Source organism: Diceros bicornis, chromosome 10, assembly GCF_020826845.1.
Source record: "Diceros bicornis minor isolate mBicDic1 chromosome 10, mDicBic1.mat.cur, whole genome shotgun sequence".
Taxonomy (NCBI): Eukaryota; Metazoa; Chordata; class Mammalia; order Perissodactyla; family Rhinocerotidae; genus Diceros; species Diceros bicornis.
In genome coordinates, this window is record NC_080749.1 from 53,704,735 (window position 1) to 54,166,052 (window position 461,318).

General features: G+C 39.9%; 2 protein-coding genes across 10 annotated transcripts; both read left to right on the forward strand.

Annotated features, from left to right (window-relative positions):
• Nucleotides 1-20,436: 20,436 nt before the first annotated feature.
• On the forward strand, nt 20,437-48,023 carry PDK1 (pyruvate dehydrogenase kinase 1). 2 transcript variants are annotated; one of them, XM_058549258.1, is made up of 12 exons: nt 20,437-20,653; nt 22,433-22,574; nt 25,748-25,819; nt 27,835-28,019; nt 28,317-28,412; nt 29,438-29,515; nt 31,010-31,086; nt 32,897-32,995; nt 42,267-42,377; nt 45,617-45,730; nt 46,201-46,246; nt 46,594-47,362. In XM_058549258.1, exons 1-12 carry the CDS (start codon nt 20,452-20,454, stop codon nt 46,692-46,694), a joined length of 1,323 nt encoding a protein of 440 aa, XP_058405241.1. In that variant the 5' UTR covers nt 20,437-20,451; the 3' UTR covers nt 46,695-47,362. The 2 variants fall into 2 exon arrangements, with proteins under 2 accessions (XP_058405241.1, XP_058405242.1); XM_058549259.1 differs by lacking the exons at nt 46,201-46,246; nt 46,594-47,362 and adding an exon at nt 47,739-48,023.
• A 98,842-nt stretch (nt 48,024-146,865) lies between these two features.
• On the forward strand, nt 146,866-445,194 carry RAPGEF4 (Rap guanine nucleotide exchange factor 4). Of its 8 annotated transcripts, none has more exons than XM_058549262.1 (31): nt 146,866-147,040; nt 201,235-201,377; nt 203,970-204,058; nt 222,053-222,199; nt 314,992-315,064; nt 318,981-319,000; nt 358,946-358,999; nt 359,313-359,419; nt 363,238-363,359; nt 364,942-365,125; nt 379,678-379,762; nt 382,265-382,325; nt 384,083-384,159; nt 384,560-384,706; nt 386,625-386,740; nt 392,202-392,290; nt 397,357-397,446; nt 410,141-410,280; nt 412,243-412,331; nt 413,082-413,112; nt 413,323-413,401; nt 414,596-414,742; nt 416,503-416,600; nt 422,486-422,611; nt 423,018-423,196; nt 426,093-426,183; nt 429,777-429,827; nt 430,618-430,732; nt 431,104-431,168; nt 441,280-441,334; nt 444,287-445,194. In XM_058549262.1, the coding sequence occupies exons 1-31, from the start codon at nt 146,976-146,978 to the stop codon at nt 444,412-444,414; spliced, it is 3,063 nt and encodes a 1,020-aa protein (XP_058405245.1). In that variant the 5' UTR covers nt 146,866-146,975; the 3' UTR covers nt 444,415-445,194. The 8 variants fall into 8 exon arrangements, with proteins under 8 accessions (XP_058405245.1, XP_058405251.1, XP_058405243.1 ...); XM_058549260.1 differs by having other exon boundaries at nt 146,900-147,040; nt 430,618-430,705; XM_058549268.1 differs by lacking the exon at nt 358,946-358,999 and having other exon boundaries at nt 146,898-147,040; nt 430,618-430,705.
• Nucleotides 445,195-461,318: the final 16,124 nt, after the last annotated feature.

A 461,318-nucleotide genomic window follows, 5' to 3' on the forward strand; every position in this document is an offset into this window, starting at 1 on the left:
TGAGGAATAAAAATTCTTATGGCTAAGTTGCTTTCCTCTTAGAACACATTTTGGTTGTGAGAGCAATCCAGCCGTGACATGTGTCATTATATTGATCACCAAGGACTGATTTGGCAAAACTCGTCAGAAAATATTTCCTTCACCAAAGGATTTCATTTAGATTTAAGCAATTTTATGAAACTTCTCTATCTGGATGATCACAATTTAATAAATGAAAATGAGGCATGTATATAGTGCCCAGACAATATAGCATGCCCTGGCCTGAATAAATTTCCAGTCTAAAATGTCCAGTATATTAGATAATAGTTTTCCACTGTACTTGGTATTATATATTGTCTTAGCCTTCTTAGTTCTTCGAAGATCACACAGGTGTTACCACCCAAAGAAATGTGTGATTGGCACTTTAATGATGGTCTGGTGGCTGTGAACCCTTTTTAGCCACAGTCCCATGGATATACCCCGATTAAATAACTGTAATAATGTGTAATCACCATAACCACTAAGAGTGTCAATAGCTGTGGTTTGCCTAGGGCTATGGCATGATGACCTGGGCTGGAGGTCATGGAGGTGCTTTATAGACTCCTGTGATTCCACCCCTTTCTCTCCCTCAGAAAAATCATACAGGAGTGCCTTAGGAGTGAGGAGGAGTGAGGTGTTATAGGGCTATCCTTGGATCCATTCGCAAATGTTGACACTTAATTGTTGGGTGCAGATCACTTGCCACAACCTCCCAATGGGTTGTCCACAGTCATGGCTAATCTCATGCCCTTGTGGTTGAGAATATTCTAGAATGTGGGGTAGATGTAGGTAGGGAATGCTTTAAATTGTCCAGACCAGGGAGGTAAGGATAAGACCAAGCCTTCTACCCTAAATGAAAACATCTTAATGAGAAACTGATCTCTAGTACACTAACCCACAAAAGGACAATGTGGGTAGACAGACTGGGGTTGATACATTATTTTGTTTTAAAGGAGGAAAAGAGTGAAATGTAGGTGGCTGGGTTCCACATAAGTACATTCTCAGGGCTGAGAAAACAGGAATGTGCAAGAGTTGTTTGATCAGCTTGGGTAGCATAAAGTAAATGATTAAAGGCAGTTCCTTGGGACCAGAGGATAGGGTCCAATCACTATCACGGTCCAACCCTTTTCACTGAAGAGAAGGCAAGGTTCAAAGAGATGAAGAAAATGAACTTCAGAAGGATTTCACAAGAGTGGCTATTGCAAAAAAACCAGTGGGCATCTATTATGAGAGGTTTGGGGATTTTATCAGAGACGTAAAAGAAACTTTTTACTCCAAACAAATGGACTGAAGGTATATTTTATTATCTAGAGGATAGTAAAGGCGATAGTCTGCAAACAGGTCCAAATAGGTCAAATATTAAGAGGGAAAAACATCAGCTCGACTGGAAAGGGAAAACATCTACATCGACTGAGATAGTAGCAGATTTGAATAGATTATATAATGAGAGGGAAAAACATCCACATCGACTGAAGGGAAATGCCACAAATCAACCGGAAAGAGAAACATCAGGTTGATCGAAAAGAGAACGTATCAAATTAATTACTTTACAACAAATTAATTACAACATCCACGCCCCACCGCCGGGAGAGTCCTTTTAATCAACACGGCTGGACGGGAATCACACGTCCTGGGCGAGGCGTCCCTTCTACAGGTGGAACTCTCACCGGGCCTCAGTCTCTAGCAGTTTTTTATAGCATCAATAATTCCCAGAGTAAGCAGTTACAGAGCTTTTACAGAGCAAGCATTCAGTGTTTCCATGCACCAATGGTTATCAGTGGCATACGTGCACTGAGCCTCCTGGCTATCGTCCCAGCCTGGCAGTTGTGTAAGTGCATTGTTTACCCTAGTTATCGTCCCAGCCCGGCACAGATGGCCATTCTGCCCCAGGCTGCAGCGCCCAAAGGGCCTTGAAAGTTTTACACATTGCAACTATCTCCGTGGGAGAAGGGCCAGTTTCCACCAGGCAGAAACCAGCTTTTATATTTTTGTGTGTGTGTGCTGGTGGCTGTACATCAATGGAGCAGCCAAACATGGCTGTACTCATGTCAAGATATTTTTGGCCGTGGCCGTTTCCATTAACCATAAGACACCATATGCATAGACAATGAACTCCGTACACAAGTACATAAGGCATATCCAAGAACCCCAAATCCAATGACTGCAGTAATTACAAAATTATCTTGCAATAAAGGACCCAAACCCCAAGGTAACCAATCAAATAACCCCTTAGAATATGTAATGTTATTAACTTGATTTTGTAAATTATGTACAGTATTAAAGATAACATTAGTTTGATTTGATACATTGAAACAGCATATACCCGGTATTTTCGTAGAAGGTGTTTGGTGAAGAAGAAATAAATAGTCTAAAGGAGCTCATTGTTAAGAGTCTTTCTCCACAGTTTGCAATTTTTGAGATATAGCTAGGAAAGCTTTAACAGTATTATTTATTATATGTGTCAACAAGCAGGAAAGGTGTTTAATTTGACGACGGTTGTCTACAATCAAGTCAGGATCAGGTAGTAGGAGGGCGGCAAGCGTTGCCACAGTAGAGATGGGAAGAAGGTCAATATGAGGGTCACAATCTGTAGTGAGTGTTTGTCTTACTCGGGAATTCTTGGTAGGGAAGGCAGCTATACGGGGGGCTATTGGGCCAATACCACATGTAACAGATGTGTCAGTTGGAATGTGTGAGTATGCAGTATTATCACATAACCAGAAATATCTAGTAGGTAGTCGTGAGGGAGTAGGAATACTAATATGGATAGTCTTATTATAATATAATGGGATATATGTTCAATTAATACAATAACACGTGGTAGAAGTTACTCCTGATATAGGCATAGATATTAAAGAAGGAGGAACAGTGACTTTAACATGTGACACATTAAATAAGGTAATACCTAGGCCTAACAAATTAGCTTGCAGAAGTCCAGAAGGGTTATTACTGTTGCTAAGACAAAAAGCAGTTTTATTAAGAACTGTATGAGCTAAATGTAGCCATAGATTAGTGTTTTTAAGAGGAGTAGTGGCATGAGGAAGGATACTAACAAATCCGGTTTCTTTAAGAAACGGGGAATCTGGATTTTTCTTTTTTTATTTAATACAAGAATATCAGCTCCCATCACGGAGTGTAGCAGAAGGCAGGGCAATAGAGAAATTATAATTAGTTTTGTGTGACTGATCAGATATAGGCTCATACCGAGAAGTTGCTTGATGTTTTTGAGAACAAATTTTTTGGCCATTTATAGTCCAGGTTACAGGTCCCACTGGTGTAGAGCAGTTGGTCCAGCAGTGCAGGGTCAAAGGTTGTCCTACAGAGACATTAGTTGGTGTGGAGGTCTGCAGCAGACATGGAGTTGCAGCGTAGCATAGCGAACACAGCAGGAATATCTATTTACGCGAAGAAACAGAATTTTTAGGAACATGATATAATTGTTTACTTTCTGGATACATAACTATGAGTGTTGTAGTGGGCCCTTGGGCCACTACTTTTGTGGCACAGGGAGCCGCATTGGGTGGGTGTGTCACTCACACCTTTGTTTTAGGTTTTTATCCATCTGTAGACCCAAATCCTTGCTTTTTTTTTTTTTTTTAGTTAATTTAGTTGGAAGTTGTCCTTGTGACACACTTGGAGTCAGGAGGGGAAGTACCAATAATTGTCCCACTCGTTTCCCAGACTCTATAGTTAATATTGTGTCACTACCATTACATAATATAAATTTTTTTTTTTTTTTTGGGTAATCTGGATTAACAACTCCTCCTATACATTAATATTTTTTGCTGTTAGTCCAGAGCGTCCTTTTAACAAACCAAAAGTGTTTTTGGGAAATTGTACCCCTATCCCAGTAGGGACTATAGATTGCTTCTTAGGGGGCAACTGAATAGAATGAACAGTGGATAAATGCAATCCAGCCGCTTCAGCTGTGGCATGAAAAGGTGTTTTAGCAGACTGAGTCAATGGCCAATAGGTTAAGGTCATAAGCTCATGGGTGGCAGCTGCCACTTCTGTAATCTTTGTTGGTAACAACCTTGACAGAGGAGTCTCATTAGGGCCTAGTGGCCTGTTATTTAACATATTTAGAGCAGTACTTAGATGGTTGTGCCACCCCTTTAATGAGCCATGACCGAGTTTCCTCAATTGTTGTTTAAGCAATCCATTTATTCGTTTTATAAGGCCTGCAGCTTGGGGGTAATAAGGTATATGATAAATCCATTTTATATGATTTTTTTTTGTATAAGTTTGAATTAACTTACCTGTAAAGTGGGAACCGTTGTCACTCTGAATCTGCCTTGGTGTTTCATAATATAACTTAATTGTATCTAATAATTTTATGGCACTCTGTTGGGTGGCTGCTTTAGCCGGCATAGCTAATAAATAACCAGAATATGTATCAACAGCAGTGCAGGCATAAGTATAGCCACAAGAATTTGGCAAGGGTCTAATAAAATTTATTTGCCAGGTTATGGGCGGGAAATAATCCCTTTTGGATATGACCTTGGTAGGGGTGTGGAACTCCCCATTTGTTTAACTCTTGGCATAATTGACATTGTTGTACTGCAGTGGCAATATCATCATAGGTGACAAGGATTTCCCTTTGTTGTGCCCACCTGTATGAAGTTTGTTTTCCCAAGTGTCCACTCTTTTCGTGGACCTATCGTGCTAAGCCTGGATTGTGCGTTGTACGAATCTGCACCAGCTGATCAGCATGAGAGTTATGTTTTTGTTTTGTAGAAATTAAAGAACTGTGAACATCAACATGAAATACAGTAACAATTGTGTTTTGACACCATAACCTCATGTCTTTTTATAATTTTTTTTCCATATTTTTTATCATTAACTTTTTAGTTATGTTTTTTTATTGTGGCATCCATGTTGCCAAACCTTGTGTCACTGTCCATGAATCAGTATATATATGACATTGTTGCCCCTGTTTTTGTTGAAGTGCCTGATATACCGCATAAAGTTTAGCATATTGGCTATTCATATTATCTCCGGTGGTGATAATTGTTTGCTGGGGGGATGGGTTATAGGCAACTGCTTTTCATTTCCATGTGCCCGATATTATTTTGGCAGAACCATCTGTAAACCAGGTATGTTTTTGTTGTTTTTTAGTCAATTGATCATATGAGACACCCCATTTAACAGGAGATTTTGTTATATCAGTCTTAGGTGACATAGTCAGGTCACTGCTATATTGAGATATTTGTTTATGTAATAGAGACAACCCCTTGGGGCCAGGTTTGGCCTGATTGTGAATATACCATTTTCGTTTGATGATGTTAAATTTTTGTGCATGTCCAATTTTATGAGTAACAGGCGTATTATGAATCCATTGCATAATGGGTATTTGGGGTCGCATAACTACCTCATGTCCCAGAGTAAGGCTTTCTGAGTCTATTAAAGCCCAATAGCAGGCCAACAACTGTTTTTCAAAAGGACTGTATCTTTCACTGGAACAGGGAAGCTTGCGACTCCAAAATCCCAGAGGATAACGTCGGGCACCTTGTTTTTGCCATAAACTCCAGCTGGCATATTGATCAATGACATCTACCTGTAATTTAATGAGCCCCGGTTTAATTGGCCATAGATCTAAAGCAGTCTGAATAGCATGTTAGGCTGTTTCAAAAGCTTTTTTTGGTTTCATTTCCCATTTAAATTTATATTTTTTTCTGGTGACTTTGTATAAAGGTGCAAGGAGCCGACGTAAATGTGGAATATGTGCCCTCCAAAATCCAAATAATCCAATACATTTCTGTGCTTCCTTTTTGTTACAAAGTGCTGCAAAATCCAATATTTTTTGTTCAGCTTTGGGTAAAATTTTTTTTTTTATCATTTTATAGTATTTTCAAAAATTTAAACTTGGGCCCTGAATTTTAGCTGGATTAGTTTTTTATTCATCCTCCTCAAGTGTGGCTATTACTTTTTTTAACTGTGCTGTACTTTTTTTTTTCCTTTGGATCATAATATTATCTATATAATGCACTATTTGGACATTATCAAGAGCAGGTAACTTTGCCAAGGTTTCAGCAACCTGTCGATGACAGATGGTGGGACTGTGCACATATCCCTGAGGAAGTCTAGTAAAGGTATATGGTTGTCCCAGCCAAGTGAAAGCAAATTGTTTTGGGACACTTTTAAGTATAGGTATGGTGAAGAAGGCATTAGCCAAGTCTATGACTGCATACCAAGTGCCTGGATAACATTGCACTTTTTCTATAAGGGTAATCAAATCAGGGACAGCAGCTTGAATAGCCAGAGTCACCTTGTTTAGCTCTCTGTAATCTACAGTCATTGTCCATGTCCCATCACTTTTTTTAACAGGCCAGATAGGATTATTCCAGGCTGTAGTTACTCTGCAAAGGACTTTAACAGCCAAATAATCTTCTGTGGTCTCAGATATTTCTTGCTGTCCTCCAGGGATGCAATATTGTCTTTGATTAACCACTCGCGTGGCAGGTGGAATTTCTACTTCGTGGTGTAAACATCCCACAATTACAGCATTAATATGAAAAGACAAAAGCTCTGACAGCAAATTGGTATCGTCCATCAGCCAAATCTAATGTCAATCCTTTTAGACTATCAGTCCCAATTATATATTTTGGTATTGGCACAATCATGACTGGATATGTGTGCCGGGGCAGCTGCCCAATTTGGATAGAGAGATTGGTGGTGACTGCCTGGATTTCTTTTCCTCCCAATCAGGTTATCATAATTGATGTGCCCTGAAACTTAGTGGGATTTCCATAGATAAGGGTGGCCTCCGCCCCTGTATCTACAAGTGCCTGCACACTAGTTGTAGATCCATTTTTCCAAAGTATTTTAATTTGTACTTGTGGTCTAATATCTTTTCTTATAGCGGCGCTAATCGATACAGAGGTTTGGCCTTCCCCTCAATCACATAAATAAACAAGAAGAGGATCCGAGGGAGGAGGTGGTGCACTAGGTATAGTGGGCACTGGGCTGGAAGCGTTCTCTGCACTCTCTCTTTTATTTACTTGTTTTACATGCAACCCCTTTTCTTTATATAGTTTCCACAGTTTTTTAGTGTCAATTCCATCAATTTGATCTTTGGCTACTCCTGCCCAGAGTAGGGCCAAAAACATGTCACCTCGACTAAGTTTATTTCTTCTAAAGAATGTCTCTCTTTTTTTCCCTTCCTAGGGAGTTTTTAGATGTCTGCCAGTCTCCTAAATCTCCCAGCTGCATAATCTTCTCTGCAAGCGCTGATATAGGGTTTTTAGTTTCATTTATAAGAAGAGTTGTAACTGTTTGTATGCCAGAGGTGTAGGTTTTATCAACTTATTTTGCACCTGGATACTCAAAATCATTTTATTTAAAGCTTCACCACACCCCAAAAACACAGCCTATCTCATGGTTTCCTCTCTCATTTTTTGGACACAATCTTTTAAAGCATACCATGGTCTATCAGTGTCCAGCCACATATCATCTGTGGGGTATTTATCGTGAGCTCCTTTTACTGCAAGATCTGATAGAGTTGTACCATCAGTGTCCTGTCAATGATCATTTGGGGGGGTGAGCATTCATGCTCCAATCTCGAAAAGCTCCCCGTATTACTGGATCATTGGACAGAGTTACAAATTTAAAAGCACCTCCTGCATCCAGATTAATTCCTGCAGCGCCCATGTCATATAGGCAAACAAGCCAGGTTATAATGGCTTCTCCAGGCTTTTATGTTGCCCGGGCTAAGATATCAGAAATTTTTTGGGGGGTAAAATCCTCAATCACATCCTTCCTTACAGAATGATTACCATCCATTTCCATCCGCCGACGGTGAAGAGGATGTGCCTCTGTGCTTTTGGGCGTTTTTTTCTCTTTCTCATAATCAGTTTCTTCAGAATCATCATCCCAGATATCACCATCCCATGTGTCAGGGTCCCATTCAGGGCCGGCTGATGCTATGGCCATATGAACTTTCCGTTTATTTACTTTTTCTTTCCTCTTTCTATATTTATATTTGGCCACTCTTACAGCAGCCTTTTCTGCTATAGTTTGGTAATGGCGAGCCTGATCTCCCAGTGCATGATATTGACATTGAATCATAGCCAATCGAGACTGCAAATCCGAAACTTCTTTCTCCACAAGTACTTTTTCTCTCTGTATCTTATCCCTATCTTCTATAGCCCAGCGATAAGCAGTCAACAAACACCAACCGCGCCATGCCAAAAAAGAAACATTATCTTTCTTTTTCCTTTCCACTGTCTGCAAAGCTTTAGTCACATCCAGTGGTTTAAATCGTCACAGACGAACATCCAAAGATTCTGACCTACGAGCCCACTCCCCAGCCAGAGTGCAAAAGGGAGGGTCCTCTCATCCTGGAATCTCTTCCACCTTGGCTTCAGTTACCTTTCGTTTGAATAGGAAAGGCATCTCTTGAATCGAATCCTGCTCATAGTGCCAGTTATGTTATGAGAAGTTCAGGGATTCGATCGGAGACATAAAAGAAACTTTTCACTCCAAACAAATGGACTGAAGGTATATTTTATTATATAGAGGATAGTAAAGGCAATAGTCCACAAACATCCAAATAGGTCAAATATTAAGAGGGAAAAACATCTACATCGACTGAGATAGCAGCAGATTCGAATAGATCATATAATGAGAGGGAAAAACATCAGATCAACTGGAAAGGGAAAACATCCACATCGACTGAAGGGAAATGCCACAAATCAACCGGAAAGAGAAACACTAGGTTGACCGAAAAGAGAACACATCAAATCAATTACTTCACAACAACTCAATTACTCACAGCATCCACACCCCACTGCCGGGATAGTCCTTTCAATCGACAGAGCTGGGCAGGAATCACACGTCCTGGGCAAGGTGTCCCTTCCACAGATGGAACTCTCACCGGGCCTCAATCTCTAGCAGTTTTTTATAGCATCAATAATTCCCAGAGTAAGCAGTTACAGAGCTTTTACAGAGCAAGCATTCAGGGTTTCCATGCACAAATGGTTATCAGTGGCATACATGCACTGAGCCTCTTGGCTATTGTCCCAGCCCAGCAGTTGTGTACGTGCATTGTTTACGCTGGTTATCGTCCCAGCCTGGCACAGATGGCCATTCTGCCCCAGGCTGCAGCGCCCAAAGGGCCTTGAAAGTTTTACACATTGCAACTATCTCCGTGGGAGAAGGGCCAGTTTCCACCACGCAGAAAGCAGCTTTTATATTTCTTTTTGTGCTGGTGGCTGTAGGTCAATAGAGCAGCCGAACATGGCTGTACTCATGTCAAGACAGCATCTGATTACGGTCAAATGGCAAGTGTTTTCTTTCTCTCTTGTACGTTAAAAAACAGGTTTTGCTGACTCTGAAAGGCATCTGATCCAGCTGTTAGAATGTGGGAGTGCTGTGTACTATGGGCTGAGGCCATGGCTGCAGAGGTGTTACCAACAGACCCATGGAGGAAGAAAGTTATAAAGGGATTCAAGGTTAAGTCCTTTGACGAAGGATAAGTGAACTGTAAAACACAAATCAGAGTGAGAAAATTGGTCTAGCACAGTGGGAGGGTGGACCAGGCGCCACAAAGGGCGAACTAACCAGGCAATGGTTGATGATTACCCTGGCGTGAAGGAGTCAAGTGCAGTTTTTGTAGCAGTCAGCAAAGCTGAAGTGCCTCCGTCTTCTCTTTGCCTTTGCCCTGGAGCCATCTCTGTCAGGCTGCCTGTGCCAGGGTCATGGAAATGGGCCGAGACCCATGTTAGCAGAGGTCAAATAAAATTTCTCACACTATTCATCCTTTTAGAACATCCACAAAAAAGTCTCAAGAAATGACAGGGTCAGAGGGTGCTTTTTTCATTGTCTCAAAGCCTAGCAGGTTAAGTATTCAATTCACCAATAACCAGCAGATAGATTTAAGTGAGTGTTCTCTTAAGATCTTGTCGTTGCAAAATGGAGATAGTTAGACACGGTTTAATCATTTTTTTCCAATTGAAAGTAGAATTTTGAGGGATGTTACTAGGCTCTGGGGATACACAAACAAATAAGACACTGGCTTTGACCTTTTATCATCTAAAACAACAGATGGTACTGACAAATGTAGGTGAAGCCCCTTTACATAGGCAGAATTAAAAATCTTGCATGAGCAATGGTTGACATATAAGGTCAGTACCTGATCCTGTGTGGGTGAAACTTGCCTCCAGAGCCAACTCCATTCTCAGATAATTTGGAGTAGTCGTTCTCAACTTGGGCTGCACATTTGAATTCCTAAGGGACATTAAAAAAAGAAGAAAATCCCAATGCCCAGACTACATGCCAGACTGACCCTATCAGAATCTATGAGGATGCGATGCAGGGATCAGTGCTGTTTAAGGCTCCCTAGGTGACTCTTAAAGTGCAGCCAAGGTTGAGAACTGCTTTAGAGGTTGTTGGATGGCCTGAATGTTTATGGAAAGAGCTCTGCCCTCTGTGTGGAAATGCTTCAGTTCTGCTTGTGGTGCTTCCACTGCACTGGAAACAAGAGCTGAGAAACTAGAGGCATATTCCATAAAGAGGGAGGCAAGTGAGCAAGGCTTGAGTCAGACTGCCGGGGTGTGAATTAGCTTCACCTCTTAGAATACAACCCTGGTGAGTGACATGTCTGTGCCCCAGTTTCTTCATCTGTAAAATAGGATTGATAACAGTACCCATCTCACAGGTTCTTGTAAGGAGTAAATGAGATGATCTGGAAGTGCTCATTAAATGTGAGCCATTTTTATAATTACATTTGTTTGTTATGTAGAATCATGAAACATTAAAATAGGAAGGAAACATGGAAATCTAGTTCTACTTCCTCCTTTCACAGATAGGGAACAGTTTATTTTGATTCTCACTGACCTTTTTTCTCCTCGCTCTTCAGTGTCTGTCATACCCCATGATTTACAATGGGTGTTAAAGCTACAATCTGCGAGCCTAAGTACCCTTAACTAACTAAAAATACTGTGAACCTAACTTTTAAATGACCTATGTTGATAAGCAGTTTAAATTTTGTACAAGATTGACCTTATTTCTATATTCAACTGTCTCAGCCCTTACTACAATGACCATAATGCAGGTGTGGGTTGGGTTTGGAGCGTGTGCACGAAGTCAATGTGTAGGCATCTTGAAATTGCTATGTACTGATTCTTCTTGATTTTTTTTTTTTCCTGAAATGGAAGAGTGTAAAAAGCAGACTTTTTTTTAACACTTTCTCAGTTCTTTACACACACTATCAATTCTTTGGTTTCCTTTAGTGGGAAGGTGCACTGCAGTTTTGTTGCTTATCACCTTTACTGCTGTGCAGACGAGGAAATGCTCACAGGGCCCATCTTGTGCTTGAGTTACATCATGTATATTAGAGCAGAGTTTGTCTTTGGAAGAACAGTTTGAAAACTCGCATTTCTCCCTCCCACTTGTCACAATGCATTGACTGAAAGACCTGTTAAAGGCAAAAGAGAAAAGGGCACTTTTCCCTAGGAAGACTGGGGGTCTGTTTGATTCCAAGGTGTCATCAAATTGCTGATGGAACTGAAGTTCTAGGGTGCTTACCTACCTGAAGAAGCCACCCCTGGTTAGGAAGTCTTAATCAACAGAGTGGTTAAGAGCAGTCCTCCTCACACTGGAACATGCCTAAGAACCACCTGGGATCTTGTGAAGATGCAGGTTCTGATGCAGGCAGTCTGGAAGAGAGCCTGAGAGTCAACATTTCTAACAAGCTCCACCTGCTGCCATGCTGCTGGGCCATGGATTACACTTTGGGTAGCAAGGATCTTTGGCATCAGTCTTTGTTCAAGTTGCTTCTCTGCCACTTCCTACCTTAGTGACCTTGGGCAAGTTTACTAACCCCTAATGGTTTAATTCTCTCAACTGAAAATGGTATATGGAATGACCAGGATTATAACCTAGGCCTCTAGGAAATGGACACCATCCTACTCACTTCTATACAAACTCCAACCCCTTCACATCCTCAAATGTGTGGACAAAGAGCCATCAAGACACATTTTAGTCTTTGTTATGTCTGAATATATAGCGTTCACTGTCTTGACAGGATAGATGACAGTAGTCTTAGCCTACTCTTGTGGGCCATGCCTTTGAGATACGTGCCCTGCTAGAAGCAAAATCCCATTAGAGTGAATACCATTACAGCTGAAAGGGGAACAACACACCAGCTCCAGTAGCTGATTCACAGAAGCTGATATGTGGTCTGGTTGTAGTGACTTCTCTAAATTGCCAACAAAACAAACAGATTGAAATAAGGTTCAGGCTGACTCTAAGAGTTAAGCTTTTACAATTTGACATTTCCTTTCACAAGCACCAACTATTCTTCAGTTTCCCTTTGCCTGTTCCCACCACAAACAACCCAACTACTCCTGCCAGAGAACAAACAAAAATGAAGGAATAAAATGTCTAAGCCATTGTGGTAGATAACTGTGGTTTGGCTTGCTCGACCCCTATTCCACCCTTCTTCTAGTCAGAAGGCTGGAAAGCTAAAAATACTTTTCCAGACTCCCTTGCAGCTAGGGTTTTGCATGTGAGTTACATTCTATGAATTACATACCTTCATTTGAGATCTGAAAGGTGGACTCACGGTGAATGTTTCTACTAGAAAGCGTGATGGTGGAGACCTAGGTTCAGTGTTGAGTGTCTTTAGCTTTCTGAGTATCAGAGAAAGGTTAACTGGTGGTGGCCTCTTGACTCCGTTTCCTGACCTTGGATCACAGCTACAAGTATTTGTCTTCACCTCAATTTCCAGTGACTGGCTCAGAGCTCCCCAGGTGCATCATTGTTCTAGAAATAATCCTCAAAGGCCCAAACTAGAGCCCACTTTAGTCTATTTTGTATACATGTAATCTGAATTAAATCCTTGTATGCCAATAATCTAGAGTGGTTTCTATTTTATGCACTGAACCCTGATTGATATGGCCACTCACCCAAAGAAAATGCTAAAAGATGTAGGAAACTGAAAGAGAAAATAGGTAGAGAGGATGTAGCTGCCTTCTTCCAGCTATGCTGGATTCAGAATACTTTCACTGCTTTTAAGATCAACTTGATTCTCCAAGATATATGTCCAATAAACTCACACCAAAGTGAATCCTGTTTCCTCTTTTTCTAAATCTCCTCTAAGAGAGGGTGGAAATGCATATGTACATTACCTGCCTTAAAAAGAAACAATCAGGAAATGAAGGAAATAAAAACAGAAAAATGTGAAGAATTATTATTCTTTAAATTTGAGAGAATGTCACATTTCATGGATTGAATGTGTTCATTAAATCCCAGTAATGAATTCTAGCAAAAATGAAAAAATCTCCAGTTACAAATTTGTAAGTATAAATACAATATAAGAAAACATATTTCCAATCTGCAGGACATGGAAATAGATAAAGAATGTGTGTTGTTTTTACCTGCCCAGGTGAAAGGATCTGCGGTGTCCTTTGGGGATCCTTCCCTCTCCTAACTCAGTCCATGAGGGTGTGTGTGTGTGAGCGTGTGAGAACCACCTCTCCACACCTATTCCCAGTTTCCAGAAAACATGGCCCCAGCCTGGCCAGTCAGAGTCAATCCTGGTGTTTTTCTAGAATGATGAAGAAGCAAGGTGCTCGTTACTGAAATTTTGCCCATCTAGGACCACTGAAGCCTGCTAGTACTCTGTCCGTCTCTGAAATTATGAAGAGAGAGTCGGCTTTGTGAAGCTTGTGAAGCCAACACCAAGGAAAGGAGAGCTGAAATATGGGGAGGAAGAAAGAGGAGGAGGGGGAGAGCAGGACACACTCCAATGCTTTGGATCCACCGTACCTGTAGAATCTTTCAGTGACATGAGACAAAATAGTCTATTTATTTAGAGAAGTTTGAACCGGGTTTTCTGTACTTGAGTCTGCAGGAGTCCTGCCTAATACAAAGTAAAACCTGTCAACCCCATTGCATCTCTGAAAGGATTATCAAAAGAAGAAACCTATTTGGTTATTCCGAATTTTTTTTTCTTACATGGTTTGCTCAATGGGTTTCTCCCACCTTTCCCCTTAGCTTCAGCCATACTCTGCCTCCCACTTCACAAAAAAATGTAAATTATCATACAAGGATTTTCTCAATTGCCTGCCTAGATTTGGACCCTGGCCCAATTTACTTTCACACACATGTTCTCTCCACTGGGCTACACAACCTCAGCATTCTCCTTTGTAAAAATAACTATTTCACTGGTTAGTGCCTGAACTATAGCAGGTGCTCCATAAGAGAAATGGCCATAATCATTGGAAAGAGTGAGCAACCCAGCCAAGGTTACACAGTTAGAAAGTGGTAGAGCCTTGATTCCAGCCCAGGTCTACCCACATCAATTCCACACATTTCTTAAATACATTGATAACGCATCCTGATCGGAGACGTGTCCCTCCTCCCATCTAAGAGAACCCTTCCAGTCTTCCGGGACCTTAGGCACTTAACCTCTCCCTTTTCTTTACATCCAGCTTACTCCATTGGTCCTTCACCTCCAGCAGTTAGACATACTCAAGACTTTCCCATTGAAAAATACATAAATAAACCCATTCGACTCCATGGTTCTTCCCAATGACTGTGTTTATTTACAGTTGGCTTTACTTCCTCATCACTGTTCTCATGAAACCACTTATTCCAAAGCCACCAACAACCTTTTGGTTATAAAGTCTAAAGCATACTTCTCAGCTCTCATCTTACTTGACTGCTGGAGAGTATCTAACGGTATTGAACGCCCTCTCATTTTTGAAAGCATTCTTCCCTTGGCTTCTACTATTGGTCATCCCTTAAATGTTGTTGCTTTGGAGGATTGTCTCTGGCTTCATACCCTCCCCAGGTGATCTCAACAGCTCCAGTTACCATTTGCACTAGAGACAGTGAGTTGTCTCCTTTTATGGTAATAATATAAATGCTAGCTGGACAGATAGACTACCCAGAATAAAACCCCTCTTCCCATTGTTGTTGCACTGAGGCATGGCTATGTGGCATTAGCCCCATGGAAATGTTTCGATATAGGCAAAGAAAAGTCAGACGTTACAGGCTGGAATGCTGCGTTCCTCGTTATGCTGTGCAAAACATTTAATACATTTAATAACACCATCATCTGTGATATCTTGGAAGGCAGACTATATCCCAGCCAAGTAGAAAAGATTCAGTGTTGACATATGTTGGCTGCTGCTTGCTGCTTTTAGCGCAGCCAATGAAAGCGATGAGCTCAGGCAGGAGCTAGCCAGTTTAAGGCAAAGATGGAAGGGAATATCTCTTTTTACTACAGTCACAAGATGTTTTGCTAGCACAGCAGCTCAGTGGTCACAAGATGAGCACAGCAGGTCAGGGGTCAGCAGTCACAAGATGAGCACAGTAGGTCAGGTTGACACTTAGTTTCTGGGAAGAAATGCTTATCTAGAAAGAAATGCTGATATGGGGGGAGGCATCCACCCCTGTCTTTAAAGACATCATTCTTTGCTTTGTAAATGTTTAAAGCAAATGTACAATGCATGATTGACAGGCCACCTAACGCCTTTCTGGAAACACAAGGTCAGGCCAAATTAGTTTTGAACAAAATGGCTTCTTCACATACCTCAAAATTTTAACTTTTCCTGTTGCTTTTCATTTATTCATCAGGCCTCTTAAGCTCTTAACCTCTGGTGGCCTTTGCTGACCTCCTCTGTAAAGTAGCCTCCATACAACACACACACAACCACACACAATCTATCACAGTACTCTGTTTTATTATCTTTGTAGCCTTTAGTACACTCTTAGATAATCTTCTGTATTTATTTATTAGCTGTCTCTTCCCCTTAGAAGTCCCATGAGAACAAGGACCTGGATATCTTGTTCACTGCTGTATCCCCAGAACCTAAAACAGTGACTGCCCAGCACATAGCATGTCTAAAGAAACATTTATTGAATGAATTAACCCCGGAAGTAGGCAGCTAGGAACCTATGAAGAAATGAAATGGAAGAAATAAAGGAAAATTGGCGGTGAAACTAGAAATTTGCACCTCCCCAGCCCAACGAAATTTTAAAAAGAGAACAACTTGAACTTTGCTGATGGCATGTATAATTCAGACACCAGCAGGAGACTTCTTGCCCCTCAGAAACCTAGGCTCAAATCGCAAATTCCAGTTTGTCCAAGTCCAGAGTTCTCCCTGTCCAGGTCTGTAAATTCTTAGGAGTTTTTGACCTCAGAGTCCCCTTCATCCCCACCGCCCCCCCTACCACCACCACCATTACCTAGGCTTCTTATGTACAAAAGCTGTCCCCATTGGCTCCAATTCTCATGCAAAATTCATCCTTTTCACCAATTTGCACAAAGGCACAAAAGATTCAGTCTCAACAATTTTTTTCTTTTGCTTTTTTTAGTAAACTTTACTGAGGGTTACAAGGAGTGCTCTCATTGTGAAACAGCCTTTGCAATCTTCCACCACCTCCCCTTCCCCTTCGCTCCACAAAGGGAATGCCTCTCCCAGCTTCCTGCAGAGCTGTTCTGTGAGCTTTCTTTGGGGATCTCGCTCTCAACTCCAGCAGCATATCAAAGCACCTACTCCAGATAAATACGGTGTTTTCCCTAAAACAAATCCTGGTGAATAGGATGGCCTCCACATCATTGCACAAGTAATTACTTGAATGACAGCACTCCTTAAACAGAGAAGGGAAAAATCATGCTTTAGGGGAATACAATGCATTGTTTAGAGCACAACTTTCTAGGGTGTCTGATTCTGATTCATCGTCTTTGAACTATTTATAGCTCTGTAAATTGTAGATAACTGATAATGCAAATAATTCTTGCCTATATCCACGTAAATAAATTCTGCCAGGTGGAGGGGTCCCGATTCCTAAGGGAAAAAAGCCAATATGGTGGCCCTTTACAAATTCATGTCTGTATTCTTGTTTTTTGAGTTCTCCTTTGAACCGGTTGTAACTTCTTTCTGGTTCCCTCATTTAATTAATGTGTTAATTAAATTTTTGGCGTGTTCATTTTTTTTTTCAGCTTTACTGAGGTATAATTGACAAAACTGTAAGATATTTAAAGTACACAAACTGATGATGACATGTTCATTTTATAGCTGCATGGAAGACATGATTTTACCTTTTTTGAAAATTACCTCTCCAATGTATCAGTCAGGGTTCTGGGGCAGGAAATGGCAGCACACTCAAAAGGGAAACAGAAGAATATTTGAAGGGGCTTTACAGACGTGCGGGCAGAGTTCAGCAGCCGGGAAGGTGAAACACCCCAAATAACAACATAAGTAAGCTGGTGCCACGTCTAGGACTCATTGGCCACGGAGGGGCAGGGGGAGCTGTGGCCATACTTAAGAGGGACACAAACCATGGCCTGGCAGGAAGGGGCAGGGGAATAAATTTCATGACTTTTCTCTCCTCTTGTCCTCTGAGCCCCCTGAAGCCAGAGGGTAATGGAGACAGGGTGATACAGCCTAGCTTGTTTTCCATTGCTTTTTCCACTCTTTTCAGTCAAATTAGCCCAACATGAATCATCAATTCTCAGTGAATTTAGAGGATCTGGTGCAAGTATGCTATATATAAAGATTTTATAGAGCCTTAGAATATGATTATGCTTTCTATTCCGTAGTTAACTAATATAGCCCTTCAGTAAAGGTCATATAAAAGATATACCACCCTTTGATCACTTTCTCTACAGCTCATGGTCTTATGTTCATGCTGCTTCCTCTAAGATTATTTTTACCATAGTCTTAACAACCATCATGTTAACAGATAGCTGAAAAATCTAATGGTCTCTACAGCTTCTGGACCCTAAGCCTTAGACCAAGAAGCAAAAAGTTGATGCCATTTTATACATGTTTTCATATACTCATTGTCTGCGTATTGGGTGGAAGCTTGGTGGATATACTTTGGAGAAAAGAAAAAACACCTTATAAAACAGTTGGATTGGTTTCTGGAAGAACAAACTTGCTAAAATAAATCTCAAGATTTCTTCTGAGCCTTTGTGCTTCCCCACAAGTTAATGTTCAGCTGAGCATCTCGACACGCTTGGGCGGAAAGCAGCAGAGTTGCAAATAGGAGTTGAGGGAGCTGAATAATACTGTGCATGACAGTGTGAGAAGAATTTGGAGCTCAGGAAATGGTCTGGAAGGAAGGAGAGAGGGGAGGAGGAAGGCAACAAGACAGAAGCCTGGAGCAGAGTTGTGGAGATGGTTGAGGGACTATATTAAGGATGTCTAACATTCAATTTTAAATTGTTTTCCCTCAAATCTTTGGTAAAGGCTTCGGGCAAAACGTGTGACTGGTTTTGCTAAAATCCTAATAAGGAAATAATAAAATACAGCAAAAATGATAAAAAATAGATGCCATCTGTTGAGTGTCTAGTATGTCCTGGTCATTGTGCTAACACAGATAGCTATACTATCTATGTCACAGTCACCCAGTGAGACAGATATTATTCCCCCTTTTTAGGTAAGGAGGCTGAGGCTCCGAGAGGTTAAGTAACTCACTCAAGGCCACATAGCCAGTACATGGCAGAGCCAGGATCTGATACCAGAACCCAGGTTCTTTTCATTACATTACACTGCTTCCCCATAATCCTCCCCGCAGTGTTCTTAGAAAGCTGCCCTCTAGAATATAACGGTCATTGACAAGAACCCCCTCCTCCTCTAAGGCTGCCCATTTCACAGTCAAACCGCTGTAACTATCCAAAGTTTTTCCATGTGTGAGTCAGATCTGTCTTCCTACAGTCTCCACCCACAAGTCCTCCATCTGCCGTCTGGGCCACTCAGAACAAACCTAATCCTTCTTTCAGAGTAGGCTCTCTAATATTTGAAGAGATGGTGTAAAATTCTTCTACCATGCTGGACCCTACAGTACATGCTTTGTAAGAGCAGGTATATCTGAAAGGGATTTTTCTCTGAATTGCATGTGGTTTTATTCCCAGACACCTAGAACATTACCTGGTACTTATAGTCGACATTCAACAAACATTCATCGAATGGACGAAGGCAGGCCAAATTTGGAAGGTACAGAGTATGGTGATGGGCAGCAAGCACATAAAATAGACACCACCCTCTGATTTCTTTCTCTACATTTCAGAGTCTTATGTTCATACTGCTTCCTCTAAGATATTTTTACTAGAATTCTAACAACCGCCATGTTTAACAGACACCTGGAAAAACTGTTAGAGGCACCACTTTCAGAGAATACGTTCAAGTGCTGCTTCCACCCCATCCCCTCAACTACCTACACTTGTTTCCAGGTGGTCAACGTTCTCCTTCAAGCTAAACTTCTGGGACCAATACACCCTAAAAAGAGACTCTCATCTCATTCTTTATACATATCATATTTTTATACAACCCAAGACCTGACCACCTTGGAGAAATGATTTGTTACTCTATACCAGTAACTGCTGAAGATATATATATATATATATTTTTCCTTTTAATTGATAAACTACAAACCGATGGAAAAGTAATTTTGTTGCATCTGAGACAGCAAATTACTGGGGGTGGGTATATGGGGAAGAAGCAGTGGAGAAGGGATAGTGATGTTCACTGTGAACTGCAGCCGTTGCAGCTCTGTCTACGGGATTGAATCAATATTAGCTATTGTCTAGTCTTATATTCACTATTTAGAAACCTGTAAAGGTTGGAGCAGCCGAACTGTGATGCTAAGAAGACAGTCAAAGAGAAGGGGAGTCGGAATGGAAGGACCCTTTAACTACACTGTGACAGTGCTGAGAACGCCTGGAGATAACGCTTCAAATTGGGCTGCCAATCATCTTCTCCTGGGACTGCAGTCGCTGTGATGTTATTTAGGACCACACTCTCCACCGTTCACCATTCGTGTTTATGTCCCACTGTCTGACAAGGCTCGACTCCTGAAGTTCTCCGGGTCTGTTTCTTCACCTGGAAAATGTGGGGCTTGGATCACAGAGGAGTTTCTGGAACACGCTCACAGCGGGAGACCGCGGTGTGTGGAAGCGGAGCGTGGCCCTGTTCTTGAGCCTTTTGGCTGAGGCTGGGAGGGCAGAGGAAGCGGGAAGGTGGATTTGTTCCAATGGGCGTGGAAAGGGGCGCAGCACACCGGGAGCGCGACTTAGCGTCCTGGGGCGCCACAGCCAGCCGCAGGCTTTCCGCCGGTGCGGCTGAGACAGGCTGGGCCCGGGAGGCGGCCCCGCAGTTGAGCCTCCTCGCGCACCCGCCAGCTTCCCGCCGCCCCCCTGCGCGCGCGCTCCCGGCCCTCCGCTTGCCGGCCCCGCCCCGCGGCGAGGGGGGCCGGACTCTGGCTCGGGAGCGGCTCCCGCGCGCTCCCCGCCCCCCCTCCCTCCGTGGCTCCCGCCCAGCGGCGCAGGGGGCCGGGCTCCAGCGAGGGGGCGGCGGCCGCGGCGGTGACAGCGGCTCCCCGCCCCCGCGGCCCGCCACGTCCCTCACGTAGCGCCCGGTCGCGGCGCGGAGTGGCGACCTGGCGCCGGGGGCTCGGGCGCCTCCGGCGGGGCTCGGCATGAGGCTGGCGCGGCTGCTGCGCGGAGCCGCCTCGACCGGCCCGGGCCCCGGGCTGCGCGCCCCCCGCCCTGGCGCCAGCCGCAGCCTCACCTCGGACTCGGGCTCGGGCCCGGCGCCCGAACGCGGCATTCCGGGCCAAGTGGACTTCTACGCGCGCTTCTCGCCGTCCCCGCTCTCTATGAAGCAGTTCCTGGACTTCGGTGAGTGCGGCCCGGGCCTCGGGCCTTTGTGCGCGGCCGCTGGTCCCGGCCGGGCCGGCCCGCGCTGGCCCCCTCCTCTCCGTGGCCCCCCTCCTCCTTAACGTCCCGCCACCCCAGCGCCTTAGGTGCTTCCTTCCTCCCTCGCGGACAGATCCTTAAGCTCATGTGCGGGCGCTGGCAGGCCGGGTGAGTAAGCCGGGGCGTGTGCCTTTTCACTGTATATTGTTGAAAAACAAACCAGGAGGGCCGCGGGTGGAATGACCTCCCGCCTTTCAGCGCACGTGTGCAGGTCCGCGCTCGCTGCCAGGCCCCTTCCGAAGAGCCCAGCTCCCGTGAGAGGCAAGTGTGTGGACATCTCGGGGAGTCGTGTTTTGATTCTGCAGAGATGAGATAAATGCTCAGTTTTACATATGATGATTGCATAAAACTGGCGCGATGATCGGAGAAGCAGGTTATAACTGGCCCAGGTTTTCCATAGAATGTTTTTCTTGCCACTTACTTAAAAGTGTACCCACCAACAGCACATTCATTTCATCATTAGCAAATAAGGCTTGAGCACAGGTAAAGTGCAGGAGTACAAGATGCTGTGGGGTTTGCCACATTTCACCCCTGTAGAAGCGACTATCCACTTTCCTCTTCTGATGGGTGCTTCCTGGTTTTCTCTAGAAGGGATGCAACAGATGGCCGAGGAATTGCAGAGTTAGGCATTTAACTTTGACTTCTCATATGGGGGCCATGAGGGAAAGGGAAAACCCTAATAAACTCATTGAATTTGAGTAGAAAAAGTTATCTTCTGCATTGTAAGTGCTGTCAGGTCACTAGTGTGCTTGAAAGATACCAGCATGGCTGGCAACTTTATCTTTAAATTGTGGCTTACAGTGTCAAATTGGTTTGACTCAAAGCCCTTGGTTTTTGTTTTTACTTTAAAATGACTTTAATGTGGTTAAGGCGTGAATTTGTCCTTGTTCACAAGTAGGCCATTAAACTTTCACAAGAAAATATATTCCTTTAATACTGTTAATTCCTGCTGTTGACAATCTAGTTTTTGCTAAGGTTGTCTCTTGCTAAAACAGCGAAATTAAATTAGTGAGTTTAAAATGCATTGCAGTTTAACTGCTTGCCAGAGGACATTCTACAACTGTTCTGCTTAGCATCCTGATATAGGAGTGGAGGAAGAGCAGGCCGCTTTCCAGGAATCAGTTGAATAGGAGCTGCTGGGGGAGAAGTTTGAAGATTGTTGCGAACAGGCATTGGTATTTTTTCCTTCCTGTGGCCTAAAAGCCCTCCTCTTCATTTACTCTTTGCTTATGGTAATTAGTACAGTGGTTCCCACGCACATGTCAAGATTTCTCTGTTTCTTAGACAGGTATTCACTTCTTAAAAACCCGGAGTTAGGAGACAGATTTTCTAAATGATAGCAGGTTAGATAGGATAGGCTTTTGCAGCTCCTACTGTTAAACTCTGCACCTTGCTCAGACTTGCTCAAGGTACCTTAGTTCTAAGACGGGAGATCACAGTAAGGATGCAAGTGATGGAGACAGGAAAGTATCTTCATTGCTGTACAAGGCGATTGGAATGTCAGGAATTAGAAAGTCGTTCAGGATGCCTCACAGCCCTGGCGGCTGGGTTATCTCATCCCTTGCCTCCTTGTCCTTGCCCTGTCATTATGGTGAAACTACCACCCTTGCCAAATAACTCCATTTGTGTTTTCCCTGCTTCTTGGCTTCTGCTGCCTCATGTCTTCTACTTAACTGCTGTTCCCACCGTGTTTGGTTTCAGGATCCGTGAATGCTTGTGAAAAGACCTCATTTATGTTTCTGCGGCAAGAGTTGCCTGTTAGATTGGCAAATATAATGAAAGAAATAAGTCTTCTTCCAGATAATCTTCTCAGGACTCCCTCAGTTCAATTGGTACAAAGCTGGTAAGGTTCCCATCTTGTGTTTGCAATTTCAATGGAGCAGTGGACTGACTCAAGGTTTGAGCACATATATTTTTACTCTTCAGTGGAATCTTAAGGTAGTAGCGGCATTCCTCCTTTTTGGAGTGTGTCTGGGCTTGTCCCCTGAATCTTGGATTGTACCACTCCTTGGTTTTGAAAAAACCAATCCGAACGGCACAGAAATACACTAAATTTAAGATTTGTGCTATTAAATCTACAGGGATGTTATGTTACAATATAATAAAAAAATCTACCATTTGTTAACGGCTAGGGATTTATATACATTACTTTTAATCCTTTCAACAACCACGCCTGGTAGGTGTTATTATCTCCATTTTACAGATGAGGAAACTGAGGCACCTACAGGCTAAGTGCTTTCTTAAGGCAGTACCACTCATAGTGGAGCTGGGATTCAAAGCCAGATTTGGGGCCGGCCCCGTGGCTTAGCGGTTAAGTGCGCGCGCTCCGCTGCTGGCAGCCCGGGTTCAGATCCCGGGCGTGCACCGACGCACCGCTTCTCCGGCCATGCTGAGGCTGCGTCCCACATACAGCAACTAGAAGGATGTGCAGCTATGACATACAACTATCTACTGGGGCTTTGGGGAGAAAAAATAAATAATAAAATCTTTAAAAAAAACCAAAAACCCAGATTTTTTTGTTTCTACTACACCATGCTGTAGTCAGAATGATGAAATGTATTCAAGGGTGTATATATTTTTTTAATAAACTGAATTTGTTTCATTGAAATATATCTTTATAAATCACAAAAATTAAAATCTTTATGCTACCATTTTTGAACAATTAGAAGTTATTCGAATCATATAGAAACTAGGATCTCTCTTCCAAAAAATGACAGTAGAGGTATTAAGGTGAGGACACATATGTACATATGTGGCCACCTATATACAGCCTTTCTTGTTAACGTTATTCATTTAAAAGTGTTATTCTCTGAAGCACTGTACATTTCAAGCAAAAGAGTTAGCCAGATTTCAGTCTTAAATGGAAAAAATTTGGCTGCAAGACATTTTGCAATTATGATTCACGGAGATCCTAACTTTGCTTTTGTAGGCAAAGCTGATCTAACATCAATTTTAAAAAATAAGTAAAAGTAGGGGCCCGCCCGGTGGCGTAGTGGTTAAGTTCGCTTGCTCCACTTCCATGGCCTGGGGTATGTGGTTTGGATCTCAGGCGTGGACCTACCTACCGCTCATCAAGCCACGCTGTGGCGGCGTGCCACATACAAATAGAGGAAGATTGGCACAGATGTTAGCTCAGACACAATCTTCCTCAAGCAAAAAGAGGAAAGATTGGCAACAGATGTTAGCTTAAGGCCAATCTTCCTCACCAAAAAATAAAAATAAATAAGCAAAAGCAGTATGACTGCAGTATATATGATAATCAGATGCTATCTAGTCCATGTATGGAACAGTCATAAACATGGTGTAAGGAAGAGGCATTTGTTTAGAGACTATGATGGAATATAAAGGAGAACATATAATTTTCTGTGGAAGTTTATTCCTGTTTTTTTTAATTCTTCATTAAAAATAGAGTATGCTGCATTTTGAAATCTGTGCCAACACGTCATTGGTATTCAAATATTTCTTGAATAAAGAGCATAGTTTTTCTTTTCTCTTCTCAATGAAGAGAAAAGTAAGGGTTAAAGAAAAACAGATACCAGAATCACTTGACTTTGGAATGCTTTGGAAAGCAGAGAGGTCCATTGCTTGCCAGGAACAGCTTTCTAAACCATCATATGGATTTACGGATTTTTTTTTTTTTTTTTTTTTTTTTTTTTTTTGTGAGGAGATCAGCCCTGAGCTAACATCCGCCAATCCTCCTCTTTTTTTTTTTGCTGAGGAAGACGGCCCTGGGCTGACATCGGTGCCTATCTTCCTCCACTTTATATGGGACGCCGCCACAGCATGGCTTACCAAGCAGTGCGTCGGTGCGCGCCCGGGATGCGCGAACCAGCGAACCCCGGGCCGCCGCAGCGGAGCGCGCGCACTTAACCGCTTGCGCCACCGGGCCGGCCCCGATTTACGGATTTTTAGAATACTTTCGGGGCCAGCCTGGTGGCGCAAGCGGTTAAGTGCGTGTGCTCCACTGCGGTGGCCCGGGGTTCGCCGGTTCAGATCCTGGCATGCACCGACGCACCGCTTGGCAAGCCATGCTGTGGTGACGTCCCATATAAAGTGGAGGAAGATGGGCACAGATGTTAGCCCAGGGCCAGTCTTCCTCAGCAAAAAAAAAGAGGAGGATTGGCAGATGTTAGCACAGGGCTGATCTTGCTCACACACACACACACAGAAAAAAATAGAATACTTTCACTGGCCCTGAATGCCTACTGAATTAGAGCAGTTGGCAGTAGGTAAAGTGCCAACAGACAAGCCAAAGCAGACCTTACACTGTTGAAGGTCATTGAATGGCAGGGAGGTGTTTTTAGCTTTAGCCCTGTAGTGCTGTTATGCTTGGTGGTATGACCTTGAGAAAGGCATAACCTTGAGAAAGTCTTTTGGCTTTCTTCTTTTTGCTCCTTCCTTAACAGGTGTTTTGCTACCTTGAATTAAATAAATTAAAAACCTATATTTTCATGACTTGTTTTTCTTCAGTTCTGTTTAAAAGAACTACGTGGTAAATTGTAGGCTTTCAACAAATATTTGTTGATTAGACATAAACCTCTAAAATTAAGATTTTAAAGTACAAATGTTTAAAATAGACTGTTAGACAAAGGTAGGCTGGCCTCCACATTTTACTGAGACTAAGACAAATTAAGTCATTTGCTCCAGGTCACATAGTTACTGTGACAGACTCAGTTCTCATGACAATCACTATTTATACTGTCACGTACGGGGTAAATTTAAGAAATTGAAAAACTATTTTAGAGTATAAAACTTAAAGAAAAAGAAGTAGGAAATCTTAAAATTCTTAAATCAAATTTAACCTATGTTTTTAGGAGAAAACGTGCACTTTCTACTACTTTGTGCCAGGACTTTGCTCGAATGTGAATGGGTGTAAAAATCCTACTAAACCCATAATTTCTAGCACCGTTCTAAATTAAAAATTAGGAAATATTAAAAATATATTTTGAATATTCTTACAATGTTGAACTTTAAAAGTGTAAAAGAACAAATTTGCCCTGTTGGTTTGCATTTTAGGTATATCCAGAGTCTTCAAGAGCTTCTTGATTTTAAGGACAAAAGTGCTGAAGATGCTAAAACTATTTATGAGTAAGTACCCTGTTTTGCCCCTATTCTGAACACAATTTTTATACTCTTTAAACATCATATAAAAAAATGTAAATATATTAAGCCTAAACCTGCTATTGGGTTGCTTTAGGGAAACTGATGAACTCTTCATTTCCCACTACTCCAGGTCATTTAATAGTATATTTGTCTATAGCAGCCCATACAGGTAAGGCAGCCAACATAAATCAGTGAATTGGGCTGGGTATAAGAAATGCTTCATGTTCCTCTTAATCATACTATAAGAATAGACACATTCAAGTGTGATGATCAGTGGAAATCCAGATGTGGCCTCAATGCCACTTGGATGGTAAGGGACTGGTGAGGACTTTTAACCTGGAGAGTGTGTGCTTCTACAGCCAGCTGATCATTGCCATGCAGGTATGCACCCAGATCGTCTGATCTTTTTGTGTTTTTCAAGAAAAGCCACAAGTCTAAATTTTTAATGTGAAATCTCCCAATTTCGAAAGATTGGCACCTAATTAAAAATTTTTAAAAATACTAGGGGCCTATAAAAACATGTCTGTGGGTCTCAGTTTATGATCTGTGGTCTGTAAGATAATGTAGGTAATGTGACCAGTTTAATAACCAACATACCAGAATCGATAAACCCCAGTAGTCCCCTCAGGCAGTTACCTGCTTATTCCAATGAGTGTTGCTCAGAACTTAAAGACCACCTCTTTTGTTGTCCTCAGAGTCTATTCCACATTTTTTTGACTGTCTTTAAAGATGATGGCAACATTTCATTTTTTAAATATGATTTTGGTCTGAAAATAACGTTGGACTTTACTCTCTGTATAAGTATGGAGCACACTTTACACGAATGATGTCATTTAATCTTTAAAACAACTCAGTTGAGATAATGCTGTTAGTGCACAAAAAGAGGTTAGGTAACTTAAAGTAGCATTAAGGTCATAAAACCAGCAAATGGTGGGACAAGAATTTGGACCCAAGCAGTCTTGCTTAAAAGTAAACGTTATGCTGTAGAACCTTCTGAAAATGGTTAGTCACTCAGAGCTGAATCTAGAAAATAAGGTGAACAGCCAAGCAGAATAATACTGTTTTTGGTTTTATAGAAAGAGAGAGAGGTGAAATAAATAAAGGGGTGACTAGAAATGATGAGTTCTTTGTTGTTTTTGAGTTGTTGTTTGTATTTTGGATTCACAGTTTGATTTTGAAGCTAATTACAAACTAGGAATTCCAGAAATGTTATGGGCGGTGAGAGCATCATTGGAATAAGTTAATAGTACTCAAGATGATGACTTTGAATGGGAAAGCACTCATTCGGAAGTGTAAATTCTGATGCGTGTGTTACAAGATGGATTTTATTACTTCATAATTAGGACTTCTTTCCTCTTTTATTTAGTTCTTTAACCGTGCAATAGTGTCTTCTAAATGACAGAAATGAGAAGGCAGGATACTTTGAAAATTTTTTCTTTTAACACAGTAGTCTACTTTTCCTCTTCCATTTTTTAAACTCGTAGGATGGATGAAATTAGAATTCTTTTCTACTTTTCTGTTCTAAGTGGTTCTTTCTCCCTTTGAACCCTAGGGAATAGTTCCAAACAGACAGACTTTCTTGGCTCATTGATCTTCATTCCTTACAGAGCATATGTTCCTAGAAGCAAGTGCTCTGTCGTCTTTTATGCTGAATGTCCCTGGAATACATCCTCATACTGAGTGCTCAGATAATCTTAGTTGATAATGGTTAAAAAAGACCTTTAACATTTTTAGGATTGTGTTTTTTGGCAGCCTTACTTTCAGGAGTTCCAAGAAAATAATTAAATTTCGAAAGTTTTATTTTGGAAATCCTTACATCTTCGTAGATTCAATATATTGTATGGTCTGAAATATATTTTAAAAAGTGTAGGAAAACATGCACTGATGCTTCTTTTACTGAATTTGGAATTTCTTGCCTATTATACTTAGTTAAACTTAGATTTTAGTATTAAATTCACTTGTCAAAATATTTGGCTGTTTTGACAGACAGGTTTGTTTAGCTTTACAGACACCGTGATACGGATCAGGAACCGACACAATGACGTTATTCCCACGATGGCCCAGGGTGTGATTGAGTACAAGGAGAGCTTCGGGGTGGATCCTGTCACCAGCCAGAATGTTCAATACTTTTTGGATCGTTTCTACATGAGTCGCATTTCAATTCGAATGTTGCTGAATCAGCACTGTAAGTGTCCAGAAGTCAAGAGAAGCAGCTAAATAAAATGCGTTGGTATATTTTAAATTTATTTAGAAAACTTCCCTTTAGTAAACACTTAATTTTACTTTTTTTGCATATTAAGAAAAGAAAATAGTCTGCCATACAAAGGTATTTTTATCGAATGTAAAATACTATGTTTATGTTTAAGGAAAATATTTGTTCTACTATTTGGTACTATTTAGAGAAACTGTATTGACGTCTGGAAAAGGGCATTCGGTAGTTTAGCTTGTTTTGTTTGTTTTTTATTTTTTTATTTCTTGATAGCTTTATTGTTTGGTGGGAAAGGCAAAGGAAGCCCATCTCATCGAAAACACATTGGAAGCATAAATCCGAACTGCAATGTAATTGAAGTTATTAAAGGTAAATACTTACATTCCTCCCTTCAGAAAGGATGCAAAAATTAAAATTGTTGAGTGTTACTTCTTGCTATTAAAACAACTATTTGTATCATGAGATGAACTGTTAGGAGCAAATGCATGGATTTGAAAATAACTTCATAATGGTAATTGTGCATTATGTATAGAATGAATATTTTGCTGGTACAATGCTTTGTTAGGCAAAGTATGGTGATACTATGAGAGTATCTGTTTCACTTCAAAAAATTCAGGTCCCTCCTCACTCCTTTCTAATTCCTTATACTAGGAGCCATACTTCATAATAGTTTGGTTTGCATCTCTCCACACTTTTTTCTGTTTATGCCACCTATACTCATACATAATTGTTGGTCTTACATTGTTGTTTTTGGAAAATGGGGTACTCTATGCATATTTTTCTGCAAGTTTACAAACATCGTACCATGTTTAGTACATATGAATATACCCCAGGTTTCGAATGGCTGTGTGGATGTATCACAGTGTATTAATCTATCCTCCTATTGGTGCACATTTAGGTTGTTTTATTTTTTTTCTATTACCAACAATACGGCAGTGAACATCATTGGATATGTGCTGACTTTTGCTAGTATTTTTGAGGGCACAGTTCCTAGAATTAAAAACATTTAAAATACATTTAAAATTTTGATACCTCCAAAAAGGTATCGAACAGTGAATGAGGAAGTCTACTTCCTAAACCCTTACCAACTCTAAATTTTTGTTATATGTACTGTAATTATTTTTCAGCTTGCTGTTTTTCTTTTTACTTTGTTTGTGGTGTCTTTTTTCCTACAGATGTTTTTATTCTTTTGTAATCATATCTGTCGTTTTTCCTTCATGGCTGTTAGCCTTTGTCAGGTCATACTTCAAAAGACCTTCCCCAAACTAAGGTTATTCAAGTATATTTTCTCCTATAGAAAGTTTTAAAATTTCATTTGTCAATACTATTGCCATCTTAATGCATGAAACAAAAGTAAATTTATTTAATGCTTTTTTTGTTTTGATTCACACTAGATGGCTATGAAAATGCTAGGCGTCTGTGTGATTTGTATTATATTAACTCTCCCGAACTAGAACTTGAAGAACTGAATGGTAAGCCTGATGTCTTTTCCTCAATGATTAGTTTATGATTACCTGAGAAGGAATGTTAAGAAGAATTTAGATTTGTTACTATAAAAGGACTTTTCGTCAACTTCTTGGATATGAAAGCTGAGGGAAAGCAATCACGTTAAAAAATATGTGTGTGTGTGTATATATAATTTAGTTGGATTCTTTCTGAAAGACATTTTGGCTTTTTCTTTCCCATTTTCCTTATTTTTAATCGATAATATTGATTCTTTGCTTATTTTTCATTTTCTAGTTAGTCATGGGAAAAAACGATGCCAAGAAAATTACATTTGACTTTTATATGCGCTTCAATAATGTAACATTTACCCTTTAAGATTTCACTTCCTGAGTTGTAAATAATTTTTTGTTGTTGTGGAAGTAAAAGGCTGGAGGTATAAAAGAAGAAAGAAAGATGCTCATCTATTTGAGAATCTGTTTATCTCTGATGTTCTTCTTTTCACCCTGACTAGTGCCTTTTGGACAAAAAAGGTTTAAATGCCTTGGGAGGAGATTGATGAATCTCACTGTTTTTCCTAAAGGTAGGGTATTTTGGTAGAGGGAAAAACATTTCCTAAGTTAAGATGACCCTTTAAGGAGAGTAAAATTAAATAGGCTTTTAGTAGGCTGTATTCTGGACCTTATAGTGGGAGAGCAGTGGAAGAAGTTACTCAATTGGAAATAGAATTGCTTGGTGTTTTTCTAAAACCATATTAACTCTTTTGGTCCATAATGGTACCATTCAGTAAATAAGAGTCACAATGCACAAGTGATGGTTTGGGAACCCGATCTATAGGTAGTTTCCAGATGTCCCATCCGTGTTTCCAAGGGTCAGTTTATATAGAAGAGAGTCCAAATTATTGGCTGAACTAGAATTCTAATGGTGAGTCTTACTCCTTTGTTCTACTAACAGTTCTGTTTTACACACTATCTGCCCTCCATCCCCACTGGCTCCTATTAAATGTTTGAATGTAGAATTAGTATCCTTTGATAGATTGATGCTAGCTTAAATTTTTTGTTCAGATCTATAGCCATAGAAATGCCTGAAATAAAACAGAAAACATTCCACCTGGGTGAAACATTTGAAACATAGCCTTTTAAAAAAGAGTATGTTTATGTGAGTTGGACTATGGAATTTATAGACTTTAACACTTCTTTTTGGAAAGTAAAATTCTGTCCTTAAGGTTGAGTGTCCATTAAAAAGACTCATTGTCCTAGAGAAGAATAGAAGATGGGTTGGTTAGATTGTTATGCAAGATTTCAAGAGTGACTACAGGACTCATGTTGTCACAGTCAAGTTATGAGTCTACGTGAACAGGGGGTTCAAACACTAATTCCGTGAAGAACTGGTGTGGCAGTTCTCCCCCAAATACTGCTATCCTCCATAGTAAATGTTTTCTTTTCATCACTACACAGTTTATTCTTAAAAATGCTTTAAGCACATCTCTCTGTACTTTTATATTTTTCTCTTCTGCTCTGTAGCAAAATCACCAGGACAGCCAATACAAGTGGTTTATGTACCATCCCATCTCTATCACATGGTGTTTGAACTTTTCAAGGTTTGTAAAATAGTGTTACATAACCTTTATCCGTCCTTTGCTGAGGTTAGGAATCTGCTCTGAAAGTTTCCTACTGGGTTTTCCTCAGTTTCATTAAAAGATGTCATTTCATGTTCAGTGTCATGTCACATTCTGGAGATCAGCCTTTTGTCAGCAGTGATGGGCACCTCACTGTAGTGATAAGCTCAGACTTTGGAATCAGAAAGACCTGACGTTGAATTAAAGTTCTACCACTTAATTTGTGGGTGACCTTGGGCAAGTCACTCCACCTTTCTGAGCCTCAGTTTCCTCTTCTGTAAAATGAGGATAATCTTGTCTAGGTTATTATGAAAACTGGGAATAATGTACTAGATGTTCAGTACAATGGCAGCACATTATAAATGCTCTATAAAGTTGTATTTTTACAGTACAAAATATTTAGAAGAATGATTCTCAACTTTCCACCCTTAAAGGACTAGAGTCTCACTGTTATGTGTTTTTTGGGGGGAGAAAGTCATTTATATTGATTTACAGGGCTTCTGCTATTATATTTGCTCTTTACAACAAATTTTGAAAACTAAATAAAATTATGCTAGTAATGTTGAGAGTACTTTTTTTGCCAATAACTCATCAATGACAGTGGCTGGTAGACAGGAAAGTGCATAATGAGGAGTGGAAGGGGTCCCTGTGGCTGAAAAGGACTACCCTAAATCAAGCCTCTAGTCTCTCTTAGGTTAGTGACCATGTGTTCAGCCAGCAGTAAACTAGAAGAGAGAAGAGGTGGCTTTCAGCCTGATCTTGAAAAAGAAAAATACACTGAAACATGGAAAAACTGTCTTAGAACAGCAAAGGTTTAAGAATGGGCTTTTGTTCTAAGGCTGCAAGAACTATCTAATTAATACCTTACAAAAATCTTTCTGTGAAAGTGATTAAATAAATAAGCAATTGGCACTTAAAGGAATTAAAACTCATTTTTTCCTTGAAATTTCAGTTACATAAAGATCTTGTTCCCCATGATGGTTAATAAAAGAAATAGTACATTATAGAACAGATTTTACATAGTGTCAATAATAATGGCTTCCATCTGGAACCTAATCTTAAATGGACTTGGTAGAGATGATAGAATCTCTTTCTTAGGGATACTCAATCCTGATTGGTGTGCTGGGGCCACACGCTCTTGTGTCCAAATTCAGACCTGTCTTTTGCCTTTTTAACTGTATCTCGTCTAATCAATTTCTACTCCAATGCTACATGTCATGTTATTGTTTAGTGCTTATGATATGTTGACATTGTGTACCCTGTATCTTTTAGAAATTGAGCAAAACAGTTTTACAATGTAAATATCCTTACTTTCAAACTAGTGGTAAATTGGATTAGTTTCTATAGCATAATAAGACCATTGCTGTTAATATTATATGAAAAAAAATTTTTTCTTAAAGCAAGTTATGACAATTAAAATGGTTCTTAAAAATAGAGATGAAACTGTTTTCAAAAATAAGGTTTGCCTGTTATCTACTAAATTATAAAAGTATTTGGATAGAATTTTTTGCTCTAATATAAACTAGTTAAAAGTGTTGAGACGTCTGGTTTTGGAAGATATGTAGAATTTAATTGGCTTCTTTAAATCAAAATATCTCACAAGTCCTCCAAAACTGACTGAATAATTTTTTTAAAGTAATTCTTTAAATCTGGTTATGAGAATTATGATTCTTTGACGTTTTTCCATTGAATTAAAATTTTTAAAATTTCAAGTAGTACATATGTACTTGACAATTGTAATTAGTTTTTCTTTATAAAGCTGTGTTTTTGATATAACCCTAATGTATTTCAGAATGCAATGAGAGCAACGATGGAACATCACGCTGACAAAGGTGTCTACCCACCTATTCAAGTCCATGTCACACTGGGTAATGAGGATTTGACTGTGAAGGTAAATGCTTTTCTTTTTTTAATTGATGTAAGGCAGGCACATAATTTCCAGAAGACATAATTTACTCTTAGGAGAAAGAAATCCTGTCCCTGATAGCTCATAAGCACATTGCTTCGTTTATGTGGCAGATTATGGAATTATCCCTTGAGTCTGTTTCTAGTCCAGCCTCTAATCCAGATGATTCAAGTTAAAGGAAATCCTGGAGACAGACAATTGAGCAGTAATCATGAATATCCACTGTGATAAGTAAAATCTAAAATATTTGAGTATTTGCAGTGTTATACAGATAGTATATAATTTTTCATTTTTAAACAATACTTTTCAATCTACTTTTAATTGTTTCATTTGATTCTCATAATAGCTCTTTAGTTAGGAGCACAGGTAATTTTATTCTTGATTTTACAGATGAGGAGACTAAGACGCAATGCTTAGCTCATGATTACATAGGGAGTAAATGACAGGGGACATGAAATCAGGTCCTCTGACCCCAATGCCAGATCTTTCCCACTACCTTGTTCAGGTGGCTCAATTTCTAAGAGTATGATGACATTTCTCTGTTTTAAATAATCATTTTAAATTTTGTTTTAAAGTAATAAATGCAGAGAGTATACAAATCAGATATGTCAGTTCTTGGCCATTTGTGCATCGGTACTCAGGAGGAGTCTTTTGGTTATTTCTTCTGGGATTTATTGCTATATTTTTAAGTAGTATTCTTAAATTGCTATTTCTGAAATTATAAAGTTTTAAACAGCAAACACTAGCTTTCTGTTATGGTAGCTGAGGAGTTGGCTCTCTTACAGCACTTCCTCTCCCCCACCCAGCCTCGATTGCCATTTTCCCAATATTTAAGTTCAGACATGGAATTCTAGATTGAAAATAATCATCCTGCAGAATTTTGAAGACATCTACTGTTCCTCTTTTTAAAAGTGTATAATTCAGTGATTTGTAATATATTCACAAAGTTGTGCAACCATACCATTGTCTAATTTCAGAACGTTTTCAGCACTCCCAAGAAAAACCCCAATACCTGTTAGCAGTCACTCCGCATTTCCTCCTTTCCCTAGTCCTTGCAAACCAGTAATCTCAAAAAATCAACTTTTTTGCTTCGTTGATTTTTCTTCATTGTTTTTCTGTTCTTTATTAATTTCCACTCTAATCTTGATTATTTCCTTCCTTTTGCTTGCTTTGGAGTTAGTTTGCTTTTTTTTTAGTTTCTTCAGTGGAAGTTTAGGTTATTGATTTGAGACATTTTACAATATAAATTTCCCTCCAAGCACTGCTGCTTCTTTATCCCACAAGTTTTTTATGTTGTATTTTCATTTTCATTCATCTCAAAGTATTTTCTAATTTCCCTTGTGATTTCTTCTTTGACCCATTGGTTGTTTAGGAGTGTCTTGTTTAATTTGCATATATTTGTTAATTCCCCACGTTTTTCTGTTATTGATTTCTAATTTCATTCCCTTGTGATCAGAAATATAGTCTGTATGATTTCAATCCTTTTACGTTTATTGAGACTTGTTTTATGGCCTAACATATGATCTTTCCCGGAGAATGTTCCCTTGTTGATCTGTATAGTTGTCATATCCATTATTCAAAGTAGGTTATTGAAGTCTCCAACTATTATTTTTGAATTGTCTATTTATCCCTTCAATTCTGTCAGTTTTTGCTTCATGTATTTTGGAGTTCTATTGTTAAGTGTTTTTATGTTTATAGTTTTATATCTTATTGATGTACAGTCAAGCACCACATAACGATGTTTCGGTCAACAACAGACTGCATATATGATGGTGGTCCCATAAGATTAGTGCCATAGAGCCTAGGTGTGTAGTAGGCTATGCCATCTAGGTTTGTGTAAGTACACGATGATGTTTGCACAATGACGAACGTATTTCTCAGAACATATCTCCATTGTTAAGCAACACATGACTGTATTGACCTTTTATCATTGAAAATGCCCTTTTTTGTCTCTAATAACAATTTTGTCTTAAAGTGTATTTTGTCTGATATTAATATAACCATCCCAGGTCTCTTTTGGTTTCTGTTTCTGTGGTGTATCTTTTTCTAAGCTCTTACTTTCAACCTGTTTGTATCTTTGAGTCTAAAGTGTGTTTCTTGTAGATAGCATATGGTTAGGTCATGTTTTTTTAATCCATCCTGCCAATGTCTACTTTTAATTCGAGTGTTCAAGCCAGTTACATTTAACGTAATTGCTGTTAATGTAGGATTTATGTTTGCCATTTTGCCATTTGTTTTCTATATATCTTATGTCTCTTTTGGTTTTTTATTTCTCCATTGCTAATACCTTTTCTGTTAAAATGATATTTTCTAGTGTACCATTTTAATCTCCTCCTTGTTTCTCTTATTATATTTCTTTGAGTTATTTTCTTAGTGGTTGTCCTGGGATTACAGTTAACATCTTTATTTATAACAATCTAGTTCAGGTTAATACCAATTTAATTTCAATAGTATATACAGACTTTGTTCCTATATAGGTCCATTCCTTTCCCCATCTTTTGTGTTGTTATTGTCATAAATCATACATCTTTATACATTGTATGCCCATCTACACAGATATATAATTATTGCTCTATACACTTGTCTTTTAAATAAAAGAAAAAAGTTATAAACAAAAAACACACTTAGACTATTCTTTATATTTACTTATGTAGTTAACTTTTCATGGTGCTCTTTATTTTTTCATGTGGATTTGATTTACTGTCTAGTGTTCTTTCATTTCAGGCTGAAAGATTTCCTTTATTATTTCTTGATGGGCAGGTCTACCAATGATGAACTCTCTCAGTTTTTGCTTATTTAAGACTCTCTTAATTTCTCCTTCATTTTTGAAGGATCGTTTTACTGGATAGAGAATTCTTGACTGATAGTCTTTCTTTCAGCACTTTGAATATGTTAATCCTACTGCCTTTTGGCCTCCATGGTTTCTGATAAGAAATCAGCTAGTAATCTTATTAGGATCCTTTGTATGTGATGACTCACTTTTCTTGCTGCTTTCAAGATTCTTTCTTCTTGGCTTTTGACAGTTTGATTGTGATCTGTCCAGGTTGGATCTCTTTGAGTTTATTATACTTGGAGTTTGATGAGCTTCATCTTCTTCATCAAAATTGGGACGTTTTCAACCATCATTTCTTCAAGTATTCTTTCTGTCCCTATCTCTCTCTCCTCTCCTTCTGGGATTCCCAGTGTGCGCATGTTGGTACACTTGATGAAATCCCACAGGTCTCTGACGCTCTGTTCATTTTTCTTCATTCTTTTTTCTTTCTGTTTCTCACACTGGATAATTTCAGTTGACCTGTCTTCACGATTGCTGATTCTTCTTCCACATGTTCAAATCTGCTGTTGAGCCATTCCAGTGAATTTTTTTTTTTTTTTGTGAGGAAGATCAGCACTGAGCTAACATCTGATGCCAATCCTCCTCTTTTTGCTGAGGAAGATTGGCCCCGAGCTAACATCCGTGCCCATCTTCTTCTGCTTTATATGGGACGCCGCCACAGCATGGCTCTACAAACAGTGCATTGGTGCATGCCTGGGATCCAAACCAGTGAGCCCCGGGCTGCCGCAGCGGAGCACTGTGCACTTAACTGCTTGCGCCACCAGGCTGGCCCCACCAGTGAATTTTTTATTTCCATTATACTTTTCAACTCCAGAATTTCTATTTGGTTTTCTTATATAATTTCTATCCTTTTTTTTAATTGCTATTCTCTATGTGGTGAGACATCCTTATACTTTCCTTTAGTTCTTTAGAAGTGGTTTCCTTTAGTTCTTTGAACATATTTAAAATAGTAAAGTCTTTGTTTGGTAAGTCAGAGTTTCCTCAAGTATAGTCTCTGTTTCCTTTTTTCCCCTGTCTGTGGGCCATACTTTCTTGTTTCTTTGCATGCCTTATAATTTTTGTTGAAAAATAGACATTTAAAATAACATAGTATGACAACTCTGAAGATCAGATACTTCCCCCCTCCCCAAGGTTGCTTGTTATTGTTTGTTGGTGACTTTTTAAAAACTAATTCTGTAAAGTCTATATTCTTTGTTGTATGTGGCCACTGAAGTGTCTGCTCAGTTAGCTTAGTGGTTGTCAACTAATGATTGGACTGAGATTTCCTTAAATGCCACCTGCCAGTCTTCATCAAAGGACTCTGTGTATGTATTGGGGCATGCCTTAGGCAGTCTGCCAGGCAGTTGACAACTCTTACTTAACCTTTAGGTCCTGCTTGTACAGAGCCTCAAGGTCAGTCAGAGGTGAAAGCGTAGGACCCTCTCAAGTCTTTCCTGAACTTGAACATAGCCCTAGGTGTGAACATAACTTTCTGGATTCCCAGGATATCCCTGAGCTTTTCTAAGCCCTTATGGACATCTCATTTCCCAGCTTTTCCTGTTAAGCGTTCTGGTTAGCCTATTGTTTGCCTTAACTGTTGTGGACTGCCTCAGGCAGTCCTCAAATTAATCAATTACCTCTAATTGTTTTTGACAAATCTTTCCGAGGATGGGGAGTCAGTATGTGCAAGACTTTTGGATTGGGGAGCTCAGAATCAGATCAAAAAAAGATAGCCTTCCCAGTGGCTGCCAGGCTACTGCTTTCACTCTGATTGCATGTTATTGATGGGGTTGAGATGGGGGAGGGAATAAGCCAAGTTAAAATACCACAAAGCTCACTGTTGTTTTTCTTGACTAAATGCTCCCCAAATTGCTGCAAGCTTTTGGTTAATTTCCAGAGTTCTGAACAAAGTTTTTGCCTTTTTCTCAGTGCTTTGATGGAGGAGAGACTTTTGGGGGCTCCTTTCTCCCCTTTTTTTGCTGACATAACTCCTGCTCTTCCTTTTGAGGAGACTTATGCTTATTCCAATTCCCATTCCTTTGTATGCAACCAGTTTTAGGTGTCAGCTGTTGTTGTTTTGTTTTAACTGAAGCTTTTAAGATCTTTTCTTCAGCTCTATTCTGAAATCTCACAATGACATGACTTGGTGTGGGCCTTTTCGTACTCACTGGGCTGGGCCGTTTAGAATTTCCACTGTTTCTTTGATACTTTCTTCCATGCTCTTTCTCGTTCTGATAGTCATATTTGAAGGATGCTGGGCTTCATGAAATGATCCTCTGATTTTTCTTATCTTTTCTCCTCCTCTTTTTTATCTCTTTAACTGTTTATTCTACTCTGAGGTTTCCTCAACTTTAAATTCCCAGTCCTTCTGTTTTATTTTTATTTCCATTATCTTATTAAAAATTTCCAAGAACTCTTATTATTTATTATTCCTTTTTTACAGTATTCTGTTCTAGTTTTATCTTCTTTTATCACTCTGAGGGTAGTAATGATAGTTGTTTTTTAAAAAATTAATGTCTCTGCTCTCTGCACTGCCTGTTTCCTCTGAATTTCTTTTTTCGTTTATCTCTTTTGGCTGTTCATTTAAAAGAGTGAGGCACAAATAAATATATGGCAATACCATCTGTTTGCTGAAAAAGTAATGTGAATGCGTCACTTGTTTTTTAGCCCATCATGCTAATGTGTGTCTGTTTTTTGGTTAGTTATGTGTCAACTACTTGCCCATTAAAGTTTTCTTCATTCAAAATAAGTCCCATGTGACTTCAGTTGTGCTGCAGCATGGTCTTGCCTGTACCTTTTTTTGCCTCTGTGTCCTGTGCTTTAGCATGCTCATCTGCGGCTGTTTTCCATTACTTGTGGTCATCCATCACTGCATGGATCAAGGTTCACTGAGCACTTAGGCACTCAGCAGAGACTCATTCTGTGCCGGTGGCCAGGCTTTGCTTAGGGAGTCTGTCTGTCTGGTGTAAAGAAAGGTTCATAACAACCCAGCGATTCCACTCCTAAGTATGTACCCTAAAGGAACAGCTATTCAAGCAAAAACTTAAACATGAATGTTCATAGCAGCATTATTCACAATAGCCAAAAACTGGAAACAGCCCAAATGTCCATCAACTGATGAATAGATCAACAAAATGTGATATATCCATACAGTGGAATATTATTTGGCCATAAAAGGAATGAAGTATTGGTACGTGCTACAACATTGAAAACATTATGCTAAGTGAAATAAACCAATCACAAAAGGCCACATCGTATGATTCGATTTATATGAAATATCCAGGATAGGCAAATATATAGGGACAAGAAGTAGATTAGCAGTTGATTAGGAGTGTAATCAATAAAAAGTCCCAGGTTTCTTTTTAAAGTAATGAAGATATTCTAAAATTGTCCGTGGTGATGGTTGCACATATCTGTGAATATATTAAAAATCACTGAGTTGTACACTTTACATGGGTGAATTATATGGTATGTGAATTGTATTTCAATAAAGCTGTTAAAAAAAAAGAAAGAAAAGCTCGTTAGGCTCTTGAGCAGACGGTTCTAGAAGCCGCTCTGAAAGCCCTACCTGCACTGGGCTCTGCCTCCACCTGTCGCTCTTCCTCCTCACATCCAGGCTGTCGTGACGGCATCTACTCTTGTGATCTCTTTACACGTTAAATGCTGGCTCTAATTGACTTCAGTAGGGCTTTCATCCTTGTCACTTACCCTAGACTTTGAGGATCAAGGCCTGGGGTCTTCCCCCCAACCCCATTCTTTTAGTTCAAATTATTGACATTTTTCACCTTTTATCCCTCTGCTGAAAATCTTGTGAAAGAATTATTTTTTTCTGTCTTACAATTCTGGCTGTTCTTTCAGATTTTGTGTTTGGTCTAAATTCGGTAAATAACATAAGTGTTATAGTCACATGTCTTTTAAATTGTAAATGTCTTGGTTGATTCACTCTTGGTGATTTTACAAACTTGACATTGAAAAAACTGTTGAGTAAGAGACTTCAGGAGCTCTGGGTGAGTTCAGGGTTAGTAAATTTCCTGCCTTCAGAGCTGTCATCAAGTCAGTAGTGGTTCATTTCCCTTGGACCTGAAATTCACATGAATTAGCCCAGGGAGCCCAGTGTGATGGGGAACAGGAAGTTAGGGATGGCAACTCTTGGTGAGATGACATTGAGAAGTGGTGATTTCATGTACTGAAGGGAAAACTTTAACAATAATTGGCAATCTTCTCTTCCTCAGCCTTCCTGTTGACATTACTCCCCACCGCCCATCTTTTTCATAATATCTTTCCTTTTCCTTGGCATTGGCTTATGTTCCATGATTCTAGATTTTTTCTCCAAATTATTTTAATCTGAGACTTTTTGTTTAATTTTGACATTCTTTCTCAATATATTTGTCAGCAGAGTACATTCTTCTTGTCTTAAATATATACAGACCAAACATCTGTCTCTCCCATTATTCCCACCCTCTCATTTCCCAAAGAACTCAGATCCTCGGGTATGATAGCATGTGTTACAACTCTCTTGGAAGCTCTTTTGACCACTTTAAAAATCTACCAGTTCCAGTTTATCGTGTTTTTGGCTGCAAAGCAATGGAGGTCATCTTTATCAGTTTTTAACTATATTCCTGTCACCTCTGACAGAGTCACTTCTGTCCTTTCTGTCAGTTCTCTGCTTTTCTCATATGAGCCTACGGCTAGAAATCACTTTTTGTTTCAGACCTGCTGGATTGCCATAGTCTTTCTGGCCAAAAAGTGAAGAAAAACCAGGAAATATTTATTGAAGGTCTACTTTTTTTATCTTAATATCTATTCTAATATATTGTTTACTTACTTAATATTGACAAAACACCCACACGTCTTACTCGTTACCAGTAAATCTGAAGCAGAGCATTAAAGGATGAAAAGTTAAGGAATTAATGGATCTCGGAAAATACTCAGAGCTCTTTATTCATCTTACTAAAATAAATCTCTTCATAGGGCTTTGAATTCATAGCCAAGAACAATTTCAAGCATAATGCTACATACAAGTTCTTAATAAAGTCCTTGTGTATTTTTATACTGCAATTATCTAATTATAGATATATCAGAGGCAAGTCTTCAAATGATATTTCAAAGCAGATTTTTATTTTAAAAATTAAAATAGCTATGTAATTTCCATTATGAAAGTAATATATATACGTACTGTAAAGATTTTTAAAGATGACATAAAAACTCAACTATAAGCCATCCAGCCTATTGACTTTTTAATACATATCATTCAGTACTGTTTTTATCTATCTATATATCTATATACATATGTTAAAAGCGGATGTTTGTATGTGAGAACTATCTTAATATTGTAGATAGTAGAATCAATTTAGATTTTGTAACAAAGGAAAATGGCTCTGGCAGATTAGAATATACACTGCACAGTAGCTAGGAAAATAAATCTGTGTTAACTGTGAAGGAAAACAAAATGAAGACAATCTGTAAATAAATTATTAAATTCAATCTATCATATGATTTGAGTCAGGAAAAGAATAAGAACAATATAAAGACCTATTTTTTTTTATAAACTCGCCAGAAAGTTATCTGGGCATCTATGCTGTGAAATTGCTTGGAGATGAGACACTACAACACAATGAAGTGGTTCTGTTTTTTCTTCCTTGAAAAGGAAAATTATACTGTTTTTTTCCGTAATAAAAGAAATTGTGAAAAAAATTCAGAAAGTAAAAACCCAAAAGAAGAAAATCACTCATAATCCCATAGACAATAAAATTATATATCATTATAGACTTTTTTATAGTATAATTTTCACAAAATTAGAATATTATAAATGCTTCTTTATAACTTTTTGATACTAAACAATATTTTGTGAACATCTCTCATGCCAGTACATACAGTTCTACATGATATTTATGGCTAAATAGTCTTCTGTTTTAGAATGTATGTTCATTCACTTAAATAATCCCCTATTTAGGTTGTAATCTAGTTTTAGCTGTTCTCTGCAGTGGTGTGATGGATATTCTCATACATACCTTGCATACTTTTCTGATTATTTTCTTAGGATAAACATTGTTGGGTCAAAGGGTTCATGCATTTTTAATCTCTTTGCCAAATTGCCCACCAGAAAGGAAATCAAGAATTTATTGTTACATCCAAGATAGACTTAGCTTATACCCCATTTCTGTGCTATGCTGCACTTTAGTGTGACTTCAGTAAATATACAGAGCCAAGCATTGACTTTGTATTACAAGGGAGTTTATTATGTGTTAGAATTCTGCACATTAGAGGAGTTGTGTTAAGTCTGCCAGTGAGGGAAACGTTTACGTTCCCAACTTGGATTGCATGGTATTCGTTTTGAAAAGCTGCACTCTCCAGCCAGCAGTTCAACTGTGACCCTGTGAGTATGCATTGGTATTTTGCTGTTTATGAGACTTGGTCATAGGGCAAGATCCTTTCTCATCTTAGATGAGTGACCGAGGAGGTGGTGTTCCTTTGAGGAAAATTGACAGACTCTTCAACTACATGTACTCAACCGCACCCCGGCCTCGAGTGGAGACGTCCCGAGCGGTGCCTCTGGTATGTGACCGAGAGATAATGAAATGTGTTTTCGTGAACTGCCAAGAAATAAATCATTTAAGCCATTGTGTAGGGTACATCACAAGGAAGAAGGGAAGCTATTAGAAAAAAACGCTTTCCTCCTTTATTTTGATTGACCAGAGCACAAGACAGAGAGTATTGTTTTAGAGTCTCGTTGGCAAGCTTGATAGTGACATGTCAGTGGTTTTCATGTGGTAAGCCACATTTGCTACACTGTTTCTAGTGTGAAGAGTAAATTACCAGTTTTACTAGTATTTAGTCAGCACTGATTTAATCTTCAGTGTTGATTTTTTTTTCTCAAGTACTTGTAATTAGAGCTCATATTCTAGACTCAGAAATAAGACTAGAGTTCTGATCAGTTTAATCACCAACCTGGAAATGGCTCAAATTATAGTTGTTTTGATGGTAATTTTTATTGATATTAGTCACCTATTTTCAAGTTTAATAAGATTAGCTTTTGAATTGACTCCATCCTTGTCCTCTAACTCCCAGAAAAGTGCTTTGCCAAATCTCTGACCGGTAATTCTGGAAGAACTATTCTTCCAGGCTTTGAAACTTCTCTGGCATATACACAGGAGTTATGCTGTAACATGGTGAAATACAGGATAAGGTGGATTTATTTTAGACTCTTTCTAGGAAGTTACTGGAAGGACTTTAATAGTTTTACCTGTTACACAGCACACATTCTGTAGCTACAACTGTAATATAGTTCATGGCTTACCAAACTTTTAAAATGATTGCTCCAGTGATGTGCTTCTCAAATTGAGCTATGTGGCTCCCAGGGTGGGCATCCATGTGCCAAGGGGCAGACAAGATCAAATAATAAACATGAGCATCTTCTCAGATTCTGATTTTACTCTAAGAAGGGGAGAGAAGGGATAAACTACTTTTGTAGTAAACAAATTCTGTAGCATTTTTGTGGAGAGCGGCACAGCATATTAGCCCAGACTCGGGATCTAATCTTTCTGGCTCCATTCCTGACTCCACTGTGGAGCTTTGGGAAAATTACTGACCTTTTAATACCACAGTTTCCCCAACTTGAAAAATCAAGTTATCGTGAGGATTAGGTGAGTTAATACATGTAAAAATACTTTTTATAGTACCTGGCATATAGTAAATGCCCTATAGATGTTTGTTGTTTAGGATGCAAAATTTATGTGAATTTTTAAGGAAACAGGAGGGCACGGTCTCCCCTCTGCATCTGCACAGCCTTACCGAGGGTAAGACAGTTGTTCAGCTCTCACAGAGCCTCCTTCCTGGTATCATGACCACTTTGTAAGTGGACCCAGTAAGCAAGCACTAGGACAGCCGGAGAAAGGCTGCTTGACATCCACCGGAGTGGTGACTTGTATACCTGGTTACTGAGAGCTTCCTCCATGTGGATGCCTTCTGTTGGTCTGGTGGGTATCTACATGGACGCGATATCTTCACACTGTAAGCCCATTCAAAGAGGAGCATCCACACTCCTCTCTTCCAGATCTCCTTCTCATCAGTATCCAATTTTGTTCTTTCCAAGTCCCTGACTAGCCAGCCAACCTGTTTGCCACTGGCCGTGAGTCCATGTAGGTGTACCACTTTATGTTCTGCCCACTGGGAGGATTTACTTGCACTCTGATCTTTGAGGCCCACCCCTGAGAGAGGTTACAGTGAAAGGACATCCACTTTTGGCTGGTGCTGGCACACTGTGTAGGTCCATCAGTGGGCCCAGCCCATGCTGTTTTTCTTCTCTTTATTTATAGGGGAAGCCCCAGGAGTCCATAGATGTGGTTGAGGGAGAGGCAGTGATAGAGCAGATCAGGCACCATGGGATCCTGACTGCATGTGCAGTTTTCTTGGGGTCATTTCTAGAACCAATTAATGTGTCAGTCAGGGTCCCAATAGCAAAGAGATAGCTCACTCAAATTACGATCATTTAAGGAAGGCTTATTTACAAAGACACAAATTACAAAAATATGGGTAGGGATAGTGCAGGAATCCAGGGTTAGCAGCAGTAGAGCTGTCCCTACCCTGAATCAAAGGGAAAAGGAGAGGGAGAAGTTAGCAGAACCCAGAAAAAGGGAAAGTTGCAGAGCAGCTGCTTACTCTCAAGAGGCCCAGCCTGCCCAAGGGAAGGACGTGGGGGAATGAATACCCTGATCTGACCCCCTCTGAACTCCTACTCGATTCCTCATTGGCCGGACCCACTGGAAGCAGAGGGCACGGGAATCCACTGACATCATCCTTTCAGGTCAGCCTCCCAGGGCCAGGAGAAATGTGGAGAATGGATAGTTGATTAGGAGGGGCAAACAGAAACTCTGGTTAGAAAAGGCAGGTAATAAATGGTGGAGGTAATAAAGCCAGAGCCTGGATTTGTTAATAGCACTTGAATCCTGAATCCATATAAGCTCTTAACTAAAGTGTTATATGGAATGTCATTGAACATCTGACTTGGTGATGAAAACTGTTTTTACACTTATCCAAATGTTTTGCTTTGTATTAAAGAACTGATAGGATTTATCCAGGTAAGAAGGCCATTCTTGATGCTAGGAACAGGATGAACAAAGACACAGAAGTGAAAAATAACGTGATATGTTTGAGGAACTTAAGAGCAGGAGATTTGATTCAGCCTGACTGGAAAGTGGGAGGCAAAGATCTTATCGGGTCTTGAAAGCTCTTTTAAGAAGCTTGGATTTTTATCTCAAGGCAGTAAAGGGGTTGGGGATGGTGGGGGATGCGGTTGTGGTGTGGTATGCTTTGAAGATTTTTAAGTAGGGAATTGACCTGTCAGTGAGAATTAAGAAAGTAGACTTATTATGGCTCTCTCCAGGTTCAGAACACAGGCTAGAAATTCATGATATGAAGTCATGAGATATATCTGTTAGGTTGCAACAAGGCTTTTTCGACTCTTGCTCCTAAAAGAGAGCACATGTTTTATACGATATTGCCAAAAGCAGTATCAGGATACTCTAGAGGAGGCCGCTGAAGAACTGCCTTTTCCAGAACCCCACAAGTCATTTTATAGAAGTAAGGAGAATGGGGAGTTTTAAATGACCCTGCTAGAGGAGTCATCTAACGTAGTACTCAACTAGGCTTCAGCTTGGTTGTTATTAATACTTGGGTATTACTGGATCTCTTAGAGGCAGGCTCTGACCCCTGGGATACTCAGGAGCATTTATTTGAATTAGAAAAGTATTTCAGTGTGTGGCTCTCTGAATAGAATCATTTTTCTCATTGAACAGGCTGGTTTTGGTTATGGATTGCCCATATCACGACTTTATGCACAATACTTCCAAGGAGACCTAAAGCTGTATTCCCTAGAGGGTTATGGGACAGATGCAGTGATCTACATTAAGGTAATAACTATAGACTTCTTGATTTAATGATACCTCTTTTGATTATAAGATGCCAGTATTTAATGACATTTTCCTCTACCTCATGCTATTAAAATATAAGAATATGGTTTTTTACATAGGATCTCATCTATTTTGACAAATAATCTCCTTGACTATGGGAAAAGAATCACTCTTATCTGTAATGATCAGGACTGTGGTTGTTAATAGAAAAAAAATTGGGTTGAAGTGGGGCATCATCAAAAGTTATATATCTTACAAATTTAATTTTAACATAAAACACATGAATGGACATTGACCTACCAATCTTTTCATGTACTGCCACAGCCTTTTCTTTGTATTTGGGTCTGCAGATTGAAGTTTCAGTTGTCTTTCTTGCAGAAGCTATACTTACAATGCATTGTTTTGGTTTCTGTAAACAAAGAAACAACCAAGTGCATAATCCTTTTTGAATTTTATACGGTCCTTTACAGATGTCTTCTGACTCTGATTTGACGGCAATTTTTGTGACCTTCCTTCGTGAGTCTTGCTAAAGCATTTATCTTAGTTTTCAAAAAACCCTCCCCCCTTTTTTTGTGCTTTATTTAAGCCATACTTGATTAAATTTTGTAATTACAATTACAGATGTAAGAACATAAACAGATTTGGGAACAAGCACGGGTGACTCTTTGTATGCATATAGCTCACCTGGTGGGAGCAGAAGCACTTAGCCTACTGGCCTGGGACGTTCCAAGTGTTTATGCAGAGATCAGTGTATTTTGCAGGGATGGAAAGCACTGGGCTCTATCAATCCACTGGATTGGTTAAACGGTGGACTGTTGGTACCTATGTATTTACTGATTCTAGTTTCTTGTTCTGTCCACTAGATGGCACCTATTTTATAGGAAATGCTGAAGATTTTATATTGGAAAAAATAAATTTGTCTGAAAAAGTTAAATTCTTTCAAGATAATAGTTCTTTTTTTTAACCATCTCAATTTTGAGGAACTTAAAAAGGGCAACATGAAGGCAATATTTTTATCACCAAATGTAACATTTTTGATCCAGCCAATAGATCAAGGGGTTCTGGTAGTTCTGACATATTTAAAGAGAATATATAAGTGAAAGGTTTTTAGTTCCATTTTGGAAAAAATAGAAGATGGAAAGTCTTAAAGTATCATTAAAATCATCAACATCAAAGACCTTCCTTACCATTATTGGAATGAAATTTCCAGTTCAATATTTTGTACATCTTGGGAAATGCCTGTGGCTTAAGGTTGAAATCCTGCTGAAATATCCTAACTTGGAGAAGATAATGGGGAACGTAGTTTATCTCAGATTCCGGTGATTTTCAGGAAGCTGAAACAGATCAGTGAATGAATGGTGATGATATGTTGGGAACATGGAATGATGCATGATGCAGAAATCACATATGCGCTCACTGAAACAGGTGGCTCTAATGGCAGGAGAAGACGCGGCTCAAATCCGGGGCCAAGAATTGTTCCAGCAAAAGTCAAGATGCCTTGGACATAGTTTTATATGTATTGATCATAATAGCGTTATGATGACTCTTTTAAAGTACAGTGACTGTACTGAAAAAAAGTATTTCTTCAATGAATAATTAAAATAGATTTCATTAAATGATTGTGCAATTACATATATTAAGGTTCATGTGTCACTTCTTACGCTTTTACACTTAAGTGACTTTTTCAATTAATGAACTTCTGGGTCGTGTTTTATAAGAGGTGTCTATTACACCTGTGTAAAATTTCAATCCAGCAGCTTGCAGGCTGGCTGCAGAATTACTGCAAGCGAGAAACTCGGTCAACATGCACACCAGGCAGTGCCATGGACTTAGTAAATAAAGTGTTTCAAATATGTACACAATTTTAAAATGTATGTAGATGGTGTTATAATTAATAAAATACAAATCCAATAAAGTATTAATTTGTAGTATCTTTTTGCCATTGTATGTATTCTCCAATAACAGAATGTAAAAAAATGCCAGACTTAGGTCCTGCTTTTTCTTTCAGGCTCTGTCAACAGACTCAATAGAAAGACTCCCCGTGTATAACAAAGCTGCCTGGAAGCATTACAACACCAACCATGAGGCTGACGACTGGTGTGTGCCCAGCAGAGAACCAAAAGACATGACGACATTCCGTAGTGCCTAGATATACTGGGACACCTGAAAGATCCAAACGTGGCTTTTGTATTAAATTTGGAAGAGATGGTGTCAGAACTACCTTATACCAAATACTTCACGTGTCGTTTTCACAATTAACTATTTGGGTAGAATAAATGGATAGTGAATTCCATTTATGCCTGTTAAACCACCTAAAGGATGAAATTGTACCTATTTTACACTTACATTTTCACAGTTAAGTGAACGTATTTTTAAATAACCGTAGTTTTGGTCAACTTTCCTCTTTACGGTAGACTTCAGAAGCGTGGACGTTTTTGGGTTTCTAAGGGAAGCTGTGTGTTTTTTTTTTTAAATACTTTGCATTTATGTCTGCTGGAAACGTTTTCTTAACGATACTGATTAGCTAGTTAGCCATCTTTCTGTTTTTTGGAGGAGTTCTGCCATCCTTTAGTAATGGCAGCTAATAAGATGATCTTCAGATTCACTAGTGACTGGCTACAAGTAAAGCAGAAAGCAGTTGTCCTGTAAGTGTCGATCCAGCCACTTTTCAGCATCTACACGCATTCTCTGCACTTGGAAGTTAATTTATCATTTTTTAATATTATTGCAAAAAATTGTAGCGACTGGTTCCCTATGGAGCTAAGCCAAGATCCTGGGCAATCTACTTTGAATATACTTGTGATTAATGCAAGGGGAAATTTTTATACTAAAAACAAACTAGCACCGCTAAAATTCTAGAGAGGAAATTGAGGGCAAAGCAGTGAGTCCCAAAACCTTGATTGTTAGGATTATCTGGGGGAGCTTTTGAGAAACAAGATTTTTTTCTGGGTGCTACTCCAGACATACAGAATCAGACTCTCTGTGGCTGGATCCCAGGAATCTCACTTTTTAAAACGCTTCCCAGGTGAGTCTGATGCCTCGCCAATTTAGGAAACCACTCCTTTAAAGTGAGTAACAATGATACCACATTTGCTAAAGTAACATCTTTCGGTTTTGGTTTTCACCTATTGAAAGGTCAGACTCTAGACTCTAGGAGATACAAACTGAATCTCAGACCTGGTGCAATTAGAAGCAGGAGACAAATTGACAACGGGAGAATAGTCAGGTAACCGAAGGATCAGAACAAATGCACAAGTGTCGACAAAGAACTTAACATCTTATAAAAAATGCCTAGACTTTGTTATCAGGAAAAAATCAACCTGGGCTTATCACAACAATCCTTTGCATTCGTATGGTAATTTGTAGTTTACAAATACTTTGGTGTATTATGATAACTCCGTTGGGCTTTAAAACAGATATGGAGCAGGTCGTTATCATACTCATTTTGAGATTCAGAATGTGGCCCAGAGTCGCACAGAATTGGAGTCAGGGCCCAAGCTGTACGTGCCAGTCACTCCGTCAGCCACCAAGACTGGAAGACCATGGAGTTAGGAGACTATGTTGTTAGTCATACCTCATCTTCTTTTAAGGTGACAGGGAGATATATTGAAAATAAATTTTAAAGTAAGATTTTAAATGTTTAAAGAACTGCTTTACTACTTAAATGGGGAACTTTGTTTATCTCGAAAATACATTGAGTTGAAACACCTCATTCTCAAAAGGATTACGTCAGCTTAACAATTCTGTATACATTTGTAAAAATGAAGGGATGTTAAAGGGCAGTTAGTCCAGGCTCCTCGTGTGGGAGATGACAATCCTGAGACTCAGAGTGTGTGGTTCGCCCAGGGCTGCTTAGCTAATTTGACCAAATGCTGGAAAAAGAAATCTTTAACCTATTGTTCCTTAATATGGATTTTGTGAAAAACAATAGGATATGCTATTACATGACTTATATTGGTTAAATATATTACGATTTCTTAGCTTTAAATTACACTTTTCTTATAATGATGAAGTATTTTAGAATCCTTTGAATCTAAGTATTCACTTTCTTTCCCAAATGAGACATTTGTACAACTGACATAAAGTTGATGTTTTTACACTCTTCCCCCTGCAAAGAAAGTAAAGTTTTTCCTCTTTAAGAGCTAAGAAATGGTATTTTGAAACGAAAAGTGAAATATTTTCCTTTAGCTTCTTTTTAAGGTATAACTGCTTTTTTACCTTGTTATTGTGGTAATGGACAGAAAATTACATAATAAAAATATTTGGAGGGTAGCAGTCTGCTGGTTGGTTTTAAATCATTGTGCTACCTGAAAAGTTTTTAGTTTTTAGATTCTTAAACTATTTTGTCCACCAGCATTTAATGTGATGCCATGTAGATAAAAATATATGCTAAAGGATAAGAAGTGGATACTAAGTGATTTTTATAACCTGGGCATTTAATGAACGTGCCAACATTTTTTAGGAAGAATTGCAAAAATATTCTACCCTATACTTAAAATACTGGTTGGCTTTAGATGTCTTAATACTTAGTAGTGATCACTTTCTTGCACTGTGTAGCTTTACATGAAGATGTTGAAGTGGAAGTCTACCATATTATTTTATAAAATGTTTTGTGTAAGGCAATAAACTGAAAACATGGATCAACTCTTATTTTGAAAATGAATTGGGTCAATTTAGGTTTTTAAAAATATAATTATGTTTTTTAAATAAAAGTCTCTTCCATCATCAAGAGTCAACATTTCGTAAATGTTCAAAAAGTCATACCTAGGTGGCTTCCGCTAAATCTCGCTATCTTCGGTACAGGAAATGGTTGAAACTTAGATTTCTTTTTTTTTTTTTTTTTTTTGCCAACAAGTTTTTTTTACTGGTCCAGAATAAATCCCAGTTTGGGGACCACTTAGAAGTCTGAGGAGAGATTTAAGCTTCCTATAAGGAAGAACTGACAGAGCAGGACTCCAGGCTCTGCGAAGAGTCTCAGGGGGAAGCTAGTGCCTCTGGTGCAGGCAGGTGGAGAATGAAGAGAGGGGATATTCAGTCAGAACTCTCCTTCTACTTGGCCACAGCACACAAGTGGCCCTCTAGCTGCCCCAGATGTACAAAAGGATCAACAGGATGCTAAGACCTTGGCACTGCGGTCTGGGCTAATTCTCTCAGACGGTGACACCAGGGCAGAGGAGCCCTCAGCTCCCACCTTCGCCAAGGAAAGGGACGCTTGAGTTTCTGTTTCTCCTATTGGTTTTCATTTATGTTGTCTTGTCTCCTATGTGCCATATTCTTTTTTAATGTGTTTCAGATGTTGTATTTGTGAAATGATTTGTAGAAATGATTTAAAGACTGGGGTGATGTTACCTTCCTTCAGAGTGGATTTATGTTTGCTTCTGTTGGGTGTTTGGAAGCACTGAAAACCTGGGGCCACCTCAGCCCAATCTCAGGGCTTGAGAAGGCATGAAGCTGAGCTCCGGCATCTGGAAATGCATGTTTCCTCCTGATTCACTCTTATTCCCATGGTGCTGCCCTTTGGGAGCCCCTTCCAAAGGGAGGAGGTTTAGTAAGGGGCAACTTCATGGTGGGCCTTGCTCCCCACCTCCAGGAGGCTTCTCAGACTCTCAGTGCCACCTCCAGAAGCTGCAAATGCCCTAGTTGAAACATAGCTTCAAATGCTGGTCTTACTTCTCGGAGTTCCTGTTTTTTCCCAGAATCATGACCTATGATTTCTTGTTGTCTTATTACCTTGCCAATGCTTTACACAGATGTTTTATATAGTTTGTCCAGTTTTTCTAACTGTCATCTGCAGGAGAGTTAGTCCAAATTAACTCGTTTATTCTTCCTGGAAGCAGAAGTTAAATATTGATCCTTAAAACTTAGATTTCTAATGTGCGTATTCTAATGGAGAAAGCAAGAGGCAGAGTTTGTATGGTTTGGGTTATCCTAGATTTTCTTTATCCAAATATCCACAGGTGACTGACTTATTGCATCAATGAAGACCTGTTCTGTGAGTTTTGAAAGGTTATATTAATGTGCTCTTTGAATAACTTTTCACAATATAAGTAATTGTAGGAAAGGTATTAATGTAACCAGCATGACCCTCTGCTTGTACCAGTTGAAAACCAGAACTCAACTCCTCTAGTCAAAGATAGATTCCTATCCTTTTCCTGATTGATGGGATATGACCATAACTTCCCTTCATTGTTAAAGCCAACAATTCCATAACAGAACTCTATAGGTAAAGAAATGGGGAAACAAACTACTAGTGTTATGGTCCCTTTGTGGCCTTGTGAATGGCTATCATAGAGGAAGCCAAAAACTAGTCAGCCGGTTGCAGTTTATGTCTTCTATTGCTATGCCATAACTGTGAAGTTTTAACACTTGCGTAACCTACTTGGGTAGCTGGTTTGCAAACATGGCTTTTCCTGGAGGAACTTTTCATCATATATGATTTAACTTCTGGCCCCAGTAATTAATTTTCTTACAGTCAAGCCCAAAGCACTTGAAAAAAGACTATAATTAATGCAGTATGAAGGATTTTGTGTGTGTCAAAAAAGAACACACCACTGGTTTGTTTAGTTCTGGCATTCTTAAACTACTGTAGCTTTTGTTCTATTTACATGTTTGGAAAGAATTAAACATAGTGCCCACTTTTTTTTTTTTTTCTAGAGTCTTCACATTTCTTTAGCAATCGCTAACTATAGGCTTTTAACAGCAAAAGACAAGATTGCCAGGCTTTTCTTTTTAATTTACAACATAAAATTGAATCTGTGTTTATATATTAGAACAGTGCTTGTCACATAGTAAACACAATATAGGTGTATATTGTTATCATTATTACTATTATTAACACTCTTTCCTCACTGGGACCAATGTTCAAGTTCTTCAGAACTGAGGTGGTGTTTTAGTGGAGTTTGGAATGTGTTCCTAGGTCCCTTCGTTCTGGTGCAAGATTGCTAGTTTTTGCTGCAAAACTTGAGAGTCTTTTTTTCTTGTCTTGGAAAAGCTGTTATTTACATTGGGTAAATAATGATAGCTATCTTTTACCTTGTTAAATTAGAGATTTTTGAGCAAGAATATACAATTTTCATTCCAGTAAGATAAACCAGAGAAACTTCCATTTGAGTGTTGTATTCAATCAGGAGTTATTTTCTGAAAGTCTACAAGTGCATTTCCTGCAGTTGTCACATAGAATATTGTCAGAAATTTTGTACTTTTGAATTGGAATGTTGACATCTGTCTGTAATAAATTAAAAATGGTGAAAAATTCCTTTAGGAAACAGTTTATAAGGCCAGAACATTTTAAAGTTTAACTCAAATATAAAAAGCCAGTGTTCTGGCTATGTTTTTATACTTAAATGTCTTCCATTATGGGATTCAAAAAGTAACAGTTACACATTAGAGTACTGTATGAAAATATCTCATTATTTGTCCAAAACTTACTCAAAAATGAAGCCTATCGGATTACATGACTGAAATGGACAGAGAAACAATATCATTTATTTCACTACATTACAGTATAAAACATCATCTGGTTTAACATGAACTTTTTTTTTTTTTTTTGTGAGGAAGATCAGCCCTGAGCTAACATCCATGCTAATCCTCCTCTTTTTGCTGAGGAAGACCGGCTCTGAGCTAACATCTATTGCCAATCCTCCTCCTTTTTTTTCCCCAAAGCCCCAGTAGATAGTTGTATGTCATAGTTGCACATCCTTCTAGTTGCTGTATGTGGGACGCGGCCTCAGCGTGGCCGGACAAGAGGTGCGTCAGTACGCGCCTGGGGAACTATTTCATTCTTTACTCTCAGTATTTCCCACAATGCCCAGTATACAGTAGGTACTTGTAACTGTATGCTCAGTAAATGAATAATGAATTTAATAACTATGTACTTTCTCAAAATGATACCTCACACACAAATGAAGCAGTACAATAGAGAAAGCTATGGATAGTAACCAACACAAGAAACCTACCAAAAGGATAACATACAGAAAAAAATAAGAACTTAGAGGATTAGCAAAACAGCACTACTAAAGCTATGGGTTTATTTTAAAGTATAAAGTAGTACATAAGCAACACTGTCAGTGTAGGTAAAGCCACAGCTGTGGCAGCAAACAGCTGGTGGCCAGCCCTTGAGGGAGGCTTTGTAAGCTGCTTCAAAGGGATACTTTCAGAAAAATCTCTAGCAAGGACTAATCAGGGGGAAAAAAAGCCCCAATGAACAGTATTTAGATAAAAACACATAACTACAAATAGATTTCAAAAATAAACATAATACTGATTATGACAAAAATTTTGAAAGTGTGGAAGAAAGAAATTGATGTTTCTAGGAAAACAGATATTACAGAGAATTTGACAATTTTAAATCAATAAACACTAAGGAATTAGTAATCACAACTGCACCTCACCAAAAGACAAGGTTTCAAACGTGAATTTGATCAAAATATCAAGAAACTGATAATTCCTTATAGAAATTTTCAGAGAATAGAAAAGAGAGAAAGCCGCCCAGTCCATTACATAAAGTTGGTAAAATCGCAAAGCTAAACCTGATCGAGGACAGTATGGAAAATGTATAGACTAATTTCGCTTATGAACATAGACGAAAAAATCACTAACAAAATCTTGGGAAATTGATATAATAGTATATAAAATAATACATCATGAACAAAAGAGGGAATTTCCCAGGAATCCAAGGATATTTCGATATCTGAAAAATTTGTGTAATTTATCGTAAAGGATAAAAACCATATGATTACCTCAGCGGAGACAGAAAATTCAATATTAATTTATTATTTTGGAGTAGAGTTTAGTTGTAATTACAAGTGCTTAACTTATTATACAGGTCCTGTTGGATATTACAATAAACTGTGGATAGTGGCAGCCAGATGTAAGACAGATATGCTGGAATTGTTTGTTGGATTGGGTCCATGTTAGTGCTGGCATAGAAAATGTGACATGCAGAGCTTCACTATTTGCCAAGTAAAAGTTACTGGCCTGGGGATTCCTCCTTCTAACTCTGGTCCAATACTTTGAAAAATGGAGGGAAGGAACATCCAATGTCCTTTTCAGGAGAATTTACATCTTAACAATATTGAGCCTTTCAATCTGTGAACATGGTATATATCTCAATTTACTTAGATCATCTTTGATTCCTTTCATCAGTGTTTCGCAGCTTTCAGCGTTCAGGTCTTGCACATATTTTGTTAGATTTAAACATAAGTATGTCATTTACTGGAGCTATTATAAATATCCTTTTAAAATCTTTAAAAACATATTTTTGCTCTCCAATTGTTCATTGCTAGTACATGTCACCCTTCAAATCTCCAGTACATCCCCTCAGAACAAATCATGGCTTCTGGAGTTTTACTGAGGACTAGAGATACCTGAATAAGATAGTTTCACCTGTATTCACTTGGTCCTTGATGTGGTCTTTATTATTGAGTAAATGGCAGCATGTCCAATCCAGTGTCATGCTGCCATGAACTTAACCATGCCTTCCTTTCTAGCCCCCTCCATCTAGACTACCAGTTGTTTGACTTCACTTGAGAGGGTTGGCAGTGTAATTTCACTGTCCACCCTAAAGCTGTTTGAATTTTCTTGTCTTGTGCCACAATATGGTGTGGCCAGACCACTTCTCTGGTTCTCTTTAACTGAGATTATTCTGGAGCTTTATATTGATTATATCCTTATCCAAGCATCATCAGGGGCATTGATCTCTGATGCCCTTCTATCACTCATCTCCAAAATGACAGACAGGTGATGGCTTATTAAGCAAGTAAAAGGTTCAAGATCTCAGCCCCATAGTTATATTTGTAGATGTCATACTTAATGTTCCTGAGGCTTTTAGAGAAAAGTTTTGCCTCTATAGACTCCCCTCTTTAAGAAGGAGACATGGGACTTGGTTGGCCAATTTAGTTACTGGCATACCTGTATTACTCTTCTCAGCATCTTACTCCAGCCCATCCATTTGGTTCTGTGTCAGTCTTGGATCTGTAAGTGAGGGCTGAGTAGGCAAGAGGCACAAGAGAGAACAAAATACCATAATGCATCGTTCCATTCTACTCTGAACAGTAAGGACACTGAAGGCCTCTGTGTAGGATACACATGCCTTCAGGAGCCTCTGAGCTTAAAGATGTGCATATGAACCTAAGTAGACTGCCCAGTCAGGGAACCACACCACCCATTGTCACACTGTGGTGGCTCTATGTTGCTGGGATGCTGAAAGCTATGCCACTGGTATTTCAAATACTAGCAGGGTCACCTGTGGTGGACAGGTGTCAGTGGAGCTTCCAGACAAAGACAGACTAGGAAGAAGGACTTGGCCACCCACTTCTGAAAAAATTGGCCATGAAAACTGTATGAATAGCAACAGAGCATTGTCTGATATAGCGCTGAAGGTGAGAGGATGACGCAAAAAGACAGGGCAGGGTTCCGCTCTGCTGTACACAGGGTTGTTAGGAGTCGGAATTGACTCCACAGCACTAACAACAACAAAGACTGCCCACTGGTCCACCCCCTCTATCCTGAGTCAGGGCACTGTGCTCACTAAAGCTGTACCTAACAGGTTTCTTTAGATTTTAATATTCCTCTTTGCCCCATTAATGCCAATACTAATTGTTAGAAAATAAACTACCCACTTCGCTCCTCTCTGGCCAACACATGGATAGGATCTGTAGAAAGATATTTACTACCTATTTGAAAAGTGTAAGTGACTATCAGCATGTTGATATTCACTAACTGGACCCACCCCTCTCAACAATATGGTAGATGCCATAACTTGTGTCCAGATCACCTTTCTCCCCAAATCCTATGAACCAGATTATATGTGTACTTTGTGTGACATAAAATTCTATACTGTTATAGATATAAAACCATTTAATTGTGTGGATAATTCCAAGGGTGGCATCTCTGGTGCCCGCTCTTAGATAGTGTAGTCCTGTGTCTAAATAGGTCAATGGTAATTATGCTTCATGGGAATCTGATGCCTGGGAGAAGAATGCAGGCTAATTTAACAACAAATGATGGATTCAAGTATATACTCCAAATATTGATTGGAGTATAATGACCCCAAGCAGAAACTGGATGCTGTAGCAAAACCAAGCTTTTGCCTGCATCATCTGGGAAGTAAAATGTGCAAGATCTCCTCTGTCTTAGAACTTAATCAAATTCTCAGTCCGTATTCACAGCATCCACATGGCGAGGAAGATGTAGTGAGTACTTAGCATTTTTGTGGCAGTCCACCATCTTTTGAATGGCCTTTCTATGTCTTAGTAAACCTCGGTATTTATGAGTTTTGCTTCCTCAAGTCTCCTTTGCTGCTAGAATACAGACAGTATCTTGGGCGTTGCCAATTAGAAACATCTGCTCTAAGCAACATGAAGAGCAAGTTCTGTGCAGTTTCCCCTATCCTGGCATGAGTTGTGGCATATATACCTGGCTTTCAGAGGGCACCATGGTTGCAAGGTCAAGTTCTTGAAACATAAATGGCATCGGTGCTGCTGTTGGTAGATGCTGCACTAAAGTCAAGCTCCTAGATTTAAGCGCTCAGTGGCAGCAGAGAGAATGGTGGTAGTTTCTTTTTTCTCTCCTCTCTCTTTTTTTTCTTTTTACTTTTTTCTTGTTGAGGTAAAATTCACATAACCTAAAACTAACCATTTTAAAGTGTAATTCAGTGGCATTCAGTACATTCACAATGTTGTACAGCCACCACCTCTATCTAGTTCCAAAACATTTTCATCACCCCAGAAGGAAACCCTGCACCCATTAAGCAGTGGTAGTTTCTTTCTCATGTCCGTTTTGTAGCATGGTTTGGGATATTATTCTTGAGAACTTATCCTGGAGTTCTTGTCTACAGTGGTATAATTATGTAAGAGTGAAAATGTACAAGGGTAAGTCTACAGAAACAGTTTGTGCCTAAATTAGCTCTTGGACATATTGTCTTCAAAGAAATGTTTTAAACAAGCCAAAGGCTAACATCAACATGCTTACATTTTGAGTCCATTTTAAATTAAAATCCAAAATAGTAAGTGGTTTTTTATGAGTTTGGAAATAGTATCAAACAATTGCAAAAATATAATTGGGTAAGTTATAAGTGTAGTTCTTTCTAAAACCCCTGCTGTTCACATTTTTCTCTAAGATGTAGTTTGAATAAGTCAAGGATTCTGGCTTCAACATGCTTCCAATTGTCTTGCCTCTCCTGGGCGTGCCTCAAACCAAAATAAGATGTGCTGTTACCCTGAGGCAAGCCAACTCTCACTGCGTTGGCAGTGCCATCACCACAGCTACAGGCTGTCACACAGTGCCAAGCTCTGTGTTCTTTCTAACTACTGGAATGGAGTGAGATGGGAAGGGCAGTCATGTGATGGCAAACCCAAAACTATGGCACCAGGAATGAGGGTGGCCAGGCTCCAAGTAGAGGCTGATCCTGTGTCTGGCTGTAGCAGGGCCAGCTCTCAGGGAGCAGATTCAGCAGCAGCCAAAACTTCAAGGACCCAGCAGGCAGCAGGGGAAGGAATAGAAGCAGTGGGTAAGAGAACTCCCAGGAGGAGAATGATCACTGGCAACTCACATTTGGAGTCTGCAGCGCCCAGTTCCGAAGAGTCCCCCACATCCAGCGTGTACTCACTCTCCAACATGTTTCTCAGGCAATTCTCCGGAAAAAATATTTTTAAAAGGAGCTATGTTCAGTGATAGACTATAGTTGTCCAAGCAATATCAGATGGTATGCAGTTTTTGTAGTACAAAGCAAAATCTGAATAATAAACTAAGGCTTATTAAGAGTAGCCTAGTCAATACTTGACTCAAGTGAGGGTGAGACACCTTATGCAAAAAGGTAAATTTAAAAGTTCCATCCTGCCGAATTGTACAAGTGTTCACGATCCCTGTGCTTTAAGTCTATATATGTGACACCAAATCCATAGATTTACCAATGGCCATTTTACCACCTCCAAGCTTATTTTGTATTTTTTTGAATTTTCTCCCTTTGCTTATTCCATTTTCTTCTTTTTGATTAAAATCTTTTACATTGTGTGTGAGGCACCTAGACCCTTTGAGAAAAAAATTAGAAACAATTTAATTTATGACCATTTATTTATTGAAGATATATTTTTGGTGCCTACTGTATACGAAGCATTATAAAAGGCACCGGGACGAAACGGACAAAAAGGCCGGCTTCACGCTCAGATGGCTTTTCTAGGTCCTGGAATTAAATTTCTCTCTCCTCATATCATTTAAGAACCACTTGATTGATTGGGTTCCCTTTTTAGTTAGAAAATTTGGAGGCTCATAGATGATCGGATATTCTCATAAACCACATTAAATGGTATAATTTTGAATTTCTTCAATGACAAAACAGGTAAGTCCCAAGTCATGGAAGGTTACTGTGACTTATTGTAGTAGGCAAAACTGAAAATGCTCTTGCCTCAGACCTGTTTTCTAAAGGGATAAAGTGAATGATGGGTGTTTTTGAGCTAGCACACTAAATGCGCTTTTAATTTCCAATCAGCAGATAGCAGCACTTGATTTCAACTTGAAGAGAAAGTTACAATGGTTTCTGTGTAATGTTATGACAAGTATACTCAGAGCTTCCAGAAAAATGATTCTTAAGTGAAAACTGAACATGTTCAAATGGAAGATTCTCTGGTTTGTCTTAGAAGGGGGAGCATTGTGGTACTTTGATCAATTTCCTTTAATTTAACAAGTTCAAGACAGCTTTTACTACCCCTCAGTGTAAACAACTGGCCTTTTTCCTGTTAAGTATCACAGTAAACACAATCTGTAATTTTATCTACGATAAAGGAAATAAGATTTTATGTTTTTCTCTGTTCTCGGGAGCACTACTGCTGCAGGCACTAAGCTATCCACTGCACTCTATAAAATAAAGACTACACACAAGAAATTCTTCCAAACAACCTGAAGAAGTACAAGGAAACATTCCTGGATACTAGGTTTATAAAATGAGTATGTGCATTTTCTTAAACGCTCGTCATCATGGGAAGGCTTGATTATCCTGCTGTTTGTATTTGCAACATTGTCCCAAAAGTAAATTGAATGATCCGTGCAATATTTGTACCAGACCCTGTGCTAAAGCCGTAGTTTCCTGATGATGAGTACAAGTCACCGTAGGCATTCACTTTCAATTTGTAACTTTTCTGACTTACATGTTTTGTCATTGAACAAATTCAAAATTATACCGTTTAATGTGGTTTATGAAAATATCCAGGGGCCGGCCCTGTGGCTTAGCGGTTAATTGCATGCACTCCACTACTGGCGCACCCGGGTGCGGACCTGGGTGCGTACTGACGCACTGCTTGTCCGGCCATGCTGAGGCCATTTCCCACATACAGCAACTAGAAGATGTGCAGCTATGACATACAACTATCTACTGGGGCTTTGGGGAGAAAAAGGGAGGGAAAAAAAAAAAAGGAGGAGTATTGGCAATAGATGTTAGCCCAGGGCCGGTCTTCCTCAGCAAAAAGAGGAGGATTGGCATGGATGTTAGCTCAGGGCTGATCACCCCCCCACCCCCCCAAAAAAGAAAATATCCAATTATCTATGAGCCTCCAATTTTTCTAACTGAAAATGGAACGCAATCAACCAAGTGGCTCTTAAATGATATTGTCTCTTGTCCATCTATATCTTTGCTGTGAATTCTGTAATATATTATTTCAGGTAAATGTCTATTCAACAGTGGCTCATCTTCATTTGTCTTCTCTGAAATGGGTTCCTATGTCACTGATTAGTTGTCCCTTTTGTTTTGTAGCCATCACTTGACAGACAAATAGGTGTCCAGTGTGTGTAGGCATCCCAGCTCCAGCCCCCCGATCCCCGCTTGGAGCTCTGAGCACCAGCTACACAACACCTCCTCGGGGAGCCCAGCACCAGCCACATGTGCTCCTCGTCACACCTGGGTTTTTGTGACATTATGTCTCCCCTTTTGTTCTCCAGCCCTGGGTGAGACTGAGAAATTATTTTCTTGCAGGTATTAATCTTTGGGTTATCTTACCTTTTTGCTCTTTCAGTTTTCTGTCATCTGTGTAATCAATTCCCTGCATTAAATTTCCTCTACTTGAAACACTTAATTTCTGCCTTCCTTATTATCCCTGACCAATACAGCTGTGAAAATAGCAAACGTGTATCTAAAGTATTATTTCAACAGCAGAGGAAGGTTTTTGTTTCCTAGACTCCATGTATGATTTCAAGTGAAATACTTGTTAAGATCTTAGGGTTTTGGGAGCATAAAAATTGAATCATTTACTTTCAGTAATCTGAACACAGAACCAATAAAGTCAGCGACTTAGGGTGGAAGAAGGAAAAACAAACAAACCCCTCAGCATTGCATTCAGCAATGATTTAGATTCATCATTAACAAGTCCATAGTTAAATCCTGAGTGTAAAATACTTCACACTCTATAAATTTCTTCTCAAATTACTAGTAAGACCTTCATATTATATGTGACTCGCTCATTGAATGTTTTCCTCCTTCCCTTCAAAACAGCCAGGAGGAAAACCACAAAATACCAAAACTCAACCAGAATGAACTAGATAATCTGCGTAGTCCTTTAACCAAACTGAATTTGTAATTTAAAAGTCTCCAAAAAAGGATCTCCCGCCCAGATGGTTCACTGGAGAATACTACCAAACAGTTAAAGAAATTAACATCAGATTTACACAACCACTTCCAGAAAATAGAAGAGCAGGGAACACTTCACAACTCATTTTATAAGCCAGTATTACTCTAAGACCAAAACAAGACAAAGACAGTAAAAAAAAGAAAACTACAGACCAATGTCTCTCATGAGCTTAGATGCAAAAATCCTCAATAAAATATTAACAGATCGAATCCAACAATGTATAAAAAGTATATACCATGACCAAGTGGGATTTATTCCATATATGTAGGACTGGTTCAACATTAAAGAAATCTATCAATGTAACGTGCCATAAACAGGCTAAAGAAGAAAAATCATATGATAGTATCAATTGACACAGAAAAAACATTTGATGAATCCAACCCCATTCAAAATAGCCAGGAGTCCCCACTTGGGATCTGACGGTGTTAACACCACTCTCAAGCAACTGTGCCCATCCTTGACACTCCCCTATGTAAGAATAATGCTTTTTCTATCCCATTTTGTGAAGAGGTTAGAATTTAAAAGAAATACTTGGAGAGAAATGGCATATCAAACTTGGATTTACTGTATCATAATTTTCCAAGCCACAATTTAAAAATATATTTTCTCATAGAGAAAATAGTACTTTTCTAAATAAATAATATAGTTGAAAAGTTCATAATTACTCCTATGGTATACACTTTACTGGACTAAGCTAATAAGCCCATAACATTTCTGTTGTGATCCACCATTATACATTAACATTTGAAGGAATATATTCATTATACAGCCAGAATACCAATTTTCAGATCCAGTGCTAATGTACTTCCTGGCTAAAGCTGAAACTCTTAAGAGCAATTAACTAATTCATGAATTAATATTGTTTAGACATCAGCCTCTAGAACTAAATGGGATAATGTATGTAACATGCTTAGCACATTTCCTGCCATATAGTAAGTACTTAATAAATGATAGCCATTAGTATCAGTGTTATGAACTAATGATGTCATGAGTTTTTCTACATTGAATACTGCCACGAGTAAATTTTTTTAAAAAAAATGTAAAGCATTTTCAAGCTATGAATAAGTTTCTCAAATGCAAGTTCCCATATGATGGGAACACTTTTTACACTCTCCTAAGTCCAATCACAACTCTATCAATCCAAAGTTGGATTAAAAAATTTACCAATAGTTTTTCCCTGTAGTGGACTTCAGCCACAGACACGCGGTAGATGCATGTCAGTAAAAACAAATGCTGCCAGCTGGTGTTTTAATTAAAGCCCTTGTTACAGAAAAGTTGTGTCAATTGGGTACTCTGGGAAGGGTAAAGGGTTGATTGAGAGGTAACTAGATCAAAATTTAGAGAGGAGTTGGGAGGAAACAGTATTGGGCAGGGAGAGCCTCAGACCATGATGTAGGTCTGAGAGTCTTAGCTGAGGTAATGAGGAGCTCAGAAGCAAAGATTGCCCCCGAGGAACCCTGCTCAGGGCAGAAATGGCTGGCACCCTTGCCACACTCAGTCATTGGCTGGGGTCTACCCGGGAAGAGTGGCCATGGCTTGAAAGGGGAAGCAGAGTCTGAAGTACCAACAAATAGAGATTGTCAGCTAACTGCACTCTTTAAAACTAACGGGTGAGTTCTTCTCTGAAGGGAGATCTGAGCAGCGCACCTCCATGACTTCCTCAGAAGAAATGCTGGAGAAGACATATAGAAGGAAAATCCCTATTTGACCTTTTTTGCTTCCAATGACTTCTTTACCTAAGCGGACTCCTTTGAGAAAGGTGGTTTTATTTTTTTACTTTTTTTTAATAATTTTATTTATTTATTTTTTTCCCCCAAAGCCCCAGTAGATAGTTGTATGTCATAGTTGCACATCCTTCTAGTTGCTGTATGTGGGACGTGGCCTCAGCATGGCCGGAGAAGTGGTGCGTCGGTGCACGCCTGGGATCCGAACTCGGGCCGCCAGCAGCGGAGCGTGAGCACCTAACAGCTAAGCCATGGGGCCGGCCAGAGAAAGGTGGTTTTAAAATCACGCTTCTTTGGAACACCTATTAGCTAAAACTATGTAATAATAACCTATTTCTAATTAGGAAACATTTATAAAAATTTTCATAAAAATCAAGGTAATGGATAGAATTTTCTCAATATTAGGTTTTCTATTAATTTTTCATAAATTTTGCACCTCATATGACATATCTGTTTACAAGTATTAATACAGTAGTGAGAATAGCTGTTTATACTTTTCCTTGAACTTAGTTTCATGGATGTGATTTTATACTATTTACTTATAGTAGTCACTTTCCGTTAGGAAAAAAATACTGCTAATTTGTTTGTTGAAATTAGTTCCAATATTTCATGTTTTTCTGAAAAATGCTTAATATTCTGAAAACATCAGCACTGTTTGTATTGTTCAGCTACCCAAACAAAATTTAGAACTCCTCTACTGCTGTTAAAACTAAATAATAGAAGCAGGGTACTGCTTCCTCAAAGGTAACTAATATCTTATGCAAAATCATCTTTAAAATGATTTAAGATCATAATCATCTCTATATGAACACTTTTTTAAATTAAAAAATCAATTATGCAAAAGAATCAGTTCAGTTATCAATCAGTTACACTAAACTGGCTATATAATGAAAGTTATTAAACTACAATGTAAGGCAAATAGGGCCTGTAGTTAAACATCTTTCTTAAATTAACAAGTCTATCTCCGAACTCTTAGTTTGCTATGTGAGGATTCATTTATTTATTGACAAACGTTCATGGAGTGCCTAGAATGTAAGAGGCACTGTGGGGATACAGCCAGGAACAGGTGCTTTACAGCAGAAAAACACACGTGGCCAAGTTGCTTAAAAATAAGTGCTCGACCTCCTTAGTATAGGAAATACAAGTTAAGACCACATTGAGATACTATTTTATATTCCTTAGATTAAAAACCTAACAAAGCCAAGGCTGAGAATGTGGATCAATGTGAACTCTCAATGTATATTATGATGTATGTGTAAATTTATAAATCACTTTCAAAACCAATTTGGCAGTTTCTTGTAAAGTCAACCATTGACATATCTTTTTTTTTATTGTGGTAACATTGGTTTATAACATTATATAAATTTCAGGTGTACACCATTGTATTTTGATTTCTGTGTGTATTGACATATCTTATGATCTAAAATTCCACTCCTAGATATACATCCTAGAGAAACTTGCACATGTACCGGAATGCTTATAGCAACACTTTCTGTAATAACAGAAACAACTGGAAATATCCACAAAATCCAATGACAGAAAATAAATACAGTTTGATACAGTCTATTTTTTCAATGAAATAACATAGAGACGTGAAAATCAATGAACTACAGCTACACACATGGATGAATCTTAGTGAAAAGTGAAATTGCTTGAGTGAAAAGCAATTCCCAGAAGACTCATACTGTAAACCATCTCTACAACCTCAAAAACAGACAAAACAAAACAATGTTTTGCTTAAACATATGTGAAAAACTACATTTTTTAAAAAGTGAGAGGATGATAAATGCAAAACTCAGACTACTGGTTACACAGCTGGGATAGAGAGGGGCACAGAGGTGAATGCAGGTTATTGTCAAAGTTGAAGGTTTTGGGCTGGGTAGCAGGTTCATGGAGATTCGTTATATTATGCTACATGATTTACATATAAGATATGTATGTTCTTTTGTAATTTATGAATATTTTTTAATTATGCAGATAATTTTTAAAGCAATGAAATAATACTCCCTCTTGGAGAGCATACTCCTGCATTTAAATTGGTTAATAGTAGAACTTACAGTGGAGCCCGTGTTTTCTGTCTCCCAGGCTAGTGGTCTTGGAAAGTCCACTTTAAAATAAATGGAGGGGCTCGCCCGGTGGCATAGTGGTTAGGTTCTCGCCCTCCACTTCAGCAGCCCAGGGTTTGCAGGTTCGAATCCCGGGTGTGGACCAACCGACTACTCATCAAGCCATGCTACAGCAGGGTCCCACATACAAAATGGAGGAAGATGGGCACAGATGTCAACTCAGAGCCAATCTTCCTCACACACAAAAAAATAAGTAAAATAAAATAAAATAAATGGAAAAACAGAACACAGAAGCATAACCTATACTTTCCCACTAAAATGGTTTTTTCCTTTCCTTTTAATTTATCAAAATAATAATTGTTTATTATAAAAAATTCAAACAATACTTGAGTATTAAATAAAAATAAATTCTTCTGCTCTGTACTTCTCAACTTCCACAATTCCACTTCCCAGATATGATTAATGTTAATACACTTTTGCATTATTACTGACATTTTCTATGCATATATGAATATATGTACATTTATATATACACTCCAAATATTCTTTTAAAAATAAAAACACAAAACCTGTTTGCCTATAAGTATTCTTCAAAAACTTATTCTTTTAGTTAACAATAACATTTTTCATGTCACGATTTTACCCATAAATCACTCTCAACAGTTTTAGGGGTTATATGGGTTTCCATTGTGATGGATATGTCATGACTGAATTTAAACTCTCATTGATGACAGGTATCTAGGTTATCGCCGGTATAATAAGACATTAAATGAGACTCTTTCCATGTCAGTTTTAGCTGAGGCTTCTAAGTCTGCAAATTAAACAAAAGGTGCTAACTACCTCTGCATTCTAAAGTGAGATGCTAGACCCCTTAGGTAGGACTTGCAAAAGAGGCGTCTCTAAACTAGATTTGGACCCTGAAGTCTTCATCCGTCTTAAGATATAAAATTATTGAGGCTTATAAAATTGAAAAAGAAAAGCTAAAATCTTAGACTGAGATGGGAGTTCTGAAAAATGCTCAAGACAAAGCAAGGAGTCCTTTTTAGTTTACTCAAAAGAAGATGGCCAAAAGGTACAAACTTCCAGTTATAAAATAAATAAGTCCTGGGGATGTAATGTACAGCATGGTGACTATAGCTGGTAATACCGTATTGCATATTTGAAAGCTGCTAAAAAAGCAGATCTTAAAAAAAGAGAGAAAGTGGGCAAGGAGACATTGATCCAATGTTCGGACAATGATGGTAACAAGCAATACAGTCAAGGTTAAAACGCTCCTTTCCTCCTTCACTCCACTTTCATAATCATTATCAGATAGGAAAGGGTGGAAGTAAAATTGGATGAGAGCACTGGAGCCCGAGATGAGTGAAGGAAAAAAGTATAATAGTGCACCAAGAACCTCTAAAATAATTTATCTCCAAACCTGGAAAAGTTGTACTTGAAGCAGAATTATGAATTCTCAAGTTACAAGCTCAGGCGTGCAGGCGTCTTAGGTTGCATTCTCTAGAAACAGAATGAAGTGGAGAACGGAGTCAGAAAATGCACTGGGGAGAGTTCTTGGTAGACAAACCTGGAAGGAAGCGAGGGAGGCAGGATTGGAACGAGCAGGAAGCTTTCCTGCAAAGTGGTTGAAACTGAGGTCTCAGCCAGTATTTCTGCGAGTTCTGGAACTGAGGGGGCTGTTCAGAGTTGTCTCAAATTGAGGTGAGAGGACTGCGCCATTTTATTCTGGCATCAGTCAGCTATTAGACAGAGGCCACCCTCCTGGCAGGGGCATAACGGAGCAGGAAGCAGTTAAGCACTGCAGTTGAGATTCCCAGCAGCTGGGGGTTGGAGGAATTGACGCTAAGGAGGGAAACTGGGTGAAGTAACTCAGTACCCACTACAAGTAATGTAGGTTTTTTTCCTCTCTAGTACTCATTAATTTTTGTTTTAAGCCTCCATTTTAGGATGACTTTCACTAGTTCTGTGCTACCCTCAGATTCATGGGGAATCATTCTGTCATTTCCCAAGTTGTACTGGGGAGAATAGGGATTTGTGAGGTTGTCTTGGGTTACCTAGATACATCATTTAGACACTTCTACCCATCGTGCTCTTCTGGGCATGAGAAAACTCTCACACCTTGCCTCTTTCCCAGGGATACCCACGTTCTCTCATGTTCTTGGATTTCCACACATATTGAGTGTTTCTCCTCTCTCTTTCTCCATTCTGAACAAATTTATGTATCTCAATAGACCACAGGCGATGATGAAGGGAAGCACTGGGTGTGACAGGATCAAGAAAAGCATATGCTGACTGCAGATAACACAATTTTTTTCCCCATCTAACTTTTATAACCTGAGTTCCCTCCGGGCCTAGGTTTTTTCATGTCCAAAAGCACAGGCTTCAGGAATTTAAAAAGGCTTTTCTTTGCTTTTCTGCTGTAACAACCTTTCCCTGAAGCAATGAATGCATTGACAAAATGAATAAAGGGCAGAGAGTAAAAGAAATTCAGAAAAGAAAATCTTAGGTAACATCTCAAAATATTATCTTGCCACAATTAGAAGACCTGTGGATGAGATCAACAAAACTTTGTTATACTCTTTGATGGTTTAGGAAGAAGAGAAAAGGATCAAATGATCAAAGTCAGGGAAAAGTCTCCATTTTTTTTTTATGTCAGAAGAAAGAGGATGCTGCAAACCATAGATTGGTAACCTTAATGTCCCACATAGGGAAAATTCCAGACAAAACTCAGCTCATTTCCCTTTTTTTGATAGTTTGTCTTGGTCAGGCAAAGGCCTTGAAATAACGTATCTGGACTCTAGCAAACAATTTGACAGTCTCCTGAGATATCACTATGAATAAGATGCAAAACGGAGACCAGAAAACAGAAGGGGTGGTAGATTGTAATATGACGGACAACTGCCCCCAGTGAGAACCGGAACACGGCCAAAGTCATGTGGTCAAGATAGAGGTGGCTATGGAAACTATGACACGAAGCAAATTGGACAGAATTGGGGACATGGAGCCTGAAGAAGAGAAGCCCTGAGGAACCCATGGAAATCTGAAAATGTGAAGTTTAGCACCTGTCATGTGTAGGCTAATTCTGTGAGGCTCAAAGGGAAAAAAAACTAGGAAAATTATCTGATAATTAGAATTTGTCTCAAAAGCAAACAAAAACAAACAAAAAACCCCTAGGATGTTGTGAGGTGACAAGTTTACCAGCAACACGACGTTGTGGAGGAGATTCATTTGTTCCGCTAGAGTACAGATTGCCTACACTCCACTCATAGAGAAAGAGAGAGTGAGACTGATGACTTCTAAGAGCTCCCAGGTCTGAGCAGCTGTGAGTCTACTCTTAAAAAACGCAAATGCTAAACCAAAACCAAGTGAATTGCCACTTTTCTACAAAAATGTTTTATATGATTTACAGAAAAACTAGTGATTCAGAAAGGGTTTTATAAAAGCCTGTGGATACACTCAGAGTCGGTTTTATTGCTCATGACTATAGCAATATAAATGGAAGCACTAATAAAAGTTATGATACGTAGCAATAAAACACCTAAGCATGGACTCATAAATCATATTCCAATAGGATAAGGAAGGTCATTTTCCCTTTGTGATTTAATACAGAGTAGATTTTACACTAAACTTAGCTTTCCACAGGAGACCTATAAACCTCAGCATAGGCTCAAGACTGAGGTTAAACTATGCCATTTCAAAGATGAAATAGCAATGAACATATAGATATGAAAGAAAAGGTAACATTCTAGAGTTATAAAGTGGAAATGGTTTAGTCACCCCATTTGATAGCATAAGAGCACGGGAGGTTGCTCACTGGGTATTCCTAACTGAGGATTCAATAGGTTGACTTCCTCCCATTCAGCTCTACCAAAATTCTAGACTGAAGTTTGATGAGGAATTAAAACTTATACTAGCTTTGGTCACAGCTGGTGCTTTTCCAGCTCAACTACTTACCCCTGCCCTCAGGTATCAGAGCTGCTCTGTTCCACGCAGGAATTACTCCTCTGACACCTCATGAAGCTGCAAATCATAAGACATCCCCTCCCTTGCCACGGTGTGTGACTCAGGCTGGCCAAAGTTCCCCATCCACCTTGAGATGCTTAATTTATGTGCCAAGCTGACTAGGCTAAGGGATGCCCAGGTAGCTGGTAAAACATTATTTCTGGGTGTGTCTGTGAGAGTGTCTCTGGAAGAGATTTGCATTTAAATTGAAAGACTGAGTAAAGAAGATTGCCCTCACCAATGTGGGTGGGCATCATCCAATCCGAGTGCCTGAATAGATCAAAGAGGCAGAGTAAGGGCAAATTCTCTCTCTCTGCTTGGGCTGAGGCATCCATCTTCACCTGCCCACGGACATTAATGATCTTGGGCTTTTGGAGTCAGACAAGGAATTACATCACCAGCCTCCCAATTCTCAGACCTTTGGACTCCAACTGAATTACACTCTCAGCTTTCCTGGTTCTCCAGCTTGCAGACTGCAGAGCGTGGGACTTCTCAGCTTCTGTAACTGCAGGAGCCAATTCCTATAATAAATCTTCTCTTATATATACATATATCTTTATATATCCTATTGGCTCTGTTTCTCTGGAGAACCTGACTGATACATACCAGGAAAATGACTTGCCCAGTGAGTCCCCCCATCTGACCCAAACAGGCCCAGAATCCTTTTTCAGGGATTATTAGGATTATTAGGGATCCTAAGCGGAGGCTTAGGGGAAGCTTATCTCCTGAGATCACAAGCACTAGAGACTGTTTCAGTCTGGGGATGCTCAGAACCCATTCTCTTCAGCACAAGTAAAGAGCCTTCCTGGGAGTAAACCAGTGCCGAGGAAAGAAGAGCCAAGAAATGGGAAGAGACAGAGGCCCAATAACATCCTTTGAGTCCCTGAATCCAGCTACGAGTGAACCCATGTGAAGCCCTGGACTTCTCAGATTCATGAGACAATGAATTCTCATCTACTTAAACTAGTTTGAGTTCAGTTCTGTCACTCGCAACCCAAAGAGTCCTAATTAATTAGCAACGGCACAGTTACTTGTATGTTACTGGTTTATCCCTAGTACTTTTTCTGACAATTATCTTCAAAGAGCTAGTAACCTTGAGTAAGAAGAGCTTTTTCATTGACAACTTAGAGAGGACTGAAGATTTAGTCATTCATTTCATTTACTTATTTTTGAAGAATGACCCACTCAGGCACACTAGTTAGGAAGAAATCGCGTTGAGCACCAAAGCTGCCCTGGGATTTGAACTGCTTTTTCAAGTTAAAATTAGTTAGTCATTGTGATATATTGTATTTTCCAAAAATGGCTACACCAATATATTGATCCCATCTTGCGTGCTCTTTGTGAGATGTGACTAACCCCTCCACACCAGAGGTGACATCTCTTTCCTTGAATCCAGATGGGGCCTGTGACAGCCCTGATCAGTGGGGAATTATGGGAGTGATGCTATGTGGCTTCTGAGGCTGGGCCATATAAAGGATACAGCATCTGCCTGGCTCTCTCAGGACATTTGCTCTTGGAACCCAGCTTCTACGCTGTGTGGAAATTCAAACCAGCCCAGATGGAGAGGCTCATGAAAGAGGAACTGAGGGCCCCAGGTGACAGCCAGCATCAACTTCCAGATATGTGAGTGAACAAGCCTTCAGATGACTCCACTCCCAAGGCTTGGAGCCTTCCAGCTGAGGCCCCAGACACAGGCATTGTGCTTCCCACTGTCCCCTGTCTGAATTCGTAACGGCCCAAACCGTGAGTGATAATGAAACATTGTTATTTTAAGCCACTAAGTTTTGGAGCAATTTGTTAAATAGTAATAGATAACTAATATGGTCATCTTAGTTGAGATGATAGATATTTTGCTGAAAGAGAAAACATGTATGGTTAAAAACCTATTTTCTCAGAAAAGTAAAATGATGGCAGAATTATTTGGGAGGTTTAACATTGGTGATTGTGGAGCCTTTATAATGTGACTAGACCTTCTCAGATAGAAGTGAAAACACACAACTGTGAAAACATGCAATCTCCAAATGACTGTTCAACCTTTGGATGCTCTTCAACCCAGAAAAATGGGGAAAATAAATGTTTCAGTACTGGATTTACATCTGCCAATTTGGAGCTGAGCTTCTGGAAACTGAGTCATTTTTGGTTGGCGATTAAAGCAGAGATGATGTAGTGTGTTCCTCAGGACCATTTCATTTTATTCATGGGCACATAGCCCATCCTCATTTCCCAGCCTCCTCTGAAGTTAGATGGGGTAATTGAGTTCTGGCCAATAAACCCAGACCAGTTATGTCTGGTTTGAGGTAGTTGAGAGCAAATGTGCTTCTCTACAAGCTGTCACTCCTTGCTTGGACCCCAGGGCAGCCAGGAATTGAAGATAATGGAGCCTCTGTCAGCCTGGATCCCTGAATAACTGTGTGGAGCTGAACCTGCCTCCCCCCAACTCAGCTTTGAACTGTGAGGTGAGAGAGAAATAAACATTTATTGTGCTAAGCCACTGAGATTTTGAGTTGTAACAGCAGCTAGTATCAATGAAGCTGTGTAATACAGTAGCCCACGACATAATTGCTCACCACTATGGCTAAAATTCACATAAGGGCTGAGATCAACTGCCCTCTCCCACCTCACCCCAACAGCTCATCAACCAGCTATCTTGTGGATTTACTTTTTTTTTAATTGATGTTTTAATAGTTTATAACATTGTGAAATTGTTGGTTGTACATTTTTGCTTGTCCATCACCATATACATGTCTCCCTTCACCCCTTGTGCCCACCTCCTACTCCTATTGCCCCTGGTAACCACAATATAGTTTTCTCTGTCCATGTGTTGGTTTATATTCCACATATGAATGAGATCGTATGGTGTTTGTCTTTCTCTTTCTGGCTTATTTCACTTAACATAATACCCTTCAGGTCCATCCATGTTGTTGCAAATGGGACGATTTTGGCTTTTTTTTATGGCTGAGTAGTATTCCGTTGTATATATATATCACATCTTCTTGATCCAATCATCAGTTGAGGGACACTTGGGTTGCTTCCACTTCTTGGCTATGGTGAATAATGTTGCAATGAACATAGGGGTGCATAAGTCTCTTTGGATTGTTGATTTCAGGTTCATTGGATAGATTCCCAGTAGGGGGATAGCTGGATCATAGGGTATTTCTATTTTTAATTTTTTGAGGAATCTCCATACCGTTTTCCATAGAGGCTGCACCAGTTTGCATTCCCACCAGCTGTGTGTGAGGGTTCCTGTTCCTCCACATCCCCTCCAACATTTGTTGTTTTTTGTCTTGGTGATTATAGCCATTCTAATGGGCGTGCGGTGATATCTTAATGTTGTTTTGATTTGCATTTCCCTGATGATTAGTGATGTTGAACATCTTTTCATGTGCCTATTGGCCATCTGTATATCTTCTTTGGAGAAGTGTCTGTTCATTTCCTCTGCCCATTTTTTGACCGGGTGTTTGTTTTTTTGTTGTTGGATTTACTTTTTACATAAATCTTCTTTCTCTATCCTTACTGCATTATCGTAGTTCAGCTTTTGTTTGGATTCCTGACAGATTTCATTGATCTCCATGCTCACTCTGCAGGCAGAATGATATTTTGGAAATGTTCATCTAATATCATGCTTCTGTTTGTAACTTTCTCCCTCCAGCTTCATCTCCTGCTAGTCCCTGTGGTTGGAACGCATTCCTCCTTATGCTCTTGTTTCCATAGGACTGAGTCTGGCTTGCCTTTCAGGGCTCTGCTTAAATATCCCTTCGGTCAGTAAGCCTGACTTGAACCTCTAGTCTAGACTAGTCAGATGTCTCTGCTATGAGCTCCCACAGTGCTCTTTACTTACTTTAGAGGAGCACTTATGACGCCTTATTTAAACTGCTTAATTGTCTCTTTCCCCTACCTGGGTTATAAATGCTGTAAGGGCTCATGGGTATTGCATTCCCAGGGTGTAGAACAATGCCTGGCACATAATAGGAAACGTATAGATATATGTCTGTGTATACGTATACATGTGTATATGACATATTTATATACACATATATATGAGTGACCAAGCCTTGGGAGTGGAGTCTTCCGAAGGCTTGTTCACTCATGTGTCTGGAAGTTGGTGCTGGCTCTCACCTGAGGCCCTTAGTTCCTCTTTACATGAGCCTCTCCATGTGGGCTGGTTTGAGTTTCCACATAGCATAAAAGCTGGAGTCCAAGGGCGTAAATATGTCATATACACATATTTATGTGTTTAACGACATGAATGAATCAATGACAAGAAAACAAAGAAACAAAAAAACAAATACAAAACCCACCAAGATCCTCCTCCCATGCAAGCTGTAGTAACTGATATCTAAGCCCAAGTTAGCAAAGCCGCAACAGGTGAAAACGTTTCCTAGAAATATTTAAAAGCTCAGTCATGTACTGGATTCTCTCCAACATTTTTTTCTTTCCCTGGCTTGGGGAGTGCCAAACAATTTTGTCAGTTAAGAAACTAAATTTTTTTTTTTTAATTCTGAATTTGATTAATTGCTGAGGCTCTAATCTCTGAAATGTAAGTACTTCAAAGTTTTCAATAGCCTAAGTCAGATGTGTGCTAAATTTCAGTCTGATTTTTTTTGGAGGTGGGGTGATAATTGGTAATAATGGGAGTTCATGAAAATAAATTTGCGTGCCTAAAATTTCTGCAAACATATCATTATTCCAGCATTCAAGAGGCATGCTTATTTTGCAGAACAGGAAAGCTTTGTAAGGAATGAAAGAAGTAACTGCTCTTCTGGCTGTAGTTTGGAAATCCATATAGGCATTAATTCCATTATTTTAAAGATATACTTTTTTTTTTTAAGATTTTATTTATTTTATTTTTTTCCCCCCAAAGCCCCAGTAGATAGTTGTATGTCATAGCTGCACGTCCTTCTAGTTGCTGTATGTGGGACTCTGCCTCAGCATGGCCGGAGAAGCGGTGCCTCGGTGCGCGCCCAGGATCCGAACCCGGGCCGCCAGCAGCGGAGTGCGCGCACTTAACCGCTAAGCTATGGGGCCAGCCCAAGATATACTTTTCAAATTGAAATGTCACATGTTATTTTCAGAGAGGTCATTAATTTATTTAAGAAATCAATTAAAAACCAAGAAGGTAAAGTAATTTACAAAGAGATCGTGATAATGCCTTAGGGAAGGTGCAGTAAAATACAACAGTGTCCCATCACTTTCTTTCGCAGCTCTGAATACTTTTCAGTTTATGAAAGATTTACAAGATCAGCTTCTATATAAACAACAAAAAAACACCCCACAAATCCATTCCTGCAAAATTCTAATGGAGAGAGAAAAAGAGAGAAAGAGAGGAGAATGAGAGAATCTGAAAAAGCTTCAGAGTTGCCACTGGAATCAAATCCCAGGCCCAGCCACATGAGTATGCAAATCATTTCAGGTGCAGAGGATTAACTGATACACTCGGCTGAGAACGTCGTCTGAAAGAATAGTATCTAAACCTGCACCCAGAGCAGCCACGGTGAGCGCCTGTGAATCGCCACCGGCTCTGTTCTTCTTGGTCCTTTTGCTCTTCAGTTCTTATAGTTTCCATTCAATATTCAGATATTTTCTGCAATACAGGTTTCACAAAGGATTATGTTCTTTAGGGAGAACTGGAGTGTAACATAAAATAGTCTCTTGTGCAAAAGCAGTAGCAGCTGATCGAGTTCATAGAAACTAGCAGAGCCCAATACAATGAATTATAAGCACGCTTGTGTTTAAAGCAAGCACTGACGTAAAAGAGGCAACGAACACAAAATATGCTTCTATTTAGCTCATAAAATAAGCACAGAATCAACAAAACCATTGATAGTGAGTAAATGATCCAGGAACTTCAGGTACCAGGCCGTACCCCACCTTTGGACATCAGGTGCAAGAGATAAGATAATCATATTCTTTCATTTATGGCATATTATCATCTCTCTTCTTTGCAGCAGCCCTCTCTCTTTTTCTCCTTTCATCTTTGCTCCCTGCTTCCCTTCCACCCTCCCCCTCATAGCTACCAAGAGTAATATGCTTGGTATTTGTGCTTGGATGTGTAAGCATCTTGAAAAATGTAACAGTTTCTGTGTGAGTTGATGTTGAAAACATACGTTAATAGGATTACGCTACACATCTCAATCTGTTTCTTGCCTTTTTCACCAAACACTAGGTTTTTAAGTTCTGTCCACTTTGCTGTATGTAGTTCTGGTTCATTATTTCTGACTGTAGCAGAGTATTCCATAGTATGCCTCCACTGCATTTTAATTCTCCATTTCCACCATGATGAATTTGCATTGCCTCTGAATCTCTACCATCATAAACCATGTCATGATGGACATGTTTGAACATGCACCTTCTTGATGACCTGTGTGTGAGCTGTTCTAGGGAAAGCGAGATGGATGGATTGGTTATTTGATATACACATCTTTAATTTCAGCATATTGTTTTCCAAAATGTCTACAGGAGTCTACTCCCAAACTTCACGAGTAAATGAGGGTTGCTTTTCCAGACATCCTCACCAACACTTGGTGTTTTATGACTTTCTAACTTTTAGCAATACTATCTTATGATTTTAATTTGCATTTTTCTAATTACTTGTGATTTTGGATCTTCTCATATAATTGCTAGCTGTTTGGGCTTCCTGTTCTATCAACTTATTACATTTTTCTATTGGACAGTCTTATATTTTTCTTGTTGATTTGCTAGAATTCTTTGAATACTCTAGTTATGCACTGCCCAGTAAAGTAGCCACTAACCATATGTGGCTATTTAAATTTAAATTAATTCAAATTTAAAAATTAAAAACTCAGTTCTTGGTTACTCTAGACCCATTTCAAGTGTTCAATAGCCCATTGTGGGTAGTGGCTACCATATTGGAGAGCACAGATACGGAAGATTTCCATCATCACAGAAAGTTCTATTGGACAGCACTGTTAAATGTTAATCCCTTGTCAGTTTTTAACATGCAAGTATCTTCTCCCAAATGGTCAACCAACTATAAATATTATCTATTGTGTCCTTCACTGAGTAAAACTCCTTAACATTAATGTAGCCGTATCTATTTTTTACACTCTTATGGGATCTGATGAATTCCTTCCCGACTCCTATGTATTCTGCTATTCACTATACAGCTTTACCTTTCACATGTAGGTCTTCTATCCATTTGGAAGTCATCTTATATATGGAGTGATATAAAGTTCCAGATTAATTTTTCTCTATACAATGGGCCAGTTTTCCAAATATCATCTATTAAACAATCCATCCTTTCCTGCTGACTTGTGGGGCCACCTCTATCGAATAACAAGTTACCATATACACATGGATCTATTTTGAGCATTCTATTCTATTCTATTCCATTCCATCCCATCCCATCCTATCCCATCTCATACTATCCTATCTTATCCTGTTCTATTCCATGGTCAATTTGTTTGACTTGGGCCAGAAGTACACTGATGGCTTGTTTGGTTGGTTGTTTATCACTAGAAGAGTAAGTCCTCCCTTAAAGCAGACTCGCCTAATTATGTACCCAATATCCATTCTCCCTTTCTTTTTTACAAATAGAACTCCAATTTTGTTTGGGATAGCAATATTCCTAGCTAAAAATACTTGTTTTCTCAGCCTTTCTTGCAGCAAGTGTGATAACAGTTATGAATAATGAGATGGAGGCAAAATTCCATAAGGATAGTTTCTTTTCCTAAGTAAAAGGGTTACCATGAGAAAGCCTTTCATCTCTTCACCCCTTTTTCTTGCCTAGGACGTAGATATGAGGCCTAGAGCCACAATACTCTGAGGTGACAAGCATGGGGACAAAGGTCTACATATCAAGAATGGCAGAACAGAAAAACAGAAAGAGCCTGGGTCACCGATAGCATTGTTTAGCTGTCAATATCAACCCTAGACCACCTCCGGGCTTGAAGCCTGAGTCAAATCATCCTCTGTCTGTGTAAGCCCCTATAGTAGGGTTTTCTGGTATTTGTATCTGAATATATTTTTTACTGATACAGCCTTCCTTTCCCCTTCTTTTCCAAAATTGCCTTACTTATACTTTTGTTTTTTCACATAAACTTTAGAATAAGTTATTCAAGCTCCTTAAAAACCTCCCCTGGAATTTTGATTGGAATTGCATTAAACTTATAGATTAATATGGGGAGAAGTGGAATTTTTACAATATTAAGTCATCCCAATCACAAGAATGGTGTCTCTCTCCATTTATTTAGGTCTTCTTTCATGAAAGAGTTTTAACTAGTTTTAATAAGTTTTCTCAGTAAAAGTCCTGTGCATTCTTTGTTGGGTTAATTTGTGATGGAAGATCCAGAACACTAGCTTATTGCATTTTGCCAATTCTAAGACGCACTTTGTTTTGTTTTGCTTTACATTTGAACGTCTTTGCAATCTGGATTCATCTATAGATTCATGACATCTAACATAATTGACAATGTTGCTCTCCACCTTGCTGCCTTAGTGGTACGTAAAATAATAATATATTGGACCATACATGCTTTCTCGTGCATAGAAATATAGTATATACTTTTATTTAATATTTTTTATTTGTTGTTTTTCTTTCCCTTTGGTTTCTTTTGTCCACTCTCTTGGAACTTCCAATTGGTCAAAATCCAATGACCACTGTTTAGAAATACTCATTAACTTTCCAAATTATTACATGTACTACTTACTCTAACAATTGATAATACTGAGGGTATTTCCACATGTTTTGTAGATAGAGCCAATGTATTTTTTGGTTTTGCTTGTAGTTTTTTTAATGAAAATTTTTAGAAAAGTGCAGTAGACAATATAACAAACTCTCATAAGCCAGCCTCTCGAATGAATAAATGCTGACAGTTTATATTTGTTCCAATTCAATTTCTTTTTTGTTTTAATAATAAAATTTCTATTTTATTTATTAATTTAACTTATTTAATTTATAACAAAATTATTATTATAGACAAAGTTCCCTGTCTTTTCCTTTCCACGCTCATTTCTCACCTCCCCTGAGGCAACCACTCTTTTGAATTGGAGTGTAGCCTATCCACATTTTGTCTACTTTTATTACATACAACTGGATTCATAGGTTACATATAGTATTGTACTGTGGATTTTTAAATTTTACCTGTATGACGTCCATGGTACATAGTATAGTATTTCTATAGTTTTTTAGTTCCTGCTGTGTTAGTACATATAGATTTAATCTATTTATTTTAACTTCTGGATATTATTTCATTTTCTAAATTCCTTTATTGAGAGACATTTGGTTGTTTTCACTAATTCATTATTACAATCGATGCTGCAATGAACTTTGAACACATTTCCTTGTTCATGTTCAGGTGTCAAATAGTCTTTGACCACATCTATTTCTTCAATAAAGGCAATCTATTCTTTAAAAGAAAAAAAATAGATAAGTTCTCTTATTCTTTTCAAAAAGAAAATATAATTGATAAAAGCTGTAAGGATGTCTTCTCTCCTCTTTGTATGAAATAACGGTAGTGTGTTAGCGCATTATCATGAAAAGATGGTCGTTGTAATTACATTCCATGAAAAAGCTCTTATCAGAATGTCACCTTTCTTTATTCCACTGGAAATTACTTTTTAGAAAACTTTCTATGTGCTTTTTTCCCCGAAACAGTAAGCACAACCTAATCATTTTCTATATGCTTCCTTTGGCAAATATAGACTTGCATAACTGTTCTGTCAGAAATATTGAAATTCTCATTACGTGTGCTTAAGTCTACAGTATGACTACATTGTTCAATGTGTAAGTCTAGGATGTTTCTGAGCATTTATATTACACCAGTTTCTATAGCAACAAGGTAGATTTATAAAACTGTGCATATGTCTCACAGTAATATTTAATTGTACAAACAATTATTACATTTCTATCATCTATAGAAGGTGTACTGCAGTGTCCCCCCAGCCATATTCTTCCTTTTTTAAATTTAAAAATAAAAATTCATGTAGAGGGCCGGCCCCGTGGCTTAGCGGTTAAGTGCACGCGCTCCGCTGCTGGCGGCCCGCGTTTGGATCCCGGGTGTGCACTGATGCACCGCTTCTCCGGCCATGCTGAGGCCGCGTCCCACATACAGCAACTAGAAGGATGTGCAGCTATGACATACAACTATCTACTGGGGCTTTGGGGGAAAAATAAATAAATTAAAAAAAAATTAAAAAAAAAATTCATGTAGGAAAAATGTCAAACTGTGTCAAAGGGTAAACAGTGAAAAGCAAGTCTCCTTCCCACTACAGACCTTAAGTTCCCCAGAGTCTCTAGCTCAGTTTATAATATATAAGCTCTTCATTTAATAGTTTATGATATTCAATAGCAGGATTTAAATAGTGATTATGAGAAAGAATAGTCTAGGGCAGGTTAATGAATCTGAAAATAGACATGACTCTAATGATTTCTATGCAAGGCAACCTTATAGATAACTTTAAGAAAACTGTTGGTGTTTCCAAATATTTCTTGGTCCCCACTTTGACCAGTTCCAGAGTAGCTTCCTGTCATCAGTTCAGCACCTGCTCTGGAGCACGCTGTGTAACGAAGGATTCCTCACCACTGTGCTGGAACATACCATGCTCTCACCCCGAACCTCCACACAGGTCAGTTATTCTGCCAGTTCCCCGTCGTTGGATGTTCTTTCAATGTCTACCAAACACCCTTCGGTGACCCCATACTTGACACACCATAACCCCCTTAAAATGTATTCTTTTCTCAAAAATGAATAAATGTTGGGAGTATTTGATATAGGGAATTCTTTATTATTCTTAGGAAACTTTGAAATGGTGTTAATCAATATTTTTTGGTTTTTCTTCCTTTTAGTCCACTTCTCTAACTTCATATATTTAAATTTAATTAGTTTAATGTAATTTAATTGATTTTAATGAAGTAAATACATAAGTTGGTACTTTCCATTCTGATCTGTTCCCTTTTCTACTTCCACGTCAACAGTCTGCATTTGCTCTCTAAAAATGGGGTGGAGAGAAGGCTGATAAAAATCAACATTAGGGTAAAGAAAAGAATTCCTTAGTATTTGGTTGATTTTTATAATTGTTAATTGGATAGAAACAGTCATGCAAGGAATCAGCAGTCAACCAACATTCCCAAGCATGGTCCCAAGAAAGAAACACCATGGATTTCTGCCATGGTCAGACATGGCATTTTTATTAAAAAATGATTTCATGAAGAAAATGGCATTTCGTAATCATGCATGGGTTGCCTTGGGTGATGCCACCCATCACTGCACACCAAAAATAAAAATAAGCAAATGAATAATAAAACAAACAAAAACCAACCCTTAATTGCCATTTTGTGTTTTTGCTCACACACATTTTCGAAGACAGAAAATCCTCCCTTCTATGGAGTCAGTGGGAGAAAATAAACCTCTTTTTGAAAATTATTAACTGAATCCAGTAGAAGTATTCACCTGCCGATAATATTCCTTCTTTGGTAGAATTAATCATATAGGCAAAATATGTATAATGGTTTTTATCCACAAAAGAGCTCATATTATGATATGTAGCATGAAACTAGAAAACATTTATGCTTAAATCTTATTAATAAAACTTTGAGCAACCATTTTATTTTTAGCTGTAATGTGTCTATAAAACTGTATTTCTCTTTTCAATTACCCATTGTCCATTTCAGTTATTTTCTGCAGTTATTCATTTGTAGATTGAAAAGTCATTATCTGAGGGCAGAGGAAATAATTTCAAGTTCCTGAATTCAACTCATGTGCCTTCATTTCTCTCTTCTCCTCCCCACCACCCCGACCCCCGGCTCCATTCCAGGGGTGGCCTGGCATGAAACCCAAAGAATGACCTGGGCATCTCTCTCAGTAGTTTAGGTGAGAATGTGGAGACAATCGGTCAGTTGGCATCAGGAGAAGTGAGGAGAAATACAGAGCAGCGGCCATGAAAGGCCATGAACAAATTGAAGTTAGGACTATGTGAAAAACATACAAATAGAGGGCAAGGTAGTCGGTGGCAGGAGCAAATGCAGTACAAGCAGACGCGACTGGGCCACGTGGTGAATGGAATCACTGTTTCCCGCTAGTGAGGGGACCAGGGCCAGCTCCATGAACATGTGATCATGAACACAGACCAGAGCTTGATTTAATGCTCTGTTGTTGCTGTCTTAAAATTTTTATTAATTTTATCTTTGAGATAGCTGCAATATGAGTGTCTGCCACTCCTTACAGCCCCATTTATATGTAGCGTTATGATACCCCAGGAGCATAGAATTCTAATGGACCTGTGCTGCATGGGAGTGCAGAGAGATTCAAAGTGAGTTCAAGGTAAGGGTGTTCTGTCTAAGACCGAGTAAGCAGGGCACCTACAGCCCCAACAGGCCACACTTTGCATCAGAACCAGAGCTTGTTTTGAAAGCACAAAGAATGCAAGGTTTTAAGAAACACAAATGACCAAGGAACCCTATGATATCCCTTCTTATTCATGTTACTTCCCCGGATTGGCCAGCCACTTACAAAGAAAACGATGACATTGAAGGAAAGGCACAGCCTGGGCAACCTGTAGTGCTTTCTCTTTTAGTCCATCCTTACTCGTCTAAGCTGAAGATGGAGACTGTGGGTAGAATATGCACATATGAAGAAGTGAAATAAAGCTGTTGAGTTAGTTTTGTGCAGCATTTCCACTGCTCTAGTAAGAATGAAATATACACACCTGTAGGAACTACAAAATAGGAACTGTGTAATTTTGATGATTCTACATATGAGCTAAATGCTCTTATATTTGCATTTAAAACTGGCATTGCACCATAAAAAGATGAATGGTAAAAATCATGCTGATAATCTAAAATTGTAACTTTTCTTTATTTAGAATGACATTAAATAGCAAATAAAAAACATGACAAGTTGAGAGAGAGAGACAGTGGAAGAAAGGAAAAAGCTTTATATTTGAGAACCTACAATGGAACTTTTACTTGCTTTTTGAACAAAAGGCCCCACATTTTCAGTTTGCACCGGACCCTGAAAATTATGTACCCAGCCAGGGAGAGGGCTGCACAGTTACACGGATCCACCTGTATCCTGAATGACCTGTGTGTCCAGTTCCCACAAGGCCTGACTGATATCCTTTTCTTCCTGTGAGCCTTCAGAACTTGATTTTCCTGGGTCTTAATGTGTCCTAGCTGTGTGTCTGAGATCTCTGTTTCCCAATCTGGACAAGAAGACTTACAATAGACTTCCCTAATCTGAGACAACCAGAGTTCTCCATTCTTTGCAATTAAAAGGAACTAAGACATAAAAACCACAAAATATGCTATAATTTGTATTTAGTAAATCATATATAATCATTTTCACTCACAAAATAATGAAAGATCCTAACTTAAACATGCTATATTGGTAAAAAAAAAATAGATATTTTAAAAAATAAAAATGATTTAGTTTGAAAACTGTATGAAAAACTGTGCAAGTGAAATATTTCTGGATTGAAATCCTCTAAAACTCAGCAAAACAAACGAGAATCTGGCTCTTTCATCAGACTTTTGCCCCGAAGGGCTCCAACCTCTATGCGTGTTTTAGGGAAAACACATCAGGTGTTACATGATCGCTGTGGCTTTGGTACGTAGACAGGGCATGGCCATCAACGCAGGCAGAGTCAGCCATGACCTTTGCCTCAGCGCAGATTATTAGGTAGAAGGAGAAACAAATATGCTGGATATGATCAAGCAGGATAGGAGTGAATTGTGGAAACCAGTGGGCAAACCAGAAAGCTTGAGAAACGTTGTAAATGTACAATGTGAGAGAGACCGTGAGCTACTGCCAGAAAATTTGTTTTATCTTTAAAATTTATCCTTTTAGGTTTTGCCCCTTGAAGAGGGGCAGATAGGTAGTTACTGGAGAATTTAAACATTTTAGTAAAGTTAAGGTATGAGCTGCATCTAAGTAGTGCAGGGTCTACAGGAATTGAGTAACTGGAAAAGATTCTTAGATTTATTTGTCAATGTCTATTTAGGATTTATGTGAATATGGACAATATGTCTCACTTTGGGCCTTGTCACCCTGACCTGCAGAGACAATCTAATCAAAACTGCCTGAGAAACTCAGGCTGCCCCTTGGTGGATGTGCCAAGAAGGCAAGTGGAGCCACAAACAGAGACTGGGAGGAGAAAAAAAAAAATTATATATATATATATATATATATATATATATATATATATAGTTTGATAGACAGCATGGTCCAGAGTTTAATGCTCCTTTAGAAATTTAACAGGTGGCAGCTCTCCACTCCCCTTGGTTTGTTTAGGGTGCTGGGCCTAAATACCCCAGGTCTGTGCTTGTAGCATGTGGCTTTCTGCTCACAGCTGATCACACACAGGCACTAGCCTTTTACAGTGAGAGGTAACCTGTTTTTGTTAGAGGTAATAATGCGCTGAAAATAGAAACAGGAAGCTTTTAGGTAACATCATAAGTAACAAATCCAGAAGAAAGTTAGAGGTGTCGGATTACTTAGGCTAATTATGGAAGTCAGCATTTTTGGATATTAGATTCCCATAAAATATCTCCCAGAGGCACTGTTGCCCAGGAATAATACAGAGCTGAATGGAGTGTCCACGGTCTTGTTTGTAGCAAAAAAGGATAAGAAGCAAGATGTTATTATCATTAAGACCTTTAGAATTTACCATTAATTTGAAAAACTGCGTGTGTTTGGTAACTTTTTCTTTTTTGGTGTGCAAATTGCCTGCATTGTTGATTTCAATCTCCTGTAAGGTTATTTGATGTGAAGATGGGCTATCCATTATGTAATGGTGTGCAAATTGCCTGCATTGTTGATTTTAATCTCCTGTAAGTTTATTTGATGTGATGATGGGCTATCCATTATGTAATTACGTAGGTGGGAAGGGGAGCTGTTACAGATGGAAGCTACTGCTGTATCTGCAAAAACCCTAGAGCAGTGGTTCTCAAAGCGGGGTCCCCAGACCAGCAGCATCAGCATCCTCCTAGAAACTCTTTAAAAATGCAGACTCTCGGCCCCACCCCAGCCCTACTGAATCAGAAACTCGCAGAGTGGGGCCGAGCACTCTGCTGCATTTTTGACAAGCCCTCCAGGTGAGTATGATGCACAAAAAAGCTTGAGAACGTCCATGCCAGAGAGCGGTGTAAGCTGAGCCTGGTGTGCTTGGCTGAGACCTCCCAACACAGCAGCCAGACCCTCAAGTGTGTCCTGCTCTGGGCTCCCAACCAGTCATTTGCATACTCAAGAGAGGAGCTTTGGAAGGAGACAGCACTAAGTCAGTCAGACGGTTGAATGTAAGCCTTCCATTCATTTAAAATGAAGTTCTTTTTTGGAATGTCATATATTTACTACAAACAATTAGCCAAATTGGATTAAACTGCATTAACTTTCACGTTGATCTTGTTGACATCAGGAGCTGAAAAGGTGGCTTTTAGCCATTGGCATGAAGCTCATAATGATGGTAATTTTATAAATATTAGATTGCTACCTCACCTCGCTTCATCCCTTTGTCAAATACTGGAGTCATTCAAAATTAACGCCCAAAGGGTCAAAGTTGTGCCCCAGGAAGAGCATATTCAAGCGCTCCTACCATCAGTACCAACTCTAGGTCTGTGCAAGAGGGGCCTTGACCCTGAGCCCTATGCTGTGGAGGGAGTGCTCAGGTCTTCCTCCAGCCTCAGGGCCTCCCTTCTAGCCTCTGGGCCCTGGAATTTCCTGCATGAAAGTCTTGAGCTGGTATCCAAGGCCTAGGAAGTCCTTCTTTGGTCTGCCTTCCTGGCGGTGGGCCACAGCTCCAGTGTGAGTACTCCTAGAGCAAAGGGGTGACTAAAGGGCACCTCTTTGCTGGGAGGGGATCTAGCTTGGATGTGTAGGCTGGGGGGTCCACATTCAAATGTGCAAGGACAGAGCCGGGGATGGGAAGAAAATAGGCAGCCTTGGGTTAGGGGCCAGTTCTCCCTGCTCCACCATGAGAAACTTGGAGGAGTTCAATAATTCTAAATTAAAACTTGACCTCCTAAGGCACTGTGAAGAACAGAATGTACTTTGTTTAATAGTTTACTGGCTTGATTTGTAATTCTAAATATTTGGACAAATGGTTTGTGGGCCTCCAGTAGCATTCGTGCCCCAAGCCCCTCAAATGTTAGGGGTAGACTAGACACTGACTGCCCTACTCCATTATATGAAACTTGAACCTTCAGGTCCATTATTGGGTTCTATGAGCGCCATCTATGAAGAATGGTTCATATCAAATAGCGTGACAGGTTTACAGCCAGGTGAACTTGGAGAGCAGCCCTGTGGTATGAGGAGGCATCCAGCTCCTCTGTTCACAGGGAACACCTGCTTTGGGTGAGACAAGGGGAGCTAACCACAGATAGGCAGGAAGAGAGACTTTTAAAATGTACCAGAAAAGCACTTCAAGGAATGTAACATGGAGCTGGGTGGCTGGGATAGAAAATCAGCCAGCACCTTGGCATGGAGCATGTAGAGACTGAACAGAGTAATGTAATGATTAAGAGCTCAGGCTCAAGAAACATATGCCTGCAGCTTGAATCTTGGATCTGATAGTTATTAGCTGTGTTATCTTGGGGAAAAAATTTTTTACCCTCCTCTGTGCCTTAGTTTCTCCTCATGTAAAATGGGAATAATAATAGTGCCTATCTTACAGAGTGGTTATGAGGATGACATGAAATGGGACGTGTAGCGTGTAGAGTGCCTGGTATATTGTAAGCATTCAATAAATGATAGCTGCTCTTACAATTATTATTATTATTATTAGTCCTTAGGGAAATATTTGCCTATAGGGATAATAGGCAAAGTTTCAAGTGAAAAGCAAACTCTTCAATGAATGAATTCAGCTCTGAGCCACAGATAAACACAACCTGAACCTGAGAAGGAAAAGGCTTTGGGTCTCACAGCCAAGGGAGCAACAGCTTCACGTTCCAAAGAGAAGGGAGTCAAAACCTAGAACGCTTTTGGTTCATCTGGAACCAAATTCAGATGGGAATTCTCATAACTCTCCATCTTAGTCCACATTTGTTAACGGAATACAACATCAATCAGTTTAATGTAATACTAGTGCTAGCCTCACAGAGCCCCAGCTTTGCATCCTAGCTTTATCATTTACTATCTGACTCTGAACAAGTTACTTCCCTATGCTCTTGGTTTTCTTGTCTGCAAAATGGAGATAATAATAATATAACAATTCTAATACTATGACATAGTCTTGCTGTGAAGATCATGTGCAGTGGTGTATGGAGTCAGCTCATACCACCTCTATCGAGTCAACTGTTATATTTTCAAGATTTTTACAAGCCAGTTGTTAAACCGTTGAGTAGCTTGAAATTAGCCATGGTGGGAGTATTTCTGCCACAGAGATCAGCAAAAGCTACAAATCAGGCATTTTCCCCCCTGGAGAGGCATTGACCAGCACAGCACTGATTATATGCAATAAACACTTATAGGCTTAGCACTGCACACAGCACAAAATAAGATCTAAAATTAAGTTGAATATTTTTAATTGTTTACTGAGTTCTTAATATGTTTCTATGTCTATTTTAGGCACCGTATAATGAACTACCAGAAGAGGATAGGTTGGCACATATGCTCAAAGAGAGAACAATTTAGAGTGTGTTAGAGGACAGGGCAAGGAAAGCATTTGTCATTGCAGCCATCAAGACTGGAGCAGTAGTTACTGCGAACTACTCCATCTCCATCAGACTCTTTTATTTATCTTTATTTCTCCCAGATTTTGCGCAATACCTGGGAGAATGGATGTTTATTAGCTAAGTGATTGAATAAATCAGTTTGATTATGCAATAATAAAATAATGTGTATGATTGGTTATATATCACATAAAAAGTGATTTTTAAAGGACTTAATTGACTGGTTGAATCAGGCTATTGTGGGTAAACTTGGCCAAAACATCCATTATTATCCTTTCCTTTCTCTCTAAGCATGTACCTTTAATAACAAAGCAGTAACACCTAATTTTAAAATATTAAATAAAATAGCATAATTGCACTGCCTCAACTAGATTATTATAATTTACTTTGGGGTTTGCCATGGATAGATAATAACGTACACAATTGATAAATTAAGACACAACAGGAAAGAAGACTTCTTATATATGTCTGTCAGAGAGTGATTCTCATTGTACAACAAGAGTTTAAATTAAATGACAACTTAATTATCATATGCATTACGATTTTGTTATCTTGGCATTGTTTCTTCTGTGAGAAGGACATTGGAAATCAAAAGAAAAAGAAAGTGATGCTCTGTGTTGGAATATCTATATCATTCTTTGCAAACAAGAACTTACTTTTTCCCCTCTAACTTGACAGCTTTATAGAGGCACTGAGTCATATTTGGAACAATTTGGATGATACCCAAGAAAAAGACAGCATTGGATTATGGGAATCTTCAGGTAAACATATTCCAGGGAAAAAGAAACAGTCAGCTTGGAGTAGTTGCCTCAGATAGGATTCAGACCAGAGGGTTGAACTGTGTTTGCCTGCCTGTGATTTTTACCAACTACAATACAAGGTATACCTAAGAGATAACGTGGATGTGGCTCTAGACCACCACAATAAAGTGAATATTGCAATAACGCGAGTCACATGAATTTTTTGGTTTCCCAGTACATATAAAAGTTATGTTTACACTATATTGTAGTCTATTAAGTATACAATAGCATTATATATAAAAAAAAAGTACATAACTTAATTAAAAAATACCTTATTGCCAAAAAATGCTATCCATTATCTGAGCTTCAGTGAGTCGTAATCTTTTTGATGATGGAAGGTCTTGCTTCAATGTTGATGGCTGCTGACTGATCAGAGTGCTGGTTGCTGAAGACTGGGGTGGCTACAGCAATTTCTTACAATAAGACAACAGTGAAGTTTGCTGAATCAATTGACTCTTTCTTTTACAAATGACTTGTCTGTAGCATGTGATGCTGTTTGATAGCATTTTACCCACAGCAGAACCTCTTTCAAAATTGGAGTCAATCCTCTCAAACCCTGTAGCTGCTTTATCAACTAAGTTTATGTAATATTCTAAATCCTTTCATTTCAACAATCTTCACAGCATCTTCACCAGGAATAGATTCCATCTCAAGAAACCAGTTTCTTTGCTCATCCTTAAGAAGCAACTCCTCATCCATTCAAGTTTTATCACAAGATTGCAACAATTCAGTGACATCTTCTGGCTCCACTTCCAATTCTAGTTCTCTTGCTATTTCTACCACATCTGCAGTTACTTCCTCCACTGAAGTCTTGAATCCCTCAAAGTTATCCATGAGGGCTGGAATCAACTTCTTCCAAACTCCTGTTAAGGTTGATCTTTTGACCTCCTCCCATGAATTTGGAATGTTCTTAATGGCACCTAGAATGGTAAATCTTTTCCAGAAGGTTTTCAATTTACTTTGCCCAGATCTATCAGGAGAATCACTATCTATGGCAGCTATAGCCTTATGAAATATATGTCTTAAATAATAAGGCTTGCAAGTCAAAATGACTCCTTGATTCATGGGCTGCAGAATGGATGTTGTGTTAGCAGACATGAAAATAACATTGATTTTGTTGTGCATCTCCATCAGAGCTCTTGGGTGACAAAGTGCATTGCAATGAGCAGTAGTATTTGAAAGGAATCTTCTTTTCTGAGCAGTGGGTCTCAACAGCAGGCTTAAAATATTCAGTAAACCATGTTGTAGAAAGATGTGCTGTCACCCAGGCTTTGTTGTTCCATTTATAGAGCACAGGAAGAGTAGATTAAGCATAATTCTTAAGATCCCTAGGATTTTTGGAATGATAAATGAGCATTGGCTTCAACTAAAGTCATCAGCTGCATTAGCCCCTAAAAAGAGAATCAGCCTGTCCTCTGAAGCCAGGCATTGACTTTTCCTCTCTATGAAAGTCGTAGATGGCATCTTCTTCCAATATAAGACTGTTTCGTCTACATTGAAAATCCGTTCTTTAGTGTAGCCACCTTCATTAATTATCTTAGCTAGATCTTCTGCATAACTCTCTGCAGCTTCTACATCAGCACTTGCTGCTTCACATTGCACTTCTATGTTATGGAGACAGCTTCTTTCCTTAAACCTCAGGAACCAACCTCTGCTGGCTTCAAACTTTTCTTATGCAGCGTCCTCACCTCTCTCAGCCTTCATAGAATTGAAGTGAATTAGGGTCTTGTTATGTATTAGGCTTTGGCTTAAGGGAATGTTGTGGCTGGTTTGATCTTCTATCCAGACCACTAAGACTTTCTCCATATCAACAATAAGGCCATTTCGCTTTCTTATGATTTGTCTGTTCACTGGAGTAGCACTTTTAATTTCCTTCAAGAACTTTTCCTTTGCATTCACAGTTTGGCCAACCGTTTGGCACAAGAAGCCTAGCTTTCAACCTGTCTCGGCTTTTGACATGCCTTCCAAACTAAGCTTAATCATTTCTAGCTGTTGATTTGAAGTGAGAGACCTGTGACTCTTCCTTTCACTTGAACACTTAGAGTCCGTTGTAGGGGTATTAATTGTCCTAATTTCAATATTGTTGTGTCTCAGGGAATAGGGAGGCCCAAGTAGAGGGAGGGAGATGGAGAAACGGCCAGTCGGTGGAGCAGTCAGAACATATACGACGTTTATCAGTTAAGTTTACAGTCTTTTTGGGTGCAGTTCATGGTGCCCCCAAAACAATTACCATGGTAACATCAAAGATCACTGATCACAGATCACGGTAACAAATACAATTATAATGAAAAAGTTTGAAATATTGTGAGAATTACCAAAATCTGACACAGAGACACAAAGTGAGCAAATGCTGTTGGGAAAATGGTGCCCATAGACTTGCTCACGCAGAGTTGCCACAAACTTTCAATTTGAAAGAAATGCAGTATCTGCAAAGTGCAATAAAATGAGGTACACTGTAGAGTATATTTGCAGTGCTTCTCACATTTCAGCGTGCATAAGAAGCCCCTGACGAGCTCATTAAAATGCTGATGCCTGGACCTACCTCCGAAGATTCTGCTTCCTTAAGTCTGAGAGGGACCCCAAAACTTGCATTTCTAACACTCTCCCAGGTGATGCCGATGCTGCTGGTCTGCAGACCACACTTGGGGTAGCACAGTTAGAGACCCATAAGGAAGATACTCCCATAATCTATGGAATAGAACAGTGATTTCCAAACATGGTTAGCTTTAGAATCATCATCTAATGAGCTTTTTACAAAATCTAGATAAGAGGCCCAACATCAGACCTGCTAAATCAGAATCTTAAGGGGCGGGCCCAGGGAATATGATGAATCTGGGATGCTGCGAAGTTGAGGAGCTCCCATCTACTTACTCTTGGGAAGCCAGTTTGTGGGTCAGGACAGATGAGACTTAAGGGCTAACACATTCTGGAGCACATGCTGAAAAGAGATAAACCATAAAATTCAGGTAAGAAACTGCTCAAAAAATAATAGAGGCATGTCAAAAGGACACAGGAGCCAATCAATGGCCAATGCAATTCTAATTTGAGCAATAAGATAAATGTGATAGTATGTCATTATAACCCTCAGGAAAAAGTTAAATATCCACGAGTCCATAAATAAATTATTGAATAAATAAATAAATAGAGGGGAAGAGACAACTCCTCCTTAAAGAAGAATCGTAATAAATGTAAAAGGAATGAGAGAAATAGAAAATCACATTTTCTATGTTGTAGCGTTAAGCAAACATTACAGTAATAATTGTTGCAGGCAAGATTCACCGATGGATGCTAAAATTAGTGGATGAAAATTTGATGAGAAACAAGATATTTGGATAGTCTCAAAGTATTTCTCCACAAGATATTTATTAGTTTCTCAGAAAATACAGTAACTTTACAGTGGAGAAACCTCCCTCACCAAGTATCAAGGTGAATATCATCAGCAATAAGACATCGTCATGTAGCCCCTGATATGATGCACTTAGAAGGAAACATCATTTCTGTAGTACTTGTGCTCAAATGCTTTACTTCGATCTAATCATAAGAAAGTATCAGGAAAACCCAAAATGATGTCAGTTATAAAGTAACTGACCATAACCTTCAAAAGTGTCAAGGTCATGAAAGACAAAAAAAGATTGAGAACTGTCACAGACTGGAGAAGACTAAGAAGAAATGAAAACCACATGCAACGTGGGATGTTGGATTGGATCCCGGACCAGAGAAAGGACATTAGTGGAAACCTGGTAACATTTGAATAAGGTCTATAGTTTAGTTAATAGTATTGTAACAGTGTTAATTTCCTGGTTTTGATAATTGTGCTATGGTTATGTAAGATGTTAACATTAGGGAAAAGTTGGTGAAAGGTATGTACGGTAACTCTGTGTACTATTTGCAACTTTTCTTTCAGTGTAAAATTATGTATTTTGAAACAAAATTTAAATTTTTCAAGGCACTCTTCCTGTGAAAACCCCAGTCGCCTAAGCAACTCTACTGGCTGCTTTGCCAACCTGTGGATAGACTATAGGAACAGTTTCACTTGGGAGGTTACCTAATAATGAGCAGGGAAAGCAATACAAACATGAGTCCAGTGGCCTCCCGGGGACTGGGGTTTTGTCAGCTGCACTCAGTCAGCCCCTCCCCACAAGCTGCTACCTCATGGATGGACCAGAACAAGTGTGGGAGCCCCCAAGGGTATTTGTGGGAATTTCCTGGACTTTGGACCATGCACAGAACTTCTTTAGCTCCTGACCACCCTTTGGGGCACCCCTGCCACCCAGCCTGCAGCCCCACCTGCCACGGTAGCAGGAGCCAGCAGATTTCCACAGCCTGGGAAAATCCTTCTAACATATGGTGCTCTGGGTGCGGCCCACAGGGTATCTGCTTTAAGGTGATAATCTGTCCCCAATAACAGCTTTAATGTTCTGTTTTTTTAGGCACTATTATTGAATGCAAAGCTCCTTAGGCAGCAGTGTTCACATTTTCCCCATGTCGATATTCTGTCACACATACCATCATTAGAAGTCGAGTTGGTTCACTTGCAGTGGTTGCCTTTTGGTTGCTGTTTGCTATTCCCACTAATAGGAAAAGCTCATTTCACTCCCTCTGTTATATGTCTCATTTGCACAGCCAGGCTTACATTTTGTTCTACTTAACTTTCCCTTCACATAACAAGGTGCTAAACTGCATTTTCCAAGCTATAGGGTCATTTCCTGGTCATTCTGGAAAGTGCATACTGAAGGAATTGGTGGAGATTGTGGAGGTAGATTAAATGGGGTTTGATTTCTGGCTCTGACATTTACTAGTAGTCTGATCTTACACAAGGCTCTTCACGCTTCTGAGCCTGAATGTCGTCCAAAAAAGGCAACTAATACATGTAAACTTTTTGAATTATTTTGAGGATTACATGCAATAATGTATGTGTAGAATTAGAAAAGTAGTCATTCATTTATTAGATATAATAAAAATTATCTAAGCTTCTTTTTTGCCCAGACATAGTGAAGAAGGAAACACCTACGGAAAGGAATCTTGCACAGGGTGGAGGCTGTCTCTGGACTCACTTGACCTTTATTTGACCATTACAAATGGTCTGCCGTCAGTGGCCTCACTTCGAGCCAAAAAGCAGACAAACTAAACCAAGAGCCAGGTTTCAATAAGACTAAATTTAATTATGCTTTGTTTTATATCCTAAATGACAAACTTCCTTTTGTTATTAATTTGTTTTACTAAGACTGTTTTTAAATTTCTGTTGGGGAACCTTTAACCTCTAACTTAAGAGAATTGCTGAAAGTCATTAAACACATTTTTGGCAGGAAACAGTAGATCTCATGAGATTTATGCCTGATTCTTCCCTTAAGTTGTAAATTATATTACCAATGTTTTGGGGGTGGTGGGGTTTTTGTTTGTACATTTTTGTTTGTTTGTTTGCACTCTTTATATATTGAAAAGCTATGGGTGGGGAAAAAAAGCATTGAATCTGTTTTCCTTCTACCACCTATTGGTTTTTAGAGTACAGAAGTGACTCTGGCTTGTTTTTGACTCAAATCAAGAATGAAATTCTTTGCTTAATGTTTCAGAAACACTTTAAACATAATAGGTGTTCAATAAATGAATAAATGTTAGTTTTCTTTCCTGGTACCTTTGTAGTTTGTGCTTAAACATCACCTTATTTTTATTTGACACTTTATTGTCCACATTAGCTTCACTGCAGATTGTTTCTATCCTTCTTTCTTTGAGTCTTGACATCGTCCTCAGGTACAATTAGGCAACTTTATTTTAGGATAGTGGTTTTCAGAATTTCTAAGTATTTTTTAAACTAAAACAATTTATTAAACCTCTATATGATAATGGTAGAATCACACATTAAGAAAATACCTAACAAACCCTTCCCTTAGCTTTGCCCAGACTATCTAAATGCCTACCTAATCCACCCCTTGGGAGTAAGTTATTGAAGGCTTTTTGTTAAGGAGCAACTCTTTCTCTGGGAAGGGAACATTTTCAAACCATAATCAATCATAAACACTTTAGCTAGAATTAGCCAGCTTGATTATTGGTGAATCAAATAAAGTAAGTTGCCCTCTAGCAGGAATATGAGGGAATGAGTTACAGGGATGAGAACATTTTGATGCTTTCATGCAAGTTCTTGCTTATTGTGGAGTCTGGTAACCCTCCTGGGCAACAAGAGAAAATAGTGGAACCTGTGGTGTGAGGGCAGAGGTTCTGAGGGCTTGAGAGATGCCAGAATTGCTTAGTAGTGCTTTAATGGATTAATAGCAATGATGGGTGATTGACGTATCAATGTACAATCTAACTAAAATTGTTTTCTCTTGTATTGCTTATCCCTGAATGGCGATTGTAACCTCCTTAACAGTGCTGTTCTTTTGAGTAGGCCAACGTCTCCCTTGAAATCTTATTTACACTATTCATCTCTGACTGCCCCAAGAACACTCCTGGCTCTGTCTCTAGCAGATGCCCCTGCCTGGTGTGGCTAGCCCTGGTTGAAGCAGGCCCTTAGCTGCAGATCCTAGGAGACCTCGTCCTTGCTCTTGTTTCCTGCCCAGCCTTTCTTTGCCCAGGCACTCTCTTCAGTCCCTCTTTGTTCCATACCCTGCGAGTGCAGGGTCTCTGCCCTGCTGCCCTAAACAAGCCCAAGCCAGGGTTTCCGTTCCACACTCACCTGCCTGGAATGGGAGACAGGAGAAGAATAACTATTCTTTACTTTCATGAGCTCTAGATAATAACAATGTAAATAGGCTTGATGATGGCATATAAAGAAGGACAGAAATGAGATTCAAACCGACCTTGGGGAGATAGTATGGAGATGATGACTCTGTGACCCTTCAAGACGAGGGAACTACAAGGTCAGGAACTGAAGCTGACATCTCATCAGGAATGTTCCACCATTTTGATCAGCAGCTAGGGCTGGGCCCTATGGTCTTCAGTTTGATGCAGCTATGCTGTTGTGGGCTCCACTCCCTCCCAGCAGACCTCCAGGCAGTGGTGAGCTGGGGCTGCCCAGTTGTTACATTTTCAAGAATTTTGCAATCTGGTTGTTAAACACAGCCATTATCAAACTTAAATTATATACAATTACTATATAAATTATATATAAATTATTGTATACAAATTATGTTGTATTGTAATATATTACATATAAATACATTAAATTATCTACGTTGAATAAATTATATTGAAAACAAAGATAACAAATACTCAAAAGTCATCACTTCCTAATTATCTTACTACATTTTACTACTATTCTTGAGGTTATTAAGTACCTGTGTGGAGGAAATACGACGTAATGGTGTGGGCTGTTCTTCTCTGCTCAACGCCACATTCAGTGACACCACATAGGTAGCTTGAAATTGGCCACAGTTGGAGCATCTACACCATGGAAATCAGCAAATGCTAGAAATCAGGGCTTGACTTATGTTTTTGATTGTCTAGACTTAAAAAAGTGTCAGAGAAAATGTTAATAATGCGGATTAAACTTAAAAGTATGTCCTGTCTATAGCCATTACAATGTGAACAGCACAAAGAATTGAGGAAATATTCTTTGTGTTTTGAAAAATTATTATTTGATTCAGCAAAGAAGTCACTCACATCATTGACGAATGAGTGACGTTCCAACATACGTTGTCATTGTCTTTCTTTTGTCTTATTAAAGTAAATGAAAACATCAACCCACATTCATGGTGGAACTCCACTAGGAGCTCCAGTGTTAAACATTTGCCCGTGTAACGTGTCAGGAGGCCGCATTTCATGCTAACAGCTCAGTGCTGATTAGCCTCTGCCACCCCCTGTGGAGAGAAGGGAGCTGTGTTCATTGTAGAAAATCTTAAAAATGTATAGATACTCAAAAATAAAGTAAAAATCCCCTGTAATTTCCCCTCTCAGAAATAACACTTACTCATACGTATACACATGTATATATATATTTTTTACAAATACTGAACATAGCTATAAGTGGATACTACTTTCACAATCTTTTGTGTGTGTGTGTGAAAAATAGCATTTGGAGAGCATTGTCTCATGTCATTAAGTATTCTTCTAAAATCTCAATTGTAATTATTTCATAGAAAGCCTTTGCATGGATCATCACAGTTTATTTCACCAGTCCTCAATGGCTAAGCATTTGGTCTGTGCTCAATTTGTTGTGATGAAAAATACAACCCTTAAAAAAAAAAAGGGGGGGGGCCGGCCCAGTGGGGTAAGTGGTTAAGTTCGAGTGCTCTGCTTTGGTGGCCCGGGGTTCACGGGTTTGGGTCCTGGGCGCGGACCTATGCACCCCTTATCAAGCCATGCTGTGGCAGGCGTCCTGCATATAAAGTAGAGGAAGATGGGCATGGATGTTAGCCCAGGGCTAATCTTCCTCAGCCAAAAGAGGAGGATTGGCAACAGATGTTAGCTCAGAGCTAACCTTCCTCACCGAAAAAAAAAAAGAAACAAACAGAAAAAGAAAAATAATAAAACAAACACAACACTACAAGGTACTTCTTTGCAGCTAAATAATGTGCCCTTTGTTTTCCTTAGGAGAAATTTCTAGAAGAAAGGTATGCACATTAGTAAGCCTTTAAAACATCTCCCCTGATAAACTGGAAGCTCCGTCAGGTAGGACTGTGTCTGCAAGTTTATCCCTGTAGCCTCAACCCTTGGCCCAGTGCCTGACATGGATACACATTCAATGCATATTTGCTGAATTTAAGAAGGAAAGAGGAGGAGGTGGTGTATTCGTTTGCTAGGGCTGCCATAACAAAGAACCACGGACTGGGTGGCTTAAACAACAGAAATTACTGCCTTGAAATTCTACAGGCTAGAGATCTGAGATCAAGGTGTCGGCAGGGTTGGTTTCTTCTGAGGCCTCTCTCCTTGACTCATAGATGATGGTCTTCCCTCTGTACCTGTGTCCAACTTTCCTCTTCTTATAAGGACACCAGTCATATTGGATTTGGGTCCACCATAATGACCTCATTTTAGCTTAATTATCTCTTTAAAGACCCTACCTCCCTACAGAGTCATATTCTGAAGTACTGGGGTTAGGACTTCAATACATGAATTTTTGAGGGGACACATTCAGCTCATAACAGTTGGGTAGATTGCCATGCAGGCTGGGGAAAAGTTAGAGCCAAACAGGATGGATGTCTTTTGAGACTAAAGTCATAGATCATTAAAGAAAGGTGGTGATAATGGGTTGGTGAGAGTGGGAGTTAGCGCAGAAAGAGAATAGGTATCCTTTTTTTCTGAGTGGAGAATTAATTCTTTTAAGTCAGGGTGTAGCTCAATTAAAAAGAAGAAAAAGCTACCAACAAAAAAGCACAGTCTCGGGCTTATAAGGTCTAGGTTTGACCCTGGCTCCACTGTTTATTTGTCATGTTTCTAAGGGCAAGCAAAGTGCTTTACTTTCACATAAGTTTTCTTCATTTCTAAAATAGAGATTGTAATGCCTGCCCCATTTCCCTCATAGGGTTTCTGTAAATCAAAATGAAATAATTGATGTGAAAGTGCTTTATAAAATGCCATAAAGCTTCACAATTTTATAGACTTTGATGAATTCTGTGTTTTTTCCTAACATGAGTCTTTTTTCTTTAACAGCAAAGGCAAAACAACACCCATACAATATAGAATTATTCCTGCTAAGAGAAAACTACTTACTGTGGTTCTTAAAGAAAAGGATGGACTATATACCATTAACACTCATTTTATGCATGTTTTTGCTTGCTTTTATATTTATCGAAATAAATCTAACATCTTCAGTCATGCTGGTTATGCACACTTACATGGTAACTGGAAGAGTGTTGTATAATTTAAGTAATGGGGAAGAAGCTATCTGTATTGAGAAGATTATAAACCAAGAGGTCTGCTACTACTGAAGTAGTGATTTAAAATAAAATTTCTTCCTTCTGCTGGAAATCCAAATGACATTAGCCTGACTGGTTACCGATGAATGAAACAATCTTCACCAAGGTTGGCTGACATCTGGCTGCAGCCTGCAGAGCAACCATCCAATGAGGCCATAATTTCCTATGAGGCGAGAGTAAGATGAGAGACTAAAGTAACTATTAAAGCAACATTTTAGACACGTTAATACCCAAGTTTCTATCTGCAGCTGAGCAGCAAGAGTGGGCCACTTGAGTTCAAAATTAAATGGTGAAAGGCGTATTCAGTTTATTTAGTTGGAGAAAAATAATAATCACAGAACTGAATCATAAGGTTTATGACTCAGAGATAATTACTGTTTTGTTGTTCTAGGAAGTAGAGATATAAGTGGCACATCTGGGAACTAATAAGGATATGACCTTGAAGATTTCTTTGGGTGTCTTAAACTTTGTTTTATTGCCAAAAAGTGGAGAGACCAACAGCTCAGGGTGTTGGGATTTTCCTAATTGCTCTAGCAGCCACTGGCTGGCAGGTCTTATTGGTGCTTAGGAGACTACAAATGTCTAGATTTCAGTCAGGTTGCCATGATTCATCTTGGGGAAGGAATTTAATAGGACATTGCAAGTCCAGAAAGCAGAAGTGGAGAAAACTCTTCCTGGAACCTTCCTCGAAGTCCCCAGAGTCAGTACTTTTGAATTAGGCTTCTGATTTCTGACCAGAAGTGAGATGATTTTTACCTAGAATTTATTATTTAGACTTTCTCAAGAGCAGCTGCATAGACTTTTGCTCTGGTCAAAGTGTGCTCTTACTGGATAACACAATGCATTAGGAAGCATGAAGCCTAGGGTCAATTCCCAGTTTCACTGCTGGTTAACTGTGCTGTCATTTGTTGCATTTAACATTTTATCGAAAGTCTCTATAGCATACATTAAATCTTATTTATTGAGGGCTCACCAGGCAGAGAGCCCAATACCAAAAGCTGTATTAGTATCTGTTGGTACATAGATTTTAGTATATGTACTTAGTAGAGAGCACTACAGAATATAGAATTACCTTATGAATTAGCTTATATCTACTGAGAATGGGAAACTGAGGTAATTGCAATAATGTATATAATAACCATGTTTTCTGGTCTCTGTATTTGCATCTTTGACATCTGGGGCCTCATTGACCCTGGAGGGACTGCCCTTCCTGGGGTTAGCTGAATACTAGAGATACAAACAATTCTCCTTTCATACGCAAACCAGCCAATCCAGAGCCCTTAGCCCCAGCCATTATCAGGCTCTGACACTCCAGGTCACCACTTCCCTGCCCTAGCCACTCCAGGGCCAGGTACCAGATAACTAGGCCCTATGCCCCAGGGCCTGCTGAAATTATTCAGACTAGCCAACTCTAAACCTGCTTACCCTGTGTCTCCCATTTCTTCCCACAGACACCACAATAAAGCCTCTTGTCCACGTTTTCCCCTCCCTCCCTCTGCCTCCTGATCAACCCTGGTGCTTCGCCACGTGGCCCTGCATGGTGTGCCATGCCTCCTGTCTCCAGGGATCTGTGGGTATAAAAAACTTCTTCCTTTATGATGGTCACTTCTGCATCTGTGTGTCTTACCATACCTGATTAAAACAAATCCTGGGCCCTCTTTTATAACAATAGATTATTCAAAACTGGAGAAGTCAAGCATAAAGCATTTAGATAGTTCAAGATCATGTAGTCCATTTGAGAAATAATTACTCCCCATCTCAAAGCTTGTTGATTCAATCCTTCATTCAAAAATATTGATTGAGCACTCCCTATGTGTAAGGAATTCTGCTAGGGAATGTAAATCCATCTCGTGATAATAGCTTTGAAAGAGACAAGGCATTATATATCCCAAGTATTTTTCCACTTTATTTTCAATGTAGATTTGACATTTTCTCTGAGTTTTCCTATTTGGAGCCCTCTCTATTTACCTGCTGTAACCTTCTTTCTGCTCCCCTGCCTGCTGTCTGCCCAAATTAGCACTGCCCTGCTTATCTCCCTCCTCCCCCAGCAGGTGTATATCACACCATGGTGCACCTGCTCCCACACCTGGCGTGCTCAGGCCGCACTCACACACCCCTCATTGGTAGCATCATATCTTACCTGACGCTTGGCTAAGTAAGTTTTGTATTTCACATTGTAAACTATGAATAAATAAGTGAATAAGAAACTTGGCTAGTGACTTGTTTTTATGGACATTTAAGCCTTGCTTACTTATAGCTGATAGGTGGGATTATTGTCAAAGGGAAGTACAAAATGAAGAAAAGTTCACAGACTACCAAAGAAAGGTACCTAAGTGAATATTTATCATCTTTTCTGTACTCCTCCAATGATGTAAATCTTGAGTCTCTTAACATATAACTGATACATGAAGAATAGCATATGCAGCAGGTTGCTGGGACCCTAGACAAGCTGATCTGTGAAAATGATCATCTCTGCGCTGCAAAGGAGGAAATGTCTCAATAAATCATAGTATTGGTCAAGATACATATCTCTGAACAGAGACTTGACAAACAGTGCCTTCATCAAGCAAGGGACTTTAATTTCTTACACAACCAGAAATCTGGGGATAGGTAATCTGGGGTTGATGCAGCTCCTCAAATACTCAGGCTGCTTCTATTTTTCTGTTCCACCATCTGAGTTTTTGGCTTTTATCCTTATGGTCACAAGATAGCTGCTGCTATCCAGGCATCATGTCTGAGTTCCAGGAAGAAAAAAGAGAAAAGGGAAAAGGGCTGAAGGCATTTCCAGCTGAGTCTGACCATTTTAATCAAGGCTCAGACTTTTCTGCAAACCCTACCCAGTAGATTTCTACTTATATCTCTAACTCAACTGTTTCACCTGGCCACAGGAACCTGGAAATTGAATAAAACAACAACAACAAAACTGTGTATTTACTTATTCCACTGCAAATTGAGTTTTTGTTAGCAAGGAAGAATGAGAGAAAGATGGAAACCAGTAGGCAAATCTCAGTGTCTGCTACACTTTTTAATAAAAATGAAGTCAATGGACTTCCTGGTAGCTGCAGACAATGGGTGCAACATAAGCACCTTCCTCCCCATAGAGCCTCCCCAAACAATACAAACAACAGAATGAAAGAGTATATGCCAACCACATTTTCAGCACAACCTGAAAAAATAGAATTCCAAACTTCAAAATAACTATGAATAAAAAGAGAAGAATCAACCCCCAGAAGGCAATTTCTCACACTCCCACTACAACCTCTCCCTCCACAGGGCTCTTGGGCCAGCAAAAGTGGACTCAGAACTGCAGGGAAGGCAAAACAGGGCAGCTGGTGAAGGATCCTCAGTTTGAATTCATCTCCCACCAGAAAGACTAAGTCCACCCTCAGTCTGAAAATACTAAAAAGACATCCAGGCTTGCCCGTGGGCTTCAGGGAAGGAAATTTGAAGTCTGGTGATTTAAAGGGATGAGTGGGATTTAAAGGGGCAATCTTTGAAACTCATAGCTCTGGGGAAGAAAAAAATACGAAAAAGAAAGGCAAGAAAATACACTTTGGCAATTGGGTAGGAAGAGGAAAAGAAGAAAAGGGGAAAAGAAGGAAAAAAGGAAAACTTAGGTTCCTGCAAGACAAAGGAGAAACATAAAATCTTACCCTTTCCCATGAAAACACACCCAGAAACCTGCCAAAGTGTCTGGACTTTGCTGTACCACCAAGAGACGATGCCATTAAACCAGGAATCTTGAAAACACCCCAATACCATAAAAATTAACACATGGAAAATGAAGTCCGTATAGAGATATAGTGAAAATAAGGAAATGGAGTTTCACGTACATCAACTGAGGAAAATTCTCCTCTGATGAAACAACCACGAAGAAGGAAGGAAGGAAAGAAGGAAGGAAGGAAGGGAGGAAGGAAGGGAGAGAGGGAGGGAGGGAGGGAGGAAGGAAGGAAGGAAGGAAGGAGAAAGAAAGAGAAACTGTATAGAAGAAAATCGTAAAGAAAACTGTAAGTTTGCACATCAAGCAGAATTAAATATTCTCATACAAGCATTTGAAGATAAGAAAAACTATCTTAAATCAGAAATACAAAAACTAAAAATAAAATGGACAAAACAGGAAGAAATGAAAAGAATTGATTACATTCAGGAAAGAAATAGAAGAAAAGGTGAAATTATTCCAGAAATAAAGACCAAATTACAAGTGGCCCAAAGGAGAACAGACTCAAACAAAAATGTAATAAAGGGCATTGAAGAAAGGTGGGAAAATAATGCGGAGAACGAAAATGACATAAATATAGGACCTGAAACCATAAAACTCCTAGAAGAAGACATAGGAAGTAAGCTCTTTGACATCAGTCTTGGCGAAGATTTTGTGGATTTGATACCAAAAGCAAAACTGTCTTGGTGGTCTAGTGGTTAAGATTCAGGTTCTATGGCCTGGGTTCGTTTCCTGGTCAGGGAACCACACCACCGTCTGTCAGTTGTCACACTGAGGCAGGTGCGTGTTGCTGTGATGCTGGAAGCTATGCCACCGGTATTTCAAATAACAGCAGGGTCACCCATGGTGGACAGGTTTCAGTGGAGCTTCCAGACTAAGATGGACTGGGAAGAAGGACCTGGCCACCCACTTCCAAAAAAATTGGCCACGAAAACCCTACGAATAGCAGCAGAGCATTGTCTGATAGAGCGCAGGAAGGTGAGAGGATGGCGCAAAAAGACCGGGCAGTGTTCTGCTCTGCTGTACACAGGGTCACCAGGAGTCAGAATCAACTCGACAGCACTAACAAGACAAACCAAAAGCAAAAACAACAAAAGCAAAAATAAACAAGTGGGACTACACCAAACTAAAATGCTTCTGCACAGCAAAGGGAACCATCTATAAAATGAAAAGACAACCTACTGCATGGGAGAAAATATTTGCAAAAATCATATATCTGACAAGAGGTTAATATCCAAGAAATACAAAGAACTCATACAACTCAATAGCAAAAAAACGAACAATTTGACTGAAAAATGGGCAGAGGACCCGAACAGACATTTTTCCAAAGAAGACATACAGATGGCCAACAGGTACACGAAAAGATGCTCAATATCACTAATCATCATGGAAATGCAAATCAAAACCACAATGAGATACCACCTCACACCTGTAAGAATGCCTTTATCAAAAAGACAAGAAATAACAAGTGTTGGTAAGGATGTGGAGAAAAAGGAACCCTTGTGCGCTGTTGGTGGGAATGTAAATTGGTGCAGCCACTATGGAAAACAGTATGAAAGCTCCTCAAAAAAATTAAAAATAGAATTACCATATGATCCTGCAATTCCATTTCTGGGTATTTATCCAAAGAAAATGAAAACGCTAACTCAAAAAGATATATGCACCCCCATGTTCATTGCAGCATTATTTACAATAGCCAAGATATAGATATAGAAGCAACCTAAGTGTCCATGGATGGATGAATGGATTAAAAAAAAAGGTGGTACAGATATACAATGGGATATTATTCAGCCATTAAAAGAATGAAATCTTGACATTTGCAACATGGTTGGAACTTGAGGGCGTTATGCTAAGTGAAATAAGTAAGACAGAGCAAGATAAATACTGTATGATCTCACTTATATGTAGAATTTTAAAAAAATGAGTAAAACCAAAAATGAACTCATAGATACAGATAACAGACTGGTGGTTGCCAGAGGTAGGATGTGGCTGGAGAGTGAAACGGGTGAAGGGAGTCAAAACGTATAAACTTCCAATTATAAAATAAATAAATCCTGGGAATGTAATGTACAGTGTGGTGAATATAGTTAATACTGTATTGCATATTTGAAAGTTGCTAAGAATAGGTCTTAAAAGTTCTTGTGGCAAGAAAAAAATCTGTAACTATATTGTGATGGATGTTAACTAGACTTATTGTAGACTTATCTACAAATATTGAAACATTATGTTGTACATCTGAAACTAATATAAAGTTGTATGTCAGTTATACCTCAATAAAAATAAAAGAAATAAAATGGCCTAAATAAAAAAGTAAAAAGGGCCAGAGGGAGAGTAGCAGACACAGAAGACAAAAAGGGAATAATTTTCACGTTAACAGAGTCCCTGAAGAAAAAAAAAACAATGAAGCAGAGATAATATTTAAAACTATAATCCAAGATAACTTTATAGAGTGGAGAAAGACTTATGCCTACACATTCAGAGAGCTCACTGGGTACCAGGAAAAATTGATCCAGAATGATCAAACTCTAAGACATATTCTAGTCAAACTATTAGATTTCAAAGATAAATATAAACCTTTGAGGACTCCAGGCAAAAATATCAAATAATTTACAGAGACAAAAGAATTCGACTGGCATCAGACATTTCAAAACCAACATATAAAGCAAGGCAATGATGGAGAAACATTTGTAAATGTTTAATGAAAGGAACCGTGAAGCAAATGTTTTATATCCAGCCAAGCTGTCCTTCAAATGTCAAGAACATAGAAAAATCAATTTGCAGAACTCAGGAATTATGTACCCATTAGCCCTTTTTTGAGGAACTTACTAGAAAATAAGTTTCATGAAGTTGAATGATGACTAGGAAAACTTCAGCAAAAGAACTGATGATGCACGTTTTAAAACATATAAATGCACATCTAAGACAAACAAAAGCAGAGTGAGGATAGGGAACAAAGAGGCAAATGTTATATGCTGTCACAAAACAGAAAAATTATTTCAAAATGAAAAAGTTATAAAATAAAATTCATGACTGCTTTAGTTAGGTCATTCACGAAAATGACATCTTTATGGGAGGCAAGCAAGAGTGGTATTTCAGAATTTAATGCTGTATGGCTCTGGAAATGAAAAACCAGAAAAGGAGAAGCGTAGGTAATATGACCAGAAGAACTGCTCTAAAGATGAATCTAGTAACAATGGCACAGAGTGGAACAGAGGCCATAGGATTGACCCTGAATGCAAATTCCTAGTGACACTGGCCACCGGGTGAGTGAGTCAGGTTTATCTGCACGTCAGTCACGGGGCCTCAGGAGAGCTGGCCCCAGGGCAATGCAGGCCATCCTGAGTACAGTGTGTATCTCAATTTCTCTACCACTTGTTCCGACGTGCTCACCTACTCATCCTCTCCCCCTGACACCATAAGATATTTTCCCAGGAGAATTCACCTTTAGATATAGATCAAGAACAGAATCTGAAGAAATAGCCAAAAAAGTAATATGGCACTTGAAATGTTGGTATGACGTTTAGTTTGTATTTATTTTCTAGGTATGTATATGAACCCTAGGGTGTGTGTGCATTTGTTTTGAGTGTGCTGAAGACCACTCACACTGGCCTCTTCTCCTAAGTGAGTCATAGATTGTGAGCAGCCACTATAACTACAACAACGACGGCTTCCAGCACCATCAGCAAAACTTACAGGTTTTTTGTGTGTGTGTGAGGAAGATCAGCCCTGAGCTAACATCTGATGCCAATCCTCCTCTTTTTTTCTTACTGCGGAAGACTGGCCCTGGGCTAACATCGGTGCCCATCTTCCTCTACTTTATATGGGACGCCGCCACAGCAGCGCATTGGTGCGCGCCCGGGATCTGAACCTGTGAACCCCAGCTGCTGAAGCAGAGCACGTGCACTTAACCGCCTGTGCCAGCGGGGCAGCCCCTATAGGTTTTATTTTTAGAAAAACATCCTTGTTCTTAAACATGGAAGGTGGCAATTTTGCAATTTCACATTGATATGGACTATTTGCCAGTATTTTGTACTGTTTTTAGCCATTTATAACTTGCAGACAACTTATCCTTTTTTCTTCTGTTTTTAGATGCGAATACAATTTTTAAGTGTCCCTGCATTTTCTCCGTTGCTTATGTTCCAAAACTATTTGCACAAACTAAATTGTTTTAATTTTCATGATTCAGACTCACAGGGCAGAGATTCCTTTGGCTTCTAGTGTCACCAAAGTATAAAAAGCAAAAAGTATCCCTAAGGCCACAGGATTCTTCATATTCATCCCCAGAAATCACTCATTTTTACCCTTTGAGCTTTGCACTATTGTTTTTCCAGGTCTACTATTTTGAAGCCTGAAGATAGACTTAGATTTTAAAAAAACATTTCATTTGTAAATTTTACATAGATTTTAGATATAAATTGCAATGATCTAAAATTTTCACATTGACAGGCAACTATAGTCAATACAGCACAACCTAGGATTTCTAGGATTGCTCAAAGGGTACCTTTCAATAATATGGACTACCTGCAAAAATAATGGCAATTACCATATAGAATCCCCAAACTCCCTCTCCCCATTTCATTGTACTGGTGCAATGTGGGTGGATGACCCTCCCTGTGACATTGATTCTTAGATGTTCTCTGTGATATCTGCACATGGCAGTGAGTGAAGGACCTTACATTGTTTGGCTAGTGAGATCCCCTTGGGACAGTTTTGGTTTTCTCTCACTTTGTCTCACATCACCGTTGACAAGTTCTTTAATGCCCAGAGGACTTCTTTGGGAGGAAAAGAATGCTCACCACTTGTATTTTGTCTAAAGTCCAATTAGTAAACCTTTAGACAATTAATACATCTGCAAATATCCACATATTACTAAAATAACTTAAAACCTCATTCATTTAACAACCTAAATTTCTGTATGTAAACATTGATGCTGAACTTAACATTTTTTTCTTTCAACTGGAACCCCAAGTCAAATATATGAGATTTTCTTAAATGTTTTAAACATTAAAAAATAGAGAAATAGAAATGATATTACAACGACTACAACACTGATCAGTACACTTTGTTACAAAAGTATTTGTACGGTGTATTTAGACTTGGTTCTTAATTGTCTTTATTTATATTCTTATTCTTTTTCAGGTTTACTTCTCAAACTCTCCAAGGTTACAGAAGGGCTTGATAGTCCATGATTCAAGGCTTGAGATAAAAGACTCGAGTGCCCATGCCAAGGTGACTTACCTTAGTCCATCACCCAGGTGGATAAGCTTTCTTAATAGCTAACCTTTACCCATTGCCTCAGGAGCTACAAATTGCTGAAACTGTAGACTTTGATCCATCAGATATGTTTTGATTTTTTTGTGACCTAATCTTTCCCCCTAAATGACTCATCTTCGTAGTACAGATAATAAAAATATACTTCCCCACTATGTTCTGGGTGTCTTTTTTTTTAAGTTTGGCTTAATATGTCTTTTTTGCAGCTGTTGTTCTGACTATCTTTTCTTCATCATACAATATAGGAGAAGTCTATTTTGCAACTACTCATTTTGGGTTATTCTGGTTTTCTTTAGTTAAATCTAAACAGTCTGGACAACTCTGTTTCTCATCAACCATTGAAACACTTAGGATTTTTTCATCTTTATATATCAATGTTATAAATCATTATAATATACTTAATTGATGTTTGAGAATTGATATGAATAAATAGTAGATAAATAATTGCAGTGATAAAATTTCTGCTCTTTAGGAATTTCAAACTAAAATAGCCAAAATAGATTGGAATATATCTGTAAGCTAGCGCCTTCGTTTTTTTCAAGTTCAACATTTTTAGGCTCCGGTTGCTTTCACAGAGGCTAACACTTGCTTCTTCTATTTTGGGGGGTTGTTCTAAAAATAACTTGAATTAAAGGTTGTAAAGTCTTTTGTAGATTACTGTCTACATTATTTTATTTGATGTAAAGGCTATTCTTGATATAGTGCATCTTGATAATGTAATCAAACCAATAAATCTGGACACAAATGAATAGTATGTGGTAATTATATCTCTCTGTATCTGTGTGTCTATGGTGAAACACGATTACAGGAGGGAAAGGGAAGAGTTGATGTTTCTGTCTCAGAAGAAAATTCTATTGTCATCCTCAGGATATCCCCAAAAGTTGCAAGGAAAGTGAAGACAAGTAACAGTAAAAACGTACGTACTTTGAAGAGGAGGAAAAAAAAAAATAAATGTAAACTTGGAGAAAGATGGATTCTCAATAAATATTTATTCCATGAATGAACAAATTAATGGGATAGGGTAGCAGAAAGTCAGCAGCTTTGTTATCTTTTACTATTTCTATGGAAAACCTTGGGAACAAGATAACCACGATGAGTTGGTTGAGGTGGGAGTATCGATAAGGAGAGCTCACTTGATTTTGAAAGAGACAATAATTATTCTTGGAATGCTAGTAGATCTAGAGCAAGGAAGACTAACGGGGATCCTTCCCAGAACTATGGATTTTATATTCTTTATCTCTGAATCAGCTGAGACTTTCATTTCAAACATTTCCCTGCCATTTCAAGCTGTTTCAAGTTTAAAATTAACATTATTACATCAGAACAAAATCTCTTGCTAAGTTATAGCTCACTTTTTTGTATTCATCGGTTGTTTTCTTATCCATGAATAACCAACTAGTTTCTCTAGCTGACGTACCTTCTTTCCTCCACTCCTTGCTAAGCAAATTTGTTTTTGGTTTAAATGTTTGTTCTCGTCAAAGTCTAAACTTCAAGCGTAATTGCACAACCATTAAGGATTTGCAGTTTTACATCATGACCCAAAACAGCTGCTTAGATCTCTCTATATTTTGCCTTTGTTCTGATGTGATAAATGGTGTCATTTTTAGAAAGCATAGGAAGTAGCTTATATACTTCCTTGGGCAAGAACAAAAAATTCAGAGATTTTATTATTTAGAGCACAAATATGCCATATCTCCTTCTTTCTTCACATACTTCCTTTATTTGCTGAAGCCATCCTTCAGTAGATTTCTAGGGTATTTGCAGGGTATATTGCTTCCTTGAATGTATTTATTCTGCCTTTACACTTTAATCGTTTGGCCAGGTTTCAGATTCTAAGGAAAAAAATGTTCTTTTTAGAAATTAAAGAGAAATCCTAGGACAACAGCTGTGCAACAGGTCCAGAGAGCAAATGGGTCTGGATTGGACCAGAAAGACAGAGGGCTCCAGGAACAATGTTGCCAAAGAAAAAATCATCTGAAAGGTTTAAGCATGCGGAAAAATTGTTGCTTATGCATTTCACAGCTCTGTTAAAGCATCTGGGGAAAAATAAAGGTGCACAAAAAATTAAATTTAAAAAAAAAGCAATTATTAACTCCAGAGAAAACAAACAGTTACACAAGAAAGAAAACAACATCACAGTGTAGAACTCGGCTTAGCAGTGAATAATACTTAGATAGTTAAAACAGGGTAAATATTGATTATGGATTTAACCCAAAATTATATAGCTAAATTGGGAGGATGAATTAAAGGGAAAGCAGAGGGTATAAGAGGGCTTAACTACCATAACGGAAGTCTACAGATTTATTTAGGCAACAAATCATGATGATTCACTGTAAGTATGGCAGTCATGTAATTTATCACATAGAGACACATTTGGGAGTGAAGGAGACTGTTGAGAATAATTATGTCAAGACAACAGGTATAAACTGGAACTGATGAGCAAACTGGGTATACGGCCACCCTAATTATCAGCATATTATTTTAAATGTAGAGGTAGATGCCAGAGGAGACAACTAATTAAGTTGAAAGTGATTGTCTCTAGGGAGTGAGCTTGGTGAGGAGAGAGCAGGACAGGAGACTGCCGATTTTTAATACGTCTTTTAGTACTATTTAATTTAAAACAATGATTATGCATTATATTGATAAACTTAAAAATTAAATTTACAGCAGATTAGATTAGTCTTGCCTAAGGCTTTTTTTTTTTTTGCCTAAGGCTTTTTGATATGAACCAAAATGTTCCTTACTGTCAGCAAGAGGCCATGTCTGAGTTCTGCTGTAATACTTACTACCTATACTATTCATTCGATGCTTTCCCCCTCTAAGAAAGGTGCAACTGGGCAGTTAGTACTAGTTAGTTCTGTTCATCCCTGGAGTAGGGCCTTGGTACAAAGTATGTGCTTATTAAATATTTGTTAGTGAAGAAAAGCAAGATTTAGTAATATTTTCAAAGGCAGAACCTTCTAGAAACCAGTTTTATCAGATGATATTTCCAAGTACTACAGGTGTAATGGCTAGCCAGGCTTATCCTGAGTGTGTGGGATTCACCAGAAGGGGATCCTGCAGGCAACTTGGAGAGAGACTTCTTTACAAAATTTAGCTCTAGAGCATAGAAGGTAAAATTTTGATACTTTTGCAGAGATCCCTTTAAGACAATGTTACCTAAAATGATAATAAATAAACTTTTAGAAATCATAGCCTGTAATGTGCGCATTTGTGGATAAACGATTTTTTTTAACTACAGAATTGGAGCCTGTTAGTTTATAACTTCCCCAAATTTTCATACCCAAAGAATATTTTCTTTCTTGTCAATTGAACAACAAGATGAAATCTTGGAGACAGTGAGGACTGAGTGCCTTTTCATAACCTAATGCACGTACTGTGTCTACTAGGAGGGCTTGGATCAGGATGACCACCAGAGGGTGAACAGCCAGTTCAGAGTATTTGCAGTAGAAATAGCACCAATAGGTCATGAAATTCAGCTCATTGTTTCTCACATATTTGTCCTCTAAATTGAAATTATTATGGAAAAAAATGAGGACAGAAAAAAATCGAGACTGAAGGCAAAACAGAAACCAGAAAGAAAAGAGGGCAGTAACACAGGTGTATCTATTGGAAACCAGTTGAACTCAGCAGACTTAATCTGATCCTATTAATTTTTGTAAAAGGAGGATTCTCTGCCAAAAACAAACACAACAAATACTAATAAACACTCTCCTTAATCTAAAATCATGTTTTCTCAGTGCTCAAGAAAGCATTTATATCAGGTCTATTCTTCTCAGTAGAGTTATCTTGTGAAGCTTTCCTTGACCCTCAATTCTACCCCTAATACACCAAATTCCAGCTGGATGCTTCTCCCATAGCACCCTGGGTCACAGTCTTTATCATTCACATGTAATTGTCTGTTCACCTGTCAGTATCTTTCACTAAATTGCAAGTTCTGGGAAGAAGCCATTCTATTTTGCTCATCATTGAATACCCTACGCTCAGTGCTTGGCACATGGTGGATGCTCTGTCAATATTTGCTGAATAAATGAGTTACGCTATTCTCTTTTACTTTATATCTACAGGAGTCACTGTCTGTAGAAACAATGGGCTCCCTGAAGATTTGACTCTGACATTAAATTTGTGAACTTGGCAACTGTCAAAGCTCTCCAGCCAGAGGGAACAAGGCAGGGTATTGTGACAGTTTGCAGGCATTTCTCCTGGCTTAGGAGCGCTTAGGGCAGGTCTCAGGAGCAACTACAGAGGGCCCAGGGCCAATTAGAGAAAGGAAAAACCTAGGATTAACTTCAGGCCTTGACACTTCTCTCTCTTTTCAGTGACTGCTAGCTCATTGCCTAAGCTGTGAAGCAACTCAGGGGAAATATAAATTACGGCAAGAAACTGCACTGTATCCTTTCCCGGGCAACAGGCTTAGTGAGTCTGGCTTATTTCTGAGCTGGTATGTGCTCCCTGGATATTGTGATCTCTATTGTTTCAGATTGTAATACCTCTGAGAATTTTTTATTCTCTTTGGTAAGAGTTTGGTGGCAATCATTTAGATGAGCCACTGTATTTAATTCATTGGGGGAGATAGTGGTGGGCATAGGGGAAAGGAGTCAACAGGAAGTTAAGTGATACTCAGAACCAGGTCAATGTCCTTATTGATTCCATAATGCTGCCCTAATCCCAATGAAGATGACACTTTGGTCACTACTAGCAGACGTGTGTTATGGGGTTTTATTTTATTTTGATTTTTTGTTGTTGTAATGGGGATAGACTTGTACCAGCCCATCAGTGTTCCCTCTCCTGACTCCCTTTGTGAGATTTGGCACACATCTGGGAGACAGTTGCTCCTAGCCATGGGAAGGAATTTGAGTTATCAGCACCTACAAGTATTGGGCCCCACTCTTGGCTTCTGTCATTCATGCAACAAATATTTATTGAGCGCCTATTATGGGGCCAGGCATTATTCTAAGTGCTGGGAAAACAGCAGTAAATAAAAGAGAGATTATATTTTAGTTAAGCAAGATAGATGATAGGCATTAAATAAGTAAATTGTATAGAATATTTGAAGGTGATAAGTGATAGGAAAGAAAAATCAGAGTAATGTGTATGGGAGTGTGAGTGGGTGGTGGGGGAGTCACAATTTTAAGTGGGGAAGTCAATGGAGGCCTTCTTGAAAGGCAGCATTGAGCAAAGACTTGGAGGTGGTGAGGAAGTGAGTTCTGAAGGCATCTAGAGAAGAGATTCTAGCCACATGGATGCCTTGAGGTGGGCACATGGCTAGCATGTTTGAGATCAGCAAGGCCATTGTGGTCCAAGTGTGGTGAGTGAGGGGAAGAGTAGAAGGAGATGAGATTAGAGAAGCAACGAGGCTCAGACGGCACAGGGGCATTGGAAGCCACTGTAAGGGCTTTTACTGTATGTGGAATGGGGAGCCCCAGGAGTTATCTGAGTTTTGTTGGAAAGTCTGGTTGCTATGTTGAGAATGATCTCTAGGGAGGATGGCAGAGATGACTAGCCGGTGACCCAAATCCATTCTCCTTCTTCCACAATGTGGAGTTGTCACTGGAAGCAGCTGGCCAGCCAGGGACCATATTTTCTACCCCTCTTAGTATGCTGATGTGGTCATATGACTAGAAGACAGCAGGGCAGCCATCAGCCTGAGAACTGAATGACTGTGGTGGAGAGCTGCTTGGAAGACTTGAACCCAGCCCTTGACTGTTACATAAGAAAGAAATAAACTCGTTCCTTAAGCCACAGATATTTGGGGGTACATTTGTGACGGCAATCTAGCCTATCCTAACTAAGACAAAGGCCAATGTCAAAACCAGGAAGATCTATTCTGAGGCTATTGCACTAATCCAGGTGAGAGATTGTGGTGGGTTGGACCAAGATGGTAGGAGTGGAGGTAGCACAAAACAAAATCCTAAATACATTTTGAATTTAGAGCCCACAGAACTTCATGACAGATTGGATGTGGGGTATAAGAGAAAAAGGGGAAGCAAGTTTGACTTCACAGTTTTGAGACTGATACATTGTAAAGTTGAGAAAAGAGCATATGGAACACATTAGAAGGGGTAAACTGGAATTGAGCAGTGGATGTGTAAATTTGAGGTGTTTTTTAGTCTCTAAGCGAGGATGTTGAATAGATATGTAGATACATAAGTTTGAAGTTCAGGGAAGATGTCTGGCCAGGGATATTAATTTGGAGTCATCAGTGTATAGATTGTCCTTAAATCATGGGATTGGATGAGATCACCATGGGGGTGAGTATAGTTACAGAAGAGGTCAAGGGACTGAGCCTTGGGGCACTTCATCTTTAAGAGGTTGAGCAAATGGGGAGAAATCAGCAAAAGTGACTGAGTAGGAGAAACCAATGAGAAAGAAAAAAGCAGGAGAGTGTGGTGTGCTGGAAACACTGACCTACTACACCTAGATAGTGCAGAGCTCCATGCTAAAGATCAGGGCCCACAAAATTGTTCCTTGCCTCTCAGCAGCGGGAGAAAGACCTGTCAACTAGTGAGATTATGATGAGAACAGCCCTGGAGTCTTAACAGGAAAGAGCTTACAGGGCATAGAATGCCCTGGAGGCAGCTGTGGTAGGTTGGGAAATTTTGGGACTCTATTCCTTGCAAGGGAGGAGGGAGACAAAAATATATTTTGAGTAACAGTGTAGTCAATCAGTTCTATGTTTTAGAGAGAGAACTGTGGCAGGGAAAAGGGTGTATTTTGGGAAGAACATGAAAACTCTGTAGGTATTTCTTTTTTTTTATTTTTTTTATTGAGGTAACGTTGGTTTATAATATTATATAACTTTCAGGTGTACATCATTACATTTCAATTTCTATGTAGACTACATCATGTTCACCACCCAGAGACTAATTACCATCTGTCATGGTACACATGTGCCCTTTCACTCCTTTTTGCCTTCCCCCCTTTCCCTCTGATAACCACCAATCTAATCTCTGTATCTATGTGTTTGTTTGTCTGCAGATATTTCTGAGACCAGTAAACTAAGCTGGAGGTGAGTCAGTCATCTTGAGTGGCCGTGGGATCAATAGCCTAGTGACTTTAATCAAGCTGGGATTAAGGGGTTGACTGTGAGTGCAATCTTCCCCTCCAGACCTAGCCCTTCACCTGTGCCCTCCATCTCAGCAAGTGACATCATTATCTACTCAGTTGCTCATGCCAGAACTTGTTAGTTATTTTTAATACCTCTCTCTCCCTCATCCCACGTCCAATCAATTGCCAATTGCTGAAGATTTTGGCCTCCTAAGTATCTCTGAAATTTGTCTATTCCCCTCCATCCACTAGCACCACCCTCTCACTTGAACCACTCCAATTGCCTCCTGATTTGTCTCTTCAAAACGGCCCCTGAGTGTTCCCTTTATTCACTGACCACACTGGAGGCAGTGTGGGCTTTTAAACACGGAAATCTTATCACATCACTTCCCTGCTTCTTTTCATCCTGGGTTAAAATCCTGAGGCTGACCTTGAGGGCTCTACATGGTCTGATTTCTGCCTCCCTCACAAAGAAACATTTGCTGAATGAATGAACATTTGCTGTGCACAAAGAAACATTTGCTGAAGGAAGGAATGAATGAATGAATGAATGAAGATGAAGACAGCCTCATTTTGGGTAAGTCACTTAAATATTCTAAGCCTCAGTTTTCTCATTTGTAAAATGGGAATCATAATATCTCGCTCAGTGGAATGTTCCTAAGTTAAACAGTAAGATACCACATTAATAAAATGTAAGCGTTTAGTGTTGCAGGATACATTTGCTCATTGTAAATAAGCTGGATCCGCCCTTTGCATAAAACCTGATACGTGTACCCGATACATACTTGTTGTTCATGATACATCAGCACTTTGGGGTTGTAATTATCTTGGGTGACTTTTTATTTCTATAAAATTACCTACAAAACTCCACACCACCTCATTTGATGCTGAACAGAGCTGTACTTGGTAACTTGGAGCATCGTACTGCTGCTCAAAAACTCTTCATTGTCTCCAATGTCTATGAAGTCAAATTAAAATTCCTCAGCTTGGCGTTCACATTTCTAGTCTCCTCAGTATATATCCTATGCTCCCAAGAAATTCGTCTCAAACAAAATTCATTGGGTTTCTACAGTATTCCAGGATCTGTGTTAGGTGCTGGATATTTAAATTTAACTATTGAATCTTTGTATGATATAGTTTTAGCGCCGAAGCTCAATTGTATTTAAAGAAGCAGAGTCCAGATTGGCCAAAATGTCATTAAAAAGGAATTTCATTCCTTACACAAATCTCTGAAAGGGTGTTAACAGGAATCATGACCCTGGAAACATATCCCATTGCCTGTGGCAGCCATGGAGGTGCACTGCCCAGATCTCCCTCAAAAGAACCTGGTGTGGGGAGCAGTTGACTGACAGCCTCCAACTGCCAGCAGCTTTGGATTCTACACAGTGTTCATACCAAGGCCACACTTTCGCTGGGCTGCACTCAGCCAGTGAACGACTAGGAGGGGTATTGGCGTGGTGCACTGAGGGCAAAGCTCTTCCTCCCGATCTGCCTTCCTTTCTTGGGTGTTAGACTGGCATCACGGTCTGAAGGCTCTCTCTGCCTCCTTCTGCTCTTTCCTTCTTTACCCCTAACAAGCATTTCCCCCAATAAATCTTTTGCATATCTAATTCCATCTTAGCATCTGCTTCTTAAAGAAGCCAAACTAACACGGGTGGTACCAAGAGTAGTCCAAGACAACAATCGGTAAGATGGGGCTTTTAAATCAGAGAACTCTAAATAGCACTGTGTCCTCAAAAGGAAAAACACATGTGTCTGGGAACCAAGAGTGAAAGCCAAAGGAGCCCCACTTACCATCGTTCTTAATGACCCACTGTGAGATTGTGTGCTTTCCATCCTCGTAATTCTGGACTCTGCAGGGTTTGAGGTCCTAGTTCCCAAAGAAGGTGGTTCTACAAGGGGACGCTGAACTACAAGCTATGGCAGCAGCAATGAACTTTGAACTCCTTGTATTCAGGAGCCAGTAGGCAAGAAGAGGAGTCACCATCTTTTCAGGGGTAACTGATCCTGATCAGCAGGAGAAGGTAGGGCTGCTTCTACACAATGCAGGCAGAGCGGAGTATGTGCAGAACCCAGATCATCCACTTGGGCACTTCCTGCTAGTCCCTTGCCCAGCGGTAACTGTTTGTGGACATTTATAGCAACCCCAGCCTGAGAAGAATATGCTAAACCAGGCCTCAGACCCCTCAGGAATGAAGGTTTGGGAAACACCACCATTTAATCCACCACCTTGCAGAGGTGATAGCTGAGGGTGAGGGGGACTTACAATGGACAATTGGGGACGAAGAGGATGAGTATCAGGCGCCACCCTGTGACCAACTGCAGGGGCTTCCTCTTCTAAATTTCACCTCAGGAAAACTTGGAGGATGCCCTAAAAATGTAAAATCACGGGACACAAATTCAGAGAAGCATTTGTAACGCATTTAACTGACAAAGGAGTAGAACCCAGAATATATAAAATATCTCCTTAAATCAATAAGAAAAAGGGTACAAACTTTTAGTTATAAGTTTTGAGGATCTAATGTATAGCATGGTGACTATAGTTAATAATATTGTATTGTATACATAAACCTTGCTAAATGAGTAGATCTTAAGCATTCTCACCAAAAGAAAACAAAAAGGTAACTATACGAGATGATGGCTGTGTTAATTAACTTGATTGTGGTAATCATTTCACAATGTATATGTATATAAAATCATCATGTTGTACGCTTTAAATATATATAGTTTTATTTGTCAATTATGCCTCAATAAAGCTGAGGGAAAAAAGAAAAAGAAACAACTTAAAAGAAAAATAGGAAAAGACATGAACTGGTATTTCACAGAAGAAACAATATAGGAAATAAAAATGAAAAAATGCCCAATCTCATTAGTAATTAGGGTGATTCCAACTAAAATCAAATAAAATATATTTGGGGGAGAGGCAGGAAACAGAGTTCATTGAGTCATATTTTTCTGTTTACAACTTCTACATATTATATTCTAAATATATACTATATTGCTAGTCTACAAGGGGTATATTATTTCCAAGCAAGTTTAAACACTTGTTATGAATGAGCTCAATCATACAAAAATGTGCTTATACAAATTGTTATAGAACAGTAGTACATACATTATTCTCCTGAAAAATTAGCTTTGATTTAAAAACCACCGAATTTACAAAGATAAGTCTCTGATTTTAAAGATGAGATCCAAGACAAATGCTATGTGATTATGAAGTCTATTTTAGCTGTTTAAAAATTGCAATCTTATTTGGATCATGATAGATAGATAGATAGATAGATAGATAGATAGATAGATAGATAGATAGATAGATAGAAAAAATTTAAATCAAAAGACATTGGTGATGTTACTCTTTGGTTTATTTTTAAACAGCTAGCTGGATTTCTCCCCTCACCACCTCACACACACACACACACACACACACACACACACGCATCTTTGGCAAGAATTCTATATTGGAGCATTGAAAGGAGTCAATGACACTTCATAACCAGCACGTCCATGCTGGGAGGTGACCTATACAGCATTCAGAATAAAGTGACTTTTGGTGCGGTGAAGGGGGATGTGCCTGGGAATAAGCATACAGGGGCTTCAAGGCATTGGAAATATTCTGTCAATCTGTATGGAGAGATATGAAAGTTCATTTTATTATTTTTATGCTTTATATAAGTTCTATATTTTTGTATTTATGAAGAAATAGATCATAAAAACAAATTTTGAAAAAGCCTCAACTGGAAGGCACTGCTGGTTCTGGAATCTTATAACAGTAATCCACCACCTCTTTATGTTCGCCACACACTTTCAAAACATAGAAATTTTTGCTGTCCACTTGAAGGTTGATCAAAAGACACTAAACACGTCTGCAAGAGTCACAACACAATCACTACTTAAGTATGGCAGCCTCACAGAGTCTGCAAAAGCATCCACAGTTCACACCCTATTCTCCAGGCCACCCTCCAGCACACACGGGGTGGTGTTTGACAGAGCTGTCTACTGCCCCGACTGGTTCCTTGCCTCAGACAACCCAGGACCTTCCTTGAGAACCAGCTTCCTGCCACAGTGAGCCTCTTACCTTCCTCCAAGTCCTACTCTGCCCTCCTTCAGCCCCATCTGACACATCACTGTGGTGGTAGGAAAAATACATTTTACACATGAGTCAGAATGTGGTTACACCCTGGAAGTGTTGAAGGCACACTGGCTGGAAGCCATTGTCTCATAAATTCATGAGTCATTGCAGCAGTGTCTGTACAGAAAAGGCCAAGGAATGGAGCTGTTAGGAGTATCTGTTTTGAACGGCACTATCTAAGTTTAAATTCTGGCTTTGCCATTTGTTGGTTGGGTGACCTTGGACAAGATAGTTGACTGTATCAGTCGTCTTCTCTGTAAAGTGGGAATAATATTAGTACACCTACTTTATAGGGTTGTCATGAGAATTAAATGAGTCAATATATGTAAAATGCTTAAAGGTACCTGGCACATGTTGCTTTATTAGCATTAGATCTTTTCTGTTTCTATAGCAAAGAGAGGTCCTCCCACATACATCCCATATAAGCCCAAATGGGACAGTGTCAGGGTTTGGAGAGAGGATAGAGCTGTGTTTCCTTTTCCATGTCTTGATGAGGTGTAATAAAGAGACGGACTGCATTTTGACTGTTGACAGCTGTCAAGCCTCACCCCTCCCTCTTCGTCTTTTGTTCCACATCTGGGCAGACCAATAAGAAAGCCCCCACACTCTCTTTTTCGGTGCCTGCAGGAAGTTAAATCCACAAAAGCCCTTTCAGGTAGGAACCCTTAGCCCAGCCCCACACCCCAACCACAATAAAATCGAAAGCCAGTCTCCTCTCCTTGTTCTCACTCAAGCCATTTTCAGTCCTGCTCGGGAGTCTGCCTTTCTCTCCCCAGAAAGCCTCATCATGTGAGAAATAAACCTTTTCATACCATCTTGGTGCATGTGCAGCATCACCAGTCTGGACATCTGGTGTGGGGGTGTCCATCCTACCTCTGTGGGTGACCACAGCAGAGAGATATGAGGCTGGGAGACAGGGGATGGCAGAGGGATCTAACTAGCTTCTCTTTTTCTTTCCTTAACTCTCTTTACCCTCAATTATAGGAAATGAATTTTCCAGTAGCCAGAGTGAAAACTGTTCCTCACCCATAGCACTGAATTAAGAAAATTATATTCTGTACTACCTTTAAGTAAGTATCCTTTGATAACAACCTAAAGCAATATTCTCAAAGTGGTAAGATCTGAAGAGATCCCTCAAGAATTTAAGAATTTGACAGGATCTGGGACTTGCTTCTAACCAACAGAATGTGGCAGAAGTGATGGATGCCACTCCTGTAATTATGAATTATGCTATGCTACATAAGACTCCATCTTGATAGCGGATTTGATCGAGAGACTCTCCTTGCTGGCTGGATGAAGTAAGCAGCCATTTTTGGAAAGCCAGGTAGCAAGGAACTGTAGGCAGTGTCCAGGAACTGCAGGTGGCTTGTAGGAACTCTGAGCAGCCTCTAGTCGCTGAAGATAGCTGACAGTTAGCCAGAAGCTGAGGCCCTTAGTCCTACAGCTGCAAGGACATGAATTCTGTCAACAACCTGAGTAAGCTTAGAAGAGTGTTCTTCCCCAGTCATGCCTCCAGATGAGAGCAAGGCTTGGCTGACACCTTGACTGCACACTTGTGAGACCCTCAGCAGAGGACTCAGCTAAGCTGTACTTGGACTCCTGACTCAAGAAACCATGAAATAATATATTGTATTGTTTTGATCGCTAACTTTGTGGTAGTTTGTTACACATCAATAGGTAATTAATACAATACTCAACTCCCAAATAGATTTTTAGCATCTTCTAATTTCAATTTTTTAGTGATGTAGAATTCCACATAACAAGCTACAAAATGTTGATGAAAGGTATTGCTATAGAATATCTTCGACTGTGGTCCATTTTGATATAGTTGCTCCACAATCTGCTTGAGAGGTTGATTGCTGAGGAAAGTACATAATGATCATAATATGCTTTAGTATGATCACATAGGATCATTGACATACGAGGATTTACTAATATGCTTATTGATTTATTTTCTTCTCATTCATACACTCCATTTACCTGTAATTCTCCAATTTTTTTGTATCCTCCAATTTCTATACAAAGAGTAAATTTAATTTTATTGTTTCATTTTTTTTGTACTGCTAAAATTCTTCCAAACATCTTTCATAAGGAGTCCTATGGAGTTTCTCAATATCCTCCACAAGACTATTTATTCATGACATTTAAATATCCTTGTATGTATAAAATTATTCTATAGTATTACACACCTTCAAATACAAATAATGTATAAAGGAGAGGAAGAGTGCTGACATTTGTACCAATCAACCCAAAATTCACAAGTTATATGATATATTCTAATTTATTCCTATACTTCTACCCCAATTAGTATTTTTCTGTTTCTTTTTACTAAAAGCATTTATTTATTAATATAAATCCACTTATCCCATGCTCGTATAATTGGTAGATTTGTTATAGAAGATGTTTACGAGCATATTTCACAATTTATCCTGGCAATGACATTACCCTGAATAGAGAGGGCTTCTTTGTGTTAATGCTACTCATTTTCTGCCTGAAGGAAATCTCAGTTCTCTCATTTGCCAACTCCAGCTGGGAAAACGCACTGGGCTAAAATCATTAAGCCAACAAATAAGCCTATGACCAGTTCCCCAAGATCTGTGATTGGCCCTATCTCTATCATCCTAGAGAAACACCACAGGAAGAAGTAAGGATTAAATACTGCATTTAGTTTTAAATTTGCTGGCAAACCATCCAGGTAGATTCTTGCCATTATTTTCCCCTGCAAATATCCAGCTTTAACAAGCCTCTGACATTTCAAAAAGAATATTTCTTCTGTGGATTTTGATTATACCAAGTACAGCACCCATCATATGAATCATGATGGATTGGGCAACTGTCCTCCTCATCTTTAGACACTGAGTACTGATGCTTTAGATTCCCAACTCAGCTCCAAATGTCTCTGCTAGTTAAAAAATAGTCTTCTGAGATAGAGATGTTCATTAACCCCAACAATTAAATTAGATTCTCCCTAAGATTAGAGATCCACTTAAAAACAATTAGTATGACCTTAATCTTTCAGTAAATATGTGTAATCCTTGTCTTGAGACCACACTATGGAAGAAACTTCCCCATTTCCAAGGTACTGGCTCCACTCAACAGGAGTTGAACTGCCTGTATATCATTCATATTGCATGTTGCCATAATTATTATTTTAGCAAAAGCTGCACAGTGGACCCTCACCACGTGCTACTTGCTAATGAGGAGAATTGAAAATACTATCCAAAGGGACTTACCATGGCAACTATCAGAGCACCACATTGGAAAGCTGGAAACTCTATAAAATGATCAGAATTTCAGCATTTGTCTTTGTGAAATACAGTCCAGGTATGAGATGAATGACCTTATCTTTGCCTAAAGGGACTCCCAGTCTACTGTGTAATGTTTATGGTAGAGAAAAAAGTCATCAGGATCTCCCTTAGAGAGCTAGAAGAAATATTTCCTAAAACCAGCCAATTTAATTTTGCATAGCGTGTATGCGTATCTACAAGCATGGATATTTCCTCACTGTGCTCTACCAAACATTTAGAACTCCTAATTTTCATGCTCACCAGACTTCTGGTCATTTTCCTGCTCTTTCCTTTTCTCTCTCCTCAAAATCTCCCTCATCTCATGCAAAAATAAACAACACAGGTTTGGGCTAGTTTGCTAGTGTGACTCACTTCACCAAGGTATGATGAATCCCGGGTAAATTATTAAAAAAGCATCATCATCAGCGAATCCTGCTCTTGCACCCAAACTACTACAGAGCTTCCCACACCCCAGGAAGAAAGCCCACCTGGCTGTGTTCTCCCTCATTCCTTAAATCCGTTCTCCTGACAATTCCTGGTTTTATATTCTTTTAAGTCTAATGGTTTGAACCTTAGCGCACATCCAAATCACCCGGAGGGCTTATTAAAACACAGATTACTGAGCTCCACCCCCCAGAATTTTGGATTCATTGGGGTAGAATGGACCTGAGGATTTGCATTGGTAACAAGTTCCCAGGCGACGCTGATACTGCTGGTCCAGGGACCACACTTTGAGAACCACTGTTTTAGGTGATGGTTCTCAACCCTGACTGCACATTAGAACACCTGTTGACATATTAACAGGTGTCAATGTTAATTGGCCAAGCTCCAATTAACACACATGGCCAAGCTCCTTCCACGACCAAGTAAAGCAGAATCTCATAGGGGTGGGTCCCGGGTACCGGTTTTTTAAGAAGCTCCCAGGTGATTCTCACATGCAACTCTAATAAGAGGAGCTGGTGCTCAACAGAGATGCAAGTTGGGGTGAGATTTGAAGAGAATGTCTTGACTCAAAACCTCCCCTAGAGATTGTCTTCTGTGTGAGGAACGCATATTTTAATATTTTAGGAACATTCATAATATTTCAATCACGTTAGTATATGTCTCATGTCCTCAGAATTTGTTGGTATTCAAATATCCAAGAATTATAGCAGTCGTAATAACAGAAACCTTTCGTTCTGGTTGCTGTAATTGGGTGGCTAGACATTTAATTATGCAATTTTTTATGGCAAGATAAATGTACCGTTTTCTACGAGAGAATAAAAATTAGCAAGATCTGAGCATGGCACGAACTTAATAAATGGCATGGAAAATTTACTCCTGATCAAGAAAGTAATTTTCAGGAGACTCAACTGACTAAACCAGAGCTTCTCAGTGAAACTGAGCTATAAATAAATTTGGGCTTAGAAACACATCCCCCAACTCCTGCAGATAGTCAACTGAATTTTTCATGTTTTTTCTAAGACGCTTGATTTTGAATACAGACCTTGCCTGAAATTTTTTTAACACTCTGATTGTAAAAGTTAAAAGCAGTGCGCTGGATTCTCATTCTATAAGACCACTCAGATTCAGTGGGAAGGACTCAGGTTACTGTGACCTGCTTGTGGGCAGGACTTCATTCTTTTCAGGTTTGTTTTCTTGGTGCCGAGCACAGCACTTGGCACATAAGAGATGCTCCACAAATATTTATCAAATTTAACTGAATATTGTTGCCCTGTTTCAGAGGAAATAAAGACATTTTGCTTTTCTTTTTAAATTTAATTTTTATTTGTAACAAAAGTAATAGATGCACATAGTTTAAAAAGTCATGGCTTAAAACAAACAAAAAAAACCAGCCCCTTGTTCCATCCCCCGTATCCCCCAATTTCTGCTCTCCAGATACAAGCATTTTCTGCTCTGTCAGCTATTTCTTCTTATATTTCTATCCATATTTGTGTGTCCAAATTCTTCAAAAAACTATCTTGATAGAAAACTCGTAATCTATTTCTATTAAAAAAAAAAAAAAGCTGAGTTTAGTAGCAACTTGTCAGGTGGGTGGCAACTGTCCAAACGAATTCAGCCAAATGAGTTCCCTGAGGGCTTGAGTAGTTAGGTTGTATAAGGTTAGTTGCGGAGAAGTTAGTCATAGGGTGGTTTAGGTAGGAGTTACCAGGTGAAGTCTGGGCAGGGATTGGTGGAGATCCGTAAACCCACGCATATCTGGGGTCATTGGTTTGGTGTCTGAACGGAAGCTAGTTGTTGAAACAGTGTGTGGTATATCCTTCCAGAGCATATGAGTCTCAAAGAACTGCTGTTAAAGGAACGCTTGGAGATACTGACACGGAAAGTGAAAAGGATAACATGTTGGAAGCTGATGCAAATTTAGAAATTAGCCAAGCCATAGAAAAGATGCCTGCTTTCTCTTGTACGTTCTACAATGAGAAGGCAAGCACTGTGGTTGTGATAAGTTTTGTTTTTTTACAAAGAAATAAAACACTTTATCTCAATGTTTCTAATGTTTTAAATTACAATGTACTAAATAAACACTAATTTTACTATTATTTCATTTCCCCATACATTTATAACTGACAGGAGAGTTTCAATGTTTTGACAAAAAATTTTAAAGGTCATGGAACAATCACAATTTTCCCATCGGTTCTTAAGATTGCTTTGCACAGATTCAGCTTGCATGGCCATTTTTATGGTCCCACACTACCGTGCAAAGCGAGGACTGCCTGTAAACGAAATTGAGAAATGCATGTTTCCTTTCTTTTCCCTATACCTGCCTGCCCTCTGCTGGAGGTGTCAAAGATTAGTGAAATTGTCCAAACACTGTCAAACTACACAAAGGTGGTTCTCAACCTTTTATTCTGCCCTGCCCTGCCCTTCACTGCCACCCTTGAGGGATGTAAAAGCATTCCCATCAGAAGCAAAGATGCTCTAATTCTCACTTGCAGTAGTCACTATATCCACAGTGTGAAGACTCTGATGCCATTAAGCAATCGCCATCACTTAACTAAATTCCCTTAATTTAATTCTGTGCTCAGATTGTAAGCTTCTGATGCAAGCCTACTGTTGGAAGAGATGTTGGAAGTTATTTAGCCCAAGTGCTGGCTAAAGGCAGCATAACTTAAATTTTTACCTTTTACTGCATAACTAAAATTTTTTCCTATGCTGTAAATGTGAGCTCAGACATCATCATCTTTTTATTTTATTTTATTTATTTATTTTTTCCCCCAAAGCCCCAGTAGATAGTTATACGTCATAGCTGCACATCCTTCTAGTTGCTGTATGTGGGACACGGCCTCAGCATGGCCGGAGAAGTGGTGCGTTGGTGCGCGCCCGGGATCCGAACCCGGGCCGCCAGCAGCGGAGCGCACGCACTTAACCGCTAAGCCACGGGGCCGGCCCAGACATCATCATCTTTAAGCCTAGACTGCATTTTTGACTTATGCCAAATTTCACTTGACATTTTCTTGTTCAGTTTCTGCAATTGTCCTCACTGCCTGCACAATTGCTCTCAGAAATGTTTAGTATTAATAGCTGCTTAAAGATGTCTCTTGTGACTGATGTAAAGAACTATATAGCCTTTCACTTTCCTTCCAGAACTTCCAGATCCACTTCCAGACTATCTGAATTCCAAGATACTACATTAATCTCCTCTTTCACCCCCAATCCTACACCCCACCTCCACAATTTGCATTTCTCTATAAAGCAATACCACTTCTATGCCCAGTGACTTAGCCCAGGCTAAATCTACAGAAAATGCAGAATAAATTTTTTGCTAAATGTGTGAATAAGATAATATATTTCATTTCTTTTTTTTTTGTTTTTGGTGAGGAAGATTGGCCCTGAGCTAAAATCTGTTGCCAATCTTCCTCTTTTTGCTTGAGGAAGATTGTCGCTGAGCTAACATCTGTGCCAGTCTTCCTCTATTTTGTATGTGGGACCCTGCCACAGCATGGCTTGATGAGCAGTGCATAGGTCTGTGCCTGGGATCCCAACCCTGGAACCCCAGGCCGTCGAAGCAGAGCGCGTGAATTTAACCTAGGCCACAGGGCTGGCCCAGTATATTTCATTTCTTTAATGAAGAAACCAAGGTTAGTATCACTCAGTAATGAGAACAGGAATTGAGGTGCAGGCGAATTGTGTATCTATAACATTAACAAAAGACTGTTAAGAACTCTCTGTTCAAAAGGAGGGCAGATTATAGAAAATTTAGGAATAAGAACTTTAAAAATTCTTTTTCTGCCTATCTCATATTTTTGTGTTTAAAAGAATATATGTGTTTAATTATGTAAAATATAGTCATATTAAGACAGTAAAGCGAATAGGTTCAAAAGATAAAGTTAGAAGATATCATCTTAAAGCTCTGAGATTCTGAATTATCTTTTTCATTAGAACTCTTGGACAGTGGCTGGTCATTCATTTTCAGATTCCTCTGTAATAACTTCTAGCAAATGTACAGAGAACAAGGTAAGTGGATGTTTTTATTTCTAACTGTCAGTGGTTCATATGTAACTTTTTACACTATTGTGGTTTACTATTACACAGGTTTTTTTTCTTGCAAGAACTCCACAGACATCTCTGACCACAAGGAAAGTTATTATCATGCCAATTTTATATTTGGAGAAATGAAGAGAAACGGAGAAATGAAAAGAAATGCTTAATTTTTCAATAGATTTGGGAACAGAACAGTGGGGCCATTGGTTTATTTTACTTCATTAGTGTAGTCATTTTCTTTTTTCTTTTTTTTGTTCGTATACATGCTAAAATAGTTTTGAAAAACGATGTGTCTTCTCACAAATTTTTATGTTAACATCTGAAATTTTTCCTCATAAATTTAAATTGTAGTAAAGAATGTAATCATATTGTAAATATTGACACTTTTAACAAAAACCTATTCCATCACTCTTTTTACTGTATACAATATAACCTAAATACCAGAGCAATTTTATATACACTGTCATTACTTTTAAAAACATATGAGCATGCCATTTGCAACAACATGAATGAAACTTGAGGGCATTATGCTAAGCGAAATAAGTCAAAAAGAGAAAGACAAATACCATACCATCTCACTTATGTGTGGAATCTTAAAAAACCCCAACTCAGATATAGAGAATAGATTGGTGGTTGCCAGAGGCAGGGGATAGAGGATGGGCAAAATGGGTGAAGGGGGTCAAAAGGTACAAACTTCCAATCATAAAATAAATAAGTCCTGGGGATGTAATGTACAGCATGACGACAATAGTTAATGATACTGTATTGTATATTTGAAAGTTGCTAAGAGAGTAAATCTTAAAAGTTCTCATCACGAGAAAAAAGATTTGTAACTATGTATAGCAACGAATGTTAACTAGACTTATTGGGGTGATTGTTTTACAATATACACAAATATCAAATCATTATAATGTACACCTGAAACTGATATAATGTTATATGTCAATCATCTCTCAATAAAAATATGAAGTCTCTTTTTTGACATTAGGAAAATTTACTTTGTTCTTGTTTCCTCTTCAACTTGTATTTCTATTTTACTTTACCCACAGAATTTTGTTCTTTATATTTGAAAGTTAAAAAAATATTAATCATCTTATAATTTTCTGCAACATAAAATATGTATATGTTGAAATTTAAAATATATGCCTCCTGTATCAATAAAACTGAGCGTTAAAATTTTCCTCTGGATTATTAGTACACAATTGAACATAATATAAATGCATTATTAAATTTGATGATTATTAAACATAATAAATGAATTGTTACTGCAACTATATCTCTTCATGAGATGGATGGAGCTTTTTTCCTTTTTTAATTAGTCTATGTATCAACAGATACATATTACCTATTGTTAGAATGTGACTGGATTCTGTGGAAATTGACAGCAAAAACAAATTATTGGCTATTTTTACATGTAGGGCTTACAAAAATTGTATTAATGACTGTTTACAGTAGAAACCACAATCTATTCTTGTTAAGCTAATACATATCTAATAAGTACATCACAGGATAGAATAAACTGGTAGAAAGTGGTTGACCAACAAGAACAAGCAGGAAATGCACCCAAGTAAAAAATGAATATAGAAAATTTCTGTAACTAATTATCTTTATGAAATAGTTTACTACAAATTTTCTCTTATGAGTCTGAATGTACATACAAGAAAATATAAAACACTAACTCACTTCCTATATATGTTTTGGATACTTGAAAATGTAATATTGATCAGCGGAAATAGTTGTGGGAAATTTTGTCTCTTCTTTTTTGAAATCATGCAGCTGAGACACAAACCAGTGCTTTGATCAAGGCAGCTTCCCTGTGGGCACGTCCACCCTGGGGCCAGGCCCCATGGCAGGATTCCAGATGAGAGAGGTTTGCCTTTTTTGTGTGAAGTAGGGTAAAGGTGACCAGGAATGAGGAGCTGAGCAAGAGACTGGGCACAATGTCTTGATCAAGCATGCGTTCTCAGGCAGATCAGATTTAAGCACAAGTAACAGGGAATTTGAGGACCTGGAAATTGATCCCCTTAAAATTATCTCACATACTCAGCTCCCACAACTGCCCAACCTCAGTTTGAAAACCACAATAAAGACCTCTGAAATCCACAATGTATTCTAAGTTTAAAGTTTTCAGAAAGCCCAGGGACACAAAGCCTGCCTAGGAAGTTCACCAGGCTGTTCTGTGAGAGACTTTCACATAAGCTTGCATCATTATGTGACAACTGCCTTCCTCACGAAACTGCCTCCTTTCTGAGCCAGTAGGGTAGGGCAGAGGGCACACAAAACATGATGGAAGACCATTCAGTGCTTTTAATACCTTTCCATCTTTCACCACGAGTGCAAGATTATTTCCACAAAGAAAAAAAAAACAGTTATTATATGTGAACTGGCTGCCCAACAAGTAGCATAATAAAAACTGGAACGCAATGGAAAAATTCAGACAAGGTCATAATCATCTTAAAAATGTATTTATTTTAAGATCCATTGAAAAGCTGGAGTTCAATTGTTAAATGAGCATTCTTTTTAGCGATCTAGAGATGAAATAAAACCGTCATGCTATTCTTCTAAGGTATTTAATAATGGGTATATTACAATCTAAAGTATCATAATTGTGATTAATAATCTTCAAGGCACTAGAGAACATTTCATTATGTTATAATGATTTTTAGCCTCTATTTTAAAATTGCCACAAACTTATAAGGCATTTATAAAGGTTTCTGAAAAAATTCAATCCAGTAGCAAAATGAACAAAATTGACAACCTGCCCTTGAGATTTAGGAAACGTAGAAAGATGATGTGTAGACGGCACAATCATTAATAAGAAGGTGGACTATGTTAGAAATATGGCTTTGATTCTTAAAAGTGTTTACGTGGCCTCTACATTCACCCTCATTTTTCTCAGTCTACACCATTTCTGTGTGCTTGGCTCAAATATACACTTATTACTAAAATGTCTGATTAGGTTGGTCTAATCTCATTTAATAAACTATTTTCTTATTGCTAGAATTAATATATATATGTGTTCAAATGTTTTCAGACTTACTTATACCTGTGATAATGTTACATGGGTCTTTATTCACACTCAGCAACTGAATAAACCTGAAGTACAGAGGTAAAAATAGACATTGAATAAACAGTGACTCTGAGTCCAGATAACTAAAACGATATTTTCATGTCGCCAGGAAACAGTTTCTGTTTAGTTGGAACAAAACTTCATCAATGTTTTCTGTTCCTCTCAGTTCTATGAAATAATCCTTTACAATTCAACAAAATTACAATCTGAATATGAGTTGGAGTACTTGTTTTTATTTACATATGCAGAGATCCCTGCCTGTGGTAGCCAGCCTCCAAGATGGCACCCAATAAGGCCTACTTCCTGATATTCACAGACTGTGGAGCCCCCTTCCACATTGTACCAGGGTTGGTCAATAGAATCTGGCAGAAATGATGGTATTTCACTCCCGAGACTATGTTATGAAGACCCCGCACTCTCTCTCTCTTTCTCTCTCTCTCTCTCTCATCACTCACTCTAGGGGAAGCCCTGTTGCGAGAGGCCCATGTATCACTGAACTAAGCCTGTGCTCCTGTGGGTGACTTTGGAAGCGGATCCTGAAGCTCCAGTTGGGACTTGAGATGGCTGAAGCCTGGCTTGACTGCAACCTCGTGGGCAACTGTGAGCCAGAAACACCACAGTTTCTGACCCTCAGAAACTGTGAGAGAACACGTTTGTTGTTTTAAGCTGCTAAATTTTAAGGTAATTGGTTGTGCATTAATAGAAACTGATTAACTATTAGTGCTACCTATTGAACTTGTTACTTAAAACAAATTATTCTTTAGTCTATGTCTCTCATTTTTAACTAGAACATTACTTTGCCATTGAGGAAATATGCCCTGAGTTGGTACTTCTTGATGGTGGTGGTTCTACCCTCTTTTCACTCAGGGGGCAACCTAGAACTCTGTGAGAGATACTTTTGGTTGTCACAATGATTAATGGAGCTCACTGGCCTCTAGTGGCTGGGAGCTAGGGGTGTTAGACTTATGCAATGTACAAGATAATTCATTTCAAGATAGTAAAGGAAATGTTATAAAATATTTGTTATAAAAAGGGAGTATTGTTCTAATAGAGTTCAGAACTACTAGCTTAAAGAGAGGACTGCTTTTCATGGGGAAGAGTAAATGAAATCTGCTGATCTTTTTTTTGAAATGGTCCATAATGGAAAGGTAAAAGAAGCCAGGAATTTGTCACATGGAAAGTAATTTGCTCAAAAACTTGAATATAAGAATTTAAAATTTATCATCATAAAAATGACATGTGAAATGGTATGCATTTTTGAAAAGAAGGTAGTCTTTAGTTTTAGATAACAGGATAGCATGTGACAGGTGGAATTGCACACTAATGGAAGGAAATACGGGCTTTGTGAAATAAGGAGATGTCAGCTACAGTCTCACTGCCCAGTAGCATCCTAAACTGTGCACATCCAAAATTGCGACAGGAGGGCCAGGCAAAAAATTACCATACCTTGCCGAAGCCTTATTTTGGTACAATTTCCATTTTCCTGGGGACATAAAAAATGCATGTTATTGCATTGATCAAAGATTAATTTGATGTGGCTCACAAAGTAAATGGAATCTGTAAGATATATTTTAGAAAAATTTAGGTCTTTATAGCATTCAGAATATTTTTTTCTTTGATGTTAAATATATTTTTTAATCAAATATGATATACTATATTCTAGGCTTTGGAAATTAGTGAACAGAAACCTCATTAAAATGGGGTCGGGAGGCCAAGAGGGGAGCTCTTATGCCCTATGTGGGGAGCAGAGGCCAACAGGAAGAAGAAAGACTTTCTCTTCTTGACCTGCAAGAAGCTCGGCCAATGAGAGGCTGTCACAACTCAGCTAACGAGAAGCCACTATATTTCAAACTCCCAGTCTCCTCCAACAGACACTGTGTTTACAATAGCCCTCCCTACTTCCTCTTCCCCTCTAGAAGAGTTTCTCCTCCCTTTGCTGCTGGGGACTTCCACGTAGCTTGCCATGGTTGCAGACCCGGAATTGCAATTCTTTGCTGATCCCGAGTAAACCCATTTTTTGATGGAGAAATAACTGGTTGTCTATTTGTTTAGGTCAACGAGGCTTATAGGATTTTTAGGAAACTCTTAGAACATGTCAAATGAATTAGTGTTGTCTGGAGTGATCCCATTTGGGTTGATAAGGCAAGTTCCCATAGGAAGGGGCCCAGGGCCCACCGGAAGGGCAAGGGATATTCTGGACCAAAATACAATTGACCATAAATGCCATCTTCTTGTAAGGCAGTATACTAGAGGATTGAAAAAGTAAGGCAGAGTACCTGCCCTCATCTATTGTATCTTTTTACATAGTCATTTATTATTTTCTAAGTCAAGTATATGTTTACATACAATAAAAATCACCTGTTTTTAGTGTACAGGTCTATGGATTTGTGCAAAAGCAAAAAGTTGTATGAATACCACTATGTACCAGATATTGAACAGGTCCATCACCCCAAAAATGCCTTTTGTAATTAAGACATTCACGTACCCCCAGCTCTTAGCAATCTCTGATCTGTTTTCTGTCTTTATAGTTTGGCCTTTCCCAGAATATCCTATAAATGGAATCATACAGTATGTAGCTCTTCTAGCTTTTCTCCTTTTACTTAGCATAATGCATTTGAGATTTATGCATTTATTTGCTGGGTGTGCCAGTAGTTTGTTCTTTTAATGCTGAGGAATATTCCATTGTGTGGATATATCATACTTTGTTTATCCATTCACCAGTCGAAAGACAATTGGACTGTTTCCAGCTTTTGGTGATTATAAGTAAAGTCACTATAAATATTCACGTATAGGTTTTTGGGTGAACATAGGTTTTTATTTCTCTTGGGTAAATACCTAGGAGAGGATGGTAAGATCATATTGCAAATGTATATTTAACTTTATAAAAAACCACCAACTATATTCTAAAGTGACTATATCATTTTGTATTCTCATCAGCAATGTGTAAGAGTTCCAGATGATCAACATTCTGGCCAGTATGTCAAATAGTCAGCCTGTTTAAGTTTAGACATTCTGAGAATTATGTATTAATATCTCAGTGGGTTTTAATTTGGTGTCATATGTAGGAAATCTTTGTTTATCTCTGTTTCCATCTTGCTTTATTTCCAGAATTTCCATTAGATGTTTTCTGATAGTTTCCATCTCTCCTCTGAAATTCCATATCGGTTCATGCATATTATCTACCCTTTCCACTAGAACCTTTCTCATATTAACAATAGTATTTTAAATTATCTGTCTGATAGTTCCAGTGTCTGCATCATCCCTTGGTCCGGTTCTGTCGATTGCTTTATCTCATGACAGGGGGTTGTTTTTCCTTGTCTTCTTATTTGTCTCATCATTTTTGATTCAACACCAGACATTGTGTGTAGAATACTAGGGACTGGATAAATGGCATTTATGCCTGGAAATGGGCAGGCCTCTTTTTCTGCTAGGTTCTGTGTGTGTGGGTGAGTTAATCTAGTCAGCAGGTGAGCTGGTTTTGTTGTTGCTATGGTTTGCTTCAGTGGATCACTGGCTTCAAGGTCCTGTAGCAGTAACTTGTACTTAGGTTGGGGCTTGGGTACCAGGGTTTTTTTTTTCTCAATCTTGCTGCTCTACCCTCAGCTTTCAGCCTTCCCTGTATACTGTACCACAGAAGGGGTCTCTCTCCAGACTGTTGCCCATCCTCAAGGAGTAGACTGCTATTGCTTGTTACTCAGTGTTGCTGGGTGCTGTCCTGTTCCAACCTCAGTCTTGTATTCCTGAGTCTCAGGGGTGGGGTTCCTAAGTGATCCTGCCTCTCCTTTCCAAGGCCAAACTGCCTTGTATCTTTGGTGAGTCTTGCACGGGACTTTCCTGCATCTGCCCAGTGGTAGGAGACTTCTGATGATATTGGTATAGGATTCTGAGCCCAGGACTGTACCCTGCCTTTCCAACAATGATAGGGTTTCTTTCCTTTACCCTTTCCCTAGCTGCACTGAGTCTTCACCTTGCCCTGAGGGTGCAGAGTTTCTTCCCCTCTCCCAGTGGCTTGAGGCATTTGTTCGCCAAGGAATCATTTAAGTGGGGCTTTTTGACTTTCCCCTAGCATTTGTCCTCCCTTCCTTCAGGCCTGCACCTCTGAGGAAGACTTCTTCTAGTCCCTTGCCCTGACCACAGTCTTTCTCACCAGCACCCAATGGAGGTCTGTGGAAAAGAGCTTGTGAGCCAAGTATTTGTTGCTCCCAGAGGTTCTGTACTGTCACATCAGCTCAAAGTCAGACTTCTGCAATTTGTTAGAAATTTTAGCTGAATTCTTCTTACTTATTCATATGGCAACTGGTGTCTCTTTTTCCTGTGCTCTGCTAAAGGTGAGCCAGAGCTCACATTTTATATTCTTAGACAGGCCTTGGATTTTAGGCTACCTAGTTGCCCTATAGCTTCAGCTATCTGACGGGTTCAAGAAAAATTATGATTTTGTATTTTATCTGTAGTTTTTCTTATTTCTAGGGTGGGAGTTATATTCTTATCTGCTTTCTACATCCTAGGTAGAAAGAGAACTCTTACTGTATATTTAAAGATATCCTAGAGACTAAAATTCCACAAATTTTTCAGTAATGCATTGTAGGGTTAATAATTTGCATTATCATCAATTTCACCTTTACATTTGACTGGGTCATAGACCAGCTGAGAATATAAAAAGGCTCAGACAAATATTATGCCTAGCATCCTGCTGGGTGTACTCTAGTGCTGTCACCTTTCCCCTGTCCTACAAGAAGCCATGGAGTTTCAAGGAAAAGTCTCTCTTTGTGGGCAGAGAGGGCTGACTGACCACTAAACATTTATGCTCCCTTCTAGAGTAGTTTCATTGGAAGAGTTTGTCCTGCCATGACCTTCCCAGCCCAACTTACAGTTAGGTACAGCCATGTAACTGTGTTCTAGCCAACAGAAAATTGCAGAATTGTTGTGAGCCACTTTCAGGCTTGACCCACATGACGCTCCTCCATGCTCTTTCCCCTACACCAGCTGGATACAAATGTCCACAGTGATCTGGGAAACCAGGTGTTGAAGATGGCAGAGCCTCCATCAGCCTGGGTCCCCAGTTGCTGCATAGAATGGAGCTCACACATTCCAATCCCCCCAACCTGGAACCAACTTGGACCATTTCATGAACAAGAAACAAACTGCTATTGTGTTTCATGTATTATGTAGATTGAGGTCAATTTGTCACAGCAAATAGCTAACTCTAACTAATACATTCCCCTTTCCTTCCCTTGTGAAATCACCTGGTCGACATGCTCTGATTATGAGATTTTTACCAAGTTTGTCCATTATCTGTAGGTCATTCATAAGAAACACTGTTCTAGGCCCTTGCCTAGAACATTCATGTGCAGGTGAACTTGAGAAGCTAAAAACTAGACAAGATTTAGAAAAATATTCTTTTTTCTATTAAGTGTTGTAAAGATGTATTAACTCTGAATTATTATTAGTGGCTGCCTGTAGTGCTGTGTTGGGAAATTTTCTGAGGCAGTGTCTAGGCTAATAGAAAAGAACACTGTGATTAATTAACAATGACTGTCGTGGGCAAGTGAGGTAAAAATGATGGCATGGGTTCAAACAACTTGGTCATCCCTGGGGTTAAGCCAGGGCCCTTGGATGCGTTCAGTATGCCTTTGCTAGAAATACAACCCAGATTTGTAAGTCTCCAGTCAGAGGCACTTACCATTAAGGCAACATCTTTGCCATGGCTCTGAGTTATATAAACTGGCGTGATTTATTGGCAGCCATAACAGGCCAAGTTATAAACAAAATCTAGACTTCCCTCTGCCTAGATTCTGTTGTTTAGTTCAGAAACCAGGTATCTTCCGGACTCAAATGTTCTAGTAAAACAATTTGAAGGCACACATACTGTCACCTCCTGAGCAGTGGCTGAGCAGATGATTCTATTCTCCAGGATTGGGACATGGTCTCTTTAAATCTATGACCAACTAACTCCCTGTTTGGCTTATAGACCAGCCTGACAAATACAAGGAAACAGAGAATAGGAAACATTTCCTTGACATAGACAAGCTGTATGTAGGTGGACATACAGATAGACAGACCCCTCCTTTTTGCTGTGGGAATTAGAGTTTACTTACACAGTCATGCACCGCATAATGACGTTTCGGTCCACAACGGACTGCATATATAATGGTGGTCGCATAAGATTAGTACTATAGAGCCTAGGTGTGCAGTAGGCTATACCATCTAAGTTTGTGTCACTACACTCTATGATGTTCCCACAATGACAAAATCGCCTAGTGACACATTTCTCAGAACGCATCCCTGTTAAGCAACGCATGATTACAGTGGTTCTCAATTGCTTGGATTTCTTAAGCTACGTGTTCTTAGTTACTATTCTCTAGATGACAAAATGATGAAGTTCAGATACACCTACCTGATCCAGCTAATACCGCACCCAAACAAAATCTCAGCTTAATCTTTTTAACAAACACATTAAAGATTTTCTATTTTCACAGGACATGGCAAATGAGATCTGCACAAAATAAGATCAATGAGCTAGCCAAGAAATTCAAGTAATTTCTAATCATGAGGAAAGAGTCAGACACATCTAAATTGAAGGATATTCTGCAAAATAACTGGCTCAGAGTCTTAAAGAAAAAGTCAATTTCATGAAAGAATAAAAAAAACAAAACCATAACACTGTTGAGGGGTTGTTTTAGATCAAAAGAGACTAAAGAGGCATAACAACTAAATGCAATGTGCAATCCTCGATTGAATCTTGGATAAGACAGAAGCAAACAAGAAAAAGACAAAAATGATTTTTTTGTCTTTATATTAGATAATAAGATTATATCAATGTTAAATTTCTTGAGTGTGATAGTTGTAGGTGGTAGAAGAAAGTCCTTGTTATTAGAAATATGTGCTACAGTATTTCAGACGATGGTGTCAAATGTCTGCCACTTCTCTCAAACGGTTCAAAAAAAAGTATGTGTGTATATTATACACGGAGAGATAAAACAAATGTGGCAACAGTTGGTGAATCTAGGTGGAGGATACACAGGCATTTATTGTTCTAGGCTTGCAACTTTCCTGGTTTAAAATTTTCAAATTAAAAAGTTGAGGAAAATAAATGAATTGACAAAAAATTAAGATAATTTATATTTTATCAAATTCAATGTCTAAGGTAAGGATGGCAATTGGTAATTTTAGCTGTTTTAAATTATAAAAATATAGAGAAAATTCAGAAAGTGTGAGGGGGGAATTACCCTATCATTTCTAACACAGATATTATACTTTTCCTTTCCAATCTTTTCCTATGTGCATATACAAATGATAAATGACATTATATTGTAATAATTTTCATCTCACTTTCCACTTAATATTATGTCCTTCGCATTTCCTATAATATTTTAAGCACTCATAATGACTACTGTTAATGATTTCTTGGTATTCTTTTGAAGTACTATGTATTTTCTTTAACAATTCCACAATTCAGATTTCTAATAAATAATGCTTGAGTGAGCATTGTTGTATGGAGCTTTATCCATGTTGTAGATTCTCATCTTGGTATAGATTTCCACAGCTGAGGTTGCTGGATCAAATGACCTTTGACGAAGGACCAGAAATACCCTGCCACGATTCTTTTCAACAGCTAGTGAGGTAGTGGGAGCTTAATAAAAGTGAGCCATTTCAAACAGTTACATTTCTTTGAGGCTGGATATTTTCAGATTACTAACTTGCCCCATCTCCCACAACTAATTGTGGGACATTGGGTCTCTCTTTGCCACCATCTATTCCTTTAGATGAGTTTTTTCAAACTAAGATCCTGGGCACCAAGAGGTCAGGGAGAGTGGTAGGGGGTCTTTAAACTTTTCAGTATTTCACCAGAGTAACAGAAATCATACATTTACTCACAATGAAGTTCGTATGAGTGAGCTTAGAAGTGCAGTCACTGGCCCCAGTTGAGTTTGCTATGACTACAGCCGCAGCCAACAGCCCACCTGCACCTGGAGACCTTGAGCCGGAACCCAACTAAGCTGTTCCCAGGTTCCTGACCCTCAGAGATTGTGTGCGATAATAAATATTTGTTGTTTCTAGCTGTCACGTTTTAGAGTAATTTGTTATGCAGCAATAATATAGATTTTGGAAATGATATGTGGCCTTAACAAAAACATGAAATGTGGACAAAAGACTTGAGCAAGTATTTCATAAAAGAAGATATCTAAGTGATCAGTGAGCACATGAAAAAGAGCTCATCATTAGTTGTCAGGAAAAAACACATTAAAACCACAATGAAATACCACCACACACATACCAGAAAGGCTAAAATTAAAAAGACTAACTCCAAGTGTTGGTGAGGATTGCGGAGTAACGGACTCTCATGCATTGCTAGTGGGAGTATAAAATGGTGCAACCACTTTGTAAAACTAATAAAGTTAATATAAACCTACCCTATTGACCCAGAAAATACGTTCCTAAGTTTATACCAAGAGAAATGATTGCATATGTCCAAAAAAAAGGAGAGCACATAAATGTTCTTAGCAGCCTCATTCATTACAGACCTAAACTGCAAATAACCCAAGTATTCATCAGCAGGAGAATGGATAACAAATCGTGATATTGGAATTCCACTTAGCAATAAAAATAAGTGAAGTGTATATATATATAGCAACTTGGATGAATCTCAAAAGCATTATTTCAAGCAAAAAGTAGTATATACTATATGGTTCCATTTATATGATATTCAAAAACAGGTAAAACAAGTCTATAGTGATAAAAGTGAGAGTAGTCGTTACCTCAGGATGGGTAAGTTGTCTTGACCGGAAGATAGGCGGGAAGTGACGGGGGTGAAGAAAAATTCCACATTTTGATCTGGATGGTGGTCACATTAAGCTATACATATGCTTCTTAACTCCATTCTGGCTGCTACAACAAAATACCGGAGACTGTGTAGCTTATAAACAACAGCAATTTATTTCTCACAGTTCTGGAGGCTGCAAGTCTGAGATCAGAGTGCCAGCATGGTGAGCGCCCTCTTCCAGATTGAAGACTTCTTGTGGTATTCTCACACGGCAGAAGGGGGCAGGGGAGCTCTTTTGGACTTCCTTTATAAAGGCCTGAATCGTGAAATATCCACTCTTATGACCTAATCACCTCCCAAAGGCCCCACCTCCTGATACCATCACCTTGGGGGTTAGGGTTTAACACATGAATTTTGGGGGACACATTCAGACCCTAGCAATACGAAAAAAAAAATTCACAAAACCATATCTTTAACATTTGTTCATTTTACTACCATATATAAATTACATCTCAATTAACATATTGTTAAAAAAAAAATCCTCAAGTCCTTTCTATGGCCTATAAGGCCCTAGGGATTGTGACTTTGGCTCCTATCTGACTTCATCTCTCAACACTCTTCCCCTTATTCACTCCCCAAAAATGCAGGCTTCTTTCCTGCTCCTCTAACACGTTAAGCATGCTGTCACTTCAGGGCCTTTGCATTAACTCCCTCCTCTGTCTGGAATCTCTGTCCTCAGATAACCCCTCAAATATCATCCTTCACTTTATTCGGGTTTCTAGTTGTCACAGTCAAGGTTCTGCGGAGAACAGGGCCTCAGGCAAGGACTGTTAGTGCTTTATTTGGCAGACAATCCATCACAGCTGGTCACTTGATGTATTAGATTCCTAGGGCTGCTGTAACAAAGTACCACACACTGGGTCACTTAAACAATAGAAATGTATTGTCTCACAGTTCTGGAGGCTAGAAGTCCAAAATCAAGATGTTGGCAGGGCTCTGTGCCCTCCGTAACCTGTAGGGGAGATCCTTCCTTGCCTCTTCTAGCTTCTGGTGTTTGCTGGCAATCCTTGGTGTTCCTTTGTTTGTAGATGCATCTCTCCAATTTCTGCCTCTGTCGTCACATGGTAGTCTTCTCCCTGTGTCTTGTCTTCTTATAAAGAGACTAGTCATATTGGATTAGGGCCCACCCTATGAGCTCATCTTAACTTGATTACATCTGCAAAGACTCTATTTCCAAATACGGTCATATTCACAGGTACCAGGGTTAAGATTTCCACATATCTTTTTGGGGAACACAATCCAACCCAGAACAGTAAGCACAGTGGCTTGGCCACACAGGTGGACTCCAGACAGGCCATATGGAGAAAGCGTGCCCCAGAACAGTCCCTCAGACGGAGAAAGAGAGAGGAAGTTTACCTGCCCAGTATCCTCCAATCTCTTGTCTCCCACTGGTCAGAGTCATTCAGGGGAAATTAAATCCTTTGCATTTCTGGATTGCATGCCTCCTTCAGCCCCACTGGCAGCTGCTCAGCAAACAAGGCCCTGCAGTTTGGCATTTCAGGGAGAGGAGTCAGATATTCTAGACCTGTGGCTGGTTAGCCTCAGGCAGGGAAGCCACAGGGGCCTGCACAGAGTCTGTTAGCTGCTGTGGCAGCGGAGGAGGAGCGAGTGGCTGAGGATGAGACAGCTGGTGTGTAGACGGGTCCCATGCTCTGCTCAAATGGCACCTTATCACGGAGGCCTTCTGTGACTACTTTACGCAAACAGAAAACCCCTCTCCATCTCTGTATTCCCTTATTTTGCTTACTTGTTCTTCATGGCATTTATCTCCACCACACCTATGATATATTTATGTGTTTATTTACTTATCTCTCATTTTACCCACTACAACAATGTTCCATGCAAGTACAAAACTTTCTGTTTGTTCTCTGCTCCTTCCTCACTGCCTAGCATGGTCCCTGGCACATTGTAGGAGCTCAATAAATATTTATTGAATTGAATGACTAGATGAATTAATAGGTATAAAGAAATGAAAAAGGCCCCATCTCTACGTCCGTTAGTGAGTAGCTGAGTGGGTGGGCAGTGGGGTTATCTTAGGCACACAGAGGCCTATCATAAGCAGGTCAGGGCCTCGGCTCACCTGAAGGGGAGGCTCCACTTCCAGGTTTAAATTGTGCAGCTCCCAGAGGAGATGAGGAGCTGCCAGAATCAGGGCTGTGATGTCCTCTGGGTCTCAGGCAGAGGAAAGAGCAGACAGAGGAGGAATCTCTCTCATGTGAACTTGGAGGGCTGAAGGGGTGTGGTCTCCCTTGCCCTGCAGAACCCCAGCAAGTAAAGAATCCTGTCTTTGCTTCTTGATCTCTTTCTAAGCCTCCTGAGTTATTTTTTGCCTTTGGAATGGAACTAGTACTTCTAATCCAGAAATGCCAGTAAATGTGTCTTTTTTAGTAGTGTGGCACTGTCACACTTTTTATGTGAAAATTGGTGCCACCAAATCAAAAGAGCTCAATTCCTTATTACTTCATTGCCCAGTCAAGCTTTTCTATATGTCTCACTTTCAGTGACAATTCTGTTTTACTTCCTTCAAGTTCTGCATGCTCTTGGTTTAATACAATCAATAAGATTTTTAGTCACATTCTCTCTGTTCTGTGCTTATTTTTTCTGTGGAATCCACTATATAAAGTAATCTATTTTTGAAATATGTAAGAGCCCATATTGGATTACAGATGAAAAGGAAATTGTAACAAATGCCAGATAACTGTAATTCACTCGAAATTGTTTTTATGGTAATTTTCTCTATTAATGTGAAAAATGTAGATAATAACACAGAGATTTTCTGAGTTGAGTAATATATTGTGCTTCTCTCACACAGTATCAAAAAGCAATGGCAGCTTGTTATTTCACCAAAATAGATATACTCCACTAGAAAATAGGCCTAAGACTAACGTGGTGACATGGTGACATTTCCTCACTCCACATTATTTACCCAAGTTCATTACTGCCCCTTTACCAACTCAACTTGACGAAGTGGCATATAGAACACTTTCACACGTAGAGCAGCCTTCCTTTCCGTAAGAAGACTTTGGAACAGATGGAGTGTTGAACCTGGTTAGTCCTCCCACCTAGTCTGGATCAGAGTGATTTGCATATCAATGATTTTCACCATTCTAGGTTCTAAAGCCGGGTACCTGAGGGTTACTGTAGATATTCAATAAGAATATGATTGTCGGGCCTGCCCCATGGCTTAGTGGTTAAGCGTGCGCGCTCCGCTGCCAGCGGCCCGGGTTCAGATCCCAGGCACGCACCGATGCACCACTTCTCCAGCCATGCTGAGGCCGCGTCCCACATACAGCAACTAGAAGGATGTGCAAATATGACATACAACTATCTACTGGGGCTTTGGGGGAAAAATAAATAAATAAAATTATTTAAAATAAAAAAAAAAAGAATATGATTGTCTTTTGACCTTGTTCCCAACACAGACATAGAGGAATCTTGTCAGTTTACTGTTTTCTTAACTAGAGGGGTGACTCAGGTTTCCAGGATTTGTGAGTTTGTTTTGCAGAAGAAAGAGAATGCTTTCGGGAAGGTTGCGATCATGGGATTGGATGGCCAGCCCTCAGCAGCCATTGAAACCCAGAACTTAGAATGCCCAGGGGCTTATTGGGAGTGATCCCTTTGTTTCTCAGAAGCTCCTCCTGCCAAGCTCCTTACTCTATAAAATCCCTCTGGTTTCTGCTCTAGTTAAGGCGAATTTGAGCGAACCCATGCTCCTACCTTCTCGTCTTGGCCAACGTGAATGGGGCCTTTTTCCATCTCCAAGCCCCGACGTCTCAGTGTTTGGCTTGATGCACATGGGGCGCACGAACCTGAGATTAAGAGGTTCGGTATCAGTTCCAGAGGAATTGTCCCTTCTGAAAAGGTGGCCAGGTGCAGCATTCGAGCTCTTTCATAGCTAACTGTCCTGAGGCAGGGAGTTCATATGTTAAATGAACTAATACAAATAACTACCAGTTATTGTAGAGGTCAGTATACTTCTCTAAAATACAGTTTTACTTCTGGAGCAAAAGATTTTTCTTTTCTTTTAGGATTTGCTTACATAACGAAGTCACAAATTTTAACTCTGAGTAATTTTTGAGGGGAGAAGGTTCATTCTAACTAAGCCTCTTGACTCTATACTTTAATTGACCTTTCTGTAAAACAAGGGACTATAACTGCATGACCTCTTTACCGGGAGTAAAAAAACTGACGACTTAAACTTTTACACTAATTCTTTATGAGTCTGGAACTTGGAAGGCAGTAACTAGATAATCCCAAACCTATTTTTTTCTTGCTTTCATGATATTTTCTTTGCTTTAATTGCAGTACCCCAAAGCTGGATATCTCTAAAGAGGAATTAAAACTACATAGCGAATTCCTCTGCAATTGGCTTTTACATGCCATAATGATATAAATACCAAAAACAAACAAGTCTGCTTCTAAAACTCACCAAGAAATGTAACAATACCTAACTTAGTAACGTAAATATTGGGTTTCTAAATATGGGTCATTTGTGACTTTGCCTTATTGATAAAATTTTTGAAAAATAATATTTATGTTACTGTAAACAAAATTTTAGCCACTTTCCTATCCCTGCTTATAGTGGTTTTAAGATTTTAATCCAAATATACTCCCTTCAAATTGACAAATCTTCAAAGTTAGAAATGAAAACCACAAAGTTTTTTATTATTAGCCACAAATTGGGGCTCTCCTGATCAGATATTTTTAATTACACATTTCTTCTTTAGAAAGCTCAAGGGACCACGTGAGCCGTACTTTCCTAACGAGTGTGGGATTCCTTACAACTCTCAGGTGAATCGCCCTGCCTGGAAAAGGCAATTGTCTTGGTTGAGTAGGAATTAATGTTGAAAGTATGGAAAAGGAAGTCGACTTGATTCAGTCTTCACTAGCCTGTCACAGATGCTAAATTCAAGTTTCATCTGAGGCACCAAAATAGAATAGATATGAAATTCCAAGCGAGGTCTCAAGATGCAGACTTTCAAACAAAATACCAAAGACCAGTTTCATGAGTTTAAAACTCCTCACCCAAAGAAAGAAATAAAAGTGTCTAAGAAGTGGGAACCGAGGGAAGATTCAGTGAGGAGTATTTTCTTGGTGAGAGCTGTGCTGTGATTCCCCTCACCAAGGGTAGGGAAGGAGGGCTTCAATGGGCCACTCAGAGAACAGTCACCTACAGTCGGGGGCACAGAGGCTTGATGTCTGACTCCAGCCCTGGAATCAAAAGACCAGGAGAGAGGAACTGGTGAGCTTCTTTGCCAACGGGGAGAACAGCTGTTGTTAGGACTGTTCTGCACTCTCAGTTTATTGGAGAAAAGTAGGCGGGAGTGTTTCTATAGACCAGAGGTGGGACCAGAGGAGAGAACCATCCTGCAGCCCCTTTAAGTCTTGCTCAAGAAGACAGCTGGGGTGCGGGTAGAGGATAAACTGGGACTCCTAACAGAAGGAGGCAGTTTGGAGGGGACCTCAGGAAAGCCAGATCTGAATAGGGAGCAGGTAACCAAAAGAGTGGCAGCTGCCCATGTTGAAGGGCCAGCAAGGAGGCTGCCCAAGAACACACGAAAGCACCCACAAGACAAAGAGCTGGCTTGACACCTTCGCTGGGCCTGGAAAATGTGTCGCTGTCTTACAACTCTCCCAGCCAAGTAAGAACTTTCTTGCCCTCCTTTTCTCTCCTCCCTTCCCTACTCTTCTGATCCTGGAAGTGTAAAAACCAGCAGGTATTAAGTAGGGGCGGAGATGAGCAAGGAAAAGAGAGGCTGACCGCATCCTCTTTCCTAAAGGCTGGAGAACTGCCTGTGACCAGCTCTAGATGGAGGAAGAGGAGAGAATTATTACCTCTGAATAAAGATTGAAGTGTTTAGTAATATATTGGTTTGGACATTCTAACAGAAAGATTCTAGTGCTTTCTATAACCTGTAAGTGACCAAAAAAAGCTATATCCAATGGCAGGGGTAGAATTACCCCCACTGAGCAAGTCTAAAGGGAGAGTGAGAGAAAATACTAAAATTGCTTTTATAACTTTACCTTGGAAGTACTGCTTCCTCAATGAATTGGTTCTACCACCAGCAGGAGTGATGGATGTGTTTTTATAACCCACCTTCCATGAGGTACTTAAAACATGGTGAATCAGAATCTTCCCGTACACAGATATGAGTGAATGCCCAATCTATGATGGAATTCCTAGAGATGGGAAAAATTTTGTAACTATAAGTGGTGATGGATGTTAACTAGACTCGTGGTGGTGATCATTTTGCAATAGTTTATACAAATATCAAATCATTATGTCGTACACTTGAAACTAATATAATGTTATAGGTCAATTACGTCTCAGTAAAAAAGATAGTTTAATTATACCCATACATTAGAATATTTTGTAGCCAGTAAAAATTTTTAATGATGATTTTAAAAAAACATGTAAAGCATCTTTCCATTCCAAGCAGAAAAAGTAGCCTACATAATATTAACGTTTTCAAGTCTGTATGAATACATGTATCTATATACATGTATATATAATTGAATCTAAGTAGCTAGTTATATGCATGTGATTGTATCTATTTAAAATAGAAAAGTTCAGAATGAAATGTGCTAAAATATTAACAATGTTATTGCTAGGTGGTGGAATTATGGGTAATTTTTACTTTTTCCCTATACTTTTATTTTCCCCCAGAAGATCAATATATGTTCTTTTTGTTCCCTATCAAACAGATTTATTTTTATTATTTACTTTTCGACAGTTTTATAGAATATAATTTGCATACCACAAAATTTACTCATTGTAAATATACCATTGGATTGTTTTTAAATTTACAGAGTTGTGCATCCATCACCACAATCCAATTTTAGAACATTTCCATCACTCAAAAAAGATTCCTTGAGCCCATTTGCAGTCACTCTCCATCCCCACTCCCCAGACCTAGGCAAGCCCTAATCTCCTTTCTGTCTCTATAGATTTGTCTTTCCCGGACATTTTATATAAATGAAATCATACAGTATGTGGTCTTTTTTGGTCTGGCTTGATTTATGTTCTTTCAAAGAAAGAAAAAGAATAACTATTCCTTGATTCTTTGCCTTTCCCATCGAAACCAAACAAAATCCCTTATTTTCTTCCTCTTCATAATGAAATCCCTATTTTCTTTGTCTTCATAATAGGACAACCATCAATGGCTCCTCCTTTACTCCTGGAGCTCTTGACCAACAATCAAACCCCCTTCAGACCACAAGAATAACCTGTAGAATAGTAGAGTTATTCCTGACATTTTAAGGATCTCTTCTATCCTTACTCCTCACAAGTTTCCCTATTTTTACATGAAAAAAACAATTCATAACTGTTTTGTTCTTATCACTTGGGCAGTCATTTTTGACCTGCATTCTACTCTCCTTCTATTGACAACCAGTGACACCATCTCTGAGGTGCAAGAGCTTTGGAATCAGACAGACCCGAATCCTGTTCAGGGACCCCCCTCCTCCAGTAGCTGGGGTCTTCTGAGCAAGGTATCCACCCCTCCTGAGGCTCAGTGTCCTAGCGAGCATCTGGAGTTACTGGAACCTACCTCCAGGGCTGGATGGGGAATTGTGAGTGCTCTGGGTAAGCTAATGATTGTTAGTGCTCCTTCGAAAGGATATTCTTTAAATAATTTTTCAACTTCTATTTAGAGGAAAAGCAGAGCCCCCACACAGCAAAACAAAAGCCTTGCAGTTCATTAGACCGGCACTCCTTCAAATGCAGGTTAGACTCCTTGGGGTCTCACTCTCACTCCAAGCAGCTCATCCGTGTCTTCCTTCCCACTCAATCAACACTCTCCCTGAACGTACTGATAAACACAATTTTCTCTATTTCATTACATCTTCAAAGATATTTGTCCCTCCTTGTGGAGTAGTGCCCTGGACATCTGTCTTTCTGGCTCTGCTTCACAGAATGTTCTGAAGAGTAAATGAGATAACACATGTAGAGAATTCTGCACAACGTCTGACACTCAGGATATGCTGAATAAATGGTGACTATTATTAGTATCACGGCCAAAAACTATGGCAACTCTGAGCCTCTGTGTAATGACAAGTCACGTGCAGTCCTTTTTTCCTCTAACTCCTTACTTATAAGCATTCTCTGAGTAAAGGCATTTTGAGAAAGCATTTGGTGACCCTGAAACATTCTCAAGAGCTCTCTGATGTCTTTATAAATGAATCTTAATAAATACAGGAGATTCATTTCGCCTTCATACCTCTACCATAAAAAAGCAACAACATAAACACCTTTGGTAATCTTTGTACAGTATAACATTTTAAATGTTATTTACCTTAAACATGATAGAAATTAACAGGATGGAGGTCAACTGGGCGACCAGCACTGAGGAGGGAGGTGTTGCTGAGGGAAGGGTGGCAGGTCCAAAACCAGATCCTGGCTAGCAGAGGGGAAAAGGCAATTTTATTAGGATAAAAGCATGCCAGAGTGCACCTGCTGTTTCATTCTCTCCAGTCTCCTTGAACCTCCTCTGAGCAGCGGAGTGAGAGGAGGGCAGGAGAGAAAAAAAAAACAAAGTAAGGAAAGCAATGCTCTGTTTCTTTTTCCATTGTCTACCCCCAAATGCACACCATAAGTATCAAAATAGTGCCTGGTAGTAGTCCAAAAGATTTAACTCATCCCCAAATTCCTAAACGACCGTCAGAGCGTCATTTGATTTTTGGCAGTGTAACTGAACAACTTCTAGGCGTAACGTTTGTTGTGCACACTTACAAGAGACAGGCTGTAGTGACCACCCATTCAACACTCCAGCCATGGAAAGAGTGGCATGTGGGGTCAGCCATCCAAGTGAACCCAAGTGCCTTGGGTTCTTGCCCTGCAATCCCCAAACCTCAGTTCTGTTTGTGGCCTCACTACTTCCCATTCTTAATTGTGTTTCTTTTCATCATGCAAGTGATGGAAGCCCAAGCAGATCCAAGGTTCAAGGCCAGAGACTTCAGTTTGTCATCCCCTTGGTCACCACTGGTCACCATCCTGGCCCACTGGCCTTCCCTCCCGGCTTCCAGCCATGTCCACATTGCCTCTGCATTCCATTCCAGCCCTTCTTCACCCTCAGGAGAAACTGTCCCCTGGCTTCCACACTCAAAGACCACTGTGGGTGTTCCCATCCCAAGCCCTGATAGCCCTCCTCTCCATCCCTTTTTAACGGGGAAACAGGAAAAGGGAGCAAGAAACCGCCACCAAGTTTTGACAGCTGCTGAGGAAGACTAATGGGTTTCTAAGGAAACAGAGAGGCAGCAGCCATTTTAGTGGCATTTGCTGTATGAAAAATATATAGACACTGACATCCCCCTCCCCGCCCGGGCGCCTTCCCTCCCTCCACGCTTCAGAGGCCTCGAGGTGAGGAGTGGGTTCAGGTCTCTCTGAGGCGCAGCGGCCACCTGTCGCAGGTGGCCAGGTGGCCGGCCACCCGGGGTCGCCACCTAGCCCCCTCCCCGCAGCGGGCGGGACCGCGGGACTCCCCACCCCCAGGCGCCGCAGTGCGGCGGCGGGCGGGCGGCTCGGGCCCTCCGGGTCCCCGCGTTCCGCCCCTCGGGTCCCCTCCCTCGCCGGCCCCCCGCCCGGCAGGCCGCGGGAGCCCGCTGGGAGGGCGGGCCCGTCGCCGGCGCGCTGGTCGCGAGGCGGGCCGGGAGGAGCGGGTCCGCGCCGCCGGCGAGGCGGAGGCAGAGGCAGCGCGAGCGCGGGAGGTCGCCGCAGCCGGGGACACCGCGCGCCGCTGCCCAACATGGTCGCTGCGCACGCTGCCCATTCTTCCTCCTCCGCCGAGTGGATCGCCTGCCTGGATAAAAGGTAGCTCGGAAGGGCCCGCGCCCCGCCGGGGCGCGGCGGCGCTGCCCCTGCCCCGAGACCGTCCGCAGCGCAGCCCCATACCTGGGCGCAGCGGGCCGCGGCTGCGGGAGGAGGGTCCCCGAGCCCGGGAGGGGCTGAGGGTCCTGGGCCGGGATGCAGAGGGACGCAGACCCGTGCCTCTCCTGGGGCGCCACCGGCACGAGATTTTTACACGTGGTGGAGAAAATGCAGCGCGTGGGGTGGGGTGGGGGGACCATCCTCTCCGACCCCCTGCCCCTCCTTCACATTCTCTTGCTCCCCGCCCACCCGCGCCTCCAGGCGCCGCTCTTGGGTGGGGGGTATTTTCTCTCGGCATCACGGGACAGAAGAATAGATTCCTACCTTCTCTCCGCTGTTCAGACCATTGGGAGTAAATGTAATTTAAGTTTTAAGGAAGGGTGGGGGGAAAGGTAGGTGCAGAGTAACATTCTTTTTTGTTCTTGAAAGCAAAGTGTGAGGGACCCTAGTGGAGCTGTCAAGTGCCTTGCTGAAATTCTCCGCTTCTGCCCCCGCAGTCGCTTGCTCAAGGTCTGTGTTAGAAAGGTCACGCGAGAGACCTCTTTGGTCTTAATACTTGCTTCTCGGGAAAAGACCCTTACTCTAAAAAAAATTAAAACCATAAAGCATTGTAACTCCCGGCGACAGCTCTATATAAGGAAGGTGCTGTGTGTAACAGCGGACTGCGATTGTTTTCAGGCTCTGACAGCGTAATTTTCTGTTTGTCCAGATTGTGGGTTTAGCAGTAAATATTACACAGTATATTAGCAATTATAGTTTATTACCCCGATTGAAAGGCAATGCCTCTGAACTTTTAAGAACTGAGTAAGAAATCCTGCAGACTGAACTGCCTCTGAATTTCTGAGTTTGATGCAGCAGGGCAGTGATTCATGTCTTGCAGCTATCTGCGTGACATCTCTATTTGCATTTGTGCGAAATATTTTGCGCTCTGCCATATTGAAATTTTTGCAATGAGCAGATTCGTAACCAGATCAAACTTGAAAAATTTTAAGTGTGACATACTTTACTATTGTAAGGCCTTTGTTGAAAAAAATTAAGTAGTAATTTGAGAAAAGCTAAATGTGGCTTATTTGAATAATTTAATATATCTGAGAAATAATCTTTACTTTCAGTTACCACGCAGCAGCAAGAGTTTTTGGCAGGCAGTGCCCTATTTACGTCGAAAATGATATGTACTAATATTAGAAGAGTTGCATGCAATAAATAGTAAGAGGATTGAAGTGATGGTTAAATCATACAGAATTATGTAAAGGAACTAAGAGCATATTTAAGTGAAAAGCCTGCTAATGTGATAAGTATTCTAAATTTAATAGTTTAGGAAAGAGAAATTATAAAAGAAGAGAAAATCAAGCTCTTGTACTTAACTATAAATAGTAGTGCTTCCTCACAAGTGAATTTTTTAGATAATAGATTACATATTTCTATTTGCAGAAATGCATGCGTGCCATTTTTTGAACAGTCAGTAATTAACAGGAAACCCTTTAGTCAATAAATAACGGCAAAATCGTAGAGCAATGCTAACACAGTGGGGTATATTTGACTCTGTATTTTCATAATGTGTATTTGCCCAAATGATTTTGTTTGGAATGGTTTTTTAGAACATAGTGCCACAATCTAATACCACCATTCATAATGGGGAAAAATCTACCAGGGGAAAAAAACAACCCTCCACAAAAGCTCTAGCATTGGTGGAGTGCAGGAGAGTAGACTGGTCAGTAAGTTAAGGGTTTTAGGCCCGGAGCTATCACCAGCTCTGATCTTAGACATGTCACTTTTATTTCCTTGAGTTTCTGAAAAATGAGGATAGAACTATCTGTTTTCCCAAGGATTAGTGGACCAAACGAAAAGAAAAAAATGGTGAAAGTACTTTGAAAGCTGTGAGGTGCAATGTAAGTATTTTATCGTATGGTGTTAAGAGAACCTTGCATTTTCTGCAGTGTTGATGCTAGAATTCCTTTGCAGAAGAGTTTAGGAGTGGCAGTCTCATCGTAAGAGGGCCTTGAGGTACTTGTTTTAAAGTTGCATTTTTACTTAGATTGTCTGTTAATTTTTTAGGGGAGGAGGAAGATTAAGGGCGCTGAGGGAAGTTGGCTGGGGAAGCCCCCTGAAGTCACTCCTTAGTGGGACACTGCCCTCAATATTTCTGAGAGATACAATCTTGATACCCTCTGCCAGGCACTGTGTTGGGCATTGGGGATGCAAGAAAAAGAAATATGAGAGTTGCTTATTGACTTGGGGGGTGGGCGGTGGAGGTGGGACAGCTACATAAACAACTAACCACAATGCAATGATAAGTGCTTTAATGGAGAAGTAGGAAGTGCTGTAGCTCTGCCAGGGATGCTTCCCACAGGTTCCTGCCTGGACCTTGGAGGTTGAGGGGAATTTTATCAAGTAGAGAATTCCGGGAGGACATGTCAGGCAGAGGGAGCAATGTGAACAAAGACACACAGGTAAGGTATATAAATATGCTAATTTCTTCCCAACCACAAATTCCTCTTGTGACCAAATCTAGAGTACAGGAATGTTCTATTTTTCTAAAACTTTTGATTATGGACATTTTCAAGCATATACACAAAAAAAGAGGGAATGGTGCAGTGAACCCCTGTGAACTATTTGGTGATCTGATCCTGGGACCTTTTCCACAGCTGGGAAATGTAGTTTAGATATATGCATCGTGCAAGTGGCAACTGTTGTAGACAGCTAGAAAAAGAGCAGCTAAGGGGTTGGAAATAAAAAGGAGATTTAAAGCAGAAAGTGTGCAGGAGTAAGGAAATATGTAAACAAACAAAACAAAACAAAGAAAATAAAACCTTAGAAATGTTGTTAGGCTTGCCTAGAAAGTTGTCAAAGACAGGCGATGCTATATATAAACTTGAATGGGGGGGGTGTTGAAAAATATGTAGATACGTGGATTAGGTTAAAGAAAGAAAATCCAAAGATTTTTATGTGTCAAGCGTCCAAGTTCTTGGACTATGGTGGGACTGAGGAGATGAGAGTGTATGAATACTAATCTTAAAATCAGAACGACATTAAATATTTGGATAGATAAAAAGACATTGAAAAAAATGTCAGCAGACATATTGTTAAAGCAAAACAAACTTACCGCTATCTCATTGATCTTACAGTTTTTTGGTTTTTTGTGGGGTTTTTTTTTTGGTGAGGAAGATTGTCCCTGAGCTAACATCTGTGCCAGTCACCCTCTGTTTTGTATGTGTGACACTGCCACAGTGTGGCTTGACAAGCGGTGTGTAGGTCCACTCCGTGAACCCCGGGCCACTGAAGCGGAGCGTGCGAACTTAACCACTATGCCACCCGGCCGGCCCCAATCTTACAGTTTTTTTCTGAGCAGGGGTGGTAACTAGAAACGTATTATGTACATAGTACCGACTATTTGGGATTTAAGATATTTTATGTCTTTTTTTTTTTTTAATGTGCTGACCGTGGCTTTATTTTAGTGAAAGTATTCTTCCCATAAGACTTTATTTGCCACCTGTGAATTTGAGAACCATTTATAGGTCATAATTCTCATGGTTGGTAGGGGAGTATGATGAAGCGACCACACATACGCACATATGTAGGGTGAATCATTGCCGGTATTCATGGCTGTGGAGCGGGAGTTGGCAAACTGTGGCCGGTGGGTCAGATCCGGCAGCTGCCTGTGTGTCCCCTGAGCTAAGAATGGTTCTTACATTTCTGAATGGTTGGAAATAAATCAAAAGAAGATTAATATTTTGTGACCCATGAAATTTATATGAAATTCATATTTCACTGTCCATAAGCAAAGTCATATTGGGATACAGCCACATTCATTTGGTTACATATTATCTAAGGCTGCTTTCCCGCTACAATGGCAGGGTTTAGTAGCTGCAACCAGCGGAGACTTGTGGCCCACAGAGTGTGAAGTATTTACTACGTGGATCTTTGAAGAAAAAGTTTGCCATCCCCTGTTAGAGATGAAAGAATCTAGCAAAGTGACTGACAGAGAAACCACTGGAGGTGAAAGAAATTGTCTTCCTCTGGGAAGGAGTTCATGACGTTTGGCTTCTTGTTCTTCAGTTAGAAGTATAGCTTGGAGGGAGGTCCTCAGTTGATTGGCTTCTTTGAGGACCACTGATGATCACAGGCCAAAGCAGAAAATGAAGTTACCATGGTTTGGATATGTAAAAAAGCTTGTCGTCTTTCAAAACAGCTGAGGACTTTTTAAAATTATTAATGTTTCATTTAAAAAATGCCTCTTACTCAGTGTCTTTGCATCTGACTTGATCCTCAAATAGATACTGAGTTAGCTATTTTGATGGGATTTAATGAGAGTGAAAGAAATCAAGGAATAGATTTGTTAAAAACCAAAATGCTTTGTAGCAGACATGGTGAGAGAGGATGACTCACATTTCAAAGAAGCGTCAGACTCAGACATGGTCCCGCCCTTGAGGAATATAGAAGATCATAGAAGCATGCAGAGCAGCAGGCTGTTGCTGGGGAAGGCTGGTGTCCACCCAGGCAGGTCTCAAGGGATGGATGACATGACCCAGGGTTCGGGGCTGGTCTTACACTCTCGGAATCCTGATTTGTCAGCACATCAAGAATTAATACATTTTTCAGGGGCAGAGACACAGGCACCAAACTCTCAGAGACTGTAAAAACCAGAAAGTTCATTAATTTAAAAATAACATCAGAGAAGTGGACACTTACATCCTTTGGTTAATGTATTCCTTCTTTAGGCAAGCTGTTTGGGAAATCAGTTGTTATCAGAAGCCCATTTACAATGAGAAGCAAAACTGCCAGGAGATCAGGACACTTATAACTTTTGGCCAGCTCATTTTCTTCCTAGAGTGACAGAGGCTGGGCATTAAATTACGATCAGAAGATAGTTCTAGAAATCCTGCAGGACAGCTTGACCTTCACCTCTTCCAGTTGCATGACCATTACCTGTGCTCCCAGAGCACCGTTTGTCCAACACTGTAACAACACAAGTCAGATTCCATCACAATTGCTTATTTACTTCTATTTTTGTGTCACTTGATGTCAGTCCCTGTATTTTATTCATCATTTTATCTCCAGCGTCAGTGCAGCACCCTGACTGTAGAAGGTGCTTATGGGATCAGGGTGAGATGGCCCGATGCATCCTCCTCCTCAGAGATGGAGTGGCCTCTGCAACCTTGCAGGCAAGTGCTTGCACTGCCCCGCTTTGCCTTGGAAAGTGCCTGGATGGGCACCACCAACATCTGTCTCTGCAGTTCCTTCTGTGTTTCCTTGGCTGATGAGCATCCTTTTTTAAAAAAATGACAGTGCCTAGCTCTATTCTAATCTATTATTAAAAAACATGTTTATTACGGAAAATTTCAAAATATACAAAAAGAAGAGAGAACAGTATAGTAATTCTCTTGTGTCCCCTCTCTCCCCAATAATCATCCACTCACAGCCAATCTTGTTTTATTTATCCCCCACTACCTCCAGGATTATTTTGATGCAAGTCACAGATGTATTATTTCATCTATAAATATTTCAGTATATATCTCTAAAAGGTAAGGATTCTTTACAAAGAATACAATACCATTATCACACATTAAAATTTTGACATTAGTTCCCTAATATAATCAAATATCCAGTCAGTGCTCAAATTTCCCTGTTTATCTCATAACTTTTCTTTTTTTGTGTGTGTGGTTTGTTTGTATTAGGATCTAAATTAGTTGTATTTAGTTGATATGTCTCAAAGTCTTTTTTAATCTCTGGGTTCTCCCTCTGTCTCTTTTTCTTCTTCGTAGTAAATTTGTTGAAGTAACAGGTATTTTTTTATAGTCTGAATTGTAATTATACCTCCATGGTGTGTTTTAATATGTCCTTTTGTCCCCTGTATTTCCCATAAATTGGTATTTGGATCTAGAGCTTGATTGGATTTGGATATGATTTCTTGGCAACAATACTTCACAGAAGTGTTATATATTTGCATCACGAGGCACAGAATGTCAAGTGATCTCTTTTTGTGATGTTAGCAATATATCATTTTTAAAGTTTAGTGCTCGGTGACTCTTATTTGCAACTTCTTGGGGGACATCTCATTGTAACCCCAGTACATGTGCTTACATGACATATATGTGTGGAGCAATTAGAGGAGAACACAACCTAATGTGTAATCAGGCTTCAATTCGGTGATGCTGATTCTCCCTGCCCTAGGATTTTAGGAAAGGAAAGGTTCAGCCCCAGCTGGACTCCCTCAGACTGGAGGCACATGGGGGATGGTGTGCCCACGGAGCAGTGGGCCTGAGAGAAGGGTACTTGGTCCCTCACATGCTTGGCTCTGCAGCCTGGTATCCTGAAAACAGCCTGGAAGCCTGAAAGAGTCTTCGAGGAAGAGTGGTGCTCAGCAAAGCAAATTCTGCTTCCTTGTCTTAGTTTAGATTCCCCCAAATGGACTTCTGGCTCCTCCAATGTGGGCGGGACTGACAGATCCCTTTTAGTTCAAATTCCCAATCAGTTTATAAGATTTCATAGCCCTTCCATAGTAGCTGTTTATTCTCCGTCCACCTCTGCAACCCCAAAGCAGCTAGTTTTTCTTTAGTCAGATTTCAGTCCATCTTCATGCATCTAGAACGGTGGCAGTGAAGAGTGAATTTTCCCTCTGGTACCTTTAATTCACAGACGAGAGAAAGAGGGAAGAGAGACCGCCCGAGAGGCTGAGGAAAGAGAAAGAGGATGGAAATAACTGGGTGGGGAGGATGACAGAGAAAGACCCAGCCAAACATGTGAAAGCAAACAGTCTGACTGGCTGGGGAGGAGGCACCTGGGTGCTGTGTTTACTCAGCTGCATCCATGGGCATCCGCTTGCTTCCCCTGCATGAGAAGAAAAACAAAGTGATGTTACTACCCTCTTTTCTCTTCATACATGCTCTTCCTTGCATCACCCATCCCTTTCCTGTGCCTTAACTATGCAGATGACTTAAACTCTGCACCCTTGGTTTATCTTCTAGACCAGATGCATTTTTGTCTCTCTGTTGGATATTCTCGTATCAAATATCCCAGTAATATTTTGGGACAGATATTATAACCTACCTCTGCTATAGAGGTTGAAAAAAAAAATACTTATCTTTCTAGCCTCCCTACAGGCTAGGTGTCCATGTGACACAGTTCTATGTCTGTCCAATGAGACATTAGCAGAAGTCTACTAGAGGCTTCTAGGAAAGTTCTTGCTTAACTGATGAAAGCCACAGATGTATTTGATACCACCTTCTTCTCTTCTTTCTGCCTGGAATTACTACCTGAGGCCTAGGCCTATGGCAGCCATTTGTAATCCCAGAAGGAAGGGCCAGGAGAAACAGACTCTGGTTCTGACTTTGTTCAGCTACTGAGTTTAGATCAATAGTTGTCTGCCTTAATATGTTTTGTTTTATGAAGAAAAAAACCACCCTATTTCTATAAACCACTCTTTGTTAGAGTTTCTATCATTTGCTGTCAAAATTATCTCTAACCTAACAAGTTGATACTCAACTTATCTAAAGCTGACTTCATCATTCTTAACCCTCCTCTCCATTAGTTTCTACTCCTTACTTCCCTATTTTATTAAAGACACTACTACTCTCCTTCTCAAAACTTTGATGTTACCCGTCTCCTCCCTTTCCTATGTTCCTTTTTACATCTAACCTGTCACCAGTTCTTCTCTTGGCCTTTATATTCTATTGCTTTATTTCAGGGCCTTATCATCTGCATCTGGATCTTCTCATTGTTTTCTTCTTCCAATCTGGAAAACATGATATATTCAAATCGACTTTGTTTCAGGGTCAGCGAGACCTGGATTCAAATTCTGTCATGTCCACCCCTTAGCCATGTGATCTTGGTGAAGTTATTAATCTTTTTGAACCTCTCTTTCCAAATCATCAAAGGGGGCTACCAAGACATACTGTGCTGGCTGTTTTGAGGTTTGTGGGCTAATGCAAGTGTAGCTGCATGGTCTTCTCTAAGTAGCGAGCATAGTGTAGGGGTTAAGAGTTTGGGAGCTAGGCTGTATTGGTTCAAATTCCAGTTTTGATTTTATTAATGGTGTAACTTTGGAAGGGTTATTCAGTTTAAGTAGTTGTTTTGTAGATTCCTCAGAATTTTCTATGTAGACAATCTTGTTGTCTATGAATATTGGCAGTTTTATGTATTCTTTCTGATCTTTATGTCTTTTTTTTTTTCCTTGTCTTATTGCATTGGCTAGGATTTCCAGGATAAGGTCCACAGAAGGGGTGAGAATGGACTTCCTTGCATCAAGAAACAATTCTCTTTCTCTATTTTTTTCTTTTCTCTGTTTTTAAAAGAGCTTGTGTAATATTGATGTTATTTCCTTTTTAGATATCTGGCCAAGAGTTTTCTTTGTGGGAAGCTTTTTGATGACAAATTCAATTTCTTTAATAGATAGGGGAATACTCAGGTTTTCTGTTTCTTCTTATGTCAGTTTTGATAAGTTGTTTCAAGGAGTTTATCTATTTCATACAAGTTATCAAATTTATTGGCATAGAGTTGTTCATAGTATTTCTTATTATTTTTTTACTGTCCTTAGAGTATGCCATGATGTTCCCTCCTTCATATAGCTTATTAGAAATTTGTGTCTGCTCTCTTTTTTTCTTAATCATTCTTGTTAGGAGCTTCTCAACTTTGCTAATCTTTTAAAAGAACCAGCTTTTAGTTGATTTTCTTTAATGTTTGAGAAATTCACTGATTTCTGCTTTTTTTTTCTGTTTCTTTATTCTACTTACTTTGGGTTTAACTTGCTCTTCTTTTTCTGGCTTCTTAAAATGGAAACTTAGATAATTAACTTTAAACTTTCCTTCTTTTCTAATGAAGTTATGATTTCTCATGATCAACAGAAAGAAGGAAGTACAATTATTTCATTATTCAGTGTTTACAAATGAAAACTATTTCTGCCAGAGAAGAACAATTAATCAAGCTGATACTGGCACCTGTCGACCTCCTCAACCTCATGGAGAAGATACTGTGCAATGTGATAAACAATATCTTTCACAATATCTCATCAGTGAATTCAGCAATGGGTTTCTTAGGGCTTTCAATATATCTTGATAGCATAATGCCAAAGGGACATTAAAAGAGAGTGTTTCTCCTAGGGGGCCAATATAATATACATTTTTCTGATGGTCTGATTTAATCCCAGGATAGATTTTAGGATATTTTAGAAATGCCAAAGGGACATTAAAGGAGAGTGTTTCTCCTAGGGGGCCAATATAATATATATTTTTCTGATGGTCTGATTTAATCCCAGGATAGATTTTAGGATATTTTAGAAATGAGTTTAGAAATTACTTGTCTTTCAGGAAATCCTTCATAAATACTGTTTTACACGTCTGAGCTTTTGATAATTATTAAAATTGGATAGCAATGACTTTGAAGTAATATTTCCCAATAGATACCTAGAGTGCTGCTGTTCTGTGTTGTTAGTTGGGTGAAGAGTAGTATGACTTTGGACTCAGCCAAACTGGGGGGAAAATCACATCCTCATTTGATAACTAAACAAAGATGTATGTCTTAATGGTGGTCCAGCCCTTCTCTGTGAGGATGTGGGGGCAAGGGTGTATTCTCAAGGAGGAATGTTGGTGCCTCTCTAACACACAGACAAATGGTGGTCAAGAGCTCATAGGTTATGCTACGGAGCATGGCTCCTATAATTGTCATATAACCTGGTAAATGTAAGTGCTTCCCTGAGTTCTGTGAGCCACTCTAGCAAATTAATTGAACCTGAGGAGGGCGTCATGGGAACCTCTGATCTATAGCCCAGTTGGTCAGAAGCACAGATGATAACCTGGGCTTGTGACTGGCCTCTGAAATGGGGATGGGGGGCAGTCTTTTGGGACTGAGCCCTTAACCTGTGGGATCTCGTGCTGTCTCCGGGTAGATAGTGTCAGAATTGAGTTAAATTATAGGACTCAGCTGGTGTCAGAGACTTGCTTGTTGTTGTAGGGAACCCCCAACCATGCCCCGCCACACATACATCTGGTGATCAGAAGTGTCAGAAGTGAAGTGTTCTGTGTGAGTACTACAGGAGACACAGGAGAGAAACACAGTAGGGAAGGACTGGATTTTTCCCTACTCAGAAGGAGGAAAACTGAGTTTTTCCTTTACAGTATCTATAGTATATTATTGATTTTGTTGATGTAATAGACAAAAGTAATTTCAGAAAACGTTGAAAGGGATAAATTTTGAAATTCTGGTTTATCCTTTGAATATTATTATTTAAAGATATTTAAAATACTGTTCACTTTAGTTCTTCTTTATAATAATTTTTTGAGGAAAAAGAAAGCTACCCCTAGGGAATTGATGAGTGCCACAGAGATCAGGAAAAGTACTATCATTTACATGAGGTTCTCAAGATACTGTGTCTGTGCTTTTGTGCGGATGCTGATGGCTGACTGCTAGTGGTATCAGCGTCCCCATCCTTCTGATGAACTTTGGAGTTTCATATATAGCCAGTTTAGTTTTATCAGTGACGAATTTGTCTGGTACCTCTGTGGGGTCAGAGGCCTAAGATAGGCCTCTCAGACAACTGGCCTAGAGCGAGAAAATGGTCCTGAATACCTAGGAACTCCAACAATTTCTCATTTTGAGGATTTGTTCACTATCTTAACTTTTCTATCATTATTCCACCATTTGCCTTTTGATAATGTTTTTGTATTGAATTCTTATCATATTTTTCTCATCAACTAATTGAATGATACGGCAATATGTATATAAAGTTTTTCATGTCAAAAATTGAAGACAACTTGAGAATAGTTAAGTATCAGTGGTGAAGTTAAGGTACCACGCATGCAGCAGACTCCTTGTGAATATTCCCTGGTGGTATTTGAAGATCTGATTTGTAAAGTTAGAGCTATGTAGTCAGTAACCAAGTTTTACATTTTATTTACTGAAAATAATGTAAATACTTAGACCAGGAGTTCCTGTTTAATTATCCAGATCATCAGAGCATAAAGAGGGGAACCCTCCACTGATAGAAAAAGGTACAGTTACAGAAAATACCGATGGGACCATATAACAAGCCTGCTTCATTTATAAGGCAGATCTCTGAAGCATGGCTAAACTTGGATGCCAACTGGCTGAATGGAAATAGAATACAATTTTATTGTGCTCTTTCGTCTCCTGTGCTGTAACTGTACATTATCAGCCTCTGAGTGCACCTTATCTTTTCCTCAATTGAATTTTACATTATCTCTATTGCTCTGCTTTCTACCTTTTCAGCACTTCATTGGATATTTATCTTAACAACTTTAGAGGTTCGTTTTAGAATTCAGCGTTCAACAGATCACGGCTCTCTAAGTAAAGCTCATTTTTGAAAAACTCTTTGTGTTTGGATGATTAACTTTTTTTTTTTGTCTCTATCATTAGAAGTCCTAACCCTAAATATCTGCAGGAAAAATAAGCAATGACATGCTCCTCAGAGGAGCTTACGGAAATCAAAAATGGACATTACTTAAGCCTGATATTGTTTTGGGTGACCTGAAGGAGAATCATAAAGTAGTCCAAGTGCAAAATTGGAATAATTAAAAAATTTGTATCTTTTATTCATCACTTTTAGGGAAAGAGTATAGGTATTAGGGAGAAGAGAAAGTGAACAGTAAGGAAATAAAACAATTGGATGGAATGATTTTAAAAATACTGGGAAATTACCTAAAAGAAAGCTTCTCTTCTTTCCATTTTAGTTGAGCTAACCTTGATTTTCTTTTATTTATTCACTTACTATTGATTTTTATCTGCCTGTAAAGAATTTTGCAGTCAAATTCTGCCACATATTCTTATGCCCTGGAATAGTATTTGAATTTATCTTTTGAATTTATTTCTTTTGAATTGGGAAGCAACACAGACATAAAATTGATTTTATGTGTTGAATTCTACTTATTTCTATAATTATGTAGCAGAAACTTCATCGATGGGAGTTTTATCCCATAGGATTTATATTGAAGGAGTTAAAAGAGATTTTAAAAAAAGAAAAATGAGTAACGAAGGAAATTATAGGAGAAAAGAAAACGTAAAAAAAGCGCACTGATGTGTAGATGCTAAACCAGGTATCTGAGACAGCAGCACAACTCGTTGGAGTGCCAGCTGACTCACTTGCTACCACCACATTGCTTTCTCTCCCCTGGGTTTGTGAGAGCTGTTGCTGGCTTGCAGCTCCGAGCTGACAATAGGCACATACACCCTGCTTCTTTCTGCGAGTGTTACATGTTGATATGTATTGACACGTCTTTCTCCTTCCCAGAAGGAAATGACAGAAGCTTATGAAAGGTAATGGACTGTGATTTAAAGTACATTTTAATTGGGGCCAAATCAAAGAATTTCTGACTGATAATCAATTTGTTTCTGCAAACCCTATCACCAGGAATAAATGGTCGTAAAATTTTAGTGTTTTCCTGCAGAATTTTTTGTATGAGTATATTTTTAACCTGTTTGAGCTCATACTTGAAGATTTCACGCTTCTTAAAATTAACATTATGGGATGATCACTTTCCCAGGTTATTAAAAATTATTTGTAAATATAATTTTTTGGGCTGAAATCATATGGGTCATATGGCTTAAGCTTTTCCTTTTGTTGGACAATTAAGACATTTAAAAATGATTTTTGCTGTTATCAATAATGCTATACCCTTTTATATTAAATTTTTCCTGTGTTTTAGATTACTTCCATAGGATAGAGATATCCATAGAACTAAAATTAGTTTATGTGTGTGAAAAAATTTGAGATTTTTGATACATATCTTCAAATTACTTTTCATAAAGACAGTAACATAGCTGCTATTACCCATATTTTATAAATAAGGAAACTGAGGTTTGGAAAAGTTCAATTACTTGTGCAGGGTCATATACTTGGTAAGTGCCAGGGACCCACATGAGATAAAACCCCATTCCCTTTCCATTATAACGGCGTTTCAAGTACATTCCTTACAATGTTAGTAGATAGTGCAAAGAAAAAAAAGACTCATGATAAAAAATTTGGGAAATGTCAAGTTAAAATTAAGTGAGATTTTTACGAAAGTCCTCAGAGCCCTGAGCATCACCATAAAGATGATATGTGGCTGTAGAATGCTGGAGAACTGTGTGCTCCAGCGCCCCTTCCTGCAGCGCTCTGCTCTCCCACTGCATTCTGCCTCACCTCCCTGTACCCTCTTTGGATGCCTCAGGTGCCCTGGGGTTGCCAGGGTGGCAGTCTACTCTCTTATGCTTAACTCTGCTGTTCCCACTCTGAGCGAGCTTCCAGGGGCTCTGGAAGGAGCCATCACCAACCCACTTGGTGGACCCAGGTATCCCTAGTTGATTGTCTCTAGTCTGTCTCTCTGTCCAGTCTCTTTGGTTAACAGTGCTCCCCTGAGCCCCATCTTATACCTCTCTTGGAGGCCAGATGTCTTAATGGAACAAGTAGGACAGACACCTTGGCCCACACCTGGAGGTGGACACAGCATGGTAGGGCGCTGCCCTGCACTTCTCTTTTCTATCTTGCATCTGTTTCTTTAGAGCCTTCCAGTCACAAACTTCCTAACCATTGATAAAGTAATTTGAGCTAATGTGTTAAATACAGAGTTTAATGTGCTATCCCTTGCAGAAATGTTTGTATTTTAATAAAAGATTCCTAGAGATGTCAGAGCTTTAGCAGAAAGGAAATCAGAGTGAAACTCATGCAATGAGATAATCTGCCTGGTGGCTCTTTTGAGTCGTGTTGTCCAGATGTGTGCCTTCTATTTGAGCCCTAATCCCAGCACACCCACCCAGGACATACCATTTCCCAAACATTTTGGATAATTAAGGATTTTCTGTACATTAAAAAAAAAATTATAACAACCTGAAATTACCCAGAGTTCCAAAAACCTGCTGAAGTCTTAAAATTGATCAGACTGCTCTGTTTTAGAACACAAGATTAATTTCTGGCTACACAACAACAAACATTTGGCTGAAAGCCAAACTGTATGGTTATTTACAGCGAGTCTTCAGTTATCTGGCATCACAGAGAAGTTAATTTCATACAACTTTATCCCAATTAATCCCCCAAACTTGGTGTAATTTAATAATTCTGGTGGAAATGGTATTTAATGGTATTTATAAGTGGTATTTGATATGGCTGCTTTTCTAAAGCATACTGAATATTATTTTTCTTATACTTGATGATTGAGGCTCAGTGTATTGAACATAAATTAGTATCCTGTGTTATAATATGCTGATTTTGAAGTATATGGATTATCTGTTTCAACACAAAATGCCCCAGTGATTTTTTTTTTTTAAGTTCTGCTTGTTTTGGTTTTATTTGCCTGACTCTTCCCTACTGCCCAGAAGCTGTCACCCCTTGCTTGCTGCGCTCTTGGTGTCTGTCCTGTCTCCTTTTCTTACACAAACATAATATCCTGCCTCTAATCCTTTGGATTTAGAATCCAGCTTGGCCAGGTGTATTGGAGCTGTATGTATAATACAAGTGCATGCATTTGCCCCTGAGGATTTTCTTCTGAGTAAAGTTTATGAATTTCAGAGTTTTAGTGTTTTAAGGCTTAGATTTTGGTTACACAAATCCTTTTGAACTTACGTGCTACATGATCTCACTTCTATGATTTTTTTCTTAATAACTGAGATTTCCAGGTAAATGTCTTCTGAAGAGTTGAGGCATTACTGTAATAAGATTAATTCCTTTATTTAACAATTATTTACTGAATGCTTAAGAAACACTTTATAGATGCTTAGGATTCTTTAGTAAGCAAAACAGAAGATCCCTGCTCTCATAGAACTTACATTTTAACAGAGGAAATAGATAAAAAATTAGCAAACATAATAAATAAGTTACATGTTACGTTTGAAGGCAATTATGTTATGGAAAAAAACAACAACAACGAACAACAAGTAGAGCCCAGTAAGAAATCACCACCACCTAGTGGGGGTGGTGAAGATTGTAATCTTAAATAGGTCAGTCAGAATATGGTTCATTGGAAAAGTGTGATTTAAGCAAACAGGCAGGGGAGTTAGCCAAGCATATGTTTAGGGTAAGAATATTCAGCAATGGGAACAGCCAGTGCAAAGGCCCTGGTGTGAGTACATGTATGGATTACTCAAAGAACAGTAAGCAGCCTTTTGTGGCTAGAGTGAAGTGAGCAAGGGAAAGAGTAGGGGAGGAAGTCAGACAGAGAATGAGGGTAGATCATGTGGGGACTTGACAGCTATTATAAAGGCTGAGTGAAATTATATACTATTGTATACTCTGAGTGAAATAGGGAGCCACTGAATGGTTTTGAGCAGAGGAATGACATAACTTGACTTACATTTTTACAAGATCACTCTGATAGCAATGTTGAAACGATGCTGTGGCGGGGAGGCAATGGTGGAAGGAGGGAGGCCTATTGGGAAGCTATTGCAGTAATCCAAATGAAAGATGATAGTGGCTTGGTTAGAGTGACAGTAGTGGAGATGATGAGAAGAAGTAGGATACATTTTGGAGGTAGGGCCAATAGGACTTGCTTATGAATTGAATGTGGGAATGTTTAAGAAAGAAGACTCAAGCATAATTCTAAGGTTCTGGGCCTGGACAATTGAAAGGATCGTGGGGCCATCCATTTTGATGGGTAAGGCTGTAGAATAGGGCAAGATTTAAGGGAAAGAGGAGTTCAGTTTTGGACATGTTGAGTTTAAGCTGCTTATTAGGTTGGAGATGCTAGGTAGGAAATTGGATATATGACTCTGGAGTTTGGAAGAGAGGTCTGAACGGGAGATATAAATTTGGGGATCATAATAAACAGATGATATTTAAAGCCATGAGATTGGAGAACATCAAGGAAGTGAGTGTTAAAGAGAAGAGGACCAAGGATTAAGCCCTGCCATCCTCCAACAAGAGTTCAGGGGGATGGGGAGTAACCAGCAAAAGAAGCTGCGTTGGAGTGACCAATGAGGTAGGAAGAAAACAAGGGAATGTGGAACGTGTCTTGAAAGGCAAGTGATGGTGTTTCCAAATATTCAGATAGATCATATCATGTTGACAAAACATTGGGAAAAAGAAAGACCACAATCTGGGTTTGCATTTGAAGTTTTATATCGTACAGACGACATGGCTAATAGGTCTACTTTTCCAGCCTGGTTGGCAGTTGGGCAGGTTGCAGACTCTGTGCCAGTTCTTGGAATGTTGTTGTGCAGAAGACAGCAGGACTGAAAACAAAAATAAAATATCTCACACATAAGGTGCAGGGCAAATGCGTAGCCTGTGGCTTAAACTAGAATGAGATCATCCACCTAAAATGTGGGTAAGTGGGCAAGTCCAGGTAAGGAAAGATGAAAAATCAAGGTATAGAGATGCAGAGGACAAGAGGTAGGATAACATGAATGCAATTATGAAAACGTAGGGTGTTATTTCTCTGTAACAGATGGAGAAAAGAACAGGGAGTCAACATCACCATGATAAATACTGAACAGCAAGGAAGCAAACTATCACAGCTGAGGCATGCGGGCTGCTGTGAGACTCAGAAGTGATATTATCAATAAAGCCAGAGTTGGCAAGTGATTAACAAATAAACAACATATGGCTCATTGGTTGCCATGTCCCTGGAGACATCTCCTCTCGGGAGATAGTGTACTTCTGTAAATGAGTTTCTGGTTGGTGCACAGTTGCTTTTGATACATATGACAGTTGTGAAATTGTAACTATCCAGTTTACCTAAGCAAAAATGCTGCTAAACAGACAACTTTAGAGTTCTGGTTCTGGACGAGTGGACTCAATTCTCCCTATTTCTCCCACTAAGTACAACTATAACCCCTGGACATTACAAATAAAACAAACAGAAAAAGACTCTGAAAGGTGGAGAGAAGAAGGCAGACAGGCTTGGGACCACTCCTTCTGAAGAATGACATAGTGGTGAGTTCCTTGAGTTTTCTTTTTGCCTTGTATATCCCAGACTGGGTGCTGGAGTAGACGGCAACTTAGAAACCAAGAAATGCCTTAAGAAAAGCCTGCTGTCTCCAGGACAAGGAATAGGGCAGCCTAGCAAGACAGAAAACTTTTAGATAGTAACTGCTTTACTTTTTTTTTTTTTTTTGGTGAGGAAGATTAGCCCTGAGCTAACATCTGTGCCAATATTCTTCTATTTTGTATGTGGGACACCACCACAGCATGGTTTGATGAGCGATGTGTAGGTCCGCTCCCAGGATCTGAACCCATGAACCCTAGGCTGCTGAAGCGGAGTGTGTGAACTTAACCCCTACACCACCGGGCTGGCCCCTTAACTGCTCTACTTTTAACCACCATCACAGAATGGCAGGCTCACTCCCATTCCCATCAGCAAAGATCTGACTGTGGAGCCTAAACTTTCACCCTCACTTGGCTGTAATGAAGCAGCCCTTCCCACCTGGATTTTAAAGCAGCCATCATAAAAATGCTTCAGTGAGCAATAATGAACATACTTGAAAAAATAGAATGTCTAAGCAAAGAGATAGAAAGCCTTAGCAAAGAAATACAAGAAACAAAGAACCAAATGGAAATTTTAGAACCAAAAAATACAATACCTGAAATTAAAAACTCAATGGCTGGCTCAACAACAGATTGAATAAGACAGAGGGAAGATTCAGTGAACTTGAAGATAGAACAATAGAAATTACCCAATTTGAGCAACAGAGAAAAAATAGACTGAAAAAAAGACTCAGGGGTCTGTGGGACTATAACAAAAGATCTAACATTCATGTCCATTGGAGTCCTGGAAGGAGAGGAGAGAGTGGTGCTGAAAAAGTACTAGAAGAAATAATGGATGAAAATTTACCAAACTTGGTAACAGAAATAAACCTATGGATTCAAGAAGTTGAGTGAACCCCAAATAGGATAAACCCGAGGTAATCAAACTTCTGAAAACTAAAGCCAAAGAAAAATTACTTATAAAGCAGCAAGAGAGAAATTATACCTTACCTATAGAGGAAAAACAATTAGAATGACGGTGGATTTCTCGTCAGAAACCATGGAGCCTGGAATGAAGTGGAACAACATTTTTCAAGTGCTGAAAGAAAAGAACTGTCAACCCAGAATTCTATACCCAGTGAAAATAGCCTTCAAGAGTGAAGGGGAAATCAAGACATTCTCAGATGAAGGAAAACTAAGAGGATTTGTCACCAGCAGAGCTACTCAAAAAGAATGGCTAATGGAAGCTGAGAAAAGAAGAAATCTTGGAATCAAGAAGGAAGAAGAACACTGGAAAGAGTAAAAATATAAGGCACAGGATAAAGCAGATTGAATTAAAGCTGCATAGCCTGCAAAACAGAAATGCATGGGGAAATCACTGGATACTAGGGTGGTAATTTTCCATGCAAGTGCCCTGCTATTTCCACTTGTTTACAAAACACACTGCTTTCTCTTATGCACCAGAACCTCATCTTTTAGAGAAGCCACCCAAAAATGCTCTTGCACCACCCACTTGGGGTATAAGAATGATGTTAAATGATGAGTGTGTATGGCCTCTTGTTTCCTGTCTTACATCCAGCAATTCTCCCTCTTCAGCAATCCAGCCACTCCATACATAAGCTCACCTAATGAGGTATAGACGACCCTCACCTTGGCTCCCACTGTTTCTTCTGCCAGACTGTGAGGAGGGTCACACCTTCATCATCCTTCCACTCAGCCCTCATTCTCACTCTGCCACTTCAGCTGATAATTATTAATTATTATTAATTATCTGGGATTTTTGGAATCCCAGAGGCTGAACTTATCTGTATAAAGAGGCCTTTTGTCTGGAACTGGGGCTCCACTTGTCCCCATTAGAGACAGAGGACAGAAGAAGAAGAGGTGGCCAACAGTAGACACTCCCAGCTGGTGAGTGACAACTGCATCTCCCCCTGGCTTCAGACTTCCCATATCCCTACCTTGCATTTGGACTATATCAGTGTCTAACACAAGGTCATAGATAGGAGTCCCATGATGTAAATTGGGGCGTGGACATCTTTGCATGTGCATGGATTCACTGTCTTAGTTGATGTGTGATAGTAAAGGCGCGAATGGACCAATGAAAAAACATTGGCTCTGGACCTGGGAGGCCTCTGCTCTGGGTGACTGTGGATTACACAGTGAGGTAACAGTGTGCCTTTGGAACCATGGAGGCTAGTGCACTGTTATGAGAGTTGAGTGGTGAATGTCAGCAATGCCTTCTAGTTATTAAAGAAGGAAAGGCTTTAACTTATTTTTTTGAAACCAAGATCTCCCAAGTGAGAGCCTAGTATGATTGTATAGATGGTAAGGTAGACCTTGTTCTGACTGGATGAGCCAGTCAGTTGCAGAGATCCTGGAAGAAAATGAATGCCTCAAATCCCAGAACCTCACTTTCCTCCTATGCCTTCCTCAATAAGTGTATACCTTCTTCTATGTCGTTATTTCACCATACAAACCACTTTCCTTGTCTTGACTCACATGGAAATAAGAAAATAATTTTTTAAAGGATCCTTTATAAAACTTTTATTCAATGCATATTAATCCATTAGCCTTACATTGAACACTGTGCTATGTGTGACCCTGATGCTGGGGCTCATTCCTGAGAAGGGAACAGAGAACATGCCATTATGGAAGTTACCTGGGACACAGACACTGAACGAGTAGTCAGGGGAGTGTTTAATATATTCTCATATGTGCTGTAAAGGACCAGGTTAGGCTATGAGAACATACACAGGGGTGTCCTGAGTCTAGGGGATCAGATCAGATTTCCCCAGAGTAGGTGGCATGAAAGTGGTCAACAGAAGGAGGAGTAGATGAGAGTACAGCAGATGGTCATATGTATTCAATGCATTTGATTATCATCTCATCCAGATGATGAATTCCGTGCTCTTGAGAAGCCCTCATTTAGCCAGGAATACATAAACTGTGAATTGATTATTTTGACTCAGTGATATATGGATTAGGAAAAAGTGATCTGAAAATTTCTATGGCTAGATAATACAGGCAGACCTTTTGAAGAAATTTGTTATACATAATTAATGTTGACTTTTCCAGTTTTATGTAATGAAAATATCATCTAGTTTGTCCTTTTTTTTTTTTTTTAACTGAGGAAGATTAGCCCTGAACTAACATCTGTTGCCAGTCTTCCTCCACTTTATGCATGGGTTGCCGCCACAGCATGGCTGACAAATGGTGTGGGTCCATGCCTGGGATCCAAACCTGAGAACCTGGGCTGCTGAAGCAGAACGTGCTGAACTTAACCACTATGCCACGGGGCTGGCCCCAAGTTTGTCCTTTTTTTCTTTAGTCTTTGTTTCTTGATATATGTTACAAAACTTTAAATATATATGTATTTATATTTTATGTTATTCTTTGATCATGCTAAGAAAGAAACTGTACACAAATTAATGGAAATACTACTCACCTTGTAAAAAGTAATACTAACTACCATTTCATGATTCAAGTCTTTCTTGCGCACCATTAAACCCACTTTATCTCCTTACATACTTCCTACACAAAGTAGGTGGCAAGTAAAATTTTATTTGATGGTAAAATCCTGCAGTCCTACATGGGTTGGTGAATTCCCTGCCTTTATTTTGTTTGGCTTTTCAATGGAAATTCAGTCAAACAACAATAGGTGAGATGGGTGTGGCAGGATGTAGATGGAAGATGTGATCTCATGTGTCCAATAAAAGAGTAGCAGTGAGTCCAGATCCCGACAGATGCAGTGGGGAGTCTTCAGTTCAGATGCCTGAGGAAAGGACTCATTTAATTTAAGAGCATCCATGGCTGAACTCCGGGAAACATTGACCCCCCCCCCCTTTTGTGGGGACTTCTTTGGGGAGCCGTACTCTGTGATGTGTGGACACAGCATCTATCTAAGGTGCCTTCCTCCTTGGTCACGGAGACTGAAAAAGTCTTTTTGTCTGCCCAGAGTGCTTTCAGTTTTGTGGAAAAAGCAGATCCATGAAAATCTGGTACTGGGCAGTTTGGGCAGCTTTATCAAAGAGTTGGGGCCAGCACTGAACATGGGCCTGTGAATTTGCCCTGGAATGGTGAATTTCTGTGTGACCACATATTAGTTTCCTACAGCTGCCATAACAAATTGCCACAAACTGGGTAGCTTAAAACAACAGAAATTTATTGTCTCACAATTCTGAAGGTTAGTAGTCCAAAATCAAGTTGTCAGCAGGGCCATGCTTCCTCTAAAGGCTACAGGGGAAGATTCTTCCTTGCTTCTTTCTAGCTTCTGGTGGTTGCTGGAAATCCTTGGCATTCCTTGGCTTGCACTGCACCACTCTAGTCCCTGCCTCCATGGTATCATGGCCTTCTTTCTTCTGTGTCTCTTTCTGTGTGTCTTCTCCTTATGGGGACACCAATCCTATCAGATTTAGAGCTCACCCTAGTCCAGTATGACCTCCTCTTAACTAATAACATCTGCAAAGACACTGTTTCCAAATAACGTCACAATTTGAGTTCCAGGTGGACATGAATTTTTGAGAGATGCTATTCAACCCAGTATAGACAGTGATAGAAAAACTCAGAAAAGAACTGACCTGTTCCATTTCCCTGAACTATTTTGAAGATCTCTGTTTAATATTCAGCAAACCCAACTTCTGCTTCATTTGTCTCAAGAGAGAGAGAACCAGGATGGTCTTTTTGTCCCCAGTGACTTGCCATCTCTCAGATACAGAGGATCCAGATCAACAAGGCACTGGGGAGGCTGGTAGATGAAAATCATTATGCTCATGCCGAGTATGCAGTGCTGGATGCTGAAGATCTATGTGTATATGAATCTGGGTCCAGCCGTGGCCAATGACTCCCTCATATTTTCTAATGACCTGAGGAGTGTTAGATGTGGGTGTGTCCAGCAGAGTGGACCAGAGAACCCGGAGATACTCATCTCTACTGCTTGTGTGCTGGGTTCTCTTCTCTTCAGTTCTGCCTGCCACTATTAGAAGGTAGGAGTGGGAGAGACACTGCGTGGGCTGTGGGTGCTTGCAGGGAATCTGCATATTGTTAAGGAACTTTCCCTATATCTTCAGACCTTAGGTTCTGGATTGTGAGCCTCATGGGAGGATGTGAGGTAGCTGTCAGTTCTGAACCCTGGGTGTAGCCAGACTTGTAGAAGGTGGAGATTTTCTTGGATTGTGATCTGAAAGCCATTTTGTGTTTCAATGCCGTATGTGAATTAGAGTTCTTGTCCCTTAATAGTGGGCTTATCATTTCTAATTACATAAGATATTTTGCGAATTTGTTATATCCTATAATATTTTTTAGTTCAGTTGAGGAACTAAATTCTCACTTTTATTTATGTATTTACCAAAGACAGCTTTATTGAGTTAGTAGGTCATACAGTAAAGTACACGTATCTAAATTATACAATTTGGTAAGTTTTGGCTTACGTATACACTTGTGAAACCTTCACCACAGTCAAGATAGCAAACATACCCACTACTCCTAAATTCTCTGGTGCCCCTTTATATTCTCTGGTACCAGCCCCTCCCTACCCCCCCTCATCCCCAAACAACAACTGATCTGCTTTTTATCACTCAGATTAGTTTGCATTTTCTAGAGTTTCACGTAAGTGGAATCATTCAATAGGTAGTCTTTTGTGGATGGCTCTTTTCACTCAGCACAATTTGTTTTGAGATTTATCAGTGTTATATGTAACCACAGCTCATATCTTTTTATTTCTAAGTTGTAGTCTGTTGCATGGATATACAGAATTGGTTTATCCAAACATCTACTGATGGACATTTGGATTATTTACAGTTTGGGGCTGATATAAATGAAACTACTATGAACATTCATGTAAAAAATATAATAGACAACTGTACCATAGAGAAGTGCAAAAATAAAGTATGTACATCTAAGAACCCATACTATTCCCACTTTTCCAGAGAAGCTGCTCTGGCGAAGTTTACCTGTGAGCTGGTTATTGCTAAATCCAGGTAACATGTTTAGGTTCTTATGTTACATTATCTCTGTAGCATTCGTCCTGTTGATTGTTCACTCCTGCAGACCCCTCTACCCTTAGCTTCCATCACTTTGTTTCTTCTAACTCTTCTCTAGCCAGTACTTACTCATTCTCTGTCTTCATCCTAGTGCCTATATGTGTGTGCGCCTTTTTTTCTTTTAGTAATTTCCTTCTTTAGTGTTTCTAACTTCTTGTCACTGATTATTGCATTCTCTTTCTCCATTTTCCAGTTTGTGTTTGAAATTCATTGATAGCTGGCTTTGAGATAAAATTTTAAAAATTCTTGCACCTTCCATGTCTATGGACCCTTATTTCTAAGGTTTTGAAAATTAAAAAAAAGTTGGCAACATGACCAGTTGTTTTCTTTGTTTTCTGAGAAAGTAGAGAGAAAAAAATGTTACATGGGGTTCCATTTTCAGGATGCTTTTCTTATTAGGCAACTTTCTCTCTCTGCACAATGTCATCTTCCTCATGGGTTCAACTGACACGCATCTGCTGATGACTCCCAAGTCTGAATTTCCAGCCCAGCCCTGCTGACCTTCAGGCTTCTGACAGTTCTGTTCTTATCTCTTGTTAAGATGTGTGCTGTTCAAAATACATAACCAGGTTTTATTTGTTTGTTCACGTCTTTGTTTTTAACCCTCAGTTACTGTCCTTGTGATTATACATGTAGTCTATACCATTATACATATTTGGGGGAAATCATTTATATTCCTGCTTTTATCCAACTGCTTGATAAAGAATCATGTTAACCTCTATCTTTCAGCCAATTCAGCCATGCCTTTTGAGCACAGTACAATTTATTATTTGATGGAATTATTATTATTATTATTATTATTTTGGTGAGGAAGATTAGCCCTGAGCTAACATCCGATGCCAATCCTCCTCGTTTTTGGAAGGCTGGCCCTGGGCTATCATCTGTGCCCATCTTCCTCTACTTTATATGTGGGACTTCTGCCACAGCATGGTTTGATAAGCAGTTCGCAGGGATCCGAACCTGCAAACCTCAGGCTGCTGAAGTGGAGCGTGTGAACTTAACCACTACGCCACCTGGCCAGCCCCTGATGGAATTCTTTGATAGGAGCATCTTTTTAGCTTGTCTCCTCCCTCTTTTTTGGCCAAAAAAGATTTGGATATAGCTATTGGGCAGCGTTCTTACCACATTTTCTTCTATCCTATGAATTTCACCTTCCAAGACAATTCTGAAACCATCCTCAAGGAAAGCTACCAGTAATTTCTGCATTTTCTTGTTTGATTTTATTTTTAATTGTCTTGCTTCTAGCCAAGTCTGCTGTCTTTAGCTGCAAAAAATTCTGGCAACTTTCCTTCAAAATGTGCATAATTGGCTTTTGAACGTTGTAAGAGTCATAGTTTTGTACAGTTATAGCTCAGGATTTTCCTGCCCAAGACATAAAAAGATTTGGACTTATTTGTATCTTCACAGAGATAAAACCTCTATCTGAAATACACATATAAACACATCCTGTGCTTTTTAGATCTATTTTTGTTTGTACCACTAACTGTCTGTGGTCTGGGTCTGCCAGCATCTTCACTGTTGAGTTCATTGTGGAGAGCTTCAAAGGTGACACTAGATGCCAGATCTCCAGTGATTCCTGTTGTTTTGATACATGAGTTTTTTATTGACTGGGACAAAATGTATGCACTGCATGTGCACAGACAAGTCCAAATGTTTACCAGGTGACATCTTGGGAGCTATCAAAGTCAGGGAGCTCAAGCTCGTTGAAAGAACAACAGACAGTCATTCATACAAGAAATGTAAAGAGGAAAAATACATCTATCATTAAAAAAACTCTTAATTTTGGTTGGCTTTATGTTATAGGGATCTCACTAAAACAGAGTATGGAGCTATTTATAGTCTCGTGTTTATAAACAAAACATTTGATTTATCACATTTTTGAGCAATTCCAGTAGGAAGTTGCACTAGTTTGTGGGAGCCAGTAGATTTTTTGCAGCCAAAAGAAAAAAAAAAAGCTTCTATAGGATTCATCAAGAAATCACACTTTCTGGCGTGAACACGCGGGCGGAAGAGTGCCAGCTGCAGGCACTGGTGACGTGAGCGTAATCACTTCTCGCCAGAGACATTCTCAGTGTTTCTGCCCCGCAGTGCTGATTCTGGGGATTTCCGTATAACTCTAAAGTACCAATCCTGCGGTATTTTTACTGCGCATACAAATATTTATGGCAGAAACTTGTCATGGACCAAGATGGAAAACCAGAAATCTCCTGCATATTCATGTGATGAATTCCTTTAAAAATTCAAAAACGCAAAACTTTTCTTCTCAAAGATCTTTCAGTAAAATTGATGCTCTGGGTAGAAGCTTCCTCCTTATCCTGCGGCTCTCCTTGTATTCGCACACGGCACTGAATACCACCGGCGGTGATGAGCATGCGCCGTGAGAAGCACGAACATAGCGGTGAGGTGCACGGGCTCCGGATCACCGTTTCCATTGCCTGTGTGTAAATGTCCAACAAATCTTGATATTGTGGAGCAGGCGGAACCGGAGCTGGGCTAAGCTGTGAGACTTCAAGGCAATTGTCTCAAGGCACCAATCTATAAGAAGTTCCAAAACATCAACAGAAACAAGGGATGGAGAAAATTGGATTTACCTAGGTTACCTAGATAAAATGCACGACACCCAATTAAATTCGAATCAAATAAAGGAAATAATTTTTAAATATAAGTATATTCTAATTATTGCAATGGGACATACTTATACTAAGACATTATTCAACGTTTATCTGAAATTCAAATTTAAGTGGGTGTCCTGTATTTGTAATTGCAAAATCTGGCAACTCTAGGCTTACCATATTCTTCACACAAAAAATACTTTTTAGGGACTGGAGATCTGCTTTAATAAGGTGCTGAGAGAGTGGATTAATAAGGTGCTCATGACTAACTACAGATAGTTTAACTCCCTTCTAAAGAGGCTGGCACTAATTAAATGCAGGCTTATTGTTTGTTGGCATTGTTGGTGGTGTGAGTATGCACAGCCACTTTTGTTTGTTTGTTGAGTAGGGTATGCAAATCTGGCCCAGGGCTGAGGTGCTTGAGGGAACGGTGGAGTAGCTGAGGGCTGCCCCTGGCTGCTCCTCCTCCTCTGCCTTCCCCTACACTGTGCTCAGCCTCTCTGCTAAGTAAACAGTGAACCAATAGTCAGAGAATGTTTGCAGTGGCTCCCAATTATCAGCCTGCCTGGGGTAGTCACACATTTCTGATTGGCCCTGATTAAAAATATGGTGAATCAGAGTGCAGTCAATGGCCAGGTTCCAGTTCTGGGCTCCTCCATTGCCTGTGAGATTGAGAGAAAGTTACTAAACATCTCCAAGCTCCATCTGCAGGATAATAATACCTACCTTATAAGGCTGTTGTGAAGATTAAATGACTTAATATACATAAAAGACGTTGTTTGGCCGCTAATAAGAACACAATAAATGCCAGGTGCTATTTTTACTATAATTTCCCAAAACATAGTGCTTACGAGGTTGTGTTAACAGTTGTTTACCTAAGGGTCTTTCTTATTTGAATGTACACAGCTTGAGGAGAGGGAATGTCCTGTTCATGGTGTATCCACAGCACGAACATGGTGACGTTCAGTAGGCACTGCACTGGATGAACGTTAAGTTGAAGAATGTTGACATCTATGGTCCCATAGATTTAGGAAATAGACTCCCTTGGTTGGTTCCTGAGAAGTCACACTTACACAGCTGGTTCTCCGGGCCAGAACTTCCCAACTGAAGTGCAGTGTTGTTGAGCCTGAGAGACTGATTCCCTCAGCCTTTGGGGTGGCCTGAACTTCAGCGGTGGCTTGGGGACATGCATCAGTTTATCTCAGTAATTTTCTATGAGTGCCAAGACTTTAAAAAAGTTTGGGAGGCACTGGTCTAGACTGAAATATAAATGTTCATTTGTTACAAAATAATACATATACTTAGGTACAATTTTTGAAAAATAAAACAGGTTTTAGATTTTAGCCAGCTAGCTTGCTAGATGAAGATTGAAAAGACACACAGTGAGGTTATAATTGTGGGTGATTTTTTTCCCCTAATGTTTTCCCCAAATGCATTTCTGTAATTAAGAGAGGAAAAACCCGGGGCAGGCCCAGTGGCATAGCGGTGAAGTTCGTGCACTCCGCTTCTGCAGCCCGGAGTTCACAGGTTCACATCCCGGACACGCACCGACGCACTGCTTGTCAGGCCATGCTGTGGTGGCGTCCCATATAAAGTAGAGGAAGATGGGAATGGATGTTAGCCCAGGGCCAATCTTCCTCAGCAAAAACGAGGAGGATTGGCATTGGATGTTAGCTCAGGGCTGATCTTCCTCACCAAAAAAAAAAAAAAAAAAAGAGGAGAAACCCTCATAAGTGTTATTTTAAAAACATTTTTTTTTAAATTTTTTGTTTATTGCAGTAACATTGGTTTATAACATTGTAAAAATTTCAGGTGTACATCATTGTACTTCTGTTTCTGCATAGATTACATCATGTTCACCACCAAAATACTAATTACAACCCATCACCACACACAGGTACTGAATTATCCCTTTCACCCTCCTCCCTCCCCCCTTCACCTCTGGTAACCACCAATCCAATCTCTGTCCCTATGTGTTTGTTTATTGTTGTTATTATCTACTACTTAATGAAGGAAATCATGCGGTATTTGACCTTTTCCCTCTGACTTATTTCACTTTGCATTATACCCTCAATGTCCATCCATGATGTCACAAATGGCTGGATTTCATCGTTTCTTATGGCTGAGCAGTATTCCATTGTGTATATATACCACAGCTTCTTTATCCATTCGTCCCTTGATGGGCACTTAGGTTGCTTCCAAGTCTTGGCTATTGTGAATAACGCTGCAATGAACACATGGGTGCATGTACCTTTACAAATTGGTGTTTTTAAGTTCTTTGGATAAATACCCAGCAGTGGGATGGCTGGATCATATGGTAGTTCTATCCTTGATTTTTTGAGGAATCTCCATACTGTTTTCCATAGTGGCTGCATCAGTTTGCATTCCCACCAGCAGTGTATGAGAGTTCCCTTCTCTCCACATCCTCTCCAACACATGTTGTTTCCTGTCTTGTTAATTATAGCCATTCTGACGGGCGTCAGGTGATATCTCACTGTAGTTTTGATTTGCATTTCCCTGATAGTTAATGATTTTGAACATCTTTTCATGTGTCTGTTGGCCATCTGTATATCTTCTTTGGAGAAATGTCTGTTCAGGTCCTTTGCCCATTTTTTAATTGGGTTGGTAGTTTTTTTGTTGGTAAGATGCATGAGTTCTTTATATATTTTGGAGATTAAGCCCTTATCAGAAGTATGGTTTGCAAATATCTTCTCCCAATTGTTAGGTTGTCTTTTCGTTTTGTTGATGGTTTCAACAAAAGAGGAGAAACCCTCATAAGTGTTATTTTAAAAACATTTTAAATGTTATTTTTAAAATGTTAATTTACATGCACCTGCAAGTAAGTAAACTCCTAACAATGATGGAAAGTAGATACAGTTGTTATATTGAGAGCACTAGAGCAGACTTCAATGGAGGTTAAATAGAAGTCCACATTTAATCTATGAAGAAAAATGCCTATTTCTCAAGGAAAAATAAAAAGCTATCCATCCAGTAGAAAGTAATAGCTGTTTAAACTTTGGGCACTGATACAAAGAGAATTTTTGAATTCAAAGAATAAAAATAGACATTTAAAATAGAGTATAAAGTTATTTTAAAATTCATTATGAAATGAATTTAATGAATCAGTGATTCATTAAATACTTAATATGTTTATTGAATGACAATGTGAATAACAAAGCACCTACTGTGTGCCAGACACTGTGCTAGGTAACCAGATTGTCAGATGTGGTCCCTGCACTGAAGTTACCATAGTCTGGGGGAAGAGTCAAGTTTATTTTCTTATGAAACATTTTGTGTTCTTTCTTTATTTGTACTAGTTGTGTTGTAAACCCAGGATTACTAATTCATCGTAAGCACCTACTTCCTGAATCTGCTCAGCACCCGGGTTTCCAGGAAATGTTAATAACCACTCTTTGATCTCTTTCTTGGATGAAACTCATTAGGTTGCCTACCATCCAAATGGCTGCTTTGTTCTCCTTCTCATTTAGTAATCTTGGCCCACCCCGAAATTAGTGCCACTTTTTGCACATTTACATTGGTTTTTAAAGACCATTCCTGTTGGGTTGGCATTTTCTTTCTCTTAAGAGTTCACAGGTGCCTGAAAAATCCAGATCTTTTACTATATAAGATGATTTATTAATATTAGAAGAAATCAATGAGTAAACCAATGATTATGCCACATGAGTAACAAACCATAATTATGAACACATATAGAGTTTACTATTATAATCAAATAAAGCTACAATAAAACTGATCTAGCACCTTTCATTATTTACATATTGTTCTTGGACAGCATTGTAATTAGGGACAAATGGTTCCTATGATGTTCAAATAAATGACTATAATTAAATGCAGTCAAGCCACATTTTTAGTTTTCTTCATTCCATGTACCCTCTCATCATCTTCACACACCCACTGACGCTTGAAGAGGAAAAAAGAGAAAGATCGGGAATCTTACTCATCAAAAGCTGGAGGGCCCTTGTCCTTCATCTCTCCATGCCACATCCTTGAGAATACCTGTATCCTCTTCCTGCACCTCCCCTGCTGTCCCAACCTCTACTCTCCAACACCAGCACCTTTTCAATCAGAGCTGCATCCTGCTCTGCCCCACTGTGCTGTGTCTGGAGAATGAGACAGCAGAAGCTCTAAAGCCAGAAGAATGGGGATTACCTGATGACCTGGGGAGGGAGACAAACTGGCCGCATAATCACCACATGGCGAGTGAGGGGAGAGGGCTGTGAATTGTACAAATTGGCTCCATATCCCTGTTATCTAGGAGAGCACCTGCAGAGAGGCAGAAGGAGAAAGGTTCAGTAAGGAACGTGTATAATTTATTGTCCAAACCAGGATACTTTCGAGAGTGGATGGTGGTGCTACTAATAATTTCACTGGGACTGTAGGATAAGCCATGACTGTCCCAGGAAAAACTGGACTTAGTGTCACGCTACTGATAAGTGGGCACTGGAGAGAGAAGGAGAAGAAAGTCATGGTTATTGTCATGCCTGAATGAGCATGTGGATGTTTTTTCAGGTGTCATGGAAGTGAAGGCTGCATGATATTGTGAAAAGTAGGACATATGGAGCCCTAAAGCTCTGTCATAATTAGTCTCCGTACCTTTGTCCCTTTCTCCTCTAGTTCATTTCCTGCTAAAAGACTAATTTTCCAAAATGATGGCTCTGATTTTTTCAGTCTCCTTAAAATCTCTGCTGGCTCCCATGATCAGCAGAATAAAGTCTGTACCTTCACTGGCTCAAGTTCCAGCCCTGCCCTCATTAGGGTCTCAATCTGATTTCTCAGAAACCATTGGGACTACTGGCTACTTCTGGCCTGTAATTTCCTATCTCCGTGCCTTTGCTCATGTTTTATCACCTTGTTGCCTGGAAACCTTCTACTCTGTGCTTATTCAATTTCTGCCCACTCTCCAAGACCCAGTTCAAATTTCAACTAAAATACTGTGGGAAGCTGAGAATTGGAAGAAAAAAGTTGTCTGTGAAGTCTTCTCTATTCATTCTTGCCTCTTCTAGCTCTGACCGCCCAAGAGTTTTATATGGACCTCTGTGTACCTTTATATGGACCCATATGACTGCTTCCATCCTTGTATTATTATTATGTAGATAGAGGCCTTAGATCCCCTTATAGGTCAGAAGTTGTTTTAGGGCAGAATCAGTCTTATTCTTCCTGTAACTCTCAAAAAACTTTTCATTGTACTTTGAACTTAATAGACATGCAATAGATTTGTTGAGTGAGAGAGGTTACAGACTGAAATTCAGAATTCTGATGCTGTGTATCTCTGCTTGGGTGAAGAAAAGCTGTAGGACATAGGTATTTCTTGTTTTGCTTGCTCAGAGACTTGGGACTGGGATGGTGTGAGCATCTGATTCTTGCTGGCCCTGAGGAGTGGCTCCCTATTCCTCACAGGAGGACTAGAAGAGGTTGACCAGCTTCCGGCATTTGGGAAGTCTGTTATGATCTCTCAAACTAGAGCTGTGTCTTTGGTGTGGATGGTGAGTCACAGTGTCTATTTACTAAAGGGACCATGCATGACTATAACAAGGTCCCTTTCTGATACTGGCTTTGGCCAGCCACTGGCCCTTTGGTTACTCTGTCTCTGGGCATCTTGTTGCCTGGGTAGTCATAATTGCTGGATGCAATAATTTAAACCTTGCCTGAAACTATACGCAAGGCCAGCTTTCTTTTTATTAAATCAGCATTCTATACATCAGCCTACCTGGCTTGGACTATTAATTCTGATCACTTTGAAAGCCAAAATGACTATCAGTAAGAAGGAAGACTCTCACATTGAATCTTCATCCCTAACTAATCATAATCCCTGCCATATGTCCTTGGCACAGATCATGTTGCCGCCTGGGGCGTTTCATTCTCTGCAGTGAAGCGTGCTGGAAATTTGTGTTGGTGAGGACTGCTCTTGCCATTTTACACTCTGAAGGGGTACCAGAAGCTGTTTCCAAAAAGAATGAAATTCAAGGCATCTGTTTTCTCTGGCTTTTGTAGTGTTCAAACTATGGAAATGAGGTGTCTTGGACTTGATGGGTATGACAAAAGGTTTTAGTCTAACAAAAGTTTATCAAAAATTCCTATTCAATATTTTCTCTACTAGCCAACTCTAAATGTATTTAACAGTCTTCTCTCTATTAAAGCTTGAGCACTGTAAAAGAAAAGAGAATTTGACAATATCTGTAAGAAATGAATCCAACCTGCCCTAAGTAATCTTGAGTTTACCAATAATCCTTAGCTGATAGGACCCTATACTATCTAATCTTTAGTTTATAGGCCATAGCCAGCTATATACTATACAGAGAACATCATTCTAGCCAAATTCCTGAGTATGTTTTGACTTAGCAATAGATCTGGATGGCCCTTTCCCGTTTTGTTTAAGATATTCAGATTCTGAACTGCCAAGTAGTTATAGGGTAACACTTTGACAGATCATGTTGATTTATTTTTATTTATTATTTATTTATTGGCTCAATATATAATTTCTCTTAGAACATAAACTTTTCTAAAGATGGACAGAATCTCAGAGATAATTTAGCCCCATGGCTCCCTTTTGGATATGAGGAAGCCAAGGCCCAGGGAGGTTAAGCAACTTGCTCAAGGTAGTACAGCTTGTTAGTGGTAGTGCTAAATGTAAGTCACATAGTGTTACTTCCACCACATTCTCTTGGTCACAGGGCCAGCCTGGATTCATGAGGAGGGGAAATAAGTCCCACTTCTTGATGGAGATAATGACAAAGCATTTGTGGCCATCTTTAATCCACCATACTCAAAGCAGAAATTTTGCTTCATAACATTTTAGACTTTTGAGGAGTATTTGCTGCCTTTTTAGTTGGAAACATTTCAGCCATTATTTCTTCAAATATTTTTTTCTTCCCCATTTTCTCTGTCTTCTCCTTCTGGGACTTCAATTATATGTAGATTAAACTCTCTTGACATTATCTCACAGGTCACTGAGTCTCTATTCATTATTATTATTTTTTATCCTTTTTTCTCTCTGTACTTTAGTTTGGATAATTTCTACTGCCTGCCTTAAGGTTCATTGATCTTTTTTTCCTGCAGTGCCCAATCCACTCTTAAGCCCATCCAGTGAATTTTTTTCTTTTCATATTTTGTATTTTTCAGTTTTAGAATTTCCATTTGCTTCCTTTTCTTTTAAGTCCTTAAACATATTTATAATAGCTGTTTTAAAGTCCTGGTTTGGTATTTTCAACATCTGTCATCTCTGGTTCTGTTTCTATTTACTTTTTTTTGGTTATGAGTTACATTTTCCTGTTTCTTTGCATATGTAGTAATTTCTGATTATATGCTAGACATTGTGAGCTATGCTATTGAGAGTCTGAATTTTGTATCTTTCTTTAAAGACTGTCAACCTCTATTTCAGAGATAGTTAACTTACTGGACAATTAGTTTGCTTCTATTGAGGCTTATTTTTAAGCCTTGTCAGGGTAGGTCTAGGTCTTGGGCCAGAGTGGCATTTTTGGAGTCTCAGTTGAATGTCCAAGTGATCACTGAGGTCTGTCTACTCTGGCTGTCTGAGCTGCTGTCTCTCTCAGCACTGTGTGACCTCTAGAATTTCCATTCAGATAACATTTCCCAGGAACTCTTGCATATTTGCAGCCAATGACTCAAGAAGACCCCTGTGCTAAATTCTGGAGCTCTTTCTATGAACATTTCCTTCTCTCTGGTTCACTTCACTGCAAATTCCAGCCACCTCAGCATCCCTGAATTCTAATCACTGCCACACCAGCCCAGTGAGACTGCCGTATTTTGCTCAGGCTCTCCCTCCCTGCCTCGGTTCCAGAAAAATGTCTCCAGGCAAAAGATCAAGGCTATTGTGTGCATCACATCTTGTGTTTCCCTTCTTTCTGGGATCATAGTCCTGAGTTACCTGTTATCCAGTGTCTGAAAGCAATTGCTTCATGTATTTCATTCAATTTTTAAATTGCTTACTGTGGGAGGGTTAGTTTTGCACTCCATCATAGCCAGTTACTCCATCATAGCCAGAAGTGGAAGTTCTCCATCTTTTATATTTAAACAATAGATTTTTTTAATAAATAGAAAATTGCTTATATTTAATAAAACATAAATTGCCACTCTACATATGCTTAAGTGACCAATCTGGAGAATCAAATATAGAGATGATTTTGCTAGTGAACTAAAGACACCTATAGGGCTTTCTCTGAAGCTTGGCTAATATGTGTGGTTCAATAACAGATTGATGAGCTGATGAAATAAATTCTAGTTGAAAACTCTTGGCTCTAGGTCAAAATGATGTCTACTCTGATGTGCTAAGTTCTTTGTTCTGTACTTTCTTGGGTTCTTTGCTGGAAGCCCTGGAATTCTTCTGTTATTTAGTCCTCCTGCCTGAGTTCTGGTTCCTCATGAGGACTAAACACCCATGCTTCCATAATCTCATCCCTAATCTAGAGACCTGTCTTCACTCAATGTGTCTACGTACCAATTTTTCTATTCCTATATGTTACTTATCAATTAAGATACAATTCAGGCCCATTCCCCCCACCCCCCATTTTAATATGTTTATATCCATTACAAGTATTGTGGGGCAGGAGAGATTAGTTACCACAGGAACGGTCTGATTATCTCCACATGGGAATAATAAACCCCCTTGTAGTTGCTGGTGGTATATTATATATTCTAGTTTAGAATCATTTTCAATTTGGGCCTAGTTTAATGGATTTCTTTGAGTGCATCACTTTAAAAAGTGGCACCTGTCCTCCTTGTTTCTGGGATATAGCTTTAGAACTGCATTGTTTCCATTTCTTATACGGTTTTTACCTTCAGAAAAGACTTAATACATAAATAGTGTAATATCACATGTTTTAATATTTAAGTTTATTAAATTAGTTGTGAAAATTAGCCCTTATGTGGGCTAACAAGCTCACATAGGGGAAAATATGAGTGGATCCTACAAGAAATCTTGGTGTATAAATAAGCTGTTATTAAAAAACAAAATGATTCTTTGTGCATTCTTTCACTTGAGAACACTGGTAGTCTGAAGATTCATTATTACTCTCATTTTGTAAGAGTGGTAGAAAACAGCAAAAATTTTGCAATTTCTTAACCAAAAAGTAATCTCCCAATTTTCTTTAAAATGTTATTAAATTTTAATGATAATACATTCATGTCTACAAATACAAAAGCACAAAAATATTTATTCTTTCAACAGTGTTCATTGGGCACCTACTATGTGCCAGATACTGTTCAAGGTATTTTATATAGCAGAAATGCAAACAGAAGAAATCCCTGCCTTCATGGAGCTTACATTCTAGTGGAGGCAATCATCAAAATAAATAAGTAAATTATTTATTATTATAAATATTATGTTAGGAAGTGTTAAGTGCTATGGAAAAAAAAAGAATGCTAGGTAAAAATGGGTTCGATGCTGCTGAGAGAACTGTAATTTAAGTAGAGTAGTCAGGGTAGGCTTCAGTTAGAAGAGAATTTGTGCTCAAACTTGCAGTAGGTGAGGGGGTGAGTCTTGCAGATTTCTGGGGAAAGAACATCCCTGGTGGAAGGAGTGGCTATTGCAAGGGCTCTGAGGTGGAGCCGAGGTCTTCAAGGTGCAGCAAGGACACCTGTGTGTCTGGAGGAGAGAGAGTAAGAGGAAAATAGTAGATGAGGTTCCAAAGGAAATAGGTGACTGGAGGAGGGCATGGCGGCCAGATTATGTGGGAACTTTATTGGTTTTTACTCTGAGTGCAATGGGGAGCCACTGGAGGGTTGAGAGCAGAGACCTGGCATGATCCGACTTAAATTTGGAAAGGATCACTCTGGATCCTGTAAGGAGAAGCGACTCTAAGAGCGCAAGGATGGAAGCAGGCACCGTTGTGAGAAGATCACTGCAGTGGTCTGGGGGAGACATGATGGTGGCGTGGACCAGGACAGAAAGAGTACAAAGGATGAGAAGTATTTGGATTCTGGAAATACTTTTATATAATTTTTGTGTATATGTTCATTCTGGGTAAACAGCAAAAATTAAGTCTCCCTCCCTCAGTCCATGCATTTATAAAAATATATGTATATATTTCTGCTCTCTGCCACATATCAATGATAGCACGTTGTTCACAGTGTTCTTAGCCCTGTTTTTACTGAATGATACCTTGGATTATTTCATATCTATAGAGCTTCCTCATTCTTTCTAAAGTTTGCATACTATTCCATTGTGTAGATTTATCATTATTTATATTCATATATAAGTATATTTTATTTCATATCCTTGTACGTACATAATTTTACATATGTGCAAGAATATCTGCAGAAGTCTTATAATTGGAATTATTGTATTACAATATTTTAATTTTTGGTAGATACTATCAAATTGCCCCCCATGGGTTTGTACCGATATGTATTCCTATTTACTATGCATTTCTACACTTTAAAAAACATTTAACTTCTTCAATATTCACAGCATCTATTGAAATTGACGCTATTCATTCACAGGGTGAATTCTTCTAATGACCAAAGACATCTTAGGGAAGAAACGAGGAGGCTCATCATCCAATTATATGTTGAAACCTGCCCATGTTTTAGTACTATTTCAATATTGTTTATTGCAACATGTTTTCAAAGTGTTTTGCAATTTTTAGTTCTTCCAAAAAGTCCATCAAGTAGGTCATTGTCCTGATGTCATAGAATAGGGCCTTGCTCCTTGGAAGTGCTCAGTAAATATTTGTTGAGTGAGTGAATAGATGAATGAAAATGCGTACTTGATTCCTAAGGAGACTTTTACTAGGGACGCTTTCCAGATCACACAGTGACTTAATGTTCATGACAGGAATAAGTGTCAATATTCCTAACTTCTGATAAGCACACCTTTTTAAAAAAAATTGTGGTAAGAACACTTAGAAATCTACTTTCTTAACACATTTTTAAGTCCACAATACAGTATTATTAGCTGTGGGCACAATGTTGTACGGCAGATTAGAACTTATTCATCTCGTATAACTGAAGCTTTATACCCCTTGAACAGCAACTCCCCATTTACCCCTCTCTCCTGGCCCTGGCAACCACTATTCTACTCTCTGTTTCTATGAGTTTGACTATTTTAGATCTCTCATATAAGTGGAATCATGCAGTATTTGTCCTTCAGTGACTGGCTTATTTTACTTAGCATAATGTCCTCAGGGTTCATCCATGTTGTCACGTATGGCAGAATTTCCTTCTTTTTTGAGACTGCATAATATTCCATCATATGTATATACCACATTTTCTTTATCCGTTCATCTGTTGATGGGCATTTAGGGTGTTTCCATATCTTGGCTATTGTGAATAATCTGACAAGCACTCTACTTTCTAATGCTACACTCACATACTATTTTCAATTCAAGTCCCTGACTTAGCATCTTTACCCACTTATTCTGTGGTTTCTTCAAGTTGTCACCAACAGGGGAACCAACAGCATGTGCTAGGGTAGACAGGAGAGGGGATGAGGAGAGAGGGACAGAGGGGCACTTGGGGAGGCAGCAAGATGCAAGAGGTTGTCCATGAATAGCCGGTTTAAAATAAAATCAACAAATAAGTAAAAGGCCTCAAGCCTTGTATCCACATAATGAGTTCATAAACCACTTTGCTCTCTCTTTTTTAAAAATAGACTTTATTTTTTAGAGCAGTTTTAGGTTCACAGCAAAATTGAGTGGAAAGTACAGAGAGTTCCCATATATTCCTCGTCCCACATGTGCGTAGCCTCCCCCATTATCAACATCTCCCACCAGAGTGGAATATTTGTTACAATTGATAAACCTACACTGATACATCATTATCCTCCAAAGTCCATAGGGCTCACTTTTGGTGTTGTACTTTCCGTGGGTTTGGACAAACAAATATATAATAATATATATTCACTATTATAGTATCATACTACTTTTCTTTCTTTTTTTGTGAGGAAGATTGGCTCTGAGCTAATATCCATTGCCAATCCTCCTCTTTTTGCTGAGGAAGATTAGCCCTGAGCTAACGTCTGTGCCCATCTTCCTCTTTTTGCTTGAGGAAGAGTGGCCCTGAGCTAACATCTGTGCCCATCTTCCTCTATTTTGTATGTGGGACACTGCCACAGCATGGCTTGATGAGCGGTGTGTATGTCCATGCCGGGGAGCTGAACCGGTGAACCCAGGGCTGCCGAAGTGGGACATGCGAACTTAAGCCACTACACCACCAGGCTGGCTCCCACTACTTTTCTTTTAAAGCCAGAGATTTTCAACCAGCTGAGCCAGTGAGGGGAAGGCATTTTCAGAACTCCCTGCTAAAAATGTGCTTCCCTCTGCTGCTAACTCATTGGCGTGTATCCTGTGCCTCAGGTGGGTTGAGATGGATAAAAGATTGAGAATCACTATTCTAGGTAAAGTAATGTCCTCTCCTCCTCTTCCCCTATCCTGTGTATACTTCCTCTTTTTCACTTTCTTCCTCCTTCAAGGGTCTCCTTCTCATTACCCAGGAATAGAGAGCACCAAGAAAGGAAGATTATCAGAAGGATCTGACTCACGAGATTCCCATTCTCCAATCCTCACCTCAGGCCCTTAGGGCTCTCCAAATATTTAGCTGTAGCAGGGGCAATTTTTTGAACAGTCATTGCAAATTTGAGTGTAGCCCTAAGTGCTGTGGAACGATTTTCGAGAGTCTCTGCTTACTTTGATGAAAATTGCATAGAGGGAAAAAAAGCCATCAGTTCAAACTTACCCGGAAAGCATTTTAAAGAAACATCAGTTATGAGTCATCCGAGAAGCCATTCTAAAATTTTAAGGAGCCAAAAGAAATTATTTTTAACTTTATGCTGGTAGAACAAGTGTATGGCCTAGGGAAAATTATGATAGTGTTCTATTTTAGGTGCTGTTTGGGATGCTGTGAGCATCCCAATTTGGCTGGGGTCGGGGGGAGAGTTGGGGAGAGACTTATGCCCAGCCTGATGATCCTGTACTGAGTTTAGATGCTCTTGGACAATCAGAGAAGATTTTAGAAAAGGGTCTGTTAAACTTGGGCAAGTCTGTACTTGGATTTTGTATTTTCATTTTAATTTTAATGAGACAAATTGCGACACACTGAGCCTGGTCAAAAAGGTTTTCCTCTCTCTGTTCACTAACAAATGCAGAGTCAAGAATTATTTAGATAATAGCAAGGCTGTTCCTGCTCTCTGCCTAAAGGTGGGCTTTTTCAACTGTCCAAATAGCCCTGGGCCCAGAGCTGGCATCTCTCTGTATCTGCCGTGGGACAGATGACAGCGTGGTTGTCTGCAACAGAGAGGTGTTGGTATTCTGATCCTGGCTCTGCTCAGGGCCAAGATGGTGGTCCACAGTGACCTGCAGTCATAACTGTCTTATCTCATTTGGGACTCTGAGGGGCGAGTTTCTCTCGACTCTTTTATAGAGACATAAATGCAAGCAGGCATGATTTCTAAACAGGGAGGCATTAGGCCAGGAATTTGCAGACTTCCTGTGTCAGATGTGCAGGCCATATTTTGGAAGGGTCACAAAGGTGTTAGTGTGCCTTGTGACAATGTGTCTCAGCCGTGAGGATGAAAAGCTGCAGCTGCACCTGGGGTCTGAGGATCCGTCAAGGAGATTTTTCTGAGTCATCCTGAACACGGGCAGAATCAAGAGCCAAGAGAGAATTTTTGGCAACTGATCGAATTGAGGGAAGTGTAAGTGTGTGTGTGTGTGTGTGTGTGCATGTGTGTGTGCTGTTAACAAAAAATATTCAATGACCCTTGTTAAACATGGTCGGGCAGATTTTATTCAGGACCATCGCGGTAGATATAGGGACCACTGAAACAGGATTTGACAGTTGGGGAGAGGTTGGGCTCAACTCCAAATACAGTATGGGCAAGTGAGAATTTATAGCCAAGGATCAGGGTGTGTGTGTGTGTGTGTGTGGGGTCAGTGGATAGAAAATTACTAAGAGGAAACATCAGGGGTAGGGAGGTTCTGGCTAAACTGACCTAATAGGACTCTTGCTGAAGACAGGCCACGGTGATCAGACATCACCTGGGGAACGTTGGAGGATGAGGAACCTGAGCAGGATGAGGTAGAGGGTGGTCATATTTCAGGGGTGGGGGCTTCCGGTTAAACTGACTTAGCAGGTTTCTTGCTAAAACTACATTTTACAAGGAAGTGCACAGATGGGCCTAGGAGAAGGTTCAGGAGCGTGATTGAAGTTTAGTCAACAAAGAATCTTAGTGTGTATGTGTGTGTTTGTGTATGTGTGTTTGTATGTATGTGTGTATGTATCTGTGTGTATGCGTCTCTGTATATATGTGTGTATATGTGTGTGTATGTGTGTACGTGTGTCTGTGTGCATATCTGTATGTGTGTGGTGGGAGATTGGTGGGTAGTAGGAAACTCATAGGGAGAGGAGTCAGTAGAGCGGGTCTCTAGGGAGAGGGACTGTAGTGATACACCACATTTTTAGGACCAAATGACCAAACAATGGTGGTACTGTAGTCATAAAAAGAGAAATGAGAAAGAACTGATTTTAGGAAGAATTTGCAAAAATGCCTTCATGAAGTCTTTGTAGAACTTTCATCTGTAAGTGCTGTCTGTTCCTCTGCTGGATTCCTCTTCCCTTCTTTCCTATTTTAGTTGCGATTCTCACCACATTTCCTCTTGATAATTACTGTACATGTACAAATCTCCCTAAATCAGTTTTACCTTCCTGGGTGCAGGAGCCATGCTCTTTGTATCACTGAGTGCTTTATTCTCCTCTCATGTAGATATTCAGTAAATATTTGCAGATTGAATGAATGCATTTTCAACACCTTCTTTCTGAATTTTGTTGACATTGCTGGGAAAACTTGTAATTAGTAAAGAGTAAACATTTCAGTATTCTAAGTGATTAATAATCATATAATTAAAATGATAACGTGATAAGTGGTAAACATCTTGAGTTTCAAAGACTTTGGATATATCCATGTCATCACTGGCATTATAAATACACATGATTTTAGCATACTAATACCCACCAAACCTCTGTGTCAAATGTTTTTGCTGGTAAAATAGGGTTCATAATACCTGCCTCACCTAGCAGGGCTGTGATGATCAAAATTTTGAAAGCCCTTGGAAAAGTTAATAGTGTTACAAACAGGTCGAGGTTGTCAAGTACATAGTGTTGGAGATCTTACTATTATAATAGATCGAGAAAAACATACATGCACACCTACCTATAAGACCTTCAAAAGGCACACAAGAATTCTAGTGTATGTTTTTAAGCTCTTTATTCATTGTTTTCATTAGATACTTCTTTTAAAAGGTCTTTGTGGCTAATGATGATGATGGAGATGATGGTACCGGTAATAATAATAATAGCTTCTGTAGCCTTTCATAATTTATAAAGGTCACAGGTTTTATCTCGGATTTAACAGTTGGTTAGGAGAGGGGACTACCTCTTTGTAACCCTAAGTTACTGTTAAAACAAAACAAACTGCAAAGTCATTTTAATGCAAATGTATTTAGTTAACATCACACCCAATGTTCTGAAATACATTTACTGATCTTCAAAAGACGTCTGGAAATTAAAAAAAAAATACAGGTGAAGTAGTTGAGGAGTTGAAGCATTACATACATTCCTGCCAGATGATAGTACTGTTATAGTTGGTTATTGTTGAGTCCAGTTCGTGGCTGAGCCTTCTGTATATGATCATGGGAAGGCAGCTTCGCGGAGAGCAATCCTGCCTCCCCCTCCCGCTTAGCCCTTCTTTCTTCACCTACTTCCTGCACCCCCACAGGTCTCACTGTTGGGTGTTGGAATCCACTGTCCGGGGAGGTCCCGCAGAGCTTCTGTAGGAGTTAGCACTGAGGGGTTTACCCAGCAGACAGAGGATGGGGGGCCGTCCCCCTGGCAAAGGATTTGCAAATATTGATTATCATGAAGTCAAACAATAAAAGTCATCTAAGGGGAGATGTTTTTGCTGATTTTATGGTTTTTGTACATTTTTTTCCCACAAATGCTTAGGTGTTATTATTTTGTGTTCTGACTAACCCAGAAACTGGTTAATTAGTCCCTAGATAATCCAGAGTTGACTGAATTAAGATTTAAGAGCATATTAGATTTTTACGGTGCATAATGCACGTGAGCAGGACCTGGAATCTGGAGCCTTTGCTCTCCCTCCTACATTTGACTTTGGTAGTTCCCATGTTTTCATTCTTTGTGTGGTAAAACGAGGTCCAGCCCAGAACACTGTGGGTACCCATATTACAGTACTTGCCATACAGTATTCTAATTTTGGTGACATGGCTGCCTTCCTCACTGGATTGTGAGCTCCTTGAGGGTAGAGTTGGCATCTTGCTCATCTTTGTTCTTCCAGAGAAAGGTACCTATTGTACAGTAGGAAAGCAATATTACTGAATGGATAAATAAAATGAATATGCATTCACGGAAGGATGTGTTTGGTGGAGAGTCATTTAAAATTCCATAGATTTTGAGAATTCATATTGCAAAGTTGTCTTGTTTATTTGAATGCCATTAGTTTGAAAGGTAGATGTGATAAAATGTTAGAAATATGTGTTAAAACCACTCCTTTCAAGATCATAAACACATTCTAATAAAATGATCTTTTTTGATACTGCTGATAGGCGTTGTTTAGCGTTACGATTTATCTAGTACTTAAAAGAATTTTACTTTATCAGAAATATTTTTAGTTTGTGCCTTTTGCTAACTTTGATGGGTTAATCTCTGTCTGGCCTTGCCGTCTAATGTAGAAAGTTTCTGATGACAAACTGAAATTCATCCTGGAACTGAAGAACCATGTGAAGAAAAAACAAAACAAAGCAGGAAAACGTGATTCAGTGGTTTATAAAAAATAAGACCTAAATAGTAGTTACCAAGCTAATGAATAGATGAATGATGGTATCTCCAAGGAGACAAAATTTACACGCATGAAATGTGAAGTAATAAAATAATGTGATAAGATGCCTAAAATAAATGTCATCAATTGGATTTCAGAGAAGAGAGAAAACGTTGTAAGAAAAGCTCCATGAAGGAAGTGAACCCTAAGCTGCTCCTAAGGAAATGAGTCAGTGTGAGAAAATAACTTCATGTCTGTATTAGTTTTCTATTGCTAATACAAATTACCACAAACTTAGTGACCCAGAACAGCATACATTCAGTATCTTGCCGTTGCCAAGGGGCAAGAGCCTGGGCGTGCCTGTCTGGATCCTCTGCTCAGGGTCTTAAAGGCTGACTGGACTCTGTTCCTTTCTGGAGCCTGGAGACCACTTCTAAGCTCACATGGTTGCTGATAGAATTCAGTTCCCTGCAGCTGTAGAACTGAGGTCTGTTTTCTTGCTGGCTGCCAGTTGGAGCCTCACATATTCCTTGTCATGTGGCCCTCTTGTAACATGGCAGCTTTCTTCTTCAAGGCCAGCAAAAGAATCTCCCACTTCTTCCACCCTCTTTTAAAGGACTCACTTGATTAGGTCAGGCCCACTTGGGGAAAAAAAATCTCCCTCTTGATTAAGTTAAAGTCAACTGATTAGGGACCTGAATCATATCTGCAAAATCTCTTTATCATTGCCATATATCATAACATAATCATGGGAGTGATATCTCTACACTTGACTAAAAGCAAATTATAGCTGTTGCCCACACTCAAGGGGATTATACAAGGGTGTGGGTCATTGGGGGTCACCCTAGGATCCTGCCTACCACAGTGTTTTCTTTTGTAAATGATTTTTTCTGTTGTTATTTGAACATGTTTTAAAAGTGAAGTTATTTTAAAAGGTGATTTAAAAAATGGGCCCTGGTGTCAGATGCTAGGCTAAGGAAAATACCTTCTCTGAACTTGGAGCTTTTACTTACTTTTACTTAGGGGACCAGCTGTACACAGTTATTAAGGGAGTGGAAAGAAGCCTGGAGTGAGTTATACTTAGAGAAACCCGCATCATCAATTTGAAATACTGCAAGAGCTTCCTAACCGGTCTCTTGGCTGCTGGTCATGACTCTCACACCTGCCTCTACTTGCAGTCAAGGTGATCTTCCCAAAATGCTCATCCAATCATGCCCCTACCCTGCTTAAAATATTTCTGCTGACTATTATATGGAACCCAAGCTCTCCAGCATCCTAGGAAAGCACTGCCGTGCCGTACAGCTTCATGTACCAACACAGCCCTCACGTGCCCTTCATTCACACTCAGCTGAGGCAGTGGCGGTAGGCGGTAAGAGGCGGGGGTGGATTTGAAAGACACTGAGTAGGTAGAACGACCTGGATGTGGTAAGGGAGGAAGAGCCTGCTCCGTGCACAGAAATAAGTGCAGGTGCAGTAGCAGATGTGGAGAGATGAGTTCAGTTTGAGGTCGCTGTGGAACATCGCGCCCAAGGACTTCTTGCATGCCTGACCCTCTACTGGATACTGTGGCATCTATAAAGGAAGTGCCAGGCATGCCCTCTACAGAGATGAGAATCTCTGTGACATTAGGAAATTATGGATTCACAGGAGAAGAGGGGCAACAGAAGGATTATCAGCAGTGGTGGATTACAGAGGTGGGGTGGTAAAGATGTCAGTTAATAGCTAAATGGACTTTTCTCCACTCCATGAAGTACCTAATAAAAGCCATGGCAGATATACGTTGCTTTTCATTGTTTCTGTGGATTAAATGTTTAAATAATGGGAGACATCATTAGGACCTAATTTGGGGGTGCCCAAAGGAAATATCGTGAAGAGAGGTTTGAAACTTGTCCTGGTTATCTCAGATTAACTTTGTCTTTCCAAGTGTCTTTTGTCTCTTGGCCTCACACAATCTGGTTACAAATCTTGAAGTTCTTTTGTGGTTGTTTTGGACTGTATGGAAGTACATAACTTTTTCTTCTGGAGTCCAGTTTCTTCTGGAGAGTTTTGGGCCAAAAATGTTTTTAAGCTGCCCTGGTCTGCCTTCCCAATATGGGACATGCTCTGAGGCGAATCAACAAAATGGGATGCTGCTTTCCTTCTTTTTTTTTTTTTTTTCTATTTTTTTTTTTTTATTGATGTTTTAATGGTTTCTAACATTGTGAAATTTTGGGTTGTACATTTTTGTTTGTCCATCACCCCATATATGACTCCCTTCACCCCTTGTGCCCACCCCCCACCCCCACTGCCCGGGTAACCACAGTCCAGTTTTCTCTGTCCATGTGTTGGTTTATATTCCACATATGAGTGAGATCATACAGTGTTTGTCTTTCTCTTTCTGGCTTATTTCACTTAACGTAATACGCTCCAGGCCCATCCATGTTGTTGCAAATGGGACGATTTTGTCTTTTTTTATGGCTGAGTAGTATTCCATTGTATATATATACCACATTTTCTTAATCCAATCATCAGTCGAGGGACACTTAGGTTGCTTCCACTTCTTGGCTATGGTGAATAATGCTGCAATGAACATAGGGGTGCATAAGCCTCTTTGGATTGTTGATTTCAGGTGCATTGGATAGATTCCCAGTAGTGGGATGGCTGGATCATAGGGCATCTCTATTTTTAATTCTTTGAGGAATCTCCATACCGTTTTCCATAGAGGCTGCACCAATTTGCATTCCCACCAGCTGTGTATGAGGGTTCCTGTTTCTCCACATCCTCTCCAACATTTGTTGTTTTTTGTCTTGGTGATTATAGCCATTCTAACAGGCGTGAGGTGGTATCTTAGTGTTGTTTTGATTTGCATTTCCCTGATGATTAGTGATGTTGAGCATCTTTTCATGTGCCTATTGGCCATCTGTATATCTTCCTTGGAGAAGTGTCTGTTCATCTCCTCTGCCCATTTTTTGATCGGGTTGTTTGTTTTTTTGTTGTTCAATTGTGTGAGTTCTTTATATATTATGGAGATCAACCCCTTGTCAGATGTATGTTTTGCAAATATTCTCTCCCAGCTGGTTGGTTGTTTGTTCATCTTGATTCTGGTTTCATTTGTCTTATAAAAGCTCTTTAATCTGATAAAGTCCCACTTGTTTATTTTTTCTTTAGTTTCCCTAGTCTGGGTAGGCATGTCATCCGAAAAGATTCCTTTAAAACCAATGTCAAATAGTGTGTTGCCTATATTTTCTTCTATGAGTTTTATAGTTTCAGGTCTCACCTTCAGGTCTTTGATCCATTTTGAGTTAATTTTTGTGAATGGCGATAGCACATGGTCCACTTTCATTCTTTTGCATGTGGCTGTCCAGTTTTCCCAACACCATTTATTGAAGAGACTTTCCTTTCTCCATTGCATGTTCTTAGCACCTTTGTCGAAAATTAGCTGTCCGTATATGTGTGGTTTTATTTCTGGGCTTTCAATTCTGTTCCATTGATCTGTGTGTCTGTTTTTGTACCAGTACCATGCTGTTTTGATTACTATTGCTTTGTAGTATGTTTTGAAGTCAGGAATTGTGATGCCTCCTGCTTTGTTCTTTTTCTTTAGGATTTCTTTAGCTATTCGGGGTCTTTTGTTGCCCCATATAAATTTTAGTATTCTTTTTTCTATTTCTGTGAAGAATGTCATTGGGATTCTGATTGGGATTGCATTGAATCTGTAGATTGCTTTAGGTAATATAGACATTTTAACTATGTTTATTCTTCCAATCCACGTGCATGAGATATCTTTCCATTTCTTTATGTCATCGTGGATTTCCCTCAATAATGTCTTGTAGTTCTCATTGTATAGGTCCTTCACCTCCTTGGTAAGATTTATTCCTAGGTATTTTATTCTTTTTGATGCAATTGTAAATGGTATTATCTTTTTGAGCTCTCTTTCTGTTAGTTCATTATTAGCATATAGAAATGCAACTGATTTTTGTAGATTGATTTTGTACCCTGCAACTTTGCTGTAGTTGTTGATTGTTTCTAATAGTTTTCCAACAGATTCTTTAGGGTTTTCTATATATACAATCATGTCATCTGCAAATAGTGAGAGTTTCACTTCTTCATTACCTATTTGGATTCCTTTTATTCCTTTTTCTTGCCTAATTGCTCTGGCCAAAACCTCCAGTACTATGTTGAACAGGAGTGGTGAGAGTGGGCAGCCCTGCCTCGTTCCTGTTCTCAGAGGACTGGCTTTCAGTCTTTCCCCGTTGAGTATGATGTTAGCTGTGGGTTTGTCATATATGGCCTTTATTATGTTGAGGTACTTTCCTTCTATTCCCATTTTATTGAGAGTTTTTATCATAAATGGATGTTGTATCTTGTCAAATGCCTTCTCTGCGTCTATTGAGACGATCATGTGGTTTTTATTCTTTGTTTTGTTGATGTGATGTATCATGTTGATTGATTTGCGGATGTTGAACCATCCCTGCGTCTCTGGTATAAATCCCACTTGATCATGGTGTATGATCTTTCTAATATATTGTATTCGGTTTGCCAATATTTTGTTGAGGATTTTTGCATCAATGTTCATCAGCGATATTGGCCTGTAATTTTCTTTCTTTGTATTGTCTTTGTCTGGTTTTGGTATCAGGGTGATGTTGGCCTCATAGAATGATTCAGGAAGTGTTCCATCTTCCTCTATTTTTTGGAATAGTTTGAGGAGGATGGGTATTAAATCTTCTTTGAATGTTTGGTAAAATTCACTGGAGAAGCCATCTGGTCCTGGACTTTTATTTTTTGGGAGGTTTTTGATTACTATTTCAATCTCTTTACTTGTTATTGGTCTATTCAGATTCTCCATTTCTTCTTGGTTCAATTTTGGGAGGTTGTATAAGTCTAAGAATTTATCCATTTCTTCTAGATTGTCCAATTTGTTGGCATATAATTTCTCATAGTATTCTCTTATAATCCTCTGTATTTCCATGGTATCCGTTGTAATTTCTCCTCTTTCATTTCTAATTTTATTTACTTGAGCCTTTTCTCTTTTTTTCTTAGTAAGCCTGGCTAAGGGTTTGTCTATTTTGTTTATCTTCTCGAAGAACCAACTCTTTGTTTCATTAATCCTTTCTACTGTTTTTTTGGTCTCAATATCATTTATTTCTGCTCTGATTTTTATTATTTCTCTCCTTCTGCTGGCTTTGGGCTTTGTTTGTTCTTCTTTTTCTAGTTCTGTTAGGTGTAATTTAAGGTTGCCTATTAGGGCTTTTTCTTGTTTGTTAAGGTGGGCTTGTATCGCTATGAGTTTCCCTCTCAGGACCGCTTTTGCTGCATCCCATATGGTTTGATATGGCATGTTATCATTTTCGTTTGTTTCCAGATAGTTTTTGATTTCTCCTTTAATTTCATCAATGATCCATTGGTTGTTCAGTAGCATGTTGTTTAATCTCCACATTTTTGTCACTTTCCCAGTTTTTTTTTTCCTGGTTCATTTCCAGTTTCATAGCCTTATGGTCTGAAAAGATGCTTGTTATGATTTCAATCTTCTTAAATTTATTGAGGCTTGCTTTGTTTCCCAACATATGGTCTATCCTAGAGAATGTTCCATGCGCGCTTGAGAAGAATGTGTAGTCAGCTGTTTTTGGGTGGAGTGCTCTGTATATGTCTACTAGGTCCATCTCGTCCAGTTTTTCATTTAAGTCTAATATTTCTTTATTAACTTTTTGTCTGGATGATCTATCCATTGCTGTAAGTGGGGTGTTAAGATCCCCTACTATTATTGTGTTGTTGTTGATTTCTCCATTTAGGTTTGTTAATAGTTGTTTATGTACATTGGTGCTCCTATGTTGGGTGCATATATGTTTATAAGTGATATGTCTTCTTGATGGAGTGTCCCTTTTATCATTATATATTTCCCTTCTTTGTCTTTCTTAACCTGTTTTATCTTGAAGTCTACTTTGTCTGATATGAGTATGGCAACACCTGCTTTCTTTTGTTTGCCATTAGCTTGGAGTATTGTCTTCTATCCTTTCACTCTGAGCCTGTGCTTGTCTTTAGTGCTAAGATGTGTTTCCTGAAGGCAGCATATTGTTGGGTCTTGCTTTTTAATCCATCCTGCCACTCTGTATCTTTTGATTGGAGAGTTCAATCCATTTACATTTAGGGTAATTATTGAAATATGAGGGCTGAATGTTGCTGTTTTGTCACTTATTTTCTGGTTCTTTTGCATTTCCTTTGTTTCTTGTCCCATTTGTTTTGGACTGCCAATTCAGTTTGGTTGTTCTGTCTTATGATTCTTCTAGTTTTCTCTTTGTTTATCATATGTGGTTTTGCTTTGATTATTTGTTTAGTGGTTACCTTGAGGTTTGGGCAAAAAATCTTGTGTATGAGATAGTCCATTATCTGATAGCCTCCTATTTCCTTATACTAAGTCAATTCAGTCACTTTCCTCTTCCCCTTCTAAGTTGCTCTTGTTATACCTTATTCTATCTTGTGTTGTGCCTGTGTGTTTACAGTGATGAGGTTAAATTTATTTTTGGTGAATTTCTTCCTTTGATCTTTGAGTTTAGTATTTAAGTGGTTGCTAACCTATTCCGGTAAAGATCTACTATTTCTCTGATTTTGTCTACCTACTTTTCTCCTTCCTCCAAGCTTTGTGTTCCCTTTCTCTTCTTTTTTTCAGGCCTGAGGGCCTTCTTGAGTATTTCTTGTAGTGGGGGTCTCGTGGCCATGAACTCCCTTAGCTTTTGTTTATCTGGGAGAGTTACTATTTCTCCATCATATTTGAAGGATATTTTTGCTGGATAGAGTATTCTTGGCTGAAAGTTTTTGTCTTTTAGTATTTTGAATATATCATTCCAGTCTCTTCTAGCCTGAAAAGTTTCTGTTGAGAAATCCGCTGAGAGCCTGATGGGAGTTCCTTTGTACGTTATTTTTTGTTTTTGTCTAGCTGCCCTTAATATTGTTTCTTTGTCGTTGACCCTGGCTAGCCTTACCACTAGGTGTCGTGGTGAAGGCCTTTGTCTGTTAATATATATAGGCGTCCTGTTGGCTTCGCTTACTGGTATTTCCTGCTCCTTCCCCAGATTTGGGAAATTTTCAGCTATTATTTCCTTGAATAGGCTCTCTGTTCCTCTTTCCCTCTCCTCTCCCTCAGGAATACCTATAATTCTTATGTTACATTTTCTAATAGAGTCAGATATTTCTCGGAGTCTTTCTTCATTTCTTTTTAGTCTTAGTTCTCTCTCTTCTTCCATCTGGAGTATATCTGTATTCCTATCCTCTAAAGTACTAATTCTTTCCTCCATATTGTCAGCTCTGTTCTTTAAAGATTCCAGATTCTCCTTTATCTCCTCCATTGTGTTCTTCATCTCCATCAGCACTGATTGGTTTTTCTTTATGATTTCAATCTCTTTTGTGAAGAAACTCCTAATCTCATTTAATTGTTTTTCTGTGTTGTCTCGTATTTCGTTGAGTGTTTTTATGATAGCTATTTTGAAATCTCTGTCATTTAGTTTATGGATTTCTGTGTCTTCGGGGTTGATTTCTGGGTGCTTGTCATTTTGTTTCTGGTCTGGTGATTTCATATATTTTTGCATTGTGGTTCCTGTGTTGGTTTTGATTTTCCTCATCCTGGAAGTCTCTGGTTGCAATTTCCACCTGCCGCCACTGTCTGGTGGTAAAGGGCTGTGTAGTCTAAGCCCCCTGCGCTCTGCCCCAGTTTTTCTGCTGCAATCCGCAGTTTTGTTTTGTTTTGTTTTGTTTTTCCCCACTGCGATCCACGGGTCCAGTCCAGTTTGTTCAGGTCTGCCTCGGATCGCTAGGTCTGGTCGAGCTGCAGACTCCGGGTTGCGGGGAGGGGGGAGCTCTCTCTTTTGCCCTCTGGGTCCCTGACGTGGGAGGCTTCTCGTTTGCCCCTCTTTATCCACTCTCTGGGGTGCTCAGATGTTGATGGTAGCCCTGTGGCTCCTCTGAGCCCTCTGTGCGGGAGTTTCTCACTGGCTGAGAGAGCCCGAAGAGCTACAGTTTCCCGCCGAGGGCCTCCCCTTCCCCCTCTCTGGGAGCCGCGCGGACCGGGATCGCTGATCTGATGGGGAGGGAGCGGAGTTCTCCTTACCTCTCCCCACTTCCTCCGGGGGCCCAGCACGTTCCGCTCTCAGATGTGCGCCAGTGTGGATCCCTCTGCTCTAGGTTTTCACTGTCTGGGATTCCGTTGTTGGTCTGTGGCTGTTGCTTTTGTTGTATCTTGTGGGGGAAGAATTCACGGGAAAGCTCACTCCGCCATGATGCTCGCTGCTTTCCTTCTTGATGGAAGATGGATTCTAATCTTCACTTACCTCTTTTTCTTTGTAGCTAAGTAGAATCCACCATAACAATCAATTTCTAGCTCATCTGGTCCTTGTGATTCCTCCTATGGTCATTGAAATGGTGCCATTGCTTTGGGCCTGCAGGCTAGTGTCAGCGCTGCTGGGGCAGCGACCTGTGGTGTTCATGTGGCTGCTTGCTGTGGCTGGGTGTGACTCCCTGCTGGTGCCAACACTGCTTCCCATGAAGTGTGCCCCGCTGGGTTGGCTCCTTACTGAGGGGCACTTCTGCCAGTTGCTGTGGCCTCACTCCCTGTGAAGTTCTTTCCCAGTGGGCACACAAAGACTCTGGTTGAAAGTCATCTGTACCCCTTTACTAACTACTGAAGTTCTAGCCCTTGTTTCAAAGCCCCTTAACTTTGAGAACGTAACTCTGGTAGGGAGTTTATAAAGCCCTTCCAAAGGGCCGACAGGTAGAAAGACGCACTGGTACTGATGTGCTGTACCCTTGCTGGTAAAGCCTGCGAACCTCTCAGATCTTTCAGGCACTTGGTCATCTCATAAAGTGGACACTAATGCCTCAGGATTTCCCTTCCTCCTCCCACGCCCTTCAGTTGAGGTTAGTCGGGAGGCTAGCCAAGGTTGTGAGCATATTCTTTGAGTCTAATTTTCTTGGGCCTGAAAGTGTGATGGGAACAGATGAAGAGCCTCTCAACTAAACTCGTGAAAGCTTGAGTCTTAGGTCTTCCCCTTAGTGACAGGTCATCTGCTCCTGTCCTCCAACAATGTTCATCTCTCATGGCGGGATATGTCTTCCTCTGACAATGTCCCAAATTCCTTGGGACTCTGGCACATCTAGTCCTGACCTTTGTGTTGGTATAGGTGATGCCAGGTGATGCTATGGTAACACCCCTCCCCCAAAATCTCAGTAACCTCACACAACGGAAGTTTATTTGTCGCTTACACAAAGTCTCCATCTTGTGGCTATAGCATCTGAAACACATGCCTTCTGTATTAGTTTCCTAGGGCTGCTGAAACAAGATACTGCAAACTAGGTGGCTTAAAACAACAGAAATTTATTCTCTCATAGTTCTGGAGGCTAAAATCTAAAATCAAGGTGTCAGCAGGGCCATGTTCTCCTGAAGGCTCTAGGAGAGGCTCTTTCCTTGCCTCTTTCTAGCTTCTGGTGGTTGCCAGCGATCCTTGGCATTCCTTGGCTTCTGAATGCATCACTCCAATCTCTGCCTTCACCTTCACATGGCCATCATCCCTGTGTCTCCGTGTCCAAATTTCCTTCTTCTTATAAGAACACCAGTCCTTGGATTATGGCCCACCGTAATCCAGTATGACCTCATCTTAACTTGATTACACCTGCAAAGACCCTATTTCCAAATAAGGTCACACTCACAGGTACCAAGTATGTTAGGACCTCAACATATTTTTGGGGAGAGACACAATTCAACCCATAACACACTGCAAAGTTGTGGCTGAGGAAGAGAGAGATGGAAGATGCCACCCGGCTCTTAACAGAAGTGATACGTGCTAGTTTGTTCATAGTCCACTGGCCAGAACATGACTAACATAACTGCAAGGGAAGCTGGTAAATTCAGGGGAACACGGGTATTCGGTGAGAATTACCTGTCTCGGTCACATCCTTGCCCCGCTCATTTCCTCTGATCCCAGGATGCTCTGGGACATACATGAGGCTGGATAGTTTCTGTATAATGTGAAATATCTATCAAGGAACATCATGTGATCCTGCAAAGCATATTGAAGGAATAGACTTGGGAAACTGCTCAAAGAAAAGAAAGAAAATAGTTTATATAATCTGTAAAACTATCCCATTTTTGTTTGGTTCTTTGGTTCATCTTAATCCAGAGAATGCAAAATGGTGGTCAAGAAGTTGGATCTAGTCCATAGATGTTTTTTCTGTGTGGCCCACACAATGTTTAAGAAATGTGAACAAACATCTAGATATCTTTCCTTGAACAATTGGAAGATGTGACAACATCTGGGCCCATGTTTCCACAGAAAACCAGTAATAAAGAAATCAGCCAAATAAGGCCTGCTCCCTGTAGATAGTCACATCTCTGCAGTTTGCTCTGATCCCCACCATTCCCTATAGTATTGCCAACACTGAGGCTGAATATCAGTTCTCATTCGTCCTTGGGCTCTCACCATTGTTTTCATGTAGTAGAGATTTTTTTCCTTATACTTGACTCTTTTTACTCACTTACTATACCTGATTGTCCTCTGCAGGCATTTATGTTTGTGACCTCAATTTTAAGTAAAATCTGCATTTTCATGTATCTTATCACATCCTGGTGCTTCTAAGGGATTAAACACTACCCAAAAGCATCACCTTGAACTCATGACTTTGAGGTTGATTCCTGCTATAGCCATCTGTACAGGAAAAACTCACTGCTCCTGTGTTTCCTCTCACACTGCTACCACACATTAGCAGATGTGTGGGTTTTCCACACATTAAGCAATTTTGTGACACCAGCTGGGTGTCCTACAATTCAACTTAATTCTGATACCATCTGTCTAGAGATGACATCATATCCCACAGGTTAGAGGATCAGTCCCACAAACTCCCCCCCCCCCTTAGATGCTAATTGCAAGTCCAGGTTGTTACCTGTGCTTCTGACTGATGGGCTATAAATCGGAGGTTTCCACAAATTCCTCCTTGGGTTTGATGAATTTGCTAGAGCGGCTCACAGAACTTGGGAAAGCATTTACTTACTAGCTTACTAGTTTATTATAAAAGGATATAACTCAGAAACAGCCAGGTGGAAGAGATGCATAGGGCAAGGTATGGGGAAAGGGCGCGGAGCTTCCACGCCCTCTCCCAGGGCCACTCTCTCTGCGTCTTCACGTGTTCGCCAACCTGGAAACTCTCCGAGCCCCATAATTGAGAGATTTTTATGAAGGCTTCATTACTAAGGCATAGTTGATGAAATCGTTGGCCATTGGTGATTGAACTCAATCTCCAATCCCTCTCCCCTCCCCGGGGATGAGAGTTTCACTCCTCTAATCACAAGATTGGCTTTCCTGGCAACTAGCCCCCATCCTTAGGTTACTCAGGGGCTTTCCAAAAGTCACCTCATTAAGATAAACTCAGATGTGGTTGAAAGAGGCTTGTTATGTATAACAAGACACCCATTTCACCTTTATGGCTCTGAATTTTAAGAACTGAGGACAAAAGACCAAATATTGTAAAAAAGATGCCCCTATGGCTCTTATATAGGAAACTACAAGTTTTAGGAGATAAGTGCCAGGAACAGTGGATGAAGACCAAATATACATTTCTTATTATAAATCACAATGTCACACCATCTGCAATAGTCATGATGTAAGGTGAATAGTTGACAAAGGCCTGAAAATACTTATAATGGGGATAGGTGGATAAATATTTGCAGTGAAATACTTGAAATAGAGATAGTTGCATAAATTTGGATATAATTAGAATAATGCGTGTTCACTCAAGTAAATCCTTGCTGATACAATTTTTTGTGCTTTTTCTCCCCTTTATAGACCACTGGAACGATCCAGTGAAGATGTGGATATAATCTTCACACGGCTGAAAGAAGTTAAAGCTTTTGAGAAATTTCACCCAAATCTCCTTCATCAGATTTGTTTGTGTGGTTATTATGAGAATCTGGAAAAAGGAATAACATGTAAGAAATGCAACTTCAGTGGTATATTTTCACGTATGGTTTGTGCTCATTTGTGGTTATCCTATGGGGATAGAGAGCATGTGGGGTATTTATGTGCCAAATATTTGAGGTTCAACCAAACGTATTAGGTTGACATTTTCCTCTACAATATTTAGTTCTGTGTAGCATTTCCTTAACTTTGTTCACAGCATGTAAATGGTTCTTCCAGGGCAGCCTACTTTCTGGATGGAGCTAGAAGGATGTACTGATTCATATATTCAGCTATATCCTTAGAAATTCAACTAATTATTTTCTCTATCTCAAGAAATATATGAACCAGTAGGATATTAAATAAAGATAAGAGGATTCTTAACTAATGCTAATAGTAATGTTTTGAATTAACCTGAGTGATATCGTCTATTCCAAGTATGAATAAGGGACATGGAGAGTAAAACGATAGAGTGACAGCTGCATTAAAAAAATGCATTTTCTCGTTAAAAAAATAATGCTTTTCCATCTGTTGGGATGCTTTATGCTGCACTAACAGAAAACGCTCATCCAACTGGCTTGAAGAATCAATTACTCATACAAGGAGGGAAAAATCAATTACTCATATGCAAGAAGTCCTGAGGTAGGATGGCTTCAGAGTTAGTTAATTAAGTGACTCAATGACATTATTAAGGTCACAGGTCCCTCCCATCTTGTTTTTTGTTTTTGTTTTGCTATGCCTCCTCAGGTGTTGGCTTTTGTTCTCAGACTTGACCCAAATGATTCTAAGACAGCTACAGCAATTAGAGGTATTACATGCTAATACAACAACATCCTGATGAAGCACTATTTCTTCTTGTGTCTCTTTTTCAGAAGTCTCCCAGGAGACTTCCTATATTGTTTCGTTGGCCAGAATTGCATCATATACCCACGTCTAAACCAATCACTGGCAAAGAAAATGGGATCACCATGATTGATTTAGACCAATCATGATTACCCCAGTGGAGCTAGGGAAGAAATGCACAGGCTCTGAGCACTTGGCCCTGTGGAGGAGGGTGGAAACTTGTATAAAATCTGGGTTCACTCAGATAAGAGGAAGGGAGGGCATGATGCTAGGTGGGAACCAATGGGTCTGTCATGACATCATTGTAGAAAATTTAGAAGACAGACAAAATAGAAATCACCTACAATCTCCAAACTCAGAGAATACTGTTAACACTTTGTGTGTATCCTTCAAGGTGTTTTCCCATGTGTGCACATGCAAACATAGTCCCACTGCTATTAAAAAAATCGTCCATACATATTGTTTTCAAACCAATATTTGTTTTCTTACTGAATCAGAAACTTTATTCTTTTGGGGATGAGACTCTTATTTTCTGTTTCTTAAAGCCATTTTCCAAATGAATCTTCTGTGATATGTAATGTGAATTTGATTGGCAAGTGATGATGTCTTTGGAGCCAAGAAGTTCATGAAAGGCAAAGCCCTAACTTTAAAATAAGTCACTTACAAAGGGTAGGAACAGCACAGCTACTGGAGAGGCCAGCTATAAACTCATCAGTCCCTCCTCTCAAGCTTATCATGGAGCTTGGTAGGCTGCCATTGTTCTTTGCCTTTCCACAGCGTGTCTTATTCAGGGAGTTTAGAGCAGCTTGTCATCATTAATTATGGCTCCCAGAAGCTTGCTCTTATGCCATGAGCGCTAGCCTTGCCAGAACTCAAGTGTCCCACTGACTTGTCATGTGATTTTTCATTGAATCACTTGACCTCTGACTCTAACTGTGAAAAGAATTTACAAATATCAGATCATTCCATCTGGTTATTTAGCTAGGATATTTAAAAGGATAGTTGGGTTTGTATGAGATTTTAGAACCAGTGTTTCAGAATGACTTTCCAAAGTACTTAATATAATATGAAAACTAAGGTTCTATCTAAATATCTAAATGTTTTCTCTCTGAGATTACAAAAGTAAAGCAAAATCAGATTTGGACATTTATGATGAGAGTCGTTTCTAAAGAGTAGTTAACTCCTAATGCCTAAAAGGAGTGAATTTATAAAAAACGAGAAAATGGACAATGATAATACAGTAGTCAAATTTTTAAAGTAGGTTTTATTTTTCTTAATCATTCATTGGTTAGCTTAAAAGGAGACATTCTATCCTAGAAAACACATTGCTTTTAATATAAATAAATTTAGAAAATTGGGGTGATGGTCTGGTACTTTGTTGAGTCAAATAACCTTGTTAATATGTACCCATATAAAGTAATAAGTTTCCAGGAATCACTATACAATGAAATGTATTTAAGATAAATTACATTGAACATCAGTCAATTCTTCTTAAATTCAAAGGATCTTATAACATTTAGGGTTATCATTCCTTATTAGTGCTCTGTAAATATAAAAGAGTTCTGTAGTTCCATTTCATAGAACGTTGAGTAAGTTGGATATAGCTTTGTTGATAGATGAGGAAAAGAGAAATATGTCATGATCTTGTGAGAATAGATAGAGGAAGGGTGGTAAACTCAGCTAGGTCCAAGTCATGCTTATACTAACCAGTGAGAAACTTTCAGGTCATACGATAAAACCGACTTATATTTGGTATATTTACATTACTATTTCTTTTTCAGTATTTCGCCAGGGTGATATTGGAACAAACTGGTATGCTGTCCTAGCAGGGTCTTTGGATGTTAAAGTGTCTGAGACCAGCAGTCATCAGGTAAGATACCTTATTTTTTTTTTAAGTAGGATTTATTATTGTTGTTTTTAAAGACACATTATGCCTATGTCTTCCATTAAAATTACATTTTCAAACCCATTTCCTCTTTCCCATAGCAAGAAGTTCAACAAGTGTTTGTTGAATTCTTTTATAAAGTCACTCAAGAAACATATATAATGAATGTCTTCCATGACTTGAGTATTAAGCCAAATGTTGAAACGTGAAGCACAAGAACACATTGCCTGCCTTCCCAGAGCTTGCCGTCTATTGGGAAATGCAAACAATTCAATTGCAATGTGATAAATTGCTATTGTGTAAGGTGAAATGTGAGCAAAGGAGCAGGAGAAGCAAGTCTTCCTAGGTTTCTCCTCAGATCCTTCCTCTGTCTGGTCTCCTGACTTTTCTTCGTCTTAGAAGTGATCCCCTCGTCAGCCCTGTAGGAGCTCCAGTGCTGCAGGGGAAGTGTGGTTGATGCAGTCCCCTGAAAAATCTCTCACTGTTTCTCTACCTTATTGTTTCAAATGTGGAAAGGCCAATAATGTATATATTTTTTCTAAAGTGCAGCACTGGCTTCTTTTATCTTCATTAGTCACCTGTGAGGAGCTTGGCATCCTAGCTGACAAAACTCATATTCTTTTTTTGCCCCCCACAATATTTGTAAGTATTTAAAAATAGAGCCGGCCCCGAGGCTTAGCGGTTAGGTGCGCGCGCTCCGCTGCTGGCGGCCCAGGCTCGGATCCCGGGCGCGCACCGACGCACCACTTCTCCGGCCATGCTAAGGCCGCGTCCCACATGAAGGATGTGCAGCTATGACATACAACTACCTACTGGGGCTTTGGGGGAAAAAATAAATAAATTAAAAAATAAATAAATAAATAAATAAATAAAATAAAATTAGACGCAGCAGGGCCAGCCCAGTGGTATAGCAGTTAAGTTCGCATGCTCTGCTTCGGTGCCTGGGGTTCGCAGGTTTGGACCCCGGGCGCTTGCTGACACACCGCTTGTCAAGCCATGCTTGGCGGTGTCCTATATAAAGTAGAGGAAGATGGGCATGGATATTAGCCCAGGACCAATCTTCCTCAGCAAAAAGAGGAGGATTGGCATCGGATGTTAGCTTAGGGCTGATCTTCCTCACACACACACAAGAAAATTAAATTTAGACTCAGAGACTCCTTTCATATCTGCAGTGACCTTTGCTCCATCATTATTCTGTGAGGCCTAAATGTACAGTGTCTTCTTGTTTGGAGCCAAGAACCTTGAATGTCAAATGTACGGCCCCTAAAGGCTTACCTTCAAGCCTCAAGATGAAGATGGTCCATGTTTTCTATCCAAATAGTCAGGATTCAGATAAAAACTGAAGGAAGGGAATTGGCTAATTGTAAAATGGGAAAGAATTATCAAGAAGAATCAAAGAATCAGTTAAAGGGAGAAATAACTTACAGCCAAGTATCACGTTTAAGACAGTGCCTCTTGGCCTTTTTCCTATGTAAGAAGCATTTATGACACACTCAATTTGAGATTTAAATTTTGCAGGAACTTGTGTGCATATTGGAGTTGTGGGCAGTCACCACCTAAAAAATGGAGAAGTTCCCCAAAAGAGTGTTGGTAAGGTGGACATTTGGAGTTGGGATATAGTTGCCTGTGTTATGCCCATTGTTATGGATAGTTAGAGTCTCAGGCCAGTGCCCAAGAGCTACTTAACCTATAGGATACTTTTTCTATGCATCAGTGCATCAAAAGTTTCAGTAGAACCTGCCTGGAGCCTGCACCTCCCAACCTTGATGGGACCGTCTCTCTTCCCCTCTCTCACCAGGCCAGTTTTCTCTTGGATTTTAGAGAGGGCCAAGGTGAGAGGTGGGTTTTGATTCTTGTAAGCTGCCTCAGTTTCCCAATGAGATTGAGAAGAGCTAGCATTTCTTGGATGTGTGCCATGTGCTGGGCAGTGTTCTAAGCACCTAACAGGTATGTATTTACTCTTTGAATCCTCGCAACAACCCTGTGGAATAGGTCATATAACTGTGCTCATTTTATAGATTAGGAAACTAATCTCCAAGTGGTTAAATAACTTGCCCCAAGTAACGTATCTAGAAATTCAGGGAACCAAAATTAAAACCCAAGCAGTCAGGCACTTGAACATATGCTCTTAGCCACTGCTCTGTACTGTTGACTCAGGAGAAACATGACGCAACATGCAACTTCCCCCTCTCTCTGCCATTTCTCATCCTTTCAGATAACCCCTGTCCCTTATCTTTGCACACCTTCTGCCTGCAGGCTGCTGTCCTGGTGGGTACCCTCTGGGCCCCTCTGCTCAGAGCTGCTCCTGATACTTTCCTTAACCAGGTCTCACCTGCGTGAATGTGCAGAGGGGACAGGGCCTAGAAGAGGATGATTCTCCTTGTTCCTCTGAGTGGCCCTGAATGAGTAATGATGGAGAGAGGGGAGAAGTTGAAAAGAGAAAGGTGAGGAAAGAGATGAAAGGGCAGGAAGATGAGAATTAAGGAGAAAGGGGGGAAGGAAAGGAAAACCCAGAGAAGAGAGAGGAGGAGAGAAGAATAATAAAAGAAGGCAGAGTAGATGTACCTAAGGGATGATAAGCAACGTCAGCAATGAGGTGCTGACACATCAGATGTTAAAAGCTGGCATGAGATTTGGTTGTATTAAAATAGTATTTGGCCAGGGGCTTGCGGAATATTGCCCTGGACCAATTATCTCTCACCATGAGGTGCTAGCAAAGAATAGCTAATAAAACTTTGTTAGCTGTGTGTTTTTTTTTAATTTTAGTAAACTTTTAACTCTAGATTTTAGCTGTGATTTTGACCTCAAACTCAATGCAGAGCACTTTCCTTAATCTGAGCTTGATCTTCTCTTAATTTATTAGGAATTATGAGCTTTATACCAAAGCTAGCTTACTGCCTCCTCTGAGTACTTTACCCTACAATGTCCAACTGGAGTTTTCTGGATTGATTTGTATAGTTACTAAGATATAAGGAAGAGAAAGCACATTGACCTCTACATCCTCCATCCCTCCAGAGAGTAACCTGAGATAGACAGAAAGCCAGCCTTCCAGGAATCTCTGATGAGCGGGACATGGGTCCAACCACATGGGAGGAAGAAGCTAAGGAGAATGAACAAGGTGGCTGAGCCTCCCCCTATGGCAAGCTGCTTGAATGGGAGAAACAAAAAAGCCATATTTACCTGCACTAGCCTTGTAATGGGCTCTGGGTCTCTGCTTATTAGTGATGTGGCCAAATCAGGATAATGAGTTAGCCAATCAGAGTAGTACCCTGTTTAGGTCAGGGTTCTCCAGAGAAACAGAACCAATAGGAGATAGATAGACAGACAGACAGACAGACAGACAGATAATTTTAAAGAATTGGCTTATGTGATTGTGGGAGAGCCGGCAAGTTTGAAACCTGTAGGGCAAGCTAGCAGGCTGGAGGTTCAGGTAAAAGTTGATGCTGCAGTCTTGAGTCCAAAAGCTAGAAACTCAGGCAGAATTTCTATGTTGCAGTCTAGAAGCAGAATTCCTTCTTCTTTGGGAAACCTCAAGGGAAACCTATTTGCTCTTAAGGCCTTCAACTGATGGGATGAGGCCCACCCACATTATGGAAGATATTCTGCTTTACTTAAAGTCTATTGATTCCAGTCACATCTAAAAAATACTTTTACATCAAAATGTAGACGAATGTTTCACTAAACAACTGGTTATCATAGTCTAGCCAAGGTGACACATAAAATTAACCATCATATACCCCAGTGGGGAGCAAAATGGGGTTGGGTAATGGGCCATAGGAGGAGAAACTAGGAAAGACCTGGAATTCCTACTTCTAGAGACCAGCAACAACATTACCAGGTGCCTTAATTGTGTCACACTGTGCTAGGGGTTCTGTGTACATTTCCTGACTTCATCTTTAGGCATTCATGTCCTATTTTACAATTAGGCTTGAAAATAAGGCTCCGCGACATTAGGTGAAACTGTCCCAGAGCCACACAAATGTATGTGACCAAATTTAGATTTGAATTCAGGTCTGACATACTCCAAATTTCATGTTCTTCCTGTTGCTCACACAGAAAAGAAGGTGGGCAGGCGACAGTAAAAGAAAAAGAAGAAAAGTTAAAAAGAGACTAAGAGAGAATTAAAGAAAGAGAAAAGAGGTGACAGCATAGAGTCAAGTGTTTAAAAGTGGGTAGGGAAGAGTTTCTTGCTAGCCTCCCCTTCATTTTTGTTCCTCAAGTCTCTCCCTGCCCTGCGTGCTTGCCTTCTCATCTGCGAGTCAGGAGTCAGAGGAGATGGTGGTGGTCACTTCCCAAACTTGTCTCTGAGTTTCAGCCTCTCAGTGGGGTATTAGCTGAGACTTAATGGTGAGATAAGAGCAGGAATAGCTAATGGTCGTGGAGCGCCCACTACAGGCAGCTATGTGCAAAGCACTTTACAGGCATTATTTCCCTACACTCCCCTCCCCACTTTAGTGCTATTATTAGTCTCATTTCACAGGTAAGATGCTAAATGACTTGCCCAAGCTCACACAGCCACTAGGTCTCAGAGCCAGTTCTTTGTGATCCTAGGGCTCAAGTTCTTGACCACTATGGTTGTACAGGAGCCGTCCAGAGAGTGTGAAGGGGAAAGAACAGAGTGAGGGCTGAGCAGTTTAGGAATAATGAATGTGGGGAGAAGAAGCTTTTCCCTTGCAGCCCCCCTAACTGCCTTCCTACATTTCTGATGCCAGCTCAGACCTCCGCACCTCCTCACCTCCAACTCCATCTTGCACGTGTTCGCTCCACCTGAGGCGTGCTGTTGGGGAAGGCCCGCTTCTCACACTCCGCGGGGCTGCCCCTGGGGCGCGGGGCCCTCATTCTACCACCTTTTAGATCTGGAGATCCACCTTGAATGGGTGTGGCCCATCCCTTCAAAGGGCTTCTAGGTTAGAAGGTGGGTCAGATAAGTATGGGTGATAAGGGAGGGAAACCTTTTAGGTATGTAAAAGGTGGAGGTGAAATGTTAGAAAGGTGTTGATGGCACGTATGGAGGGTTGAGAGAAAGGGAGGACCTGACTTGGTTGAAGAGGTGGATGGTGGTGCCACTAACTGAAGTGAGGAACACAGAAGGAAGAAAACTCTTCACGGATTCTGGTATAGTATTTTTGTACTATACATTTACTAGATATTAGTGATTTGATGGACTTTTTTTTCTGAAAAAGAAATCACTCGATTTCTTTTATATGGTGATAGGAAGGGATGACTCTATGTAACTGTGAAGAATACATAGGCCATACATATTCTATTTGGCTCATAAATTCGTATTACCTTCCTGCCTGTTTCAGTGTAATATTGCTTTTTCTCCCTTCCCGTCATTCTCTTATACTTTCTTTCTCACTAGGGTAAGAAAACACAGTTTCTTGCCATCTGTATGATTGGTTTGGAAGGTTCTTCTTGAATTCTTTGGGCTCTGGGTTGAGGGTCACACATTTCTACTTGGCGATATCCTAGGAGCACAGTAGTAGTAACTCTTATCATTTGCAAAGCATTTCACTCGCGTTCTTTTGTTCGAGCCACCCTGTCAGGTAGACCCAGCTGTGTCGTATCTTGCCCAAGTCACAGGTGAATGAGTGGTCTGCTCAGGATGACATAGTGGTGACCCATAGAGCTGGAAGTCACTGTGATTTTCTTACCCAATCTAGAGTTTTGCCCCCACCATCCCTAGCGTTAGCCAGCATGTTCAGCCATTTATCTGGTGTGTCTGGGAGGTGTCTACAGTACAAAAGGCGTTTGCTCCCAGGTGCCTTTAGTATCCATTGGTGGTGGTGGTGGTGTGTGGATCCTTCTTTGTCCCCCTGGATCACTGATGCCTGAGATTCTAACAAAGAAAGCCATTGATACTACATTTGGGAGAAGTATTAAAATACAGATGCTCAGATGAGTGGTAATATATACTTCAGGCCCTTTCCTGGGAGGGGAGGATGGAGAAAAAAAGCCATTGGGTTGTGGGGAGCGAGATGGCTCACCTCCCAGTTTTGCTTGGGGTTAGCCCGCTGGGTCAGTTTAGAAATGTCTGCCACGGCTTCCCTGGTGAATTCTACCAAACATTCAAAGAAGACTTAATACCTATCCTTCTCAAACTCTTCCAAAAAATTGAGGAGGGGGGAAGCTCCCTAACTCATTCTACAAAGCCGACATTACCCTGATACCAAAACCAGACAAGGACAGCACAAAAAAAGAAAATTACAGGCCAATATCACTGATGAACATCGATGCAAAAATCCTCAACAAAATACTAGCAAATCGCATACAACAATACGTTAAAAAGATTATACACCATGATCAAGTGGGATTTATTCCAGGTATGCAGGGATGGTTTAACATTCGCAAATCAATCAATGTGATACACCACATTAATAAAATGAAGAATAAAAATCACATGATCATCTCAATAGATGCAGAGAAAGCATTTGACAAGATACAGCATCCATTTATGATAAAAATTCTGAATAAAATAGGTATAGAAGGAAACTACCTCAACATAATAAAGACCATATATGAGAAACCCACAGCTAATATCATCCTCAATGGTGAAAAACTGAAAGCTATCCCTCTAAGAACAGGAACCAGACAATGATGCCCACTGTCACCACTCCTATTTAACATAGTACTGGAAGTCCTAGCCAGAGCAATCAGGCAAGAGAAAGAAATAAAAGGGATCCAAATTGGAAAGGAAGAAGTGAAACTGTCACTATTTGCAGATGACATGATTTTATATATAGAAAACCCTAAAGAATCCACCAGAAAACTTTTAGAAGTAATAAACGAGTATGGTAAAGTTTCAGGATACAAAATCAACATACAAAAATCAGTTGCATTTCTATACACTAACAACGAAGTAGCAGAAAGAGAAATAAGAATACCATCCCGTTTACAATTGCAACAAAAAGAATAAAATACCTAGGAATAAACTTAACCAAAGAGGTGAGAGAGCTGTACACGGAAAACTATAAAACATTGCTGAAAGAAATTGAAGAAGACACAAAGAAATGGAAAGATATTCCGTGCTCTTGGATTGGAAGAATTAACATAGTTAAGATGTCCATACTTCCTAAAGCCATCTATAGATTCAATGCAATCCCTATCAAAGTTCCAACAACATTTTTCACAGAAATAGAACAAAGAATCCTAAAATTTATATGGAACAACAAAAGACCCCGAACAGGTAAAGGAATCCTGAGAAAAAAGAACAAAGCTGGAGGTATCACACTCCCTGATTTCAAAATATACTACAAAGCTATAGTAACCAAAACAGCATGGTACTGGCACAAAAACAGACACACAGATCAATGGAATAGAATCGAAAGCCCAGAAATAAACCCACACATCTATGGACAGCTAATCTTCGACAAAGGAGCTAAGAACATACAATGGAGAAAAGAGAGTCTCTTCAACAAATGGTGTTGGGAAAACTGGATAGCCACATGCAAAAAACGAAAGTAGACCCTTACCTTACACCATACACAAAAATTAACTCCAAATGGATTAAAGACTTGAATGTAAGACCTGAAACTATGAAACTTCTAGAAGAAAACATAGGCAGTACATTCTTCGACATCGGTCTTAGCAACATATTTTCAAGCACCATGTCTGACCGGGCAAGAGAAACAATAGAAAAAATAAACAAATGGGACTACATCAAACTAAAAAGCTTCTGGAAACCATCAACAAAACGAAAAGACAACCTAAGAATTGTGAGAAGATATTTGCAAACCATACATCTGATAAGAGGTTAATCTCCAAAATATATCAAGAACTCATGCATCTCAACAACAAAAAAACTACCAACCCAATTAAAAAATGGGCAAAAGACCTGAACAGACATTTCTCCAAAGAAGATATACAGATAGCCAACAGACACATGAAAAGATGTTCAAAATCATTAACTATCAGGGAAATGCAAATCAAAACTACAATGAGATATCACCTCACGCCCGTCAGAATGGCTATAATTAACAAGACAGGAAACAACAAGTGTTGGAGAGGATGTGGAGAGAAGGGAACTCTCATCCACTGCTGGTGGGAGTGCAAACTGATGCAGCCACTATGGAAAACAGTATGGAGATTCCTCAAAAAATCAAGGATAGAACTACCATATGATCCAGCTATCCCACTGCTGGGTATTTATCCAAAGAACTTGAAAACACCAATGCATAAAGATACATGCACCCCTGTGTTCATTGCAGCGTTATTCTCAATAGCCAAGACTTGGAAGAAACCTAAGTGCCCATCAAGGGACGAATGGATAAAGAAGATGTGGTATATATACACAATGGAATACTACTCAGCCATAAGAAACGATGAAATCCAGCCATTTGTGACAACATGGATGGACATTGAGGGTATTATGCAAAGTGAAATAAGTCAGAGGGAAAAGGTCAAATACCGTATGATTTCCTTCATTAGGTAGTAGATAATAACAATAATAAACAAACACATAGAGACAGAGATTGGATTGGTGGTTACCAGAGGGGAAGGGGGAAGGGGGAAGGGAGGAGGGCGAAAGGGATAATTCGGCACATGTGTGTGATGATGGGTTGTAATTAGTATTTGGGTGGTGAACATGATGTAATCTATGCAGAAATAGAAGTATAATGATGTACACCTGAAATTTATACAATGTTATAAACCAATGTTACTGCAATAAACAAAAAATTTTTTAAAAAAATTAAAAAAAAGAAACGTCTGCCAGCTGGTCATGCCAGAGTCATGACCCAGCGGGTTGACTCTGCCTCACCCTGTGGGTCTGCTCCTGGCTCAGGACGCATCAGACAGTGGTACAAAATCCTGCTGAGCATTGTCTGGACCCTACTTCTCTCCCTCTCACACAGTTAGGCCCTTTCCAAGCAGAGCCCCAGGGCCAACACTCTCTTCTGCTGCCTGCCTTCCCTTTGGCTGAGTCCTCCCATCCAGGCTACAAGTGTGGACTGGAGGGGAGAGACAAAGCCTCTGGATGAGGGAGGGATACTGGCCCTACTCTCGGAGACCCTCCCCAAGGTGCTGGTGCAACTTTGCTTTCATTTCTTTTGCTGTAGCCTTGAAACCATGTTTGCGCTAAGAATTCTAGGAAATAGATTATTCTGTTCCTATTATTTTGATGAACTTTTAGAGACTACTCTCCTTGCAAATGTCTTTCTATTCTACTTCTTAAAACATAACCTGCTTCAGAAACTTGTCGCCTGTGTCCCTGTGTAATTGTCCAAGGCACCTCTCCCAGCTTCCCAGACACTTTTCCTCTCTTGGCCCATAAAACTGAGAATGCCTAGCAAGCACGCCCTGCCCACAGACCACTTCACCAGACGCCAAAGTGCCCCAGCCGGGCTCACATGCTCACGTAGATTTCCACTTGGTAGCACAGATCCTGTCAAGGAGTAATCCTTCCAGTTCCCAATGACACTTGTCCCCACCCTCAGTTTCTTACCTAAGTCTGACCAGGACACATATGCCTTCAGGTGCCCACAGCTGAACTCTTGTGCTCAGGAACCTGCCCGTCTTGGGTGCCTATTTAACTTGATGGGCTAAAAGGCAGAGATTTTACATTCCCGCTAGAATGAATAATACTATGGGTGTACTTTTTCTCATTCATATTTGAATGGATTTAAGGTTAGAAGTGAACATTCGAACAAGTTATAAAAAATAAATAATAAATTTAAAAACAATAAATAAACTTACGGACCTCACTATATCAGACAACAATACCCAACTTTGTGTGTGTGTTTCAGAGATAGAAAGAAAAAGAGAGAGACAAGGTCCTGCTTTTCTCTGCGGATTTTATAGGTGAGGGGCCTTTTTGGCATGGTAAATATTTAAATCCTAGAAATAGATAAGGTTTTAAGTTAATCTTTACACCAAAAAAGTATAAAATTTTTCCAGTCAGATGAAAGAATAATTTCTGATGGCTGCTGACTGAATAAACGTTCATGCTGTAAAATAGAGAATGGGATGGTTTATTAATTCGTTAAAACTTCTACATCGCTATAACAGATGCTGTTTAAAGTGTTAGTATTTACCTAATGCAATGCACAGTGGTTAAAATTAGACCTCTTTTGAAATCCTCTCTGCCACTTAATTGCTGTGCTGTGTGACCTTAGGCAAGTTAGATTACCTATAGGTTGGGGACGCTAGTTCCTACCTTAACTAAGGTAAAGTGTATAAAGCACTTACTACAGAGCCTGGCATAGAGCAGGGGTTCCGTACTTTTTATTACTATTTCGGGAAAGAAAAGTTGGTTGTCTAGAGTGGAATGCTGTTGGTTGCGATGCCTGCAATGCAGTCATTTTGTCACAAGAGGGCAGTGCTAGAACAGAAAAAGGAGGAGAGGCACTTGGCGCTAGAAATGGCAAGAAGTTGAACAATATCGTTCAACCATTTCATGGGATCGGAGAATCTGGGCTGCACTTGGCCTCGGTCATCCCTGTATTCGTCCTCGTATCTGTCTCCCTGAAATTCTCTGGCAATTTTTAGCCCAGTTTTGGAAAGCGATCTTTTACTGGTTCTTCCCCCAAAATAAAATAATGGGCTTTTATTTACCCTCTCTTTGTCTCTTCAACAAAGATGTGTTTAAGTGTTGCATTTTTGTTTATAAAATTTGAAGTGCAGACATGTTTCTCAGTAAGATGGGTGTCTCTATCTTTCTCTGTCTTTCTGTCTTTGCCTGTCTGATTCTCCCATTGACTCTCATTTCATCCCATTATTTCCAGACAGAAAACATCACAGTCATCAGGAAACATTTTCTGAACACATTTATTGAGCCCATAAAACGTGAAAGGTGCCAATCCCCAGCGGTTGTTTGTAATCTCTTACTACTTGTCTGTGCTCGGGTCATGCTATTTGTTAGAAGCTGATCAGGAGTTTATTTAGCATCCTGAACGTTGCATCTGCAGACTGTATTTAGTTTTGTTGCCATGTAATTCTTTGTTTGGGTGGATGCGAGATTGAGCCACAGTGCAGGACAGACTGGCTCTCTGCTGTAATGGGCTGGCCTCCTTGATTCGGTTATCAGAATGCTAATGCTAGTCCATTCTCATCGAAACTTCCCACAGCCAGTTTGCCTGATCTTGTTAAGCTATGTCTCATACTGATTCCAGAGAAGTGCTCTGAAAGTAACAGACATGCCATGGCTGTTTGTTAGAAAAAAACACATTCTACTTAATCATTTTGCCTTCATGCTTGGCAATAAATCCTTTGACAGCACATACAATCTAATGTCTTGACAAATTCAGAGACTAGGCTCCATTAAATTTTTATTTTTTAAAAGGACTTGGAGCACTCAGTAAATTCTAGGGCTGAATTCAAGCTCATGAAATAAATGCAGGCACTACCAAACTTAATGGGAAGTATTGCCTCTAAGCCTAAAATAAAAATTGTAAAAATACTTGCTTTGTAAGAATTTGTATTTCAGGGTCTACACACTTAAAGGACCAATTTTTCCCTCGAGGTTAACCGAACGTGGATCCAAAACAATAATTATGCCATGAGACATTTAACTCTTCTTGAGCCATTAGTATGGAAGTGAGTTAAATATGCATAATAAAAAGATCTGATACCCCTTGAAGTTACTTGACAATTAGAAAAAAGTCTTTATATACTTAACGCAGAGAATTCTTAGGTCTATTTTATTGATTATTAGTTATTTTAAATTTCATCAGAATGTCTGTAACTCGTGTAAGTTGGATTTCAGCAGATGCTTATAGACATTATTTACAAGGCCCATGTTTGTTAGTTTGGATATCAATGACACATAACCATTGGCTTTCTTAACGCCATTCTCATTTTCATACCGTAGAAATGTTTATAATGAAACAAACAAATACAATGCCTCATATGAGAACGCTTGCTTTAAGAAAACCCAGTATCGGGGCCGGCCCTGTGGCTTAGTGGTTAAGTGCGCACGCTCCGCTACTGGTGGCCTGGGTTCGGATCCCAGGCACGCACCGATGCACCGCTTGTCTGGCCGTGAGGCAGCGTCCCACATACAGCAACTAGAGGGATGTGCAACTATGACATACAGCTATCTACTGGAGCTGTGGGGAGAAAAGGGGGAAAAAAAAAGGAGGAGGATTGGCAATAGATGTTAGCTCAGGGCCGGTCTTCCTCAGCAAAAAGAGAAGGATTAGTATGGATGTTAGCTCAGGGCTGATCTTCCTCAGAAAAGAAAAGAAAACCCAGTATACCTTACTTCAGACATACAAAGCAGACAAATTAAGGGGTGATTAGTTGCAGTACAGAAGGATTCTTTGATTTACAGCAGGAGAGTTCTTTTGAATACAAGCTCCCCCAGAGAGCTGAAGTGTTTTGCAGATCATTCAAACCACTTGACATCCAGACTGGGGGACAGAGAAACTTGGAATTTAAGTGTTGAAACGCCATTGTTAATTGAAGATTAACACAAGAATAATATAGACATTCTCTGTTATTTAAATAATAGAAAAACATAATTTGCTTTTTAGAAATGTAGCTAACCTATACATGTATGTAAATACGGCTGAGTCAGAAATAATACTTTCTATTATTTGTGGAGCACCTACTATGTACCAGGAATCATATAGGACTCTGTGTATATATTATTTTATTTATAGTGCATCCTGTTAATAATCTTATAAAAGATTGTGCCCATTTCATAAATGAGGATACTGAGGCAACTGGGAACATTCTACCCAAAGGGCCTAGTAATTGGCAGAGAAGAGTTTTGAGTCTAGGTCTACAAGGCTGGTACTTTTCTCACTGAGCTGCTTCCAGGGGGCGTTCCTGCTAAGCATTGAGTGTGCTGACTCTGGGTGCCTCTAGCTGTGTGTCCTTTGCCTGATGCCCCCTGCCTTTCATTGCGGTGGCATTGTTGACATCTTTGTTAACTGACCTAATACTAACTTTTATGAATGGAGATAACCAGACCCCACCTATCCCACTGAACCACATATTGTGGAATGTATTGCTCGTGACTTCAGTTGGTGCCTAACTGGGCAGAGGAGGAGAACCTGGAAACTGGGGGCTGCCCGGAGTGGAGGTGGGAACTATCTAGAGGGCATATTCAGGTGGTGCTGGGCAGGACATGGAGAGGAAGCTGAACGTTGGAGCAAAACAGCCCCCAGGTTAGTATGGTGAAGGGGCGAGGCAGGTCTCACAAGTGGTAACATGAGGGGGCATGGCTTGGTGATGGGCGGGGAGTCAGGAAGCAGGCCCAGTGATGGAGGTGGGCAGCCGGGCAGCCTGACGGAGAGCCCGGCATTAGAAGGAAGCCAGAGAAGAACGGGGGCCCAGCAAGGGCTGTCAGAACAAGATGGTTGGCCACTTTCAGAAGAATTAGGATACCAGGCAGGTTCTCAAGGCAGAGATGCAGAAAGAGAGAAACTCAGTTTCTCCAACCAAGGTAGGAACTCCATTATGAGAATTGGGGCACAGGATCAGAGTAGGAAAAGCAGAAATGCTGCTGTGATTCTTAGTTTCTGGCTTATGACTGCTTACATTTCTCCTAATGAGGAAGAGGATTGGTGTCCCAGCTTGGAAGGGATTTGATCCTCTAGGTGAGGGTCAAATGGACCCCAATGTTGGAATTGGGGAGTTAGAGGGGCAGCAATGCCAAATGTTGTATATTTTCCTGGCGATTTGGACTTACTAGGTATTCAATAAATACATAGATTGGCTGATTGAATAAAGAACCTGTATGGATTCTCTATAGGTTCGGTCAGAGGAAGAAACCAGATGACGTGTCAGTGATGTGCCATCAATAATTCTTGTTTTGAGAGCCCATCACCCCTAGTTATATAGTAGAATTGGCCTCAGCGACCCAGTATGCTTTACTAACACTATGAGATCTTCCCACATGTCACAAGGGATACTGCACTTACGATGTGTCTGACGCAAAGCACTAAGTGATAAGCTGGTCTCTGTCTCTGTTATAGAAGTCCCTTTGGGAATGCTGGTTCAGCCCAGTACCTCCCCAGAGGTCTCACTGTAACTGAGGGCTCACAGCCATGTTTGGCTAACCCACTCTCTTGTTTTGGATTTCCCCAGAAGCTGACCTGAAGACAAAGATTTGGCTACAAATGGTTTTTTTTGAGATGATCCTAGGAAGCATTGTAAGGGAGTGGGGAAGTGAGAGCAGGAATGAAGGCAAGTCAATAAAAAAAGTGTGTTAACAGGATTTCCACTGTGGGCAACTGGCTCACTCCTTCAGGGGACCCTCTAAGACATTGTGTAGGGTTAGGAAGCTCCTATTTAACCTCCTACTCTCATGCCTCCTTGGTGGATGTTGCACTGTACAGGCATTAACTACCCAGCAACCTGCCCTCAGGTGGAGCCATGCAGGTGGCCGAGAGAGGAAGCCGTAGGTATGTATGGGAACTGTCCAGAAAGCTACAAATGACTTTGGGGGGGGGGCCGAATCTGGCAGGACTCCAGCAGCATCTGCTAAACCCACCATCATATATTGAAGACATTCAAGTTTTTTTTGTTTTTTGGGGAGTTTTTTTTGGTGAGGAAGATTGACCCTGAGCTAACATCTGTTGCCAATCTTCCTTTTTTTCCTTGAGGAAGATTGTCGCTGAGCTAACATCTGTACCAGTCTTTCTCTATTTTATATGCAGGACGCTGCCACAGCCTGGCTTGACAAGCAGTGTGTAGGTCCGCGCCCAGGATCTGAACCTGCGAATCCCGGGCTGCCGAAGTGGAGCATGTGAACTTAACCACTATGCCACTGGGCCAGCCCTGACATTCAAGTTTTTAAACCTTCTTTTCATATTTGAAAGTCCTCAAAATACATTGCCATCTTGTCACAAAACAGGACATTCCTTCACTGTTGTTAATGTTTCATATTTCTTGAGTAGGTGCTGATTGCTTTCTTCAGTCTCTATGTCACTGTAAATATTTTCTTCCAGGTAGCCTTTCTGAACACTAATTTGCAAATGAGCAGAAAATAAAACAGTCCTTATTAAATAAGTATTGAGGGGGATGGCCCTGTGGCCTAGTGGTTAAGTTCAGTGCACTCCACTTTGCAGCCCAAATTCAGTTCCCCGGTGGGGACCTACAGTACTCATTGATAGCCATGCTGTGGTAGTGACCCACATACAAAATAGAAGATGATTGACACAGATGTTGGCTCAGGGCCAATCTTCCTCAAGCAAAAAGAGGAAGATTGGCAACAGATGTTAGCTCAGGGCTGATCTTCCTCAGCAAAAATAAATAAATAAATAAATAAATAAGTATTGAGACATGAATAGATTTCTTGAGTATGTGTAAGCTTAAAAGAACTAGTAATGTTACATCCAGAAATGGACAGTTTCAGCCACAGGCAAAGACATGTGTGAAGTATATCTACAGGGGTTCAGGCTTGGAATTCTGACCTATAGGGATCTAGTTAGATGGTAGCGTGGACCAAAATAAGATGCTCCCACCACATTGATTCACATTCATCCTGCTCGTATTTATCCTGCCTTTCAACGTACATACTGAGCAACGTATACTGGTTCTGCTAAATGAGAGAACATTTGAATGTAAATTTCTTAATTTGACAATTATTTTCTAAGCACATTGCAAGGCCCTGCCTGGAATTCAGATAAGACCAGCGCCCATGGGCTATGGAGACGTGATTAGTGTTTAGAGTGAAGATGTTCTTAGGACCTTCCACTTCCCTGTGCCCAGTTATCCCAGTGCCCAATCCATACCTCCCACATCCAGTCAGATTTCTAAGTGTATTTGTCCTAAAAATACTCTGAGTCTGCTGAAAGTCAAGTCTGAACTTGCGAGTAATACTCCTTTCAAGTGAGGATTTACAGTCCTAATTTCAAGATCACATCTTGTATTTGTGACTCCCTGTCCTTAAATTTGAGTGGGTCAAGTATGAAGGAGGAAATGTGTGAAGGACTGATCCCACACTCAGTTCTGGTAGGAGAGTGTGGGTTCCTGGAAATGAGCCTGGGTGCTGGTCAAACGACCGAGGCCGGGTGCCTCTCCTTCCAGAGGTCCTGACACAGTGAGCTACACTGACCAGTGCAGTTGGCAATACTAACATGGCTCAGTTTTGTTGTATGTAATAATGCTTGGGTAATGTTAACTCTCCGGGGGCAGTGCAAGAATCATTTCCACCTTTTGTCTTTATTACAAGACTTGTTCACTAGCAAGGAGACAGGCTCATGTGACTTTCACAGCCTGTGTCTTTCTTTGTATACCTATTGGTAACAAACTACAGGTGTCAGGGATAGGAAGTGAGAAAGGAGAAGACTATTTAATCCATAAAAACCTACAACTAGCTCATGAGTAACAGATCTTCATAGTTCTTTTGCATTAAACTTTGCAGATAACCTTAGATATTTAAGCTACGTGGATAGAGGCAGAAGTAATATTATGGCCCATCCCTGTCAAGTTCTAAAATAGAATTTTATACTGGAAAGTACAAATTAGGTAAAAGAATCCTTTCTGAAGGGTTCAGATGATAAAAAAAAATGTAATAGCTAGTGGGATTCTCAAGGGGAACCTGATATTCCAGAGAATTTTTGAAAGTCTATGACTTACCATAATCCATGTTGTGTTTTTACTAGAATTTGAAAATTACTCAGAAGTACCTAACTCACTGAGTATTGATGTTTCAGTTCTGGGATATTTTTCTGAGTCAATTTGTTTGCAACTGCCTTTCTGGAAAATTTATTAGCAAGCTATTCTTCTGTCTCCCCCTGATCTTTCATTCTTTTTTGAGATATTATTGATTTTATTTTCCAGAACATAATTTTATATGTGTGCAGAAGCAATTTGCTATGGTTCAGGGGACTGGATTCTTATGGGCATTTGTCTTAGTAATGTGATTAGAGTCACTAACTTGATCTTAATAACATTTGTCTATTATCGTGTATTAGACGCGTGAAAGGAAAACTGTGCTTTCTAACTCAGAGGAGTACCCTTGTGTATCTCCCTTCATTGATAATGCCCTGCAAAATTAATGTCAAGGTGATTTCGAGTGGCTATTTGCATTATTTGAGACTAGTTAGGATTAAATACAAGTAGTATCACCAATGTTGCATACAGAGAGAAAATTACTTTTTTTAGTACACCTTAAGAAACTTTTAAATCATTGATTCACAACATTTTATAAACTAGCCACAGTGCACTTCATCCGAAGCTGTTTTTTCTCTGTTGTGGCTGTAGGAGGCAGCATCATACAAAGAGCATGGAATCTACAGTCAGATAGCCATGGTTAGAATCTGACTCCGTTACTTATTATCTGTGTGAACTAGAGCCATCTGAATCAATCACTCTGACCCTCAATTTCTTCATGCTTTCAAGACAGACTGACACAATAGCAGGCCTATTCCAGTTTCCTGTTTAAATATTGTAATTGCATCCTTTCACTAAAAAAACTCAGTTCGTTTTCACAAGATTTCCCTCCTTTTTTCTTAAAGCAGAGAGTAGTCTTATAAAAAGATAACCCTGTCCACAAAAAGACTTTCACAAGCTTGTTGCTAGTAGCTTTATTCATAATATCTCCAAACTAGAAACAACCCAAATGTCCACCAATAGGAGAATGGATAAGCAATCGTGGCATATCCATCCCGTGGAAAATTACTCGTCAGTAAGAGGAAAAAACCACTGATCCGTGCAACAACATAGATGGATCTTACAGACATTATGTTGAGCCAAAGATGCCAGACACCGAAGCATATTGTCTGACTCCTTTTACATGAACTTCTAAAACTGGCAAAATTCCTGTATAGTGATAGAAATCACATCATTTACCTCTGAAAGGAGGGTTTGACTGAAAAGGAGCATGAGGGAACTTTTGGGAGTGATAGAAACATTATGTCTTAATTTGAGTGGTGATTACACGGTGTATGTATTTGTCAAAATTTGTTGAACTGTGCAATCGAATTGAATGTTTTATTGTGCACAGATTATACTTCAATTCAAAGAAAAGACAACTCACCTACTGGTTAAATGTTTAATTTTCTAATGACCAGTTTTTGGGATTCTCAGGATGCAGTGACCATCTGTACTCTGGGAATCGGGACAGCCTTTGGAGAGTCCATTCTGGACAACACACCCCGCCATGCTACCATCGTTACCAGGGAGAGCAGCGAACTGCTCCGCATCGAGCAGAAGGACTTCAAGGCACTATGGGAGGTGAGCCCCAAGGCTTCTTTGTCAATTAACGTAGTGGCAGAAAAGAAAGGGAGCTGCCACGTGGATAATGGCATTACAGTCAAGCCTTAATGTGTTCTGTTCCAAGCCCGTGGATGGAATTTAATTTTCAAAACTTGTTTTTGAAATGAGTGACTGAAAAAGCCATTTTGACACAAGACATCCTTTTTTTTTTTTTTTTTAATTTAGTGCTTGCTCAATTTTCTATAGTTTGACATACCTTATAATTATTTCTTGAATGACCATAGAGTGTTTTATGTATTTCCTCCCTCCTGTTCCACAGATGTATTCTTAACCAGGGAACAAAATACTTTGACATTTTCTTTTGCATTTTAAAAATCATCATTGACATGTTCCCTGGTAAAGTGGAATGAATGGGGTTAACATCTGCTTCATTTAAATGCTTTTAAAAATGATGTGCCCTGTAATAAGGTATGGGAAATGAGGGACATAAAGATGTCTGGTTACTTGCCAACTTCAAAATGCATAGGTGGCACAGCAGTGGATGGATGCTCCTGGCCCTGGGAGCTTGTGCATTTCCCGCTGCTTACCAGCGCCCCTTGGGGTACTGCACTCGTGTACAAGAAGTATGGGGAATAAATCATCTTATATGCTATAATGGCAAATGGAGTACTTAGAAAGGCCCAGCCAAGGCTTGCATCTCTTATGCTTATTCCCTTTTCAGTTCTTCAAGCTTCTGTTTTAACATGTAGTTGTTCCTTGTTTTTGTCTGTGGTTCAGCATGCCCAAGTGTTAACCCATCGAGCTGGCAAGCTTCGTTACTTGTCCCAGTGTGGCTAAGATTTTAAACTTGATCTAAAAAGAGTTTCGTGTAATCAAATAGTTTCCCCCAGAGCCAAAAAAATGACAGATGCATTAAGGGAGCAAACCGGCAGGTGAATGAGTAGTGCTTTGCCTTAAAAGTCCTGCAAAGCCTTGGAAGGCCTTGGTGGTGAAACCTGTTACTTTTATTCTTGGCAGTAGTGAATAAATGGCAGGGTTACTTGTTTGAAATGCTCCTCTTAGAAAATATTAAAGAGCTCCAGCTGCTCTGTAAGATTCAGAGACAAAAGCTAGTTTTCGGAAGGCAAAGCTGAAGTAGGTTTGCATGAGGTGTGTGTGGAGAGGTTTTCTGTCAATTAAAAGGGACCAAGCTTGAGGCAAATAAGCCGTTTTTTGGATCTTTCGTTTTAAAAGGTAAACTGTAAAGACTTTTCCAAAAAGAAAATTTGGGAAACTGGTTTAAGAACAAAAATGATTTCTACCGGGGATGTGTGTCATTATAATTGCTTTTTTCTATGATGACTTATTCAAGTTGCTGATCAAGGATGGTTTGTGGAAATATTTAAAAATTTATTTTCATTAGGAGCCCTCAGTGCTATGAAGGAAGTTCCTGAGAAGTTGCTACCTGTGAACATTTTTTAAAAATTTATTAGAAAAATGTTCAAACATACAGAAAATCAAAAAGGATGCTGTAATGCACACCCATACACCCCGACTTAGTTCGGCAGCTGTTAACCTGTAGCCACATCTGCTTCATCTTTGTTTTTCGCTGAACCACTTTAATGTAAATGACAAACTTCATGACATTTCATCCTAAACATTCAGCGTGTATCTCCAGAAAATTAGAACATCTTGCTACAAACCCATAATATGATTATTTCACCTATAAAACTAAAGATAATATCCTACTGTTACCTAATACTCAGTCCACAGTTCAAATTTCCCCATAAGTATCCATCAATAAATAAATATTTATTCCATAAATATCTTTTATATCTGTTTTATTTCAGGCTCAAATAAAGAACCAGGTATTACATATGATGGTTATCTCTCAGTCAGTCCTTCTCTCCCCCTCCCACCTTTCTCTCTCTCTGTTTCTCTCTCTCTCTCTCCCCATGACATTGACTTGTTAAAAAGGCCACGTCAGTCTCTCCCAAATTCGAGATTTGTCTGATTATTTTCTCATGGTATCTTTTTTGTACCTCCAACCCAGGAGTTCCTATACATGGAAGTTAGAGCTAAAAGATTGATTAGATCAAGTGGAGAATTTTTGGCAAGAAAACATCACAGGTGATACTGAGTACTTGAGGTGATACTGGATGCCTCACGCTTAGTGATGCGTTAGTTATTAAACGGAAATTATTAAATGAGGGTATTGGTCTTGAGGGTGGTCCTTGGTATCCCAAACCTTGCCACATGATTTTGCGGCTCAGCGGGTCCAACCCCTCATCTGAAACCTCAGAGCATAATTTCTGGTCTCCTCTGCCAGTGGCTTATGTGAGCTGAAAAGGATGCATAGAGTTTTTAGTCTGACCTCTTATTTTACAGATGGGGGACTGGAGCCTCAAAGTGAGTAAGAGGTTAGTCAGATACTTCATTTTATTTGCCTGTTCATACAATTAAGTACAGAGTGCAAATTAGGTGCTCAATCAGCGTTTCAACTGGCTAAAGTGAAAATGCAAGAAATTCCATTATCCAGCAAGCTATGTTAATCAGAACTTTATTAATGGACACATTTGTGCATATGCAGTATATGATCATCCTAAGAAATTGTTACATTCTAAATTACCTTCTGAATAAAAAAGATTGTCTTATGTTTGTTCTTCTGTTCATTTATTATCTCCTGTGTGTCAGGTATGGTTATAGCAGTGAGCAAGTTTGACAGAGCTCCTGCTCTCTGGGCCAGGGCTTCTGTTCTACTTGGAGGAGACAGAAAATAAGCTAATAAGTCAATAATATTATTTCAGAGTATAATATATCATTATTATTAAATAAATTTTATTTCTATTCTTAGAATATGGCTGATTCATAGATGGCATATGTAGCGCTAATCTGCTAGCAAAAAATTTGATAACCAGAACATCTATTCCTTGATTATGTCAGACAGTAGAGTTTATAATTTAGCCATTCATTACACTGGTAGATAATATCTGTTAGCAAAATTAAGACCCAAGCTCTACTGTCAGTTGAATTCTAAGTTAGATCTGTCAGCCAAATATCAAAGGGGAAGGATTATGTAGGGGAAGATTACATAGCTTCAGGATTCAAGTAAAAGCTTCATTGAACCATGAGACGGCAGAAAGAAGGCAGCAGAAAGCAAAACTGGGTAATGCCTCTTCCTTTGGCAAGGTAAGAAGCTCAGTGTTAGGCCGTAGGTTCCGAATAGTAAAAATTAGATAACCTGAACTATGGGTCTAAATTTGCATGTTCGTCTTATTTGACTACTTCCTTTTGAGGAATGTCACAGTGGGCCCATTAGAGGGCAAGCACTCTCATTTTTAGCTTTGTCTTTTATCAATGCCCTTGATGTCACTTAAAGGGGCTGAAGGATAAAACATGAGGACCAGGATTCTGAGTTACTTCTAACTCTGAAAATTATGGTCCCTAATCACTAACAGGTAGCACGGTCTAAAAGTAGCTCTTTAATAGGCTGAGCAAATAGTCAATTTTACTCTTACACTTGGGACTTTCATGGCAACACAAAGCTAGGGAATCCTGCTTTCTTTCTGGACCAAAGGCAAGTTTCCTCGGCTCTCGACTGATACACACTCAGAGAACTACATGTGAGATTTTGAAATTCTATTCAGTTTCATCCCAAATACCTTTTGCTTTATATTGTCTATTATGTTGTAAGTCAAATTGGTAGCACTCAGAGTATTTAAAAAAAAATTATAGTCATAAATGTGACCAGAAGCATTATTCAATAGTCTCTGCAAATACGTCAAATAAAATAAATATTCCCCAAGATGTAACAGAGATAGCAGCTTGATGCTTTTCTTTGTACCCTGTATCTTTCCTAATGACAACTACTTTCTTCCCTCCTCCCTTTCTGTGTTTCACTTGCCAATTTATGGTCAGATCTGAAGGCGCTGGGTTGCTCCATCTTAAAGTCAGGTCATAAATGAATTACAGTGAATTTATTTAGAGTTGATCAATAATACTTCCCTCTTTTCACACCTCCTTGATATTAAAACTTAACAAAATATATTAACCAGGTATAAAACATCTGATTTTTCAGTAGTATCTCCGGGTGGGGGGAGAGAGAAAGGAGATAGTTATGTTTCTGAATTTCATTCGGAAGAAAATTAATTTAAAAGTCTTAGAATACCATTTTTAGTTCTTGAGACAATTATAATTTAAACTCTTTGACACTAGTGGCATTGTATACCCTCAGTAAGGAAGTTAGATGGCAAAGTAGTTAAGGGTAGGTGTGGGAGTTTTAAGCCAGTTATTAATAGTCGATCCAAGGTTATGGGTATTTATGATTGCTGGTGGCTCTTGGAATGAATAAAGAACTGATGTATTGTCCAATTCCATGAATTTCTTCTCAGCACATATAGTATAAGAAGGTTTCCAATAGTTAGAACAACAAGGAGAGGTTTTCTGGTTTTCTTCCTTACTCTGTCTAACGTTGTGTCTGTATGAAGATGCTTTCAGCTTTACATCATGTTTTGACATCTTTCCGTGGAATATTCCAAATACATGAAATTGAGTGAGGAGATGGGTCCACTGGGTTCAGAGAAGCAGATTAGAGAGGGACTCGCAATCAAATTCATAAAAGACACTACTAAGAGGTCCTTGAACTAGTGGCCTACTGCCTGTTTACCTGTGTTCCAATTGCAGGAATATCATTCTAGCCAAAAACTTTCCTTCGTTGTGAGCCGTGTTGGAGCATGTTCAAAATAAGAATACATATTTATGAATAAATCATTTGAAATTTAAGACAGCAATAAAACTACAGAGTCTTTAAAAATAGAAGCAATATTTTAAATTTGTAGTCTGACCTGCACCACAATAAAAGTGGTATCTTAGCTGCAATTGTTACTCAGGAACTTCTTGGCACGTACAGTGATTTTATTCTAAACAGGGTGTACCGTATCACAGAAAACCGTTGCTCTGACTTAATGATTGATTCAGTAGTTTATTCCCCCAAATCTGTCTACGGCCTCAGTAAATATTGTTAACTGACTGAAAATCTATTTCATGCTTTATGAGATATGAAACTGAATAGTAAAAATAAGAAATAAGTGCATGTTTCTGCCTTAGGAAAAGAATGCAATTTCTAAACAGGAATGTTTCTAAGGGTAATGAATATTGTTGGAGAAATATTTTTACATCTATCTCTATTTCCTAATTTTCAAAGTGTTTTATTTCTCGATTCTACCAGATATGTTAGCAGTTGTAGAACTGAAAGCTTTTTGGTTATTTCTATTTACTGCTTCTTTTGGACGATGCGGGGAGAAAAAGCCTTTTCCATTAGTAATCTTTCAAGCTGCTATGAGAATAAGAATTATTGAAATAACAGCAGCTTAGTCTTTGCTGATGCACTTTAAAAACCATATTAGAATAATATATCTCTCAGAGGCATCTGCTCCTGCTTGAACAGACTTGATGTTCCTATCTGTCTTATGCTGTCAGAAAAATTAAAGCTGAATACTTAAAACATAATATCTCAGAACATAAAAATCTCAGAAGTCTTTTGGCAGGGTTTTATTGCTTCATTTAGTGTGCAATGTCAGGTTGTTTTGCTTTCTCATTAATGGTAGGCTTTCCAGGCGGAGTGGTATTTCAGGTGAACGTCTAGTGGTCCTGGATATTGAGGTAGGAGTGCACGACCCATCCTCAGACAGGCCGCCCCTTGCCTGCCTGCTAATGCACAGGAACCCTCACCCTCCTCTGAGGGTTCGCTGGAGCCTAAAAGCCCAGGGACCTGCCTTCTCCCAAGTCAGAAGCCTGTGCTTACTTTCGGCAACTGTGGAGCTTGTACTGTCGAGTTACTTCCCAGGCCAGAAACTTGCATCAAAGGGCTAAGAAAAATACATCCAAAAATAAACATGAAAGCCAAGACTTCATGCCAGGAACTCCAGCCACACACATCCTGTTGGCTGGTTCTCTCGCCTCTCTCCTCACAGTTCTGATTCTTTTAAACCAAGCGGAAGCCTGCTGTGATGACTTGGACCTTATGTCTGTGCCAGGGTCTCACTCCTCTGTCCTCAAGCTTTTCCATGGAGTTGTGAAATGATTCGAATCCAGAAAGGAAGGGAGTGAAGTTATTAGGAGGTAGCTAAAGTTAAAAAAATATATAGATAGAAAGTCTTTTCCTATTGCCTTTGACTGCCTATGCTTTTCTGGAGAACACCAGCACCGGTTTTCTCTCTGTGGACTGAGATCTTCTTAACAGTGATAGATACAAACAGGGAATTACCGGCAATGAAGATGTGTTTTGCTGTTCAAATCAAGGACAGGTATTCACTGGATGTCTGAGAACTTTGAGAGACAGCAAAAGAAGGACGCATGCCCTACAAGGTCAGAATGGATCTTTTTTTATTCTTTGGTGGGGAAATATTACCTGTCACGGTTTGCATTTTGGTTTGGGGAATTATACTCTAAAACATCTCTGGCTTTTCTAATTATGTTCCACCAGACCTAAACATGTACCATGGCACTGTCATAATCTGATTTCAGCTTTATTTGTGGGGTGTGTGTGTGTAGGGTGGGAGTGGTGGCTCATCTTTTTCTGATTGTGAAAGATATGTTTGTTTAGCCTGATGATCTTAAATATGTTTCTAGAAGATGAAGATAGTTGTTCATATGAGGCAGAGTTACATTTATCACATGAATATTAAATATATGTATTTATCTGGTGACGTATTTGAATGGCATATATTAAAAATGAATCTTGGGCAAGGAAACAGATTGAGAGTGATGGTATTTCATCCCCTGGACACCCGGTGGCGTCCAGGGGTGTCTCGCCTGCGGCTCTCAGACTATCTGAAGTCCTTAGTATTTATGGGAATTCTGTTACATTATTGATGACTTGAAGTCTGACCAGCTCCACAAGCTATGATCTCACTATTTCTCAGAAGATGATTAGGGGGTCTGAACAGATCAAGGCTTGGCTGGCAGGTGCCAGGAATGCCCAGATGCTGTGGGTAGGCCTGTTGGCTGGGTGCTATAAGCAGTAGTCATTCCTTCTTAGCTGGTGCTCATTCCAGGAGTGTGCAGTGGATACTCAGGTCTTTTAGCAGGTGCTGTTAACAGAAGTTTTGAAATTCCTCCCATGGCCATGCATTTGCCAGCAAGCCATTGACACCTCACCACCCCCCTTCTCCCCTACACTTTGTCCTGCAGTGGCCTCTTGGCTCTCTCAGCTAACCTGCTGGGCTGCGTGCCTGCTAAAGAACTGCTCGACTCACTGTTAGTTGATGCCACTTTGAAAATTTCATTTCTAAGAAGCTTCTGTCTTATTCAACAAACATACTTGGTTTCCACCATGTGGAGGTGCAAAAGGTACCATGTCTGTCTTTCTGGTTGATAATCTGATGAAGACAGACAAGTGTAAACACACATCACCCTGATACAAGACAACTTGAAAAGTACTGTGAGAAAGATACAGTGTGCTGAAGGACATGTGGGGCGGGGCAGGGAGAGATTCATTGCCACCCAGGGTATCATTTCATCCAAAGGCAAAGAGATCTGGTGGTGAATTCTTGTGTGGCTAACAAGGCTGTTTTTCAGCATCCCTGCAGGATTGGGGTCAGTTAACCAAATTATAGCATTTGAGGCAGCCTTGTCCCGAGAGACTGACCACACAGAAGAGGAGGGCTTCTGTGCTTGTGTTGTGCTGCATTCTGCTTTCTCCCCCCATGCTGGGCCCCGGGGCGGGCTTGGTTAGGGGTCCTCCTGCCCTCTGAGGGTGTCATGTGGTGTACTTCCAAATGCCCGGCTTTGTGTTTTGTTTGTTGTTCAGTCATCATCTGGAGAAATCCGCTCTGTGGTTTAATGGGTCCCCCAGGCAAAGGCAGTTGTAGTTGGGAAAACTTTAAGAACTTGAGACTTTCAGAAGGAACTCGTGGTATGGACTAGGGGATATTGTTAAGCTCTTTATGTGAAGGAAGCCCTGTGGTCATGAGACTTTCCTGTTCTTATCAGGCCAAATCCACTCCTGGGTAGTCTCCAGGCCGCTGCGGAGAGGTTAGGGCACAGTCACCGGGGCAGGGTGTCTGACACCGAGGAAGGAGCAGCAGGAAATCCTGTCACACTGTCAGCCGCTCTGAATTCCGTGGCCTTGCCCATGATTGCTCTCACTGACCCCAGTGTTTTGAGCTGGCTGGCCCAAACCAATAAATGCAAGACAGACTTTCTAAAGGCTGTTGATGTGGTTGAGTGGTCTGGCCTGAAATTCTGATCTATTCCTAGTTTAAGCCAACTTTGCTGGATGACTTTCTGGAAAGCTCTCTAGCTTCTTGGGCCACCTATTTATAAAATAAAGATAACTTTACTTAAATCCCTCCTTGCTGACAGCAGTGGTCCAAGTTAATGTGGATTGATTACTTAGCTGCCTTATGAGTTGAAAAATTTAGTGCCCCCCCCCACCTTGCCTTTTGGTTTGCAAATTCAAGAAGGCAGAGCCACAGATTATGTGAATGGAAAGGATGAAGTATAGGCAACAGTTCATATTGTATCAAAATATATTATTTGAAAGGCAAGCAGAACTTTTTGGTACTTTTCGTCGTTTATAGTTATAGTTCTTAAAGCTGGGTCTGCATTAGAATTACCTGGGGAACTATTTAAAAATCCCATGTGTTGGCCCTCTCTAGACCAATGAGACCAGAATCTCTAGAAGGTGGGACCTGGGCATCAGTAGCTTCCTAAAGCTCCCCAGGTGGATCTACTGGGCAGCCAGGGCTGAGAACTCCTGTCTTCCAGTGCTGGGCTTTGTGGTCCACTGTGCCCCTGTGTACTTGCTGCTCCTGCATTTATGCCTGGGCAGCATCTTTGCCCCATCTAAGGCTCTATGGTTGAATAACATGTTTGTTCCTTACTAGCCTGTGTTAAATTTCCTAGCGTAATTATTCCTTCTCTCATATAGACATTCTACTTCCAAATTGGGGTTTCTGCCAGATTTAAGGAATAATGGCGATCGGTACTTTAGAGATAGAGTGAGGTGGGGTTTATTCAAGTCTTTGTGATTAGAAGTTGCCTATGTGGTCTGGTTATTCAAAATGTGAGAATCTGGTGCAAAATCAACCCCAAATTCTACCATCCTACAAGCACACATACTCTTAGTTGTCAAAACAATAGTGTCATCACACATCATGTAGCTCCTGGAAAATTCCACTGTACCCTTGTGAGAGAATGAGAGTGAAAAAGGCAAGTCATATCTTAGTATTATTATGAAAAGCATTTTGAACTCACAGACCCCCTGAGGATGTTGACATCCCCCACCTGTCCCTGGACTATACTTTGAGAATCACTTCTGAAAGATAAATCCCCAGGAAAAGAAATATTAGGTTGAAAGATATGAAAATTTTTATGGCTCTTGATAAATATGATCACTGTATTTCCAATAGCTTTTACTCTGCCACCAGGAGTATGTGAGTATGCCTGTTACATCTAGCCTTGGTCAGCATGACCATTATATATTTTTTCCATTATATTAGGCATCGTTATTGTCATTGTGTTTCTTTGATTACTGCTGGGATGATTGAGGTTTTCTTATATATGTCTTTACTAATTATATTTTCTCTTTCGGGACATGTTACTCATACATAGAGTGGCATTTATCAATTTATATGAATGTTTTATTTATCAAGACATAATAATTCCAAATGATTGTTATAATACCTGCAAATATTTTATCTTGGTATGTTTACTTTTCATTTTTCATAATATGGAATGTACGTCAATTCTAAATCCATTAAATCCACTATAAATCTGGCTATTTTGTGATTTAAAATTTTTTAAAGTTTGTTTTATACAGGTGTTATCTTTCCTTCATTTGCAGCTGACTTGAAAAATAAGATGATATAAGTGATAACGTGTTTTAGTCAATGGCGCTGTCTGTCTGCATGAATTGAATGAGTCTTAAACACTCTTTTTATTGCTTCTCTCTTGTGCTTCAGAAATTTTTAAATGCTCTTATAAATCCATGTATTGCCTCCGATTGTTTCTTATAGCCTCTATGTGAACCTTATTTTAGCATCTGGAACAAAATTTTCTTAAGATTTCTTTTCTGGATATTTGCACCATGATCTAGGTCCCTTCCACTGCTCTCCTTCTTGGGTTTCCGTAAAGATCTCAGTGATTTGATGGTGGAACCCTCTACTCTTTGTTCCCACGTGCCCCACCACCCCAACATTGCTCTAAGTGTTGGGTCTGAATGAAACATGAGCAGTATTGGGATATCGTCTGAGGTTAGTGAAGTGAGTCCTCTTTTTTGTGCTTCCATAACTGTTTTCTCTTTTTCACTGTCCAAAATTGTATCTACCTTTTTAATAGCTCTGGGGAAAGCATAGAAGCTCTTAGCAATAAGTGTTAATGAAAACAGTTTTTCATTTTTAGGTCTTTGCTGTTTGTTGTGGGTTTTAGTTTATTTGTTTGGAGGGCATTTTTGCCCGTGCTTCTCTTTGTTCAAAGTTCGTAGAATTGCCTAGTACAAATATTCTGAAAAAGGAAAGAAATCTCTATAATAACTTTTATTATATATAATCCCTGTTAAAAGCATAACAGAACTTGAAAAAGGGAAAACGTAGTAAAATGATCAGATCTTGCATTTAATGAGAGAGACACCTGCTCAGGAACATACACAGCTTTGTGAACAACACTGTAAAAAGTATTTGCTTACCAAAAATGTGATAAATAAATAAATGTGATAAATAAAATAAAGCTTTTAAATAGCTTTAAAAATGTTAGTGTTCTAGTTCTCTACAAACTGCACTGCTGATCACACTGCCTCTGTCGACATTTCTTTCCTTAATTACCAAGTGATTTCATCATATATGGCAGATAGCATATTTAACAAGGTGATAATTAAGAAATGAAAATGCTTATGTGAATTCCTGATAATAAAAGTTGCGAGCATGTGTGTAATAGTCTAAAAAGCTGAGTCCTGGTGTTATTAATAAATTTTTAGAGAAGTTTTAGCACAGTTGGCAACTCATCTTCCTGAAATTCTTTCTTGCTTTTTGCTTGTTGCTTTATGTTTTCCTCTCCCTCGTCTTAGTCCCTTCTCCAGCCTTTGCTTAGGTCTGAAATGTCAGACTAATCATTTTTCCCCTCCAACTTTTTTTTTTTTTTTTGTGAGGAAGGTTGGCCCTGAGCTAACATCTGTTGCCAGTCTTCCTCTTTTTGCTTGAGGAAGATTGTCCATGAGCTAACATCCATGCCCATGTTCCTCTATTTTTTATGTGGGACACCACCACAGCGTGGTTGATGAGTGGTGTGTAGGTCCATGTCCAGGATCCGAATCCGTGAACCCCAGGCCGCCAAAGCAGAGCACATGAACTTAATCACTATGCCACCAGGCCAGCCCCAGTCCCTCCAACTTTTTACTCAAACTTTTAATCATTCAGAAAAATTGAAAAAAGAATTCTTTCTTTTTTTGTCTCTCTTTCTCCATTTGTATGCATATATGTTTGTGTTTTAATTTACATTTATCTGTGTGTATATTTATATATGTATATCTGTTTGTTTTACTAAACCATCTGAAAGCCTGTGTTGATATCACGACACTTTACCCTCTAATATTTCAGGTTGACTTTTTTTCTCCTGCTCCTCCGTGTCCTAGCCAATCTCCCATTAAAATCAATTGTATATTTATCTCTTCCGTTTCAATTGGGATCCACCATCGCTGTTACCTCCCTTCTCTCTCCTCAAATCTAGCCAGTGTAAGGGAGGCAGTATAGTGTTTAAAGACCATGGACTGGAATCAGCCAGATCACAATGATAGTCCTGGCCCTGCTTCTGACCAGCTCTGTGTCCTCAGGCAAGTTACATAATCTCCCTAAACCTCTTTCGTCATTTGTAAAACAGGGATAACAATAATCCTATCACAAATGGCTGGGAGGAAGAAATGATACAATGCAATCAATCCCTCAGCCCTAAGGAAGCACCCACTAAACAGTTCAGGACGTGGTGATGGATGGATGCATAGACGGATCAGGAGTTCAGACGCACACGCACCTGCTCAGACACCTGGTGCTGCTCTCACTGCCCGGGGATACCATTCAAACCATCTACCTTGGCATTCAAAGCTTTCTAAATTTGGCCCTACATCCTTTTCCAGCCATACTGCCTCTATTAATTTATACAAATATTTTTATCAGCTTAAATCATATCAGCCAGCATGAGTTGAGCATGCACTCAATGCCAGGCGCTATGCTAGGCACTGGGGACACGGGCGTGACAGTGTGTAGCCCTCAGATCTCACAGTCTCATGAAGATAAACACATGAGAATAAATTTTAAATTGAGATGTGAGCTACGGCAGAGGAGCACACAGGGGCTGGAGGTGGGAGGAGGAGAGAATACCTGCCAGGGAGAGTCAGAATAGTTTCCAGAGAAAGTCCCTTTCTGTGTATTGTCCTCGTGAGGCTGCCAGGACTGTGACTGACAGAAAGATGCCACCAGACACAGGCAGAGGATATAAGAGCTGCTGATGGAACATATCTGTGTTCTGATAGACCAGAGGAGGGGTCATAGCAGCCCCCCCAGGGCGAGGGCAAGCTTCTCTCATCCTCAGGTTCTTCATGGAAAGAAGAGCCCATCAGAGCCTCCTGGCCTTTCTTGAGAACAGACAGGGTTTTTATCTCCTTCTTTCCCCTCCATGAAATGCTCCCCCAGCTCTTCCAGAGACTAGCTTTGTGCCTGCTTGCTGGAGCAAAAGCCTGGAACAAGCCCAGAAGTGTTAACCAAGAGAACTGAAGGTCAGATCCCCAGCAAAACATCCCCTAGCCGGCCCCAACTTGCGGCTTGCTAACTACTTCTCCTGCCTGTGCCTTCCCAGTCTCTTTGCCATATGTTCCCTTTGCCTCCAATCGCTTCCCTTCTCTGCCTGTCCCAAGCGAGATCCAGCCCAAATGCCATCTTCTCTAACGTCTCCCAGATGGTCTCCTCCAGATCAGGAAGGAATGCTGGCAGCCCGTTCACATAGATGTCACCTCTTGGCAGTTTATTTTTTAAATCAGATCTGTCTGTGAATGAAAGGCTGGACAGAAGCTGAGTTTCCTCCTGAGGAGATGAGCATCCAGATGATCAAAAAGAAAATGACTCTAAGAAAGACAGGTTGAGATCAGATCAAAGGATGGGGATCAGGAAGGCCAAAGTCTGGGATTGCTAAGATTCAGGAATGAAGGCCCAGAGCACTGCTGTTCCTCCAAACAGACCAGGAACCTGGAAGCTAAGAGGTTCTGGGGCTGAGAGAGCCCAGAAGCAGAGGCCAAATGTTGCTTCAAAACTGACAGAGAGGAGACTAAGGACAAGCCCAGGGATCCATTTGGTTTCTCCCGGATTTGGAGTCCTGCAGATCTTTCTCAGTTGGGGCTTTCAGTGGGGGCTCGGTTGATGCCGGTGCAGCAAGGTTCCTAGTAGCCATCAGGCTTGGGTCCTCAGGTCACAGAAAGCATAGAACACTCAACATCACTTTTAACCGTCTCTGTGTTCCCCTAGAACTCAGGGAGTCTTCTCTGATCTCATACAGAGGGACAGTGAGCCCCGAGAGCATCCCATTTGTGGGATCCATGACATGATCTGTCTAAAGGCCAGATCTGATTAAAATCATCATGGTCATTTGGATTTTACGTTTACATGGTGGGTCTCTGTATGTGAATAATAACTAACGATAAAAGATGTATTTTATTGACCACCAGCTAAGTGCTGGACCTCATCCTCATCTTTTTACGTATACCTTCTTTATTAATTCTTTAGTAGTAATTTATTACCAGCTTCGTCTCAAGAATATAGTTTAAGTATCCAGAATTCAGTTATGAGAAATTTTGGAATAAAAAGGCCTTTTTGTTTGCTTAGGAAAAAATTAGGATTAGACCCAAATGTTAGCATTTTGCTCTGTATTAATAGAATAACTCATTTAGTCCATTGGCAGATAGGTCTCTGCGTAGTGTCAGAAAAGAGAAATGGCCCACAATGCGTGCTTCTAACCCGGGGTTCGTGAGACCTGGGGAGTTCATGGATCAGCTACCGAGAAACACGAAAACCTTTATTTTTAACATGTGTGTGCATTTTTCTGAAAATCGGGTCCATAGCTTTCATCCTAATCTGAAAGAGGTCTGTTACCCCCCAAAAGATTGAGGACCATTTTCCATAGAATCAAAAGGGTACAAAGCAGATTATACATTTCCCCCTTTATGTGGGAGAACACTGAACATTTATTCTCAATTTATCTTTACAGAATTTGTGATGGTGAGAATGGAGATAGAAAAATAATTTTCATTGTGGCTTTATGGCTTTAACGTTGATATCCAGAAACTCTTTTTGTAGTGAAAAAGAAATCATTAGAAAAAATGCCAAGTTCTAGGCTTAAAACAGAACTGCTTTGCATTGAGATTCTACCAAAGCCTGTTTTAAAATAAGTATTTCTAATTTTTGGATGCATTGCCTCTCTAAATACAGCACATTTGAGTATTTTGTATCCAGTTCCAAAATGATTGAACTTTAACAATAAGTTTTCATGGCAGTAAGGTTTTGTATTCTCAGCTCCATACATCCCCCTAAAAACCATCCACATTTAATAATGCCCATAAAACTAACTAGACAACTTCAGACAATGGAACTTTTAAAAATTAGCTACAGCGTGGCCCATTATGCAAAGCAAGAATTGTCTTTGTTTTTTATTTTAAATACATTTAATTTATTGAGATTAAGTAATGCATGCATTTGGTAAAAAATTTAAAAAGTACAACAGGGTATATATAAGGAAAAGTATATTTTCCTCTCACTCCTGCCCCCAGCCATCAGCTGCCTTCTCCAGAAGCAACCCACTGTTATCGGCTTCTGTAGAATATTTTCTGCAGAATATTCTCTTCGATTGGTTATTGGGCAAGCCTTCCAAAGCTGATACTTGACTCTTCTTCTCAGCTTATTGAGAAAGAAAGAAAAAGTTTTAAAATTTCTAATAGTATCAAGACAGTTTGAATCACAGTCTTCACACAAATTGACCCTAATATAGCTACCAGTGTTTTAGTTTACTTTCTCCTTTTGCTTTACTGTTTCACTAAATTTCAGCAACTGGAATCTCCTATCAGTATCATCTGATGTTTTAAATTGTGGAACATTATTGCAAAATGTGACTGTGGTTCAAATAGAAAATTCTAACCAAGCATGTAATAGTCTGTGTAGTATAATTAATTTTAATTTTTAGTTATTAAGAACTAATAAATTTGTTGAAAATTCAAAGTAATATACATGGTTAGTAATATTAAAAGTATAAAAGGTAAATATAAAAATAATACCTCTTTCAATTTGAATAGGGATGTTTAGTCATTGTAGCTATGGAATACACGTTGATCCCATGCTGGTAAATAAAACATGGGAAATTCTTTTGGCATTAATTTTCTAAGAAGTTATCCCTGTAAATAACCTCCACATATCTTCTACATTTCCTGAGTTGATGTATATGTACCAATCAAGGCAAGCATCCCTTGTGGTGCAGATGACCTTGCATCCATGGCCCTTGAGAGAATAAATATTTATGTTGACGGTGCAGCTGTCATGAATTGAGTTCATAAAATTGGGTTTGGGTTTTTTAATCTGACATATTGTTCTTGCTTAATTTCATTGTGCTGACTGTGGTTCCACTGTTATAAATCAGGGAGAATGTTTGCCCACAAAAGAAAAAGAAAGCAGGAATAATAATGTGAAATATTGCCTTTGTTTAGTAAAAGTGTTTCTTCATTTGGGTACCTGTCTTTTTTCAGCTGCTAGTTCCCTGGATCTTATCATTATTTTTTTTTAACAGATCTATGATGATTTGAGGGAAGGGGTAGCATAAAGCTCATAAAAGTTAAATTAAAAAGTGAGAGGGATGTGGTAAAAAGAAACCTATTTTTTTAATATACAAGAGTAAGACATACATATGCAAATTCAAACAGTACAGACAAGGCTGACTACATCATTTGTGGGGCCCAGTGCAAAATAAAAATGTAAGGTCCCTTTGTTTTCCCTAGAGGAAAAAAAATTCTCAACAGTACTAAAATATAAAACTTTTTCCTTTCTTCTGTGTTTTCTATCTCAATTCATCATATTTCTTATTGACTGTTTAATGTCGTTCTAAGTAAAAAAAAATTAAAAATTTAAATTATTAGCATAAATTTACTATTTATTTTTCTATGGTGCAATGCCAGTTTTAAATGCAAAAACAGAACACTTAACTTGTATGTGGACTCACTGAAATTACATGATTTGTATTTCCTAGCTCATACATGCATATGTGTTTCTTTCTTACCAGATCAGTAGAAACCATGCACAAAACTAACTCAACTGTTTTTATTTCAGTTCTTGATGCACACACCTTCCACCCACACTTTATCTTCAGCGTACAGATGAGTAAGGAAGGACTGGGTTGCCCTAGCTGTCCTTTCTCTTTATGTCATTATTTTCAGTGTAGGTAGTTGGCTAATACAGGGAAGTAACATGAATAAGAAAGGATATGAACTCTAGTTCCTTTGTCAATACCGTTGCACTCTCACTGTGTTCAGAGCAAGTTCTGGTTAGAACAGAAAATGGGGACTCTGGGGCTGTCAGCACCAGGATTTCCTCATTGGAAGGTGCAACTTGCTTACTTTGTACTTGCTTTAAGTCATGCTGAACTCCCGTGCGTCACGAGTCCTCCAGAATTCTGTCCTCTTGAGGTGTTGTGAATGCTCTATGTAAATGGGGCGTCAAGGAACAGCGGACATGCTTATTGCCCTGTCTCCTCTGCTCACACACATGCTCCACTGTCCCATTCGACTTCACTTACAAGGCACAAGTTCAAAGATAAGATTATTAAGAATTTCAGGATGGTGACAGAAGAGCATTAAACTGAGTGCACAGGACCCTCCTGAGCGTGGGACCCTCTGTAACTATACGGGTCTCGTGCCCATGAAGCCAGCCTTGAGAATAGAAATGCATGAAATGGCAAGTAAATTTCTTCCTTTTCCTTCCCCACTCACATTCCCAGCTTCTCTCCCCAGAGGAAATTATTTTAATAGTTTCCTCGCTAACATTTCAGATATTTAAAGATGGGTATAGCTGTAGATAGGTAGATATGTGCCTATATAGAGTGGTAGGGTAAATATGACCATAGATTCTTCTCAGGTGTTCCAGTCAAGAGATGGAGTCTGCTTGCTTCTTCTTGAATCTAGACTGGCCCTGAGATGAACTTTCACCAATGGGATGATATGGGAGTGACTTTGTTTGACTTTGAGTATTGGCCTACAGAGGCCCTGCAGTTTCATTCTTGTGCTCTGGGAATGCTTCCTCCGTCTTGTGAAGACGCCTGAGGTGCAGAACCTTGAGGTCCATTCCAATCATTTCAGCCATACCAGCTGGGCCTCAGAGAGGTGAGTCCAGCTAGCTCAGACTAACCCCCCAGCCCCCTGAGTAATCCCAGGTGATACCAACAGAAGAACCACCCAGGAAGCCCACAGAATTGTGAGAAATAATAAACAGTCATTGTTTTAAGCCACTGAGTTTTGGGGTGATTTGTAATGAGTGATAACTATGCAATGGCATATACATTAAAAACATTTAAACTTATATACTTCCATAAATGGGGTTACATTATTCATATTGTCTATATCTTGCGTTTCTCCATTTAGTGTATCTTAGAGAACCTTCTATCTCAGTCCATTCAGATTAACCACATTATGCTACAGAGTTTTCCATTGGCTGGATTACTATAATTTATTTAACCTATTCCCCTATTGACAGACAGATATGTTGATTTTTATTCTTACAAGTAGGGTTGCAGTGGACATTCTTATACGTATATCTTGATGTACTTTTGTGCAGTAAGTTCTTAACTATGGAATTATATGGACATTATGTGAGATTTAAAATTTGGTGAATGTTTTCTAATTACACTCCAGAAAGTCTACCAATTTATACTCCCCTCGACAGTGTATGAGTATGTTTGTTTTATCACTTTTTCAACACTGGGTAATTTCAAACTTTGAAACATTTGCCAAGCAAAAAAAAAGGTATTATTATTTTGTTTCCTTAATCATGAATGAGGTTAAGCATCTTTTTTTTTTTTAATTTTTCGTTTATTGCAGTAACATTGGTTTATAACATTGTATAAATTTCAGGTGTACATCATTATACTTCTATTTCTGCATAGATTACATCTAAGCATGTTTTAAAATATTTTTTTTCTATGAATGGCTGGTTCATGTCCTTTGTCCAGTAGTCTATTGGGTTGTGTCTACAGTTTGTAAGATGATGAGAGCTCTTTGTAAATTAAAGAAATGTCCCCTTTTTTTGCCATATGTATTAAAATAGCTTTTACAAGTTTTTCTTTGAGATATCTTTTGGACTGGAGAAACATTTCCTGACATGCTTTATGGTTTTCTTCCTCAAGACATTTCATTCATTAATTTTTTCCTCTGATCTCTTTCCCTTGAACTATGCCCCAGTTACACATCCCTAAAGACATATTACTATAAAGCAAAACTTTTTAAGAAGAATTTTGTTGTCTACCACTTCTCCTGGAAATTATTTTAGTTTATCCATTTAATGTCGTTTTTATCCTTTTGCTACTGGGGAGATGCTACTTCAAGAGGCAAATCCCAAATTAGTTGGTTGCTGGATCTGTTGGCTGCAAAATACAGTTCCCAGCAATAATTTATCCTTATCTGTTTGGGGGAAACTAAATGGAAGAATGTATCTTAAAATTATATCACATGCTGTTTTTCTTGGCCAGATCAGTGGTTAGCTGTTCAGTACATGGATCCCTCATTCTCTTTACAGATCAGATATTTTTAGTGAGACTGTCTTATAGGGCTGATGCTAAAGAACCCTGGATAAAGAGATAAAGTAATTCCACTTTTGTGCCTGGATCTGATCTTCCCAGGTGCTCGATGCATTGCCCTTTAATGGTTCTAGAAAAACAGGGTATAACCATGTGTGGAAAATAGCAGAGGCAGCTTCAACCTCTTATCAGGGGAAGAAGATTGAAAGGAGTGTCTAAGGCTGGGTATATATTATGAAGATAGAGAAAGAGAACTACTCAGTTAAAAACTTGATGTGGAGACTAATGCTAAAATGGTGGTGAAAGGTGCTGGTAAACAGCAAAACAGAATTAGTGAGATCGTCTTCCAGAAAAGCTTGGAAACCTCTTTAAATACTCACAATCCCCTTGTAAATAAATAAATAAGATGTTTATTTGTAAAAACAAACAGCTTTTAACCTCTATGAGAAATGAAAAGCTCTTCAAAAGATTGGTTTTCAATAAGGGGAAATATTCTTCCTTTACACATCAAAATATTTTTGGAAGAAATTTTTATAAATTACTTTATCTTTTCCTTCTCCCATTTCTTCTTAGGTAAAATATTAAATTTTGTTTTCTTCCAGCATAATGACTGTGTCATCCTGTGAGTTTATGATTTTATTCTATGTTTCAGTTGGCTGATACCCTCAGAGGTTTCTGAGCTGTGTAGGAGTTTTTGCCCCACGCTGAAGGGCACCAATACATTACAGAACACTCTAGTTTTTCTCTTTTCCCCTTTGCTCCAAATTGCTAGCTCTGACTTTTCACTGAAGTCAATATTTTTGTCTCTAGAAACGCCCCCTTTTCCCCTTCCCCTGGTGCTTGTTCTCTGTCAAGGTTAGGAAACAATATGACCATCCTGTTTAGCATAGTGTCTACAGCAGGGATAAATAGACCTCGAAGAAGTGAGTCGTGCACGCTCATAGCAGTGTCATCTACGAGCTGTGAAGTGTGAAATAAATGTCACATTCATTTTGGTGACTTAAATGACTTATTTGCAGCTCTAAATTATGTTCAGATTGATTAGGAGATCTGTACAAGAGACCTCTGCATTAGTGATGTATTGCTGAAGTGATTTAAGTCTTTATAAAATATTATTTCTAAATTGTTTGTCAAGCTGCAAACATATCCTATAATATGCAAGTTCATTAATAAGTAGAGGAGACAGTTTCTAGGGTGGAAACCACATGGCTTGGGTGTCAGACAGACTTGGGTCAAAATGAGATTTTACTGTTTCCTGTGTGATATTGGGCCAGAGGTTTGCACCCCAGTTTTCTCACCTAGGAAATGAGATAAAACATAGCTTGCATTGTTAAGAGTGTCTGAGTATCTAGCACATAGATAAACATTGAGTGAAAGAATTTCATTAAATGATAATTTTAGATATATATATAGCTTGATATTAACTTAAATGTTTTATAAAAGTGAATCATTAGAATACATTCTCAATGTTTATGATAAATTAATCTCTTACCCTTATTGATATATAAATAAATATACAATTATGAATTGCTAAAAAAAAAAACCCTCACAATTCTATTATAATAAGATCTCTTAACCATCATCCATTTCCAATTCAAAAGTCAAATTCTCAGTGGCAGTGGAAGATTGGGGTCATGAAAGAGCTAAAGCTAGCCAGTTTTTCCTTCCTCTAAAGTTTCCATTTTCAGGTTGCAATGTGGATCTAGGGCTGGAAAGAGGATGAGATTGAACATCACTCTTCCAAAATCTTCCTGACCTTGAATGAGAGTGAATTTCTGGCCATTCCAGACCTTCTGAATAGAAGTGGGAGGTGGGGTAACTCCTGACTCGTTATAATGGAAATATACTCTCCATGCAGTAAAAGATGCCACATCTTGGTGTGGACTCAGGCTTATTTGAAAAATGCAAATTGATAAACAGCAAACAATCTTGGCAACAAAATTTTTTACAGTAGCTTCCTTTGGGTTCCCAAAACTTCTCATCTATAGACATGTATGCCTGCATAAAAATATGTGCAAAATGCACCCACTTCTGCTTACCTACATTTAGTTCTATGCCAGTGTATATCACTTCCAAGAGACATGCCAGAATAAGCTGAGGGGGGCTTAGGTCTCTGTGCTTTGAGGTTAGTGGTGTGGTGCTTTAACACCACCAGAAGTCAACTAGGTAAGAGGTCGGTGGAACAGGCTCTTGGTTGTAGTTCTTTGTTGCATGATGTCTCAGATGTGAGACATTTGTGTAAACTCACAGCCCTGATCTTCCTTTCTGATGGTGTGATTAAACATACTCTGTTTGGGTTGCCTGGTAGAGGAGAATAATAACACTGCTTGGGTAAGAAGCGTATTGTCCTGAGGCGTGGCGTCCTTTTGACTTCCTCCCCCAAATGGAGCACTTCCTGCTTTCCAGCTGAATGATGAGTCATGTGGAGAGACTTGAGGATGTGACACAGGAGATCAGTCAGTCTATAATTATTTGAATGGCATGAATGACAAATCTGCTTTTTGCACATATCCCATCCAGGTAAAGCCAGGAAATGCAAGAAGGGCTGGAAATAGCTTATGGCTACATAGGGCAAATTTGATGCTAGTCATTTAGTGCTTTCAACATCCAAAAGTGTCACATCAAGGTAGTAATGTTTACCGGCATTCTCATTGCAAATATGAACATTCTGATGTTTATTTCTATTTCTTGTAATTTCTGGCAACTGAGAAGCATTTTTAGAGTTAATTCAGAGTAAGAGATTCATGAAGTGTTTGGTATATTCCTGAGATAAACTTATGTATCTGCTCTAATGGCACAAAGAAATACGTGTCCTGGAGAACTATGTGAAAAAACTCCCTCTGGTATGTAATGAAGATGGCTCATATTGTGTATTAAATTGTGTTCTTCTAGAACATGAGAATTAGCATTTATTATCTGTCAAGAACCTTGTTAAATATGTATATATATAATTGTGTTTAATCCTAACTATGACTTTATGAGGTAATAATAATAGACATAAAATTAGCTATATGTCTGATGCTTACTGTGGGCTTGTCATTATGCTAAGTAGGCGCGCCATATATACCTTGTTTCATTTAATCCTCCTAATAACCGTGGCCAGTAGGGATTATTATTTTATTTTATAAGTAAGAAAACAGAGACTTGGAGAGATTAAGGAACTTGCCCAATGTTGGATGGCTAGTAAAATGAAGAAGTTAGGATTTAAACTAGTCTTGTCAGACTTCAAACCTCATAATTTGTACCACGCTGTTTCTCTTTCTTACTGTCCTATGATAAAGCAATATTAGCAGCAAACTAGCCAACCAGCCAAATAAACAAATAAACCAATAACAACAAACAAAAAACAGTTTCAACCTCCTTTAATGGAATATATGTGAGAAAAATACTTATATTCGCTAGGAGAGCAATAGTCCATATATGGTGTAGTGTTCTATTCTCACTCACACTTATGAAGAAATTGGAATCTATAACATTGAGTTAAATTCAACAAACATGAAGTGACTACTGTGTTTGTCATGCTTCTTATGAGACCCTGAGGTGAAAAATCAAGAGATACTTAAGAAAGGAACACTTGGTCCACTAGAAGGCTACTGTTTTTATTTTAGCCCACATGCTATTATATATCATTTACTACAAGAAGCGGCCTGTTGGAGGGTCTTCCCTCTGGTTTCCTAAGAGATGAGATGTATTTATTTCTCTATATGTATCATGATGTGAAAGAATATCCTCCTTAAAAATGTCTTCCTCATTTCAGCCTCAACACACTTCATAGGGAGATCAAAGTCATGGTAAGATGATCAAATAGTCCAACCTCTAAAGGCACTGGGAAATCAGGGTGAAAGATAACCTACCATTTCCCACCTCTGTTTGCCCTGCAATTCGTTTTTGTTCTCAAGTGATTGACTTAGAGAAAATGAAGTAAGATAATATTATATGAATCAGCTCTTGGATATTTGATTTATGATCAAAAAGAAGGAAGAATCTAGAGGCAGCTTTGTCTAAGGAAATCTCATGTGTGGTATAAAGTGAATATCTTAAAGAAACTTAACATCTTTCTAGCATGCTGGTGATGAGTTCCATGTTTAGCTCTTTTTACTGCATAGATATGTTTTTTATTGTAGGATCTCTCTTGATCTGGAGGTGATTCCAGAAGACTTTGTATATACATTTTTGATACAATTTGAAGATATTGTGCACCCCAAACACTTTCTCTGCCCTACGAATTTTGTTCATACATATGCAAATGTATCTAAAGTCCAGAATGGTATGGCACATACACAATACACCAAACATACAGTCATGGAAGTCAGGAGGAAGAACTGCATGAAATAGGTATTGGTGAAAACCAAATCCCATTTACTTGTACCATATGTTGTTCTTTACTGCACTTAGTTTTTATTACAAAGCACAAATTAATTTAGTCACAATTTCCAATTATGGGCAATAAATAAGATTGCCTAACCCCTTCCCTGATCCCCATACACCAAACAGAGTACAGCCCCCTCCTTGTATAGATCTCCATGCTTCCACCCTCAAATTACCAGCAACAAACTGAGGGTCTCCATTTATACTTTTACTTTTAATGGAAGAAATATATTGTGGATGTTAATTATGGTGAGTTAGAAAAAATTATTTGGCTGCCTTATAAAGCAAGGTCATTGGCTTTACCACCATTTTAGGCTTTAGGGAGAAACTTCATTTATTCATTCATAGAATATTTATTGAATATTTAGTATGGGCACATCATAATTCAAATGACATCCAAAAAATATAACATATGGGTGTTAGGCACAAGAAGGTGACTAATTCAAGAAGTAAGTCATATGTATATGAAAGGTTAAGTATTACTATACAAGTTAAAAAATACTAACATTAAGGGGAAAATTAATGGGCCAAGGAATGATGAAATGATCAATGTGATATTTTATGTCCTCTTAAGGGCTGAAAACCTGTTTTCTTTTTAGTGCTTTGTCTTGTGTTTCATCTGTAATTCAAAGCTTTCATAAAATCTTACTTCCTCCATTGAAACCTTTGAGCATGAGGAGAATTATGGGTAGGTTATCCTTGGGTCTAAATTCCTCATTATGTGTCTTCTTTTCCATTAAGCACCTGTGTTTGCTTGCTTTTTGTTTGTTTATGACTGTCTGTTCCTGTGAGAGCTGGTTCAGAGGTTCTGAGTGGGAGTGTGGCTACTTACACGTCTTTAAAGAAAGATTTTCCTCTGGGGAAGAAAGCTATTCTCTTAACTGAGCATGCAATTCTCAAGGCAAAGGAGCAAGTGGACACCCACCTAATAGGACAGATCAGCCAAATCAACCTGGTTATCAATGGAGTATTATGATTCTGCTTGATCTCCTGCATAAGCCCTCTTCTATCCACTTAGTGATGAATCACTTGTTCTTTGATCCTCTGTGCTATTCTCTTAGTTTTTGATACTTTAGTGTCCACTTTACCTTCTAGAATTATGTACAGTGTTGGGGTGGATTACTCAATAATAGCCAAGTCTTAAAGAACTGAGTGGAAAGTCCGTAACCAGCAACTGTCACATTGTGGGCACTCAATTAATATTTGTTAATGAAATAATTATAAATACTTGGATATTGATTTTAACCAAAATTAATATTGTAATTCATTCATAGGAAAGAAAATCGCATGGAAAAATACCAAGGAAGGTAGCCCTCTCCTTCCTCTTCAGGGCCTTTCTCGGGGAGGGCCTTTCTCTTGAGATATCTTGGTAGCTCTCGTGCATCCCCCTGTTTTTACAGTTGAGAGGTCCAGAAGCAGATCCAGAGAGCTTATAAGGATTTCCCCGGAGCCACATGCTAGGCAGTGGCAGAGCCAGACCAGCCTCGGTATTTCCCCATTGCTGGCCCAGGGCTGCCCTTTTCACAGAATCTCTGAATGGGAGTTAAAAGCAAATGTGATAAGGTAAAACCTTGAATTAACCATGTTTCCAAAACTATTTTGAGAATCTGATGAAAGTCATAGACCCTCTCCTTAGAAAAATGCACATACACAAAGTTTTGCGTATAATTTCAGGCATGAACTTCATGAAGCTCATCCAATGACAACCATCTAGGGTTCATGATCCCCATTTTTAAGAAGTCCTGATGCAGCTGGTATTTGACAGGAAACATTCTGTCTATTTCTAAACCCTCCCATATTCTAATTACACTTGAGTAATTACAAGACCATAGAATGTGGAGTTACTGCCACTTCTCAAAGTGCCCATTTAGAATTTAATTATTAACAAGGGAGCAATTCCCAAAGCAGACATCCAAATCCACATGTTGGTTGAAAGCAGTCATGTGCGCGCGCGCGCGCACGCACGCACACACACACACACACACACTCCTGAACATAAATCATCAATTTAAAAAGCATCTTCTTTACTCAATACAAAGGCAGTTTAAAGACTTTAAAAGTTTGAATTTCCTGTGACTACCTGATTCTCCATTTAAAAATTATTTTTATTGTTCCTCTTTTCCTATTATATTTTCTTTTATATTAAACATCTGTCGTAGTGTATATCATTTATTAAGTACCTATTGTGTGCATTTTACTCTGGAGGCTGTAAAATTAGTTTTCCAGCAAGTATATATAGACCATCTGTTATGTGTAAGATATTCTGAGAGATGATAGGAAGGGGTTCCCGAGAAAATATAGACATGGTCTTCTCTTTCAAGGAGATTATGATGCTTTATGGTAGGTGTTTATTGAGTGCTATTCAAGTTTCAAGCAAGAGAAAGACAGAAATGACTTTTGGGTGAGCTTAACGTCTTGAAGGAGATCTGTACTGGGCTTTTGAAAGGTAGGTAGGATTTGAGAAAGCCAAAAAGAAGGGGAGAGTGTTTTAGTCTATTCCAGTTACTTATTGCTGCATAACAAACTACCCCAACATAGTCATTTAAAACAACCACACTCTTTTATTTTGCTCATGAATCTGCCATTTGGATCCAGTATGGTGGGGGTGGGGGCAAGGAGGTGGGAGAGAACAGCTTGTCTCTGCTTCACTTGGGATCATTTGGGGCAGCTCAGAGGAGAGCTAGGGGCTGGAATCAACTGAAGCCTTGCTACTAGCATGTCTATCAGTTGATGTTGGCTGTCAGCTGGGACGAGCTGGTGCTAGTGACCAGAACACCTATACATGACCTTTCCACATAGCTGCTTGGCTTCCCTAGCATGGGGCTGGGTGACAAAAGCTAGTGTCCCAAGAGATCCAGACAGAAGTTCCTTCAACTTTATGACCTACCCTGCAGGTCATCCATTGCCACTTTGGTCATAGTCACAAGTGCATCCAATCCAAGGAGAGGGAACATAGGCCCAACCTTTAACACATGAGTCACATTGTAGGAAGAGCTTGTGGGATGGGAGATATTGTTGTGGTCATTTTGGAAAACACAGTCTGCCACCCAAGCCATGGAATTATAGGAGTGAGGTTGCAGAGGTGGTAAGGTTAAAGGCATTTGGAGAGTCAGTTTGGGGGGAGCAGAGAATTTGTGGATAGGAGCCTGAGGAAATGGGTGGGAATCTAAGCCAAGGAATCTGGACTTGGTCCTGCTGACACTGGTGAGTCTTCAGAGTCTTTGATGTAATCACAGTGATTATTGACATGATGATCTGACTGTAGAGTGCAGGATGGTTTCAGGGGGAGGTTGGAGGTGGTACATTAACTGGGAATTTATTACAGTAGTCTAGATATGCCATGATAAGGTCTTGCATAGGGTGAATATAGACCAGGAAAATGTGACAGGTATGAGAAGCATTGCCAGGGAATATAGGATGCCAGGGAAAATACTTGGATAGGAGGAGTAAGGGAAAAGAATAAGAGAGAGATAATGTCACTCTTTCAAGTTAAGAATTTTACTTAAGGACATGATGCTATTTATAGTCTCTATCCCACTTAGTGTGAATATTCGTATATTTCATTGCAGACATTTTATGTGTTTGACTTTGAGATTATGGACCTAAATCCCCATTGTATAGGTGAGACTATTGATGCTCAGAAATAAGAACTTCACCCAAGTCTCTTACACTAGGATCTCTTATCTGTGAAGGCCTTCTCTGTGACCACCAACTCCATCTCAAAAACTGTACACATGAAATGTTTGCAGAAGTAGATTTTGCTCTGACACCAAGTGGTTGGCTAGCTTATCTCTGACAGCTGCTAGTATTTTTGCCATTAAATTATAAATCCTTTTAAGGTAGGGTCAGTGTAGTATTTGTGTTATTTGCTTTACATGCAGAAGAAGCTTAATCTTTAATGTTGAATGCAATTGATATACATGTAAGGCAAAGCTCTTCTTGCACACACTCCAAGTTAGGCTTCTGTTATGGTTGGTCAGTATGCACTGCCAGGAAAGTCTGTGTGCTCTGTCTGTGCCCAGTGCCCTGGAGACTCGGAGCAGGCACCATCTCTCAAGGGCAGAATGGCTATGGCCTCACCCTGTCCTCTTTTGGAAACCTCATCTCAATGTCCTAAGCTGGGCCTATGAGACCTGGGACAGTGGCCGGAGTTAGGTCTCTGATGCCTTTGATGGTTTTCAGGTGCCACGTGGGAAAATGGGCCCTGGAGAGCGAGGCACTCAGGAAATAAGGACACACTTCCATCTCGGGCTTTTCTACTGTGAAGGCAGGCTCTGCCTCTCATGGAGAGAAAATTTCTTCTGGACTCCTAGCCTCCTCTCATTTGCCTCTTTGCTCTCCTACACCCCATGGTGAATCAGCTGTATGCTCTCAAGCATGAGATTCAATTACTTTTATTGTTAGGCTTGGCTGTGATTGTCTTTAATGGTCAGAAAATTATCCAGGATCTAAAAAACACGATTAAAAAATTCAGCCACAGTGTGTCCCTGTGATTTTTGGCTGGCAGTAGAGAAGTATTTCCTCTGAGGAGCTCTTTTAGACATTTGGCATTTAGGGTTTGCTCTCCAAATTTTATTTCACAAAGGGAAACCTGAAGAGTTTTCTTTTAGTCCATTCAATCTCAGGCATATTTTAAGCAATCCCAAAATGAAAGTATCAGTTTAAAGTCATCTTTGAGGTAGAAAATATTTTATAGCTGATCATCTTTACTTTCTGTGTACACCACCAATCAAATATATGAATACTAAGCATGTTCAGACGCTGGTTCTACCTCTAAATAAATTGGCATCCTTGGGCAATTACTAAATTCTTTAGCAACTTGTCTTCCTATTGGGAAAAAGGAAAGAATAAGGTTAGTTAAAACCTTACAGATTGCCTGATAGGAATACTGATGCAAATGATATTGGTGAAAAGAAGTAATCCAGGAACCCTCATTGATAGTAGCGACCTAGGGCATTTGCAATAGGGATCATGTGGAGGTGATTCCAGGCCAGGCTGGAGCTGCTTTGGATTCTATGGAAGCAGGGAGTCCTAGAGCTCTGTGGACCTATAGTATATCTGACTGAGCAGCAAGTGTTTCATAACATGCCCTGGCTAAATACACAGCAGGAGAAGTCATCGCCTCCTATACTTTCAGGGAGCCAGGAAGCTACATAACAGCACTTAATGAGATGGCCCGACAGCTCAGGGAACGTCCCTGCGTGTGTTGTTTTGAATGATGCCAGCCAGTTTCAAGTGGGCCGGATTAAAATGCAAACCAAGCCCAGATTTTTTTTTAATTAATGTCTGTTGTTTGCCAACCAGGGGGAAGGTGATAGAGTGCGGCAAACAAATTGCTCAGAGCTATGTTGTCACCTAGACTAAGACATCCAGACATGAGAGAGCTGGGGACAGCAGCTGGCCCCTGTGACCACTGGGGAATGGATTTGGCAGATGAAAGGAAAATGTTCCTCAAACATGGCCTTTTTAAAAAAACCGACTTTAAAAAAATTGTGGTGAAATACACATAACATGAAATTTACCATTTTAACCATTTTAAGTGTGCAGTTCAGTGGCATTAAGTACATTCATAATGTTTTGTGACCATTATCACCATCTAGTTCTGGAACCTTTTCATCACCCTATAAGGAAACCACATACCCATTAAGCAGTCATTCTCCATTCCCCCATCCCTCCAGCCCTGGCAACCGCTAATCTGCTTTCTGTCCACAAGCAGACTTTTAGGAAGCAGAATGGAAGCCACTGAATTTGGGACTTAGGAGATGGGGGGGGGGGTCTTTTCAAATCTGGGCTCCTGTCTTTGTTTTTTTCAACAACATAGTAGCCCGCCTCATAGCTGCATGAGGGCAAACCCATAACTAATGACACCCTTTGCAAAACTTTTTAAACAATTTTATTGAGGTATATATTATATTTCATAAAATTCACCCATTTCAAGTGTACAATTCAATGAGTATCTTTACAAGGTGGTGCAACTATCAGCATGGTCCAGTTTTAGAACAGTTTCATTCTCCCAATAAGATCCTTCATGCCTGTTTACAGTTAATCCTGTTCCACCACCAGCCCCAGGCAACCACGGATCTCCTTTCTGTCTCTATAAAATTGCCTTCTCTGGATATTTCATATCAATAGAATCATATGATATATGGTCTCTGTGTCTGGCTCCTTTCACTGAGCATGTTTTTGAAATTTATCCATGGTGTAGTATGTGTCAGTAGTTCTTTTTTTCATTGCTGAGTAATATTCCATTGACTGGGTATACCACATTGTATATATCCATTCACCTGCAAACGTTTTATGGGCCCAGCACACTTCCTTTGCACAACTCTGCTGCTCTGTGCAAACATTTTAAAAGAAGTTTCTTGTCTGTAAACTCTAGAAGGTTGAATTGTTAGATGACTGCTAAGATGCTCACTAGCCAAGATCCTGTCCAAAAAAAGTTCTGGGGGTAAGCCAGCCCCAGTGGCCTAGTGGTTAAGTTCAGCACGCTCTGCTTCAGTGACCTGGGTTCAGTTCCCAGGCACGGACCTACATCACTTGTCAGTGGCCATGCTGTGGTGGCCGTCCACAAATAAAATAGAGGAAGACTGGCGCAGATGTTAGCTCAAGGCAAATCTTCCTCAGCCAAAAAAAAAAAAGTACCGAGGCAGATCTGAATTCACAGATCATTCATTTATTTGGCACACCAGGCTCTGTGCTAGACACATGGGATGTGGTCCAGCACTCTTGGAATTTCTGCTCTAACGCAGGAGACAAAGCTCTTTTCACATCATGGACAGCTCTCTTTCTGGGGGGTCAAAGTAGTAGACACCTTCTAATGGGACTGATGTTCGGTCACAGGCAGCTTTCTCTGTCCCCTCTCCTGACCTTCTCACTCCTAAGATGCTCTGTGCTCCCCTCAGGTGCTCCCATTCCATCCTGAGTTTCCAGCACATTTTTTGGTAATGGCTTGTTTGCATATGTCTCCTGTCTCTGGAGTGTGAGCAGCTTGAGGACAGAATGGTGTCTCTTTATATGCCTTGAGCATAGTACAAGGCCTGGCGTGTTGAAAGTGCCCAGTGGTTATTTGATGAGTGAATGAATGAATCCCATTCTGGCACGGATCAGGAGCAAATAGAAGAATTAGGGACACTCTGGCCTCTTCAGGTCTCTTGAGTTCTAGACATACTTGTTCTTCCCTCTCTAGTTACAGATCAGCAGGTGCGTGGTTGCCTCTCCAGGGTTAAGGCACAAGTACAGAAGAGAAAATACAGAAGTCTAAAGTTCTCTCTGCTGCTTGGGGCACAGGCTTGACACAAACTTCGTACACTGTCATTAGTATTTTAATAGTATCCCTAGGGTCACTCTGAGGGCAGACCATTTAGGGAAACAATGTGAAAATGGCCTTGTGTGGCAGGGTGACCGAGCCCAGATGCCAGAGGTAGTGACTTAGAATGGCTTCTCCAGCCTGTCTCCAGGCTCCTCCTTGCTCCGTCCTGCCACCGCCCGGCTCAGGCTCTTAGCTTCCTCCTTGGCTCCTTCCCTGGGTCATCCTGCCTGACCAGAAAGCCAGGAGTGGACAGGACACATCGTGTGTATTCCTGTGGGACGCCGGGCTGAAGGTGGATGAAGGAAGACCCAGGAGGCTCAACCAAGCGAGGTGCTTCATGTGGAGAAGAAAAAAGGTGGTTCTGTGAGGGCTTCACTGCTTGCCAGTGCTGGTGGCTGGGGTTTAATTAGAGTCCCATTAAAATTACTGGGACAAAACATTAAAAAGGGAAGAGACATGGATACGTCTAGTCTCAGAGATTACTTAAAGCTTTCAAAATAGACTATGATTATTTTTAAGATTGTGTTATTCTGTAGGACTAAATGCCTACATGTGATCTACTTTAATAGGACCATGTTTTAGCCTTGCCCATCTCTGGACAACTCTGGAGATTTTTCTCCCTCCATGGACCCCTTTATTTCCATGGTCGTTGATTGGGGCCAATTGGTTTGGTCCATCATACGTGTGTATTTCATGGGTAGTGACCATCATACTACTGTGGAGGGTCTACTATGGGTCACTATGTCCCCTTCACTCCCTACAGAAGGACTCTTAATCCCTGGGTGGGCTACAGCCTACTGTGTTCCCTTTCTTAATGGTAGAGAAATATTGATGCTAGTTGGAAAGAAATTACCTTGGGTTTGAGTTGATTCTACTTTTCTTAGCATCTTTATCATTTAAAATGTGCTGATGCTTGAGGTACCCCAAATGCATTCTATCAATTCTAAATTCATACACAGAGGTACTTCTCTTTGAGCCAGCTCCAATGAAAATGCGTTGATAACCTGGTCCTAATCTTGTGAATCAAAAGTCACAGTGTATATTCTTTTTTTCCCTTCTTGACACTTTGCCTTTTAATTCACACTGGATCTCTTCTGTTGAGTTAGTAGTTTCATTTTTAGTGTAGAAATCAATTTTAATTAAAGCTAACTCACCATTTAAATTAATAATTTGTTTGATTTAGCATTCTTAATTACCGTGAGTAAATTGCCTATAGGGGCTCGCCTAATTCATTTGTTTGTTCAAATTATTACTGTCATTAGCATATTTTGAACGACACCACTTTAATGAAACACTAGGGTGGAGTCAGGGCAGATGATACTTTCTGTGGCAAATGCTAAGGAGATGGGCTTTCCAGCCTAGTCTGTTTGTTCAACTGGAAGATTTTTATCATCCTACTGAGTTTTCACAAAAGATCAAAGTTTTAAACAGCTTCAGTGTTGGAAATTCATTAGTAATGCAGTGTCTGGGGGGGGGGGGTGGCAATTTAATAAATGTGAGTAGCATTCACGTCCAGCCAGGGCCTGCCACTTATGCAGCCCCCTTTAGCTTCTTATAATGAATGCATGTATGCCTCTCTTTAACCCTAAGATATATTCCTGCAGACTTGAGAGTATATGTAATAGGATCGTATTTCTAATGCATTTGAGGAACTTAAGACAATAATTTGTTGGAAGGCTTGTCTGTTATTAGTGGAAAAATGTTCCATTTTTGTTGATGGATAATGTTGCATAAAGGCAACAATTTTATTATTCTGAGTGTGTTATGACTACTAATCAGTATTAATAAATAACAACCTATAGGAGAGGGTTTTAGAGAACTTATATTGATAAATAGGTGAGAATGATTACTTATTTGCATATCAGTTATTTTAGGTTTTACCTTTGAATTTTAGCTCAAAATCTTTGCGAGTGCTAGTTTGACTGTTCTTTGGAAACTTTTCTTTTTTTAGCAGAGAGGAATGAGGGATGTCTTTATGGTTCTGGACAAGTTCAACTTGATCGAATCAGTCTCTGATTTATTGATTTTAAGTAATTCCAGAGCCTAGTCATTGATTTGTCTCCTAAACTTTAGAAACTGATTTTATAGTTCCCATTATAAAAAAAATAACAACAATATGATAGAGCATAACAGAACACATTGCATTAATTTAAATATCGCTAGGTTTCCTATAGCCTATAACCAAAATGTGGAAAACATTCTAACAAGAGCCCTTCATTAGTGTTAGTTATATTATACTAAAAGCATCTCTGAATGATGTGGCTAGAAGGCATGTCTCAAACAGGGAACATTCTCTCTTTTATACTAATGGATTATTTGTAGAGAAAGTGCATATGCATCTTACGGAACGCTAGTAATGAAAGTAAATGAATAGCAGAGTCAGTTTTTGATGTTTGCACTCCAGTTTGAGGGTCTATGATAAAGGCAGGAAGATTGCTCTCTTCTGCGCCTGGTTGAGCCTGCATCCTAATGTACCGTCTTTGTTCAGGAAGGCACTGCCCCTGGTCCAGCATCAATAGGGCATGGCCTTTTAGACCCTCTCTCCATCGTTATGGAAAGGATACTATCCTGAGGCTCAAGAGACCTGTTGTGGTCACTTAGTACCTCTGTGACCTTGGGCAAGTTACTTCTCTGGACTTTATTTCCTTACCTGGGAAGTGGGTGTCTGTAGATGAATTAAACGTTTTCTAAGATCATTCTAATTAAAATCCTGTGCTTCCACTGGTAGTGGATTGTCTCTGATCCGTATCTTCTCCGTGGTCTCCACGCATCCAAGAATGAGAGTTGGAGAATCCAATTCCTGGAGTCAAGGTGCAGTCTGAAAGCATGAATTAGAGCAAAGCAGAAGGCTCGCAGGGGCACCAAGCCCTCTGCCTTGTCAGTGCCCTCAGTTCTGATGAGCTTGCCTGTGACGATGGACTGAACCTTTGACCTGACCTGGGTTTTTAATTCTCCCCACTCCCCGCTTGGAGTAGAGGGAGGTCGGGATGCTGGGAAGGATCTGAGCGGTAAAGACATCTGGAATATGCTCTTGATGTCTAAAATAAAACTCTACCTTTGTTTAAAGAACACAAAGGAAGAATTCTTTTGATCTTATTTGACTTAGAAAAGAAAAAGTGTAAACATTGTGACTTTTAAATGTTGATATATTTTTTGCATTAGTAAGGGATTTTCTTCTTTTATTTTTTAAATTAAAATGTAGTAAAAATGTTAATAAATATTATCAAAAATTCAAACTGTATGCAAAAGATATTAAGTGAAGAAAGTGAAAGTCCTTTCTACTCCCTCTATCCAGGGCTATCCACTGTTAACACTTTGATTTGTATATTTCCAGGCATTTTTCTATGCACATATCAATGCAATTATCATATATGCATATCTTTTTTTGCCTTAAAAGTTGAATTATACTGTAAAGACAGTTATGCCAAGTGCTTTTTTTGTTTTTTTTACTTCAATGTCTTTCATGGATATTCTGCCGTGAGAGTACTTACAGATCACAGCAAGGTATGCATTCATTAAAAACAACTGGGTTTGTTTGTATAACTGGATAGACGTATTAGATCATATATAAAAGCAGTAACTCTGTGGACAGTGTCACACTGTCACATACTTCATCTTTCTCTGTTAGGAATGTCTGTGAGAACTGGCTGTCCTCTAGGCATCCCAGTGTTACTTGCCCTGAACTTTTCCATAACCTGGGCCCCAGAAGGAAGTTAACTTTATTCCTTAAAGTAGCTCTTTATTAGCTATTCTGATGAATAGATCTATACCCATTGTCAATAAGCTAATATGTAACCTTCCAGATTTTATATTTAGATGTATTTTAAAGAAAATTTACCTAATGCATATATAGTGCTTACTGTGTGTCAGGCACAGTTCTAAACACGTTTCAAATTTAAACTCATTTGACCCTTATAACACTATATAAGGTAGGGGCTATTATCTCATTTTAGATTCCTTATGATTTTTCTATATACATCATGTTATCTGCAAATAATGGGACTCTTATTTCTTCCTTTCTAATGTTTGTGCTTTTTATTTATTTTTCCTGCCTTATTGTAGTGGTTAGGATCACCCAGCACAAGGGAGAACAGAAGTGGGGAGAGTGGACATCCTTTCCTTGTTACCGAACTTAGGGGATAAACATTCAATATGTCACCATTAAATATGATTTTAACTACAAATTAAGGAAATCCCCTTCTATTTTTGATTTGCTGAGAGTTTTTATCATGAATTGGTATTGAATGTTGTCAAATGCTTTTTCTGAATGTGTCTAAATTTTACACGGTTTTTCTCTTTTATTCTGGTTATATGGTAAATTATAATGATTTATTTTTATATGTTAATACTGCATTACATTCCTAAGATAAACTGTACTGGTCATTATGTAAAAAGGATGATTATTCTCCTTATATATTGCTAGATTTAATTTGCTAACATCTGTTCAGGATTTTTGTGTCTACTTTCATAGATATTGACCTGTAATTTTCTTACAGTAGCTTTATCAGATTTTGGTATCAGGGTTCTGCTGGCATCATAAAATGAGTTGGAGAGGGTTCTATCCTGCTTGATTTTCTGAAAAAGTTTGCATAAGATTAGTATTATTTTTTACTTAAATATTTGATAGAATTCACCATGAAACCATCTGTGCTGGAGTTTTCTTTATGGGAAGGATATTGATAATATATTCAATTACTTTTTTTTTTCCCCTGAGGAAGATCAGCCTTGAGCTAACATCCATGTCAATCCTCCTCTTTTTGCTGAAGCAAGACCAGCTCTGAGCTAACATCTATTGCCAATCCTCCTCCTTTTTTTCCCCAAAGCCCCAGTAGATAGTTGTACGTCATAGTTGCACATCCTTCTAGTTGCTGTATGTGGGACGCCGCCTCAGCACAGCCGGATGCGCGCCCGGGATCCAAACCCGGGCCGTCAGTAGCAGAGCGTGCGCAAGTAACCGCTAAGCCACAGGGCCAGCCCCTGTATTCAATTACTTTAATAGATATTGAGCTATTAAGATTTTAAATTTCATCTTGTGTCAATTTTGATAAATTCTGTTTTTCAAGGAATTTGTTTGTCATCTAAGTTTCCAAATTTATTGACATAAAGTTGTTTATTATAGTTACTTACTCTTTGAATGTATTAGAATCTCTAGACAGATCTCCTTTTTCATTCCTGATACTGGTAATTTGTATTCCAAATTTTTCTTGATAAGTCTAGCTAGGAATTTATCAGTTTTGTTGATCTTTCAAAGAACCAACTTTTGGTTTTCCTAATTTTCTCTATTGTTTTTCTGTTTTCTATTTCATTGCTTTCTGCTCTTTTAAAAAAATTATTTTTTTCTTCCTTCTACTTACTTTGGATTTAATTTGCTCTTTTTTATAGCTCCTTAGATGGAACCTTGGCTCTTTGCTTTTATACCTTTATCCTTTTCTACTATGAACATTTAAAGCTATAAATTTCCCTCTCAGCACTGCTTTAACCATGTCCCACAAACTTTATGTTGCATTTTCATTATTATTTACTTCAAAATATTTTCATGTTTCCCCTGTGATTTCTTCTTTGTCCCATGAGTTCTTTAGAAGTGTGTTGTCAATTTCCAAATATTTGGGGTTTTCTAGTTTTGTTATTGTTATTGTTTTTAGTTTAATTGAAATATGGTTAGAAAACATATTTTGTAGGATTTCAGTTTTATGAAACTTATTGAGACTTGTTTGTAGCACAACATGTTGTCCATCTTGGTGGATGTACTGTGCACACTTGAAAAGAATATGTATTCTTTAGTTGTTGGGTGTAGTGTTCTATAAATGTCAGTTAGGTTGATAGTGATGTTCAGGTCTTCCTTTTCCTCGCTATTTCTTTTTTTGTCTTATTGTTCTATCAATTATTGAGAGAACAGTCTTAAAATCTCCAACTATGATTGTGGATTTGTCTATTTATTTCATAATTCTGTCAATTTTTCTGTCAAATCATTCTATTACTAGGTACATATATATGTATTTATTATTTTTATTTCTTTTAGATGAATTGCCTCTTTTATCACTATAAAATGTCTCACTTTATGTCTGGTAATATTCTTTGCCTTGAAATCTGGTTCATATAATATTAATACAGCTATGTCAGCTTTCTTAAGCTTTCTCTTTTTCCATGCTTTTTTTTTTCAGACTATCCGTTTTTTGTATTTAAAGGATATGAAGAACATATAGATGAGTTTTAATTTTTTATCCATTCTGGCAATTTCTGTTTTTAATCAGAGTGTTTACTCCATTTACATTTAATGTAATTATTTATATTTTTGGATTTAGATTTACTAGTTTGCTATTTGTTTTCTCTTTGTCCCTTTTTAGTTCCTCTCTCTTCCTTTCCTGACTTATTTTGGATTAATTGAATATTTTTTAGAATTCTGCAGTAGTTTGGTTCTTTGGGAAGCAGATGCCAAGATGGAGTTATAAGTGCAAGAGATTTATTGGGTGCAGTGCCAACGAAAGATAAAGATAAGAGAGAGCAGGCACCTGACACCTGTGAAAGGAGAGGGTGAAAGAAAGTAGGATAGGGTAGAAACAGCCTCAAACTGTGCTGAAAGTCTCTGCTAGCCTCACAGAAGGCTTTGGTGCAAAGATTACCTGTAGACAAGTTTTGCACTGGGCAGAAATGGCCAAGTGCCAGTATCCCTGCTCTGTTCAGTCGTTGGCTAACCTCAAAGAACATAGCTTTTATTCACTCACAATGAATCTCAAAGGTGCTGCCGTTGGATGCTATCAGCTGACTGAACTCACAGATGATTGGCAAGTTTCTTCTAGAAGGGAGATTCAAGTGAGGCACCTTCCTGGCTGCTGCAAATTCCATTTTAATTTTTCTATTGGCTTTTTAATTGTATCCCTTTGCATTAATTTTTAGTGGTCACTCTGAGGATTACCATATATGTTTTTAACTTTTCATGTTCTATTTAGAGTTAATATTGTACTGCTTCACCTCAAGCATTGGAACATTGCAACAGTGTAGTTCCATTTACTGGCTCCCATCCTTTGTGCTGTTGTTGTCACGTATATTACATCTATTTATGTTATAAACCCCACAATACAGTGTTATAATTTTTATTTAAATAATTGTATGTCCTTTAAAGAATTTCAAACAAGTGTGTATGTGTCTGTCTTTTATATTTACTCACATATTTACCATTTTTAGTGATCTTCATTCCTTCCTGTAGATCCAAATAACCATCTTGTGTCATTTGCCTTTATCCTGGAGAACTTTTTTCAACGTTTGAAGTAGTGCGGATCTGCTGGCAATTAAGTCTCTTAGGTTTTGTTTTTCTGAAAATGTCTTCATTTAGCCTTCATTGTCTAAGAATATTTTTGCTGGATATAGAATTCTAACTTGACGGCTGTTGTTGTTTTTCCTGTTTGCACTTTAAAGATATCATTCTGTTATCTTCTAGCCTCCATTACTTTTGATGGAAAGTTGTATTAGTATAGTTTTCTTGTGTAGGTAATGTGCCATTTTCCCCTGGTTGTGTTTAAGATTTTCTCTTTATCCTTGAATTTTAGCAGTTTGAATATGAAGTGCCTTGGCATGGGTTTTTATTTTGTTTTGTTTTTTATTTATCCCATTTAGGGTTTGTGGAGATTTTTGAATTTGTAAATTCATGTCTTTTTTAAACCAAATTTTGGAAATTTGGGGTTATTATTTCTTCAAATATTTTTTTCTGCCCATTGTCTCTCCTCCTATCCATCTCAGATTTCAATTACACATATGTTAGACTTTGTGCTATTAAATTCCACTGGACCCTGAGGCTCTGTTCATTTTTAAAATTTTTTCTCTCTTCTTCAGATTGGGTAATTTATATTGTTCTATCTTCAAGTTCACTAACTCTTTATTATTTCTTTTTTTTCCCAATCTGTTGTCAGGTCCATCCAGTGAATATTTTTTCAGATATTGTATTTTTTAGTTTTAGACTTTCCATTTGGTTCTTTTTTATAATTTCCCCTTCTCTGCTGAGATTTCTTTTATATCCTTTAGCATAGTTATAACAGTTGCTTTATTTTATTTTATTTTTTTTTTAAAGACCACTGTAGTTTATTTATTTTTTTTCCCCAAAGCCCCAGTAGATAGTTGTATGTCATAGCTGCACAGCCTTCTAGTTGCTGTATGTGGGACGCGGCCTCAGCATGGCCGGAGAAGCGTTGCGTCGGTGCACACCCAGGATCCGAACCCCGGGCCACCAGCAGCGGAGCGCGCGCACTTAACCACTAAGCCACGGGGCCGGCCCAACAGTTGCTTTAAAATCCTTGTATTTTACTTCCAGTATCTGCATCATCACAGAATTGTTATCTATGAGAAAGTTGGTATGATATGAGTTACTTTCATGACCAGAAGCAGAACTCTATTAGCCCACTTTACAGATGTATTTGAAACACTCACACACTACAGTAAGTTTAAGTACCGCACCCAAGGTCCTACAGCTGGTAAGTGGCAGGGCTGTGATTTGAACATAGGCAGTTTGGTTCCAGAGTCTTATAATTTCTTCCAAGGGGAGACTTTAATGGTGTGAATTTTGGGGACAATGGCAGGAAGTATAAGATATATTCTGGGAGTCGTGGGGCCTTATGGTGTTAGTTTCCTGTGCACTGGACCAGTCTCAAGATCTCATTACCCAATGGATACTTCATATGTCTTTGGGTGTTTACATTAGTACAAGTTGCATGAAAGGATCATGTTGGACTTGGTTAACTGCAAAGTAGATCTTTAGTTATGAAAAATCCCATATTTTCAGGATCCTGTAATGTTGGGCTTCTTGGGCCATCTTACTTAGTAACTGGTGAAGTTTATCATGTGGTTCTTTTAGTGATTAAAATAAAGAAAACTTTTGAAGGAGAGTAATATCAACAGTAATGTAATGAATATATAGGAAAAAAAATATATAGAAATATATATTTATTGAAGAAACTCACAATCACAATTATGGGATAAATTTAAAATGCAAGTCTAAGATAAATTTCGCTGATGTGAACCATAGACCTTGGAAACATGACAGTAGGACCAAGCTTGAGCAATACTTGGTTTAGAGTTTCTGCTCTTTCTTGATTGCTTCTCTTTTTCTCCTCTAGCCTTACTCAGTTTCAATTAACATTTATCAAATGATTAATTTCATCTTATTCCTCTTACCCCTTGATTTTATCTTCACTTTGAATTTTTGAGTCTGGCTTGCTCCATATTGATTTTGTCATAGTTCGTAAGCTGATTTGTAAAGTAATGAAATCTTATTCACATATGTTACTTTCAAACTAAAGGAAAAGGCCTATGTGTTTGCTCTGGGGATTCTCTTGGCATCCCACACCAGTTCTCAGATACCACACTCGAGCTGACGGGCCAGTAAAGAGCAAGGGTTCAATACTTGATTGATTGATAGTTGTGAATTCCAGCCAGTCAGTTCTGGGAAGGTGGGCTTATCTTCTGAGTGAAATGAAACTGAGTCCTTGAAGGCCATGATAAAGATTTTGGCTTTCATCCTAAGAATAACGGGAAGCTATGCAGAGTTTTAAGCAGCGGAGTGACAAGCCCAGATTTAAATTTTTAAAATAATTGCTCTAGCTGTTTGTGGAGCAGTTCAGGATAACCAGAGTGTAGAAATTCATATAAATGTTTACAGTTTAACCCAGGGATACAATTTAGAAGAGCTGATACCCTGGATAGTCTTCAAGCAGCCGTCTTGAGTACTGTTTCTCCCAACTGCAATGTTAAAAAACGTTGAGAAGCAGCAAGTTTGAGATTGATTTTTTTTTTGGTCAAGGGCCTGGAATGTGAGTATTTTGCATTTCTGATAAGAGACATTTTATTTTTATAATGAAAAATTGAAGCAGTGAAAATATCAAGGAATGAGAGAATTGAATATTATAAAGCTACTAAAAATGGCGTCTATATTTTATGCCTATATGGACGTGAATGTGTCATAATTTGTTAATTTTTAGAAGAAAAATTTTAAATGCAATATACATGTTTAAAATTATAAAAATAATCACGTATTCTCTTAACAAAAATAGAGATGAAACTTGTTATAGTTTATTATCCACCAAATTCTGGTGCTTAACTGCTGTTAAAAAGTTTTGTTGCTTAAGGTGAAAAAATAAACCTCATATTATTTCAGTAATCATTGGAAATCTGAGTGAAAAGCATTAAGATGCTGCTAAGACAGCGAAATTTTCAAGAGATTAAAAACTTTCATATGAAAATGTTCTAATATGTTTCCTCTTCCCAAACATTTGTGGAGATCAAAAAAATTTGAAATTTGTCTTAAAGAAAGGAATTGACAGCTCATGAATTGAATACAGCCTTTCGCTCCTGCTTCAGCTGCTGTTTGTTGATAGATGGTTACAACAAGGTTAATAATGATCTGTTTGATTGATTTCCCAAAATTTTTATAGGATTTTATATTTCTTGTATGCAACTTGCTAAATCGAAGCACTCATAGTCCTCATTAAAATAAACATTTAAGCATGCATATGTAAAACAAACATTGGTGGAAAAAGGGAGAGATTTCTCAGAAAAAAAAGAGGCACAGAAAGGTACGCTGCACCCTGGGCAGTAAGTGGAGTATCAGGTTACTCTGTTTTTGTAAATAGTGTCAATTCTGCACTCTGGGCTGAAAAACTGGCAAATGACAGCTCTCTCTAGGATTTCCTGAGGCCATCTGTACTGTTTTAGAGAATAAATCATAAATAGACGTTTGAACTAAGACAGTCTCCCTGGACCTATCCTTTTGCGACTGACTTCAGTCTCAATGGGATATTGAAGGGGAGGCTCGATAGAATAAACAGTGGAATCCTTGTCCGGGAATGACTGCCTGGCAATTGTTTCATGGAAAACAGGGAGGAGTGGGGGACAACAACCCTGCTCTGTTCACTGGCTCTTTAATTTAGATTACCAATGATAAAGCCGGGGCGACGGCTAACGAAAGGTAGAATGCACACGCAGAAACATTAGTGCTAATATGCTGCAGAAAGACAAGATAAATCAGCCCAGCTCTCATACATCACTGAGGGAGAAGCTGATTGCAACTTGACCATGTGCCTGAGTAGTCCCATCAGTGAGAAGAGCAGAACGTGGATTAAAAAAAACTAGAATGTACCCTTAGGGCTACTGCCGAGCTGGACCTGGGAGAAGTGTCTGATGTAAGTTTCAGCTTGTTTTCTCCACGTATTTACCAGTAGGTTCCCATGCAGGGAGCTTGTTTCTCTTTCTGTGTTTTCATGGAAGCCTCAAGCATGTTTATTTACAGTTGTAGACTTCATTTTGCATAAATGTAATATCAACCTAATAAAGTTCTTAACAGAGGACAGTTTAGCCCAGTGTTTATCCAGGAGAGAAATATGAAAAAGTGATGGTTATCATTACTGTCTATAGGAAGGCTGTGGGTGAGTTTTGTTTTTTTGTTTTTTGTTTTATGGGGAGGTGAGGGTTAGAGGGGTAGATTTTAAACAAAAAACTCAGTTCTTTTGCCATTCATTTAAAAAAACGTATTGGTAACACAGCATTTTGCTGTTCCTGTGGTCTTTTGTTTTGAAAAATTGTGTTTGAATATGTGAGCCAGACTGCTCAAAACGCATTATATTTTATGACTGGGATGTTTGTATTGTTTGATATCAGTTATTAGACAAAATAATCATAAAGGGTGTTTTCTATGGACCTTTTTATATTCCAAAATTAAGTACAGATGGTAATTTCCAGCAGTTTTAAAAATTTGTCAATTATTTAATTTAGCATCACTTAAGCATCTGCACAGGGAGAAAGCTGAGATGGTACAGAAACTGAATAAGCATTGATTGCTCGTCTGAATTGCATCTTTAAAGTTTTTGCCTCAAATCTCTGATTTCACAGTTTATTTTTACCAAATTAGATTATCATATTTCATTATCGAGACTGTGAATGGGTGGAGCTCTCTCGGATATTCTACATTTCCCGTTAGGATATTCTACATTTCCCGTTAGAACAGTGCTTAAGGCGCCCGCTGATTGTTACTTTGAGGGAAATTCTCATGCCGGCTCACTGAGAAGGTTGCTTAAATAATGCATGGGCCAGAGCGAGGCAAGATGGAATTTATGGCCCAGACGCTGAGTTCGGGCTTTTGTTCGGAGGAGGGACTATGTAAGTGTGAGCTATATAGCACCCTCTGAGGCTCCAGGGGAAGGGTGTAACTGAATGAAATTAGTGGCCACGTGGTGCTGTCCACATGTTATTCCAAAACAAGCCTTAAAACAGTCAAATGAGCCTGTAGTGTGGTTGGAGGGAGAGAGGAAGGGGAAACTTGAAGTGTCAATTGCAAACAGAATCCCCTGACCGAAAATTCCGTGGGCCAGACACAGGAAGTGAGTGTTATGCAGGGAGCAGGGTGGCCCTAGAGAGCGGAAGTTTGACTGATGAAAAGCAGCCTGACAGTCTTGTTAGGAAAGAATAAACCTTGACCAAACTGTAGCATTCTATGTACTATGTCTTCCATCTTGTCCTCATTAGAGGAATATGTCTGCTGAATCCTAATCTCTTTAATTGTTGATAGAGCAGGCATGCGATTTGCTATAAATACATATGAGCATTCATTTCTGAAATAATGGCTGTTGCCAAATATATTAGACCGACAGGAGTGCTGGACTAGGGAAGGCTGTGCTGAATAGTTGAGTTTGGGAGGTAATGGACCAGTTGAGAATCATTGCACAGCTGGCCCAGCAGCTGCACCCAGTGCTCTGTCAAGTTTGGCCTCTAATTTCCTTGAACTTGTCTTTGTTTGCCAAAATGATGAACGTAGCAAGAACTTGTTTTAAATGAGCCCGCTGCAAGCGAAAAAGACCCTTTCCCAGGAGTCTTTGTTGAGGTGTGTGATCAACAGCAGCAGTGGCCAAATGAGCTATTGATTAGGCAATGGGAAGTTTGAATAATCATAAAAATAAAAACCAAAGACAAAGTTGTAGAATGAGGTAAGCTGGCAGAAGATCAGAGTACATTAAAAGGCGGCATTGGGTCATCACTGTCCTAACTAAAGGACATATGGAAAAATCCCATAATAATATCCAGCAATAATTATCTTGTAGTTAGGAAAAAATAAATAGGCCTGTGGGTTGGAAGGCAGCCCAGTAATCTCAACTTTTTTTTTTCCTAACAGCGTATTGTTCTGATATTCTTTGGGACTGGGTCAGGAGGAAGTGTCAGAGAGTCCATTTTATATTAAGAAGCATCCTATGACTAAACAATGCAATTAGTGGCAAGCCGAAATGAGAGGATAGAAAGGACTCTCCTTCCATTCTCTGGTCCTGGCTTGAGCAAGTATTTATTTAGCATGTGTGTATCTAGCATGTTCTAGATACATACTCTAACCAGCTGGATTATAAACTCTTTGAGAGTAGACACTTGGATTTATACTTCTCTTGTACAAATCCCATCTCTTGAAAACCATTGGCCTTGATATGGTAATAATTGCAAGTCTGTGTAGTTCCTTGACTTTGAAGAGATTAAATATCAAATCTTTGTTACGCAAATGCTTTATTTTCTTGTTACAACACAGATGACTCTTCCCTCTTCTGATTTGAGGCCTAGTGACTCGAATACTTACAAGTTAGATAATTTTGGACAAAATACTTAACCTCTGGGAGAGTCAGTTTCCTCCTTTGTGAAATGAAGAAAGTGACACTCATCATGCAGGATCGTGAGAATTAAGAGATGTGCCTAAATGCATAGAAAGTGCTTTCCTGTCCTCACAGGATATAAGCGGGGTGATTTACCGTATGGACTGAGTGTGTGGTGCCGGCTGGCAAGAGTGGCAGGAAGGCTGACTAGGAGGGTGTAACAGAACCTTCTATGAGAATATGACTGAGACAGGATGGTGCCAGTGGGAACATGGAGAAAAGGACGGATCTGCATATGTTTTAAAGGGAAAATTCATGGAACATAGCAGCTGATTATATTAAAGTAGGGTGAAGAAGAAGAAGAAGATTATAAAGAAGAAATAGTCATGGTGCTGAGCAAAAAGATTGTGGGTTTGTGATAATGGCAAGGTATGATATGCGTGTGTGCGTGTGTGTGTGTGTGTGTGTGTGTGTGTGTGTTCTCCAAAACCCAAAAAGCTAAAACAATACAATCCTTCAGGGACTTAGAAACTAAGAAAACATAAGAAGAGACAGGAGGAAATTGGAGTGCCTAGTTAACTTATGTAAAGGGAAAGGAAAAAAATCAATAATAAACTGATAATATAAGACTATTGCTGACAATAGAGTGAGAATTCAAAGGAATTGCTTAAAATGGCGAATCTATGTTTGGAGTTTTTCCCAGACGAGACTCACAATCATCAAATAATAAGGCTCTTCTGCAATCTTGGAACTTATTTAAGTTTTCCTGAGTTAAAAAAATGCCACTGAGAGGATACAAATAGTGTGAGGGTTGGGAAGAAAAAGAGCATGGGGAATGGAAATTCTCAAAATAGCTTGGTTTTAAAGAGGAGATGGGAGCCAAAAGATGGCTGGTTGACCTTTCAGAACCTAACCATTCATTATGACTGGTCAGAAAGTTTGGCAACTGTTATTCCTTAAATAACTTATCGTGATTTTTCAGGAAATTCAAGCAGGACTCAAAGCTATGCCAAACCCTCAACTGGCAAATAGGTTGTGATCCAAAAGCTCATTTGCAAATCCTTGATCAGAACAATGTTGCAAACATCTTTGCCTCTTTTCAAAAGTCTGACTCATCCTATAGTGGAAATCATGTACATTTGCAATAAAAAATTAATAGCAGAAAGGCTTTTATGTTAATAATTAAAACATAAGCAATACCATAAGAAAGGAAAATGTTTTGAATGCCAGTGCTTGGGGAAATGCAGGTTAATTACAAGATGGTATGGGTTGTGGCTATTTTAAAATTTGTGTTCACTTTCACTGACCTTAAGAGACTTTGACTTTAATTTTAAAAATGTAAGGATTTCCTTATCCTCATTTCAGGCATATCATGAATTTTCCCTTTAATGATATCTGCCATGACTAGGATTGCTTTTGCAAATTGAAAAAGGAAAGGGAATGAAGATGAGAGAAAAAGAGAGAGAGAGAGGGATACCTAAGGTAGCTGGGGCAAAAGGTAAAAGAGAGAGGAGAAACAGCAGGTTTAAAAATGAGGGAGAAAGATATTGCATGAGGGAAACTAAGGGAGTTCTGAACGTTGAAAAGAGGAATATATAAGAATGTGCATGTTGCTCTAGAGGAGCAAGAAATAAGGGAGCATATTGAGCCTAATAACTCCCTGGATCAGCCACTAGGGGGTGCTTAAGACTTAGAGAACCATTTCTTGAGTAGGTGATGCTGCTCATGTGACTGGTAGACCTGAGGAATCTCCAAAGAACCTTTGGTCTCCTTGAGTTTCCCCCTTTTAGTCCCCTCTTGCCTTCACTTCCTTCCCTATTCAGTGTGGATACCATGGCCTGTCATTTCAACCACCCTCTTACCAATATTTTCGGTCCTCCCATTCATGCACTTGGCAAAGATGTATTGGGTGATTCCTATTTGTCAGACGTTGTAGGATTAGATACTTAGAAATGAACCTTCTAAGTATTGGATACTTACAATGCCCTTGACACCTACCAGGCCAAATACCAACCCTTAATCTGGTTGTGTGCTTTCTCCTGCCTCCAGCCAGACTGCTGAGCAAAGCTAGAGAAAATCATACCACTGATTGATGCTGTGATGAATTTAGAACTTCTCATCTCAGTTGGACCCCTCAGTATATAGCTCAGCAATTCTTATATGTTTTCCTAATACACTCCTGCCGTTATCCCCAACACCTATTTGAAGACTTTTCTACTTCTACGAATCTACTACCTGCATAACCCGCATAAAACCAGTTACCTTCAGGACAGTTCAACATGGTGAAAGTAAAATCTGACTCAGGAAAGCCTTGGAAGACAATGGAGCTCCTCACTGAAAATTTCTGGAGGAGTCAGCCAAGACCAAGAGGGAAACTAATCTCAGACCACGTAGCCAGATTTCCTAAAAGTTGCTTTTACGTGACTTTCTCCCCAAAGGCTGGCTCCTCGTGGTGGCTATCAATTTATTCTTTTCCTCTGCCCTCCTCCCCGCCCCCACACTGGTTCAGCTCATGGTCTACTGCCGTCTGTCTTCTCTCTTTCCTTCACAGGTAGAGGAAACTGGTCTATCTTGGTGTCTGCCGTTTTCCTCCCACCCCTTACCTCAGTCAGCACAAGGCATAGTTCAGCAAACAAATGATCCTTTTTCTGAGTGAGAGGAGGAAGGCATTGCAAATACTGGTGATTTAATATATATATTTAGTAATATATAATAAATACATTTGATTTTTTTAATTGTCCATCTGTATTCATCCATTCTACCTTTCCTCAGGTTAAAATAGAAGTTTTCCTCTTCTGATTCCACAACTTGTGTTCTGCACCTCATTCACTCCCACTTGCGTGGAGTGCTTACTAAATGCACAATTTCCTCTATATCTTGTGTTTTTCACCTTTTCATCTCTAGTAGATCCTTCTCATAAGAGTGTACACTGGGCTCCAGCTACTCTGGACTTAAAAAAAATAAGACAAAACAAAACCTTCATTTTCCCCACATACTCTCATCTACTTTCCTAATTTTGTCTCCCTTTTATAGCCAAACTTCTTAAAGGGATTGTCTACAGGTGTTGGGTCCATTTCCTCCCTTCCCAAATGCTCCTCAACCCGCTATGACTTAAATTCTACCCCAACCACTTCATGGAAACCCCTCTAACTAAAGTCGTCCACTAGCTACTTGTTCTGAATGTGAAAGAGGGTCTCAGTCCTCAGTCTTTCTACAGCATTTGACATTGTAGATCACCCTCTTTTGAACTATAGATTTCCTGTAGCTTCTTTGTGCTCTTCTATTTCTTGGTTTCTGTGGGCTTATCTTTCTTTACACGCTGTTAAAATATAGATGATATTCAAGGGCACTGTTCTTTTTTGACTTTGGGAAGAATAGGGAGAGGGTTCCATCCATTCCTGAGCCTTCTGTTAATAATTACATGCTATTGACTTCCATGCTTAGGTCACCCCAGCCCTCACCTCAGGAAGCAAGATACAGATTTCCACTTGGAGATCTCCTGCAAACTCAACTGGGATTTGACCCCAGAATGGAGCAGTCACGTGGTAGGCCTTTTCTCTGACTCACACCAGTAATTTGCTGAATTGCTTTTCTCTCCTAAAACATCTCCCTCAAACACGCCCACCACCACCAATTCTCTTGTATTGATCTCCTTTGGGGCTGAAACACTAACTCTAAAAATCTTCTTATATTTTTCCCTACTCTATTGTTTATCATATAAACTTCATGGAATTTGTCCTTCTAATTAAACTGAAGTTTCAGAATTCAAAAGCCTTTTCTGTCCCCAAACTGGCTATTGAAATAAAAAATGGTTTGACTTTCTATGCTTTGGATTAAAAAAAAATCTCTTTAGATACTCAGTTGGCTTCTTTGTTTCCTTCAGGTCTTTTTGTGTCCTTAGGGTAACTGAATCATCCCAAGGCAATGCAGGGGGAAGGAGCAGAATGTCACAAGGGCAATGAGATACAAACTCTTTAATATTTTAATTTATGCTGGAAAGTAAAAGATAAATGAGTTGGTTTTACTTGTGGTCTGAGGAATCATCCAAGAGAAAAGACTCATGAACCTAAACATGAAGGTCCAAGAAAATACCCCTTTGCTTATCTAAACAGATTCCTCATCATCTGAAATGTGCCTGTATTGCTTTAAAACGAAATGATTGGGAGATCCTAATTTTTCAGCACTTCATGAGTAAAATCGATTTATGACTGAAGATATGGCTATGTGTTGGGTCTTTATAATAAATTGTGGTGAGAGACAGAACTAAATCTATTGGCCTCGTCCAGTTTCATCCTGATCAAATAGGCACGGACTAATAATGATCTAGGCCAATCTATAAAGGCAAAGGGGGTAACATTTAAGAAATTGTTTTGAACCTCTGAGCTCTAACTACATTTTGGAAAGGTTTCATGTGACATGGAAGAAGTCTAGTGATTTGGGTCAGAAAAATAAATTTTTACATTGCTTATTTAACATCTTTAAAACCATTTTTGTTTAAGAATATAGGACATATTTGAACTTTCATGAGAAAAAGAAAGTGGAATATGTTTCATAAATTCAAATTGTGTCGTACCTAAGCTAATCCAAATTTTAACTGTTAATCAATGACAGAGAAACTGGAGAAGGTATGACATGCTTCAGTTGTTGGGTTCTTATCATCCAGGCAAGCAATTGCATTTTGCACAGATTGGAATCAAATAAACAGATTATTGGACCACCTAACAAAACAAGCATCACAGTAATCAATCTCTGAAATAATAAAAGCATGAATTAAATGTTTTTTGATCAATATTATTCACACACCTCATATCCTTAATGATAATGCTTAACTGAAAGAAAGACCTTCGCTTCAAGGTTCATTTACAATCCACAGAGAACTCTAAATTTGTTTTGACATCCCAGTGCTTCTGGAAAATACTAGTCCTGTATTCTGTTTTGTGGAATTAGAGCAGACTGCATAATAACATGCTCTTACATAGCACAGACAACCTCTGCTTTTTCATTCTAAGTTTTTTTTTTTTTTTTGGTGAGGAAGATTGGCCCTGAGCTAACATTTGTGCCAGTCTTCCTCTATTTTGTAGTGGGATGCCACCACAGCATGGCTTAATGAGTGATGTGTAGGTCCGCTCCTGGGATCTGAACTTGTGGGCCCTGGGCTGCTGAAGCGGAGCATGCAAACTTAACCACTACACCACTGGGCTGGCCCCTCATTCTAAGTTTTAATAAGAGAAAACATAGTGGGGCTGGCAGAGGGGAAGGAACCTTTGGAGTGAGGGGAGGAGAGGAGCCATGTGTATAATTCTCTCGCATTAATTGTGCTCGAGCCTTCTTTGAAGGTGTGCCTCTTGCACAGAGATTCGAACAATGTAGGCAACTATTTGTCTGAAGCTGATCCTCCCTATTAATTTAGAGGACAGAGTTCTAGTTCCAGCTTCATTAACTAAGTGGGGTTCTAGAGTTTTTCCTCTTCTAAAAGGATCACGTAAGAAGTGCTTTGAACCCTTAAAAAAAACTAAATTATAAAATTCAGTGGTGGAACAAATATAAGTTTCTATTAAGTCACATTTGGAGGACTGCAGAAGGAAAGGTCTGTTGACGTGGTCTTCCCAAAATAACTAGTGTCAAGGCAAATCCATCAGCAGCTTCAGCTCTCTCTGCAGCAAAGTGGCATGTTGAACTGCAAGGACAGGCAACTTGTCTCCACCACTTATTGTTTTCAGCAAATTTAGCAAGGTTACAAACTGAGTCATGTGGTATTCAGCTCATTCTGGGCCTCTGGTAAGGACAGCAGTTCTTCCAGAGACCTGGACAATGCTCTAATCATTCATGTATGTCATTTTGCCTTTAGAAGTAACTGATCCTCTGTGGGAGTTTCTGATGGTTGTTCAGAAATTGGAGGGTAGATGGTTGGAGATCCATTTTGCAAAATCTATACACTGTTGAGAGCTGGTCCTAAGTTTGAATAAGACAGAGGCTACATTATCCTGCCCCTAACCAACCAAGTTCATAGCAGAATACTAAGATCCTTCATTTATTTTGTCATTTTTGAGGCATAACAAAACAACAGTGTTCCCAGCTAATAGTATTAGCCAACTAATTTCTTTCAGGTGTGAGAAGAGGCTGTAGAATCTTTGTTCTTGGAGATATTCCTCAGTCTTGGAGGGACTGGCTTCAATTACCCTGCATCCCTTTAAGTTACTCATCTGCTTGTTTCCATTCATTCATTGACTCCTACTGTGTGCCAGGCGTTATTCTAGGCACAGTCTTCAGAGTAGTGAGCAAGACAGATTTATGATGATGGTAAAGTGTACATCCAAGAAAGCTTCTTCAAAAGGCCGTTATATTAACACAAGAGCTCAATGTCATTACTTTATATTGTCCATAGCTTTTGTAGAAAAGGAAATTTTTCTTCATCTGAGTCATGTACCATAGAGGGAACAGGAGGTTTGGGGTCCTTTGTCTATAAAATCTCAGAAATGCTTCTTCAACCTGAGGCTACGTAAGGACAGTTAGGGGGACATTTAAGACGTGACACAACCCAAGTCTCATCCTTGTCACTCATTCTTTAACCTGGACAACACTTGAAAGAGTTTAAAGTAGAGTAGCCTATATGAAGGGGAACTGCTCTTCAGATAATTTTTTTCTAAAAGCAGAAGTATCTACTTTTGGTCCAACTGAAAATCATGATTCCTAAGTTTTTGCATACTTTAGAAAGGCTTGATTTCCTGCTAAAGTATTTGCCAAAAGATGAAAAGTACCGCAAGGAAAAACACCCAGTCAAGGGCCTGCCGTCTTGTAGGTGCTTAATAAGTGTTTGTGGTCTAGAATCTGAAGCCACCCAGAACCTTAATCAGAAGCCAAAGGCTAAGTTCAAAAACAAAACTGGCTTTCCTCCCTGTAAGTGAATCCCTAGAATGATTCATTTCCTTTTCTGTAAAGTATGAATACTAATCCTTACTTTTTAGGGGACCTAAATAAGATAACGCTGGAAAGTTCTTCATAAACAATTAAGTTCTATTCAAATAGAAAGCTTATCATGGGGGAAAAAAATAAGCCTGAGGCCTCGATAAATTCTTATGTATTGTGATCTTGTCGAATAGTGACGAGTTTTGTTTTTTAAACTAATATGTACTGTTTTGAACCTTTCAAATGAAAATATTGAAAATCTTTTTGTTAAAAGTTCTTTCCCTGTGGGTAATTTTGTACCTGTAGAAAGCAAAGGAAGTCCAACATCTTGAATAGAGTTAACGCTAGATTTTGTGTACTGAAAATCACAGAAAATTGATTTCTGCTGTTTAGACATCTTCACCCATGTTGCTGTGTGTGGAACATGGGGTTTGGGAGTGTATTCAAAACAACTCGACTCAGTCATCTGGTTGTCAGCCCAATCTCTAAGCAATTTGGCCCCTCGCTGCATTTTGGAGATTTTTATTAAGTTAAACCATGCAAAATTGCTGATATTCAACCACTTTTGACCTACAAAAATGGGAATTTCATGTGTGCAGCCTAATGTAATTATATTTCTGTTACTGAATGGGCATTCATTTGTTTATCTGCTCAGTCTGATGTAGACGTCTGGAGGGCAGAGATTGTATCTGATGTGTAAATTGAAGTCTGGAAGTCTGAGCTCAGACATTGTAAAGTATGAAATGTACACGTAAAGCGTCTGTTCGTGTGAACTGCAGACACTATTACTGACACCCTCTGTGGAGACAATGCAATGGAAATCATAGGTGCTTAATAGTTGGGGACACCCTAAGGGTGAACTCCTCACTCCCGGGGAGTGTTCAGCTCAAACTAGGAGCAATCCTGGCCACTTTGGTGCTCTGGGTGTGCTGCATCCTCCCTGAGTCACCTCCTCATCCTTTGTCCCACTTCCTTCCCTCATTGCCTCACATCCCTCTGCTGTTGTCACTACTGTGCAGTTACTGCTGCTTTTGCCTGAGCTTACCCAATTAGAAGGATTTAGGGTATCCTTGGCACTGCTTTTCAAGCCTTTTTTATGGTGTCCCATAGTGTGGTAACCTATAGTAGGAATACATTTTACATCATGACTGTGTACACTGTACTCTATTACGTATATAGATACATCTGTATCTTATATATACATTGTCAAGCCAATTCCAAGTTTTGAGAAGCTGTCCATCATGTCTTTTTTGAAATGAGGATCTGATTAAACTTGTGGAGACTTTTGTGTTTCGTGGGAGAGGGAAAAATTGCCAGCTCAGTCTTTAAGCTTTTTATCCCTCTTAAGCAGCTGTTGTCTGTATCGGTTTATGTCAGGATTTGTTTGCCTATTCCTGTGTCTGAGAAGCCACAACCTTGCAGATGAGCCCCAAGATGGGGCTATGGCTTCAGGAACATATTTCTGAAACCTGCATCATTAATTCTAGGTGGTAATGGCTCATTTCAGTTGCTGTGGAATCTTTTAGAATGACCGTGAATATCACCAGCAATCTGCCGCTATATGCATGGATATAGCCGGGTGAGGTTATTTATCTTTATGCCTGTTTCTTATTCCTAAAATTACTTTATGATTTTATCGTATCTATAAATTGAGATTAAAGTTTATCAAGAATCCTTTATAAAGCCGTCTAACTGAATGTAGACTAGGGATTATGCTAGTGGAATCAGCAGCTCGGGAATATTTAAGTTTTGATCAAAACTTTTGAAATGTTTTGAAAAGAGCTATGGCACCTTTAACTCAATTTTAAAATTTGATATAAAACTTGTATATTTATTTCGATTCAAATTAAGAAAAATAAACACCACTTGCCTGCCTTAAGTTTCAGATAACCTACTTAAATGTGGCTTTTCTAGTGGCCCACCGCTTCTAAGTCACAGAGAGTCACATATATTTTCTAGGGGAAAAAAAGAGACAGTTACTTCTCCCTATAAGGCTCCATCATTTTCAGACTAGACTATATCATATCTGACATGCTGCTAATCAGGCAGGAACGAGAGGCACGAATAAGACTTTCTCATTCGGGTGACGTCAGAATGGATTCAGAATGTTGCTCAAAAGGGAACCTTGTGAATTCACTTGCCTTCCATTTTCCCTGATTTTTGAGGTGTAGAGGCTCCCGGCAGAGTGTTTTGATGGGTATGGGCATGCTGTCTGCTGGTGAGAGAGCTGACGTAAGTGAAATGTGGCAATCATAGGAAATTTCTTTTCAAGACCTTGGAGAAATGCCTCACAGAGTACAGGGTTAGGTGGAGTGTAGTGGAGGGCAAGGCACAGAATCGAGATGATTTGTCTCAGCTTCTGACCTGTTTTATATCCTTGAGTAAATCACTTAACCCCTCTGTGCCTGGGCTTTCAACTGTAAAATGGAAATAAGGTCCCCATTTCTTAGACTTCACTAAAAGGGGTATTATGCATTTTGATAAAAGGAGGAGACTAATTGCCTTTGGCACTAGAGGTGGTTCTAAAGAGGAGTTGCAACAATATTTTAAGACGACAGCATTATCAAAATAAGCAAGTGACCATCCAAGGGAAATACATTAAAACTAGGGTAAGTACGTTGGATCCAAAAGACATTTGTTGAGAAGCTACTATATTTCAGACACTTTCTTTTTTACTCTTATGTGGTTGTTTAATAGTCCCAAGAGTGCTGGGTGACAGTTGGTTATTGTCCTATTTATGATTTTCTGAATAAAGAAACTGAGGCTTAGAGAACTTAGTCACCTTGTTTCGAGTCACACAGCAGGGAAGTAGCAGAGCCCAGGTTCAAGTCTTCTGATGCTGGGTCCACCATTCTTCTCACGGCACATCACTTACCTTCAATGTGGTATTAAAAGATAATAGAACTTCTCTGTCTAAAATAAATCCAATTTCTGAGAAAACTGGATAATTTAAATATCTATATTTAGTTTCTAAGTTGCATCTGTTTCTAAATTTGCTTCATTCTCTAATGGAGTCAACTATTTGTCTTTAATAATGTAGATTATCATCTTGCTTCAACCTTATTGTTGCTGTCAGATGCATTTGTTCATTGTTAATGGTTTTCACTGATACTTTTAGCACGTGTTAACAAAATTCTTCAGAGGCTTATATGTACAATACTGTTATTCTTTTTTAAAATATATGATGGACTGACTTCTGGTGAGTGATCTTAGCAGCATTGCTATGCCTATTTTTGTAATTTACAACTTTTAGGGTAAGGAATTTTTCAAGCCATCTGGATACCCTGCTAGTTGCCAAGCCCCCGTTGTATATACTTGTGACGTGACATGCTATTTAATACTTAGGGGGATTCTGTTGCAATCATACTGGCCTGCACAAACACATAAAACTGTTGTTTCACTGAACATGCCCTCCCTTTGCCATGAGTTAAATGTTGTCTTTTTGAAATCTTGTCTGAGAGGATGGAAAGCTGAGCAAATACTTGCTTTTCCTTCCAGCTTCACAAGCAGCAGTAGTGTTGCCAACCCCATCTCACTCAGATTGTCTTTGTCATGAATGGTTCAGACTGACTGGAACACATTTATTGAATGCCCATTACTTGGGTGCATTAGTCAAATGCCATTGATTGTTATAATACACCATCAGCTCAGGCAAGGTAATTGGGCTCTTTAATTGAAGATGCTGCATTAGAGGACAGAGTGTAAATCATTGAATGCAAAGTCCAATAATTTTTTCACAGTGAATACAACGTGTCTATGATTGCATCCTCAATACCCGCAGACAAGAGAGAGATGGCTGATACTTAAGACTAGGCATTGGCAGATTCCTAAGAACCCTTTCCAAGATTCATCCTGTTTTCATCTTGTCTTGAAATATTCTCATGTTTTCTACTGAAACCTTGGTTCAGAAGGATGCTGCTATGTATGTGCATACATGTACATTTACGATTACAATTAAAATATAATAGAATTTATTAGAGAATACTTTGGAAGCCAAGACACCTCAACTGTCATCCATTCATTCTAACCTTGGCATAGTCTTGAGACTGTATTTGATAGAAACTATCAGAGCAACTCCAAGTCTTTCCTCCTTGGCCCTTCAGCTGCTACCCTCTCTTTTCTAATCTAACAATAGCACATAATCATTTAGCATCAACCAAAGATATGTACCAATGCAATGATTTAAATAAAGATTTTCCTTCTTGTTGCCATTGAATTTAAAGAAAAGAGTTTAAAGCCCAGTCCAAGACCTGGATGACAATCTGCTCCCTGCTCTGGCCAAGCCTGGCTCTTCCAGGCTTCTTTTTCCCCTTACTAGGCTATGGCATTAACCAGACCCAACCCCCTCACACACCCCGGCCTCTCAGATAAAAGGCCTCTCTCTTCTGCCCTTGCCGCCTGCATCCTGGGAAACACCCAGCCAAGCACTGGTCTGAAGCCCTTTCTTCATTCTTGCTCTTAAGCCCCTGGAGAGCTTTAGATATGAGGGACCATACACCTTGGGAGAGCAGTGACTCTTGTAACTGTTGAAAAGATGGTGCTATGTGATTCCAAACATTCTAAAAGTCTGCAATATGAATAGATCCTCGTTATTTTTTGTTCTCTAGCTCTAAGGTGATTCCTAAGAATAGAGGCAAATAGACTCTAAGAAACTTTGTCTGTGACCCCTCCGTGACTCAGCCAGCATTACTAATTTGCTGTGGGAGTCAGGCTTTGAATCTGTTAGAGCAAATTGCTGAAGTTGCTACTCTTTGCATTAGAATCTGCACTTCCAATGAATTAATTTTGCACCCACTTTGTGTGAAAAACAAAGCCTGAGGTTAGAGAGGGGAAGTGATGCTGTGGCTATTTTTCCTCCATCATTTTTGACTAGGTCCTTCCAGCCCAACCTCATTGTCTACGGATAAGGTTTCCTCCCCCCAATCATTTTCTTTTCTCTTTGCCCCACTCACCCACAAAGTCATGATGAATGGTTGCTGATGGGCCCATTCACATTTTCACCTTTTCCCTCACCTCAAGACTTTCTAATGTCCACGTGAGGTTGTACCCAGAAGGATTCTGTGCTCGCCAACTGCTCGAGACCTATTTCTAGTCTCTTCATTTCCAGGAAGGACTAAAACCACAGCTGGGGCACATGACGACTTTCCAGATTGCAGTGTGATTATTCCTGTGCTTAACATCCAAGTTTGTAGCACCTGGATGAGAAGTCTTACACATTACATTCCCCTCTCAAATAAAAGAATCAAGTATCTTATCAACCAACAAGGAAAGAGCACTAGCTAGAAAAATGGGTAAACAAAATGTAGAGGCAACTCACCAAAGACAAAATATAAATGGCCAATAAATATGTAAATATCACCAGTAGTCAGAAAAACATAAATTAAAACAACAATTAGCTATGCTCTCTTTACCCATCAGATTGGCAAAAATGGAAATAATTGATAAATATCCAGCATTAAAGAGGCTGTGGGAAAACAGGTATTCTCATACTTTGTTGGCAGGCGTGCAAATATGAGTCACATTTTGCAGCTGACTTTGCAGTATCTATACAAATTTAAAATATACACACCATTTGGGACAGACATTTCCAGGTATGGATATTTTTCCTCTGGAAATACTTGCACATGTTCACAAAGGTATATGTATAAGAGTCTTCTTTTCAGCATTGTTTGTAATAGCAAATCATTGGGAAAACCCTAAACGTCCATCTGTAAAGGACTGGTTAAATAAATTATAATTCATCCATAATTTGAAATACTATAGAGCTGTTTCAAAGCTAAGGGAGGTCTGTATAGAATGATTTGGAAAGATCTCCAAGCCACATTGCTAATTCAAAAACAGGGAGCTGCAGGACAATACACATTCATGTGATTCCATTTATTTTTAAAAATGAACCTAAAGCCATAGATCTGTATAGGTACTTAGGTACATAAGTAAATGCACAAAGTTCTGAATAACATATACCAAACTATTAACAGTGGAGAGGAGAGAGGAATTGGGATGAGGAGGTGAAGTGGGACTGTTACTTTTTACTCTGCATGCTTCTGATCATTTGACTTTTTTTTTTTTTTTGGTGAGGGAGATCAGCCGTGCTAATCCTCCTCTTTTTGCTGAGGAACACTGGCTCTGAGCTAACATCCATTGCCAATCCTTCTCCTTTTTTTCTTCCCCAAAGCCCCAGTAGATAGTTGCATGTCATAGTTGCACATCCTTCTAGTTGCTGTATGTGGGACGCGGCCTCAGCATGGCCGGAGAAGCAGTGCGTCTGTGCGCGCCCGGGATCCGAACCCGGGCCGCCAGCAGCGGAGCGCGCACACTTAACCACTAAGCCACGGGGCCGGCCCCTCATTTGACTTTTTTATAATGAGAATGTATTATTTGTGTAATTCATTAAACATATATCAAAATAGGAAAGTTGCAACTAAGTTTTCTGGGAACAGCACACTGAATTGCTTCCCAAAGAGACTGTTCAGGAAACCAAAGGTGGGCGTAATGGAAGTTTTTCCTTTTTTATTTTGGTAGTGGTTGGTCTATTTATATAATGAAGCGGGAGAGAGGTTTTTTTCCATATATTTTTCAGGAAACATACCTGCATAGCCTGCAGATGAGACAGGCGTTATACATAGGTGGTCAAGGCAGGCACTTACCAGCAGAGTGAAGAGAGTGGGGGAATCTCATGCCCACTTGCTGACTGGAACCAGAGACTCCATCATTAAGGATGGGTAAACATGAAATGTTACTCATGTCCTGTTGTCCACGTCGCTGCCTGCTGCCCCCAGCGCTTTGGTGGACTTAGAGCTCAGGGAAGCTTAGGGAGGCTCAAGGGTCAGGGCTATTATTAGTTTCATTAGAGCTCCCAGTTTATAAAGAGCACTTCTCTAGGCTGCTAACCACCAGACATAACATTGCATTTTCCTTGACACCAGGTTACCTTCCATAAGTGCACATTGTACAGTAATTAGTTGTTTATATGTCAGCCTCTCTCTTTACCCTGTTAACTGCTTCAGGGCTGGAGTCGTGTTTCATTCATCTCTGTATCCCCAGCACCCAATACAGTGCCTCACACATAGTTGATGCACAAGAAATGACTGTTGAACGAATGACGTAAAGTCTGAATTCCAAATGACTGATTTATAAATGAACTTTTGAAAACTGGGGTTTGCCCCTTGGTTGGATATAAGAGAAAGGCCCAGAAGCACAACAGTTAAAAACTGATACAGTTAAGTCTTATTAGCCGTATGGCCAGTTGGTTCAGTGTTTTGGGAGTGAACAGCCTATGTTCAAATCCTGGCACCTCCACTTACTAGCTGGTGACTTGGGCAAGTTCTTTAACCCCCTTGAGCCTCAATTTCCTGGTCTGTAAAATTGAAATCCCAAAATTATCTACCTTGTGGTCTGGTTGTTAGGATCCAATGAGGTAATTAGTGCAGAACTTTTAACAGCATTTCATTCATTGTTCATTCTTAGCCATTGTTATTATCCAGACCCTTCGAGACATGAGTCATTCTAGTTGGTCAAGTTTTCTGAATACCCCTATAAACACCCAAGTATTTCTTATTTAACTAATTTCGAAATAGAACTTTTAAAAATGAATTCTATTTCCTGAAACAATATGATAAGCATCTTAATTTTTAATTCAGGAACATTATCATAAGCAGTCACTATTGTCCTCTGCATAACACAGAAATACTGCCCGAGCTTGTGGAGTTGTGTGTAGTTGTCATGCTTTCCAGCTGCTTGGCTTTTTGGGTTCTTCTGTCTGACCTTCCTACATGGTCAGCCGTCAATTCTTACTTATTCTCCATTGCCTACTTTTAGTACCTTCTCTCACCGTTATAATTTTCTTTTCTAATATGCTGTGCTCATGGGAATCAGACAACCAAGCATGTTTTATTGGTGTATAAATAAGAGTAACTTGATGAAGCTCTTAATGAACTCTCTAATGAATAAAGTGAGTGATTTTTGCGATTTCCATATTGGTTGAGTTATCTCCTATTTGACATCAATAGTCCATATGTTTCAGATAGATGAAGTCTTACCATACACAAAAAAGTTTTACCCTATTTTCTTTTCTAAGATATTCACTGGAATTTAACATAATGCCCTTGAACTGGGCTAAAGCTTTTAGCACTTCCTCTAAACAGAAGGAAGCAGCCTGTGCTACTGGGTTCAAGTCCTGGCTCAGCTTCTTAATTTCATCTTTTCTAACAAGGAATATAAGACTGGCTTTCAAGTCAGTAGGGCTTAAATGAGATAGGTATATGTTAATATAAGTGGAAGTGCTTTGTTATTATAAAGTGCTGAAATTTTATCATTAGCATTAGTATTACTCCAACACGTTTGCTTTTTTTTTTTTTTATTCTACTTCCCTGGATCGGTATTGAGAGAGAATACTATTTATGCCTTATCAGAGAAATTCATCAGTGACCTTTAAATGAAGTACCTTAATTTAAAACATTTTATAAAGCCATGTGAAGCTGCTGTCTGATGGATGATGGAGGAAGGTGGGGGAATGGGTTATGAAAAATGCCATCCTTTGGTGTTCAGTGAGCTGAGGGGGAAAAAATCCCTTTCCCTGATAGATTTTGCCGATTAGCTCTTTTGTACATACAGGTGGGAAAGCGTTAAAATACATATGTGGTGTGTTCATGGGTTTTCATAGGGGCTGTTGATAATTAAGTAGATGTGGTATTTTTCTTCTAAATTTATATTAAATTTCTCAAATTAAATTTTTTTCTGGACCAACTCTCTGCCCTGGGGTGCACAGTAAGAAGTGTTTAGAGATTATTTAACTAATGTTCTTTTTCTCAATTTTGAATTTGTTTTAGCTGATATTTTTTTCTCTCTCTCCTATTCACTTCCTAATGTCTCTAAACCTCCGTGAGTATCCACCTGAAATTAATTCCTCTTTGCAGTCCTGTGTCCTCTGGGGCTGGCTAACTCCATGGATGCCTTGAATATGGACCCAGTTTTGCTTTCATTGTACAGTTAATGGGCCCCACTCAGGGCCTGTTTAACTCTGCTGTTTAATGGAGTGTAGTAACTTTAGGGAGATGTCTAGGACTAAAGTTCATGTATCTGAAAGACAGGGAAGCTTAATTTCAACCGCAAAGAAGTTGAAAATGGCCTATGAGAAGCTGCGAAGGAGGAAGAAGGAGGAAGCCATGTGCTGTAAGGGAAGCGTATGGAATCTAGAATCTCAAGGTCTGTGTTTATATCTTGGTCCTGCAATTTATAACTGTGTGAGTCACTTTAGCATTGTGCAAGTCACTTCATCTCTGAGACTCAGTTTCTTTATTAGTGAAAGTAAGGCTATCTGTTCTCTTTGAATTGTAAGGTTGAGTAAAGTTTAAATGAGATAACACGTGAGAGTGCTTACAAATTGTAAGGCGCTAGCAAATGTCATCATCATCATCATCACCATCATCATCATAACTGTTGTTGGGAAGACGTACGCTAGATCCAAGAATTCTGAAGTGCTGGCTACTTGGAGCAGCAGGCAGTTTTCCCGCTTTTAGTTGCTTCAAGTCAGATTGTTGCGTTTACTCATATCATTAAATTTTAAACTCGTGGACTTCTGATTGTCCACTGATTTGGAAGGAGGGAGTGGGGCAGAGAAGCAGATGACAAGCACCTGATGAGATGGCAGGATTGGCCAGTTTTAAGGCAGCATATTTAATATGTATTAAAAAGAAGCTAAGCCAACCTTGAGGACCATGAGGACGCACCTTTTCTGCCAAGAGGTTAAAAACATTCATGTCAGAGATGGATGAAGACTCTTAAAGGAAAGACCTGCTCATTGGTCAAACGTAAGATAGAAGAAAGAAAATAGGACCCAATATTAAGAAAATGTCTGCTGGGTAAATACTAGGTGAAGTTTTTACCCAGAAGATGTTTTTACTCTTCTAGAAGATGTTTTTGGAAAAGTGGGTTCGGTTGGAAGCCTACTCCAGTTAGCAGTGTCTGAGAGCAGACTTAAGCCACAGAATCAACTCAGGCATGATTCTCAGGACTACAGAAAGCCCAACCCAAGTCTAGCTTCAGGCGGTGTGAAAATGAGATGCAAAATATGGTGTGGGAGAAGGCAAGAGTATCAAGTCCTTCCTTAACTTGTGTTTAGGTTAAGAAAAGAACAAACCGTGTATGAGTCATTTTTGAGTAGAGAAGGGGAATGATATATATAGTCGGTGAAATAATTGGACTCTTGGAGTTGGGACAGCAGCTGTGGTCCCAGACCAATTTTTGTCCTCATCGATTAGGCTTCTTCTAGTAACTAAACTGCCACCACAGCAATTTTGCTACAACAGTGACCTGTGATTACAGTGTTTAAATTCCACTATACCCATGTCACTCCACCCCAGGACCAGGGAGCCATCGGTGAGCCATTAAAATGTATGAAGCCGTTCCTTGCTGGGAGGCCACTCCAGCAGCAGTGTCTCCAAGTTGGAAGCCATGAAAACGGTTTGAAGTATTTTACCTTCAGAAACAAGACCTTAATCTCACATTGACCTTGGACTGTAATTTGGATAACCAGCAGTTTTACTCCCCATTTGCAGCAGGGAAGCATATTGGTTAGAAAACCTGTATTTGCAGTCCGTAGACAATGTCCATGCGTTGGAACCTACATCCCTGTCTTGGATTAACGTTTGCAATGTCAGTGCTGAATTTGCCCAGAAGATACACTTTTTCTTGAAGGAGCTCATCTGAGATCACCTCTGGCTTTCTCATGCCATCGTGTCAGGCAGCATTTTCTTATTCATGCTCTATCTAGCCACAGATCCAGAAACATTCCCCCTTATGTGGAAATTCTGTGCTTGCATTTGAGCCATGCCTGCTCCATTCCTACCATACTCCGGAAGCATTTTTAGAAAATATGGCAGGAATGGTGTTCAGCTGGTGCACACTTGTATGCATTGAAAGAGTTTTTAAGGTCAAGGTCCATTCTGAATGGTCAGTGCCTTTGCTGTTTTGGGTGTTAAATATTTTGAACATGGCTCCTATGATAGGTATTAATTTTGTCAGATAAAATACATATGAAACATACTTCAGCTTGGCAGACTTGAGTCTTTGATAAAAGGAGAGAAATTTATTTAGGAAATTTTGACAGAATTTGAAAACCGTTTGTATTTTTCTTGTTTTATCTGCTTTCTGCTGAAACTGAAAAGTTACTTGTAGCAAACACTATTGACACCCAATTCCATATGCCCTTGGCTCATTTCTGAGTTCATCTGCAGCCACAGTGGCCTGTCCCCCTGTGCTGGACATCTTCCCCCCTCAAGCACCTGTGTCTCTCTTCTTCTGTCTGAGGGTTTTCTTCAGTGCTAGGGTATCTTCACAGCCAACGAGCCAGCTCAAAAGTGTCAGGGATTTGATGTTCCGAGGGGCAACATTCCACAGATGAGGAGAGAGGGTTGGTGGACAAAGACCCCCGCTTCCTCATCTCCCCGTGGGACAATGTTGAGGTGCGTTCAGCTCACTTCCTCAGTGAGTCTCCAGCAGGAAGGACAGAGTCCCAATTTCCCACAACAGTAATGTACTCATTATTAATATACACATTATTGGCTTTTCTTCCCTGTCTCACTTTCCCCACTCTCTTCCATGTGCTCCCTGAGATCACCTCCCAAATACACCTCCTGAAGCCAAGACGTTTCTCAGAGTCTGTTTTCAGTGGAAGCCAAGCTAAGATAGAATTTTTCCCTGACCTACTGGTTTAGGTTCCCAGCTGGTCTCCCTGCGTGGCGTCTTGCCACCAACACCTCTAAATCTGTTAGAAATGCAAGTCAATCAAGTCCTGCTCAAGCTCCAAACCTTTAATGGTTTCCTCTTGCCTCAAAGTGGAATCCAAACTCCCTGACCCAGCTTAGCGCCCTCGAGTGGCCTGGCTGCTTCTGCACGTCAGCAGCATCTGAGACCCCCGGGGCTGCTCTCCGTTCCTCATCCCCCCACGCCTCTGCTTCCTGCACTGCTGTTCCTCTGTCTGGGTTCTTTCCTAGTCCTTGTCTACCCACTCCTCACCCTCAGCCTCACAGGAGCCTTCTTGGACCTTTCCCACTTAGTCCAGTCCCTCTAATGTGTGTTCCTAGAGAACAGTGTGCTTTTTCCTTCGTAGAGCTTTGCGTATTTGCAGTGATGTAACTTATTTTCAGTGATGTATTTAATGTCTGTCTTTCTCTGGATGAGGGATCTGCAAACCATTACAGTTTTGTTGTAACACAGCCACACACATTTGTTTACATATTATCTATGTCTGCTTTTGTGCTACAACCATAGAGTTAAGTATTTGCAACAGAGATCATAAGGCTCCCAAGGTCTAAAATATTTACTATCTAGACCTTTACAAAAAGTGTGCCAACCCGTCCTCTAGACTATGAACTCTTTGAGAGCAAAGTCTCCCACTCACTTTTGTGACCTGGCACCCAGCACAGTCCCTGACAAAAAATAGCCATAATATAAATATTTTGTTACTGTCTGACTTGAAACAAAATTTCCATGAACGTTGCCCTTCTTCCTTCCTTATTATTTGCCTCTTGTCTTGTGAATTGTGTGTGTGTGTGTGTGTGTGTGTGTGTCAGTGCTGAATATAACATGTAAAACACTTCCAGACCTATATGAGTATGTAGTGCCATCTTCCTATAGCTCTCTATCAGACGGAGTCAGATTCCTACCTCCGTTGTAATGTTTACTAGTTTTATAGGCAATGCTTTTACTAAAGAGGTAAAGATTTTACTATTCTTTTTTTCTTTTTTCTTTTGGCCAGGTGTTTCAGACCAAGTGGGACATGATGTACTATGTAAAGTGTTTTCCAGATGCTTACTCGGTTGAAAAGATCCCCACTTCTATATTTTCTTGGGAAACCATGCCCTAGCCAGATTTAATTGAGGATATCAGAGTATAGTGAAGTAAAGAAAGTTAATACCTTTATTTTAATGATAAAGTGTGAAAATGTCCATACTCCATCCTGCTGTTATCATTTTTAGCATACAAATTTTTATCTTCTCATTCTTTTGCTTAAAAAGAAATTAATATTTCCCCAAGCTTCTCAACTTCTGCAATCTGGTTTCCAACTTGGCTTTATAATTTTACCTCCTGTTTTGCTGTAGAATAGGGGTTGTAAAACTATGGCCTGTGGGCCAAAGCCAGACTGCTGCCTGTTTTTGTAAACAAAGTTTTATTGAAACACAGCCACATTTGTTTATTTACATATTGTTTATGGCTGCTTTTTTGTTATAATGGCAGAGGTGAGTAATTGCGACTGAGACTGGATGGCCTGCAAAACCTAAGGTATTTACTTTCTGTCCTTTTACAGAAAAAATTTGCTGACCCTTGCTCTAGGAAACCCCATGACCATCTGCTCTCACCATTTCCTCTGCTTGCCAAACTTTTTCATACCTCTGAGCCTTTGCATATACTGTTGCCTCTGCATGGAAGACCATGTTCCCCTTTCCTGCTTAGAAAACTCATTCCACCATCGAGGGCCTGCTTTGTTTTCATCTCCTTTGTAAAACTTCTGAATTCTCCCAAATGTATTTTTTTCCTTTTCTGAGCTCCCACGGCACTTGTCATTGCTATTTGTATCATAATTCCTAGTTTGATGTTTATCTCCTACTAGAGTATGAGCTGTAGAGGATGGGGTTCTATATGTTTATTCAGGGCCTCACCCAGCTGCCTGGCACCAAGCAGATGCTCAAGAAGTGACTGATTAATATCCAAGTGTCACATGTTATTAACCAGTGCACAGGAAAGGTTAATCAGAGACCCAGCAGTTGGAGGAATTATAGAATTTTTAACTGTAAAGTATTTAGGAATCATTTTTGTCCTACCTTTTCTCTGTCCTGCTCATACAGATGGGAAAAAAGGCTGAGGCTCAAAGAGGGGACTTGCCCAAGCTGACTGAGCTCTCCCGAATCTCGATCCATTACCCCTTCAAATGTACAGCACCACCTCACAGAGGCCCTTCAGTGGGGGCTGACTAGACACAGATTGGTAATTGGAGAGTTAACTGCCTAGTAAAATTGTTAATACTTATTTCCATGGTGAAGGAAGCAGGGTATTTATCGGTGGACTAACCTCCAGTAGTTGGAAGCAGATTGGAAAATTTTGGTATTAGCTCTGTCTTTCATTTGCAGACAAATAAGTTGATTCTCTATCTCCCTCAATTTTTTCCTTTGGAAAATAAGGGTAATTCTCAGTCCCTGATGTCTCTACCTTATCTGTAAATTCTGAATGTTTTTAGAGCATGATTTTTTTTTTTGGTGAGGAAGATTGGCCCTGAACTAACATCTGTTGCCATTCTCCTCTATCGTGTATGTGGGACGCCACCACAGCATGGCTTGATGAGCCGTGTGTAGGTCCACGCCTGAGATCCGTACCTGCAAAGCCCGGGCCACCAAAGCAGAGAGTGCAAACTTAACCGCTATGCCAGCAGGGAGGCTGAATGTTTTTAAAGCTGCTTTGAATCTATAATGGGCTTTGCAATAGAAGCTTGATGACCTAGCTTGTTATGATCGACTTAATATTTTTCTCCTTTTCTGTGAAAGATCAAATTCAGAATGGAAAGCAGCATTTTTCAAGTTTCTCATATTTATCTGAGTGATGGTGGTTTCATGTTGCCAGAGCCAGTTAACTGCTGGATGCTTCACATTCTCCAACTGCCTAATGGGGGGAATTTGATCTGGCGAAGAGCCCAGTCGTCCATCTTCCTGGGGCTGGTAACCACTTATGGGATAATGAGGATGAGTTTTAATTGACTTCCTAGACACCTCTTCACTGAGGGGAAGAAGAGGTGAAGAGGAAAGGAAAGAGTGAGTGCTGGTGAGCAATTCCTGAAACTGATAGACAGTTTGGACCTAATTTAAAATACCAGGAAAATCATAGCTATCATGTCAAAGGTCTGTTTGAACGAGAACTCACAAACTAGAACCTCTCTTTTAATGTTTATAAAGTTTCGTTTTAAGGGTTGTGGCACTCATTGTTTTTCCTTACTACTTAGCTGGCAGAGATCATGTGACACTGTCTATTTTCAATTTAATGGTCTTTTAACATCTTTGGGACATGTTTTAAAATGAAAGAAATCCATTTTTGCTGGATTTCCATTGTTCAAGCTTTGGCAATAATACTGATGCATGGTAATAATGTCAGTAAAGAGGTCTTGTTTGCTTACAAACAGATTTCAATTGTTGAGAGACCAAATTATGTTCTGTTGCTGGAAACATGGGCAGTATTTGGTCTCTGTTCATCAAGCTACTTTGTAATTAGGATCGCATCCAAATAACAAGAGCCTCTTCTCCCGTAGAGGTCATTTCAACTCGCAATTTCCGCTGACAGAACAAGGTTTCACGAGAGGACATGTCTATACACAAGGATGAGCTTTAATCAAATGTATATATGTATACATATATTCAGGCTAAGCAGTACATCTCAGATTGTGTCTGGCTTGTTACTTTTTAATGTCAGTCATCAAGGAAAATTTTGAAAATATGGATAGACATTTTGTAAGATTCAAATCAAAGCCAATATTTAAACTTCTAGGTAATAAGTGGCTTCTCTTAGCAGATTTTGAGAAAGAAAACTTCCTACCACATGCAAAACTGTTTAAGGTTGGTCTGTACCTCTGGGATTATATCCACCGGTTTTGGGTCATGACCCATGGTGCACTAGGAATTTTTCTGTGGCCCTAGGAGGAAAAAGGATGTGTGCCTTAATATTTTACAGCTGTCAAGCTAAAAAGCCGGTAGGGCCAACTCCTGCAGGACTGAAAGCAGGACTTGAACAGGCATCATAACGATAAACAGTGAACTGGGAACATGTAAGCACGGAAGGTCCAACGTGAACTGAAAGTAATTTAGAGGGTTTTTATATTGGCAGCTGAGGTTCTGACGCCAGCCCCCTAACTTTGTCCGAGGAGAGCTGGTGGTGATATTTGTAGTGGCTCTATTTAAGGAGAGGAAGTTTGATCACTGATAAGAGCCAAGACACAGAGTCAGGAATTGGATGACTGGCGACAGCCGTTTCCACAGTTGTCCCTGGGGACTATTGGGAGACATTTTGTTGCCTCTTCTGCCCTTTTTCAGGAAAATAGATTTCAAATTAGGCTATAGTCCAAGAGATCCTTAAAGTGTTTTCTTCACCGTGAAGTTAGGCTTTATATAAGTGAATCTTATTTTGAAGAACGATCATTGGTTATTTTTTAAGGTATTATTTCCCCACTTCTGCAAATAAGGAAGCCAGTGAAGGGGGGTTGGAATCCCATCCATTTAGGACTTTGTCCATTAAGACTTCCTGTGCTCAGTGCTAATCAACCAGGGTACCTATTCCCTCCTCCATCTCCCCTACCCCACGTGTCTGTTCACTGGACGCATGTGACAAGGCACATGGAAGTCTGAAATGCCTAGCATCTTTAAACCAAGAGAGACAGCTTAACAAGAATCAGTGAGCAGCAGGGAGGCAGTGCTCTGAGAACATCCCTACAAATACTTCCCTGCTCTACTTTAGCCTGCAAAGGAAAGGTCTTGTCTCACAATCCCTGTTCTTTTACTCAGAGCTGGATGCATCATCTGCAGGGATCCAGGGCAAAAGGAAAACATGGGACCTTTGTTTAAAAATCATTAAGAATTTCAAGATGGCAACAGCAGAACATGAAACAAGCGCAAGGCCCTTGTGAGCAGGGGGCCCTGTGTGAGTGCACAGATCATGCATCCATGAAGCCAGCCTTGATTTTATTTCCTTAGCTAAGATCTTACCTGATCTTAATAAGCATCACCCTGTGACATCTGTCAGATATGAAATTTCAGGAGTGTGTCCCTGGTGTTTTCTGATTTCTCTCAATCTTTTGATGTATATTTTGTCTCCTTTTCCTCCTATTCTTCTCCTCTTCCTTTTTTTTCCTACTTATTTATTTTTTTAAATAGACTACTTTTTAGAGCAGTTTTAGCTTCACAGCAAAATTGAGCAGAAGGTACAGAAATTTCCCATTTCCCCCCAGCTCCCACACATGCATAGCCTCCCCATTATCAACAATCCCCGCCAGAGCTGGACATTTATTACAATTGATGAACCTTCATTGACACATCGTTATCACCCAGAGTCCGTAGTATACATTAGGGTTCACTCTTGGTGTTGTATATTCCATGAATTTGGACAAATGTATAATGACATATATCTACCATTACGTATCATGCAGAGTATTTTCACTGCCCTGAACATCCTCTGTGCTGCTCCTTCTTAAAAGGCATTTAATTTAGAAGCCAGCTTTGATTTCTGCTTTTACGTCCCTTTTCCTCATCTCGCTGCCATGACATCTGTTTATCTCAAAATTCTGGACCAGTATTAAACTAAAAGGCTTATGTTGGAAAAGTGAGACTGATTGCAAGAAACAAGGGGCCAAATTCATTGACAGTTGTTCTGCGTGGTGGGAGCAGAAGCAGATGGGATACATCAATGGAGGATGCACGTGCGCAGAGGAGGGATGGGGCGGGTGCCCAATGTCGTCCGTACCAAATAAAGAAACAGCATGGTACAGAGGTTCAGGTAAAAAATAACAAAGGCACTGCAGTCCGTCTGTCCTTTTTCCAATGGACATAGGAAATTCTAGTGACAATGAATACAAAGAGCTTTATCAAATATACTTGGAGAAAGCTAAGTAGTATAAGTTTGCTATCATTCATAGTAGGTTCCCCCAACATATAAGGTAGACGGGAATTCTTTCTAATGAGAGCCCAAGAGAGGGGAGGGGAAGCTATTGTTAAATAATTGAACTTACTCAGATCAGCAAGTCTCTCCTCCTTTCCCCTTTGCTGCTCCTTTCACTCATTTTTATAAAATGACCATCAAGACCAATTTACATGGTGAGAAGAAGTCGCAGTGAGTGAGAGAGGATGTATGGCAATTCTCAACCCTCTGTTTGCCCTGTGAATGGCAGAGGATTAAGGAAAGGTAGAGGTTGGGAGTCAGGGCTGGTTGAGAGGGAGATGTATAAATCTTGGATATTACTGAGCTGGCAAATTCACCTGTTCCCTTGGGAACTCTATCCCCAAGGTCCGGCTAGGACATCCTCATGACCCGATTCATCACTTTCTTTTCATCAGCTAATAGATTGTATTTTGGAATCAAGTTTTTTATTTAGCGGCATAATCCAGGAAAATATGATGAAAGACCTTAACTATTTACCTTTGCTGGCCTTTCCTTAGCAATAGCTCAGTGTGTGTTGTGGCCCACCTTTCCTTTCAGCTGCAGCTGTGATGGACAGTTCCTGTGCACTTCAGTGTCCCGCCTCAGCTGTTCCCAGCCTCTCAGCTTTTCTGCCTCAGGACTTCTTCCTGAACCACAAGAGCTTGCACAACCTAAACTCAGGATAGTTGAGAAGTTTGGGAGGAGTTGGTGCCTCTGGAGGTACCCCTCAAATAATGGGGGATGGGAGTCTGCAGATGAATGCCCCAGACTCCTGTGCTTTGGAGGCAAAATTCTGAGATGCGTTCTACAAGAGTCACCAGTGGAATAGCCAGCTCTCCAAAACAGCCTTTATTATCTTTTCCTCCTTCCTTGTCTCAATTTTCCTTCTCTTCACTCCTGCTTCCCGGAATCACCTCCAAAATGAGCTGCATGTGCATCCTAGTTTCAAGCTCTGCTTTCAGAGGAATACAAATTAAGAGATGCTTATAAAATGAATAGGATGCAGTGCTGGCCAGACTGACATGCATATATGCCAGCCTTCCATATAGCTTGGTTCATCTGTAGCATTCCTTGGACTTTGAACTGATAACTAAAAGAGAAAATTAGAAAATTAAAAATATTCTTATGTCGAAAATTTTCCCATATATTCCTGGCATCTCATTATGTAATCATCTGTGCAGGCAGCTTTACTGAGGTCCCACTCTTGTCAGGCACCATGCTCCAGGCTGGTGCTAGAAAGAGAAATAAGGTATGGTTTCTGCCTAATGGGAGTGTATGGTCTATCAGAGAGAGACAATGCTGGAAATCTGGCAGAGTATAGTGAGGGCTCAATGGCAATGGTCAGTTGTGCATCTGTGGTTAGGAGCTGTGAGGATGAGTGGATGAGAGGCAGCGGGGCAGACCCAGCCAGGGCATGACAAGACAGGAGGAAGCCTGAGTAAGGGCACACGAGCCTTGAGGCACGAGGAGCTCAGTCCTGGAGGAGAACTGCAAGCAGTTGGGGCAGAGTTTGAGGTTCACTTAGTACCAAGAGATGAAAGCATCTTCCTGATGTCCATGTGAAAGACAGTGGAAGTCGGTGAGGGGCTGAAGCTTCCTGAAACGTCATAACACAATAGCAACTGCATTCCTGTAGCAGCCTGCACTTTATAAAGCAGATCCCCAGATTGCTGCCCCAAACCACGGGAGCTGGGCACAAAGCTTTTGACTGAGGATTCTAGGCTCTTTTTTTTCTTTTTAATTTTTTTTTGTTTTGTTTTGTTTTTTTTTTGGTGATGAGGATCAGCCCTGAGCTAACATCCGTGCTAATCCTCCTCTTTTTGCTGAGGAAGACCGGCTCTGAGCTAACATCTATTGCCAATCCTCCTCCTCTTTCCTCCCCCCGCCAAAGCCCCAATAGATAGTTGTATGTCATAGTTGCACATCCTTCTAGTTGCTGTATGTGGGACGCCACCTCAGCATGGCCAGAGAAGCGGTGCGTCGGTGCACGCCCGGGATCCGAACCCAGGCCGCCGGTAGCGGAGCGTGCGCACTTAACCGCTAAGCCACGGGGCCGGCCCATTTCCTTTTTAATTTTATGACAACTTTATTTCTAATTTTTCAAATTGACTTTCTTGATTTAGTTAGGGTCTCAGGGGCGTAGGGTATTAGCCAATGTCATATTCACCGTGATGCATTTGTTCAGGGCAAATCTTAACTTTCTTTTCCTCCTTCGGAAGAAAGGGCTACAGGAATGCCTTTGAAGAAATGTGAAGCTAAAGCACCTTTATTGAAACTTGATTCCTTTTGGGCATCCTTTCCAGATTTCCTGCCACTACCAGTGTGTTTTTCCCTCCTAAATGCGCCTGCAATCTCGGCCCCACTCACTGGAGTATTGATGTTTACAGTGCTATAGTCTGATTCTCTAGTCCAAGCCAGCAGAAAATTTTGCCCAAATCCTTGGTAGAGAGGCTCTTGAAAATCCCTGTTTTACTTTATAATTCCATGCAAAGACCTCTTCTTCATTCCTGAATTTAAAGATGTAAAGAATTGGAGAAAACGTCTCTGTACATCCAAAAGATACATCTCAGGCAAGACCTGTCGCAGTTGTCAGTTCCACATAATTTCCAGGGTGATCCATAGCCTTGCCCCCATAAACCACTGAGCCACCTTCTTTATTCACTTCTTCCACTGTTCCGAGGAATGTGCTCACTGCCTGTTTGGTGTGAGTGGTCTGTAGAGAACATTAGCATCTGATGGGTTCCCTGTACAGATCTGCGCATAGGCCTTTTTAAGTTCATTTACAACTTCATCCTGGATGCTTTCATGTAAAAACAGTCGCTTCACAATGTGCACCTCTGGCCAGAAATTCTAGCTCTTTGCACTATGCAATATTGCTTCCCTGTAATGACTTCCACATTTTTTTATTGAGATATAATTGGCATATGTATAACATAATATTGGTTTCAAGTGTACAACATAATGATTTGATGTGTGTTACATCACCACACATAGTTACAAAATTTTTTTTCTTTTAATGAAAACGTTTAAGATCTACTCTGTTAGCAACTTTCAAATATACAATATAGAATTATTAACTATAGTCAGCATGCTCTACATTACATCTCCATGACTTATTTATTTTATAACTAGAAGTTGGTACCTTTGACCATCTTCACCCATTTTGCTCACCCCCCACCCCTCACCTCTGGCAACCACCAATCTGTTCACTGTATCTATGAGTTCAGTTATTTTTAGATTCCACATGTAAGTGAAATCATATGGTATTTGTCTTTCTCCATTTGACTTACTTCATTTAGCTTAATGTCCTCAAGGTCTATCCATGTTGTAGCAAATGACAGGATTTCCTTCTTTTTTTATGGCTGAATAATATTCCATTGTATATGTATACCACATTTTCTTTATCCACTCATCCATTGATGAACACTTAGGTTGTTTCCATGTCTTGGCTATTGTAAATAGTGCTGCAATGAACACAGAGATTCAGATATCTTTTTGAGTTAGTGTTTTCGTTTCCTCTGAATAAATACCCAGAAGTGGAATTGCTGGATCATATGGTAGTTCTATTTTTAATTTTTTGAGGACCCTCCATACTGTTTTCCATAGTGCTTGCACCAATTTCCTTTCCCACCAACAGTGCACAAGTGTTCCCTTTTCTCCACATCCTCGCCAACACTTGTTATTTCTTGCCTTTTTGATATTAGCCGTTTTAACAGGTGTGAGGTAAATCTCATTGTCATTTTGATGATCAGTAATGTTGAGCACCTTTTCATGTACCTGTTGGCCATCTGTATATCTTCTTTAGAAAAATGACTATTCAGCTCTGCTTATTTTTTAATCATATTGTTTGGGGTTTTTCTGCTGTTGAGTTTATGAGTTATTTATATAATTTGGATATTAACCCCTTGTCAGATATATGATTTGCAAATATTTTCTCCCATTTGGTGGGTTGCCTTTTCATTTTGTTGATGGTTTCCTTTGCTGTGCAGAAGCTTTTTAGTGTGATGTAGTCCCACTTGTTGATTTTTGCTTTTGTTGCCATTGCTTTGGTGTCAAATCCAAAAAGTCATCACCAAGGCCGGTGTCAAAGAGCTTACTGCCTATGTTTTCTTCTAGGAGACTTATGATTTCAAGTCTTACATTCAAGTCTTTAATCCATTTTGAGTTAATTTTTGTGTATGGTTTAAGATTCTGGTCCAGTTTCATTCTTTTACGTGTAGCTGTCCACTTGTCCCACCACCATTTATTGAAAAGACTGTCCTTTCCCCATTGTATATTCTTGGCTCCTTCATCATAAATTAATTGACCATATATGCGTGGGTTATTTCTGGGCTCCCTATTCTGTTTCATTCATATATGTATCTGATTTTGTGTAAATAACATGCTGTTTTGATTACAGTAGCTTTGTAATATAGTTTGAAATCAGGAAGCATGATGCCTCCAGCTTTGTTCTTTCTCAAGATTGCTTTGGCTACTTAGGGTCTTTTGTGGTTCCATACAAATTTTAGGATTGTTTATTCTATTTCTGTGAAAAATGCCATTGGGATTTTGATAGAGATTTCATTGAATCTGTATATTGCTTTGGGTAGTATGGATATTTTAACAATATTAATTCTTCCAATTAATGAGCGCAAAATATCTTTCCATTTATTTGTGTCTTCTTCAGTTTCCTTCATCAGTGTCCTATAGTTTTCTGTGTACACCCCCTTGGTTAAATCTAGATATTTTATTCTTTTTGATGAAATTGTAAATGGGATTGTTTTCTTAATTTCTCTTTCTGATAGTTCCTTATTAATGTATAGAAACACAACAGATTTATGTACACTGATTTTGTATCCAACAACTTTACTGAATTCATTTATTAGTTCTGTTTTTTGGTGGAGTCTTTAGGGTTTTCTATATATAATATCATGTCATCTGCAAATAGTAGACAGTTTTACTTCTTCCTTTCCAATTTGTATGCCTTTTATTTCTTTTTCTTGCCTAATTGCTCTGGCTGGGACTTTCAATATTTTGTTAAATAAAAGTGGTGAGAGGGACATCCTTGTATTGTTCCTGATCTTAGAGGAAAAGCTTTCAGCTGTTCACATTGAGTATGATGTTACCTGTGGACTTGTCATACATGACCTTTATTAAGTTGAAGTATGTTCCCTCTATACCACTTTGTTGAGAGTTTTTATCATAAATGGATGTTGAATTTTGTGAGATACCTTTTCTGCATCTATTGAGATGATCATATGATTTTTATCATTCATTTTGTTCATGTGGTATGTCACATTGATTGATTTGCAGATGTTGAATCTAAATTTTAAACTCCTTTTTACTGCAAGGCTTACAGTAGAAAATCAGGGCTAAGCTTTATAAAAGTTCTAGTTCTTAACTTTTCTTTCTTTCTTCCTCTTTTTATTCTAGGGAAAAATATTTAGTGAGAGAGAGTAGAAGAATTATTTCATAAAAAATGAATATTTATTTTGGAAGTGCACATAAGTGACTCTGTCCAGAGAAATAGGAAAAAAATGATACATTCAGTTCAATCTGAATAGGAATTTAGTCTGCTATGAGCTTTTAGAATGATTGCAAGAATGAGGATTTATGAGAAGAGAAAACTCCTCTGTGACTTAGTGAGAAGTGGGTGCTGAAATCTGTCTTTGCTCGGAGGAGTCATTTCAGAGAAGCCCAAAATAATGGTATCGATATCTTACCATCTGTTTTTTCAGCCCAGTTTGTACCAACCTTTTAAAAAACACTCATGCATACACAGGCATCTGCACGCACTATTTTGGCCCTGAAGTGGGCAATAAACATTGCATAATCATTATCACAGAATTGGACTTGAACTGTCTTGAACTTTCTGCGTGTTCATTGGCTGATTGATGCTTTGTACATTGAGCATCTTCAAAGAATACCAAACAGAGGAACTGTTTTTGCATTTTCTTCAGAGAGCTCCCTATGGCTTCTGGTATGTGAGGGAAGGTGGTGGAGAGGGGAGCGATTCGTTCTTGCTTTCTGGGTCTGTTTTATGTGGTCCACTGGCAGCATCCCTGCAATCATCTCACTTTAATGTTTTCTGTTCTTCTTTGTTTTTAATCTTTTTGAGACAACAGCTGGATTCTGCTTTTAGTGCTTACTCTTGATTCCTGTCCTGTCGTGAGCCATTCTGGTGGGGTTTTTTTTTTTTTAAAGGTATGTGGCATCCTACTTTTCCATAGTATTTAATTAAAAGTTTGGCTTTTGGGAACTTGTCATTGGCAATTGCTAGAAAACAGAGCCAGTGGATATTTCCAAGGAGTTCAAGATCCTCTTTTACTCTTGCAGCCTCCCCATCCAAAGGTCGAATACTTTCTACCAACTCTCTGCTTTGGTGAAAGTTCACAATGCATGCTTTACCTGAGATAAACTTCACATGTTGATTTTTAACTTACGTGAACATGCCGAAAAAGTCATATTTCCTGAGTTATTGTTTACAAATTTCTGTGATTTAATTATTACTAAAATGGTTTAATTTTATATATGGCAAATCTATTTCTAACTTGGTTCTCTGAGATTGCCTCTTCTAAATTTTATGCTGACATAATTTTTCCCCAAAATATATATGCTCAGGTCACCAAGGGCATTCAGAGATGAATATCTCATTTTTGTATGTGAGAAGAAGGGAGTTGGGGCGGGGAGGGATAAAAATAACATTTTCTCAAAAAAGAATAACCAATGAGAATTTGCCCCAAAGCCATTCAGAATGATTGGCTTGTCCAGATTATGAATTTATAAGATGAGCTATATATTTATGACAATTTAAAAAATTAACCCACTTTTGATCAGATTTCTAACATTCTCCATGGCCATGATATTCTCTTCTATCATAGCTTTATTTTGGAAAATTATAGTGAAAATGGAGCCTTTCTGGGAAATAACCCAGTATTGAGAAAGAAACACCATTAAGACATTTTCTGAGAAATCAAAATTTTAAACATTTCTTAAAAAATCCTCTGTATTTATGCCAGATTATATGAACTACTGAACTTCATACAAAACTTAACATCTAATAAGAAAACAGAACCTATTAAAGCTCTCAAGATTTATTAACCTTCCTTTTGAGGTCTTTGATTTGAAATGTCCTCATCAAGATAGGACAGAATGAAATTGCCTCGTGAATGAAGCATTTTAGGATTTGTGAGAAAAGGCATCTTATTAATCTTTTTTTTTTTTGAGATAACGTAATTTCAGGATAAATCACGATGGAACCCTGAATTATAATCTACAAATTAGAATATAATTGTGCAATTTGTGTTTGATTCTCTTGCTCACATTTTATATTAGGCTTATTTCTTTGCCGACTTACAGTATTTTGTTTTTCATAAACAGCTATTTAAAGCCATTCACATAATCAAAATAATATTTATAGATATTCAGAAAATGATTAATCTTAGGATTGTGGCAAACCAGAAAACCTTACTCTGTGGATTTGCCACCTCCCGCAATAAAAAAATTCAAGTTTTGGTTAAGTTCCCTGAATGAGTGTAGTGAAAATTAGTTTCTTTTGGAAAGATCATACAATGGAAAGACTAATTTAAATTAGGAGGGCACACTGGGCTTGGCAGAGGGCATTGTGAGAAAGCAAAGCACAATTTTCCTCCAAACAAAGGCAAGCTTGTTGGAGAGCATGCTTTATTGCCTGGAAATTCTATATATATGCAAAGTTGCTCATCAATTCACTGTTGGGTTTTATGTGCTTGGTTTCTCCTTTTGTTTGGAAAAATCAGATGCTAAAGAAAGTAGGCGTAGCTCTGTGTGCTATAAGCACAGAGAAACCTACACACGCCAGTTCTCTTGGTGTGCGGTGTTTCTGCGTGGGGAGCTGCCTGCGGGAGGGATGGTCAGACTTGGACTTCATGCGGGTAAAATCAGGGGATATGCTTCAGCAGAGCCCACCTAGAATTCCCGGAAAGTGACTTTCCTGTGTCTCTTTTTGATCCCTCCCTGTGACAGCCAGGTGGATATATTGGGTAAGTTAGGTTCACATCCTGAAGTCCACTCAGTGTTGTCTCTTTTTCTAAACAGCTTTATGGAGACGTAACTCACGTATCATACAACTTGCCCACTTAACGTGTACAATTCAATAGCTTTTAGTATGTTCTGCAACCATCACTACAATTGATTTGAGAACATTTTTATCACCCCAAAAAGACAAACCACTCCCTGACTAGTATTCTCTTGAGACCCAGATTTGAATAAATTAATTCAATGAAATGAAGTTGAACATCTCTAGGATGCTTTTAAATGGGAGTTCTCATCTTTGGAATTGCCTTCTTCACTCCGTGTCTTAGTTTTGTGGCATAGCAACTACGTTCAGTACTCATAAATAGCATGTGTACGGTACTTTACAGTGTGCAAAGCATTTTCTGTCAAACTGCAGCTGAGAGGCTCAACTGGCAGCGTGACAAGTTTGGGGTGAGGTTCCCAGGTGACTGGCCTGGAGGAAAGGAACTGTGTTATTTGTCAACATCAAAGGGCAAGGCTTGCAGGCTGGAACCCTAGTGTTTGAGCAACCTAAGAATAACTGTGTGGGGTCTAGTCTGGGATGGGGACAGCAGGAAAGTCAGTGGCCAGACATGGATCCAAGCTGAGAAGAGGGATGTGGGTACCAGGAGGATTTCCATATAGGAGGTTGCAGGTTTGGAAGTCAAACATCAAAATGGAAGATTTCTTGAAGCAGGAGACAAAGATCTGAAAGGGAAGTGGAGATCGTGGGAAACGTCTGGATGGGGATGAGGTCCACGCCTGAAGTAGGAGGAGCTGGAGTGGGCACAGGAAATCCAGGAAGAAGTCTGGCGTGGCTGCTGTATCCTGCACCCTGTGAATGAATCCCACACAGCATACACCTCACACTCAGCATTGCCCAGACCACCTCCTCCGCATTATCTGAGCAGCTCTGGTCTTTGATTTTTTTCTCTCCAACCTCTTCCCCACCTCCGTTCCTTTCCTTAGGTCTGCCTCACTCTGTGGACCCATTTGGAGGCTTCTCTGGTCAACAGTCTCTCTTAGACTCAAATCCTTCCCTCTGGCAAGCTCCTTACGTCCATAGGTGAAATGAAGAGGCCCTTGGCCAGGCATCTCAGCTCCTTGGGATGCAGAAAGGCTGGACCAGCCCACTTCCACTTGGAGGAGAGAACAGAGGATGAACCAGAATGTCATCATTTGGAGGGCTTGGGGTGGGTGGAGAAGGTTCAGACAAGATATCCCTGGGAGCTGGGGTCCAAATTCAGATTCCCTCACCTGGCTGCCCTCCTCCTGGGCTGTCCCCATCTCTGTCCTCAAAGGTGTCATTTTCAGCTTCTGACACTTTCACTGGAGGAAGGAGAGTCCTTTTGTCCAGATTAGCTATGTACTGTGTGGGAAAGTCGTTGGCAATATTTCGTCTCCCAGCATGGCCTCTAAGGAATTTTTAATAAGACACTCCTCTATTCCCTAAAGTTTTCTCCTCTCCAGATTGTTCCAACTCTCTGTTGCAATATGGTATAATTTCTCCCCCAAATTTAAATATACATCCCTGTATTTGATAGGTGTTATTTAAAAGCCACGTATGTATTGATTTGGGAGAAATGTATTGTTATTTTGAAAACATCAGGAACTTTATTTAAACCTACAATACAATCAAGAATACCCATATAGTACAAATATTGGAAAACACACATTCATATTATATATTGGATTTTCCTAAGCATGGTACACCTGTATCAGATTGTGTAGATTTTTATGTTGACTGGTAGAAAGGTTGTCTCTCTCCTTCTAGCACTGTAGAGATAATTTATAGGAAAGCCCAGTGTAGCTATTTTCTGGCTGGGGAATTGACATTGGAAGTTGAGTTTCTAGATTGCAGCAGAAATCTGTTTTTGTCTCTGGTCAAAGGTTAATCTGTGCACGACGGTTAGGCTCATCGGCTCTGTTAACGTTGGCAATGGGACATCTGGGGTCCTTGAGCCACAAGGCGGCCCAGTGTGGAGAATACAAGAAACCCAGAAAACCTAGCCACAAAAGCTGTAAGGCTCACCCCTGAGGGCAGCGGCCAGCAATCAAAACGACAGTGCTAAAAGAGCCTAGAAAATTCTCACTTGGCGCAGGATGGCATTGAGACCAAGGGGATCCTCTGCTCTGGTGGGTGGGGCCTGCCGAAAAAGTTTGCCAACAGGGAAAGAACCAAAAACTGGACTAGGTGATTGCGTCACGGTTTGGGGTCATCTGTAAAGGTTGGACAGTATGGCAGACTAGAACTAGAGGTATAATGGACGAGAAGTATCCTCTAGGGAAGAGGGGCAGACAAGGGCAAGGCAGGCTGTGGACTGCATTGAGGACCAGCAAGGGAATGGACGTGCTTGTCAAGGAGTAAAGGCTGAAGCCCAGGTATGGTGGCCAAGGTCTTGAGGTGGGAATAGATAAAGGCTGTGGCTTTGTGGCCGTGAGGTGTTGCCTTTCTACCTCCTGCACCCCTCCTCCCCGCGTGCCAGATACCTGGACACATGGCATCCAGGGCAGCTCTGGACCTTCCCTGCTGGTGGGGACAGAGCTCCCAGTCCAATGGCTGTGGAGAGGCAGAGGCAGCCAGACCTACAAAATGGGGACAGAGCCTGCAATTGAGCTGAGTTGGGGAAGGCAGATGTTGACAGAATAAATGCATTAAGAGTAATCATTTAAAGTTTCAACTCTGACTCCTTTTCATTTTGGCTAACTTTTAATTTTGATATAACTTAAAATATACCCAGAAAAGTTGCAAGAATAGTATAAAGAACTCCTCTAGACGCTTTACTCCGATTCTGCCAATTGTTTACATTTTGCACCATTTGCTTCATCATTCTCTCTCGCTCTTTTTTTCTGAGTCATTGCTAAGTTGAGACATTGTATCCCTTTACCTCTAAATATTAAATATTTCAGGGCATGTTTCCTTAGAACAAGGACATTGTCTTATATAACCACAACACAGTTATCAAAATCAGTAAATCCGGCTCCTTTTAACACTAATGATATTCAAACACCATCCATAATGTTATTCAAACACCATCCATAATGTTTTATAATTTCTATTCTATTATTTTTAAATTCTTTCAGAGATTGAAATTTAATTAAATTTCTTTTTCCTTCTGATAGTGTTGGGGGAGAGAGCACACACTATTTTTTCTTCAAATATGTGACATGAGAAGCCTTTGCCAAGTTTATAAAAACACAGTTGGCAGTCAACGGAGTTACCACATAATGACACCAATTAGATAAAGCTATCAGAGAGATCAAAGAAATTTTCTGAGTGATATGCTTGCATATTTTTTTGCCTTGGAATTAAATTTTTACAGTGCTATCTCATTTTCAAGACTAAAACTGAAATCACTACTTGATAAGACCCATGTTTTTGCCTTAAATTCAGGGAAGATATTTTAATGATGCAAATTCAATTTATTTTCCTTACTTCCCCCAATTGGGTTAAATGGGAATATAGCCAAAAAATGAGGTGTCTCACAAGAAAGCAATGGTGAAATGTGTTCTGATAGCAAAAGCTTCCTAATACATAATATTAGAGAGAAAAAAGAAGGCTAAAACATCGTGTAGCCTATGATCCCATTTGTTTAAAGCCAACTGAGATAAATATGTTGGTGTGTGCATAGAACATTCTGGAAGTTACAGAAGAAATGAGTATCAGCAGTGGTTCGCTTGGCAGTGGGACTGGGTGGGTCAGGAGGTGGAGGGCAGTGAGGGGAAAGAATTATTTTTTTCATTTTATGCTCCTTGTAGTTTTTTTATCATGTGCTTTTATTTATTTAGAAATAAAAATTTTTATACTAGGGAGAGAGGGAAGGAGAGAGAGAGAACAGTAGTTAGAACAAAAACCAAAAGGCAAACTTATTAAAAATGATGTAGCTTAGAAAGCAACAGCAATAAGTGGAATTATGAAAAAAATAAGTGGGATATGTAAAATGAATCGTTTTCTACCTTTAGCTGTTTATGTATGGCTGCCAGTTTTCCAGCAAGATTCATACATGTGTCTCTTAAAACTAAATGTTCACTAATGAGGGTATTTTGGTGCTAATTCTGGTAGAGCAGGCTGGCTGCTCTATCGCTCTGTACTTCCTTTTAAATTACAAAATTGATTAGTATTCATAGATTCTGATGAGTTAAATTTAGGTTTTGTTTTCATCAGCATCAACTGATCTTCACGCTCCAACTGTCCCTTCTCTGAAAGCAAGAAGCTTATTCATAAAGAGCAAACAAACCTCACAGAGATATTTGACCATGTCCATCATATGATTTCAAATAGCTTCTTTCATCCTATCTCCAAATCATTAGATTTATTTTTGTGGATCTTCATGCATTAGACTTCTTTCTTTTTCAAACGTTAGTTTTTTAAATGGAAATGTGCCCCTTGGCAGAATCAGTACGAGAAGAAATCATGTTGTAGAGGGAAAGGGAACTAATATTTATCATGTGCCCAGGTTGTGAGGAGCTTTTACATGGGTTATCTCCTTCAGTCCTTCCATCAACCATGAGGGGCACCTGATAATATTGCTGGTTTATTACTGAGGAACCTGAACCTCAGAGTGGTTAAGAAATTCTATCAGTAATTCGTTCACTTATTCATTCACTCAGCAAATATCATTGAAAGTCGGCTATGTCCCAGGCACTGTGCTAGATTCTGGGAATGCGGTGGGAGAATATAGATGTGGTCCCTGCCCTCTATTAGCCTGTAGTGGAACAGAGGAGAAAGGAATTGAACCAGCACACACTCACATACAGTACATAGCCACACGTTACCCAGGCATGTTGATGGCAAGCCATAATGCTGGGAAAGAGAATAACAAGAGACTCATGTAAACTAGGGGTTCAGGGAAGGCCACTCTGAAGAGGCCGTGTGTAAGCACAGGTGAGTAGAAATTGGCAAGGCCAAGTGTTGGGAAGTGCATTCCAGGCAGCAGGAGGCCTGGAGATAAAAGCTCAATGTGCTTGAAGATCTGAAAGGGGCCAGTGTGGTTGGAGACCAGTGACCTGGAGAAGAGTATGGGAGCTGAGGCTGGAGGGGCAGGCAGGGTCTAGGTCGTGTGAAGGCTCGCAAGTCTTATTAGCACCAGAGAACTAGGATGGGAGCTCACATTTGCCTGGATCTTAAAGCTTGTATCCCCCCAACTCTTTCAGCCTTGCCCTCCCTCATCCCGCACCCCTCAGACACATGGCACTATAATGTTCTCTTTCACGCTATTTTCCAGAATGACTAGAGCACCACTTTTATTATTGACACCTCCTAGTGTTCATGCTGGAAGAAATAGGGCCTAATCTGATATTTGATGATATAGAGGAGAATTAGAAAGTATGGGGCCTGGGTAAGACCCCTAAGAACACTCTCTGTGGGGAAAACAGAGCTGAGATTCTCTAGAGTGGAGAGATCATAGAAACCAGGAACCACTCAAAGGATTCAAGGGGTACAATATTCCACGATAAACAGAAGCTTCCAAACCACACAGATCTATAACACCGTGATTTCCCAGATAGATGCAGTAGGTATACATTGGATTGGATTGACAAGGGTGTTTCAAGATTGTTTATGGCAACTTGGAGCAGAAGTAATAGAAATGATGATAATGAAGGGAGATGAAGAGGGTAGGTGCGAACAATGTGTATGGACAGAAGAGCTGCAGGAGTTTGGAATGAATTGAAGTAGAAAGTGTCTAAAAGTCAAGAATGGCTGAAGCTAAGAAGTAACCTACTCCACGCTGTTGAGTTCCATCAATGTACAAAACAGATAAAAGTCACTGCCCTCATGTAGTTTCCATTCTAGTGACCAGTGTGCGTAAATATGGCCAAAGCTGAGATACTATGTACCCACTGCGGGTTACAGGGTAGGACTGGAGTTAAGGAGATAGGACAGGTGGGTTATATATGGATGCTTCTTGAAAAACTTGTCAGAAAACAACCAGAGAAATGCACAGTACCTATGCCCCAGTGATTTTAGGTTTTGAGGGACAAAGCCAGAAACTAAAGAAATGTCTCTAAAGTGGGAAGTTCGGATATATTTTTGGGCCAGGAAAGTCTTCCTACCCTCTTATCTTAGTCCGTTGGGGCTGCTATGACAAAATACCACAGACTAGGTGGCTTATAAACAACAGAAATTTATTTTTCACGTTCTGAAGGCTGGAAGTCTGAGGTCAGGGTACCAGCATGGTCGGGTGAGGGCCCTCTCCCGGGTCGCAGACTTTTCCTGGTTTCCTCACATGGAGGAAGGGGCGAGAGAGCTCTCTGGGGTCTCTTATAAGAGCACTGATCCCATTCATGAGAGCCCCACCCTCATGACTTAAGCACCTCCCAAAGGCCCCACCTCCTGATACCATCACCTTCGGTGTTACAATTTCAACATATGGATTTTGGGGGGCCACACCCAGACCATAGCATCCCCTGAATTACTGTCCCCATCCTGCTCGGCCTATAGTCCTTTGTGTAGAACATTGTGGAGCAAGAAAGCAAAAACAAAATGTTGGTAGTTTGCTCTCATGGGATGACAGTCCTGGGCTAGTACTTTCTGTGAAATGATCCTTTATTTTAGGTTTTTAAATGATCAATGCATCCCAATTCTGTATTATAGATATTTAAGCACTTTTTTGGAATTTGCCTGTTTCCATGTTATGTATTACTGATAAGAGCTGGGTTTGATCATTTTAATTCAGAATAACTATACTTAATGTCCATCAGTCTTTGAAGATTAATGTGGTTAAATAAAATGTCAATCAACTGTTTTTATTATAAACAAGGAGGCAGTGGCTATTTTTTTCAGTGTTCATCATCATATTTATACATTAGATGGACTGTAGTAGGTTCAGGCTTAGCAAGAAGAGAGGTTTGAGGGTAACAGCTCTGGAGCAGACGATTTTATGACTGTCAGTTAAGTAGCATTGACCTACTGTGTCTATACGTCTTGCTCTCAATTTGAGTTTCTCTAAGAGAAGCTCCTGGCTAATTTAATTACTCGAATATGCAGAGTATGCACTAACTTAAGTTATAACCATTCCAGTGAAATCTCTGAACCTTTTAGTCGTATTGAAAATACAGATGTGTTGAGTGTGCTTCAACAAGAAATCTGAGGCTTTAGTGTCGTAACTGTAAGTGGTTGGAGGTTGTTTCATCTCGAGGAATGAAGTGTCTTTCCCACCCTCTGCTCTGTATCCCTCTCTCTTCCTTCTCCCCCAAATTTAGACCCTCTTTTTAAGGGGCTCATGCCTTCCTTGTTTCCCTATCAAAACCATTCTCCAGGCAGCAATCACAACAATCTTTTAAAAACACCTGTCTAGGGGCCGGCCCGGTGGCATAGTGGTTAAGTTCACGGGCTCCGCTTCAGAGGCCTGGGTTCAGATCCCGGTGTGGACCTACACACCGCTCATCAAGCCATGCTGTGGCAGCGTCCCATATACAAAGTAGAGTACAAAGTAGAGGCAGATTGACACAGATGTTAGCTCAGGGACCATCTTCCTCAAGCAAAAAGGGGAAGATTGGCAACACATGTTTGCTCAGGGCCACTCTTCCTCACAAAAAAAAAAAAAAAAACCTGTCTGACTTATTTCACTTTGCATAATACCCTCAAGCTCCATCCATGTTGTCACAAATGGCAAGATTTCTGCTTTTTTTATGGCTAAATAAACAAACGGACAAACACACACATAGATACAGAGAATAGATTGTTGGTTACCAGGGGGTGGAGGGAGGGCGAAGGGGGTAAAGGGGCACAGGCATACAGTGACAGATGGTAACTAGACTTTTGGTGCTGAACATGATGTAGTCTACGCAGAAGGCAAAATATAATGATGTACACCTGAAATTTATACAATGTTACAAATTAATGCTACCTCAATAAAACAAAACAAAAAAAACACCTATCTATTCTTGTCACTTCCCACTTAAACTGCTTCTAGTTGCACTAAGGTAATGTTCAAAATCCTCATCGTGACCTGCAAGGCCTTACCTGTCTGGCCCCCACACTGCTTGGGCCTCACAGCCTTCCCCCTCCCCCAACCCCCTTGTCCTGACTCTCTTGCCAGACTGGCCTTGTCTCTTAACACCACACCTGTTCCCTCTCTACCTGGAAGCCTTGTTCTTCCTATCCGCCCCCACCCCCCCCACTCTGAGCCTCCTCAGCCTCAGATCCCATGTCCTCACCTCGACTCCCAAATCTGGATCTATGCCCCCCTCCCAAACCCCCCGGCCACATTTTCAATGCACCCTGTACCCAAGAAAAGCTTCGAGCCCCTGGCACCACTGCATGAGATGCTTGTATAATCATGTGGGAATGGTTGTCCCCCTCACTAGACCAAGGCTGGTGGGGTCCCCACTGTTAGGACCCCACTGTGCCTCCCTTGTCACTTGACTAAGTGAATGCTTGTTTATTCTCCTGTTCCTTCAGGGCTAATCTGACTGACTCGATAACTGGGTGAGAGCTGGCTAAACCATTGTTTTTCACAGTTAATTATTCTGCTCTCACTTGACAGTACTTTAGGGTCCCTATAACCACTGGTTGGAATCTCGGCACCTTCACAGACCCCTAGGAGAGAAAATTTCAAATGGGTGGGTTTTGAGTGAGAACGTTATTTGCTTACTTGTCACGTGATCCCTCTCGGGCTTTAGTCTAGGATTTTTAAACCATTTGGGTTCAGAAAACTTTGTCCAATAGAGCTATGGTTGTGATTATCACACTCTAAACTATAGCTCTTGCAGGTTGGTCATGAATTAAAAATTGCCAGGAGTTAGCAAGCAGTATTTTATCTCCATTTGGAAATATCTCTATTAGGGCCACAGGATGTAATTAAACGTCACTGAAGACGTGGCGATGGAAGTTCTTTGTGCCCTATTATGCGATGCTATAGACATCAGAAACAAGGAAACAGAATAACTTGGCATAAGAAGTCAGCTCCATCCAGCCAGTGATCTGCTGGGGGAAAAGACAAACATATGGCAGTAAAAGGGTAAACAGAAAAATTCTGCTTGAAGGTTTCCATTTACAACTGCTTGACTTTTTCCCTTCTTTTCCACTCCTCATATGTTTAAGAATTCTCTAGCTCTCCGAGATTTTAGAGCAACGTGTCATGTCAATTTTCACATCGCGCGTTACACATCATACAGCAGTTATGAAAGAACTCTTGCCAAGAAACAGAAGAAAGGGACCTACACGTTATCTCCCTATTCTAAGCCCTTTTCCCGTGTAATCATGATGCTTGCAGAGAAAGGACATTTTATGAACTCAGCTTTAATAGGCTGGGAGAACCTAGTAAAGATGTAGTAGAAAGACGTAAGATTAATTTTTTTTAAAGATTCTCTTAATAAACAACAGTTCTGGTGGCTGAAAGGCTTCACTTATTTTTGTTAAATTATTTCGAGGCTTACTCTCTTGTGCTCCTCCTTTCTCCATCACTTTCTCCTTGGACTATTTTACCATGTGGACATAAAAATAGACAGTATATTATAAAATTATTTAAGGATGTCTATTATTTAAATTCCATTTATCCCCAGCCCCCTTTAACAGACAGGTCAGCGAATGTACGGTGGGTCTTTATCCTATGTGTATGTCAGCACCCTCAGTAACGTGAAGGTGTAATGTAGAGGATGTTCTTTCCTGAAGCTGAAGACTCTCACCTTGGGAAATATCATCATATATACTGTGATTATCTTGATTAATCCTTGGTTTGTTATTATTATTAGTATCAGCAACCATTTATTAAGTGCCTAATATGTGCTGGGCACTTTTATAGATTTTATTTCTCATTCTCCCAAAGGTCCTGAAAGATGGGTGTTGTTCTCCCAGGTTCCTTACCCAGGAAACTGAAATAAGTAACTCAGTCAAGCTCACACAGGTAGCCTGTGGCAGAATCAGAATGAAGACCCCGTTCTGGTGTGATTTCAATGTCTGCGTGCTTTCCATAACATCAGAGGTTCTTGGTTTTTTCCACCGAAGTTCCGTGAATGCAGAGGAAATCAATACATAATGCCTGGAGTCTAGACCCTTTGTAGCTGGAAGTAGCCAGCAGCAAGCTCAAAATTTCTTTGAAGTCTCATGCTTTAATCTTTAAAATTTATGCAAATTTAGCTTTCTACTCCGTAATATAAAAGCGTAAAAATAATCCTTTAAACTGCTTGACAGAGAATAAAATTTAAGCTCCAGGAAGAGCTCCTGTTAACCCTTCTCACATGCCCTCCTGCCCCGCTGGGTGCCACACTGGGGGTCTGCATACGGGGGTTTCAATGTTGAGAAGGTCAGCATTGCCCTGTGGTGCATCTCAGTTAAATTCTTAGTACCAGTTCTGTGGATCAACCTTTCGGGTACAGAGAAACCTATCACTTGGCCAATCCATAATCATAGAAGCCTTCATAACAGAGAGTAGACTCCCTAATGCTTCCCAGACAAATCCCAAATTAGTCTTTGTTGCTTCTCATGGGAATCTTTGAGTGACATCTGTCTGGCTTGAAGTTTAGAGATTATTTAATGTTGTGGTTTGTAAAATTTTATTTTTTAGAAGCAAAAGTCATCTTTCAAATGAAATGGCTCTTGGAACTCTAATTTATAAACAGATAAAAGTGAAGATACACTAGTTGCCATGGGGTTGAAGGCTCTGCTTGCACGGTGCCCTTGCCTGAGGGTCCTCCAGGGAACCTAGGATTCTGCAGGATGAGGTTTGAAAACCTTGGATTTAGTTCAGAGTGCCCATTTTACAGATGGGGAGACTGAAGCCAGAGAGCTTGGAGGACTTGTGCGAGGTGGCCCAGTTGATTAGTGACAAAGCCAGGAGCAGATCTGGAGAACGCAGCCTGCCAGATTCTTCTGAGACCCTTGAAGGCCCTTGTAGTTTTCTCGTCATGTGAATAACCGATTTGCTAACTGCCCTCAGAGGTCCTGGAGGGCCAGGGACTGGGGACGTTGAGGAGCGCTCCAGCCCGGGGCCTTCACAATGTGGAGGGTGGATGGGTGTCTGGGCAGTTACAGGCGTGGCTGTTTCCCAAGCGCATGTGGAGATTTGAAAACGATCGAGTGAGGCCATTGAAGCTATTGAGGTGTTACAGTGTGTTGGGATCCAGGGAAAGGCTTTGCAGGGGGAGGTCAGCCCGGGCCCCGAAGAGAACATCATCAGGGGACTCAGCCAGGCCACTGTGCACCCCAGCAGCTGGGGTGTAGGAGGTGTTGGGGGTGACATTGAATGACCACCATAAAATGTTCTGGGTCACCTCTGAAAAACTGCTGAGCTCAGGTTTAAGCTGGCCTTGTACTGACTTCCATGTGGGGACCTTATGAAGCACGGCCTTGGCTAATTCCCTTTAGTTTTATTCTGTTTCTCAGAAAGCTTGAACTGTCTTTTAAACTTCTCTGAAGATATGAGCTACTCCACAATCTAGGTTTACTGATACAGTCATCTCTCATTTTTCAGCTCATCACTTTAGCACCAATAAGCCCTATCACAAGGGAGCCCGGTATCTAACTCTCCAATTCCCTAACCACTAGAGGATTTTATAGTCAAAAGGAATAACTTCCACCTCCACATGTTAAACTAAGAGACAGGGGCTGTCTGCTCACTCCACTACTGTCATTACCACCTGCCGCCTGGCGCCACATCCACTCTGATGATTGATACTGAATGTCACTGCAAGCCAGCCCTGCCAGTCCAGCCCCTGGGCAGACAGACACAGTGGGTGATCCCATGGTCTCAGTGTTGACTCAGCCAAGGATGTACAGTGAAAGTAAGTCTCTCTCCCACTTGACCCTCAACCACCCAGATCTCTGTCCCAGAGGCACTCTTTGTTACTACAGTCTTGTGTATACATCCAGAGACAGTCTATGTATTTACAAATCTTTATGACTATTCACATACACACATCTATTCTTTGATCCCCACAAAATAGTGGCATACTCTACACACAGTGTTGTAGTTTGCTTATTTAAAATTTTACAGTAGATTGTGGACATCATTCCACATCAGCACAGGTAGTGCTGCTTCATTCTTTTTAATGGCTGCATAATATTTCAACATCGTCTGTTTATCAGGAAATAACCCATCTTCATCTGCTTATCGGGAAGTAACCCAGATGTCATCTACTTGTGGACGTTTGGGTTACTTCCTGCTTGTAATAAAACACAACACCAACAATAATAAACGGATACACATTTGCATATGTATTCAGGTAATTCAGGAGGCTCTACTTCTGCCGTCTAAGGGAGGTTCCTTGCTCAAAGAAAATACACATTTTAAAATGTAATAGATACTTCCAAATTGCCTTCCACTGAGGTTGTATCATTTTACACTCCCATAAGCAATATACGAGAGAACCTGTTTTCCCCACTCTCACCAACTGTGTGTTAGTGAACTTTTGAAACTTTGCCAAATCTGCCAAGTGAAAAATGATATTGCACTATAGCTTCAATGTGCCTTTCTGTCGTGAGTGAGGTTCAGCATCTTTTCATGTGATATATTCTCTTATAGACTGCTTTTTGACTAGTGCTTGGAAGATGAAATGCTGCCCAAAGATCAGGCAATATGCAAATGATTTAGGAATCCCAGTTTTCTGATATAGGTTTTAGTCCAACTAGCTGTTTTTATCCTAATTAATATAGGGTGCTCTGCAGGGTGCTACATAAGGAATCAATTTTCCTGCTTTAGTGAGTGTTTATTAAAAAGTGCCCTATGGCGTAGCATTAGCGGTTAAGTGTGCGTGCTCTGCTTCAGCGGCCCGGGGTTCGCCGATTCGGATCCTGGGCATGGACCTACGCACCGCTCATCAAGCCATGCTGAGGCAGCATCCCACATAGAGCAACTAGAAGGATGGACGACTATGACATACAGCTATCCACTGGGGCTTTGGGGAGAAAAAAGGAAAAAAGGAGGAAGATTGGCAACAGATGTTAACTCAGAGCCAATCTTCCTCAAAAAAAAAAAAGAATCACACAAAAAAAAGTGCCCTATCAATTTTAAAACATTGACATTTTATTTATAGTTATAAATATTTCAACCTTGTTTTTGCAATCTCCACTATACCAAAAGTTGTATACTGAAACCAATGTTATCTTATTAAATAAAGTACTTTTAAGTTCAATTCAGCAATGACATGTATGAAACACAAATTTGAACATCGACTGGATATTGTAGAGATGTTGTTACATTTCTTAGTTGTGATGGTAGTTGTGTGGTCTTGTTTGGAAAAAAAAAAAAAGAGTCCTCACCTTTTAGAGGTTCCTGTCTAAGATATACGGGTGGCACCATCTCACTGGCAGAGAGTGGCAATGACTTGAAACGACTTCTGACGAAAGTGCAAGAAGTGTCAAAGCAGGCCTGCATCTGAACATCAAGCAGACAAAAATCATGACCACAGAAGAACTATACAACTCTAACGCAGAAAATGAAGACACTAAAATGGTTAAAGATGTTGTTTACTGTGGTTCAGTCATCAATTTAAATGGAGACTGTAGCCAAGAAATCAAGAGAAGACTGAGACTTGGAGGGGCAGCAATGGAAGAATTAGGAAAGATCATCAAGTGTAAGGAAGTGTCATTAGGGACCAAGGCCAAGATTGACCACACCCTCGTGTTCCCAGTTACTATGTACGGGTGCGAAAGCTGGGCAGTGAAGAAGGCTGACAGGAAAAAAATTGACTAATTTGAAATATGGTGCTGGAAGAGAGCTCTACAGATGCCCTGGGCTCCCATAAAGACAAACAAATGGGTCCTAGAACGAATTAAGCCTGAACTATCACTGGAGGCAAAAATGATAAAATTGAGGCTGCCTTGCTTTGGGTCCTCATGAGAAGGCGGGATTCTGTGGAAAAGACAATAATGCTGGGCAAAGTAGATGGCAGCAGGACAAGAGGAAGACCAAATATGAGATGGCTTGACTCCATAAAGGAAGCCATAGGCGTGAGTCTACAGGAGCTGAGCAGGGCCGTTGAGACAGGACATCGTGGACGTCACTCATTCAGAGGGTCGCCAGGATCAGAGCTGACTTGATGGCATGTAACAACAACTGAAATGTTTATAGATTAAATGATATGATATCTGGGATTTGCTTCAAAATAATTCTGGAAGGGGCAAGTGGATAGGAGTGTAGATGAAATAACATTGGTCATGAGTTAATTATTGAGGATGGATGTTAGGTATGTGGTATTCTGTCTATTTTTATGTACATTTGAAATTTTCCATAAAAATTCTAAAATTCAACAGATATACGTATTAAGTTCCTTTTATGTGCAAGCCGTGGTGCCCTAGGTTGCAGGAGATAGACACTTCACAAGTACAGGGGGCCTTGGCGGCTTGTTCACTGCACTGATCCCAGAGCCTAGGACATTGTCTGCTTGTAGTAGGTGTTCAGTGCATACCCGTCCTGAAGTCCAGCCCGCACTCTGCTCCCTAAAGGGCTGCTCTGTTTTCTGTTCCCAAGAGCAGGGGCCCTGATGGTGTGCTCCGTGAGTGAGCAACAGACCAAGTGCCATGAAGTTAAGGAAGGTGAAGTCGCATTTATGTAGGGGTCAGGGAGGTGCTTTGTGGGGTCCATGGGAATTCACATTGAGGTGCCTGAGACAGAGGACGTGTGCCACATCCTAAATAACATTTCTAAGCAAAGCAAAATTGCTCCTTTTATTTAACATGACTTATTTCTTTTAAGAGCCTGATAGGGAATTGCTGACAGTAAGGCAAATAACTCAAAAGACTGAGGGGGTCACAAAACCTTTTTAGAACATAACCCGGTCCCCTTCTGCTCTCTCTGAGCCTGTTTTGTTCCAAGTCCAGCGTGATATGATGCCCAGAAATGTGCTTAATCAGTGCTCTCTCACGAGGAAGAAGAGGAGATGGCGTCAAAAGAAGAAAGAGAATCAGAATTGGGAAGTTGTCAAAGGAAGTGTCAGGAATTCAGGGGGATAGATGGGCCCCGTGGGTATGTTTGAGTGATTAGTTAACTCAGAGCAGAGAAAATCATGATTTTTAATGTTTGCACGCAGGTGTTAGTATAGTTGCCTCAGAATGAGAAGAAAAAGGATTTTTTAAAAAAAGCTAGTCACATCTTGACTAGAAGAAGGCTCTTTTGAGAAATCGTCAATGTTGCATTACAAACACCATTCAAATCTACCAAATGGGCCAGATGGTTGCTCGAATACCGCATGCTGCCAGCTGCCCATTGCTACAGATGAGGCCTTTTCTGCTGACGTTTGTGTAACCCACAAGCACATTGTGGAGTGTTGATTCTTTTGATGCTGTTTAACATTTATGTGTCATCATAATTGTAAACCATAAATATACATGACACCATGCGATAAATAGAATTGCCCAGCTTTCATTCTGAAAGGTGAAGAGGCTGTATTTATTACCTGAGAAGAGAGGGTGTCTAATATTCATTTTCCATTCTTCATAAATGTCACCCCTCTCTCATTGGATGCTCTAGATGGCTTTACACTCTCCAAGCCCTTATCCCTTCAAAACAGCACAGACTCCAGGGGCTAATAAATATCGCTGAGCCCCAGGTTTTAAAGCATGCCTGGACCAAAAGTCAGGGGAACACAATTCAGGGGAATCCAGATAGTTCCGAATGAAGCCCAACTCTTTCATTTGACAACACCCCAAAAGTTCTTTGGAGGTCACGTAACGGGCAGGTGTACAGTGTAAAAGGAAGTAGGTAAATGGAATCAGCTTCTTTCAAAACACACATTTTTCTAGAGATGCATTTCTTTTTGCTTTGAAAGAAAGCTAATTCAGTGCCATTCACCTATTAAGAAGGCAGCACACTTATTTGTATCTGCATCTGTAAAAACCAAGTGTCTTTTCTCTCTGTAAAAACCTGAGCATGTGTCTGCGGGAGTGAGAGGCAGAGCAAGAGGTGGCGGGGGAAGCAACAGCCCGTGCAATTCGGTTAATCAGTCACAAAAGCATAAATGAACTGGCTGGGATAGACGACCCCCCCACCGCCACTCCGGGCAGGGGGCACATTCAGTCTTATCCAAGAAGACCTATTTAGAACACAGCATCTTTATTTTAGACCACAGATCCCAGACAGCACGTTTCATGGCTCTATAAATACAAGACTCAGATGCTTCCTGACACCCAACATTTCTGCTTTTTAACGTGTAAATAAATGACTGCTCAAAGTGAGTAAATATCTGTGCATTGAGTTTACAATCTCGTCTTTCAGAAATACCGACAGTACATGGCAGGACTTCTGACTCCTCCTTACGGTGTTATGGAAACGGGCTCTAACAATGACAGTAAGTGGAAAATGTGAACATTTTGTATATAAAAATGTGTCGTAGGGTATATGTTTTCATGTGACAAAAAATATGTCCTATGCCAGCTTGACGTAGTAAGTCTCCAGACTCTTTTGTGGATAAACAGACTTGCCAGCCCACACTTGAGTTATTTAAAAAAAATTGTTAATATAGTGTTATTTTGTGGTCCTAGCTGATAGAGGGAGGTATGCTCTGGTGCCGGTTGGAACTTCAGCATACGTAGAATGCTTTCTCAAAATATCTTTATTTTATAGTGAAATCCAGTGTTGTTTCTGTGCTCTTTACAAAATGCGATTCATGATCTGTGTTTGTCTCAGTCACATCCTGACACCTGAGGGCCCCACCTCTTGCTTATTTTGATGCTATTGGTCAAGGAGAGAAGCAGTGTGGGTCATTACTTCTTCCTCTTAAATCATGGCCTCTTCAAATTCCAGGCCTTTTATAAGAGACCTGTCTGGCCGATCATAAAAGAAAGGAAGTTTTTCTCTGCGATTCTCTTTTCTAGGGGGTGCCCACTAGACTCAGAAGTCCTGTGTCCCGAGTGGGCTTATCTGTCCATGGCTGTCAGGACCATCTGTTTAGCCCTCGTTACCGTCCCGAGGAGGCGCTTCTTGCAGATCTGAGTCCCCATTTTGGCTCTTGTACGTGTACGTGTGACAAGGTACCAAGGCCTGGGTTTCTGAAGCTGTAGCACTTCAGCAACTAGATATGGTGATGGATCGGGCAGTGCTTCCGCTCTAAGCATCTGCAGAGTCAGTCATCCTGCAAATCGAGCTTCCTCACCTTCCCTCCCCTCTGTTCACAATTTCTGTGCAGCCTCTGCCCTCCCACCCCCTCTGCTTCTCTTCTGTCCTGGAGGGAAGAAGGAAAGGCAAGTCTTTCTTTCCTTTCCTCTCCTCCTCTGTTCTTGATTTTTCTCTCCTGGCTGATCTAGGGATGACTGGCTCATGAACAGTACCTGAGTTGAAATTCCAGCTGTGCTGTCTCCCAGCTGTGGGACTTCGGGCAAGGCACTTAGTCTCTCTGTGCCTCGGTTTCCTCACAGGATTGTTGTGCAGATTAAATGAAGCAAAATATGTCAAGTGTTTAGAAGGGTGCCAAATGATGTTGGCTATTACTTCCTTATCACCAGTCACCCCTACACCCCTCAACATCTGGCCTCTGCCCTCCACTTCTTGACTTGAACCGTCTAAAGTCTCCAGTGACCAACCAATAACCAGACTCAGTCGTTACCATTCCCCATTCTCTCTGACTTTGAATAAGACTTTCCATGTTCAGGCTCCATTCTCCCTTGGTTCCCGGGCTCCACAGCATTATCCTGGTTTTCTCAGATCTCTCTCTGGCCGCTTGCATTCTTATCTCCTTCACAGGTACTTCTTCCCCTCACCCAACAGTTTAGGTAGTACCCAAGAGTCTAGCCTTGGCTGTTTTCCTCTATACTTTCCCCACAACCATTGCATCCTTTCTTGCATTTGATGCAAATACTTTGAGAACCAATACCTCTATTTGATTCCTACGAAGGGCAGCCTAGCTTTCCAAATGACTGCTTGTTCTCTTTCCACCTGATGTCCTGCTGGCCTCTGAAACTCAAAATGTGGGTAACGGAACACATCCTGATTCCCACAAAACCCATCCCTCCTCCCGAAAGCGCATCTGTTCAAAAGCTCATTTTGGAGTCCTCCTTTCTCTCACCTCCACCCGCTAAGGTTAATCCCTTGTCCATCTCTTGCTCCTTCTTTTGTAGTGTTCATATTCTTTCCTTTCTGTTCCCTCTGCAGCCACCTGGCTGAGAGCCTCAGCACTCTTGACCTGAGGGCAAAAATGACTCAATTGGCTCGGAACCTTCAGTGTCTCACCCCTACCCTACACCTGACTTACACAGAACCTTTTTTAATTTACTTTTTATTGTAAAAAATTTCAAGCATACAGAATGATACAGTTAATACCCATATTTTCATCACTTCAATTTAATTAATATTAATATTTTAATACTTAAATATGATTTGTTTATCGTTAATCACAATAAGTATTTTATTATTAATATTTTGCCATATTCCTTCTTCTAGTCACATACCCACATCTCACCCCAAAGACTTCAGCAGGCCTTTTTGAAAATACAGACTTTTCCATGCAAAACCAAAAAACCATTATCACACCTAACAACTGGTATGATTTTCCTTAGTAACACCCACTACCCTGTCCATGTTCTCATTTCCCCCACTTTATAGCTGATGGCTCAAACTGGACTTCAATCACGGACCATGCCATTGCATCTGGTTTTTATGTCTTAAATGTTTTTTAATTTTGAACAGTCCTTTCCCTCCTTTTTCCTGATCATATCACTCTGCTGCTCAAAACGTTTTTTAATGATAATTCATTGCCTGCCATGGAAGGTGAAATTCCAAGATTGCTAATGCCTTAGCCCAACTTTCCAGTTCCTGCATGGCCCCAAATCACTTTTTCAGTATTATTCCTCTATAGATACCCTAATTTGCAGCCATTCAGATGTGGTGATTTGTGCAACTGTGTATTTACCTTATTAAACCTCCTAGAAAAGTAAGCTCTTGTTACACCCCTGTATCTCCTCATTCAGTCAGCTCCAGTCCTTTCAAATGGTTGCTGAATAGATAGATGGATGGATGGATGGATGGATGGATGGATGGATGGATGGATGAATAGATGGGTTCAAGATGAGTTTCAGAGTACTGACATTAGGCCACCCTTACTCTTTCTGACAAATCTGGGAAGTGATGGCAAACAAGCCCATTGATATTCACTGTTTGAGAGGACAACCCTCTCAGTCGCCCTGCTTCCTGCCTGAACTTTTATATCCTGGTGCTATCCCAATTTGGGGGTCAAAGTTTAAATAGGTAATGTTTCTAAAAAGTCTCTTCCATTCTTACCCCTCCTGTGTGCTATACTGCTGCCTATTAGGATAGGCACTCAGTTCTTTTAAACCCAATATTGTAAATCTGTGTAGCCCCTTATTAAACACAGAATGCCCTATTTATTCAGAATTTGGATGTACTATATTTTTACATTGCAAACCACCTTGCACTGCCCCAGTGGGTCAAAGCTAGGTACAAGCTACACATAAAAACCACCTGAGTTTCTGTCTCCTCAATATAAGGCCACTTGTGCCCCCTCTACTGGGGGCATGAAGTTCTGCTGGGGCTGTGCACCTCCCGGTATGGCCACCCTTACCATCTCAGTCAGAGTAGCGGCCCCAAAACAAGTGCAAAGGACCGGGGCCTGCCTATAGTAGATGCTCATGAAATGTTTGTAAATGAATGAACAAATGAGTGAATGGATGAATGATTAACTTTTTCACCAAGAAAACTGAGATACTCCTGGACATAACCACTGCCACGCTCAGACCTGACTTGGAGGCAGCAGGAGTTTGCTTTGTCCCAAACAGAAACTGTGTTCTGGTGGGTTTTCTGTGCACCTTGCACCTAGCTTCAAATCCCTGGGGCAGTGGGACGTGGTTTGAAATGTAAAAATACAGTATGTGCAACTTAAGAGTTGATGTGTCTGTCCAAAATTCTGAGAGTTCTGGTCCCCAAGACAGAGGAATTAGTTGCTCACATGGTGTAAATGAACCAGGAATGGATTTGCACCTCTGAGAAAGTAAAGCATATGGTAGAAAAAGCAAAATAAGCATGAGATTTTGTTGTCTGGCACACAGCCCTGCTCCTGATTCACCACTTTATTTAGGTTACAGATTTTGATAGGTGCTGCTGTTTTTCCAAGCAGCACTGTGTATGTTTTCATGGAAACACAAATTGAAAACACCAAAATTTTATTTGGTTTGATTCAGCAAAGGATTTCAGTTCCACTTTACGGGTTGATCTTACGATTCACGGTCTCTCTCTCTCTCTTTTTCCTCTTCTAGGGATTCCTGACAAGGAGAACGTGAGTAGCTACTCTCTCTGCTTAGCTTCTAAAAACTGTCGTAAGGTAAAAAATAATCGTGGTCACCCTACCAGCAAAGAGAGCCCTTTATCCACATTCAACAGAGCAATAAATATTTTTCTAATCTTATGCTGGCATCTTTGGTGAGTCACTTTGAAATATAAAGGGGAGAAGGTTGACTGCTGTGACATGGTCATCTCATGTCCTTGATATTAACTAGTCTGAAGAAAGGTTATTCTAGGGGCAAACAGTACGTTGCCAAGTGTTTTCTTTTTCCCATGATGCATACATGGCAGTAGAATAAATCATTCGTTTAACAGCATGTAGAAAATTAGTTGTTTTTCCTTAGTAGGAATACAAAATATGAAATTCAGGGTCAGTTGATGAATTTGCTGAATTGTATCCAAGTGCATTAACGTCAATATTTCTCTTTGGAAGCTGAAAATAATTAACTGGTATAATCGTTTAGGGAAAACAGGTAAGAGAGTAGATGGTTTAGGACAAACTTTTCACTAAGAACCAGTGCCAAGCATGCATTCTGAGGGTGGTAGTGGTGTAGTGGCATCGTCTTTGCATGCAAATAATAATAATGATATTAATTATATTAGCTGGAATCTAAATTTAGACATAACAGGAAGAGTTAATGGTGGAAGCGTGTAGTGATTAATCCGAAGCGGTGCCTGGTGGCTTTCAGATGTATCACCTTGTTATTGTGTTCCTTGACTGCTGTACCAAGTGGCAATGTCACAGAATCGTCACCTTCTCCTTTCCCTGCTTTTGGGCCTGTGTCTGTGGGCAGAGATATCATCTTAATTAAATTCAGGTGATTTCTGTACCTCTTTTCATAGATCTGACTCTAGCTTTCTTTAGGTCTTCCTCTTTTCATAATGTTGTTAAAGGGCTGGTTGGGAATTCTGGCCCACTGTTGTACCACTACAAATTTGGGTCCAAGACCTAACAATGTCACTTAAATGTCACACCAAAATTTGACTTAGCTTGGTTCAGCAAAGGATTTCAGTTGCTAGCTGTGGGGCCTTGCACAAACTACTTGACTTCTCTAAACATCCTTGCCTCATCTTTAAAATATCAATGATGGGGCTGGCCCCGTGGCTTAGTGGTTAAGTGCATGCGCTCCACTGCTGGCGGCCCGGGTTTGGATCCCGGGCACGCACCAAGGCACCGCATCTCGGGCCATGCTGAGGCCGCGTCCCACATACAGCAACTAGAAGGATGTGCAACTATGACATACAGCTATCTACTGGGGCTTTGGGGAAAAAAAAAGGAGGAGGATTGGCAATAGATGTTAGCTCAGAGCTGGTCTTCCTCAGCAAAAAGAGAAGGATTAGCATGGATGTTAGCTCAGGGCTGATCTTCCTCACAAAAAATAAATAAATAAATAAATAAAATAAAATGTCGATGTTAGTTGTGACTACCTTAAAAGGCCATTGTGAATACTGAGTGAGATAATCTTGGGAAAGCCTAGTACAATAGTAGAGCTCAGTAAATGTTAGGACTATTATTGTAATTATTATTTTCTCAAGCCTTGTATCATTTTCTAGCTTTTTGTCCCCCTCTGAAAAATGCCCTAGCCTTTATAAAGTAACTGCCCTGTTGCCTTTTGTTGCTTTCCTTAAAGTACCTTTCCTCAATGAACCTTTTCATTCACCTTTTGCTATTAAAGAAACATCTTTGTGTGTTAAGTAAAGCTGTAGATCATCAGGTTCATGGAGAGTCTAACGCAAGAGCCTTTAGAGTCTCAAGTGACAAACTAATCCTGCCACCATTTTGGACACGGATGTCCCAAAGCACGCTACAACAAATAGTACACAGATCATTAGCCAAATACAGATGATAAAAGGGCCTGGTTCTTCCTCATCAAGGGACTGTCAGTGACGTGGAGAGCACACACAAAATGGCCAAGCCCTAGGAGGTCTGAAATGTGCTAAGCTTCAAAAGGAAGCTCTGTCTTTCTTAGGCCCCCGCTGACCTTTAGGTTGGACCTCCCTGCGGTGGGACGACAGACACAACGTTCTGAGCAGAGAGCCTACCAGTTGTCACCATGTAGCTCACTTGGTGACAAAATAGCAATTTGAAGTTTGCAGAAAGACAGCTACAATGAGCTGTTATCAGCACGTTGCCCTGAAAGATTTAGGGGGCTGACCAGGCTCTCTCCCCAATATTAGTCATAGTGTATGGTTGTTTGTGTTTTTTTGGGCCATTCTGTGTCAAATTCTCCAGCAAACGGAAAAGCACGCTTTTTCTCTATCAGCAAATAGAGCGGATGTCACGTCACCACGTGCTATCAGGAGAGCTCTCCAATGCCATCGGTCAGAGGAAGGCAAATGAGAGGAAAGACATTCATGAGCAGAGGTGAAGCTCCAGCAAGATAAAAAGAAGCCTAAGAGCCTTAAAACGGTGTGAATTGAAATTTCTCCTCTACAAGAGACAAGTTGTTTATGATGCTTTCTTTTATCTTTACCTTCTTTACATGCTGGGCAATATCATATTCCCTTTATGTTCCTAAATAGCAATAAGATGCCTGTGGACTGAAACAAAAGCACTTCCACTATTGTTTCAGTGTCCAAACAGATTCTTGGTGGAAAGAATATATTCTCTTTCCAGCTCCTACTCATGATTTTGTTAATCACCATGTTCAACTTTTAATCCAATACGCAGACGTCAGTAAGTGGTGTTTTTTGGCTGCCTCACCAGCTATGTTTTATTTCCACATAATATTTCCACGCTGCTTTACCTTGCATAAAAAGACCTTTCTTTTCATAAATTGCGCTTTCCAGGGCTGGCCTGGTGGTGTAGTGGTTAAGTTCATGTGCTCCACTTTGGCAACCCAGGGTTTGTGGGTTTGGATCCTGGGCAAGGACCTACACCACTCATCAAGCCATGCTGTGGCGGTGACCCACATACAAAAAACAGAGGAAGATGGGTACAGATGTTAGCTCAGGGATAATCTTCCTGAAGCAAAAAAAGAGGAAGATTGGCAACAGATGTTAGCTCAAGACCAATCTTCCTCACCAAAAAAAAAAAAATGCACTTTATAGAAACAAATGTTAACTTGCTGGATTATTTTGTTTACTACTAACTGTAATTGATAGGGACATCATTTAACTTAGGTGACACAGAATACTGGAACCTATAAAATACTTGATAAAAATATTAGAAAAGTGACTGTTGAGCCAATAAAACAAGTAGACTATTTTGGTATGGTTGTGATTGTTTAGGGCTGTTGGTTTTATGACGAAATTCTTCTCTTTGATCTCTTTAAGTTGTATTTTTTCCATCTTCTATATATGCCATACCTGACTGACCACATTTAACACAGATGCTAAAAATGACAATTACAAAGAAGCTTTACAGTCGAATGTTACAGTTGCCCTTTGGAGGAATGAGCTTGTCTATAATTTTTTGCTACTTATGTAGATTTTGTTACTTATTGTGCTCCATCGTTTTGACAGGCAACTGGAATAGGGTTTTGTAGTTTTAGAAGTTTATACTTTTCTTCTTACTGTGGAAGGAGCCAGAAAATAGACTCAGGAAGATATTACAAAATAATCCAGTTTTCTGATTTACAAATATCTTGTTTCCCAAAGGATCATTTGAGATCCCCATTGTTTAGGCAGTTATAGTATTGGTACTGTATTGTATTGACAGTGTAGTTAGCAGGCTTCTTGCTAAATATGGAGGACTGCTTTCCCATTATAGAATACCAGCAGTTCAGAGCTCAAAGGTTTCCCAAGCACTGGACAAACTGATGCTGGCGATTAATGACAAGCAAGGGTGGGGGTCTTATAAGAGTATTTGGTAGATCTCATCTTAAGAAGATTACTTAAAGCAGGAGTTTCTCAAACTTTTAAAAATCATGGGTCATTTATATGAAGAATAATTCTTGGAAGTTATTATAAAGGCAAAAGGCTTGCATTGGCAAATGGTGAAGAAATAATTTACACAGTTTGTGAAAGTTCTCATTAAGGAGAAGGCAACAGAATAATAGTAAGCAAGTAACTATTAGGGTCAAAAGGTTAGGAATTTTAGGAATTTTTAGGGAATATATAACTTATCTCTATTGTTGCTGTTTTTCAAAGTTAGAGAAAACAAATTAGAATATTTTCCACTAATTAAATGATGACATCTTGTTTTACTATAAAAGACTGGCTATCATTCTAGGTCAGAGGAAGAAAAAGGATATTGTATATCCTGATACAAACGTAAAATATAAGAAACTTAGATAATCTCATGAAACCTTGTAAAACCTTTCAACTCTAGCTTTAGAACACCTACTGAATTCAAACCAACAGTTTTTAAAATCCTGCTTTAAAACATGACTGATACACATTAGAGTTTATCAAGACATCTTGGCCAGAATTCACAGGTTTACCCGGCAGCCAGTTCCTCTGTTCTAGGGTGAGAAAGGGTTTAACTAACGCTGTCACCACTCTGAAACAACACGTATGGACTGGTGAGGCCGCCAAGCTCTACACAGGAAAGCAAACCAACCAACGCTTAAGACAGAAAATCCTGAGCCTGCTCGTTTTGATTTTGAAGGACAAATTGCTTATCGCCCAAGTGAAGATTAGATTCCACAGCATTGCTGGCCCCAAGGGGCATTGTGTGGTGTGTAAATACTCATTTCTTTAGCTGGCCTATTAGAACATGGAGCTCAATGAGCCAAAGCTTATTTGCCCCACCTCCTGGAAAACACCAGTGACTTAATGTCGAAGGTGCCAAGGACAACTTCAGCTCTCGGGACTCTCAAGAAATGTTTGTTTTTGTGTTTGTGAGTTATGCATTTTCTGGGGTCTGAGGCCCTTGTTGAATTTCTTGAGGTTCTTATTCCATCTGTTCCTCCACTCTGTTGTAAAAGCTGATTGTGCCGTCTCTCTCTCTAGCTTCTGCTGTGGTATATTGATTGAATTTTTAAGATGATGTGTAGTTGTCCTTCACCTAAAAAGTAAATAGTACATGCAGGTAAGACTCTAAAAACCTGATCCCTCTGTTGTCAATAAGGCCATATGTTTGTTGCCTCTGAATGTTCTCGGCAATGTTCACAGGACCTGCTTGCCATGAGTTTGCTTGGTGAAAGGGCACATATTGGGGTGTATCTGGGTGGTGGTTTGTTAAAATGTTTTAGAATTATTTTTATAATATTGTGAATTACATTTGCTGATGGTTTTGGTGTTCTGATTTTGGTTTCTCTGTATTTTAAAAATTTCTTTTATGGAATAGAACTTTTTAATGTTGCTGCCATGCTGATAGGTTTGTAGGCTTGCCACTGAGTTATACCATATAACCCTTCTTTGAATTTGTTCTCTCAGTCTTTTCTGTAATCAGAATTTGACTTGAGCAAGGTATCAGAGAGAACCTGAGTAGTGTTTAATGGTTTAAAGAAAATAATAATGAAAGAAATGAAATTCCCCGATCTCTCTAGCCAACAGCCTTTCCCTGCTCTCATTTTAAAAAAATGGCACAGCCTTGAGGTGAGGCTGCTCCGTATGGGCTTTGCTGCTGAGAATTAGTTCCACAATCAGCAAGGACAAGGAATATAATGTCATGTTGATAATAATGTACTATACTATACTGTACTGCTGGTTCCCAAGCTATATTGCTGTCTTCAGAAATATTTTATCCTGTGCTGCAGGCAATTATGTTCATCACCAGTAACTTTGGGCTGCTAGCACGTTATCTCAATTGACTATGAGGATAAAATATGTAGTATCATTTATGTTTGATATACAGTCACGTGCCGCATAATGACATTTCAGTCAAAGACAGACCTCATATACAATGGTGGACCCGTAGAGTTAGTACCATATAGCCTAGTTTTGTAGGAGGCTATACCTTCTAGGTTTGTGTAAGTACACTCTATGATGTTTGCACAATGACAAAATCATCTAATGACATTTTTTCTAGAATGTGTCCCCGTCGTTAAGCGACGCATGACTGTATTTGAATTTTTTTATTGTTCTTGTTTTGAGAAATTGAAACCAAATTATTTGCAAAATATGTCGTATGTTTAGGAGAGAAAATTTTGGTATTCTCAGATTGGATAAAGTAATCTAGTGATTACATGTCATTTTGAATGTGGGTTCTTTTCTAATAGCAATTCTGTGTCAGACAGGCTTCTCTGAGTCCATAGATATAAAAAACATTCTGTAGTTATTCTCTTTATGTTTAGGTAAAATTACACTGAAGATAGACAGATAGATGTGCATATACATACACATACATACATATATTGACACATACATATTTATAAATATATATTTAACTATTTTCATTCCTTAAAATTTCCAGAAAAGGAAATTATAAAACCACCTTTAACATTATGATCCAGCATTGTTCAGAATTCTTATTGCCAGTTTTGATAAATGTTTAAGTTCTCTTCACTTCAACTTAGTTTTATTTTCTGTTTTCCAAAGAATAATCCAGAAATACCCATAGAATATGCCATCTATTTGCTGGAAAATCTTTTTAATGCATATGTATTGTTGGATCCCAGGCCCCATATGGGGCTACAAAAATAAATAAAGCATGGTCCCTTCAGGGAGTTGTGGTCCCAGAATGGAGGCAGACTTGTGAACATATAAGTACCATGAAGTGTCTCAGGCACACATGGTCAGGAGAGCATGGTGTGAGGACGTGGGCTTAGGAGCTCGTCAGACTTGTGATAAGGTCCAGCTCTGCCACTTACTAACTGTGTGAAGGTGGACAAGTTAGTTAACCTCCTTACTCCTCTGTTTCCTCATCTACAGATTGGGAATAATAGTAGTCTTACCCCAGGGGGCTTCCCAGAGGATTAATGAGATGGCGCATGGCAGGTGCTTACTCAGTTCCGGCACCCAGTAGGTGCCCTCAGGAGACATGTGGGGGTGCTATGCAGTCCTCCTCAGGGAGAGAGGAGGGGCTCAGAGCAGGGCTCAGAGGAGGAAATGGCTGCGTGCGCTCTTAATGGACAGTGGACGTTACCTAGGTGGAAGGGAAAGGATATTCTAGGCTGACAGCACTGCATGAACAAAGGAACAGAGTACCAGAGCTTTCTCTTTTGAGGCTAATTTCATCAGATCTGAGATTAAAAACTTTTATTTTCGACACTCTACTTTCTAGCATTCCTTTCAAAGTTATCAAAATCTAGCTTCCAAGCTTCAGGCATTTCAGGGTCCCAACAAAACACCATGTTTTTTTCCCTAAAGCTTGATCTATCTTGAATGTTGATGAGGATTTAGCCTGAGCTGCCCCGTATTTGTGCCTCCTGATATCGTGCTTTCTTTTAAAAATGACAGATCTAGATTGCTGATGCCTTTGAAGCCTATTGTTCACTCTGATCTCCAGCTCCTTTTCTGCTATAATTGCCCAGTCAGTGCTCCCTCATCTCTGTTGTTCTCCTTTGGTTTTTTTTCTCCCTTCTCTTGAATGAATCACTCTGCAATGCTTTCTATTGAATTTTGACCTTTTCCCCTTTCCGTTTGTCAAGGTCATTTTAAATTTTGTTCCAGGTCTCCTAAGCATGAGCCACCCTCACCCAATTGGGTATCATTGTCAAATTTAATGAGAATGCTTTTGATTCCATATTCAAGACGTTAATAAACATGTTAAATCTAGCAGCGTTCAGCAGAGGACCTAACCTTGTGGGATTTAATTTGTTTGTGCTAATTTATTTGCATCCATGATAAAATTACCCCATCTGGACATGAAAAAGAAACTTAGGAAAACATACCTTGAAAATACTGGGTACAACAGTGCTAAGTCATTAAACTCACTTCTGTCATGCTTTCACTCACTTGTAATTTGAAAGAAAAGGAAGACGATAGTTGTCTTTTTATCTCAGAAGACGTTAGTATGACTGAATTCAGTACTCAGTCATTGTTATAGTCGGTGTCCCCAGAAAGACGTCAGTTTCTGTCCCTGACACTTAATAGCTTGTGACACTGAACAAGTGGCTTACCTCCATGAGCTTCAGTTTCCTAGTCGATAAAATGGTGATCCCTGACCTACTATGACAAAGGAATTGTTGGGAGATCAAATAAGATAAAGGATGGGGAAGAGTCCAAAACTCGATACTGCTTTCAAATTTAAAACATTATATTAAGCTTCCCTGGAGCTTAATTCAAAACAAGATCACACTCTTGTCTATAGCCTCAGCCCCAGGACATTTTTCTAGCCTGGGGGATCCCTGGGGTTGGCCCATGGGTTCTGGTTAGTAGAGATTGGGTCTTGGAAGGCTTGTAGAGGTCCTCTTGCATCCTGTTAGGACTTGGTCCAGTTCTCAGTTCTGGGAAGACCTCAGGATGCCAAATGGAAAGTCATTCATCTTCATGTCTATGTAATTTGGCTCAGCCAGGGGAATGAAAAATTCCCAAGTCACACGAAGTGCTCACTCGGTGCTGTAATTTGATAGCTCGATCCCAAACAAAGTGAGGAAACCACACCCAAAGTTGACTGCAAAGATGGCCCAGGATAGAGAGTGAGAGCAGGACCCCGAAGATAAGCTGCACAAGGCGCCTGGCTTGTTTGGAGGCCCAGCAGAGAATCATGGATGTCATCACGGCTGGCCACCCTGGACCGTCTAGTTTTAGGGTATGTGAGGTTTTTTAATATTACGTTTACCCAGTTCTCTTCTTAAAAATGTCAAAGCATTGCAATGTACAACTGCCTAGTAAGGGAATTTGTAACATAAATGCAAAAATGGTTCTGTCATTCAACAAGATATACTTTTAAATGACTGAAACAAGTAATGATCCCTTCTCCACCTTACCCTCCCCTCCCCCCAGCTTTTTATTTTGTGTTTTCTTCCTTTTTTTCTCTTTGGTGTATTCAGAAAAACACTTGGGCTCCCTCTGGTGGCCATTTCAGTGTTTCTGCATGTCTAACCTTAAAGCTAAAATTCTCGTTACAAGGCACAAAATGTTTGGATGACAGTGGAAATACTGATAGTAAGTGTTATTTTCTTTTGTAAGACGCCTTTACTTGGGAACCTCCAAATTAGCCAAAATATCCACTTCGTTCATTCATTCATCCATTCATGTGTCTTCCAATCTAATAATTTGTTGATATTTGGCTTTCCTACCTGAAGGGGTATCTGATCTGCAAGTCAACAGAAAGATATTTAGTTCCAATCCTATAAGTCAAACAGATTTTCCAAAGAAGTAATTTTATTAGTTAGCAAGTTTTTATAGAATGCTTCCTGTGTATTAGACCAGAGCTAGGCCTTGTGGGAAACAATTTGTTACTCACCATTTTAAAAATATATGAACAAGCTTTTCTTTAACAATTCACAATGTTATATTATTTCTTTTTCTCCTTTAAATCATATTCCCATTGTATTTCCTCTGTAGAATTTTATCTTATTGTAATGAATTTTTTTTCCAGGCTGGATTACTTTTTAATTGTGTCAATGTATTAGTCGATACACAGATTCAGCTACAATAACAAAGACCCATATCACAGTGTCTTCAATAAAATAGAAGATAATTTTCCTTTGTGTTAACTGTCCATGTGTGAGCTGTCCAGGGTTAATATGGCACCTACATATTGTAATGTATGTTTATGATTGAAAGTCTCTTATTGATCACCTTTTACTTTCACATATCAAAAATAAGTATATAAATTTAAATCTTAGTGTTTTAAAGTTTCTTGTGACCATAGGTCTCTAATAAAATTTTTCTTCTGGGTTGACTTATGGCAGTGAGTTGTAGTACACAATTGTCAAAACAAAGTAAATATTTTATAGATTTTTATAAATAATTATTAAATATTAAAGTAAATTATTATTGGAAATGCATCATTGAGTGAGTTAGGTGCTTTTTAAACATGAATTCGTTGTCTATATGCAACAGGAGTTTGGCATCAATTCTGTTCCTTTTCTTGGTTATTTTATATGTAAGTGCTGGGAAAGCTTGTTCATATAACTAAGCAGATGGAAATGGAAATAGTTCTAAATAGCAATGTCACTAAATTCTTTGACTCCTAGGCAGCTAGTGTGGTACCTCACAGAGAGATAGAGAAGATGGTATGGTCACAGTTGAGGTGGTGGGAAGTGTTGCATGCTAGATGGATTTTGAAAATAGAGTTCATAGGCTGTTCTGCAGATTAAATGTAAAGTGAGAGAGAAAGAGAGGGGTCAAGGATGACTTGAGGGTTTTGGACCTGATCATGTGCAAGGATGCAGTTGCCGACAACTAAGAAGGGGAAGGCTGAGGATAAAGTGAATTTGGAGACCTAGTTTGAAGGTCAGTGTACTAGACAGTATCCGGGAATGAGGTGTGATTGGGCTTTTGTCCCTCTGTCCAGTCAACCGTTAATGATGATAAACAGTAAAGAATGATAATGAGATTAGACGTTGGGTATTTATATTGAGTAGTATGTGCCTGAGGCATGAATAAAATTAGAATGTGTCTGGAAGAAATAAAAATGAGGCAAAAATCAGCAAGAATTTTATTAGATTTGTCTTCCTCCCTCTATTATATTTTGTAGATTTAAAGAGAATTTATGTTTGTAAATAAACTCTGTGTATAACTGTAGGTATCACCTTTCAAATTGATAAAAGATTGAGTTATGGAATATTTCAAGTACAAATAGTAGATGAATCAAGCTAACAAACCGTTGCTTAATAGACATCCTCAGGGACCTAATTTAATGAATAGATAGAGGGATATTGTTGGTAACTTAGCCCACAAATTATTTCTATATGAATCAGTGATTTTAAATGGCTATGGCCTGCTTGAAACCATTTGTTTTCTTAATTAGTTTAATCATTCTTTTTATAGTTTCTTATACTACTAAATGGGTTAATAACCCCCTTTTTCTTAAATAAATTAATTTTTCCAGCCTAGCTACAAATTTCCAATTAATAAAGTTTGAAGGAGTGAAATAATTCCATAATAGGAGGAGAAATGATCGTATTTTATTTAATCCTTTTTAAATCAACTAACATTTAAGTGCCTACTGTGTGCCATGCAGGCACTTGGCTCTGGAGATAGAAAATCCAATAAAACTAACTCTTGACTTCGGAGAGCAAACAGCCTAATAGCCTACACAGCCTAGGAGAGAGCTAGGTAAACAGATAATTGTATCAGAACGTGATATGGAGAGAGATTGGAGTTAAGTGCCAAAATACCTCACACATTGCAAGAGCCATGTCATTTGAACCCACAGGATTTCTGAGAAAGAAATGTTTCATTGTTCACCACCTCTGCAAACATTCTCCCTCTTCACAAGAATGCAGAGTTACTAAGTTACTGTGTAACTCCAGACTATGTAGGTTACAGGTGGCCGAAACCCACATCAAACCACCTCAAAGCAAACAGAGAGGAAGATGGGAACACACATGCCCAGTCCACAGGAAGAGCAAGTGTGGAACTGGCCTTCAGCTAATAGAAGCCAAGGGCTTTACTTCTCCCCAAGCCTGGAAACATGGCCACCAACAGTCCCTGGCTTCCCCAGCAGCTACAGTTAGAAAACCCTGGGGAAGGACACTGATCTAGTGTGGGTCATGTGGCCCCTCCTTCCCAACTCTGAGGCACTGTGGGGGAGATACCACCGTGGGCTCAGCTCTGAAGATGGGGAGAAAGTCTGTGCCCAGAAGAAGGGGGAACAGGAAACAGTAACTGTTCCCCACTCCTCCTCCATGAGGCACATTCAGCTGACTGCTAAAAATCAGTCCCCTTCCTCTGGTCTACTCAGATAACATCATAATGCAATCAATATCTCATTTGGGGTTAGCCTTCATCCCTTGTTTATGAAGAAATAGGACAGAAGCACTTATGAGAATAATGTTGACATCACATTTTGCAATAGCTTTGATTGCAATAAGCATTGTGCTTTAGAAATTCCATGTATTCCATTCAATCAGAATCATAATTTCTTTTTCACTGTCTTCTTAACATGTATGATGTGGAAATTAACAGGATTTTATCTTGTTGAGTCTTTTGAGCTGCTTAGATGTGGCTTCTGAACCAGTAGATGACGTAAACAACCCTATTTGTCCTAGAATATTACAGGAATTCTTTTTTTTTTAAATCTATTTGATTTTAAGTCTTTAAACTCTATGAGCCAAATTTACATTCAGATGAGTCATTGAAGCTTATATTGTGTGCCTAAAAGGAAATGTTTATGCCAAGAGTCTAAAATGGAATCTAGCAAGACAGTGAATTTTTTAAATAATGGTTATCTTTTTACTGATCATAAATGTAATAGTGCTTATGTTGAATATTTGGAAACATAAAAATATTTTTGAAAATTTCCCATAAATGCCACCACCTAGAGCTCTATGTATTTGAATATTTAGCATTCAGAAAATATAGAAACAAAATTTAGTTCTGTACACTGTATATATAGTTCCATAGCCTACTTTTTTCAGTTTATTTTAAAGGATTTTATTAAAATTATTTAATGTTATCTCAACCATATTGGAGAATGAATTTCCTCTGCGATAATTTCTTTTCAAACAGCCATCTCTATCTTGTCAAAGTTAGGTTTCACACCATCCCCTTCCCATTTCTGGAATTATTTTTGGTTACATTGCTGTTGTTTTTCCTTCATTTCTGATGTTGTTTCCCTCTGGTATCATTTCCCTTCTGTCTGAAGAACTTCCTTTAGCGATTCTTGTAGAACAGGTCTGCTGGCTATAAATTCTCCTAAATTTTCCTTCATCTGAGAATGTCTCTATTTTACCTTCATTCCTGAAGGATATTTTCACTGGAGAGAGAATTATGGGCTGACAGTTTTTATCTTTCAGCATTTTTTAATAAACCGATATTGATACATTATCATTAACTAAAGTCCACTGTTTATTCAGACTTCCTCTGTGTTTATGTATTATCCTTTTTCTGTTCCAGGATCCTACCCAGGGTACCACTTTACATTTACCAGTCCTATCTCCTTAGGCTCCTTTTGGCTATTACGGTTTCTCAGACTTTCCTTATTGTTGATGACTAAGTTGACAGATTTAAGGGATACTGGTCAGGTATTTTGGAGAATGTCCTTCAATTGGGATTTGTCTGATGTTTTTTTTTCCAGATTAGACTCAGATTATGGGTTTTGGCGGAAAGGCCACAGAAGTAAAGTACCATTTTCATCACATCATATTAAGAATACATTCAATCGATATGATTTATCATTGTTGATGTTGACCTTGACTACCTGGTTCAGGTAGTATTTGCCAAGTTTCTCCACTGTTGAGTCATGCTCCCACATCCCCCTTTCCATACTGGACTCGTTGGAAGGAAGTCACTATGCACTGCCCACACTTTAGTAGGAAGTTACACTCTGCCTCTTGATAGCGAGTATCTACATAAATTATTTGGAATTCTTCTCCATGGGAGATTTGTCTCTTCTTCCACATTTATTTATTTATTTATTCAATCACTTATTTATGTCAGTGTGGACTCATGGGTATTTATTCTATACTTTGGGTTATACTACAATGCTACTACATTCATTTTGTTGCTCAAATTGTTCCAGCTTTTGCCACTAGGCACTCTTTCAGTTGGCTCCTGTGTTTCTTTGACATACTCCCATCATTGTATTTTGTTTTGTTTTGTTTTGTTTTGTTTTGTGTTTTTGGACACTTCCTTACTTTCTCATCCAACAAGATGCTTATATATTCCCTGCTCTCTTCTTAGCAACCACCATTTGGCCAAGGATCCTTGGTTCCTTTTATTGAAGAATGGTATTAGAAACCAAGATCTGGGTGGTAGCTGTGCTTGTTGCTACTGGGATGTCATTGCTTCTAAGCCCTTTTAGCTGAGAGAACAAGAAAATATATGTGAGTATACTAACCTGTGAGTATATACACATACCTATAAATATTAGTGTATGTGTATATATATATGTGTGTATCTATATTTAGCTAAGTATCAATTCATACTGATTTCTCTAACCAATCCATTACCACATGGATCACTCTAGCCTTTTCTCCTTGCTTGTCTGTAACTTCCCACTCCAACAGTGAGAAATCTGACTCACACCATCTGCTGTCTATTTATTTATTTGTCAAATACTAGTATATATGTATAGTGGTTTCAGATTGATTACCTATACCCCCATGAGAAACAAACTTTATCAGCTAGAATAGAGTGCTATGTACAGTGTTTTTTACTTCTAGCCTTATATACTCCACTCATTTCCAAAATTATTTAAGTCAGCACCTTCCCCACCTCCCTCGCCCCACTCCCTTCAGTGAAGTTATTTCACATATTTGTAGTATAGCCAAATTCTTTTGTCACAGTCTACGTTCCATCCTGGGCTCCCTGACCTCCTAAATAAATTTTTTTAAAAACTTGCATACGTCAAGTTTCACTCCTTGTGCGGTAAAGTTCTACGGATTTTGATAAATGCATAGTGTCATGTATCTGCCTTTGCAGTATCATAGAGAATAGTTTCCCTGCCCTAAAACATTTCCTGTGCTTCACCTATCCATCCATCTCCATATCTGAAGCCCTGGCAACCACTAATTTGTTTATTCCCTCTATAATTTCACCTTTTTTAGAATGTCATGTAAGTGGCGTGTAGCCTTTTCTCACTGGCCTCTTTAACTTAGCAATATACATTTAAGAGTCAATGTTTTTGCATGGCTTGATAGTTCATTTCTTTTATCGCTGAATAGTAGTCCGTTGTATTTATGTACCTCAGTTTGTTTATTCATTCTCCTGTTGAAGGATGTCTTAGTTGCTTCCATTTCTTGGCAGTTATAAATAAAACCATTATAAACATTTGTGGGCAGATTTTGTGTGGACATAAGTTTTCAAATCAGTTGAGTAAATACTTAGGAGTACAATTGCTGGATTGTATGGTAAGACTATATTTAGCTTTGTAGGAAACTGCCCAACTGTCTTCCAAAGAAGCCATACCATTTTGCATCCCTACCAGCAATGAATGATAGTTATTTTGCTCTGCATCTTTAGCAGCAATTGGTATTGTCCGTTTTTTGGATTTTAGCCATTCTGTTAGATATGTGGCACTATCTCATTGTTGTTTTGATTTTCATTACCCTACTGACAAATGATGCTGAACATCTTTTCATATGCTGTTTGCCATCTGTATATCTTCTTTGTTGAAGCATCTATTAAGATCTTTTGCCCATTTTTAAATTGGATTGTTTTCTTATTGTTTTAAGACATCTCTATATTTTGGATACAGGTCCTTTATCAGATATGTATTTTGCAAATATTTTCTCCCAGTCTGTGGCTTATATTTTCATCTTCTTAATAGTGTCCTTCCCAGAACAGAAGTTTTAATTTCAATAAGGTTCAACTTCAGTATTTTCTGTCATGACTCATGCTTTTGGTATTGTATCTAAGAACTCACCACCAAACTAAAGGTCATTTAGATTTTCTTCTATGTGTTCTTCTAGAAGTTTTATAGTTTTGCTTTTCCATTTAAGTCTATGATCTATTTTGAAGGGTTTTGCTGTTTTTCGTGAAACGTATATGGTCTATGCTTAGGTTCATTTTTTGGCATGTGGGCATCCAAGTTTTCCAGCTCCATTTGTTGAAAAGACCATATTTGCTCCATTAAATTGCCTTTGCTCCTAAGATCAGTTGTCTGTATTTATGTGGGTCTATTTCTGGGCTCCCTATTCTGTTCCATTGATCTCTGTGTCTATTCTTTCACCAATAATGCCCTGTCTTAATTACTATAGTTTTCAAGTAAGTCTTAAAATTGGGTAGTGTGAGTCCTCCAGCTTTGTTCTTCTATATTGTGTTGGCTGTTTTAAGTCCTCTTCCTTTCCATAAATTGTAGAATCAGTTTGTCAGTGTCTACAAACTAGCTTGTTGAGATTTTGATTGGGATACTTTGGATCTACAGATCAAGTTGAGAAGAATTGACGTCTTAACAATATGGAGTCTTCCAATCCATGAACATGGAATATTTCTCCATTTATTTGATCTTCTTTGATTTCTTTCACCAATGTTTTGTAGTTTTCTGCATGTATATCCTGTACATATTTTGTTAGATTTATACCTAAATACTTCTCTCTTTTTTTGGTGTTATTGTAGGAGGTGTTCTTTTTTTAATTTCCATTGTTCATTTCCGGTATATAGAAAATCAATTAATATTTGTATGTGACCTTGTATCCTATGACTTTGCTATACTCACTTCTTAGTTCCTGGAGTTCTTTGGTAGATTCTTTGGGATTTTCTACATTGACAATCATGTCATCTGCAAATAAAGACAGTTTTATTTCTTCCTCTGCAATCTTTGTACCTTTTATCTATTTTTCTTGTCTTGTTGCACTAGCTAGGGCCTCCAGTATGATGTTGAATAGGAGTGATGAGAAATGACATCCTTGCTATTAGGTTTTTAGTGTAATTATTTTTACCATATATTTTAACTCTTCCATGAAACACTATTTGTAATGGCTGTAAAATATCCTCTAATTCTGATGTATCATCACTTATTTTTAGCCATTTGTATAGTGTTGCATATTTTGGTTGTTTGGTTATAATTATTATTAAGGCTAGTGATAAATGAATGATTAAAGGAGTTAGGGTAAAGCCCATGTTTGGGCAGGGATTTCTCTTTGTACGTCTGTGGAAGCTGTATCATGGCAACACATCATAGGAGTAAACCAACAAGGAGAGTGGACCCAGACTGCTAGAGTTCACATCCTGGCTCTGCCATTTCTCAGTTATGTGGCCTTGAGTAAGTTATTTAACCTCTCTAAGACTCAGGTTCATCATCTAAAAAATGGGTTGATAACAAAGTACCCACCTCCTAAGTTTGAGGGATTAAATAAGAACATGCGTATAAAGTTCACACAGCCGGGTACCTGGCACATAGTGTGCACTCAAAAAATATTATATTCTTTTGATTATAAACAAGATAAAGTTGATTTGCTTCATTTATATCTCTGGTAATATATTTTTTAATTCTCTTAGCCCAAACTCATCACCTTTCTTCCTTCCTAACATCAAGATTCAAGGGCCACATTCACATTTTGTGCTAAAGGAGATAGTATTTTTGCTGCTATGCTTTTTCCAGCTGATTCCCACCTTTTATTAGCCTTCATTATTTCAACAATTCAATTTAAGCATGCTGTGCCAGCCGCTGTCCTGGTACCTGGGGGTATCAGGGGGAATAAAACAGACGTGGCCCTCCCTCTTAGATCTGATAGTCTGGTAAAGAAGTCAGATAGTAAACAAGTAATTACAACCAAAAGGAAGTACAGAATGCCCTAAAGCAGCACTGTCCAATAGAAAAATAACACTAGTCACATGTAATTTAAAATTTTCTAGCAGCCACATTTTAAAAAGTAAAAATAGGGGCCGGCCCGGTGGCGCAAGCGGTTGGGTGTGCGCACTCTGCTGCGGCGGCCCATGGTTCACCGGTTCAGATCCTGGGCCCGCACCGACGCACCGTGTGTTGGGCCATGCTGTGGCGGCGTCCCATATAAAGTTGAGGAGGATCAGCATGGATGTTAGCCCAGGACCGGTCTTCCTCAGCAAAAAGAGGAGGATTGGCAGATGTTAGCTCAGGGCCGATCTTCCTCACAAAAAAAAAAAAAAGTAAAAATAAACAGGTGAAATTAATTTTAATAATATATTTTATTTAACCCAATATAGCCAAAATATTCCCTTTTCAACATATAACCAATATAACACATTATTACCAATATAATTTACATTCTTTTCCTTGTACTTATCTTCAAGCTCCATTGTGTATTTCACACTTACATCTCCATTCAGACTAGCCATGTTTCAAGTGCTCAATGGTCATATCTAGCTGGTGGCTACCATACTGGACATTGCAGCTCTAGAGAAGCATATAATAGAGGGCCTGGCATGTTTTGCTGCGATTTGAAGGATGAAGTCAGGAAAAGGGAGGGGGATGCATGGTGTAGGCAGAGGGAACAGACTGGGCAAAACCTTCCAAACAAAAGAATTTGGTATATTTGAGAAACTGGAAAACATTCTGAGCAACTGAAGCAAGGGAGAGAATGGTGGAAAATGTGACTGGAGAGGCAGGCAGGGGTGAAATTATGAAGAACCTTTCGTACGGTGTTAAGAAGTTTGGATTTATTCCAAGAAGAATGGGGAGTCATTGAAGGGTTTTAAATAGAAAAGCAACGTGATCAGGATTGGCTCCTTTTAAAAATCTCCCTTACTTCAGAGGGGAGATGGGGAAGGGCATTTTCCATAGAAAGCAGTATACAGTAATGGTTAACCAGAGGGTTCATGTGCCAGAGCTGCCACCTGGCAACTATGTGATCCTTAGCCTCAGTTTCCTCGTCTGTGAAATGGGAATAATAAGAGTACCTTCCTCAAAGTGTTGTTGTGAGTATTCAATAAGCACTTAGCACACAGCTAAGTTTGTTCTTATCCTCTCCTGAGCCCAGAATAGTCTCTTGTAAGATGAATCCACAAACCTTCCTTCTTCCTCTTCTTTTCTGAATTCCTATTCTGAAGCACCCTAAACAGCTGAGATGAGAAAAGAATGGAATAGCTTCCCTACCTTACAACCCAAAATTAGACAAGGAAACCACTTTCACTATCTTGCCTTTCACCCCAGTTTGTGTTTGCTCTTATATTCTGAGCCCAGTTTATATATGAACTATATAGTCTCTGCTCTCTATCTTCATAAAGATTTCCTCGTGCTCCTTCTTTAAAAATATGGTAATAAGATCACTGAGGTTTAAACTCCTAATGATAATTAGAGAAAAGTAGTTCTCAAAATGGCTCCTTAAGTATGAAAAAGCAATGATACTACCAAGTGCTAACAGACCAATTATTTATGATGTTCTCAGACACAGTGAATCAGCCAGGACGTTTACTTGCGACGTTTTGAAATAAGATACAGTCGGCCCTCTCTATCAAGAGAAACCCGTGGATACAAGGGCCCTGTATTCACTGTAGCACGCCTTTTTATGAGCATCACGGGTTTTGGTGTCCGCGGGGGTTCCTGGAAGCAATCCTCCGTGAATACCGAGGGACGACTAATTTAATACACAGATTAAATCATGAGGAGTGTGGTTCCCTCACTTCTAGCCATATCATGTGAACCTCTGAGGCTGTCCCCTTCCCCTTCCTGCCTGTTCTTGGTAATACACCCTCTTCTGAATTCTGGAGGGAACCCTATTCTGTAAAAAGAATGAAACTTTCAGTTCTCAAAAATTCTCTTAGGTTTAAGGGGTGGGTAGGATGGTAACATATTAAAAGTTCAGTCTTTATTTGGAAAAGAGATTTACTTGAAAATGCAGCCCACCGTTTCTTTCATTTCAAGCTGCACCAGGCAGAGATGCGTAGTATTTCCAATGCCAGGTAGAGGGAGAGACAAGAAAACAGATAAGCAGTGGAGTCCTCTCGTATTATCCTGGGTGGGTGCCCAAGCCAGCCTCTGTCACCACCACATCAAGTCGCGACTCCCTTCCCACACATAGGCTGTTTCTGTTCCATGGCTGCAAAACCCAACCCTTCCAGAGTCTGGAGCCTCCTGTAATGGAAGCAGATGGGAAGGAGATACTTGGTGCATTCCCTGAAAACAGCCTGTTAATCACCAAATCTTATAATGATTAACCCCAGTCTGGCTGAAAAGCTTTAATCAAGGGACTGTTGTAGCTTAGTTATGTGCAGCCGAACATTTCTCCTTTCTTGAAGAGGTGTTGTGAAAATCTGTCCTGAGGCTAAGCTATAATCTTCATCTTACTTCAAAAAAAAAAAAAAAATTCTGTCCACGCTTTAAGTTTCTACTCAAGAAAAGAACACAATAACATTTGATTCCTTCTCGTTGTGCTTGCAGATGTTTCAAGTATTCCTAAAGACTTTCAAATTACTTTGAATAAAAAAACTGGGACCCCCGAGGTAGATATGCCAGGTTTCTAAAGTACGCTTAAGCCTCCATTGGCTTATTATTTCTCCAGTAATAGTAAGGCTTTAAAATTTGGGTTTTTCTTCTTATGCGCACTCAAGAAAATTAGAAAAATGCAGAAAGGGGAATGAAGAAAAATATGAGTGTAATCAAATTTTAAAAGTTTTATATCTCACACTACTTATTTCTTTGGCCTTTTAAGATGCACAGTTTGCGTATCTAATTGAAACCATCGTTTGCACTAGTGCAACTTGATGATTGCAAAAAAGAGAAGAGTGTATTTAGGGAACCTGGTTTGTGAGCCAGATGTGAAATGAACTTGATGTCTTAATGTAGTATGCCACTTTTCCGCCTTGTTTTCATATTTTATGTGATATGCCTTTTAGGACTTTGATCATTTTTGTTTTGATGAGCTTCGTAAAGGCTTAAAAGGTTTCTTGAAAACATTAATAGGTTTTTGCTATTCCAGGAATTCTGCATAACAGATCAAATATACTGCTGCTCTTAGGCTCCTGAGTCCTTAAAGGTTATCACAATCATTTCTATGTTCTTGTCCTTTATTGGTACTAAAATTGTGTTTATTAAAGCTTTAGCCTACTGGATTGTTTGAGACAGAAAAAAAAATCTTTTAAAATTTCCAATAAATACAGACAAATACACCTACATGCAGAAGACTACAAAAGTCAATTTGGTGCATGATTTTTAATTCAAAGTGTAAAACAAAGAACTTTTTTTTCGTGATAATTATTTTACCTTTCCCATCTGGGAGTTACTATGCTATTAAATTAATGGCTTAGGGCATTTTGCAAAGCATGCATTTAAAAGTTGGGAAAATGTATTTGTGTTTTCCTGTTGGAAATTTTTGTCTTGATTGATTAATTTATTCCACATTAATATTTATTAGTTATAATGCAAAAGCCAATGGCTATATTCAATAGGCCAAAGATAGACCATTTTTCTAAGAGTTTATCCAGAAGAAATGTCCTACCCAAAATTGCCTTTGATGCAAGCTTCATAATTTGTGATAATGTGTCAAGAACCTGAGTCCGTGACCTAGGTATTCTACTGCTGGGAACTGATTTGGAGAAGATAACCCCAAATATGGACGAGTAAGGAGAATTTTTTGCCTAAATTCATGGCATATTTATACTAGCAAATTATTAAAAGCAGCTTAAAGGTGCAATAACAGGAGAACCATTAAATTATGCTATGTGAAGTGCACGGAATTTTTACGTGATGGTTACAAAGAATTTGTAGTAATATGTGAAATTGTTTGTGATTTAGTGTGACGTAAAAAGGGAGGATACAAAATTATCTAGAGTACGATCACACTTCAGTTAAAAATAAAAGGAAACCCACACTAAGACAAAGGGGATTAACATTAATATTCCAAAATGCTCATCATAGTTTTTTTTGCTTGTTTGTTTGTTTTGGTGAAGAAGATTCACCCTGAGCTAACATCTGTGCCAATCTTCCTCCACTTTATATGTAGGTTGCCACCACAACATGGCTGACAAGTGGTGAACGGCAGCACCTGGTATCCAAACCCACAAACCCCAGGCCGCTGAAGTGGAGTGCACCCAACTTAACCACTAGGCCACAGGGCTGGCCCCAGAATCATAGTTATCCTTGGGTAGTGATTATATGATTAAAATTTTCTATACTTTCCAATGAACATGCATTATTTTGTAATTAAAAAAGATGAAAATGGTAAAAACCAATAACTAAGTATATGTCTTTACTACCGTTGATATTCTGACTTTCCAATGTCTTCTTACCAATGCTGAATCTGTAATATCTTCACATGTAGCATCATCCTAGGGCAGCCCTAGTGGTCTAATAGTTAAGATTCAGCACTCTCTCTGCTGTGGCCCGAGTGTACTTCCCTGTCAGGGAACCACACTTCCCGTCTGTCATTGTCATACTGTGGTGGCTGCATGTTACTGTGATGCTGAAAGCTATGCCACTGGTATTTAAAATACCAGCAGGGTCACCCATGGTGGACAAGTTTCAGTAGAGCTTCCAGACTAAGATAGACTAGGAATAAGGACCTGGCCACCCACTTCCAAAAAAATTGGCCATGAAAACCCTCTGAATAGCAGTGGAGCGTTGTCAGATACAGCCCCAGAAGGTGAGATGGTAGCACAAAAGACTGGGCAGGGTTCCGCTCTGCTGTACACAAGGTCACTAGGAGTCAGAATCAACTCGACACCACTAACAACAATAAAGCATCTTCCTGCATTCTCCCACCTTCTCCAACTCTAACTCTATGCTCACAGCCAGACTAGGGGACTCAGGATGCTTTAAACTCCCTTGTCTGATTTTGGCTCCAGCCTACAATGCCATTCTGCTTCCTCTCTACCCATTAAATCTTGTTCATCCTAAAGACCCTGTTCAAATCCCGCCTCCTCTAAGAGGGCTTCCTTGAGCCACTTTGGGCAACTGTTGCCTTCCCCTTCTCCTTCTGTCTCTAAAATACTTATGATATGTATATAGGGTTCAGCTAGATGTAATTTTCATCTGTTCGTGCCAGTCGACCACAGCATGGGCATCCCTCTGACCTTGTGAATCCCACCTGCAGATTTATCAGTGCTGACATGGCAGGTGACAAATGGGTAATGACTGCCTAGAAAAGTGTATGCATTTTCTGGCTGTTCATTACCTTAACTTAAAAAATCAGTTGTAGAGTTTTCACAATGTGTAACATTAAACATGGGTCACTTACTTTGAATTTAATATATTATCTAAAAGTATTTGTGAGAATTTCTGAGACTTTTGACGGATTCACCTTAGACCTTCAGAAACCTGTATTTGGCTATTGATAACCACTTGTCACTCTCTCGAGAGTCATATCATTGGGCTTCTTAAGCATTATATCTGAGAAGAATGTGATCGTATTGTATTTACAATGGAATATATGAATAAATAAAATACATCGATATTTTGTTAGTACTCACTCTGATCTGCTAGAAAAAGGTATGCTTTGCCAAGTATAGCATTTAAATCAAATAGCTGTAAAACATTTAATTATATTCTGACTTTAATATTCTTTTTGTTTTAATTTTTCGTGTGTTTATATACCTCTGAGGGTGTCTTGGATGTCTTAAACCGTAGATACTTGACATTTGCAATCAATATTGTAAAGTTTTTCAGAATCACTAAATGAATGAATATGTCTAAAAACGCTGGTTCGTCAGCTAGGCTCGCTCTCTCACCAATTGTCCTACTGCTGAAGGCCACTCTTTGGAGGTTGGGGATGGTGACATTTGTGTTGGGTGCTTTTCATGCACACAAACGTATGTGCATTCTTTTTTTTCCCTTGAGTCACCTTCAAAGGAAAATTGAGGGTTACAAATTGCTGCCTGCTGGGCCCTGTGTCAGGGTCGCATATGACTAGGTGCAACTCAAATGTTAAGTTTCAAAATCTCAAGGTCTCCTTTACTTTTTTTCTATGTATAATGGAGGGTTAGTAAATATTTTCTTAATTTTTTTGATGGATAATGTCTAATAGAGGGTTATACATCTGTATAATGGAGGGTTGATAAATATTTTCTTAATTTTTTTCGTAAGGAAATTAAGTTAATTTGTTCTTCTAAAACGGGTTTTTTCTTTTAACTTTTTATTGAAGCTTAGCATATACATGTAAAAACATGCACATGTCATTTAGGTCAATACATTTTCACAAACATACCCATGTAAACAGTACCCAAATCAAGAAACAGAGCTTGACCACCACCCCAGAAGGAGACTCATGTTTCCTTCCACCTGCTCCTCTAACTAAGGGTATCTGTTTTTAAACTTTAGATAGATGAAATCCCCCCGTACATACCTTCTGTATCCAACTTCTTTCATTGAGTTTTATGTTTGTGAGGTTTATCCACATAGTTGCATGCAGTTGTAAACTGCTTTTTCTCATTGCATTATGGGAATATACCACCATCTGTTGTCCAGTCTGTTGTTGGTGGGCTATTGTGAATAGCTGTGCTCTGAACACTCTGGTATATGTCTTTGGGTGAATGCATGCACACATTTCTAGTGGGCTTTTATCTAGCAGTGGATTTCTGGGGTGTTAGGAATACATGTGTTCATATTTAGGATCTGTGTGTGGACTTCTGGAAGTTTGTTAACCCCTGAAATTATAAGCAGAATTTGGGGTGTATTAATGTGCGTCTTGAAGGTTCCATCACTTGTATGAAATTCTCAAAGGTGTCCAAAAAACGTTCAGAAATACTTATCAAAACAGTGACAACTCAAAACGGATCTTGTGTCTGTCAAGGGAAAAATAAGAGGAAGTCAAGATGACAGATAGAGGTGGTTGCACATCACTAGAACAGTCTGTTTTCAAGAACTTCCTTGATCTAAAGGAAATACAAAGATGTCAACTTTAAATTAATGTTTCTCCCTTCCAACTGTAAAACACCTTATTACAGATATGAATGAATCCAAAGAGAAATGTTATTCCTAGGAAAGAAAAGTAAAATAGCCCACAAATTATTTGCCAACATCCAATTATAACTTAGTCTTTCCATATCTAAACATGAAGAGCAAAACTGAAATTTCAGAAATGAAAAGAGGAAAAATTCTTTCAATTCTTTTTATACCACTGCCAGGTAAAAGCTCCTCAAAGATTTCTCCGCATAGTAATCAAATAAATATTTAATGAATAATCTCCGTGAACAAAGCACCACAGGGATTCCAAGATAACAAGAATGCAATTTTTGATTTTGAGGAGGTCATATTGTACTTGGAGAAATAGATATGTAAGTCACTGTGGCACAAGCGGTGAAATATTTGCAGTAGTAGAGATTCAGGAGGTGCAGAGGGGCCTGAGGATCAACTCAGGACACAGTTGATGTTTGTGGGAAACGTATTCCATAGATTCCTGAAAATTAAGAAATTCAGGAATACCCTTATCTGATCACTAATCTCCCCAAATCATTCTTTACATTGTTTCATCTAATGCATTGATTGAATCTTCAAAGCACCCAGGATGAGAAAAATCACCTGCAGTGGGCTGATATTTTTTTAAAAAATAGTTTCTGTAGCTTCTCAGATTGTATCAGAGGGTGTTTCCAATTGGGCCAATCTCATTTTAAAACATTTTGTAGCCCAAACCTACCATTATAACCCAAACGTGGCATCATTTACCAGAATAATCCCCTTTGAATTCTAATCCATCAGTTTAGCACAGGGCAGAGGATGTTCTCAAGTGTCCACGGAATAAGTTGATATTTACACTTTTTTATTCAAACTAGAATTTACATAACACGATAATTTATTATATATAGTACGTTATTATAAGTGTGTTATTATGTTATATAATTTTAAAGATTAATCTATACCAAAATAGGCTTGTAAGAGTTCTTGTTTGAAAATACTTCCAAATTTTTAAGAGATGAGAATGTTACCTGTCTTTCAGGATATGTAAGAGAGCTGTAATCTTGATTATATATTATGTAAATACGCATGTTTATATTTATAAGTCTGTTCTCTAGACTTAGATTTTAACAACCCAGGTTAGTAGCCATTTCTTCTGTTGTTGTTGTTTTTTTTTTTGCTGAAGAGGGAAGGTGAACTTTGGAGTTTTTCAAAATCCAGTTTTTAGAAGTCCAGTCCCACAGTTAAAGCTCAAACGTGTGACCCAGACTCTGCCAGTCTTTGCAGAATCCATTTTTTTTTTTTTTTTTTGGTGAGGGTAGCAGGGGAGGGGCTGGGTTTTGGGGTGAGCAGGGGCAGAGTTTCTGAGACCCACTGTCTGTACTCTATGTCAGTGATACCCCACAGCAGAGGCCGTGAGGCTTGGCTGAGGGAACCTGTGGTGTGGTTCCTGGCTGTGGCATCCAGCCTGTCTCAGTGGCTCTTCCGGATTCTCTGAGTTTTTTTATTGTCAATTAATAAATTCCTGTTCTGCCTCAACTAGCTAGAATAAGGTTACGGACTGAGATACCCAGCAGATTCTGAAAATATTTTATGTTATTGATATTTAGATTCACATTGTAAACACTCCTTCATTTTCAAATACTAATTTCATAAATATTGAATGTGACTATTTTTCCCCTTATTCCCTGAGGAGGGTAGTGTAAGGATTATGTTGTGTTACACCTATGCTTAGAAACCTTTTAAATGTTTATATGGTGAATTTGGTTGAGGTGAGTTATTTGTAATTTAGAAATTTTGAAGTATATTATTTGTGAATATTAAGTATATTGTTCAAATACTTCTAGAGGCCAAATACATTTTCTTTAATCAATTGTAACCATTTAATTTTCCTGTGAGGTACTTGAGTATTCACAAAAAGTAAAAATAACAGTGGTTTGGAAATGATTCCTTTAACTAGAAAACATATTGGTTTACTTGGGTAATATAAATGTTGTTAGGGTGGTGACCTTGTGACTGTATCGACTAGACCCAATCTTGAGGAAACACTCACATTTTAGTAAGGGATTATGAAGTTATGGATCCAAAGAGTGCCACTGGTAGTCATCCAATTCCTTGATGCTCAAAGTGTGGTTCACAATCAGTGGTGTCTACATCATTTGTCAGAAATGGAGACTCTCAGGTCACAGCCCAGACCAATGGAATCAAAATCTGCATTTTAATGAGAACCCCATGTGATTCATACAGATGTTAAAATTTGAGAAGCACTGATTTTATTCCTCATTTTATCAAACACAAAACCCAGTCCATTAACAAAACGAAAGGCAGAGGAAGAGAGGCATCCCTTAATAGTCCTCTGTATCAAAAAGTTTCTACTCAATTGCAAGTCATCAAACCCATTTCTTCATGCCACAATGGCAAAGGAAACACATAAGTTACCCCTCACCGACTCCTCACAAACCCTTAACCTGAACGTATAGGTTACCCCTCACCAGCTCTCATGGAGAGTTTTCACTCACCTACAAATGAAGTCCACTAGAATGGATGAATCAATGAGAAATTCTTCCATTCATTCAATAAATATTTGTTGAGTAGCGGCTGTGTGCCGCGAGCTGGAGGATAGAACAGTCAGCAAAACCAAGTTCTTGCCTTCATGGAGCTAACTTTTCAGTGGAGAAGATAGTTAAGAAACAAATATATAAAATGTCAAGTGTGATAATTGCTATAGCAAGAGGGATAAAGAATGCCAGATTTGGGGCAGGGATACTAGATGCTATAGGATGGGCAGAGCAGGCCTCTCTGAGAAGGTGTGTTTGAGCAGAGACCTGAGGGAAGTGGGGGTGTGAGCCGTGGGGGTACTGGGAAGAGTGGGTCCAGACAGAAGGAAGAGTGGGGAGTGGACTGAACAGGGGGGTGGGGAGTAGAGGTGAGGTCCTAAGGGTGACGAGGAGCCAGATAGATAGACTGAAGTGTAGGGTTTGGGTTTGGCTTTCACTCTGAGTGGAAGGAGAAGCCATTGGAGGGTTTTAGGTAGAGTAGCATGATCTGACCCATGTTTTTATAAGCTTCATTCTGGCTATGGGGTTGAGAATGGTGGGAATAGAAGCGTGCAGATCTTTTAGGACACTATTGTGATCCTAGACAAGAGATGACCATGGCTTGGACAAGGTTTGTGTGGCTATTGAGTACTTGAAACATAGGTGATAAGACTGAGGAACAGAATTTTTTTATTTTAGTTAATTTAAATGTAAATGGCTACATGTGGCTAGTGACTAACATCTGGGACAGCACAGTTCTAGAAATCGTAGATAATATCATCATGTCTTTTCTTTCCTCTGCAATGTTAGTGCAGTGTTGGGCAGATAGGCAGTGCTTAATAAGTGGATTAATGACCAGATTATTTCTCTGGCCACTTCTAGCCCTAAAATGATTCTATGTACGCAAGATAGTTCTGAGTCCTTTTTGACATGACCCTTGTAGTTTTTGATAACTTTCTTGCTATCTTGTATGACAAGATATTCCAGTCTCATCTTGTACATTTCTTGCACCTGGAATCAACCATTTTTCCCAAGAAGACTTGATTTCAAAAGTCAAGATGTTCATTGCTACTGGTTTGGTCATTGTTTCAAAGCCTTGCATATGTCTCTTTTCTTCCACAGTGAGAATCTTGAGTTTTCAAGGACAGGGGGATGATAGAATTAGAATATCTCATAATTTCTCATTTGTTTTACCTGTCATTATGCATACAGTAGACTCGGGTTAACAATGCTAATGTCTATCAATAAATGATCATTAAATCATTATGGCCTATCTGTACAATAGCATACCATGCAGCTACCCAAAAGTGCATGTAGGAACAGAAGAAGGATGAGGTAGCTCTTTATGTTCTGATGTGAAAAGATCTCATTCAGTGAAAAAAGCAAGGTCAGGCCAATGTGTATACCTTTTGTGTGGGAGAGGAGTAGGGGACAGAATATATATTTATGTTGGCTTGCATATGCCAATTAATTTAGCATCTTCAGCACAAGAGATTTTTCTAAACTGTGTTATGCAAACTATTCTTTTGCCTTTGGAATGTACCCAGCAGGAGCCCGACCCCCTGGCTTCAGGGAAAGTAGAGTTTCAACCATAGCGTTTCTATATTCATTCTATTTTAAAGTATTAAATAAATGTTAACTTCCAGTATCCACCATGCCCTGATTTAAATTTGAGATTATAATAGGAAATGTCAGGGTGTTCTAGATCTTATATTAGTAAGCACCAATCCATAAAAGTTTTGATAATTGAACCATGTCTCTAAATCTTGCACTCATATTGTTTCCCAGAAGTGCTCAGCATCTGTCCCCAAACTTGGAATAGGCCTATAGGCAGGGGTGAATTCTGGCTTTGTTGACAGAATTTCTTGTAATGGAAAAGAGGGCGAATGATGAGACCAAGGCTTAGATTTGTAAAAAGAGGAGGGAAAGAGGGTTTAATAATTCATCACAGAGTTTATATTTCCATGAAAATCACAGTTCTGAGGGTAAACATGCCACAGTGGACAGTGACCTCTGGAATATTATGTTTGACTTATTTTGCATCTCTTAGCTCCTGTTACTGAAATGAAAATTTAATATATTGGTATTATCATTAGAAGAAAATCTCGGCCTGATCAGACCAATTCATAAGGAAAAGAAATGAACCGCTTTGTGTAAGAACTCAAGGAGAACCATTTCAACTGTTAAAAATGGGTTCCTCTCCAAAAAATGAGCATTTAATTTGTTGCCTCCGAGTGTCTGGCTTAGGAATGTCCAACAGACCTGTAGACATATCTCCTAGAAAGCAAACACTCAGAAGATCCTATATAATAAAAGAAAGATTAGTATCTAATTGAGGCTCTCTCCCACTACTAGAAGAAATCATGAACAATCTTTCTTATAGATTAGGGCTTGACAGAATCATTCTAAAAACATGCCATCTTACAGCATTGCATTAAGATATGCTGGAGAGAAATTTGAACCATCTGCTAGCACCTGTCTGAGAACAGTACTCCCAGACCAGTTCACAGAAGCGTCAGGGCAGCCTTTTTCCTGTAGGTTCTTCTTTGTTCCAGTTTCATGGACTCACCAAGCAGCCTTTGGTACACTTAAGTCTCTTCTGATCCATAAGCCTGATCTAATAGTCAGACTTCAGCCTGAGACTAAACTACAGACTTCAGTTCTCACAATTTAAAAGCTGCTTTAGGCCGGCCCTGTGGCTTAGCGGTTAAGTGCGTGCGCTCCACTGCTGGCGGCCCGGGTTCAGATCCCGGGCTCACACCGACGCACCGCTTCTCCGGCCATGCTGAGGCCGTGTCCCACATACAGCAACTAGAAGGATGTGCAACTACGACATGCAACTATCTACTGGAGCTTTGGGGGGAAAAATAAATAAATAAAATTATTAAAAAAATAAAATAAAAAGAAAAGCTACTTTAAAAAAAATATGAACATGTATGTTTATTTAGCTGGATTGAGGAGTCTCAGCTCAGTGAAATATACACATGAGATAATCCCCTCTCACCAGTAACCACTCTTGACTGTGTTGAGTTGAATATTCTTTCCCACTGGTACTAAGCAACCATAAAAACACCTCAATCTTAATCCGTATATTTTTTGTCACTTTGGGCCCTAAAAATATTATTTCAGTTATTAAGGATTAGTCATGTCCATTTTTTTATTAAGACTTTATTTTTTAGAGCAGTTTAAAGTTCACAGCAAAATTGAGGGGAAAGCATAGAGATTTCCCATATACCCTCTGCCCCTACAGATACATATCCTCCCCCATTATCGACATCCCCACCAGAGTGGTACATTTGTTACAATTGATGAACTACATTGACACATCATAATCACCCAAAGTCCATAGCTTACATTATGGTTCACTCTTGGTGTTGTACATTCTGTGGGTTTGGACAAATGTATAATCATGTATCCATCATTATGGTATCATACAAGTATTTTCACTGCCCTAAAAATCCTTGGTGCTTGCCTATTCATCCCTCCCCCACAACTCCTGACAACCACTGATCTTTTTATTGTTGTCATGGTTTTGCCTTTTCCAGAATGTCATATAATTGGAATCATACAGCATGTAGCCTTTTCAGATGGCTTCTTTCACTTAGTAATATGCATTTAAGTTTTCTCCATGTCTTTTCATAGCTTGATAGCTCATTTCCTTTTAGTGCCAAATAATGTTCCGTTGTCTGGATGTACCACAGTTTATTTATCTATTCATCTATTGAAGGACGTCTTGTTTGCTTCCAAGTTTTGGCAATTATGAATAAAACTGCTATAAACATCCATGCGCAGGTTTTTGTGTGGACATAAGCTTTCGACTCCTTTGGGTAAATACCTAGGAGCACAATTGCTAGATCATATGATAAGAATATGTTTAGTTTTGTAAGAAACCACCAAACTGTCTTCCAAAGTGGCTGCACCATTTTTCATTCCCACCAGCAATGAATAAGAGTTCCTGTTGCTCCACATCCTCGTGAGCATCTGGTGTTGTCAGTGTTTCAGATTTTGGCCATTCCAGTAGGTGTGTAGTGGTATCGCATGGTTGCTTTAATTTGCATTTCCCTGATGACGTATGATGTTTCATATGTTTATTTGCCATCTGTATATCTTCTTTCGTGAAGTGTCTATTAAGGTCTTTGGCCCATTTTTTAATCAAGTTGCTTGTTTTCTTATTGTTCAGTTTTAAGAATTCGTTGTGTATTTTGAAAATCAGTCCTTTATCAGATATGTCTTTTGCAAATATTTTCTCCCATTCTGTGCCTTGTTTTCTCATTGTCTTTCATGGAGCAGAAGTTTTTAATTTTAATGAAATCCAGCTTATCGATTATTTTTTTCATTGATTGTGCCTTTGGTGTTCTATCTAAAAAGTCATCACCATACCCAAGGTTACCTAGGTTTTCTCCTGCATTATCTTCTAGGAGGTTTATAGTTTTGTATTTTACATTTAGGTCTGTGATCCATTTTGAGTTAATTTTTGTGAAGAGTGTAAGGTCTGTGTCCAGATTCATTTTTTTGCATATGGATGTCCAGTTGTTCCAGCACCATTTGTTGAGGAAACTATCTTTGCTCCATTGTATTGCCTTTACTCCTTTGTCAAAGATCAGTTGACTATATGTATGTGGGTCTATTTCTGGGCTCTCTATTCTGTTCCATTGATCTATTTGTGTATTCTTTTGCCATTACCACACTGTCTTGATGACTGTAGCTTTGTAGTAAGTCTTGACATGGAGTAGCATCAGTCCTCCACCTTTGTTCTTCTCTTTTAATATTGTATTGGCTATTCTGGGTTTTTGCCTCTCCATATTGTGGGAGATCAAAATTTGGCCACCCTGAAATATCTCTTTACCTTGATTATTTTCTCTGATGCACATTCGACCTCCTCCAAACTGCCTAAAGAATTTAACATAGAAGACCTGTTCCAGGAAGGAGTTACTATCATATGATGGCTGTAATATAATGCAAAATAGATGTTACAATAGGAAAGGCACCAGCAAGACCCTCTTATCAAAAATTCTGTCTCTTCCCAGCCACATTCTCTAGATGGCCCTGCAAGGAGTTGCCAGACAAACATTTACATTTATAAGGGAAATTTCCATTTGTAAAGGTTTCTCTGTCTCGGTGCTGGGGGGAAAGGGGGATGGCCTCTCTAGAAATTTATCAGTGTGGAGGATAAGGCCTTAAATCTACATACCCTTGGTTACTGTGATTTCTGTCTCCCTTCTGTCTCCCTCCCCACCCCCAACATCCTCCTTTGTCTTTAGGTGAAGATGATATTTAAGATGAGAATCTCTGCCATTGTGTTGAGAAACTCAGTTTCCCTGGTTTCTCCCATGTATACATGTTATTAAACTTGGTATTATTTTCTCCTGTCTAACCTGTCTTTTAATTATTTGGCCAGCCATAAGAATCTTAAGGGAAAGGGCAGAAGGGGATTCTCCCTCTTCCCCGACAATATACACTTTAGAATCAGTTTGTTAATATCCACAAAATAACTTCCTGGATTCATTTTTTAAACTTTTAGCTTTCGTTGGAGTCGAATCTCTGAAGAGACTTGGCTGCTGGGTAGAAGGGAGTGGTCTGCCCTCTCCCACTCCCACCCCATCTCTGCTCTTCTTTATTGCTGCTCTGTGGAGGAAGGAGAGGGAAGAAAGACATTTCTTTCTTATTTTCTATCTCTTTACTTACATTGCTCAATGTATTCTTGCATACTGTCTACTTTTTTGTTAATATTATTAATGGAATACTATCCATAGTTAACATAATAATCACAGTTCATTTAAATTTCCTGTCTGACAATTCTGAAATCTTTGTTATATCTGAGTCTGGCTCTGATGTTACTTTGTCTCTTCAGACTCTATTTTTCCTTGCCTTTAGCATGCCTTGTAATTTTTGGTTGAAAACCAGACATCACATATTGGGAAATAGGAAATTAGATAAATAGGCCTTTAGGGTGAGGTTTTATGTTAATCTGGCTAGGAGTTGGGCAGTGTTTAATGTTTGTTGTAGCTGTAGATGCCAGAGGCTTCAAATTCCTCTAGTGTCCTTGTTTTTGTCTCCTCTGTCGTGTTTGGGCTTCCCTAAAATGCCTCCTTAGATAGAGTCTGCTCTTGCAGCTCTTTCAGCTGTAATCCACTATTTTTATACTGGTATGGTAGGGGGCAGGAGGGAGAAGTGAAAGGTCCTATAATCTAATGATTGAGTCTTAGGCATTTAGTGGGTCTGTGTCCCTGCACTGTGACCTTCACAACTGCTTCGTAGTTTCTTTTTCTTCCTTTAGTGAGACAGGAAGGCTAGAGGGGGCTAGAGTTGGAGAAATGCTCTTCCCTCAGGTGAGATAAGACTCTAGTAAAGTTTTTTTCCTGGAGATTAGGCCTTTGTTGTGGAGAATGCTCTAGGTGTATTTTACAATGTTTTCTCTTCCCCTCCCCCTGCTAGAGCCACAAGGAGATCTTTTTTGGCTCTTCACCAAGAGAACCTGATGAGGTTCCAGGAGGTAAAACCCACAAATGTGGAGGGGCCCACCTAAGACTGCCCCCACCCAGGAGTTTCTCACTCTCAAGCTATTCCACATTCAGCCTCCAGCAATTCATCAAAATTACCATTGTTAGAAGTTAAACTGGGACATATTAAACATTTTAAGAGTTTATTTGAGCAAAAATTGATTTGACTCTGGCAGCACCAAACTGGAAGTGATTAAGAGCACTCCACTGACAGGAGCTCAGGAAGATATTTTATAGAGAAAAACTGGAAGCAACGTAAGGGAATAATTGACTGGCTGTAGCTTCAAACCTAGTTGGCTCTTTGTGATTGTTGTCCTTAGGTTTCAGTTTTGTAACTTTGAGACACTTACAGACTTAGATTTTGGCTTGCTTATGCAGGCCGCCATGGCATTAGAGCCACATCAGTCTAATGTCTTCCTTGTTTAATTAATTTAACATCATTTAAGTGTTCCTACTAGTTTGTGGCTTCTGTTCCAGGTAGGCAAATCTCAGCTGTCACTCTCTGGATTCCCTTATCTCTCCAGATTTCAGAGTGACAGTTTGCTCTACAACCTCAGTTCTCTGATGGGCCCAGGAGAAGTCATTATTTTCACCTTGTTCAGCTTTTTCTTGTTATGAGGATGAGAGTGACAACTTTCAATCTCTTTACACGTGGCAGCTGAAACTGGAAATCTGTAAGCCAATATCAAACTAGGAAAGACTTAAAATGAAAAAAAAAAAGCCTACAGATGGAAGCCAAAGAGGTCTGTAGATGATTTTTCCATTATTTAACAAATGGAAAAACTTACATAGTTATTGCAGAGTGGTGAAATCTGTCCACGAGTCTGACTTATTCCTTACTTTAATTTCATCTGGTCGACCAAAGAGAGATGACACTGATGACAGTTATTACAAGAATGAGACATATGTTTCTAAGAATTTAGTTTAGTTATCCGAAATGCCAAAACAAGGGAATGTAACTCCTAAAAGTATATCATTTTCACTAAAAAATTGAATATTATTCTCCCCTCTTCCTAGAGATTTCCTCACCTGAAATGAGAAAGGGGGAATTTGAAATCCAGAATGTTGTTTTTATTTGTTGACTCATGTTGTCTCACTAATGGTTTAACCATAGAAATTTTGCTTTCCCAACAAGATCTAAAGCTTATTTAGACCAGGTCTTTATCAGAGTCTTCTACTTTAGCCTAGCACGTTGCTCTGCACACAATACACCTTCATTAAATACTTGAATTAAATTGGATGTGGACTTATATGACTCTTTATAGCACTGGGTTGCCAGAGTTTTGCCATGAGCTTTGTGTCCCAATCTAGCTTGTTATTCTTATCTCTTGGCTTTAAATGTTGTGCCTTGCAAAAGGCTTCTGTGAGCAAATTCTTGAGTAAAAAGAATTACCCCCTTTCAAAAGGGCCTGAATATGGTTTTTCATGAGGCCTATTACAGTGCCTTTAGCTCATTATCATCTACTGGGGAGTTATTGTGCACCTCGTAATGGAGGCTAAATTCATATTTTTTATCACCTGATTAGTATTTCTGAATTGGCTGTGGTGCCAAAAGGAATATTTTCCCTTATTGTTTCTCCTTTTCAGTAGTAATATAAACATAATAAAAAGCTGTAGAATGCATCCCCTCTCCAGAAACAAACAAAAACCAATTACGGTCAATCCTGAGGGAAGTGTTCAGTGGAGAAAGCCAAGAAAAGCAGAGAGAAAGCTGAATACCTCTGCCTTTATCTGTTCTCTCTGCCTAGCTTTTTAGGATCACATTTTCACAACCCAATTAGGATTCTTTCATGCCCAGGTAGGAAGGAAGAATTTTTATCCTTAACACATGATTGATGTGTTGAAATGTATGAAATTTAATTGGAGAGGGGTCCATTCCTTTTAGGGTTCATTTTTGATATCTGTTTTCCGGCTATAGGTCAAAACATAGGGCACCCCGAGGAAGCATTAATGAAGGCTTACTCCTCGCCAGCCCACTGTCCCCCTGCCTTGCCTATAGCCCAACAGGAAGAGAGCCTGGGAGGATATGGAACAGCGGGAGGGTGAGCGCGCTGGGGAGGTACATGTGGCAGCCCTGTCCCCACTCTGTGGCCTCTGCGACACCCTGTTATGCTGGCCCCGGGCCTGTTTGCCATGAGAGCAGTTCTTTGCCCTTCCTGTGCTCTGCTGTGCATCGCCAGGAGGCCGACCTCTGCAGAGCGCGTTTCCCAGGCTCCCCTGGACTTGGTTTTGCCTTTAGGGCTGGTTTTCTTGCTTTGATCATCTCTCTACCATGCCACTTCTTTTGCTCTTCTATTAACTTCATCATTTATAAAATGAAATTCTTTTCCTTATTTCTCTGGCTTCTGACTGGAGAGAGATTAGACGTGGGAGGGTCTCGCCTCCCTCTTGGCAGCAGGAAGGTGGGCAGCATCTCCAGCGGTGGCTATACCACTAGGACCTGGAGCCCCTCCAGGCTTCCAGCTTCCCCCGGGACACGTGGCTCAGGCCCTGGTGATGCTTCCTTCTCCCTCTGTCCCTCTACCCGCAGGCTTCCTGCTTTGCTAATATCTGGGGTACCTCCCAGTAGCCTGTTTGGCTTCTCAGCTCTTGCACCACCTTATTATAAAGCCACTTCCCAACATTAAATTCCCTCTGTGGGAAATAATACTCTGAGTGGTTTCCATTTTCCTGCTCAGACTTTGACTGCTACCTATGTCTCTGGTATATTTGTCTTAGCCCTAGTAGGGCAGCTCCTCAATGCCAAATCTTTCATTGTTGCAAACTTGCTTTTTAAAAAGTTAATTCAGGGGGCCGCCCGGTGGCGCAAGCGGTTAAGTGCGCGCGCTCCGCTGCGGTGGCCCAGGGTTTGCTGGGTCGGATCGCGGGCGCGCACCGGCGCACCGCTTGTCAGGCCATGCTGTGGCGGCGTCCCATATAAAGTGGAGGAAGATGGGCATGGATGTTAGCCCAGGGCCAGTCTTCCTCAGCAAAAATAAATAAATAAATAAAAAATAATACTTAAAAAAAAAACAGTTAATTCAGACCAAGCATGATGCATAGCGCTAATGTATCATCTCAGTAGGTCAGCATGAACATTTATTGCTGGAAACTCATAAGACGAAGTCTGATACCTGATAACCTAGAAGGGCTTAGGTGTACTTTTCTCAATGAACTTTAACACAACAGAACACAAACTCTTCCAGAGGGTGAGCAAAGATGTCTCTAGAAGAAAAGAGCCGGTGGGATGAGGGTCATTGTAGCTGTTGTGTAGACATTGGAGTGAGATAGACCTGGATTCAACTCCCAGCTCTTCCAGTTATTAGCTGTGTCAGCGCAGTCCTCAGTGTCTCTGGCCTTAGTTTTCTCAATAAAAAATGAGAGTAATCATGAAATGAGGAGATAACAAGTATAAAGATGCATGTGCGGACAACACATGTGAAGGGCCTGGCACGGGAAATGCTTGGTCCTGCCTCTAGGGCTGCTTTTCTTGTTTCGATTCTCACTAATATCACCATCCTGCTTCTTTCCCTCTCCTGTTTAACCTAATCATTTATAAAGTGAAATGCTTTTTCTCATTGCTCTAGAACACAGCTAAGGTGAAATTCTCAAAAGGAACTTTACTTGAAGGCCAAGAGAAACCAAAAGGAAATAAACTAGCAGATACAAAAGCAATAAAGTCAAACTCATATTGGAGGGGTCCCTGAAGAGGCATCAGCCAGTGACTTTGTTTCCCAGGGACCTGGCCTGCCTGTCACAAATGGCCTCTGTCTCAGCACATGTGGCTGCTAGGCACCAGGGTAGTTCTTAGAACACAGGAGCTTGCCTAACTGAATGTAGTGTTCCTTTCAAAGACAAATTTCTCTTCTCGCAAAATAAAACTTTCCCTGCCTTCACACTGGATGTGTTCCTTGAAGGTTTTATTAAATAAAGGGACTGTCCCCTTCTCAAAGCATCCATTCATTGTGTTGCCCCTAAACCTAACATCTTTAAGCTGGGAAGGTTTTGAGAATGCTGCCTTTCAACAGATTAAACAGTCTCTTGGTCCTGAAACTGATACTAGGACTATCCACCTAAAAGACAACCTTACGTACATTTTGCAAATCAAAGGAGCAATTCTGGTTGAAGCCTGTTGCTTGCCTGCTTCTTAATACTTTCTTTTCAAGGAACCAAAAAGGGAACTATCCAACCCAGTTAACTAATGTAGGGACTACTTGTTAGCATTTTGTTAAATTATAGCCATTTCTGTGGAAGCAAATAAAAAGATACAATCTTCAAATAATGTTTCATTGCACCTACCAAAGAATAAACATTCATCGGTATCCTCAAGCACGGGCATCTTCTTGACCTCCAGCTCAGCCAGCCTCTCAAAGACTATGGCAAAGGAAAGTAGATTTTTTCACAGGAAAGAAAAGGTTACCTCAGAAGCTAATCCCACATCCGTCTTCTCTAGACCACGTGTACCTGCACCTCTTTCTTCCAAGAGAGGAAGGAGAAATGAGTTTCTACTATTATTTTCAGGAATAACCAGAGGTTTCTACAATTTGCATACATAACCAGGCACAGTCCTAGACATATAAACCAACCTGTGTAATGTAAAGAGGCAAGATGCATGCCTACTGGGAACTCAAAACTTGCAAATAATCAACATGTTTTAACTGCACACATTTCCAGGGCCCTGGTGCATGCTGGTCTGGCACTTTTGAACATTTTTCCAGGTGACTTGGAATCACAGAATTTTCTCTGTCTTCTTTGAAGAGGTGGTACAAGCACATGGGCTCCATGAGCTCATGGTGCCTCTCCCATTGAAAGTCTGCCATAAGGGAGCACGGGCTGTTTCAGGGCAAAGTCAGCCTCTGTTTAAAGCTACTATTGAATTGGACCAGATTGATATTCCTTGTTCTATACTGGTTGTAAACAGTATGCTGCTAAAATACTATAATATTGCTTGACACCTGTGCTCTAGTGATTTCAAGAGGGGAAAAAACACGTACTAGATACCAGCAAGGTGATGAAAATGTTTAAGTGAGTTCAGTGAGATTTCAGTCATTCTAAATAAATCAGTATCTCATCTATGCTTCTCTTAAAGCTTAGTATTCTTTTATCTTTTTCTTTAATTCTATTATAATATTAAAAGCAGCAACCCATCTGAAATTTATTGATGATAAAAAGGAAAGTATATGTTTATACATGGATATTTGTATTTAGGTACATAAAGTATTTTAAATTAATATTGACTTTTATTTCTCCCATTGACTGTATTTTTTAAATTAAAACTAGAGGGAAAACCTACCAGTTTTATTCTCAATGTAATGGCTTCTATTTGCAAAAATTAATGTTTTTCGTTTAAGCATAATAATCTCCGTATTGGTTTTCTGTGACTGCTGTAACAAATTACCACAAGCTTAGTGGCTTAGAAGAACACAAAGTAATAAGTTTACAGTGCTGTAGTTTAGAAGTCTGAAATGGGTCTCACTGGGCTAACATAAAGGTGTTAGTAGCCAGTTCCTTCTGGAGGTTTTAGGGGAAAATCCATATATTGTTTTGCCTTTTCTCTCTTCTAGAGGCAGCCATTATTCCGTGGCTCTTGGCCTCCTCCATTATCAGCAAAAAGCCAGCAAAATCAGGCTGAGTCCTACTCACTGCTATCTCTCTGGTTATAAAACTCCCCTCCTCTCTCTTCCATCTTTTAAGGGCCCAAATGATTATATTGTACCTACCTCAAAACACCAGGATAATCTCCCTATTTTGATCCTTAACTTAATCACACCTACAGAGTCCCTTTTGCTATGTAATGTAGTATAGTCACAGGTTCTGGAGATAAGGGCATGGACATCTTTAGGGGGCCATTGTTCTGCCTACCACAAGCTCACGAGTAAACCTTCCTTTCTGGAAGTGGCACGAACAGCGTTGTGTTGATGGTTCTATCAGCACCTTTGCCTGAATATATCTTTCTCCTCCATTCAGAAATGGCATTACCAGATATTACAGAGAAATAGAGTGAAAGGATTTCCGTACAACTAGGGGACTTAACTGTGTAGCTATGTAGCAAGTCATTTCCCTGGGATTCTAATTCAGCACCTTCATCTGAATGTAGAAAGTAGATAATGATAGAAGCTTCATCTAGATCCTAGAGCTGTTCTGACAGTCATGGAATCCTGAAAACGGTACATCACTTTGCCAATGAAAGAGAATGTGCACTAGCTGCGCCAGTGAGTTCTAGGAACTTGAATGCATAAACCACCAAGAAGCATCTCTTAAAAATTAAAATTTTCTTTCTAAAAATACAAATTGCAGAAAAAGAATCTTAACTACATGAAACAGGATGAAATCGCTCATTTCCATTCTAAATCAGTACTTTATCCCATCCCCTGAGATAGGTCATTTTAATCTCTATTCATGTTTATCTTGTTTTGCTCTTTCCTCTGCACTGATGTTTGTTATGCTTTGAGTAGATATTGATTCCCTTCTCATTAAGCCTACAAACATCCAATCATTCCTATCTGTTTGGTTTTTTTCATTTTTAATGATTTATATTTAAATTTTGGCAAATTGAGTGGTCTAATTTTGCCCTTTGAATGCCTATGCATTCAAGTTCTTTAGGCAGATTTTATCTCTTATTTTTTTAATTCTATTTTGAGTTTTTTAAAAATAGATGTTTCTTATCCCCCAACCCATAATTTTCTTTAGTGAACTTTTTGTTTAATTTTCTTTTGCTTTAATATTTTATTTTTCAGACACCTCTCATTGAACCTCACGTTCCTCTTCGTCCTGCTAACTCCATTACCAAGGTAATGGGATGTAGGTGGGTTGATGAGCCATCAGAGCTAGCTTCTTAGGTTACCACTGGAGGTGGTCCATATGTCAGAGCCTCACAGGAAACCTCAGATGCATTTTCTAGAGACAATAAATATTCAGTGTGTCTCGGTTCTCAACATAAAAACAATGACATGTCACACAAGTGAACAATGTAAATGTGTGAATGAGTTGTATCTATCAAGCCAGAGTCAGATTGGAAAGTGACTTAAAGATTCATCTGGTTTGTTTTCTTTCTATAAACTCTCCTTCTTTCTCTTCCCCTCCTTCCACCTGATTAAAATCTAGGTCCCTTCAGAGAAGATCCTCAGGGCTGGAAAAATTTTACGAAATGCCATTCTCTCTCGAGCACCTCACATGATTAGAGATAGAAAATACCACTTAAAGACATACAGGTATGTGCAATGATTCTAAAGGCTACGGCCCCCTCACGTTCATGTTTCGTGAAGTTGTAACAAACCTGCGTTTCCCTGTTTTGCATCTATGGGCAGCATGTTATAATCCTCTAGGTTCTGGAAGATCTAAGCTTTTCTTGGATCCCTGCTTAACTTTAATTATCCTTAATATTCGCAGCAGTTACTCCTAAACTTATTTGCTTGGACATTGGTTTAATTGTGATGAACAAAGAGAAGAAAATCTTTGTATTTCTGTTTGCTAGCATTTTTAGGAAAACTTCTAGATTTAATTGAGATTCAACTAACATTTACTGAGCATTTATTTATGCTTGAAGCCTTGTACCAGGCCACTTTCCGTATGTTATCTCATTTCATCCTCACCACAACCTGCTAGGTAGGTGTATGGCCATTTTTCAGATGATAAAACTGAGGTTCAGAGACATTAATAGCCTTCCTAGTCCAAGCCACAAATCTAGTGAGTGGCAGAGCCAGGATTTAAACCAAGGTTGGTTGATCCCCAAGTCCAGTGATCTTTTCATCCATTCCATCATTTGTTCATTCCACAAATTTATTAGGTACCTACTGGCACCAGGCACTATTGTGTTCCAAGCCCTAAGGATACAAGAATGAAAAAATATATACAATCTCCTTTATGGAGTTTACTTTTTAGTGTAGGATTTCATTCTAGTATGCATATAGTAAGATATACAACTCTGTATTACATCTATAATCATATAGAATAAGGACTCATATAGCTGTCACTGGGGTTAAGCAATGATAAAGACTGGGGCTGCTGGTGATTTCATTGAACCTTCTGTGATGACTGAACCATCGTGGGTCAACTAAGGATTCATGTCTAATCTTTAATTTTATGAATTCAACAAGGGTTTAGGATTTAGAATGCGCTATGTATGGATGGCACACAAGCCTTCACTCTCTCCCCTGCACCGTGGTTCAGACTCATGGCTCTCTTTCAGCAATCAGTCAGGTTCGCTTTCTCAGTAGCCTAGATGTGACCTCAGAACCCATCAGACTTCGCATGAGTCAAAACCCATTTGATTCATATGAACCAGATTCATAAAACACAGTGAAAAGCTAGAGTACAAATTTTAAAATTACCATGCAGGATATCTATCTTTCTAGTGACAATCAACTATGATAGAAGTTGTAAAATTATATCTGGTTCACCCAATAGCAAACCTTCAAGTGTATGTGCTTCAAGATCCAGTCTCTTCCCAAGGATAGAGATGGAAAGACTTAGCAATTCTTCCTCTTTGGATCACTTTTTATGCACTCCATGCAAATTAACACTCTTCTGCTTGCATTTGTCGTGAATAGTTTTACAAGACCAAAATTGACAGTTTATTTGTTACTTTTAGATTGGCCTCTTCTTGATAGAATTTTGGAAATGAGATGGGATTTGAGAAACACTTCAGTCTTATCAGTAGCACATTCCTCTTAGGACACAGTCCATCTCGTAAGACAAGTTGTTCATCTAGCCCTTGGAATGTTGATATTTGCTAACTACCATTTTGGATGATTATATTTGGAAGTCTTCTCCAACCCTGGAAGTTCATCCTTTCTGGAGTGTATGGTCTCTACACACTGCTGTAATTTAAAGGGAAGTTAAGATTTTTTAAAAAATCATGTGTCATATGTTCCCAGAGAGAGTTCAATCTCTTTAACTAATTAAATGGCTCTTAAAAATCTCATATGGCTAAAAGACTGTTTTCTTTTTAAAATTTTATTATTTTTTCCTTGATTTAAAATATGATTATGCTTTTTCAAACGTTGACTTGCGTTAGGGAAATTCCATTAAAATATGTCATCTTTGGTGACAAATAATGGAAACTAGAAGTCAGAAGCCATAATCTCTTTCTTGCTCCATAGTACTAAGATATTAAACTCCTGAAATATAGGTGTTATGTCTGTTCCACACCCTGTGACACCAATTAATGATCTGTTGGTAATAGCCTGTGGACTCAACTGGAAGTCAGAGGCATGATTTCTTTTTCCTACAGCACAGTTTGAGTTCCTTGTCCCAGATCTTGTTCCCAGTTCCATCCTCTCCCTCCATCCTCCTCCTCACCCCATTATATTATTGCTGCAGCATTGGAGTGTTCAAGTCTCCATAGATGCAGTATCACCCCCAATGATCACTGTCCCAGAGATCTGCTGTCAGTTCTAAAGTGCCTACAGATCATTAATGGAGGGCAGACCCAGTGTTTTCATCAGCTACAAGGGGCACAGCCATGTGTCTTTGTTCTGTATTTTGATTGCAAGACTCTTATAGCCTGTACAAGGGCCCAGATGCTCTGGGATCATCTCAATTCCATGTACTCTTTTTAATAAAGGTAATCATTGAATTAAAGCCCACATGAAATTGATTTTTCATACTTTTACAATACTTTTGCTGTTAATAAATTCACAAATTAGAGGAGGAATATTTTAATAGGTCATATGCTTGTTTCAGAATGAATAGTAACTAGGGGCCTCTCTGCCTATTGAAGTTCTAATGGGTTGGTATAGACTGTAATCAGAGCAGTCCTGGAAATCTAATGGCCTTCTCAGCACATCCTCCTTGTGAAATATTCTAGAATCTGACCCGAATCTGGCCATCACAGGAGCTCTGATCGATTTCAGAGTTCTTAGAATATTAGAACTGGAAATGGCCTTAGAGGCCATCTTTTCTTCCTCCTTTCTTTTACAGATGAGAAAACTGAGAGAACCAGAGGGTTGAATAATATGGCCAAACTCACGTAGCTAATAAGTAGCAGACCTGGTGCTGCATCTCATGACTCCTCCCAGATTAAGCCTCTTCCCAAAGTGGCCCAGCACCAGGACTCTCTTCCAGGTTAAGCTAGAGAGGAGCTCCCTGGGCCTGACACAGCCTCAGCCCATGCCCCAGAGATGGTGGTGTCCCTAGCATGGGAGAAGAAGCCACCAGTGATTCAGACCCAACTGCAGGCAGCCAGCTACTCGACTCCCTGCCTTCTTCCATTGTCCCTTGGGATTCAACCCTTGGACTTCAAGATTCCATTTCCTCCCTCATGCCAGGAACACCTGCCTTTCTCTCTCACCCCACTGAAGGTTTCAGTATTCCCTAATGTGTGTGTGTAATTACATGTTTCCTAACTAATGCATGCAATTTACCCATCCTGACCAACTTACCACAGAGGGGCATCTTAGGGATGAATGTGTGACTACACGGAAAGCATTTGGAGCTCTTCAGATGACAGGCTCTGTAGAAGTACTGATGCTCCTTACATACGACTTCTTTCAAAGAGATTTGCATTGCTAATTGCTTGTTTCTCCCAACACTCCTCTGAGGAAGATCAGTAGTATTACTTGAAAATATAAATTGCTATATAATTTTGCACTTATACAGCACCTTTCATGGAGCACCTCCAAGTGCGTTACAAACATTAACTCATTCCTCACAAGGCTCAGGTGAAGGAAGTCAGAATTTTTCTTAGACTTCATTTTACACTGAGATTTTCTGGGACTGGCTCAAGATGACAGAGTTTCTGGCCCTGGGATTAGCTTGCCAGCTAATGCTCCTGTCTATTGGCCCTTCAGTTTCCACTGGTGATGGAACTTGTAATCCTCTTTCATTTCATGCTCAGCCTTTAGCTGAGTGGTTTTATTGGTTTGTACAAGAGTTCGAGAACCTGAGGCCACACCGTGTGGTGTTTGTCTGCAGTGAGACCTCATTTGGTGAAAGAACACTAAGCTTTTTCGGAGGGTCTCCTCTCGCAAGAGTTATCTTCATCTGCAAGGGAGTGATTTCCCATCCTTTGTGTCCCACCTCCCCTTAGACAATGCTGTGTAGGGACCGAGCTGGTGGACTGGATGCTGCAGCAGACTCCGTGTGTCCACTCCCGGACTCAAGCTATTGGGATGTGGCAAGTCCTGGTAGAAGATGGTGTTCTCAACCACGGTAAGATGAGCCACGGTCCCTGGAAAACCCTCAAGAAATGCTAAGTGCATTTCCCTGGGTAAGTTGTTGCTGAACTCCCAAATGGGCAAGAAAGAATTATGATCCCTTTCAGGACCCGCTGAGCTAGCATCTTCATCCAGCAATACAAATGCAGCAAGTGGGTGCTATTGATTGCTATTTTCCACTGTTGTACCTTCCTAACCTGGGAGAATGTATGAAGGGAAGATGAAATTGCAACCCGAGTGCATCACTTCTAATTATGTTTATTAGTTTGCATTCACGGTTCATTGATAGTGTGATTATATTCTGAGCATTCCATAGCAATTTTGATGCAGGGGCAGAATGAAGAGCAATGAAATGTGTGGCTGGCTGATGACATGAAAGAAAGTAATGAATTCAGAAGCTGTCTTTTAACTATGGCATTATCTGGGAGAGCCAATTTGTATACCCACGGGGTGACCATATTTAAAATCAGAAATGTGCTCTGCGATTGTGGCCCCTGGTATCTGCAGGGGCTATAATTGAGCAGAGTAGCTATTCAGGACTGGAGTGTGACTGTGCTTGAAGTGCTCATGCCATTTGTTGGAAGACCACTTTTCCAAACTGACAAACTATTAAAATCATTCATTTAATTTACCAATACCTGGGAATCTAATGATGGTTTTGCGAGTGTTTCTCAGATGTTAAGGTGCATACAAATCACCTGGGACCCTTGTTAAAATGCAGATTCTGATTCGGCAGTTCCGGGATGAGTCCTGAGAGTCTGCATTTCCAACAAGCTCCCAGATGATGCTGACGCTGCTGTTCTGGGGATCACATCTTGAGCAGCGAGGATCTACCACTTCTCTTCATCTTTTGACAGTGTTGATGCTCCATCCTGAAAGGGAGCTTCAAAGCTTTAAGACATAAAGACGAAGGATTCAGAGCCGAGTTCACTGACTTTGTCCCACCGGGATCTAAATCTTTCTGTTTGAAGGGAACAAGAGAAAAACCTTTTTAAAATCAGAACTAGAGGGAAATTACCATAAGATCCTTCTCAGGGTATATGACCTACAAGCTTGGGTTAGTGAGCTTTGTTCAAACAGTAATTTTATTCTTGTTTTTTTAAGTGCAGACAGACATGTTTATAAACAGTTTGTGTAGCAAGAAAAATATGAATTCTGATCCTGACAAAGTAGGGGTTTTTTTTAAGTCTGTACTTTCAGAGACCTTTATAGAGCATGATCTGGCAGTTGGTGATTTTCCTGTTTGGGACATATGCCCCACACACTAGAAAAGGTCACCAAGGCAATTTTTGCTGGTCGAAGTGCTCATCTCAGAAAAGTTGGCAGGTTCTCATGAGAGAGTCCTCAGCGGCCCAGGAGATGGGCGGGTCAGAGAGAGCTGTGAGGTGCCTGACTGCAGCCCGGAGGTCATGTCTTCCAGCTGCACAGCCCTGGGCGAGGCGGAAGGAGAAGGGTGAGGAGTCTCACCACTTGGCTACCACTTGGCTGTCTTGCCCGACACCATCCATTTGTTTCTGGTAAACAGGGCTGTGAGGCAGAGGTGCACCAGCTGACACTTGCCTCCATGTTTCCCGTAGTGGACCAGGAGCATCATTTCCAAGACAAATATTTATTTTATCGATTTCTGGATGACGAGCACGAGGATGCCCCTTTGCCCACTGAAGAGGAGAAGAAGGAGTGTGATGAGGAGCTCCAGGACACCATGCTGCTGCTGTCGCAGATGGGCCCCGACGCCCACATGAGAATGATCCTCCGCAAACCGTGAGTAAGAGCGCGTCGCCCACCCCCTGCAGGTCACCGGGGCCACCAGGTGCGCAGGCAGGCACGCATGCCTGGGCAGAGGGAAGCGAGGCTGATTTCAAAAGTCCTGGCCTTACCCAGGGCCAAAGGAGAGACTCTGAAGGGGTGACACAGCAGTGTTTGTCTCTTTTTATTTTATTTTTGAGCCAGATCACTCCATTTCCCTTTTGAATGAGTTACATCTGTAGAGATTTTCAGTGATTGGCTCAGGATGTCAAAGCTGAGTCCACGTATGAATTGACCTTTGGTCAATGACAAACAGAAACTGCTCTGTTTCTGTGCCAGTCTACAGCAATCTCTTTCTTCCTAATGCAATAGGACAGAGGTCGTCAGAGCCATAGACCTCAGGCCCATGCTTGTATGCATTCATTCATTCATTCAGCACGTCCTCTCACCCCATTCTGAGGCTTCTGCTCTTTGGCTTAAAGACACGTTCTTAAGAGAACACCACTGCTCCATTAACGCTTCAAGGCCTCCATCCTGCCAGTAAGGCACGCTCTCCCTTCCGTCTCAGCTGAAACTCCCCTTACCTTCTGCAGCAGCCATCAGCTGAAGTTGAGGACTCTGAAGTGTTTAATCGGATCCATTCAGAAAGAACGTATTGAGCCCCTCTTCCATTTGGGGGGCTCTATTTGCCATAGGGTGTGCAAAGAAGCCTATGCCATGGTTCCAATCTCAGGGAAATCTTTTCAATAGAGATGACTTGGCACTTGGTTCTGAAACCTCCACACACAGGCTTATGTTTTTCTGCTGAACATGAAATTGCCCTCCACCCTGTAACCAGTGCCAGCCAGCTGTGCATGTCGACTCTGAGTCACTGGCTTGGCCGACCTCCATTAATAGCGGGTCTCGACAAGAGTGTTAAACTTTACATGTCTTCTGTGGCCACTGGGCACTCTTCAAGAGTGAGGTGTCCCTCAGGCTAGCTTCCCCAACATCTGCCCCTCAAACCGGCTCGCAGTAGCCTCTCTGAGTGCACTTTATTTTCTTTCCCCAGGATTCTTCCCCTTTCACTGCCCTTACTCAGTGCTACAAAAGGCTTTTCAACATATATCATTTTTTGTCACACCATGTCCCCTTTGTCAAAACTTTCTCTTGGGTCTAAATGATCCACACTGGTATTTCAAAGGCCTTCCCTCATCCCAGTTGGCACCATCATCCTTAACTCTAGAATCATGGTTTTCAGCTCTTTTAGCTTCAAAACCTTTTCTTCAAACAAAAATTTTACTGGAAAATCCAAAATATCAAATAGAAAAGCCAAAGCTTCACTGACCTAATCACGAGTAGGGTCCAAGAAAGCTGCCCAGCCAATTTATGCTGTGCCTGCCCTGAAGGATCGTAGAGGTAGGTGGCTGGGGGGACACAAGAGAATCCCCAGGGCTTGGGGAACTCAGACGAACACCACCATTCTAAACCACGCTTTCTTTCCTGTCAACTGCTTCCCCTCTCTCTTCCCCACACCCCTTTGACTCATTGTCCATTGTTTGTGCTTTCTCATCATTTCCTGGATCCATCTCCTTTTGCTGTTCCTGCTGCCACTTTCCTTCAAGCCAACACCATGCAGTGGTTCTGAATCAGAGGTGGAACAGCCTCCTAAGGGGCATGCAGAAATGTGTGAGGATGTTTTGGTTGTCACAGTGCATTAGGGGCCACACTGCTGGCATTCACTGGGCAGTGGCTAGGACCAAGGGATGCTAAACACACCCCAGTATCTAGAACTCTACAAAATAAGGAGCTGTCCTGAAAATAATGCCCTTGCTGAGAAACATTGCTGTAAACTATGAGTTTCTTAAAGGCAAAGACATATCTCATTTTACTTCATTCATTCATTCATTTAACCAATATTTATCGAACACCTGTTTTCTTCTAGAGACTATGTTGGTTGCTAAGGCTGCAACATTCAACAAGAGGGTTGCACCTCCTTCCTGGAGCTTTCTTTCTAGTGCAGGAGACAGACCTTAAACAACTAGTTATGCAAGCAATTATTTAATCACAGCTGCGTGACATGCTACAAAGGAAAATGCAGTGTATGTTAATAGAATTTAACATGGAGAGGGGAATTTAACCTGGTGTGGAAGTTAGAAAAGGCCACATCCCTAGCTCTGCATTACACCAAGTAGACTATCAGTAAACCTTTGCTGAGTGAATGAATGAAAAAATGAATTTATAGCCCCAGCTAACGTTCCCTCAGCTCTTAGTTGCCTCAAGGAGGCAGAAATGCCATTCAATTCACAAATATTTTTGAGCATCTGTCGAAGAGGTTTAAGAAAAAGTAATAAAATGGTTCCTGCCTTTGGGAAGTTTATAATCCAATGGGAGAGGCACTCCCAAATTAGATTCATATGCAACAAACATTTATTGAGTACCTGCTATGTGCTAGGCACCATGCTAGGAACATTCATACTGATTGTTTAATTCACCCTCACAAGAGCCTGAGAGCTGGTTTCATGAGTCACCCTTAGAAATGGGATTCTGTGCTTGTACTTCTTTTTCCTTCTGTATAGCATTGACTTGCATTATCCTTGGCAGCCCAAGGATTCTTCATAGAAAATTACGTTCCAAAGACTGGACTTTTCCAGCCTGTCACTGGCTGTTAAAATACAGGTTTCACCAGTATCCCAACATATATCGTTTTGGGTGCCCTTGGGATTTTCCCATCTTCCCAGGTTTTATGAAACTGCAAACATTGGAATTGGGCTGGCAGTTCTTCTTTTGACTTGGTAGTCTTAGATTTTCTTTCTTTTGGAATGATAGCCCCCAAGAGATGAGAAAGTGAAAAACAAGAAATCTAGTTTTATGAGACAGACTTTCAAACTCTACACATACACACCATTTTTTTGATGTGACAGTAACCTTTGGAGCTTCTACTTTATTTTATTTAAATGACAAGAGAAAAAGCTTAGTTGATCAAGAATTGCCAGTATCACTGCTGTCCTTGAAGAGAGCAGCTGAGCACTTTGCTCCCAGAAACCTGAGGTCATGTTCAAAGGCCCTGGAAACGTTGACTTTTTACTGCCCAAACTGCCAAGTCATTAAGAAACATGGAGGCCTGAGATGCATTGGCTCCATATCGACCAGAGCAGGTCCCCCCAATTTTTTAACTCAGCACAGCTGCATTTTATAATAGTCACCACTGCCAGAGAGGTTGCAGAACTCTGATAATTACTGGGAAAGAAATAACACAATATTCTTTGATGAGAAGATTACTTTGAGAATTTGATTGTATAATGAAGATGTTGCTTTGAAAGGTACTTCCTATTGTTCTGGATCTGAGACTCGCTAGCAAAAAAAAAAAGTGTCACTTGTTTTGACAGGCTACTTAGAAAAATTCTCTGTTTATTACATTAACTGCGGCATTTTAACTGTCAAACTATGAAAGAATGTTCTGTAGTTTAAAAAACAGAATAGAGCTTCAGGGGAAATTTTTTGGCACACTCTTGTTGCTATTGGTATTGAAAAAAAAACATACATTCTGAATGTGAAATTAGCTTTTTATGTGGTGGCAGGCAGAGTGACTCACAATGCCCATCCCGGTTTTGCAGGTGCAGACCTGGATGGCATTTGGGGGCAAGTGCTATAGAACAGTGACAGTTTGACGGCACTGTTGTCGCAGCTCCCAGACAGGGCCATCAAACCTAAAATGAGCTCTCGGAGCTTATTGTTTTGATTTTGCTTTGTTTATAAGTCTAAAAACAAGGGGTTACCCTACAGCAAATAGATACAGGGGAGACCCTTACCAGTGGAAACGTGCGTTCTGGCTGCCTCTGAGCAGGCACTTTGGATAGGGGCCATGGGCAAAGAGATGTGGAGTGACCAGGTAAGCAGAATATTATAAACTAGAGGCCAGCTGGATAAAAAGAGGCTCCAAGGAGACAAAGAAGGCTCTTGCCATACAATCTTCCCAACCTCTTCTTCCAAGTAAAATGAGACATAATGTTACACTGTTTAGATTTGTCTATTGGAGACCAGCTTCAAGGTGGGAGGGAAATGAAGTAGATGCTGTTTCCCAAATATAATTCTAGATGGCTCTGCTCTCAAATTCCCTAAAAGCCTAGAAGCTTAGGTAGTTGAGAAAAAGATAAGTCAGTTGGGCCTAAGCAGAAGAAAAAAATATATATAACATAAGAAAGTTGTTGGCAGGTTCTGGAGTCTTCCAAATGAGTCGGAAACTCAGAAATTTGAGGTCATTTATTTCATGTCATAAATTAATATTTTCTAACATATACTATGAGGCATAAGGTTGAAAGGAAACAATTTAAGATAATCAAGTGACATGAGAAAATACCCAGGGGGCAGGGGTGAGCATTGTTTATCAGTCAATTGGCTGCTTTGACAGCCCCCACCTGCTGTTCCACACACTTGCTCTAGAGGGCACTTGAGGGGCTGTGTATTTTCTCTTAATTAGCAGAGCCTGTTTTAATAGGGTCATCTTCTGTCCAAGTTGTTTTCGAGGGTGTGAAATTTGAAATGCTGATAATTATAGGGAAATTTGCTTCCTCAAGGGAACCCAGATTAACAAGCCTAAAATCTGTGGTGCCTAGTGTTTTGATTTCTGTTGAGATATGTCAAGAGAATGTTCAGAGTTATGAAGTCCATCCTCTAAATGCAAATCAGATGAAAAGAGAAGACAGAGCCTAATCTTTATGAAATAAGAAATTCACTGTGAATCTTTGCCTTCACCGCATAACAAACTGGGCCTTTGTTTTTCCTGGAAAGATTGCTGGGCCCTAAATGAAAGCTTGTAGAATTTACCAGAAAAAAATGATTGCATTAAGTGGGCCATTTCTTGGGTTTGGATTTGCCTCGCCCCTATAACAGCAATTTACCGCTTCTCCCTCATGTTTACAGGCTCAAGAAACCAACCATTGGGTTGCTGCCATTCTGATGCAGATACAGGAGAGGGGAAGATGGATGTAGTTGCCCATTTACAGTTTAGGGTTGATTACAGGATTACCTCAAGATTTTAATGACTCTTTAATGTTAAAGTCAGTCTGTTCATTGTAGAAAATTTGGAAACTACTGAAAAGAGTTAAAGAAGAATAAATAACACCTGTAATCACATCTCCCAGAGATGATTATTGTTAACATTTTGGTGCCTGGCCCTCTGGTTATTTTTCAATTCCTAACCTTTACACTTAATAATATACTGTGACATTCTCCCTTAACCTTAAATATTCTTTAATGGTGGGATTTTTATGAGATACATAGTAGTCTCTCCTCTGAATGTTCCTTAATACATTCAGTTTGTCATTGATGGATGTTTAGGTTGATTCTCAAGCCCTTTCTTCTTAACAGCATCAAAAAATAATAGTTTAGTGTTCTTCTTCCCAAAACAAAGAACTCCTAGCCTGGCAGGGGTGCAGGGGTGGAGGTGGGACCAGAAAGATGTCACGAAAGTTCCAGCAGGGAACCATAAGTTGTTTGACACTGAAGGCGTGCCCGGCGCAGGAGTGCTAGTAAATGTGGCTGGAGAGTTGGGCCGAGGTCAGATTGAAGGGAGGCTGCTATGCCCTCTCAGTACTTTGGATGTTATTTTTTAGCCGTTTGGGGCACCACTGACGAGTTTTAAAGGGAGGTGTGGTATGGTCAGCTTTGCGGTAGGTAGTTTCTCTGCTATTTGTGGATAATGGGTTGGAAGGGCCAAGACTAAAGACAGAATGCCAGATATTGAGTTTTATGAGATTAAAATTAACTATATTTTGAGAATTTCATGACAGCATTTGAGATACCTGCATTTGACCCCAGAGTCTGCAAAATAAAGTGCAAGTAATACTGAGCACAAGAGTCCTGGATTCTAGTCTTACCAGTTTACCCATAAGTCACTCAACATTTCCAGATTACAGATCTCTTAAGCTATAAAATGAGTTTGATAAAACCTGCTTATCCTCTCCCTACTTCACAAGGAATTGTAAATGGAAAAACAAATGCAATTGTATTTAATCATAGCCAACATTTATTGAGCACACATGTGCTGAGCGCTGTGCTCAACAATTTGTCTAATTTAATTCTTTCAACAGAACTATGAGGTAGTTATTAATATCATCTCCACTTTGTGTATTAGGAAACAGGCTTAGGTTAAGTCACTTGCCTGTATTTATCCCGAAAGTGGTGGACCAAGGATTTGGTCCAGGCCTGTCTGACTCTGGCTCTTGCGTTCGTTACTGTGGTCTACCACCTGCCCCGGGCCAAAATGACTCAAAGTGGCCTCCTGGGCTTATTCTTTGAGCATTGGTGAGGAAAGACATCATGGGGGACCAGCCCCGTGGCATAATGGTTAAGTTTGGCGTGCTCTGCTTTGGTGGCCCAGGTTCACAGGTTCAGATCCTGAGCGTGGACCTACACCACTCGTCAGCCATAGCAACCCACATATAAAGTAGAGAAAGATTGGCACAGATGTTAGCTCAGGGCCAATCTTCTTCAAGCAAAAAAAGAAGAGGAAGATTGGCAACAGATGTTAGCTTAGGGCAAATCTTCCTCAGCAAAAAAAAAAAAAAAAAGTCATGGAAATCTGATTTTAAAATAATTATTACAGACTAATCTCATCTCATTCAATTATTACCATATAGACCTGAAAGGAGTACAAGTGTACGTACCATCTACCGTAAAAAAAAAATTCTCATCAACCCATTAGCCAGAATTACAAACAATACTTAGTAACTAATATATGACTCACACTATATAGTCTATATAGTGACCTTGTATCATCACCTCTTTGAACCTCAAAATAATTCTGTGAACAGAGTAGGACTTATGTTATCATCCACAATTTACAGATGAAGAAATTCAGCTCAGGAGATGTCGAATGTCTTCCTTAGCATCACGCAGTATATGTGGCTGAACCAGGAACTTAGCCCAAGTCGGCTCACTCAAAATCCAATTTCATTCATTGTTTTTTCCATGGATAATCTTCTTTCCTCTGTACTAGATTGCTTCAACGTCATCCTCTCTAGTGGATTTACTGAACAAGCAGTGAAATCCAAAGAAATACGGATAAGCCATCTGTCCCTGATTAATTAAGAATTAATTTTTGCAGGGAAAAAGTAATAATGCATCCACGTAGCACCTTTTCAGAAAGTGTTTGCGTTTTCTATCTGACATCTAGGCCTCATACACAAAGGCAGGTAGCTATACTATCTGATTCCATCCAAATTATTTGTTTTTCTCAACTTGCTACTTAGGTGTTTTAAAAGAAAACATTTATAGTTGCACCTTTTAAAAGGTTTAATGACAAACTTCTCGTGTGTCCTCGTAGTAAACACTTTTGCTAGAAGAATGTCGGGCATATTCAGTTTCTAAACAGGAAAACATTGTCCTAAAAACACTTCACACTCAGAGACCCTGAATTATCAAATCCTTATCTCATATCCTAATGGAGATGACTTCATTTCTCACAAATATTCATAAACCTTTGCCCTTTACTGCAGTTGTAAACTGTATTCATGTATAACATCACAAAGAAGGAAAGAATCCACGTATGTACAGGCTTTGCTGTCACAACCAGAAAATGCCTAATTGCATCTGATCAACTTAAAATGTCCTTTTCTGGGTTAAAGATAAGGTGAAGGGTTGGTGGTATGGCAGGGAGGTGAGCAGACAGAGCTTGGCAGGACCCTTTAAATATCAGGTCACCAGGCTCCTGGAATGTCTCTAACACTTAAGATCTAACTCTTAGGAAGCAAGGGTCCTGGGAGGTAAAGAAAAGAAAGAAACATGTTTTGCTGGTTTGTTGGACCAGCAGGTGGGAAACCACACCAAATTTTCCTTTCAGGGAAGTGGAAGAGGTGAGACTCAAGAAGGTCTTCAGAATGTTGGGAAATGGTCCACGTTTGAGAAATGACTTGCAGGCAGGAGAACCGGGGGGTTGAGGTGGAGTGTTGCCACAAAACTAAAGCATTCCCACTCCCCAGAAAAAAATAAGAAAGCATTTCCTTTATTTTGAAGCTTGACCATGGCTTACGTAGGTATTTATAATGCTGACTTTTCTGGATATTTTCCCCATGCACCAGGGAATAGGTCTACTAGGCGACGGATCTAGAACTGGGTTATTTGCTTTCTCACCTGCCTATTCTACCACTGGCCATGCCAATGTGGCACTTGGTGCCTGGACGAATCCCTCATTTTATCCACGTTCCAATAACTGAGGAGCTCCATTTCTGACCTTGGTAAATTCCTTGATAAAACTGTATTTACCAGCAGCTTCCAATATCACCTGAGCCCTCCCATCCTTTAATGTATAAACTGCCTTTCCATCCATCCCCGTTTATTATCTTGTCTGTAACTAGACATTGCTGCCAGAATGCATCCCCTGCGGAAACTAGGCCTTTCCACAGCAGGATCCCACAAATCCACATCAATGTGGCACCACGCAGATTTGTAGAGAAGCAAGGATGCCTAATATCTCTCCCTGTGACATCTGGAGAAGGACAAGTAAAGACCAGGTACACTCACCGGCTGCCACTCAGAGCAGCCGGAGAGTCAATTCACTTCCCCAGCCTCGTAGGTTCCTCTGTGAGGGTGCATGGGAGTTCCGTCCTCCTGCTCGGGCTTGGTGTTTGTTCCCTTGACTCTTGAAAGCCAAATTGCCTTCAGTCCTTGGGACCCTTTCATTACTGTTTGAACAGGCTGGGGGCTGATTTGCAGGATCTCATCTCCGTTTTTTCCCTGTCACCCCCGTAAAGACCAAAGCCTGAAAAGTGCTTAATGCCACTGTTTGCTACAAGAAACCCACTTTTAAAATGCAACTTTGTTCAGTGATTGTGGTGGGGAAGGCTCGTTGTGGATGTGGTCGGGCGCTCTTTGGGGTGGGGCGGTGGATCAAGAGGAGAACTTCTGTCTGATGCGAGAGTAGAGAGGTGAGTCCTTTCTGAGACACTAGATGGCACAGCAGCTCTGAGCTGGTGGCTTCAGGAGAGGCTGGGCTTGTTCTGTCATTGCTGCCACAGGCACGAAATCCGCCTGGGGTGGGAGAGGGGCTCACATTTTGATTCACTTCAGTGGGCACAGGTCGGCCACACTGACTTTTGCTCCATCTGGCCTCCTCCCTGGCATTTCCCTCCACTTTCAATCCTAATGACATGTTGAGGCCCCAGGGGAATAGGGAGTTTGCTCATGGCAAACCTCTCATGAATGCTTTTGTTGCTTTGCTAACTGTGAATCTACTCATTTTTTAAAGTAAGTTCCTCCACACCTTGCAGTCCTGACTTCTCTCAGCTCATTAAAACATTTCCTGTAAACAGGACCCAGAAGTTTGTTGCCACCTGGGTGGATGGCCCAAGGAGAGTGGCCTGCCCTGTGATTACCTTGACCACTTTAGGCCACAGGGTTGTTTTTTTGTCTTTTTTGCCTTTTGTTTTGAATGTTATGTAAGACTCAGAGACTAAAGTGTTTCTCGGCTTTGTTCCGTTCTGTTTCAAATGGCTGCCGTGGGCTTCTCCACGGCATCCCACGAGCCCCTATTTAAGTCTTTATTTCTCCATATTGGCTATTGATGAATGGAGGACCAGGGGGTAGAATAAGCCTCCGCGTGGGTCTTTAGGCAGGTGTGATCGTCCACACCCCCAGCAAAGCTGCCCCTGAACGCAGGGGGGCCATGTTTCCTGATAGGCTTTGCTTTATGAAGGCACCCCCCCTTCCTCCCACTAGTTGCCAAACTAAGAAGGATTTCCCAGGAATGGAGCCCTTCTGGGTAGTTCCCTCCAGGGACAGCTGTCACTCCTTTTCCTCCTCTGTGTCTGGCAGGAGGGCCCAGGACCTTCACATACTCTGTTCTGCTTCCTTCTCAGGCTCCTCCCTGGGATTTGCCTTAGAGAGCAGGTCTCAAGTTTTAGCCTGGCAGTAAACTCTGCCACGCTCAGTGTGGGCGTGGGAGAGGGGGCCTGCTGCCCGCTGACCTGAGTGGAGCAGTCTTTTGCGGACCCACTCTGACCCTCTCCTGCCCTTGTCTTATCAGCAGTGCTGTCTTCCTCCTGTGGTGGTTTTCTTCTGTGAGTGTGGAGCTGTGGCTGCCTCCAGCCATTTCTCAGACATTCTCTTCCTATTTGCTTCCTATCATCCAAGAAATTCCTAAAACTCTCTGGTCTCCTGATAGTACTATTTTATGGTTTGGCGTGGTGGTGTTGCTTGTTTTCAGTGCTGTTTTGGGTGTTAAGGTATCTTTCCTATCAGACCTTTAGCATGGTAGACAAAGACCTGGCCCAGAAAGGGCCCAGCCCAACAGGTGGTGCTTGCTCATCCATGGTCACCTCCATCCAGGCCCCCTGCTGATCTTGACTTAGTTAGAATGAGGAACTTCGGCTGGTCTAAGATGGTAATTTCTTAAAATGCATGAATAAATCTATAACCCTACAGAAAATGTATCTTTTCTATCATTTTATGGGATGTGGAATAAGAGGTGAGGTCCAACATTTTCATCCTGTCTCCTCCTTCCATTAACAGTGTGCCATGACACAAATGTGTGCTGTGTCTAAAGTGAGTCATGGGCACCTGGTCTTACTTGACCTTCAGTGGGAAGGATAACAGAACATAAGCCCTATTTCCCTCAGGCCACAAAGCCAAAACTGGTCCGTGGTACTGCTGCCATCTCCTTTGGGCAGATCCTGAATTCAGCATGAATTCTGAGAACTCATGCATTCATTCATCCGATGAGCCATATTGAACTCCCATCCTGATGATAATGCCATCCTGCATTTGTGCCATATTTCTAATGTGTCAATGCTTTGGGTATATTAACTGATTTGATGGTTACAAAAATCCTATTTATTATTCCCATTTTTACAGGTGTAGAAACAAGGCCTTAGACCAATTGGGTACCTAGGAAGTTCATGATTTAGATCTCAAATCCAGTTTCTGCTTCCAATCCATTGCCCTTTGCACTACCAGATGCTGCTTCTCTTGAGAAGAGCAGTCCAGAGTTATGGATATTTAAGGAAATAACTTGCTTCACAGTATGTTGTAATTACCACAGCAGTAGGCCCATGTACCATGGAATAATAAAAGTTTGAGAACCAGTTTTACCTAGGAGAGGTGACACATGAGCTGGGCTTGAAGCGGGGAAAGAAATCCTAGGCAAAGAGAAGGGCATGTGAAAAGTCTTGGAGGCATGACAAAGCATAACATGTTTGAGGAATGGAGAGATGTCTGGTGTGGCTGGAGCAGAGAACAGAGTCATGAGGGAAGGTGTGAAGAAAGGGCAGATAGATGAGTCTGGAAAAGTCAATTGAGATCTGCTTTAAAAGAGCCTTGTGTGATTTTGAGGGAGCACTTCTGGACAGATTGAGCTTGTGGTACTTGTGGGTTGTCTAGGAAGAGAAGGCCAGGAAGCTATGGGAGCTCAGGAAAGAGATCTGTTTGGAGATAAGGATTTAGGTCTCGGCATTATATAGATGAAAGTTGGGGATTTTCCCAGGGAGAGAAGGTGGAACAAAATGGGAACAGAGCTGAAGGCAGAGCCTTGGAGCACAGCACAATTCAAGAAGTGAACAAAAGAAAAACCAACCAAAAAAGACACTGAGAAGAAATGGTTAGGACAGCAGGAAGAGGGCCTAGAGGGGGCGGCATGGGGAGAAGAGAGCTTCAAGCAGTGCTCAATAGTGTGGGGCAGCGGGAAGTTGATTAGGTTTCAAAAACAGCTTGAATGCTGCCATCTTTACCTCTCTTCTCCCACACTTTAGTGCAGGTCCTGAGACTAACTATCATGGCTCAAAGGACAGCCTTGAACCACTAGGTCAAATTTTTAATATGGTGCATTAAGGATCCCATAGAGTTCTTCATCATACGTTTTAGCTCTTGGATGAAATATAATCATTTTTAATATGATGGGATTTGTAGATTCTAAAGTAAACACTTTTTTTTAATTTGTAAGAATTGATAAGTTTGGATTTCAATTGATGTTATGTAAACACTCCCCCTAAACTCATAGAGATCTGCTCCCAAAATTCCAACTTTGAATCTGTCAAGATTTGAGAGCTAAACTCTCACCCTTTCTTTTCCCAGCTGAGTTTTTCTCCTCCCTCCATAACAGCCCACCCTGTGAAGGTGAGAATGAGACTTCGCAACTGTTTTCTCTTTTAACCAAGCTTCTAGGAGGGTCCATGCTATTTGCAGCTGATGTCAAGTAGCAAGAACAGCAGGGCTGCTCCTTGTGCTGAAGAGTCGTAATCCTATTACGCCTACCTTGAGACTTTCACATTCGCTGCCTCTATAGTCATAGATGGACTGAGGTGACTCAATTGACTTTTAAATCCCCAAGGGTCCTAGTTTCAAAATTCCCATGTCTAAGTCAAGTAGTAGATTAGGCCCCTTGCCAGGAAGGCCTGGCTCCTTCAGAGCCCCTATGGCCATAGCTCTTTCTTCACTGTCTTTGTGGGTCCCATACTTTCTGAGTTCCACCAGTAAGCGCTAAATTGGGGCACAGTTGTGTCCTTCATTGGTGATCCTTGGCAGGAGGTGAGCCTGGCTGGCATCGACCTGGGTCATGGATTTAGTACCTGTCTCTGCACAGTCAGGATTAGGAAATATATCCTCCGTTGACGCTGTAAGAGAAGGATATCATATTCTTTTGTTTGTGTTAAAGCTGTCCTTGAGAAGGTAATGTGTAAGATGTGCAAAGAGTTTCTTTCCTCCAATTAGCCTCCATTTGGTCTGTCATCTCTCCCATATTATAATATGGTTTCAAAATTATTTAATCCAATTAACTATTCTAGAATATGTACAATTCAGTTTGATTGCTCAAAGTACTTATCTAATAATTGACTAAGTTTCAGCTGTAATTTGCTGGATCAAATGTCATACTTTATTTGTAAGTTTGGTTTTCTTATTCAAGAGTTTGAATTCTGAATATCACTTTACTGGATTTTTTTTTTCACTTACACAAATAAATGTGCAGATACCTTCACAGTTGCTGCTTTCTTTAGCTCTCACATCTCTCTCAGGAAGGTATTGTCCCCGGTTTACAGATGAGACTGGGGCTCTGATGTCACATGGCTGGTTAGTGGTTGCACTGAGGTTAAAACTTGATTTGGAGACTCTAAATCAAGTGCTGTGTTCAGTACACCAACACTCCCCGCCTTTATTTGACCAAGGAACACTTTTTAAAATGTAATGGAATTAAAGATGGAACACCATCAGTAGCTGATTGAGGTTTAAATGTTCATTATACAGTAACATTGAATAATACCATGAATTGTTGAAATTGTAGGATGAAATAGATCAAAGGTTATGTGAGAGGTAACAGTCACGCCTGCAGCAGTTGGCTGGGGTATATGCTTCCTGTCCGTCAGTGGGAAGATTGACTTCCTAGCACTCTCAGAATTAATAACCAGTTTGTTTTTTTTTTTTTTAAAGATTTTATTTATTTATTTTTCCCCCAAAGCCCTGGTAGATAGTTGTATGTCGTAGTTGCACATCCATTCTAGTTGCTGTATGTGGGACGCGGCCTCAGCATGGCCGGAGAAGCGGTGTGTCGGTGTGTGCCCGGGATCCGAACCCGGGCCGCCAGCAGCGGAGCGCGCACACTTAACCACTAAGCCACGGGGCCGGCCCATAACCCGTTTGTTTTTAAGTTTCAAAAACATATTCGGGTTCTTTCTGTTGCAGAGAGCCAATAGAAAATCCAGATTCCTGACCAATCGTATCTATTATCATTGATGTATAAGTAAACACTGTTAGTGATTCCAGAATAATTACAGACATGAAAGGTGATTAGGGATCCACTCAGTCCTCCCACGCCAAAATGCCCATAACACCTCACACCCCACCTTGAAAGGCACATAGTTGGATACTAGTTTTATGGTAAATTATAGGAAAAAACTTTACATAGTACACTGATTAACATCGCATGGAACAGTGGTTGTTCATGGAACAGAGTTTGGGCAATATGAATGTATACCTCCCTTCTTTCCCTCTCTTACTAATCCCAGGCACTTATTTGCCTTCAGCTCATCTCATGCCCTCAGCTCCTCAGGGATAGGTAAGAAAATGTTGAGTCTATACACGTCCTTTATTTGAATCCTCTGGTAGAAGGATATTACATAACCCAAAACAATAGTGACAGCAGCATAATCATTCTCTTAGGCTAAGATATCACACAGGATCCCAAGGAATTTGGATCAATCATCCAGTTATGAAACCAATTATTCCTAGTGGTGTTAAAAGACAAGTTTTGTCGTTATTGATTAAGGTGGTAATGAAAAGTAATTTTTTAGAGCAATCACCTACAAAGTGAGGGATAAGTTAGCCAGCTACAATGTGAGCAGAGATGTTCTTCCCTCAGATTGGAAGGCAAGGGGACTGTGTGCACATCTGATTGCTTCCGTGTCCTTCCATCGAGGAACACGTTCATGTCAAAAATCCCTTTGGGGATTCTAATGGCATAATCTCTCCCTCTGCCAGTATCTTTTTATAAGAATTTCTCCTAGGAAATCCCTGAACTGACTGACCCCTGAACCCATTTCTATATTTCAAGCTTTAGTGGTGACTTTTTTCTCATTATTTTCTTATTACTTTTTTCTTTATAGACCTGGCCAGAGGACTGTGGATGACTTAGAAATTATCTATGAAGAGCTCCTTCACATTAAAGCCTTATCCCACCTTTCTACCACAGTAAGTTGTCTCTTATTGAGCATGGTCGGGGGACTTTGAGTTAAATGCGCTGTTAGGACTGGAGGAGGGTATTCTGGTATGTTGGGTGGGGGGAGAAAGAATGCCTGAGTTCTACCTCGTAAGTCACCCCTACTCTTTCTCATGAGATGCTAAGGAAGTTATACCCGAGAACAATCACCAAAAGGGGATCAAGCATTATCACATTATTAGTAGTTGCCCATGTGCCCTAAACCCCAGTGCAGTATGATGTGAGTAGGTTTGTAACACGGGCTTCATCCTTCCAAATCTGAGTCTTGGAACCTAAACACTTAGACAAGAGAGCCAGGCCTTAAGAGGGGCTCTGAGACCCCTCCATGAAATATAGAGCCAGAGGGAGGAAGGAGGGAAATCAAGATGACCTGTCCTGGCCCAAGGGGGTGGCTTTGCCCAAGTTTGCTGCCCTATTGAGAAAGAAAGCGGAAAGTTCAAGAGAGCATTAGTTCAGATATGTTAGCGTACAGTAGCAGTACCTGCTAGTGAAAAATGGCCCAGTGGCCATATCTGACTCTGAACTTTTACCTGATTAAGGTATTTAGGAACCTTGGACAGAAATTTGGCCTCTGATTAGGGACAGAAATGCCTCCTGCCATAGGAGGAACATAGGAACATGATTTCCAGGCAACATGAGTCTCCTATATGCTAATAGTTCAATAATAATAATAAGTTTCAGCATTCACAGATTATATACTGTGTTTGCAGATTATATACAGTAGTCCCCCATTATCCACAGGGAATATGTTCCAAGACCCCCAGTGGATGCCTGAAACCTCAGATAGTTCCAAACCCTATATATACTATGTTTTTTCCTATACATATATACTTAAAGTTTAATTTATAAATTAGACACAGTAAGAGATTAACAATAACTAACAATAAAATAGAATAATTATAGCAATATACTGTAATAAAAGTTACTGTAAGTCTTAGCAACCTCAGTATATGATTTTTTTTTTTCTTTCCTTATTAAGTCAAGAACTTTCACCTTTTCACTTAAAAGAAGCATTTTACAGCTTCTCTTTGGCATATCCGAATTGCCAGCATCACTACTCTTGCCCTTTGGGGCCATTATTAAGTAAAATAAAGGTTGCTTGAACACAAGCACTGTGATACCACAACAGTCTATCTGATAATCCAGACGGCTACTGAGTGATTAATGGGCGGGTAGCGTATACAGTGCGGATACGCTGGACAAAGGGATGATTCACGTTCCAGGAGAGACAGCGCGAGATTTCATCATGCTGCTCAGAATGGCGTGCAGTTTAGAACTTATGAATTGTTTATTTCTGGAATTTTCCATTTAATATTTTCAGACCACAGTGGACCAGATAACTAAAACCCCAGAGAAGGGGGTACTACTGTACTGCGGCCCCTCAGCAATATCTACACGCCTAATTTGTGTTCATTCCCAGCTCACTAGGTGATGTTATGCTGTCACACGATGGCAGTGCCTGCGCCGCCTGCTCTGGGGGGTAGAGTTCAGGTCTCTGCCGAGAGCAGTGAGGCATTTGCCACAACCCCAAGCAGAAGGACTCCGAACCATTCACCTCTCAACCCAGACACAGCTGCCTTCACATTCCTCTCCACCTGCACTACTGGGGGTCCCGAAGCTTGCTCACCTACATGGAGTATCCAGGGGTCTGGTCCAGCCCGGACTCCCCTTCCACCCACTACTGCCTTTGTCATCCCCACTCCCCGTGGTGGGATAGGTCTGGTGCCCGGGAGCCTCACCTGGGGAGCTCCTACATATGTCGGGGCCAGCAGCTGAGGCTCCATGAGCTCATGTCATAGAGGGAAGTGAGGAAAGACTCTTTTTCCCACCTGTGCTCCAGGTCCTCAGCATGCCTATGTTCTGACTTCCCAGTCTTGGTGGAATTGGGAGGATTATGGGTAGTCTCACCTTCTACCTCAAACCCCAGGGACCCAGGCACTGTGGAAATTCTCAGGTTATTTGGTTCTTAGGGAGATAGAGCCATAATTTGGGACCATTATTTGGAATTTTATAAAAATTTAGCTATCTAGGAATATAAATCTGCCCCTACATTTAAGCTTAATCATTCAACTTCAAGGTTGAATGATGCCAACATTTGCAGTGGTGCGTTATGTGTGATGCAAGGAAGGGCCTCTAATAGCAACAGAGTCGTATGATATTGTAGATGCTCTCACCTTCTCACCCAAGGTAAAAGATAGGCAGAGAAATTGCTAGTTCATACGTGTGAAGCCATGTTTTGGACGGTCGGTAGGGAGATTGTCTTGTATGAATTAGCTTATAAAATAGCTTTTGTAAAAGCTTTAAGAATATAGTGGCAAATCTAGTGAAAGTGGTTCTAGATGAGAGTAGCAGCAAGTGAGGTGGGAGATGGCTGTGTGGGAAGAAGGGTACAGTTAGCACTGTTCAGAAGGGGAACAAGCCCCTTTCCCCCACCCCCAAATCTGGCCTTTCCACATTCTTTCTTTTTCTTCTAGGTGAAACGGGAGTTAGCAGGTGTTCTAATTTTTGAGTCTCATGCCAAAGGAGGAACCGTGTGTAAGTGAAAGCTGTAATTGAACATTGTGCCTGGCTAGACCCTCGCGAACATGTGCCGCGGGAGCCTGACTGCAGATGCTCCCCTTTCTTGGGCCCAGGTCTGACTTGGCAGGACATTACGTGGCACTTTTGCTTTTCTCAACCTGTGATTATTCCCAGCACGTGTCTGTTATTCTGCAGCACGTGGTTTTCTGGTACCAGCATGGCAGTGGTTGCCAGCCTGAGTTGCCTCTTGCTCCCTACCCTGCTGGCTCAAGGCAGTCTTCAAAGAGTGTGGGATAAAGTCTCTGCTCTCCAGGCAGAACCCTAGGCAAGACATTTCACGGTGACCTCACTTCAGTTTGTGGCTTTAGAGGAACTAATCTGTCTCTTGAGGTTGCTAGTTAGAATGATAAACTATCCTGCTTTCTTTCTCTTCTCTCTATCCACTATCAGCTCCAACCCAGAGAGAATGTCTTTGCCCCAAATACTTATGCAGTATTAATATATAGTATCTCTCCAGAATCCTGGTTGTAGTTTAGTTCTATGATCTTATTTGGAAGCAAGAAATGAACATTTGATATTAATAAACATGAACAAAATTATTTAGACTGGCATTTCCCATTCGTCCTACAAAATTTTTCTTGAAAAACATGGTTAGTGGTCTACTCAGCTCAGGAAATGCCACCTTCCCTAATCTCTCTTGAAGAATCATAAGATGCATCAGCTTGCTAAGATTCTCAGAAGTTCTGCAAGAAAGAAAAATGTTCACTCCGTTTAAACCAACACTTCCTAAACCTAGTGAAACACAGAATACTTTTTTAATGGACACCTGTTAACTTTTCCAGAGACGTTCTCTGGAAAATCTTGCTCTTTCTTCAGGCTGAGTTGTGTTAGTCAAATAAGCAGGGAACATGAATTGTAAAAGCAAAAAGAATTAAAAATTATATTTCAAAATGTTTTACTTTCAGTCATCAAAAGTGTTTCTAACACTGATATTTATCTTAGTAAAAATGTCCTTTCTTTAAATTTTAAAGGTTCACTTTAATGTTTTTTTATTTTTATGATCACTGATTACTTACAACTTCTCTTTTATTCTTTTCATTCAAACTTACTCATTGTTTTCATTTTATGAGAAATTTAAATATTTCAAACAAAAAATAGAGATTATTACAAACTCCTTTTTAATCTTTATCAAACACTAACATTATGCCATATTTTTTTCACATTTTCTAAAGAATGAAATTATACAGATACAGTTGAAGGCCCCTTATTTCCTCCTCTATCTCATTCTTCTCTTTCCCTCCCCAAGGTAACTCCTACCGTATACAACATAGTTATCATTCCAACCCATTTTTTAAAAAAATGTTTAGATATGTATTCATAAACAATATGTAGTGCTGATTTGCATGTTTTCAAACTTAACATTACTGGTCAGGTAACTTTTAAAAACTATTTTCTGTAGCATAATAAATTTTCATGATTTGTGGGGGAAAGTGTATTTATTGCTTTAAGAAATGGATTCCTAGTGAATTGATATCTAGTAAATACCTATCTTTTAGGGCATAGCAAGTAGTGCAGTATTTCTGTTCCTTTCATGTTCTATAGAAAAGGAAATAATATTCCACCTGAATAAGTTAGTATATGCCAGTAATTTTTTTTCCCTTCTGGAATAAATGTGTAATTCTGGGGAATTAAAAATGATGATTTGATAAGCTGTAATTTATATTGATGTGCTTCTATTCTTGTCATAAGTCTTTTCATCTTTTTGTGTCTAGTGTTTAACCAGGGGGAAGAAGGTACCTCCTGGTACATTATTCTAAAAGGATCAGTGAATGTAGTCATTTACGGAAAGGTATATATATCTTTTTCTTTTTGAAACTTTATTATGCTCCACTTACTAGTGTGGCTTTAAGTATTAACAATGTAGTGCTACGATTAAATTCCAACAACATTGTTACTCAATGTAGAAAAGACATTGTAGCATCTCTAATCATAAATTATCATACTCAGAGTCGTATTGGACTTTCTGGGGCTCATCTCCTTATAAATTATAATGTATACATTTAAGTTAGGCCCTAGTCCATATCACTCAATGAAAGAAAAATGAAACATTATAATTGAATTATGCGACCCCCCCTGTGGCATCCCTGGGTAGCCCATTTATATATACAGTGTTTTAGGGGAAAGGGTCTGTGGTGGGTGTTTGCCCCACTTCGGGGATCATCTTCATCTGAATGTTCTGCTCTCTCCAGGGTGTGGTCTGTACCCTGCATGAGGGAGATGACTTTGGCAAGTTAGCACTAGTGAACGATGCCCCGAGAGCTGCCTCCATCGTCTTGCGAGAAGATAATTGCCATTTCTTGAGAGTAGACAAGGAGGATTTCAACCGGATCTTGAGGGTGAGTCCAAGGCAAAGTGTGGCTGAGGGGCATCCCATTTTTCCTTTTGTCGGATAGGCAAAGATTTGAGTGTAGTGCTAACTGAGCAATACTCTGATTAATGGATGCTCTAGGAACAAAGAGCCTGGGTTACAAACCCGGTACTTTCAATGTGCTGGTATCCATCCTATTCCAGTAAAGCGGCACATGTGGCATGCTATGCTGGACCAACTAACTCTGCATACACCTGAACTGGTCCATGAGAATTGAAGACAGATAGGGATTGCCTTGGCAAAATGTCAAAGTCTGAGACGTTTCTCTTTGGCAATCCCAGTCTTCCCTTTTTGTGTCCTTCCCCTCGTCACTCTCCATGTCTTTATCCTAGACCTCCTATCCCAGTCTCCACCTCCTATCTCTTCTGAACCTTTCTCAAAGGTTCAAATCTCAAATCTGAACCTTTCTCATATTATCACACACTCTCTTGATTTATTGAGTGATTACATTTTAGTGGGAAATAACATCAATCATGGGTTACTCCAACTAAGCGTTTTCATTTCAAGTCCTTTATGTCGAATTGATTCACACTAAAAGAATTTCAGACTTTGGCAAGTAGGTGAAGAATAATTGGGGTGGTAGAGGGAGCCATGAAATTGCACTTAAAGTTGGCTCTTCAGATGGGCCTAATCTAAGCTTGTTAAGGTTTGTGAGAGTAGGTGATATTTAAAAGAGATGGTCTCTGGTCTTTCTCCACCATGCAGCCTCTGGTCCCTTGGGAGGCACCACCCAGCTTTGGCTGGTAGAGGCCTGATTGTGGACTGCTGGGGATAATGACAATGTCCCATCAGTCCTGGCCTCTCGAGTGGCCTACAGTCCATCCCGCCCTAGTTTGAGTTCACTCATTGGGACTGTTCCCCCTATGATCAATTTGTTCTTTTCCCATCCTTGGCTCACAGAGCAGACTCCCTACTTGGCCTCTCCCAGCCTTAGCATCTTTCTCTATCCTACCCTAAAGTCCTAAATGCAGCTTCTGTGCTTTCTGGTACATTGGCATTATTTAATGATAATTCACAATGTCATTCTCCATTCCTTATACGTGGACACCTATCCCTACACAGCCTTAAGCATATGCCTTTGGTGGCAAAATTTCTGACAACAAAGTTCGCCTTAGGAATGCGTTCTCTTAATGCAAAGAAAGTTAAATTAAAAATTATACCATTGACTAAGATAGAAAAAATACCACATGGAATTTGACTTGGTTCTTATCTGATCTCTTTTAAAGTGGGGACCAAATGATGAGAAAAAGCACATTAAAATTATCAAAATGACATTGAAATTTAGGGGTAAACTTTACTAACTCTTTGAAGTTTACTCACGTGGAGTTTACACTCAGCCAGAAGATTCTTTGAAAGAATCAGATTGAGACCATTATCACTGATGTAATTTATAAAATTATCCAAAATAACTGAAGAATGTTTTTACACATTTCAAACTGATTTTTAAAAAAAATAGCAAAGTCTTTTGATTAGAGAGAAAAGATGCCACTCCTATGAAAACTAAATACCCCCAGAAGAAAATCAGAATGAAAGAACTTTGCCGAAGCTGAGTGCTATTTGCCACATATTTTTATAATCAGTGTATTTGCTCTCTTATCTTCCTGCTCTATCACCCTCTCTGAAAGGTTTCTCAGAGCACAGCCACATTCCTCTCTACTCTGCTGTTTTTCTGAATCCGGGGTAAAAACAAAGTTTTAAAACCACATGCCTCAAACCTCATCTGGTCCTCTCTCTGACCGTTCCAGCCCTTGACTTTGAAAATGACTTAATTTGTAGACGCAACAATTAGCATCACAAGCACCAAATGAGTTTCTGAAGCATTTGAAATTTTTTTCATTGTCTGAGAAAACGGCAGCATCTGTATGTGGTGTAATTTGTATTTGCAGGACGTTGAGGCGAATACAGTCAGACTTAAAGAACATGACCAAGATGTCTTGGTGCTGGAGAAGGTCCCAGCAGGGAACAGGGCTTCTAATCAAGGAAACTCACAGCCTCAGCAAAAGTAGGTTTGCATCCAACGCTGCAATTGCCAGACTATGATTAACCTTTTCACATGGTATCATCATTTCTACAATAGCATGTTCTTCTTTTTTGTGGAAGGCAGCAGTGTGTGTGACTTTTTTTCTCTCTATTGACTAATCACACATCTTGTGGAGTATAATGTATCCATTTCCGGCACTGCATTGAGCTTGGTGCTGCTTGGAGTAATTTGGGGGAGAATATTCCTCTACTCTAAAAACGCTCTCTGTATACAGTGTTCAACTGTAATAGCTTTAGAACAGAAAGAACAATGGAAATAGGAATGCCAGGCGGCTCAAAGGATACATAGGCCCCTAGGTGGTGAGAACCTTTGGTATTTGAATTTCATATGGAGGATTTCTCAAGAAGTGTTTTCATCTTGTTATCAGAATGAGCATCTTTGATGGAAACCCAGACTTCCAATATAAGACAGTCAGTTGATTGCATACCAGAAGCATCCATTTGGCCTCATCCATGCTTATTCCTGCTAATGTCAAAAGGGTATTTGGTTCACATTTCTCGAGTCCCTTGTTTTATTTGAGTCTTTTCAGTATATCTATGTTTAGTTCCATCTTTTGCTGCAACTCCCTACATGAGACTTTTTCATCAAATATACCAACATTTGAATGGTAAAACAGGAGAATTAGGAAATGTAGCTCGAAGAAATTGTAGAAAATTACAGAATCTAGTTTTTAAAATAAAGATTAATTTTCAATCTTAGAATAATAAACACACCAATTCTGTAGCTAAAGAGATGTCACCAAATAATATGTTGAAAAAGAATGCATCCCAAGTAATTTTCCTTTGTTTGCCACAGAAATGGGGTGTTCCCTTTAATCAAGACACTCACCATAATGGATGAATTTTTATTGTTTAGAGTAAAAGCCTAAGGCTCAGACATTTTCATCTGGATAAATCAACATATTTACAAAGAAGCTGGGAAGAAATATATTATTGAATAGCCATACCACATTTTATCTAATCCTTATCACAACCCCTTTTAACAGATGGAGAAATGTAGGAACAGGTTGCTTGTCCCAGATTACAAAGCTTGTAATGGTAGATTTGGGATTCAAGTCCAGCTTGACCAATTTCCATGCTTCTGCTCCTTTGGCCTCACAGGTTATTATAGCAAAATAAGAGATCCTTAGCACTATCTAGTAAACAGTGCAAACCAATATATTTCAAAAGGGCTGAAATAAAATAGGCTATATACAAAACTATCCTTTCACTTACAAACCTATAAAATTACCATCCAGAGTTCTTTATTATTTATTTTTCACTACCATCCATTCTTGAAAATGTTCTTGCTCAAATGTTTTCAGCAGTTGTCCTTCCAGCCCACAGAGGAGGATGAGAATGAAAACATTTTTTATGTGAAGGTTGGGACTACCCCCAAAGATTGTCTTCAGTGCTCTTAAATATAACTAGACCACTTTATAGTGGTAATCTGCATTCTTTAATAATGCCTCAGATGTCTCAGGAAAATTTTGCTACCTGCAAAAGTATATTCTTTTGAAGAATAAAAGAATATTCTCCTTAACCTTGAAACATTTGACCAAGAGGTCTCTGGAGGCTCCCTTCCTTCACCTCTTCATACCATGGGGAAATGGTCAAAAGCGTTTGCTTGTTACAACATCTTCCATTCAGAGAGCTCTCCAGTTACAGACTTTTTTTTTCTTTTTTTGTGAGGAGATCAGCCATGTGCTAACATCCGCCAATCCTCCTCTTTTTTGCTGAGGAAGACTGGCCCTGGGCTAACATCCGTGCCCATCTTCCTCCACTTTATATGGGACGCTGCCACAGCATGGCTTGCCAAGCAGTGCATCGATGCGCGCCCGGGGTTCCGAACCGGCGAACCCCGGGCCGCTGCAGCGGAGCGCGCGCACTTAGCCGCTTGCGCCACCGTGCTGGCCCCAGACTTTTTAATAAAATCAAACTGAGGGGAACAGAAAAGGAGAGGCCACATGTATTAAATTTGTTTTCGACTGGGATCTGATTTCCGTTATAGCTCCTTGTTTGTGTCCTGTAGACCAATCCAAATTTCATATATAATTCAAAACTTTGTGCATGTTCATAGCACACCATTTAAGACATATCAATGATTACAGAATAATGCACCCACAAAATCAGTTCCCTGAAGAGTAAAAAGCCACTTTCTCAAGGGGTCCTTGTCCATGTCAAGCTTTCCCAAGCCAGGCCAGACTTGAAAAGGGGGGCCGGGTAAGTGAATTTTGGCCTGATGTTCTGGAAAACTTCGATAACATGACAACAACCATGTCTATGGATGGACTTAAAATTAGCGCCTCTGTCTCCTCAGAAATTGTCCTTTTTGAGTTCAAAGAGGGTTGCCATGTTGGTACTGTTAATGTTATTTTTTGGATTAACTTTTCCCCTGAGACATCCAGAATAGTTTACATATACATTTTAAACTTTCAAAACTACCTGACTCTCTCCGAGCCACTCAACTATGGGTATGAAATTAAAACGTCATTAGCAAGATGATGTTTCTCATGATGGATACACTATATGGATCCCTCAAACATTTACGGTTTTGGAGTAACATTACATCTTCTGCTCTGTGCTTATGTGGTTTTAGTAAGAAAGAGAATTTGAAATGACTATTCCTGTTTTAGTTGCTGTGTTGCTTTTTCCTTAGGCTATCAACCACCCATTGCTCAGCTCTATCTTGTTTGTAGAAAGAGAATCTCTTTCAGGTCGCCCTCCCCACCTCTTTTTTGGTTCTAGGTGCAGATAAAAGTGTCCTCATTTCCAGACTTCATGTTAGGAAAAGATTTTCTGGAACAGGCTTAAAACCTCACAGCTTGGATAATGTAACCAGTTGGGGCTCTCTTTAACTTGAACTAGAGCAGCTCCTTCATGCTGTAAATTGAAAAGAGCCACGCTGTCTGGACTTCAAGTCCCTCATTTAAACAGAGGTCAAGCAGTAGGCACCTGGCAGTGTCCAGCCTGAAACGAAGCAATAAAGCGATGGTTCAGCCAAACCCACAGCTGCAAGATCCCAGACAGCTGGCTATGTCTGGCCAGAAGCTCCCTGGCCCTCCCTCTTCAGAGTTCCCTGCTCTTAGAGAATGTCAACACCTGAACAGCCATCTGTGGAGCAGAGAAGAGGGCGAGGATGGGATGAGGCAGCCATGGCAGCTGTACCACTAGAGGGAGCCTTTGATAGCAAAAGAAAGGTGCCCTGGTGTCTGAGATTGAGAGGCCACTTCTTTCTAGTGAGATGACAGGATACCTGGCTTGCCACTCAGGCGTTTATTCTTTTTGGCCAGTCATAATATCCTAGCCAAGGGATGTCCAAACAAATAACAGCCAGAATCTGAAGCCAACCTTTTGTCAGAGTTAAACTTTTGACAAAGCAACAAATTTCAAACTGATGTATCAGTCCTGTACCCAGCTATAGAGGTTGCAGCTTACTAGCAAAGATGTCCAATGCCATGTGACATAACAAGTAACTAGTTTTCTATGTAATGTACTTACACACTTATTTAAATAAAACTTGTTTTCAGAAACACACAAATCCTCTTCAGAGGGGGTTTTAAGTTGCACGGGGGACTTCCTGTTCATAATGAGTTCCAGGGGCCTGGACGTAGCCTCTGCCCGGAGCGTCTTGCTGCACAGGCAGGGCAGCACCATGAGACCCACACTCGTGCTCTGAAGCCAGACTCGGCTCACAGCAGAGATCTCGCATTTACTAACTCTGCGACCACAGGCCTGATGTCTCCCCTTGCTGAGCAGTTTCTCCATCTGCAGAATGAAGATATTTAACTAGCAGGAGTACACATGACAACATTGTTCAGTGCGCACCTAGTTGTCTGGGGCATAGCAAGCATTGGACAGATGTTGAATGCCTCCTCCAACCGCAGTTCCTTATTAGTGTGGCCAGATGCTGCTCGTCTTCCAGCTCATCTGGTGAGCACTATCAAGGAATCATGTATTGCAGGAATTATTGAATGAACTCAGCAATTTTCTCCATTTAAGTGTCGAAAGTCATTTATAGATATGCCCTCTCCTTTCCTCAAATAGTGATTGCCTGTAAGAGGAAAAACCCTTGTTTTCTACCTTATTTACTTTGAGAAAGGGGTCATACTTTTGAGATTAAAGTAGATTTTTTTCTATTTCCCCTGCTCCTCCTCTAGGCTCCAAAGCCAGGTTTCCCCAAAGATTTACCTCTTCAGCTTCTTTTTGGTCCTGAGTGCATACACACACACATGCGCACACGCATACACACAGAATAGTGTTGGCTGACAGTTACCTTCCAGGTAGACTGCATTTGCTACCTCATTCAATACCAGGGTTGATCGACTCACTCTGTTTTCACGTGCACCGGGTCATATATTGAATGCCTCCTCTTCACTCCCTCAGGCAGGAGGTGAAGACTCTGAGATTTAATATGTTAGAGATATTCTTGGGGTCTTGGCACCCTTCCTGCAAGGTCTCAAACAGGCAGGGAGAGGTTGTTAGTGAGGAGGCAAAGAGATCTGGGTTCTCCTGGAGCCTAATTCTACCACTGCTCTCTAAACAGAAGAGAATTTTATTTTCATTGTTCTTTTTCTCCCCAGTCATTTGGCTTCAAGTGAAATGCCAAGCAGAAAAGCAAAGTCTGGGTTTTGAAATAGGAACACCAGATCATCTTAATGTATTCTGCCTATAGTGTTCATTCACTGTTTTGTTACCATCTTGAAATAACCCACATTCAATTTAAAAACTAAATCTTCCCTTATTGATTTAGAGCCCTATGAATGGATCTTCCGAAATAATGGTTAATGCCTCCCCCCCAAAAAACTTTATATTGGACATTGAGACAAATTATATGGATTTTCTACTGCTCATTTATTTCCTATTCAGACGCTACTGGGGTTTGTTTGCTCATCAGTGTTTGGGGTTTTGTTTTCTTTTCTCTTGTTTTATTCTTAGCTGCCTTTCCAAAGCTCATACCAGCATACAGTTGGGAAAGATAGAGCATTCCAGAAATAGTCAGGGGAATCCAGTGTGGGACTGAAATTTTGCTACAAGTGACCCATATATGGATAACCTGGTTTACTGTCACTTCCCCTCGCCAGCTCCCCCTGCCTGACCTGAACTGCCCTGGGATTTACATGTTCCTTTTATTCTCCCTGGAACTAGGCTGAAGTTTCTCAGTTCCCAGCCTGCAAGCCACTCTCCAAGAACACTTCAGTTCCATGTAGGGAAGAAAGAATTAACATTTTAGTAACGACTCCAATTTGTGTTTTTTCCATTGTCTTCCTGCGTGACTTTGGCAAGGCACATGGTCTCTCTTACCCTATGGTGAATATGGCCATAAGTTAAGTCAGTATGGTTCCCTGAGATCTCAAAAATAAACAACTTAGATATGTGAAAAGTTATTTATTAATGATTTGCCCACTTTTGAAAAACTAATCATGTTTTTATTTCTTATCCAGGTATACTGTGATGTCAGGGACACCTGAAAAAATTTTAGAGCATTTTCTAGAAACAATACGCCTTGAGCCAGCTTTAAACGAAGCAACAGGTAAACACCTAGAACAGTTTTGTGTCCATTAAATCCATGCAGAGCATTGTAAAAAAAAAAAATCCTGCGTTCATTCTCAGTGTGTGAGCCAAAGCAGTTTTAGAAGGGGATTATGTGCATTAATCTTAGAGGAGCATCCTTGTCTGGCCCGGTCAGGGAGTAATCCTTCTGACCCTCCTCTGCCTGCTCTAGTCCTGACTATTCTTTGTAGATGCTCAGTCTCATTCATAGGAATTAGGAGGAGCCTTCTGTAGGCATCTATTAGGTTACAATTTAAATCCTACCTATTCTCATAAAGGATTTGAAGCTGCCTACGTGAAAGGCACAACCTTGCTCCAACTGGGAGTAAAATGGTTCTCTCTGTGGGTATAGATTCTTGGGCTGCCCTAGAGTGTAACTACACCACCTGTGTTAGTTTCCTAAGGCTCCCATAACAAAGTACCACAAACTGCATGGCTGAAACAACAGAAATTTATTGTCTCACAATTCGGGAGACAGGAAGTCCAAGATCAAGGTGTTGGCAGGCTTCGTTCCTTTTGAGGGCTATGAGGGAGAATCTGTTCCATGCTTTTTGTCCAGCTTCTGGTGTTTTGCTGGCAGTCTTTGCATTGCTTGGCTTGTAGATGCATGTCCCTGTTCTCTGCCTTCATCTTCACATGGCTTTCTCCCTGTATCTCTTCATGTAGTCTTCTCTCTGTGCAGCTGTCTCTGTGTCCGAGTTTCCCCTCTTTATAAGGACACCAGTCATATCTGATTAGGGCCCACACTTATGACCTCGTCGGCATCCTTTGCATTGACTGCATCTGAAGACCCTATTTCCAAATAAGGTCACATCCTCAGGTCCTGGGGGTTAGGACTTCAACATATCTTTTTAGGGGGACAAAACTCAACCCATCATACCACCTCACAGTAAACCAGTCTTGTTAACTAAGACACAGAGATTTGAGAGTGAATGAGATGAATCTCACCAGAGAACTAAGTGTTCAGAGTTTTTATATCCTTCTCCACTTTGGTTACCATCTTGTACATGACTTTGGAACAGCCCGCATTCAAGTTTTTTTTTAAATCCTATGCTACTGGCCTGTCTCTCAGAATAATGGGTTAATATTTTAAGCACAGTGAGCTCATAGAAGAACATTACTCACTAAAAGAAGTTCTAAGATTCATCTCAACAGTTTAGCAGTAGTTCAAAGTCCATTTCCATCAACTTTGCAATGTACCCAAGGTGAAGTTATCATTATTATTATATACCCCTTATAAGTATTTTACCACTGATTTACTTATTTTATCTCTTCATTCCAGTTTCTCATTTTATGAATAGATTATCTGAGATTTTTTTGTGTGTAGTGAATTAACTAGGGAGTAGTAGATATAAAAGGCAGGATCTCTGGTTCCAGGGTAGTTATTTTCAGTTCAGTATTTGTTGAGTATCTTGTTGGGCAGCCACTAAGCTGGATGCTTTGGACTAGGCACTGTGAGCAGAAATCACCCTCCTGTCCTCAGGAAGTTTATAATCTGCTAGAGGACATAAAGGACTGTGCAAATAACTTGAACATAAGAGCAGAATGCGGTCAGTGCTTCAGGAGCACTGACTAGCTGAGGGGACCAGGCAAAGTGTCATGGGGAATAGAGCCTTTGAAGTAGCTGAAGGAAGGCTAGTGACTAATAACTAGAGATGATGACAAAGCCTTCCATACTAAGGGACAGCATTAGTTCTGACATAGAAATGAACAAGGAAAAGCAAGTGGTTTGGTTTTGCTAGAAGGAAAGTAAGGTCTGAGAATTTGGGTACAGGTCTTGGAGGGTCTTAAACGCAAAGCTAGGAGGCTGGGCTGGTGGCATAGCGGTTAAGCTCACGTCCTCCACTTCAGCGGCCTGGGGTTCGCAGATTCGAATCCCAGGCGTGAACCTACGCACTGCTTATCAAGCCATGCTATGGCAGCATCCCAAGTAAAGTACAGGAAGATGGGCATCGATGTTAGCCCAGGGCCAGTCTTCCTCAGCAAAAAGAGGAGGATTGGCAACAGATGTTAGCTCAGGGCTAATCTTCCTCACAAAAAAAATAAATAAATAAAAAATAAAATAAAAATATAAAAACTTACATGCAAAGCTAAGCTTTGGGGAATAGTTAAAGATGTCTGAGCAAGGAGAATGTGATAAGTTTTTCTTTTTTTTTTTTTTGTGAGGAAGACTAGCCCTGAGCTAACATCTGTCGCCAATCCTCCTCTTTTTGCTGCAGAAGATTGGCCCTGGGCTAACATCCGTGCCCATCTTCCTCCACTTTATATGGGACACTGCCACAGCATGGCTTGACAAGCAGTACATTGGTGCATGCCCAGGATCTGAACCTGCAAACCCCAGGCCACCGCAGCAGGGCCCGTGCACTTAACCACTACACCACCGGGCCGGCCTGTGATAAGTTTTTCTTGAGAAAGTAAACCCTTGAGGGACCAGTTAGCGTACTGCTTGCTTCCAAGTGGCATACATAACCTCAAATAAACCAAATTTATAGGACCAGAGGTCAGGAAAAACACAGCAGATTTTTCCCCTCTTGCATAATGCAAGAAACAGCATTGTCTTTAAAGTGAATTTGACTGAAAAGGAAGATTCTGATACATCAGAGACTATGGCATCTAAGGAGAGACTTATAAGACGTTTACTGTCCATGAAGAACAAATGTATTCTTCCTTTTAAAGCCACCTTTAAGAGAGGTGGGGACTAGATTATTGCTTCTTAAAAACTGAAGCCTAGAAATCAGTGTATTCTGTGGCTGGCACGTGGGATGTGATTCCTGACCCTTCGTTTTAGATATTAAAACTAGGTTAATGTATAATTTAATATCAAACTTTATTCCCTGTAGTTTTTCTGATTTTGTTTTTCTTACAAATTATGTTTATGGCTTGGAGATAAAGAATAAATCGGTATCTTTCTCATAATAAAAAATATGAATGTGCTACATGGTCATTCTGGATACTAAAAATAAATCCTAGTGCAGGCCCATGAAACTCATGTGTGCAGTGGAATGGGGGACCCTTGGTGTGTATGATTTACAATACAGTGAGAAATGTCAGAGTTGACAGTGAACCTAGTTTACATCATAGAAATGAACACCCCTAGGTTGGACATTACATTCGCTTATTTTACCAAAACATCTCTTTTCTGCCTAATATCTGTTAGTTTCCTAGACTTTTTACTTCTATGACCAGCATTCATCATCGAGTGACTCGGGAAATCATTTTCTAGTTGGAAATGATTTTTTACATCAGTTCTGAAGAGGTACTGCATATGAGTAGAGAACAAGAAAGCCACATTGAAATTTGGGTGCTGGGTGGTTACCATGCTAAGTGACCAGCTCCCCAGCTTTGGAGTACCCTACTCAAATCTCTGCTTTAGCAAAATTTTAACTATAGCACAGGCCTTCTGGGAGCCTTCTAAGCAAGCATTACTTTCCTTATCCTCAGAGAATACCTAAAACATATAAAGGTGACTCTAGATGTTAAACTCAGACAAGCCAAAGTCCTTTTGTACTTAAGAAAAAGGTTCCATGCAGCTTCTGTCTTACACCTTCTCTGGCTCAGTAGAATGAGACTGAAATGACTGCTAACACCGAGTGACGACAGGGTGACAGCTTGGGATTACACTCATCACTTATGTTTAAGTGAGTATAATGGTATTCTCTGACATGATAGAGGTGTTAGCTAACGCCACAGTGGTAATCATGTTGCAATACTATATAAATGTATCAAATCAACACAGTACACCTTAAACTTATACTATGTTGTATGTCAATTATATCTCAGTTTTTAAAAAAATGAGTATAATGGTTAAACCTTTAGTCACTGATTCCAACTTTGCCAATATAAGTTAATTTAAAACATAGATATTGGAAATCTAATTTATATAGTTAAAATTTTCATATTTGTCACCATCTTCTATTTGAAAAGTTATATGAGTTTCACAAATCTCAGCCAGTGTAGTTCATTTTTTAATTGAAAATCCCCACAGCATCTTGGATTCCAAGTGTCAGCAGGCGTACTCCTAAGGCTTTTAGATGTGTCTTTGTGTGCTTTCCCACCAAGGCTGCCTGGATAGTGCTGTCTTTGCAATGAAGAACTGGCATGAATTCCAAATGAGGCAAATGCGGCTTGTCTTGGGACTTGCCTTATTTCTCTTACCATCTCCCTGCTTACCCACCTACAAAATAGCTTCAAATATGGGACGTTCACCATTTTAATCTAGTGGAAAGCTTTTGTTTTGCTTCATTTGCTACTCACAGCCTTTATCTTGTCGTTTTCTCCTACTTTTGTTTCCCTCACCAATTCTCTGCTCTTCTTAACCTCCTCTTTCTATAATTCTGTCACCCTTTCATCTTTCATTGCTCCTTCTAGAAATAGGAGGTGAAAAAGAGATCAAAGAAGAGATATTGACAGAAGATATATGGTGTAACTTGACAAAGAAATGGCCATGTCTTAATTCTGCATACGTGGCACTTCCCATGGTGTCTCTTTAATTATATGTATTTTTTAAAAATTCACTGTAACTAAGGTGACCAGTGCCGTTTGTACAGGCTGTCTCATTTTAAAATATTTTACTTTTGGGGGCCAGCCTGGTGGCGCAGCAGTTAAGTGCGTGCCCTCTGCTTTGGCAGCCCAGGGTTTGCAGGTTCATATCTGGAGCGCAGACCTATGCACTGCTTATCAAGCCATGCTGTGACAGCATCCCATGTAAAGTAGAGGAAGATGAGCACAGATGTTAGCCCAGGGCCAGTCTTCCTCAGCAAAAAGAGGAGGATTGGCATCAGATGCTAGCTCAGGGCTGATCTTCCTCTCAAAAAAAAAAAAATTATACTTTTTGTCCATTTTCCTAAGAAATTAAGTTTTGATCTGAAGCTCTGTCAACATTATGATTTTTATATGCCGTGCTTCTATGTACAGCAAAACCTCAATACCCCAAACCAACATCTCAGAGCCATTGGCCAAGAACAAATAAATAGATACTCTTGCTTTCCTAAAGATTTCTACAAGAACCTAATTTCTTTTTCTGCTTTGCATTTTTTCTTCTGACAGATTCTGTTTTAAATGACTTTGTTATGATGCACTGTGTTTTTATGCCAAATACCCAGCTTTGCCCAGCCCTGGTGGCCCAATATCCTTTTGCTGTGAAAAGTCTCTATTCCCTTGAAGATACCCCACAGGTATACAGCCATTATCTCGTCTCATTCTCTGAAGGTAAGTAATGGCTCAGGCAGAGTTGTGCTTACTACCCTTGTCAAACTTTGAAACATCAGCAGTTTTCCCCGGCGTAGACTCCAGCTCTCCCTGGCGTGGTTTGCCGTGCCTTGTTTTAAGGATTTCTGCCTCATTACCTGTATAGAGAAATGGGAGCCAAGTTACCTCAGGAAGGTGATGCTGGTGAGAAATATACATACCTGGGAGGTAGGCTAGAAAACGTTATAGAGAAGAGTATTATTAGGGAGTATTATTAAGGAGAGTTCCCTAACTTTGGAGACAGACTTTGTACCTCTGTCAGGGTACCTGGCAGAATGGACTGTGGTCTGCTTGTATTCTTCCTCTAAGCTATAGTATTAATAGGATCAGGAACCTGTGAGATGGATACAAGTTATCATTGTGGGGTAGCTTTTCTTTCACATTCATCCTAGTCTGTCCTTTCCTCTAGATGCCGAAACTTATTCCTTTGTTGCTATTTTTATTATTATCCCATTGACTTAAATCAAAGAGACAAAACTTGAAATTCTATTGGCAATTCCTCTAGGCAGCTTGAAGACTGACTTTGTTTTGGGCAGCTTTTCAATAGTCTATGGAATTGACCAATTGATGTACTGTGTCTGGCTGGCACAGAGGGAACATTCAGAAAATGTAAGTTGAATAAAAGAAGTGAATATTATTAGTGAGTTACACCCTCAACTTTGGGGGCCATGTGAAAATATATTTTCCAATTCTGCTTTATTTTTAAAGCAACAAAAATTTAGACCCCAAAACACTTTGGCCTTTTTGAGCCATTAAATATATTGAAGGAGAATGGCTTTCTTTTTTCTGAGCAATCCAATCAGCGTTGGCATGTTTTTCTTTTTCAGAATTATAATTGCCCTGCCTGATTCTCATTTTCTTGTTCACCCATAATTCTCTTTGAAGTCAACAGAATGTGTGAGGATAGGAGATGTGAGTCAAATGTGTTGTTCAGGGGGAGCTGCAAGGGTGAGATTTGGGTGTTTATTTGCCCGGAAACTATCTTTCCAAGTAATGACAGCTTAATGAGACTTACATATATTATATATTCTTTCTGGCTCATATTCAGTTTTTCTCAAGTAAAATTAACACATTCAGGATCTCTCTTTGCTCTTTTAGCTCCATACATGGTAATCGTTAGTAGACCTTTGAGATTTGTTGGAAGGAAAATTAACCACCACCATTTAGACTTATTTTTTTTTCCAGCAGTTAACGTGTTGATAAGCTTAAGACAAACAAAACCAAAAGAAGAATGAGAGAGCAAAGTGGTCCAAGTCAAATTATCCTCACAACTCATAGTCCCAAACACTAAGCTTGTATTTTTTTTTGCAGATTCTGATTTCGTCATTTATTAGCTTGTTCTCCTTCAGAAGTAATAGGAAACATTCATATCACTGACCTCTGTTTTTAAAATAGAAGCTCCTAGAGAGAAAGTCCGTGCCATGCTCAGGGAGGGAGATGAGGGGATAATGACATTGGGAGGAGAAGGAGGAGACAGGAAAGTGAGCAATAGAATCAAGGGAGGCCTGGGATAGCCAATCCTAATTCTTATCTCAGGAGATGGAGGGAATCCAGATGGCTGGGTATCATCTACACCTAGTGCCCTCAGACCATCACCCTTACACCTGGACCTGTGAGAAGGTAGATTCTCTTCATTGTTCTGTTTTGAATCAACTCTCTATGTGTCAGGCACCATGCTAAGAGCATTGACCTATATTATACCACTTTATCCTTACAGGAGTCTATTGGGTTAGTATTAGCTTTATTTTACAAATGAGGATTCTGAGGCTCAAAAACAGTGGAGTGACATGCCCAAGGCAAGTAGCAGAGCCAGGATTCATCCAGGTCTTAGGATTCCAAGCCTGGCTGTGTCACTTTTTTTCTTCACAACTTATTTCTTTAAAAGCTTATCCTTTAATTAGAGTTTAAAAACATTTCTTAACAATGTATGACATGACACATGTGTATCTGTGCTTCAGTTAGCTAAATCCAAAGGAAGCCTAATTTGTTGAAACCAAATAAATAAAGTGTCTAATAGAATTTTTTGCAATGATAGAAATATTCTATATCTATGCTAGGCCAGTAGCCACTAGCCTTGAAATTGGCTATTATTACTGAGGAACTGAGTTTTTAATTTTAATTTTCATTAATTTAAATTTAAATTGCTACATGTGGCTAGTGGCTACCATATTGGATAGCATAAGTCTAGTCTTAGATTCTGGGAATAAGAGCCTCAGACAAGAAATGCCTAGAGAGAGCATCCCAGGGAGGCTGGGAGCTCATCCTGCTGCAGGCAAGCAAAGAGAATGGGCTCTGCCCCTGAAGGTCATGTATGTGTAAGAGCTTCTATATTGTGCTAAGGACTCAAATTTTAGTCCCTTTCCCTTCAGGGAGATGTTCTGTGGGCTCCTTTTATAAGCTACGTTTTTTTGGTCATAACATAACATAACATAAACCAACCGTGACTGACATAAAGGAAATCATCAGAAGGGTGTGATGAACTTAGACAACTGAAGGAATCCTAGAAGAGCTCAGGCCTTAGAAAGGGACCTCAGGGCAGCACCTAAAGACCCTGCCGTCGGGGTGAATCTACTCGAAGCATCCTGGGCACTGGCCTCATCCCCGCATCCCTGGGAAGGAGGGTCTAGTCAGCCTAGCTTGGGTCACTGCTGACATCTTGGTCAAAGGCACAGCACCTTATTGAATAATTTCACAGAGATTGCCTGTAAAGATAAACAGAGAAAGAGGAGAAATAGATGATGAGCAGGCAAAAACAAAAAACACCTATAAACTGCTTAACACCACATCCATAAGCAACAGGGAGATATAATGTAGAACTGAACAAGAGGGTTAACCCCTGTGTTGTTAACATGGGGTGTAGGGATGGTAAAATACTTAACCACGTTCCATTAAAGCATTCACGTTAAGTGAGTTGCTTTGGCTGAGTGTTTTCAAAGTACTTAATATCTGTGACTTTTCATAGCAGCCCTATGAAGAAGTCAGTATTTTCACTGCTCTTTTTCCAAATCAATACACTAGGAGAATGAAAAATTATGATTTGCTCAGAGAAAGATAATTACAAGTACAGAAAAGATTTGAGCCCTGAGTCACTGCCACCTATTTCTGTCCTTATTCCACATCGTATGTCTCCTCTAATTTTGCTTTTAGCACAGAGGAAGGTGGTAAAACTGTTTTACATTAATATTTCAGGCCTTTTATGTGCTAATGAGAGAGACTGTCTATTCATTAGATATTCCTGGGACATGATTTGACCTGATGAATACAAGCGCTTTATAATGAGTTTTTAAAATATATTTGTTCAGTTTCTGTACTTTTCATCTCCAGTTTCTTTAATTTTTTAAAAATCCGCACTTAAAATTTTCAGTTCCGTTTTCCATTAGTATTTAAAAGAAAATTAAAACCTCCTATAACCCTACCAGCTATTACTATTGCTAACATTTTGGTATGTATCCTTCCAGTCTTTTTTCTATATATATAGATTTATACTTTTAAATATAAGAGTGGGATCATACTATCAATAATTTTGTATGCTTTGTTGCTAAACAATATTTTATGAATATCTTTCTCTGCCATTAAATGCTTTTCCACACCATTTTTCTAAATATAGATAGCTTTGTCATCCTTAAAAATAAAACATTTTCATTGTAAAAAAATTCAATTTACAGAAAAAGAGAACAGAGCAAAATTCACCTGGTATCTCACCCCTGTTTTGTGAAAACCTTCCAGAAGTTTTATAGAATTTTCTATAAGTAAGATCATGTTATATGTGTTATTTTTTTTATAATATGTTCTTTTTCTCTTAATAGAATGTTGTGGATATCTTTTCAAACAAATATATATAAATAAAACTACATCATTATTTTTTTTCAGATAATTCCACAAATATTTATTGAACACTTACAGTGTGGCATTTGGTGCTGGGCAATGAGGTGACAAAGATGCATGAGAAAAACATATTATTTTTAATGACTCAGAATATTATATGGTAGATATTCATAATTTATTTTCTTAGCCTCTTCCTATTGGGTACTTAGATTATTTCCACATTTTTCTCTGTAATAAACACAATGGGATGAATCAGCATCCCTCCAGCTAAATCTATGCCCATGTAGATAATTTCCTTACTTTAAATTCTAAAAATAGGCAAAGAATATGTAATATTTTAATGCTTTGATGTTTATTACCAAATTGCTCTTCTATGTCTTAATTTCATGTTTTATGATTAAATTCTGCCATATTTTTGTTTGTACAAATACAGGCAGGCCTTCTATTCAGTAAGTGATCACAACTAAGTTAGCATTATTTTGAATTTTAATAACTGTATCCTTGATTCAGAGCATTTTTACATCATTTACTTTATCTTTCCAACACCCAGCCCCCACAATGCCAAAAACGGACCAGTATGATATTTATTTCATTTTACCTGTAGGGGAAATCAGGGCACATGGAAGCCACATAACCACCTAAGATTCTGCATATCCTGGCAGATGTTTGGAGGGACTCCATGTAGCACTAATGTAATTCTGGTTGCAGTGGATATTGTAGTTGACTCCCCAACATCAATGCGATCTCAGTTGGTCAGGCTAGCTGCTGATAGTAGTTGGCTGCCCTTGACCATGATTGGTTCTCAAATTGCCGGCCCACAGTAGAGTCAAAGTGAGATTCAAAGAGAGGTTTTCCTGGGGCTTCTGGGTAAAAAGCTTTCTCAATGTTTAAGAGAGAGAACAGGAAGCCTGTAGCCCCAATTGCCAGTGACAGCTTTCCTACAACTGTTAGGAGAATGAGCCCTGTGACAAAGCTGAGTGGAGAGTCAGAAAAAAATGGAGTCTATGATGACATCGTTAACACTTGGACCAATCCTTAAGCTTACCTTACTAATAGATTCTCTGTTATTTCCGCAAACACAGATCTCTGTTGTTTAGGAAAGATTGTTTCTGCAGCTGAAAGAATCTTAAGTGATAAATGGCTTACATTTAAATTCATAAAAATTTAAATACAGCAATAATTTTGGTCAAATATTTTCTCTTAGCATCCTAATTACTTTTGGCTTAATATTCAACACAAAGTCTATGCTTTTAGCATGGAAATAATTTATGTAGTTTCTGAATTAAAAAGAAAAAATAGAATACAGATTTGCCACTAAGTTTTAGCTAAAACTGCCTTTGTATGTATTCCCCTTATACAGAAACAAAATAAATACAAGAGCTTCCATTACTGGCACGGCAGGGTCTCCATCACTTACTTCTCTGTGAAATTGACCTGGAGATGTTCTCTTTGTAAGTTGACTTGGGTTCTCTAAGAGGGACATTTATCAAAATTTGCTTTTCTTGTTGATGAAAGATTTACAAAACAGCTTCAGGTTCTTCTCTAGATGAAGCCAAATTTTTAGGAACGTGCTTTAGATTTCTAAGGAAAATCGTCAGCTTAAATGTTGTCGAAGCCAAATTTTACCATTGTAGTCCTCCACTTGGTTCTGAAAAGTGTTTGATCCATGTATCACTATGAGAGCAATTTAATTCTGCAGATATGCAATCTGAGAGTTTATTTCCAATAAGGAAGACTTGGTTTGATGATGATATGAATATGATGTTCTCTTTGGAAGAAAATGCCTATATTATCAGATATTCTACAAGGTATTTTATATAGATTTTCCCAGCCTCATATCAACAGTATGACATGTGTACTCTTATTACAATAAGGAAATGAGACTGGGCAGCTAAGTAATTTGCCCCAAGTTACATAGCTAGGAAATGGTAGAACAAGATTTGAACCCAGGCAGTGTGTTGCATTAAGCCGTGTCCTTACTGCTCTGCTATAAGGACAAGCCCCTGGCTTAAGGCTGAAAAGAATAGCCAAGAACTATAGGCTTCTTAAAATGGAGAGAATTCTGAAAAGCCACCAGAAAAAAGTATTCTGAGCAAAAAAATGGGAGGCATCTAAAGAAAATGACAGCACAGAAAGCGCTCCTGTGAGCTCAGAGTTAGTAGGTGCACATGAACACAGGAATAGCTGCGTTGGTAGGAAGAGCATCACAGAGTTAAATCCAGAAATGCCAAGTCTTATGAAAAATTCCAAAATCAACCATTTAAAAGGTGTTAAATGATTTCCAGAGGTGGATCTATAATAATGATGATAGCTATCTTTTACTGAGCACTTACTATGTCTCAGAGACTGTTCTACATGGTTTACCTACATTGTCTCATCTCATCCTTAACAGCAATCCTACGAAGTTTATTGATGAAGAAACTGAGGCTCCAAATGGTCAACTAACTGACCAAGGGTCTCACAGTTTATAAGTGGGGAAGCCGAGATATGAACCCAGGTGGTCTAATTCCAGAACTTGCATTCCAAGGACGTGCTGCATCAAGGAAGGAACAGCCTGGTGCTCAGGATGTTGCGATGCTCCACAAAGGCAAGCAGAGTAGTAAGGGGCTCCATAATATAGTGGGAAAAATAGGAGCTCTGAAGTCAGAAGACTTGTCTTCTTACAAGCTCTATGACTCGGCAATTGTCCTTAACCTCTCTGAACCCCATCTATATAATGGGGGTAATTATACTGCCCTACCCACCTCACCAGGTTGTTGTGAAGATCAAATGAGGCTGTACGTGTGAAAGTACATTATAAACCTTAAAGCCCCATGTAAATATTGCCCCGTGTAAATACATTATTATACCATCACGAGAGGAATATGGCATAATGTAAAGAGTATACAAAGCTTTGTCTAGTCAGTGGGCAGATGACCCCCAAAGTTTGTTTTCAGCTGCAAGCAGAGATCTTGTATGCAAAGCAGGGTTTTAAAAAACAACAACATTGAAGAGTATCAGTTTGAATGTTGATAAGTGTTTTATAAATAGCTGCATAATTAGCATGTACTTACTGCAAAAAGTATACATAATATTTTATTCCCTGTTGTAGGCTGTAATGAATCTGCTGCCTCTACATCCTAGGAGGTTTTCACTTACTTTCCCCATGATAATTTTAATACGTGGAACCATTATTAGCTGAATTAAGAATAAGTAAATGAGCAGTAAAAAAAATACAGAAAAATTACAGGTGCCTGTGGTGAGTAAGATAATAACTAGGTAAAAATATATGAAATAATTACAGTGTTTGAACGGCAGAGCCGGCATGAGGAAAATGACTCAATGGAATATTAAGCCTGCTGTTGGCAGGGTAGAAAGACTGTAGCCTGCACTGTGGCCTTCACCTCTTCTGAGTCTCAGCCCTAATACCTCACTGAAAACAGATCCAGTCTGTCCTCAGCCATGTCTGTATGATGCCGAAGGAGCTGATCCAATTCAATGAAGATTAGTCACTCTTAAAGTCTGTGGTCCTAAAGATTAAATACCCAATAACTGAAAGATTCTGTTTAAAACATGTCCCAGGGCCGGCCCCGTGGCTTAGCGGTTAAGTGCGCGCGCTCCGCTGCTGGCGGCCGGGGTTCGATCCAGGTGCGCACCTTCGCACCGCTTCTCCGGCCATGCTGAGGCCGCGTCCCCACATACAGCAACTAGAAGGACGTGCAGCTATGACCTACAACTATCTACTGGGGCTTTGGGGGGAAATAAATAAAATTAAAAAAAAAAAAAAAGATGTCCCAGACATTTTGGTATTTGTGTAGACTTAGTCAATCTGGTGACATTGATTATAAACTATTTAGAATGTATCTATGATCTGTATTTGACATGCCAACAAAATGAAATTTCAGGTAATTTTGATAAAGGGTTTTAAAGAGCTGTCTTTTTTTTTTTTTTTCTGAAAATTGAGTTATATACAGCACTGCAAACAGGGTGATTGAATTGTTTAAGGTAACCAATCATCAAACATTTGAGGCTTTTTATGTTTCCATGTGCCCAGTTGTTGACTAGAAAATGTAGATTCACAATGTGTTTAAGACGTGGCTCCTGCTGTTAAGGATTCTGATTTAATGCTCCCAGAGGGTGAGAAATCTTATTACTATAACCAGAGAAACCTCAAGTTAGGATTTGAACGGTCAGTAGATTTAAGAATGTTTGGTTACTAGTGGTGAGCCACTGCTTTCTAAATAGACAGGTATCAGATAAGAGAACTGGTTGAAACTATAGCAGAGAGGATCTAATTCAGACATTAGAAATTCTTTGCCTCCCTGACTATCAGATTGTCAAGGCTACAGCAATTAACTCTTGATTTTATGTATGTGCTTTGTCTTTGAGAATTTGGGTGATCAATTTCTACATCTCAGATGGATTTTTCTGTTATTCAACCTAATTCTTCTACACAATATATGTTAGCATAAAGAAATATTAGTGTCAGACAAAACACAACAGCATACATAGACAGGTAAACAGAGTATTGAGGAAGGAGATCAGAGACCTGAGGTCTAGTCCTAAGAATTCCATTGATAAATTTGAAAAAAATCACTTACCTCATTCTACCTTAGTTTCCTTACCTCTAAAATGGTGAGGTTGAAAGAGAGACAGTCAAAGGACTTTTGCAACTCACAGATTCCATGATTCTATGAATCATCTGAAATCAACTCAGTGATAAGTTTGGCCACTTTGACTATGATGGCCTTCTTAATTGTGTTTAAAGTAACAATTCAGTGAATAATTCTACATTCTCTTACAGACTTTTGACTAGCACTTTATGAGATACCAGAACCATGTTATCTTTCTGTGTCTCTTTTCCCCATGAATTCAAGCAGCCATATTGCTTCTTACCTGAACCCAACTGTCATGATACTGGAGTCATGGCCTTATTCAATACAAGTATTTCCTGACCACTTGACAAAATTATTGAATTATTATATATTTCATTTTTCTCTATTCACCTGCTCTTAATATAAACGTTAGCCAAGTATATATTTCAGATAGTGTTCTTCAGATGTTAAAAGTATCTGATGTGTGTGGTATGTATTGATAATCCTTTCTAAATTGTCATTCATCTTGGAAAAGAGTTAGAGTTTTATTTCACATAGGACTTTCTCTATCAAATGATTAATACATTATTTCAGCATTAGCCAGAGAAGATAATGGTTTCTGCAACTTTTCTGATGTGTTTGAATTTATGAACATACTGTATTTGAAATGTTACTCTTTTTAGGTTGCATTTTTGACATCTTATTGAGACAAGGAACCTGTTGGGATGTTCTTCATTCTTTGGCTACTATCGGAAGGGAATATAGTTTTTTCCCTCTCCCCACATTTTTTTTAGGAGTTAAATAAAATCTGAAAATCATATGAATCTTCTAAATGCCTGGAGAGATTGTTATGGGAGTAAATAGAAGTCCCAGCACCTCACCTGTAACCATTTCAGGTGTAATCAATTACGTATAAAGTCTTCTCTGTGTCCCTGAAGATTCAATGAATCGGAAGTCCCTGATTCAATGGGCTGTTCAGGAATGGAATAGTGTGTTCCCTAGGGAGGGGCAGAATCCTTGAGCACGTGCCTGGATTCAGCTGTATAAGTAGTATTACCCCGACTTCCCTTTTAGTAAATAAACATCTCTAAGGGGAAAGGCAAGACTTTGTGGAACAAATCAGTGCTTCCTTTTCTTTTTCCAGAGGCAAAAATACTAAACTTTCATGAGAAGAGGGAGAAAGCCTCTTCCTAGCCCCCCTGGATTCCATCAGTGCTAGCTCTCAGGAGGCTGTGGAGTTACTCATGAAGAGCTGAGGGTGTCCTTCAGCTGGTTTAGTTATTCAACATGCTGAGTCAGCTCTAGGAAACTCAGAACTTCAGCCAAAAAAAAAAAGGGAATCTCTTTCTCATTAGGATTTTTGTTTCCCAGATGCAATTATTCTTAATAATTGCATGAACTCAAGCACTAATGTCTAGTCACTGTAGCCACTGTTTGGGGCTGTGGAGTGGCAATGATGGAAAGAGCCCTGTCTGGATTGGTAAGCCCCACCATTTACTCACTGAACAACCTTGGGCCGATCTCTTCTCTCTGGTGCTCAGTTTCCTCATCTGTGGGTATTTCCCCTCAGGCTGTAGAGAGCATTATGGGATCAGGTGAGCACACTGAGCCTATTTATTATCAACTGTAAAGCTCTACACACATTTGAAGTGTTATTGTGTTAACCCTTCCAATCGTGTATTCTATCTTTTATTGTAGACAAAAGACAGATTTCCCCAGCAGGAAAGAGGACAAGAAAAATCTTTGTCCTGACCCACAGAGATAATGTAGATTTAGTTATCCTGTCCTAGGGAGCCATAGATTAGCGACAGGTGTGCTGCTGATGCCCCTGTATCCAACACACAAGCATTTGCATTGCTTCCTTGAGTCTAAGTCAAAATCATCTGGAAAGTTAGAATTATATCCACTTGATATTATCTTGATGTTTCAAGCCATTTCAGCCTAATACCAGTACGAAAGAATCTCTCTCTCTCTTTTTCTCTATCTCTCTCTCTGTGTCTCTGTCTGTCTCTCTCTCCCTCTCGAGTGAACCAGTGCATATTTTTCAGTTGGTCAAGAATTACTCAATTGGTACCCACCGTGTGCGTGACTGTGCTGCTAGGCACCATAAAAAGTAGTGATAAAATGTAGAGCCCAGCATTGCAATTCTTTGGAAAGAAAAACTGAGTTATGTGTGCATACAAGCAAGAGACAAAAGGGTTAATCAGAAAAGAAATAATTTTCACATAAAGTGATCTTTCTTGCCTTTTTTTATTGTAAGCTCAGAGAGAATTGTAGCAATACAGGTTGAGCAATTTTCTTTTTTATGAATCCCGTGCTCAATTTATGAAAGCCATTTTGCAACCCATTTACATGCAGTAAACCTTTGCTTTAAGGTTGTCGTTTACCTTGATCATGATTATTTATAGTCCCTTTAGAAAGGCCCTTTACTGGTGTAGCTCTCAAGCACAGCACTGCCACCAGGCAGTTTTCTACAGTGCTTTCAAGTCATGGTTGTAAGCTAAGGCACAGCCAGTCTTGTAGCCAACTGTGAGGCACGGGGGTATCATGTAATGGGGAAGAAAACTAGATGGTATTAGGAGTCTTGGACTCAAAACCAGCTCTACACTCTCACTATACAATCCTGACCAGTTATGCTCCTTTACTGTCCATTTAGCCAGCCCTGGTGGTTTAGCAGTTAAGATTTGGTGCTCTCACCCCTGAGATCCAGGTTCGCTTCCCAGTCAGTGAACCACATCACCCATCTGTCAGTTGTCATACTGTGGCAGCTGTGTGTTGCTGTGATGCCAAAAGCCATGCCACCGGTATTTCAAATACTAGCAGGGTCACCTATGGTCGACAGGTTTCAGTGGAGCTTCCAGACTAAGGCAGACTAAGAAGAAGGACCTGGCCACCCACTTCTTAAAAAATTGGCCATGAAAACCCTTTGAATAACAGCAGAACATTGTCTGATACAGTGCCAGAAGGTGAGAGGATGGCACATAAAGACCAGGCAGGGTTCTGCTGTCTTGTGCACAGGGTCGCTAGGAGTCAGAATTGACGGGAGGGTGCTAACAGCAAAAAACTGTCAGTTTGCTCACTTGTAGAAGGGAACGATGTTTTCATCACAAGACTAAAGTAGAGCTTAACTGAGGTACTCTATGTGCAAGTTACAGTGTAAGTTGTAAAGAGGAAATTGTTCTATGAGCTAACTGTCAATAATATGAACTATTAAAAATCACTGAAAAAGGACTGGTATGTCTAATCTAAAGTCTTTCTGGATTACATACTGTGTTCTCCCTACTGTAATCCACACAAGAATGTAAACCGAGATCAGGGACCTTCACCTGACACACATAGTAGGCACTCAATTAAGTATTTGTTGTATTAATGGACAAATAAAATTTCTAGATGAAAGTCACTGTGCTAGGCATGGTACCAAATACAGGACAAATAATATATCATCCCAATCCTTAAGGAGCTTATAGTTTAGTTAAGATGGCTGTCCATAAATGCACAAAAAGGCAATATGAGTTGTTGTGGTTCTAGACAAGAGAGGAAGGGATGGTATAAAAAGTGTGCCTGAGTCCCTCACCGGAAGATCAATACAGCAGGAACCTTTCCTCTTCCTAACTCTGGGTGAGCTTATCCTCCTCCAGCCTCCCTTCCCCTCCCATGCACTCTTTGTATCAGTCACAGTTATGCAGGACTGGATGCCCACTCGAAGGGCTTAACTGAAATGTGTATAATGAAGGGGATTATAGAGGTGTGTGCAGAATTATGGGAACCAACAAGAGGTGGCAAGGCACCCAGAGACAAGCAAGAAGCATTACCACCTATAGAGGTGAAGGGCAAGACGGAGGGCTGGCAGGGAATGTAATCGAAGAAAGAACAAAATCAAACAGAGAGCCTGATGAGAGCTGGAGCTATAGGCCCAAGAATCCTGGTCAACTCACGAGTCCAAGTGGAGCCTGCAAGTCTAATTCCAGGTCAAAGTCAGCAGGCGTTCACAAGGGTTGGTATGCATTGGTTCAGAACCTTTGTGGTTGGGGCTTTCCTTGAGGACTAAGGGAGAAATTCCATCAGTCCAAAAGTTTGGCTTTCTAAAGCTGGGATCTGTCACTCTCTGCCTTTGCAAGTAACACAATGAAATGAGTGTGAAATGGCTAAATGTCTTCCTTGACTCCTCGGCACTTACCATGCACAGCCTTCACAAGGTACAGAACAGGAGAAAATGGACTATGCCCTCAACAATAAGAGGCGAGTCATCCGCCTGGTTTTGCAGTGGGCCGCCGTGTATGGAGACATCTTACAAGAGGATGACGTGGCTATGGCTTTCCTGGAGGTAAGCGGGAGTCGTCCCGTCCAAGAATACGTCGTTGTCCCACAATACAAGGACTGCCCAGGCAGCTTCCTTGGAGAGACGATAATTGCGAATTCTAGACTTTGTTAACATATCCATTCATCAAGAAGGTACTATATGAAAAGCAAAGAAAAACATCATCCATTACCCTGCCACTCAAATTCAGTAACTGCTAGCATTTTAATGTATTTTCATTTGGTCTCTTTTTCTTTGTACATTTTCTGTAAGTTGTAATCACATAGTACTCCTAATTTGCAAGACTACTTTTCCACTTAACTTTATATAAGGATTTTTCCATGTCATTACAGTCTTTCTAATAAAAATTTCTAATGACCTTTGAGTGCCTGTGCCACAGATATGTTTATTCGTTCCCATATTGTTCAATATTTACATCATTTCCATTTTCGCCTCCCTAGAATAATAGTGTAGGGCGCATTTTTGTGCAAGTAGGTCTGTGCTTGGTTACATTCCTGGAAGCGGGATTACTAGATCAAATGGTAGATTTTTGAGTGGAGTGAAGCAGATAATTTTATTGAGAAATTATGCTAGGACTGTGAGGTAGTTCTGAAGAGACATGATTTATTTTGTAAACACTACTTTAAGCTGAACTTTCCTTTTCCTTCCCCTGGCTCCAGCCTCACAGTGCAGCGTTGACCTTGGCATTTAATCCTTGGTGACTCACTCTGTCCTCCAAAACTTAGATGAGGACCTTACTTCTGTGCAGTCAAAAGGCAATGTGGCTACTATTTCAAACTTTTTCAGTCTTTATATTCAAGAATGAATTATCCAGGGGCCAGCCCAGTGGCATAGTGGTTAAGTTCAAGTGCTCCACTTCCGCGGCCTGGGGTTCACAGGTTCAGATCCTGGGGCAGACCTACACACTGCTCATCAAGCCATGCTGTGGAGGCATCCCACATACAAAATAGAGGAAGATTGGCACAGATGTTAGCTCAGGGACAATCTTCCTCACCAAAAAAAAAAAAGAATGAATTATCCAAAAGAAACATACCCCCTCTCTTCTTTCTAATAATATCATTTGGCAGGCAGAAAGGTGAGGCAGGGAGGAAGAGTGGACTGTGAGAGTCCCTCAAGGCTGTGGAATGAAGTATTTTAAGAATGTAAAGGAATAATAGTCTCTTGGGGCCATAGGTGACTCATGGCCTCTACCCATTGAGTAAAGGACCATTTTGCAGAGGAACCAAAGTGGTGATTAAGCTGGCGCTGGCAGCTTCATCTTCTGCTGTGGAGGCCACTGCTCCTGAACAAAGCAGGGCACAGCTGCTGCTGCTGCTCTGTGGTCAGGACAGTTCCTGGGACGTCAGAAAGAGACCTGAGTTTGTGGCACAAACTCAACTCACTATAAATTCAGTACAGTGCTAAAGACCATGTCTGCGTTTTTACCACCACCAGGTAACCACAGCTGGTGGTAAATACTAAATAAACAACAAAAACTAAAATAATATTCAAAATAAATGTTAAACTTTCCCTGAAAAAAATACTGAAGTGAAAAAAATGCTCCTAAAGGGTAGACTATAAAATGACCCACTCCAAAACATTGAGTTATATTGCCTTTCATATAAATATCATATAACAATTCATTTGCAATTTTTTAAAATAATTTTTATATTTTTATTGTGGTAAAAGATATTAAACATAAAATTTGCCATTTTCACGAGTCTAACTTTACAATTCAGTGGCGTTAATTACATTCACAATATTATGCAAACATCATCACTATCTATTTCCAAAACTTTGTCTCACTTGCAATTTTGAATTTAGACGTATTGTAACGTTTTCTTTTCCTTTTTTGTCTCCAGTCCATGAAACCATGGTCTGGAAATGCTAATGAAGCAGATGACATGGGGACATGTCTTTATTGCTCTTTACAGAATTGTGTACCTTTTGTGGTTCTTGTTAAAAGCCTGTGACCTTTGCCAATTACAGGAGTTTTATGTGTCTGTATCAGATGATGCCCGGATGATTGCTGCCCTCAAGGAGCAACTGCCCGAGTTGGAGAAGATTGTCAAGCAAATGTAAGGAGGGGCTTGGCTTTGGGGTGTGCTTTCTTCAAGTAAGTGCCTCCCTCTGGATCAAAACATCTACCAAAATGTCCTTTCCCCAAAAAGATGAAAGCTGGTTTTTCAACAGCCACACAGTGTTCTGATCTGGGCAGCCTGGGCCTTGGACGTAGTTGGTGCGTTAAGGCCAGATGAGCAAAAAGACTGAGATTCTGCTCAGCTGCTGTGTGTGCTGGACGGCTGCTGAGAGAAAGTCTGAAAAGGCAAAGATCCTCCTTTGGGGCATCTAACTCAATAAACTTGGGTCCCCTTGGTTCAAAGCAGTGAATCCAGTAATAAAATGGTCAGTGGCATTTAAAGAAAGCTTGAGGGGAATTACTTATATGGAAAATTCGCTTTCTGCTGCCAAAGCTGTCGATGGTGAATATTTGTGTCCTCTCAGTGAAAACAAAGATTTTCACGTGCTGTTCCTTGAGCCATAGATTAAATACTGGAGAGACTGTATGCTACTAGATACTTCAAAAGCTAGAAATCCTGGCTTTTAACATCGTTCTGCTGGGCATCTGCCTGTGACAAGAGCTGATCTCTTCACTGTCTCCTCTGTGGTTTGGTCTCTTAGTATTAAAATGAAGAGGCTCATATTGCCTCCTGAAGGGATGCTGTGATTTCATTTTCTAACATAAGATGAAAGTTATGTACAAATGAAGCAATTTAAAATAATAGTACCAATGGTATTAAATAATGTGCTTTCTCTATTTCTCGTAGTTCAGAAGATGCAAAAGCTCCACAGAAGAAGGTAAGTGGCAAGGATTCTCTAATTGTGCCCTGCAGAATGACAGTTCTCCAGAAATAATATATTGCAATATATAAAAGTGATGTTTTTTAAATACAAAATATATTATCTTCTTTTCTTAACTCTGGCTGCTTCTCAGACATGTTTCCTCTGAGTTGCAATTGTGTGTCGGTCATTCTCCTCATATGGCATTTGCTGTCGTTATGTTTACAGCACAAAGTTCTTTTGCAACAGTTCAACACGGGCGATGAGAGAGCCCAGAAGCGCCAGCCTATCCGCGGCTCTGATGAAGGTGAGAATTCTCTTCCAACTCGTGGTTGTGTAGATTATTTAAAGTCAGAATAAAATCTTCCCCCTGGGAATCATCACCTTGGACCCACAGAATAGCTTTTCTTGGAGTGTCCCCTTTGCCCTCCACATGGTTTGCTTGGGGGTACCCATAAGTGTTCCAGTTACTTATGTTCTTGAACTCTGTGCCTGGAGCTGAGGTGCTCGTCTACACTGCCCTGATTCTGCCTGTCCCCCACTACCACCTTGCCTTGAAGGAAAGAAAGATGATCTCAGGGACCAGTTGTCAAGGTTTCCCACCTCTGGGAAGAGCTGGCGGGAAGGTGGCTGGCACTTTGAAGATGCCTAGCCAAGGTGAGGTGCCAGGGTCATCTGCAGAGTAGGGCTCCTGCCCAGGGAGGGCGCTCTGGCCCTGAGCACAGCCTCCTTAGCAGCCCTCAGGGAGGTGCAGATGCTGGCTATTATTGTTTGGTTGGTTAAGCTTTGTCCAAAGAACCAAAACCAAAATAAAATTAATAACAATGATAAAATTTTCTTTTTAAGCCACAAATGAATCTTATAATTTGGGAGTGCCTCTAAACCCAAGAATTACAGTAGCTGGAATTTCTTCCAGGATTTGTGTGTTCAGAGGTCAGCCTGTGGGTGCCATATACGGATCTGCTATGCTAAATACCGCCCGAGCTATGTGGCCAGGCCCCAAAGTACACAAACCGGTGAACAAGCAAGCAGGAGTGTCAGCATATGTTCATGGCCCCAGGCAGAAGTTCTCCTGTGTGCAGACGTGTTAATGTTGGCTCCCCGCCACCACACCGGGCACCAGTTATCTAGTGATCAGCTTACAGCACGGCACTTCCTCTAGTGTAAAAGGAGAGGCTTGCACACCAGGGCAGAACCAGAAAATTGGCCTAAACATACTTCTTGGTTTTCCCATGAGCTATTTGTGGGTTTTTCACAAATATCTGTTGTTTTTTAATTGGGGATGGCAGCCATGTGTGTGCCTATTCTTAGACCAATGCTAAGGTAAGGAGTTTTAGAAGGGGGCAGGCATGGGCGTAGACACTCATTTACAAATAAATACAATGATAAGAATGGCAAGATGATGCAAATTTTGGAGGATGTCTAAACATGTTGCATAGCTTACAGTTTTCTTAAGAACTCCCAAGACCAATTTACCACATTGTTACTGCCTTCCCAATAGTTCTGTTTAAGGTCTATTGCATGGACCACACCTACACAACCATTCGAGTGCCAGTGGCCGCCTCGGTGAAGGAAGTCATCAGCGCAGTTGCTGACAAACTGGGCTCTGGAGAAGGCTTGATTATAGTCAAGATGAGTTCTGGAGGAGGTAACAGCCTTAATTAGTACTTTGGGCTTCTGCAGAGTGGAATATCCCATCGAAACAGCAACCCCACCAGGAGGTAGCATGGCCCTTCCAAGCTGATCCAAAGGGACAAATTGGTGCTGGGTGTGCTCCCACCAATAACAGAAATAATGCGGTTAGAGGTGGGCTGGGTAAGTGTCTAACATCCCCTATCTGGCAGGTACCCACTCTAAAGCAGAGAGAGGTGAAATGATCTATCTGAGGCAACTGGAACTGAGGGCTTTGGTGTGGATGTCAGCCTGGAGTTCTTTCCTTATAAACCTTAAACAAAAAAGCTTAAACCTTGGAGCTCTGAGAAATGTAGACCCTAAGAGGGCATCTAGCTTGACAAGCTCAAGTCTGAAGTTGGAGGTGGTCGTAGGCCAGTTCTTTTCAGCTGATGATGGTTCCCCTCCTTACCCAGTAGAGAGGGCAGGACCCAGCTCATCGAATGAAATGAGGAGTGTTTCCCCACGCAGGATTACCTGATTACTCTATGCTTTCCTGAAATGTCATTTATTCGTTCGTCATATATTTACTTGCCAGTTAATGTGGCTGTGACAGGAGAAGATGGGTTAGACACAGCCCATGCACCCAAGTTGCCCCAAGGCCAGTGAGGAGTTAGACAGTAAATAAACAACTAAATCCATGCTGGCAAGAGTTTAGGAACGGTCAGCACGTGTTGCAGTGAGAGCTTGGAGGAAGGAACAGTAAGGCTCATTTATCCAGTAATGATCTGGTAGCCAGTGGGGGATCCTTCAGGATTGTGTGAGCCATTTCTGACGTGTTTAAAGGCAAATGATTCCACCGATGTAGGATTTTAAAGTGCATCTTGGAGTCCAGAGATATCCCCTTCCATTTCTGTCCCAGCTGCACAAGACTCAGGATGTCTGCCCTCACCCATCCCTCTGGCGCAGTCTTCCCATCACTATCCTGGGTCCCTCCCTCACTTCCTTCAGGTCTTCACTCAAATGTCAGTGTCTCACTGAGGCCCCCCTTCCTTTGCTTGATTCCCTTTCTAAAATTGTAGCCTCTCTCCCTTACACATGCTTCCTGGCCTCCTTCCCTGCTCTACTTTCTCCTCCTCCTCACCGCTCACTCTCTAATATGTTTATCTTGTTCACTGTCTGCATCCCTCGCTGTGATGTAAGCTCTATTTGGACCCGGATTTTTTTTCTGTGTTGTTCCCTTCTGCATCCTCAATGCCTAGAGCAGTGTCCTGCATGTAGTAAATGCTAAGTAAATATTTATTGAATGAATTCATTTTTGAAATATAAGAGACTTAATCTAGGTAATGCAATTGGCTTCCAAATTAGGGAATACGTGAAAGAATGATAATAAATTTGCATCTAAATTCATGTGGCATCTCAGAAACTAAGTTTTCTAAAAGTGATATTTCCATCTCCAAAGTGCTGGGCATGATTACCATCTGGAAACATAACTTGTTACATAAACAGCAAGTGCGGTTTTTGTATGTAATTACGGTGATAGCACAGAACTGGGTGAATTGACCCTCAGGTATTTCCATCCCTGTTTTGTGGTCATTTCTGATGGCATCCTAAGTGTCATGTGCTGCCTGAATGCTGCGTCCTTTTTATCGAGTGGGTCCCTTCAGTACTATATTTTATGTAGTCGCTCTGCGTGTTCCAGTAATTCACCAAGCCAGCAATTTGTTGGTGTGATTAGGGCAGTGCTGCAAATCTCAGATGCATTTAATAGGCAATCTCGTGCTTTTATGTTCACAGAAAAGGTGGTGCTCAGACCTAATGATGTTTCGGTATTTACGACGCTCACCATTAATGGACGCCTGTTTGCTTGCCCGCGAGAGCAATTCGATTCATTGGTAGGTGTGGATGCCTCCTCAGAGCAGTGTCTGCAATCAGAAAAACTTGTCTGCAGCTTAATTTTGCAGTCATGTTGAGCCGAGTTGCTAAAAAATCTTGAATGCTACTTGGCTTTTTCTTTTTCTGCAGTCTATTAGATAAGCCTCAGGTGTTTGAGACGCTCTGAGCTCTAGATTTTCTTTGGTGGAAAGTAGCCAAGGAACACCACTATTCAGCTTTCAGAACTCTTTGTAGTAATTCACCTCCTTGAGATGTTCCCAATTTAAATGTTAACATTAAAAATCTGAATACTTAGACCAGGATGGAAATAATTTTTTTTTTTTTTTTTTTTTTTGCTGAGGAAGATTCGCCCAGAGCTAACATCTGTTGCCAGTCTTCCTCTATTTTGTATCTGGGTTGCTGCCACAGCATGGCTGATGAGTGATGTAGGTCTGCATCCAGGATCCAAACCCACACAGCCAGGCTGCCGAGGCAGAGTGCACCAAACTTAACCACTAAGCCACAGGGATGGCCCTGGAAATAATTTTTTTTTAAGACAACATGTTGGGATTTGTCATACTCCTTAAGGGGATGTAGAAATGCATTATGTCAAAGCCACTCTCCAGTCTAAGTAAAATGCTGTTCCCTGAAAATTCTGTCTCGCGAAGGAAACACCAGAGGCCAGCAGTCTTCCCAAAGTCTCCGAAACACTTGTTCCCAGCCACACAGAGCTCTCTGTAAATAAAGGGTTAATCAGCTCATGCTAATAATTGAGTTGCCGATGCTCTTCTATGCAGGTGGTAGGGTTCATTTCTATTTATCCTGTAAAAATTAGGCACAGAGATGAGTAGCTATTAAAGTATCTTAAAAAGCCTGTGGAGGGCCGGCCCCGTGGCTTAGAGGTTAAGTGCGTGCGCTCTGCTACTGGCGGCCCGGGTTCAGATCCTGGGCGCACACTGGCGCACCGCTTCTCCAGCCATGCTGAGGCCGCGTCCCACATACAGCAACTAGAAGGATGTGCAACTATGATATACAACTATCTACTGGGGCTTTTAGGGGGAAAAAAAAAAAAGGAGGAGGATTGGCAATAGATGTTAGCTCAGAGCCGGTCTTTCTCAGCAAAAAGAGGAGGATTAGCACGGATGTTAGCTCAGGGCTGATCTTCCTCACAAAAAAAAAAAAAAAAAAGCCTGTGGGGCCAGTTCAGAGGATAAAGAACTAGTTTTTTCCGTCTTTGGACACACAGAACTTCTTTACCAGGAAAAGTGCCACACAGGAGCTAGAGGTAAGATGCATCGCATTGTGGGGAAGAGTCTACCTGCATAAATAATGCGTGAATACGTTCACCTTTAACCAAATCAGACACTCTAGGTAAATCAGGATTCTCTTCCTTGGACTTTTTAGAGCTCATTTTAGACTCATGGTAATTCTGATTTTCTGGTTTGGGGAGAGCCATTTGTGCACACCAGCTCAGTTAAGCAGATTTTTGCAGTCTTGAATTTACCTGGAGAGGAACTCGGCAAATGGTGGCATTCGTTCTCTTACTAATCCCTCCTCCATCGCAGCCCATGAGCACCCTGGGCTTTCCCTGACCACCAGTGCTGTAAGATCTGAGTCTGCTCACAGTCCTTTTTATATGCTTTTTTAGTCAACTGCATGCATTGCTTTGTAAAAGATAAATACTTCCCAGGCTGACCCCGTGGCTTAGCAGTTAAGTGCGCACGCTCCACTACTGGTGGCCCGGGTTCGGATCCCTAGCGCACACCGACGCACCGCTTCTCCGGCCATGCTGAGGCCACATCCCACATACAGCAACTAGAAGTATGTGCAACTATGACATACAACTATCTACTGGGGCTTTGGGGAAAAAAAAAAAAAGGAGGAGGATTGGCAATAGATGTTAGCTTAGAGCAGGTCCTTCTCAGCAAAAAAAAGAGGAGGATTAGCATGGATGTTAGCTCAGGGCTGACTTTCCTCACAAAAACAAAAACAAAAAACAAACAAAAAGAAGATATATACTTCCTAACATTGAGGGATTGGGGGAAAAATGTCATAAATGAGTCATGCTGCCCTCTTCTGGATATGAGAGCCATCAAATGCCAGTTTAGCCATAGCCCTCTTGAAGGTGCTGCCTGATGTGTTTGCCACATGGTGCTCCGGCCTCTCTTGCCAGCTGGGTCTTGGCTGCAATGTGCAGCGACGTGGTTGTGGATGGAGAGTGTGGACCGACTCCAGCTCCCTGGGGGGCAGATACTACCTTTGTCAGCCTCTGTTTGTGTGCACATCATCCTGCAGCCCTACAAGTTCTTAGTCCTGGCTAGGCTTCCATTTTAAGGCCTGAGTAATTGCAAGGAACTCACTTTGCAACCACTACCCGGGAGATGAACTTGTTTAACTTCTTCCCTGTCGGTGCTCTGCCATTTACTCGGCTGCGAGTTATGCCGTCATCCTAAGGAGTGGTCAGACCTTACCTGCATCACAAAACTGTAGACACAGGGCTCCTTTTCCGGCTTTCTAAAGATTTCTCTGAGGACCATCCTTCTAGGAAAAATCGTACAGGATGACTCTGCAGTACAAAATGTTGGCCAAACCCTTTGATTCATCAACACATACTTATGAAGCATCTGCTTTACACTCAGTGCTGTGCTAGCTTCTGTGTGACACTAGACCAGTGTCCTGGGGCCTCTGTCCTTACCACAGTTATGGTCAAGTTAGGGATGAGATGAACACAAACAGTCTGGAACAGAACGCATTGTAGTACTAAATTGTGTTGTCTAGAGTTAGTAGAGTGCCAGCGATTTATCCCAGTTGCTTAAGGGTTTGGATTCTGGAGCTTTACTCTCTTGACATTTTGTTGAAGCATAAATATTAGTACAGAGCAAATTACAGTAAAATCCCATTGTGCTGTAATTTGGTTCTGCTTTTATCCATTCACTGATTCCTTAGACCTTTATTTAGTGCCTACTCCATCATTCCAGGGACTGTGGATGGTTCTGGCTCTGGGATGGTCTTGAAGATGAATCCATCATGGTCCGTGTGCCTCAAGGAGCTTACAGTACAGTGAGGGACACGAGAGTGTAACAAGAATACAATGTGACAAGTGCCATTGCAGAGTCAGGCACAGAGGGTGTGTGAGCATGAGGAAAGAGGATGCTGGGGTGGCAGCTCACTTTAGCGGTGTCTTTGCCACTGATAATCAGCACATCCTTTCTTATGTCTTAGTTTCCTCATCTGGAAAATGGGAGGGTAACCATGCTGTGCTCCTGGTCACCACCATCTAGCCTTAACAAAGAAATCCCCGCTCAAAAAGAGCAGAGCGAGAGAGTCTGTGGGAGTTCTGTGCCTCTGTGTAGGCAGTTTTCAGATCTGTCTGTTCAGTGCAGACCCTACATAAGCTCTGCGGTGCCTCACCTGTAGGAAATTTCCACAAGGATATCTATGAGAAAATGGCCCAAGGAGATGCTTCCTAGGGGGCCTGGGGTCAGCATGCAAATTTCCCACTTGAGATACAGGAGCACTCTCTGCTGCTCAGATTGCCTCTTTGGTGTGGTTCATGGAGGGAAGGTCAGCCTCTCCTTTGCCAAGGAGGGAGGAGGCTTGGTGAGCCCTGCCCACTCAAATAAGAGTAGAGACTCAACAGGACTTGCTGTGATTCTCTCAAAAGGGATGAAGGAATGATAGACCAGCATCCACCACTGAAAGAATTTTGCATATTTCTTAATATTGGCGTCTTCCCTGTAGTTCTTGGGTTAATTAATCCCCTAGATGATAAGCCATAAGGCCTCAAGGAAAAGAGATAGGGAGCTGGGTAGACTGAGGAAAGAGCCAACCCAAGGGCAGCTCCACAGGGGAGCAGAGGGGCTGCATTCACAGTAGCAGCTGCAAGAGGGCAGGGAGAATATGGAGAGCCAGACAGAGCCTGAGAGGGTGTCCTCAGACCTAGAGTTTAAAAGCTTCCCCACTTTTCTACCTACGCTGCTGGAAACCATTCTCCTTATTTGCTTCTACAAGCTGCTTGCACATCAGCTTTAGGTCAGTTCCCTAAGTTTCAAAACTTTGGAGTAATTGTTTTTCTTCCCTGCTCTCTGTCCCCTGCATAGAGTGAATCAGGAACAACGGTATTTAGTTCTTACATCCCGGTATTGTACTGATCACACGTTCCTGTCCCTTTGCATTGCTGCAGCACATCTAGGAAGGGAACTAATTTGGGGGGGAGGGGAGGATAGGGACCTCTTTTGTGCCACGCACTGTGCCTTCATGCTACACTTAAATTATTCTCATCCAATCCTCCCAACAAGCCTAGGTGCTAGGTACTGTGACCCCAACTTACCAGAGCTAGAAACATTCAAGAGATTAGGGAATCAGTCCCAGTCTATGTAGTTAGAGTGATGTTTACATTTAGAGTCTGTTGCTCCCTAAAGCTGGCACTACCCTGGTCTATTACAAAGCCCAAACTCCTCATGTGGTACTCAAAGACTTCCTAAAAGCTGTTCGAGCTGTCCCTCTGGTTCCCCAAGCTCTCTGTTCCTGCCAAGCAAGTCTCATGACAGCTTCCACGCCTTCATGCCTCCTTTGCCATCCTTCAACCTGTAACAGACCATCCTGGATGCTCAGAGAACATCTCACTGTTCTAACCCACCCGAGTTTATCTGCTTCTCTTTTAAAGCCCAGCTTCTTTCTCTGAGAACCTCTTAGGGCCACACATTCATTCCAAATGCCCGCTAACTCTCACAGCCCGTGCATGCTCCCTCACCTATTTATCTGTGTATCTGGGAGCCAGGCGTGTGTTGATGCTTCTGTCTATCCAATGAATGCCAGCAGCTGACTCTTTATTGGTATGCAGTGGGGTACTTGCTGGTCAGGGCCGACTCCTCTCTTAGACTGCACACTTTCAAACGCAGGAACCACCCACATCCTGAACATGTAATTTCTTTAGTGTCCAGAGTGCAGTGGGCATTTATAGAGTGTAATGGTTATGGGCAATGATGATAATAATGATGATGATAGAACTTGCACTTTATTACTACTTCCAGCCTAAATATTGAATATCCAAATATGGTTAGCATGATATTAGGGAAATTCCCTTTCAATTCCTGTGACTTGTGTAACTTTGTACATATATTATAGATCCACAGGTATTAATGTATAATACATGTTTCCAGTGTATGCAAATCATTCATCTTACTAAGGAAAAGCACTGTAAATCATTTCTCATTAAAATAAAAATGGCATAAGTAAGGTGGATGGAACGTTTTGACCCAGGGTCTTCTAGAGAATAGCAGAGTTTTGTTTTTTGATGCCCAGCCCAAAACACCATGACCATGTGAATATCGTGCGTAGCTCAGCTTGTCCTCGAGGGTGGAGGAGTCTCAGTATGCAGAGCCCTCTGTCACCCAGTAACCGCAGGCAGTGTGTTATAAGAGAAGGAGATGCAACAACTTTCCACAGTCACCAGCCCCTGCAACAGTAAGCAGCACTGTGGCTGAATGTTCAAAACTGCCCACCAGTACCTGCTTTGGAACAGCTTCCCTGGGAAATAGGAGAAAAAAAATCTCCAAGAACTTCTGATATCTTGACCACGGAAAAGGAATTATTTCCAGGGGGCTCTTAGGCCCAAGCTAAAGAAAACTTCCACAGGTCACCCTTCGCTGAATCTTATTTGCCAGGGTCCACATTTTTCAGTCCATGGAATTGACTCTAGTGACACTGATGACTATAAAGATGGCACTGAAGCAAGTGAGCATGAAGAGCAAAGGCGTTCTTATCCTTTGGGTAAAATCAAAGTTTCGAGATATTCCTGAAAGCATTTCCAGAATCCTTTCCCCTCAGAAACTCCTTAAGGTGTTCAGCATTAAGTCTTTGACTGTTTTGAGATTCTGATATATTTTTGCATTATTATTCATAGACTCCCCTGCCAGAACAGGAAGGCCCAACTGTTGGAACAGTGGGAACTTTTGAACTGATGAGCTCCAAAGATTTAGCATACCAGATGACAATTTATGATTGGGAACTCTTCAACTGTGTGCATGAGGTAAGGTGCTCAATTGAGAGCATTAGTCGGTACCTAAGCAATTCTGGATGAATCCTGCTGGCGTTGCTCAGCTGCAAATGTTCGTACACGCTGCCATATGGAAACCATGTGATAATTTTTGCAAATATTTAGTTTATTAATAAAGGCTGTGAGTGTGAAAGAAAAATTTTTATGATTTATAGTAAGCTCTGTCTTCCTGAGTATATGAAGCCAAGAGCACCTAGTTTATACATTTAGCAAACCTCATGGAAACCCTTCAGATCTGTAGTACAAGTTCATTTCCAGTCAGAGATCATAGTCACATTTGGTGACCAACGTCAATTTGTCTTGACAAATAGAGATGCCTCACTGGTGTTTTGATTTAAAAACAAAAAAGTGACATCATTTTCCTTTTTTTTTCCCCTAGCTGGAGCTAATCTATCACACATTTGGAAGGCATAATTTTAAAAAGACCACAGCAAACTTGGATTTGTTCCTGAGGAGATTTAATGAAATTCAGTTTTGGGTCGTCACAGAGATTTGCCTTTGTCCCCAGCCCAGCAAGCGTGTTCAGCTCTTAAAAAAATTTATTAAGATAGCAGCCCAGTAAGTATCTTTAGCTTGGGAAGAGAAAAATGTTTGAGCTGTGTTTTCATTTTGTTCTCTTAGACTGAACCTTAAAAAGAAAAGCAAGATATAAGATCTCCTTATGCACAAGGACTAACCACAGGGGCTTAAGAATAAGTGAACTTTTGTGAAAGAGGAATTTCGTCTGAGTTTGGAATATTTGACATAATATATAAATTAACATCTTACAGCACTGATACTGGGTCAAAGTTGTGACCTCTTTTTGCTGTAAACTGCTCAGACTTTGTGCCTCCCTCAGTTTAGAGTCCTTTGGCAAAGTTCCATTGTAGAAAGTTCTCTTTAAAAGGCTCAAATCGATGTCCAACATGACACGTTCTCGCCAGTAGAGGGCAGTGGGAACTTGCGTGTGCAACAGCACACCCAACTCAGCCAGAATAAAATCGGTAAAATGCATAAAGGCAAGCTAACCTGGTACATGAAAATCATCTCCATAAACATCAGAAAAAGCAAACATCTTATAAATATTCTATTTAACAGCACTTCATGGGAAACAATTTATTTACTGCAGGGGCCGGTTAGATTTCTCCCTGACATGAATTTAATCTTCTGCTATTTAGATATGCCTGACAACCTCCTGTTTACCTCCATGTTTTTGGTATCACCACAATGCTAAAAATAAAATGCTAAATGTGGCTTGTGGCTGGGAAACTTCTTTCCTTTCTAAAGGCAGGGAGCTTGAACACAGGGAGGTGGGGAGCATGAGTGACCCCAGCTCGGCAATTTTCTTGAGCCAAATAGTTTAGGTCCCATACAGGGTGATTTCCAGAGCTAAACAAAGAAGGGAATGCTGCTTGACATTTTATGCACATCAGCTTGCCAAACGCCTTGAATTATTTTGCCAAAAATTTGAGGGTTCAACAGGATATCCAAATCCTTTAGATTCGAATGCTGGTTTCTTAATTTAGAAAAACTGCCTTTTTGAAGAAAGATTTGGTAAAATTTTGCTTATAATTTCTGGTTCAGAGTATAGCCACTTCCCCTAGGAGCCTGAATAGATAGTCCTGTTGCAAGGGACAAATGCCTTTATATGTTTGGATGGAGGTGATTAGGGAAACTGTGACAGTATGTGCTTTCCCATTATAAGGAGCACGTTCTCTCCTCACTTTAGCCTGGCCGTGGTGAGTGCAGCAAGGAGAGGATAGAGGGAATCAGCACACAGATGTGGAGATCAGGAAACCTTTTGGGGCTTAATTCTGTTATTTCACAGAGGCAACATAGAAGAGCTTTTCAAAAACTCAGAAATTTTTCTTATATGTTTTTGCCTTTCTTGTCTCTCTCCCTTCTAATTATGGAAATAAGTAGGTGGATTTGGCCTTCGGTATAAATTGGTTTGTATTATTTAACTGTTATTAAGCTGTGCAGTCCTAGAGTGGAGTTCTTTCCAGAACCCAGCTGGAGAAGACTGTAGACTTGCATAAACCAAGATCTACAAGAATGAGATCTAAACCTAGTGGCAGGAGCATGTTTTGCATAATATTTTTAGAGAACTTAAACATATTCTATTTAAGCTCTTTGACCTGCCCAGAACTTTGTGAAGTTGGGGGTCCAAATGTTATCCTCCCCTTTTACAGATGCAGAGAGTGAGATGCAGAGACTGAGATGCAGAGAAATTTCATGACTTACCTAGGGTGATAAAGTTAGTTGGTAACAGTGACCAGAAAGGCAGGTCTGCAGTCCTGCATGTCCTTTCAAGATCACATGGACAGAAGAAAGGCACACATGTATACCTGGTCATACTCACGGCCTTCAGCCCCAGGGGTCTCTGAAGTTGCTTTCAGCCCCCGTCCTGAGACCTGCTGCCCCAACATAGCAAAGCACTTGCTTTCTCATCAGTGGGATGAGACACACTACAGCGTCTCTGAAATCTATTGTCCCATTTCCATACAGACGATTTAAGAATCACTCATTGCTACCTCTGCAAGGAGAATATGGCCAACTAATGCAACAATTTAAGTAGGCTTTACAAAAATATTAATCCAAACAAGATGTAATTATGAAGTAGTCAACTTAGATAACCATATTGATTTGAGGTGAAGGATTTACACTTATTGTAAAATGAATTTGTCTTTCCCTTTTCAAGGAGCTGGTATGAAGAAGTTGGGGATTCCTTTTTGCTTTCTTTTTTTAAGTTAAACCAAGTACTTGGGCTAACTATTGCCATTCTCATAAGAATCCTTGGTCTTGTTCCACAATATTCTTATTCCCAAATATATATTCATAAAAGTTTAGTGATATAAGTACAGATTCAAAATGATCAGCTTCATCAACATCAATAAAACACAGAGAAAATAGGGTTATTTTTTAGTCAATGGTTTATGTTTTTTTCTCAGTTTTAAAACTCTGAGCCCATAGGGATCATGACTTTTAAATTGATAATTTTTCAACAAATTAGAAGTGTTTGCATGGCAGGCAGAAGCCATGGCGGCTGCAGCAGAATGATTTCCTTAGTTCCCTCTCAAGCTGCCCGAGGAGGTATCCAGCTTCCGGCTAAAAGTCTTCAAGGACATTTGCTTTTTCTCTTCCCATCCTGTGAGATGTTTCCCTCCAAGTTCAACAAGGCTTTTAGTAAGCTTTGGGATTATAATAACAATCCCTAGGGTAGGTATCTTTAAATTCCTTCTCAAAACCTGAATTTAGATGGCCAAAACCATCGCCTTTCTAAAATTACAGTGAGAAATCAAACAGCAGAACGTGGTCACCCAAGTGGAACTTACACAGTGCATGAAATCTCTCCTTGCCTGTTCTCATAAAGGAGTCCTGACGAATATTAATGACTATCAGAAAATAGAACTCTAATTTTTTTATCTCACTCAGAAGTGGCATTTTACTCAAACATGTGCCTCTTATGTTTCAGCTGTAAGGAGTACAAAAATCTGAATTCCTTTTTTGCCATCGTCATGGGACTAAGTAATGTTGCTGTGAGCCGCCTGGCGCTAACGTGGGAGGTAAGCTGCAGCTGAGATCCAGCTGTGATTTTTGCCTTAAGAGTGAAAACACAGGCTCACCAGTGAGCTTTTTTATAGAAATATCACTCACACTCACATAATAATAGAAAAGGTGGGACACTTTGAGGGAGGTGACCTGTCTCCTTTTTCTAGTTGCCTTAGAGCATGAATTTAAAAAAGTATTGTTCTTTTGTGTATAGGGGGAATAGGGAGGCTCAGTTTCTTGGTCTATACAAGGTAAATAATAATAAGTCTAGTTCCTAGGTATAATATGCATCAATAGCATTGCTTGGATGACTTCAAAGAATTTGCTCATAGATTCTGTTGTTCTCTGGAATGTCTGCATATTGCTTTTGCAATAAGCCTTATTTATAATTAAGAAAGGACAGAGGATCCATTTTTATCCAAGTAGTTATTTTGCTCCTGGGAGAATTAGCCAGAAGGCCAACTGTTTGGCCCAGCTAAGTACACTAAGAGTACTAAGTGCCTCTTAACTGCCTGGCAGTCCTCTCTGCGTATGGAGGAACAACAGTTGGCTAATATTCAGTTTGGGGCAAAAGTTGTGCAGGTGTGTTGTGAATTTCTGTAGCAAATATGATTAATGTTTGGTTGATTATTCGTGCTAGAGAGCATCTTCATTTTTCGTTAGCTAAGTACTCAGAATGTGCCTGACCCCTTCCATGTGGTATATAGTCAAAGAAATACTAAACTCTAATAGAACATACAAAAATAGACTCTTACTAAAAATAAAAAGTATGTGTAAGTGGAACAAAAAGAGGGCAAGGAGTAGTTAACAGACTTATTTGCAATGGTGCTGACAGGCAGCTGTTTGCGTCTCTGAATGTTCTCCTTGAAATATTTCCTTCCCCACTTCCCTCTTGAAACTGTTTTCTTTCTCTGTCCCTCCTAAATGTTTCCATTGTTTATGGGCAGGTCCTCACAAGTCCTTCAGTCTTGGATTTCTCTTAAAATTCCAGGCAGATGGAGCACACAGCAGCTCATCCTCTGAATATAGGAATGAGGGAATTGGTGAGGCTTGCGTGCTAGGCTGCTGGATCATCTTCCAGCTAGTAAAAGGACGGAGTTAGTGCTGCCAACGAATCTAAGCAATGAAACCATAGTACAGGCCCCCCTGTCTCGTAGCCCACAGCCTTTGGAATCGCTAGAGACCTAGGGTTTCCTCTCAGGTAGTCTGTTTTCCCAGCCTGCTTCCAGCTTCTAACCCCCACATGGAGTCCAAATGAGTTGGTTGGGAAAATCAAAGTAAAGCCTCATAGGGGTCCAGGAAGGCCAGGTGTAGGTACTGCATAACAGCAGGAAGACATTAAGGGTATAGCATGTGGGAAACACTATCAGAGTCCCCTTTCCTGGTCTAAAAAGAAAAACAGGAGGCTGCTTGAGAAGGGGAGTGGGTACAATCAGCAAAGAGAGAGAGAGCTAATTGATCAGTCCTTGAGTTTCATGGGGACTAGGAAGGAGTATACCGGTCTGTGAGCTTCTGTTTTCATCCTTGCATGTTGCTGAAAAAAGATGAATCTTTCATCATCTACAAGCCTTTATTTTTTAAGGTGAAATGTAATTATATCATTCTGTAGGAAGAGCTTTCATTCGTAAGCATCTTTGATTTTGGTTTATCTACCTGTCCTTACTGAGAACCTCCCAAGGGCTTCCCATACAACTCCAGTAAGTGCCGTGATGGCTGCATGAGCAGTGTGAGGAACAGTGCCTGACCTCCAGGAACTGTGGAACACACGTGAAAGTGCCCACGAACAAAGCAGAAAGTAGTTAAGCCACATGGCAGAGGGAAGAGTTCAAAATAGAGGGGAAAGACCAATCTGAGATAAAGCAAACGGGAGGAATAGCCTGGAGCAGTGTTTCTCGGCCTCGGCGGTATAGACATTTGGGGCAGGATAATTCTTTGTTGTGGGGGCTGTCCTGTGTGATGCAGGATGCTTAGCAGCATCCCTGGCCTCTATCTACTATAAGCCAGTAGCACCTGTCACCTCACCCCACCCCAGTTGTGACAAAACAAATGTCTACAGACATTAATAAGTGTCCCCTGGGAGGGGTGCAAAATTGTCCCCAGTTGAGAACCACTGCTCTGGAAATATGGGATGTGGACGGATAATAGTATCAAGACCCACAGAATTTTTTATTACCATATGCTCTCCTGCCTTTCACCCACAAGCTAGCTAAGGAAAGATAGAGAACTGGAGTGACAGAGGTCTAACCGAAAATGTAATGCACTCCTAATTTTAAAGGTGATCTACGTTCATGGAAAGTTCTCACCTAACATGGTGATTTGGATACTCGTGTGGGGTGAGATCCTGTGACTCTTGATGCCCATCCCAGCTGTCATCCCTTTGGATATTTCCTCTAAGCAAGGATATCAGGTTTCCCTGAAACCTAACTTGAAAAGAGGTTCTAGGAAAATGAGTTTGGAGGATATGTAGGAGACTAGTTCCTAGAAACAAAATAAGATTTTTACAGTGTTTAGGTGGGAATATGACAAACTGATTCAGATGTGAGAGAGAAGGAAGAGAGAGGACTTCTTCTGTGATTGCAGAGGCTAATCGGTGAATTGGTTGTTGGCAGTAGACTTCACTGCACCAAGCAGGGCTGAGCTGGGAATCTCTGAGGCCCAGGTCTTGGTCACTGCTTCCACGGTCACAGGATGGGAAACACATCTCACTGCTCCATCTTGGTGTGACCTTGTCAGAAGAGAAAAGTTCAGCTTTACTAAAAGCTCAGGATCTAAGCAAAGTACGAACCAACAGATTGAAAGATGGTTCAGTGGTGTAGATATATGGGAACAGTCAATAGTGTTGAAACATGTGCCAAAATATAAGCATGAGAAATTACTAAATTGATAGAACTATTAATTTTTGTAGGATAGCAGGGCAGAGAAATCATGTGGGAGAAAAGCATAGCGCATGTAAGACGCAATAGAAAAGCAGGCAGGTGATGTGAACTACAGAGGCTCTGACCATCATCAGCTGTGTGACTTTGGGCATGTCACTTTAACTGTGAGACTTAATTTCTTCCATCTATAAAACACGGGTTTAGTCTATTCAAATAAATATTCACTGAGCACTTACTATGTATCTGATACTCTTTTAGGCACTGAGGATATAGCGATCAACAAAACTGATAAAAATCCCTGTTCTCATGTAAGGGAGGAGGGGGGTTGAAATAGGGAATTTCTAAAACTCGTAATCCTAACATTCTCTGGTCTAAATTCCTAATTGCAGGAATCAGAGAGTTTAAAAAATGGGTGGGGGGATTCCAAACCACTTGTCATCTGGGAATGCAATCTTCTTTATGAATAATCCATTTCAGAGAACATTATAAAAGCATAAGACCAAAGCATCATAGTTACTTTTGGTTCAACTAGGTTCTGACTCTTAAAAGGCAAGTGCTCTATATTCCAGAATATTATGCTCAAATGACAAGACACATTACAGTCCGGCCTGTCTTAGAGATGTTTGATTAGGAGCCAAAAGAAATACATTTCCCCTAGAAATAGTAACACCTGATACAAATCTAGATATTGAATCTGACATATGAAGGTGGCATTTTCATTTCATTAACAGAAACTGCCAAGCAAGTTCAAGAAGTTCTATGCGGAGTTTGAAAGTTTAATGGTAAGTGACAGTGGCTCCTTCATTCTGTTCACTGTCTGCATTAATCCAGTTTCTGATTAGCTGAATTGAAGTTCTCATTTCAGAAATTTTATCTGTCCTTGTATGACTTTAAGAAGTTTATGATCCCGTTTTAGTGCTGCTAAAACAAGCATGTCTGCCTAATGAATGGCACCCTCAGGAACTGACTTAAAGAGGACTTATGTCCCACATAAGGTCAATTTGTGTAACTAAGAAAAGCAGTATAATAGGATCCTTTCTGTCTAGCGCAGGTTGGCTATGGGTTGGAAGCTGCGTTTTCCTTGGCTTGCCAAAATTATTTTTCCCCATTGGCTGGGATGTGTTAACAGACAGAAAAGGAGTGAGTGAGACTTGGCAGGAGTGATGGGTTGGTTTCAGAAAGGGCAAGTGGGGACTGGCTGTGCAAGGCAGAGAGGAGGGTCATCTGAGCTCTCAGGAAGGAAGTGGTGCTTCAGGAGAAGGGAAATCTTGTGGCTGGAGTTTGTTTTACCCATTTCCTATATGCTCTCAAAGGGAATCTCTCCCCTTGATCCCTGTAGGCAGATCTCCCTTTCAAACAAGAAAGGAAACAAAAGCAAATTATTTTCATGTCGTATGGGAAGTTGTTTTAAAACAAAAATCAATTTGTTTAACCAAGTCTACCTTTCTTTTGTGGCTACACTTGATTCAAAGTTACCTGATTGTGAGCTGACAGGGCTGGGTGTGTTAGGAGGTAGAGGAGGTGGTGTATGCGTCACTAGTCATTAACCAGCATCTCTTTGTTTCTCTGAAGGATCCTTCGAGAAACCACAGGGCCTACAGGCTGACAGTAGCTAAGCTGGAGCCTCCTCTCATCCCCTTCATGCCTTTGCTCATTAAAGGTAATTCTAAGGAAATGCACAGGCCAGGTATGTGGGGAAGAAGATGAACAAAAGCCTAATCAGGTTGATCTCTTTGGGAAGAATGATCTCATCCTTCCACCTTCTTCATCCTCTCCTCTCAGCCCTGACTTTTCTGAAAGGGTTGGGAAGATTATTGGAGGAGCGGGGATCCATGATTTGGAAGACTTGATAGTGAAACAGACGGTTAGTTTAGAAATTTTACTAATCTCAGGTAAAGTGCTTTAGAAAATTAAACACCTGCATAAAAGGAACTATTATCAGCTTTTTTCAGCTGCAGTGTTATGCAAATCCTCCAGCATAATCAGATGGTGCTACTGTGGTTTCTTAGTATGACGTATTTCTGTTAGTGATTGGAATGTGAATTTATTTCTTTGCAGATATGACATTTACTCATGAGGGGAACAAGACGTTCATTGACAATCTAGTAAACTTTGAAAAAATGGTACGTACAATATTATAACCTTAACCACAATGTTTTTTTAAAATGAAATTTGCATTTGTACTAATAAAGGAAATAATTTCCATATATGCTGCCATGTTAAAAAAGGTAGTTACAAAGAAAGGAGTTTTGAAATATTTGGTTCAAATTGGCTACCTATTTTAGTGTGTCAGTTCTCTTTTGTGAAATTGAATAGTATTTGTGCTGTGGCTCACAGCAGCAGCTAGCTTTTATGCTATGTGGTTCGTCCTTGGCTGCCTGTTGCTAAAATGCACAAATGTTCCAGAGTGACTTCCATGTTCCATGTTTTGTGGAGCTAGACTGCCACAGGATGCCTTTGAAATATTTATCTGCTAAGCCTGACTTGAGTGCATGTAGGTAAAAGGCAGGTCTATAGCAGATCTTTATTATGTAGTATTAATCGAAAGGTGTATTGCTTATTCCAATAAAGTTCACCCAAGTTCAGAGAGAGAACTTGAAAATCTTCATAAGTAAAAACGAAACTTTTTAAAATAACAGATGTGAAACTGGCACACATTCAGCATTTTCCAACCCCCTGACCCCAAAAAAGCTGTGTTATCTAGCATTAGGTACTTTGCAGTTTATTTTCTTATCTTCCGTGAAGCAATAAAGCAGGTCTTGCCAAAACCTTTCTTTAGCTACATAGTACATGTTAGTGGAATGCTCCATTGTCTTCTAAACGCTTTGGCTGCGGCCGGGATGGATGGGTGTTACAGTGTTATCTCTGTGTGGGTGAGCATCTGCCCGGGGTGATGGTTTGCAGAGGTGAATGTGAGGCTGCAGGAAAAGCTCAGGACTTGGAGTTCAGGAGACATGAGGTTCAACTCTCCGCTTCACCACTTTGTAGCTGTCCCTTAACTTCTCTGTGGGTCACTTTCCCCAACAGAAAATGGGGATCATGACTGCTCCATCTATCTCCGGAGATTGTTGGTGGGTCCAGAGCATAGAAATATTCTTGTAAGCCGTAGAGTACTATAGAATTCTTATCAGAAAACTGTTCTAATTGTTTCTTGAAATCCAGCTAGTAGGGATGACTCCAGGGGAAAGTGAAACGTCCTGCAGTAATCCTATAAGGATCACACCATTCAGCTTTGGGAATGAGCTTATTGCAAAGCCCACCCTGGTAAAGAAGTGCAGCAGTTGCTGGGCACTAGGTTTGCATGTCTTAAACTTCTCAGGAAATAGCACATGGGTCCACACTCTTCAAAGACACTCTATACAAGAGGGCAAATATTTTCTCAGCAGTCTTCCTCTCCACCCCCTGCCCACACCAAGGGCAGGGCATGAACATCTCTATTACTGTGTGTTTAATAATTCTTTGATCAAAGTAAAAAGCATTCTTTGCTCACTTATTAGTATGGAGAATTAAACATATTTCCCTGATTTCTCAAAAGGAGACCTGTTTTCCAGAAATGAAAGATTTAGCAAATAGGTAAAGAGCCTTCCAAATCACTTATGCAGAAATGCGGACTGAGAGGTGGCTAAGCCAACCATTTGACTATAAAATATATGTGCACGGAGGCATAGAAGTCAGAGTTTCCTAAAGAGTTGACTGAGTTTTAAAACTTTTGATCTTTAAAAGTTAACTAAACAGAACAAACAAGAACAGCAAAAATATCTGTCAAGGAGGCTGAAAGTTGTTTCATCTGGGTTTTTAGATCTTGGTATCACATCAATAACATGCAAAGGAAAAGTCAAGATCATACTCAGTGGATGTTAAGAGAGGTCTCCTTCCCTGTTTTTGCACGTCATGCCCATAGCAGTGGATTCTTATATGCCTAGCAATGAGGAGAGATGTCCTTCACACCCTGCTCTCAGAAAGAGTCCACTTTTGCTTAAAAACAACTGAATAGCTAAGATAGCAGTTCAGCTGCAATGACAGACACCTATGTTAACAATGGCTTAAGCAACATAGTTTCTTTCTCACTTAAAGGTCCAAGCGAGTATGGTAGTTTTGCTTCAGGAAGCCGTCAACGTTCCAAGCTTGTCTCTTGCCATTTCACCATCCGCATGGTCCAAGATGGCGGACCACCATGACCCCATTCCAGCTAGACAGAAGGGGAAAGGGAAAAGGTGAAGACATGCTTCTTCCCTGCAAGGATATGACCTGAAGTTGCACTTACCACTTGGCTCACATTTTATTTGCCAGAAACTTAGTCACACGAAGGGAAAGTTAGAATATGTAGCCCTCATTTTGGACATCCATGTGCCCCACTCAAAATCAGGCAGTTCTATTCCTATGAAAGAGAAGGGGAGAAAGGATACTGAAAGGGTACTGTTAGTTCTCTGCTCCAGCAACTATACATTTTATTTCATTTGATAAATCATACTGTTGGAAAGTTTAACTTTAAAATTGCCCTTCCAACATGGATGGACATTGAGGGTATAATGCAAAGTGAAATAAGTCAGAGGGAGAAGGTCAAATACCGTATGATTTCCTTCATTAAGTAGTAGATAATAACAACAATAAACAAACACATAGGGACAGAGATTGGATTGGTGGTTACCAGAGGGGAAGGGGGGAGGGAGGAGGGTGAAAGGGATAATTCGGTACATGTGTGGTGATGGGTTGTAATTAGTATTTTGGTGGTGAACATGACGTAGTCCATGCAGAAATTGAAGTACAATGATGTACACCTGAAATTTTTACAATGTTATAAACCAATGTTACTGCAATAAACAAAAAATTTATTAAAAAAAAAAAAATTGCCCTTCCATGAGTTAGATGTTACTGGAAAATTAAATGGAATTTCAAAAATGTTTGATTACGTTTTATAAACCTGGCATTGACCAACCTGGCACTGGTTGCCAACTTTCCAACCTTTTCTCCCCACAAACTAGCCCACCCCTGCCCCCAAACTACCACTACTACCTCTTACAATTCCTACTAGTGGCTGCTGTTATTCCTGTGTGTCTTGGGGGAGGATACATCTCCCTTTTCAGGTTGATGTCCATGCCGCTTCTCAATCATTCATCAGCAAGGCCAAGGTGGTGAACAGAGCTGGCAGCCTTTGTGGGGCTGGTAAGCTGTATCCCCAGAGGGAGCCCCTGCCAGGGGCAGAAGTCACCAGGGGAGCCAGGAACACGGATGCCTTTTCTTGGTGGCAGCATTGCACAGTCACAGCAAACGACCATGTCAACCCTAAGTATTTTTATTTTGAACCTCTTTACCCTTGAGGTATGAAATGAGAATTAGAGAATTTGTTACATATTGGTTTTCAGGATTTACGAGTATGAACAGAAGAGAATTCACACTCTGATCCTTATGCAAAAAAATAAAAAGACATTCTTTCATTTGGGGGGAACATAAAGGAGTATTCAAAAAAATGTTTGAATAAAGCCCTTTGTAGCTTTCTATGGCATACATGAATATTTATAACATTTAGGAGGTAGACTAGCAATGGATTAGAGGATAATATGCTGGCCGGCTGCCACTATCCCAGGCTGCATAAAGCATGCTGATAGCCACAGTTGCTACTGTATTAGGAGGCTGGTTCTATTTCAGACGTACCCATATTTAGGTGTATTATTTATGAATATCATTTTAAGATAGTCATTTTATTTGAAATGAGAAGCATAAGGCAAATTTCTGTAGTTCTGGAAACGTTAACAGAAGCTAATTCATTAAGGAAGAGAAATGTTTTGAATTCTTTTATTTTTGTATCACTAATCATACCATTACATTATTAGCAATAATATGTTTTCTATCACCGATAATATTATTACAAGATTCATAAAGAGAGCACTGGACTTTTATCAAGCTAAGGAAAAAAGAATCTCCAAGTAAAAATCCAAATGTTCAAATCCACCCAATTCCCAGACATTTCCAATACGATAGAAATCTACAAGAGGACTTTGAAAGTTTACTTCTTTATGTAGAACTCACAAACTGGGCTAAATGCAGATTTTCCAAAGGATATGTTTCAAAGCCATACAATGTGTGTAGAGTGTCCAGGCAAAGAATTTTGCTAGGAAATATAAAAAAATCCACAAAGTAGTACTTGGCCTTTAGGAGATTATATGCAGTTGAGAAGATAAAACATAAACACATGAAATATTACAAGTCAACAAATATATAAAAACTAGCTCACAATAGTAATAGAAGAGATATCAAAAAGCAAAATGCGAAGAGAGGTAACTTCATGCAGCTGTATCAGAGGAAAATAAAACCCTGTTAAATACAATGACATAATAGAATCAAATCCAGACTTGCTACCCTGAGCACTCGTCCGGCCTCATCTCACACTTCATCTTCTCTGTTCTCAGTCCAAGTTGACGTAGCCAACCTTCTTTCTTTTCCTTTCTGCCTCAGGGTTTTGCACTAGCTGTTACCTTTGCCTGAAATTGTCTTCCCCCTAGTCTTCACCTGTCTGGCTCCTTCCCATCTTTCAGGTCTCCGCTCATATGTCCCCTCCTCTGAGGGGTCTTCCCTGACCACCCTTCAAACATTCGTCTACCCTGCACACCCAGCACGTTCACACAGATAACCTTGGCTTGATAGCTGGGTCCACAATCTGAGATGATGTTCTTTACTTGCCTCTTCATGGTCTGTCTTCCTCACTAGAATGTAAGCGTCCTAGACCAGGTATCTTATCTATTTTGTTCACTGATATTTCTCCAAGACCCTAGAAGGTATCTGACTCATCATAACTAAGCAAGAAATACCTGTTGAATAAAAGAATAACCGAGTCATATTCCAGTGTTGGACTTAGTGAGATAGACAGTGCACTAAAGCATTTTTAAAGGATTTTATGTAACAAAGATTTAATCCAAAAGTGTTTTCTATTTCATTAGAAAATTTGATTAAGCAGAATGTCCCAAGCATTTTGTGTTGCTGATACTTTATGCAAGATGACTCCCTTAGCCTTCTGTTCCTAACTGGACATTATTCTGTCCCCCTCCTCCCTGTGGTGCTGTGTCTGTCCTTCAGTTTCCTTCTCTGAGTGCAGAGATGCACAGTACTCTGCATGTGTCTGGACAGGCACCTGAACTGCCATGTCCCATGGCCACCATATGTACGATATACCATGAGCATCATGCATGTTACATGCATCTATCTGTATGTCACACACCTCTTGGATATTAAATATCCATAGCCAGGGGACAAGGCTTAGGGTTCTTCCTCAACCATGCGTATGGTGAAGACTGGCTCAGCAACTGGGCCTTTTAATCTCTTATCTCTGGTCCTTACTGTGCCCTTAATTCCACTTGGTTGCTATCACGGGCACAATCTTTGTAGGTGAGAGACTATATATTTCTAGATCTTGTTGTGGGAAAAAAATTCTTGTCCCAAATATATGAGGGTGTGAATGAAATAATCAGATGGTGTAAATGTGGTTTTACACATGCTAAGCAAGGAATAATTTACTGAGATCCCATATTTGATAGGCATACAGACGAGGGCAGACTCAAATCAGTAGAGGCAGAAATAAGAAAAGAAAAAGCAATCTGGCAAATATTAAGAACAGGATGGCAAAGAACTCAAGGGGCAAGAGAAGGAAAGACAAAAACTGTTCAGGTTAGGCATTTAGAAGAGGTCTGAGGTCCGGGAGCATCTCCTCAAGGGACTCGGAGCAGAAAGACAGCCTAGCCTAAGAGGAGGGAGGCTGTTCTGGCAGCTGTCTGCGAGTGGGAGGTTGTGAGAGTGTTAATAGTGCAAGGTGGCATTGCCTGGAGGGCCTGCCAGTCTGAACTTGAAAAATAGACGTAGAAGTCTGCTCCTCTTCAGCGTCAGGAGAGCTGAGGGCCAGCTAGGACTGGGGGACAAGAGGCAGTACAGAGCTGGCCAAAAAAGCTAGAGACAGCTAAAGGCCTCGTGGGTTATCCACTGTCTAGATAGGAGTGAAGGTGGACCTCAGCCAGCCCACTCCTGAGGGGAGGGCGCCACAGAAAGGTAAACAGGAAGGCCAAGGCCCCAAGGGCCTAGTCTGAGAAGAGGCCCCTCTGACACCTCATTGGATTCAAGAATTACTTGCGTCCAAGCTTGGGACTGTGGCCTCAGGGTCTCTTGCTTGTGCCAGGCTACAGTGTGGACAGCTGGTCACCCCTTCCTTGGGACAGCATCTTTGTACTGGTCACTCTGCAACTCAGGCCCCAGGAAGGACACCTGCTTCTGAGTTGCTCTGTTTTCAGCTAGACGAAGAAATAACTACATGAGCATAATTACAGAGTCCTTCACTTGCTACCTCATTTTTCCTGTCTAAGCTGCCCTCCGTGGGTTCATGTCCTGAGGGAGATTCTGCAGCTTTCAGTTGGGCCCATCTCTCAGCCCTGTAGGTGAGGCACTGAATGAACATATTAATTTTTGCAAATAAGCTCTGAAGACCTTTACGTAGAATTAGTCCCCCAAAAAATGCTAGCTGTGTGAAATTTGAAATGTGGAATCCCAAGGGGAAGCCTGGCCCTCTACCTGTGGACTGTTTTCTTGGTTAGAATCCTTGAGGGCAGTCTGATGAGCAGACTGTTAAGGTAGATATTCTCAAGGCGGGTGAGGGGGAGTGGATCAGAATCGGTGTAGGTGTGGAAAAGGGGTCCACACTGTCCACCTACTCTGATTCACAGCCTGTTCTCCTAAAGGAGCCTGTTCTCCTTACCTTGCCCCTGGATTACAAATCACTGTTTTAATAAGCCGGTTGCTCATAGGAATGTGTCATAAACCACAGGTTTGCTGGAATGGAAAAAAAGACAAGAAACTCTGCTTTGGAGTAATCAGGTATTTTCCCACTGACCTGGCATTATAGGAAAGTTGCCCGGCCTGCTCCAGGCAGGCCAACCTGCTCCAGCAGGACCGCGAAGCCTAGGGTATAATTTTTGCTTTCCTCCCTGGGGTGGCAGTTGGATAATAAAGCCTATGTCTCTTTAACCTTAGTTTCTGCCAACTTTGAGAACACCAATGGATAAACAACTGTCGGCTATGAAAAATAACCCGTGAGGTTTCAGTCTGCAGAAGGATAGGAAGACTCTCACTAGAAGGATTTTAGTGGAGATAAATACAAAATCCTCCACTTTGGTCCAAGAAATCAGCTGCACATCTACAAAGAGCTGCATCCGAACAGCAGCTCAGTGAAATAGGCTGAGAGGTTTAATTCACTATTAGTTCAATGGATGTCAGCAATGTGACTTTTTTAAAAATGTCACTTACACATGTAGCATCATCTAGATCAAGGAGGGAAAATAATAATTCTTGTGCACTCTGTGATTGGCTTCTTCTAGGGCACCACATCAGAGGCTGTTCAGAAGAGACCCAAAACTGTCTTAAGACAAATTGTTGAAGGAAATGAGGATGTTTGGGCTGAACCAGAAATGACTTGAGAGTGGGGAGATGTCCATGAGAGTTGTCTTCAAGTATTTGAAGAATTGTCCTGTTAAAAAGGAAATAAATGTGTTTGTTGTGGCTCCAGAGCTCAGAACTGGGTTCAATGGGTGAAAAGCTAAGGGAGAGAGACTTTGACTCAAAATGATAAAGAAATTTCTAATAGTCAGAAATGTCTAAAAATGAAAGGGGCTGTCCTTGAAGGTAATGAGTTCCTTGCGGCTGGATGCATTCAAACAGTGGGAAGCCACGGTATATAAGCAGGCCATCAAAGGCATTTTGCACCCTGGAGACAGTTGAAGAGGGGACTTCTGAAGTCTCTTTCAGTAGTCCAGGAAAGTGCCTTGTGGCTGAGGGTAGTTGTCAGTGGCATATTAAATATTGCATATGTCAATGAGTGCAAAAGAGAGTGGAGTTAAAATATCAAGTTAACCCTTCTTTGGCCTTGTGATAGCATTCTGTAACTATGCATTGATCAGCAATACTAGTGGGGTTCACACACTGTCACTGAGGGTTTACATATTACAACATTATCGTGCAGACCTCACAAAGGAAGAGAATGGACCTTGTTGCAAAGCCAGATTTGGATTTCAAAGTTAAACTGAAGTTATCTATGAGTACAATTAAAAAAGATACGTCAAAATTAAAACCATTGTTAAAATTAATCAAAGACTTAGAAAGGTAGAATGAACTCCAGAGCTGGAAATTACTGATTTAAACAATTGTTCTCACATTTTAAACTACATAATGAGCTAAAAATTATGAAGCCTCAGAATATAGCTGTAAAGAGTAGTCTAAAACCAAAGTCAGAATGAAATGTTTTAGCTTTCAAAACTAAAAAGCAGAACAATTACTCCCTACAAAATGGTATAGGAAGAGGTTTCTGACCCCTGCTAATTGTTTTATTATTCTTCAGAGGGGCATACTGGCAGCATTTCCCAGGGTTTTCAGTAATTACACTCCATTCAATATCTGAAGAATTACAATAATTCTGCATGGAATATACTTGTGCCCTTCGGATGCAAAGCCTTTAGAGATGTGAAAAAACAACTTAAAGTAAATTAGCAGGAAAATTATCATAGTTACTGTTTATTTCAGGGCTCCATATATCAGAGGCTAATTATACATTGTATGTTACATTTTCTTGGAGGTATTTGTAATATATTTCTCATGCTGATCAACAGACGTGCTGGTTTTTAGGATTGTTTATGAAAGTGAAGTCCGAACTTTTCCGATTGCCTCTTTGTGTATGAGAAATTATCCAGTGCAGACACATGTCTCTTAATGCTTGTCAGAGTCCTTGAAGCAGTAGTATTCAGCGAGGTATTATGAATGTTCACATGTATATCTTTGTAAAGCTTCGACTCTTCTGTGAATATTTTTCCTGCCAAATAAGTTGATTTTTTTTTAACACCATATAAGCTTTCTCAAAGTCGTTTTCCCTACTTTGGCAGGCCCAGGGTCCATGAGAGAAGAAAGCAAGGAGTGGAATTACATAGCCACTCAAAGATTAAAAAATCTCTTCTCCTGGCTGGAGCCTTATCAATTTTCTGCTGGTGTTAGAATTAATCCACCATCTCTGCAGGACCCCCTTTAAAGTCTGAGCAGCAAAGGCATCCTGAGACAGTACACAGAGAGTGGGGTCCTGGCTACCGTTAACGTATCATGAGCAAGAAATGTACATCCTGGCTAAGAAACCGTGCTTAGGTCTCACTGATGTTTTTCCTCGTATTTCTGTCCTTCATTTTTGTTCTCCTTTCTTCTTTTGTTTCTAACTGAATTGAGTGCACTATAAAAGATTCTCTTATATGTCTTTATAGCAACCAAACATTTACAAAGAAATTAAGAAGATCACTTAATGACAAAATTAACAAGGGTTAAATAAATTATGATCTATCCATATGATTGAATGCCTATTCATTTGAAAAATATTTTAAATGCACATGGCGTGCATGTGGAAAATAGTCACATTGCCATGTGAAAAAATTCAAATCAAAACAAAAATATGTTAAGTATGACTTCAATTTTTTGAAATATATACTTTTATATATTTATTTTTAAAGTATTAGAAGGGAAATACCAAAATATTAATGAAGTTACTCTGTGAAGTGATATTCTAGGTGACTTTTACTTTGCTCTTAACATTTTCTGATTTTCTGAAATGTGCATGTGGTAGTGTCAGAAAGGAAGAAAAAGGAAGGAAAGAAGGAGGGAGGAAGAGAGGAAATCAAATAATTAAGATTAACATTAAAACACACACTTTTGCTAGAAGATTAGAAAGGTCAGTAATGCGTAGTGTATAGAAAATGTATAGGTAGAATATTTTAACTCTGACTGTTGAGTCAATATAATCTAATGCCTCATTACTGAGTCCTGTTCACTAACTAACCTTCTCTAAACCTAGGACAGTTACAAATTCTCTTATAAATTCGCAGTGACCTCGAGAAGGGATGGTGAAAACTAGTCCTGAGGAATGAGGTTCAGTCTCAGGAGCGACAGGCTGCTTTTTATGACCAGAGGCACAAGCAAACAATCAGACTAGAGTTATGCCGTTAGTATTCCTCACCTGAAAAATGCCTTGTATGTGTGTGTGGGTGCCTCTTTCAAGTAGTTAAACCAGTTATAGATCAACCAGTTGCCTCCAGATAGTCAATGTCTCAGACTAAGCTATTTTTCATGGTCCCAGGTATTGCTGAAATAAATAATGGTTTGTTTTCCCTTTTGGATTATACTCTAAGCTTACTTGCATTTCAGTCTTTCTTTTTTCTTTATTCTTTTTAGCGCATGATTGCAAATACTGCCAGAACAGTGAGATACTGCAGGAGCCAACCCTTCAGTAAGTTAAAAGCCGCTGCATGCTGCAATATGGATCTTGGTGATTAAGTACTTTTTAATGAGGCTACTGAGACATTCTAGAAGTCTGGACAGTATTTGATAGTGTCAGAGACACTTTGGACCATGAATTCCATGTGATAGGGGCCTTGAGTTTAAGGAAACTAGAAAATAATGATAGAAATATTATTTTATGAATGAACTTAAAGAGAATTAATGTGCTCTTTCCAGTGTGGCCAGAGACAACAAAGGCATGATTGCCTGCAAATCCTGCCTCAAACCAACTCTCTTCATGAATCACTGCTTGTTGAGAAACTCATGTCAACTCTTGATGACTCAGTTCTGTCATTTGTAAACTGGGAAAGATAATATTTATTGTCTCTTGGGATGTTGTGAGAATGCATTAATGGGTATAGCAATTTGTAAAATTCCCATAGCAGGAATTCATATTCTATTTCTAGTATTCCCAGGTGAATTTAAGGTGCTCTTCTTAAAATCTGAAAATAGAGCACAATAACTGGTATAATGCTTTAATATGAAACTATTACTAATAATAAATAGCAATTTTCAGCTGTTGGGAGTTGAGTTTCGTCATAGCACCAGCTCATCCTGCCAGAACAGTGCTACTGTCTCCACTGGGCTGGGACTTTGGGTGGGTGGAGTTTTGGCTCCCTCAAGCTGGGCTGGGAGTGAGAAGGTGGCCACCGTAAAGTTTTTTGCCAACTTCATTGTATGAGTCACTTGAAGTCATTTGGCTCATTGAGTCAACATGATAATTTGACGTGGACATGACTGTGAGGCTGTCAGTACCATCCCTTCCAATAAACCTAGTGCTAAGAGACTAAAGGTTTCTCATTGTATTAATGAGAGCTATTTTTGCTCTTTCTAGCACAGGACTGGCCCAAAGCGTGGGTTTGCTAACACAGGATGCCGGAACCGCTAAATGTTCATCTTTTAATGTATAGCGGAAAAAATCTGGGAAAAATAATCTTGACTTGGGGAGCAAGTAGACCTTTAAAAAATTGATTCAAATGATTGTGCCTCCTCTTCTTCCAAAATGAGAATAGTCTTGCACATCATCAACCATTCCTATGGGAATTCTTCCAGAATTAAAGTGTCTCATACCTCATCATCTAGTAATTTACTATATGTATAAAGACATAGTCACAAAGCAGTTATACAAGTGGATATGAGAATATATAAATGATGCCAGTCTATAAGAGGGGTTTATAATCTAGAATTCATGACCTTTCAGGGGAGTACAGAAAATTCCTGAAATTAAACACAAAATTTTGTGTGCCTGAGAGGATTCATAGCCTTGAGAAGGTTCTCAGTGAGGTCCAAGTACCAAAGAAGAACCGTGGTAGCATATGTTTTGTTCCATAAGCCTCTTTGAGAGTAAATCCTACATTCTCCTACATCTTCTCCTAGAGAAGGGGGGGGGTTATATATATATATATAAAAAGTCTCCACTGCATTTGTTGAAGTTATCAGTAACTGCTGGTAAACAACAGCTGCTCAGCTCTGAAGTCAACAATCTATACATAAAGCTATAGGAATAGATTCATAAACATTATGGCAGTATGTACAATGTAATTACAGTATATTGTACATGTAGAGTACACTGCCAGTAAGAAGCGAGGAAGTTAAGCACTGTGGTATTATTTATATGTGATAATCATACTGATGAGTTTCTTCTTAGAGCGAGCAGGGGCCTTTGTATCTTCTCTCTGCTTTTCTGGGTTTGGACCTGCAACACTCCCCTTCACCCCTTAAGCAGATGGCATTCTCATTGTCTTTGGGAGTGGTGTGTGGATCTAAGAAGAGCAAATGGACTGCAGAAGGCAGTGTGCTATAGCAGAAAGAACACTGGTCCAGAGTCCAGACTCTGGCTCGGCCACTCCCAGCGTCTCACTAGATGAGAGCCCCACACCCGTGATCCACAGGGCAGAGGCAGCCCACAGACCGTGGCAGAGGTGTTGCATCCAAACAGAGCATTTTTTTCCCTTTTATTTAGAAACAAAGTCACCATTAAAAAATTGGGAGAATTCCTGGGGAAGAAATTCAGATTTCTCATTTCTCTGTAAAAATAAGATCTGGCAACTCAGGGTGCAGATTCCCACGTGGGAGCAGCATGTAGGAGCTGAGTAGTCACTTCTGAAGGGACCTGTGTTTCCGGTTCACCACTGTCAGATGTGGCTTTTCTTATTCATGTGTATTCCCTGCACAGGGCTCCGGGCATTTGTTTCTTCTTTCAGCCTGGTTTTAGGGAAATCAGCTAACGTAAGATAGCCCCGTGGCTCGCGTGCTTGGGGCAGTGGGTGAGAATAACGGTAACTGGGATTTCAGAACACGTAGCATCAGAGAACTGAAGGTCTAGCAGCAGTCATGACTTCAGTCCATGAGTTGGGTTTTTTATCTGAATAAGGACAGGCTCTAAGAACACAAGGTCCATGCAGTAATGCTGTTTATTATATGCAAGTAACAAGGGGAGTCGGACTTAACTAGTCTCGCTGGCTTGCGTCAGTTCAGCCCAGATGTTAAGTGCTTTTGTTAGGAGCCAATGAAAACTATGTCTTTTGCCATTAGTCCTCATCTGGATCAAAGGGGGCAGAGGTCAGAGTGTGAGACACAGGTAGGATGATAAGGAGAAACAATTTTAATGTATAACCAGGGACGGTCAGGCAATGCTTTCCCTTTTATTCGGTGCCATTTTTTTTTTTACAACATGCAATGCAAAGGAAAATTATCAAAATAGGTGATTCCAGGGAAGAAAGGGTGGGAGGGAGGAGACAGAACATCCAAGTGGAAACATTTCAATGAATATGGTGTGTTGAAAGGTCTTGATGGAACCCGGGAATCTATAATAAATGTAATAAGTAGTTGGAGAAAATAAAGCTGTATCTTATATTCATATATTATGCAATGCCAATTCTACTCTTTTCTGTTTCAACAGATCCTGATGCAGCTCAAGCTAATAAGAACCATCAGGATGTCCGGAGTTATGTACGGCAATTAAATGTGATTGACAACCAGAGAACTTTATCACAGATGTCACACAGATTAGAGCCTCGTCGACCATAGACGTTTAAAGTGCCCAGAACAATGGTTTGCCTCCAGTCCACAGTCTTTCAAAATGCCATTTATGCTACTACTGACTGTATTGTCACTAGAGAATTCTACAAAACAAGCAAAAACACATCCTGAGACATCTCAGGGCTGCATTCAGCTTACCAGCATCATGACAAGAGAAGAAATTATTTGACTTGCATAAAGCTTGCACACTTTAGCTTAGGAATCCCCAGTTTTAGTCACCCTATTTTATTTCCAATTTTGCCATCTTCTTTGCTGAAACATGAAATAAGACCCACAGGCAGAGTTTGGTAGAAATATTGTCAAGAGAAATATCAAGCCCCTGTCATTTTTTTCTAAGAATGTTTACAGGGTGAGATGTGCTACAAATGCAATTTATTTGGATACATCAGTGGTGGTATAGTTTCATAATTTTTAACTCAACATCTTGATTTGGAGCATGGGGCTTTTGGAAGGTGCTGAGGAATTCGTGTAAATCCAAATTATAGGCTGTATTCTTCCATCTTCATAGTCTTGCCTCTGAAGGAATTGAACCTGACCACATTACTATAAAACATTATGGCTATTTATGTAATTTAGGGAGGACTGGTCTGTAATTTCTGAATGATATATAGAATAATATTTATGTTTACAATGTAACTTTTTTAAACTTACAAATCAGGATTACATACATAAGAATTCCACTAAGAAACTCCAAGGTTCTTAAAATTGCCAGCATTAGGATAAAAAAATAACATTTCAAAAGAGCACAATATGCACAAAACATTTTTCAAATTTCCTGGGCATTAAAAACCTATACTATTGGCTAATTATTGTTACTGAAAAAAAAAAAAACCCACATTTTTTCTGGACTTAAATGTTGTTACAAATATCTTAATTTTCGGCAATTGTTTTGCACTTTCAAATAGATTGTAAATAGTTCATTCAATCAATGGTATAGAGTTATTTATTTGCTACATAATAGATATTGTGCCAAATAATTACTTTTTATTTATTTTATTTAGTATGTAATTTTGGAGTACATTTTTTTCCTGTTTTCACAATTAGGCTACATTTAATGTGTAGGAATTGTATGTATGTATATCTTCTGTAAATAATAGCTAGTATCTTCATTAAATATAATTGTTCACAAGAAAACGTTGTGTTGTTCTCAATTCCTCTAATATGAGAGGGATAACCATTTGGTATGGTGGGGTCCTCCATTTTTTAACTGAAAAAAATTCACATACTATAAAAGTTACCTTTTAACTTTTAAAGTGTACCATTGAGTGGTTTTTAGTATATTCACAAGATTGTACAATCATCATCACTCTCTAATTCCAGAACATTCTCCTCATCCCTAAAAGAAACCCTATACCTGTTAGCAGTCACTTCTCATTCTCCTCTCCCTCCAGTCCCTGGAAACCACTAACCTGCTTTCTATCTCTGTAGATTTACCTATTCTGGATATTTCATATAAATGGTATCATATAACATGTGGCCTTTTGTGTCTGGTTCCTTTCACTTAGCATAATGTTTTCAAGGTTCATCCATTTTATAGCATGTATCAGCAGTTCTTTCCTTTTCATGGTTGAATAATATTCCATTATATGGGTATACCACATATTGTTTGCCCATTTATCCATTGATGGACATTTGGGTTGTTTCCACTATTTGGCTATTAGGAATATTGCTGCCGTGGGCACTGGAATTTAGAGCTGCCTGGTATGGGGCCTCGTACCATTTCTCAGTGATTTAAACACTTAGTAAATATTTGATAAAGACATTTCCAAAATTCTTTAAATTCCAGACATGTCTCTATTTTTTAATGTCAACCTTTTCTAGAGTGTGTTCCAGGCTCTACTAGTCTCACAAGTTTACAAGCTGTTCCTCCAAAAACAGATACACAACTGCAAAGCAAAACACAAAACCAAGATGGTATCTTCAAATAAATTTGGGAACCATTGCATAATATACCCTATTCTTAGAAATGAGTCTCGGTATTCATTAACATATTAAAGGCTCTGAGAAGTCCTGCTGTAATCCCTTTTAACATCCCACAGTCAAAGCCCACTTTGAGAAATGCTAAAGCAGGCAAATGCCTTTCTGTGTTCATTTATATAGTGGTTCAAGGTCCTCAGGAGCAGAAGTGTTGTTTTATGCAGTGTTATACCTCCTACACAGTGTAGAGCATAATGCTTGGAATGTACCAGAGAATTAAAAAAAAAAAAAAAATCACTGAATAAGTTTTCTTGAAGGCATTATCATTTAGCATTTCTCTATCTCATAGACCTCACTATCAGCTGCAAAGTTTTCACCATTATATAGTTTTCTTTTTCTAGATAATTTTAAAAGCTGACAAATGAAGCTGATAGCCTATCCCTTGAGCATCTTTGCTCTTGTTTACTCTTTTTTACTCATACCTTACTGCCAAGCTGGCATCCTATGTCAGACGGCTCCTTTCCCCTAATTCCATGGTGACTGACACCTTATGACCTTATTTTAATTTAGTTTCAACATTATTCAAAATTAATACATATTCTCTCATATATAGTCCCCTTGGTCTTCCAAATGAGAATAACAATTGCTCTACTTAATAAAGATAAGAGATTTTTAATTATGCCTGGCTTCTTTGAAAATGCATTAAACTCCGTTATTCAAGGTAGTGATGGTGAAGTTAAAGAATTCACACTCTAAAAAGGCAGAGTAGTAGACAAGCAATCCTTTCTGAAGCAGGAGATGCAGTTAATATTTTTAAACTTGCAAACAAGCCAAAAGAAAATGAGATGCCTACAGGGTCACAAGAAGGATAATGAGGTTTGCTGGAAGATGTGAAAAAGAAGAAAGAAGGTTTTTACCAAAAGTGCCTGTAGAAAATTATACATTTAAGTGTTTAACATACCTGCTTAGCAAGGTCACTGGCACAGTGTACAGGAGCTAAGCTTTTCCAGCAATTTTTGAATACCACACAGGTTAAATAGATTTCTCCTGAATTCAATAACATTTCCTCTTAAATATGAATGCAGATCAATGACGACCAGTGTGAGGAAATTAAAAGAAATTGTCATTCTGGTTTCAAATTATGCTTATAATTTTTTTAAAAATCAGCGTAGAAAATGCAGTGTGGTTAAAATGAACCCGTACCTTGAATAGCTTTCCTTTTACCGTCAAGCGAAAATGTATTACATTTCTTGCTTCAGAATAATCTCTATTTGCCCTCCATGGAGAAGATTGTGATGTTAGAAGGGCAGGTCACAGCATCCCTGACTACTTATAAACTGGGGAAGAACCTTGAATTTAATTAGATATTGTTCATTATCTTTCTATTCATTCATTCATTAGCAAATAATGGTTGAGGGGCTCACTGAGGGCCAGGGCCTCTGTGAGCTCAGGATTCAATGGTGAGAAAAACTAGGGGCTCCCTGTGCTCCTGGAGCTTAGCACCTATGGAGGAGACAGAAGATTAATTAAATAATCAAACAAATAAATATAAAAACACCTCCAAGGAAGGATATGGTGTTGCAAGAACACGTACTAAGGGGATTTAACCTGATCTGACGTGAGGAAATGTTTCCTGTGGAAGTGACAGCTGACCTGAACGCTGAAGGATAAAAATGCTAACTAAGCAGAGAGCAGAGAAGAATATGTTCGAAGCAGGAAACAACCTTAGCAGCATGAAGGACTGAAAGATCACTATGGCAGAGCCAAGAGAGCACCAGTGAGCATGCTCCAAGATGTGGAGTAGACTTAAGATGCCTTTGAGCATGCTCCAAGATGTGCTGGAGCCCTAAGACAGGCTCAGGGCATTAAAGATCTTGCAGGCCGTATTAAGGAGCATCATCTTTTACCCAAGAGCAGTGGGAAGCCACTGAAGTACTTGAGGCAGAAGGTTGCATTTATAATGGTAGCCCTTGGAGGGTAGGATCATTACTTTTTGTTATTACACTGCAGATGACACGTGGTGTCATTCCTAATTTTCTTTCTTTTTTTTTTTTGTGAGGAAGATTGGCCCTGAGCTGACATCTGTTGCCAATCTTCCTCTTTTTGCTGAAGAAGATTGGCGCTGAGCTAACATCTGTGCTCATCTTCCTCTATTTTGTATGTGGGACACCGCCACAACATAGCTTGATGAACGGTGCTTTGGTCCGTGCCCAAGATTTGAATCTTCGAACCCCAGACTGCCGAAGCGGAGCATGCAAACTTAACCACTACATCACTGGGCCGGCCCCCCCGAATTTTTTAATTACTTTATTGTGTAAGTTTAAAGGTAGGGCAGAGGGAATTGAGGATAATGGCAAATACTAAAAAGCAGCATTAAAAAGCAGTGTGGACCCAGATACCCACACAGATTCAAACACCATTCCTCCTCCCGACTTAGTCCACACTGGGCCACTTTTTAATTTTTTTCTTGTGGTTAAAAAATACATAACACAAAATTTACCATTTTTACCCTTTTTGAGTGTACAATTCAGTAGCATAAAGTACATTCACATTGTTGTGCAACCACCAACCACTATCGATCTCCAAACTTTCTCATCAACCCGAACTGAAACTACCCTTTACACAATAACTCCCCACTTCCCCCTCCCTATAGCCCCTGGTAACCACTATTCCACTTTCTGTCTCTATGAATTTAGAGGTTACCGCATATAAGTGGAATTGTACAATATTTGTCCTTTTGTGTCTGGCTTGTTTCATTTAGCATAATGTTTTCAATGTTTATCCATGTTGTAGCATGTATCAGAATTTCATTTCTTTTTAAGGCTGAAAAATATTGCGTTTCATATATATAGCACATTTTATTTATCCATTCATCCACCAATGGAAAGCTGGTTTGTTTTCACCTTTTGTCATTGTACATAATGCTGCTATAACATGAGTGTACAAATATCTGTTCTAGTCTCAACTTTCAATTCTTTGGATATGTACCTAGAAGTGGAATTGCTGAACTGTATGGTAATTCTATATTTAATTTTTTGAGGAACTGCTAAACTGTCTTCCACAGTCGCTGCAACATTTCATAGGCTACATTTGACATAGCCCATGCTTACCTATGTCATCTTGGAGACTGAGGTTGCCAATGTATGGCATGGCTGCTGGGAAAAGCAGTGGCTAGGGGACCCAGGGCTCGGTATGTGAGTGTTCAAGCATGGAGCAGGAAGCCTCCATTCAAGCCATGACAGCCCACAAGGCAGTTACAGCTCCAGAAACAGCCCATCCTTGCGCCCTGTTGGTTAATGTAGCTGACTACTGTTGCCTGTTGCGTGACACTAAAGGATGAGAGGACTGGAGGAAATGCTACTAATCTCAAGAGAATAAGGGCGTGGGAATGGGAAAAGTGCCTGCCTTGCTTGGACTCCTCTGTACGTGCTTGTCCAGCAGCTAGGGAAGGTCAAGGATGATGCTACAGGAAGCCAGGATTTTTGTTCCTGGGGCAATTCAAATTTGGGAAGATTGGAGCCAAAGCTTTGCCATAAAGGGAAATGAGAACAAAGCACTGTGAGCACATGGGCACTGGCATGGGAGTAATTCCAGACTTGGGGAAGAGAGAGGGTCCGGGGCCGGGGCATGTGAGAACTGCCCAATTCTGCAACAGTCTCCTCACCTCAGCCACATCTTAGGCGCAGAGTGGAGAAGAGTGGAATTCTACAATAGAAGGATCAACACAAGAGAATAATTGGAGCAAAATTGGGCATAAAATTCTTCAGGACAGGTTTTGGCAGCACCTGAGAATAGAAGCGGACTGGAAGACCCTCATGAGGTCTCCGTCCACATAGCCGGAAGCAGGTGGCAAGAGTCTCTAACATGATAACAGGGCCCTGGCAGGAATGGAAGAGAACTGATGATTTCAGGCAGGAGTCTTGACATTTTAGGGCAGAGGGACAGACTGTAATGGTCCAGTCTCCACAGCAGGAAGAAGGGGTCAGGGTGAAGAGACACAGCAGCTCTGGGAGGAGACAGGTTCTGTACCCCAAGATGCGCAGCTTTAGAAGGACGAAGAAAGAGGTGGTTCACAGGAAAGATAAACCATATCAGCAAGTGTATTAGTTGTTGTGTGCAGTAGACAGCGTTATCCAGAGAAACAGCACCAATAGAATGTGTGTATATATTGAAGGAGATTTATTATGAAGAATTGGCTCACACAACCATGAAGCCTAGAGAGTCCAAAATCTGCAGTGTGGACCAGCAGGTTGAAGACACAGGAGAGCTGATGTAGTGCAGATGAAGCCCAAATGAGTCTGCTGGAGAATTCCCTCCTGCTTGAGGAGGCCAGTCTTTTTGTTCTAGTCAGGTCTTCAACCAATTGAATGAGGCCCACCCAATTATTGAGGGCAATCTGCTTACTCAAAGTTCAACGATTTAAATGTTAATCTCATCCAAAAATGCTCTCTAAATTAACACAGAAAATTAGCCATCACACTGTATAACAAACCACCTCCAAATTAGTGCGTTTAACAACAACAATGACTCTATGGGTCAACTGGGTGGTTCTGCCAATCAGGGCCAGGCTTGGTGGATCAGGGCTGGGCTCAGTCATGCATCTGCAGTCAGTTGGTATAGGATGGCCTTAGATAGAATGGTTCATCTCTGCTTCACATAATCTCTCATCCTCCAGCAGGCTACCCTGTGCTTATTCACTTATTGGCTGGGGAAGATTCCCAAGGAGCAAGCAGGTAAACAAGAGTTCCTGAGGCCCAGGCTCAGAACAGGCACACCATCACTTCTTCAGCACTCTGGTAGCCAAAGTGTGTCAAGAGGCCCGCCAAGATTCAAAGGATGGAAAAATAATTCTGTCTCTTGATCTGCAGAGCTGCAAACTCACATGGCCAAGGTTATGGATACAGAGAAAGGAAAATTGCAGCCATTTTTGCAAACTGTCTACCAGAGTGAAGGAGGCCCATAATATGAGTGGCTGGAAGGTTTGCTGCTCTGGTTTGGGGAATTTTTCAGGGCCTGGTGCTGCCATGTGTTTAAAGTGCTTCTTCAGGATGAATCTAATAGCCCTTGGGGGAGGAACATGGAATAGCAGAGAGACAACAGTCTTTAAAATTGGATACATCTGGATTTGATTCAATCAGGGCCACCTCCAGTCTATACAGCACCTTCATGTGTATTAAGAAAAAAATCAGCTCTTCTCTCCAGTTGAGACTGCCCCATTGGAGAGCTCCTCCTCAACCAGGCGTCCTGTGTGTACCTCAGCCTACACCATCGTGTACAGTCACCCTGAGTTGTAAACTTTGGCCAATGTATTTACCTCTGAGCTTCAATTTCCACATCTGCCAGTGGGAATTATAATACCTCTCTCACAAAATCTATGGTGAGGATTAAATGAGTTAAGGTATACAGAGTGCCTAGTATAGCATAAGAGTGGTTGGCACTCAAGAAACATTACTGCCTTTCCTGCCTCTCTGCTATAATGAGAGGCCACGGTAAAGAGTACTTTAGCACATTCAAAGAGTCCTGAGAGTCTTCAGCCAAACCAATTATGAAAGGATGGAAAAGGAAAGAAACATATGGGGGCTTTAAGTCATTGAAATTGACTGGTCTGGAGTTCAAGAGGCCTGTATGATGCTTATCCTTTGTACCCCTAACTTGGGTTACACCAATTTTGCAAAGTTTTTGCTGCAATAATTGAAACAGGATACCATATCTTGTATAGACCCAAATTAAAAGCTATTTGCAGTGGAATAGAAAACATTTTTAATTACTGAATGAAAGAGAAGAGAGGAGAAAATAACATAAAAGACTCGTGCTTCTTACCAATATATTCATATATGAAAGAGTAGATCAGAAACTGAATCAAAGTGTCACTCAAGTCATATATACATAGATCACACTAGAAGTTAGATTTAACCTAACCTGGGTGTTCATTTACATGTTCAGTCCACATAGCCTAGAAACAATTATGCACTGTTATGAATTCCTCCTAAGAAAGTAGCTCATTATTGATAGTTCTAATCTTCTCTCACCTGATACTCACAGGCTATTATAAAATCCATTTATATTTATAGCTTCAGAAATTAAATTGAAGGTATGAGCCAATGTGGACATTAAATTAGGGATTATTGCTTGTGGCACTCTATGTGAGCCAGGTGATGCTGGGCCATTTTAATTAAGAATTCATTTTCAATAACACCACAAGCAAATGAATAACACTAAGTCAACATTGAAACAGTTGCAGGTGGGAGGGATTATGGGAATAACTGAGATATGCAGTTGTATTACAGTATTAATGTGCAGAGTTCACTTATGCATTAGAAAAAAACATCTTTGGAGCAACTGAATATAGTCTGTAACAGGGCATGGAAATATTTTGAGCACCAGGAGAAGATGATTGCTAGGGGGAAAAAAGAGGAAATTCTGTACTTATATTTTAAAATTAGAAGAAAAGCAAGGTTACTAAGGAATATAGAGTTTTAAATACAAAGTTTTCTGAATGCTGACATTGGAAGAGAATTTTCTGGCTATATTGATTCAATAATCAATGCTTTTTGCCTATCAGTTCGCCTGCCATTTATTGAACACCTACAATATGTCAGATATTTACACACAGTATTTTATTCTAAATACCTAAGAGATCAATAGTCTAGCTATTTACTGATGAGGAAACACTGAGAGAAATTAAATATCTTGCCCAAGGTCACATGCTTAGATTATGGCAGAGTAGGGGATTCAAACCAAGCATATCTGTTTCCAAAGCATGTGTTGCTAAGTACAAGGCTATACTGTCTGTCTCTCTTTTTGTCCCCAGGAGGAAAAAAATTAAAAATAACAGAAAAGAGTTCAGGAATCAAAGCATGAGATTAATTTTGCCAAAATATTGTAAGTGAGGTTTAGGCAAGAGATTTGGGTGTATTTTTCTCTAAAGTTTTATCTTTGGACTAGAAGTGTGTGTATATGTCCCTTCATAAATATCCCATATATCAGATATATGCTATGGGAAGCCTTTATGTGTTCACCATGAAGAATCCCCTCATTCAGCCAGGGGCTTCTGTTGTGTTTGAAATGCTTTATCTCTTAAGCTTAGTCGCTGATTAGCCCACATGTGTTTTCAAATTGTTCCCTATTTCATTAAAAATTGACTCCACTGAAATCAAAGCATTATTGAACTGTGTAGACTTACTGAAGATTTTGTAGAAAAGATGGAGAAGGGGGTTTCATTACAGAACCCCACAATATTTCATTTTTAAAAATCCTCATTGGACAAATCTTGTCTTCCAAATCTTTCTTGTTTGCTGCCAATCATATGGTCTCCTCTTTCTATTCTCAGTTCTCCCCACCCCCTTTAGTTTGCAGATCATCCTTGGGGACTCTAACTCATGTTTTCTTTTTTATGCAGATCCATTTAATTTTCTCATAGCTTCTATCTCCAAAGTTGAAAATCTCCACTCTGACTGTGAATGAAGACATGGTTTGTACTGAGCAAACAGAAGACCCTCCTGTTACCAGCGTCATTCTTTTCATAAGGTAGTATAAATGAAAAAAAATTATGTCAGAAAACGGAAAATAGTCCTATTTAAAACCAAACTAGCTACAGCTCCTTCTGCTTCCTAAGGATGTGTGTCATAATTCATATCGGGTAAGGAAAATCTCTCATCTCTTACTTTTTATCTCAGAGACGAATGGTGAAAGAAAGAAGGAAAAATGGAAACTTCGAAGCCTTCTCCAATTCCTTGGTGCCTAAGCACACTTTCAGCATGGGGATGCCTTCATGGAAATAGGATCCTAAGCAAGTCATTATTTTTCCATGTGGAGATAAATTCCCAGAATACATATTGACATCACTGTGCCTTCTCTTAAGATCCTCTAAGTCATAACAAGCTTAGGGGGTAGTTTTTTCCCCGCTATTTTTGACAAATCCCCAGAGGCTGCAGTGATATTTTTGATGCCCTTCATAATATCAGAGGGCTTCTATCAATTCCTAATTTTTTCCTGATCTTTACCTTCTTGATAACTGGCTTCTCAAGCTGTAGCAAAACTTGCATTTAAATATCCAGTGGGATACTCTTCCTGGGTACTTTTTTTGTCACCTCCAGCACTATCTCTCACATTTTTTCATTAGCCATCATGGGTTATAACTTCACAAAATGAGAAAAAAAAAGTCTAAGTCTCAATAGTATAATTCTACTGTACTGGTTGAGTCATCCATGAAAATATGTATATAAGCTGACTGCATCCTAAAGCAAGCCTGCCAGTCAACTTCTCCCTCCATGCACTCAGGGTTCCCATTGAGTCTTTCAATTCAGGAATGTCCTAGAGGAGAAAAATCTACTTCACAACAGCAGACAAAAGTCCATGCCAGCTACCTAAAATAGTCAACATATTCTTCATTCTTAAATACAAACAATAACTAACGATCATCAGAGATGTCTGAGAAAACTAGAACCATAAAAGAGAAAAATAAATAGAAATAAAGAGAAAAATTGACTCCAGATGAAATAGAAGTAATTCAGATAAGCGAATAATAATAATGACAACAATAATAATAACAGCAAATATTTAGCACGTGAAACATGACCAGTAATAACAATAATAATAGGTAGCATTACTGAACACTAACTCCGTGCCAGGTCCTATTTTAAACACTACACATAATAGACTTAATTAATCCGAACAAAAACCGTATTTTTTTTTTTTTTTTTGTGAGGAGATCAGCCCTGTGCTAACATCCGCCAATCCTCCTCTTTTTTTGCTGAGGAAGACGGCCCTGGGCTAACATCTGTGCCCATCTTCCTCCACTTTATATGGGACGCCGCCACAGCATGGCTTGCCAAGCAGTGCGTCGGTGCGCGCCCAGGATCCAAACCAGCGAACCCCGGGCCACCGCAGCGGAGCGCGCGCACTTAACCGCTTGCGCCACCGGGCCGGCCCCCAAAAACCGTATTTTTTTTTTTTTTTTTTTTTGTGAGGAGATCAGCCCTGAGCTAACATCCGCCAATCCTCCTCTTTTTTTTTTTGCTGAGGAAGACGGCCCTGGGCTAACATCGGTGCCCATCTTCCTCCACTTTATATGGGACGCCGCCACAGCATGGCTTACCAAGCAGTGCGTCGGTGCGCGCCCGGGATCCGAACCAGCGAACCCCGGGCCGCCGCAGCGGAGCGCGCGCACTTAACCGCTTGCGCCACCGGGCCGGCCCCCCAAAAACCGTATTTTTACAGATGAAGAAATTGAGGCTCAGAGAGCCTGAGCAAAATATCCAAGGTCACACAGCTCATAAGCAACAGACGTCAGTCCAGGTCTATCTAACTGCAAAGCCCATGTTCTTAGTCCCTATGCCATACTGCATTGACAGCCTTAATCTTTGAGTTTTAGACACTTCAAAGTCCCCGTTAACATTTATGCCAAGGGATCCATCAAGTTATCCAGTTCTCACGTAAAAAGACCACTCAAGGTCCATCCTGACTTGCCTAAGAGTCTGGGAAAAGGTGAGAGCTTGAATTTGGTCCCCATCTACAGACACATTGGGAAATAAAACTACTAAAATCGGGCCTAGAACTTCAAGAATACCCATGAGCTTCACTTCATAACAAGATGTCAACACTAAAACTTGTTGCTTCCAGATCCTTCAGGAGCCCCACCTAGAGATATGTCTAGTGCAACTTCCTCCAGAGGCTGGGGATGTTGGTCATAGCTATCGAACTATGTAATCTAATACACTGAAACTTAATAGAGAGGTTTATGCAATTAATATGCATGGCAAAAGATAAACTGGTTGTCTGGACAGACCAAGGTTGCTAAGTGATGCTGAATTTTGATTACTCAACTGAAATAATTCAGTAGGATTTTACAAATCTGACTTACAATTATTTTGAAATATCTATCACAAAAATTTGGTAAGGTTTGCTTTACATTAACAAAGCGAAAAACTAAGACGATTATTCAGTTATTTCAACTTCTAAATTTTCTCCTCATATCTGGCAGTATGAAGAATTTTGATAAAGATATTTAAATAATTGAGCAAAAATGTGTTCATATGCATATGTGTGTGGGGAGAGGGGTTTACAGTTACATGAATGGATTAGATAATTATTTCTCCTCTCCACTTCACTCTGATAAACATTTCTTCCATTGAAGTACTTCTGTATTAGGCAGCTTGGGCTGCCATAAGAAAATAACATAGATTGATTGGCTTACACAGCAGAAATGTATTTTCTCACATTCAGAAGTTTGGAAGTCTGAGATCAGGGTGCCAGTATGGTCAGGTTCTGATGAAGGCTGTCTTCCTGACTTGCAGACTGCCACCTTCTTGCTGTTTCCTCACATGGCCTTTCCTTGGTACATGTGAGTGGAGAGAGAAACAGGGAGAGAGCTAGATCTCCCTTTTCCTCTTCTTATAAGGCCACAAATACTATAGGAGTAGGACTCCATCCTTATGACCTCATTTAATCTTAATTATCTCTTAAAAGCCGTTTCTCCAAATACAGTTACATTGGCGGTTACGGCTTCAATGAATTTTATGGGGAACACAATTCAGCCCACAGCAAATTCCTACCACGTTCCTACATGTATATCACTCTGATATTACATTCTTTCCATTTAAATACTTTCTATCATGTACCTACAAGTGTTTGATCGGGGAAAAAACCCAAACTATATTATTATTGGATATTAAGACTATTTCTAAAGAAAAAGTCGAAAGCGAGGATAATTATATGGAAATTTATCATTATACATGATTGGTAATGAAAAGAATGGTAATGAAAAGGAGGATGAATTAATAAGAGAATGTTACTAGTAAAGTGTCCTTCTCTAGAATCAACTCTCATAGAATCTCCAAAAATTTACATAAGACTAATTGCCTTGGATGGAAAATTAAATTAATAAATAACCCAATTAATGTTTTCAGCCAAAGTTCAACTCTTTAAGACTTCAAAAGTAGGAAAAAAGAATGAAAAAGAATTTCCCATAGGAAAACAAATTTTACTTGATTTTTTCATGTCTTGTCTTTTTTTAACTCAGAGGTCTACTGTGGAATTATTTATGAACCTAGAATACAAAATTGTATGTTGTTTAGCTAGAAAAATTCTAAAAGGCTGATGTTTTTCTCTTCAAATCTGAGATTCAGTACTCAATTGCATTGAAAGCCAATTATGAAAGGGTAGCATGTCTTTTGCTATAAAAATGGACATTTACTGAAAGATCAACATGGAAAATATTCTGGAAATACAGCTTTTATTTCTCAATGAAAACAATATCTTAATTTGCCTTGACTATGCTTCAATAAAAACAATACCTTTTATTTGCTTTAATATCACTTATAAAACACTTTTGCAATAAATTATCTTATATGAACTTGACAACAATATTCTGAGATAGACAGGCAAGTTATGAGGGGATGATTTACAGATGGGGGAACTGAGATTTAGAGTTTAAATAAATTTCTCAACGTGGAAAAGAAAATATTACCATGGGATTATACTCTGTTAATACTATAGGGAGAAAAAGAGACAGAGAGATTGAGAGTGAGGGGAAAAAAATATTTTCTGGAAATACTATGTGGAAACATGAAGACTAACCTCAAGCATAATGATTTAAAATTGCAATATGTGAACATAAGCACTGAAATAAGTGACATGTAGGAAGTCTTATCTCATTGAAAATGAAAACTCGCACTATAGAAGGCCTAATAAATAGGATGACATATGACATAAAGTGAAGCAAAGGCTTAATGAATCTTATCCTCTGATTTGAAGGTGGCATGTCTAAGACCATTATAAAAAACAAAGTGACCCAAGATTCTCTAGGAGTCAGGGATTCAGTGAGCAGATTTATAGAAAAAAAATACACACACACACATACAAATAGTAAATATTACATATATATTAATAATATATATAAATGTAATATATATACTACATTTACTTGTTTAAGAAAAGATCTAGAATCTATTTCTTTTTAGAACATTGATACCATGCATAGGAAAATCAAATATTATGATTATAAAATAATTTTTAGTGTAGAATATTTCTTATATCAGTGGAAGACTATCCATTGAGAAAAAAGACTTAATTTTCTTTTATAAATAGCTGTGGATTAGAGTACAACAATAGTTCTAATTCTGCTTTTGCTGTGCATTTAAAGCCAAGATGATGACTGTATTGAAAAAGAGGGAAGAGAAAATCAATCGATTATTGCTTCAATGGAGCTCACAACTGCTGATTAGAGAACACAAATGGATTGCATAATAGTAAAATAACTATAAACTGGGTGTGGATTTAAGCCTATGTTAAGACCATTCTTAACTGCATTGTATCTTTAGAAAACATGCATTGAAATTACAACAGCAAATTAAATCTATTCGACCGCAAAATTTAATACATAAGAAATAGCATTTATTAATGATCTGGAAGAGGGAGTAAATACCATGTTAATGAAATTTGCAGATGATACTAAATTGGAAGGTGTTACAAACAACAATGAGGACAGGGGCTTAATACAAATGGACCTTAAAAAGTTAAGGAAAAGCCAATGATGGTGTAAAAAAAAAAAAAACCAAGTAGAACTTATAAAAATATTCACTGGAAAAATTTCAACTTGAGAAAGAATAATACAAAAGAAGTGTGGATGGAAAGTGACTTTGAAATTTGATCAGGATTTTCTGATTATAATAAGCTGGTTAATCCACTCTTGAGAGGTCCTGGGCCAGCTACTGGGAAGTAGTCATTTCTTTACTCTTCTATCCTCTCTCTAGGCAGACCAGAAGCTCTAAATCACGTAGTCCTAGACTTTTTGGAGGCAAGCAAAATGAAGAAAACAGAGTCCAGGCGTATCAGTAAAAAACAAAACAAAAACACAAATGCATGTTGAAGAGAAAGGAATGACTAGTGAAGACACATGATTGGTATCATCTAATGGTGTTTGTAATGAAAAGGAGCCATGAAAAATCTACAGATACCTGAAAATTTTGTATAAAAGATGGTTGATGTCATTTGATTGTTTATAAGCAATTATTAAATGGAACTGAAAATTACCTTATGAAATATAATTCTTGCTTTTCCAGATATCAACAAATAGAAGAGTTCTCCTTCCTAATTGCATATGCCTAAATCCAAGAAATTGGTAATATTCTGAAAGTCATACGGGATGATATCATTGGCCTTCTTAGAACGTCTGGAAGTTTGGGTCTGAGAATTTGGTTTATCCAGGAAAACAGCAAGATATGTCTCCTGGAAGCTCTGGAGACTCTAAGAAACTAAGTAACGTATCTATAATGTTTTACCAGCTCACCTGAGTCTAAGATACAGTTATCTGGGAATGAAAACTCATCTGTATTTATTGGATCTGTTGAAGTAGAAATCTCAATTTCAGAAACTTGACTATTTTCTTAACATTTTATGTTTCCCTTAGATTTCAGTAATGTTCTCTTCGAATAGAATCTGCCACTGCCACACCTGTGATGGAGGAAGAGTAGAGTATTCTTGGTGGCCAGATGAGAATAAGAACTGTTGTAGGAAAATCCCAAGAAGGAGTTGGAGGTGCTGGGAGGAGGGCAGCATGAGGTCCATGAAGATGGGAGGTAATATTGGGGAGGAAAATTTGGATTGGATAATGGAGGGTTTTGAATGTGTCCTAAGGATCTTGGACTTTATTTAGTAGGCAGTGAGGTCTCAATAAAGGTTTTTGAGTTTTGATATGAGGCTTTCATACGTAATATGTTAGATATTCTTTCCAAATACATGTCATTCCATAATAAGATACGCATGCCATCTGAAGGTCGTCATTCAAGTGGTAGAAATGTTGAACAGGGCAGACTAGAGGAGAGAGCCCAGCAACATACCATTAGAAACCCTTCTCTAAGGGAACAATGCACCCAAAGTGTACAGCAGCATTTTGGGGGTACACCTTCTAGGCTGTTTTCAATCTAACAGCAATTTACTGTATTGTATTGTCATCAGTTAAAATCTCTTTCTGAAAGAGAAAGACAAACACTGTATGATCTCACTCATATGTGGAATATAAACCAACACATGGACAGAGAAAACTGGACTGTGGTTACCAGGGCAGTGGGGGTCGGGGGTGGGCACAAGGGGTGAAGGGAGTCATATATGTGGTGATGGACAAACAAAAATGTACAACCCAAAATTTCACAATGTTAGAAACCATTAAAACATCAATTAAAAAAAATCTCTTTCTGATTTATAAAGTCATCATGAGAAACTTTGTCATGTTTCACTGACAGAAGTCCTCACTGTCCTCCATGATCCCAGAAGAGAAAACTGTTTCTCTGGTAGGTCTTGATTTCAATGAATCCATGCTGGTTCCCAGTGTTCACATTCAAAGCAATTACCAGCTCTTCATATAATAATGCCATTTAATAATAACTCTAGGATCTTGCCAGAAAATCATATCAATTATCGTATCTTTTGGGAAGGAGCATATGAGTTTCTTGCAATAAAGTAGGCCAACGGCAAACAGGAGAGATGGCAAGGCTCAATGCTGAAAGGGTATGAAAAACTCCGTTATGATTCACTCAAATTTTAGATCTAGGATTTTAAAGAAGACTAGCACAGCAAACAATAGCAAAGAGTGTGCAGTGCATAGGACTCAAGACTCAGGTAAGTAGGCTGTTATCACACACATGACCATCAGGCAGTATGGTCCCAACTAAGTGACAGCTGCTCAGGGATAGGGCTGGTACCGCATCCCAGATTTTCTGATGTCTGGCGTTGTGCAGGAGGTAAAGCACTAAACTTTGTGTAAAGCTGGTTAATTCTTAGCTATGATCCAGACACAGACTACTCACAATATCAGAGACGGAGAACTGAGATGGCTAGAGCAAATGCTCCTGGGTGCCAGCTTGCATCATAGTTTTTATCACCATATGAGAAGGGAAGGATACTCAGAATGCTCTCTTCCTTTTAAGTTGCCTTTCCTTCTGTCCTTAATAGAATTTATGACTGCATTTCTCTGATCC

Excerpts from the sequence above, each read along its gene's own strand:
- RAPGEF4 (XM_058549262.1), top strand. The coding sequence starts at position 146,976 with ATGGTCGCTGCGCACGCTGCCCATTCTTCCTCCTCCGCCGAGTGGATC. Across the intron at positions 410,281-412,242 it reads TGGCTATGGCTTTCCTGGAG|GAGTTTTATGTGTCTGTATC; the intron begins GTAAGCGGGAGT and ends TGCCAATTACAG. Across the intron at positions 413,402-414,595 it reads TATCCGCGGCTCTGATGAAG|TTCTGTTTAAGGTCTATTGC; the intron begins GTGAGAATTCTC and ends CCTTCCCAATAG.
- PDK1 (XM_058549258.1), top strand. The coding sequence starts at position 20,452 with ATGAGGCTGGCGCGGCTGCTGCGCGGAGCCGCCTCGACCGGCCCGGGC. Across the intron at positions 22,575-25,747 it reads GTTCAATTGGTACAAAGCTG|GTATATCCAGAGTCTTCAAG; the intron begins GTAAGGTTCCCA and ends TTTGCATTTTAG. Across the intron at positions 28,020-28,316 it reads AATGTTGCTGAATCAGCACT|CTTTATTGTTTGGTGGGAAA; the intron begins GTAAGTGTCCAG and ends ATTTCTTGATAG.